The sequence below is a fragment of the Gorilla gorilla genome, chromosome 10 (assembly GCF_029281585.2).
Source record: "Gorilla gorilla gorilla isolate KB3781 chromosome 10, NHGRI_mGorGor1-v2.1_pri, whole genome shotgun sequence".
NCBI lineage: Eukaryota > Metazoa > Chordata > Mammalia > Primates > Hominidae > Gorilla > Gorilla gorilla.
In genome coordinates, this window is record NC_073234.2 from 35701822 (window position 1) to 36195943 (window position 494122).

Genomic DNA, 494122 nt, shown 5'->3' on the forward strand with positions numbered 1-494122 from the left:
ATAGGAAAACCATAGAAAAAATTTAAAACCTGAGTCGACTATTTCTGCTTTGACACCACCTTTATTATTTATATATCTCTTCCAAGAAGTGTGTCAACCCTCCACCTGCCTAGTTCTCATAGCTTGCATAGCTGCCATGCTAATGTGCTTGCATCTCTTTGGAAGGGCCATGTCCTTGCACACTTCCATGACTGTGCAATGCTTTCTTCCTGTCTAAAAATTTATTTCCCGAATTTATTCATTTGACTAACTGCTACCTATCCTGCAATCCAATACAGGATTGATTCCATATAAAAAGCTTTCCTGGCCCTTCTTCATTCCCAACTTATCTGGGTAGATATTTATGTGTTCTGATAGAATTCTAAACTTTTTTCTATCAGAGCATGTATCAACATTATATGTTTAATTTTTTATCTTGACCATTAGTCTGTGAATATCTTTAAGATAAAAGCATGTTTTCTTTGCCTTTGAACCTCTGGCATTTGGAGAAGGAAGGGAGGGAGGGAGGGAGAAAGGGAGGGAAGCAGAAAGAGTAGTAAGTCAATTAGACTTAAATTCTGTTTAAAATCTAGTTCTAGCTATACCTATGGGAGATTAGACTAAATTAATTAACCACTCTGAGTCTTGGTTTCCTCTTCTCAGAAGATAATAGCTGTTCTTCTTTTCTTATTTGTCATTATGAGGATTAAACAATATAATGAAGGTAAATCCACGTCAACAGTGAGGTTTCATAGAAATCTATTGACAACTCAGTGTGTTCCAGGCACTAAGCTCAGCATAGAGAATACAAAGAAGAATAAAATACATCCCTGCCATTGAGGAACTTTGATCTGTTGTGAATGTCAAGAAAACAGGGGAATGAATTGTTTTCTTCTGCTGAAAGGGGAGAGAAAGTCAAAGAGAGATACGGACAGTGGCATTTGAGCAGGGCCATGAAGACAAATGAAGCATTTGCTTGGTTTAAAATTGTGAAACAGTGAGATTAATACAAATTGAAGAAACAAAAAGTGCTATTGGAGTGCAGAGAGAGAATGGATTAATTTCATCCAGAGAAGTCAGATAAAGAAATCATCACAGAAGAAGTGACATTTAGGGTAGATCCAGGAGGACAGACAATGTCTTCTGTTCCTTCAAAACACCAGTGGATAGGAAATTTCTCAGACAATATGACTAGGCTAGTTTGGCTACAGCACATAGCGTAGTGTGAGGACAGCCTGCCAACTCCTCCAAGAGGGTTTTTCCAACACCTACCTGAAGATATGAAGTTGGGTCAAAAGCAGCAGAAGCCAAGAAAGCAATAAAGGATGACTGATTGACAGCTGGGAAAAAGTCACATAAAGACTGATGTCAGGAATGGCCAAAGCCAGAGGAACAACACAGTTGCCAAAACGAAATCTCAGAGCAAAGACCTGTAGCTAGAAACGGATAGTTACCATGGTGTCAGCGCAGGGGCAGGGCAAGTTTCCAAAGGCAAAAGTCCAATAGCCCAGCTGAGTTTGAAAGCTCTGGGTGAGTACCATCAAGGACATCATTTAAAGCAAGGGCTGATTAGGTAGAATAGAGAAGGTAGAAGAGTCAAGTTGTTGTGACAGTATGGAATCAGTTGGTGTCATCATTGCTAAAAGCCCAAATAAAATTTGGAGGGATAAAAACCTGTGATTTTAACTCTTGATATATGAAATTGCTCTCTATGGCTGGGCGCCGTGGCTCACGCCTGTAATCCCAGCACTTTGGGAAGCTGAGGCGGGCAGATCATGAGGTCAGGAGATCGAGACCATCCTGGCTAACGGTGAAACCCCGTCTCTACTAAAAAATACAAATAATTAGCTGGGCGTGGTGGCAGGCGCCTGTAGTCCCAGCTACTTGGGAGGCTGAGGCAGGAGGGAGGATGGCATGAACCCGGGAGGCAGAGCTTGCAGTGAGCTGAGATTGCACCACTGCACTCCGGCCTGGGCGACAAAGCGAGACTCCGTCTCAAAATTTAAAAAAAAAAAAAAAAAAAAAAAAAGAAATTGCTCTCTATTCTGGGGCAGAAACACTACCCACTCTACTCACCTACATTTTTGTGGCAGTTATGTGCAATTATGCTAGTGGCAAGTGCTAAAGCTAGCAAGATTAGAGAGGGTCTCATGGTGAAGGACATAGAATGCCAGAGCGAGAACTTTGTCCATCATTTGAAAGGTAAAGGGGAGCCATGGAAAGATTTTGGGTAGGGAGGCCACATGATTGAAGCTGGAACTTTAAGAAAATCAGCAGAAAATGTTACAGAATGTCTAGTGATGTTTTCAGTAAGTAGAATTTAAGTTATAAAAAGTTTAAATAGAGACTACTTCATATGTTCATTTATGAAGAATAAGTAACCAATGTGGCAAAGATTCATTTATTAAACCTCTATTATATGATTTGCAATAGGCTGGATGATACTGTGTGTATGAATTGCCTTTCAGCATCATTCTGCTCACCATCTTGTTCCAATATGTGTGTGAATAGTGAGTGAGTATCATCTGTCTGAAGAGGATTCAGAATTAGCACTTTTATAAGATTCCACAAGTGCCCTCTGAATGTAATGCAGCAGGTTCATAGGCAAACTGTGGTCATTTCTGCTGCTTGTAGCTGTTATGATGACAGAATCAGAAATAAGCCTGTTGGAAAATTTTTATACTTGGATATGCTAGTTTATGAATTCCCTTTAGGTGCCAGAGATGAATTATTATGGCACCCTTGATTATGTCCAGTTCCATTTCCAGAGAGGAGCTTCCTGGTCCATTATTATCTGGTGATCTTTTTTCCTTCCTTCTATATATGTCTGTATTTTTCTTGTTATCCTACTTGACCCCATCTGTGAAGTAAGCATTGGATATATGTCCTTTTGGGGCTAGAAGCAATCTCAGTTTACTTTCTGCTTGTAGAAAGATAATGGCCCAAGAAGCATTTTCTGTTCAAAAAATACCTTTTCTTAGCTCAGACCTGTAGTATCTACAGCTATAAGCTCTCCTAAAATGATGGTTTCTTATCTATTAAATTCCAATTAGTTCATGTACTCACAGCCACATTTTTTCCAGACATTCTCTCTCTCTCTCTCTCTCTCTCTCTATATATATATATATACACATATAGAAATATATACATAGAAATATATATTTCTAGATATACATATTCAATAAATATTTAAGTACATATGTAACAAATCTAAGAAGTATGTAGCTATATATGTTTTTATCTTGATGCTTCTTCATGCTTCTCTCTCTTGAGTGATTATGAGTACCATGGAAATCAGAATTTGGTGAGATTTTAGTCTCTGTTCACTGAGTCATTAAATCAAATTTAAGAATTTATTGCATGCCACCTTAATCTGTTCAGAGGTTTTAACAATGGGTGAATCAAGTATATCCTTGTTTCAATTATTACCACAAAGCCAAGTTTTTACCAGCTTTCAGCCTTATAGCATTTTAAAATTTTATGTTTTACTGTTTATACTTGAGAAAAGGTTCTCCTACATCTATATGAGACTCTAAAATTGTGTCCTATCTCTATTTCCTTTTACTCCTTTTTGCAGATCAAGCTGCTGTTTTCTAAGACCATGTCCTTCTTCTACCTCGCCATATAAAGACAAAAGCAATCAACAATGGCACTAATTTCTGTTCTCCAATTTTTACAGCTAAAAGTTTATTAGATACTTAGTCTACATTCTAGCTACTATATACTGAATGTTATTCATATATTGAAATCTAGTCCCAAATGTTATGGTATTTGGAGAATTCATATATTGAAATTCAGTCCCCAATGTTATGGTATTTGGAGACAGGGACTTTGGGAAGTAATTAGATTTGGATGAGGCTGTGAGAATGAAACCCTCATGGTGGGCTTAAGGCCCACCTTGAGGATGGGCCTTAAGGGGATGAAGAGCCTCTTTCTGGCATGTGACAATGCAGGGTAAAAATGGTCATCTGCAAACTGGGGAACAGGCCCTCAACAAGAACCCAACCATGCTCACACCACGATCTTGGACTTTCAGCCTCCAAAACTGTGAAAAATAAATATTTGTTATGTAAGCCACTTAGTCTGTGGTAGTTTATAATAGCAGCCTGAACAGGGTAAGACATATATATTTTAATTGTGCATAGCATAATTTCTATCCTTTCACCCTGAAATATCAATTTCCTCACTGTCATCATCAGACTAGCCCCCTAGTCTGCTGCCACATATTATAGGTTATTTGTTACTTATCATCTCACTTCTAGGTACCAATTCCTGTATTAGTTGGGATGAAATAGATTATGCTTTAGTATACTAATCTCTCAATCTTAATATCTATAAGAACAAATGATTGTTTCAAAAAAGGAGTCAGAGAACTTATAACTGCTGAGTACATAGTATGTTCTAGGTACACTCCCATAGTCTTTATATGTATTATCTCATTTTAATCTTCACAAGGTGTTTCTGTGAATGTCTCTATTTTCTGTATAAGGAAAATGAGGTTTAGAGGGATTAAGTCATTGTTCAAGAATACATAGATAGTGCACAGTGTTATCAAGATTCCAATCCAGGTTTGCCAGTATTGAAGTAGTCTGGTTACATGTTACTGGCCACAGCTACTACATTTCAGAGATCCTCTGCAAATCTAAGATATGTTGATTAAATTTCTGCCTTCCTTATTCTTTTGCCTTTTAGTAAGTAAGGGCATGACTGGACCTCCATTTCGGATATCTCAAATTGAATATTAAACTATTCTGTAACATTCTTCTTCTGAAAATTGAGAGATTTGTGAAAGCTACTGTTTATTTTTTCTTTTCTTTCTTCATCTTTTTTTGCCATGAAAGAGTGTGCTTATAAAATATAAGGAAAAGTATAGACTTGCTTTTAGCAACATGCAAAAAAAATCAATCTGAAAAGCAGTAGTGAAATAATAAAATAGCATTATTATTTGAGAAGGGATAACAATTGCACAGTAAAATTTGTTTACCAGAAAATAAAAACATGTAAGTGATAAATAAAAGTCTAAAGAGACTGCAACTGGATTGCACGGAGAAATGAAAAATGGAAAATCCCTTTTGTATCCGTCAGTCTAACCATTTCAGCTCTGATTTAGCATTTCAATCAAGGACTTAAAAAACAGAGAGGAACTTAAATAGAACTTTTTTTTTTTTTTTTTTTTTGTAAGGGAATTGAGCTGCCTGGATGTTACAGGAAACTAAATGACCCATTCAGATACAGTCCGTGTACTGAAGATTATGACTCAAAGTACTAATATCTGATGGTTCACTTGGGCTCATATCCAATTAGCTGTTGATCACATTCTATTCATCTCTCTATTGATCATGTGCTTGTACCACATTTCCTGCTGAAATTAGCCAAGATATTGCTAGAAAGGAAAATATATTTTAAATGATGCTGAATTTTGGACTATGTTTTCAGGTCTAGACGTGGTTTCAGTTAGTGCAAAAGTAGGAAAGAATAAAAAAAAGCTACACCATTAGCTTGGTGAGAAAGGGCCTTTGTTCATAAATATAAACAAAGCAGTGCTTTTCTATAATTTGCCTAATTTAATTTCAAGTTTAAATGAACCTTAAATATACTTCATTGAAAAAATATGGTGCCAGTACAAGCTGCTTGCCTTCTGAATGGTTGTATCATTTATTGTACAAACTGCGGTACTAACATATGTTATATTTAAGTAAAACTTAACACTTACGCAAATATTATAATTTTAAAAACACTTTCACATCCAAAAGCACATTTTTAAATCTAAAAAAGCCTTGTGAATAATCAATGTCCCCATTATACAGTCGCGAAATTAGAGATCGAGTAAGATTAAGCAATCTACCCAAGCTCTTGAAACTAGCAGACCTGGAACCCTTGTGATGCAAAGTCTGGTATTTTCACGAAAACTACTGTTGCACTTGAATTGTTGGTTAACTCTAACTTTAACCTCATGTATACTGACTGTCAACATGCTTGGAAGCTTCTTGAGCAAACTCACTCTTGTACAATTTTGTTTTAAATGAGCAATCCTTCACAGAATGTCCTGCGCCGGACATTCTGGTGGTCATCCAAAAAAATTCTCTTGTGGATAATTATAATGACTAACTACAAGAGTCTTGTTCCCAAAATAGGCTTACAAAATATTAGCCAACTTTGAAATGTATTGCAATTGTGTTTAAAAATATAGTGAGTGGAAGCTCCTATAGAATTTCTTGATACTAAGATTCTGAAATATTTACTTCTTAAAAAAAGTCAATCTTAAAACTTCCAACTGTATGTTAAAACAAGCCAAGAAAACACTTAGTTTCAAGTAAAATAAAAAGCTCGATTTTTTTTTAGCTATATCCCTTATTTTTGTAACTTTCTGAGAAAAGTAAATGGCTTACTGCATAGAAACAGAGAAGCTATTAAGGCACACACTTAAACATTCCACTGAAGAATTTAATATAAAAAATACTTTTTTGTGTCCTTAAACCACACAATTATGATGAGCTCAATAGTTAACATCTTTGACAATATACTTTTATCAGAGATATTATATTTACCGTATAAGAGGAAACATCTCTCCAATAAAAATATAATTTCAAATATTTTAGCATAATTTAAAAACTAATTTCTGTGCTCAGAAAGTCTCAAAACTCTTCAGCGCCTAAAAAAACTTCACGGCCTTTGTAAAAACAGGCAAAATGCATTTTCTCTAAGAGAGAATTTATGTTCAAAGAATTACCAGGGAATGGAACTTAAAGATTCAGACCCCATTGTTATCATTCACAAATCTAGTATTTCTAGAAATAAAATTCACCAAACGGCAATAATTCAACAATGTGCTTATAAGTTTTCTTTTGGGAACTCTCAAAGGCAAACACAAACTCTGTTGTGCTACAGATAATGTCATTTTAAAGGAATGTACTTATTTCCTTTTTCACACTTTATTTATACTGGAGATTCATGCAAGTGTTGCCATTATCATTGAAATGACTTTTGTTAAGAACCTCTGTGCCTGAAACAAATGTGTATCAGATGGGAGAAGAGCAGCTTCCCAGAGTGACTCCCATGATGGTGGTGGTGGTGGCGGCAACAGGAGTTGTAGACCTTTTGGCGAAATAGTTGAATATAATACATTAAATATATTTCTGCGTGGCATTATTTACTTAATCCTTACAAAAACCCTGAGAGGAAACTGATGGCTAGTATTAATCCCATTATTACTAATATGAGAAAACTAAGTCCCAGAGAAGTTAATTACTTTACCTAAGTAGGCAGCAGAGTCTAGGCTTGCCTTCTAATCCTGTAAGAATTCCACCGTATGAAATTATTTCTTATTCCAGGGTTAAGTTTGAGTAAATGGATTGATGAGAAATTTATGCTTATATGAACAGAAGAGGCCAGCAATAATGAATAATCCCTATTGCTGTTATTACACAGATCCCTTCTTTATTTATGCATTTAACACAGTTTTAATGAGAATCCACCATGCATGGGGCACTCTGCTTGGTACTAATAAATATATAATAATAAACATTTATTACTTATTTATTTGTTTATCATTGTAAATGTTCATGGAGCTTACAATGTAGTAGGAAAGCGAAATGGCAAAGAAACGCTGCCACAACTACTTAATTATCATTGTGTTATTTTTCTTGCTAATATGGAAGAAGAACATGCAAAATATTTTTGTCATAAAGTTACTTAGTCATTATGAAGCGCTAGCCACAAGCACAATATAACGGATTTAAATTCAAAATTAATTGTACTCATTTCGATGTGCCCATTTAGTCACTGAAAATTCTTTTTTTTTTTTTGAGACGGAGTCTTGCTCTGTCGCCCAGGCTGGAGTGCAGTGGCGCGATCTCGGCTCACTGCAAGCTCCACCTCCCGGGTTCACGCCATTCTCCTGCCTCCGCCTCCCGCGTAGCTGGAGTAGCTGGGACTACAGGCACCAACCCCCACGCCCGGCTAAGTTTTTTTGTATTTTTAGTAGAGACGGGGTTTCACCTTGTTAGCCAGGATGGTCTCGATCTCCTGACCTCGTGATCTGCCCGCCTCGGCCTCCCAAAGTGCTGGGATTACAGGCGTGAGCCACCGCGCCCGGCCTAGTCACTGAAAATTCTTTACTTAATATGTAATATTTCTGGCCTTTGTTAATTCTCTTCCTCTAAACCAGCACTACTGTGGGGTGTCTTTTCTTTCCAAGATTATTCTATCAGAAGTTTACGTGATATATACAGAGAGAGATGGATAGATAGATATGAATATATATGTATTGTTTTTTCAAATTTTCCATTCTGTTGGAAACAGTTTTCCTAGACAAATAACAATTGGGGGGCCCAAGCGAAGTCCACTGTTGTCCTCAATGCACGTGGTCATAGTCTTATCCTCTCATGTATTCAGCGTTCATGATGAAACCATGCCATGAGAAAGATTATTGAACTGGGAGGCTGTGAACCTGATGTAAAGTTCAAGCTTTTGTCACCTTACAAGCTACTGGATTAAGGGTAAACTATTGCCTTTCATTGGCTTGCTTTCCTCATGTGCAAAATGTTATCTTCAAATACTCTAATGTCAAAAAAAATAGAATGAATAAGCCCTACTATTTGAGAGCACAACAGTTTGATTATAGTCAATAATATCTTAATTGTACTTTTCAAAATAACTAAAAGGGTATAATTAGATTGTTTGTAATACAAATGATAAATGCTTGAGGGGATGGATACCCCATTCTCCATGATGTGATTATTACGCATTGCATGCCTGTAGCAAAACATCTCACATACGCCATAAATATATACACCTACTATGTACCCACAAAAATTAAAAATGAATAATGTCACTTGTACTCTAAGAAACAAACTTACTGTGCTAATGAACTTCAGAATTTGTGTAGATATAAGAATCTGGCCATGTATTTTATGGGCAGATTATGGATTTCAATTGTTATTTTAAATATGTTTTATGTAAATACTATTACCATTAGAGGGCAGAGATTTATTTTAAGTTCAAGTCACTCTGTATACAACAGAAAGCTAAGCATTTTTAGATTACTTAGATATTTCAGGGTCAAAACCACCTGATATCTTTTGCTGTAGTCAATCAGTCACTATAGTTTAGGCAGCAGTTGGATATTCAAAAGCCCATGATGAGAGTTTTTTGTACTGCCTGCTGTGGTCTGACTGTGTTCTCCAAAATTCATGTGTTGGGAACTTAATCCCCAATGCAACCGTGTTAGGAAGTAGATCCTTTTGAGAGACGATGTCATGAGGGTCTGCTCTCATGAATGGATTAATGGCCTTATAAAAGGGCTTGACAGAGAAAGTTTGTCTCGTCTTTGCCCTTTCATCTCTTCTACCATGTGAAGCCACGGCGTTCCTCCCATCCTAAAGACACAGCATCAAGGCACCATCTTGGAAGAAGAGAGCAGCCCATATCAGACAGCTGAATCTGTGGTGTCTTGATTGGACTTTCCAACCTACAGAACTGTAAGAAGTAAATTTCTGTTCTTTATAAATTATCCAGTCTCAGGTATTTTTGTTATAGCAGCATAAAACAGACTAAGACACAGCCAGAGTTCTGAAAGGAAGGTAGTGAGTGAGCCTGAGAGGGAGACTATTTGCTGGCTATGTTTCTGAAGCTTTTCATAGAAATCCATAAAAACTAGCTTGCACAGACATACTGTGACATTTCCGTGGAGAAATATGAGCAATTTGAGTGAAAGTCTGTGGGATAAGCTGGAGGAAGCATATTAGCATGCAATACTTATTGTGAGTTCTGCTTTCCCTTCGGTCACATAAATGAACAATTTGCAAGCAGATTATTACCTAGCCCAGTTAAGAATTTTCCATCCTTTTTAAAAAAAAAAACAAAACAAAAAACTCCTTTTAAAAATTGATGTCTAGCTGGGGACTTAAAAGAGATTAGCACATATGGCATAGTGACATAAGCAAGAAGTTTTAACATTGTTATTTAATTTAATAACCATATTTAATAACTTGTAGTTTTTGAAAGTTTATCCAGAGCTTAAATTTGGTCATATTTTATTTTTTCTTTTATATTTTCCTTTTTTCTTTCTTACTGTCTTTATGAGTGTGTGAGATAAAAAACAATAGGACATTTCCTTTATCTAAAACTTCATAGAAACTCTTGTAGAATTTGTCCTCACTAAAGACAACAAGTATGCCATCCTAAAACATAAATACCAGCAAGCAAATTCAATAAGATAGGAAATTAAGGCTGAGAAACAAAAACTCACTGGAACTCTTTAAGTCCTCTCTGATTTATCATCTTAGATAGTTGGTACAGCACTCTCAAAATTTCTGGATCAAATGAGAGTTGTTAGTGACTTCACAATGTAAAATCAACCCAAATTATGGAACAAACTTTTTATAATCAAATTATATTTTACTCCAGTCTTAAATCAATATAACACTTGCTTTCTAAATCAAGTTTTGTGTATTTGGGCTGTATTGGATTTTTATAAAACTTTACAGCAACTCATTAAGTAAGCTAAATAAATCAAGAAGTTTTGTATGTGTTATAATGTTAACTTTTTTGTGTTTTGATTAGAAAACTAGGCATGTTTCTTTAAGATGACTAAATTTTCTATTATTACGTAGATATATGCATATATTATATATGCATTATGTAGTTGCACTATTTGTAGGTCCAACAGGAATTTTTTTTCTCTGAATTTTTTTCCTCCTACACCCTGAACTCCTCCGGCATGTCTCCATTATATTTTCTTTGTGAATCACAGTACGATCTTGTTTAACTCTTAAGTGGACCCCTCGAGGAACTAGATCTCAGTCTGTCCAAACTGACATCTCTATCTTTCCCATCAAGTTGGCTTCAAGAGCTCTTATTTGCTCTCTTATTATCGTTATCGGTGTAAAACCATATCAGAAGCCTCCAATTATCCTTGATTACTCCCTACCCCTTAACCCCAGATTCAAACATCACTGAATCCTGTCAACTGAAACAGAGAAATGTCTTTGAAGTCTGAGCTGCTTGCTCTCAATTTCCACTGCCACGGCTTTAATCCAGGCAAATCAGATAGAGGCGGCTTTGAGGAGCAGTGCCACAGTTTATTATTATAGCTATGTGTGAAGCTGACCCCTCTAAGCTTTCGTTTCCTCAAATATCAAGTGGAGGGTGAATTTACCTCAGAGTGTTGCTGTGAGATTGAATGGGATAAGGCATATAGCACATTTAGCAGATTCCTGCCATGTAGCAAGTTGAAGGTGAAGGACGAAAAAGAAGGTAAAGTTGTATTCCGGATAGAGAGGATAAAGAGTAAAATGTCTCAGGAACTTGAAGCAGCATAGCCCATTCAGGGATAAGAAACACTTGTTAAATATTAATAATTCTTCATATTCATTGCTATTAGACCTGAGGACTGAGGACTTAATTATATAATGTTCGTGGCTAAATAAGATTTACTCGATTTTTTTTTTTCCTTTGAGATGGAGTTTCCCTCTTGTTGCCCAGGCTGGAGTGCAATGGCACGATCTTGGCTCACTGCAACCTCTGCCTCCCAGGTTGAAGCAATTCTCCTGCCTCAGCATCCCGAGTAGCTGGGATTACAGGCATGTGCCACCACACCCATCTAATTTTGTATTTTCAGTAGAGATGGGGTTTCTCCATGTTGGTCAGGCTGGTCTTGAACTCCCAACTTCAGGTGATCCGCCCGCTTCGGCCTCCCAAAGTGCTGGGATTACAGGCATGAGCCACTGCACCCGTCCTACTTGATTTTTTTAAATGTAAATTGAAGAGTCAATCCAGCAAAAGAACAACTAAATGCCACCATAGACACAGATACATACATACATTTGCACACCAATAGCATCCCAAGGGAAAATATCCTCAGTAAGCGGTCACCTGATCTGGCATTTTCAACTCTTAATAGAAAATTATGGGAAATGATTACCACAGCTACTTTGGCAACACTTTTAAGTTGTTTATTTACAATATTCAAAATTACAATTTTACAATATCCCTGTAACTCTCAACCTAAAATTGGAAATAATAATAAGCTTCAAACTGGGAATCTTTCTTGTTTTAGCCTTTCAACCACATTTCACTCATTGGCAGTGATTCTTTCTTCTGACCCATTTCAAAAGCTGACTCTTTTATCTTGAATTGATTCCAGGTAATTGTATCTGCATCTGACCCTAGGGAAGGAACAGTCGTTTGGAACCAGCGCTATAGGGCAATAATCAGGAGCTGTCTGAGACGGGCAGTGTCCAGTAGCTACCACATGACAAGAGATATCAGAATTAGAAAGGTCCCTCTGATATTCCTTGCTCTTGCTAAGAGAGACATCAGGTGTCAGTGATTCCATCTCCTCGTCAGGTCAGTTTTCCTGTGATCAAGAATAAGAAAGAAAGAAAAAAGACCTTTTATTCACTTGCTAACTGAAGCTGTATCTGTTTTTAACTAGCATTAAAATGTTCCATTCTTTGTCTAACTTACATGAATTACTCTTAGGCTTTCCTTTCACTCTTTTAAATAACAGTTTTTTTCTAGCCATAGTGGATATGCCTGTTTTCAAAATATAACTGCAAAGAGCTATTGCTGCTTCAATGATTGTGGATTACAAGCTATTTAGGTTGTCACAGCAAATCCATTAGGGTAGAAATCTATAAGGTCTATTAAATTTGTAAACCGTGTTTAATAGTCTTTCACTTTGGTAGATGTTTATTTATAGTTATTTAGTTATTATTTTCTAATTTTCCTTTTTATACCAGGGCCTTTTTGGTAGATGCTTATTTATAGTTATTTAGTTATTTATTATTTTCTAATTTCCCTTTTTATCCCAGGGCTTTTTTTTTATTTTTAAAGAGACAGATGTCTCGCTCTTTTGACCAGGCTGACCTCCAACTCCTAGCTCAAGTGATCGTCTGGCCTCAACCTCCCTAATATCTGGGACTAGAAATGCATACCACTTTGCTAGCTTACCCAGGACCTATTTGAAATTTATTTATAGTTATTTAGTTATTCATTTTCTAATTTCCCTTTTTATACCAGGGCCTTTTTTTTTTTTTTTTTTTTTTTTTTTTTTCAGAGACAGAGGTCTTGTTCTTTTGACCAGGCTGGTCTCCACCTCCTGGACTCAAGTGATCCTCTGGCCTCAGCCTCCCTAATATCTGGGACTATAAATGCACACCACTTGCCAGCTTACCAGGGCCTATTTGAAATTGATACCATTTGTAAAATTTCTTCTGGGTCTCTGAAATATAGTTTGTATAGCATCTTTTATAAATATGTAGTTATAATATTTTTGGATGGTATCTTGCTATGGTTAATAAACATCAGCATATTTTAGTAAAAAAAAAATCAGGTTAGTTAGAACCCTGAATGATGCAGAGGGTAATATTTAAGAGTAGGTTTCAAGTAATAAAACTTGAGGAAGTTCTATAGTTCTATTCAAGAGGCTGAGGTGGGAGGATTGCTTGAGTCCAAGAGCTATAGGCTTCAGTGAGCTATGATCATGCCTCTGCACTCCAGCTAGTCTCTTTCTGTTTTTTTTTTTTTTTTTTTTTTTTTTTTTTTGAGACGGAGTCTCGTTCTGTCGCCCAGGCTGGAGTGCAATGGCGCGATCTCGGCTCACTGCAAGCTCCGCCTCCCGGGTTCACACCATTCTCCTGCCTCAGCCTCCCAAGTAGCTGGGACTACAGGTGCCTGCCACCACCGGCTAATTTTTTGTATTTTTAGTAGAGACGGGGTTTCACTGTGTTAGCCAGGATGGTCTCGATCTCCTGACATTGTGATTCACCCGCCTCAGCCTCCCAAAGTGCTGGGATTACAGGCGTGAGCCACCGCATCTGGCCCCAGCTAGTCTCTCAAAAAAAAAAAAAAATAATAAAATAACTTAAGGAAATGTGAGGAATTTGGGTTTGTTAAGTCTAAGATGAGGTGACAGTGAGTGTTCCATAATGTTCTAGAACTTCAGTCTTTGACATGCAGTAGTGAAAAAATATAGTGGTATATAATAATACTATATTATTCTCAGGGATTATGTCAGATCAATTGCTAACAATGGGAAGACCAGAGATCACAGTGGGGCTACCACTCCGAGACACTGGTAAACACCAGGAATACAGGGAGGTTGACTACTTTTGACATCATATAGATAAAAACAAGCTCAAATTCTTTTTTCTTTACTCAAGAAAATTAAAATGACAACACTTAACCGTTTTATTATGAAATGTTTATAAGAGGAGACTTGGCATATATGTACAATTTAAGAAAGAACAATAAAACAAATTGGCATATGCTTTCTACCTGGCTTAAAAAGTAGAAAATGAGCTGCAACTTAAGTATACTACCATTCCTGTCTTCACTTTTTGGGAGTCAGTATTTTAAAACTTGTGTTCATCATTCCGTTAATTCTTTTTTGTGGTTTTATCACATATGTGCATCCTAAAAAATACACTATTTGGTTTTATCTCCTTTTTACTTTTATATGCTGATAATAAATTATACTTTTATGTATACTTCGGTGACATTTTCCTGAATATTATTTTTGAGTTTAATCCATGTTGATACTCCAGTTCATTCTCAAACCAATATTATGTACAACTATATGAATTTAAGATAATTTCTTTATCTAGTCTCCCATCTATGATTTCCAGTTTTTGTCTACTTCAAATCATGCCTCTACTGACATTTTTGTATGTGTCTCCAGATATGCATGTAGAGATCGTTCTCTGTGATATGTTCCTGGAAATAGAATTGGTGAGTTGTAGTGTACTCATAACCTTAACTTTATTGTAGCAGTGCCTAATTGTTTTCCAGACAAGTTGTAGCGATTTACATTCTCACAAGTACTCTATATGTTCTTGTTCTATTATATGCTTTCCAATATTTGTTATTAATCATCGAAACTTTTCTCCATATCATGGATATGAAATGAGAACTTTATTTTGTTTTTATCTGTATTTCTTAACTATTAATAATGTTAAGCATCTCTTCCTATGGATATTGCCTACTCCTATTTCTTCTTTTGTGAAATGCCTCTCATATTTTCCCTTTTTAATAATGAATTGTTTGCTCTTACATATTGCTTTATCGGAATTCTTTACATATTCTGGAGATAAGATTTTCTTAGCCATGTATTTTTAAAATATTGTTTCCTGAACTAATGTGCAGTTTATCTTTACTTTTTTATGTTGTCTTTCAATTGGAAGTTCTTCATTTTACTGTATTTGAATATATGAATCCTTTTCTTTACGGCTTGAGTTTTACATGCATTATTTAAGAAATTTTTCCCACTCTGTGTTCTCCTGTGCTGCCATTAAACTTTTTAAATATTTCACAAGTAAGTTTTAATGTATATAGAAATAATTTGTTTGTCTGTGTGTGTGTATGAGAGAGAGAGAAAGAAAGAGAGAGAAGCAAGGTTCAGCAAGGTTCAAGTTTTATTTATCTTTTATAGACAGAAAATTGCCCTAGACTATTTGTGAATAGTTTATTCTTTCCTAACTGACCAAGAATTCTATTTCTGTCATATATGTCAAATAGCCATACACACATACATCTGTTTCTGGGCCGGCCTTCTACTTGGTTCCACTGGTTTATTTTTATATACCAGTATTACATTTTCCTTATTAAATTTTTTTCATAATGAGAAAATAAAACACTTTCTTCTTCTTCCTCCTTCATCTTCTTCCTTATGAATATTTTAGCTATTCTACATTCTTTGTTCTTGTGCATATGTTTTGGAAATAGCTTGTCAAATTCCAAGAAAAACTCTTTTGGAAATTTGATCAGAATTCTATTGAATATACTAACCAATTTGGGGATAATGACATTTTTTTTTAGTCTTTCTATTCATAAACATGGTATATGTTTCAATTTATAAAGATCTTAATTTCTTGTTTTTTTAAATTTCTATTTCTATTTATTTCTGACTACCATGTATTTTTGGTTCCTATTGTAAAGAATATGCTTGTTTAAATTAAATTTTGTAATTATTATTTATGGATATACAGAAATTCAATTGGCTTTAGTATATTATCCTTAGATCTGGCAATCTTATTCTACTCTTAATTATTCTAATAATCTGTAGAAAATTGAGGTTGTTTATAGAGCTAATTATCTAATCTTCAAATAATAATAATTTTTTTCATTCCCAATTCTTAGGCTTTATTTTTGTTGTTTTGTTATATTAGATAAGGTCTCCCATATAATAAGGTAGAAATGATTATAGGGCACATTGATGACTTATTCCTGATTTTAAAGAGAAAGCTTAACAATTAGTAAAGTTGGTTTGCTATCTACTTAGGACTTTTGCATTTATGCTCAGGAGTGAAGGTGGTCTTTAATAGTCTATTATTCCTGACTTGATTTTCATGCCAACATTACACTACCCTCGTCAATTAACTTGGGGATGTCTCTTTTTCTCTTCTTCGTAAGGCATTGTTTCAAAATATATTATTTTTGAGTGTTTGATAGAACTCACCTGTAAAATAATCCGAGCCCATTATTTCATTTGTAGGAAGAATTTTTATTGTTATTTGTACATTAATGTTTTATTTTTCTTCTTCAATTAGTTATGGTAGGTCATATTTTTCTAAGGTTATTTCATCTTAATCAAGTTTTCAAATTTATTGGCATAAACTTGTCCATAATATTCTTTCTAATCCCTTTAATGTCTGGTTCATATGTAGTTAAATCTTCTTTTCATTACTAATATTATTGTACCTTATCTTGCCTTATCTTTTAAAAATTGATCAGTCTTTCTACACTTTGCCAATGCAATAATCTCTTCAAATAACTATTTTTTGGCTTTGTTGATTCCATGTATATATTTTTTTCAGTTTCTTTAACTCCAGCTCTTATCTTTAATGCTATACTTCTAAATTTTATGGAGGTGTGGTTCATTTTATAAACCTTTTTAGTTAGATAATTAATGAATTATCAGATTTATTCTCATCTAATATAAATGCTTAAGAATATCTTCTCATCTAATATAAATGCTGAAATAATAATACTATAATTCTCAGGCATAGTTAGGTTGTATTTTTATTATTCTTTGATACTTGATGTTTTCTACTTAATTTTTTTGACCTATGAATTATGAAGGAGAGTATTTTAAATTTTTCAACTCACTAACTTTCTAAAGCCATCTTTTCTGTTACTGAATTATGTGCATTTTTAAAAACAGTATGTTTTCTAACATATTGAATCTTTGAATTTTGTTTTGCTTACTTTATTATATAGCACTATGTCAGTTTTTGCAAATGTTCTGTGTATCCTTGGAAAAACATATTTTGCAGTTTCGAGGTTTGATTAATATACCACTCTATGTTTATACATAAATTTATAATTGTATTTTTTACATTATATCAATCCTTATTAATTTCCATTTTGACCTATCAAGTATTGAAGAAGATATATTAATTTTCTAATATTCTGGTAGATTTATCAATTTTTTTCTTCTGTTATATATTTTAACAATATGTCATGGAGTACATATGGATTTTGGATTATATCTTATTGAGACATTGAATGTTTTATCAGTAGGATATGATTTAAGGAAGACACTTGTAAGTCAAGAAAGCTGTTATATGTTGTTTCTTAGATACATGCAAAAATATTATATATCACACATCAATAAAAATAATTGAAGGTGGAAATAATCCCAAATCCCTCAGAATAAATGAAAAAAAAATTCCAAGCAGAGAGGCTGCTGTGCCTAATTAATGAGTCACAGGTAACTTTCATCACACAGGATTAATACTAAAGCATAGTTTCATAGTTTAATGGGCAGTGTTTTTCTTTTTTTAGCAGGCTGTGACATAATAGTAACTCTTATATTCAACAGCGTATTAGATTAGGTGACATAAAATAGCTGGGTATTTTATTCCATCCTGTCCATCTTTGCCTTTTTTTATTTTGGAAATTTTAGTCTATTTTTATTTGTTCAAAATAAGTTTATTTGTGGTTGTGATTTGGCCCATTTATGCCATAGTTTTACCCGTTAAGTATTTTAGTTCTATTCTATTTGCTTAACCCACAAATTAGGTATTATTAGATATTAGATGTTTGGTCAAGTTTTACTCACATTTCCCTTTTTTGTTCACCAGTCCTTAGATCTCATATCTTCCTTTATGAATGATTGTCAGTAGTTCAAATGTACATCCTCTAGAGGTTCCCTTAGCAATATACATTAGTATTAACATTCCATTTTTGTCTATATAAAATTGTCTTCATATCACTCTCAAACTTGGAAAAACATTTCACTGGGAATACAGTTCTGGAGTGATAATTACTTTCTCTCTCTTGGCATTTAAAGATATGATTCCTTTGTCTTTTAGCCTATTTGTTACTGTGTAGTCTTAATGGTTAGTTGTAATCCTTATTCTTTTTTATTTTCTTAGACGGAGTTTCACTCTTGTTGCCCAGGCTGGAGTGCAACGGCACAATCTCGGCTAACCGCAACCTCCGCCTCCCGGCTTCAAGCAATTCCCCTGCCTCAGCCTCCCAAGTAGCTGGGATTACAGGCATGCGCCACCACGCCCGGCTAATTTTGTAGTTTTAGTGGAGACGGGTTTTCACTATGTTGGCCAGGCTGGTCTCAAACTCCTGGCCTCAGGTGATCCATCTGCCTCAGCTTCCCAAAGTGCTGGGATTACAGGCGTGAGCCACCACGCCGGCCTCCTTATTCTCTTATAGATAATCTGTCATTTTTTCTGGATGCTTTTAAGATCTCTTTTTGTTATTTTGTTTTTTGTAAATTGCATTCTGCAATTTTATGTTACAACAAAAAATGTGTATATTCTCCTTGGGATTTACTGGGTTTCTTAAACCTGATTCTGTTATCTTTTAATATTGGATATTCTCAGCCATAGTGTTTTTGAATATTGCCTCTGTACCATTCTCTAATCTCTTATTCTGAAACTCCAATGAGATATGTACCAGAACAATTTACTATACCCCAATAAAAGCTGACATCTCTTTCATATTTTCCATCTCTTTGATTCTTTATAGTACATTCTGCATAATCTTCAGTTCTACCTTCCTGTTTACAAATTCCATTTTTACTTCTGTCTTATCTGCTATTTAACACATTCATTGAATTCTAAACAAATTCACTGAATTTAACACATTCTGAATGCCTAACATATGTTCCAAACTTTTTTGCTTTTCTATGTTACTTCAGGCAGCTAAATCACTATAGTGCTAGAAATGGAAGACAGATGTCTAGGAGAATTGCTACGATCTTATTGAAAAAGTTTCCTAACTCATAACTAAAGGACTAAAAAAGAGCTCAAAATAAGTCTGGGAGTTTACCTTGAGAGATTCCTTATGTAACAGGATCGATCTGGAACAAATGGAGCCCTGAGAATTGAAATGAAGATGTGTAAGAAAATCAGAAGACTAAATAGAGAACTCTGAAACTTTCCATCTTCTGAGCTTTCCCTACTTAAGGAAGTAGCTATTCCTCTACTCCTTCTGCTGCTGCCTCTCCTTTGCCTGACAAGCCGTTTCCTTTTCTTGCTTCAGCTATCTTTCCCTTACCTGAGATCATTACTTTCAAAAGGAAGCTGGTTTTCATTTTTTCAAAATTGATTACACTTATATTGCAATACGGCCTTGGGAGCCAAATTCAAATTATGCCCTGGAGGAGAATAGTCACAGTAAGTTTGTGTATAGATTTGTATATATTAAAACAAACCTGTTTTAATATATATTAGAAACTATCTCAGGAATATGTATAAAAATAAAATTTTAGGATACTCAACTAAGCAGGGAAGAACATTAGATCAATTTGAATTTGGCAATTTCAATTGGAATCTGGAAAACCCAGATTCCAATAGTATTTGGAGTGGACTAATACAGATTTCATTCAACACTGACCTACAAATAAAAATGAGATTTAAGAAAAGAATGGAAAATATAAAATAAGATGGTAAGAATAATATTCATATACATTTGCCTTTTAGAAGACAGTAATTATTAGAATGTATTTTAAAAGTTCCATTTATATTCTATTTATAAAAGACACAGCTAAAACACAAGGACACAGAAACGCTGGAAAGAGAACACTTTATCAGTGAGGCACTTTAGAATTGGAGGCAATTTTTACCACATTTGGTGTCCTGCTTTGACCTTTGTACCAGGTGGCCTAAAAAGCTGCCAGCTTTCAGTGGTGCCCAGAGCAAGAGAAGACTCAGCACTAATCAGCCTGTCGTACAGATAGGCTCCACAACCAGGTCTTTATGACCCAGCAGGTTCCATGATGTTGGAAATCTCTGACTAATCAGGATGTCACATAGACTGTAGCAAGCTCTATAGGGGAATCAATATACCTTGAAGTTTTGAAGCAAAGGCAATGTCTTTATGGCAAGTGATTGTACTTTTTTTTTTTTTTTTTTTCAGACGGAGTCTCGCTCTGTCGCCCAGGCTGGAGTGCAGTGGTGCGATCTCGGCTCACTGCAAGCTCCACCTTCCTGGTTCACGCCATTCTCCTGTCTCAGCCTCCCGAGTAGCTGGGACTACAGGCGCCCGCCACCACGCCCGGCTAATATTTTATATTTTTTTGAGAAACAGTTTCTGGCTTGCTACTGGGCTTGGGTGTTAATTGAATGCTTGAACACACTATATCAGGGAAGTGTATGACTCAAACTGACCATCGTCAATTATGTACTGCCAGATCTTGTATGTATTTATCATGAATTTAGACATGTTTAACATCATTTCATCATTAATAAGCGTTTTTCAAACTGTTTTTACTAAGATCCTCTGTAAGAAATATTATCCTCTTTACCATCCCCCCACATAAATATTCATATGCACACATGTATTTATTTATTTAATTTTTTGAGATGAACCCTTGCTCTGTCGCCCAGGCTGGAGTTCAATGGCACAATCTCGGCTCGTTGCAACTCCTCCTCCCGGGTTCAAGCAATTCTCCCACCTCAGCCCTCCAAGTTGTGGGATCACAGGTGCCCACCACCATGCTCGGCTATTTTTTTTTTTTTTTGTAGTTTTAGTGAAGATGGGGTTTCACCATATTGGCTAGGCTGGTCTTGAAATCCTGACCTCAAGTGATCCGCCTGCCTCAGCCTTCCAAAATGCTGGTATTACAGGTGGGAACCACTATGCCTGGCCACTTGCATACATTTAAAAAGATGTTTTGCAAAACAAAACATACTTTTACTGTTTGCCATGCAGTGTGAACATTTTTATTCTACTTTTATTCTATTAAACTTTCAAATTCTGGTTAAAACTTACTAAATTTATTTCAAAACCCACGAAAGGGTGACAGACAGTTAGAAGTGGCATCTCAAAGGCCTGGTCTTGATGTCAAGCAAATTGTTGAAACCTCAGTGGGTGTACTTGTGCCTCACTGCCAGAGTCTCATTCAGTCTGTGCCTATGACTCCAAGGGAGTTCCTTGTGACCAATTGATGATGAAGAAGAAATTGAGCTGGGAGCAATATTTCTGCATGCTCTGTCAAGAATCAGGCACGTTAATGAATTTCTAACATAGGTAAGAATTTTCTAGTTCTTTTTACCATACTATCAGCCCCATTCAGAAGGAGTTATACCTTGATGAATGCTGTCATCATTTGTTGTCATCTTAAAGTAACTCCACCTTGTTAGAACTACAAACAGGATAATTAACTTTTTCTAAGTAAATTATCTTGTTTTAGAGGTGTCAGTTTATGCTCTTTTACAATCAGCATTACATTTGTAATCCTTGATACCAAAACTTTTGTCAATGGAGGGGTCTTTAGAAATCACTTTTTAAAAATTCTCATTTTATCAATGAGAAAACTAAGGTTTTTGGAGAAAAACTTACTTACTAAGGTCAGATAGTATTGAGTAATAGAACCAAGTCTACAGTACAGGTCTTCTTATACCTTAACTAGTATTCTTATATGCTCTTTGTTTGTTTTAATATTTCAAATAAGGAAACTTCTTGTTTGCAATCTATGCTTAACAGTGGGTAAAATCAAGCAGTTAGTTTCATAAAAATTTCTCTAAAGGGTGAATAAATTTATCAGAAGCTGATTCTAATGAGCTTTATAGCCTGTTCAATTATTACTCATGTCTAGAAAAAGGAAAATATCCGTGGTATAGGTATGTTCTTCTATACAACCCAGATCATTTAATGACTAAAATACTAAGCACAAATAGTTTTCTGAACAGAACTTGAAATATACCTTTTCTAAGTACAGCAGCATGGGAAAATGCATAAAATAAGTTGACTTTTATTATTATTGCCTTTGTTTTGCAAAGTATTCTTTGGAAGCCAAGTGTAGCATCTCTACCCAAAGTATTTTATGCATAATAAGATTTAAAATACTTTAAAAGGAAGAGTTCTCTAATAATATCACTATTTAGCATAGTCCATCCATCTTATAAATTGCTAGTCTCAGTAAAATTAATAAGAAAGTAAAACTGAAAATTGTGCCCCCTTTGTCAGAGTGGAACTTATATGTATGCATTGTGGGGTCAGATACTCAGATACTTCTCCATCTTCCTGCGCATGGTCTTTGTCACCTATGAGGTTTACAGACAGGCTCGTTCTCTCAATCAGCTTTGGTCTGGGCTCCAAGTCTTGCTATTGTGAATAGTGCTGCAGTAAACATATGTGTACATGTGTCTTTATAGTAGAATGATTTATAATCCTTTGGGTATATACCCAGTAATGGGATTCCTGTCAAATGGTATTTCTGGTTCTAGATCCTTGAGGAATTGCCACACTGTCTTCCACAATGGTTGAACTAATTTACATTCCCACCAACAGTGTAAAAGCGTTCCTATATCTCCATTTCCTCCGCAGCGTCTGTGGTTTCCTGACATTTTAATGATCTCCATTCTAACTGGTGTAAGATGGTATCTCATTGTGGTTTTGATTTGCATTTCTCTAATGACCAGTGATGATGAGCTTTTTTTCATATGTTTGGCCACATAAATGTCTTCTTTTGAGAAATGTCTGTTCATATTCTTTGCCCACTTTTTGGTGGGTTTTTTTTTCTTGTAAATTTGTTGAAGTTCTTTGTAGATTCTGGGTAGTAGCCCTTTGTTCAGGTGGATAGATTGCAAAAATTTTCTCCCATTCTGTAGGTTGCCTGTTCACTCTGATGATAGTTTTTTGCTGTGCAGAAGCTCTTTAGTTTAGTTAGATCCTATTTGTCAATTTTGGCTTTTGTTGCCATTGCTTTTGGTGTGTTAGTCATGAAGTCTTTGCCCATGCCTATGTCCTAAATGGTATTGCCTAGGTTTTCTTCTAGGGTTTTCATGGTTTTAGATCTAATGTTTAAGTCTTTAATCCACCTTGAGTTAATTTTTGTATAAGGTGTAAGGAAGGGATCCAGTTTCAGTTTTCTGCGTATGGCCAGCCAGTTTTCCCAACACCATTTATTAAATAGGGAATCCTTTCCCCATTGCTTTTTTTGTCAGGTTTGTCAAAGATCAGATAGTTGCAGATGTGTGGCATTATTCCTGAGGCCTCTGTTCTGTTCCATTGGTCTATATCTCTGTTTTGGTACCAGTACGATGCTGTTTTGGTTACTGTAGCTTTGTAGTGTAGTTTGAAGTCAGGTAGCTTAATGCCTCCAGCTTTGTTCTTTTTGCTTAGAATTGTCTTGGCTATACAGGCTTATTTTTGGTTCCATATGAAATTTAAATTAGTTTTTTCTAATTCTCTGAAGAAAGTCAATGGTAGCTTGATGGGAATAGCATTGACTCTATAAATTACTTTGGGCAGTATGGCCATTTTCAGAATATTGGTTCTCCTATCCATAAGCATGGAATGTTTTTCCATTTGTTTGTGTCCCCTCATATTTCCTTGAGCAGTGGTTTGTAGTTCTCCTTGAAGAGGTTCTTCACATCCTTGTAAGTTGTATTCCTAGGTATTTTATTCTCTTTGTAGCAATTGTGAATGGGAGTTCACTCATGATTTGGCTCTCTGTTTGTCTATTATTGGTGTATAGGAATGCTTGTGATTTTTGCACATTGATTTTGTATCCTGAGACTTTGCTGAAGTTGCTTATCAGCTTAAGGAGTTTTGGGGGTTTTCTAAATATACAAACATGTTATCTGCAATCAGAGACAATTTGACTTCCTCTCTTCCTGTTTGAATACCCTTTATTTCTTCTCTTGCCTGATTGCCCTGACCAGAACTTCCAATACTATGTTGAATAGGAGAGGTGAGAGAGGGCATTCTTGTCTTGTGCCCGTTTTCAAAGGGAATGCTTCCAGTTTTTGCCCATTCAATATGATACTGGCTGTGGGTTTGTCATAAATAGCTCTTATTATTTTGAGATACATTCCATCAATACCCAGTTTATTGAGTGTTTTTAGCATAAAGTGGGGTTGAATTTTATCAAAGGCCTTTTCTGCATCTATTGAGATAATCATGTAGTTTTTGTCATTGGTCCTGTTTATGTGATGGATTATGTTTAGTGATTTACATATGTTGAACCAGCCTTGCATCCTAGGGATGATGCCGACTTGATTGTGGTGGATATATTTTTGGATGTGCTGCTGGATTCGATTTGCCAGTATTTTATTGAGGATTTTTGCATCGATGTTCATCAGGGATATTGACCTGAATTTATTTGTTGTTCTGTCTCTGTCAGGTTTTGGTATCAGGATGATGTTGGCCTCGTAAATCGTGTTAGGGAGGAGCTCCTCTTTTTGTATTGTTTGGAATAGTTTCAGAAGGAAGGGTACCAGCTCCTCTTTGTACCTCTCGTAGAATTCAGCTGTGAATCCATCTAGTCATGTGCTTTTTTTGCTTAATAGGCTATTAATTACTGCCTCAGTTTCAGAACTTGTTATTGGCCTATTCAGGGATTCAACTTCTTTCTGGTTTAGTATTGGGAGGGTGTGTGTGCCCAGTAATTTATCTATTTCTTCTAGATTTTCTAGTTTATTTGCATAGAGGTGTTTATAGTATTCTCTGATGGTAGTTTATATTTCTGTGGGATCAGTGGTTATATCCCCTTTATCATTTTTTATTATGTCTATTTGATTCTTCTCTCTTTTCTTCTTGATTAGTCTGGCTAGCAGTCTATCTATTTTGTTAATCTTTTCAAGAAACCAGCTCCTGGATACATTGATTTTTTTGAAAGTTTTTTGAGTTTCTATCTCCTTCACTTCTGCTCTGATCTTAGTTCTGCTCTGATCTTGCCTTCTGCTAGCTTTTGAATTTGTTTGCTTTTGCTTCTCTAGTTCTTTTAATTGTGATGTTAGGGTGTGGATTTTAGATCTTTCCCACTTTCTCCTGTGTGCATTTAGTGCTATAAATTTCCATCTAAACACTGCTTTAACTGTGTCCCAGAGATTCTGGTACGTTGAGTCTTTGGTCTCATTGGTTCCAAAGAACTTATTTATTTCTGCCTTAATTTCTTTACTTACCCAGTAGTCATTCAGGAGCGGGTCGTTCAGTTTCCATGTAGTTGTTCAGTTTTGAGTGAGTTTCTCAATCTTGAGTTCTAATTTGATTGTGCTGTGGTCTGAGAGACTGTTTGTTATTATTTCCATTCTTTTGCATTTGCTGAGGAGTGTTTTACTTCCAATTATGTGGCCAATTTTAGACTAGGTGCTATGTGGTGCTGAAAAGAATGTATACTCTGTTGATTGGGGGTGGAGAGTTCCATAGATGTCCATTAGATCCACTTGGTCCAGAGCTGAGTTCAAGTTCTGAATATCCTTGTTAATTTTCTGTCTTGTTGATCTAATATTGACAATGGGGTGTTAAAAACTCCCACTATTATTGTGTGGGAGTGTAAGTCTGTTTGTAAGTCTCTAAGAACTTGCTGTATGAATCTGGGTGCTCATGTGTTGGGTGCATGTATATTTAGGATAGTTAGCCCTTCTTGTTGCATCGATCCCTTTATCATTATGTAATGTCTTTCTTTGTCTTTTTTGATCTTTGTGGGTTTGAAGTCTGTTTTATCAGATACTGGGATTGCAACTCGTGCTTTTTTTTTGCTTTCCATTTCCTTGGTAAGTAGTCCTACATCCCTTTATTTTGAGCCTATGTGTGTTTTTGCAAGTGAGATGGGTCTCCTGAATATAGCTTGTGAATGGGTCTTGACTCTATGCAATTTGCCAGTCTGTGTTTTTTAAATGGGGCATTTAGCTCATTTACATTTAAGGTAATATTGTTATGTGTGAATTTGATCCTGTCACTATGATGCTAGTGGTGCAGTTTCTTCATCATGTCAATGGTCTTTACATTTTGGTATGTTTTTGCAGTGGCTGGTACAAGTTTTTCTCTTCCATATTTAGTGCTTCCTTCAGGAGCTCTTGTAAGGCAGGCCTGGTGGTGACAAAATCCTTCAGCCTTTGGTTGTCTGTAACGGATTTTATTTCTCCTTTGCTTATGAAGCTTAGTTTGGCTGGATATAAAATTCTGGGTTGAAAATTCTTTTCTTTAAGAATGTTGAATATTGGCCCCCACTCTCTTCTGGCTTGTAGGATTTCTGCTGAGAGATCTGCTGTTAGTCTGAATGGGCTTCCCTTTGTGGGTAACCCAACCTGTTACTCTGGCAGCCCTTAACATTTTTTTCCTTCATTTCAACCTTTGTGAATCTGACGATTATGCATCTTGGGGTTGCTGTTCTTGAGGAGTATCTTTGTGGTGTTCTCTGTATTTCCTGAATTTGAATTTTGGCCTATCTTGCTAGGTTGGGGAAGTTCTCCTGGATAATATCCTGAAGTGTGTTTTCCAACTTGGTTCCATTCTCCACAACACTTTCAGGTACACCAATCAAATGTAGGTTTGGTCTTTTCACACAGTCCCATATTTCTTGGAGGCTTTGTTTGTTCTTTTTCATTCTTTTTTCTCTAATCTTGTCTTCATGCTTTATTTCATTAAGTTGATCTTCAATCTCTGATATCCTTTGTAGCCTTTGATCGGTTCAGCTACTGATACTTGTGTATGCTTCACAAAGTTCTCGTGTTGTGTTTTTCAGCTCCATCAGGCCATTTATGTTCTTCTCTAAGCTGGTTATTCTAGTTAGCAGTTCCTGTAACCTTTTATCAATGTTCTTAGCTTCCTTGCATTGGGTTAGAACCTGCTTTTTTAGCTTGGAGGAGTTTGTTATTACCCACCTTCTGAAGCCTACTTCTTTCAATTTGTCAAACTCATTCTCCATTCACTTTTGTTCCCTTGCTGGCAAGGAGTTGTGATCCTTTGGAGGAGAAGAGGCATTCCGGTTTTTGGAATCTTCAGCCTTTTTGCACTGGTTTTTCTTCATCTTCATGGATTTATTTACCTTTGTTCGTTGATGTTGGTGACCTTCAGATGGGGTTTTTGTGTGGGTATACTTTTTGTTGATGTTGATGCTATTGCTTTCTGTTTGTTAGTTTTCCTTCTAATAGTCAGGCCCCTCTTCTGCAGGTCTGCTGGAGTTTGCTGGAAGTCTACTCCAGACCCTGTTTGCCTGGGTATCACCAGCAGAGGCTGCAGAATAGCAAAGACTGCTGCCTGCTTCTTCCTCTGGAAGCTTTGTCCCAGAGGGGCACCAGCCAGATGCCAGCTAGAGCTCTCCTGTATGAGGTGTCTGTAGACCCCTGCTGGGTGCTGTCTCCCAGTCAGCATACACAGGGGTCAAGGACCAACTTGAGGAGGCAGTCTGTCCTTTAGCAGAGCTTGAGCCCTGAACTGGGAGATCTGCTGCTGTCTTCAGAGCTGGCAGGCAGGAACATTTAAGCTTGCTGAAGCTGTGCCCACAGCAGCCCCTTCTCCCAGGTACTCTGTCCCAGGGAGATGGGAGTTTTATCTATAAGCCCCTGACTGGGGCTGCTGCCTTTATTTCAGAGATGCCCTGCCCAGAGAGGAGGAATCCAGAGAGGCAGTCTGGCTACAGTGGCTTTGCCATGCTGCAGTGAGTTCACCCAGTTTGAACTTCCTGGCGTCTTTGTTTACAATGTAGGGGGAAAACTGCCTACTCAAGCCTCAGTAATGGTGGATGCCCCTCCCGCCATCAACCTTGAGCATCCCAGGTGGATTTCAGACTGCTGTGCTGGCAGCAAGAATTTCAAGCCAGTGGATCTTAGCTTGTTGGGCTCCATGGGGGTGGGATCCACTGAGCAAGACCACTTGGCTCGCTGGCTTCAGCCCCCTTTCCAGGGGAGTGAACATTTCTGTCTTGCTGGCATTCCAGGTGCCACTGGAGTACAAAAAAAAAAAAAAAAAAAAAAATCCTGCAGCTAGCTCAGTGTCTGCCCTAACGGCCACCCAGTTTTGTGCTTGAAACCCATGACCCTGGTGGTGTAGGCACCTGAGGGAGTCTCCTAGTCTGTTGTGGGTTGTGAAGACCATGGGAAAATGTAATGTTTGGGGAGTGCACCATCCTTCATGGCACAGTCCTTCATGGTACAGTCCCTCCCGGCTTCCCTTGGCTAGAGGAGGGAGTTCCCCAACCTCTTGCACTTCCTGGTGAGGCAATGCCCCACCCTGCTTCAGCTCACCCTCCATGGGCTGCACCCACTGTCTAACCAGTCCCAATGAGATGAACCAGGTACCTCAGTTGGAAACGCAGAAATCACCCACCTTCTGCCTTGACCTTGCTGGGAGCTGCCGACTGGAGCTGTTCCTATTCGGCCATCATGCCAGCCCCCCCCCTCAAGTTTTTATTTTATAACTAGGTTCTTTGATTTATTTTCCTTTCCCCTTGCCTTGTGTCTCTTGAGGCAGCCTCTGAGGAACTTTGCCTTAATTTCCTTTTTTTAAGTTTAATTAAATTTAATTTTAAGTTACAGGATACCTGTGCAGGATGTGCAGGTTTGTTACATAGGTAATTGTATGGCATGGTGGTTTGCTGCACCTGTTAACCCATCACCTAGGTATGAAGCTCCACATGCAGTAGCTATTTCTTTGCATTTTTCTCAGATCCCAACTCTAGGAGTAGTAATATCACTTTATTTAGGGAGAAGTTCTTGAAATTTTAGCCTAATTTAAAAGCAATTAGTGGCAGCTATGCTGAATGCACAGGCAGTTGAAGAAGGTAAAGGACACACATCCCTAAAGTGATCTGCAAGCAGTTAAATTAATTTCCATGGTCTAATTCTCTTTGCATTTGTTGATCCTTAGATGGGCACTCCTTCAGGGCTCCCATGTGACTATTTGCGCTTCCTCCAAGTGTTTTAACTTTTTTTCTTTTCTAATTTATTTGTACAAAATATCTTATCTGCTTTAGCTTTTCAGGTTAATCAATCTACTGCCACTTGTTCTCTGCCTTTAGGAATTCTTCCTCATTTCTGGCTTGCTGATGGAATACTTTCTTATCCATTATTCTCAATTGCAAAATCTGGGGTCAGATATATTAGGGTTCTTCAGAACCTATAGAACCAATAGGATATATATATAGGTGTATGGAAAGAGGTTTATTATGAGAATTTGACTCATACAATTGTGGAGGCTGAGAAGTCCTACAATCTGCGATCTGCAAGCTGGAGGCCCAGGAAAGATGGTATAGTTCCAGTTCAAACCCAAGGGATGAGAACCAGGGAAACCAATGGTGTAAGACCCTGTTTGAGTTTGAAGGCCTGAGAACCACAGGGGTAGCTTAAGCAGAAAGCAAGTTCACCCCTCCTTTACCTCTTTGTTCTGTTCGGTCCCTCAATTAATTAGATGATGCCCTGCCACATTGGTGAGGCTGTTCTTTATTCAGCCTATCTATTCAAATGCCAGTCTCTCGCAGACACACCCACAAGTATGTTTTATCCCCTACGTGGGCATCCTTTAACCCAGTCAAGTCAACACATAAAATTAATCCTCTTGCCTGCTTTGGAATAAAATATATCACTTACTTTTATGGCACACCCTTATTCAAAATGGGTTCCCATTTTATAACAAAGTCTAAAGTTATTACAATAGCCTAGAAGTCTCTCTTCAGTCTCGCTTCTACCCACCCCAGTGCCTGCCTCCCTTCACTTTTCCACTCTCTCACTCCTTTCTGTCACATTGGCCCTCTTGCTGTTTCTCACATTTGACAAATATTTTCCCATCTCCTAGACCCTTGCAGTTACCCATCCCTCTGTTAGGAATACACCTTCCCCAGGCATTCTTACAGATTGGTCCCTTAATCCATCCAAGTCTCTGTTACAGGTTACCTCCTCAAAGGGGTCTGCTGAGACCACTCTATCAGAGGTAGATTCTATCTCCTCCATTCTGTTTTATCTTTCCTGATAGCTCTTACTTCCTGACAGTATGCTATATACTTATCTGCCTAACATGTTCACTCTACATCCAGCACATGGAATAGTACTTGGGTTTAGAAGGAAGGTGGTAAATACCTGTTGAGTTAACAAATAAAACAATAATGTCCATTACAAAATGTGAAAAATGAATTTCAAATATTTAAATTCAATTTTGTCATTTAAGACTAAACAACAGAAAAAGTCAACAATAAAATTATTACTGCAAGTATAGTTTATTTCTTTACTCAAATAATTAGTACAGCAGTAGCTAATATATTTAATAGTCTAAAAATCTGAAAATATATATGGCTAAATGATGGTTAAATAGATTATCATCATTTCTAAAAGCCTCTGTGAGGATGTACAGTTTAATCATTAAACACAAGGAGGTGAAAAGACCATTACGTTCCTCCCTTCTGTATAGTTTATTTTCTGTTCCATTTATTATTTATACAGGGTTTATCACCATAGCATCTATGCTTCATTAGCAAAAAGCAAGCAGAGAAGGCAGGAATTGAAAAATTATGCTGTCTGACCTACTCATCTGAAAGCATTCTACCCAAGAGAAAGAACTTCAAACTAGAATAGCTAACACTCTTGGTGACCACAGACGGTCACTGTACTTGTCTGGGCCTCATGTGTGAAATAACAAATTTTAAAATGGGTGACAATTAAGGTATTTAGCTCTAACCATCTGCAATTCAGTAGCTCTAAATATAACTAGTTTTAAACAGACTTCTGCACTTTATATATTAATTTTCCCTTATTGTAATTACTGATTTAAAAATACATTATAAAATAAATGATAAACATAAATACAGCATAAATATAAAACATATGTAAGGAAACAGTACAATTTCCATTAATGTTCTCAGCCACAGCTATCTAACATGTAAGATAAACATGTAGAAAGGCCTATAACGTAACAGTTAACGTCACGGAAACTAGAGCCACACTGGCTAGGTTAAAATCAAATTCAGCTATTCTCTAGATAAAAAAGTTTAGGCAAGTCATTTAACTTCTTTGTGCGTCCATTTTCTTAGCTGCATATGAGAATACTTTATGAGATTCCTATAAGAATTAATTTGAGTGAAGCCCTGAGAACATTGGCCGACAACACAAAAACACTATTTAAGTGCTTCTACTATTATTATCTAATTCAAAGGGTTAATATAATTAAATGAGGAAGCACATTTAATATAATACAATATCTAGCAGAAGAAATATATCAATTCAACAATACTTATTGGGGGCGTTCTTTGTGCCAGACAATGGGCTAGACATTAAGGATGCAAGAGTGAATTAAACAAAGTCCCTGCCTCCTAGTGCTTGCACTCTATTAGAGACAGAACGTGTACAAATAAACAATAGAAGATACTGTTTCAGGTGGTGAAAATTAAAAACAAAAATAACAAGTTTGGAAGAGAGAATGTCAGGTTTCCTATTTTGTTAATCAAGGAAGTCTTGTCTGGCAAGAAACATTTTTTTCCCCAAGTTACGTGATAAAGTAAACAGAACTTTACAAATGTAGAGTGTCAATGCTAGCATCAAAATTTTAAATTAAAATTTATTATGTTTTGAAGGAATACTAGCATTTGGCATATTATTATTATTATTCTGATAAAAATTAGAATGATGACAAATGCCTCCTTTTGAAATTCACTGATGCATTTGGAAAACATGCTGTCATTTTAGCCACTTCTATATTATTTTCAGTAAAAAACATTAATATAGTTTATCCCATGAAGAGCATTTTTAAACATTACCAATGTCATGTGAGTCTTCAGTGTTCATAATAATAATCATAACTTAAAAATGCATATTTTTAAAATTTATACAAATACATGAGTAGCTTTGGGCATTGATTAGGAAATTGAGCAATACAGAGATGTCCAAAATCATACCAGCACTTAAACCTAGGTCCTTGATACTAAATTCAGGATTCTTCTCACTACTCTCAACAGCTCAAATAATAACATTTAACTGGCTTGACTCTGCAGCTTTTTAATTCTTAAATACATATTACTAGCTCTTGTGCCATTTATTTGTATTCCTGATATCAGACTGCACAAGATAATTTCATTTGCAGCTTTAGTGGACTTTCATGGTCTTTGCCTTCACATGAGAAAAGTGTAGAATTCATTATTTTCATACTCAGCATCTCATTTATAATTCAACAGTTTTTTTTCTATTGTCAAGTTTCTCAATCCATGGTAAACGGTTTACTCAATATATCAGTTAAAGGAAGAGAAAATATTTTAAACTTTAATGAGTAGTTTGTCAGTGTAACATGAAACATAGTAGTTCTTGAACAATATGTTCTACTAAAGCATTGTAAGCTACTCATGCTATGGTACAGACTGTGAAGCATAAAGAATTGCAAATGTGAACAGGTAAAATGAATACCCACGCTACATGAATACACTGGTTTTTATAGTGGGCCAACAACTGGAGTAGCTAACGGTGATCAGGCTCCTCTTATGGGTTAGCTGTGTATCAGTGAAAAGAGATTCGTGCTTAGAAGAACTGAGCAAGAGTAATAAATAATTATTTGAAATTCTTATTCAAGTGTTTTGCCTGTTAAACCACTGAAACACTTTAAAATAACATTACATGTTTTCAATTGATGAGACTAACTGTATAGAAAGGCATTATTTTAGAAATATTTAAAAATACAGTCCAATTAAATCATTTTTCTTTAAAAAAGAGTAATACATGATAGTTTGTCAATTTATTATCTTTTTAAGTTTTTTGTAATGTGATTTTCTCAGTTAAAAAGAAAACCCTGATGCCTTACTCTTCGAAATATGATAAATATACAAATCCTAATACACACAACAATGTTGCACCTTATACTTGCCCCAAAAGTGCTTAAATGTTATCTCATTTGAGGTTCACAATTACATGTAAAACAGTGAGAAGAGTGCCTAGCACAAAGCTAGCAGTTAATCACGCTATTTGTTATTTTCCAGCAGCATGTCAAGCTCTATATATTGAACTATACTTCTTACCCACTCACCCAAATCTTCAGTCGCTTTCTGCCATTTTCTCACTTGACTGGGAATCACCTAGACACTCTACTCTGAAACCTGGGAGACATCAGTGACTCCACCTGCTCCGTCATCCTCTGCCTTACCTCTCTACTTAACCACTATCATCTCCTCTACATTCTCATCATGTATGCATTGGTACAGGTGTTCATAATTTTTTGCCAAAACTATTGCAATTACTTCTCTCTTAATGTAGAAGAGACCCCATCTCTGACCCCCGTATAATTCAATTGCTATGCAGCTGGGAGAAGAAATCCAGTCATGTTGGTTGCTTAATTGGCCTTAAAACTCCCCACTAATTTTGGGATAAGACCCAAACATTCTCAGCCTCAGCCTCATCTTTGATACTCTTGATCAACCCAATCACATCCTCCTACTGTTCGCTCCCTTTATAGCAAATTACATGTAATTCTCAGAATGCACTGTCATCTTAAGCCTTCCTGCCATTGCACAGCCACCTCATCTGGGAAGATCACTCCCCACTCTTTCTTTGCCTGGATAACTTCTGTTTATCTTTCAAATCTTGGGCTAGGCATCTATTCCTCTGTGATGATTACACTTGAGACCTCATCTGGGTAACTGCCCTTGAGGCAGTGAACATATTGCCCTGGGTTGTTTCCATCATGGCCTTTGTTCATTGGTATCATGATTCATTTATTAAATATCTGTTGAATGTTGAAGGAGAAAACTAAGCAGATAATAACTAAAAGTGTTACATCAAAAGTAGGCCTTTTTAATGCTGATTCAAAGACCTCTTGCCCTGCGCAACTTCCTCACAATGCTTTTTTTTACCCCCAAAAGGGCTCCATTTCAAAAGTTTACTTTTCTCTCTTCTTTCCAGACTAGCAAAATGTTTTACGAAGTCACCCCCTAACTCTGGGCAGGATAGGCCAAGCTCTATATACAAAGGGAGATAAATCAATGGGTTTTGGACTTCTCTACCTTGCATACTGTGTATCTGGCTTATGGCTCTAAACTTGTGAGGCTTCCTCGCTGCTTTGTCTCATTTATAGTGTCCATGTACACCTATGCATCATTATTTCTTATTCAGGCCCAAACTAGTGACTGGGGCTTCTTTTTTCCCTTGCTTCTTTCTTTACCGGTTCCTTCTTTTCTTATTTCCATCTTTCAACAGATATTAACAGAGTTTATTCTGTGTACCATAGAATCTATTAGTTGCTGTAGTAGCGTCGTGAACAAGACAGATATGGTTGTGATTTTAATAGAACTTTAAGAATTTGCCAAGGGATAACTATAAAATAAAAAATTACACCGTTAATTATTTAATTATAATATTGTTAAAAGGGAAAAAAGGAACAAGTAATTTTGTTAATAAGTTTCGCAGGAATTTAGAGCAATGGACAGTGCTTGGATAGGACGTGGCTTGAGGTCAATTCTCTAGGAGTGCTGCGCTCGTTGGGAGTGTCCTAGTTTAAAGAGAAATTTTCTAATCTGTGTTTCGCCAAACACACTTTACCTCAGTTTGAGTAGTGCTGGGAAGAAAGCAAATTGATAAAACTTATTGATATTCAGGTATGGAAGTCCTAACAACTTATCCCCAACACATATGCACATACACAGGAAGAAATGCAAAAGTGGCTTCAAAAATCTTCAGTTTTCATATATTCATGTTATTTTTTCTCTATTGAGGTATAACTGACAAATAATATTGTATATAGCCTTCCCTAGGAATACATGTGACCTCTAGAAGCAAGTAAATGAATTCTCCCCTAACAACTTGACTTTACCTAATGCAGACAATTTTGAACTTCTGACTTCCACAGCTGTACAATAATATATATGTGTTGCTTTATGCCACTAAGTTTCTGGTAATTTGTTAAAGTAATAGGAAACTAACATACACAGATTGACCTCAGTTGTTTTGTTCTATTTCAAGCTAAGCAAATTTCAAAAATTAAAAAGGAAAAATATAATTAAATATACAAACGTGTATTGCATTCACTTTTTTAAAAAATTGAATTAACTTTGGTCTTCATCATATGAGCTATTTAGAAATTTTTCTGCTTTAGCTTCCTGATTAGTCCTAGATGAACATATCATGCCTTCTTCCTTGACTGTCTTCCAACTCAGCATCATTACAACTGACAAGAACTGGGTATTCTTGCTAAGGATTCCAAATTTTAAATTAGGCATTCTGAAGTGGAAGGTTGGGACAGTGAAACAAAATATAAAATATAATAAAAATATATTATGTTATATATATATTATGTAATATATATCACTATATATTATACTATATATACTATGTGCAGTATATATGCTATATATACTACATATAACACATATACTATATGTTATATACATGTTATATAATATAGTATAATATATATTAAACTACATAATATATAATTATATATTATCTATATAATTATATATTATCTATATAATTATATATTATCTATATAATTATATATTATCTATATAATTATATATTATTATTTATATATTATATATTATATATATAAATTATAATATATAATTATATATAATATAATATATAATATAATTTATATATAATTATTATATATATAATTAAATATATATTATATATAAATTATATATAAAATATATATAAATAAATATATATCATATATTTTATATATTTATATATAATATATAATAATATATAATATTAATAATAATATATATTATATATATTTATATATTTATATATTATATATTATATATAATATAATATATATTTATATATTATATTATATATAATATATAATATATATAATATAATATATAAAAATAAATATATAAAAATAAATATATAAAATATATATACATTATATATAAATATATAAATAAATATAATATATAATTATTATGTATATAATTAAATATATATAATATAATATATAATAATATAATATACATGTTATATAAGTTATTATATAATATAGTATAATATATATTAAACTACATAATATATAATTATATACATTATATATAATATATATTATTATTATATTTATATATGTAAATATATATAAATATATATATAAATTATATATAATATAATTATATACTAATATACTTATATGTTTATATATAAGTAATATATTACACTATATAATTATATATTATACTATAATTATATATTATACTATAATTATATATTATATATTTATATAAATTTTATATATATGATATATATATGATTTATATATGATTCCCAATCAAGTGAGAAAATGGCAGAAAGTGACTGGAGATTTGGGTGAGGGGGTAAGAAGTATAGTTCAATATATAGAGCTTGACGTGCTGCTGGAAAATACCGAATAGCGTGATTAACTGCTAGCTTTGTGCTAGGCACTCTTCTCACTGTTTTACATAAATACATATATATAAATATTATATATTTATATATTGTATATTATATACTATAATATATATTATAGTATATACTATATAGTATATACTATATAATATAGTATATACTATAATATATAATTATATAGTATATACTATAAAGTATATACTATAATATATAATTATATATTATATATAATTATATAGTGTAATATATATTATACTATGATATATAGTATAATATATACAGTATTTCCACACATGATATAGTACATATATTATAATATATTCTACTATATTATATATTATATACAATAATATATAAAATTGTTTATCAATTTATATGTGCATATATTCACATGCTATATATAATTTATATATATAATGTATATCACCATATATAGTGATAACCTTGAATAATGAATAGAAATGATTCACCGTGCTAATATTATTGAGTATAATATTTTCTAAACACCAATTAGAGTACAAAACTAAAACATGTTTCTGCTTTCAAAGTCCTGTGTTTTAATTTTGCCTTTCTCTTTGATTTTGCCTCTCTCTACTAATTTAATGCTTATTATATGCTAGGCTCAACATGTTCGAAGGAGATAATATCTAGAAATGATTATTTGTGCTATAAAATGGATCAATACAGAGTTTCCTGAAACAGAAATATCCCCTAGTGGATTTTATTTATTTAGTTTTTTGAGACAGAATCTCGGTGCGGCATCCAGGCTGGAGTGCAATGGTGCAATCTTGGCTCACTGCAGCCTTCAGCTCACTGCAACCTCCACTTCCCGGGTTCAAGTGATTCTCCTGCCTCAGCCTCCTGAGTAACTGGGATTACAGGCATGCGTCATCATGCCCGGCTACTTTTTGTAGTTTCACCATGTTGGCCAGGCTGGTCTTGAACTCCTGACCTCAGGTGATCCACCCGCCTTGGTCTCCCAAAGTGCTGGGATTACAGGCGTGAGCCACCGTGCCCAGCCCCCCTAGTAGATTTCTAAACGTTTCAATTTTATAAATGTGTAAAATGATTTACATACATAGCTTCTCTTGAATACAGTTGCACAAAGTAAGAAGCACCGGTGTATATATAGTGTCTGTAATTGGGCATGGTTCCATGTATCAACTACAGTACAGTGTAGTAAAACATGCCGTTAAAAAGTAGGTTTATTGTGGATGGCTTAAACTGCTGTGTCGAGATACCAAATGCTTACTCGTATACCTTGTTTCATGCTGATGAAAGACATTAAAAGTGATGTTTCCAGAGATTAAAAAAAGAGTTGGTGATGGAGGAGGAGCGATAGAAAGAAGCTTTAATCAGTTAGTAAAATGTGTTTCCGTTTTATTTAATTCTGTCTAACTAAAAGAAAATTAGATAGGTAAACATCTTTAAAAGATGCCGCGTAAGTCCCCAACGTATTATAACAAAAATTTAAAGATGAGCATAAAATATCCACTTGATTAAAAAAAACGTAGTATACCATAGCTTCAGAAGACACATTGATGTTTAAGAAGGTGTAGATGTGTGTTTGTAAAATTTTAATCTTTTCTCTAGTTATTTAATATTCCCTATGCATACGGCACACTTCCTTGGCCTTTGGTAATACCCACAGACAAACAGCACAACTGCTGCAGGATGCCAACAGCAGGGACTTGTCAGTGCTGGATGAAGATTGCATGGCACATGCCAGCTCAAACGTGGACATTTCCTCTTTCTGTTTTCCTGTTTCCAAAGGCTAGCCAATCGGGAGTAAAAACTCTCAAACCTGGCACATTTGATTTAAAATCTCAATACAAATGATTATGCTTTCATTCCAATGCCTCTGCAGGTGACAGAAAGTAAGCTGCCTTCTCTCCAGGAGAGGACTGCAGTCAATATGTTCACAAGTGCTTTTCTTTTATAAAGAAAAGTATTTATCAATGTAGGGCACTGTTTAGAAAAACTGATAGTCAGCTATTCTTAAATCGGTGCTTATTAAGTTTCAAACCATGGTCAGGGAGTAAAGAGGTATGTGGACACTGCCTATGGCTCCTTTTGTGTGTTCCATATTGAGTAAATCTAATGAAATTGGAGATTTTTTCCACTTTCACCTTATCTCTCAAATATGACCTGTGTGTAAATCTTTACATTTTCTGATTTTAAAAAACTAAATGCCAATTTCAAGGGGATATTCTCTAAGTTATCAATGATTGTTTTCTGTGTATACATTTCATACTTATTAATATTTTGATAAGTATTTGTGAAATTGCAGAGAATTGATTGTGTATTAATTTTCTATTGCTGCATAACATAGTACCACAAACTTAGCAGCTTAAAACAATATTCTTATATTAGCTTATAGTTCTGTAAGTCTGGCATACAGCACAGTGGGACTGGACTTTCTGTTCAGGGTATCACAAGGCTATCATTATGTGTTAATTGGCCTGAATACTCATCTAAAAACTCTGGGAGAAAGTTCTCTTCCAAGTTTATTTGGGTTGTTGGTAGAATCCAATTCCTTGCAGTTGCATAAGTGAGGTCCTCATTTTTTTTTTTTTTTCTGGCTAGTGGCTGGAGATCATTTTTATCAACTAAAGGACATGCTCAGATCTTTTTCCCATGGCCTTGTCCATCTTCAGACCAGCAATGGCATGTCAAATCCTTTTTATATTTCAAATCTCTGACTTCCCTTTTGCTTCTGACTAGAGAAAAACCTCTGCTCTTAGAGGGCTCATGTGACTAAGCTAAATCCATCTGGATAATCTTCCTATGATAAGATTGACTGATGAGTGACCTTAATTACCTCTGCAAAATCCTGATTGCCATGTAACATAACAGAATCATGGGAATAACGCTGGGGTTGGAAATCATGACAGCCATCTTAGAATTCTGCCTGCGACACTGGGTACCACAACCTTCCTAGTTATTACCACCTGTTAATAGTTTCGAACTATTTTACAAGTCTATAAGCTCTGGAAAACTGATAATAATGCAGGTGATTCTTATCCATAGAAATGCAAGTGAAATATGTCTGGTAGAATGCAGTTTATTCTTACTCTCTGCATATACCATTTTTGCATTTATTTGTAAACTAATTTCAGCATTCTTTACCGGCTCTGTAAATATGGTTGTTTAATTCCTCCTTTGAATTAATTTTAACATCTTACTGTTTCCCGCACTAAATTATGAATTCAAATGATGTGTTTTCATTATATATTTGTATAAATTATGATTTTCTATTTTAAAAATATTGCCTTTTAACAATATTTATTATATGTTAATCACTCTAGTAGTTTATTAGCACACAAAGATACAACCTTAGATAAAGTCTTACGAAGGTTGTTCTTTTGAAAATTGAAAATTTCCTAGAAATAAAGGGTATAATTGAGCAGAAAAGATGTTACTGTTTCAACTGCTGAAAGAAATCATAGATTATACAAACAAATAGAATAACATTCCATGCTCATAGATTGCAAGGATCAATATTGTTAAAATGATCATATTGGTCAAAGCAATCTACAGATTCAGCACTATTCCTTTCAAACTACCAAGGTCATTTTTCACAGAATTAGAAAAAACTATTTTGAAATTCATATGGAACCAAAAAAAGATCCCAAATAGCCAAGCAATTCTAAGCCAAAAGAACAAAGCTGGAGACATCACAGTACATGACTTTAAACTGTAATATGAGGCTATAGTAATCAAAACATCATGGCACTGGTACAAAAACAGACACATAGTCTGATGGAACAGAATAGAGAACCCAGAAATAAAGCTGCACACCTACAACCATCTGATCTTCAACAAAATCAACGAAAATAAGCAATGGGGAAAGGACTCTCTGTTCAATAAATGGTGCTGGAATAACTGGCTAGCCATATGCAGAAGATTGAAACTGGACCCTACCTCTCACCATATACAAAAATTAACTGAAGATCGATTAAAAGTTTAAATGTAAAACCTCAAATGATAAGATTCATAGGAGAAAACCTAGGAAACACCATTCTGGGCATTGTCCTCAGGAAACAATTTATGAGTAAGTCCTCAAAAGCAGATGCAACAAAAACAAAAATTGACAAGTGCGACTTTTAATTAAACTAAAAAGCTTCCACACAGCAAAAGAAACTATCATCAGAGTGAACAGACAACTTACAGAATGGGAGGTAATTTTCATAAACTATGCATCTGACAAAAGTCTAATATTCAGAATCTATAAGAAGCTTAACCAATTCAACAGGTGAAAATCAAGTAATCCTATTAAAAAGTGGGCAAAAGACATGAACAGACACTTCTCAAAAGAAGACGTCCAACCATCCAACAAATATATGAAAAAAATGCTCAACATCACTGTCATCAAACAATGCATATCAAAACCACAATGAGATATCATGTCACACAAGTCAGAATGGTTATTATTAAAAAGTCAAAAAACAACAGATATTGGTGAGCCTTCAGAGAAAAGTGTGTAAGTGTATAACAGCTTGTACACTGTTAGTGGGAATGTAGATAAATTTAGTCCCTGTGGAAAGCAGTTTGGAGATTTATCAAAACACTTAAAATAGAACTACCATTCAACCTAACAATCTCATTACTGGGTATATATTCAAAAGAAAATAAATCACTCTACCAAAAAGATACGTGCACTTGTATGTTTATATCAGTGCTATTCACAATAGCAAAAACATGGCATCAATTTAGGTGTCCGTTAATGGCGGACTGGATGAAGTAAATGTTGTACATATACATCATGTAATACTATGCAGCCATACAAAAGAATGAAACTGTGTCCTTTGTGGCAACATGGATGCAGGTGGAGGCCATTATTCTAAGCAAATTAACACAGAAACAGGAAAACAAATATTGCACCTTCTCACTTATAAATGGGAGCTAAACATAGGTACTCTGGACATGAAGATGGGAACAATAGAGACTAGGGACTACTATGGGGGTGGGGAGATAGGGGACAATGGTTCAAAAACTAGTGGGTACTATACTCACCACCTGGGTAATAGGATTGATCATACCCCGCACCTCAGCATCATGTAATATACCCATATAACAAACCTACACATGGAACCCCGATTCTAAAATAAAAGTTGAAATTAAATATAACAAAAAAATAAAAATAATGAAAGAAGATGTTACTGTTTCGAGTGAAGTTTTATGCCAATAATGTATAGAAGCTATGGAAAAACAGGTCTCAATTTCAGCAGCTGATTGAGAATTTTATTTTTGTAAGGGAAGAATATTGAGTACATATATTTAATGATATTAACGTAAGAATGACCTTACACTTTTTCTAAATCAAGGAAAGCTGTGAATAGGTGGGCTTACTTACTGAGAATCCAGAAAGGTAGAGGCCTTGATCTTGATATGCTCATGTTGTTGAGCACATAAATGGGACCACTGATCAAACCGTCTTGTTGTTAGAACTCAGTCTAATACTGTATAGCTATATGGTTCAGTGGCCAATATTCAATCCTTATCACAAAATTTATAATTGCATTTCATTTGGTAATTATGACATAAACATTGCCATTTGCTCTCCACTCTATAATTAAGTAGTATCTTTAGAGTATCTTGGTAAAAATCATGTAATTCGTATGCATGGACTATAATATAAAGCGGATACAAGTACTCGTCTTAAATTTTTTTTTTAAAGAGTGGATCCATTAGTTAACTTACTTTATTTTAAAAAAAAGTTGTGACTATATATTTTTGTGTGTCTTTGAAAGATAGCCAGATGTATTAGGTAACTTATTATACTTGCCAGCTTTGGTCGTCTCAACATTGTGAACTCAAATTTTAGACCAATTATTTGGCTCAGTTCTTTTCAAGATATTACAGATTATGAGGATTTACAATTACAAAACATAGAAAACTTTTTGTGTTTGAGTGCTCATCATGTCCAAAGACAGTATTTCACTTTGCTAAAATTAAATCCAATTAGGTGAATGAGATCATTACAAATTCTCTTTATACATAAAATGTGTAACTGTGGAAGGAAGAAAAAGAAAAGATAGTTAAATTTGCTTTACCTTGTTTCTAACTTTATATTGTGTTATTAGATACAGGCAGCAATACAACGAACGTTTTCTGGAAAATACGTTTTAAAAAAACAAATGTCTTAAATTAGAGACAATGAAAAATAGCTTATTCACTAAGAGTATCTTAGTCAAAAGCTTTGTGAACTTCAGAAGGAAAGCGTAAGACTATACTTCCTTCATTCTTCCTGAGAAAAATAATTCTCATGGGAAGCGTCCTACTATGACTCATTTACAGTTTTGCATCTGTAAGAAAAATAGAAGAAGCTGACGCAGAAATCAGGATTTAATGAGTAAAATAAACTTATATTATGGGCTTGTGTGAGATTTCCTTCAGTATGATGAATAATTTGTCATTTCTAGATTCAGTGAGTAACAAGTTCACCCTTCACCCCTCTCACCAGGCTGTTTTGTTAAAGGCATCTGGCCAAATAAGATCAGGCTGCTGCTTCAAAATTATGAAGTACAAAGTATTTCTTTTAGACTTCACAAGTAGAACACTTCTATTTAAGTAAATTGTTTACCTTGTATTTGTTTGATATATATTACTATAACACAAACTCTTGAGATACTCTCACTTTTTAAAGTATAGTATAATGCATAATATATAAATTTGTGTATTTATAAATAAGTCCAAGTAACAAATGAAGCCAATGAACATATTCCAAAAAACCAATGGTCGCTGGCTGGAAATTTTTCTTTCTCAAATATGATCTAAAGCTGTGGTAAGATAGACTTCACATATAAATATTACACCTTTCCAGGATCATTTTCCAATGTCTTTGAACAGAGGAGCTCTCTCGCAGCCGCACTGAGCTGTACTTTGAATTTCTTGCTTTGATGCATTCCTGATTTTATTGCTGCTTAAAGGCAAAGTTTGGGTTTTATTTATTTTAAAAGCATTAGAGAAATATTTGCAGAATGACTGGATTTATAATAAAGGTTTCTAACAAACAGATCCGTTAATAAACCAAGAGAACAGCATGCTTATGGCTTCACTTAGAAAACTGATATAATGGCTTAATTGACGACTCTTAAGCATGAAGTAATTTTTGAAGCTTTTCAAAAACTTTAGTGGTTTTTCACACAAGGACAATCAGGTTTAAAATACAAGCCACTGTTCTGCTGGATTTCAACAAATGCAACATTAGAAACTTGTTTAAATATGCATTACCAAATGAAAGCCAAAAAGATATAGGCTGGGATATTATAGAGCCAAAATAAGCAATTAAAACGGGAAGAATTCGGTCTATACACATGTGGCCTACATTATGACAAGCAATTGTTGGACCAGGTTTTTTAACTAAATTGATATTGGGGCTCAGCTCACTTGGAGAAGCTTTCCTTTGGCCAGCCCAGACTTCACATTAACTTTTCAAGTCCTTCCTGGCCTCCGGAGCACCATTCAAGTTAGATTTTTATGAAGTCTTTCTTGACTAATTGAACTTACCTTGATTTCTTCTCATCAATAAACTACCAGTATCATGCATTTATTATTTCTCAGTACACTGTCGCATTAGTTTCAAGGTGTGTGCCTGTGTGTGTGCATGCACATGCGTGCGTGTTTCCGTGAACATACAAATCTTGTCTTCCATGCAAGAGTTTGCATTTCTCAATGCAGACAGTATGGCCCATGCCTTTGTATTTCCCATGGTGCCTTGTGTAGAACATGTTATTAAGCATGAAATGGTTCCACTGTAAAACTCCAGGCTGCTGAGGCCAAAGGGGGTGCACAGGAAGTATACTAGAGTCCATGTTTTTGCCTACTGGGGGATTCGTTTTCAACTTGGACCTAAGCTGGAATTTATTCTCCCAGCCAAAAAAACAGTAGAATATACACCGGCTCCTTGCAACGGCGACAGCTCTGGCAGAACACAGAAGCGGCAGACAAACAGCACTCAGAGAAGACAGAAAGTTGCCGGGCTGCTCAAATAGAGACAGAAGCCAGTCCCTGTATAATAAATACTAGCAGTAGCCATTTAGTCGACAGCAAGGAGTGAAACAGCCTTCATATTTAACTACATACAGTTTATGAAGACTCTATATTAAAATCTGAAAAGCAACTGTAGATATAAACTAAGATTTTTTCTACTATTAGTAACATGGAATTTGATATAAAGAAATAATTATCTTTCTTTTTTTCGAGATGGACTCTGGCTCAGTCACCCAGGGTGGAATGCAGTGGCGCGATCTCAGCTCACTGCAACCTCTACCTCCCAGGTTCAAGTGATTCTCCTGCCTCGGCCTCCCGAGTAGCTGGGATTACAGGCGGGCGCACCATGCCCGGCTAATTTTTGTATTTTTAGTAGAGATGTAATTATCCCAATATAGAAGAGCCAGGGGTATAAAGAAGAGGATGTGCATGTTAGATTGACAACAGATGAAGAAAATTAATCGTGCTGTACCTGAACAGAGACACTTCACTAGTCTCACTGAGTCAATATGCAGAATTAGAAAAGAATTCCAGACTCTACTCAGTGTCATTGCTAATATGTTATATATACTTATCCTTAAATGCAAGTAAATTGCAAGTCCATTCTTTTTTCTTTTCTTTTTTTTTTTTTTTGAGACGGAGTTTCGCTCTGTCCCCAGGCTGGAGTGCAGTGGCGCCATCTCGGCTCACTGCAAGCTCCGCCTCCCAGGTTCAAGCGATTCTCCTGCCTCAGCCTCCCGAGTAGCTGGGACTACAGGAACCGGCCACCTCGCCCGGCTATTTTTTTTTTTTTTTTTTGGATTTTTAGTAGAGACAGGGTTTCACCGTGTTAGTCAGGATGGTTTTGATCTCCTGACCTGGTAATCCGCCCGTCTCGGCCTCCCAAAGTGCTGGGATTACAGGCGTGAGCCACCGCGCCCGGCTGGCCATTCTTATTTAATACTTTTTCTTATAGAACCTTCAGTTAAAAAAAACTCTCTGGGTATCAATAATAATAAAAATCTGATTCTGGTAATTTGTCAGCATGATTCTCGCCTCTCTTTGGAAATTACCAGGCAGCATTCTTTATAGAAGATTGCTTCAAAAAAACTTATTCTTACATAATACAACACACTAACACTTGGCTGGCAAACATGATTGTTCAGTAAATACCTGTTGATTTGTTTAACAACTCCAAATATCATGAAGAGAAGAGTTTCTTCTTTTGAGCTCATCTCTAAAATAAAACAGGATAAGGCTACCCAATAATCTGTATATATTTAAAAGAAAAAGGCAGGATGACGTTGGAAGCTTGATAACCTTAGAATTCATAGCAAAACAGTTGGCTGTTAATAAGCCTTACAGGGTGACATTTACCTTGGTCAGTTTACCTAGGCTCAGAGTTTGACATCCCAGCCAAAATAATCTTGTCAGTCACCCAGAGTTTGTGAATGTCAGGGAGGCTAACCTGCATTTTCTAAATGCATAAGAGGCTGAAAAATGCCAACCTTGTTAATTTACTATGTTATAATTTAGGATTCTTAATCACGAGTGAGAAAAATCCCAATGTCAAGCTGGCTTAAACACAAAGGGAATTTATTGATTGAAATGACCAATAAACTTTGGAAGTTTGGCTGGCTTGATGTTGAGGCTCAAACAATTACCTGGTTCTTCATCTTGGGTTAATTTTCCCCCACATATTGAATTCATTTTCAGACATGATCTCTTTTCTTAATTAAAAACTGACCACTGCAGTTCTAGATTTCACATTTAGTGTGGAAGGAATAGCCTCTCTTTCCTAACTGTTTTGGATCTTGTTGTGATGGCCCCCACGGGGTCACATACCCATACATGAACCAATCACCAGGGCAGGGAGATGGGTTGTGGGTGAAACATAGCTAAGGCAAGTGTCAACATGGTAGATAATGGGCTAGTGTCGCTAAGAAGGGCAAGCAGATGCCAAAGGGCTGGAATATGTCATCCCCTCTCACACAGGGAAGGGTAAAAAGGACTTGGGGAAAACCATACAATCCACCATGCTACTCACTGTTCAAGTACATTAAAGAAATTATGTTGCCATATATTGTTTTATACTGCCTTATTTATGTGATTCACGTTAGCCAGTCCTGAAGCCGAAAGTGAGGTCAACCTACCTTGATAGTGTGGGCTGAGTGGAGAGATTAATTATCTAACAAAGGAAATGCCATGTGTAATTTGCAAGTAAGAAAGATACTGGGGGTTTTGGAGAGGGGTGAGGAGAAGAGCAGTTCTATTATGCAACGAGAACTACAACTGAATAAGCTATTCACTTTAGCCTGACCAGTGTATTTTTCCCCTAAGCAAGCTAGAAATGGAGAGATAAATTGACAGATTTTTTCTTTTTCTGGTAGACAATTAGGTTGAAGGAAATGTGCTGTAAGATTCAAATATTTTGTAGCAGCAACCTATTGTATTTTTCTTCACAATAATTATGCATCTGTTAAGTGATCTGGGCATTAGCTTGCTGGGGGCCTCATTGCAACCCTGTATGTGTCTTCCACAGCAGTAGTATGATGACAACGATAGCTGGGTTAAGCAAACTCGGTTTTAAATTTGAGACAGCCAGTTTCCAACACAGATTACTTTTAAAACTCCAATGTAGCACTTGCATGTTTGTATGTTAGACATCAGTGAACTGTATAGACTGGCACATTTTCTAACATGGCCCTTAATTACTTGTCTTTCTCTTCCATTTGCCTGAAAATGCTCATAGTTAAGCGTATGACTTTAGGAAAATCACTTAACCTTTCTGGATCTCAGATTTATCCAGTGCAAATGAAATAATGTAAATTTCAGGTATCCTTTTCATATTCTCCGTGACACTTTCTCAATAAAGGAGGTCATTTAAAGTGCCTCTCTTATTTTATGTATTCTATATATTCATATTGTACTTTTGCTGAGTTATGTGGTATCACATAAACCTCAAATCTCAGTGGCTTTGAAAACCAGGTTTATTTCTCATTCATGATGCATGTCAGCTGAGGCTCTGCTCCATATCATGTCCATTCAAGAACAAGGCCAGAGGAACAGTTTCTACCCGGGAAATGTCAGTTTGATGGCAGACAGAAGGATAATGATGACATGGGATAATTGACCAAAGCAAATCACATAGCCAAGGCAAGTGTCAACGTGGTAGGAAGTGAGCTAGTGTCACGGAGAAGGGCAAGCAGATGCCAAAGGGCTGGGGTATGTCATCCTCTCACAGGGAAGTATAGGGACGGCTTGGGGAAAACAATGCAATCTACCATGCTACTCACTGTCATAATTAAATTATTATGTTGCTATATATTATTTTATATTATCTTACTTATGTGAAATAATATGACATTTGAAAATACATCGTACCATTTTAGGGTGCTATATTTATAGTAGCCCCAGCGGGGTAGCTAAGAATATGAATCCACTTCGAGAAAAAACAATGTCAATGAGAACCAAATTTTTTCAATGCAAACTAATCATCGATTGTGGTTCTTTGCAATTCGGTAGATGTAGGGATGATAATGAAACCTACAGAGAGGGGAAAAAAATGGGAACCCTAGGTTTGGGACTTTCCCTTTACTTTGACTTCTGATTAGCTTTCCAAATTCTGAACTTGGGTGGCACAAATGATTAACCCTCAACAAACTGAGTATCAAATATTCACCAAGTAAATAACTTAGTGAATTTAGCACAAGTAAGTAATATATGAAAATGCAGTATGGATGGGGCGGGCCTTGAGATTCTCTTTCTTCTGAAGGGTTGCTGTGATGTCCAAGCCAGTCTAATGCAGTAGTTCTTGAAGTGTGATCCTGGAGCCAGCAGAATTAGCAGTTCCAGGGAATTTGTGAGAAATACAAATTTCCAGGCTTACCTTTGACCTAGCGAATCAGAAACTCTGGGGCTGAGCCTAGCCAACTCCTCCAGTGGATTCTGAAATGCATGATAGTTTGGAAACCACTGGCCTAAGGAGTGCTCTTAAGTTTCTGATACTTTAAGCCCCTCTGGGTGGGAGCTCTATTTCTAAGGGGCTAATGCCCATCAGCACCTTTTCCTTTCAACTAGCAGAATCCAGATTTGTTTATAATCTCCATCCAAAACAATGTATCTTACACAGCCCAGTGTTATAAAACCTCAGCTAGGTCGTTGACATGGATTAGTGTGAGAAATATTTCTATATCACCACATATTTGCTTTAAAAATATGTTTTAGCTAGTTGCCTCAGTATGCCACTTTGACCAATGTTATATGATCTTGAAATAAAAAACCTTGTCTTATTTTAGGGTTCTACTTTGCCAAAAATATTTATGGCTTTCCCAGCTTTGCCAGGATAGGAAAGCTGCAGGGGTTTGGTTTATAGCAAGCCGACTTGTGTAGGTCAAGAAGGCCTGTGGAAAAATCTGAACTGTGACTCTTTCCCAAACCAAATTCAGGCCATGGTCCAAGGAGAGAGAAATAAACACTCAGGTGAAGAATTGTTCATTTCTTCTACAATATTTTGACGATCTTTCCTGAGAAGGCTCAATTTGAGATCGGATAAATATGATTAAAAATAAAGTTTTAGTGAGAATTGGTGAGTTTACATTTTAGCTGGATAATAGTTTACTTCTAGTCAATCTGAAATATTCAAATCATTTTAGGGTAACACCTATGTAGGAATCTATAGTTTTTTATTTACTTTAGTACAGATATAAACTGAACCTACCAAGTCACCGTTGTTATTTAGATAAGTGTGTCTAAATATAATTTGGGCATTTTTGTACATTTATTAATAAAAATATCTTTTATCTATTTTTAGACCATGTTATTTTTACCATAAAAGGACGACTTCTACATCTGAACATTTTAAGCTGTGTTTTATTCTTCTTTGAGTGTTTACTATTGATGTAGTTAGATGTATGCCCAAAGTTTTTGCCTAGTTATTGTAATATTTTTCCAAATATCTTCCATCAGAAGAAGGTACTGACCCGGGGCAGGACGTAAAAATATGGTGACATATTAATAATTAACATGGAAGTGGAAAAAGGGACAAAGGATACCTTTTGAAGTTCGTATTCACAATCTGACTTTCCAAGGGCACTTTATTCAGGGCATAGATGGATATGGTGCTACAGTTACAGAATATGAGTCAAAATAGTGATAACTGTAAAGAACATATTTCCTAACAACTGCCATAGCTGCTGAAGTATCTTCTGGTATCTCTTTCTGTCTTCCTTAGTTACTGCTCATGCTTATCACATGACCCTGCTCACATCTCTGTGTGCTGACACCCCCTGCATTACAGGATAGCCTCATCTTCATTTCAGTTCAATGGTACTTATGGTGAGATAATAAGAAATGCATTCTCCATATTAGATTAAACTGTACAGACTTGTTCCTTCTTTTCCAGAGTGGCACTCTTTTCTTCCCATTTGACTTACTGGTTCAGACTCTTACAGCCTCCTTTTCCCCAAAAACTATGGTATTGATTTCCTGAGGGCTCTTTTAGATGACAACTTGTGTGACATATTTTGTTTCTTTCTTCACCTATTACTTCCAATGTGTCCAAGCCCAAATTCATAAAAAATCTTATCACGTAGGAACTCCTTTTCCAACTTACGTAATGCCTGAGAGGTAAAGATGTGACCCTTTTTGACAAAATGCTTTAAAACGTTAAGGACCAGTATATTCTGCTATTGCTATTCTCATGAAAATGATTAGGACTTTCAAAAATACAATCCTGGCCAACCTTCCTAAATGTAGCTAGAGATAACTACATTTGTACTATATTTAGGCCCTTCCCCTACTGTGACTTTGAGAACATATAAAAATAAAGATTTTGTTTAAAAAATAGCATTTCAAATGCTATTTTCAACAGTCATTATCTAAGTTGGCCTCTCTGGGGCTGAGAGAAAGTCAAGCCTAAGTTATCTCTGGAAAAGGAGGGGTCCCAGAGTTGTGCCATGAGAACCCCTTACTTAACAATTGGTATGCAAAATACCATGCCAGGGAGAAGCAAAGTGATTAAAGTGCAGAAGCCTAAATAATAAAATCAACACTTGAGACAGTAGATAAAACATTTTATTGAATGGAGCACTCCAGTGAGGAAGGAGCCAAAAACCACTGGTTGGAGACTGGGATATGCAGTGTTGTGTAGACTGATGGGTCACAGAGAGGTTCTGAAGCACACAGAGAGGTATACAAGTGTACAGTGTTCTTATGCACAAGACAAGGAGCACAGTTTTTAAAGTAAAAGCTGTTCCAGACTTACATAAGCACTATGTCACTTTACTTTGCATTACTGGGGTCTGGGAGCTTCCTTAGAGGCTCCCTGTAGACAAGGAGGCGCAAGTGTTTGCAGAAAGGGTTGTAGGCACTTATAGGGAAAGTGAGGGCTGATGATGGGAGCACTACCATCATCCGCTACAGTCCACCTGCTGGATCATCCAGATCCATTCACGCCCTGCTTTAAGTTAATCTGCTCTGTTACTCATTCTACAAAGGGATACCCAGTCCCCACCCACTTCACACACACACACACACACACACACACACAATTTCTAAGACAAATAGAAATATCGCCTATAGGTGATATTTCTCAGCTTCCTCTTCTGCCCCCACTCTAGAGTCTCTTCACCTTTACTCTCAGCCAGGACTTCTATTGGCCTAAGTCATTGGCCTAGTTGGGTAACACAGACCTAGATCCATGAAACCTCTGGATTCTAACTTGCCCTGTTCTTACCAGATTATTCCTTGGGATGGAAGCACCAAGGGGTATGTATTAGTCTGTCCTCACATTGCTTTAAAGAAATACTTGGGACTGGGACATTTATAAAGAAGAGAGGTTTAATTGGCTCATGGTTTTGCAGACTGTACAAGAAGCAGAGCAGCTTTTACTTCTGGGGAGGCCTCAGGAAGCTTCCAATCATGGAAGAAGGCACAGGGGGAGTGAGGCATCTCACATGGTGGAAGCAGGAGCAAGACAGAGTGAGGGGAGGTGCTACACACGTTTAAGTAACCAGATCTCATGAGAACTCTATCAGGAGAACAGATGGTGATAAACTATTTATGAAGGATCTGACCCCATGATCCATCACATCCCACCAGGCCCCATCTCCAACACTGATGATTACAGTTTGACATGAGATTTGGGTGGGGACATAGATCCAAACCACATTAGGGCACCGCCATGAATTCTCTGAGTTTCAGTCATATTTTCCCTATCTTGATTGTGCAGCAGTAACCCTATCTGGTCATGAAAATCAGTATAGTAACTCCTTTGCTTGCTAGTCTACTGGCACATGATGCCCAATATGTTTAGGCAACATCCAAAGTTTTGGGTATAGTGAAACGCTGTGCTTCTAGGTAAAAGATCTGCCCCAACCACCCTCTCCTCCCAATTGTCTGAAGCTGTATGAGGTCATTTTATATTCCATCAGGCTATCATCTTCTGGACTGCCACAATGTGTGTGAGCCAAGTACTCTCAGCAGCCAGAAGGCCCTGAGCAGAGACCAGAAATAGGATGTCACTGGTGTGTACGGCCTAGGGAATACGGGAAGGGAACCGACAGCATCTGCTACAGTGATATTATAAAATATTTGTTATAAAAGGAGGCATTCAATATGAGGCTGATAACCACCAATCTATACTATGAACTATACATTTATGTTATGTAATTTCATCTTGATAGCTGGACTCTTGATTTTATCACTCGAAGTAACCTCTTATATTATCATTTAAACACCAAAAGTTTTTACATAAGGAAGGACTGAGGACAGAGAAAAGGTATAAAACAAATGTAACCTTGTGTCCTCCCAATTTTCAGGACCTTTTAACGGAAGATAGAAAAAGACATTGTAAATGTGAGCAGGACTTGAAATACTCAGTTGCTGAGCACCACATATGAGTTTTCCACAATCAGGTGGTAACAGAGAGTAGTCTGTTCAGATCCCACTTAGTTCTACTGCTTGGGTGCAAAAGAGAACTGAATTTAGCCTAGCTGTCGGCCCAAATATATTGGTTAAATTATTGCCATTTTCATTTAGAGGCAGCTGAGAAAATATATGCCAATTACTCCCAGTGACCACTGGACTCAAGATGTCTTTTCATTCATTAATTATTAAGGATTGGACTTTTGTAAGAGTAGGTGACGGTGCGTGCTCTCTCTCTCTTTCTGTCATTTAACACCTCCTTCACAGGGGTGTTATGCGGATTTCTGCCTGTGTGGTAACGAGGTTCAGTAGCCTGCTTGGAATTTCCCAGTGGACAAGGTGTTATAAAATTTCAAAATAAAAAATATACGACTACTAATAAGGATGTTGATCTTGAAATGCAATATGAAAACCAGAGACTGGAAATTTAAAATTTGTAATGAAATGCTCTAAAGCTGTGATCTCTTCTGACCTTGGGAGTTCAGCAGGGGTGGGCCCAGGAAAGACTTGGATGGAGGATGCTGCAGGATGTGGTGGCGGTGATTCAGTAGGTGGCCCTCTTCCATCCCAAGGTGGTGCTGAGCCAACTTCAGCCTGGGTTATGGAGCACTGAGCTACAGGAGAACCATCTATTGGATGAGATGTATGACTGAGGTTCTGACCACTTCTGCTCATTAAAAATTCCAAGGCATTTTTATAAGGTTAAGGATGCACCCTTGTGTTCTACAATCTTGTTCCAATTGGGTAGGAATATTGGCTTTTTAGTAAGGTCTAGAAGAAAGAAGATGTATGGAAATTTTAGTAGAATGATGAACATTTCTATGGGAGAAAATTCAGACAGATTGGTTCAAAATTTTATCGTGAACTCTTATTTTATAGAGCAGCAAAACAAAACACCTGTTCAAGTGACTTTCCTGTTGGGGTATAAATGTATTTGTAGATGAGAAATCCCTTTTTCTCAAATAAACCTATATAAGTAAATTTAAGGGAACTCTCCAATATTAATATGCAGTAATGAAATGACTTGTACGGGTTTCTTCTGGGCTTTTCTTCAGTCCCTTGAATAACTGATATTTGAGGTATGAAATTAGATAAGATACATGGTGAGTGATAATAATTATTTTAATTTAGAATAATCTGAGAACTTTCTCTGGCCCTTTTTAACTATGTGTCACCCATAACTTCCAGAACTCTTAATTGTGTATTATCTATATCTTTTTATGTACTATATTAATCATAATAACAAAATCAGAACAATGCCAAATTAGCTCTCCATAGTAAATGGACTAAAATTTCTCATTGTTGGATCTTTAGAAAGCAAAAAACAAAGCAAACAAGAAATAAAATTTAAAAATCAATGTAAAGATTTGGTCAGGAAGCGGAGACATTATCGGAGAAAACTCACATTCTTACCTATATTTTGGAGGTCCTCCCTTTTCTGGAATGGGAGAACCACATTTATTTCTTCCATGCATCACTTACTGTTCTTACTGAGCTCAAAATGCCCTATTTCTAGATTTTGACTAAAGGAACTCATTGAGCCTAAGCTCTGTATGTAATTTGCCATTTCTGTGGAAAGTTACCATAGTTCTGTGGTTCCGGTAGAATGAAAAAAATGCCTTACAGTTTCAGGCAGAGAACAACTCAGATTAACTAGTATGAGCACTTCCTTCTTAGTCACTGAATACAAGATATTGATTATACTGACAATCTCAGATGATGCTTCTTTTCTGAACTTCGTATTAGTGGGAGAGATAATAAACATTAAGCATTTTGATTTTTGTATTTGAGTCTAAGTCTTTAAGTGTAAATAATAAGTATTTTTAGACACTGATTATTTCTTTTCTGCAGGTTCTACAGGTAATTATTTTTTAAATACTGTATTTTAACACTTTTTCTCTACTCTCACAACATAGTTGTTTTGTGAAAGCCAACCAGACATTTCATAGATATACCTAACGCTAGATGACGAGTTAGTGGGTGCAGCATACCAGCATGGCACATGTATACACATGTAACTAACCTGCACATTGTGCACATGTACCCTAAAACTTAAAGTATAATAATAAAAGAAAATGAAATTGCCCTTTTGAGGCTAAAGCTTTGGAGAAGGAAAGAATTTGAGAGATGATATAACAAATAGCCCTAGATTCTGTAAGATCCAACACAGCCACAAATAAAAAGAGAATTGTAAACATAAGTAAGATAAGATAACTAGTCAAGTGACAGTATTTTTAATTATATTTACATAAAGATGAGTGATTATTTAACTCATTTTAAAATTCCATTCTAATTTTAAATGTGCATTCTCCTTAGATAGTTATAAAGGAAAAGAGCAGTAGGTGATCAATTACTCAGGGTAGATTTTCAATTAGTAAATTATCTGTGTTCTTTGTTTCTATTTTCCCTTCTATTAACTGCCTAATTTTAGACATTTGGTTGCTTATTAGAATTTCCTCCAAAATGATAAGGTAGCTTAAAACACTCTATTAATATTTAGAAACCTTGGTAGATTTCATGCAAGAGAGCATCACATTTATAGATCAAGGAAGTTTCTATGCCGTATATAAATTTTGTCCTGGAATCCTTCTGTCACATATATAAAAAGTAGCAGTTTGGGTGCTATTATAACACTTACAGGTAAGTGAAACTAACTTTAAAATGTAGTGGTGTTGAAATATAACAAAGAAATAGGCTATACTTATATTTTCCTTTCTATCAACAACCTTCATAGTTTTTCTCAATAATACACTCTAGCTTAAAAATGCAAATCATCCTTAATTTCTAACATTTTAGACTGGCCTGTACATCAGTAGCTGCTGTAAACCTGAACTATTTGCTCATGAAGTCAATAAGAGCTCAGCCTTTGACTGTTTATCAACAATTTATTGGGCAGGCACTGCATTTTGAGTGGCAGCATTAAAAAAAAGAAGGCAGATGATGCATCAAAATGCAAGGTTTCTGCATTTTTTCCCTGACTATATGTGAAATAATAAGTATTAATAAGGTCCATGTTGGCAAAATGTTTACTTTTTTAAATCTTAAGTTAATCCCCTATTGTTGTTAATTGGCACAGTTGGAGACTATGTCATAAATCGTGATGTGAGCTATGACATCTTAGTCACTCATATTTAGGTATCTCCTAATTTCTCAGCTTACATATTACTGAAATGCAGCTTTACACTGCTTTATCCCTAAGCCTACCAGAAAACTGCTAAGGATTGTAGACATTTCATCAGGTAATCAATACAAAGTTTTCAAAACTTTGACAATTACCTATTTCTCTAATAGATGAGTAATTTAAGTATTGATATAGGCTCGCACTGCTAACAGTGTTTTGGTCAATGACAAACCACATATACCACAGTGGTCCCATATGATTATAATATGGTACTTTGTGCCCTTTCTATGTTTAGATACACAAAGATTTACCATTGTGTTACAGTTGCCTAGAGTATTTAATACAGTAACATGCTGTACACGTTTGTAGCCTAGGGGCAATAGGCTACACCATATAACCGAGGTGTGTAGTAGGTCACACATCTGGTTTGTGTCAGTATACTCTGTGATGTTCACATGATGAAATCACCTGATGACGCATTACCCAATCTCAGGTATTCTTTCATAGCAACAGTAAACAGACTAAGACAAGCTTCCACCATGTGCCAGGCACTATTCTGGTAATTGGAGATACACAGCAAACAAGACAGCTATTCAGAGTCCTTGTTCACATGGCACTAACACCCTAGTGAACAGAGATAAATGATAAGTGAGAAAACAAATAAATGAACAAGACCATTTTGTATAGTGATAAGTGCTATAAATACAATGAAACAGGGTAGTATGATAGTGAAAGAAAAAGTGTGTATGTGCACATGGGGTGTCCAAAAATTTTTGATAAGATTCTTGGAAAAAAAGCCTTTCTAAAATAAAGTAACATTTGAGGTTAGACTTGATGGAGCACAAGGGGCCAGCTATGTGAAAATCTCTGGATACCAAGGCCCTGAACAGGGTTTCCCATTTCACATGTATGAAGAACACAAAGGTGGCTTGAGGTATTCGAGATGCATTTTCCATTCCTTTAGACACTAGCCAAGTGAATGCATTAAAATTTAAATTAAAATAAAATACAAAAGTTCAGCTCCTCAGTGACACCAACCATGGTTCAAGTATTCAATGGCCACATGTGGTTAGTGGCAACCATGTTGGACAGCAGAGGGTCTATTTGTCACTGAAGAAAGTTCTAATAAATAATGCTTCACCAGTGAAGTAGGAGCATTGGAATAGGAGGAGAGGTCAGAGAGAATTACTTGGAAAGATCATGAAGGTCCTTGTAGGACTGTCATGAGGACTGTGATGAGGACTGCATTCTGCAAGTACGATGGGTAGCCTTTGGGTAGTTTTAAATAGGGGAGGGACATAATTCAATTTATATTTTTAAAGTATTACTCTGCTATATAGAAAATGAATTATAAGTAGGGCAAGATCAGTTAGTTACTGCACTTGTCCTGGCCAAGGAAGATGATGGGTCTTTGGCAGGTTATTATAAGAGGGACAGTGAAAAGTAAATGGATTTAGAACATATTTTAGAGACAGGATCAAGTGGATTTCCTAATCAACTAAAAGTAAAACAAGATAAACAAAGGAAAGAATCAAGACCCGTTCCCTCTTCTGGGGCCTGAGCAACTAGGTAGATGGTTATGTTCTTTACTGGGATGTAACAAGATTGAGAAAATATAGTTTGGGTGGGTAGGGGATAGGGAGGAAGGGAATCATAAGTTAAGAATTTTGTTTTGGATACCTTATGTTTTAGGTACCTATTAGATATAAATATATAATAATCAGATAGGTAGCAGAGAATGATTGAACCCATACTACGGAACGTAAACTTACTGAATTTTACAATAGAATCCCCTGACGCTTAACTATATTTAATAAAGCTCAAATGTGAAGGGTTAGATCCTTTTCCCAAAAAACTGTAAAAACATGTTTGCTAGATTTGACTAAGTGGAAGATTTATCAAGTAAAATTTAAATTTTTATTTCTGTTGTCCATGCTCTACTATTTTTCTGCACGTACAACATTTTCCTTATTCTTTGGTTGTGTTGTCACTTTCTTGAATTAGGACTCACCACTATCTGTAGAAAAGAGGCAGTGTTTATATGTGATTGCTCCCTATCCAGTTTATGTATTGCAGCTTATTTCATTTAATATACTCTGTTAAAGGTACATTATTAGTCGCTTCTTTCAGTTAGTATAGCCCTGCAGGTTTCTGCATCTCTCTAACATTAGCATTTTGTTGTCTTTGTTCACTTGCCTCTGGGTTCTGGATGGTATGGGGAGAAAAATCTACCTTCTTTCCTTTTGATGAGACAAATAACTTTTTGATTATGATTTGTTAAAGAAACTTGGATGCCAGGACATTGCCTCCTTATTTTATTGAAGAGTTCCAGGATGTTATTAACACATGGATTTAGAATATTCTTGTTTTGCTGCCATTAGCAAATGCCATTTTTTCCTGTTACAACTTTTAAAAAACGTCTGCTTCCCATACCTTAAGTGTTCAGTTTTTATGATAATATTATATTAAATTTTCTAAAGAACTGAGATAATTGTGGGAGTAGGAGACAGATAAAATTGAAATATTCTAAAATTTCCCTTACTATGCTTTTCTTTTTAACCTTGATATATGCCAGATTTTTAGTTTATTATTTTAATATGTTATTTTTGATGCCAACAGATATGAATGATTTTCCAATCAAGGTTTTTCACTCCGATGTGTCCCAGGTAGGATCTGGCATATGAATCATATGTCTAAAAAGGAAACTCATGAAAGTATGTGTGCATGCTAGGGGGCTCATTTGTCTTTGGCAAAGACATTGCTGCTCCTGTTTCCTTAATTATTAAACAGATGGTGCCCACTGCCATTGACTAGCTGCCCAACTCATACTCCTGTGTGGTAGCACAATTCTGGACATCTGACAGAGAGAAGCTATACCTTTATAGTTTCTCATATCTACTTATGTCATAATATTAATATCTGCCTTCTACTAGAACAGGCTGCTTCCCATGAAGCTGTTTAAAACATAAGCCATCTTCTCCCCCTGTCCCCATAAATTAATTTTATCTCAAGGATCTCCTTTTGGCTTTTTTTATTGCTTCATGTCTACATACAAAATACAGTGGCATATTGAATCAATTATCTAAATGCTCTAGGCTGTAAATACACTTTAACCTGGAATGTCAAGATAATTAAGACAAAATTGGATTATTAAGATTATTATTAGTGAGGGCAAATGACATCTAAGATAGCCATGTTAAAAGTGGAGTATCATATTAAAAAGACAACTACATCCCAAGGAACATCAATAGAGTTTAAGTCCATTGAACAGATACTGAATTCTTTTTCATAATCTGCCAAAAAAAGTTAGCTTGAAAATTTTCTTTTAGTTTCTCAAATATCACACTGCTGCAGTACATGAACCTTTACTCATTAATAACCAAGGTCCTGATTTTTTTCATATGCTTTGCTCGAAGATGTATTATTTTGCAGCCATAGACAGTCTTCTAAGATCTCTCCTAGTGTTAACCCACCTATCCTCACCTCTCCCTTGAGATTTTTCTTTATTTTTTGATGAACTATCTGGGCTTTTAAACTTTGTTAACCTTTTTTGAGGATACGGTCACTTAATCTCAATGTAATTTTACTTCCCACAGTCAAAAACTATTGTGTAATACTCATACACTGGATTTAAATGACTGCTGCCTCTCCTTCCTTTCTTTTTATACTATTGTGGTCTAGGTAAGGCTGATTCTTCCATCAGTTGAACCAACAGGCCAGGCTTGGGTTCTCATAAAACAGACCTTCCAGCAGGAGCGACCAAAGGATTACAGTGTCACCTGAAATTGGACTGCTGTTGTACCTGACTTGGGAACATCTTTGAATCAGACAGTAGAAGTGGCTGTCATTTTCAGGGACAGTAGAAAGTATGTTGGCTCTCATCTACCAAGTAGGCAAACACAATCTTTTTTTTTTTTTTCCCCTCCAACGTTCTACGGAGCTCAGCCTCAGGGCTAGCCGCAGCCCCCCACACCCCGGGGCTGCGGTGGGCTGAGCGGTGGATCAGCCTCAGCAGCCCCTGCTCCAGCCTGTAGGGTGAACCGGCCGCTTTCCCAGCAAAGGAGCAATCGAGCTGAGGGTAGCGCCTCCTCCGGAGGAGGGGGCGGGAGCTCGGCTGAGAAAGCTTTCCTAGGGAGTTGCCTTAAAGAAAGAAAGCGGAATTGTCGATCACTCCAGTTGCCAGTTTTATACAATTTTAAGCAGTCGTCTCCACTCGTTTCCCCTTTGCAAAACTGCAAATCACCACCAACCTTGCATCAAATAGAAGTGGGGAGGAAAAAAAAAAAGCAAATCTCCTTCTCCCTTCTCACCCTCCCTTTCTTCTCACCCTCCCTTCCTCTCTTGCTCGCTCCTTCTCCCTCCCTCCCTTCTGCGGCTGCCGCTAGTCTCTCGGTCTGGCTCTCTCTCCGACGGGACTTAGCAACTTCTTATTTCTCAGCCCCTTTTCCATTTTTTTTTTTTCCATCCTTTGCCATGAATTGGATTGACAGAGGCGGGGGAGGCTTTGCTTTCTGCCCCAGGGAATGGCGATTCGCGTCCTGGGGCCGTGCCGGGGAGAATCGGCCGAGGAGAAAGAAAGAGTGATAGAAAAAGAGCTGCAGGAAGGAAGAGAAGGGAGACCTCCATCTGCCGCGGGCCCGGCGCGCTGCAGCGCAGCGCCGAGCTGCGCCTCGGAATGGCCCGGAGCCCGCCTTGCGCCCCCGGCTCCTCCAGCGTCAGCGGCTCCTGCGCGCATGATGCATTGGGCAATTTTTGAAATCCTGAAGTAGGAAGAGACCCCGGAGGATATAAGTCGGGGGTGGGGGTGGAGCAGAGAATCTGTGAAAGATATTCAAAGAGAGAAAAGGGGAATCCTGATCGTTTCTGCCCGTGCTTGCTTTCAACTTGAGCGTGCTAGCTTTTAACTTGAAGAAGTCTCATTGGAGCATTTGGCATTCTCCAGGAGTTATTCGAAAGCTGAAACTTTCAGTGGATTGTGGGCCTGGGGAGAAGAAGGATTCCAAGGGTGGAATTGGGAAGAGCGTGCGTGCGTGTGTGTGTGTGTGTGCGCGCGCGCGCGTGTGGGTCGGGGCGGGGGCGTCGGGGGGCCACTGGGAATTCGGTGAAGAGGGCACCCTATACCATGGCAGTGCCCGGCGACGCTGCACGAGTCAGGGACAAGCCCGTCCACAGTGGGGTGAGTCAAGCCCCCACGGCGGGCCGGGACTGCCACCATCGTGCGGACCCCGCATCGCCGCGGGACTCGGGCTGCCGTGGCTGCTGGGGAGACCTGGTGCTGCAGCCGCTCCGGCGCTCTCGGAAACTTTCCTCCGCGCTGTGCGCGGGCTCCCTGTCCTTTCTGCTGGCGCTGCTGGTGAGGCTGGTCCGCGGGGAGGTCGGCTGTGACCTGGAGCAGTGTAAGGAGGCGGCGGCGGAGGAGGAGGAGGAAGCAGCCCCGGGAGCAGAAGGGGGCGTCTTCCCGGGGCCTCGGGGAGGTGCTCCCGGGGGCGGCGCGCGGCTCAGCCCCTGGCTGCAGCCCTCGGCGCTGCTCTTCAGTCTCCTGTGTGCCTTCTTCTGGATGGGCTTGTACCTCCTGCGCGCCGGGGTGCGCCTGCCTCTGGCTGTCGCGCTGCTGGCCGCCTGCTGCGGGGGGGAAGCGCTCGTCCAGATTGGGCTGGGCGTCGGGGAGGATCACTTACTCTCACTCCCCGCCGCGGGGGTGGTGCTCAGCTGCTTGGCCGCCGCGACATGGCTGGTGCTGAGGCTGAGGCTGGGCGTCCTCATGATCGCCTTGACTAGCGCGGTCAGGACCGTGTCCCTCATTTCCTTAGAGAGGTTCAAGGTCGCCTGGAGACCTTACCTGGCGTACTTGGCCGGCGTGCTGGGGATCCTCTTGGCCAGGTACGTGGAACAAATCTTGCCGCAGTCCGCGGAGGCGGCTCCAAGGGAGCATTTGGGGTCCCAGCTGATTGCTGGGACCAAGGAAGATATCCCGGTGTTTAAGAGGAGGAGGCGGTCCAGCTCCGTCGTGTCCGCCGAGATGTCCGGCTGCAGCAGCAAGTCCCATCGGAGGACCTCCCTGCCCTGTATACCGAGGGAACAGGTAAGCACTGGCAGCTCCTCTCTCGGCTCTTGGAAACTTGAAACACTTGGCAACCGGCGCAGAGTGGAGAGAATCCGAGCGCTGGGAACTAAAGGGAAGATAGCCTAGAAAAGTGGTCTAACTTCAGAATTAAGAAACTAGCAGGTTTTTTTTGTTTTTGCTTTTTTGGTTGTTTTTTTTTTTTTTTTTTTTTTTTTTTTTGCCCTCTCTTTCACACAGTAGTTTTATAACCTGAACGACTGAAACACAATTAACAAAACTAGATGGCATGTGTAGGGTCTTCCACACCTGGGCCAACTTTTTAGATCTGCTACACCTGGTGTATGGCTTGCCTACTCTTTTCAGTACTCTTCCTTAGCAGAAATTTTAGAATTAAGTTTAGATTTTAGCAATGAGTGATTTTTTTAACACATAGATTTTACTAGATTTCTACTTTTTAAAAAGTAAAATCTTTTTAATGAAATGATATTAAACATTTATGAAAACCAGTAAAAAGATTCTAGAGCAAAGCAAGCTGTGCTTGAAGGTGAGGAATTGATACACATTTTCTGGTTTTGCAGTAAGTTTTATTTGGAGAGACTGCAGCTGATGGTGCCCAATTTGTTTTTAAATATAATTTAGGGGCATACATTATTACATGCTAGTGTGTTTTGTATCACAAACTTCAACTTGGGGAATAATATGTCTGAACTTTGGAATTGTTCAAAATTGTCAACTGTGTTTTAGTGTCAGCTAAAAACAAAACAGTTCTCTTTAGTATGTGCATACTTAAGTGGATATTTATAAATTCAAATGGATTTATGCAGATTTTACAGGAAATACTAATTCGGGAGGCCATTTCTAAGATTGCTGGAGATGTATATCTTCCCACAACGTGGGAGGAGGAGGAACCTGGGATTATAAAGTTGTAAATAAAACTTTAGTCACTTTTGGGGATGAGTCTCCTTATTATCATTAAGTGATTTAAAACTATAGAACAGTTGCTATAAAGGGCATAAAAGAACAAATCCCTATTTTAAATGCATACTGTGTCTAAAAAAGCATACCGAAGTGTATGCCTCCCTAGTTGAAGCAGATTTGTTCACCTCTCTATTTGAAGTGGATTTGACACTTGATGGGGAGGAGGAGCTGGTTGGATACAGCAAGTGGAAATTTACATTTTTCCCTTTAAATTAATGCCTACCTGTGGTACTATTAGGACAACTTCAGGGAGCAAGGGAATATCCTAAGATAAAGTAAGCTTTTTCTTTTTAGGTTATTCTGTGGATAATCATTTGGGTATTTCTAAGAAATAGCAGTCACCATATGGTGTGGGTGGCCAGTTTGTTTCTGAAATGGAGTTGATTACACAGATCTATGGCTGTTTGACATTACTTAGCAGAGTAGATGACAGCATCATAGTCTGTTTATTTTAAAGCAAATGTAGTTATTTGCTTTTTGTTTCGATAAAACAAATGTTTCTTGTGTTTAAGCTTACTCTAAGAGTGGAGGGGAAAACAGGCCACTGACTGATAGTTTTGGTAAAAATTTGGAAATTGTTAAAATGGAGTAAGTTATCTATTTGAGGGTAAACTAACCATTTTAATTTCTTTTCACAGTTATGGGACAGAATGTCTTAAATGAAAACACGAAAGCTTTAAGTATGTTCAGAATACACTATTCATTAACTTATAGGGAAATATGATGCTACTATTGCAAAATTCACAACCATAATTTCTAAGGAAAATCTGGGATTTAATCACAACTTGATTCCAAATTGATATCACTTACCCTGTGGAATTATTTTTTAAAATTTTATATTAACATTTATAAGTTAAGAAATTAAGGGTGGATAGAAGATAAGAAGGTGGTTAGGTAAATTAACCGGCAGCATTCATTTAACCCACACATTTTTATTGGTTTTCTCTGGTTTAAACTGATAAATGGAGAATTTGAATTATCTATGAAGTTATCAAAATAAGCATTGCATATTTAATGTTTTGCTGATTAATGCTGTTGGAAAATGCATAATCGCAATCTATTTCTGTAATTTTCTTTGGTCACTATTTTTTTTAAAGACTGTGTTAATGAAGATTATTCTAAAGTGGGAAACTTTGTCTTATGCTTGATGGAAACACAAGAGTACATTTAGCAGAAATTGAGATACTTGAAGTTTTAATGAGGGCATGGGTGAGTGTGTGCGTGTCACTGAAGACTGGTTTTTATATATGACCCATTAAAAGTTGTTGCTGAGCGTAATTGTGGGGAGTGGGTGGAAACTAACACAGTGTACTATCTTATAAGATAGGACAGTATCTCACATACGTTAGCCTTACTGTGTGAAAAGTTCAGGAGCTACCCACAGTAAATGGCTTATCTGTTTTATCATAAGGAAACAAACTTCTGATTAAGGGTGCAAAGTGTACCACTGTCATTTGCATACTTTGTGAAGTCAAACATCAAAATAATTATAAAATAAGTATATAGCACTCCCCTGAATGTCATCTGCTTTTTTTCTGAAGGAATGTCTACTTTCAACTCAAGACAATACTCATAGGCAACAAGTGAATTTTAAATAGTCATTTAAGAACTTAAACGCACAGTCTGTCAGAGTCCTCTTGAGAATTTGTTTGCACTTTGCTCATTGTGAGGCTTACCAGTGAGAGAATTTCATCATTTTCTTCTCTGTATGAATGGCAGTGGCTGGTTACTTATGAACTATCCCTCTTCAGTGACCCTCAGTTCCAAAAGTGCAAAGAGAATATATGATAAAAATTCTCATAAGAGAAACCAATTGACAGATACATTTTTCTCTCTCCCTCCCTTTTTTCCTTTCAAGAACTGTAAGTCTGTAGCACTGGTGTCTGTGAATGCAAGCGGAAATATCTTTATTCTCAGGAAAAAAAAAAAGTTTATAGTTCTTTAAAGTTTAAAGAACTATAAAGTTTGTTTGGCTTTTAGTTTAGTCCTGACAACCCAGTGTCCGCAATACTGAGGCTGATTTTGTAGATGAGTGTGTCAAACTACTTTTTTGGCTGCCAGTGTTAAGAAGGCAAATGTCTGTTAAGGTGTGTATATCTTTTCTAAGTGGACTTTTGCATCCCAGAGCAGATATGTCTCTCTCAAAGTACCACTGTGCCCTCGGCCCGAAACATGGGAGTATACAGAGGTACCTAGACTTTCTTGGAGTATTAGATATTATGCATGATTAATATGTTATTTTTCAATGTAAAATTTTAATTTTGCAATTTTTTTTTTGTTATTGCAAATTGTATTTGAAGGGGTGTCTCTCCATTCTCTTTATAAATAAAGAACTATAATTGGCTGCTCATTCTTCTCTAATTACTGAGACCACCTTACACATTCACTTTTGAAAGATTTCAAACCAATGCAATTTTATTTCAGTTACCTGTTAAGGAAAATTTTATATTTTTACCTGTGGTTTCAGGTAAATACAAAGGCATATGACTGTCTCCATTAATGCATTTGTACCACTTAATGACAACATTTTTTGGGATGGATACAACATCATCCATTTTGATCTTAGTTGTTGAAAGAAGAGTCAAGTTTTTCACCACTGATGTGAGAAAGACACTTTTAGGAGAGAAAGCAAACAACAGCAAAGCAAAAATACGAGAAATGGGTATGGTGTTTGATGGTAGGCACTGGATGGGAGGCATTGTTATTCTTTGACAAAAAACTTGCTTATTTCTTCTCAAAATGTAGAATACATTGTTAAATTCCTAAATGCCTGTCAATGTAACATATCATTCAAATTGAGTAAGTTTCAGAAATAATCATGGGCTTTTAATTAAATTGTAGCTTCTACATTTCAGTCGTGTTACTCAGTTTATGGTGATTCAAAGAGCAATATTGATTACTTATGACTTGGTGACAGAATTAAAATTAATTAATGTCAATTTCTGAAAATACTGAAAAGGGAAAACAAGATTTCCTTATCCCTGGGGAAAGGTGAAGGAAAAGAATTTTTTGTGTGTCTGGGGGACAAAAATTGTCATTTTACTTTGTGAATACAGATATTTAAAGCCTACTGAAAAACTTTTTTAAGTGACATAAATAGTCAGTGAATCTATATAAATTTACAGAGGCTGGAAGGAGTGAAAACAGTAATTTTACTCTTTCTGTATTGAGTCGAAAGTGTAAAAAGTTAAAACTGTAGAACTGAAAGAAATGCTGTGTATGCTGGGCTGTCATGTTAATTAAATAAACAACCAGAACAGTGACTCTGTGTATGAAATACATTTTGAAAAGCCTTGGGGGAGGGGGTGCAGGCAGGCAAGGGTGAGTGACACTGGCATGAAAAAACATTCATTCTATCTGCAGTGACATTTGTGTGAATTTGTTGTAGTCTATTAGAGAATTCAGATCTGAGAAATAATCTCTTCAGAGCGCTAGTTGAATAAAGGCTTTACCAAATTGAATTTTACTTCTATTTTAAGCAAGTTCTCATTCTGTCAAGGTAGGATGTTTATAAACCTCAAAATTAGAAGTATGCCTATATATTTTAAGTTTTTTCCATTAATATGGTTTGTGTCAGTCAGCCCAGTAGAGTCAATGTTGACTTCATTGAAAACGTGTGTTATTTTATCTATCAAAAGAAAGAGTTTATTTTGGGATTAGGATAGGAGTTGTGTTTTTGAGAAAGAGTTATTGTTGTGAGTTATACTGTCCTGGATGTGTGAAGGTAATCAATGCAACTATTGTATCATGCCTTTGCATTGGGCGATGGGGAAATGTCTTATGCTCCCGAAAGTGATGCATAACCCTACAGGTTTATGGTGAATTGTTTACTTAGCTGCCATGTGTCTCCTCTTCAGTGGAGTCTTCCTGCTCCATTTCTGTGTGGTGTTTATATCTTCTAAAAAAAACCCTCAAATTGAGATTTAAAAATACTATGCTTATATTCTGCATTCATGTGTTTAATGAACCTCTGTGAAATAATTCTGAAGACCCTCAGAAAGTCCAGTCTCCTATTCTTCCACCTAAAGATGTGTTCCATTAATGTTCAAATGAAGATAATTCCTTTATATAGAAACTTGAATCCTTGTGGTAATTACCTATATATACTTTCATGATAGGTAGTATTTTTTATTAAAGGAGATTTTTTGTTGTTTGTTTTTTTAGTAAGGCTACTATGGAATTGTTTTAACTTTGAACTGAGAATGTATGTTTGTGCTGTTATTGATATAAAATATACAGATTTGATCACTGAGAAAAAAGTCTAACAGATGTGCCTGAGTTGTAGTTTAGAGGAAGATGTGTTGTATAACAATCGTAAAAAATATTAGTTGGCCATACCTGTTCATTGTGAATGTATACCACTGTTTTAAAAGAAGATGCTACCCGTAGCTAATGTTACCCATTATCCATAAAGGCCTTTGATCAATCAACCTACCAGGTCTCAAATCAACACATTTTATCTGTGCATTAGTCCTTCTGCTAAAAATCATACAAATAGTGTACAGATAGATGTGACACAGCATTTGTCTCTGCAAAGTTTAGAGCCTAGTGAGATTAATGAGAAGTGAACATAAGAAAAAGGGAAGTCACAGTGAAATATCTTAGATAATGGAGAAATGCGTATAATAACTTGGAGCAGGTTTTTAACCTGGCTCCAGGACTCATTCATCTCTTCTCTGAAATTGTATGCAGAACTTCATTGGTTCATTCTTAGGAGCAAAAAGTCTTAGTGTCATAGGTTTTCAGAAGGTCCTCAACACATAGATGGTTAAACGTAAATGGCTTAGATTTTAAGTAACTTTACATTTTGAAGACATGGAGAATGTATTTGAAAATGGAAATTACTTTGGTGTACCTTTACAGTCTGCTCTGAAACAAAGGTAAAATAATATTTCATTTAGGACATGTTACACTTCAAAATAGTACACTGATTGATTGTATTTATGTTGAGTTAGTTTATGACTGTAAATAGCTGGTTGCACTGATATTTTAAATGCTTAATTCTGAAAAGGCTGTAGTTAGTAGACTACAATTAGTCTGATTTTAGAGAGAAGGAAACTGAGAGTTAGCTATATGTGTGAAGATAGCCCAAGGCAAGATGGCTTTTGTCCATTTCCTCTTTGACTTGACTGTGCTACTGAGGAAACAGTAGGAAAGGAGTCAGGCTGCTAACTTTAAGCCTGGGTATCATTTGTAATTGTTCACATGGAGCCAACTCTAAATTCTCATTCAGCATTAGAAGACTGAGTAATCAGATTGAGTGTCAGATGTGTAAGTAACACAAAACTTGTTAATACCTGGTAGCCTCTGGAATGAATTATTCTTGACTTTGTCACGTAAATGAATATCAGTTGCACTGAAAAGTCTAACTTTGTGGAGTCTTATCAAACAAAAGTATTTAGCAGTGGCTTAAATATTGAATATTTTTATTTTAGATTTTCAATACGTTTATTTTTGTATGTTCAGGATTTCCAAATTCAAGGCAAAGCATAATCTGCAAATTGGTAAGGCATTTCTTCATTAGCAAAAACAGCTGGTAATTTTTTTCACCTGTTATTTTGCAGTGTTTCCTTAGAATTTCATTAAAATATAAGTAAATAGGGTGTAATATCAGAGGAGGTCATGAAGAACATTACCATTTTGAAGATGGAAAGCTATTTGAGAAAAGTCACAAACTAAGCAGTGTCTGTGTTTTTGATTTGATTAGAGCTGTCATTTGTTATTTAGGAATCTGTGAATGATTATTAAAGCTTTCAAGTATAGCCAGTCCTGCTAACATAATAATAACATTACATTAAGGGCACTCATGTTCTTTCCTCCTGAGAAGATGACTGGTTACAAGGGGCACATATTGTTTGCTGAAGTGTGTGTATGTGCATGTGCATGTGTGTACCTGTATGTGCGTTTATGATTTGTGTGTGTGCATGTGTGATTTTCCCCTGGCAGAAAATTGCTTTGGTTGTATCAATTTAGTGAAGAAACAGTGTCACCCAGTGGCTTTGATGAAAACAGTCCTATAAACATTATAGATAAGCACTGTCCAGTAGAAATACAACACAAGCCATACATTTGATTTTACGTTTTCTAGAGGCCATACACACCCAAGAAACAGATGAAATGAATTATAATAATATGCTTTATTTAACCCACCATAGCATGTCAACATGTAATCGGTGTAAAAAAAATGAAATATTTTGCATTCTGTTTTTTTGTGAGTCTAAATATCTTGTGTGTATTTTACACTTAAAGCACATTTCAGTTTGGCCTAGCCCCATTTCAAGTATTAAATAGACACAGGTGGCTAATGGCTACCATATTGGACAGTGCAGCTCTATATTTTTAAAGATTTGTAATATTTGAGATACTAATGTCACCTCTTCAGTTATAATGAAAAGTCTTTGTAGATTTAATAACAATATACAGTCTTTAAAATTATATGGGTAATCTTGATAGCTCATTTTTGTACCACTCTAATAGCTGCCAAGTCTATTTGCCCTTTTTTCTTCATTTCTCATTATTGCATTTATTTTAAAATATGATTATTTTCATCGGAGGGGGAGATTTAGCAGAGTTCCTTAATAAAAGACCTTTATATTAACCTGGTTTATAACAGTATCAATATTTCCAGTTAATTATGAATTTGCCTTTAGGAGTTTGGTATGTAACAGGGATTGCTTATGGATACACTGTAAACACAACACATGTTCATGATGATTAGTCTATAATTGGGTTATCTAATGTCTCTTTAGAAATGAAAGTGCTTATGTTTGTAGGTCATTATCTTTGTAATTTAGGAAACTAAAAGGCACAAGCCTGCTCCTAGCTTTAATGGATGAAAATTGTAACAGTGTCTGTAAAGGGCTAACTTTTCACTATTGTTTATATAAATACCACTTTCATGGAAACACAATGAAAATGGTTCATTTTGTGTATAGAGCGGATTGGAGATTTCGATAGTGTGGAATTTTTAAAGTAGGAATTTAGATTAGGTGAGTTTTGGAGCCATTTTCTGAGTTCACTGTGGTTTGCAATTTCAAACTGATTTCAGATGAAAAAGTCTGGAAATGTTTAATGTCATGTCCTCTCCATCACCTTTCCTTAGACTCTATGAATTCGGTAACAATAGCCATAATTCCAATGGTACATCAAGAAATAAAGAGAAAATTATATGTGGCATTTTACTTTATATATAGATATATAGATTAACTTTTAAAAATACATTTATTATGTGTATATCGTTTATATCTGTGTGTGATGCTTTTAGTGATTGGGACAAGGTATATTACTTATTTTTACACTGCAGATTAATATAGACAGATTTTATATCATAGATACATAGATTTTCACTTACTAGAAATTCTAAAAAGATCAAAAGGCAATAGAATCATGGTATACAAAGAAGCACATTTGGATAAAATGAAATAATGTGGATGCTGGCTCGCTTCTGGTAAAAGCTGACTTAATTTAGAGTTCTTGAAGAAGCTAGCTGAAGAATGAAATGTCATTGTAACACACGTCTGTTTCTTGAAAGAGTTTATACTTGAATGTAACTAGTCACTGTTAGCTCTGGCTAATTTTGAAGTTGATTTAAATTAATATAGAGGTTGTTCTGGTACTTTTTTTTTTTTTGGTCAGTCTTTTTCTGTTCTCCATCTCTATCTACATGCACATTTTCTTTCATTTCATTTTCTTTTTACCTAATAGAGTCTTCTCCCTCCGAATGTGTTTAAAATTTTAAGGAATGCCATTCTGTCTCTTCCAGTACCTTGTTAGAATATTGAAATAATTTTATGCAAGAATCTTGTGGTTTTGGTTTAATAGGATTTTAGTAAAAATTTTCCATCTTGTGAAGTAAGTTTAAATAACTGAATATTTATGCTATGTCTGTGGCAAGTGTTTCCTCCTCTCCAGGTATAAACCACTTAAAGAGACCTAATGGAAGTTTGAAGTCATAGAGATATTATTCAGTGGGGAATGTTTAATTCTGTGGCAACTGTTATACAGCTATGTGGAATCAGCATCCTTAGCCCATTTTTAAGCTAGCACGAACACAAATAAATGAAATAGTTTTTATTTTTATCGTATTTTAGAGATCCACTTCAGAAATGCTCTTTAGCGAGCAATGTTTGTCCTCGTGGTATGAAACATCCCCTTGTTTGGGAGTTATTATTTCAGGGTCCAGCCTCAGCAGCAGTCCCTCAGGAAGTTTGGAAGGGAGAGAGCCTGCTGAACTGCTTATGCTGTATTGAGAATTTGCTTTCTAGTCTCAGGAACTAAGGAAGTCAGATTCAGATTAAGACAATTTTTATTATAAAAGGAATCAAATTTTTGTAGCTTCCTTTTCTCAGCCATAAGCATTTCATTTAGAAAATTCTGGCCCAGTGTCTTGCTTATTGTAAGTGCTGGCTGGATGGTAGGAAAAATGGATGAAAAAGAAATAAAAGACTTTTAACCTGAAATATTTATCTCCCCATTCTCCTGAGGTTGAGGTAGTGACTAAGTTGATTTAAGGAAATTTCTATGGGAAGAAGAGAAGAAATAAGACTATCAACAAAGCTATACATTTTCAGTTTTAATATGATGTTTACATTTTTGTTACTTAAATATTTTCTTGCATATGTTACATAAGGGGTTGCATTTGCCTGTGCCCTTACTGGTAGGAAATCCCATGTTCAGCATGAGTCCTAGATAATTATTTTTAGCTCACTCTCAACTGAAAATAACCAAAGCTACCACCAAGATCATTGTAGTGTAAACCTTTGAAAAATTTCTGAAATTTGGGTTCATATTTTAGAAAAATAAAATGTCAAGTATTTTTCACATTCAACTAATAAATTGAGAGAGAACAAACTCTGACTTTATTTTCTTCCATTCCATCCCACAGGGCTCTGACAGGTGCTCTTCAGCTGTCACCTTTTTTATACTCTAGTAGTCTGCATTCTTGTTAGAGGTTCTTACTGAGTAGCTGTATTTTCTGAAAAGTCTAATGTAAAGCAAATGTTATCTCCTTAGCTTTTAATTGTGATCAATTACAAAACAAAGTTTGAGATGGTTGCTTCCAGAGATGACATTGTGAAATTGACTTTTTAAAAATGTCATCCAACTGCTGTCATCATGTGGAATGATCTAGAAATTTGGTAGCATAATTGCAGAATCAGGTTGAACTGAAAAATCAGAAGCTTATAGGGTTTTATTGCAGTAATAAATTTAGCTTTTCAGTCATTTTTCTTTGGTCCACCTAGTTTTTAATAGAACTTGACTTGTGAAAATCAAAAAATTTAAGTCAAATAAGAATGTTTTGTTGTTGCAGTTTTAATACTTAGAGAAGATACAGTATTGTCATATCCTCTCACTGAAATCAGAGACATATCTTTTGAGTATGTTAGGCAGATGATCATGACATTAGATGAACTAGGAATACAATATTTAGGAAAAAAGTGATTTCCAACCTTATGGTGTCAAGTTTCTTTTTATCTGTACATGTCAAGTGTTCTCACAGGCAGTCTTTTTAGAGAGGTTGCTATCACTGACAACTTCCAGAGTTTGAGAGTTTTTTGAATATACTACTTAAAAAAATCTCAATATGGTTTTTATTTGAAAAAATATATTACAAACTGAGACATTCATTATAAATTAAATTGAAATCATCAAAATATAATTAAGCTATTTGTGAGTTTACATTTTGTAAAACGTTTTAGAAGCAAAATCATTTAACTTTGTCTGCATTTTGAGACAAGGAGCTAACTGTGTGTATCATCTTGAGTAGTGTCTGTTTTTATTCCTAGGGATTGTTTTTCCTATCATTGGAGTTGTTTTTTGCTAGGTAAGTAGGATCCAAATAACAGCATAGTTATTAAGGCAGTAGCCTCGTTTTGTCCACTTCTCGTCATTCCTTTTTACTTAAATAACAGTTAGATTTGCTCATCTTAACCCCTTTACAGAGCTACAGCTAGAGCTTTTAAGTGTTTTTGGTGGAACTTCCTTAAGCAATTAACTAGTCCTAATAAAAAGTGTGAGAATTAGATTGGGAATGTTGGATACATATATAACTAAACACCGATTAAGTAAGTTATCTAAAAAATAAAGTGGCATTCAGATATGAAAACCACCATAAAAATGAGTGCCAAAAACTAATGGTAGTATTTTTGCTTGTGCACAAAGAAGACTAGATCAAAATCAAATGAATAATTCCTCAGTTTTCAAAAAATATTTTATGGTCTTTTGAGGGCATAATATTAGTGCATGTAAAAACTAGAACCCTTTATGATTTGAAAAGAGGAGAAGATGCTGAGAGAGACACTCTTGGAAGCTGGGCAGGAAATCCAGCCATGCATTGCCTCAAGGTCTGTCATTAGATCAAAAGCACTCAGGGGACGATGGTCTGTGTAAGAGGTCCTAATGCTATTCACGAACTCTCCTGACATTCATTAGTTTCCAAGACATTGATTCTTATTCTTTAACTTTGTAGCACATTTATCATTTTCACTTATACATGTATGCTAATAGCAATCTTATGTGAACTTTTACCTCTTATATGACCAGAATTGATTAACAATGTCGGCAAGTTTCTTATTTAATATCTCTGAACTTTCTCTATTTTACATTGAATATTTGCTACATTGTAAGCATTACAGTATGACTAGATTCTCCTTTTTTTCTAACTTCTCCCCGTTGATAATTATTATTATATAACTATAATGCCATGTTAATCAAACCATTGTTTATGAATTATAACAGTAAATGCCCCTGGTTAGTAGATTAATCAACCTGCCTTAGATGCTTTTGAAGTCTGTGAGGACATTGCTTAATTTCACCTACATATAATTACATATCATTTGACACTCTCTAAATCGAGCTGTTTATTGTAGTTCTCAAAATTTAGTGTGAATAAAAATTATTTGGGAAAACTATTAAAATGCAGACGTTTAAATACTAGATTATAGATCCTGTAACCTTCCAGATACTCTGAGTTAGTTAAGTGTAGAGTGGGATCCTGAAATCTGTGGTTTTAAGGAACAGCCCAGTTGCTTCTGTTGAGAATCACAGGACTATAAACTTGTGTCTACTGAAACTGTACAGGAAGTTCTGACTTTTGCAATCCAATTCAACAAACAGTTTAAAAGTGCTTGGCTCAGACAAGAAGGGTCAGTATCATGGGGAAAAACTATACACACACACTATAGTTTATGAACCTATGACATTCATAAATGTTGCACTTTGATTTCATTTCTTTGAAGTTCAAAAAAACTTCATTGATGATACCTCAAAGAAGTTTTCTTAACCACCCTGGATATCAATTTCCTCATCTGTAAAATAGGAATAGGAATATCAGCTTCACTACCTATCTCATATGGCTGTTTTAAAGGCTAAATCAAAATAAATTGCTATACAAATGTTAAATAGAAAGAATATATGCACTCTCTAGACTGTCACAGACCAAAGCTTGTAATATATACCAGTTTCTTAAACTTTCAAAACTTTAGTGACCCTGTCTATACCATAACAATAATATAACTGATTTCTTAAGGTCGCAAAGGTTAAATTAATGTAATAATGGACAGAGGTTCTTGTTAAACACTGTGCCCAGCTGAACATGAATAATACATATTCTTGCCCATTAGGGCCAGGTCATTGAAGGTTATAATCTAAATTTCAGAAAGCACTATGTAAAACAATGCAAACAAATTTGCATTTGATTACAAAAACTCACAAGTCTTACAAAATACGAAAATTTAATGGAAGTTAATTAAAACAGTATTAGGGAGTTAAATTGTAAGCAAAGCCACTGCCAAATGAGGCATCCTAGGAGCCAGATAAGGCAACAGTAGAAGGAGAGAGATCTGATAGGGACTTCAGATGCTTCGGGTGCTTCATTGAAAAAGGCTTAAGAGAGATATTTAAGAAAATTGGTGGAGTCCTTGAATGTCTTCGTAAAAATGATGCTTTTGAGGGTCGGTTGTGTAGTGTGTCCTATAACCCCACATACAGAAACTTGATTTGTGCTTTAAATTTGACTTGTACTCTAGCTGCCATTATAACCTATATTTTGTCTTGAAAAACAAAATTATTTTCAAAAATTTTAGTTTCATTTTTCATGGTAAAATATCAGTCATTCCCATCCCTTTTCTCATTATATACCAGTGGTGCCATTATTCTCAAATGACAGGGACTTTCTGCTTATTAACTGTATAATACAGCTAAGCCCTGGCTCAGCTGTGGCCCTCAGTGGAAGGTAGTGAGTGTTTATTTTATCACATAAAAATATTCCTCAGGATGCTCTCTCTTTTTACCAGCTTCCACAGGGCTTTACTCTAGGCCTTAACCCTCAGACCACTCTTCTTCCAGATTTTTCCACTTATTGAATGATCTTTCAGTCTAGTCTGAGGTAGTTATTTTGGTTTGGCCCTAGGAGCAGCAGGAGTTCTGTGGAGTCTCAGTCTACTCCTATTGGTTTCAGTTTATAAATTCTGCCTGGAGTGGTCATCTCTTTCCTAACTTGGTTACAGACAGTCCATGGATTTCCACTTTTGTGATAGAAGATGGAAAAAGGTGAGGAGGAGGGGACAGCAGATCACATAGGCCGTGAGGGGTCACTGCAAGACTCGTTCTGAGGCAGATGGGATACCATCAAAGGGTTTTGAGCAAAGAAAGGATGTTACCAGCCTTATGTTGAATAGGATGTCTCATATTCTGTGTTGAGTGAGAGTAGGTGTTACGATGTAAGAAGGAAACCAATTAAGATTGTTGCAATAATCCAGAGATGACTGGGAGTTGGACTAAAATGATAATGTCAGGGGCAGATTTTAAATATATATTGAAATCAGTATTGCCAAGTTGGGTATTGATGGGCTGATATTTCCTTTGAGGATAGACAGAGAGTTCCTTTAATGTTTTCTCTTATTTTAGAGACCAAATAATAAAGGAATATTTATCTTTATTTCTTGCTTTAAAAATATCTGATTGGGTTGACATTTTTTTTTTTTTTCTAATTTTATCTTCTGCCTACACCTTCCAGAAGATGTACAAACTGGAGACCTGACATTCGGGAAAGTCATGAAATCTGCTTACATGGAAATAAATTCTAATCAAGCATCTCAAACTCTTCAAAAGTTTTTTAGTTTGTTAGGATACTATAACGTTTTGTGTAATAAAAGTTGGTTTTGAAATTTTATTTTGATATAAATGTCTTTATATTTTAAAATCTGTTTTAACAAGATGAAATTTTAATAAATTTGTGTCATTCACATGCTCTTCCTTTTAAAGAGATGTATTTGCAGCTGATACTCTACATATCTTTTTAAAAAAATTTAATTTAATTTAATTTTAAAACTCCAGAATACATGTGCAGGATGTGCAGGTTTGCTGTGTAGGTAAACGTATACTATGGTGCTTTGCTGCATCTATCAACCTGTCACCTAAGTATTAAACCCAGCAAGCATTAACTATTTATCCTGCTTTTTTTCACCCTGTCGCCCCACCCGACAGACTCCAGCATGTTGTTCCCCTCCCCATGTCCATGTGTTATCATTGTTCAGCTCCCACTTATAAGTGAAAACATGTGGTGTTTGGTTTTCTGTTTCTGCATTAGTTTGCTAAGAATAATGGCTTCCAGCTCCATCCATGTCCCTGCAAAGGAGATGACCTCATTCCTCTTTATGGCTGCATAGTATTCCATGGTGTATATGTACCACATTTTCTTTATCTAGTCTATCTTTGATGGGCATTTGAGTTGATTCCATGTCTTTGCTATTGTGAATAGTACTGCTGTGAACATAAACAAGCATGTATTTTTATAATAGAATGACTCATATTCCTTTGGGTATATTCCCAGTAATGGGATTGCTGAGTAAAATGGTATTTCTGGTTCTAGGTCTTTGAGGAATCACCACACTGTCTTCCACAATGGTTGAGCTAATTTACATTCCCACCACCAGTGTAAACGCATTGTTATTTCTCCACAGCCTCACCAGCACCTGTTGTTTCTTGACTTTTTAGTAAATGCAAATCAAAACCACAATGAGATACCATCTCACACCAGTTAGAATGGCGATCATTAAAAAGTCAGGAAGCAACAGGTGCTGGAGAAGATGTGGAGAAATAGGAACACTTTTACACTGTTGGTGGGACTGTAAACTAGTTCAACCATTGTGGAAGACAGTGTGGTGATTCCTCAGGGATCTAGAACTAGAAATACCATTTGACCCAGCCATCCCATTACTGGGTATATACCCAAAGGATTATAAATCATGCTGCTACAAAGACACATGCACATGTATGTTTATTGCGGCACTATTCACAATAGCAAAGACTTGGAACCAAGCCAAATGTCCAACAATGATAGACTGGATTAAGAAAATGTGGCACATATACACCGTGGAATACTATGCAGCCATAAAAATGATGAGTTCATATCCTTTGTAGGGACATGGATGAAGCTGGAAACCATCATTCTCAGCAAACTATCGCAAGGACAAAAAACCAAACACTGCATGTTCTCACTCATAGGTGGGAATTGAACAATGAGAACACTTGGACACAGGAAGGGGAACATCACACATCGGGGCCTGTTGTGGGGTGGGGGGAGTGGGGAGGTATAGCATTAGGAGATATACCTAATGTAAATGATGAGTTAATGGGTGCAGCACACCAACATGGCACATGTATCCATATGTAACAAACCTGCACGTTGTGTACAAGTACCCTAGAACTTAAAGTATAATAAAAAAAAATACTAAAAAAAAAATTGCCATTCTGACTGGCATGTGATGGTATCTCACTGTGGTTTTGATTTGCATTTCTCTAATGATTGGTGATGTTGAGCTTTTTTTCATATGTTTGTTGGCCACATAAATGTCTTCTTTTGAGAAATGTCTGTTTATGGCCTTTGTCCACTTTTTAATGGGGTTGGGGTTGTTTGTTTTTTTCTTTCTTCTTCTTTCTTTTTTTCTGGTAGAGTTGGGGTTTCACCATGTTGGCCAGACTGGTCTCCGTCTCCTGACCTCAAGTGATCCACCTGCCTTGGCCTCCCAAAGTGTGGGATTATAAGTGAGAGCCACTGCGCCTGGCCTTTTTCTTGTAAATTTAAGTTCCTTGTAGATTCTGGATATTAGACCTTTGTCAGATGAATAGATTGCAAAAATTTTCTCCCATTCTATAGGTTGTTTGTTCACTCTGATGATAGTTTGTTTTGCTATGGAGAAGCTCTTTAATTAGATCCATTTCTTAATTTTTGCTTTTGTTGCAGTTGCTTTTGATGTTTTTGTCGTGAAATCTTTGCCCATGCCTATGTCCTGAATGATATTGTCCAGATTTTCTTCTAGGGTTTTTATAGTTTTTGGCTTTGCATTTAAGTCTTTAATCCATCTTGAGTTAATTTTTGTATAAGGTACAAGAAAGGGGTCAAGTTTGAATTTTCTGCGTATGGCTAGCCAGTTCTTCCAGGACCATGTGTTAAATAGGGAATCCTTTGCCCATTGCTTGTTTCTGTCAGGTTTGCTGAAGATCAGGTGGTTGTAGATGTGCAGTCATATTTCTGAGTTCTGTATTGCTTCCATTGGTCTATGTGTCTGTTTTTGTACCAGTACCATGCTGATTTGGTTACTGTGGCCTTGTAGTATAGTTTGAAGTCAGGTAGCACAATGCCTGCTGCTTTGTTCTTTTTGCTTAGGATTGTCTTGGCTGTGTGGGCTCTTTTTTTTGGTTTCATATGAATTTTAAAGTAGCTTTTTCTAATTTTGTGAAGAATGTCAATGGTAGTTTAATGGGAATAGTCTTTGAATAGTCTGACAAATCCCAATTCCATCAAAGACATATTGCCAGTACATCCCAGGTCTTTTTATAGAGGAAATACTTCTATTTTGTATCCATATTAACTCAGACTATCTGTTGACCTACAGAGCACTTCAGTGATAGGTGCTATATAAATATTTAAATTAGGATAGCTGATTGCTCTGTAAGTTAGGAGTTTGCTAATTCTACATTGTGGTTAATTTCTGATTATGAAACATTTTTACATATTGCTTGGGAACAACAAAAGATAAGATATTTTAAAATGTGTGAAATGAAGAGTTTTTAAATCACATGGGAAAATACTTTTGATGAGTGGAAAGTGAAATCATGAAACACAACTGAGGATAGGCCAAATTCACAGCAGAAAGGAAACTTGTCAAGATGTTCATTCTTGTTTATGTGGGAGAATAATGGGTTATTTTTATGTACTTTTATATCCTTTTTCTGTATTTTGTAAGTTTTCAACCCTCCACACATATTTTACAATCAGAAAAAAAACAAAGCTTTATAAAGAAATGTATTCCTTTGACATTGTTCCTTTGGGTATGTTCACAGAATATTTATTAGGGCCATTGCCTTAGTGGTCGTTTGGGTTGGAGACGTGGAAATTGCACCTCCAGATGCTTTTAGGAATGGTAATGTGTGATATTCAGTACTATATAAAACACGCTTGGAAGTAAAATCCTTTTGCATTCCTAATTTTTGACCCAGATGGCTGGACAGGCTTAAAATTTCTCATAAAATTGGAGATCCTAGTGGTACATGATCCTCCAAGGTAGATCCCTGAAATTTTAGATCGGCCTACAGACAACTTTTGTAACTTTACCTGAAGGTAGCGCTTTATGAAAATATATACATCCACGTGTATGCACATATATACCGAAACATGTTTCAGTTTTTACCAAGGCTTTTTGGTGTCTTTTTGTTTTAGAGGTGGCAACAAAACTCTACCACGTCAACTGATACATTGAGAAGAACATGAAAACAAATGTTGTTCTACTAAGGAGAGAAAATTCCTTGTAAAACATGTAGGAGGAGAGTATTGAGACTACCTCACTGATTACCAGGCTAATGAGGTTACAAATTAAGATCAGGTTCATAATGATTATTGTTTAAAGTAATGAGCATGTTTTCTAAAAATGAGTTATTTCTATGTTTTGTTGTTTTCGTGTATCTGAGTTACATACACTGTATATAATATTGATTAACTTCAGTTTCACTTCCCAGGATTTTGTTGAGTATTCTCTCCATTTCCTGCGTAAGACTAAGGAACTTTATACATTTCCATTTGTTGTTGCTTGTTTGAGTAAATGAATAGAGAAAGAAAACAATGTGTACATAATATTTTCTTAAATGATGCCAAATCTAGGATTATTAAAATGCTTTTTCATTTGAAGAGCTGTATAATTTTGCAGAAATAAATTTGAGAATATTAAAACAGTTTCTATAACTACTTAGAAAAATAGAGAGTTTGCTCTCACTTAACCAAGAAAAGAATCTTTCTAGAAGAAAATATGATAGAATCAGAGAATGTAAACAGAAAAATCACTTTTACTCAATCATTCCACCCAGTTTTTACTGTTCTGTCGAAGGAGAGTTGGCAGAATAGTACTAGCTGATTATGCTTGCGATGGTTAAGGTGACAGAGACTGGTAGCCATTTCCTTTCTCTCTCTCTCTTTCTGTGTGTGTGTGAGGAGGAAAGGGGGCAATCAGTACTGAGGTTAGCATTTGGGTAGAATCCAGATCTCAGCCTTGCAGGTCAGAGATGCAATTTTTCCATAAAACTAGAGGTTATCCACTGAGGAGGCACACTAATAATACAACTATATCTCATCAGTCAGAATGTCAGGTTATTAATGGACACAGGAATTTAACTGTAAGGAAGATCAGAGTGCCAGTACTTACTAGTCAGTGCTTCTTGTTTTTAGTGGGAAAGTCACCTTTAGCATGGTTGGCTCCTAGACTGTAGCTGGGGAGCTCTGGCTTGTGGGAATTCTCCTTGGAAAACTTACACTGTTTGAGTTTTTTATTCCAGAACGTTTGAAGAGTGCCCACAACATCCCAGAAGGTGTGGGGATTGCTGGGGGAAGATTCAGAAATGAACCATCCTTGCACCCTCCCTGAGTAAAGATACTACAGTAACAAATGATTATAGTGCCAAGGGATAAATACTTTGAAAAACAGAAAGTCATGAGAACTTTGCCCTCCAGAAAGGTCATAGCTAAATTTAATGCTCAAATACCGTCACCCTCTCAACATGGATTTCTGGTAAAGTTCTGTCTTCCTGTCTTTTCTGACTTTTCCTTTTGATTTATGTTTTACATTCTCACGTGTTTATGTTAGTAGTAAGCTGACTATAATCAATTTCAGTACAATATAAAGATTGTATCTAAAATAGAAAAAAAACCCAGTATATTTGTAAAGGAATATTTCTATATATTTCCCCTATGGGCATAAGGCCCAGAGGATATGAGGTAGGGAAGGATTAAGATGTGTTGTAGAGCTGGACACCAGGTGTGGAGTGCATACTGGGTTGTGGAAAAGACAGGTGGAAAAGACATGTGGAAAAAACACATAGCCCTGCTTTTGTGCTGAGGAGTAGAGGTGGGATGCTGGGAAATTTTAAGAGGTAAGATAAGGGGGATGTGGGGCCGATGTGGAGAGGGGGGCAGGATGAAGACTTGAGTGTTTTAAGATTAGGTTGAGGAATTTGATATTTTATGTGTACCAAACATTATATTTTTTAACCAAAGAGTGATGTGAACAGATTAAACATAATTATTCTAGCAGTGGATTAGGTGGGGACCCAAATGGACACAAGGAGGCGTTTAAGAGGGTATTGTGAAAGTCCTGGTTAGAGACATTGAAGATTTATTAAGATAGTAGTGGTGGGCAGGAAAGGTGATTTAAGAAAAAAAAAAAAAACTGCAGTTGGGAGGATTAGCCTGTGATTGATAGTGGAAGGTGTTAACAAAGGGCATGAACGCCACTTAAAACTGTGAACCTGAGAAACTAGAAAGATAGTGGCGCTGGTCACTGAGAAAAAAAGCATCAGATCAGTTTTTGTTTATTTTAGTTTCGGGGTGAAGGAGAGAAGATGATGTGTTTGGTTTGGACATATTCAGTGTATGTTACTTTTGCAACCTCATGTGACCTTGTCTGCTTGAAGCTACTCAATTTTCTTAGTTCACAAAAAATATTTTAATACCACAACCACGTTAGTTCACCATATTTTCCTGATTAGTATGTACATGCTTTTTAGAACTGGAGCTTCTTGTGCCCAGCCTATCACTACAAACACAGAAAGGTTGTAGGCTTTGGACATTTCAATTTGTGCAAAGACTATCACCCTATTTAAGATTACATGTTAAGCACAGTCCTAAATCTTACGGGGCAGATGACTTTTTACTCTTGGTGCTGAATCCTACCGATGAAAGATATTACTGAGTCAGTACAGACTTCAGCTTCTGTGTAACCCTCTAACGATCCCCAGGGCAATATACTGTTGTAACCTTTGATCACACTTAAAAAGTACGTGGGCAAAGTTCTTATCCTTGAGCAGATGAGTGCTTTTCATATGACTAGTTAAAAACTTACTTTATCAGTAGAGACAATCTAGGCTGTCGAGAGAGGTTAACCTTGTAAAATTATCACGTTGAGTTCCACTTTGATGTTTTTCTTGGGTTATTCTAGATGCTTACTATGGTTTGTCTTTTGTACAGTTAATATATGTGTGTATAAATTAGGCTATATTCAATGATGCTAGCTAGCATCATCGTGTGTGTGTATGTATACATATATATAACATATATATTCTCATATATATATATATATATATATACACACACACATACATGCATTATACATATATATATACACAATTCCGGACCGTTGACTCTGGATCAAGGGTCCGGAAGTGCAATCCACTGTTGATTCTTTGCTCACATAGTTAAGTTTCCCACATTGTACAATCTTCAATGCTTTCACTACTCTTCTAGACTTGTGTTTATATATCATAGTAAATTTTTGGAGGACTTTTTTTTTCCGTTTATGTATGTGGTTACTTTTCCTGAAAAACATCAGTGCTGTTGTATCACAGGATTGGAGGGAAATTAAAGGTAGAGCTCAATTTATGAAATGCCTAACAAGTGATCATTGTTAAGCTTTTGCCTAATCACTACGATAATAGGGAACTGAGTCCCCTTCCATGCCGTTTTGTTCTCCCCTTTTCCCCTCCTCTCTGTTTAGATATGGTCTTTTGAAATTGAGGAGTCCAGAATCTGGTACAACAGATATGGTGTGACTGGAACAAAGCAAAGTGTGGCTGTCACCTCTTTTGTAGAAAAATAATTTGTGAACCTTTTTTACAACATACGCTTGCCTAAGCATCAACCCTAAACCTACAGAGCATCAACGTGTGGGTGAGCAGGAAGGGGAACGTGTAATTTTGTCATATGCCTACTTACGAACCACTAGTCTAGTTAATGAGACCCTTAACACATACTAGGACTGCACTTGCTTTTTTTGTCAGCATAATAATCTATAGATGTATATTTTGTTTGTATCAGCTAAAGCTTTGAAGACCTTCACATGAGTTAATACTACACTCCATTCATCTGTCCTGTGCCTTTGATACTTTAGACCTTCTGTTTTTGTTTGGTCCCAATGCAAATAGGAAGATAACTAAGGTTTCTGCTTTGTTAAATAACTTCTGGTGATTTATGTATAGCTAGAACAGTGAAAATTGGGAGGCAAAAACACTACATAAATATTAAAACAATTTGACAAATTTATAACTATCACTGCAGGTCTAAAATGTACCTGAACTAGATGTGGTAACACATGCCTTTAGTCCAAGATACTGAAGTGGCTGGGGTGGGAGCATTGTTTGAGCCCAGTAGTTCAAGATCAGCCTGGGCAACATAGTGAGATCCTGTCTCATAAATAAATAAATAAATAAATAAATAAATAAATAAATAAATAAATAAATAAAATCTAGCTGGACATTATGGAAAACAGTATGGAAGTTCCTCAAAAAACTAAAAATAGAACTCCCATGTGATCCAGCAGTCCTACTGCTGAGTATGTACTCAAAGGAAATCAGTATGCGCCCATGTTTATTGTAGCACTGTTCACAATAGCTAAGATACAGAATTAACTTCAGTGTCTATCAACAGATGAATAGATGCAGAACATATGGTATATAAACACAATGGAATACTATTCAGCCTTAAAAAGAATGTAATACTGTCATTTGCAGCAACATGGCTAGAACTGGAGGTCATTATGTTAGGGAAAATAAACCAGGCACAGACAAGTACTGCAAGTTCTCACTTATATGTGGGAGCCTAAAAAGTGGATCTTGTGTAGGTAGAAAGTAGAATGGTGATTGCCAGAGGCTGGGGAGGGAAGAGGGGAGGAAGGAATGAAGACAGTTGGTTAATGGAAACAAACATACAATTATATAGAAGGAATACATTCTAGTATTTGATAGCACAGCAGAGAAATTATAGTTAACAGTAATTTATTTTATATTTCAAAATAGCTAGAGTGGAAGAATTGTAATGTTCCTTTATTAGTCTGTTTTCATGCTGCCTATAAAGACATACCTGAAACTGGGCAATTTACAAAAGAAAGAGGTTTAATTGGACTTACAGTTCCACATGGCTGGGGAAGCCTCACAATCATGGCAGAAGGCAAGGGGGACCAAGTCACATCTTACACAGATGGCAGCAAGCAAAGACAGAGAGCCACGAGAAAAAGTTTCTCCTTATAAAACCATCAGATCTCATGAGACTTATTCACTACCACAAGAACAGAATGGGGGAAACTGCTGCCATCATTCAGTTACCTCCCACCAGGTCCCTCCCACAACTGTGGGAATTATGGGAGGTACAATTCAAGATAAGATTTGGGTGGGGACACAGCCAAACTATATCAGTCTCCAACACAAAGAAAGTTAAATGTTTAAGGTGATGTATCATCCAGTTACCTGATTTGATTATTACACATTGTATACATATATCCAAACGTTACATATACCCCAAACTATGTACAACTCTGATGTATCAATTAAAAAGTAAAGAAAAACAAAACAGAAAAAAAGCTGGAAAAGGAAGGCTTGAGATTTGATGCACTAAATTATGTGTACTTCTGGAAATATTATTAACATAAGGTGGCACCGTTAATGGTGAAATGAACTTTTCATCCTAGGTGCACCCTTTGAGATGGCAGGAACAATGGCTCTTTGTCTTCTACAAGGGTGATTATCACATGGTAGGCTTTTTCAAACACTAACCTGCCTTCGATTCTGATATGTTCTCTCTAGGGCACCTCCCAACCTCCTGAATCAATGCTGTAGTGAGCCACAGTTACTGATGTGTGTGTCACATCCATCAGGTATGTTGACGTGAGAAAAAAAGTTTACAAATCGCAGCTCTATAAACTTGAACCTAGAAGGGCATGAACCTAATTTGTGGACCAAGCAAGCATTTACTTTCCTGTACAAAGTTCCTGTAAGGAGAGATTTAAATAAATATAGTGTAGAGGAAGGGCCTTTCCAGGAGTTTCTTCAACATCAGTGAAATATTCTTGCAAGAGGCAATATTTGACTCAGTATTTTCATTGGTCATTTAGATTTTACTTTTGACTTTAATTACTGGTATTCTAGCCTTCAATGGTAGACTGTTTCGTGTTTCTCCAGAAAGTTAGGTTTCATTTTTATTTTCTATAGTTTATGAGTCCATGCTTGTAACTTACAGGGAAATCATAAAAACAGAACAGAGTGTAGTTAGAACACTGAACTTCTAAAAGGATATCCCTGCCTTAGAGATGGTATATAATACTTTTTCATGAGTTGGGATAAATAAGAAACCTCTTTGTGGCACTTTGGGCAAGAAAAGAAGTTTTGCTGTAGTTAACATTGTGATGAAATGGACTATTAATCTGAAGAGTTGCACCTGGAATTTTTTATCTAATGTAGTTAACAATTAATTTGTATAATAAATAGCTATCAGAGAAGCATTATAATAATATCAGATACTACATATTCTTCTCAAGGTACTAAATTTTACAATTATAATCTCCACAGAAGAAAATACGATTTTAAACTGCAAATAAAACATGCAAGAACTTGAATCTTTTATTCTGCTTCTACTTGCTGTGACTTTTCACGTTTTTAAGTAGGGTATTGCATTGATTGTCAACTGGGCCAAATTTTGTCCCTGCCTGAAGATATTATTTAGTTTTTAGGACTTGAAGAGTGCTACTGGTTTGACATCTGCTAGGTAAAGTTCAGGAGTGTTGGTAAACATCCTACAGGTCAGAGGACAACTCCCTATAAGAAAGAATTATCTGACTCAAAATGTCAGTAATGCTAAGGTTGAGATATATCTTAGATCATTATGCATTTATTTTAATCCATACTCCATATGGAAAGAAAGATGGAATCAATAGAAATTGAATTTTTCCTAATTATGAACATAGTGATAGCAGGATCTGTTGATGGAGGGATTCAAATACAGCGCAGTGATTAAGATGCTGGATTTGTTATCAGGGTTGAGTTCTGGTTTCCACTGTAGCCACTTGTTAGCCATGTGGCCTTGGTAAAATGATTAGTCTCTCTGAGACAGAATGTCGTTTATAAAATGTGGATAATAAATTCTACCTTACAGGCTTGCTTGGATGAATAAAATTGCTTGCAGCCTGGAAAGTATTACATGTTCAATAAATTGTAGCTACTGTTCTGTTTAGAATATAAATTGATATTGGTAGCATAGTATTTATATGGTTATACAGAGAGTGAGATGGTAGAAATATTAACAGAAATGAATTTCTTGAATATAAATATTTATTTACAGTTTAATGAAGAGCTGTAGTATTTATACATAGTATTATATATGTATACTATGTATACACATAGTATATATACACATAGCATTATATGTATACTATGTATACACATAGCATTATATGTATACTATGTATACACATAGCATTATATGTATACTATGTATACACATAGCATTATATGTATACTATGTATACACATAGCATTATATGTATACTATGTATACACATAGCATTATATGTATACTATCTATACACATAGCATTATATGTATACTATGTATACACATAGCATTATATGTATACTATGTATACACATAGCATTATATGTATACTATGTATACACGTAATATTATATGTATACTATGTATACACGTAATATTATATGTATACTATGTATACACGTAGTATTATATGTATACTATGTATACACATAGCATATATACAGTATTATATGTATACTATGTATACACATAGCATATATACAGTATTATATGTATACTATGTGTATACACATAGCATATATACACATAGTATTATATGTATACTATGTATACACATAGTGTATATATAGTATTATATATGTATACTATATATACACATAGTATTATATATGTATACTACATATAACTAGAATAGAATCATTATATATATATATATCTAGCAAAGCACAGTAACATAGGTATATAACTAGAAAATAATATTTGACAATTTGGGGAGATCTATAGAGATGCAACCTTCAAGACAGTAAACTAACATTAAAAATGTCAAATTATTAACGGAGTTTATCAATGAGGTTCGTCAAAAAGAAAAAATATTTTCCCTTTTAAAATTTTTTATTCTCATTATTTTATTTTAGCGGCAGGATATTGCTGTGTCACTGTCACTCAGGCTGAAGTGCGGTGGCATGATCATAGCTCACTGTAACCTTGAACACTTAATGCTCAAGTGACCCTCTGGCCTTGGCATCCCAAAACACTGGGATTACAAACATGAACCACTGCATTTGGCCTATTCTTCCATATTGTCATATTGCTTAATTTTGTTTTCAAAAAACATACATTCCTTTTGTAATTTAGAAAACAAGTATTATAAATGAAAAAAACCCTCATAGCTCCCCAATATAAATGGTGAAAAATATAATCGTTAAAACATTCCTCTTCTAATTTATAAGGTTACCCCTTTTTGCTGGTTTATCTCTATTAGTTGGTTTTCCTCTTCAGTCACCTTTCTAAAAGTGGATAAGCTGTAGGACCCATTAACATTTTACTGGCATGATAAAGCTGGTCATGTTGATGCCTTTATCGCCTAAGCTGGCATGTAGTGCTATTGTGAAGCCAGTACTGTTTGGTCTGGGTGGTGAGTAGACGAAAAGTGCAGAAGAATTTAAAACTTGAATTTCTAAAGCCAGAACTCTATCCTTGACCAAGTCTTCCCTAATAATTTATTAAAAACTTCAATAGAAATATAGAAAGCATATTATTTAAACTTCCAGTTGACAAAAACTGGAAGACATACATACTAGCTTAGATGATTGAATATCAGTTTCAAAATATGCATACAGTTGAATAACGAGTAAACATTAAATTTTAAAAATATTTAATTTAAAAATAAAAGGAGAAAAGGTAAATTTCTTTAAATTTAGATTTAGGAATAATTTTATAATTTAATGATGAGGGAAGCTGGACCATTATCTAATGCCCATTACCTAAGGGTTAGATTGCCACAGTTCATTGAACTGTGTCTTAGACTAGATTTTGAAAGCAAACTTTTCAGAATCCTTTGCTATGTTTGTAGCATTGTGACCAGTTCTGCTTGCTGTATTTTAAGAGGAGTATTGATCACTATGAAGTGGTCAGAAAGCCTGGAATTAGTCAAATCCCTGCTCTGCCATGTATTAACTCTGTGGCTTTAGGTAAATTGTAATGCTTAATCTCTCAAAGCTTAGGTTTTCTTATATAGAAAATTTTTTTTAAGCTACCCCAGAAAAATGTTTTGGGGATTGACTGAGATTATAAAGATGCTAATAATAATAACTTAATAAACCTTGTGTGTTGCTTACTCTAAGCCAAGCTAAATTCTAAAAATTTATGTTTGTAAGTACATTTAATTCTCATTAGTACTCTGAGGTTGATACTGTTGTTCTCATTTTACAGCTGAAGACACAGGCACAGTAAGCCTGTCTCTATATATGTCTCTCTATATGTCTTTATATATGTCTCTATATATTCTAGTAAATCATAGTTAAAAATTTTTGTGCATATGAGTGCTAGACATGGTATCATGTGTTTATATACCTTTGTTAATTTTTGCCAGAAGAAGGAAGTTGGGCTTATCTCAATAAATGTTTTGAGCCCTTTTGGTACCTATAAAGATACATATAAAGAATTATACTTACGGTATATCTCAAAACTGAGTTTGTTTCCTGTAACCCATACTAAAAACAATTTATCAAGTTAATATAGTAATATATTGTGTAAGTATACATGATAATATAGTAAGATGTATATGATAATACATGTTCAAGTTAATATAGCATAATTAGCAAAATCATAATTGGGTTCAAATAATATTATTGACTGATACTTTAAAATATTTCCCAACTATTATGCTGTTCCATTTACTTTAAAAAAAATAGAGATATTCTTTTCAATTGAGAGTGTAAAATAATTGCCTCCTGGGTATATATTTTAAAGATGGCCTATAAACTAGATTCATTAATTCAAAATTACTGAAATAGGCAACTCAGTAACAAAGAGAATCAGCTCATTTTCTTAGATGCTAACAAAACTAATTAAACAAATTCTGACAAAGCGGACATTGCAAATGAATGAAAATAAAAGAATTGTTCACGATCTTATTGATTAAATAAGGAGAAGCTTTGACCGAGTAGATGGTTTATTGAATATTTAATTGAACATTAATTGATTATTTAAATCATTTTAAAGAATCACTAGTATTCATCCCTCCATGAGAATGACAGTTTTTTTTTTTTTTTTTTTCAGGAGTACTGGCAATCACTATCTGATTCAGTCTAATGTTTTTTGGCTGGGGCAGGAACTCTGAACTTTATTTCCAAATGAGTAATAATGATAAACAATCCTAGAGGAAAGTGGGAAAATGCCTGATGGCTTATTGGCGGGAAAAAGAAGGGCGTGTGAGAGGAGGAATTATTCAGTTATCACTGGTCTGGAGAAGAAAGAGCATGGCTTATTTGCAAAAATGACTCTTAGTTCACTTTTTTTTTTTTTTTTTGCCTTTAGTGATATTATGGGTAATAGTGATAAATTTTTATTTTCTCAGTTTATATATATCAGATTTCTCACTGTGTGTCATCAATTAATTCATTCAAATCCATTTCCAAAACTTTAATCTCGTTAACCTTGCCAATACTGTTTTGAAAATCTGTCTTGAGTCTCTGAGTTATAAACAGCCTCATATTTTCATAAATATGAAAGAAAGCCATCAAAAAAACTGCACTTATTTTTAGCCTTGGTTTCTCTGTATTCTGTAAAATGATATAGCCTAATAAGAGAGCTTTACTCTAGTGGCCTTCATTATAGCCCATGTGCAGGATGATTCTGAAATATATAAATTAAATGAATGGAAACAGACATGTCGACAAGTTTGTTTAGCACCAACGATTGGATATGCTATTCTTAAACCAAAACTTTTGTTTACTCATTCATTCCTAGAATTTCAGTATTTTAAGAAGTCTCAGTGCTACAGGATTTCCTGTATTTTTTTAAAATGTGGTAACATATACATAAAATTTACCATTTTAACCATTTTTAAATATACAGTTCAGTGACATTAAGTACATTTACATTGTTGGGCAACTGAAACCACAGCCCACTTCCGGAACTTTTTCATCTTCCCAAACTGATACTCTATGCACATTTAAACAACAACTTCCCATTCCCTCCTCCTCCCAGCCCCTGGTAACTACCATTCCTCTTTATGTCTCCATGAATTTAACTATTCTTGATATCTTATATGAGTGGATTCATGATGTGTGTCCTTTTATGACTGGCTTAGTTTACTTGGCATAATGTCTTCAGAGTTCATCCATGTTGTAGCACATGTCAGAATTTCCTTCCTTTTTAAGGCTGAATGATATTCCATTATCTACGTATGCCATATTTTGTTTATCCATTTATTATTGATGGTTACTTGGGTTGCTTTCACTTTTTGTTTATTGTACATATGTTGCTATGAATATGTGTGTACAAATAGGAAGATTTTTATATTGTTTAAAAGTGGCAATAATGTGAACTTTTTGTATAAAATCACCAAGTTGACAAGGGAGCCGCAGCAAATGTGGGTGATTTTACTGCATTTTAATAACTAGAACACCTTCTTAAACTGATCCTAATCAATCAGCTCCGCATGGAAAGATTAGAGCTTACAGGAAGAGAATGAAAGGCATGCATGAAACACATTTAGCACATTAAGACTGAAATTTTCGTTTAAAACTGAAATTTTATTGCTTGGCTGGTCTTTACATACAGGATTCAGACTATTAAAAAGCTGATAGAAAAAGCTTAAAATACTATTATTTTAGTAATCCTAGAGAAGCAAAGAAGCCTCTTAACAAATAACAAAAATGTGGGCATAAATAACACATTTATTTCAAGATAACTTAATGCTTTTTTATTAGGCTCTTTTTGGAACTAATGAAACTATTATCCAAGGAGGAGATAAATTAAATTTCCACCTACAAGATCAGTATAGCAATATTCTGAATTCAGAATTCTGTTGTTAAGGATGGTGTAACCATATATGACAAGCCTTTTACAAACTCCTTTTTGAATATTGCTTTAAGCAATCATTTGTGTATTCGTATTAATTTTCAATCTAATCATTCCAAATGAGGCAAAGTTTTGTGTACCAGTGATTGAATTAGAAGAAAGAACAAGTTATTTTGTATAGTCTAAAAGCTTTGTAAGAATCCTCTGCTTGCAGTGTTTGCACAGTTCTCCATTAGCCCTGTCGTGTTTTCTTCTTCTTTGAGACATCCATTAGTAGATATTTTAATACTAATCCGTTTTCTGTCCCAAGTACATAGGAGTCCAGGAGCCAGGGATGCAGGTGTCATTTTACCTTCTAGTAGTCTATTTTTGTGTTCTGGTGCATGTCCGACTGAACTCTATTTTTAAAAGTATGGAGCTGCTTGCTACCTGAAGCCAGAGAGATACTGAAGAATGAAAGACCTCGAGAGTCCTGCTGTCTAAAGGAGTAGCACAGCCAGACACTGATGAGGGTGGAGGTAGTAGCTGAGTCTTTTGTTATAAAAGCTCATGTTGACTCGTTAACATTGGTTTTTTTTTTTTTTTTGCTTTTTTTTGTTTCTTTTTTTTGTTTGTTTGTTTGTTTTTTGTTTTTTGTTTTGAGATGGAGTCTCGATCTGTCGCCCAGGCTGGAGTGCAGTGGCGCGATCACGGCTCACTGCAAGCTCCACCTCCCATGTTCACACCATTCTCCTGCCTCAGCCTCCCAGGTAGCTGGGACTACAGGCGCCTGCCACCGCGCCCGCGACCGCACCCTGCTAAGTTTTTGTATTTTTAGTGGAGACGAGGTTTCACTGTGTTAGCCAAGATGGTCTCGATCTCCTGACCTCGCGATCCGCCCACCTCGGCCTCCCAAATTGCTGGGATTATAGGCGTGAGCCACTGCGCCCAGTCAACACTGTTAATATTTTAATACACATTTTTGTTTATTTTGTTTGTTCTTTTCTCTATTGCTAAGTTTCGCCCAGTATGCTAAGCATTTTAGAGAGATCATGAATCCTCATTTTGTTTCCCTTTGTTTACTCTTTTCCCTTTTGCTAATTTTCTCCTAGTATGCTAAGCATTTTAGAGATATCACAGATTCTCTTAAGATTAGAGGTATGTATTATTATTTATTTTTAAGGCAAAAGGGATTAAGTAATTTACCCAAAGTCTCACTGTTTATCAGATGCAGAGCCTGGGTTTGGGTCCGGGTCTGTCTTGTGCTGATGGCTTCCTGTTTCTGTTACACTAGATGGCCAAAACATCACTGGAACTTACAGGATATAACTTTCTTCAAGGTGATAATCATTATACCCAGTCCTTCTTTCCGTTTTCTACTCTCACTGTCCTAGTTTATGGCCGTATCACTTCGTAGTTGGATGGGCTGTTGCAGTAACTTCTCAACTGGTCTCCCTACCCTCATGCCATCTGAATATTAATTTATTCATTGAACTACCACACTACATCTTCTTGATGTACAGCTCTAATCAGGCAGCAGTTTTGTTGAATGTTAATATTTAATCATGTAAATTATTTGGTAAAAAGTAGTTTGTAGTTGTTTTTTGCCTTTCAAATGAAATAAATACCTCCTTGTTTGGGATTCAGGACCCTCTCTAATCTACCCTTCTTAACATTCAATCATTTTAAACTGCTACTGCCTTCATCACATCAATTTTCTAGTGACTTTGAAGCGTGCCTTTTCTCTCTCAAGACAGAGATAGGTAGATCTCTTGAGGTCCTACTTCTGTCTACCACATTATTGTCCTCTGCCCGTAATTCTCATCTCTCTATCCTGATCTCCAACCAGCTTAGGTTGAAATTTTACCCATCTTCTACCTGCTTCACGATGTGTTTTCTGATCATCCCCGTTGGAAGCTCTTTCTCCTTCCGCTGAGTCTCCATAGCGCTCTATCTATTGCTGTCTTACGGCACTTACATTCTCCGTCTTGGATTGTGAATAGTTTTATAAGTGAGGGTGAGTTCCTTGAGGATGATCAATGTATAATCGAGCCCACCTCTCCTGCGCCCCACATTATTTATTGCAGTGTCATGTAGATGCTTAACAAATGTTTTTGAGGAAATGAGATATCATCATAATTTGAATGCAGGTAGTGCTTGGAAATTTAGATAATATCTTAAGTATATGTTATCTCATTAAATCTGATAACAATAGTGTGGAATTTGGTGATTATCCCCAGTTGATGAATGGTACTTAGGAATTCACAGACATAGGTTCAGTATGTATCTGTGGAGCTTTGTGGATAGTTGTGCTGCTGGGGAAGTTGTTAGGTGGAAGTCCAAGTTAAACAGCAGGGAGCTAACAAGACCTCCTGGGAAATTGGATCCTGGATTTCTTTTTTTTGAATTCTTTTTTTGAGAGAGAGTCTCACTCTGCTGTGCAGTGGCACGACCTTGGCTCACTGCAGCCTCCGCCTCCCGGGTCAAGCAATTCTCCTGGCTCAGCCTCCCAAGTAGGTGGGATTACAGGTGTGTGCCACCACGCCCTGCTAATTTTTGTATTTTCAGTACAGATGTGGTTTTGCTATGTTGGCCAGACTGGTCTCGAACTCCTGGCCTCCGGTGATCCACCTGCCTTGGCCTTCCAAAATGCTGGGATTATAGTTGTGAGCCACTACGCCTGGCCTGGATCCTGGATTTCTGAACCCAGGTTGTGATTTGGACTCACCCTCAGGAAATCAAATATAAAATCATTTACTAAGTCCCACACCATCAGTTTTTCATCTTATGGTGGGCCCTAGATGTTGTAATTTTTGTTTTTAAGTGTAACAACTTTGAAAAATATTATATTGAATGTATAGAAGACAATTATGAATATAAATTTATTGGTATTATAAACACTAAAAATTTTTGAGCAAATAATTTACAGACTTCTTTTTGTAAAATATAAATTCAATGTTTTCTTTATATCTGCAGTATTGTGAAAAATAAATTTTTTTCTGATGCTGGGCTGAAAAATAGGTCTGTATCCTAGTTGTACAAGAATAACCCTTCAGAGGCACAGGATTATGTTGATATAATCCTAAGTGAGCTGTAAGAGTTAAATGCATTATAATGGGTACTGTGGGTCAGCTCGTGTTTCTGGGAAATGCAAGCTTGGGTACCAGTAAAGATTATATTTAAAACTCAAAATAGGAAACAGAAAAGTCTTGTGTATGAATGAGAAACATTTGATGAAAGGAAGTTACATAAGAATAGAGAAATAATATATAACTCCTACTCATTATGTAATAATGTCTCATTTTTCTTTCTCCTTAAGGAATGCCATCACATGAATTTTTGTTGTTGCTGTTACATTGGTAACCAAATTTCATTTTCTTACTGTGTGGGTGATTTTAATTGAATTTTTTCTTGCTTGCTCAAGGTCTGTCTTTATCAACTTGAATTATTGCAAAATGCAACAGTTCTATAACATCTTCAGAGACAATTAAAATGTTTGGAGATATTTTCCTGATGCTGAATGGCTCAACTTTTCATGCTTTATACTAGTATGTGTGCCTCTTTAAATGTTAATTCTCTCCCTTACAGTTAGTTGTCCGGTGTGGTGTGGTTAGCAGGTATCTTTGTTTCTGTTTTGAAGAAGAATTGCGACTTTGCAGGGAGAGCACTTAACCATGCTTGTCAGGTTAATAGTCTTATTTATTCACAGTTGTAGTCAGTGGGCACTAGATGGAGGCCTGAGGGTGACAGTATATTTTTCCTGTGTAGGACAGCTCTTAGGATTTGTGAGCACCATTCCATTTACCATCTAGCAGCCTTTTCTCCATTACAATAAAATTTACAATTGTATTATGAATGAAGAGCTTGTTGGAATTGCTTCTTAAAGAAAATGAAGTCATTTAACATCAGAATGTGCAAAATGACAATTCTGTGATGAAGAAGGAGAATTTAGAAGTATGACAACCTACATTTTGTCTTTTTTATAAGGCCCCCCCAAAATTTTTATTTCAGGGCTATTTCAAATCTGAGCTTCAAATAAAAACAAACAAAATGTTAGGACTATCAATTATAATAAATTTTTATTTAGGTTTTTCTGGCACAATTAGAAATTTAGTTATATATAATACATATGTAGATACATATATATGTATGTATCTTGAGAGACGTTTGATTAGACATGGTAGGCACTCAATTTCTGAAAATTTTCAAACTCTATAATTTAGTTACTCTTTAGATTTCTACTTCAACTTCCTAATGAATTATTTTCTTTCAAAGGTTCTTCCTGGAATTTTTCTTTTTTTGGCAGGTATGTTTGCATATCTCAAGTGACACAACTTGGCCAGATTTCTGAAAAAGAATACTTTAAAAGAAAAATGTAGGTTCGCTCTTAAGTGTTTTAATGTTATTACTTTGAGATAAACTAAAATAGAGCATAATCATATGGTATATTAATAGGAATATGTGCCGATTTCTTAAGCCCCATTCAAATTTTACGATAGTTTTTTGTTTCTTTTAATAAATTTGCTTGGTTTATAACTTTATCTCAGGGGGGATATATTATTATTTTTTCCTCATTTTTTGAGTGAAATTTTAGCAAAAGTGACTTAATTATAATCTTGGAGATGCCTGTTGCTTACAACTAATTGGGTCCTGGACTTAATAAAATCACTTATGTAGAAAGCCATATACTGTAGGTTAAAAAAGAAAAGGGACAACTTTGGTAATTTTCAAGTTAAAAATAGAATATAAGTTTCATGAGGTCAGGAACCACATCTCTTAATTTTTTCTTTATTCTGAGTTCAACCTAATTATTATATGCATGACAGATACTCTTTAAACTTTTTTATTGATTTATTGGTTACAAAATAAATATATTGAATGGTACTGGCAATTCTAGCTTTGTTTCCCACAGATCTGGCTTTATCTAACAATATTTCTCTAATGGAAATAGCAGTTCCTAAAAGTTTAATTAAGTCTTTGACCTCAGACCACCTTATTTATATATGTCTAAATTATTTCCTTTCCAGGCATGATTCATATTGCTTGAGCTATTGGCCATGTGCGAGGGACCATTGCCATTCCACACATGTGTAGGTTACAGAGTTTGTTTTTTTTTTTGAGCAGGAACTAGCATGTAAATCCTTTCTTCAAAATATGTATTTATCTACTGGCTGATACCTGACAAAGGAGTGATAATGGTTCCCTACTGCTTGCTGACTCAAGGACAGAGTTTTCTGCTACCTTTATTTCTTCCCCCAACATTTATTTTGACAAACTGCTTTATTGAGAGAGAGAATGAATATAGGATCAGTGTTTCTGTACAGACATTTGAATTTGGTGTGAAGGAGGGATAAGCGTCAGAGAAAATGGAAAAGGGGAAATAGAAAAGAAGAAGTATGGTCCATGCTGCCCAAACCGCTGCTTCTTATTAATCCTTCTCTGTCCCCTCAGCAGTTTTTCTCTATCTTTGCTGTGTGAATTTTGTCCATTCTATTATGGGTGTCTACCTCCAGGGATAACCCAGGCCTCTTATGGTTTCTTTGTGCACACCCTCTCCTTACTCCAGTCGCTACCTCCTGTTTTCTTTGAGCCTGCCAGATTCCTTCCCACCTTCATCCTCTTCCAGTCCTTGGGATGAGCTAAATTCTCTTCTGTGCTTACTAGAATCCTGTTCATCTTTCATTCCCCATTTCCAGGCCCCTCTCTTTCACAAAGCTTTCTGAATCTATACAGCTTCATTCTCATTTACCTGAGCTGCTCACACATGGCACCTCACAGTTTAGCATTTCCTTACTCTGTTGTGTGGTCTTCATTTCCTGACTTCATCATAGACATCCCATTGTTTTCTTTTTTGTTCGGCTTTATTGAGATATAATTGAAAATAAAACCGTATATATTCACAGAATACAATGTGATGATTTGATATACATATACATTGTGAAATAATGACCACAATCAAACTAACACATCGATCACAGTTACCTGGGTGTGGTGGAGTTAGGGGGTGGTGGCGACCATACTTAAAGTCTGTTCTCTTAGCAAACTTTGAGTAAATGATACAGTATTTTTAACTATATTGTAGATTAGATCCCCAGAACATGTGAACTTATTCATCTTGTAACTGAAAGTTTCTAACTTTGGACCAACATCTCCCTATTCCCTCCACCTTCCAGCGCTTGACAATCACCGTTCTACCCTCTGTTTTTATGAGTTCAACTTTCTTAGATTCCACATATAAGTGAGATCATGTGGTATGGCTTATTTCACTTAGCATGATATCCTACAGGTTCACCCATGTTGTGCAAATGGTAGGATTTCTCCTTTTTATGGCTGAATAGTATTTCACTGTGTATGCATACACATACATATACACACATCACATGTTCTTTATCCATTTATATATTGTTGAACACTTAGGTTGTTTCAATGTCTTGGCTTTGTAAATAGTGCTGCAATAAACATGGGAGGGCAGATATCTCTGTGACATGCTGTTTTTATTTCCTTTGCATGTATACCCATAAATGAGATTGCTGGATCTTAGGGCAGTTCTGTTTTTAATTTTTTGAGGAATCTCAATGTTGTTTTTCGTAATCAGTTTACTAAATTACATTCCCACTAACAGCATGTAAGGGCTCCCGTTTTTCCACACCCTTGCCAACACTTGTTATCTTTTTGGTAGTATCCATCCCAATGGGTGTGAGGGAATATCTCATTATGATTTTTATTTGCATTCCCCCGATGATTACTGAAGTTGAGTACCTTTTCATGTACTTGTTGGCCATTTGTATGTCTTCTTTAGAAATAGTTCTTTGCCCATTAAATCAAGTTACTTATTTTTTGCTGTTGTATAAGTTCCCAATATATTTTGGATATTAATCTCTTATTGGGTGTATGATGTGCAGTTATTTTCGCCTATTCTGTAGGTTGCATTTTCATTTCATTGATCACTTCCTTTGTTGTGGAGAAGCCTTTTAGTTTGATGGAGTCCTACTGGTTTACTTTTGCTTTTGTTGCCTATGCTTTCGGTGTCATACCCATAAAATCATTGCCAATACCAGTGTCTTTTTCTGTGTTTTATTAGAGGAGTCTTATGGCTTCAGGTCTTACATTTAAGTCTTTAGTTCATTTTGAGCTAATTTTGTATATGGTTAAGATAACAGTCAATATTATTTTTGTGTGTATGGATATACAGTTTTCCAAGCACCATTTATTAAGGAGATATTCTTTCCCCATTGTTTATTCTGTGCCCTTGTTAAGGATTAGGTGACCGTATGTGCATAGGTTTATTTCTGGGCTCTCTGTTCTGTTCTGTTGGTCTATGTGATAGACATCCTGTCTTATGCTGCTTTTCTGCCTTATTGGAGGCAAAAGTCACTGGTATACTATACAGTTTGGGATCAGCATAGATGTTGATTACAGGCTCTGTGATCTAGAGAAAGTTACTTAGCATCTCTGTGCCTTTTCATTCTCTATTTAATGGGGACAATATTTCCTATCTCCAAATGTTATTACTTAATCTTGAGATAATTTGCTTACAGCATCTGTCAAAGTGCCAAACATATAGCAGGTACACAATATAATTTTGTTTTCCTCATAAATACATGGTTAGGTTCAGCATGGTTATTCATGAAAAACTTTTTTTAAAAAATTGAGCAACTGAATAAATTCTAATTGAATGGCTGAATTATTTGAAAGGCAAAAAAGGCAGGCAATAAAGTTAGTTTGAAGTATCTTCATGTAGGTATTCTTGGTGTAGAAGTGTAGTAACTCTAAATCTAGCAAAACAAGCTTTATTCCCATATACTGTAGCTGATTACCAAGTTCCCAGAGGGAGGTTGGTGGTGCTTTGGGGTCCAGTTTATTAGATTGGATTAGATGGGGTAGATGCAAGAAGGTATACCAGCATTCCCAGTTCCTTCCAATACAAAGATTTTGTGGCTTATTAAATTTTTAAGTGATTATGGAGTACTTAATTTTAGCTTTTTATAAACATAAATTTTTTAAAAAACTATTTCCAGTTGGCTTTCATATGTTTTCGTAGTATAGATATAGCATATTACATATCTATATTGACTACATGAAGAAAAGCAACTACTGTATAAAAATTAATTTTTTTGTTGTTGTTGAATGTCATTGTTTCAGACTTCTCTTGTACTGAAGTGTAGTAAAATGTATTTTCTATTTTTATTTATTTATTTACTTTGAGACTAAATGTTGCTCTGTCCCCCAGGCTGTAGTGCAGTGACTTGATCTTGGCTCACTGCAACCTCCGTCTGCCTCCTGGGTGGAAGCAATTCTGCCTCTGCATCCTAAGTAGCTGGGACTACAGGTGCATGCCACCACGCCCAGCTAATTTTTGTATTTTTAGTAGAGATGGGGTTTCACCATATTGGTCAGGCTGGTCTCGAACTCCTGACCTTGTGATCCACCCGCTTCAGCCTCCGAAAGTGTTGGGATTACAGGCGTGAGCCACCATGCCTGGCCAATGTGTTTTCTTTCAAAGAAAACTTTATTAGAAAAATCATGTATTATAACTAATATTTTAGAAATCTATAAGAGTATGGCTGAAGTTAAAAATTTAAACAAGTGTTATTAGTCTTCCTACATAAAATATTGGTATGGAATCTGCATACCTTAAATAAAAGCTTATAGTTACAAAAATTTATATTCTTAGTAATATTGTATACTCTAGTTTAATTTACATGGCTGTTTGGCTCTGTTAATGATAGAAAACCCTTCATTATTAAGGATAGCACTTCACAGAAAATTGACTGAAGCTAACTTTAACTTGCAGATGGCGTTCATTAAAGAGTTTCTTTTCATAAGGGTCATTTTTCATTTTTATTTCAAAGATTAAATGGATTTATACATAATTATTTCAACATGACATCTGTTCTCATTTTTTCCTTTCAGAGCTTTCTTCCCAAATATTCCATGTTTGTATTTTGTAAACCATACAAACAAGTTTTAAAGGAAAATATATAATCCTGAGTGATTATATAATTTATTGCCATTCTCTATCTTATGATTTTAATTCTATTTAATGCGTGTCTTAAGTTTTTCAACAGACTTTTCTAAATGCCATGATAATATTAAGCTCTATGACAACATTAATTATGTGTACATATATTATTTCTATTGCACAGTTTTTGAGTGCAATGATGGATCCATTGAGAATGAGGATTCTGGAAAGCTCTAAAAGAGTGGCTTGTGTATTTTTCCTTCTTCCTTTTTACCCCCTTTCCTCTCTCCCTCCCTTTCTTCTGGAAATGGGAATTTTTTAAATGAAATTTCATGCAAATTCAATGAATGAATGGTAAAACAAATCTGATCCAAACTATTGACAGAATTGGAGGCAGGCGCAGAACTCCAGCCTCTTCATCATCTCCTCATTTCCTCCTGAATTCCTTTTCATGTAGTTTCTTGGACAGATGCATCTGGAATCTGAAAGTAATATTTAATAGAGTATTCACATTCTTAATAGTTGTTATATTTGTAAGTCAGCGGCACAGGTTGAAGCCACAAGCAATATTTAATCTTGAATAGGTTTTACTTTTTAAAATTCTATTTGAGCTTTTTTTCTTTTTTATTAATTGTGGTCATTTCTACAACTCTTTCTAGAAAACTGTATTTCTCAGATTTGAATATATTTGTTATTATTAGCTCTCTTATTTAAAGATGAACTAAGTTTCTTAAGGACAAAAAGGAAAATAATTTTTACCTATAATTTGATACTATGTAGAGAGAACATTTTCTTTTAGAAATGATCAAAATTGTGAAATCTTTGATAGATGGAAGAAAGTAGTTGTCTTTGCTTGTAATGAATACTTTCAAAATAAAGTCGCTGAATAAAAATAGTGATCTTACAAAATATTATAGTTGGATATCATCAGAGAGGTGATATTATAAATCTTCTACCCCAAATAGTGATTTTTTTATAGTCTTTCTGTTACAAATGTTTAGTCACTATTGAAATACATTGTATGAAAGGAGCTCACCACAAATCAAACCAATACAAAGGAGTATTAACAAGGAAAAAGGCTTTGAATCCAAGTGCACATTGGAGCAAGCTGCGATTCTTTTACAGATTAGCTATTTGTTATTGGGCATTCAGCAAATTCCTTAGCTTTTGGTCTTCTGTCTACGAAAGGAAAATTTAAATTCCAGCTCTGCAAGTTTGTTGAGTAATAATATAAATGGATTATCTCATAGACAAATGTTTTAAAATAAAATATTGCTATAGGATACTTGCTATATTGAACCAAAAACTGCCTTGTAACTTTGACTCCTTTGTCCTAGTGTTTATTTTCTATCCTACATGTCTGTTAGGATTCCCAAATCTTGCTGTCCCCAGGCTAAAGCTATTCATTGAATTCAACTGTCCATTGTCTGACCTCATTTTCATATTCCTTAAACATTGCTCTTCCCTGGGATGCACTAGTTAAATCTTATTGTGGTATTGGGCTATCCTTTTTTGTAGCCATCCTCAGGGAAGCCACACTTGTTTGGCATGACCCTGTTGTCTTGGCTGTACTCAATTGTACGTCCCCAAGCTGAGCAGTGAGATTCTGATTCAGGCATTCAGTATTGGGACCAAGAGAGAGTTAAGTTAGTCTTTTCCAACATGCAAAAGCTGTAGGGCTTGAAGCAGAGAAAGTCAATTCACAGAAAAAATGAAACATAATTTCTGTTCTTTCTGCTAGTGTGGGGAGAGGAAAAGGGATCTCAGTTACTTCAGGACTTTCATGATTCTTGCTCTACTTCTTCCTGAAGCTACACCGTGATCCTGTCCTTTGTTCTAGAAATAACCACCTCCGTCAGCTACCTAGAGTTAGTTTCTGATACTGCAATTACTATTTTTCATCAAAAGATGATGTTTGTTTTGTTGTTGTTGTTGTTGTTGTTTTGGGTGAGAACCATTAAGATGTGTCCTGTGATATCATTTTTACTTGTCAATTATGTCTCCATAGAGTTATTTTTAAAAGACGCTGTTCATTATAAGACCTTCCCAATTCAGAGGTATCAAAATGTGAAAAAAATATTTTAATATAGCAATCTATTTTGAAAACATCTCTGTTAAAATCTAAGGCTCAGAATTGAACATGAAAACTGGCTCCCCTCTTCCCCTGAAATGGTGGCACTAAAATAAAAGCCAACATATTTCCTGTTCTGTCCACAGAGCCCTTATCTCTTGTCTCCAGAAACCTATGAAACATTTCCATTTAGATGTCCCCATCAGACGTGTTTCACAATTCATACTCTTCTGCCCTGTCAGGCTGGATCTCCTTACTTTGTTTTCATAGCAGCACCATTTACCCCATCTTCTAAACTAGTGATCAAAGAGAGTAATTTGGGATTTTTTTCTCCTTTCAAATTTTGGCATTTATTTTTAAATTAATATTTTAAATCATGGTATAATACACATAACAAAGTTTACCATCTTGGTCATTTTTAAGTGCACATTTTAATGGTATTAAGTTAATTCGCATTGTTGTGCAACCATCATCAATATCCATCTTCAGAACTCTTTCCATTTTACAAAACTGAAACACTGTACCCACTAAGAAATTACTCCCCATTTCTTCCTTTGCCAAGCCCCTGGTAGCCACCATTCCACTTTCTGTCCCTATGAATTTGACTACTTTAGGTACCTTTTAGAAGTGAAATAGGACAGTATGTATCTTTTTTTGTGACTAGCTTATTTTAGTTGGCATAATGTATTCAAGGTTTATGTGTATTGTAGCATGTGTCAGAGTTTTGACATTTCTTGTGTTGACATTATTCTGCTACTTACTCTTTTTTTTTTCCTATCTTTATGCTGTCGCTGACAACTAGAAGGCCTAAGGTTTTATTACTTTGCACCTGCGCTACTGAAATAATGTCCTAACAGGTCTCTGGAGATTCCCTCCCTGCTTACTGTCATAATCTGTAATGCATGAATAATCTTTATATACATGGCTTTCTTCCGGTTGTTGACAATAGGACTATCATGAATGGACCTCCATGGGTGGTTAGTGCAACGTAGAGGTCCGAGATAACCCCATTCTTGCTAAAAACATTACACATTTTCATCTAATGTCCCCGACGTAGTCTATCCCTTCAATGTAATTTCCGAGACCTTTACAATATAGGTAGACCCTTTAAAAAATTACTGTGTGCTTAAATTTATATTCCACCATTGTTATCCCAGGACCTTCATTTCAATTTTATAGTCATTTAATTTTCTCAGTGTTTATATCTGTGTCTTCTTCTTTTTGCCTTTAATTCCCCTCAGCCAAAAATTTCAGCATACTTATGATCTATCCAAATATGTGTTCTGTGTATAGCTTACCTTTTTCATTAAAACTTCACTATTGTTTCAGCCCTGTATAGTTCACTTAGTTACACTTGTAATTTTAAACACTGTTGTTGACTGTGTTGTACTGGTTAGAAGCCATATTAACTAGATTTCAGTTTCTTGAAAATTTATACATTAGCAAGCATAGTGTAAATATGTATTAAGTGGGCAATAAATATTTGTTGTGTTAGTGACATTTTAATAGTACATGATGGAATAAATTATAGATGTGTCGTAAAAGCTTTTATTGCATGATTGCCAGTTTCTACCTCATTGTTGTTTCTAAATCTCCCACTTTTAATTTACCTGAAAGTGCTTTAATGTGTGAAAATATTTAAGAAATCATTAGTGTTCCTTTTTTCCTCCTGAGAATCACACGGACAACTTTTTTTGATTTAATCTATATTTTGTCTAGCATTATCCCAACATTAGAAGTAGTTAATATATCCATAGGCAATTGTTAGATACATATCTAAGAAAGTGAAAAACCAACAGACAGACAAAACCCACCTGAGTCAATAATATTGGCAACAGGATTTAGAATGCTGTTATGGCACATGAGATGCTCCACGTCCTACCTACATGGAATATGGGGTATGTGTAAAGAATATTGTTTAGCCCTATTTTTTCGTTTGTTTCTTTTGAACTACTCCGTTTTCCTTAACTCTCCTTATCTTTTTCTGAATGACCTTAAACTCAAGGTAGTCGTTGAGTGGGAAGGATGATTTTTAGCCATCTTTTTCCTCCAACTCAGGTAGATAGGATTTACCAGCTGGGCCTTAATTTCCTCCTTTCTGTTAACATTGAAAACCATCATACTAACTGTAAAAATCAAATACTGTAATAAGAGTGAGGGAGTGCATGTTTTAAAGTCTGTAGCTATATTAGCTCATACCACATATGTGGCAAGAAGCAGATACTGTACAAATCAGTTCAATAATGAGGCATTGAAACACAAGTTACATACTGTGCTAGGAATAAAATGATAAACAGAGTAACACCATCCTGTCCTTTTGGATTTTTATAGTTTAGTAGGAATGTATTAAGTAATGACAAGTACATGAATATGATTAAAGGGATGTAAAATACTGAATAGCAAAGGGATTTTACTTTGTCTATGGGACCAGTGAAAACCTTTGAGAAAGTGTTCTTTAAACAAAGACTTGAAAGTTGAGCAGGAGGTAGCCAGGCATAAAGGAACCCAGAGAGTTTTCCAAGTGGAGTTTTCCAGAAAGCATGTGTGAAGACTTGCAAGCTTGTGCAACCCACCATTTTTTTTTTGTTGTTGTTGCTGTTCTGTTTTGTTTTGCTTTAGGATTTTAGCAGCCTGAAGCCATGGATCTTTGTTTCTGTCTCTAGTTTTAAGTGGAAAAGTGGGCTGAGGAAGGGGCTTCACTGGCCCAATGAGAAACAGAAACTTGGAACCCATGACTGTATTTCTCCTGTGGACACCCCTGCCTAGGACAAGAGAGAGCTGTGCTGTAGAATGCTGGGGAAATGGAAAGGCAGCATTGGTGGAACAGAGAGCATGGAGAAATCGTCAGTGCTGGGAAATTGTGGGAGCTGAGCAACAAGTGTGAGATGAGACAGGTGGGGGCCAAATGATGCAGGGCCTAGCTCTACTTGTCAAGGATTTTGAAATGAACCTTAAAGGAAGCTATTTAAAGGCTTAGTCAAGGGCCTGTTATGGTGCGATTTGTGTTTTAAAGTAGCCATTCACCTGCATTATGGAGAACGAAATGAAAGGAAGCCAGGAGTAAATGTGGGAAAACCAGCAGCCAGGACAGTGGAGGAGAGCATCTTTGACCAGTGTGATGGTACGGGAGAGTGAAAATAGATGGACTTTAGAGACGTTTAGTAATAGTTTTAAACTCATGTGCTGTAAATTCGATTTGATTTTAAGAGGTGACAGGAAGGCAGGAGGCAACAATAGCTTTCAGGTTTATACCTTGAGTAGTTCTGTGAAAGGTGATGATAGATAACAGAATGTGATTCCTGAGATGAGAAAAACTGGCCAAAGAACAGATTCTGGAGAGATGGCAAAGAGGAATTCTGTGATATTATACATTATTGTATATTAATATATAGTGTCATATTTATGTATACGTATATTTGATTATATGCCTATAGGATACAGATTTTGGAATCATCCCTCCACAAATGGCCAATAAGGCCACGGAATTAGACAAAATATATTGGGAGCTTGTAGAAAAAGAAGCACTCTTGAGAATACAAGTACTTAACAAGAGAGTAGAGGTGAATTTAGGGCAGACAACCATAGATTTCAAATCATATAGCAGGAAAAAGTCTTGTACATCATCCAATCTGATATAATCAAAATGAAGATGAATGAAATGAAATTCTGTCAGACTGTATAAATTTCTCTAAGTCATGCATAGAAAGTCTCCTAAGTCTACGTTTCTTGTGTAGGTTTTGAAAAGTACAATTCAGCTTCCTATTGATATTTTGTCTGAATTGAATTATATATTGCGAAGGTGTCAAAAATGTTTTCCTATGTTTATATTTAACACCCTTTGGTGGCAGCAAATTTTCACATCTCTCTTGAGTATTCAAATTTGTTAAAATATGAAACAGTGCTTGGCAAAAAACAGATAATATTTGCTGAATGAATCAAACGAGTTTCTGAGACGATCAGTTCTTTAAAGATAGAGACTCAGTTATTTGTCTTTTTCTTCTGAGCCAAGTACAAATACTTACATAACAATTATATTGAATTATTGTTATTTTTTTCTTGTAGCTATTTTTTCTCATGGTGTAAACTGAGGGCAATAATTGGCATTTTTCAGAGCAAAAGTTTGATGTTTAAAAATCTAATAAATATAAACAACTATTAGACCTAAAAGTATGTCAAACATAATACAACTCTGATTATAAAGTACTCATTACGTTTTTGATCATAAAGTTTAAACTTTACAGGATTGCTGATAAACTTAATAGCACATTTTTTTTTTGGCTTTCCAAAAAAGCTTTTATTTAAAGACTTTCTTTTTTAACCACAGAATGTCAAGATAGTTATGTTCTATTTATTGCTGATTTCTCCCTTTCTATTTTTTTCCTTTCTTTTTGTATCATGCCCATAGCAGCTGTTTCCCTAACCCTTACCCCAACCCACAGGCTTTCCCACGCTCCTTTTTTGGCTCTTATTTGGCATCGATCCTGAGTTTGACAGATAAAACATGTGTCTGAATTGTAGTTACAGCCAAGCTACAATCTATCAGCTTTTCCCTCAGGGTAATTATGCTTATTTTACCCCCAAACAAGGTAACTGTTTTGTGATAAAGTATTCAGTTCACTCGGAATAAGCCGTTGGCCTCCTTTTATCTGCTTATTTATTTATTTATATATATTTTTTATTTTTTTTGAGACGGAGTCTCACTCAGCTTCCCAGACCGGAGTGCAGTGGCATCGATTTCAGCTTACTGCAACCACCAGCTCACTGCAACCACCGTCTCCTGGGTTCAAGCGATTCTCCCATCTCAGCCTCCCAAGTAGCTGGGCTTATAGGCACCCGCCATCATGCCCAGCTAATTTTTGTATTTTAGTAGAGACGGGGTTTCACCATGTTGGCCAGGCTGGTCTTGAACTCCTGACCTCAGGTGATCTGCCCGCCTCGGCCTCCCAGAGTGCTAGGATTACAGGTGTGAGCCACCATGCCCGGCTGGCCTCCTTTTATTTAATTCCTCATCCAATGATAACATGCTGACAGATGACTCAGGTTCTTTGGAGTCAGTGTGAATGAAGCTCATGGGATATTAGAATTGGAGACAGAAACAGAGAGGCAGTACAGGCTTCAGTGTTAGACAGAAATGGGATTCAGTCCAAACATGGACACATACTAGGTTGTGACTCTGGATGTGATATTCAATTTCTATGTGTTTCCATTTCCTCATGTGTAAAATGAGATAACTACAAGCCTTTTGAAACTTTGATCCTGAAGATGTCATTTTGGTAGATCTAAAATGAATACATGGTGGATCCCATCACTGTGTTATTTAGAAATACAAAATCAAGGTTATTAATTCTAAGATATGCATCCATAGCTCTGCAGTATCCAAAGCACAGCATTAACTTTAGTTGCATGAAAATTTCCCAAGTTGGTATATGGATGTATATGAAATTGGAGTGGTCATGGAAAGCATATGTGACTTTAAAAAATGAAAATTCTCACTCGAGGTTATCAACACCCTTGGACTTAAAGATATGATTGTGAATTGTCTAAATTATGTGAAACAGACAAACTACCGTTAGGTTGTTTTCCTATGCAGAATATTTGACAACTAAACTTAAATTCACAAATTTAAGACATGAATGGATATAACCCACCTTTGTATGTGAATGCATGTGTGTGTATGTGTATGTGTCACTAAATGGTCACAATTTAAAACAAGACCAGAATTAAGCATTCAAAAAACATTTATTAAGCAGTCGCTATGTGCCAGGAATAGTAGAATAAATAAAATCTTCTAAAGTTTACAGTTACTTTAAAGTACTCCAAATTTAGGCATACTTCACACGTGCTATATAAAACATAAAACAACTTAATTCTTTATTAGTGTGTATTTCAGTTGCATCTTTAGGCTTTTTCTGAACGCCTTCATTACTTCTTAAAGCCCTCAAGAAATTATGAAAACTCAGAAGGCAACCTATCTGATTTCTTAAATTTAAATTTCCTGGTTAATTTATTTAGATTATTTGAAAATTCTTCTTTGCCCAGGTACCTCATACATACATGGACTATACTACTTGGTCACTTTTAATTTAGAAGGAACTTCCTTTAGGAACAGATATTTTGTATAGCTGTAAATTATTTAAATTCACGTGAAATCACTCTTTATATTCAAAGTACATAAGGTGAGATGTAGTTTTTTTTTTCTTATAAATTTATCCTATTAAGGGAATAAATTGGCTATTTTATTTAAAACAGAAATAGAAATTTTATGAATGATGGTTGGGAACTTTAACCAAAATGTACATAATGTGCATAAATGATGGGAAACTTTGTTTCTGCAACTAGAACTCATGCTATAATGTGGACATTGTTAGTCTATAAGTTAATACGTTTAATTTAACCTTATCCCTGTACTTGATAAATCATTAGTTAGCAGAGTTATTTATGTGACATTATGTGGCATGCCTTAATTTTTAGAACCAGTTTACTTTTTCAAAAAATAAATTGCAGTACACAAAAGTCCTGTAGAAAAAGGTCATTTGAAGTCTTATATTAGAATGATATAATTTCCTTTTTTGTTTTACTTTGAGTTTTAAAAATTGATTTATCTGGAAACAGATGAGCAAGTCCCCAATTATATCTTTAGATACTGGTATATTAAAGAATATTTTACAAAATTACAGTATCAACCATAGCCTCGAGAGGTAAAACTTATCCTATTTTTAATTTCCAGTGGTAGCACTTTATAAATAAAAATTATGGTGTATGTGCCAAAAGCCTGGACTTTTGTCTGGCAAAGGTTGTTTAAAACTTGAAGAGACATCAAGAAATATGTGAGTTCATCCACCCAGATCTAGCCAGAACTGCTTCTGAATGGTTCTGTGGCTCATTTAGGCAATTAAAGCCTTGTGATTGCCCTATTAAAAGTCTGAAAGTATGCATATAACCCACCAGTGTTTTACAGAGGAATAATAGGTAAGATTTATAGAACATCTGAAATGAAAAAAATGTAGGATAATAAAAGCAGGTATTTGTTGAGTACTTACTGAGTGTTCAAGGCAGCGTACTTACATAATCTCTGAGTTTTGTTATACATATTAAATGAGTTAATATAAAGCACGTATGTGCCTGGCACATAAATGTTATGTATTTACAGTAACAACAATAACAGTTGTCATTGATTTAATTATACATTATTATCCTAAAAATAACAGAAAATCAATAGATGGGAGAGCCGGGATTGGAATTCCAGGCTGTCTGTCTCTGAAGTCCATTCTCCATATCACTGAGCTATTCTAGTTTTCCTAGGTAGAGAATCTAGGATGGCCAAAAAATGTCCCCAGAGCCTCCCTGTAAGCTGTCCTCCACAACAGACTTCTGGAATAGAAAGAAGTTGGCTTATGACCTCTTGTCACTGCCTAGTCCTTGGGTGTGATAAAGTTATTTAAACTGTTTCAGCTCCTCCTTCTGTAAGCAGGGGATATCAGTAATATCAATCCTAAATGTGTCGGGAGGATTAAATGAGATAATGCATGCATATTGCTGCTGAACACAAAGTCTGTCACATAATAGGTACTCAATAAAGGAAGGCTGTCCTTGTTGCTTTGAGGAATGCAGATGACTGATTCCATTGGTTCTGAGTGCTCAGTTTGTGGCCTGACTGAATTATGTGCACCAAATTTGGTGGTAGGTTTTTGTGAATTGACCTCACCCCGGTTGCATCTTAGCTTTTCTCCACCTTTTAGGGGATATACTTTCCTCGGCCATTTCATTTAAATTGTATTTAATGTGGTTATATTTTTAAAAGATGGTTTTTAAAGGCTTTCTTTTTTAACCACAGAATGTCAAGATAGTTATGTTCTGTGTATTGCTGATTTCTCTCTTTCTGTTTTTTTCCTTTCTTTTTGTATCATGCCCGTGGCAACTGTTTCCCCAACCCTTGATTAGCTTACTTTCTGAAATAAGAGAGTAAAATAATAAAAATAATGGTTACTATATTGTGTTAATTTTCCCACAACACTTTTTTTTAATGCTTTTACATTTTACATAACTAGGATAGTATTATATATTGATTAGTGTTCCATATTTTTAAAGTAACAGTATGTTATAACCCATTTTATACATTAAAAGTCTGTAGAAATTACTTCTATGCTTCTTAATATTCCGTATATGACTGTGTCATATTTTATGTAAGTATTTCTCTCTTGTTAGGCTTGTTGATTATCTCCTGGTTTTGTCAGTATAAATAATACTGAAGTGCATATTTTAGTAAATTCTTGGTTGCACTTCTGATTACTGTTTTCAGATATACGTCTGTATGTGGGATTATAGATTAAAGAAACTAAGCCCTCTATGCTTTAAAATAATGGTTTTCAACCTCATAATTAAAATTGAATGAAATTTCTTTTAAAAATCTTAGAGCAGTGATTTTTAAAGTGCCCTGTGACATCTCCTTTGGGGTTGCTATTGAGAGGGGAGAGTTACACACTGAAGGTGGCTTTTCTTAAATGCCATTTCTTTTTTATTTTTTTGCTTATACCAGGTGAAACTTATTTTCTTCTGAGGCAAGATCTTGCTCTGTCATTGAGGGTGGAGTGCAGTGGTATGATCATAGCTCCCTGCAGGCATGAACTCCTAGGTTCAAGTGATTCTCCTGCCTTAGCCTCCCTAGTAGCTGGGACTACAGGTGTGCACCACCATGTCCCACTGTTTTTGTTTTTTGTTTTTTTCAATTTTCTTTTAGAGACAGGGTCTCTAAAAGACGCCGTGTTTTTTAGTTCCAAGGATGCTTTTCAGAATATCGAGTTTCACAAAAAATAAAGTCAAGATATGTTGCTTCATGTAGCTAATGTTTTTGTTCCATTTTATAATAAAATGTAAATATTAAATTCTCGTATAACTCATTAGGGAACCACAAATAAATACATTTACTTAATAAATAATTTATTTTAAATTATATGACAACCCTATGATTAAATTTAATATTGTATTTTTTTTTTTTTTTGAGACAAAGTCTCACTCTGTCACCCAGGCTGAAGTGCAGTGGCCGTGATCTCGGCTCACTGCAACATCTGCCTCCGAGGTTCAAGTGATTCTTCTGCCTCAGCCTCTTGAGTAGCTGGGATTACAGATGTGTGCCACCATGCCTGGCTAATTCTTTTATGTTTAGTGGATATGGGGTTTCACCATGTTGGCCAGGCTAGTCTCGAACTCCTGACCTCAAGTGATCCACCCACCTTGGTGAGGACACAGAGCCAAACCATATCAAATATCATTAAAAAGAAACTGTGGCATGGGATAGTTTAGGAATTTTTTAAAAATCAGGTGAAGAATATTTTGTTGACTTGTCATCATAATTTTTATTTACAAAGATATGGAAAAATATTTAGATATTGGTGCAAGTATAGAAAGAACACTATTCTACCTATTTCCAAAGGGCTTGGGTATCACATGGAGCCAGGGCTTCAGAGAAGAGAGAATGTCTGTATTAGAGAGAGACTATTTTGCAGTATTCTTGGCAACTTGACAGGGACTCGCAGAAAACTGCAGTGTGACTCTTACCTATAAATCCGATCCCCACGCTCTAAACTCAGTCAAGTCTCAAGTTCATGATTGCTTACCTCCGAGTTTTATGTTATTTTTAACACAAGAATGGTCTGAGTTCATGCAGAGGTTGACTGATGTAGGGTAGAGGCTACCCTGGAATAAGCCAGCATCCGAGAGCAATGAAACTCCATTGGTAATGACAAATAGCAGGACTCTTGGCCAAGAGTTAAGTTGGGTCAGGAACTTTGAACTGACTGCTGAATTGGGGGACATTCAGGGCAATTGTACATGTATTGCAAGGGACAGGGAGGCTCCAGGTGACAGCTTGGTTACATGATTTTTTTTCAAGAGCAATGTACAGGAAGCACAGGCCTTACTTTTTATTGTTGTATGGAGCAGAGTCCCAGAAGGACTGGCTATGGAGTGCTAAATAAAATCCCTGTGAATGCACACCGGGTTCTCTGAAAATACAAGCTTCTAGACATTTCTGGGTTAAGGTGTAGTCCATTTCGCTTTGCTATCAGATTACACATAGGTTATTGAGCAATAAAAGGAAGAATGTCTTGTTCTTTATTCATATGTTCTAAATCTGGTAGGCCATCGAACTGTACTTTAATAAGAATAGGGGAAGGACAGGTATACGAGTGTTGGACTTGTTCCGTATTGTCCCATTTGGTAGAACAGGACCAAAAACTAGTCTTTTTCTTTTTTTCTGATCATTAGAGGTATTTAAGAGCAGAAACAAAGTTTGGTGGGGATAAAATAGAGAACACTGAAATGGTAAAACCACAATAATATTGATAAATAGGATAGTTAGATTAGATAAATACATGTTCCTTGAGTCTGGAAATTGTTAGTGTCAAGTTACACTATGTATTAAGGCACCTTAACATATTGTGGCACTGACTTTTAGGCACATATATTTGTATATCTTTCTAATTTTTTTCAAAAGTGGATTTTTCTGCCATTTATATTTGCCATCGTATAAATAAAATTTTAATGTTTTGATGTTCAACAGCCATTTTATACTAATAGGAGCTCTAACTGTGACAATCAAATAAATTAATGTTTTTATACATGTCTTTATCGGACTTAAATCTGTGTTCACACCAGATAACAATTCAAGACTGTGACTGTGCTGTTGGCTATGAGGAGTGTTGCTTTAATTGCAGCGAAGTTAATCTGTAGAATTTAACAATTATGTTGCCATCTATCTTAAGGGTTTATAACTCTGGTATAGAATAAGCAAATAGCATAAAACACTTGTACCTGTGTGTACTCCTCAGAGTTTTATTGGTAATAAAAAAAAAAAAAAACACCCATGCTCACTTTTGTGCTTGGGAACAGAATCTGTTTCTAACCTTTGCTATTAACAGGAAGTGGGAGAGGTGAAATGAGCCCTGGTTTTGTGGCTGGGCCAGAGCACTCTGTGTTCCTGAGAGTGGTATTCAGGTTTCATGTCTGTCTAGCTTCTTGCTCCTTTGAATAGCTGGCCTTTGAAGTGCTAAAAACATAGATTGTTGGTAATGAGCAATGTAAAGTAAAGAGTGGGAAAATATTTGGAAAATTCAAGCTCTGAGAATAGCCTGTCTGGGATGATTTGGCTCAGGCTGTGTTGTAACTGTGTTTTTCTTTCCCAGGTAAATTGTGAAGTTTTATGAATATAATAGTATAAATTTCCTCTATAAGAATAATTGAAAAATCTCAACTTCACTTGCATTTTTGGTAGAACGATTGCTATATTTAGTTTAAAATTTTAGGGTGGCAGGCCGGGCGCAATGGCTCATGCCTGTAATCCCAGCACTTTGGGAGGCCAAGGTGGGCGGATCACTAGGTCAGGAGATCGAGACCATCCTGGCTAACATGGTGAAACTCCATCTCTACTAAAAATACAAAAAATTAGCCGGGCATGGTGGCGGGCATCTGTAGTCCCAGCTACTCGGGAGGCTGAGGGGAGAATGGCGTGAACCTGGGAAGTGGAGCTTGCAGTGAGGCAAGATCGCACCACTGCACTCCAGCCTGGGCAACAGAGTGAGACTCTGTGTCAAAAAAAAAAAAAAAATTTAGGGTGGCACCAACTGTCTAGTCTTTTAAAAAGATAATCTATGCCTTGAAGTGCCATTTTTATTTTTGTAATTACAAATGGGTATCAGAAGAATGGAATCTAATATGAAGTTGAGGTCATATATTAAATCTAACACCTTTGAATAAAAGTAGACCTTTTGTTCCATTGCATGTTATTATTGAGGGGCCCCCATTATAATACAACAGTGGCCTGTTTTAGAAAATATTCTCTATCAGAAAAACACCATAATTTAAAAAGACATATTTCCACCAAAGTCACATTCTAAAATATATACAGAAGGACATGGAATAACTGCATATAGACTTAGTGTATCATGTCCCCGTTCTTCCAAGAAAATAGGCAAATTTTGTTAAACAGCCCCAAAGGTAAATATGAATATTTTTATATTTTTAGAAAGGTTTGAATTTTAAAAGACAATCTTAGTTCTAGTATGTTTATCTCTTGCCTTGGAGGCAATTCTTAAAACTATAAAACTTGAGTTGTGACTGTCAGAATCCAACACTTATATGTTTATTTGGAGGACATAATTTTAAAATACTGACATCTTTATCTAATTTGTTATATTATGTTACAGTAATAGTTTAACATTGTAGTGCATGATATTAGACCTGAAATGCTAGAAATCACTGGAATGTATAGCCAATGAAGCCTGGGTTGATTTTTGATATTTTTGGATTATATAGTACCAAATTATAATCCCATATTCTATATTCAGATCTCTGAAAAAAGTGGCCTTTCATTGATCAAAATGTATTTATATAAAACATTTTAATGAAGAATACATATTTATAAAATATCCAGAGGAAATATATGCAGATGTAAAATTGAGCCCAATAAATCCTTGTGTTTTCATAGGTATGAAAGTTACAATAAATAATGGCAAGTAGATATTGTGTGTGTCAGAAAATCAATTTTTCTCCCAAATGAATCCCTCTCTTTCTTTCTGTTTCTGTATCTCTTTCATAGACATAATCCCACACCGTTCAAGTCAGTAATGAATTTATTTGAATCAAAAGTGGATACATTTAAGGAATTGTTTCTATACATCCAATTAGGTAATTCTGGTTGGCTAAATTGAGAGCTGGTCATAATCCCAAAAGACACAATTCTGAATGTCATAATTCTGAATGTTAAAATCCCAGAAGAGTAAAATCTCTATGCATATATGCTCATATCTGTTTTAGTTGACTTCTTTCTTGAGACTTTAAATCCTAAAATGTTTTACACTGCGTGTACAGCTAAGATTAAAGTCTTCTTTTTAACAGTACACTTTTTATAATGCCTTGAACTTGTTTCTCTGTGGCAGAGGAAAACAGCCTCATGCACCTGGACAAACAAAGGTGTTCCTTCAAAAACAGACTTTCAGAATCATTAATTCTGGTTTAGAAATAATTATGAAGGTTAAGTGGACTCTCATGCGTAAGATTTTAGAGCTGGTGAGTGGCTGATCTGTGCTTTACTTCCCCTTGTTTTCATCCTTCTTATACCACCGGTATTACTGTGCCGCCTCTTAACAGTTTTGTTCCCTCTGTAGCAAGTGAGCCAGAGACAGTGCTTCAGCTTCCTATAGCCTCCTGGTGGTATGCAGGGACAGCTGGCTGAGATCATATGCACTTCTACCCAAACATATCCCAAGGTAAGGCTACAGGTAGTAAAGGTGTGACCAGAAGGTAGATTAAAAAAAAAATTATTTAGGTACTGGAAATATAGAAAGAGCAGATAGTGCCTGTAGTAATAAGCAAGTGAGCAATAACTAGGGTGTGAGTGGAGTTATTGTATTTAGTCTAAGAATGAAGAAATAGCAGTGTTCAGTGAAGTGGAATTTGGTGAGACATATACAAACCAGAGGTAGAAAGTAGTGGATTTTTGCAGTTTCATGCATAACCGTAAGTGCAGTATTAAAAAAATACATATTGCGAAAGTAAAACTTTTAAAGGATACTTCTCAGCTTGAAATTCTTAATACATTGTAGTAATCATATTAGTTCTTGCTGTAAAATAAGGTGGCTATAAAATAAGTTAGTCAATTTTGAGTTGTGAGTTGAAAAGGAAAAAGTAGTGATTAATGGAGACATGAGCTAGAAAAAAGCATTTGGAGAGCGGATAATTTACATCAGTAGGCCTCTCAACTTTTCTTTACCTCCCCCCTGCCCTCTTTCAATTACTTCCCCTAGATCACAAGTTTCTATTTTAGTAGAAAAATTTTTCTATAGATACAAATAGATGTAAGGGAGCATAAATGAATTCCTGATTACTCTGTAAGCTAAGAATTTAAACATATGTTCAGGATTGTATTTTTATAAAAAATTTTATTGCAAATTTTTAATGTAGATTCACAGATGAATAAAAAATGATGTGGTCCTATTTATGTAAAGCAAAACAAATATTTGATAGGTGCTGTAAAATGATGTTTACACCTGCCTTATGGATGATTTATGTTGGAACTGCTAGGCATACGTGTCAGAATATCTACTTACCAGAAAATCATAGAAAAATATGCAAGTTTATATCACTCACACTGTGGGGAAAACCAGTCAGTAATAAACTGTTAAGTCTTAACAGTGATTATAATATTGAAAAGAACAATATCAACAGTAGAACAACCGTATCAAGACAGTGGATCATGAAGCAATAACTATAGGATTCCCTCCTAAATTTTGTTCATTGTAACACTCACATTGTGTTCTGTCTCTGTGCACAGCACAACAAACTCACTTCAAAGCCAAATGAGGACTTGGCATACTCAGGAAATTCTAGTAATGAGATGCTGTTAGTTTTACTGTTACAGTATGTAGCACTTCATCTTAGGCAAATATGACAGTCTGTGGAATCCTGTGTCATTCATTTGAAATAACTGACAAAAGAACATGTTTTTAGATAAACTTGCATTTGCAGGAACACACATGGGATGCCAAAAATATCCATTTAGAGTGTTTAAAAGAGGCACACGCCTGGATTGGCCTCGGTGACTAATAATGTCTGGTGGTAATGCGTGTTTTTTGGAGTAGTCTTTAATTACTAAACAAGGTGGTGACATACATAAAGCCAGTGGGTTTTCTTTTCCACCGGAAGATGGGTGCTAAAGAAACTGAGCGATTTTATTTTTTTCATCATATAATATTTCTGATGGTCTTGCCTCCTTCAAGTCTCAACATGTGTCTCTTTAAAGAGAATATTTCACCTTTCAAAATGAAGTCTCATAATGACTCACTTAAATGTTTATTGTTTTCTTGCCATTAGGAACTTTGTGACTTGTAAATATGAATTTATATATGCATTTTTGTATGAATAAATACATTTATAAAATTGATATTTAAAAAGAGCTAGCACTTAAGTTAGGCCAGACATTTTTCTAAGCACTTTACAGATGCTAATTTTCTAATCCTTTCAGCAGCCCTGAAAAGTGACTTTCATGTTTAGGATTGAATATAAAGTCATTCTAAGATTGTCTATAACCTATTTCTGTGTTGCTTAGCATAGTTCTATTTAAGAGAACTAAGACAAACATATAGAAATATGATGATGACAATGATGATATTATATTACTTTCCCAAGTGTCTGGCACTGTGCGTATTTCACCAAGCATTTGTAGAGAAGTGGCAGAATGTGATGATTACGAGCCTCAATTCTGGAACGAGACTAACCTGGTTTTAAATCCTGGCTGTGCTTCTTACAAGTTGTGTGATTTGTGGTAAGTTACTTAAATTGTCTGTGCTTCAGTTTCTTCATTTGTTAAATGTGTATGACACCTATTTCATAGAGTTGTTATACAGATTACGTTAATTACTAAAAAATTATTTCGAGCTCTTAGAATAGGGACTGGCACATATTCAATACAAAATAAGTAATAAAATACAGAAGTATGTATTTGAATATTCAAGACTTCTTGGAAGGAAAATACTTAATGCTGTTGAGGAGAATTTTAATCAATTAGAATGGCAACTAGAAGAGATTTTGTAACAAACTATAGTGGATTATCTCACATATTTATCCCTCATTCAGGCAACTAGACATCTGAGTTCTCTGCTTGTTACTAGAGCTCATGGTTGCTGGCTCCGAATGAGAACTGAATATGAAAATTTTCAGTTTGTGAAAAACATCTGGAGCTTTTAGTTGACTACAAGCTTAATATGGGCCAACTGTATGTTGCAACTGCTTAAAAGAGAAAAAAAGAATAAAAACCCTTAAGAATTCCTTAGGCATTATAAATAGAAATAAGAGTGTCCACATCATGGGAAGTAACATAGTTGACGTACTTCACACTGGCCGGATCACGGTTGGAATACCATGTTCCATCCAAGACACCATAATTTTAGGAAAGACTTGGACAAACTGGAGTGCCAGAAGTCTGGAAATATGAGAAATGGAGGAAGTGGGACTGTATAGTGTAGAGAAGACTAATAGGAACTAAAACACTTGTCTCCAACTATTTATAAGGTTGTCATTTAGAAAAATGGACACGCTTATATATTGCCCTAGAAAACAAAGAGTAGAATCAATATAATGAAAGTACCATGTATATTTTTACTCAGTATTAAGGGTGAAAACTAATGGGTACCAATGCTGAGTCTTGCAGCAATCATATAAGAATTCCTGTATATGGCCGAAGCTTACATTCAGTTACATTCACTAAAATAAGACTTTTGCATTCATATCCTCACTGGGCTTGGGCAGTAAAGGAATTAAATCCCCCAAAAGTTCATTAAAATTTTAGGGCTCTTGTATGATTGCATGGATGGTTAAAATTAGACCTGATGGCACTATTGGTTATTCTAAGAAAGGAGCTAAAAGTCTATATAATTGGTTTACTTTTTATTCAGTCTAGTTTTGAAATCTTAAGAATGGATCAAGGAACATTGGATGAAGAAGGGACACAGGGTAATGTTATTTTCCCAAATTTCAGAAATTCTTCTAATTTAGTTTCAGCAGGTAATTAAGAATGATTTCATGCATGTCAGCAAAAATAGTTTGATACAGGACTCATTGAATATTGTATTGTTTTGGGAACTGATCAGAGAAAACCATGGTGTTTGTCCGTGAACTCTCGTTGCTTTTTATCTAAGAGGGGTTGAAATGTTGTGTGCTTTTAAATTTTATCATGGACAATATTTGAGATTTGTACCAGTACACTAAGGGTTATTTTTAAGGATTGAGTAAAATGGAAGTGTATTAATGGGAAATAGAATAGAAGATAGCTATAGTATGACCTTGGAAACTGACTTTACGTTTTACAGGCATGTTTTTCTTTCCATATTTCATTCTTGTATCTTGAAATAAGCTGTACTTATGGTTAGGTATATGCTAGATCTTAGAATTCCTTTAAATTCATCTTGTCAAAATATCAGCCATTCTGTATGAATATTACCAAGTTTAAGACATTGGTTTATGTTCAATTTCAGCAGCTTGTATAACTGATTTGAAAAAGCAATAAATAGGCTTCATAATTTTATATTTTTTATAGGAAACAGGTAATTTAATACATTTAATACATTAATACATTTATAATGTATGTATTTTTTCATAAGGTAGACTATGTAAAAAGTAAAGAAGATGATCTAAATCCAGAATTAAAAGGCACAGTCACTTTTTTTTTCTTTTGCAGCATTGGATAGTATCAGTTTGTTATAATCTAGAATATATTATAGTAATCCCACACCGTTCAAGTCAGTAATGAATTTATTTGAATCAAAAGTGGATACATTTAAGGAATTGTTTCTATACATCCAATTAGGTAATTCTGGTTGGCTAAATTGAGAGCTGGTCATAATCCCAAAAGACACAATTCTGAATGTCATAATTCTGAATATTAAAATCCCAGAAGAGTAAAATCTCTAAAGTCTAAAATCCAGAAAATCACAATCCCCAAAACATCAAAATCCTGAAAATGTAATTCTGAAAAAAATTAAAATATTATTATTATTAGTAGTAGTATTTTTGAGACGGAGTCTCGCTCTGTCGCCCAGGCTGGAGTGCAGAGGTGCGATCTCCACTCACTGCAAGCTCCACCTCCCGGCTTCATGCTATCCTCCTGCCTCAGCCTCCCAAGCAGCTGCGACTACAGGCGCCCGCCGCCATGCCCGGCTAATTTTTTTGTATTTTTAGTAGAGACGGGGTTTCACCGTGTTTGCCAGGATGGTCTCAATCTCCTGACCTTGTGATCCGCCCGTCTCAGCCTCCCAAAGTGCTGGGATTACAGGAATGAGCCACCATGCCCGGCCTAAAATATTATTTTAAAGTAATTTATTTATATTTTAAAAAGAGGATTTAGTTAAGAAATGTAAAAACAGAATATAGGCCACTTTACACAACAAAATAGGCAATAACAACATACATGCTTTTGCACATATAAACACTCAAGTATGCTAATGACAGTCATACTGGTATAATAGTTATTACAAGATGAACTGTCCTTATAAAGAAGTAGGTCAAAAAAGGACAATGTATAAATGCGTACCACTATGATTGATAGTTGTGTGCAACAGCTTTCTAACTTTGGTCATCTGAAATAATATAATGAGCAACCTAAGTCTTTTGACAAGATCCATCAAAAACTGTGATAGGTTACCCACATATATGTAGTCCCCCAAAGAGCTGAGATCTCAAGAAATTTTATATTTCACAAATGCAAATGTACAAAAGAACATCTCTTCATTTATTGAGAAAATTTCAGTGTTTTTACATATGTACACAACGCTTAACACAAAGTAAACATAGTTCACTTTTGTGAAGTCGAATTTGCAAAAAATGCATAAAACAGAACTCTCAAAGTCTCTATACAGTTTATACCTCCAGTAATGGAAACAATGTGAAGATGAAATACATAACATAGTGAATTGCTTTACGGGGTTTCTAGGTATTCCTCAATCCTGTAAAGTTGACATCTACAATTAAGCCCATACATTCTATTGATAAATAGAGGTCAGAAAAATAGCATACATGGGTTTGGCTTCTGTTTTCCTTCTTTTTTTCTTCAGTTATTCTTTTGACTGTGTTTTCTTATTATTAACCCTTGCCTCAAATTGTTCCCTGGGAGACTGCTGCAGGCTACAGCCCTTTTTCAAATGGTGAAAAATTTGAGAGAATAGTGGTATGCAGAACATTTTGAATGCAAGGCTGTTTAGTTGTGAATATTGCATTGATCACATCTGTGTTTCTGAAGCTCTGTGACTTGCTCTCCTAAGCCTAGAGCAATCTTCACTGAACTAACTCTGTGGGGTAAAGAAATGGTTCTAAGTAATATTAATAGGCTCACTTTAACTTAGAAGGTAGATGTTGTTGAATGACTTTAGTTAGCCTCTGCTGCATTCAAAACATGCTGGGAGGTGAGGGATTATGAAAGAGAAAGTTGAAATACATAGATTTGGACAATAGAAAAAGTATGTTTAATTTTTTCTAGTTATTGTTGATGTTTTATTTTTTACCTTCATCATTTCAGTTTCTTATTTTGTTTCAGATACGGAAACATCAAATCCGTGTTCCATACGTCTTAGACACTGATTTTTTTTTTATGTCATTTTGACATCCCTCCAGCACCCAAATGCCAACATCTGCTACATTTTGCCACACGGTTGTAGGCTTGAACTCTGAAATGCCCCTAAATGTTTTTAAAATTTCTTTGTGTATGTTTTCAAAATAACCTTCCTTTGAGTTCTCAGTTTTATGTGAACTGTAGTTAAACTCTTTTTTTTCCATGACTTGTAGCATATGGTATTTAACTGTTTGCTAGTATCGCTTTCTGAAATGAACGTATTTGTACAAAGGCATTTTAAGAGAACAGTGCACTTAATCAGAGAAACTCCTTCAAGGTGACTCTACTGCTCAAACATGGTTTAAAAAGATTAAAATATTTATGGCTCAGCATTATTGTTTCATTGTCTATCAAAGTTAATCAAAATAACTGGCCTTTGAGAAAGAGTACACCTTTAAAATTTTTGAAGGCAAAATGATTTTTTTTTTGATTTTTCATCCAGAAGTATCTATCCCTAAAGGAAGAGAAACTTTCTTCAGAAAGTTATCTGTTTTAATCAAGGAAGTTTCTGCTGAGATTAATAACTTGATATCATCCCTTAGTTCTTGATAAACATCATACCTTAAATGAGTCTTCTGTTTTTTAACTAGTTTTTCTTTTGTCTAAAACAAAATTTCCTCTTTTGTTTTAGAGATGAATTACTCAATTTTTAATTGTTCTGTGGGCAGGGTGCATTATTTTCCTATTGAAGAGCAAAATGTAAAACACTGCCCTGAAAGGAATATTTGCAAAACCATGAAAGTGAGCAAAGTTGAGCTGGGCTACTCTATAGAAATTTTGCATTTTATTCTAAAATACTGTATTTTGCCATGATTTGTTCCCTGGTGTGTATAGAAGCATTGGCTGCAGCCTGAATTCCTGAGCCCTTCAGTTCTCCACTTTTAGTGTATATAAACACAATTTCACTGAGCTTGGAAGAATCATGTTGTAGTGTAGGTAATATTATTGGCCTCTTTCTTTTGTTGCTTTGCTGCTTTGTGGTGAGGGATAAGTTTATTGTAAAAGCTTCTTTAAATCCATGTTCTTATACAGGGCTACAGATATCTTACCCATCAGTTCCAGGCAAGTCACCCTTTCTGGGCTGCAGTTAGCCACAATAGTTAAATATTCTGGTTTGTTGGAAGATTTTTTAAAAATCTCTATTCTATCCACCTAGTTCTGAGAGAGTATTTCCCTCAGTTTGCCTCATTTGTGGGAAGAAATATTATCTGCCCATCTTTATTACTACCCCAATATCAAGTTTACATATTTATGTGTTTGCCATTCTATAATTACATCTGAAACAGGTTGATTATCTATTTTCAAAATAAAAGATACAGAATGAAATAAGGCTGTAGGGAGAATGAATGAACCAAAAAGAAAAAAGAGGTTTTGCATATTTTAATTTCTGAAAAGTTTCTCCAGTAGATTTATCAGATGATTTTTGTTGTTGTTCTTCACAGAAATGTTGTTCTGCCATGTATGTTCATGAGGGAAAAAAGTTCTCATCCTTTGAGAGTATGAGGATTGTATACACGATGTATATAATGTTGGAGAAAAAGGTTTTTATTAGTTTCATGACGTTAGTTTCCTTAGCTGCCTTTCTGAGAATGGTCCTTATGTTTAAGATGGGGGCATTTAAGTTATTGTCGGGATAAAATTCTATCGAAAGAATTAAGTGTTAGGAAACTGTGCCTTGCCTGTCAGATAGTGACTAGTCAGGAAAACACACACACGCACACACACATGCACGCACAAATGCATGCACACATTCCTCACTGCTATTTTGACATATATGTACCTATAGTATGTCTAAATTTTTCATGGTATTAGATTATACTTCAATTATTTGAAATTAATTTAAAGAACAGAAACTAAGAGAAATCATAGAATCAAAGATAACTATGCACCTTATCTCCTCAATTGTGTATAAACCTTTTGAAGAAAATATGTTCATTTAATAGTTTAATAACACATTTTGCGGTTGTTGTAAGGTTCGTAAGTTTTTGTTTGCTGAGTATTAAGGCAAAATTTTAAAACAAATGAAATTAAGTGGCCTGGTGACCTGGCTTCAAGTATTAATCTGTAAGCACTTTTAAAATGCATGCTTAGCAGCATGGTTTCTTTTTTTACAAATCGTTTGCAAAGAGCAGTGATAATGTGCCAATGATAATGAAATATTTGAACAAGAAAAGATGTTTTTATTTATGGAGAAACAAGTAAAGGCCCTAAGGTGGTTAAATGATTGCTTAAAGTCACACAGAAGTGGCATGGCTCTGATTTCCCAGTTTACCAGATACTTAGATACTCTTTTCAATGATAGAAAAGCTAATAATAAATAATTTACTTTCTAGATATTGTTGAATTCTTACTATGTTTCTGGGCTTCTATGAGATGCTGGAAAATTTCTTAAAAGTGAAGAGGGTGAAATGGGGAGGTGTTAGTCAGAGGGTATACAGTTTTGGTTATGCAAGATGAGTAAGTTCTAAAGATCTGTGTAGTATATTGCCTACAGTTAACAGTACATACTGTGTTGTAGACTTAAAAAGAAGGTAGATTTTATGTTGTGTTCTTATCACAAAAAAAGGTGGGAGGAAACTTCTGGAGGTGATGGATAGGTTTATGGCACAGATTGTGGTGATGGTTTCACAAGTATATGCTTATCTCCAAACTCATCAAGTTGTATATATTTAATATGTGTAGCTTTTTGTATGTCGATCATACCTTAATAAAGTAGGTCAAAAAAAGAGGAAGAGCTTCAATTATTTTTCTCTTCTTTCCTTTTTCCATACCTTCATAAAAATTCAGAGTGCAAATTTCTTAGTTTATTTCACCTACTTTCTGAGCAATATTTTTTAAAACCTGTGTTACATTTCAAAAGCAATATTCTATTTATTATGGCATTGACTAGAATAACTTGTTCTTGAAACTTAGGTAAATGGTTATTAAGTAATCAAAATGTATCTTTCAGTATGCTTTTTTTTTGTACTGGAGTAGAAAACCCAACTAAAAATGATATACATTTTAATAACCAAAGTATATTATCTCACAGATGGAAGTCTAGAAGGTCTTAAGGGTGACTCCATCAAGGAGTTCTGGCTCCATTTTCCCAGGAATTCTCTTGATTTTGCCCTCCTCTAAATGAAACAATGTAATTGAAGCACTTCTGAACCTCATATTCAACTATATCAATGAATAGATGAAGAGTGAGGAAGAATTTTCCCAGCAGCCTCCAAAAATCCTCCTTTTATTAACCTGACTAATCTTTTTTTGAACTATTCCCTTCAAAGGGCAGTGGGATCACTGTATAACCAAACTTTGGTGGGACACAGCAGACCTGTGACACTGGCTCACATGGGAGAGGAGTAAAACACCCCAGGAAGGGAGAAAGATTATGGACAGCTCACCCTGCCCCTTAGAAAAACTGGAGACTATGTGTTCCTGAAATGAAACAAGACAAGTGTTCATTGCACTCTGAGAATACATTATGATGTAGAAAAAAATTTGACATCTATAGGATATGAAAGTGGCACACAGGCTTGGAAATTACAGCAATTAGTGGTAATGTATTATCTTGGGTACTGCTTGGGGTGTCTATATGTAAGATGACTTTAAATATATGAAAATTTTGACAAACATTGATACTACTCTCTCAAGGAAGCTGTGTATTTCCCATTTATTTTGTCTGCAATTTGGTTTTTAATAAATTCAAGACAAGTTAACTTTTAATAAATACTGTACATATTTTACTATCAGAATTTTAAGAACAGCATATGTTTTTTAAAAAAATACACAAGATGTAATTTTAGTAAGGTTAGGAAGAGCATGTACTGCTGGAAGGATAGTTCTGTAACTACATAGACAAAATATATGTCTTCTCTGTCACAATTTTGCCTTCAGATTCATTGTTTGTAGAATGTTTCTTAAGGCTTCACAGATATTGTAATTTCTCATAGATGGATTGTGGAGAGAGATCATGTGTAGATAAAATTCCTACATGGTCCCAGTGTTTTAAGTATAGTAGTTTTCTGCCACTCTAATATTGAATAAGAAGTGCTAGTGGAAAAATTGGGTGATCAATTACTTATTTCCACTCTGAGATCAGGTCTCATTTACCTTGAATTTGATTTGTTCTTCCTCAGACTCAGTGTTTCTGATGCAGGTGGTGTTAGGCTCCCACATTGTTAAAATAATGTGCAACATTGGTATTCTTTTAAAATACCATTAACATGCTTTATCTTTGTTCATTTGTCAAATCAAGACTTTACTATTGAAGGTGACTTTTTTTTTTCCTGCGTTTCAGCTGAGTTTCTCTTACAATAGTCTTGACTGCTGCCTGTTTTTGCTCATGACTACTGATTGCCTGTACCCTAAATCCTCTCTGGACCAGGATGGGAACATACATTTGCAATGTTGGAAACTTGGAGTTCGTTTTCATTGAAATTCTATAGGGGCTTTGAATTTGTGTGGGGTGTTCTGTGTATACAAAGTATAGAAAAAACCTCTATTGCTATCTATCTTCATTTAAGGGGAGAGCCAGGGAGGCTGTTTAGAATTAAATGTTTTTAGAGAGTGTTTGCTAGCTTTTAGTAACTCCTAGACCTGGTAAGGATCAGGACCAGGCAGGTGTGAGGACTATACCTGTTAACAAAAGCAGCCCTGATCCCTGTGCTGAGAGGGAGTATAGTGTAGTGGCAGGGACGGGGAAAGCAGATACCTATAAAATCATATGACATGTAAGAAGGGGAAACTACATGGTGCTGAGAAGAAACTATATTTATTTCATGAAATGCTGACTGAGCTAAGATCTAGGGAGAAGTCAGAAATTAAACTCCCACAATATCATGAAGAATAGACTTGAAAACAATATGAGCCTTGGCTTTCCCTTATTTGAGTCAATATGCTGTTTGTATAGAGTGGGATTTATTCCATTGGGATCATATTTTTTCTGATACTAAAGAGTAACTTTTAGTTTGGGAAGAGCAAAATGTCTCCAATTATCCCAAGGATTAAAAACTTTAAAGCAACTTTTCATTCATATTAATGTGAAAAAGAATCCACTTAGAAAGAAATGAGGGTTCCACATTGAAAGACACTTTAGCATTTATTACATTGTGTATTGTTGAAGTAAGACTTCAGGTATTCATTTGATTTTAAAATATGTATGGAGCACCTACTACATAGTAAGCATTTTCTTGACTGCTGGAGCACAGCAGCAAATGAAGCAGAAATGTCCTGGGGGGCCTTGAGCTTGGAGGTACTTCCCATTTCTCACTCTGTCATAGGGAATCCCCACTGCATTCCTTGTTACTGTAGAGTCAACTGTGAGATTCTTGGTCGTGGAACATTTTCATTCCATTACTAACATCAGTTATCTCTGACTAGCATTTGTATTCAGGTCGATTAAAAATATCCCTCTGCTGTTGAATGAAATCTTAGAATCTTAATTCTTCTACGTCATTCAATAGAATTGAGGCTTGTCTTCCAGATTTAAAAAAAAATCATCTAAGGTGCAGTATGTACTGAAATAGTGAACCTGGAACAACCCCATATTCCATTGATATTCTTTTTTTTTCCTGGTTATACAACTGCTGGAACAATAGTGTAACAATGTCAAAGAAAATTTGTCTGGGAGGTAGGAAGATTGGTGATAGGAAAAGTACTATTATTATGGACAAGCTGTAGATTTGGGAGTCACAAGAGTTGAGTATGGTTCCTGGATCTAATTCCTGGTAGTAAGGAGGCCATGCGTAAGTTGCTTACCTTGACCAATCTATTTTCTACTTTTCTAAAATGGTAATTCTATTTGCTCTGCTTAACTCACGGCTCTTGTAAGGATCACATGAGAAATGCTCAGTTGTTTTTATACTGTCATACAGGCACAAAGCTAGGGGTGATTAAATTGTAGACCGCAAGTGTGGACTAACGGTTATTAGTACAATATAGTGTCAGAGCTGGGCAAACAATTTAAATAAGGGAAACTGGACTTTGTTCTCCCCATCCCACCCCTGCTTTTTTGTTTTGTTTTGTTGTTTGTGTTTCTTGTGTTGCATTACACGGGCAAGATTGAGATTTTTGGTGTGGGAGGGGTTTTTCTGGTGTCCCTCAAATTCAATTACATAGGTAAAGATGGAATTGATCCTTGTTACTCAAAGTAAGACTTGTCAACAAACTCAGCATTACCTGGGAGCTACTAGAAATGCAGGGTCTCATGTTCCACTCCAGATGACTGGATCAAAATCTGCATTTTAACAAAATCCCCATGTTTATTGTATGCAAATTTTCCTAAACAGAGAAGTTGACAGATTTCTAAAACTACCCTGATCATTCCAAAAGACTCTTTAGGAAGTTACAGCTTCAATGACAGGAGCTGCGAGATGTTTTAGCACCACCTGGGAGAATGGGGGATTGGGTGGGGGAGAGGGGCTATACTAAAAAAAAAAAAAAAGAAAAAAAAGCTATGCTGCTTTCTGTTCCCAAGGAACCATTTTAGGGGTGAACGGTTCATATTCCATTATCAGTCCCCTGAGCCCACCAGTGTTCAAAAATGTTTTTTTCCCAAGACTTTTATGGCACTTAAGTCAGACTGCTCATATTGGAATAACAGACCAAAAATGACTGACAGTTATAGTGTCTGGGATTAGGGAGAAAAATATTTAGTGAGAGGAACTGGGAGTTTATCAGGAGACATGAATGATTTCATCTCCAGGATTCTGGTTTTTAGTCACCTTTGCTCTCTGAGGGAAGTGAATAAGGGCTGCCTTACTCTGCCAGTTCCCAGTTCCAGGAAATGTGCATTCTCAAGAGATCAGGTGGTTTTATAAAATATAGTCTTTTTCTCTTGTAGAGGGGAATTGAGAGCAAGGGAGGCTTAAATCCTTAATAAAGATCATGTGCATATTTGAAAATTGGGCATAGTTCTTCAGACACCCAAACCTTTTACATGTAATTGCAAATTAGCCCTCATGGCAAGGTTTAGGATTAAATGATATTGAACTAGCTTTCCCCTTAGAACATTGCTTTTCTTTGCAGGATGATAAAGCTAATTTTTAATCATACCTCCTCTACAGTTTTAATAATTATGACTTTTCTTCTTTTTCCTCTTTTCTTTTTGCCTCCTGCCTGGAGTCCTGAGTAAAATTTAAGAGTGTGTGTGTGTGTGTGTGTGTGTGTGCACTTGATGCTATCTGATTCCTTTGAGTATTGACTACACATATGGACTGTGCTACTAAACAAAGTTGAGAGTGTTGGATGATGTGAAATAAATCAACTTTGAGACTAGAGATGAGTGGATGGCTCATGACAAAAATTTCAGGCTTTATTTTTCCAATTTTGCTATAAATTAGTTAAAAGTTTGTTATGGCCAGCATTTGGGAACCTGTGTTGCATCAGACTCAGCCTTCATTCAATTATTTAACATATATTGATCATATCCCTACTATGTGCTATTAGTATTATGGGTTAGGCCATTCTTGCATACCTAAGGTTGTGTAAATTATAAAGAAAAGAGGCATTTACCCATACCTGAGGCTGGGTAAATTATAAAGAAAAGAGGCTTAATTGGCTCACGGTTCTGCAGACTGTGCAAGCATGGTGCTGGCCTCTGCTCAGCTTCTGGGGAGGCCTCCAGGAGTTTTTACTCATGGCAGAAGGGAAGCAGGAGCAGGTGTGTCACATGGCGAGAAAGGGAGCAAAGTGAACACGGGGAGGGTGCCACACACTCGTAAACAACCAGATTTGGGGAGAACAAACTTACTAATATGAGAACAGCACCAAGCCATTCATGAGAAACCTGCCCCCATGATCTCATCACCTCTAATCAGGCCTACCTCCAACATTGGGGATGACAGTTCAACATGAGTTTTAGAGGGGTAAGATATCCAAACTTTATCAAGGACCGTAATGGAAATAGACTTGTACTCATACAGCTTACACTTTATCCTAGTAGACATGCCTTTGATTGCATAGCTTGAAAGGTTGAAATGAACTAAATTGAGGGTTGTTTATATTAAATAAAGCTATTTTCCCCCAATTTTAGCTAAACCTCTTTTTATGTAAAGAAAAAGGATTTTTTTTTCCAATAAGATTTACCAGTCAAAGCAGGAAATCATTTTGTTACAATTGTCTTATAAAGCAGCCCTGTGCAAGGCTGTTGCTAATGTTAAGATTTTTCTTGGGGGTCTCCGATAGCTGATTCTCTCTCGAGAAGTCTTCCTATTCTTGGATGTAGAGTGTTGCTAAAAAGAATTAGTTCCATTTTCTCCAGAGTGCTCTAAGTTATAGCTATTTATCTTTTAAGGAAGCTCGTAAGTATCCACAGGTGTTCAGCCCCCTAAAATTTCAATTTATCTGCAGCACAGCCAGCTTTTCAGTGTTTACTATAAGGCTTTAACCACATGGTAACTCCTCCCTTAAAGAAGTCTGCTGTATATAATGTTAAGGCACAGTTGTCAGGGCTGTTATGCTGTGTCCCAAGCCAAATACATTTCTCAGCATTCCAAGGTTATGTGAATACACAGAAATAATTATTTTCAGATGTTGACATTGCACTTAGTGATTTAGTAATATGAGAAAATATGGTTCAAAAGTTATTCATCTAAAAAGCAATGCAAAATATAGTAGAGACAAATATGGTATGCATTCAGGCACATACTGTAAAGTAGAAATGTTGGAGTGATTTAGCTTTCTGTCATAATATCTTTATCACACAGGATATGGACTTGCTATGATGTGAGTTAGCATGTTTCCTCTGACACAACTAAAGTCCAGAGATGTGCCTTGCTTCTAGTCCAATAATCACTTTCAATCACTGAGCCAGACCCATGATTCGTGGATTCTCTTGTCACTTAAGATGTGGTCTTTTTTTTTGAGATGGAGTCTTGCTTTCTCTCCCAGGCTGAAGTGCAGTGGCATGATACTGGCTCACTGCAACCTCCACTTCCCAGGTTTAAGCGATTCTCCTGCCTCCACCTCCCAGGTTAAAGCGATTCTTCTGTCTCAGCCTCCTGAGTAGCTGGGACTATAGGCACGTACCACCACGCCTGGCTAATTTTTTTGTATTTTTAGTGAAGACGGGGTTTCACCATGTTCGTCAGGCTGGTCTCAAACTCCTGATCTCAGGTGATCTGCCTGCCTCACCCTTTCAGAGTGCTGGGATTACAGGTGTGAGTCACTGTGCCTGACCAATATGTTCCATTCTTAAGTCAGTTTTGAATGTTAAAAAATGAAATCTTTACAGTTTCAAAATATAATTTTTCTGTAATGATCCAGAAAATAACAATAGGACTTTTAAAAAGGGCTTTTCTTAGCTTTGCAAGAAAAGAGATAAGAGCAGAAAGGTTCACTTTTTGAAGAGATCAAGACTCACTCTGTTGGAAGGTTACTCTAAATTTACTTTTTCCTAACATTGATTTATGACATTCAGTATGAATTTTGTCTGTTTATATCCACGTATCATGCAGTCAACATAGAAAAGGGAAAAACCTGAATGAAGTTTTATTATACCCATTGATTCTTTATATTCATGAAAGGGGAAATAATCATTATTTCTTAATAGTCTTTAAATTTCTACAGTAGCATTTGAGGAAAATGAAATAAACTCCGTTTGATATATGACCTATTGCACTTAAAAATATTCAGATCACTGGTTATTGCTGACTGCTTATAAGGCAAAATGTTTTGATTTTACTATATTGTTCATGCTGCGAGCAAAATGGGTGTCTGCTAAGTTTTTATTTTAACATGCATATTTCTGTCTTTACCTTGTAGCCTTGCAATGCGTAATTCAAAATGTTTGCAAAGTACAAGTTTATTATATTGTTTGTCTGCTTCTTATTATAACTTTACAAAGAAAATGGGACACCCGCCTCTCACCCCACCCTAGAGACAGATTTTCCATGACAGAATAGTTTTAAACATCAGGATATTGCATAAGTCAGTCTGGAAAAAATAGGAACAGACAGCTAGCACTATCTAGTAGAGCTTTGCTTTTGTACAACATTTTTTGATTAAATAACTCTACATAAATGATAATTTCCCTACATAGTTTGATATCAATATCTAAGTTGAGATCAACTTTCAAAATCCATAATTGTTTCTGTGTACATTCTTTCTGATTGTTTTTATTTGGGTACTGTATAAAAAATGATGAAAATTTAAAAGTCATTGTATGATATAAGATCCAAAGAAATCTAATTAAGCTCTGAGTCTAATGAGTGTGAGAGAAACCTGTTCAAGGGATGTTTCAAAGAGTTAACGTTGTGGTGGGGTATGAAAAAGTGATGGTGTGTAGGATATTGCCTTGCTCCAGGTTTTACAAGGAATAGTTAGGATTTAATTTTTGGCCCCCAAAAGACTTAAATTTTAACGTAATTATAAGGAAAAAGAAATTGGTGGCATGGCTCCGTGATCCTATGGGTTGCTTGGGACTGAGTATAGTGAAAAGTTTGTGAAGTAGACGTTAATATTCAAAGCCCATTTCAGAAAAGTTGAAATCAGAGCAGTAAGCAAAATTATTCTCCAAGTCCCTTTTAATTTTATTTGCTCACTTAAGCCAAAAGAACTGGGATAGGCTGTATCTTTTTCACGTTACAATGATCAAACTACAGGGGCCAAGTGCAACTCTATTCATATTTCTTTTCAAGGGCAAATCTATTTCTCAATAAGTCACATCACTTACATAACACTTCTTGAGTACTTGTTTACTACAGCCTGGACAAAGGGTATCAAGGAACAGTAGGTTTACTTGGTGGTGGAGTCTGAGGAAAAATAAAACTATTTGTTAACAGCCAGTTGTTTATAAGGATCCTTATCTAGTTTGTGAAATCTTTATGCCTGTGGGATGAAGAGTGTGATCTAACTCATTGTGGAAGCTTAGCTTTCTTCCCTTTCTGCTCCTGGAGCTAGAGGTTTTCCATCAGAGATGGATATATTCTTTTGGGATTCCTTATCAATATGCCATGCCATTTTAGAATGACTTCACCTATCTCACCTTTGATTATTTGTGAGTAAAAGGAGGGAGAAAACTACCCGTTTTGTGAAATTGTTTCTGACACATGAATAAAACATTATGTATCATACTAATAAATTATAATGAAATTGTATGCTAGGATTGGATCTAATTCCTTGAATTATTCAACAGTGAAGCTCAGTAAGTTCAAGGCACTACCACAAAGTACTGTTGGGAGTATAATGGATACATAAGAAGTAATACTGGTTAAAGGAAAATAGAACATAATTGAGAAAAATAAATTCTGCAAATATATAATTAAGTACCATGAAGCAATTAGAAACTGTGTTATAGTTCAGACTTGAAAGAGATTATTTCCTGAGGCAAAGGGAGCATTCATGGAGTAGAGTAGTCATTGAGTAGGATCCTTCATGGAGCAGATAGTCATTGAGTGGGTTCTGAAGGGTGAGTGCAGTTTGAACAGGGAGAGACCTGAGAAAGATGTAGTCGAAGGCAACATCATTAGTAGCAGAAGAGTGAAAAAAATATGGTATTGAAGAAGAAGAGTGCAATTATGTAATAGGTCATAAAATGCATTAGATTGACAAGTTAATTCTCACTAAGAGCCAGGTACTTTGCTAAAATAAGCATTTTACATAAATTATTTAACCCTCACAGTAAACCTAAGAAGTAGAAATGTATGGATAAAGAATTTAGGACATGATACAACTAATATGTGGCAGCAGATGAACTTGAAACCAGGGACTGGGGTCTTGACCACTAATCTCTGTTCCCTGATGTTGGTATTTGGTACTACAGGGAAGGATGGATATTTCATTCTGTAAGCTGTGGTCACTCACAGGATGTTTTTGAGCAGAGTGAGCAATGTGTTCCTCCCAATTACTCTGTCTCATCTCACCCATCCCTCTCTTCAACTCTGCCTTTAAACTACCGAGATAAACCATTTGGAATTACAGATCTGATCATATAGTGCCTGTGCTTATGATCCTCCGGGGCCCACAGCATGCATTTCTTGTTTCTTCCCATGGTGTACAAGGCCTTGCCAATCTCTATAGCTTCATTTGTAACTACTTTCCTTTCTCTGAAATCTCCTTGCTGTCTTCTTCTGCTTTTCCTTAGGTTAGTGCCTCCACCTGGATGACCCTTTTGCATTTCTGGATCCATCTATTCTGCTCTGCTTTTCTCATTTCTTGTGAAATATTGAACTGCTTATTAACCCTCTTCTTCATAAAAATTTGAAAATCTGTTTCCAGATTTGTAGTTCTACACCAAAATGGAATTCAGTCATTGACACTACCTATTCCATATTAAAATGGCTTTTAAAATTATGTAATGTATTTTTTTCCCCAAATTTCCAGTGTGCGACCCATATTCATGACCTGTTTTGTCTATTAGTTAGGATAGGCTAAGCTATCTTGCAGTAACAACAACCACAAATATTGTAGTGGCTTACAACAAAAAAGATTTCCCTCATGTTTGTGTAGATTGAAAGGAAGACTGCTTATCATAGTTACCTCTGAAGGAAGCTCCACTTGACATGTGCTTTCACAATCACATAGGAGAGGGAGAGCACATGGTAGTCACACGCTGGTTCTCAGCACTTCTGGCTGGTAGTGATGCATACCACTTGTTCATACATTTCACTGACCTCGCATGGCCTCACCAAATGTCAAGGAGACAGGGAAGCACCATCCTACCACGTGGCTGAAAGTGGGAGACGCACGGAAATACTTAGTTCACACCACTGCAATGGGTTAAAGATCTGAAATTGTAAGACAATTCTTTTGAAATTTATGTTCACTAGTAGTTTGTAATAGTGTCGAGTCAAATGTAGCAGTTTGGAAGTGAAAACTAAAACAATCCTAAAGATGTGAGATTGTATCTTTTAAAATCATTATCTCAGTTGAAAACTGAATATTGAAGCATATGCTTAAACTTAACACAATAAATGTAAGCATTTCATGGCCATGGCACAAAAATGGGTTAAAACTATATTGTTCATCCACTGACAGTGTTGAAGAACAAAGCAGTGTCACAGAAAATAGGTTGCATTATTCTTAGAAATATATCATGCTTTGAAGGATGCTTTTTTTTAAGGGAGGTCATGATCATCCTTCATAAATAATTTATCAGTTAATGGTAGTGAACAGAGTTTGAATGAGTCAAAATTCTACAATGAAATGCTCCTGTATAGGTGTAAGTATATAAATGTATATATAAATATACATATACAAATGTAAATATATGAATGTATATATTTAGTGTGTATTTGCCCCTAGTTTAATTTGTCAGCACTAACTGCTGGTTTTTATTTCTTTTTGCAAGAAATTATATAGAAATTGATTTGAGGGAGATTTAAAATAAATGTTTAGTGAGAGGAAATCTTACTCTGTCCTATCTATGGATATTGGTAAACTGTACCACTGTATTCCTAACTCCTAACTTGGATATAGGAGCTTGACTATCTGCATAGATATGTAAGGGGATATGGCTGACAGGAGGAATTACAAATGTACTTATTTAACAATTAATGCTGACATAAGCTATTTGGGTAATACCTCATTTTTTTTTAGAATGAATGATGACTGTCAGTGTGACTGAGGATACAGACATAAAATTAGGAAATCAAAAATAAATATCTGTTTCCTTCAAAAAATTTGACTAGTCATTTTTTTGACTAGCTTTTTTAAAATTGCATAAGACTAACTCTTTTCGTTTGCTGTGTGTACATTAAATATGTCTGTATAGGTCCCTTTGCTTTCTTTTGCCCCACAGTAATTATGTTGAAAATTATAAACAGAGGCATTAGCATAAATTAAGGATTAAATATGGAAATCATAAAAAACCCTAATTCCATGAAAATGAAATTTCTTTTTGAAAAGAGAAATAGGTATTATTCTACTTATTTTCGTTTAGCAAATTTTCTTATGGAACATCATTACTCTGCCTCTCAGAAAATTTGCCAAAGTGTTTAAAACTCCCTCTGAATGTTTGTACTTCAATAACCTATTGAAAGCACAACTGATTTTGTTTGTGCTAGGTTTATCTCCATTTAAAGGCAGACTCCTTCGGTGAGCTCCCCTGTGGCAATATGAGAGAAGGAAAAGAAGGAGGGAGGACCTTGCAGGACTGGTTTATATAGCAGGAAGTTAAGAGACAAGAGAGCTCTACAATTATTGAGCACAGGAAAATTGATTTCCTATTCATAGTAGTGTGGCACATGAAGAGGAGTCTTTAAAGATGATACAGCATGCCATTCCTTTCCCCTCCGTTGTGTAATCAACCAGCCAATATTTATCAAGTACCTGTTAGTTTCACTTACAGAGTACCTGTAGCTGAGTTTTCTTTTCTTTTCTGCTTTCTTTATCCCTGCTCTCTAGCTCCTGACCTGTCCATCATGAATATCAGTTTTCCGTGTGCATTAGACCTGTCTTCCATCTAATAAGACTTCACACTGCTCACTTTTCCTTTCTGACACTGAATACACATAAACAACAAAGAGCAATGCCTCTTAAACCCACAAACCCATTCAAAAACCAAAACCAAACCAAATAAAATGAATTGGTTGTATTAATTTGTATCATCCATTTACATTTTGAGAAGCATAGTCAATCACATAAACTTACTGTTTTAATTCTAAATTCACTGACTTTCTGTCAGTCTCTATGTTCCCTATATGTAGCAGCTGGGTTAAGAATATAATTGTCTTGACAACAAATTATTGACATTTACGAGCTCAAAAGTTACCTCGGAAGCTTTTGAAATTAAAGAAATAAAAGTGTTAATTCTCTCTGATCTGAACAAGCCAGGACTCAGTGTCAGCCCTTTATAGGTCAGGCTGTGGAAGGAATGCATAGGATGAAATACCAATGCATGCCTGGTGCACTAAAACTAAATGGGATTTCAGCAGATGAAGGGAAAGGGTGAGGAATCAAGCCTTAAATTGTCTGCCTCAGGCATGGTAAGAAGACTTGGACGGTAATAGAAACAGGAAGTGTTTGCTGTGAAGCTTGAGTGTATTCAAAGTAAATCAGTTTTGTGTTCCATTAAGGAATCCTGGCTCTAGGTTGGAGCCTACGTGGGATCAGTAAATTTTGCACTAGGAAATACCTAATGTCAAGCCTTAGAAAACACCTCATACTGTGGCCAGCTGTCATCAAATCCATCGCCACTGCTAGTAAAATAACTCCAAAGCAAGTGAAACTGGCAGTAATTGCACAAATAAACGGGTTGCAAAAGAGCAAAATGGGTACGTTTCAGAACATCATTTCTGTTAGGCTCCATGTTATACTGCTTACAGTAGAAACAAATGGAAGTCGAGAGGTGAAGCCTGGCATTAAGTTTTCTAGTGATCCAGGAATAACTGTTAGCAGCTGGGCCTGGGTGCTTTTTCCCTGCTTTGTCCTGGAAAGATTTCACATCTTAAGGGAAATGAACTACACACCTTGAGAAAATTCTTTTTTGTATCATATTGTATAAATCTGTGTAAATCTCATTTTCCCCCTTTTTGGAGTTAAGTAGCATAATTAACTGTAAGGCTTTTCCAAATACTTTCTTAACCCTGAAAAACTTTCCCTCGGGACTTACAGTATAGCCAAATGGCTATCAATTATAGCTAAATGTAAATACATATGCACATATGAGGTGAAGCTGTATTAAAATGTGGGTGGCAGTGTCTTTAACTCAGATTTGGGATGCTTTATACAGTCATGGGAAATATCAGGGGGTCAACTTGAAATTCTTTAAAAGTCAACAAAATTTTGGAACGATCAAGGAACATGGGAATATGGCCTCACCTTTTCTTTCTCACTGATGACATAAATGCCGCCCCCACTGTGTTGTTTATTGTTTCTTCCAGATAATCTTTGCATACTCAGTGCTTGGAATATAGAGCCATTGCCCTGTACTCATTTTTTCCTTCCTGGAGGTATAAATAGACTGATGACGCCCTATGCTCTCTGCAGTCCGTGCATCATTCATACCGTACATCTCCTTTCTAGGTCACAAAGCTTTTAAAAAAAATCAGCAGTGGTAGCAGTATGTGAGAAGATGAGCATATGACTGACTCCTTCCTTTCACCTCACAGCCGTGCCTTTGATAGCATCCAGACAGCAGTGCGTGGAAACATGACATTTGGGTGGTTCAAGAATATCAGAGGGAAAAATAGCCATTCTTACCAAATAACTTAAAAATAGCATAGTCTGAGCATTTTTCCCTTCGCCCTTTCTCCCCCAACGTGCCTGAAATGAAGCCCTTCCCATCCAAAGCAAAACTAGGAATTTGTGTTTTGTGAGAATTTGAAGAGCCTGCCTCTCTTACTACAACTGCTTTCTTCCTTCCAAATGTATAAGCTTAAGTCGTGAGAAAATGTCATCTTTCTCATTCTGCTTCCCTCTCTAGTAAAATAAAAATGGTCGTGCTTTCAGACGGTCATGTATTATTGAGTGCCTACTGAGTAAGGAACCATGTGTTGAGTGTTTTGAGATGGGGTGAGGGAAAACATTATTTTTCTGCTTTCCTCCAGCTTCATTATGTGTTATATTTCATGGTATCTAAGCCAACAGTTGGCAAGAAGGCTGATCCTTAGAGGTAATCTCACGTTCAAGGAAGGTCGGGAACAAGGTTGGTGAGTAGTGGGGACAGCGTTCTTGTTACCACTGGAGTTTGTGTCCTGGATGCCAGGTATACATCATCTTATTCTCTTCTTGATTTGTCAGTACTTTTTAGGGACCATTAGTTCTCTGCCTACTATGTGCCAGACTCTACCCTAAGCATTTAGAATTCCAGTTAACAAGAGGTAAATCTTCTATTCATTTAAAATTTCATTCTAACAGCTAGTAATGTATTTGGAGGAATAAATGCCGTGAAGAAAAGCAGACCGAGTGTTATCTATAGGTAGTTATGGGAGATGTATGTTATCTTATATTAGTTGATCAGGGAGACACAAACTGATAAAGGGGCAATTGCTTATTTCTCTGAAAGAAGCAAGGAAATGAGAACCAGCTGGATGGCTGAGGGAACTGCAGTCCAAGCAGAAAAAACAGCAAGCGTAAATCTCACAGGTGAGGGTGCATCAGTGGAGCAAGGGCAAGAGTGTTATGATAAGAGGTCCTGAAGGCAGCAGTGAGAAATGCCCTGGAAGCCTGTGCCAGACATATTGAGGAGTGTGGATTTTATTCTGATAAAGACATTGCAGAGGAGTGGCATCATTTCACATGCTCTTCAGAAGAGAAACTGGAACACAGATGGACAAAGGAGGCAGCATGAGACAAGCCTGTCTCTTGCAAGCCATCCGGATGAGAGATAACAGTGGCTTGGAGGTGACAGTGAAGGTGGTAGGAGGATATTCTTAAAGTAGAGCCAGTTGAATTTGCTAATTGTGATATTGTAAAATATGTATTTGGTCTTCATCCCTGTTTTCCGTCATACAGCTCCTAAAACCCTTGATAAGAATATCCTTCGTGTGCTAATAAGATGACTAGTGGCTGGAGGCCCCTTTGTAACTTCTGGATGGGGGCTGGTCACCAGAATGATCAGCGGATTGGGACTTTCAGCCCCATCTCTCAACCTCTGCAGGGCTGAAGGTTGTGTTGATTACTAATGGCTAGTGATACAGTCAGTCATACCTGTAGTATTGAAGCCTCTATGTAAAACCTAAAGGACAGGGTCCAGAGGACTTCTGGATAGCTGAACATGTGGAGGTTCCTAGAAGGTGGTACAACCACCCAGGGAGGACATGGGAGCTCCGCACCCCTTCTCCTATACTTTACCCTATGCAGCTCTCCAACTGGCTGTTCATTCATATGCTTTGTAATTTTTTTATAATAAATGGGTAAATAAATATGAAATGTTTCTCTGAATTCTGTGAGCTGCTCTAGAAAATTAATCAAACACAAAGAGGTGGGTTACAGGATCTCTGATTTATAACTGGTTGGTCGAAATACAGGTGACAACCTGGGATTTGGAATTGGCATCTGAAGAGGGGGGCAGTCTTGAGGGACTGAGGGGTGATGCTGTGTCCAGGTGGATAGTGTTAGGATTGAATTGAATTAGACGATGCTCAGCTGGTGTCTGTTGAAGAATCTGGTGTCAGAAGTGTTGAGTGATGTGTGAGAGTAGGAGAAACAATGGTTTTTCCTACATTCTCTTACACTAATGGATTTGTATTCGGAGAGATTGGAAAGATGGATCTGTCACTTACTGAGATGGGAAGTCACAGCGAGGAACCCATTAACCATATATTAAAACTCCATTAGTAATATTAAGACTGTCCAATCTAGAAGAGGTGGTGGCTCACGCCTGTAACCCTAGCTAGCACTTTCGGAGGCTGAGGCGGGTGGATCACCTGAGGTCAGGATTTCGAGACCAGCCTGCCCAACTTGGTGAAACCCCGTCTCTACTAAAAATACCAAAAATTAGCCGGGCGTAGTGGTGGGCATCTGTAATTCCAGCTACTCAGGAGGCTGAGACAGGAGAATCGCTTGAACCTGGGAGGCGGCGGTTGCTGTGAGCCGAGATCGCGTCAATGCACAACAGCCTGGGCAACAAGAGCGAAACTCTGTCTCCGGGGGGAAATATTAGTGAAGAGGAAAATATTGTAACCTACAAAAATTCTGTGGTAGGTATGTTACTTTTGTTAACAGAGTTTTCTGAATAAAGTACTCCAAAGTAACTTGGAGTTAAGACATTTTAATATTATGCCTTGGTTTTCAAAACATGAATGGTTTCCTTCTCTTTTCATGAATTTGGATATGAATGCAGGCACTTACCTACATAATTTCTAATATTGATGATACTGGTGTTTCTTAAATTCATTAAAAAATTTTATTTGTAAAGGGTAACCTGCGTTACATTATTTAAGGATTTTAAGTTTTGTTTTTTGTTTTTTGTTTTTTTTTGAGATGGAGTCTTGCTTTATTGCCCTGGCTGGTGTCAAACTTTTGGGTTCAAGCAGTCCCCATGCCCTAGCCCCCTGAGTAGTTGGGATTACCACATTACATTTTGAAAGAAGAGAGTTTACAAATGTCTGTTTCCATGCATTTTAAAAGAGGTCTTGTTACAAAAGATTCAGTTAATCTCTTTAAATGGAATTTATTTTGGTTTCCTACTTCCTCCATTAAAGTGCATTAATCCTTCTTAACATATGTGTTTATCACCTGCTGGATTGCTAAGTATGTAAAAGCTACTTTGTAAAAGCAATGCCGTAGCTAAAAAAATTTATTGCATAGCAGCCAATGTGATTTAGCCATTTCAACATTGTATTTTATTAACAGGACAGTCCAGACCTAAATGGTGAAAAGATTTCCCCCTCAAATTGTCCCCTAGCAAGAGAAGATTGGAATATAGAGGAATCTCCTTTTCTCCTCGTGATTCTGCCTTTTGATGAAGTAATAATCTGTGTTATTCCAGTTCTTTTAAATGTTAATTCATTTTAATAGTTGCTTAAGAAAATAAAATTTTGTGAGGCAAAATACAGCAAAATATTTCAACACCACATTTTTGTTTTTCCAACCAGAGTTTGTTTCATTTACAGACATTGTCATTTATTTTTTATTTGTATTCATTTTTTAGAACATCTTAAATTTTTAATCCTTTATTTACAGGTTGCCTAGACGACTTTTGATTAAGAAAACTGTAGAAAGTTGGTAACTGCCAAAGTGGTAGGCGGTGGCACGTGTCAGTTTCCACAGAGTCCTTCCATGTGGGGTATCTGAATGCACTGTACGGGGTCTCTGCTCACACTTACTGGAACCAGTTGTGGCAGATTTTAGTCCACCAGTCGCTTTTCCCCCTGTTTCTCTGTAAACTTCAGCATTCTTACAGAAATATTTACAGTCCTTAGAGTATTATTCAGCTAGGTCAGCCTGAAGTGGATGCTCAGGCTGGGGGTCATTCACCAGTGCTGTGAGGGACTGGATTACTTGGTCAGTTTTGGTTGCTGGCTTCCAGTTTTCAGCACTAATTTACTGGCAGACAGACCTGCCCCTTTTAGTGGACATTTGGGTGACAGATCTTTAAGTGTGATCTTTGGTGGTTTGAATGGGTACTCTGCTGGAAAGTTGATTTTGATTCTGAAGGCCCCCTTATATGGAGGGTTGTCAGGAACGATAAGCCCTTGCCAAGTCAATAAATTAGCTCCATCTACCTGGAAGTTACGGAAGTTTTTCATTCCACAATTGCATATTTCTTCAAGCTCCTTCATCAGCCTTCTGCTGGTGCCGTCTTAGATTTGGTGCTGCTCCTTTCCCAGAATGCATCGCAGCCCAACATTGCCATTTATTATGCTTTATTTTGTTGAGCTTGATGCTTTGCATTAGTTTGTTTACTTATTCAATAATTATATATTGAGTGCTTACTAGAGTTGTCTAGTTTCTCAGAATTGTGAGGTTTATGCTAAACACTGGGGACACAGCAGTGAATGAGACCTAGTCCCTGTCATCCAGGGGCCAATGGTCACAGATGTGAATTAGCCCTTCCCCTTGACTTTTGGGATTCCAATTTCAAAGAGGTTGTAAAAGAGACAGTGCCATATTCTTGAACCTTTTAGCCAACTAGGTAAAAATAAATTTTCACATATTTCTGTTGAGCCCACTGGACACCAATATACTTTAATAATTGTGTTTAAAATGGAAAACTCCTTCAGCTTGAAGCTGTCTTTTATTTGAGAAAAGTGAAAAAGAGATTCGTGGAATATTATAAAAGATGAAGAAGATGCCTAAAATGGACAATGCTCCTTTCCATGTTACTTTAACATTTGAGAGAATGCTATCAAAATGCAGAACTGGCTAAAAGTGTTAGAAGGAGTAGTTCAAGTTGTCTTCAACCAAGAGTCATCTAGAATTTGGCTGCACCCTGGTATATCAAATATGCTGTATGGGAATGTGCTTATATTTTGATGAGTAATGTGTTTTTATAACAAATGAAGATGCATGTCAGAATGTTGAGCTGGTCAGGTGTCACTAGGGATTTGAAGAATAGCATAACAGCAAGTGGGCACCAAAGAAAAATTGAGTTTACTTGGATACACGAGAACTCTGCCTTCTGACTTGTTCTGAGAACTTGTTCAAGGCAAGAAACAGTTTCTAACTTCAGCTGAATCACAGTGTGAAGGTGAACAAGTAAAAAAGCTCAGTTACCTGCAGAAAGTTGCTTGCAGTTTCAGTTTTACGAAGCTCACTGTTTAAATCTAGTAGTTACCTTTTAATCCCTTCAGATATGTCAGCAAAAATTCTAGTAGTTGGAAATATGCCTTGATCACTTGGAAAAGGCTGTGGAAGACAGAAGTCATAGTAAAGTGTCAGGTATTTAAGAATCTGGTTCAAACTTCCAAACAAAGAATGTTTCAGACCTCAGTGTATTAACAGTTTTCCTAACTATTCAGTTATTCAGTGGTCTTTTATTTTTTATTTTTATTTTTTTTGAGGTGGAGTCTTGCTCTGTCTACCAGGCTGGAGTGCAGTGCTGCCATCTCAGCTCACTGCAACCTCCGCCTCCCGGGTACAAGCAATTCTCCTGCCTCAGCCTCCCAAGTAGCTGGGATTATAGGTGTGTGCCACCACACCCAGCTAATGTTTGTATCTTTAGTAGAGACAGGGTTTTGCCATGTTGGCCAGGCTGGTCCCAAACTCCTGGCCTCAAGTGATCCGCCCACCTCGGCCTTCCAGGTCTCAAGTGATCTGCCCGCCTCAGCCTCCCAAACTGCTGGGATTACAGGCATAAGCAAGTACACCCAGCCTCATTCCCTTACAGTTTTTAATTTTTTTGTGGGAGAAAGGACCAGTGACCTTTTTGAATGTGAGAAGAATCCCAAAGCAAAAGGTGATTTATTTCCTTTCCTTTAATTCTGCCACAATACACGGCACCCCAGCATCTAGAAGAATCTTCTCATGTGTGAGATGAATGTGTTTGACTTCTTTTGGAAAGAGTCAGATTTTATATTCATTTAGAAATATCTGTGCCTATAACGTGGTTGCAGTTGTACATGGCACACAGTTGTTTATTTAACTGTGTTTCATCCTTTCATCTTGTGTGGGATGCTCACACTTAACCGCATTTCTCTTCGTTGCATGGTGTAGCCCTGACTCACTGGCTCTTCATCTGATCAGTCTGCCTTGCTTTTGTATCTGAACAGTATCTCTCATCACCTGACCAAAATGCTCTGCCCCGATAGGTCTCAGCTTAGATGTTACTTCTTGGAATGCTTCCCTGGACAATGCTTTCCATATTCACAAAGGGAGTACTTAATCCCAGTAAAATATCAGTGCTCCTGAATTGTGTCATGCCTCTGCATGCATCAGACTAGTTCTCATCGTGGTTCATATAGTCTAACGAGTGCAGATGCAAGATTAGTCTCTGTCTTGTTCATTGTTCTTCTTAGTGCCTGATTTAGCACATGAAATATAGCAATCATGCCTAATGAGTGTAAGTGAAACAAAATAATTTTTTAGAATTTGGAAGTCATTTGTCTTAATGTGTATTTTTCTCCCTTTTCTGGTCATCAGCATTAGAACTGAAGTCGTCTTCAATATCTCTCTCTCTCATCCATTCATTAAATCATTCACCAAGTTTTGACAGTTTTCCTTTGCAATGTGTCTCCAAATGGTCATCCTCTTCTCCTTTTTCAGATTAGGATTCTTGTTTTCTTTACTCATTGGTAAAACAAGTTTGGGAAATGCTAGTTACACAGTTAATGGTGTAGTTACCGCAGGACTTGAGAAAACCTCTAATGAAAGAATAAAACATTTGCTATATTTGTTTGATCAGAGAAGCTTTTTTCCATCTCAGGGAATCTTATGTGGTTAATGATCTGCAAAACCCACCTGGGGGAATGCTGGTAGAATTGTGCAACAGTCACCCTTTCATCATGGGCTGTGGATCATTTGACTTTAACTTAATGATAGACATCAGCTATAGACAGCAAACACATGGAAGGGAAGCATGCCAGCCCCCTGACACTGAATGGCTTCTGACCCTCGCACTCTTTTGGTGGCTCAGACCATGTTACCTTGATTAGGTGAAGGGGCCCCAAGTAGGGAATTATGCACCTTATTCACCTGCTAAAGACACTGCTATTCTTCTTGCAGTACTTCCTCAATGCTGTCTTGATAAGATTTAAAGAGTTTTTTAGCCTCTGCCTTTAGGCACCTTCAGAAAGAATGCCATGTACTCCTATTTAATTCCTGCCTGCACCACGGTTTTGAATCTGTAGGTGCAAGGGATTTAAAAGCCAACCACAATGAAGTTGAGTTTTTATTTCCCAGATTTGTGATTGACTGGTTTTGGATGACAAACTTGATAATGCTTTTTTTTTTTTTGAAACTGAGTCCCACTGTGTCGCCCAGGCTGGAGTGCAGTGGCAAGATCTCAGCTCACTGCAACCTCCAACTCCCAGGTTCAAGCAGTTCTCTTGCCTCAGCCTCCTGAGTAGCTGGGATTACAGGTGACCACCATCATGCCCGGCTAATTTTTTTGTGCGTTTTTAGTGGAGATGGGGTTTCACCATGTTGGCCAGGCTGGTCTCAAACTCCTGACCTCAGGTGATCTGCCCACCTTGGCTACCCAATACCTGGGATTACAGGCATTGAGCCACTGTGCCTGGCCCAAACTTGATAATGTAGAAGTCATTTGCTGAGGTACCAGTATACAGGTGGCAAAAACAATGGAAAGAGAGAACGATGATTTGTCAAGAATATCTAAGAACTAAGTAAAATAGAAAGTTCAATTTTCGCTTAAAGAAGCCAGAGAGGAAAAGCCTGTAAAATGTTAGATACTTTTTGTCATTGTTTTGAATATAAGTAGGGATCATGTTCGGGAAATCATGTTGTCGACGCATTGATAATCCCTTTAGATTTTTCCAGTTGCTCCGAGTCTTCCTTCCTAGCTCTGTTTCTCTTACATCTCAGATTCGATCTACCTGAAAATCTTATTCCACCTGACTTCAAAATAGCTAGAGTCTCACCATTTAACTATCTACACAGTTACCATCATCTGTTGCCGGAATTATCTGTTGCCTGCTTCCACTCTTGCCTCCTTACAGTTTACTCATCACGCAGTGGCAGAACTAATCCTTTGAAAGGTGAATCAGACCATGCCATTTCTCTGCAATCTTGCAATTGCCCCAACTCTCATTCAGAAGAAAATTTGACATTCTTCAGCCAGGCAATGAGCTCAGCCATCATCTGTCTCTCTGTGATATCTTTGACCTCATGTTGTAACACTTTCCCCATTTACTCACTCTAGTCACATCAGCTCCTGACTCTTGCTTGAACCCGTTAAGCATATCTTTACCTTGGATTTTTTGCGCTTACTGTTTCCTCTGCCTGGAATGTACTTTTTTCCAATGTACACATAGATTATTTTTTCACTTCCTTGCCTGTGCTCCAGTTTTCCTCATGAATACACTTACCCTCACCACTCTATTTTTAACTAACTGTATTTTTCTGCAGTTACCAGCTGACGTGTTATTGTTTGTATTACCAGCTGACATGTTATTGTCTTATTGGCTGCCTTCTTTAACTAGAATGTAAGCTCAATAAGACGAGGGCTTTGTTTGTTTGTTTATTTATTAACTTTTAAGTTCAGGGGTACATGTGCAGGTTTTTTATGTAAGTAAACTCAGGTCATGGAGGTGTGTTGTACAGATTATTTAGGCACTCAGGTATTGAGCCTGGTACCCATTATTTATTTTTCCCGATCCTCTCCTTCCTCCTACCTTCCAGCCTCCAGTAGACCCTAATGTGTGTCGTTCCCCTCTATGTGTCCATGTGTTCTCATCATTTAGTTCCCACTTATAAGTGAGAACATGTGGTATTTGATTTTATGTTCCTGTGTTAGTTTGCTAAGGATAATGGCCAGCTCCATCCATTTTCTTGCACAGGACATGATCTCATTTTTTTTATGACTGCATAGTATTCCATGGTGTACATGTACCTCATTTTCTTTATCCAGTCTACCACTGATAGGCATTTAGGTTGATTCCATGTCTTTGCTATTGTGAATAGTGCTGCAGTGACCATACATGTGCATTTGTCTTTATGACAGAACAATTTATGTTCCTTTGGGTATATACCCAGTAATGAGATTTCTGGGTTGAATGGTAGTTCTGCTTTTAGCTCTTTGTGGAATTCCCACACTGCTTTCTACAGTGGCTGAACTCCCACCAACGGTGTATAAGCGTTTCTTTTTCTCCACAGCCTCACCAGCATCTTTTACTTTTTGACTTTTTAATAATGGTCTTTCTGATTAGTGTGAGATGGTATCTCATTGTGGTTTTGATTTTCATTTCTCTAATGCTCAGTCATGTTGAGCTTTTTTTCATATGCTTGTGGCCAGGTGTACGTCTTCTTTTGAAAGTGTTTGTTCATGTTCTTTGCCCACTTTTTAATGGAGTTGTTTGTTCTTTTCTTGCGAATTTAGGTTCCTTACAGATGCTGGATATTAGACCTTTGTCAGATGCATAGTTTGCAAAAATGTTCTCCCATTCTGTAGATTGTCTGTTTATTCTGTTGATAATTTCTTTTGCTGTGCAGAGCTCTTTAGTTTAATTAGATTTCATTGGCTTTATCTCGCTCATTGCTAAAGAATAGTGCTTGTAGCAGGATTCTGGCATGTAGTAGGCAGGCACCAGATGCTTGCCAAATAAATTAAGATGAAAGAATGTGTGAGCAAGCCCTCTTGTTTGTTATGGAATTCAGTATTTACTAGGAAAGGGTAGGCTGCTTTTCAGTAGATCCGTCATGTCTCTATGTTTATTCTAAAATTGGTAAGCTTTCTAAACATAAACAAACAGATAAACATCATATTAATTGTTCCTCTCCTATTTCTCTCCTTTTCTTTTGTAGCATGATGTTTTTGAGTATTTAAAAACATTAAAAAGATTGGGAAAGGTCTAAGAGGTGGAGAGTAGAATAATCCACTCAGATAACTCCTCTTGGATCTACCTGAACAGATTTTAGGTACTGTTACTGTGTGATGGATCTAAAGCTTTCCTGCATTAAAGCGTTCATCCCTGGAACATTCCTATCAATGTAACATACTTAATGATAAATTGGCATTTGACCACAATAGATGGTATTTTTCCTTAATTAAAGAAATACATGAGAAAAAATATTAAATTTTATGAAATGACTAAAAATGAACTGTCCATTTTAATATTTATATCCAGGACATCGCGACAACCTGTAGGTTCCCTCATGAAGGGATCATCTCTTTAGCAGCACTCCTTTGATGAGCAGGAGAGTATATATTTTAGAACCTTTAGAGAGAATTGGAAGCATTTACTATGTTTTCCTTTAAATAAGTTTGCTGAGTGACAGGAATAAGTCAGATAGTTTAAGTTTGCTAAAATACATAAGCAGGTAGAATTTTAAAATGCTGAATTTTGTAATATGTTCCCTGGGGGTTAGTTTGCTTGTGTAATATATCATACCACCAAAGAGATACTATACAAACAAATTTGGGGAGAATTTAATAAAACAAGTATTAATGTTTCACATTCAAACCATAAAGTTGACTTCTTAGGAAATTATATGCCCCAAATATTGATGGAAACATGTATCTCTCTGTATTGCAGCATGAACCAAACCCTATGTAAACTAAATCAATAGCTCCAAAGCAAAACCAACTTATAATAACAGACTAGAGTTCCAGTAATTAAAAACATGACCTACTCTGTACAATACTCTAGCTATATTAATGCGGTAATAAAGAATTATTACCAAAAATTTGCTGGAAATACAATTATGTATATGTGTGTCCATGGGTAGAGTCGCCAAACATTGCATGGGGGTGCAACTAGTAATTTGGTTATTTCAGTTATTAGAAGTTTAATAATCCTTTATAGCTCCCTTTTATCTTTACAGAATAGCACTTAATGACTGGTAAAAAGAATTAAAGCTATGGGCTTGCACACAGGAATCAAGCAAAGGGCTTATGCTTTTGGATGAGTTTGCCAGCTGGGGACGGTACTGAGAATAACGGTTCTCTCTCGGACTAAGCATTGAGATGCTTTATCAAGTAGCCTTAGCTTTTGCTTTCTCTTCCCTTGGTTGAGTTATACCAAAGCCTCCTTCCAGGAAATCCCTTTAATCCTTTTTTATACAGTCAAATCAAACACTTCTTTATCAGAAATGCATCTATTTCCAACAAAAAACAAAAACCACATAAAACAAACAAAACCTGACAATTCACATAGCAAGAAAATTTCAAGCAAAATCTAAGCAAGGACAATGGCAAAGGAATTCCTTTCTAATATGAAATACACTACAGAAAAAGTATTCTATTTCCTAATTCTGAGCAGGGAAATTTTTCTATTTATTGTTATTATTATTATTCTATTATATATTATTCTATTCTAAATTTTCTATTTTTTCATTTAGTTTTGCTTTTAATATTAACATTGCTATACTGAGACCTTAAATTTATATGGGTAGCTTAGATTTTTCTAGGGCTCCCAACAGTATTATACTTGTAGTATTTCACTTATGGATGAAACAAGGCGTATATGAAATAAAATTTATGCATATACATGCATGTAACACATAAAAATATTTGCATATATGCACAACTTAATTCCTGTGTTTTATTTTTCGTTGTACAAAATATTTTAACTGTAATTCTATATACACACACATTATACATATAAATTATTATATAATGTTATCTTAGTGATTGACCCAGAATAGAATACAGATTTTCTTAAGTTTCAATGCAACTAGATAGAAAAGGATATAATGTCTGTATTCAAAGTAAGGGTTAATCTACTTTTGGTAGGTTAAAAGTAGAACATTTTCTTATCTGAGTTATTATATCTGTTAAAAAATAACTTGTAACATAATTAAATGTGTCATAGTTGGTTTATTGCAATGCTGTAAAAATTTTTTTAAAAAGAACTGAACTATGCCCTGATTAAATTAATTAACGTGTCACATAGATTGCCATTTAGAAAGGTTATTTCCCTAAAATTGCTGCATTTTGAGCCTATCTTCTCAGTAAGTTTTCACAATGTTATTTATACAGTTAGATATTATGATTACTTTTGTGATTCATTTAGATACTAACTTTACTAATTGACAGATATGATCATTTACCTTTTTTCTTCAAAAATATTTCTAGATTTTTTCTTCATTTCAGAAATTTGAATCATTTTATATACTAGTGAATTTTCATCATTTTGTATATGTTCATCTTCACACAGATGCATTTATTATTTATAAAGCAGTTAGGTGTCCTGCTTATTGCAAAAGTACAAAGAGCAGTGCTTGGTGCCTTTGTAGCTTTGCCTCAAGATTGTTAATATGTTTCCTGGAAGTCCTACTATTGATTGACTCATATATGCCTCTGCAGTTCCCATTTCTATCTGATGTAGTATTGAGTTTGTTGCCACTATTTCCTTGTTTTTTCAAGAATAGTCCTTTTACTTATCCTCAGTTTTATCGAGGTATATAAATATTAAGCTTTCCAAAAAAAAACAATTTTGGGATGATGTTAGACAAATCTTTTTGTATAGGTTTAAGAGTGTGCTGGGTTACATTTTAGAAATAGCATCTGAGCAGTAGTTCTCTCCCACCTTCTTACTAATGTGCCCTTAGAAACACAGGAAAAGATGTATACAGAAAACTGTGGTGACATTCAACCTACTGCCTGCCTGGGAGGAGTTTTCACTACTATAAGCAGATAAAACTGGCAAGAATGCCTTTCTTGTCTTTCTACCTACTGTCAGACAAGTAGAGCAAAAGAAAGCCCCCCAGAGAAAGCCCCTCAGTTTTGCTCTACTTGTCTGGTAGATAGGAAGACAAGCTGTCCTTCCTGAGAGTCAGAAACATAAGATTCAGAAACACAGAGCTATTCCAGTGAAAAGCAAAGACAGACATTAGGATACTGTCCATTTTTTGCATGGATACAGCCTTTGAGGCCATCGGACTGTCGTCTACACTACATTATATAGTCATTAACATGGTGTTTACTGTGGTTCACAGAATGATTGAAAAATGCTTATAGTTAAACCTTAAGAAGGCGCAAAATTTGAATTTATACAAAAAGAATATGTGAGGGTATAAAAATATGTAAATAAAAGTGCCTAGATGCAAGAGTGATGGAAGTAAGTCAAATGTTAGCAGTGCTTTCTTATCAGATGGAGAAATTATGGATGACTTTTCCTTCCCAGTTTAGTGTTTCTTTGTACTTCTGAAAATTTGTACAATGTACATCTGTTATTTAAATTTTGTACATTGAGTGTGTATCAAGTTACTGTTTAAACAAAAGGAAAGAATGGGTAGAAAATATAAGACATCTATATTTTTATAAATACTTTTTAATATCCATAATTTCATGTAAAATTTTCAACTATCCTGGAGGTAGACTTTTATTGATATTTTAGAGTTATGACTAGGATAGTTGTGAAATCTTTCCAACTCCAAACCCCATGGTCCTCCTACTATACCTTGTTACAAACAGAAAATCATCCTTATGGAAAGCCTTAAAGGCAGAAAATATATAAAATAAGTATAAGTATGTTATGTGTATAAAGTAAAAATTTTAAAGACATTTTTGAGGTTATTAGCATAATTTCTATCTTTTTAATTTACATATACCTTTTAATGTGTTTGTTACTAGTGATATATGAAGAAAAAATAATGTATAATTTCACCATCAAGAGATTGTTTTACATTGTAGAGCATGTTCTTCATATTTTAGTGTGTGTACATTCATACATATACATTCAAAGGTTTCATAGCATTAATCTGAAATATATACTTCAAAAATTTTCAATTTAGTACCATTAATGATGGGAAGATAATATACTTTTGAGTTATACTGGTTTTATTGTGTATCAGTAGGGCCCGCTCAGAAAATCAGAACCTACTCTAATATAAGCAGTAAGATATTGAATGAAAGGAATCAATTACAGTGATAACAGAAGGACTGGAGGTACAAAAGAGAGAAAGGGCTGTTATCCAAATATCAGAAGGCTATTACCACCCAAGGCTGGAGGCCATGAAATAGTGTTTGATACTGAGTTGCAGGAGAGGCTGGTGCTTCTGCTGCAATATTAAAACAGCATTGTGCCATTGTGGCATAGCAGTCTTCTAGGAGCCAATACTACTAATATCTGTGAAACTCTCAGGCTGGATACCATAGTCACCTACAGTGGCTGTCAGTAGCCCCCTGCTGCTGTTACCTCAGCAGAAAAAAATAACCTATACTTCTTCCACCTTCAAATCTCTAATCAATGCCTCCCACTGGCAGGACCTGACAAGAAGCCAGCTGGCTAAGGATAAAGAAAAATGTAGTTTAGAGTCTTCCTGCCTCCTGTGAATCAGAAAGATGGGGATGGAGTTGATGGCCAATAAAGAGTTTGCACACATTTGTTCATTAATCATTTTAGTAATTTTCTTCTTTCATACTGCTTGTTTTAATAACCTGCAAGTAAATAATCCACAATAATGTCAATTCATTGGCTGAAAGCGTACAATGTAATTTATTAAAGGCAAAATATTGTTAGGAAATGAATAATTGGAGAAATAGGATGGTATCAAGAAAGATATATGTGCTTTTCTGAAGCATCTCATACATAGTTTATAAGAAGAATGCAATATGAAAAATTAAAATCAGATAAATCTTTAAGCTTTTGGAATAATATGAAAGTTTTATATGGTTATGGCATGGTAGAATTCACATAACTGATTAGTTAGAACAAAGACAAGACTACTTTTCATTATGGAAAGTAAACATAGTAGTCTTCTCAAGATTATTAGCAAATTTTCCTTAAAATGCTTGCATCTGAAAAGATGGCTTCAGCCTGATTATTTTAAAGCCTGTGTGGTTCATCAGTTTAAGTAGGGAAGTGGGACTTGGCGATCTCAGAGGAGTTCTGTAGCCTCCATGCCCCTGCTCCCCCCTTTTCATGGCTCACTACTGCCATTCACATAAGCAAACACTAGCTTCCCTCAGTCATTCAGATCATGGATGAATGCCATTCTGTGTTAGCTTAACCACCATCATTCTTGATAAAATATAACTTTTTACTTGAGTAATGCATACCTAGTATAATAGGCTACAGTATTTCTTGAAATGTAGAGTCCGTATCAGTGGTGGTATAAAAGATTGTTTTACATGCAACGAGATATGCTGGTATATAATATTAAGTGTTTTGCTAAATTATTTGCTTTTCATTTCTACTCTCATGTTACTGATTAAGATAAGGGGAGCGGATCTCACCTTGGAGCTAGGATGCTTTCATGTCCCTCCAACCCTCACTGATTGTCTTTGTAACAGAGAGCAGGCCTCAGGCTAGGAGTGTTTGTCAGAAAAAAAAAAAAAAAAAAAAAAAAGAGGATCTTGTGAGAATTGAAAGAGATAGCATTGTCTTTCCTTGACTTTAGTTTTATGGCCACTTTGTACTTATATAAAGTATTACTGAGTTTCCATTTAAGTAGTGACATAAAGTTTTAAAAAATAAATCCAATTGGAAACAAAATTTTATTTATAGAAGACTAAGTGTACAATATTATGGGTGGCTGGTCCATAACATGGTAGAATCACCAAGGTAATTGCTACATGAATAATTGAAATTTTGGAAGCAGTAATATATATAGCACATTTGCTTCTATCTTTTTCTTCTTTAATTTTACATAAAGATATAAAACAGAACTATAGGCTTATCTAGAAAAATTAGATAAACGTAATCATTCATCTACTTCTTTCTCTAGGTAATGTATATTAAGCTTTGGGCCCAACCCAGTAACTAAAAGGGATGATGGTGATGACGATTATTATTGATTATTGTTTTCTTAAAAGCCTTGATTCCTATTAAAATACTCTTGTAGCAAATTGTAATGAATTTTTCCCAGTTGGTTTACCAAGTGCGTAAGAAACAGATATCAGTAAAAATGTCAAAGAATACGTTTATAATAGCCTGTCTTTTCCCCAGAATGGCTTATTATTATCTCTCTGCAATGTATCAGAATATAAATAGTATTAGAAGGTTTTAAAAATATCAATTAGAATGGGAATGAAAGGAATACTGAAGGAAGGAAAAGAGATGAAGTGACGAAGCACTTCTTTTGGCCACCTTCCTGCTGCATGTCTCACTTTGGGTGCTACTTAGATGTAGATAGAGTTGGCACCACCAAACAGGGTTATTACTAATCTTGGATCTCACATATAACTTTTAATTTTAGGTTGAAAATATGAGAAAAGTGTTCTTCTCATTGACAAGTAATTAGCCCCAGAATTTCCAAATCAATTTTGAATATCAGGAAGATTAAAAATTGAAGTACTAGAGGCCAGGCGCGGTGGCTTATGCCTGTAATCCCAGCACTTTGGGAGGCTAAGATGGGCAGATCACTTGAGGTCAGGAGTTCGAGACCAGCCTGGCCAACATGGCAAAACTGTGCCTCTACTAAAAATATGAAAATCAGCTGGGCCTGGTGGCTTGCACCTCTAGTCCCAGCTACTCAGAAGGCTGAGGCAGGAGAATCGGTTGAACCTGGGAGGCAGAGATTTCAGTGAGCTGAGATTGTGCCACTGAACTCCAGCCTGGTCAACGAGCAAGACTTCATCTAAAACAACAACAACAAAAATCGAATTTTTTTTTTGGTTGTTTGTGAAGATTAGGGTCAGTAATAGACCCCTTTTAATAATTGTATTTTTCTCCTCAGAGTGGCTGTATAGATAATTCTGATTTGTTTGCTCTATTTTAAATTTTAGTTTGATTTTTTGGATTTTAAAAAATGTTATTTTCAATGTCTAAAGTTTTCTTTTATTCTTCATTTACTCTAAACATTTACTTCAAGCTTTCATGCAATTTGGTATTCATTTGTTAAAAATGTCTTGTAAAATATCAACATACTTTAAGAAAGTAAAAGCTATACTTTTTTTTGGTTATGAGTCAGCATCTCACTCTGTCATCTAGGCTGGGGTGCAGTGCAGGATCATGGCTCACTGTAGCCTTGACCTTCCAGGCTCAAGGGATCCTCCTACTTCGGCCTCCTGAGTATACCACCATGCCAGGCTAATTTTTAATTTTTTTGTAGAGATAGGGTCTCCCTATGTTGCCTAGGCTGGTCTCAAACTCCTGGCCTCAAACAATCCTCTTGTCTTGGCCCCCGCAAAGTGCTGGGATTACAGGCATGAACCACTGCACCTGGCAAATCTATACTCTTGATTATGCCCATGATAAATTATCTCAGTTATAGTACATCATCTGTATCTATCTAAAGAGAGGAATAAGAAGAGTAGCTATTGCCGCCAATGAGACTTTTTGAGAATAAACATGAAAATAACTTACAGATATTTTTAAGTTCCAGGTATCAAAATTGTTATAGTATGAAAAGCAATAGACTAGTTTTCAGAAAACTTTCAACTCATCAGTGACAGAGCTGGAGATAAATATGTGCTGTCTGTACATCTCCACTTCTTTATAAAACGAAAATAATTATCTTTTCCTTTGCTACCTCACTGTGTTTTTTGCAATATTAAGTATATAGATAAGTAATTTGTATGTATTTTTAAAACTCAACATAATTATGTTATACTTGTTATTTGTTGCTCAAATCTTAATGCTATATACCTAATATCTAAGCATGTTGTGATTTATTCCTAGATGAAGAATCATCTAAGCCTATGGTAAATATATCAAAAGGTATTATTTTGCTTATATCATAGCAAACAATCTCTAGAGCTACAAGGATGTATAGTTGCAAATAGAAAATATATTTTCTGAAAGATTAGTGAATCTGCTCTTGTTGTTTTCATATTTCTTTCAGTACTCTCTCACTATATTTTTAAATATTACATTTTCTACTTACAAAAGTAGTATGTACCTGCTGAGGAAAATGCAGAAAAACATCAAGAAGGGGACAAAACATACTTAATCCCACTTCCCAGGCTGGGGAACTGTTTATATTTTGGCATAGTTCCTTTGTTTTGTGTCTGTGTGTTTGTGTGTATATGTATTGTATATGCGTGTGTAATTCTTGTTTTAGACTTTTTTATTTTACAAAACGAAGACCATATGGTATAAAGAATGTGCACACCCTTTATAGCTGGATTTTTCACTTAATTTATTTCTTCATCTGAAAAGCAGAACCATTAATATTTGTTACCACTTAGTTTAGGTTGTTAATGTTTACTAATGATACTGTTAGGCTCACAGTTCATTTATGTTGTAATCATTATTCTGCACTTGCCACTAGACGGCGCTGTTCTCAGAGTGACTATTTTTCCAAAAGAAAAAGTGCCCTGTATCATTGAAATGATGGGAAATTTTATTGCCCTTATTAACATTATATGGAATACACACAAATATAATTGCATAATAATTCAACAGAGTATGTCCGTGATAATTTAAATGGTATTTCAATAGATCCACAAATTTAATATATCCCCTTCAAAATGAGGGTTATATTTACTTAGAAAGCAATATATTCACTTAACAAGGTTCACTGCCACTTAGTAAATCAATATTGGAATTATTTTTTCAGCTCTTGCTTTTTATATCAATAACTTTGATATTGAGTACGTTATTTTTTCCCATTGCTTGGCTAATTTTTATCATAATTATCTTTTCTGTACTTCAGTATGATGACTGTCATTCTGTAGGCCCAAGAAATATACTCTATATAAGTAAGATTTTTTTCTGGATGGCTATTATGGTAAGATGTTTTACCATGAGCTGAATCATGATTACTCTCAAAGCCAATCTGGTTTCGGGTGGGTCCTAAGCCCATGCTAATTTCTATGGCCAGGATTGTACACTATGCAAATTTTCATTTTCCTTGAAGACTGAGTGCAGGACTGTAAATTGCTGATGTGGGATTGAATAAAATGAGACACATGGATACAGACATTAGTTTCTCATGTGCAAAGAAGTTGTGGTCTTTGTTTATACAAAGCTTTCTAGACATACCCAGCTATTTACCATCCAATCATATTTTATAGAGAGAAAAACAGATATTTTAGGATAAACATTCTCACCACATGATGAACTGATAAAATGTCACACTCTATTTATACTCCTAGCAAATCTCAGTATTATGAATTAAGAAGCAGTTACATATGAGAATATGAAATTCTAAAAATGAAATTAGAAGTTTAGCCGTTGTGCATAACTCCTGTGTTTTAAGGTTCATCATACCCCATTTTTATTTTCAATTTTTAAAAAATATTTAGTTACATATAGTTCATTAAATTCCAGGTCTAAGTTCATCAAATCTTCCTTTCTGAGGATAAAAGTCGATGAAGTTGGAGGTTGCTTAACAATTTCTTCTCTTTAATAGCATGTCATAGTTTTCATTTTTGCAGAATATGTATTCCAAGAACAGAGTAGCCCTTATATTGGGTCATATTACGTTGTTGGATTACACACGCTCACAGCTCTGATGGTAAAATTTTCTACCAACTCCCCAAGCTAAGTACTTACGTGTGTTAGAATGTTAATTCTCTAGGTAATTTTTAAAAATTTATTTATTTTATTTTATTTATTTGTTTATTTTTTTGAGACAGTCTCACTCTGTCACCCAGGCTGGAGTGCTGTGGCACGATCTTGGCTCACTGCAACCTTTGCCTGCCAGGTTCAAGCAATTCTCCTGCCTCAGCCTCCCGAGTAGCAGGACTACAGGTGCGCGCCACTGTGCCTGGCTAATTTCTTGTGTGTTTAGTAGAGATGGGGTTTCACCATGCTGGCCAGGCTGATCTGGAACTCCTGACCCCGTAATCTGCCCGCCTCAGCCTCCCAAAGTACTGGGATTACAGGCAGGAGCCACTGTGCCCAGCCAGTACTTTAATTTTAAAAATTTAAAATGGTAGCATGTCCTAAATAAAATAGGAAATATAAAAGTTGAAAGTCTTGGAGATGGATGAAATAGGGAAAGAAGATAGGACAAACAGTTCCTACTTCTTAGAACTTGAGAGACTATATCTAAAAGAATATTCCAGAACAGGGAAGTCTTATAAATAATACCAACTTGTGCCAAAAAATATTACTCATCTTAGATCTCCCTCTTGGGGATTTTGGATCAATAAGAAACCATGTTTCAATGGAAGTGGTGCAGAGCCCGTTGCCTAGTGTGAAGAGCCAATGAACTAAGTCAGCAGGTTAAAACCTGACCCCCTGGCCCATTTATTTTTCTCTCTTTGCACTCTTGAAAAGCATGTTCCCTAGAGATCTATCCAAATAGTCACTGGAGTCCTGAGGCCCCACCCTTTGTCCAGTACACTGAACTGTGTTATGCAACATGGAAATTGTTCCCATTCCAATTCCTGACAGCCAGACTCTTGGAAGACAAGCAAAGAAACAGGATGCTTCTACGGAGCACAAACACTTAGCACTGACAGCTACAATCTGTGAATGAAACTATTTTTTATATGAGCAGATAATTTTTTTAAAATCCAAATATTATGAAGCATATAAACAAAGGTTCTAGTAATTAAGAGTTCTTGCTGAATGCAAAGCAACAATTCTCCTGTGTTTCAAGGAGGAGAGGAAGAAGTGAATGAAATGCATAGATGCCATTCAGTAGACCATCTAACAGGGTGCGCTGAGTTGTATTTAAGTGATGATAACGTGATATAATGAACGGTCATGAGCAATACTTCGAATGTGAATGCTTTTTAAAATTTTCAGTGTACTTTTAAAGAAATTATTTAAAAGTTAAATTATGACTAGTGTATTTTTAAGTGTCTCATATAAAAGGCAATTTTGTCTCTGTGTGTTTCTGGCTCTGTTTTTCAGTAGTTGCTGTTCTAGAGAAATCTAATGTGAATATAAAAATCACTTAATCTGTTAATAAGTATGACTATATAATTGTGGCTTTGTGTGTGATAGACGAAGTTTGGATTTTAGGATAAGTGTTTTCTTTTCTTTCTTCTTAGCCATCACCGCCTGTCCCAGTTACTAAAGGTACCTCTCTTTTCCTCTCATCAATTTTTTGTTTGAAAGATAAATGAGATCTTCAGTGTGTGCTTAAGTCATTTTATAGTTATGAGTGCAAAAAATAAATTGCCATTTGAACTCCAGAGTTGAATTCAAAATTTTCAGAAATAAGCACATATTTTATTTGTTTTTTGAGACTTCTTTGTTTTTCTCATTGTTGAGTGGGTAGCCTTTTTTATATATGCCTTCCAAAGCTTTTTTCCTGATTGTTGAATTACTTATATGTTAGTTTAATAGGCACATTAATTTTTTCTATCTAATTGGGAGTGAAAGAAGACTGCTGTTAAACATGAGTTCTTAGTTATTGGTTGTTTTCATCTTTTAAAATTTTCTGATTTGAGGAGAGGCAGATAGACTTGGTTACAATGATGGATTATAAATATGTGAAATGTCTGAATGAGATCCTTTAACGAAGAAAATAAAAGGAATGATGATGCTTTTTTTTGTTTGTATATCTAGGAATCTTTATTTCTGAAATGATTTATATTAATAAAGATAGTGTAGGAAGTGTAGGAATGACTTTCTATATTCCTGCCTAGTATTCTTTCTGTTAATTTATACTCTAGATGTTTTCACAGGAAATGACTTATAAAAATGTATTTATTATGCTTACTTATATAAAGGAGGATTTTTAAAGTCTTTATTTTATTCTTGTATGTGATACGCTATTAAAAACATTGAAATATACATCTGCTGTTATCTTTTACTAGATTTTGAACTTCTTCCACATTTTAAAGATATCTACTTTATTCTGAATATTTGAGGTATTTAGACAGTAAAGAGTTGGTCAATGGGCCGGGCACGGTGGCTCCTGCCTGTAATCCCAGCACTTTGGGAGGCCAAGGTGGGTGATCACGAGGTCAAGAGATTGAGACCATCCTGGCCAACATGGTGAAACCCCATCTCTACTAAAAATACAAAAATTAGCTGGGCATGGTGGTACGCGCCTATAATCCCAGCTACTCAGGAGGCTGAGGCAGAAGAATCACTTGAACCCGGGAGGTGGAGGTTGCAGTGAGCTGAGATTGGGCCACTGCACTCCAGCCTGGCGACAGAGCGAGACTCCTTCTCAAAAAAAAAAAAAAAAAAAGTTGCTTAATGGATGAGAACGTTTCTTGAAACACTTATAAAATTAATAGCACATTTTCTTTTTGTAGCCAGCTTTGTGATTTTTGTCCCATATATTTAAACAAATTAAATAGCATTGTTTAGGTTTTAAAATAGCAACATTGTTCTATTAGGATTGATTTTGATACATAAATTCATTATGACATTTATTTTTCCATTTGCAATTGATTTCTGAGTCTTCCCTTTCATACCCTGAGCTGTCTCAGAATCATGCTTTCTTTTTAATAACATTTTGCATGTTATACATTTTACATTTGTATGTGTTGCTTCTTATCATTAGTCTTTTGTCTTAAAATTAGAATGGCCAATGATTATGGTCTGTACTTGCCTGTGATCTTGAGCAAGTTATTTAACCTCTCTGAATCTCATTCTGTAATCTGTGAAATTGGCCCAATAATGAGGGATCTATTATAAGACTGATTGTAAACATTAAATGAAATGATAAGGATACATGTCTGGCATGGCATTAGAAATGTAGTAAATTCTTGCTAATCATGGTTGTATAAAACATGCCAGAGATGATTCAAATTACACTGACAGCAAGGGCTGCCTGGTCTTTCAGGTTACACTGTGCTTCCCCTTCTCTACACAGCTTCCCTGTAGTTCCCCTCTATACACAGCTCCAAGCATGCCAGACCCAAGATAATTATTTCACTGTTGTTATTGTGACTTTTAACCTAACTTCTGTTGAGAGAAATTAAAAACAAGTCCTTAAGAATTGTTTGTTCACTGGATGTTAGTAGTGGATTGGCAAGCACTGTAATTGGGTTTTGTAGGACTTCTCTACACAAAGGGTGGAAGAGCCACTAAGCATCCTCTCGAAGTTTCAAATATATTTTCTGGCAGGAGTTATTTTGTTAAATAATTCTAGAGGAGAGTTTACTAAGTAGCTTATTTTGCAAACTGTGAGGCTGCCACTCAGTCACTAAGTGTATCATTAATGTGGTCTAATTATCTGAGTCCTCACAATTCCACACTGCACTGGAGGAGAAGTCCAAAGCCTTGAAGCTCACTGCCTCTTCTCTCATTTCAGAACCCAGTGATAGTATGCTTGAGAATTACTAAACATCAGGTATAAGGAGTCAGAGACGCTGAACAGAAATCACATGATTACCATTATTATTTTATATGATTTTTGCAGATTTTGAGACATATTTGTTCATATTTAACCCTTAAATACCTCTGAGCCATTCTTTAACACGGAATGACTGATATTTTTCAAATTTTCCTAGCCACCGTAATAATGAATACCCTTCTAGTTACTTGGGTGAAACATCCAAGATCCATTTTTGCCTGCCTTCTGAACTTCATTCCTTACTTTTATTATGTTGTAATATCCTGCCAGTTTCATGTCTGTCAACTCCTCCCTATGCTCGCAGTCGTAGTCCATCTAGTCATTCTCCACTCAGATGGTTGTCATGGTCCCAAAGGGTCTTCTCTTTCTAGCCTCCCGCTCTCTAATGAGTCTTTCAAATTGCCTTCACAGTTACTTTCCTAAAATACGCACATCTGCAGTGTACTTATTTGGCATAGAAACTGGCTACTTTGAATTTAATACCTTAACTCAAATCCTATGTTGTCGATATTAATTATTTAGGACCTGTTTCAGTTTAAAAACACCGGAATCTCCCTTCTAATAAACATGGGTGCCTTTATATGTTTTTAAAAGACATTGCATACTGTCTAGAGTAACATAATACATTTTTAGGTACAACATATATTTTTTATGACATTTGAAAGGAAATATTATGTTGGAGGAATAGGGAAATAGTAAGTTATCTAGGAAATGAAAACAGTAAATTATTTAACACAGCCTAACAGTGCTATAACTGTAAATAACACTTTAGTTCTGAAGTTAAAGGTCAGTGTTCAGAATGAAGGCAGACAAAATAGATATTCCCATGGCAGAACGGTTCTTTATGGACTTTCAGGAAACTCTAAATGACATTCTCTGCCAATAATGACTCTGGGAAATTGCATCTCCTTGTTTTCTGAATTTATTAATACTTCTATCTCCAAGTCTTCTTGGAAATCATATTTTAATCTTTTTTTTTCTGTTTTTTTTCCTATCCCTGCCGCATGTGTTAGCAAAACTCGGATTGTTTTCTCTTACATAACACTAATCATTCAGTATCCTCCATAATTTTAATTGTTAGGGTCATTTTTGTTTTTAGTATACCAGAACTTTGTCTTAAGAAAGAAATAATTGTGTTGATGGACTTGATGGCACAAAACAGGAGTTTTTTAAGTGGGAATGGAAAATAGTTTTTATTTTGAATGTTGTTCTGACTTGAGGTGGAATACTATATTAAGAGGGACTCTGAGGCTCTGAGTTCAGTGGGAAAGAGGGAAGTAAGAATTCGTGATGTCTGAGTGGGACATCTAGTTGTAAAGGGGGTTGTGTCCCAGGGTTTCAAGTATGAACACTGTAATGAGAGGTTTGAACCTAGAACCACCTGATTACAAAGCTTACATCCTTTAATAGCTAGTCTGGATTACCCCTCATAAAAATTTGCAAATGGTCAGGAAAGTGTGTTATAATTTACAACACTTTTCCACTTGAAGTATTTTAGACAGGACTAGGAAACAATGTAAGGATGTAAAAGTGGAGGTGGTAGAGATGGGGTTTATCTCTTTTCTTCTTAAATAATAATCTTGGAATTATGAATCTGTATGCACGAATCTTGAATAGGCATCAAAATCTTTCTAAAACTTTCACAGTGCAATGCTGTGGGTTGCATTGTGTCCTTTTCCCCCCAACCCGAATTGATATGTTGAAGTTCTAATCCCTTATGTGATGGTATTTGGTGAAGGGGCCTTTGGCAGGCAGTTAGGTTTAGATGAGGTGGAGAGAGTGGGCCCTCGTAATGGGATTAGTGTGTTTATAAGAAGAGACACCAGAGAGCTTGAACTCTCTTTCCATGTCCTCACATGTGAGGACACAGTGAGAAGGTGTCTGTCTGTAATCCAAGGAGCAAGCCGTCATCAGACACCATCCATGCTGCCACCTAGATCTTGGATTTCAGGTCTCCAGAACTGCGAAACAATAAATTTCTGTGTTTTAAGCCACCCAGTCTACAATATTTTGTTATTACAGCTTGAGCTGACATGCCCATTCCCAGGTTTTACCCTGGAGATTGATTCAGCAGTTCTGGAGACCAGCCTAGCATTTGAACTCTTCAAAATCTCCATACGATTTTGTGACGTACTCTTAGGGTAGAGCGCAACCGAATTTTTAATTTGTCTACAAGTGGTTTTCAGCCTTTTCTGCACATTAAAATCTTTGGAGCTTTTAACTATGATTGATTGAGAGGCCCCATCCGTGATCAATTAAATCCGGGGTAAGGTCAGGTACTGGTGTTTTTTAAAGAGCTCCCCAGGTGAGTCTAACATGTAGCCAAGCAAAAGGAAGAACCACTGGCCTGAATTTATCCTTTTTCCTCTGTTCTTCTGCTCCATAAATCCTAGTTTCTAGAAATATGGAGTCCAATCATACACTCTCTTCCCCTCTGGGTTCCCCTTACATCTCAGAGTGCCATTGCTATTATTTTCTGAACAGCAAATCCATAGTTTCAAAAACCATCTTTTTTCTGTTGCCTCAAGTTTTCCAGTACTTTAAATCTCAGAATGAGGACTGTAAAAGTAAGGAAGTAAATTGATTTTCTAGGATTTTTGGATTCTGGGCAAATTGGTGTTATTTGTTTAAAACTCCACATTTCAAAGATGTAATGGGTTTTAGATTTTATACCAAAACAATATTTGATATATGATGCCTTTCTAAAGGTTATCTTTCTGATTTTTTTCCCAAAATATATTTATTGAATACTTTTTTGTAATCCCTCCCAGCTACTGTGTTGGGACTCAGGATGTAAATGAAATGGTAACATTTAGAATATTTTTTAACCAGCGTGGCATTGATGCGATTGGTCAGAAAGAACATTGATTGTAAGCCACCCTATGGTCATCCTGGTGCATTTTGGCTCTGAATTTAATACCAAAAGAGGCAGCTACATCCCCACCCTCTTAAGGCTTATAGTTCCTTGTAAAGTCTTGTATTTGAATGTGTGTTGACATGACCTAGATCATTTTTGGATACTACCCTAGAGAATCTGATACAGTGGATCAGAGTTGGGGCTCAGTAATCTGCATTTTCAACATGTTTCCTAGGAGACCGGATAGGAAAAGACAACCAGGAAGGGATTACTCAGTTGTTCCATAAAGCAATTCCCATTGTCTTCAATAAACTCTAGCCAACTCCGTGCATATTCCTTTTATTTCTTTCAGGGTGTTTTCTGTGGAAAACCTCTACGGTCTGATAGTTGGCATCCTGGCAGTTAATTTTATGGAGAGTTAGCTTTTGTACATTCCTACAACATCAGCTCCTCCTTTCCCTCCCACTGCAAACCCCAGTCAGTAGGAAATTCTAGAAACTTGAAGAGAGATACCACTTTGTTTTTCTTCCTAAAGGTGCAACTATTTAGTTGGATGTAAAATCCTACACTCTTCAGTTGTTAAATCTGTCTCTGAATCTAGTCATCCCTCAGGGGTTTTATTAATCTAAATGACCACATTATCACAGCTGCAACTCATCTTAAGAACTATTTCTCAGAAAAAAACAGTAAGTAGCTAGTGACTGTGTACACAGAGAAAAAAATAAAGAACAGTTTAAATCTTATCAGGGTTTCTTCTGAAATTTTTTTCAGTGTTGGAATGTGTAACTTTTAATCTCATTTTGGGGAATTTTAAAATTTGGCTTGGATTAAAGAGCAAAATGTTGGAAAAGTAAACAGCTTATTATCTAAAGGCATTAAATATCCAAAGGCATTAAATGTCTAAAGATATTAAAGAATGCATACTTTCAGATTCACCTTTTTAAATACATTGAAATTTTTATTCACCAACATGGTAAATCTTTTAAATCTGTTTGAATTAACATATTGTAAATGATACTCAATATATACATATTGTATGTGATTTTATATGCAGTAAGTTATAAGACCCAGGGCTTTTTGAACAATTGATAATGAACATTTAAAATGGTAAGATAGATCTTAGAAATGGTATCTGATTTCCTCTTACTTCTAGTGAGTTGTGTCATTGAATGTTTTAGATAAAATCTTTGAATTATGAATATTATGCACATGAAAGAGTCTATATAATATTGGTACAGTTTAAAGAATAGCAAACATTGGTGCATATTAGCCTCAAATTTAACACTGAAAGAGACATGTATCTCCCTACCCTCTTAAAACTTACAGTCCCTTGTCGAGTCATATTTGAATGTATGTTGACAAGACCTACGTCATTCTTGAATACCAGCCCCAGAGAATCTAATTCAGTAGATTAGAGTTGGAGCTCAGGAATCTGTATTTTCAACATGTTTCCTGGTAGACTGGATTGGAAGAGACAACTAGGAAGGGATTACTCGGTTGTCCTATAAAGTAATTCAGTGTGTCTTCAACAAACACTAGCCAACTCGATGCATTTTCCTGTTACTGCTTTCAGAGTGTTCTACTATTCAGCTTAAGAAATAAAACATTATCAGTGACTACAGTTTCCTGAGTGCTCTACCCTGATCCCATACTTCTCTCTTCCTTATACAGTTAACCTGTAGCATGAGTTTTAAGAAAATCATTCCATAGCATGGATCTCTTAAAAATAGAATTATATATATATATGTTTATTTTGTCTATTTTTGAACGCATTAGAATCATACTGTGTTTCTTCTTTGACTCATTTTTTTCATTCAGGTTTGTTTTTGAGATTCAACCATGTTGATATGTATAATTATAGTTCATTCATTTTCCCACTATATATTAATGCATTATATGAAGGTCCTATAACATTGATCCATTCTAGTATTGATGGGTTTTTGGATTGTTTTCAATACTTTTTTGAATATTATCAACAATATGAATAAAATTATATGTGGCTTTTAGTGCACATGTACAAGTATTTCTCCAAGGCATATACCTGGGAGTTAAATTGTTAGGTTAAATATGGTATGTGCTTGTTCAGCTTTCCTAAATAGAATCAAAGTACACTCCAAAGTGATTGTAACAATATACACTCTCCCCGGCAGGGTGGGTGAATTCTAGTTGTCGTATATACCAACAAATATGATGGGTGTAAAATGAAATTTACTGTGGTTTTAATTTTTATGTCTATGATGAATAATGATGTTGAACCTCTTTTTATATATTTAGGAGTCATTCTTGAAATGCCTTTGTTTTTGTTCACTTTATTATTGTTGGTTTGTCTTTGTATTATTTCATAAGATTCCTTTACATATTTTCAATATGTGTCTTCTGTCATCTAGATATATTGTGAGTGTTTTCTCATAGGATTTTTTCTCAAATTTTCACTCTCTTTAAAGTGATTTTTAGGACAAAAATTATCTTTCAATTTTAATGTATGTGGATTAGTTTTCTCTGGCATCTATAACAAATTACCGCAAACTCAGTGGCTTAAAACAACACACATTTATTCTCTTTCAGTTCTGGAAGGTCGTAAGCATGAAGTCAGTTTCACTGGGCCAAGATCAAGGTTTCAGCAGAGGCTTGCTTTCTCAGGAGACTCCAGGGGAAAATTCTTTTCCTTTCCTTTTCCAGCTTCTAGAGCTTCATTCCTTGCATTCCTTGGCTCCTGGCCTCTTCTTCCATCTTCAAAGGCAGCAGTTTAGCATCTTGTTTCCATCTTCACATTGCCTCGACTGCTGCTGTCCTTAAAGTTTCCTCTGCTTCTTTCTTCTGTGGACACTGGGGATTACATTTAGGCTCCATTCAGATAATCGGGGGAATCTCCCTATCTCAAAATCCTTAATTTAGTCTCATCCGCAAATTCCCTTTTGCCCTATAAAATAACTTTGACAGGTTCAGGGATTAGGATGTGGCTATCTTTGGGGGCCATTATTCATCCTAACATAGAAGATAAATTTATCTTTTTTTTTATTTTGGTGGAGATGGTAGTGAGACAGTGCTGTGACTATTGAATCTTCAGAGGCCAGATTAGCCCAATTTTGTAAGTAGTCTCTTTAGGTCACTGTTGATCAAAAATGAGTGACCAAATACTTCTGCCACTTAAAGATGGGGGAATATTTCTTTTTCCTTAACATCTATCACTTATACCAAATGTAGGAGAGGAAAAAATATATGTGTGTGTGTGTGTGTGTGTGTGTGTGTGTGTGTGTGTGTGTGTGTGTGTGTATGTTCCTTCTTTTAAAATTCCTGAGCTCCTCTCTTTCCTCCCATGTTAAAATCGGTAGCATGTCCAAGCCTCTGGGCCTACTGCCTTCGGTTAGCTCACACTTGCTTTTTCATGTGAAGTTTGTTCTATGGCATAATCTTAGTAAAGCGTTTTAAAAACAAAAAGATACAGAGGCTTTTTGCAACCCCTTCACCTAATTAAATGATTCATTAAAAGAATCTTGGGGGTGGGCATGGTGGTGACTCATGCCTGTCATCCCAGCACTTTGGGAGGATGAGGCTAGCAGATCACTTGAGGTCAGGAGTTTGAGACCAGCCTGGCCAACGTGGTGAAACCCCATCTCTACCAAAAAATACAAAAATTAGCCAGACATGTTGGCACATGCCTGTGGTCCCAGCTACTCGAGAGGCTGAAGTAGGAGGATTGATTGAACCTTGGAGGCAGAGGTTGCAGTGAGCCGAGATGATGCCAGTGCACTTCAGCCTGGGTGACACACCACACACACACACACATACACAATTTTGGTATGTAATGAAGAGAGAAAATGCTTTCAGTTTTGTTTTGTGCATCTGGAAAGAAAATGGGATTCAAATGGGCTGAAGAAACAGGCCGTACCCCTAAGAAAGAAAGAAACTGAGAGGCAGACGTTCTTGGAACTTTTGGTGCAGAATGCCAGAAGCTAGATAAGCACCCAAGTAGAAACCGGAGGAAAGTGACTGGGGGCAAGAAGCCATAAGCACAAGAATTGTTTAAATGCTTCAGTTCGCATTTTAGTTCATGCTACAAGTTATGTAGTTCATGCTACAAGTTTATGCCTGGAGCTTAAAATCAGGCATTTTTCTCTATCTAAATTTCGTTGCTTTAATCATTGCATTTTAAATAATTTACTCTCCTTTCTTTGGAGATATAAAAGAAAGATTTTGTTCTTGCTTTTATTCTTATTTTGAGGATTGTGGCAATATGTAGAAAAACAGGAGTAGAGCATTGCTATTATTGACAAAATTCTAATGTTACGAAGTTATTGACCTATAATGTCCTTAGACTGGGAAAAATCAATGCCTTGGTAATATCTATGCCAAGTGGCAAAAAGGAGACATCAGATATTTATGTTGTTCTACATAATATTTGATTTTATGATATTTGAGTTTTGTGGGATATATTTGATGGATGTTATGATCTTAATAAGTAGAGATTGTCAACTCTTCTGTGAATGGCATATAAAAAATAATAAGAGAATGTCAACGGACATTTAAAGAAACCGAATAACTGAGTAAAATAAGTAATTCAATACTTCTGCCTTAAAGATGGGAACTTAAAATTTCATATGGTTAGTGTGTCTTGATTATTGCCTATTCCATCTTGTGGCCTCATACACCCTGTAAATCTACAGCAGGAGAATACAGTTGGCATTGGAGAGGAACTGGTTTCATATGATTATCTAAATTATCACAGAAGAATAGACTATGAATCCCTTGAACATATGCTTGAGTCCACAGGGATTCAAACCAACGCCTAGGGTTTAGATGGAAAGGCCTTGCCCAAAGAGGAAAAAGATATGACAACAAAATTATAACCCTTGGCAAATTCCATCAAATTGATTTGAATCCGTGGGCTGAAAATGTCAGTGCTTATTAAAGTATACGTTGAAAATTATTAAGAATATGATTGCTGAATGTCCTATATTCTTTTGTGTCATTAACAATAAAGTGGCAGTTGAGCATTTGTCTGGTCTAACAGGATTACTGTTGGTTATGAATTAAAAAACAGAACGTGGAGGAATTGCCTTGTTAACTACTAATACTATTTCGTGGTTTAGTATAGATGGGTTAATCCTCATTCTATCTACTTTTATATACTCACTGCTAAGCCATATTTTGAGGCTGTTTCTCTAACAGATGCACAGGGAGCACTTTCTTATTGCTAGAGTACAAAAAAGGAAAGACATGTTTGTGATGTTTTCAAGAACTTCAGTGTCCGTTGCATGTATAACCTTTTGAAACAAAGAAATCCTATGCATTTGACTAAGATTGCCTGTGAAATCTGGTGCTGCTAAAAGAAAAATATGAGATAATATTTTACCATAAATACTTCTTTTTCCTTTTAAAAAATATCACAGCAAAAACAAACACTATGTGCCAGCAAATTTATGCCCCTAATTATCCTGAGAATTATCATGCAGTTTGCAAGGAAGAAGGGACTCTAGCTTTCCAGTTGCTGATCAGCAGTAATGAACCCCTGCTCTACTGTTAAATACTTTTTTTTTTTTTTTGGTAGAGTCATAAAGAACAGCACTTCTAGCAAAGATGCAAAATGTTAAGGCCATAAGTCAAAGGGATAATTCGATATCTGGCTTGATAAATGGATTTTTAAAAATAACCTTGATTTCTGCTAAAATCTTTTCCCTTGAACATAAAAGGGAGTGAAGGATTTGTATATTTCAAGGTAATTAAAACATTACTGATTTAAAGGAATACCATCATGTATAAGCCGAAGAAAACTAGAAAGATTTCTTTTTCTCTGTCATCCAGTATGTTAGCCTTGAGAGTGAGACCCTTAAAGCAGCAACAGAGTGAGACTTTTTGAAAACACCATAGCCACCTGGCCTCGTAGCCCATGCCTTTCTTTAGAACAACAAAGAATGGTGCTTGAAAAGTCTTCTCATGATTCTTCTGCTTCAACAGCTTGCCTTTCTCCTTGTCACCAGAGTAAGCCATTCCGTCCAGATCGCATCTTCTGCCAGAAGCCACAAGTTTGGCTTCTTGAAATCTCAGAAGTACTCATTCCTCAAGTAATTAATTAAAACAAATAAATAAAATGTGTAAGGCTTTAAGCTTCTGCAGGAGGCTCATATTCTTCCAAAATAGTCTGTCAACAATTACAGTATTTATAATAATAATTGTGAGAGAAGGATAATTAGCTTTAGGAATTCTTCTTCATCTAGATTTTTATAAAGTGTTCTTAGGAATAGGGATGGTTTATTCCTATTGACAGCTTGTCCCATGTAGGGGAGTCATGTTTGAAGGCAACATACCAGATTGGAAGGAGCAATGATTCAAAACAGGATACTGAAGAAATAAACATACTGATATAGTATATAGTTGTAATAGCTGCAGTTGTAATCAGGCATACATAACCTAGGCAGCCATTTACATTTTATACACCCTCATTAGAGCGAGCTTCTGGAAACACATAGTCATATTATATAATTAATAAGTACTGGATCCAGAGCCAATAGGCTGAGCAATACACACCCGCCTTCAGTGAGCCCCTGATGACACTTATTCTTTTTGTTTTTCTTGTATTTTCAGTACCTACCTAGCACACTGCTTGACATTCAATAAAGACTCAATAAATATTGGATGTATTAAACAAGATTAAAAACTGCCTGTAAACGTAATGGTGTAAATGTTTACTGTAAATGTAAACTTTTCCAGGAAATAATGCTTTTTGTCCACCTGTTTTGAAATATAATTAAAATGACATTTTCCTTTTCATAATCAGGACAAGTGTTAATATTACAAAATCCTTATTAAGTCAGGACAATGTCAATATTTTATGGGCTGTATTTCAACATTATTAATTCTAATGTAAAATAGTCACTCTTTGACTATAAATCTCAAATCATTTCCAGGTCAAAATTTTGGCACATTTTTTGCCTAGATTTTTGGATAGTTGAAATGTCTACCAGCCTTCTGAATTTTCTCATGCATTTTTCTCACTGTCCTGATTAAAGAGCAGAAAATAATTACACTAATTTTAAAATATATACTTTGTGACATTTTTCAACATTTATTAAAACCTATGTTTTATTATGGCCAGGCTTCTTATCTCTACTCTTGCTTAGAAAAATGACAGTTAGTTTGGAATTCATTTTTGATTTTTCAGGTAGTGTTGCTGTATTTCTCAAGAATAATGGTTGAGTTATGGTATCTAATACTTCTAAATATTCATCCTTGTTGAAAAGGTTTTAGTCATTCCCTTAAAAGGTTAATAGACATTGAAAAACACTGAATAATTCATTTTTATGTACATAAGATGCATCAAATGTAGTGTAGTCTCCAAGGTATCATCAGAGCTAAAGTTTCATTCCAGTGGGGACTGATGGACTGCTCTCTTTTTGTGGGTAAAACGTGATTGTACTAGTAAGCCCAGGGGACTTTACACCACTCCTCCTTGATCAGTGCTGAAGTTCATGTATTACCTTTTTACCTAAATTTCTTTCAGTGTTTTCTTCTCTGCTATCCCTTGAGTATATCTCTTGAGCTTATCATGTGTCTTGGTTGTTGAGGGCCAGAACTGAAGAACTGTCCCTATCCCTTCTTGTGAGTTAAAAGAGAATTAAGGAAAAGGAATCTCACTGCAGAAGAATATTTTGGTTGTTCATCCTATATCTAAATCTTGCTCCTTTGAGTTTATGGTCAAACATGAGCACATTTATAAAATGCTTTCCTGGGGCAGCGTGGAAAAAACTGTGTTTGGAAAGTGATATTACACTGAGCACACTTGGACAAGAGGCTTCTGCAGCTTCAGTCGCCATTGCTTTGAAGATCATCACTCATGGCTCGAAATCTTTTATGAACTCCTGTAAGTTCAGATGTTAATAGCTGAACATTGTTCAACAAAGTCTTGAATTGATTTTAAATTGACTGGTATAGCAAAGCAATTGGAAGGTATACAAAAGAGCAAAATTGAGAAGCTGGATGATCTAAGCCTGAAGTCCTCAAATATTTAAAAGACTTAGTTTGTCAAGATTTAATCGTCTTTTTCTGAGTTATTTTCATCACTGTTGACAAAAGCAAGCACTGGAGAAAAATTTTTCTTTTGCCTATGGAGCCAGCAGTGAAGATGAGCTCATCTGTCCATCAAGCTCTTGCTGCTGCTACCTGGCCTCATTTAATAGCTGTGAGGCCAAATCCTTACTGTCTTTGAAGTCAGAACATGCAAAGTTTGAGTATTTGATGTATCTTTGAGATGTGTCAGTGGCCAACCAATGAGAGGGATTTGGAAGTTAGTGTCAGTGCTACAAAAGACAGTTAATTGTATGAAAACCACAGGATAAAACTCCAAGTCAAAACAATAGAACATCATCCAGGTTATATATTTTTTAGCTATGTAGCAGGGGCCCTCTGCATTCAGGGCTTTTAAACTTATTTCCATTAACATCTTTATCGTTTACATAGTAAAGCATTCAGAATATAAAAATTCTTCTGATTATGGACAAGCTACTGTGTGTCCAAAGCATTGTATAATTTAACATGATCAACTACTTTTTCTAAAAATGTTATTTCTCAAAGAAATAAAATATAGCATTTGCAAAACACACACACAGAGGATCTTATTATTGAAGAAATGCCTAGGTTATTTGCAAGTCTATTAGGAATAATTTTCCTTAACTTATTGACTGTTTTCATCTCATGGAAAGAAGTTTCCCTCCTGTCTTTGCTTTGGATTATGTAACTTTCATTTTTCTTAAAGTAATGATTTGCCTAGAAGCGAATTCATTCAGCTTAAAAACCATAGTAGGGCAGTGTGAAAGGAAAATTTGTGAATAACTTTTTCCACTATCTTTTCACAAAGATAAGTTCTAGTGGGAGAAGCTCTCAAAGTAACCAAACAAAACTAGCATTGACAGTGAAGGCAGAACGCCATTCAGGTTCTGAAATGAAACCATAGGAGAAATTGTCTTCATTGACTTGACCTTAACTAACTTGCTAGAGTTAACCAGTGCTCTGGAGTCTTTCTGTTAAAAATACCAACTGATGTCCATCAATCGTGGTGGTTACCTGGCCAGTTTATGCCACTTTTCCTTAGTGTTGTAATTGCATAATTTAATTAAAAATTATATAAACCACTGAAATATAAGCCAAAAATATTGTTGTTGTTTCTATGAAAACTTGATTGAATGTTTTCTTTGAAAGACTTGATGAAGGCAAAGTAGATATAGCGTATATGTTAACTGAGGTGTAGATGAAATAATTAGGGACTATGGGTAAAACTGTAATCAGATAACTGTGCAGCATTACAGATGTTTAAATTACCTTTCTTCTAAAGGTGACATGAAATAGAGAGTAGGAGACCTAAACCTTGCAGGATTTTAGCCCTTCATAGAAAGATTGGTGAATGAATGTCTGAATAATGAATGTTTCAAGTTGAAACTGAATATTTATTATATGCTCATTTAATTATTAAACATGATTATTTGCTTTATGTGGCTCTTTCAACTGTATTTACTGACGTTGTTGTTGTTGTTGTTGTTATTAACTAGTCCTAGTCATTTGGATAAGAAGACTCTCGCCCTATTAGATCAATCCCTAATCATAACTGGGGTACTATAGGACCTACTCTTTGGTAGCTACATATAGAGTAACACAATGAAACAGCCAGCAAAAATAAGTAAAGGAAGCATTTTAATATTTATATATTTTTAAGAACATTGAAGTGAATCCCATTTATTGCTTAGAGCATCTCTTCACAAATTCCCCAAACTCTACAGAGTTTTGGCTTCAACAATTTATTCAGATTCTCCGTGTAAGTGACTTGGGAAATAGATTTTTTTTTTTTTTTTTTTTTTTTTTTTTTTTTTTGAGCAGAGTCTCTTGTCACCCAGGCTGGAATGCAGGGGCGCCATCTCGGCTCACTGCAAGCTCCGCCTCCCGTGTTCACGCCACTTTCCTGCCTCAGCCTCCCGAGTAGCTGGGACTACAGGCGCCCGCCACCACGCCCGGCTAATTTTTTGTATTTTTTGTAGAGACGGGATTTCATCGTGTTAGCCAGGACGGTCTCGATCTCCTGACCTCGTGATCCACCCGCCTCGGCCTCCCAAAGTGCTAGGATTACAGGCGTGAGCCACCACGCTTAGCGAGAAATAGATATTTTTAACAAGGTCCCCATGTAATTTTCTCTAACAAGTACAGAAAGCACAAGATTATTTCTCCCTGTTGTTTTGACTCGTATGATTACATAATTGATCATTTAACTAAGAAATGAAAAGTATTTTAGTGACTAAAAGTATTCATTGCACACATGTATTTTTTTTTCTGTAAAAAAAAACCTGATGTAGAAGAATGTTTCTAAGCCATATAGGAACACAAATATTTTTGTTCCAGAATAACTTACCAGAAGGCCATGGCATAGAGAAATTCCCTTATTTCTATAAGTGTGCTTTTCTCTTGAATGAGCTTTACTTCAGTGTTTTATTTGGGCACGTGTAGGGAAAGAAAAAAATCATGTTCAAGTTGAGGAATAAGAAGAGTTTCAGATGAAGAGAAGCAGATTCTGGCACACAAAGTTGAACAGTGCAAAGCATTAAAGCCCAGCTATACATAATCAAGCTGGCCAAGCTATAATACACATTAAAATAAAAGTTTTTTTCTCAATGGACAAAATTGGAACTAAGTATGTCTGACTGTTTTAGAGATAAGCACTTCTCAACTTCTAACATAAAAAGAGAAGCTGGTGTTTATGTGAAAGAATCTATGTAAAAGCCATATGGAACTGTCTCTAATAAATATCCATTTAATCAAATGTCACTATGTTTTTGAATGTTTTGTAGTTTGATGCAGAGAATGTACTTTTATTTCTTCAGCAGCTGCTCTTTTTAAATGGATGCAGCTGTACTACAGATTTAATTTGCAACAATTGCTTAATTTTTAGTTGGTTGCTTCTAGTCTTTCAAAAGCAATGTTTCATGTTTCTGTGGAAAGATTTTTTTCCTAGAAAGTGCAAAGTACGATATGAAGTAGGAATTAGGCAAATAAAAGTTTCTGCTTGATTTTTTTAAAACATAAAAGTGGTATTTCCTCTCTTTATAGCACTGCTTTTCCTAGACATCCTTTCTTCAGACAACATTACTAAGGAGATTTGATGCCTACATATCAGTCTTCATCTCAAAACTTCTAAAAGAGGCCTTACGCGGTAGCTCACTCCTGTAATCCCAGCACTTTGGGAGGCCGAGGTGGGCGGATCACGAGGTCAGGATATCGGGACCATCCTAGCCAAAATGTTGAAACCCCATCTCTACTTAAAATACAAAAATTAGCTGGGCGTGGTGGTGGGCGCCTGTAGTTCCAGCTACCGGGGAGGCTGAGCCAGGAGAATTGTTTGAACCCCGGAGGCGGAGGTTGCAGTGAGCCGAGATCGCACCACTGCACTCCAGCCTGTTGACATAGTGACACTCCATCTCAACAAAAACAAAAAACAAACAAACTTCTAAAAGATTGTAAGCTGTAACAAATTCTGGCAAATGACTTGCAAATGAGAAGAAAAAAATCACGCTCATTCATTTAAAATAGTATCTGCTTTGAGAATAACCCAGTATCAAGTATGTTACTTGAATTAGAACTTTGACTTTTTAATATAGAGAGATACTTTTATCTTTGACGTATTTTATTAAAATGTAAAACACATGATGTTCCTTTCCTATTATATTACTCTGTTTTTACTGTAATGTTTAGAAATCTACTTTCTAGTTTAATTGCTATGGAGAAATCATCCTCCTGTATAGCTTAAAATTCAATCTTTTTTGAACTCAAAGAAAAATTTGGAGGGAAAGGTAAATATTAATGATGGATTATCTAATATTTGTTCCAATCTCAACATGTTTTACTTCTCATAGCCTTTTATCTTCCAGATAAAATTATGAGCGCAGATGTATAGACATTTAACATGTGATTTTAAAAATGTATAATGCTTTTAACTTTCCTCATGTAAGACTTGTCTATAGGGCTCTGGATGTGTGAGCAGGCTGCCTGGAACCTCCTAGCCTGCTGGTTCCTTTACTCCTCCCATATCCAACTGACTCATAGCTTAGTGAACAGTTTTTTGTTTTTGGTTTTTTCTTTAAATTATGCCTTCTTTCTGGAGTATTTTCAAAAATCTCCTTGTGTATATATTGGAATATTTTTAGCTGTTACCTAAGTACTTAATTTCTCTATATAGTAGGTCCTGCAGACAGAATTCTGCAATACATACAAATTTGTATCTCCCCTCCTCAAACTAGTCCCTCTGAATTAAACAAAGTAGTTACTATAATTTTCTTGGGATTTTTATCTCTTAAAAGTATGCTATGCTTAGTGGTATGTATATAATTCAGTAATAGTCTGTTTTAATTTTTATATGAGGTTTTTCTTTAATATTTTAACTGTTCCTTATTAAATAAAACCCATTTGTAATAAAAACAGAGTTAAGTATAATCAGTGTTCCCCTAAATCAGTGTGTCTCTCTTGTACAATTTCTCATCATATTGGGTAAGGGAAAATGTGATTTTTGGCTTATCTGTGATTTCTGAAGGAAAGGGGTTTCTCTGTAGAACACAATGTGCTTATTCTTTTTCACTTTAACACTGGTATCTATTAATGGCTAATGAGCTCCATTAGGTTTAATCAACATTTCAGCAATTTTTGACTTGAATTTTGTTTAAACTTTCTGCTTTGTCTTTTACCTTTTGTTCTTTATTACATTAGCTCATTTAATTTTTATACGTAGGATAAAACATACACTTTGAAATGGCCTCAAAATTTGAAAGTATGGCTGTAAAGGGTGAAATAACTGATGTTAAGGGAACATGACTAATAATGGTCATTGATGTACGGATGACTAGAAAGGCCAGTTGTAATTCATGTTTAAAAAATTACTATATCGTCTTCAAAGATTTATTTATTTATTTTTGTTCCTTTTCTTGGTGTGGTTTGTGTGTTGATGGGTGGTGAATTTGGAGGAAAGAAATGAGTCTTGAGAAAATATCTTGGTCATTCATTCTTAATATGTTTAGAGAATAGCAAACTTTCAGCATATTTTATTGAGATCAAAAGTAGCATGTGGAATTAGACAATGAAATGCCAATTTTTGTATTAGTTTCCTGGGGCTGTTGTCACAAAGTACCAAAAACTGTGCTGCTTAAACAGTAGGAATGCATTGTCCCACAGTTCTGGAGGCTGCAAGTTGAAGATCAAGGTGTCAGCGAGTTGGTTCTTTCTGAGGGCTGCAAGGGAAAAATCTGTTCTGTGCCTCTCTCCTAGCTTTTGGGGACTCAAGCATTCCTTGGCTTGTAATGGCATTCTTCCCATGCCTCTTTTTATATGTCTGTCTCTGAATCCAAATTTCTTTTTTATAAAGACACAGACATATTGGATTGGAACCTAGCCTAATGACTCCAACTTGATCATCAGCAATGACCCTATTTTCAAATAAGGTCATGTTTATTCGCACTGAGGATTAGAACTGCAAATATGTTTTTTTTGGGGGGGGACACAATTCAACCCATAAGAATTCTGAAACTTTGTTTTGTCGTTTTTTGATTAGTGTTAATACATTTTCAGAGTACTTTTTATTTATATTCTCAGGGCTTAGAATAAGACAAAATAAGATTATTCATTCGAGTATACTGGGTTATTTAGTAAGAAAATGGACTGAGATTTCATAATGAACTCTGTGCTGATATTGACATGAAAACTAGCACATGTTAAGGATTCACCTATCTACATTTACATGAAATCAACGTTCTTATAACCTTCTGACATTTACTTACCTTTTTGTATTTATTTATATACTTAATTTTGCTTTTAAGTATTATTACTATCTTTAATGCATTTGTGCTCTTTTCTAATATGGCAGGATATGGAGTACAAAGATTTGTGTTTTTCTGGATTAGCAAAAAATAAAACAAAACTGTAAATCCAATCATTTAGATGAGTTCTTTGGAACAACTGAGGAGTCTGTGGCCTGACCAACAAGACTAAGGACCTTACTTCACTACTGTTTGGATGCCACGGCTTGAAGTTTTGTTAATATTTTAGTGTTTCTCCTAATAAAATCCAAGGGATAGTTGTTCTTTTAGAGCACATTTATAAATTCTTATTTTAGCCTATTGCTGATAGACCTTTAAAAATATATTGCCTTGACATTTATATTGATAGAGCATATATTAGTCTGTTTTCACACTGCTATAAAGAACTGCCTGAGACTGGGTAATTTATAAAGGAAAGAGCTGTAATTGGCTCACAGTTCTGCATGGCTGGGGAGGCCTCGGGAAACTTAACAATCATGGTGGAAGGTGAAGGGGAAGTAACGCACCTTCTTCGCAAGGTGGCAGGAAGGAGAATGAACACAGGAGGAACTGCCTAACACTTTAAAACCATCAGATCTCTTGAGAACTCACTATCATGAGAAAAGCATGGGGAAGCCATCCCCATGATTCAATTACGTCCACTTGGTGTCTCCCTTGACACATCGGAATCATGGGGATTACAATTCAAGATGAGATTTTGAGTGGGGACACAGCCAAACCATATCAGAGGGATACATTCATTAAGATTAACAATTCTTACTTCCCAGTGTATATGTTCCTCATGTTTTTAAAAAGGAAAATATGATAGATGTGGTGATTTAGAAACTGGCTGCTTCTATGTGGTTCACCTAATCCAAGATTTTTGCTTATTTGTTTGTTTTTTTGAGACAGAGTCTTGCTCTGTCACCTGTGCTGGAGTGCAGTGGTGCAATCTCAATCCACTGCAACCCCCGCCTCCCAGGTTCAAGCAATTCTCATGCCTCAGCCTCCCAGGTAGCTGGGATTACGGGCATGTGCCACCACATCTGGCTAGTTTTTGTATTTTTAGTAGAGATGGGGTTTCACCCTGTTGGCCAGGCTCGTCTCCAGCTTCTGGCCTCAAGTGACCTGCCTGCCTTGGCCTCCCAAAGTGTTGGGATTACAGGCATGAGTCACCACGCTTGGCTTAATCACAGATATTAAAATCACATGTTTGTTTGAGAGCTAGAGATACGTGTAGAGACTTTCAAAGCATTACTTGAATTTTTTTCATAGTTTTTTAAAACTTTGTTTCTAATTATTGAAATAATCAATGCTTACTGAACACATTTTAAAAAATAAAGAGAAGTATGTGAAGAAAAGTACTTAAAATCCAAGCATAATATAATATTAAATTTGATTGGCATATGTGTCTGTCTGTGAGTGTGTGTTCACATGCCTATGTGTAGAACTAAAGAATAATTTAAACAAATTATGACTTATACAAATATGAATGAATGTATGCCCAAAATTCCATTTAACTGATTGATTAATGAGGGAACCAGTAAGATGTTACAACTGATTCAAATGAGAAGTTAAAGTATCACATACATTTAAAGTCAGAAAAGAAGTGCTAAATGAATTTACAAAAAGGTGCATAAGGCTGGACACGGTGGCTCATGCCTGTAATCCCAGCAATTTGGGAGGCTGAGATAGGCAGATCACTTGAGGTCAAGAGTTTGAAACCAGCCTGGTCAACATGGTGAAACCCTGTCTCTACTACAAAAAGAAAAAAAAAAAATTAATTCCAGCTACTTGGGAGGCTGAGGTGGGGGAATTGCTTGAACCCAGGAGGCAGAAGTTGTAGTGAGCCAAGATTGCACCACTGCACTCCAGCCTGGGCAACAGAGAGAGACTCAGGCTTAAGGAAAAAAAAAAAAAAAAAAAGTGGTCAGTTTCTACAAGGCAATATTCAATTGCATTCCAATGGATACAATATCCATTTCTATTTCTGTTATTTTTCTGTTAGTAAATGAGATTGCTGTCAGTTTCTATTATTTTCAGAGTTGTAAAATGGCTCAAAGACAATAAAAGCCAGAGAAATGCATGAGCTAGTCAGGGAATCTACTAATTTGTCATGTTTTTTCTTTTTGCCCATTTTGAAGTTTTTCACACAGTTTTTAATACAGCTCATATTGATATATATTCTCATCAGTTGGAATTATGTTTTTATGTTTCTTCACATAGAGCAAATATAATTAAAAATAAAAGCATAATGCATATTCCTTCCTATTGACATTGATACTATCCATAGCGTTACCCAGGAGCATTATGAAATGCACAACACTTAAAACCAAATAAAACAAAAATACCCTTTCCTTGAGCTCTTTACTTTTGGGGGGCAAGAGGGGCGCTATATTATCCTTTTTACCTTCTTCCTCCCAGTCAACCTCTCTCTTTTTCATGTACTCTACCAACATCCCCACCCAATCTCCCCTTATGCCTCCAAAATTAGTCCTATCCTGATTGTGGAGTTTGGGGTTTTCTTTGATTCAATGGATGATACCAGTCACACCATTTGAAAAAAGCATATGACAGTGTTGTTCAGTGTTGGTGAACAGGAATTCTTGATATTTATTTTTAAGGATTCGATTTAATTGCTAATTACAGATCTTTGTTAAATTAAGCTGACCTTCACTCACATTTAAAAAATTTAACTTTGTTTTGGTTTTCATGAGACAAATATCTCTCTTTAAGTGAACAAGCTTTTAAAAGAATTAGCTTCTTCAGTATGGAAAGCAAGATGCAATTTGCAGCTGGTGCAATGGCTTACACCAGTATGTAATCCCAGCACTATGGGAGGCCGAGGGGGAAGAATCCCTTGAACTCAGGAGTTCAAGCCCAGGCTGAGCGACACAGTGAGACATCTTTACAACAACAACAACAAAAACAAAATAACAATAACAAATAATTACCTCAGCCTCTCGAGTATACTGTAGGTACAAAGCCACCACGTGTACCTGTAGTCCCAGCTACTCGAGAGGCTGAATAGAGGGATTGCTTGAGCCTGGGAGGTTGAGGCTGCCGTGAGCTGTAATTGCACCACTATACTGCAGTCTGGGCAAGAGTGAGTCCCTGTCTCCAAAAAAAAAAAAAAAAAAAAAGAGAAAAAGAAGCAGTTCCCCTAATGATTCTGGATCATTATGCCAGAAGTATCCAGGTTCAAAGTGATATTTTATATTTTAGTAAGTATTTTTCACTAATAATTCTTCAGCAATCAACGAATAATTCTTCTGGAATAGATCAATTGTTTGAGAATCATAAAAGAGATTTCCAAATACCATACTCCAAAATCAGTAACACACTCTGAATCTGAAGAGGGCTATGTAAATGTCTTCAGTTTACAGTTAAGTATAGATTTTTACTTGCAGTTATTTTCTCTTAGTCATTTCTTTCCTTCATTAAGGACTTCGTATTTTATTTTCATTTGCGTGCATGGACAAGAGAATGGATGCATTCATTTTGTTGTTTCTAGAGATGAATACAGAAAATGCCTAGTGAAGACTGAGTCTGACTGTGATTTACAAAGTTGGAGCGTTATAGCCAGTAAGCCTGTCAGGCAGCCCCTGACAGCAGAAGCAAGCCTTGAGGTGGGCATGAGAAATGACAGCCTTCCTTATGCCAGAGTCTTATTACCATTTTGATTTAAAAAACATTGTTTTGGGTCTCAGTAAACTATTGTAGCCATGAAAATGGGATAAAATAACTATTTGGTTTGTCCTATGTATATTCTATATATGAAAGGAAGAAAAATCCGTACATGGCTATCAGTCTCTACAGAGGAAGGGAAATAATTTGTGCTTAGATATATTAATGCCTAACTGATGTTTTATATATGTGATCATAAGATATATCATTTACTTAAAATTTGTAGTTAATCCCCTTTTTTGCCTCACCTACAGACGAAATGGCTTTATTCCAGCAAAATTAAGTCAGAAAATAATGTTCACTGATTTAGATGTTGATGACAGATGGGTCTTAGGTCAGGATAACAGCTATGGCTGGGAGACATTGATTGTTAACATTTATGCTCCAATAATGAATGACCTGAATTTTTCCCACATGTTTGCTCAGGAAACACAGGGCTGTGGAGGTCTTGACGTCATAGAGGCAGAAGGATTTGGGGCCAGAGTATATTCACTGCTGGCAGTCATTCATTAGTAAATCCTTGGTAAGAGAGTTGGATTTGAGTGACATCTGGAGGATTTCTATACCTAGAGATGGGGGAATTCTGGGTTTGCATTTTTTTCTGGTAAGCCAGATTCATCTTTTAGGAAATACCACATATATAATTGATGGGTTTAACATTTCACATTGAGAGGAGGTGAAAGATTGAAAGAATTGAAGAAGAAAGATTGAGTTTGTATGATTCTTTCCCCTGAATGAATTTGGTTAATTTAGTGTTAGGTGCTAATATAAAACATTGCTTGAGCCATGTAGTGTCAGGAATACATATCTGTTATTAGTTCTTGGTTGCCATTTAAAAATGGAGATTGAAATTTCCTTTACCTAGCAGGAAAATTACAACAGTGATCCTTGAATATTTGGAAAGGACACATACATTCCAAAGTGTCTAGTGATGAGGCAAAATTGTTCATATTGAATTCCTTTTTCTTGCTCAAGGCCATTTCTGGAGGAAACTTGTAATATTGGAGAAGTTACACGAGCACGTTGTGTTTGCTGCATGGAAAGGAGAATATAAGGCTTCTCAGCACAGTGGCTAAGCAGAGCAAGAGTTGAGGTTAGGTTAGCAATCATGAGGCTGAGGTGCACTTAGACTCCAGTCCCCTATAAAATATACCTTATAGAGTTTAGAGATTTGATGAAATTCAAAGCAAATTTACTATATTGAACATCAGCAATGTCCCAAAGAAGACCATAAAATTCTGTGGTGGTTAAAATCTGTTGTTTAAACATTAAAAGTATAATATTAAACATTTCTTCCTGTTGGTTCTCGTCCCATTAGAAGAGCTAGATCCTAATAGCTCTTTGGTACCTTATCAAAACAGGAGAAACAATAACTTAATGATCCTTTAATCCAGGGGTGGTGGCTCATACCTGTGATTTCAGTTATTTGGGAGGCCTAGGATCACTTGAGGCCGGGGAGTTTGAGACCAGTCTGGGCAACATAGTGAGACCCCGTCTGTACCAAATAAAAATTAGCCAGATATGACGGTGTGTGCCTGTAGTCCTAGCTACTCAGGAGGCTGAGGCAGGAGGATTACTTGAGCCAGGAGTTTGAGGCCCACTGTAATCTAGCCTGGGAAACAGAGTGAGCCTGACTCAAAAAAATCCTTTAATACTTTTCTATTCAAGAATTTTTCTTTTCAGTCCGAGATCAATATGTTACCGACAAAGCAATTTCCCATCAAAATGGCATCTTTGCCGATTCAGTGCCACAAAACCAATACCAAAACCGAAAGTGAACATCTAGCATTGCAGGCTTTATTTGATGGCATGGGATTGAGAAGCTCAAGAGAGCTGGGAAGTCACAGAAACAGGCATCTCTAATGAAAGGGTCGGGCATTAAAAATAAGGGCAGGAACATTCGTGTTTTTTTTTGGGAACGGGCAGAGAACTCCTCAAAACCAGAGTGCTGCCTTCCCTCCCCCACCTTTTGTTTCGATGGGTTGTTGTCATGGTGATTGTAAACTGTCATGGAGCTGTGAGGTGTATCATTTAGCATGAAAATTAGATTATAATGAAGTTAAGAGTTTCTTCAGAGGTCAAGAAAGCTGCCATCTTGGATCCCACTAGTCTTGGCCAGTTTGGTCACTAGGGGGACTTTTGACCTCAGGTGTCCCATTTTTAAAGATAAACAGAGTTAAGGCAGGATAGAAATTCACCTATGTCATGTAGGCGTCATACTGGGTAACAAACCTGCAACACATTGTCTAGACCTCTGTGTTAGAGAATGATTATTCATACTTTATGGAAAGACCTTGTAGTTAAGATTGTCAAGTAATATTTAACTACAAAGTGGATTGTCTGCCTTAGCTAGGTTACTCTACTGGTATAATCAAATCTCTTTACAGTAGTAGTTAGTAGTAGTAAGTAGTGTCCAATGTTACTGTGTTTTTGTTTGAGAAATAATAAAATTCAAATATTGTAGAACTATAAAATATACAGATTTAAATTCCCTGTTGTAATCTTACTTCCCAGATAAAATTGCTGACGATAATTTAGTACAGTCTCTCTGTCTTTTTTTTTTGAGGCAGAGTCTCGCCGTGTTGCCCAGGCTGGAGTGTAGTGGTGCGATCTCAGCTCACTGCAACCTCCGTCTCCCACGTTGAAGCTATTCTTGTGCCTCAGCCTCCTGAGTAGCTGGGATTACACGTGTGCATCACCACGTCTAGTCAATTCTTGTGTTTTTAGTAGAGATGGGGTTTCACCACGTTGTCCAAGCTGGTCTCGAACTCCTTACCTCAAGTGATCCTCCTCCCACCTCGGCCTCACAAAGTGCTGGGATTACAAGTGTGAGCCACTGCAGCTGTCCTAGTAGTCTTTCAATACTAAAATGACACACAGACCAGCATAGTGGGGAGGCAGGAAGTATTGCAGGGTGAGTAGAAGCACAGCACAGCCTCTGGAGCCACAGTGTCTGGGTTCGAATCCTGTCTGCTATCGTATGAGTCACAGTCTGGGCAGGAAATAGATGACCCAGGGGTCATTGAAGACTTTGAGGAAGTACCTAGTTATAGAAGTATTAAGAAAAGCAACAAGGAATGATGAGGCAACCTGGGTGCCCAAAAAGTGAAAGTGGTTATCACTAGGACCAAAGGCACGAGGAGAGGGAGGTGTAACTGAGACCCAGTGAGAGCAGTACCTGTGGGAAAGGGGCTACTGAACAGGAGCTGTGGCTATGGGTAGAGAAATGCAGCCACTATTGGATTACCCTGTTGCACTGAGCAGGTGGGGGCAGGGCAGCGAGGGGTGATTATAAATACTCACCTCAACCTCCTTTCTTTTATTCCACACTCACTGATGGTTACTGTCATGGTCTGAATCCTAACAAGATCCATGGACTCCAGAATCCAGGTGTTGTAATTTGTAAAATCAGCCTCTTTAGGGCAGAGGAAAAGGCAGGAGATGAGTAAGGGTGGGGGGGTGGTGGCGGGAATAAAGACTTACAAGCAAAAAGCAAAAACACTTACTAGCTATGTTTGCTAGTAAGGCACTTTGTTTCCTAGTAACTCTGTGCTTTATTTTCCTTATTGATTTAAAGAGGAGAATAATAGAACCAATAATATAGGGTTATTATGAGAGTTAAATAAGTTAATATGTATGAAATGTGTAGGTGAGTACCACCTGTATAGAAATTAGTCAGCAAATATTGTTAATAGTATCATTAACACTTTATAGATTAATTCATTTATGAATTATGAATTATGAATTAATTTTACATGCACCTTTTAGCTGTTTCTGATTTTTACTTAGCAGTGTATCTTGATCACCTCCTTCTCTGTCTGTATATGTACATATACATATATGGACAGTCAGCCCTCTGTATCTGTGTGTTCTGCCTTTGTGGATTCAACCAATTGTGAATAGAAAATATTAGAAAAAATAACAGTACAACAATAAAATAATATAAATAAAAATAGAACTTACATAGCATTTATGTTATATTATGTATTTTAAGTAATCCGGAGATGATATAAAGTATATGAAAGGATGTGTATAGGTTATGTGCACATACTATGCTATTTATCTATGAGGGTCCTAGAGCAAATTCCCCTCAGATACCAAGGGATGACTATATGTACATATACAGACACACAAACACACACAGATGTGCCTCACTTCTCTCTCTCTCCACACATTCATACTCACACCCATTCACAAACTACTTTTCTTTTTCTTTTTTTTTTTTTTGAGGTGGAGTTTTGCTCTTGTTGCCTAGGCTGCAGTACAATGGTGCAATCAAGCTCACCGCAGCCTCCGACTCCCAGGTTCAAGCAATTCTCCTGCCTCAGCCTACCAAGTAGCTGGGACTACAGGCATGCGCCATCAAGCCCAGCTAATTTTGTATTTTTAGTAGAGACAGGGTTTCTCCATGTTGGTCAGGCTGGTCTCGAACTCCTGACCTCAGGTGATCTGCCTGCCTCGACCTCCCAAAGTGCTGGGATTACAGGCGTGAGCCAGCGCGCCTGGCCGCAAACTACCTTTCAATGGCTTCAGAGTATTCCAATGTATGGATATACCAGAATACATTTAAACCTTTCTGTTTACAAGGGGATTCAGACTATTTTCAGTATTTTACCATTATGCACAATGCTGTAGTAACATTTGAACTTCTAACCTCTAATTTTGGATTCAAGTGAAGCAAGTGAGTTTTGTGTATTTTGAGTCATCTAGATTAAGTTGTCTTCAGGCCGCTCTCTGATGAGAAGGAATGTAAATGAGTGACATTAGTACAAATATTCAAGTGGCTGAAGCCTTTTATTTTTCTTGGTCCTAACCCAATTCAATTTTATAGAGAAAAAGTTTATAGAGTTTTTACATGACCTTTAACTTTATTGAAGAACAGCTTTTAAAATATTTTCTTGATACCACCATATGCCCTGCACTTAGGTTTCATATTGTTTATGAAAATATTGATAACTGTGTAATCAAATTGAGGGCCAAATATTTTCAGTGTTTGATTTTATTGTAATGTGGTCAGAGAAACATAATTATAGGTGAGTGACTTGAAACTCATGCTGTGTGTAGGTACATTTCTTAACGGAATAATGTATCTCGTGAGTGTTATGTTATGTGTGTGTCTCTGTGTGTGTTTGTGTGTCTCTGTGTGTGTTTGTGTGTGTATATAGTTTTGTCCTCAAACTTATTTCTCCTTACATAATAAATTATGACTTCCCTTTCCTATGGGATAAATGTTACCAGTTCAAGTTGACCAAGTGTGAAAAAAAGTGACATTTATTTCCTGCTTTCCTACTTCTGGGCAGAATTGGAGTGGAAAGTAATACATGTCATTCTGCACTGAAATATGTAGGACTATTTTGCCCTGTAGTAGAGAATTTAGGCTTAATAAAAAGGTTTCCATCCAGTGTTTGCTAAAGGTAATTGAAGAGAATTGGAGAAAATAATATTTTAAACAATTCTGCAAAAAAAAAAAATACATAAATAGAAGCCCTATGTTTTGATGGCATTGATGGCAGTCTGTTCTAAATTCAGTACAACTGTGTTTCATCAGATAAGTTACTTAGCACAAATGTGATTCATGTAAAGAAACCGATTCTGAATCGTTATTTATTTATTTATTTAAACATAGTGTCTGTCTAAAATCAGTCAATTTGAGAATTCTTCCATACGGACAGTGGACAAGAGAATGTTCCATGAATTTTTATATACTCTCCTTTGCCCTAAGTCTGCCTGTTTGAAATGTGTTCAGTCAATGCCTGCTTGGAGTTCTGCTATCCTCTTCTTTCCTCTCCTGTTTTCTTGACCATTCTTCTTATGGTCACCAATACATGTTCTGTTCATCTAGTTGTCTGGGCTCTGGCTTGAACCTTTATTGCTGGCACTTAGCATAACAGCTAAATACTTAAAATGCTTTCATTATACCAGATTTTGGATTTCCTTAATTTGTGACTACAAGCTCAGTGTTTTGAAAGGTAGAATCGTACAAAGAAACAACTATAATCTAATTAACCTAAGATAAGTAGTTAATGTTTTATGTGTCTTCATCATTTTATATATTTTACATAGAACAATGTACTTAATTTTGACTATTCCTTTTAAACTTGTCTGTTTCACAGGCATTTTTTTCTGTATTAAGTTTTCAAAAACATTTTTAATGGTCATGTGCCAATTTTTTTCTATGGCTATTACATAACATTCTCTCTTGTTAGACATTTTTGTTGTTTTCGACTTTTCCCTACTAGAATTAATAATGACATGAAAAGTTTTGTATAAAACACTTCAAGTTGCAGAACATCTCTTTACAGAATATTCCTAGAAGTGGAATTATTAGGCCAAATGGTAGGAATACTTTTAAGCTTTCTGTATATGTTGCCAGATTGCTTTTTAAGAAGGTTGTACCAATTTACACTCCCACTAGCAATGTAGGAGAGTGCCTGGTAACTTTTTAATTGGATTTCTTTGATAAGAAACTAAATGGACAACATTTAACTGTTCATCGAAAAGAGAGAGGAGTTTGTTGAATTTCTGTTATTGCACTAAAGGAATTCTACATGTTAAAATAAATCATTTAATTTTTATTCTCATTGTCATCAGACTATAATAATACTGAATTTGATTCACATTTCCCCCTCTTTGGTACTCTTAATGTCAGTACAAATAAGCAAAGGTTACAGAATACTGTGAGAAATGGTGAGAAATGGGAACTGATTCTGTGCTACTTACTCAAGAAATCATGTGCTGTTCTGGGCACACTATCTGTCTAATCAGTAAAGAGGAAAGAGATAGATGAGTGCCTGATACCAATTAAGTATTCCATATGTTTGATGTGTGGATGCATAAATGAAGTGATGAAGTGATAAGCTCAAAAACCTGCTATTACTGAAAGGCCAGAGCCATCCTTTGCCATTGTGGTATAAGTGGACAAGCCCCCTTACACAGATGAAAACATGGTTGGCTAGTTACCATTATGCTCCTTAGAACTTGTTCAAGAGGACTTCAGGTCACTGTAATAGAACCACCTCCACAAACAAACCAACACAATTCTCAGAGATCTGACGTGACAGCTCTGATTCCTGATGTTCTCATGGACCTGGGTACTCCACATCCCACCCCCCACCGCCACCCCGCAACACCCCGAATTCTCTCTCTGCTACCTCATGGGCCAAATTCTTTTGGGATCCATACTAAGAATTTATTTTGGCTCTTATCAATGAGCTTTCCACGTTCCATTGTTGGAATTCATCCAAAATTAAGTGCCTGACTTCAGGGTTTAAGAAGTATACTTTTTTAGATTTTGCTTTGCTTTGCTATGTTGGATAGAAAAGGTATTGGTACTGAACTTTAGCTTCTGTCTTTCACGATTATGGGCTTTGTGCTCAAAGAGAAAAGTCTTCAACCATGGCTACAGGATTTTTTAAAATATAGGACAAATAAATATATAGTATATGAAAGTGACAGAGAAAGTTGAACAGATTCCAGAAGAGAGTAATTTATCTTACTAATGATGCTCTCAGCAGGGAGATGAACTCAGGAAACATAAGAGAAGTTCCATGAGGACGCCTTGTACTTGAATTCCACTTGCTGTAGTATCTCAAAGTTTCAGCGTTATCTTGGGTGTTTATGTTACGTGTTGAAGTGGGCGCTTATTCTATAATGGAAGCTATATTATTAGATCCTTCTTCTCAAAAAGCCAGTCAAATCGCTTTAATGAAAACTGTAAGTAGTTGTGCTCTAAAGAGGATGCAATTATTTAGGAAACATTCTCATAAGATTTAAACCAAAAGCAACTTAATGTGATTCTGATACAACTGATTAAGTACTTTATAGTTGTCAATCCCAGAAACATAACTTATCTCAATTGAAAAATGTATATAACAGATAGTAATTTTTATAATTTATTACAATTGTTATATGAAGTCATATTTAAATTATAATAAATTATATATAAACTGATTATTTGAAATGTAGTGAGTTCTTCATAATCTCTTAACTGAATGAAGGGCTATATTCTAAGAGTCTCCTCTATTTTAATGTTAACAAGATAAAGTCTTGGGCAGGTGTTTCTGCTATAACGTGATTTTAGAGTTTTTAAAAAACATAGGTTCTACAAATTGTGACCTAAAAAAAAAAACAGGATATGAGAAAACATAATAATTCTAACCAAAATAATAGTGGCATTAGAAAGATATGTTAGTACAAATAAATAAATAAATAACTGATATAGTCAATATAAACCTAATCATAGAAAAAGAAAAGATGAAGGTGGATTATTCAAAAGAGATGGAAAGAAGAGTTCAGAGGGGGGCAAATGCAAAATGCATCAAAATCAGGAAAACAAACATTGGGTATTTCCAATTAGAGACTCATTGATCAAATAGAACAAAGAAGAATACTGTGCAGGTAAGGTTTATGGATTACTCTATATATTACTCTTTGCCCTGTTCTGTTCAATTGTGTTAGTATACTTTATGTTCTGCTGCTGTGATGACTTTGTGATTAAACATTAACCAGCTCTCAGGGAGTGGGGAGGAAATCATGTAAGTCAATATATCTTTTGCTATCCCACTGTTTACCAATTGCGTATGAGCTAATTAACTATGCAGAAACGTGTTATAGCAGAAAAGATTTAGTAGTGTTATATGGTAGGCTACAAGGAGTACTGGTTAGAAAAATTATCAAACTATATCCTATCATTTTTCCATTTATCCATATCAAGCATTTTCCACTATAATCTCTGTTATGTAAACTGGTAACTATACCTATGTTGTTAAAGGAAAATTTACCCTAATGTTAAATAATATAAAATCCCAAGTCTCATAGATTGGCCAAGGCATTGTGGAGCTTGCAGATTAAAATATACCGCCCACCCCCCGCCAACTGAAGGAAATGTAGGAACTCTGTATAGTCAGCCTTCTGTATCCCTGGATTCTACATCCATGGATTCAACCAACCTCAGATGGAAAATATATTCAAGAAAAAAAGTGAGTGAGTGTGTCTGAACTGAACATGTGCAGACTTTAAATCATTATTCCCTAGACAGCAGACTATACCAACTATTTACATAGCATTTACATTGAATTAGGTATTATAAGTTATCTAGAGATGATTTAAAGTGAATGGGAGAATGTGCATAGGTTATATGCAAATACTATACCATTTTATATCAGGGACTTGAGCATACCTAGATTTTGGTGTCTACAGGGTCCTGGAACCAATCTGCCATGGATATCAAGAGATGACTGTATTCTGTAACTCTTTTCTGTATCTCAGATTATTTCAACATAAGTTTTTTTAAAAGGCGTTTACTTCTTCAAGCTTTGTCTTACAGGTAGAACCTATCTCTTACTGGTAGAACCTATAAAATTGAACATTTTTTCACAGATAAAGAGTATAATGATGGAAATGTTTCTTTTCCTGTTTTTCTTTTTCTCTTTCCTTGCTTTCTTTCCTTCCTTCTTCCTCTGCCCCTCTGCCTCAGTATGGATGCAAAAAGGAACAGCAGTAAAGGCAAGAATGTAAAGACATTGATGCCTCAAATTGTCATGAAAGAGAAGGACCAATGATCATCTGTATGTTATACTTTTTGGTAGAAAATTGGCATATGCATGTGTTTTTGCACTTTTGGGGCCATGGAAAGTAAGGATTAAAAAATTATATCCTGTGGAGTCTGAGATGGGTCCTGCTGTGTGCTCTGACATCAGCAACCCTGTGACCTTGGACAATTTACTTAGCCTAACGGTTCTACAGTTTCACATTTATATGGTAGATTGAAGACCATACTCCTGTAGAATTGTTGGGAAGATTATAAGAGGAAATACTTGTAAAACGCTTAACGTTTTGCCTAATGTGCAATAGTGTCTCATTGGCTACTGTGGACTTGTTTGAAATTATTAATCTTTAGTCATCTTTGTGTATCATTTCCATGGATGCTTACAAAATGGTTAGAGATATGCAGTGAATAGAGACTTTCATAAGGATGCCGATTACAATTTGACTGTGGATTGTGCCCGAGGTTGTTCCTTGTATCTGTTTTAGAATTTATAATAACAAAAATGAAATTAACAAATTGATTTTTATGATATAAAATATATTTAAGGGTCAACTGTTAGTATTCATATAATTAGACTAATGATGCAAAAACAAACATTTCAAACAAACCTTTCTTATTAACCTTGTTCAAGTTAATAAGATCCAGTAATGTGATCCAAGTAGTGTACATTTTTTCCTTCTCTCCACCCCCATTCTGCTACCTTTACATATATTCAATTTTCTTGTTATTTTATTGAAGTACAATTTGTATGCACTAATACACAAATCTTAAATGTACGGTTCAATCAGTTTGGCCAATGTATATAACCTGCATATATTTTCTCAGCGCATATTACTAGTTCCTTTATTATAATTAACAGCATGTAACACATTCTGAGTGGTAACGAAGGTCAAATATATGTGGGGCATTTTAGCTATACGCTTGTTAATCCTCACAACCCCACCTGTTTCCTACTATTATTCTAATTTTACTGATAAGAGCTGAGTTTAACAAGAATAAATGACTTGCTGAGGGCACCAGCAAAGCCTACCTTAAAACACAAGCTTGGGCCCTTAACCAGCATACTACACTGTATCTCCTTCACTGCTGAAGAAGCAAGAGTCTCTGCCTCCTGTCTAGGTTTCCAGAGTTTCTTTTCACTCTGATGAAATTCACAAAAATTCTCTTACTCAAACTTATTAGTTATTATGTATTATGAGAATATTTAAATCAAAATTGGATCCAAGTCAATGTATAGGGAGACATTTAAGAGTTTTCCTGTAAGTCAAGGGTGTTCTTGAAAAGAGAACTCAGATACCATATTAGATATGATAAAGTAGAATACATCAAGAGCAAAATATTCTAATTCGAATTTAGTGCATTTTATCTTACTTGGAATATTATTGTCTATTATTTTTAACTGATGGCAATATATTTTGATGTTCAAATAGCATTTTGTATACATTGTTAAAATGAAAAAGATGATTATCTTTATACTCTGAAGAGAATACTTACCTATATTACTGAAAAACAGTTCATAAATCTAAACTTAGTTCTCTAATCATTTTTTATTTAGACTTCAAATATTTTCTTCCATGTGATATCCTTTAAAATGTTTTCTTTTCTTTCTTCAGGATTTTTTTTCTATGTTTGTTATTTGGGTCATTCTTCAGCCAAGTTGCTAAGCAGAAATCTATAAAGTAGTAGTTTAATCAAATATGCTCCTCAAGTTGTTTTAAAGATATGTATATTTGTATCTTGCTGCAGGACTTCTCTAATTTTTAAAAAGATTGATTGATGTGTAAGAGGCTTTCATTCTTTCTTTCTTTTTTTTTTTTTTGAGACAAGGTCTTGCTCTGTTGCCCAGGCTGGAGTACAGTGGCGCCATCTCAGCTCACTGCAGCCTCGACCTCCTGGGTTCAAGCAATCCTCCTGACTCAGCCCCTGAAGTAGCTGGAACTACAAGTGTGCGCTACTATGCCCAGCTAATTTTTGTATTTTTAGTAGAGATGGGGTGTCATCATGTTGCCCAGGCTGGCCCTGAACTCCTGAGCTCAAGCAATCTGCCCACCTCGGTCTCCCAAAGTGCTAGAATTATAGGCATGAGCCCCGGCAGCTGGCCAAGGCTTTTATTCTTTCACTGTAGAGAATTTATAAGTATTACAGCTAAACAAGAAAGTAACGTACTAATGTGGATTCATGGTTCAAGCATACAAGTTTTTTCTCTTAATACTAGGTTCTCTCAATTCTGTGAACAAGGAGTTGTACTACTTTTCTCTTTGGGCTTATGAAACATCTAGAATAATTAAATCAGAAAAGGGAAAATATTTGTTAAGTCAAAGGAAGTATTTTCTTCATCTTTGTAAACATAAGTCTCTACAGCACCGTAATCCATATAACCTCAGCGTCAAGTCAGATTTTTTTTATTGCCTGAAAACTGCTAAGTGAACACATTATATGTAAAATTAAAATAGTGGAAGTATACATGATTGAGCATTTAAACTGGTTATATGCAATATTACTACTCTAAATAGAAATAAAATTATTCTGACAACCTTGTTTGTGCCAAGTTTTTGGTTATTTAAAAGGAGTAAAACTTTCTATTTACTTCAATAGACGTGATGTGAAATTATTCATAGAGTGAGGTAGTTAAATTTTGTTTGCTTGTTTGCCTACCAAATCATACCAAAAGAGTTACTTTTTGTTCATTTAATGAGTACTTATAAAAAATGAAGCTATTTTTTAGTGATTGTAAATATTTAAGTGATCATTCCAGACTATTTTGCAAAATTCAAGTTAGTTTGATGCTGTAGTAATAAAATCAACAAAGGATTCTAGATTTTGAGAACAACGATAATAGAAATGATTGCATTATGCTTTTGATGTATCAGTTTAGCACATTAAGCTGTCATTATTCCAGTCTTATGCTAAATAACACCCCACTTCATGCAGTGCATCCTGATATGATATTAAATATATATAGACTCATTCTGATTTTTATAAACTGTATTTGTTAAGCTTTCCAATTTGTATGAATGAACTTTGAAGCACTGGGGAATACGGATAATTGTTCACTAATTTACAAATGATACTTCACGGAGTAATATTAATCCAAAAGATAATAATCACATATATTTTGTGAGGCTATAGAGGAGGCTAATACCTTAGATGTATTTTGTATGAATTACTGTATCAGTTAGGTACTTCCTATTAAATCACGTGACTGACTCCATTCCCAGATGGTAGATTTTCAGTTTATAGATTAGCAGGTCTAGGAAAGAGTAAGGTTCAGCTGAATGCTACTGATCACTTCCAACTTCTTTTTATTATCTAAAATGTATCACTTAAGGTATGAGTCTCACAATCATACAGAAAAGTATATTTAGTCAAAAGGATGGTTAGACTTTAAAGGAACCATTGGAATGAATCCCCACTACCTAGAAAACTCTTCTACTAGGATATATGTCTATGACTTAATCTGTCATTTTGTTTGCTCATAATTCAAATGTTCCTTGCCAGAAATACCTTTCCTGAAGTAGTTCCCCCCAAAAATGTTTGTCTGTAGTCTGTCTTCCTTACTAGAGTGAGATCAGGTCAGGGACTTTCCCTACTTGGTTCACCTAGAGCAGGTCTAGCAAATAGAATGCATGTGTATTTGTCTATGGAATACATGACTGAAAAAGTGAATGACTATAGAGGTAAAAAGAACTTTTAACATCATCCAATCTAACCTTTCCTGTTTATATCAAGGAAACTAAGACTATGTATAAAGGAAACTAATGGTTAACTGAATTCCTCAATATTCTGTACCATGGATTGAGGAAATAAATACCAGAATCACAGTTCAGTGCTTAGGGACACTTCGGGACATTCACTCCTGCCAATAGAAGATGGTTAAGAAGTGGTGTTTGGGAGCTGGACAGACATAACTTTGGCCAGAGTTTGAATCCTAGCTGTACCACTTACTAGCTGTGTCCCTTTGTGAAAGATATTTAATCTTTCTAAGTCATTTTCTTCAACTATAAATGGAGATGATGCATATCTCATTGGATTATTGTGAAGCCTAAATGAGATCATGTATCACAGAGCCTGGCACAAGGAAAACTGTTATAGCTGTCATTGTCATTATCATCATGACCGTTTAGTCCTTATCATATAAATTATGTAGGCATTTAATCCATGATTTTCTATAGTACCACCGTAGTATTTTTTCCCAAACTTAATGTATTTAGAACTCTTAGTTCACCACAGATGATATATGAAGTTTATGAGGTTCATATGCTAGTTTAGAATACTAGATAATACAAATATGAAATTTGGTTTCTGTACTAGTTTATAATACCAGTTACTATTAAATACTCATCAATCTAGTGTTTCTGATGCCTGGACTTTAACAGGTATTCCACAGAAAGACTACACTTTTATCTGTAATAGATTTTCGATATAAGAAGGATGCAAATTCAGCTACAGAGGTTGAAACTCTGTGGAAAAAAATAATCCAAGATAAAATGCTTTTTTCTCCTCCTCATCGATTTTCTATCCACAATAGAAAAATTCCATCAGTCAGAAACCATTCAGGAGAAGATATGGGTAATGTCCTAGATATATAAATTATATAGATGCATATTGATCATTCCCTATTATATAGAATGATCTAATTTGAATTTCTATTTTTTGAGACTGGAGTCAGACGTAATAATATTATTTTAAAAAAGTTGTCCAGATGCATGTTATTATGTCATAACTACCTTATTTCAATACATTTCTGTGTTTGATAGTTTTGCTTATTTTAGGTTCTAATTTTAAAATATACATCATTTTTCATATTCTTTAGAATTTATAAACCACCCTAGAATTTATAAACCACCTTTAATGTGTCATCATTAAATTGTAGCTTTCAAATGTAATAGAATCTGTAATTTACTGTTACAATTAGAAGATATGAATCAATCCCTTAGCTTAAAATTTTTTGTTGAAAAGGAAAATACCATGACAACTGACTGTCTTCAGAATCATCTAGGGCTGATTGATTCATAATCTAAATTTAGGGATTGTTCATATCAGAATCTAAGAAGGACTTCACTTTGCATTCATTTTGTTAATTCAGCAAAAGTAGTACTAGTTAGATCTGGGAAAGTGGATGTTAAACTTTATGAATGCCAGACTGGATTATAGTTTCCTCATTTGTACAGTTAGCTTAATGATTTCTAAAACCTTTTTTCCTTTTTTTTCCTTTTCCTTCTCCTGTTACTCTGTTGGTATTCTGCATGCAGATAAACATGTGTATCTACATGTAACATGTACACACAAGCCAATTCATATATGTGAAAAAGCTATTCACTCCTGACCACAGAGAGCATGTCTTAGTTTTCTTTAATCCTGAATGCTGGAGTCTGATACATTTTAGACTTTCAGTGAATATTTCTTGAATAAATTTTAAAATATCTCTACATCTATTAAAGAGATTATATTCTTCGGAGATGACTGTATTAGTTATCTATTGCTGCTATTACAAATTACTGTAAACTTTAATGGCATTAAAAACCACAAATTTATTAATTTTATAGTTCTGTATAACTATACAGAACTGTAGGTCAGAAGTCTGACATGGACCATACGGAGCTAAAATCAAGGTGCTGGCAAGGTCTCATTCCTTTCTCAAGTATCTGAGAGGGATCTGTTTCCTTGCCTTTTCCAGCTTCTAGAGGCTGCCTAAGTTCCTTGGCTTGCGACCCTCTTTCTCCACTTTCAAAGCTGGCAAAGGTGAGTTGATTCCTTCTCACATCACATCACTATAATTTCTACCATCTTCACATCTCTCAGTATTAACTCTGGTCCTCCTGCCTCTTCTTATAAGTACCTTGTGATAACGTTGGGCCCACCCAGAAAATCAGGATCATCGCTCTAACTCAACGTCCTTAATCACATCTGCAAAGTCACTTTTGCCATGTACGATAACGTATTCACAAATTCTGGGGTTTAGAACATGGACATTTTTGGGGGCTGTTTTTCTGCCAGGCACTCTGAGTGTATGCCAGTAGCTGAAAGCACCAGAGGTCTTTTCCTTGTAATTATACAGGGAAGTTGCTTTTTTGCTTAGCAAATACAAGTGCTTAGGCCAAACCTGTCTGAGGTTTTAGCTCAAAGAGAAGTGCTCCATTCTTTTAAGTTTAGATTTCATTCCAAATGTGTAACCAGCAATTACTTTCTATAGTCCTATATTTATGGCCTATTACTTGAGATCCTGGTACAGTAAATTCATAATGCATTAGGTCATTAGACAATGACAGGGTTCTGTGTGGTACATGGCCAATTTTTTGGAACTTGACCTAGGAGTCTCCTTTTCTCCTACTGCTAACTTTGCAATCTCTTATGAGTCATTTTTTTGTCACTGTACCTCATTTGCTCATCTGTAGATTGCAAATGATCACTCAATCTAATTCAGCTGCTAGACTAATACGATCACAATGAAAAATGTTCCATAAAGTGTAGAGCTCTCTTTCTATATGTGGTACATTTTTAGGTCTTCTCAAGGGGGCTCTTTTGTACTGAAGTGTTTTATTTACTTTAATGTAAACATGTGCCATGGTGAATCTTTGCACATTACTGAAAAGAACTCAGTGTTTAATAAAATCATACCTAGCACTGCCTCAGATGTTAAGCTTTCCGGTAAATTAGACGAAGCAGATTTATCATGCCGTTTCTTTTTTGAATGGTAGTGTTAGTCCAAGTTCCTGTGATGGTCTCACTGTTCTTTCCATAGTTCTGTTACATAAATGTGAAACTTTAATACCTAAATAATTCTAAATGTATTTTTAATGAGGAAGGCTTCAGGACAGTGGTGTTCCAAGTTATTTTGTAACAGAAGGCTTTTTGCAAGTAAATATTTTTGTATATGGCAGCATGGAGCTGTCATATACAAAACAAATATATGTGGAGCTACTCTGGTTGTATAAGGTGATAAGGCGCCAAGTCCATTGGTTAGTGCCCCCAAAACACATATTCCAGTGTCTGCTAACTTCACTGGTTTCTAGGGACCATAGTGGGTTTCAGTGGATAGGGCTATTTATTTGGAAAATATTTAATAAGTATTGAAATATGCCAAATAATATATATTAGGGTCAAGGAGCTACGGGAACTCTAAAGGAAGGTGTGTGTGTGTGTGTGTGTGTGTGTGTGTGTGTATGTGTGTGTGTATAGCAGGTTAAACAAATGAGTTCTCCAAAAATTTATTTTGTAAATGTTAATGCTAAGTCAGTGTTTATTCTCTGAGGTAACCTCGCCTATAAAACTGTAACCCATGTGAAAATTAACACTTCAGATTGTTTCCTTGGAAGTTATACTATACATTTAAAAAACAGGTGTTTTATATGTCGTTTCTATAATAATATGCGCTATACACACAGTATTTCATTCCAGTATAACAGTCTGTATAATTTTGAAATTTTTTTCTGCATCTGTCCCCCACAAACAGAGAATAGAGGCTGTGGTGTTGGGCAGTATGAATGAGTACATGAAACATTTTTATTAATCATCTTATGAAAGGATTATTTTGCAAGAATTTTTTGTCGTAACGTAGATTAGTTTGTAATAAGAATCTTATAATTGTATTTTTCTCAAACTTGATATATTTTGTAGTCATTTATAATTTTATAGATGAATTTATAATTTGGCTCATACATATCTTCAGAAATGATATTTGATACGTTTACCTGGTTAATTGTCTAAGATGTGCATCTTGTGTAACTATGAATATGCATAAAATGGATAAGAGAAGTAACATGAAACTTCTAAGGAAAGTATTTGGTAAGAGAGAGAATTCTATTTGTTTTTGAAAAAAATGGCATCAAGTTAATTCATTATTTTTATGTAATGTTTTAGAGAAATTGATCACTTAATGTTTCATATATATACAAAATTTAGCTCACATTTGTCATCAAAATAAAGTATTTTGTGAGAAACAGGTCATTTTTCAAGAAGACTACTTATTTAGTAAATAAAACCATAAAATGTTTTAAAGATTTTGGTTGGGATTTTAGAAGACCGTGTATATTTTTATTCTTTATAAAAGGTTATTAAATTTAGTTTTAAACTTAATTCACATAAAGCGTATTTATTATGATATGGGGGGTAATTGTGCACAGTTCCGCATTCACTTTTTGGATTTATTTTTTTCCCCTCATCCCAGAAGCCAGAATGTAAGCTACATTTCTGTTTGTATTGGACCTTTGAGAGACTATGCTACATAGCTAATGGAAAAACCTTCATACGAGTCCAAGTTCTGCCTCTTCTAAAATTCATTACCATAAAGGAAGTTGGTTAGCCACAGGGACTTTCTTAGGCTTTCTCAGTTTGATTTATTAGTCCCTAGAAAGTTCAAGTCTGTAAAAACTAGAAGTTTTTGTAAGGAAGTTATGAGAAGTAAATGACAAGGTATTTGAAGGTGCATGACATTGTGTATGGCATATGTTAATTGACCAGTGAATGCTTTACATCCCTTGATCTCTTAACTAGAAATTAAGTGGCAGACTGATAACTCCTAAGTTCATATCGACAGCTTCCCCTCTTCTGAATTCCACACTCATATATCCAATTGCAATAATTGGCTTCTTCACTTAGATACCTAACAGACGTCTCATACTCCACATGTGCCAAATGGAACTTCCAATTATCGCCTCCAAATCTGCTCCATCCTTTCTAACAGCTGATGGCAACTCCAACCTTCCGCTTACTCTGTCAGAAATCCTGAAGGCATCTCTGACTCCCCTTTCTCTGTTACACCTCACATCCAATCTACCATTAGTTCAACTTGCTAAATAATCCAGAATCTGGTAACTTCTCACCATCTCTGCTGCTACAGCTCTAGCCAGGCTGGCATCTTGCCTAGCCCTGATTACTACAGAAACCTCGTAGCTGTTCTCTCGGCTTCCACCTCTCCTTCCTCACTGTGTATTCACAACATAAATTAGCCCGAGTGATCCTTTCAGAACCTGAGTCAGTTAATGTCACTCCTCTGCTCAAAACCCTCCAATGGCTCCCGTGTTAGACCTCACAGTTGCCTACATGGCCTGTGCAATTAGGCTCTTTGGTCTTTGTCATTACCTCATCTCTCATTACCTTTCTCCTCACTTACTCCAATGCAGCTATACTTATCCTTACCATTCTTTGTGTATGCCAGGCACATTCTCATTGCACTGGCTGTTTTCTTTGCCTGGACCACTTTCTCCCCAGTTATCCCCATAGCTCACTTCCTCTCTGCCTGTGTCTTCAAGTTTTTGATTAAATGCAACTTCTATGTACCTGATCCCTCCCGCAGGACTCCCATTTCAAATGGAAACCCCACCCCCCATAATACCAGCCCTCTTTATGATACTCTAAAGCACTCATCTTCTAACACATGCTAAAATTTACTCATATATAATTTTTTTCACTTGAATTGGAGCTCTACAATGTTAGCTGGGTTTTTTTTTGTTTTGTTTTGTTTTGGTTTTTTTGTTTTTTTTTTTTTAGTTTTCTCCCCTGATATTTCCCAATCATCTAGAACAGTGTCTGGTACATAATAGTTGCTCAATGAATATTTGTGGAATGATTTGGGTAAACAGCAATTTGATCAGAAAAAAATGCATTCTTAGAGTTCTTTCATTTCATGCAGTATTGCTTATTTAAAAGGAATCCATTTAGACGTCATACCCTTTAAAGTCGGCAGTTTGAAATTTGGCAAACAACTTGAAAGCAGCCTAGATGAAGCGGTTAGAATATGGTGGTAGCTTTGCAATTGTACTACCTGGGATCGATTCCTATTTCTGCCACATAAAAAGCTCATTGTGATGATCAATTTTCTGATTCTTTTTGTGAGCTCAAATACTTGAAATAATTAACCAAGTAGTTGATACCAAAAAAAAAAAAAATCTGGGTTTCTGGGTTTTTGATTTTTTTCTTAAGTCCTTTTTTTTTTAAGCATTAAAAATCCATACATATGATTATTAGTTTTATTCTTGGAGATGCCATTCTTACAGGTTAAGGAATTATATCTTTAAATGAGCAAAATTTCATTATAATTTGTTGATGCATGTATTTTTCGTATATAGCCAGCATTTTTCCCTCCCCAACATGTGTATTCTGTTACCATATCTCAAACTGCCCTTCTTATGCTGGATTTGTGACATTGTGCGTCATCAAGAGCTGTTCTCAGAAACGCAGATTCAATTACGTCTAACAAACAGGCCAAATATCTAATCTGCCACCATTAGAGCTATATTAATCTGCTTCTATCCAGTGGGGCCTTGGCTTGGATCACAGAAGGAAACAGCACATCTGTGCCCACAGCTGCTGCCTTTTAAGCAGGACCCATAGCATGATATTCTGGACAAGGGCCTTTTAAGGTGTCTAGGTTTAGATGTTGGGCAAAGCCTTTCCTTTAGTGTTCTGGGCTTCTAGAGCACCACCCGTTTTGCCCCTTACAGAATGTTCACTTTCTGCCTTCTGGGTACCCCTACATTAGTTTCTGTTGCCCTAATTAAGACCTCTTTTCCAGAAGCAATCTATTATTTTTGTCCGGTGAGATCTATTTACCCTAGAAGTGTTTGTTCTTATACCTTAATTTTTAAAGTTTTTTTCAGTAAAAAACAGATATGAATAAGTTGGTAGGAAAACTATTTTAAAAGGGTATTTTTGGCCCTATAAAAATCCCAGCAGGTATCTCTGCCTACTTTTTTGTTTTATAATGTCTAGCTCTGAAATTATTGTAGCCTCTGTTTTTTGTTTGTTACCAGATGATATTTTAATGTTTTCCTTCCGGATGTTAAATGTCTTTTCTTCTCTTTAGTGCCACTTAGAAAACTTGGAAATAAACAAAAAATGAAAATCATATATATTTTTACCACTATCTAGAAACCATTACTATAATACTGGTCTTAATTCATACTTACTAGAATTGGGAGATATATTTGACTTACTCATAAATTTGATAGGTGGAAAAAGTAGCTTATTTATTATGAAGCTGAAAATGTAATGTTTTTTAGCCATTTGTATTTTTTCTCATGAATTGCCTGCTCATTTACATTTTAAATATTAATGATATTTATATGATAAAATATTTCAAATGTGCTTGACATACATTAATGTAGTTTTCAAATGGAAATTTTTAATCATTTTATGGTAGACATTATTTCATTTAAAAAATTCTAAAATGGGCTTTATTTAGATAGCAACACATTTTATCAGTATTTTCTTCTAAATTTTTTTCGTTTAGCTGATTTTTAACATAGTTCTTTAATACTTTTGGAATTCAGTTATACAAATGGTAGTTGCATATAATAAGCAAATTGTGAGTTTTTTTCTAAATTGCTATACAAATTTGTCAGCCAGTTTAATTGAATAATGTATATTCTTTTCTGTTGGTGTGTAATATATTAGATCAACTAAAATAAAGAATCCACTAGAATTAGCAAACTAGGTAGAAATTGACTATATTTAATTAGAGCTAGAAGCCAGATAATACAGTAGAGAAATGGATGGCAGTTCAAAATTTTGGAATATGAAGAAAAATAGAAAAAGAGAGAAATAGCAGAAAGTAGTTTTAGAGATAAAAATCTATATTTGAAAAAAGAGAGGGACTTGAGTGTGTATGCTGTGGACAAATTGAGGGCTGAGATGGAGAAGTTGAAGACACAGGATGGATTAGGCAAAGGATTGATGAAACTATATATTGGAAAAGGCAAGAAAAGGGAGTGTAACTCCCAGATGGATCTGTCAACATGGGGTAGAGATGAATGCTGTTTCCATTGTAGAAATAGAAGATACAGAGAGTTATGGTGCAGGTAGATTTGTAGGAAGGAGGGCCTGAAGTTGAGGAGGATTCCATAATATGTCCTCTGTTTCTTCTGTAAATTAAGAAAGGAAGCATTCTCTGAGAGTGAAGAGGAAGGAAGGTCATACATGTTATTTATATGTCTTCTCCGTCATTCATTTGCTCAAAAAACACTTATTGAATGTTTTCATGTGCCATGTTCTGTGTTAAGACTAGAAGAAGCAACCAAAAATGGAGTGCACAGTGGAGTCTATCAAACCACTTCAGTCACGAGTCAGCCAGGCAGCCACATGATGAAAAGGACTCTGTCACTTCTCCACTGCAACAACTAAGTCACCACTGAGTCAAAAATAGGATCTGCTTGACTAGGTGTTGCCAGTTTGGGGAAAACATTTTCAGTTTGTTTGATGGCATCAAAATTTAAAAAAAGACTTCATGTTGATACAAGTGGGTAGATATGAAACCAGGTGTTAATATATACACATATATTTCCTTGCTCCGCATACTGGAGTGTTCATCGCTACACTCCAGCAGCAAGGATCATACCCAGCACTGAGATTGTGATTTCTAATACCTTTGCAAATTGAAGGAACCAGAGATCTGTGAAAAGGTGGCTTAATCTAGGGCTGGTTCAGGAATATACGAGAAAAGCTTGGAGTATCTTTTAGTGCCCATAAATTAGAAAGTGCTCAAATACACACACACACACACACACACACACACACACACACACACGATGATCTGTCAGTTGGACACAGGAGCCAACTGAAAGAGTTCCCAATGGCTAAACAACCTAAGAAACAAAATGAATAATGTATTAGATTATAACCCAAAGTATAAAATAAATATTCATGATCCTGTACTAATAGAAATGATTAAATAGATGGGCTAAATAGCTGTCTCTTATGTAATAAAATTCCAAATAGCTTATGTGGATATTGTGCTCCTTAAGGATGTATAGTGTAACTCGCCATTCCTTAAGTGTGGGCTACTCACAGTGGTTCCTTCCAAAGAGTACAGGAGAGAAATGGGCAAAGAGAAAGAGAGACTGCATTGGAGAAACCTTACAGACACTGCCTCAGCCAGATGATCAAGGTGACCATCACAATAAGTGGTGTTGATAGTATAGACCCATAATATGATGTAATTAGAATACCAGTTTGCCTATGTGGTTGTCTCCTCAAAAATCCATAACTCCATCTTATGAAAAAAGTTCAGACAAACCCATTTGAGGGATATTATAGAATATACATGACCAGCATTAAAAATGTAAAAGTCATCAAAAACAAAGTCAGAAAAAATTGTCAGTCAGAAGGAACCTGAGGAGACATAAAGACCAAATGTATTATAACATCCTAGATAGGACCCTGGAACAAATAAAAGACAATAGATAAAAACTATATCTGAGTAAAATATTGGTTGTGTGTAATAATACATCGCTATTGGTCCATTAGTTATAACAATTGTACTATACTAATATAAAATGTTAATAATGGAAAAGTGAAGGGGGCTAGTGGTGGGGGCACAGTATAAGAGACTATGCTATATTCAAAACTTTTCTGTAAAAAGCCATTCTAAAGTAGAAATTTTGTTTAAAAAACAAAAAATCCACTCTGCAAATTATACACTCTTTAATTATTTTGAAGCTGCTCTTATACCAAGAGATGAAGACAAATCCAATAAGTACTATTTTGATTTATCAAGTGCCCCTTTGTAGAGGCCACAGAAACTGATGGAGTAATATGTACTGTTGCTTTCATATCTTTCAGCAGAGGAATCAGGTAAAATAGTCAACATTTTACAATGTTATTGCTTGGGGTTTAGGAAATTTCATCTCCCAGAAAGGTTCTATGTGCTTATTTTTAATTACACAATGGAATATCTGGCAGAACATAAGACATTTTAAGCTATAAGTAGAATGATTTTCCAGGAATTTCTGAGCATCTTAGAGCCTACATTTACCATTATCAGAGGCACCTGAGTACTGCTTAGTAAATTGCAACTTCGTTACATTAGATAGTGTCCTATTTCCATGAGAGTGATGACAGATTCAGAAGTGCCAGGCTCCAAGGAAGTTGTTCACTGGGAGAAAAAGACTCAATGTAAAGCATATTATTTATTATTATTGTGGTAACACCTATCATTATATAAATATAACCATTCAATAATGCCATATTATTCATAATAGAAGTCACAAGATTCTTATCCATTCTTCGTACTCTGGGCTTCCTGTGAATAAATGTATTTTGTTCTTTTTGCAGAATTAAGTACACAGAATTATTTCTGCTTTGCCAAAGGGTGTTGTCAAAGGCCTGCTCCTCTTCTGCCTATATATTTTTCTTTTAACATAATATATGCCCTTGAGCAGTGATTCTGTCTTTCGTGTTTTACATTTTGTCACATGCTATACTGAAAAATTTGGGTCCCACTGTCATAGAATCAAACCATGTTTATAGTCATTCGATGCATATATGTTTTTATATTTCTAATATAAATTTATACGATTTTAGCAGTAAACTATGTTAATACAGTACATTAGAAATATTTGTGGGTGTTGAGTAAAACCAGAGAACATAGAGGATTTGGTAAAATATTGTCTATTTCATAATATCTACTGACTGACATTGCAACATCTCTAAAGAGAATTTGTTTTTGAAAGGCAGAAAATAAACTATTTCATGAGTAATAGCAGCTTAGCATTGTCTAACAGCTACAAAATCCATCAATGACATTTACTTTCTCTGGAGAAAGGTGTTAGCCCTTGGGATGGTTGTAAGACAGGTTTTGTCTCATTTTCCTTAATCTACAAACTGTTGGATGTAGTTTTCCCAGTTGTATTAATTTCTCATGGAATTTGTGGAAATATACACTAAAATTACTTTAGCATTTTCAAGATTTTCAGATTTTTTTACGACCTTTTCATCAGTGTCCTATGTTAGGAGATTGTGTTGATATGTTATATTAAACTGTAAGGACCACACAAGCAGTTTTGGCACATCTGATAGGGATTCCACTGAAGTTTTACTGAGATGATTGAAACAATTTAGACAGATTTCAGTCAATTTATCAGTCAGTAGGACTTTAAATGATGCCATTAAATGAGATTAAAATATTTCTGAATTTAATACTGCCAACTTAAAGTACTGTTACCTTTTTTTGGCTTGTTTCAATTGGAAGAAAAGAAGAGGTAGTGAATATAACACACATCTGGAACTAAGAAAACTAATTTGTAAGTCCCACCTCCTCCGCTAACCATCTGTAAGTCTGTTACACTTGCAGTGGCTTCCAACCTTGGCTGCACATTAAAATAACATGGGGATATGTAAAAATCCCAGTGCCCGGGTTTCACCCTAAAATAATTAAATCCACATCTCTGGGGTGAGACACAGGCATTTTATTTTTGTTTGAAATTTTCAAAGAAGATATCAAAATTTGCAAGGCATAATCAAATAAGGCAATAACATGCTTTAGCCTATACCTAATATTTTGCTTGTTTTTAGTTTCACATCATCCTAGGATATTATTGATTACTCAACTGATTGACATGGTTTGGGAAATAAGGTATTTTGAAAGGAATAGTCTTCTTTTTATAAACTGTACAGGAACCTTCTATTAAATTCTGTAAATGTCATTGATCTCAAATCCATGCATCGCATGTGTAAATTATATTCTTTTGTGTTTGAAGTAAAGCATGATTGATAACATTTGATGTGAAAATATATGCAATGGCAGTACGTTATCATTTCTAAAAGAACAGAACCCTTGAAGACAAAGGGTAGAAGTAATGTCAGTCCTGTTTCTACAACATTTGAGCTATGTGACCTTGAGAAAGTCATTTAAACTTTCTGATTCTTAATTCCCAGGTCTATAATTGTTATACTTTAGCTTTGCAGTTATAGATTTGTTTAGTGTTAACATCACTTGTATGAATTACAAACTTATTGTTAGTTAAACATGCTAGAAAAAGTTGAGAGACAGTGAAGCATAATAGAAAGCACATGGTTTTTGGAATTGAATTTGGCTTTCCACATTAGTTGTATCTTACTAGCTGTGTGACTTTGGCATGTGACTTAACCCAAGTTTATGTAAAATGGTTTCAATAACATGTTCCTGTATTAGCCCATTTTGTGCTGCTGTAACAGAATACCTGACACTGGGTAACTTATAAAAAACAGACATTTATTTCTAGAACAGTTCTAAAAGCTAGAAAGTTCAAGATTATGATATCAGTATCTGACAAGGACCTTCTTGCTGCATCATCACATGGCAGAAGGGCAAAGAAAGGGCAAGAGGGGGCCGAACTCATCCTTTCATAATGGTATCAATCCCAGCCATGAGGGTAGAGCCCTCAGGGCCCGTTCAACTCTTCAGATTACTACATCTTAATACTGTTACAATGGCATTTAAATTTCAACGTAAGTTTGAAGGGGACAGATACTCAAACCATAGCAATTTATTAGAAGTTGTTTTAAGAATTTAATGAGACAATGTATGTTAAGGGCCTACTGCCTGGCATATAGTAGATACTGAAGAAATGGTTGTTGATAGTGATGATAATGTAATATACCACTAACATGTTAAATGTGTTTCTGAATGCATGACCTCAGAATGTATGTCAAATATATACACTGGTTCCTTTTTACAAAAGCAAGTGTTGATGAATGAGTGTAAAACTCCTTAGCTTAAAAAGTCCACTTTACACATCTATAGGTAGTGATTTGAGAAGTTCCTAGAGGACAGTTGATATGTTGTATTAGATAACCACAGATTGGAAATGCTAGCCCTCTGGACACTCAAACTTTAACCCTGGAAACTGGGTTACACTGGAAAGAATCTACAATAAACTGACCTTCCACTGGACACGTGGAGTATTCTAACTAATGCAGAAATCCGAAGCAGACTAGAGTATCCCTGATCTCCTTAGTGGTGTAGAATCTCACACTGTATTTTTTTTTTTTTTTTTTTCAGAACATGTTGGCTTAGTATTCTCTGGGCAGGAGGCCATGCCAAGGAAAGTTTTTGACCTTTCAAAACCTCCCAAAGGTAATGGGAGAAGTGATAATTATTATGGAAATGTGAAGACAAGCATACTTTTTTTTCATAGATTCTTACTCAAACTCATTCAAAAAGGGATGGATTTTGGGTATTCATTTTGATGAAGTCTCTGACCTTATTAGATAGTGATACCTCCAGGTCTTGCTTTATGTGGGGTCAATTACTGAGCCGTTGATGAATTTCATTTATTTCTTGTTTAATAGAGTGACACTTAAAATAAGTGGACATGTAAAAGAAAACTATGATTTGCTTGATTTGTATCTTTCAAAATGTTAGTGAAACAATCCTGTAATTTACACGGCCAGTTCTACTTCACATATATTTTAAATGTACTATGATCAACATAGTCATTACCTGGCATGTAGAATACCTATACATTTACACATGTAAAAAATGAAGCCTCAATGTCTTTGGTTTGTGCTGGATCATTTCTTTCAGGGTATGGCATTCTCAAGTTATTTTCTAATGAGGTTTCTTTAAATTTTTCAAGTTGCTTTCACCGCGATTAATTTAATAGTGAATATGTTTATAAAAGCCTGATTCTAGAGACAGGCTCTGAACCATTATGCTATGGCCTCTTTGACTACAAAAATCAAACGTTTTTATTTTCTAATTTGTTAAGTTAAATATTTTTCTATGTAGTGAAGCTTAACTAATTAGAGAGACCAGCAGGAATTGTAATGTCACCAATGTAATTTACATTGAGATAAGTTTTATTCAAAAGAATGAGCTAAAATATTTTATTCTGTGAGGCTAAAAACTATAACTAGGATGAGGAACTCTTTTCTCCCAATACAAATTATAGAATTTCAAAGCAGGAAGAGCATCTTGTTTTACCCCTCTTTGTACAGATGGGAAAAAGAGCCCCAGGAGAGCACAAGATTTGCTCGTGTCTCACAGGCATTTACTGAATGGCAAAGTTGCCAGTAAAGCCCTGTAGTTTGACTCTGTCGACAGCAGAAATGTGTTCTTCTATTTCATACTTTCCAATGCAGTTCTAGAAAATGGTAAGTAATTTTGAAAGTTGGTTTATTTCTTTCAGAGTAGCTAGTGCCATTTGTTGTACTTGTTATCATTAGTGCCTACACCCATTGATTCAAAAAGGTTTGATTTAACAACTAAGTTGATCTAGGTACCAGGAATAAAACATGACTGAGGAAACAAGACATAGCCCTGGTTCTTGACCAGTTTATACTATGAAGAAGGGGTTGGACTATGGGGATTATGTGACACTTTGAACAACGGGGAGAAAAGAGGATACTTTCCCTCTGAGTATATTTGGATTTCTTGGTTATAAAAATGTTGTGTGATTATTGTAAACTCTTATTCAGAATGTTTTTTCTCCGTTGTATAATGGGCACCATGATGACATAAATAAGCTTCTTTATAAAATTTCTGCTGTGTTTCCTACAGCTCCCTCCTATGACAAACTGAGTATTTGTGATTTAATTCTACTGGATGATTTAATTCTACTGGATATCCTTAAGATTATATTTATTTACAAATAAGTAAAAATCACTGAAGTGGGATCCCTGGGTTTGTTGTTATAAAACTTATTAATTATCTTAAATATCAGGTTTTCGTCTCTTCAGGCTCAGTCAGTAGGTCAGGGAAATGTCATGTGGGGCCATTTTCTCTCATCCCTGCCACTTTGACAATGGTTGTCAAATTAGAATGTGCACACCAATCTCTCGCTAACTTGACAAATGCACATTCCTAGGTCCCAACCTTAGGATTATGACTTAATAAGCCTGGGATCCTGAATGTAGCCCACAGAAATCCACTTAGTAACACCCGTTTACAAAGAGACTCCTAATCTGCGTGGTCCAAGGCACATTTTGAGAAACACTGACTGTGCTATGTTCTTTTCTGGAGACAGACAGGGACTCATGTCTCCCTCCTTGGCGACAGCTATTCTTTCATGGGTAATTCCTATCTACTCTTTGAATATCAAAATATTTATATCTCCCTAAGAATGGGGAGACACAACATATTTGCCCCATAAGGGTAAATTGCAAACAAATTGCTCCAGTGCTTCAGAAAGGACTGGTTATTCATTCCTGGGACTGCTTTATAAAGAGAGATCTTCTCAATATTCAAATGTATTACAGGCATAGAAAATTTTTTGCATGAATATATAAAGACTAAGAATCAGTTCTGTTTTTTACAGCCTGAGAGGACATATTTTGAAAGCTTTATAGTCCTTGCTATGACAATGACTGAACTTTTAGAGGGCTCAGAGTTAGAGCGTCAAAGGTATTTAATACTGGAGAAAAAATAAGATTCATTTGGGAGAAGATCTCCAAGTATAACCAAATTTATCCCTTTACCTGTGGCTAATAAAATAACTGAATTCAAAAAGAAAGCAAAAGCAATATATATTTTGAATAGAAGACTGCTTTTTAAAATTATGTAAACTATTCTGTCATTAAAAAAAGACTTCCTAGTGTTGGATTGGAGTATTTCCATATTTGGAAACCAAGATTAATAGATGTTTCAGATCCGAAGTGTTTGTTCTTCCATCTTTTTTTTCCCTTTTGCATGTAAAAGAGAATGGTGACCAATTTTTTTGGTAAAAGAGTTAATAAATCACTTAATAATGGATTTAAATGAACAGAGGCATAATCAGATTTTTTTAAAAAAGACTTTTATTTAATTTTCTAGACGCAACACTTAGATAGAACTTTCTGTACTGATGGAATTTTTTACAGCTCTGTTGTTGAATCTGGTAGCCACAGTCACATGTGGTTATTACATCCATGAAGTGTAGCTAGTGTAACTGAGGAATTGAATTTTTTAAAATTTGATTTCATTTAATTTAATTGAAATTGCTACATGTGGCAGATAGTCATTGTATTGATCTGTGTTGCTAAAGAAGATTGTGTAAAATGGTTTTCATAACCTTAGGGGTAGCAATTGGCATTTTTATGAGACTAGGAAGTATATGATTATGTAGTGTTGTAGTTTATGTGACTAAATGTGGCTCCTTATGGAGTAGTTCTTTAACTTTGCCATACTTATAAAGATAGTTATTATTTATTCTCTCTACTTATATTTTGGAAGTCCCTCTCTTAAAGCAAGTAGATATCATGGAGTGAGTCTGGAAACTCCTGTTACACAACACCAGGAGTGGCCAAATTATGACTGGTGCCCCCTGGAGTTGTGCACACAGAGTCTGTGGCTACCCCTATAAGCTGAGTCACATCTCAAGGCAATGTCATATTCACTTTTATGTCTACAATGCTTGGTATGGAATTGATTACTGACAAATCTTTGTTAAGTAAGGAATATGTATCTCAATTTTGATATCTGCAATAATAAAGGATAGTGATTAAAAAAATATTTTACTATGTGCTCATAGAACACATTGTATGAATTTTCCCTTTGATCTCTATATTCATTAAGTTCTACATTTATGAAGTGTGCTTTGTGGAAAGTATTAATTTAAGTATTTAATACAAAGATAATTTAGACACAGTATGTCTACTGCTGATTAATGAAGAAGGGAATGTAAAAATATGTGCTGCATCATAAAGTAACTGCACTAATGAACATATGTGCAAGATGTAGTTCCGAATAGCAAAGGAAGAGAAAGGGATTTTTGTTTGGTTGATTGATTTTCTCAGTCCTGTGGCAGAACAAAAAAGGCACATCAGAGAAGGAAGGCTGCCATCAGGGAAATGACTTTTGAGGCAGGTTTTGGAAGATGAGCTGGAGCTGGCAGAGGGGTGGTGAGGAAAGTAAGGCCTGTGCTGCTCCAGGTACTTTGCTAAGGGACATCATCTCACATCAGTTTTCTCCATACTCCTCCAACGTAAATGTCCTTAATCCTCATTTCAATGATGATGCAGCTGATTCGGATTTAAAGAAGTTTGCCTAAGGTGACATCGCTGTTCAGTGAGGGTACTAAGCTTTGAACCTAGGTATGTTTAACACTAAAGCCTGTGAATTGCACCATAGTCATTGGTATCAGTAATGAAAAATCCAACGTGTTTGGTGAAATTCAAGTAGTGCAGTATCGCCAAGCACATGATACAAAGAGAAGCAACTGAAGTGCTGGAATGGAGGCATGTGATAATAAAAAACCATCTATGCCATGACAAATACACTGGACTTTTTTCTGTAAGTAATGTGGAGCCCTGGGTGGGTTAGTTTTAGGCTGGCAATGACATCATGATTCCTAAAGAAATTCAGGAGCTAAAATCAACAGCATATTTAGCTAATTATTTGACTTGAATTTCCATTCAAATTGGCTTTATTTTTTCCTGAATACGCAGTTGCTTAGAAGTGGTTGAGTTCCATCCTGGTGCGTGCTGGCTATCAACCAACATAGGAGTAAAAATTCACCATGAGTAGTCAGCCAAAAGACACATGCAGATGCTTAGGAAAATAAATTATAAATATTTCTTATGTCTGCCAGTAGAATGAGAAGATTTTGCTATATTGTGTTTTTTGATTGTTGGCTTGTTTTACTGTATGCTTATGAAAACATAAAGTAGCAGGACAACAGATCACATTGCCAAATAATTTCTAGGATTTGGCCCAAGGTTTGATGATCCCTCTGCCTCTTCTTGGCTTTGTATGCTCAGAAGCACCCACCATCAGCTGTCAGCCCTGTGGCAAAAGAAGGAATGGGGTCAGAGTCAGGCAAACAGAAGCCAGAGCCAAGTGTTGTTCTGAGAAATACTAGCATCTGTTTAGTGCAGTGAGTTCTCTGCTTTGTACTTGGCAACCCACTTGGGACTCATGCTGCAAAGGGGGCTGATGATTTAAAACTGAGGGAGGAGATCCAGAGGGGAGACCTTGGCTCATGAAACATCCTCTTCACCTCTGTGATGGGCCGTTCTTCATGTCCTACAGTTTGAACTAAAGAATGGCCTTGGCTTCTCCTGTGGATGTAAACGTATTTTGTTGCAAGTGCCATTCCTTTTATTTGTTGTATACCTTTTCCTTTTGCTTCAAATATATTCCTGGCTAAACTCCTGGCTGTCTCTCCTGGAGTGTGTGTTTTTTTTTTTTTTTGTTTGTTTGTTTTTTTGTATTCTTGGGGTTGTAAGAATCAGGTTCATGTGCAGGTGTCTAGAAACAGGCTGGCTGGACAGGAAGGAAATAGGTGGATATAGTTTTAAATTTATACACATCTTTTGGAGCCAGGAACTTCTACACAATCTAGTTTCTATGAGATAAAATTTGTGGTACGAAAGAGGAGTGGTAACATGAATAATAAGAGATTTTTTTTAAGTCTAGAAAACCTTAGATGTTGGGAGTGTAATCAAGCATTTTAGCCAGTCATTTTGAAAGGTGAGTTTAAATGAATTGAATACTCAGCTGTGAATTAGTGATACTGAACATGTACACTGTCTTATCAGTGTGTTTCATAGTGATTGGTAATGCCCAGATTTCCAATTTGATACACAGTCCATTTTAAAAAGATATATGTGTGTATTTATACTATGCTTTGTAGTTTTGAAGTTTTGAGATAAATTATTTAGAATCAAATGCTCATGGAAATGTCTGTAATATTAAAATAGGTTTATTTCAAGATTATTAATTCATTTGTTCAACGAATGTTATTGAGCGTCTGTTGTGCCGAACCCTCATTAACCTCAATAGGGAAGGTACTAGGTTCAAGAGGCTGAAGAAGAGACCCAGAGCCAAGAAAGGAGACATGGAGTTTCATTAGGAGCTTACATACAGTGGAGAGAGTCAGTGGCAGTGGGCTGGACAGGAGAACCAACTTACCTACAGAAATGATCCAGTGGTGGCAGGCTGGGCAGGAAAACCGCAACCACTTGCAAACAGCATGCAGTTTATGTAGCATTTTCACTTAACACTCTCTCCTTTATGACCTCCACCTGGCAACCCTCATTAACCCAAAACTCAGGGCCTCATTCCTCTATATGGCCCATGTTCCATGGGATGGGATGGGGTTTCAGATGTTCCTCACAGACAAAGAACAAATCTTCGGGTTGTCCACTAGATTCCCTAGCTTGGGACACATTTTCAGGTGTGTCTACTGTACAGGGTCATTCTAAGGGTTTGCTTTAGTTTAACCTACAGCATCATTCACGTCTGCTCTCTCATATGCTTGCGATACAGTGACCATCAACACAAGGGCCCTGGTCTCCAGGAACTTACACTCTGTAGAGCAGTGTTTTTCAAAGTGTGGTTCCCAGATCATTAGTATCAGTGTGCTGGGAATTGCTAGAAATGCAAATTCTCAAGGCCCCGGCCTAGACCTATTGAATCTGAAACTCTGAGAGTGGGGTTCAGCAATTTGTCTTTTAACAGGTGATTGTGAAAGTTTGAGAACTACTGCAAAAGACAGATAATTAACTGATGATTATTAAGCATGCCAGGAAAGGCTGAGTTTTATAAAGAAAATAAAACAGGGAAAGAAGATGGACAGTGTAAAAGTGTGTAGCTTTTGGGGTGTTGTCTTTGTCTTTGAGCACTTGACTGATGTGAGAATATCTGGGAGGAAAGCTTTGTGGTTATCTCGGTTAGAGGTTTTAGTGAGTTGAGGCACAGTTGGAATTGTGATGTCTTTAGAAGGGCCGAACCTCCAGAATTTGCTGTTGAATAAATTGGAAATGTGATGTGAGAGGGGAGAATGATCCTAAGGTTGTTGATGGTACCTACTGATCTCTGATGTTACCTCATAGTAAGATGGGAAAAAATGAAATGGGGTGGGGCAGGGAAAAGCAGACTTTGGGGGAAGAATAACACATTTTATTTTAGAAAAGTTGTTTCAAAAGCTCATTAGCCATGTGTGAAGCTGTATTTGTGAGCATGCCATTCATGGGGAAGGTTGGCACTGGGAATATTAACTGGGGAGTCATGGTCATATAAATGGTATTTTAAAAAACTAGTTAGCCTGAGATCACCAAGGGAATGAATGCACATGGAGGAGGTCTAAATACCAAGTCCTGGGGTATACCTGGGGGGTGGGGTGGGTGGCATTAGGCTAAAGATAGTGAAAATTCTAATGAATGATAAGTAATATTTTGCTATGTTGATCTTGAGATTGATATGTTGAAATGGCAGCATCCTAGCCCAATCCCAAGTTTAATGCCTTCCTTGAAGTTGCCATGTTTCTGTTTCGGAGTCCTTGGTGCCACAGGTCCCTCTTGACTTTCACAGGCCAGGGCTTCTTGCCATACAGGTAAGTGTTCTCCCTTCCCAGTTTATGGGATCCAGACTCGTCAGCTGCCCGCTGTAGGTTGTCCTTGAAACTTGGAGAATATGCAGAGAGCATACACAATTCTGCTTAGAGGAGGAGCGCTCTCCTTTTCCTCTTGCCTCAATTGTGATCTTGTCCTCTTTCTCTAATTTCCTTTTCCTCTATTGAACTTTCAACAGGCAAATTCTTTGGTCTGCAGAGCCAAAAGAATAATTGTCTTTCTTTTTAAGTTAATAGTACTTAGATCATTTTGACAGGTGTCTTATTTATTACCACTTATACAGAGGCATTTCTTAATGTTGAATTCAAATGTTGATTTTTAGTGTCCTAGACCTTGATATTTTCTGATTTGAATACCCCGGCCAAAGCAACAATGAAATTTATAATTTCTAACCGGGTGTGTGATTCTTGGGATTTCTTTCAGAAAACAATACTTCCCTGATGTAGGAATGTATCACTTAAAGTAAAAAATGTTTTTAAAATTTGAATTATAGAAGAGAATAATCAGTGGATGATTCACTTCGTAGAAAAGTTCTTTGCTTTAAAATGACTCATGAAGTGCTATTGGGAACATTTAAAATGTTATTTCAATTGCACATACTCTTTAGGAAGGTACAAGTTTATTACTTTACATGTGTGTATCACTGATAAAAGGTATTTTCATATATTTAACAAAAATTTAAAGGGAGGAATGGTGAAATGACTGTCTAAGGACTCATACCTCTTTAGTGGGCAACCAAGTCTTGAACCCTAGTTACCAGTTGTCATGTTTACTTGTAGAACTACCATCACGGCCCCAGGGGAACAGCTTAAGAAAGGGATAGGAGGAATAAAATGGAAGCACTCTATAGAATAAGTCTTCATCTGTACTCCTGATTTAACAAATTCTGGTATTACCCACTGTGTTTAGGTTTCAGTGACAAGTTTTCGTAGCAGTTGTGGCTGCATTTAGCTCTTCACATCCTTCCAATTCTAAAACTGCAAGGTATTGTAACGATAATCTGTCCCATTTCCTCGTTTTTGAATGAGAAAACCACAGCCTAGAGTAGCCATTACTTGCCAAAGCTTTTTTTCTTAGAAGAGAGGGGGGATCTTCGGTTATCTTCTAGAATGTGACAAAATTTTGCCAAGATCATGGTGCGTGCTCACTAAAAGATGATGAAGTTTATTGCCTAAATCTCAAATTCAGTCAAGATGCTACTTAGGCCAGCTTTTAAAATTTGTATAATAGCTAGTTTTTTATTTAAAATTTTAAATTGTGAAATAGATCACAAATTAAAGAGCACATATATATAGTATTACATATGCATATCATTTAAAAATATTTTATATATAGCTATATATCTTATGTATGTTATTTTTACTATAAGAATAATAATAAAATATAAAATGAACACACAGGCATCAACCATTGAGTCTAAGAAGTAACCATTCCACAATCTTGGAAAGCCCCTGTGGGTCCCTAATCTGTCTCACCCCATTCCTTGCCCTCAGAGGTAACCTCTGTGCACTACCCTCTTGTGGTTAGAAGATGGAGCTAGGCCGGGCTCGGTGGCTCACGCCTGTAATCCCAGCACTTTGGGAGACTGAGGTGGGCAGATCAGCTGAGGTTGGTAGTTCGAGACCAGCCTGACCAACATGGAGAAACCCCATCTCTGCTAAAAATACAGAAAGCCAGACATGGTGATGCATGCCTGTAATCTCAGCTACTCGGGAGGCTGAGGCAGGAGAATCGCTTGAACCCAGGAGGCAGAGGTTGTGGTGAGCCGAGATCCACCATTGCACTCCAGCCTGGGCAACAAGAGTGAAACTCTGTCTCCAACAAAAAAGAAGATGGAGCTACATTACTGCTCTGGAGCCTTGGGCAAGTTATTATTCTCCCTGTGCGTCAGTTTCCTCATCTGTATAAAAGGAATAGTAATATATGTGTTGTGAGGACTGAATGAGGTCACTCAGGAAGTGTGCTTACAAAAATATGTTGTGTAGTCATCATCGTTTACTATTCTTGTTACTATCATCATGTTCGGTTTTACGTTTGAAGGACTTGTAATGTTGCCAACAAGATGGAGTTTGAGGGACTAAAATTGATTTTAAGAATAATAATGTTATTGTTCCTTTTTCACATCTTTTAACATGGAAACATTCTGAGTTGGTGGGGGGTGGGGCTTTTGACATCATCTGTTTCACCTTATCACTGTGTACTTTCAAAATGTCTTCAAGATGCTTTCATTGAAGCAACAAGAAAATTGTTTTGAACAAAGACCCTTTAGTGTCAGTCACTATTTCAGAATATAACACCAGTCATTGTTTATATGATTTACTCTTAATAGGATTTTGATATTCTGCTGTGTAACATTGCTGCTGACTGAATGTCTTTGAAGACAGTAAAATTTGACCGACTACAAAATATTACTTCATCTTTGGGGGGTTTAGTCTGCTTGGTAAGGTTACTAAAGAGTACTTCTAAAAGTATGAGAGGATAAAGGATTGAGATATAAGAGAAAAGTTGACAAAATCAGAAAACTGTGCAATGAGGTAATGAGTAACCAAAACTTGCTATCTTATCAGTACTGAGAACTGCAGAAAAATTTCTTACTTGGAGATTTGTGCTTTTCTTTGAGTATTCATAAATAAGAGTGAAAAACAATAATCACTTTTCTCAGTAAAAGAAAACAACCTTATACTTGAGGACTTTTGTTTCAAAGTTGGTAAGGCTTTGGATACTAATATAAAATTCACCAGTAAGGTATTTTGAAACTCTTAATGCCACCTGTGCTTCTGAATTCATACGAAGATTATTGTTTGAGACCTCTGTGGTGACATGGACATCACATTTGAGGGGTGAGACATATCTTCACCTTCTTTACACACTGGCTCACCTTCTATTTAGTTGATACTATTGTTCCTCAATAAAATTATTTTTCTCTCTATTGATATTATTTTCAAGTTGACTTCTAGTCAGCAACTCTGTAAGTATCTTTTTATTGGCTTTTAGATTCTGTATTTTAAATGAGCCAGCAATATTTCAATTTCATTGAGATTGCATTATATCATTTTGAAAACTTATTTGCCTGTGATTAAATTTTTGAACAATGTCTGGGATCTAAAAACTCACTTGAAAATCATTTTTTAAATCAAATTTTTTTAAAAAAGTGTTACAATTATAGCAAGTCATCATGGAAAAATAAAGTAATATGGGTATGTATAATATGCCTTCTAAACCTCTAAGCATCTGGAAGCAGAGATCCATGTTCTGTGAATGACCTACAAATCTACTTAATGAGTTCATAGCAAGGCATGTGGTATTTGCGATAGGAAAGACTCAGTAAAAGCTGTCTTCCATTCAGTTTTTGAAAAGTGAATGGATGCCAGTTTATGTTATTTCCTATAGTGCCTATCTTAAACTGATTTTTTTTTTTTTACTTGCTGAATCTCATTTCATGTCAACATGAGTTTGTATTGGTAATATAGTGTTTGTAATTGATGATGTAGCCAACTCCTTTATTGAAGTAAACTATGAAGCTAATAAAACATCTTCATGTTTTAAGGCCATTAGGAGACATTTTTTTCTGTGTGTGTGTGTGTGTGTGTGTGTGTTTGAGACCAAGTCTCACTCTTGTCCCCCAGGCTGGAGTGCAATGGCGCGATCTCGGCTCACTGCAACCTCCGCCTCCCAGGTTCAAGCAATTCTCCGGCCTCAGCCTCCCGAGTAGCTAGGATTACAGGCGCCTGCCGCCATGCCCGGCTAATTTTTGTATTTTTAGTAAAGAGGGGGTTTCACCATGTTGGCCAGGCTGGTCTCCAACTCCTGAGCTCAGGTGGTCTGCCTGCCTCGGATTACAGGGGTGAGCCACTGTGCCCGGCCTTGTTTTTTTGTTTTGTTTTGTTTTGTTTTTGTTTGTTTGTTTTTTAACATAATGAATACTACAACAGAAACATAATTAAATAGCTTCTAAACATTTGAGAAGATGAATGGATCACTCGTTTCTAAATGGATAGCCAGGAGAGTTAGTTAAGTATTTCTGATCTTATAGTGAATGATAATGTTTGTACAACCTAATAGTTGCCCCTTTTCCTTTCTTTTTCTTCTCTAATAATAATAACAAAAACATTGTTTCTGGCATTCAGTGAGTGCCAGATAAATAGAAAGGCTATGAGCTTGATGCACAGTTTCTTTTCTTTTTCCTGGGTCCTCTCTCCTCCCAACCTACATTTCTTGGCATCTTTCCGCTGTCTGTTTGTTAGAGTTCTGACTCTGACGTAAAGGACTCACAGTGAGTGACCCCCGTGGCAAACCTGTAAAACATTATACAACATGAATAAGAACTTTCTTATTAGATCTGCAGCTGGCTGAGTACAGACATATGGCAGCAAGGATGTTTTGGAAGAAAGGCATTGCTTGACAAAGAACCCAGTCTCTTGAATAAAGGTTTATACTGGCACTCTTTGATGTTTATAATACCCGATGCCAGGGGCAAAACTTTTCTCCCCCCATTATATTGTTATTTTACTGTTTAAACCCCATCATTTTATATGTTGCGGTGGCTAAAATGTAGAAGCAGACATTTTATGTGTGTCTGTATAACTTTAAAAGGAAAAAAAAAAAAAAGCGAAACTCAAAAAACTTTCTCAGGCTCTGTCTACCCGGCTGTAAGTGTTCGATTTTCTGAGGCTGAGACTCAGATTGAAAGTGAGGGAGTTTGTAAGAGTGGGCCCAGTCCTTTTGAGCAGGTTTTAAAAGGATGATTAAAGGGTACATAGGCTTCGTAATGCCCTGACAACTTTAATTGTTTCTTTTGGTGGTTGTCCTTTTTATCGTGAGTAGTTGTTCTCAGTTGCTAAAAATTTAGGCTGGGAATAATTTCCAACCTAGGAGGTTGTCACACTGATTTGCATTTGGTTTGTTATTTCTTAGTCTTTTCAATGCAGCCCTGCTTTCATCTTACTCCCTTTCTCAAACCCCAGCTACTGACATTATGTACATGGTTGTGTTTTGTGATCTGTGCTAGCACACTGGTGTTGAATAATATATTGTGAAATATTCTGATGGTGGCAGTTCGGTAGTTGCCCCAGGAGGAATGATGACACTTTGAATCAGAGGCACAGGGACAGAGAAGTTCAACCTAGTGGAGAGCCAAGGTAAGTGAATGAAAGCTTCTCCCTCCACAAGGAATATCTAAGTCCTTTTAGCATGGTTCTTTGCAAGCTTGATTATGTTTATAATGTTCAAAATCTTTGATGAGGCCGTTGTCTTCCTAGTACTTACTGCATCTACAATAATTTAGTCATAAGATATTGATAAATAAGGTATGCCCATTGGACATGCCTGATGGGATTTTAATTAACATCTGCCTTTGACAACTGAAACAACTGAAGGGAGGGAGAGGTACATGACTTTTGCAGAGCACATATTATGACAGACGCTAGGGGTATAACATCTAGCAAATAGGTACTTGATGACATTTTTATGAATACTATGATTTATCAAAATAAGTATATCCTGAGAAGTATATATTTATAGATGAAACAGAGTATTTACAGAGAATAGACTCTAGTTTAGAGAAACTGAAGAGCATTGGTAAAAGTGTTAATAAGAATAATATTTTAAGTACTATGAGGGACTTTTTTCCTGGTTTTTAGGTTTTCATGTTAAAAATTCATGAGCAGGACAGATATGTTTGTCTTGTTGATTTTATCTCTATAACGGGAATTCAAATTTTAAATATGTTCTAGAATCATGAAAGTCATGGCTATAAAGGTCTTGGAGATTATCTAATTGAGGAGTCCCAAATCTCTAAATAAAATCTACCAGAAGAATCATAGGTCAATTACTACATGTATAATTGTTCCAAGTAGGTTTTTCCAGAAAGTACAGAAGGCAGCACAGTTCTCACTGAGTTCTTTCATTCAGCAAGTGCTATCAATACCACTTACCAAGCATACATTTTACTTGGAGAAAATGAAAATTGCTTCATCCATAATTGGTTGAGAGCCCCTTTAGGTATAATAATAATCTTCCCTACTATGTAGTTGAGAAAACTGAGACCCATATACTAAGAGTTGAATTGTGTTTTCCCCAAAAGATATGTTGATATCCTAACCCCTAACACCTCAGAATGTTACCTTATTTGGAAATAGGGTCTTTGCAGAGGTAACCAAGTTAAAATGAAGTCATTATGGTGGGTCCTAATTCAACATGACTGGTATCATTATAAAAAAGAGAAATTTAGACACAGACACCCCTTGAGGGCAGATGGCCATCTGAAGACAGAGAATTCTAATGATGCATCTACAAGCCAAGGAACCCCAAGAATTGCCAGCAAACCAACCAGAAGCCAGGGAGAGGCAAGGATTCTTCTCTTACAGATGTGAGAGAGCATAGCCCTATTGACATCTAGATTTCAGACTTCCAGCCTCTAGAACTGTGAGATAATAAATTACTGTTGTTCTAAACCACTGAATTTGTTTACCTAGTTATGACAGCTCTAGCAAACTAATACATCATAGATATTAGTAGTCATGGTCTCCTGGAGAAGTAATTAGCAAGGTAGTCAAGTCTGGAACCCAGTTTAATTCCCAGGTTCAGTGCTCAATGCCTGTCTCTAGAAATAAAACTTTTTAATTTCTTTTGCTGTAAAGATAAATGCACCGTAATTCACAAATTGTTATGAGGACTATTTTTCTGTTGTCCATTTTTTTGGTTATCTTTTTAATGACTTATTTCATTTATAATACAATCTTGAAGTCTGATAATTTCAGGTACAGACTTCATTTATTAATATAAAAACTCAAACTTGAGGAGACGAAAGTTGTTCGATCATTTCTTTCACTTCCCACAGTTGGTTAATGAAATCTGGAGAATAATATAATTGTTATATCTTTTTCTTTGCTTAGCGTAAACAAACTATAGGTTATAGTTGATAACACTCAGATTATAACTTATAAGCTGTACCATAATTCATAGTAGTCAATGAATTAGTCAGCTAAACTTGAACATATTACTACAACTTACAGGCATACCCAACTCCAGATAGTAGAAATAAGACTCAGAGTATACATTTCATGAGATGAATCTAATGTGAGTACCCAATAATAGATTCAAATATTTTTCAAGAATTGACTATGAGTCTGTGAATATATATTAATGACTATACAATACTTTTTTTTAAAAAAGATGGGGTCTCACTGTGTAATTCAGGCTGGACTCTAGCTCCTGAGCTCAAATGATTTTCCCACTCTTAGCTCAGCCACACTCTGCGTAGCTGGAACTATAGGTGTATGCCATCATGCCTAGCTTAAAATATATATTTTATTAAGAATTGGCGCTATGGAAAAGTATTGCTTAAACAATTTCCCCCTTTTCAAGCTAAAATTAATTAGGAATTTAAAAAGAGACATGTACATCAACAAATTAAACAATGGAACAAGGATCATTCAAGTCCTCCTATAGGCCTCTTGATCTGTACATTATTGGAATAATGGTCTGTTCTTTTTGTAGAAATTAATCATGTTCTTAAACACCTCCATGCAGTGTAAGTTCTGACTGTTTAATTAAAACTTTATAGTAAGCTCAAACTGGGATCCTGAAAATGAAAAGATATTTTTTGTTATCTGGTTCAGGTTTTTGTTAGGATAAGCACTCTCCCTTATGATAATCCAGAGGTCTGCTCCTTTGAAATGTCACCCCAAAGTAGGTTGCTTGAAGTTCCCAGAGGCTAAGAGGGTTCCCCCTATCAGGACATAGTTATGATACCTACACAGCTCCCCTCTTAGCTTCATCCCTCTTAGAAGAGTTTCTATTTATCTTCATATTCTGAGACGAAATTGTTCCATTTATTCTACTAACCTCAGCAAAAGCTGGTTATGTTAAAAACAAACAAACCAAAAAACCTAACTGCATCTAGGTAAACATTTTCCCATATTTGTTCTAGCAAGATGGCTGATAAGGCATTATAAGTGGTGATCCCTTTATTCCATCATTACAGGAAAAAATAATGTTTATTTGATGTGAAGGGGAAAAATTAAAATTAAAGATAATTCTGTACTTCGGATACTTGACCATATTAAATTTACAAAATGTGTAATTGAGTTTTAAAATCACAATATAAGTAGATTTCTTCTACTCACAATCATTATATTAGATAAGAAGGTACTCCTTTTGATCTCTCCTTTGCTCCATCATAAAATCCTTACTAGATGGGTAAGATGGTAGTTGTGATAAGACAGTAGTAGCCTATCCTGTCTTATACGTTTCTGTGAAGCCCAGAGAGGTGACATGAATTTCTGAAGGTTGCAGAACTGAGACTTAAAACTTAGTGTGAAATTTATTCTGTTGGAAAAAAAAATTGCACTGTAACTATTTCTTTGAACTTTGGGAAGTATATCCTTATTAGAGAATTACAGTGTCAAGACATTGGGCTATTATTAAACAAATGATACCACTATTTTGACAAGAGTGGTACTTCCCAAAATACCTAAGAAGTTAATTGAAGACTTGGAATTATCAGAGGATTTATTTTATATTGAAAATTCTGACTTATTTTTAAATTGTTTATTCCATCTCATAAACTTCTATTTGTTATTTAATTTTAGGAACTTTGAAATAAAAGGTTTTTTTAATATATCTTATGTCCTGTGTGCAAGTCTAATGGATAGATCTATACCTTGAAGTTCCAACTTCTGCCCTCAGAGATGAAAGTGACAAACAGCAAAATATGGAGCAGACACATTGAAAACTTTAAGAAACTTAATTTTTATTTAGTTTGTGCTTATTTACTAATATGTTCTCTGAATGCAAAGTAAGTATACATGTAGAGTCATCTTTATGAAAAGCTATATAAAGAGCTATAAATAAAAGGGATAGATACGGAAGACAAAAAAAGGCACACTGACAAAATCTGTGGTAAGAAATATGATTTAGATTCTAGGCATTTGTCTTATTTAACATGGAGTAATTTGTGGATATATATATACTGTGTGGGTATTTGAAATTTACGTAGTTATTTTAAATCATGTAATTTATTTATGTAATTATTTCATATTTATGTTAACTTATTTATGTAATGATTTTAAATTTATTAAGCTGACGATTATGGTATATGGAACTTAAAGGTATAAATCTATCCATTTACCAATCAGTCTGAGAGATTCTCTGGTTTCTTACAAATACAGATTGGCAACACCGATGTGGTTAAACATGACAGGCAAATAACTACCATTCAATGTGAATATTAGCAATACTGACAAGAGAAATAACATTTGGGTTGAATAGATACATTTATGTCAGGTTTTTGTGTATTAGTTTCTCTTTATTGAAAGTTTGTCAACACAGTCAACAAGAATATATTAAGTGTCCCATGCTACATTGAGATAACTTTCAAACATAATACAATTATGGTAGTAACAACAATTTGGAACTTCAACTATACTACTTGACATTTTAGCATTTATGTAATTAATTAGTTAACTAACTTGTAGGTGCCAGGCACAGCTAGTCTAAGGCCTAGCTAAGAGCTAGGCCTGCCATTAAGGAGTTTGCATTTTTTTCAAGATAGTTATTTATAGTACAGTATGAAAAGTACACAAATTGTGAGCAGTATTTTCCTTTTTTCATGGCTTCCCTTATTCAACTTCTTTAAGTAAATAAAATTCCACCTCAGAAATGGTTATCCATGTTCCCCATCTCCTCCATTCCTATTGTCTCTGCCTTGACTCAAGACCTCCTTATCTCTTGCCTGGATTATAGAACTGTGTCATAACAGGTCTTTCTGCTTGGAGTTACCCACCTTCACTTGACCACAATCTGTGATACCCAGTTTCTTTTTCTTTCTTTTTTTTTTTTTTTTTTTTTGAGACGTGGTCTCGCTCTGTCGCCCAGGCTAGAGTGCAGTGGTGCCATCTCGGCTCACTGCAAGCTCCGCCTCCCGGGTTCACGCCATTCTCCTGCCTCAGCCTCCCGAGTAGCTGGGACTACAGGCGCCACCACCACACCCGGCTAATTTTTGGTATTTTTTGTAGAGATGGGATTTCACGGTGTTAGCCAGGATGGTCTCGATCTCCTGACCTCGTGATCCGCCCCCCGCTTGGACTCCCAAAGTGCTGGGATTACAGGCGTGAGCCACCGCGCCCGGCCCCCACTTTCTTACACTGTATCTTTCTAAAGAATAAGTCTGAACAAAGTAGGGACTATTTTAAACCAATAGTATACATTTACTAAATTCTTAGCCTGCCTTTCAAAATTACATTCAGATTTTTCCACCATTTTTTTTTTTAGTGCATCTTAAGTACAGGTCATCTGTGCACCCGTCTTTTTTCTGAGCAAATCACCTGTGTACTTTCACATTCTTAGCATCTGCCAGGGGTGTTCCATATACCTGGCATGATCCTCCAGCCCCCACTACCCGACCTACTTTATTTCTTCCTGGTAAAACCCTTTTCAACCTTCAAGCCATACGTTATGCAGCCTTTCCTGGCACTGAGAAACAGATACTTTAAGGGTTATGATATTTATTATATTGTAATTATTTACATGTTTTGTTTCCCTCTAGAGAATGAGAGTTCCTCCAAGGTGGAGACTCATTCAGGTTTTCGTCTCTCTTACATAACCTGTGCCTGGCAGGTTGTAGGTACCCAGTGATTATTGAATTAGTTAATATACGCAATATGGATTTGCTTGTCAGAGCATGAGTATCCATGGCTTTCTGAAGGCCTTCAACCTTTGCTTGTGCTACTTCCTCTATTTTGGTCCTCTGCAATAGGCGAAGTGATTATGATCTACCTCTAATGGGTCACAATGACCCCAAAGGCAAAGCAATATATTGATCCCCCTTAAAAGGATGTATGCCACGAAATAAGTGTTTTTATCTTCTCATCCATATTCACATTTATACTTTAAGTGCAATGTCCTGAGTGAGACAAACCTTCACACTAATCTGTGTAATTAAAAATATTGAAATCTCATTGCTTGGCAACCACTCTAGACCTTTGGACACATTTTCTGGCGCTGTTAAGGGGGCTTAGGCTGCAATTGAGATGTAGATTACCTATTTAAAGGAATCATATTTTTCCCCTTTGAAATGTCTGTCCTTTATCTCCTTTTGATGGATTTTCTAATTTATTAGGCTTTGCTTTTTTGGGAAGTAAATTATACCTGTTGACACAGTTGCATCCTCATGCAAAAACAAAGATGATACCATGAATATTTTATGGCTTAATCATTAAATGTGAAAGGGTGAAATGCTTGTATTGCAATTGAAATATATCTTGAATTGACCAGGTCTTTCTCTGTGGGAATAAAAAGAGAATAGGTATGAACTTTAATAAAAAATGGTGTTTAACTCTACATTTAGCAGAGGTCTTCTAAGTAATTTTGCCATCAGTTTTCTTCCCACAAATTCTCCCATTACATAAATAATCTGCTATTATGTTGATAGACTCGTCTTTCTGAAATACAGACATGTTCATATAATTCATACTTTGAAGTGTCTGATGTCTCCTCTTGCCTTTAAAGAATACCCTGAACTCTTAAACTTCACGTATAAGGTTCCATCTGTCTTGACCCCAATCTACCTAGGATTTCTCCTCATCCCTGGTAATCTATACATACCTTAAAACCCAACTCAAGCATTACATGCTTTCTTTAGCTCAGTTTTCACTGATGCCCCAGCATTTTAGGGAAGAATTCATTGTTTCCGTATTTGTGAATTATAGCACCTACCCATTCATATGTGGAGGAATAAAATGTAGAGAGTAAGAGTTAGTGTTTCAAAGGCAGACCTTCTGGCTGTCTGCATTCTGTCTGTGGGACCTTCAGAGGATTCCACGGAGTAAAAGCTCTCTATGTGTCCCAGTTCTATCATTTATGAGAGAGGGGAAATAATACTGCTCCAGAAGGTTATTTTGAGGATTTTTAAAATAATGCATAAACAGTACTTAGTACATGCCTGGTACACAGTAAGGACTCAACCACTAATAAAAAAAAATGTTTTGTGTTCTTACATTTTGTTTTGATATGCTTACATATTTTTCTACCCTATTAAAATGAGATGGCCAGAATTCTGTCTTCGTTGTACAGGCAGCATCCAACAGCTCTCAGCATATAATATTGGATATGTGATTATTAATATATGTAAAGGGTAACATATTGGTCAAAACATTAATTATTTGGAGAATTATTTGATTAATAAAATATGTTTTATACATATTAATGCTGAAATCTCTGCTCAAGTGTTTTAAGAGGGGATTTACTCACAGAAAAAAAAGGAAAATGAAAGCTACTAGGTGAACTATAGTTTAAAATAACAAATCCAAAAATGTTAGATATTGCATCTCTTCAGTGGAGTATTATGCCTGGAGCCAATTTTGAAATAAAAACAGTGTAAGTACTTACAAAATCTCCATTTGGTTCAGACTCTGCAGGTGGAACTAATGTAAGTGGAAAGATTCCTAAATAATTCCAAAGTGACTACGAATAGGAATAGTGATCATCATACATATACTTATCACTTCTATTAGAAATAAGCCATGCTTATACATATTGTTTAATATAGCCAAAATATCTTACACATAAAGAAGTTAGTTATAATTCCCTACTCTATTCCTCAATATTTTCAACAGTGCTTCTCAAATTTAAATAGGGATGACAAGACTGATGTTTATCAGGTTTTCCTCAAGGAGATCCTTTACTGTGAGGTGTGTGTGTGTGTGTGCATAGAGGTATTATTGAAATATGATTCACATACCATGTGATTTATCCACTTAAAGTATGCAATTCATTGTTTTTTAGTATATTCACAAAGTTATGGAGCTATCGCCACTAATCCAGAACATTTTCATCATGTCCCCTAAACCACCTATGCCTGTTAACAGCCACTTCTCATTTCACCTACCTCTCTACTACTTCCAGGCTTAATCAATGACTAATCTATTTTTTATCTTTATAGATTTGCCTATTCCAGACTTTTCTTATAAAAGTAATCAAAATATTTGCAGTCTTTTGTAATTACCATCTTTCACTTAGCATAATGTTTTGAAGGTTTATCCATGGTGAAGCATGTATCAGTACTACTTCATTTCTTTTTGTTGCCAAATAATATTCCATTGTATGGATATACCATTTTTGTTTATCCATTGACTAGTTAGTAGACATTTTAGTTGTTTTTGCTTTTTGGCTATTATGAATAATGCTGCTATGAACATTCGTGTTCAAATTTTTGTGTGGATATTTGTTTTCATTTCTCTGGAATATACATCTAGAAGTGAAATTGCCGGATCATATGGTAAATCCTTGTTTATAAGTTTGAGAAACCGTCAAATGGTTTTCCAAAGTGAATGCATCACTTTGCATTTCCACTAGCAAATTATAAAGGTCCTCATTTCTCCACATCCTCCACAACACTTGTTATTTTCTATGTGTGTGTTTTAAAAATGGTTTTTATAGCCATACTAATGGGTATAAGATGGTATCTCACTGTGGTCTTGATTTGCATGTCCACAGTAGCTAATGTTGAGCATCTTCTCATGTACTTGATGGCCATTTGTATGTCTTCTTTGGACAAATGTGTATTTAATCCCATGCCCATTTTACAATTAGATTATTTTCTTTTCATTATTGAAGTTTAAGAGTTCTGTATTTTATATACAAGTTTTCTGGTATAAGTCTCATATCAGATTTATGATTTGAAAATATTTTCTCTCAGTCCCTGTATTGTCTTTTCACTTTCTTAATGCCATTGTTGTGTGTGCTTATTTGTAAAACAAAATCCGATGACAGATTATTCTAAAGGCTGGATTTTAAGGTTGATATTTATTTTCATGATGCATCTACTATTATTTATTTTTGTATTTTCTGAAATTATTAGTTTTTTAATTACAGCTATAACATTTTGAACAATAAAATTCTTAATTTTAGTGTTTTCCAAACCGTGCTCTGTGGTACACAAGATGCTCCATGACTAAGGTAGATTGAGAGATGTTGTTTGCTTTATTTCTTACTCTGAGCACACAATATTAAAGGCCATATGATATTCTGTTTTAAAAATAACATGTCTAGCCCAGCATTTCCAAAAGCCGTTTTAATCTTTTTCCCTGAAACAGCTATTAAACCCAAGTTCTGTAATATATACTTCAGAAATATTGTTTTAATCTATTCTCTGAACTAGTTTTACCTGGCTTGTAGGACTATCTGCATTTGTTCTTAAAAAAAAAATACTTGTGAGAGTCTTTTAAAAATTCTATAGTCAGATCTATGGCAACAAAAGAGACTGAGACATCCACAAGTTATTTCTACCATGTTTGTTTAACTCAGGAGATTGAATTTGATGTGTTATATACATGGTACGAACCAAACACATAATAGAAATTGGGACTTCTCTACCAATCAGATAGTTAGAAAGATATGCTTTTACTTGAGAGAAAATTCAAAGTCAGCTAAAGTGTGTAGGTCTGTTTCTTTTCAATCTCCAGGGCCTTTTCCATTATGTATTTGCTGCCTACCATTATCGCTACTATTCCATAAAAAATCGCACTCTGTGTGTGTGTGTTTAGATTTGTATATGTCTGCTCAAATAGAGCTTAATGGTGACATTTTTATGGCTTCAGGATGTTGGGGTGGAGGGAATTATCTTCCCCTCATGGTCGCTTTGTGTCAGATGATCATTGCTTCATCTCTAGAATCCTATATTGCCTCTGGACAGGGAAAATAGGAAGGCAGAAAGGCAAGAGAGACAAGCTAGCCGAGTTTTTCCCTTTTTAAAGACTTTCCTTAGAAGCTTTACACAGTGACTTCTGCCCGTATCTCATTAACCAGGACTGTGTTCCATGATCTCCTGATCTGTAAGGGAGTTAAGGTTGGGGGAAATAGTTTCCTAGCTGGACCCCTTGCCATCTCTATGAGAACCAGGGTTCTGTGAATAAGGAAGAAGAATACGACGTATTATAGGATGGACAACTAGCATTTTTGTCACACAAGGCATGGGATGACAGAAAATTCTGAGTTAGAGTGAAGAGCTAAAAATCCTTTACTACTTGTGTATTCAACAGTAGAATTTTAAAAATCAACTCCTTATTGTAGCCTAAACCACCTGGGTTCAAGCAATCCTCCTGCCTCAGCCTCCCAAATAGCTGGGACTGTAGGTGTGTGTCACCATGCCCGGCTAATTTCTAAAATTTTTTGTAGACGTGAGATCCCACTACATTGTCCGGGCTGGTCTTGAACTCCTGGACTCAAGCGATCCTCTGGCTTTGGCTTCCCAAAATGTTGAGATTACAAGTGTGAACCACCACACCTAGCCTTATTTTTTTTTTCCTGGACAAAACCAATCAGTTATTCTTTTTAAAAAGCATGTATTGAATCCCTTAACATGTGCCAATTATATTCCACATAGCAAATAAGATCCATAAGGTTTCTGCTATCCTGAAACTTACTTTCTAAAATGGAAGATAGACAAAAGCAAGTACCGGTTGAGAATCCCTTATCTAAAAGAGACCAAAAGTGTTTGGAGTTTGGAATTTTTCAGATGTTCAAATATTTGCATATACATGATGAAATATCTTGGGGATGGGACCCACGTCTAAAACACAAAATTTATTTATGTTTTATGTGTCTACCTTATACACATAGCCTAAAGGTAATTTTATACATTTTTAAAATTTTCTTTATAAAACAAAGTTTGTGTACATTGAACCATCAGAAAGCCAAGATGCCACTATCTTAGCCACCCATATGGGCATCCTGTGGCAAAAAAAGTTTCAGATTTTGGAGCATTTTGGATTTTTGGACTAAGGATGCTCGAATTGTAATGAAATAATTACACAAGGTTATTTCAGATTGCAGTAAATGCAGGAAACACACTTGGTCATATGCTGAAGAGTGACAAGAGAAAATGAGGGTAAGACTGGCCACTTTTGTTCACTTAATAAAACCCAGCACCTAATACCATGCCTGGTGCAGGATAGGTGCTCAGTAAACGTTTGTGTTGGATGAATGGATAGATGGATGGATGGATGATCAGTCACAGAAAGTGTCCTTGAGGAAGTGTTATTTGAAGTGACACCCGAAGAATGAAAATGAGCTGACAATGCTAAGAAAATGGGAAAATGTATTCTAGGCAAGATGAACAGCATCCAAACCTTTAGGTTATATCAGTGAAATCAAATTTAATTCTAAAACAAATGAGAAGCCATTGAAAGGTGTTACATTGATTATCTCATCTGGGCTTCACAAAAATTACGTGAAGTAGGTAGTCTTATTATTTCCATTTTGCAAATGAGGAAACTTAACCTAGAAATTATAAAATAATTTATCCAGATTCACAGAGCTGGTAAGAATGAAATTGGGATTTGATTATAAGAAATTCAGCTCGAGTCCACCCTTAACCACTGTGCAATGTTGTAAACTATAAAAGTAAACTGTAACAGGACTAGATTGTCTAAACAGCAAGTAAAAGCCTGAAAAGAAGATATCTGCCAATTTAATGGATTCAATTTTTAACCACATTGTCTATTAGTGACTCTTATGAATTGAATACATAGCACAGTTTCTCAGAGCCTCCACTGACCATCTTTCTCTTTCAAAGTAAAAATTGTCTTTGTATATTACATTATGGACTGGATTATTATAAAAGATCTCGTTTCTGGTTCTAATGAACGCTGAAATATGGAATTGCTAAAAAGTAAATTTAGTTAGAATAACAATAGCTTGATAGAGGAAAATCATTACAAACTCAAGCTGAGAATTCCAGTTTAGCTATGCTCTTGGAGTTGTTATTATACTTTGCATAATTTATTGATTCGGAAAAGTTGGATTTGCCATCTTCTGCGAATATTATCTTGGGCATATGGGGCACACCCTGCAACCAGAAACAGCACAGGAATAGTCATTCCTTCATGACAACTTCTACGAAAGTGTAAATTGAGGCTAGCAGGAAAATCACCCTATTACTCCTGTAAAGTGACGATAGCTTTCAGTTTTCAAATGCGACTTTCTGATCATGTTTGAATGTGTTTCTGTTCATGTTTGTGGAGAAATTTAAGAATTAGAATTGTGATTCTTAATTCTAATTCTTAAATTTCTCCACAAGTAATAGGAAACTAAAGAATTTTTCTGTGGTAATTTCATTAGGAAAACTTTGGCTAGGACATGGTGATAATGTGCAGATATTTTGTTTGCCATGTCGCATTCTTCCCCTTCTTTTCTGGAATGCAATCAATGGTGAAACATGTTTTATGGTAAAACATTTAATACTCCAAATTATGAATAAAGCAAAGAGAATGTGTTTAATATATTTTTTAAATCATATACTTTCTTTAAGACCCTCTCACTTCTAACATAAGCTAGAGTTTTCCATTTCAATATATAATCAAAAAACCAAGTATCCTATTAACTGTATATTATTGATTCAAATTGAAAAGGACGTTGGTAACTTTCTTTTTTTCTTTCTTTTTTTTTTTTTTTTTTTTGAGACAGGGTCTCCCTCTGTTGTCCAGGCTGGAGTGCAGTAGCGCAATCGTAGCTCACTATAGCCTCGAACTCCTGGGCTCAAGCAATCCTCTTGCCTCAGCATCTAGAATAGCTAGGACTACCAGGTGCACAACACCACACCTGGCTAATTTTTAAAATATTTTTTGTAGAGACTGAGGTCTCACTATGTTGCCCAGGCTTGTCTCAAACTGCTGGCCTCCTCAACTGATCCTCTCACCTCAGTCTCTCAAAGTGCTGAGATTACAGGCACAAGCCACCATACCTACCCCTCTATTTATTTAGTTTTTGCCTTCAATCAAGGATACAGTACATTGCATTTGCTTGAAATAGAAAAAAAGAATGATCAAGTCTCTCAGTTCTTATACTTGTGGTAGGAATAGAGACAGAGAAGTACCTGGTTAATTATTTCTGCACCTGCAATTCTAACTACCTCAGTTAACTACAGTTTTAGGTCATACTTTACTCTTCTTTTTTTCTATTTCTTCCTTTTTCCTTGCCACATCATCTATTCCACTTTATTTTCTTTTATTCCTAAATAGAGGTCTGCATAATATATCACTAAGAGGAATACATTTGCAATAAAACTTTTTTCTACAAAAAAAAAGCATTGGTTTTATTGTAAACAAACCTCTGAAATTACTTTCAACATATCAAATGGGTCATGGACCCGTGAAGAATTGAGGGGGAAGGTCAAATTTAGGGGCAGAGATGTACTGTAAACTTAGTCAAAAGAATATCTTCAAGTCTTATAATAAATTACTTTCTTCAGCATTTAAGAACTTGAACACAAAATGCACATGTCTTGTTAAAATCTAATTGAAAGTGGAACTAAAGTAATTTTTGGCACAAATCGGCTTTAGAGGACAAATAAGAAAGCCAAGGGTCGTGTAATGGGGCTAGTATATATTGTAGTCCGTCTATGCTTTTCTCAACAACCTCCCAAAGTCTAGCTGATTGGGGAGTTAAGAAGTAAGTAGCAGGGAAAATGTTTGGAATTTTGTCTTTTTGCTGAAGGTTTTTTGGCACTTATGAAAAATTCATTGAATGAAATAAGACTTTAAAAATTTTGTAAAAGACTTTTTGGAAAAAGGTAACTTTCACATTAAAATTATATAAAAACCAATTCAGTATTTTTCTCATTTATAAGACTTAAAATGAATTCAGTGTTTTAAGTCACACCAATTACTGAGATATATTTTTTAAAATTACCTATTTATCAATTTTAAAGACCATTTCTAAAAAAGGAGTTTAAGTAGAGAATATTCCTTTGAGTTAGATAGTTTTTGGTATACGTAACAGCATACAGACACACACACACACACACACATACACTTTTAATTTTCTTGGACTTATATATTTTAGGCCCATAAATGTAAACCATTTGGATATCAAAGCAATGTTTATGTTTTTCAGCACGTAATTTTAATGCTACAGTCTAAGAAATTGTGTGTTGTTTAAATGCAATACATCACAATGTTTGATAAATAAAAATAAAAACCGTTAAACCTATCCAAATGCAAGAACTCATAAATATTGTTGAGTTAAAGCTTTTGATGCAGCAGAGGCTATGTCTGGATTTTATTATTTTCCTTAGGATTTCCAATTTTTTCTAAGAAAGGAGATCAATTTTATAGATTAGTCTCCTGAAGTTGTGCCAGTGGGTTCGTCTGAGTTTTAATAATTTTCTGTAGAAAATAGCCTTGAATGTATCTTTTCATGGGGCATGGTATAAATGAAACCTAAATATATAGGGAAACAGAGATATTAGCATGATCCAGTCATAAAACAACAGGTGAAGAGCTAGAAATAATAAATGAGGCCTTTATTTTATTTTTTATTTCCTACTCATTTACTCAAATTGACATAAATAATGCAAGAGGTAGTTTGACAAACTGTACAATACAGATTTATAGTCACATTCATTGGTGCTTAGGGTTTTGGGTTTCACCTGAAGTTAAGTTCATATAGTTAATAAAGTCATAATGCCTTGTTTAAATATTTCATGAGAAAATTGCATTTTGTTTTGTCTACTCAGAACCTAAAATCTGTTTTATTGTGGTTATTTTAGAAATATTTGCATGGAATTCTTGGAGTAAGTTTATTTGGTTTGTTTGTTGTTTTTTTTTTTAAACAGGCCTAACTATCAGTTGCATTGGAAATTTGATTGTGTTTCCAACTAACAAATAATAATACACCTGGAAGTGCAAGTCCTTTCCATATTGAACAGATTCTCTCTAGCTTTTCCTTAGCTGATCTTTTCAAACGTTTGCTATTTGGGCCTCTCTGGCCCCAAAGAGTAGCCTTTTGCTACTCTTTACGCTTAAGGAAGATTAAGCTATCCCAGGCCTCTCATAGCCAAGGGGATCCATTAATATTAAAATTTAGATTTTTCCACTGTTAATGCAGAAAACCATTGATTCAGTAGACTTCATGGTCATGCACATGCGTTACATGTTACTCTGAGTAATGCTGCATGAAGTTTTAATTACAGATTGATCATATTCTATAAATTGTGTTTTGGTGTGGCCAAGGAATGGGTTTTTCCTATTCTAGTTTAATAGAAAGTCATAATATATATCATGTGAATTTTACTTTTCTCAATGAATTAGATTGCAACAATGCCTAAGTTTGATTATATAATTATTAATAGTGATAACAATTATAGCTCACATTTAGTAAGTCCTTACTATGTACCAGGTACATAAGGCTTTTTAAATCTAATGATTCATTTAATGCTTACAAAACCATACAAATTGGATGCTATTATTAGCTAAGTCATGGAGACATGAAACTGAGGCACAAAGACATTAAATAACTTGTCAAGATCAAGTGTCTGGTAAGACTGAATATCAAGTCAGAATTGGGATTTGAACCAGTCTGGACTCTAGAGCTAAAATGCATAACATATAGCCTACACTTTTTAATTATTCAGAAGGTACTTCAAGACTCCTGTGGTGCCTTTGGGTTGGCAGTTCCAGTATTTTTTATGCTTACATAGAGCATAAGATATGTAAATATAAAACATTATATATAATATATATTTAAATATATATTTTATATGTGTATATATATTTCCCTAATAAATATTGAAAGAATGCACACATGAATGAGTGGATGGGTGAATACAGAAATGAAAAATTTGTATTGAGATGTGCTAGTAGAGAATTTGGTATAACTAAACATCTGACATATAATTTATATTTTGAGGTAACTCTTTAGCCAACATTTTAAAATATGATTAATTTATAGTACTTATGAAGGATTTTCAGAGACATTACATTTTTCTGTTATTTCACTATTTTAAACAAGAAGGAGATTAGAGGGTGGAAAATGGATTCTGGAGAAATAAACCCATCATATTAACTATAACCATGAGTTCCTTGAAAACAAATCAAATCTGATGTCTTTTTCTTTTTCCTTACGAGTATACTTCAGTACGAAGGACCTGATACTTAGTTTGGACCCAGTAATTCTTTATTGTTGTAAGTAGCACAGTAAGAATAAAAACGTTTATGATTTGCAGCCAGCCAACCTATATTTTAATCCATATTTAACCACTGGCTGGGTTATGTTACATTTCTCCTCTCTTAACTCATTTCCATATCCATAAAATATGGAGCATATCCCTCTGTGGTTTCTTGGTGATGAAATTATGTATTAAAAATTATAAAACTGTAAAAAATATATCTCAAAATGTGTTTGTGTTCCATGGAAAACTGTAAATCTCTCTTGAAACAAAAAAGTTTCTATAATCACATACTTCTAGAAATATTTCATCTGAGTTCCTTTAAAACTTCCTCAAGCTTTAACATGCTAACAGGTACTGGGACTATCCAAGGAGGGATGATATTTTGCAGAATTTCACAAGCTTATTTTACTTTATTACCATTTTTCTAAAATACCTCACAGGAAAACTTAAGCATGAGACTGATGTGATTACATTATTATTAATAGTCTCCAAAATTCCAATTAGCAATAGAAGTTGTAAAAATTTCAAGTAATCAGGATAAACCAGATGTATTAAATGAAAATAATGGAAGCTTTGTAAGATTAGTGGCAGCATATAGGTTTAGAGGAATTATTATCATTGTGATAACAGGGACAGATACAGAATTATGGAAACATTCTAAAGCAGTATATAGGAACATCATTATCAGAAATAGATACAGAAATTGTAGTAGAGAGGCTAGAATTTCAAACTCCAGAATATCTGAATTTGTCTCTATCTGAAGCCTTCTCATTCCCAGTGCTTATGAAATTTACACTGGCTGCTATATTGAAATGCTAAGAATCAGAATCAGGGATTTCATATCAATCAAGTGGATGGAATTTAGCTAGTTATCACCAACTGTGAAAGGAAAAATATGCGTTAAATTCAGTCACAATGCTATATATCAGGCTCTCAGTGATTTTTTAAAAGAGGGTCAATTTTAAGAATTCTAAGGAATCTCTTTGTTCCTGCTAATTTGTCTGAAGGTTTACGAGGAATACAGGAGAAAGCTAAATTGTTTGGGGAACAGTAAGAGATTTAGATTCTGAGAAAGATCCTGGAGGAAAAGCTGGGGCCAGTATGCTGGAAAAGACACAGTCCTCTTGCCCTACCCCAAGAGTAAAGGGCAAGAGGTAGTGGCTGCCAAAAAAAAAAAAACTGAAAAAAAAAGACAAAAAAGTTTTGTGGAAAGATATCGAATGGATATTTATATGGCTTTTTGCTGTATTTTGTATAATGTAATGATGTCCTCTTGTCTCCCCATGAAATCGTCAATGAAATCAACATCACTTGCTAATACATTGTAGAGTGGGATTGATTTGAGGAGCGGGGAGATGTGATGAAGTAGCTGCAATAGAGGTTTTCTGTTTATGAGACTGTGGCTGCTAGTCACATCTGTTTTACCCACACGAGGCTGATGTGGTCTTCTAGTTTGTAAATTAAGTTATGCAGGCGGTTCCTGCCAGCAGAGATTTAAAAAAAATTATGCAGGCGGGTAAGTCTTTTTCAGCACCACCTGTGTTAGGTCTTTCTAGTTCCCAAATCCCAGTATTGACGCCTGGAGGGCTGAGAAACAGTATATGGCAACCCCAGGAATTCTGTTAGCTTCTTTGGCCTAAGCCCCAGACCAAATGCAGACTTCCACTCTTACTTTTCTGAAGAGTGCAAGGTAATTTTGACATTCTTACTCCGTTGATAAGAAGAGACCCAGGAAAGGACCACCAAAAAAAATAAGAACAATTTCCCAAAATGACTAGACAGGTGCTGAGACTGGCCTAAACTATCAGAGATCTTCCCAATCCAGAGCACTGACCTCTGCTATAGCCTGCAGTCAGGGGAAACATACAGTTCAGGCTCATCTTCTCACATGGAATGCTGCAGAGAGCAAATACAGGTAGCATAGAAATTAAGGAAAAAGAGTATGCCAAGGAAAGAATCCAATCAAACATGCCCAGGTTAAAGAAGTGCTTTTAGTTTCTTATCAAATCAAAAACTCTGTGCTCATCAGAGTAAATGTGGTTCTAAAAGGCAACCCCTGCTCTCATGCATTTTGTGACTCTTGAAAAACAAAACCCATATGTAAAGGGACAATAAAATTGTATTATTTAGTATGACTAATATAAGGGTGTCTTTGTGGCATGTGGTGCATGTTCTATAAATTCTTGTTGTATTGAATGGAATTAAGTAAGAGTTTGGGGACAGAAGAATCCCTGGTGTATTAGTATTTCCCTAGAGAATTTTTTCTTGTAATTTTGAATTAATGAGGCTAATAATTAACTTGTAGACCAATTTTATACTAAAGGAAAATAGTAAATACCAAATATATAGCTATGATCACAAAGATCCAATCCCTTTTTAAATTTAACATAGAGATGCTTTGCTGCTCCTAACGTACCATTCCTGCTCCCGTCTCAGAGCCTTTACATCTTCTGTTTCCTCTGTCTGGCATGCGTTTCCCCCAGGTTTGTGTGTCTGGCTCTTTATACAATTATCTGATAAAATGTCACTTTTTTCAGAAAGGACTTTTTCAATCTACTGTACTTATATAAACTTACCTCTGCTTCCAGCCCCTACCATCCATTACCCCCACTCGTTCTCCCTTCGTTTATTCTATTCTAAGCTTCTTTATAGCTTTATCATCACCTGGTATACTATGTTTCTGTGTTTATCTTCTTCCTTCACTAAAATATAATAGCCAGGAGGCAGAGATACATCTTGTTTTGTTCAATGACATACAGTTTGTGCCTAGAACAGTGCTTTGCACATAATAGGCATACAATACATATTTACTTAATGAGTACATGATGAAATAGAAAGTGGACTGTGTGGTAACCTTTACATCCTTATATGTATATTAGTTTTATATGTCTTCAGAAATATGTTTTAGCCATCTTCAGCTGCTGTAAAAGAATAGTTTTCTTCTTGAGAGTAGTGCAAAGATAACTGTGGTGACTATTACTTTCCATCGTTATCCTCTTTTTTTCATATCTAAAACTTCTCACCTCTTTAAGGTACACACAAATAATAATTTTTTACTTCCCATCTAGTTACAGTCCTCCTTCAGCTTTCATCCCTTTAGTAATAGTTGTGGTGAATTTTTTCTCCCGAGAAGCCCCTAAAAAGGCGTTAATTTTTACGTAAACAAACAACAGGAGAAAAACATATAAACATGAAAGCAAAATATTTTACCTACAGAAATATATTTTCAGCAATCTATTTCTCATGCTATTGTTAAAAATATCTCTGCTTGGATAGAACCTTTTTGTTTCCATGCTGACTTCTTCTTTGCTTCTCCTGTGAACTTTTTAAATTCTGTGTTTGGCAGCAGTTTTGTTTTCCTTGGAGCTAAGTACTGTGTAACATACTGTTAGCTGAAGGCTGTGATGTAGAAATTTATTATTAAAAATAAAAGACAGAGAGAAGAATTTATTCCATAAGGATCAAAATGACTTAGTGTCAAAGCAGTTAGGATTTTCAAAATGCTTTCTATAACAGATTGTGTTTCTTTTCAAGGAAGTTTACTTTGTTTGCCAGGAATAAATTTAAGGGTCTTCATTGTGCCTATCTTGGTTAATGAGAACTGAGAAGAGAAGAAACATTCTCTTTTTAAAAAAATTTTTTTTAGAGAATTTCTTCATCAGACGGAAAGATTTTATTTGCCATTTGCAGGCATAACCTTGGTGACCTATATATCCCCAGACCTTCTAGTAAGATGCTTATTAAAATGTCATTACCCAGAGGAGTAATCATAAAATAGCCAGAGGGTATTTTTTATAGATGGTGAGAGACAAACATTTTTTTCTCCCTGAATTAAGTAGTTATGTACTCTTATCAACTAGAATATATTTAAACTTACTTTTATTTATTTTTCCAGTCTCAATCTCTCCCTCTCTGTTTTATGTTTCTAGCAACTTTATGTAACTAATCTTAAAATCATAAGCATTCCTTCTCCAAAAAGAGTATCATATCATCTTAATAAAGTTTCTCTTTTCCCAGAATTGCTTAAGTAGCATGCTGCTATTCATTTCTCTTGAAAGTTTAGTCAAAATGAATTATTTTGCAAAAAGGAAAATTCCACAGTTTCTATTTCTTTTCCTCATTGTCTGTGGCCCATTAACGTCTTTTATCTGCTACTATGATAATGTCAAATGATTACTTTGGTCATCTGCAACTTAACACTAATCTTATCTGTTTAATTGAAAGGATGTTTTGACTTTCTCTTTGAAATAATATCAACATCATTTTGCACTTAATTCTGAAATTCATTGACCTCAGTGTGCAAGCTGTCTTCTTTACTATTTATTGTGAATAACCGTTTTTTTTTATTTGTTGTAATCACACATCAAGAAAGGGCTAGGGAGATGTCTTTGTGAAACATTTATCCCTATGGTTCTGTTTAATAAGAATACTTACCAGTAGCTAAATGCCTCATTTTATTTTAAATAATCTGTAATATTAAGTCAGTTTATCACACTATGAGTAGTTTTTTTTAATGGATTCTGACAATATGCTGCTTATTGTAGTCTTTCATCCTTTATCTGAGAACTATGTTTTTATGACAGGAAAATATTTTTTATACAAATAGGATAAAAATTCATATGCTGTCATGCACTAATATGAAGTTTATCCTTACATCTCCCACTCTCCACCCCACGCCCCATCTAGTGGCCAGAATGCTGTAATCGTGGGAAGGAATAAAGCTCTGACACTATGCAGTCCCTACCCCCATCATTGCCTCTTTCTTTGCATTAAAAAAAAAGAAGAAGAAAATACACTGAAATAATAAATGCTAAATTTTGGCTCAGATTATTTTAATTAGAAATGGAAGTTTAATGATAAACTCTTTGTATTCTTCAAATCCAAAAGGAAAAATATCCTGTTTATTTCCTTTGGTGCTCTTATTGACTGTAGAACATTACAGTATCTCATTTGTCATATGCAGAGTTCATTCTTTTTGAATATATTTCACATAGGATGTAGATTTCTGTAACTTTTTTTATTACTTTGAAAAAAGTAGCCATAGTGTACATTTTAAAATACTACCACATTCTTGGTTAGCTCATACCTTTCAAATATAATATAAAGATGATATAATATATAAATAAGAATGGAAAAGAATTTCTTTGCCCTGCATATTTCTCAGTTTGTTATATAATGCTAGGAAATAACTCTCTGATGCATAACACACTTGGCAAATTTTACTGTTTTATGCTTTAAAAGAAAAAGTCAAATTTAGATAGTGAATTTTTTGAAATGCATCTTACAAGCTCTGATTTGCAAATTACCAAATTGATCTTATCTTCTGGAGTAAATGATGACCCAAATAAGTCTACATTTTGAGTGTTTTTGTTCTTTGACTAAAATCGTCATCGTTAAGATAATTAATGGCAGAAGGCAGTGAATTACGTGCTTTCCTCGTTTTAATTCTGGTCCTACAAAAATGTTTCCTTTTTGACTTACTGTCATCATGAAATATTCTCTCTTAAATCAATATATTGTGGATTACAACTTGTGTTTGTAAGATTTATTTACCTCTTTTAGTTGTGATAGGAGAATTTACCACCTTATTTTGATCCTGTTAGTTTAAATTCATTAGCAAGGAGGATAACAGTTTTAATAGTCAGCATTTTGTAAATCTTCCAGAAGATTTTGATAAATCATTTCACTAGAAGCCTATTGCTCAATTTATTGCCACGTTAAAGTTGCCAAAAATAATGATCTCATCTTCCTATTTTAATGTAAGGTATTGTCAATGTTTGAAATGTGTCAAGAATTGTTTTTGATAGTTCTAGTGAACAACTAATTAACTGATTTTAATTTATGTTTCTAAATCATACTACTTATTTCATTAGTTAATTATTGCTTGTGAACCATATTATAATCATCTTTAGTATCAATAAATATTTTTGAGATGATATAATGCCAGTAAAGCCATAAATTAAAAAATTAAAGCATTAAAGAAATATCTACTATGTAAGCATTCAATTTTATATAATGATTATCTGGGTCAGTGTACCCAAAATTGTGTGCTAGCCAAACTACAATTAAATCATCATGATAATTCCAAGGCTTAAAACAATTGACTATGTCTGTTAAAAATGAGTAGCTTAAAATTCATTAAATTACTTTGTTATGTTTTTTTACCTATTATACCGTGAACATTTCCCATGTTCTTTTTTATAAAGGCCTTGGAAGCCAAATTTTAATTGCTCTATGGTATCATTTTGTATACCATAATCTATTGAGTAATTTCCCTTTTGTTGGATAAACAATTAGTAGCACATTATAGTTACTGGATTTTTAGATCTTAGTTTACTGGTTCAAAGGGTATGAATTTTTAATAATATATGTATTATATATATTTTATATGTGTGTAAATATATATATACAATGTGTATAAATATATATTTGTTATATAGTAGCAATATATATGCTTAGTTTACTCCTTGTTTTCCAAATATTCAACATTATTAATTTGCAAATATAATAGGCAATAGTAGTATCTTGTCATAGTTTATATTGAATTTCTTTTACTTCCAATAAAGTTAAATGTCTTTCCATAGATCTATTTATTTTGTAAGTTGTTCTCACTCTTCCCTCAGTTTTTTACTAGGGTTGGGATTCTTTCAAATTTGTAAGAACCCTTGGTATCTTGACGATATTATTCTTTACCTAAGTTTACTACAGATATTTTACCAATGTGACATTTGTGCAAATACTCTAAAGTTTTATATAGCCAGATCAATTTGTCCTCTTTTGTAATAAAAAAAGTCTTTAAAAAAAGATTTAGATTTATTTAATTTTTTTTTATTTCCCAAGATAGGTTGAGTATTTACCTGGATTTTATTCTATTTTATATTTACAGTTTTGTCTTTTTAAAAATTTGTCTTTTAAATCTATAATTAATATTACCATTTATTATAAGGTTAGGCTTTAATTATTTTTTACCCTCAAAAGTCTATTTTTCTTTTTCTTTCTTTTTTTTTTCTTTTTTTGTGAGACAGGGTGTCACTCTGTCATTCAGGCTGGAGTGCAGCAGCGCGATCTCAGCTCACTGCAATCTTGGCCTTTCAGGTTCAAGCGATTCTCCTGCCTTAACCTCCCAAGTAGCTGGGATTATAGGCGTGCCCCACCACGCCCACCTAATTTTTGTATTTTTAGTAGAGAAGGGGTTTCACCATGTTGGCCAGGCTGGTCATGAACTCCTTTTTTTCATTAGTTGAATAATTCATCAAATACAAAATATTTTTGATGTTTTCTTGCTTATATTTTGTTAGCACACATACGTATATTTATTCCAAATTATTTCATTCATTTGCATTTTTAATGCTAAACCATTATCCCCAAATTTGGTTAAGTTTTATAATATATCTTAATAACCAGAAAGGTATTTTCATCACTTGTAACATTTTCTAATGGATTCTTTTCTTTTGAGACGGAGTCTCACTTTGTCTCCCAGGCTGGAGTGCAGTGGCGTGCGATCTTGGGTCACTGCAACCTCTGCCTCCCAGGTTCAAGCAATTCCCCCGCTTCAACCTCCCAAGTAGCTGGGGCTACAGGTGCACACTACCACGCCTGGCTAATTTTTGTACTGTTAGTAGAGACAGGGTTGACCCGTCTGGTCTCGAACTCCTCACCACAGGAAATCCGCCCGCCTTGGCTTCCCGAAATACTAGGATTACAGGCATAAGCCACCGCGCCCCGGCCTCTAATAGATTCTTTTTTATTGTATATACTTGAGGTGTACAACATAATATTTTGATGTATATTTACAATGTAAAGTAATTACTAAGGTCAAGTAAATTAACATCCGTCGTCTCTCATAGTTTTAACTTTGTGTTTGGTGAAATCACCTAAAATCTACCCTCTTAGCAAACTTCAGCACACTGTATAACATCATGAGGTATAGTTCTCATGTTCTCCATTGTATCGCTACACTTATTCATCTGACGTAACTGATTATATATGTTTATACTCTCCAATGAAATTTATGTTCTTTAAAAATTAAAAATACTGTTAGCTTTTGATTGAAATCTAGTTAAACCTGAAATCTAGTTAAATTTGTTTGAGTAGAATTGAGCACTCAATAGTTTATAGAATTAAGTCTTCTTTACCAGTAGCACTGTATGTCCATCAGTAAATTTTTACCATTTTCTGTATATGGTTATCAAACATTTCTTGATAATATTCAAAGGCATATTATTTTTGTTGCTATTGTGAACAGTTGTTTGTTGTTAAGTCTACTTAGGAGTCATTGCTGCTATACAGAAAAGCTAATAACGTACATAAATTCATTTATAGTCCATCTTATTGGTGTGCTAGCTTATTAGTTGTAAATACTTCTTCAGCTGGTACTGATGACTAATGAGATTACTGACAGATGAATGGAGTTTCATTTCTCTGAGTCAATATCTTTTATTTCCTTAATATTCTTAATGTTAAATGTTATTTTCAATAAGTAAATATTCTTCTTTGTAAGCAAGGTAGCTCAGGGCTATTACCACCATAGGAATAACGTGATAATATTTTATAGGTTATTATTAAAAATCTACGTTTTGTGACTATGTGGGCATATTTCATATTAAATATTTAATAATTTTACTCTTTAGAACTCTCAAGATTTTTATAGTTTTGAAGGAGGATTAAAAATTATTGAACTGATTTGGCCTTCTGGTTCTTATCATTTGCGGCAGTAGATTTAACTGCAGTAGTCATATACCCAGAATATTTTCTTAAGAAGCTAAAGGCTTAATAATATGCAAATAAAGCTTTACATGGTTTAACATCTATCTAGGATGTTCCTGACAGAGCTATACAGTAGCTTCTTTTATCACACAGTGATATTAAAATACTCTCAAAATGATTAGAAGTTGAAATATTAGCTATCAAACCAGGAGTTTGCTACTAATTTAGGTATGCTAATTTATTCATGATAGCTATTTAATATATTACTAATAAAGATTGGAACAACCTGATTATTCTTTAAAATAAAGAAGAAAAATGTTTGTCAGGTAAAATAATCATTTAACTTATTATAATTTTCATCTTTCCAGCTCATGGGGCATTCAGAATGGGACCACAAACGAGGGCCAAGAGGATCACAGGTAAGTTTCTTTTCCTTTTCTTTTTCACGTTTCGTTTCTTAACACTTTCAGCCACGGGTTTTCTAAAACTCAAGAGATAATAAAAAGTAGAGCGAGGAAGAGGCAAAATAACCATGCCATTTGTTTTTATTTAAGTTAACTATAATTAAAGTCTGGATTTCAAATCCCAAAGGCAGATGCCAGGATATTCCTCCTAAGAGCTTTCTGGTATCCCAGATTGGTTGTGTTTATATGAATATAGATTTTATATTCATCTTGTCTCGGCAGAATACATTTTGATCAGCAACCCACTTTCTTTATTCATTTCCTTTGACAATTTTTCCGTGTATTTTCTTTTTTCTTCAGCTTCCTGTTTTTGGTTAAATATTTTGAAATATAATCAGACTAAACTCTGAACTAATTACAAGATTTTGTCTCTAAATTAACTCTCTTCATCTGAGGGAAACAGAAAGATGAAAGGACCTATTATTTTTGAAAAGAAACAAATTCTAAATCTTTCTATATTACCAGAATGTTTTCATTGTCTTGCTTTATGTCTTAGGCAAAGAGAAAAGCTTCCATGACGCATTTATGCTTTTTAATGACCTAATTAGACAATGTGGATTTGTTTTGCTTTCATAATTACTTTCCCTGATGGAATAAAGGCTGAGCTTTACACTGAGAAAATTATTTCTCCTCCTAGAGCACTTTGTGAAGAAATATAAAAATAATTTCTCTCATGGCAGCCTATGGTTACCTGACTGTAAACATGCAAAATAAAAATTAAGTGGGTGGAAATTTTTGCTTCTATTGCACACATTTTGTATTTGCTACTAAAAATATATATAAATTACAAAGGGCAGTTGAATGTGCAATACTGTAAATGAAAGTTCATTGGAAAGTGGGGGCTTCTCCCAAGTGTTTACAAAGCTGATTGGTTCTTGTGTTGTCATTAAACTTGTGTGAATAACTCTATTTAATTCAGGTCACCAGGAGAACAAAACCAAGTCAATCAATTGTTTTAGTTCACATTTTAATGACTGATTTTATTTCTGTCCAGTATCAATTTGATTAGTAAATAATGTAAACCAATTAAATTAGGATCATCTAAAAGAATTTATGCCTTACTTTATTTCCCTCACTCTCACCTCCCCTTCATTTTCTCTGAAAACTCTTCCTCTGTACACATCTATAAAATTTTAAATCAAAATTTGCTGCAAGGTCAGTAATGAAGGGATTAAATTAACATAGAGTAAATTCTTCATGATTCTAAACCAGTAAAAATGTAAAGATAAGTGCAAGTAAGAAGGTCCATGGTTTCTGATGATTGCCACCAAAACATTTTGATATTCAAAACATGCCAAGCAAGTTGTTGAGGACATGTCTCTTCAAAGCAAGGTAGTGTTATATATAGAAAATTTTTGTTTAATATATACATCATTTACTCTCTATTTTGCTTACTTTGGTATAATTTATCTTCAGGTTTAGATTGGTCACTATGTCAATATAAATTGACAAAAAAAAACTTTACAATTGTACAGTATGGTTTTTGTTAACTTTCAGTATAAAAAGAACAAAATTTTTAAAATTCCAAATATTGCATATAGCTAGAAAATGTGAGAATTCCACATATAAACAAAAGCTATTTTCATAAATAAAATTTGATTATATTTGAAAGCCTGAGGTGGTTCTAAAAAGCAAAAGCATTAAAATCGGCTTGCATGAATTACCATTATCAACATCAAGTCTTTTTTGGATCTCTTAACCAGCAAAATAGCTATTCTAAATATAGTATACCTTTGTCCCATTTTGATTCCTCAACTCAGATGAAAACTGTCAAAGTAAAAAACAAACACAACACACCAAAAGATAAGAACAATAAGAACCATAGCAAAAAAGTTAAAAAGAAAGAGAATTTCCAAAGAATTTGGAAATTTCAGGTAGATAAATTAAGCCTTAAGTAATAACCTCTTATCTGATTTCAATTCCCTGCTGATGAAATAATAATAATAATAATAATAACAACAACAATAATGTTTTCATGTTTTGGATAATTGATCCCTTCTTTTATTGCTATTATCTCCTTGGTCAATATGTCTAAAGCCTTCCAGCTTTTCAAGGGGAACTTCAGACAAGTTGCACTTGAACACAGACCTCTTAATAGTTTACTCCAAAGCGTTGCTCAAGTTCCATCTTAGTTAATTTAGAACTGGTTTCTAAGCACTTGCTATGTTTACAGCACTGTGGTGGGTCTAACTGAAGAAAACTGAAAAGACAAGTATACTGCTTTCCAAGAGCTCACAAATTATTGTTGGAAATACAGCAATATTTGTATATATAATTCACATATAAGGCAATCTGGTAGATGCAACATTACATACAGTATGCGGTGCATGATGACATATCTGTGAATGACAGTATATATGATGGTGGTCACATAAAATTATAATACCATGTTTTCAGTATGCCTTTTCTATGTTTAGATACACAAATACCATTTGTTACAATTGCCTACATTTTTCAGTACAGTAACATGCTGCACAGATTTGTAGCCTAGGAACAATAGGCTATAGCATATAGCCTAGGTGTATAATAGGCTATACCATCTGGTTTGTGTAAGTATGCTCTATGATGTTCCCACAACAAAATCCCCATCATTAAGTGACATATATACAAAGTATAATAAGACTATATATATACATTGCGAGGCCGAGGCAGGCAGATCACCAGAGGTCAGGAGTTTGAGACCAGCCTGTCCAACATGGGAAACCCCGTCTCCACTAAAAATACAAATAATAATAATAATAATAATAATAATTAGCCAGGCATGATGGTGGGTGTCTGTAATCCCAGATACTCGGGAGGTTGAGACAGGAGAATCTCTTGAACCCTGGAGTGGAGGTTGCCGTGAGCCAAGATCATGCCACTGCACTCCAGCCTGGGCAACAGAATGAGACTCCATATCAAAAAAAAAGACTGCATATATACAAAGTGAGATAGGATTTAGGTGGAAGAGTATTTCTTACTCCCTAGTAGACTAGGAAATACCTCTGAGAAGTGATGATATCTGAGGTGTGGCTTTAAGGATGGGTAAGCTTTCGAAAGTACAGAGGAAAAGGTGGATGAAAAAGCTTTGGTAAAAGTCTGAACTGAGAAGAGTGTGGGACACATTTGAATATATGTGAATTTTTTTATAACTTCTGTATAAATACTTTTGGATGGCAACTCTTACAGCAATTACTGTGAAGGGATAATCTGGAGAATGCTATACTTTATTGACTAGATAGGCAGAGGAAGTTAAGAGGGTCAAGAGTTTGAAACTGAGTACTATAAGAATTAGGACCATTAACACAGAACAGTTTAGATGAAAGATGATGAGTTCAGGGTTGGCAATATTAGGTGACAAGTGAAGGTGACAATTCCAAAACAAAGTTTCAGGCACATACTCGAGGCCTGATTAGAACAAAGGGTGTCAGTTTGGGAATGCTAATCATACAGGAGATCATTGAGCTCCTCCAGTAGATGGGCTCCCAGAAATATATTAAAAGAAAAAACAGAATAAAAGTCTGATTTTTGGAAAATATGCTATAAAGACTAGAAACAAGCTGAGGAGGGAGTTAATATGAGTGTGCATGATCTTACTAGAGACCAGGTGGAGGAGAAATGATTCAGAACCAAAAGTAGTTACACCAAGGAGAGGAATGAAATCACAGACCAAGGTTCAAGAAAATTAAAAATGTAGCAGATGTCTTTGGGTTTAGTGATTAGGAGGACATTAGTGAACTTTCAAAGAACAGTTTTGAGAAAGAAGTGGTGGAAAGAAGAATATAGAAGAGAATAGTGTAAGATACCAGAAGAGTCTCTTGGAAGAGCTTTGTTTTAAAAGAAAGTTGGGATTGCAGAAAGAGGTGGCAGCAAGAGTGATTTATTTATTTACTTACTTATTTGTTTATTTTTAATGCTAAGGTGAGATGTGTGTCTTAATTACTGGCAGATGAAAAGAATTAGTGTGGAAAAGAAAACACTGAAAATTCTCAATAGTGAGCTGATTCAGGACTGAGGAAATGGTGCGGTTCAGGGAAGGGAATGTGCTTTCTTCCAGAGTGGTCCTTTTGGCACTTCTTCATGTGTTTTCCTCACCGGAAACCCACCCCCACCCCTACCCCATACCAGCCATTTACACTATATCAGAGAAACTGGCCCTGTTTGCAAATGAAATACTGGATAAATCCACCAAAAAGTACAGATGGGTAAGCTTTGAAAAGAAAGTAGAGGCCAGGGGCAGTGGCTCACGCTTGCAATCCCGGCACTTTGGGAGGCCGAGGCAGGTGGCACCTGAGGTCAGGAGTTTGAGACCAGCCTGACCAAGATGGTGAAACCCCACTTCTACTAAAGATACAAAAATTAGCCAGGAGTGATGGCATGTGACTGTAGTCTCAGCTACTCGCAAGACTGAGACAGAATAGCTTGAGCCCCGGAGGCAGAGGCTGCAGTGAGCCAAGATTGCGCCGCTGCACTCCAGCCTGGGAGAAAGAGCGAGACTCTGCTAAAAAAAAAGATATTTCTAATAGAAAGAGAGAAAAGAAAAAATAAGAACAGATATTATAACATTAAAAGGTATTATGAACCGATTGACTTCAGTTTTCTTGGTAGGGTTAAGGATATAATAGTGAAAAATCTTGAATGCTAGAAAACATATGGAATAAATATTGTTTTAGATATCTAAAAAAGGGATCTTGCTTGATTCCTGCCCAGTACAAAGCAGAGAGCTGTGTCAGATGTGAGTGTGCTAGCCTGCAGGATGAATTTTAACATATTTTACTTTGATTCACAAAACATAGATATATGTCAGGTACTTTTTTTTAGCCTTTGAGGAATCAGAAATAGACAAAACGTTGGCATCTAGCAGCATCTAATTTTTTTTTTTAAAGTCAACCTTAATTATTGCTAGGATAGAGTTAAGCTTCCCCTGGCTTTTCCCGGGATACTTAATAAATAAGGGATTTTCTCAAATTTCCCTTTGTATTTCAAAATTGTTTCATATATGCATTATCACAGAATTTAAGATGCACCATTCATATCAAATACTTGTCCTGTAGAAAAATACCTATCTCTCTTCTAGCAAATTCCAACCCTTAATTGCATCTGACTTTTCAGACGCAGCAAGAATGTCATTCAAGCTGACTTATATTACTTTATTCTCAGTAATTCTCTTTCATAATTTGTCAGCTCACTCATAGCTTTCTGGCTGATTTTTCTTCTTTCTTTTTTTAAAAGTATATAACTCTCAAATAGTAGATCACCCAAATGTAGGAAAGATGCTAAATGATAAACAAACTTCCAGCAGCATGCAGAACTCCTTTGTCTGGCAGTGTTCCCAGTAATACCAAATGAAGTCAGGGGATGAAATTCTCAGAAGGCAATTACTTGTTGTTTTTTCTTCATTTTTATTTTTTATTCTTGAAGGAAAAGTTTTCCAGTGGGAAGTAAAGAGAGGCAACAGAAAATATGCTTTTTTTTTTTTTGAGATGGAGTCCAGCTCCGTGCCCAGGCTGGAGTGCAGTGGTGCGATCTCAGCTCACCGCAACCTCTGCCTCCCTGGTTCAGCAATTCTCCTGCCTCAGCCTCCCAAGGAGCTGGGACCACAGGTGTGTACCACCACGCCCAGCTAATTTTTGTGTTTTTAATAGAGACAGGGTTTCACCATTTTGGCCAGCATGGTTTCAATCTCTTGACCTCGTGATCTGCCTGCCTCGGCCTCCCAAAGTACTGGGATTACAGGCGTGAGCCACCGCGCCCAGCTGCTTTTTTTTTTTTTTTTTTTTAATGCTTAAAAACAGTAGGAGGACATTCCAAGGGGCCAATAATTTACTTATCACTTAGTGGAGGCTACTTGTGGAAAAGATTAGTTCAATTTGTGAATTTGTAAATATCCTAACATTTTAATATTCTTGGAACCCTCAGGCCTTTATTTACCAATAGTGAAAAACTAGCACGTTTTTAGTTATTTAGTATATTATTAGTATTTGACTACCAGCCAGACTGTATTAGCTGGACTTAAAAGTACTTACAAGAAACAAATTTTTGTGTTGTCCATCTGGTTTTCAAATGATTGAAGTCTTTCTTTAGATAATAAAATTCTGGTTTGTATGACTCTAAATAATTCAAGTATTATGTGTAAAATACTGGAAGATAGCTGAGTATTCCGATGGAAAAAAAGTGATTAAATGCACTAGACTATCAGTATGCTTACAAATGACCCATGGCCTATTTTGGAGCATGTCTTTAGTGGTTTAACAAGTCCTGGAGGCAACAAATTGTAAAAATTCTAGACTAAAAGCAACTACCTAGATCAGTGAGCCTTTATAGCATAATGTTAAGTCTCAAGGATGAATTTTGATGAGGAGTCATTGTGCTTTACTTTTTTGTCTGTAATTTCAAGGGAATGGATCTGATTGTGATACCTACTGAAGTTGATTAACCTAATCATTTGCCTACTAATGGCCTGATTCAGTGACAGGTCACTTCTTTTCTAGGTTAAATCATTTGTTTTTGATAAGAGAATGTGGAGAGAAATTTAAATGCCTTTTCATATTTATCTGGAGTAATGCCATATATATTTATTGAAGTTAATTCCTTTTAATGCATTTTAGAAAGATGACCAGCCATATTTCCCAGGAATTTGTTCCAAGGGATTAATGTGAGCAGATTGGGAGCTCATTATTACGTCTCTCAAATGTCCGACATGTTACCAGGGAATAATTTATGCCCTAGAGCTAGCTGCCAGTGCCACTTTTTCTACAAACATAGTGTCTTTCACTTGCATTTCTTCCTCCTTTTTCATTTTTCCATATATCAACCTAACAACTATTAATATTCGTTCAGAAATTTTTCCAATAATTGTTTAACTTTTGGCAACTCTCCAAAGACAGTTTGGTTTTGGGGTTTCTCGTTTGCTTGTTGTTTTGAGAAATTTGTTTAAATTTTGCTTATACTAACGGGGACCACACAAAATATATTTGCCTAGGGCCTCACTTATTGTAGGGATGGCTTTGTCATTGCATGTAATAGTGACAGGAAGGGACCTAAATATCATATCTATCTTCTCCATTAGGTCTTCCTCTAGATATTTAAAATTTTATCCTTTAGTCAGTTCTGCACTATTGGACAATTATTTTTTACTCTTCCCCCACTCTTTGAAATTGCTTTTATTTAGTTACTGTTTAGTATTATGTCTTTAATTTGCATTGACAAACTGCAAGACACAGTTCTTAGCAAATCTATCATAGTAGGGATATTGCTGACAATGTCCACAGCACACACAGTGTCAAGAGGATGGGGAGACATTTCTCTCTGTCCTCAGAGAAGGGAAAACAGTGTTTCTCTTTAACGACTGAACCCACTAGTATGTTAGTTCTCTAGCATCCCTGGTCTCTACCTAGTAGAGGCCAGAAACAACACCCCCAGTCCCCAAGCTGTGATAAGAAAAATGTCTCTAGACATTGTCAAATGTTCCCTGGGAATCAAATTTGCTTCTAGATGAAAACCACTGAAATTACAGCATAATCTCATTGATAGGTGTATGGAAGATAGTAAATAAATATTTAGTGATTAATCTTGACACTTTATGTAGGAAAATGAGAACATGTTTCTTCAAGCATTTATGCTTTCAGGTTTTCAGGTTTCATCTTTAAGTCTATCGAATAGAAATTTTAAAGAACATACTCATTTCATTGTGAAGTAGTTTTCTCAGAGTGGAATTATGTCCAAGAAATCTAATGGCTAGGTTGGGGGGGAATGTACTCTTCCCACACTTACACATTTAAGTGATTCGCAGGAGGAAAGAGAGTTTGGCTCTGTCCTCACAGTAGTTTCATGGAACTTGTGTTTCAGGGAAACTAATGGATGACCTTCAGTAAGTGACTCTTTATTACAGGCCCTGGTCTCTTAAAAGAACATTGATGAACAGGAATCAAATCCACAGAAATAAAAGGGAAAATTGCCACTGGCATTTATGCTTTTATTGTTTTCCCCATGTTTATAGATTAGTAGACATGTTGTTTAATACTTATTGAATGACCCTCTTATGTTGGGGCCTGTGGACATCATTTCCATGACATGGGCACTACCTTGTGTTTGTTCAGCCAAATCACAACCTGTGGTACTTTATTTGAAACGAAACAAAGCAATCAAATAAACAACCACTGATAATAGATGTTTCTCTGCAGGGACTGCAGATAGTTTAAGCAATAGTCAATTTTACTAAGTGTACAAAAGCATATTTTGAGAGAGAAATAAAAACAAAAATAATACTTATCACTTTAAGCCACAGTTTCTGACCACTGTTGCAGTTGTGACTTTTCTGATATTCTTTCCCCCAGATAGTTTATTGTAAACATTAAGAAAATTAATGCAAGTATTTTGCATGTACGTTCTTGTAAAGTAAATATACACATTCTGAAAAATTTCCAGCTCTCAAGTTTTGCCTTCCACTTGAGAGAATAACAGAAGAAAAATATGCTAACTTGATAACAGTTAATTTTATCTTTGAATTGCAATATCTGACAAAGGGAAATAATTTTTATCTCACGCTGGGTGATTTTATACCATCGGCAGCATTGAGTAAGATCTTGTTTTATATTAATCCTGACAACATACCCTAAAAGGGAAGTTCTGTGGGTGGATTTTTGATTTTTACTCCACTTATAGGTAAAACTGATAAAAAAAGATTGTGCCAAAAAAAATCAGCTTCTCATAGAAGATTAAAATCTAAGACTAGGATGTATTAACTAGAACAAATAATCAGATATAGAGGTAGGTAAAGGTGATATAGGGTGGAGGAGGTTATATGGAGTAGTAAGGACAGTTAACAGGAGAGGGTGAATTGAGGCAAAGAAAATGGGAAATGTTGATCTTTTAAGATGAATATTAACATCCATTTTCGTATACTAACAAAAAAACACAGGAAACGGGCTTTTAGTACATTCTTGGTACAATTTTTTTTTTATTTGGAGAAATTGAATGTTTTAATTTCTTATTAACACATATCCAGGCTATATGTATAAGTATGTATTTCTAATAGCATTAACATCTTATTTATGGTACAGGAATTTTTCTTTACAGCCATTCTAGGGAACAAACTAAAATATTGTTTAATAGCATTCCTCACAAGATTTTATATTCTCATCAAAGGTACTGATTTTCTTAAAACGTTTTACCTCGGGAGAACAAAGGTGGTTTAGCAGTTATGCTGTCAACATTAAGTGATTGTCCCATGTTATGTAAAATTCAGCCATCGTGTAAACATCAGTAAACCCAAAGTTACCAGGGCTGACAACTACAAAGAAAAAGCCTGGAATAATATTAGCGATATTAACTAAAATTATCTTAAAAGTCACAAAAATGAAACTTCTTGTCAGATTTGATTTTCTAGATCACAGAACTTTGTTTTTGCTTTTTGGCGGAGTTTTTTTTTCCCCTTTTTTGGTGGTGATGCTTGTGTAATAAGCAATTCTTGGAAAACTCTTAAGTGTTACAAGTTAAAGCTTATTCTTATTGGAAATCTGCAGGTTATCAAACTTGCATCAAAATAGTTTGCTCGCTGAGTTCTGTGGTGTTGTGTTTAAATACTTCTGGGTGACAGTTTCCACTTGGATCTCTACAAGTATTTCCATTTTAGAATTTTGTAATCATATTCTTTGTTTTCAAATCATTTTAACCCTGAATTTAGAGAAAGTTGTTTACATAGTATCACACAGCGATACACACTTAAAAGGGTATTTTTTTTTAAGTTTAGGAGGAAAAACCTCTCAGAAAATTGTGCGTGAGACAAACGGAGTAGAAATCGCAAAAATAAACTACATCATGATCAGTCAGGAAGATGTAGTGCAAACAGATATAAAAGCTCTAGTTCTCAAAGGACTGGGAGCAGAGGAGTGGAAAGAAGTTGTCTATCAAAGATGATGACTGGAAAATATAGAAAAGACCATCTCATGAAGCAAAAAGAACATGGCCATTGAAGCCATGTTGAAGTTAGAAACATGCAGTGAATTTTTTTTTTTTTTTTTTGTTACTGGGAATGAATGATGATTTGGGGGACCGACAGGTCTTAACTCCACTTTTACCACTCATTGTCCCTATTCAGGTGTACGGTGACTTAGTGCCATAACTTTGGTGACATTTCTCTTCTGGTGCCTCAAAAATATGGTAGTATATGCACAATTATTGCATTTTCAGGCCTTTGCATGAGTTTTTAAAGAGTATTCCAATTAACTATAAGTTTAGGAAATGTAATCCTAGGACAATTTAGTTTTCTTTTTTCATGGAGAAATACAGCATGACTTCAAACAAGTTTTGCTAAATAGTAAATTTGCAGCAGCCAGTTTTGTTTTATACTGATTATGGCAACCTTGTGTATAGTGAATTTGTAATTAATACTTCTAAAATAAATGAAAACATTATAATTTATGAACTTAAGAGTTTCATTTATTCAAGTAAGCTTTGCTGAACCAGTGTGTCTTGAGGAAATCTGTTAATCCATAATAAAATATAGCAGCCCTTGAGGAATTAGTTAAATTATATCTAAAGCATGAATAATAAAGCCAAGAAGCCTTTTGTTTTATTTATGCTATTCCCCTGCTTTCAGGCTTTTCTGTTTCGAAAGCATACAGCTAAGTTGAGATTCCCAACTTTTAATGTCCATGATACCTTATTGTAGGACAGCATATTATTACTTTGACTGTAAACTGAAATTACTGGATGAGGAATAATTTGTCATGTTGTCATTACTTAAGGAGAAGATAGTATTTAAATATTGACTTTTTCATACAGGAACATGTGTTCTCATTCTCTAGGCATGTGACTACTCCCCCCCACTTCCTCCCTTTTTTCTTTTCTTTTTTTCTCTTATCACATGGAACTTTTGGGCTCAGGAGTGATTCTGTCTCATGCAGCTTAGGGATCTGAAATTTACAGAAGGACTTTAATAGAAGCTTATGACACATGATATGACCAGGCTTTTCACTATTTTTTGCCATTTATTTGGCTTAAAATCAATGGAACAAACTGAACTTGGCATTACTATTTCTGTTCAAAAAGAAGAAAAATATATAATTTTACTGTTTTTTATGTTTTGGTCTTGGCACTGTGGCTTTTGTTTATGGAAAAAGACAAGAGAGGAAAAAAGCATTATTTTAACTTCACATGATAAATAATCATACCAAACTGATATTTCCTTAAAAAGTATTTGTTTGTTTTTCTTATTACAATGAGTATTGCTAGTAATTCAGTGCAAGTTTGAAATTATATACTGGTAATATCTTCTTTAAATAGCATTATAGGTTTAAGTACATCACCAACATCATAACTTTATAGAGATATTGCATTAGAATTCATCTAGTTTCTGTACTTATTCATGAATAAGAGATGCTTATGTAGATGTTATTTCTTCTTGACAAATTCTATTAGCATAAAATAAAAGCATTAATATTTACTTTTAATAAAAGTCATAACATTTAGCGTTAAGTTCCTTTATAAGTGCTTTGTGGACATTATTAACTAATTTAAAACATCAACTATTTTTATCTGGAGTGAATTTCTGCCAATATTAATTAGGAAAAATAGGGATATAAATAACGTCTATGGCTTCTAAATGTTTAAAAGACATTCTATGTTCGTCATTTTATGCACTGGTGGTTGTGGAAATTTTAATCAGTGGATACAGCATTGGAAGTAACATTTTTGGGAATGAACAGTGTTATACATATTATATGCATAGCTAGAAGCATAGGAGAGGCTGTCATTTGTTATACTAGATATCAAATTGTTGAACCCGTCTCTCTTTTCATGTGACACAACATTTCAAACATACAGCACAGTATAGTGAATAATATACAAAAGCTAGGTAGATTTAATGAATATTAAAATTTTCTGTATTTGATGCAGTATTTTTGTTGATAGCTATACGACTGCTTAGAAATAATCTCATTAAACTTTTTCATAATGTATACATTATTCCCATTAATAGATATATACTTCATTAAATTTATTTTACTATGTTTGACCTTTTGGGAATTTAGAGAATATGGATAAAGAAGTAGTTTAGAGAGCATGGAAAAGAATTAGAGGAAATGGAAAGGATTAATTTTCAAAGAGACAAGCAAAATTGGTTGATTTTAATTTTTAAAGGCTGAGTACATTGATAAATGTGGATACAAGTAATATCTATTTTAATACCACCTGGAAAAAGCTGGCATATAGCCACCACATTAATAAATATGTGTGTATAAATGGGTTATTCTAAATGAATGAGTGTTGTCATAAGCATGCCTTATATTAAAAATAAAATCATTATCTTTATGGAGATATAAAAAAGTAAGATATTTTATTAACATTATTCTTTTCCAAATATGCTAACTTTGGTAACCACATTTAAAGTCTTTTTGAAATCATGTTTTAAAAAATCATCCCTATGATGGTCACCAGATTAACTTATTAATATCAGCTTCATTTAGAGAAACTATGAAATTGGAAAACTGATATTATGTATTGCTTCACTGTCTTCTACAAATACTTTCTGTACATTGTATATAAATAATGTCTTTAAGAGCTTAAAAGATAAAGATGTTCTATATATTTTTATTTTAAAAGTTTATTTATTTATGAGGGAATTAGGGTTACAATAGTATGTCTCTCTCTTCTTTCATAACCTTGTAAGGAGTGTCCTGTTCGCAGCAGAATAGTTTTTGCAGAACAAAATCACAGGATAAGAGAAGAATTGTAAAACCCATTAAGGCATTACCCTATTTAATATTTTTATCATTAATTAATATGCCCCTCATAATGCACATTTACATTTTGACATCAAAAAGAAGAATATGTAGCTAATGTATGAATGATAGAATACAGATTTAGAAAGCTTTCTCATTAACCTTCAGTTAAAATACTAAACTAAGAAGATTCAAGAGGAGAAAATAAAATTTTGCACTTAAGTTTTTAATAAAACTTCAGTGTGGAAAGTACCTGCATATTTGTTCATAAGCAAATGAAGAAAGAAAAAGTAAGATTTAAGAATTTGGATTGACGTCAAGCCCAATATCATATGGCTTTTCTAACAGCAAGTGCCACTTTGGGCTTCACTAACGTATTTATGGCATACAGAACAGATTAATTAATTCAATAAATTCTGCGCTGGCCAGATGACCTCTGCAGTGTTGAATTCAGTTCTGAGTACATAATTTCAAGAAGGATATTGAAAAGCTGATGCACTCACATAAACAATCAATATGTCTAGAAACAGTGTCCCAGATGAGGTGGAAGTTTAGCTTGTGAAAGAGAACTTATGATGAAAAACAAGAGAGGGAGAAAAACTGTGCTCTCTTAAGTTATCAATGCGGTGGCTCACGCCTATAATCCCAGTGCTTTGGGAGGCCAGGTGGGTAGATCACTTGAGGCCAGTGATTTGAGACCAGCTTGGCCAATATGGTGAAATGCCATCTCTACTAAAAATACAAAAAATTAACTGAATGTGATGGTGCATACCTGTAATCCCAGCTACTTGGAAGGCTGAGGCAGGAGAATCTCTTGAACCCAGGAGGTGGAGGTTGCAAGGAACCAAGATCATGCCACTGCACTCCAGCCTGGGCAACAGAATGCGACGCTGTCTCAAAAAAAAAAAAAAAAAAAAAAAAAAGGTGTAAAGGGAGTGAAATTTTTCTCTTTGTCATTCTGTAAGGTGATATTTGGACAAGTGAATAGAACATAGAGCAGTCAGATTTTGCTTAAATATAAGGAATACATTTCTAGCCATTCAAATTGATTTAAAAATAAAATAAGGCAGTGGTTTTCCTAAATATGAAATAGGTTAAATGATTGTGCATAGAGAAGTGTCTGTTAGAGTAGATGAGCCAACTTCGTAAGCATTCATTTTTTTGTTTCTGAACAGTCATGAACAGACCAAGATATGAAAATCTTAATCTCCTAAATTATTGTGTGTCTCAGTGTACCTCAGAGAAGAGTCCTGTAACTATGCTCTTCATTTAATGGAAATTTCCAAATCTAGGCAAACCATGAGTCTTAAGCTCAGATCTAGGCTGACTTCTGTACAGGCTAGAATTGTCAGCTCCCCTTGAGGAGCTGTTTTTAAAGCAGTCATTCCTATGGACTAGCAGTATCCATTCAGTATCAGCTAGTGAGCTTATTAGACGTTCTGATGGACAGTGTTTTAGATGAAACTAGAAAAGTCTTCCTTTTAAGAAGTTTCCCAGGTGATGTGACAAGTGTTCATGTTATGATAGCATCAACTTAAATGTGTCAGTATGGATGATGATTGGATTTCGGTACTTAAAGTAATCTTTGTATTGCTTCTGCCTAAAATTCTAGAGTTAGAGCTAAATTTCTTTACTACTTGATGTTTGTTCATCCATGAATTGTGGGAGCTTATATTGTAGACTGATCTCAGTCATATATTCATTAGTATGGATGAAAGATAATGAGAATAATGTTTGATGAGGAAATGAGGGAAAATAAATGTGGGTACTGAGTACTGTGTTGAAAGACAGGGAAACAGCATTGAGGATTGATACAGGTCTCTCTTCTCACAGCCTCTGGCACCACAGCAATAATACTGTAAACTCTAAGGAGAGCCATTCACATTATAGTGTACATGAATGATGACCCCCCTGGAGTTGTGCAGTGCACAACACTCACAACTGCATACATGATCCTTTTAAGCCCTTTACATCTAATTCTGTACTTAGAATTACTTCCAAAGCCTAAACTTGAATCCTACTTCTGATTAACTCTCAGGAAAACAAAACAAGGCCTGTTATTTCCTGACTCCTAGCTTTTCTACCAATATCTTACCTCTCTATCTAAAGTAGATCAAATATCCTGTACTCTGGGTGGCATCATGTTATTTCACTCCTCTGGGCCTTTACAAGTACATTGTTTCAACTTTTAATAAATCTTAAATCCCTCTTAAATACAACTGAAACATTATTTGAGTCCCAACTCTAAGCACTGTTTTCGTAACACATTTTACATCCATAATGCATTTATCATAGAACTTAGAACACTATGCAAAATTTCCCACTAGACTAAAGCTTCTAGTATCCAAGTAGTACTTCATTTGACTCTCCAATAGTGATTGCCACCCATAAGTTGTTCAGGAAATGTTGAATCAATGAATGAGAGTGGGGCATAAAATGGGAAATTTGAGCACACACAACTTTCATTTAACCTACTTCACTATTTGACTATGGTGTGGCCTTGCTTTTAATTGGAGGATAGCTGGAGTTGCAATCAGTATTCATGAAAGCATGTTTTTAAAAGAATGAGAATCAGTCTAACAGAATCTGAACTTTAAAAAACATCTCATTACTGATTATACATGGTGACGATATTTTCCAAATCGTGGAGCTTCTACTGGGAAAAGGTATGAATAACCTTTTTGTTCTATAATGATTTTCAACAGAAATTATATTAGAGAAGGACAGTTGAAAGCCTTTTAAAAATAAATTCAGAAAGTAATCCAAATCAAGTTTATGATAAACTGGCTCAGAGTATTTATTAAATGTATTTTTAGTTAATTTTTAATGAGGTATAAAAATATGACCTGGGACCAAAAAACTTCCCAGTAAAAGTTCTAGAATGATTTTTTAAGATGTTACAAAACTATCTTAGAATGTTAAACAGAATATTTTATTAACTTAGAACTCTTCACTAAACTCCCAAATGAAAACCAGATCTTTCCATCTCAGTAAAATACTAAAGTGTCATGAAACTTTATAATCCTTATCTAGCACCAAATCTACATTTATCTAAAGATTGACAATGTCCATCCTTCTGCATTTTTTCCTATTTTCCTCGTGGATTAGTAGCATATTTAGAATTTTTGAGGTTTCATGCTAAAATTTATGAAGGAAAATAAAATATATAATACCCCGTCACAGTAGAAGGGAATACTAAACATCTGTTCAAAGAATAACTCATTGAGCAGACAAGTCATTTAAATATAAAATATGCAAATTATACAAGTGATTTTAGTGCTTTGGACAAGATTATTCACTGCCACGGTCCCTCCAATTCTGAAGTTCGTGCATGTATTTTATGTTTTACTTAGAATGAGTTATTTTTGTAAATGTATGAAATACCAAATCAGAAATGCCAATATATAATATCTTCCCCCCATACTGTACTGATTGTTATTCATCAGTAACTACCAGTCAAATGACTAGTCTACATTTCTAAACACACTGAAATTTCCAAACTTGGGAGTTGGTTCATTTGAGAGTGAAGTGCTTAACTGGTGATACTTGTGTCTTTTTAAAAACTGACTTTGATGGTAAGTTTTTCGTATTTTATAAGGAATTTTTCATTGCTTCCTGTAACAAAACATAAAAGATTTAAAATAAAATACTTAAAATATACCTTGAATTAATTAAAGGAAAAAGAAAGCAACGTTAATTGAATATGTATTTTTGCCATATATTGTGCTAAGTACTTTTTTCACAGAATTTATTTTAGTCTACAAAATAATTTCTGAGAATAGATAATTTATTTATTCAGTTAAGGTTTTGGGGCATCTCCTGTGTGTAGGCACAGTGCTGGTGGTGAAGCAGTTCCATGGGAAACAGGACAGATGAACTTTTGGTTCTCATGAAGCTCGTATTCTAGAATTCTAGATTTTATTATTATACCTTTACCTGTGAAGAGACAGACTTGAATAGTTGTTATGACTTGCCGAAGTCACTGAGCTAGAAAGAGGTAAGACTGTGTTCAAATGCAAGACTAAGATGCAAGACTGTTTTCAAATGCAGGACAAAGGCAAGAGGTAAGACTGTTCTAATTTGAAAAAGCCACTTTCTTCTCTTCTGTGCTATATTCCCTTCCCCAAGATATATTTAAGATGTGATTTATCATGAAGATATCCAAACACTTTACCATATAAGGTCAAAATTCAGTTTTTTTATACTGATGCTAATTATGATCATTTAAATTCATTTTTATTTAATTATTTGCTAAACCTGAATTTTAATTAGAAACATAATCCCCATATTGTGATAGAGATTATAAATTGAGTCTCAGAAATTTAAATAACTACAAGGTCAATCTTCGAGTAGTGGGTTTTCCAAACAGTCTTGTAAATGTGCAGGAAAACAAAAACATTTCAGAATTGCTTTTCTGACAAAAAGAAAAAATGGAGATTTCAGCCCACAGAAATATAGCCCTGCATTTTCTGCTTCTAAGCCTGCCTTATGTAAATTAGATTTATTATGTCCAGTACATGAAGAAATTCCATGCCAAACCTATATAGCTCTTTAAGCTTTCTACTTCACCACATTTGCAGCGGGACTGTTAAGTAAGTTAGTTTATTTGGAGTAGAAATTACCTCTGAATATGAACTTTGGAAGACTTCTAAAAGTGATATAACCTCTCATTTAACCAGCACGAGGTCCATGGGGGTAAAATTTACTATACCTGGTCTTCTTAAAGCTGCACATCTGTGAAAGCAAAAGGTTATAATAAAGGTTTTCTGGAATTTCATGAAATTACACATTTTAAAGTATAGTCCTGCAGGATTTCACATTAACTGAAATCAAAGACAGCCTGGTATAGTGGTGAAGAGAATGATCTTTGAAATAATAAAAATTCCAAGTCCACCACTGAATGTATACGTGACCTTAATTAGATATTTAACCTTTGGAAGTAATGCTTTTTCATCTAGAAAGTGAGTCAGTATCTACTTTGAAAGTTTGTTCTGTGGATACAATACGTTGGAAGACATTAAATTAAAAAGTATGTGGAATAAACACTCTTATTTAGATGATAGCTTTCATCGTTATCATTATCATCACCATCACCATCAACATCATCATCTTGCTCCCACCACCACCAGCTCCACCTGTATATCATGCTATACAAGTATGCTCAGCATGATGAGCCCAGGCCGCCTTTTCTCTGATCCTTCAGAAAATGACTTACATGATGCCCTTGGACCATAGAGGATCAACTTACAAGGTCACATTTGTCTCACTGTCCCTAATATAGCAATATGTAGCATCTTCTAATCTTTTTCTCCCACAAACAGCAAGATATCTCAATATCATCCTACAGTAAAGGGAGATTATACTGCCTCATAATCTATTCTACCAAAATGATTGTTAGCAGGATCCCACCATTACACAGATTTTTCGTTCATACTTTAGAGATGGCATCGAAGCCAAGCCCCCAAATGGAAATATCTTCCTTCCAAGTTTCTATAAATGCCATTGGACATACTATTTATTGAGTTAACTTTGACTACATGAGTAAGACAAATTATTTGTCTAAGTTGGAATGCCTGTTTTTCAAGTAATTTATGAGGAGGAATATAATATTATCCACAAAGTATTCCTTAGGAATTTTCAGTGGGAATAGTAATTTTGATGTCCTATATCTTATATTTTATGAAAGAAATTAAGACAAAGTTGTTCTTGCTAAAATTGGATTTACTTTTTAATCGACATTCTTATTAGTTAGCATCAAACAAAATGTTACTTAAGTAAATTTCAGCTTACCTAATTTATCTTATTTAACTCTTTCATTATGGCTAATATAGTATTTGAAATTAAGCTATAAAATTAATTAAGATTAAGCTGTAAGAAAAAGTTCTGACTAAAATTAGGAGGGAAAAATAAAGCTCTGATTAAATAAACAGTTACAGAAAAATAAATTTTAACTCTAAGATAAATTTGCCTTGCAACTTGGTTTTGATGTACAATTTGTGTATTAGCTGATTAGGTAACTTCAAAAGTCATCAGCTGTCTACTGGTTACAATACAGGGAACATTTGGGAATCTAACCTATTAACACATAATTTAATAGGTAACACATATTACTCTCTAAGATTGTTTGGGATCATCTACAGACTTTCATCCAAGTGAAAAAGAGTTCTACTTCATTCTGAGTTAGGTCACAAGGTCCTGTTAATTTTAGCTGTTTATAAATTTTCACTGAGAGGCTGTTCTTTCATCCTCCTATTTTTTTTAAGCTCAAAGTTCTTGATTTAATCTGATAAATGAGCTCAAGTTACAAATTCTAATCTGACAATTTTTAGTTTCTTATACACCTGATTGAAATAAGGGTCTTTTTTAAAAAAATGTAGCACAAAACCCAATGCAAAACAACTAAGAAATTTGGTCAATATTTGTATATGTACACAAAGAACTTACACCTAAAACCTATTGCTATATCTTAATTTGAACTTTTTAAAAAATTGATTAATTTTTGTGGGCGCATAGTAAATGTATATATTTATAGGGTACATGAAATATTTTGATATAGGTATGCAATTCGTAACAGGCACATTATGGAAAATGAGGTATCCATCCCCTCAAGCATTTATCCTTTGTGTTAAAAATAATCCAATTATACTCTTTTAGTTATTTTTAAGTGTAGAATTATTAATTTGCATTTTTATTATACTAATCTATAAAATGAATATTATTGAGAGAATTGCTTAAATTTTAGCATTACCAGTCTTTAAGTTTTCTAAATATGGTTTTGGAGTAAAATATTATCTTACCTTTCCAAAGCAAGGAATTGGGAAACAAGATTAGTCTCAAGTATTAATTGAAGTATGAGTACTATTTCATATGTTACAATTTTTGTATTATCTATTGAATGTTAGATTGGCAGGAAATAGCAAAATTGACTAAAATAGAGATGTGAACATCCTGAAATAAAGACAGTACTATATACAACTAATTAAAAACAGAGGGATGAGTAGTTTGGCAGAAGAATTAAGATATCTGGAAAATGAAATAAGAATTGCCTTGGTCTTACATGATGTGAAAGGACTATATCCACTACTAGCAATAAACAGAAAAGAGAAACTGACTTTCAGCATTAAGCATTCACTGGTGGAAATGAAGTTAGACAGTTTTCATTTTAAGTGTGCTCAATTTATGGATATTCACGGAAATATAATTTGTCAAGTAGAACAATCTTCTTGTCAGTTACAGAAAAGATATTGATAATGAGAATGTTATTTATCTTCCCTTAGCCATGTGCCATTATGGGCTCAGATTGGCTTCTCGTTTTTTAAATGGAATGTGTCCAGTTGACAGAATACAAGATTCAGCAACCTAGAGAGTAACATGGAATTATACAAAGAAATAAAAGGATAAGTTGGAAACATGAAGTTTTTTTTTTTAAATAAACCAGGTGAGGTCCCCCAAATACAATGAAGAGATTGAGGAGTTAGCACCCTCCAATACATCACAGGTGCAGCAAATGCAATACCACTGTATTAGAAGTACTTTAGAGGGGGAAAACGTTAAATCTTCCCATGGTAACAAGTAGAAACTGGAATAAAGACTACTCAGATTATACATGAACCACCCCCACCCCCGAACAAGGAATTACAGAAGAGTTTTCTAATTTTAAAGAGCTGGCTAGAGCCAAGTTACAGGAGTAGGTGTGAAACAGTGGTGCTTTGGGCGCCCAGTGACTAGGTGAGCACGGCCAAGAACAGCATTCTAGAGCACGCAGTCCATGTGGGTCAAGAGTGTTGAAATATGATGAAATGGTGGGTTAGGTAGGAATCACTGATACATACCTAGTTTGCCCTGCTAAGGACCTGGGAATTCACCCGGTAGATAATAAAGAACAATCAAAGGATTTTAAGTAAAGAAGGTTTGCTACATTTAATGCCCCTCTCCTCACAGTGTTATTGAACTGTCAATAATATCAACACACATTAAACGGAACCGCATATTCAGTTTAATGTGTGTTTTTGTATAATTTGAACAAGACTGGAAACCAGGGGACCTGAACTCAGATTCCAGCTGGCTTAGCCCAAACGAGCTGGGTAATCTTGGACCAGTCAAATAATCTCTTTATGTTCATTATGTTGAACTAGTCAAATAACATCTTTATGTTCCAGTTTTGTTAATTTTGAAAAAGAATGAATCTAGCTTGGATTACCTCTACTATCTCTTCTTCTTTTATTTTGTGGTTGTGTTCTGTGGCACAGAAATGGAATTTAACACATACAGGAAATGTGCAGTCATTTTATTTACCAAACACGGGATGGGCCGGGGGAGAAGCATTTGTTTTCTTGTATAATTAAGAGAAAGCTGTTGAAAATATAAAGACAATTGAAGTAGTAGTTTTCAAAAGATGGGAAGGAAGTAGAGGTGTGAATTCGGAAACAAGCTAGTAACAAACGTAGGTTTGAAAAATTTACCAGAGTGGGAGAGGGGCAGTCCTGTGACTGCCCACTCATTTGGTTACGTGTTCCAGGGAGAAACTGGATAGGTTAGGGTCAATGAAGTCGGAAGAAATTCTTAAAGATTACTTATGCATTAGGTTTCACTTTGTCTCTAGGAGTTTCACACTATTCCAAGAGAGTACAAGGCAGGAGTTAGTCTAATATGCTCCCCAGAGAAGGCTTCATAAATAAGCTATATTCTTTATGATCTTTATTTTCAACTCAAGGACCATGTCAGGATAGACAAGGTGGTACTGCAGTATTAAACAGACCCCGGTTCTCAAAACAGTGAGGTTGATTTGTTGCTCCATACTTTGGCTAGGGCTCTGTTCTGTATCGTCCTCACTCTGAGACAGAGATGGTGGGGCAGCCACCGCCTAAGACATTATTAATCACCGTGGCAGAAGGAAGGAGAATTCTATTGGGTATGGCTTTGGCAGTTAAGTGTCACGTTCTGGAGTAATACAACTGATACATACACACATACACACACACACACACACACACACACACACACACACACGTAGTACTCACTAATGCGCAGGTGGAAAATAGGATCATCACAATAAGCACTATCATTTGAAAGAGAAGAAAAGAACTCACACACCATCACTAACCTGAAACAATTCCAAAATCTTACTGGGAGGCTATTTGAAAGTCCCTTATCCTAGGGCTAGATACATTTTTAAATTATTATTATTAGATCTGGTTCTGCTTCCTGGGAGAAAGCCTCTGTCTATCGTTCTCTGATCCCCTGGTCCCACTCTCCCTGGTCTCCCTGATCTGATTATCTTCTGTGATCACCTATAAAGTGAGCATTGGAAAGGATGCCGTCCTGGGGGCTTTGCAGTTTCATTTGATCACTTCCTATATGTAAGTCTTTAGGAGTTTAAGAGTTGTGTTAGGTACTGAATAGTGTTCTTTTCATAGTATAATACTCTCAAAACCATAGCTCCTTTTAAAATTAATTCAGTACAGTTTTGCATGCTAATAACTGCACCATCAGTTTTATTTTTTTTCTCGGATGTACTTTTAAGATTTGCTGTATTTCTGTGTCCTTTAGGTGTTGTGCTTCTCACTCCCAATTTAGGTGATGATAATTTCAGACTGTCAGGCTTTGTTGGGAAACCCTAGAAGATTTTCCGTGAGAAAAGAATTTTTAGTCTCTTTTCCTTGAGTTATTCTATCCAACTGAAAAGATATATTGAGTACTATAACCTTAATTTGATTTTGCTGTTAAACACTTTAATCCATTCAGAGGATTTATAACGGGTGTGGTGACCACATCGACCACATCTTGATTAACCCTTACTGAGGCTGAGTTGAAATATGCATTTTTAGCTCAGTGCCCTTCCCAGTTCTTCTGCTATTTAAGAAGGGAAAGCAGTTGCCTTTTCTGTGTTCTTGGACCTTTCTATTCCCTTTTTTTTAATCCTTGCAAACAAATCTAGTCTTTTCTGAGCTCACTTGTCTCTTATACCTTGTCAAATACAGATCACAGTAACCAGTAAATTATACTTACATCCTGTTGTCCATTCTCTCTGGTAGAGCTACAAGTCCATTAGGTCCTTCATCTACCTTCGAAATATTGCAGACAGCAGTGTTACCATATGCTCCTTCTCTGTGTCACATAGACCACCTCTTTCCAGCCACTAATGCCAGGTTCCTCAGCACCAGCTCTCAGGCCCTTCCCCTATTGCCTCATGTAGTTGGGATACTTTACAGCAACAGCCCACTCTGGGTACCAGTTCTGAATAACTTTCTACTCTGCAATCAGCAGTATGTACAATGATTCAGAGTTGCACATTAGGTAATTCTTTGGTAAAAATCAAAGGTTCTTAGGCTCAATCAAAGGGATTGAGAAAAATTTAAGAGACTGCAGAGAAAACAATTGAAGAGCCATGTATTATAGAAATTGGAGTGGGAATGAACTCTCACAGAAAGAAAAGTACCAACTGAAAGGCTGGTCAAGATTTGATTAATTCACGAAGAAAATTACAAAAACTTTAGGAAAAAAACCTAGTATTTGGGATGTACAAATGAGACCATGCACGTTAGATCAAAATTTGGTAAATATAAAAACAAACATAAACATAAACTATAATCAATTAAAATTGTATAGTTAGCATCAGAGAAGTATTTCTTTAATTAAATTAAATCCACCTTGCCCATGATAGATTAATCATGTAACAAGCCACCTCTTAGGAGATTCTGTGCCAGTTTAAATAATCTCATGACTTGGGGGTAGAGAATTGTGAGGAGGGAAGAAAGATTTGCTGGGTAATTCCTGCAGAGTTCAAAAGACATGGCTCCTTACCTCAAAACTTACAACTTGGATTAAAAAATAATAAGGCACACAAAAGTTAGGAAGACATTTTAATGGTCTGCTGTTGACTACAGTAGATGGAAGTTGAAGAGCAGAAAAATCTGTATAGACTGAAGCCTTCAGGGATAATCTCATATAAACTGGTGGCTTTAAAGGATAAATAAAAGTTGTTTGGGGTGGAAGAGAAGAAAAGGCTATTTCAAAATTCAAGTCATAACCACACTGGTAATATTAAAAATATTCTCAGGTCCAAAAGCATTTAGTCAAATTAGGACTGTGATCATAGCAATCAACGAACTAGTGTGCATTTTGACAAGCAAAGGCTTTCTGATTCTTTTCTGTTTCTCTTTCTATTGATCATGGGGCTAGGAAAATTGCTACAAATTATATTTTGCTATTTATTTTTTGTGACATCAAGAGCAATAATGTGTGCTAAGTCAGAGGAATAAATGTACAGCCTAGTATTAAAGTAATGCTCCTTTACCCCCTCTGCACACTCGCATGTTGCTTTCCTAACAAACACGCAAATATGCAAGCGTTTCCTAAAAGTGACAGCTAATGGTATAAATTAACCTCTTGAATCTGGCATTTTCAAAACTACTGTAGCACATAAAAGATAGTGGTGAAATATGAATAGTAAATGGAAGAATGACATGTCCTCCGCCTGCTTTCAGAAGCAAATAGAGGGTTTCACTATCAAGAAAATTATAGGCTCTAGGTTTGTTTAATTACTGAGATTTTCAAACAACCTTTCTTACAATGAACTAATTTGGGGTTGAGGAAAAAAATAGCAGAAGACAGTTCTTTCTAAATTTTCTTTTAAAATTATGAAAAGCACTCAGAACATTGGACTTAATCATTAACAGAATAAAGGCAAACCAGAAATGGTTTATATAGTTTAATATGACGAATGTATTAAATTTAACTAGAATAGCGGGTAAAAACTTAATGCCAAACAGAATGCTTATTGCCCCAAATTCTCAGACTTTCATGACTTTGTGGTAAAATAATAGATTTTGGTTTTGGTTTTGTTTTGTTTTGCTAAAGGGTCATCAAGCAGCACATGACTAAGTAATACTGATACAGGTAGTGGTATGAGAAAGTTGTAACGAACTAAGACAGAGAACATGCTTCACAGCTTAGAACCAAATGTCTACTACCACCTCACCATTTACTTTTTTTCTCATGTTAGAATTTGTTGTAAACCAGTTGAATACATCCATAGATGTATTTTCAACATTATAGACTTTGCGACTTTTTCTTTGTTTGAAATTGAGCATGTAGTATGTACATGTACATAGATTTCTAAATGTAAAATCTATAGAGAAACTGTGGAACACCAGAATTATAAAATTGGGCATAGTTTCATTGACTACCAGTATAATGAAAAGAAGCTCCTTTCAAAGATTTAACTCTACGTTCTAAAATATGTATTGTGTTATTTAGGTTGGAATTTTTTTTTAATTTTCCAAACTCTTAGCAAGTTTTCGTTTTCTGATTCAGATTCCTCTAAAAAGAACTTTTAATAAAAAGACATTTGTCTCCAAATTAAGAACTAAGGAAATATCCTTTTGTGGTTAATCACTTTAAAAATGAATATGAAATTATTATTATCATTGTTATTATTGAGACTGGGTCTCACTCTGTCACCCTGGCTGGAGTGCAGTGGCATGATCTTGGCTCACTGCAACCTCTGCCTCCAGGGTTCAAGTATTCTCCCACCTCAGCCCCAAGTAGCTGGGAATACAGGCATGCACCACCATGCCTGACTATGTTTTTTGTATTTTTTTGTAGAGATGGAGTTTCACCATCTTGGTCAGGCTGGCCTCGAACTCCTGACCTCAAGTGGTCTGCCCGCCTCAGCCTTCCAAGATGCTGGGAGGATACAAAATTATTTTGATGGAAATAACACATGCTGCATTATTAATAATTATATTTTAAAATATTACAGAATATTGTAATAAAATTATAGTGATAAATATATATACGCTTATATAGTAGATAATTAAACTTAGAATGGTTTGTCGTCATTGATCCATGTTGCAAGCTAGACTCTGAAACCATATTTATTGCAACTACAGATATTGATAGTTATAGGAATATGTTTTGAGACCATAGACTTTTTTCATTTTTGTGTTTGGTTTTGTCTATTTGTAAATGGAAACATTTATTTTTAATGTGATTCTTGATTGCACTCAAAAACAAGTGCACTGGTGGAGTCAATTTATGATGGAGTATAGAGGTGAAAGAATAAAGGGAAATACATATAGAAATAGCGTTCTCCCACAATCTTAATATGCAGAGGGAAAAATAGTTAATTTTAGAAATCACTGAAACTTAACTGTTCTTGAAAAACTACCCCTCAAACGAACTCTTGAATTCCAAGGAACAATTTAAAAATTACAGACTGATTTCCGTTATCCTTCACTTTTTCCCTTCCCCCAGTTGTCTGATGTCTGGCTTTCTACTCAAATTCTACTCAGTTCAGTCAAGCCCCTGCCCAGAAACCTGGTTAGCTGGTTTGTTTTCCCTCAGAACTCAGGTTCTGAAATACTCCCCTCTACTTTGCCTCATTCATAGAGTAAGTTTTTGAATATAAATAAAAAACTACACATTGGGTACAGTATACACTGCTCTGGTGATGGGTGCACCAAAATCTAATAAAAATTCAATTTTATTTTAAAAACTTTATTTTTTAAATCATTTTAAATCTCTCACAATTTCTGTAGTTTCAGTGAATAAAGAGTTTGGAATTAGGAGGTCATGAAGTTTAACTATATAATCTTCCCAGTGATTTCTATACTGACCTCGAGGAGTTGTTTCATTTGCCCTGTCTTAATTCCTACTGGTGATTTCATTAGGAATAAGAGGGTTTTGATAAGAATAGCTTTAAACTGGATTTCAGTAATGAGATGGTACTTTGTAGAAGCTAATGGTTAAGAGCACAACAGGCTGTAGAGTTGCAGACTGCCTGGGATCACATCCAGGCCCCATCACTTACTAGATGGGAGACCTTGGGCAACTTACTTAAACTCTATGAGCTAATCTGTAAAATACACATAATGTTAGTAGCTACTTTTCTGGATCATAAGAGGACTAATGAAATAATCTATATAAAGTGCATAGACTGGTCCCTGGTATAAGATAAACCCTCAACAAATATTCATTTTTATTTAATTTACTGTTACTAATTGGCTTTTTTTCATTGATCAATGAAAATTATTTTAAGTAACTAATGTACCTACTTTCATTTTTATAGCCTAGAAATAGTAGGAAAAAAATCACAAGTGATGTGAAATATGTGTTAATTCTATTATAGAACAGAAAAGCTGTTCCATTTCTATGAAAACTGGGAAGTACAAAGAGTTTGACTGATGAGGGCAGAACTAATGCTGATTGGTGAAGGTAGGTCTTGGCTCAGGTTCAGAGAGAGCCATCTAATGACCACAACCTTCAAGTTCTAGACGCACCTACTGTGTGAAAGGTGAATTCCTTTTTGCTTTCAATAAAGGAGAGTCCAGAGAAAGACTGGTTGTGCTCTTGAGCAGGGTGGGACACCTAGGAAGTGTCTCTTGTCAAAGACATAATCCTTGATTTTGCAGGTCCAGAAATTCATTCTGTGAGGTAACCTAGAAAATTAAAGTCTGAAATATTAGTTCGTCAGAAAGTTACAAATGAGTGAGATGAAACTTTGTCAACTCAAAAATACATGATAGGTTTGTCAGAAAATTACAGATTGTGATCAATAGCCCAGGGCATTCCAACAAGCAGTACATGACACCTCTCAGAATCTCAAACTGTGGTTCAGAGATGTAGAACATTAAATGGATGTTAGGCTGTATAAGTCTCATATCTGCAGAATGTTTCTATTTATAAAGTTTAGTAGCATTTTCCCCAAATATCAGAACCTCCTTTTTACCAGGACAGGATTTATACGCATTGATTTTTCCTTGGGGGTTGGCAACCTGTACTTTTAATTTAATGCAGAATGCCAGATTATTGATTAAAATATTTTATTTTAAAAAATTGACTATAAGACTGCTGAATAACTTCTATTGTCCCTTTATTACATTACAATCCTTAGGAATAACTCAGAAGAATATGGCTATGAATTTGAGATGTTTTATTTTGACCCAAGCTCAGACTCGTTCTTAGGCAAGATAAGGCCTGTTCTGTAAAAAGTATCCATCTCAAGTGTGCCGTTAATATTCTGAATGTCTTCCTTTTCTGGCAATTTTCTTTTTTTTTATGTCCTTGCTTTCCTTCCCCTTAAAGCAAGCTACCTGTTTTCCGGGCAGTTTTACTCTCTGTTCTCTTGATTCCTCTGTTATTAAAAGAAAAATAAGTTTCACTTAAAGGTAGTTATGATTAGGCAAGGCACTCAGAACATTTTTCACTTCGTTTCACTATAGAAAATACGTTAGACCTTTTTTGCTCATTAATAAAAGCTTAAAAGTACAAATCTACTAATAGTACCTCAATCTTTTTCTTTCTCTAGTTGCTAATTTGACATTTTCCTCTGCCTGATTATGTCGGAGGATTTCTCATTTTCTATCCCTAAGCCGTGCACAGCTCATAAAAAACAGTAGTTGCCAAGTGACAGGTGTTTTTGGAAAACTTGCTTAGTTTATACGTTCAGAGAAGACATTGCCTCTAAATCAGCAGCTACTAATGACCTTTTGTTCCAGGGAGTTGTTAGAGATCCAGATGAAGTCGTGTAATTGAAGCATAGTTTAGGCTTAGCCCAGAGTTGGTATTTTCCAAACGTACTTTGTTGAGTTTTTGTCTCTGCCCTAAGCATTTAGTCTTGGAGTTTTCAAGATTCACTCAGTTTCAACAATAGGTTATTCATTTTCTTGCCTTCTCTTCCCATTCTCATGTTCTGCTTTAACCAAAACAACGTAAGTTATTGAATATCATGTAATGCTAGAGTGTCAACAGACCTGTGTTTCATTCTGTCCTCACCATTTGCCAACTGAGAGACCTTTAGTAAGTAACAAAACCTCTGTGAGTCTGAATCTCCAAATGTAAATGGTAATAACGATCTCACTTATCAAGCTTTTGTTCATTATTAAATGAGATAATTTGTGAAAATGTCTAGCATGCTACTAGACAAATAGTATATGTTCAATAAATTCTCATTGTTCTCCTTCAGCCTTAAGTTATCTTTTGAGTGCTTTATTTTTTAGTTTTTATTTTTCACTCTTTTGCTTTCTTTAGTAATGATATTTCAGTTTTGACTTTGGTTCATACCTTTTCCTTTCTGTGTCTTCACTGTGCTTGCCTTGCCTTTTCTTCTTTCCTTTCTTGCACAGACATATACTGAACACTCAATACTATGCTAGACACTGCGGATACAAAGGTGAATGATACTGTTTGATGGAGTTCACGGTTTTATGGGAGCATGGATATGCACAATCAAATGTAGAATTTAAAATGAGGACAAGTGTACTGGGCATTTGCAAAGCAAAACAGGTTAGCAAAGGCCTCCTGGAGGAGGGTAATAGCTGGAGTAAACCTTTAAGGGTGGGGCTAAACCAGTGCACAAGGGGGTGTGTCTTGTGTGTAAAGGGAACATGTTCCAAAAGCAAAAAGGCAAGAAACAATCTGTTAAGAAGAAACCACAAAGATTTCCTAAGAAGAGAGAATGGCACGAGTTGAGATGGAAGTGATCGGGAAAGGAGAGTTAAGTCATAGAGGGTCTGGGTTTAGATATGACACCCTCCCCTTTAAAGTTAGTCTGAGCAAATTATACAGCACTCTTATTATTTCTTATTATTATTATTATTTCTTATTATTTCTTCTGACCTCCGCCAAACCTCTCACGTGCCCTTTACTACCTTAGCTATTTCTCCTAGTGGGACTGTGTCATATTCCTCATGTAAGTAGGAGTAGGATTAACAGTTTATTAGATAAAAGGGAGCTCTTAAAAAAGATTTAGTCTTAAAGTGACATAGTCATATATGTACTTTAAAATCACTTCTCTAACTTATAGGATGAATGAATTTTCACGAAAAACTTAGATTCTGTATGAAGATGGCTCCGATCTACTAAAACTTTGTTTAACTCGAGTAACTCAGAGCTATGTGAAATTTGTGAGGAATTATAATTGGAAAATAATGGTTTTAAAGGTTATTGTTAATATTAGAATGTTTAACTTTTTTTAAACAAAAAGTGAAAAAGCAAAACTTAGGAAAGACGAAGGCTTAGGTCTACAGCAATGTAACTAAGCAATTCCAAGATTGCTTAGTACTTACTACTTAGCCTAATCTTTAATTTGATACATAATATTGCTTCTCAAAAATCTTTTGCACTGATAGTGGACTAAGTAGCAAGGATCAGTAATATATAGAATCTCATTCAGATATGTATTTTTTTACCTTCAGGAGTAGTCCATTTGGTTGGCTTTTAAGGAGGCCATTTTACTCTTTGCTGTTAATGGTATTTGCTCATTTGCAGGAACAGGCTAGGTATTGTATTTATCTTTTCCTTTATAAAGAAAAAAGTGACAGTAGGCAATAAATAACTTAAAATTAGTAGGCTCTGCTGGGCGCAGTGGCTCACACCTGTAATCCCAACACTTTAGGAGGTCGAGGTGGGTGGATCATGAGGTCAGGAGTTCGAGACCAGCCTGACCAACATAGTGAAACCCCGTCTTTACTAAAAATACAAAAATTAGCCAGGCGAGGTGGTTGCGTGCCTGTAATCCCAGCTACTCAGGAGGCTGAGGCAGAAGAATCGCTTGAACGCGGGAGGCAGAGGTTGCAGTGAGCTGACATCACACCACTGCACTCCAGCCTGGGCGACAGAGCAAGACTCCACCTCAAAAATTAAATAATAAATAAATAAATAAAATTACTAGGCTCTTCTATACCATGTACAAATATTGGGATGAATTTTGTTTTTAATTAGGACTTCTGGAAAAGATTTGTGTTTCATAGAGTTTCTTCTAGAATTTTACTGTTTCTTTGACAGAGAGTACAAACATTCAGTTGACCTGTTTGTCTTTTGTTCAGTAATTCAGAAAAATATATTTTTTATGGAACATATCTAAAGCAAAATAGCTTAATAGGTATATCATCTGATTTCAACTTCGGAAAATATATAAATGTACATCTAAGCTTCTAGTGAATGGTTGAAAGAAGTACGTATGGTGTGTAAGTTCTTAAGCCAATGGATTCAGCCTAGAGCAGCAGACCTGTTCCCAGCATTTTAACACTAGGTGTTTATTTACAGTGATCAAAGTGAGAATGTATTACATCAGAAGTTAGATTAATAGTTTTCTTTAACACCTCTACTTTCACAATAAATGTGCTTCAAGTCCTGAGATACAGATAGAAAAAGGCTTTAAAGTTGCTTTTTAATGTGATGATCTATACAACCTCTAACTGGAATTTGAAAGCTGGGGCCAAATACCACTGCAGCTCAGAGGCTAAAGCTGTTTCTTAAAATGAAGCAGATAAAAAATAGAGAAAATCTTTTTTAAAGGCTACTTTGCTCCTTTCCTTCTCCATAACTAAATGTTGGAGCTTTCTGCTGGGGAGGGGAGAGCAAAATTGGAGGTGGAAGAGAACCATGAAGAAGGCGGTAGGGGCAGTTGTTTTTCTGTGCCTGCTGACGTCAACGAAATTGCCAGATGGCATTTGAATGCTTTGCAAAAAGACAGGAGCCTTTTATTACAGCTGTCACATGGGGTTTCATTCATTTGCATTCCCAGAAGTGGTCTAAAGCTTTCCCTAATGTAGGAGTAATGAGGGCTCTGTACCTTCAGAGACCCAGAGGGCCTTTTGTAGGATGTTGTTACTTTAAGTGGCTCTGATAAGGGACACAGGCTCAGAGAATGCCATGTTTCACTGTCAGCTTCAGAGGACCATAAACTACTCAGCTTCAATTAGGACTATAATGTGATCATTCAAGAAATATTCTCTCCAGAAGGACTTTCATGGATCGTGACAGCTGCGGAAACACACTCAGGGGGACCTGAAGGGTCTAGCATGGCAGTGGTGGGCTACAGAACAAAAATGCAGATTCCATGAATTGACCCCAAGACTGAAAAATAACCAGTGCACAACAGACCTGAGCATACTACAAACAGCTTTGCTCTCACCATTTTGCCCCATGCCGCCTTGTCAGCCCCTCCTCAATATGGGGGAAAAGTGGACCTTTCCGATAATCTGGGGCCCTATATGTAGGAGAAAAAGAAGTTGAAGTGCCAGGAGCTGCTCTCAGAAGCTGACCCCCGGGGCCACATTCTCGGGCCAGGCTGACCTGTCCTGTCTATACCTCAACCCTTCCCACTGCCAGAAGTTTTCATGTTTTACTTATTTTTTGCCTGGAATTTGTCAAGCTTTTAATTCATGGGGTTATCCTTTTTGTTTGTTTGTTTGTTTTTGAGCTCTGTCGCCCAGGCTGGAGTGTAGTGGCGCCATCTGGGCTCCCTGCAAGCTCCGCCTCCTGAGTTCACGCCATTCTTCTGCCTCAGCCTCCCGAGTAGCTGGGAGTACAGGCGCCTGCCACCACGCCCGGCTAATTTTTAAATATTTTTTAGTAGAGATGGGGTTTCACCATGTTAGCCAGGATGGTCTTGATCTCCTGACGTCTTGATCCACCTGCCTCGGCCTCCCAAAGTGCTGGGATTACAGGCATGAGCCACCGTGCCCGGCCTCAAGTATGTTCTTTTTATAATGTACTTATTTCTGGGACAGTTAATTGAATAAATTGACTTTCAGAGCAAATTGGAAATTGAAAAAAAAGTGGAAAGTATTTATACCAGAAACAATATTTTGCCATGGTTGCTGTAAATTATATTGTTCATGGTAAGTAAATTGACATATTAAGCGTGACCTAAGCTATGTTACCCAGCTTGTTTTCTTCCTAACCTTCATCTGAAATCAATGACGTGATAACTAACAGAAGTAGAAGGTTCGCTGGCAATAGGTCTGTGCATTATGCTGAGATAAGAAGCAGCAAGTATACCAAGAGCTTTGGAGTCTGGAGACCAGGGAGACTTAAAACTTAGTTCACATGGCCGGGCGCTGTGGCTCACACCTGTAATCCCAGCGTTCTGGGAGGCTGAGGCGGGCGGATCACGAGGTCAGGAGATTGAGACCATCCTGGCTAACACGGTGAAACCCCATCTCCACTAAAAACACAAAAAAATTAGCCAGGCATGCTGGCAGGCACCTGTGGCCCCAGCTACTCGGGAGGCTGAGGCAGGAGAACGGCGTGAACCCAGGAGGTGGAGCTTGCAGTAAGCTGAGATCATGCCACTGCACTCCAGCCTGGGCGACAGAGCAAGACTGCATCTAAAAAAAAAAAAAAAAAAAAAAAAAAATTAGTTCACGTTAGTTCACATGAAACATTACCTAGTTTCAATCTTATGCCTACACTCACCGTCATAATAGGTTACCTACAGTGCAACAGATCTAGTGAAAAATCTTATGCCACCTTGTGAGTTGGCAACATATTACATGGATGTGAAGGCCACTGGCTTGAGTGATGGACAAACCTAGAATAGTTTTCCAAGTGCTCTATTACGCAGCGTATAAAACAAAGGTACTCTTACTATCCCGTGCTCCAAATGCATAATGCATAAGCTCAGCCATGGAATATTTTCCAAATGTAAATAGTGGAACTGCTGCTGAGTGTATTCATTTCATTCTGATTTCTCTTTCTGATTCGGCTTCAGGGTTTGGGGAGATTTAGGAGATGGTGGTGAAGATTATAAAATTTCAAGAAGCACCTTCCAACTTCCTCTGACCCCTTTTCTTCTCTCAACTGCAGGGGAAAGGGGCACAATCAGTATCTCGTATGTATGAGCAAGTTCCAGACCTGAGTGAGAGGTGGCATGTGGTCAGTTTCAAGGAACGAGAGACCAACATCCAAGAATAGTCTGGAGGAGAAAGGACATATCGAGAAACACAATTCAAGCTGGGTGTGGTGGCTCACGCTTCTAATCGCAGCACTTTGAGAGGCTAAGTTGGGAGGATCACTTGAGCCCAGGAGTTTGAGACCAGCCTAGGCAATATAAAGAGCCCCCATCTTAACCAGAAGAAAGGAAAGAGGAAAGGAAAGGAGAGGAAAAGGAAAAGGAAAGAAAGAAAACAATCTAAATGGTCAGAGTGATGGGAATTTTAAAAGGCAGCAGGCACACATTTAAATTATACACTCCCACCCCAGACAGTACAAAGATACGCAGATAGAATGGAAATTAGAAATGAATTCATGAATAAATGTTTCACCTCGGGTATACTTGGGCCTAAATCCCAAGAGCATGTAGGTTATGCTGGGTCTGTCATGTGTGTTTCATGTTTCTCCAAGAATAAACCTTAGGAAAGCTGTAATGATAATAGCATTGTCCCACTTTGCATGTCCTAGCTCCCTGTCCACTTCGAAAGTGCAGAGCACTTGTACCAGGCATAAGTATTGCCATTGTTGATAGTATAATGGTTGTTATCATCACTACTCTGATATGTTAAGGTTTGCCTGAACATGAATTAAAACAATGTGTTTCTGAATGTAACTACAGGTGATAGTCCTTTCTGGCATATTATGCCTTTCCCCCTAAAGTCCTAAAACAGTAAACCTAGGTCTCTTTTGTGTCTCAGCTACAGAAAAATAATGTTTTGTTAATTCATCTCCTTTAGCCACAAAATAAGTTTTTGATTGTACCGTAATATACTATATTTCATATGTTGGGCAGTGCTACAGTTCAAGGACAGTATATAGCCAATGTACATACTTAACTGTTTTGAATGACATGAAATGACAAAGAAGTGAATAATCAATTGTCAGGCTACCTTAGGGTCAAACTATCATCCGATCTGACTTTAATAATACTATTTTTCAATTAGAAGAAATTAGCATAAAATATTTTAGGACCTAGCGTCTCAATGCTCATGGCTTGTTCCAGAATACAATTACATTTTACAAGAAAGTAGCCGCAGGAGTGGCTTCATGATAACACACAGATACGACCTTCTAATGCCAAAGGCAAATTGCCAAAATATGTGCATTGTCAGGGATCAGAGGAAGAAAGAATGATACACTGTTCTGTTCTCTCATGCTGAGCCCCGTAAGTCCAGTCTAGGGGCTGGTAGAGAGGTGTTATTCTTTTTTCTCAGACTCAAAAACTGTAAGCTTACCCAGAGAATTCAGGTTTCACAGAACTTATGCATTTTAACTTATCTCATGAGAGGCTGATTAATAAACCAGAATGTCAGTGTACTCATTTTTCTTGAGAACTGTCATAGCCAAACAGATTGTAATAATCGTGGTGGCTGTCCAGTATTTTGTTTTCAAAGTAAGAAAGTCTACCTGGGCAAACACATCAGTGAATAAGTAAATGTATTTATAATTTGGCAAACATTTTTATGCACTTCATTATGATAAGCACTGGTGATATAATAAAGGGTTAAGTAAAATACATGGTCTAACTTTAAAGAAAGATATGCAAACAAATAATTCAAGGGCAACGATTAACATATAATTTTCAATATGGCACAGATAGCAGTATGTCTTCCAAGCAGAAAGACAATAATTCATAGTCTTAGGTAGGTTACATTACTGAAAGCTGATAAATTGCATCTGTTTAAAGATGTTAGTTTGGATTTAAGGGGAATTTTTTTTAACCCTTCAAATTAAGGAAGAAACAATATTGTGTCTTAAAAGCATATGGAATGCCAGTGTACTAATTACAGTGGAAAGGTCAAAAGGTTGTATTTGTTTTGAGGGAACAGAGAGATTGACTCTAGATTTTCAGAATTACCTTTCTTTAAAGGTATAAATTGTCATCCTGCAGTAAATAAAAGGAATTCGAACACCATATCCAATCATTATGTTTTTAAAAACTATAATATCAAACGACTATGCTAGCAATAAGTCAAAATTTGTTCACTCTGTTTTTTTCCTTCAGTGTTCTAGTGTTTTCCAATGATGTATGTGTGCTGTTATTACAAAGAAAGCCACTTTCTGTGAAGTGTCCACCTATGCTTGAGTACTAATCATAGAAAGGAGCTCTGAAAATAAGCAGTGGGCCTGTAGTCAGGGACTGCTGAAAATGAGGGAGAGCATCAGGGAAATTAGTGCACTGTGCCTCTTCTTTCTTCAATACTCCTTTATGTTCGTTGCTCATGGGGATCTGTGTTTGCCTGTCAATTGAGTGTGTTTATTGCAGGCAGTTGCCTTAAGTGACAGGATACTCAGTAGGAGGTTGTGAGGACTAGAAGGAGGTCTTGTTTGAATACAAGGGGTGGGGGAGTCACACTTTTCAGACCGATTAGAATAATGAGATTCTCTAAACATTTGAGAACCATTTGTAAGAATAGCACATTGTGTTAGAAGGCAATTGGAGCTCATTCTTTTAATAATTAGGTTTTTTGAGTTCTTACAGTATGCTGAGTACTAAGATTATAAAAATGAACAAAAATTGTTCTCAAATGCATAATCTGGCAAGGAATTTAGTCATAATTAGCAATACAACAATATCATAATAGACGTTGAACAAAGTACTATGGAGACTTCGAGGCTGAAGCGATTAATTTGGTGTCAGTTTGAGAATGAAGCTAGAATGTTTTTATGTATTAAAGTTGAATCTTGATAATCAATACTAAATAAAAGAAATGAAGTGGTAGGCAGAAGTAACACCATCAACCAAAGCATAGGGTTGTGGCATCATATCTGTAAAGAGAATCCAGGTTAGCTGGAGGGATGAGGCATTAGTAGAGCACGTGGAGATGTAACTGGAAAAGGGGGGCGGGTTAAAGGTTAAATGTTAACACACTTAAAGACAACCAAGAAGTTGAATGTTGTTCTCTAACTTTGCGGAGCCCTGAAATGGCAGAGCAGCATAATAATATCTCTGCATTGGGAAAAGCCAAGTTTGTGGCAGGAAGAAACTAGAAGAAAAAAATATTGTAGCCATCCTCGTGTGATATAATGAGAGATGGATTAAAGCAGGGATGAGAGGCTTTTTAAGGAAAAAAAAAGTCAGTCTTGCATGTAAATTTCCAGATCCACTGACCAATTTGATGTTGAAGGTAAGAAAGCAAAGAATAAATACAAATAAAACCCAAGAGTCAACGTGTCCAGTTTTGGTTAGTGATTTTGGTTTTAGCCAAGTAGGAAATACATGAGGAAAAGATTTCCAGAGATAAAATATTTTCTTTTGGAAAGTTGAGTGTGAAATTGCTTTGGAATATCTGAGTGGAGCTGTCCAGAAGCTCGAAGGAGTGGTCAGTGTTGGAACAACAGATTAGTGGGTACTGTATTCATTATAACATACGGTGAGGGCTGGGAGGGAAGGGCACGGATTAATGTGGATAAAAATAATAAAAAGGAAAGCAGACAGTGAGTTTGTTCTCAGGCTGGAAAAAAGCTAGGCCAGAAGAAGAGGAGATAGCTGTGCCTGAGGTGCTAGGCTTCAGTAATGTCTGGTGGTGAAGCAAGAAAAAGCCAGGAATGTTGTCATTAGATATTTTGATTAAGATATTTATTAATATTGATAGAGAATTAGTGAAAGCAGAACTCTAAGGGCTTTCAAAATGTTAATAGATTATAATTTTTAAAAAAATGGTTAGCTCCTTAGAGATGGGGTCAAAGACCCTAATTTTGTTAGTAGAGGAAATGCTAATGTTTTTAAGTTGCGAGGAAAAAGCAGGGAGGAAAAAGAGAATGAATAAGAAATGCACTAATTAAAACAAATATGCTGTCTATTAGAAGGATGAAATTAAAAGTACAGTGGTAGGAGACTGGTATTAACCAAAAGAAAAAATATTATTTGCTCATTGAAACAATAGGGAGGAAGTCAAGAATTAGGAAGTCCTTTCTATATTTAGAAATTCATATGAAGCCAAATTAAAGTCCTCAATAAAGATTGGATAGCTTATTTTTGTATATTTTCTGCCAAGAAGAACTGGAGAAAAGAGAATTCATTTAAACTAATTAGGGGCTTTTTTTTTTTTTTTTTTTTTGGCTGAGCCTGGTACCTGAGCAAAATGCTGTGGGGTTAGAAAATGAATATGAAATGACACTCATCTTTAAGAAGCTTACAGAATCCAAACATGTCTAAAGTGCCTTTCTATAAGAATATTAAATGAGTAGCATTTTGATTATTAATTTGCATCTAGAATTCAGATATGCATAGTAAGTTGGGGGCTCGCTTGTAGAAATGAGTCACTTGGCTAAGAGAACTAGCTGGTGCTCATCACTCAGCCCTCAGTAGGTTACCATGTTCGGCTGACCCTAAGGTAATCATATTTTTTTATTGCCTTATAGCATTCTGAATATAATAAGATTATAACTAAAACTGTTCTCCTAAACTGAAGTTATTAACCCAGACTTGTAGATCGATACATTATAAAATTTTATTATTACCACCTATTTATCTACTCATTATATATACAGTTGGTAAAAAAAAATTATGCTGTATTAGAATATTTTCAACTGTAAATAAAAGAAAACTTTACTTCAACTAGTTGTAGCAATAAAGAGATGTTATTATTTCTCATGAATAGAAGGCCAAAGGAGGGAAGCCTTCAGGATTAGTGCATTTAGTGAATTCAGCAATGTTATAACGCACCTAGGTTTTTTATTCTCTCTACTCTGCTACTGTCTGTAATATTGGTGTCATCCTAATGCTGATTCTACTTGTGATCCAAAAATGGCTGCTGGCAGCAACAAACTTTCTTCTGAAGAAAAAGGATTTCCTTTTCTAGAAGCATGAAGCTAAGTTCCCCTCATATCTCATTGACTCACATTGACTTGGCCTACCCATTCTTGATCAAATCCCTGGCTTTGGAGTTGAAATTATCATGTTTGGCACAGAGAGTCAATCATGATAGCCACTGCATATGCTTTGAAGACAGTTTAGAATTAGACATTTCCAAATGTCTTTGGACCTATTTGTCTTAATATCAGAATGTTATCATAGTCCATAGGAAATTTAATGAGGCTGTCAATTGGTCCAGCAGCCACAAGACAGGCTTGATGGATATTCAAGAAGCTCTTATAATCTTTTGAGCCAGAGTAGAATGTAGCTGATGATAGAGATAATACAGCAAGTTTAAAGTATTTGTTTGAAGTATTGAAACTAGTAGGGAGACATTTTGAAGCTCTTTTTAGTTAGACCTTATTCTGTCTTAATTTTATATTCTTCAGTTTGCCATCAGGGCCAGCACTTGAAAGGGGCCATTGCATCTGCTCTGTGTCCATTTTTAAAATAAAGCTTTGCTTATTTGTTTTTATGGCATATTTCAATTAAAGCATTGGCACCCTACTTCAGTCCTTATCTCCCTATTTTAAGATGAAATGAAATTAAAATTGACTGAAGTGATGGTTAAAGACAAATTTAATATCAATGTTTTTCCTACACCCTCCTCCTTATTTTCAGAAAAAAACATATTTTTAATCAGTGATTGTATTAATCTTATGATTATAATTTTAAAAGATTATTTTTGAATTTATTTTGTCCTTTTTTGCATAGATCTTTGTCTTAAAGAACATGTGCTGAATTTCTGTAGAAATTGACTCTTCATATTCCATAAATCTGTTGGTATTACCATACAAACACTGTGTGGAAGCATTGACTGAACTAGCAATTGTGTCTACAAGAAGAAAACAAATCTATGACAGAAATCCTGAGTGACTCACTATTATGACCAAATGACTTATTTACTTACTTAATTTCCTCCTTTATTCAGCAACACATTGTTGCTAAATGTGGAGTAAGGTATCATTTTGAAATACTTCCCATATAAAACCTTGATGATCCTGCCTGACATCTGCCTGCTAAATGTCTTGGTGAGCCACCATGTCTGCTAATCCTAGGATAATCATATTTTTTAATTGTCTCATAACATTCTGAATATAATAAGATTACAACTGAAACCAGTTTCTTAAACTGAAGTGATTAACCCAGACTTGTAGACAGATACATCATACAATTTTATATTCATTACCACCTAAGAGGAAAATGAAGACAGATGCCTTCCTATTAGCAATAGAAGTCTCCACAAGAGTCCACAAGTTTTTCCTTCCGGGGCAAACCATATGAACGATCTGGCTTAAGTATCAGAACTAGAGAGAATAAGTGGCATTTTTCTTGATGGAAAAATATTAATAGTGGGACCTTTCCTAATACTTAGTTCTGGGAAGAGTCTAATTTGACATTTTCAAAGAAGATGTGAAAGAAGGGAGTCAACCATGAAATCTTGGAGTTTACTGATGATGTTAACAAGTTCCCCTTAATAATCTTTATCTACTTAGGCTCTCATTAATTGGAGGAAGTGTTTATTTAAAAAAAATACCGTATAGCAAATTGGCAAGGATATTTTCATATCATTGAAGGTAAATGACCGTACATAGGAACAGTACCCAGTATTTAGCATTGTGAATAGCGTAGGGCTTCAGATCCAGACTACCTGGGTTGGAATGTCATCTCTGCAGCTTAAGATCTTTGTAACTTTGGGCAAATTACATAACCTTTTGTGTGCACTGCTTTCAAATGTTGAAAGTCACTCCCTTTACAATGTCATTGTTTAGATCTCTTGAGTTGCATCTTAGAAAATCAAGAAATTATATTACAAACTGTAGTGTATTACACCTACCTGCCCTATATGTAAAATGACTTACAGATAAGCTTACTCCATTCTCAAAAACCAGTAAGCAAGAAGGAACCCTCAGGTATTCTGAGAGGGAAGGGAATTTCAAGTTCCCAACTCATTGCTGGGTGGATCAGAAGCTAGAAAGCCTTGAAGTCCATGTTTCAAAGATAAGACTTAGGTGTTTGATCTATGAGACTTATAGGGGCTCAAGATTTTGAGGGAAATGCTATATTATAGTGATAAGTATGTTTGCTATCTGTGTTTCACCCTTCTCACAATTCTCTTTTCTGGATAATAGGCTTTTTTGTTGGTTTTGTTCTTTTTTTGATCCTACTTTGAAGAGAGGTATGAATGATAATGGTGACTCTGTTCAGAGTGACCATTTTCAAAGTTTGGAAAAGAACCACATGGACAGATTCGGGTGTTTTAGGATCTGCACTTTGAGAAACAACTGTTTTCACTTTCAACCAACTTCTTTCACTCTTCTTATAACCAGGGGTACTGGATACACCCACAGGGTTTTCTCCTTTATCCTCTAACCCCTTTCAGTTCCCTGAATGCCTTCCACTAGACTGCAAGCTACTTAAAGGTAGCAGCCCTGATTCATTCATCTCTGTAGCCCTAAGGTGTAGATAGGACCAGGTACCCAATAGATTTCAGTTAATATTTGTCAAATGAATGAAGAAAAAATGGATATTTTTTCAGTACCTCTGTATTCCCTTTATGACATTATTGAAATAGGGTAAATTTGCAGTGGAAAACAAACAAACAAAATTCTATCATACTTATGTGTTTTTTGTGCTCATAAGCTTCAGAATCACTTCTAACAGTGTTTCTTTAGAGAAAACACACTCTGTTTTCCAAAAATATTTTCTTTACAAGTGTTTTGAAGTTTGATCTATTTTTAAGTTTGAAAACTTTATTATTCAATTGATGGAATCCTTGATTAGTTGTAGCAAATGAAATTTACTGACTTTTATTTCTTTTATTATTAATATTATTATTATTATTATTATTATTTTGAGATGGAGTCTTGCTCTGTCTCCCAGGCTGGAGTGCAATGGCACGATCTCAGCTCACTGCAACCTCCACCTCCTTGGTTCAAGCAATTCTCCTGCCTCAGCCTCCTGATTAGCTGGGATTACAGGCTCCCACCACCACGCCCGGCTAATTTTTTGTATTTTTAGTAGAGATGGGGTTTCACCATGTTTGCCAGGCTAGTTTTGAACACCTGACCTCAAGTAATCTGCCTGGTCTCCCAAAGTACTGGGATTACAGGCGTGAGCTACCACACCAGGCCCTACTGACTTTTAAAATACATTTATGAGGTGTTTAATGTTGTGTTAAAAAATTGGGGGCTATTGAAATCACCCACCCCCTCAAATGTTTACACTGTGGAAGGCAATAGAGATTATCAAAGGGGAACATTTTCTTAGTTGGTCAGACACAATATAGATTTTATTAACTCACAAGTGAATTATTCACAAATTATTTTGTGAAGCCTGGGGTACTTAGAGATTTCTGAAAGAAGAAATTGAAAGAATATTGTAGACAGAGTAAAGAAGACTATTATAGGAATAAATCTATTTCATTTCTTATGTCGCCATATCTCACCTATTTCCAAGTGCAAATGATTGTCCTTAATGTAACTTTCACTCTTTTCTTCCTGGGACATTCATGCTGTGAATGGCCTTGTTTCCCATGTTTATTGTTGTGGCAGCCTTGGTCAGATCAGCCTTCTTCTATGCCACACCTTAATCTTCCTCAAGCGCTGCATACTGTTTGATTATATCATTTTCCTTGTCAGCCATCTTTCGTCATTCAGTTACCAACTGATAGAATTAGAACTCTTTGTCTTTCATTATTGGGCATCTGAAATCTAGCCTCATACTTCCCTTTCAACCTTCATTTCTGCTAATAAAAAGCAGTAACTTCCCCTGCCTGAGAGTCTAGTCTGCTAATGGACTTCTTTACCCATTCATCCTTCTTATGCAGTCCCCACGTGCTGCCTTCATGCTTCTTCCAGCTTTTCTGCTCTGCCCCCCACTTACTCTCTCTAGACCTGTTCTTTCACCTCACCAGGATCTCCAGTCCAGTTGGCCAGTCTTTCTTTCCTGTCTGTCATACTTCTGTTTTCTCTTTTGCCTTTTCAAGTCAAATTTTATGCTGAGTAACACTGGGAAGTACTCAACCGGGCCTTTGTATTGCTTGAGAATCTAGCCAGCTCTTTTTTATCCCTCTTTCAAAACTTTTCATTCTTGTTTGTACTTCTAACCTCAACATTGCCCACATCACGTTTTCAGCAAGGGACTCAGTGCCCAATTCACGGTGTAATTCACAGTGTAAATAAAAGTCAACGTATAAAAATTTGTTTAACTTCTCACCTATAAATCTGTATTCTTCTTTCTTACTGTTATCATGGAAAAGGTATCTCCCATTGTGAAAGGTTACTCCTGTACCCCTTACTTCCTTCTCTTGGATTTTTATCTATTTATCATTCCATTGTGTTTACCCTTCAGCATTTATGCTGTTCACATGCTCAGTAACTCTTTAGACCCTGTTTTCCCTCTGGATACTGACATATATCTATCTTCCATTTTACAGCCAGTTTTCATGAGACTTGTCTCTATGATCTTCATTTTTCTATCTTCCTTTCATTGCTCAATTTATTGCAATGTGGCTTGCTACCTCAGTGTTTCACTGAAACTGTAGTCTGTAGAGTTGCCAGTGATCTTCCAAATACTAAACTCATAAACATTTTTCAAGATTTACTAATCTCTCAAACACTGATCCACTGCTGACCACTCCTTGCTTCTTAACATTTCCTTGGTGCCATGGACACTATGCTCTCAGTTCTTACTTGTCCCTTCTTATTTCCTTTTGTGGATTTCACTTCTGCCTGGCTTTTAAAAGTTGATATTGATTATGGCTCTAGCCTCTGTATACTCCTTTCTCTTCACACACTTTCATGGCAACATGCTGTTGAAATGACCATATATATGTCTTCAATGCCCAAATGTATATTTCCAGTTCAGAAGTCTCTCCTAATATGCCACTGGAATCGTCCAATACCTCAGTACCCTCGTCCAAACTGATTCCTTCTCTTTTGATTCCTCATTCTATGAAAGACTCTTAGCTACGTATCTTCCCAAACCTTCATCCTGAAAGCTAGCCTGACTCCTCTCTCCACACATACTGATGATGCCAGTATTCTACAGGACTTTCTTATTGCCCTTACTAGTTAATCAAAGCTCTTGAATATGGCTCATATTCCTGCCATGATCTGTTTCCTCAGACCTCTCCAGTGTCATCCTTTCAAACTGAAGCACTGTGTACTTCACCTGAACTTTGTCTTCAAAAGGCCATTCTTTACCTCCAGGCCTGTTAAGATCATTTCCTTTTCCAGAAAACACACCCTAATCCTTTGCTTACTCTTTTCATGTATGTACCCAATTGTGGAAAAATTTGTAGGATTGCTTTTTGTGTCAGTACTATTACTTCTCCTTGGCAGTTTCACTGTTTTTTGGACAGTGCTTATTCCAGAATCAGGTTGTTAAATAATAGTTTTTAATCATGACTCCAGTATTTCAGTGTAACAATTCTCAGTATGCTTTAAGTGTGAGATTAGAACATGCAATTGTGCTAGGAGGTTGAATGTTTTAAGATGGCTTCCAGAAAAGCAGTGATTTGTTTCAAAGAACTGTCTCAAACACTTTAATTTACTTGTCTTTTAAGGTACAGAATTGGAGAGAGGGCATTTACTTATCTTTGAAGGTTTGGAGTATGTTACTTATGCAGTCATCATTTCTCATATTATTGAGTGCCCACAAAGTACCAGATACCACACTGGGGGAATGAAACCTAGCATTGCCCTTGTCCTTGCACAACTTTGAGCCTGAAGGAGGAAGACAGACCATCACATATAGATGTACCAAAAGCTGAATCGAGAATTGTGGCAGGTGCTATTGCAACGAGGATCTATGTATATATGTAAGATCTGGTCAGAGATGCAAGGTTTCTCAAAAGGTATAGCTCCAAGGCTTTTTGTTTGTTTGTTTGTTTGTTTTTTGGCTTGCTTTTGTTTCTGCTGTTTCCAGAGTATGAATGGAATATCCCAATAGGCATTAACGTGGAAATGTTTGTATGGTCCTGAAGCAGTCAGGGAAGATGTCCTGGATTAAGTGTCGAAGAGGCAAGTCAGTAGCCTAGATAAGCACCCATTGCATATGGGGCGGGAAAAAGTCTAGTGTTGATATGGATAAAACAAATGGCAGTAAAGTTTCACAAAACTGTGTTCAAATGCATTTGATGTTTTGTGTTAATATTTTAATCACAGTAGAAAATTACATGTGGGAAAATGTTAATCAAATTGTGCATGGGAAGAAGTCACGTTTCTAATATGTCTTATAAAAATTGAGAAACGTAACAACTAAAATGTTTGCAACTTAGACAAATCATTAATTATGTAATTGTAATTTCACTTTAACAATGATCCTGAGGGATAAGACACATTTTAAATTTTTTATTTCTACCAGAGTAGACTTATGTAAGTTATTCTTTTTTAGCTTTTTTTTTGTTTTCTGTGGAAAAAAAAAAACTAAATTCTGCCTGTTAATGAGGCAGTAGCACTTGTTTTAAAAGAGATGGTCAGATAATTCTTTTAAAAGGCAGAATACTGCCATCTGTTGTTCACTGAAGTTTTTAGCCTAAGCAAACAGAAGCCTCAAGTTCAAATTTAATAGCAATTCCTGATATTTAACAGACAAAGACCAGCCCACATTTATCAGCTTTCTGAGTTCGTACTTATTTCAGAGATTCTTAGTTATTCCTATCATTTTTTAAAACTCTTTCTCATATCAGAGAAGTGCTCACATCCAGTTAAGTTCTCTTTGCTTCCTGTTTCTTCCAACAACAGAAATAATAATGTTTTTTATTTACAAAGTAATTTGTACTTAACCAAGCCTTCCCACATTTGTGTGAGCAGTCACATGAGTAGCTCATTGCCTGAATTTATTATATCTTTGCCAGCTACATCATCTTTTCTAATTAAGAGAAAGAGAGAAAACCAGCGTGCAACTTAAAGACAGCTAAGGTTATCTTCTGAAAGATGTGGGTTCTTACTAGAGTAAGTGATCAATAAGTATGTTCCATTTCCTAAATAATAAAACACTATTGTAAAATTGTTAACTTTGAGTTGTTACGTGAGTTCGCTAGTGTCTGGAAAGTAGTTAAAAAATATAAACAAGACAGAATTTTTCACCAATTTTTGACTTGTTTGCTGATAGCTTGCAGGGACTTTTGTATAAGGACAGAGGCCATGTATTCCATCTCATTTGGTGACTTGCAGTGCTCTTTGAACATCAAAAGAGAAACTAATGAAGTTTGTTATGTTTCACATCTCACATGGAACCTGCCCACAGACATGTTGGGAACTAGTTTGATGAAGGGCCCTATAGGTTTTCCTCCTACTGTACATATATATTATCTTAAGGAAAAAATCCAAATGTAAATTCGTATTCCCTGCCAGAAAATTAAAATACGCAAACATCTGCTTCCTTAGGATGGCCTTTAGCCAAGGTTCAGCCTACAATGAGTTACTGCAAAATTTTCACATGATTTCATTTTTTAAAAATTTCCCAACCAACTTCAAGTCTAAAATTATAAATGGGTCCTATGAAAGTATAAACACATATGCAATTTTGCTGTCTCTGAGGTCAGAACCAGTAATGCACCAAAGATCATTGTATCAAATCCAGCTCATCTTCTAAATTAATGTAGTACATTAAAGACCAAGATACCATTTCCTAGTATCACAGACAGCCTCCCAGAGAAAGAGTTGGAGGGATGGAGTGGCACGTAGTGCTACAGAGATGTAGGAGGAGACAGCTTCCAAAAACTCATCACACATCTTTTCCCAGCATTGAGGACCAAAGTTGGATGAGAAAAGCCCCAGTGACTATTTCCTTTTTATGTGTCATCTCTTACACTGTTTATTCGTCTCTTATCCCAACTCCCTTTCCACCCTGAGAATATTCCTCCCATGCTGTGTTTGCCTCCCAGGGTGCCTCCCAGGATGACTAAATAGAAAGAAAAAAATACTTCCAACAATGGAGCTATGATGCCTGCTTTTAGAATTCTTTTCACATCCTGTGTTATAAATCATTCCAATGCAATCAACCGTATTAACTGAAACCAGGACTTTTGTACAATCACTTTTTAAGAACTTAAAATTAAAATCAGGACTATTATGAGTATTTTGCAGTAGGGAGTACAATATATCTGACTGCATTTACCTAGAATAAGAAGTGGAAATAGGTTTTTGTTTTTATTGTTTTATTTATTTATTTATTTATTTTGGTAGAGAAATCATATCTCTGTGCTATCTTCATCTATAAAGGAACTACTGGCCCAGTTCATGTAGGGGACAAACACCCACGTGTACAACATACATTCCTTTGCACACACAATCTTTCTCAACAACAATGTTTCACCAACAATAATGATAATGTTGGTGATGTATAATACTTATCAAACATATATTTTGGACCAAGCATTCTAACAAGTCTTTATGTTTATGATCTCATTTAATCATCAATTACACTATACAGTCGATATTACTATTAATCCCTTTTTAGAGATGAGACAAGAGCTAAAGAAATAAAATGAGCCAGGCATGGTGGCTCACGCCTGTAATCCCAGCACTTTGGGAGGCCGAGGCAGGCAGATCACAAAGTCAGGAGTTCAAGACCAGCCTGGCCATCATGGGGAAACCCTGTCTCTACCAAAAATACAAAAATTAGCTGGGCATGGTGGCGCATGCCTGGGGTCCTAGCTATTCGGGAGGCTGAGGCAGGAGAATTGCTTGAAACCAGGAGGCGGAGGTGGCAGTGAGCTGAGATCGCGCCACTGCGCTCCAGCCTGGGCCATAGAGCGAGACTCCATCTCAAGAAAGAAGAAAATAAAAAAGGAGAGGAGAGAAGAGGGGAGGGGAGGAGAGGGGAGGGGAGGGGAGAGAAATAAAATGAATTTACTTTTTAAATAAAAATCTTAGCATATCTGAAATTTGAACAGAAGCAGTCTAACTTCGGTTCTTGCCTCCTTAAAGACCCCATGTATTACCTCATATAACAAATATTTGATACTGATGAGAGCGAGACTCCATCTCAAGAAAGAAGAAAATAAAAAAGGAGAGGAGAGAAGAGGGGAGGGGAGGAGAGGGGAGGGGAGGGAAATAAGATGAATTTACTTTTTAAATAAAAATCTTAGCAGATCTGAAATTTGAACAGAAGCAGTCTAACTTCGGTTCTTGCCTCCTTAAAGACCCCATGTATTACCTCATATAACAAATATTTGATATTGATGAATGAAAAAAACTTTCTCTTATATCCCAACGTTTTAAAACTTTGCTTTCCAACTTCCCACATACACAACCTTACAAATTATATATATGACAAAAATATGTTTTTCTACCTTTTTGCTTCCCAAATGCTAATTCATAAACCAGGCTTAGCTTTCTATCTCTTGTTCCAGGAATGTTAATGAATAGCTTTAACATCACAATTACATTATGTCTCATTTTAAGGGAAAGAAAATATTGAGTTTAAAATACTATGGAGCTCTCTTAACAGACATAATTAGGACAAGTAGCTGGTCTGGGAATTTTAAAAAGTTTTAAAAGTAGAGCATCATAAAAATATGATATAAATTTTCTATAATTCTAGTAATATATTTTAACTTAATACATAGAGTATGCAGGTTTTTGCACATCTTTGATAAGAGCCAAGAATGTTTCTCTCAAGTATGTGTCCACTGAAGTGACTGGAGTTTCAGGTTGCCGTTCTTACTTACACCACACCCATATTTCATATTTCATTGTACATGCTTGCCAGTTTCCGTTTCTTTATAGTGGAAACAACTTAGGAACTTGGAAGCATTCTGAGTTGAAAAGCCTTTAGGTGTGTCGTGATTTTCTTTTTGAATCTTTATAGTTGTATCTCCCCTACCTAAATCAAGGGAAATACATTCTTAGGCTCTCACCCTTATAAAATCTATTTATGAACTCTGTGTAAAGCTACCTAACTTCATTTTCAAGGAAACAATTCCATTTTTATGCAGGTGTCATTTCTTTGTAGATATTTTGTTAGCCTATGTAATTCACAGCGACAAATATAACAGGCCTAAAGAGGTTTGGGAGGAAAGGAAACTGACACTAGGCAAATGCGTAACTTACCTATTGGGAGAAGTATGTGGAAATTCCACCAAATAGCCTATTCCTTGTGAGCTACTCAGTATACACTAGGCAATTTACCATAAGAAGGAAACAGCATCAGTGACTCAATAACAATTTATAAGGTAGAGCTTGTGAAAGATTAGCAATTAATACAAGAAGGACTTTTCTAAGTCTATATAATAATTTTAATATCTTTTTTTAAATGTAAAATGCTTAAAGATGCCAAGATGTAATTTTAAAATCTTTTTCTTTTTTCTTATTTGATGGGGGTGTGTATGTGTGTGTGTGTAAATGTAGAGAAATGAATTACTTGCCCAATTGGAAGGGACCTTCAAAAGATCCCTCCCAGTTCTCTGATTTCAGAGGAAAAGAGCCTGATTGCTCTACTGGATACAGTATTGCCTATAGGAAACCTATAGGTTTGGTTTTGGAAATCATCATAAAACTTAAGATATTTTTAAGTGGCCTAATTTGAAGTATATAGCATTTCTACTAGGTTATCTAGATAATTTCTCAATTCTAATGTTTCAGCATCTGTAACCTATCTATCTTCAAGTTTCATGTAGACTTACGAAGAGAGGCTTTTGGTGCTGCTTCTAATTGTTTTCCTCCAGTTAGAATAAATTAATTTCCAAAGCAAGTGACACGCCAAATTGTTCACTGAGTCAGAAGACTGGAGAATTATTACATTTTCTGCCTGTGGGCAGGGACATATTCAGCCTATTTAATTAAGTTATCAATTTAATCTGTGATTTAAAATATGTAGGAAGCAGAGTCATAACTTGACTATACTGGTGCTACATCAAAGCAAATTTATCAAGAATTGGATGCATTATCTTCATCTATACCCCAGGTGCTAGATAATCTCCTTAATCATTTTAAAGAATAAATTTATGTTGACCCTACCATTTCTCCAGTCTTTTTCTGATTTTTCCTTTGGGCACCTTTACTTTCTTTAAAAAAAAATGATGTGTATCTGCTTTTTTTTGTTTGTTTTCATTTACTCTTTTCACATAATTATTTCCTAAGCATTCTTAGATTTTATCTTTTAGAAATTCTCCAGTTCTCAATATTTTGACATAAACTCAAACATAGCACCACAGCAAATAATCTGATATGTTACTTAATGATATATGATTTTATTTTACATTCTGTTAGTAACTTGGTTACATAGACTTGTTAGAATTTTTCATAGTTTGCAACTTAGAAAATTTTAGAAACTTACATGCCTTTTACAGCACGCAAATACCTTTTGACCTCCGCACATATTCGAAGATTTCCCTTTTATCATATCAGTACTGCAATGTCAAAGTTTTTGCCCACTAGTAATAAAAATTAAAACAAATTGGCCGGGCGCAGTGGCTCATGCCTATAATCCCAGGACTTTGGGAGGCCCAGGTGGGCGGGTCACCTGAGGTTGGGAGTTTGAGACCAGCCTAACCAACATGGAGAAACCCTATCTCTACTAAAAATACAAAATTAGTTGGGCATGGTAGCATATGCCTGTAATCCCAGCTACTTGGGAGGCTGAGACAGGAGAATCACTTGAACCTGGGAGGCGGAGGTTGCAGTGAGCTGAGATCACGCCATTGCACTCCAGCCTGGGAGACGAGCTCCATCTCAAAAAAAAAAAAAAATTAAAACAAATTTTCTGTAATTGATAGGCACACGTCTAAAAGTATGTATAATATTGATTATACTTGTTGTATTTTAAACTTCTTATCTGTAGCATCAGACTTTCCGGGCCTTTGGTTTATGATGAGTAAAATAACTTAGAACCACTCAAGATTGTAATATACCAAGGCCGTTAACAATCATGGTAGTCTAAAGCCAGGATTAGGTAGGACATCCTGGAAATGGGAAAGTAGACTGGATGAAGATAAAAGAGGAAAAGGAAGTTGTTTAAAAACTGAGTACTCAGTCGGGCGCGGTGGCTAACACCTTTAATTTCAACGCTTTGGGAGGCCAAGGTGGGAGGATTGCTTGAACCCAGGAGTTCAAGACCAGCCTGGGCAAAATAGCAAAACCCCATCTGTACCAAAAATACAAAAAATTAGGCATGGTGGTGTGAGCCTCTAGTATCAGCTGCTAGGGAGGCTGAGGTTGGAGGATTACTTGAGCCCAGGAGGCTGAGGTTGCAGTGAGCCGAGATCGTGCCAGTGCACTTCAGCCTGGGTGACAGAGTGAGAATCTGTCTCAAAAAGAAAAAAAAGGAAAAAAGAAAAAAAAACACATTGGAAAATGGTGAATTTACCAAAAGTATCAGTTATTTTTGGCTTGATATATAAAACCGCACTTTCCTCCACTGTTTATCGTACTGAAATGCCACATTTTCTATTTAAAGGTGGCAATCCAAATTTGGTTGCCATTTAAATAGTGTCTAGGGAAATACACTTGCATTTTCTTAAATGTTAAATATAAATATTTCTATTATAAGGAGAGTCTGTGAAGTAGAATGTTTTATATTGCTTGGTAACTTTTTTTTTTTAAAGGAAAAGATTTGTTTGATCATCTGCACCATAGGAAGACTCAACTGTGATTTTGTGCTTAGTGTGGCCCGTACTGCACTGAAAGATGGTTTCAGATTGTTAGTTTTAAGACTTTTCTTTAAACTGGCTTTTATATAAACTTAACATTTAGTATTTATTATCACTATCTAAGATTTCACCAGTTAAATAAAACATTTCTGAGTACCATTGGTATACCTCAATATTTAATTATATTTTTTTTCAAAGTTTATAGGCATGGAAAAAACTTCTGTGTGAATCACACAATTTTTTCTCACTTTGTACATGATTTAAAAAACACTACCAAAAACCAAAACCCCTCTCCCTTAAAATTCCTTAATAGGGACATCCTAGACATACCCATCCTTTGTAGCTTACCTGCTATTTATTGAAACAGCAGCCAGTCCATCTTTCTGTTTTTCACCATTTCATGTGTGGTTAGCCTTGGCAGGTTTGCTGCAAACAAATCTGATTGTTGGTTTTAAATTGCATGCCTCATTGAAGCCTTTAGTTATTTGAGCAAAAAAGTGGTAATAACTTCTTATGTGTGATGTATCTGTTGACTGTAACATAATTTTATTCTAGAATCGTGAAAACAATAAAGTGAGGACCTGACTTAATGATACTAAGGATATTTTTTTTTTCCAATAGTAGAAGTGTTCACTTCAGTTTCTTAGCTAATTTCAATAAGGATAATTTGTCTCTTGGCTTGAATGTTGCTTTTGTTTTCACTTAAAGACCTTTGCTTTTGCAAAAGCTACAGCATAATACTAGCATCAAAATACATAATGTGCTTATTTTTTGAATTCTTATGTAACTGTGACATTGACTTATAAAGATGAGTTTTCAGTTTCTATTTTAAAGTACTTTTTAAATGTTTACTATTTTTTCTATATATACAAGAAATACATCTATTTAAAGAAAAAATAAACTGTATTATAAAAAGACACACAATGTGATAATTATAAAAAAACTTGTAATTCTCATGAACATGTTCTACTTTTTCTTCAGATTTGTAGATTTTGTATACTGAGAACATTTTAAGAGAACTTTTTAGTTATTACTAGAGAATAAACTTAATTTCATTGTCAAAAACATTTAAAATTTTGTCTTGAAAACAAAGTTTGACTTAAAATTTCAAATTTGTATGGAAACAGTCCAGTTAATTGTTAGTTTATTAGAACAACATGGCTAAAAATAAACATTACTATTTCAGAGGATCACACTGGATGAGATTTTCAGAAGCATAATGATTAGAGATGCACTTTAAAATACTTATTTCTAAAAGGGAATGTTAGCTAAGTGGCATTTTTACAAACATTAAAAAAATTGAATAATGATATTATCTGTATTTGCAGATGACCTGATCTTTATATGTAGAAAACCACAACAATTCCACATGCACAAAAATTGTTACAGCTAACAAATGAATTCAGTAAAGTTACAGGATTGAAAATCAACAGACAAAAATCAATAACTTTTTTATATACAAATAAGTACCTAGCTGAAAAAGAATAAAAAAAACTCCCATTTACAATGGCATAAAAAATACTTAGGGATAAATTTAACCAAGGAGGTAAAAGATTTGTACATCAAAAATTATAAAACACTGATGAAAAGAACTGAACACACAAATATATAGAAAAATATTCCATTACTCGATCAGAAGTATTGTTAAAATATTTATACTACCCAAAGAAATATAGAAATTTAATGCAATAACTATCAACGTCGCAATGGTGTCTTCACAGAAATAGAAAAATGCAATCCTAAAATTTGTATGAAACCACAAAAAACCCCAAATAGCCAAAGCAGTACTGAGGGGAAAATGGTTGAAGGCATTACACTTTCTGATTTACAACTATATTACAAATCTATAGTAATCAAAATAGCATGCTATTGGCATAACAACAGAAACCTACACCAATAGAACAGGATAGAGAGCCCAGAAGTAAATTCAAGCATACATGTTCAAATAATTTTACACAAAGGTGCTAGGAGGACACAGGTGGAAAGGGGAGTCTCTTTGATAAAAGGTACAGAGAAAGCTGGATTTCTACATGCAAAAGAATGAAATCTTATGTTTATCTTATACCACACACAAAAATCAACTCAAAATAAGTAAAGACTGAAATGTAACACCTGAAACCATGAAACTTATAGAAGAGAACACAGGGGGAAAGCTCTCGGACATTGACCTTGGCAATGAATTTTTGGATAACACACCAAAATCTCAGGCCAAAAGAGAAAAAATAAGTAAATGGGGCCACATCAAACTAAATAGCTTCTGCACAGGAAGGGAAACAATCAACAAAATGAAAAGGCAACAGACAGACTGGGAAAAAAATATTTGCAAAGCATGTATCTGATAAGGAATTAATATCCAAACTTTATAAATAACTCTTAGAATAGGGGAAAAATAACCTGATTAAAAAGTGGGCAAAGGACATGAACAGACATTTCTCCAAAGAAGACATGAAAGTGGCCAACATATATGTATGGAAAAGTGTTTAACATCACTAAGCATCAGGAAATGGAAATTAAAACCACTATAAGATATCACTTCACTCCTGTTAGGATGGCTATTGTTAAAAAGACAAGATATAACAAATGTTGGCAAGGGTGTAGAGAAAAGGGAACCCTAGAACACTGCTGTTAGAAATGTAGATTGGTACAGCCATTATAGAAAATAGTATAACGGTGCTTAAGAAAATTGAAAATAGAACTATATGATCCAAATAAGATAAAATCACCACCTCATAAAGATATCTGCACTCTCATGTTCATTGCATTATTCACAATAGCCAAGATATGGAAATACCATAAGCATCTGTCCATGAATGAATGGATGAAGAAAACATGGTATGTATATATGCACACACGTATATACATACAATGAAATAGCATTCACCCTTGAAAAAGGAAGGAGATCCTGTCATTTGCCATAACATAGATGGACCTGAAGAACATTATGCTAAGTAAAATAAGCCAGACACAGAAAAATATTGCATTATCTCACTCACGTGTAGAATCTTAATTTTTAAAAAAGGTCAAATATTCAGAGATAGAGAATAAAACAGTGGTTACCCTGGGCAGAGTCAGGGGAAGGGTCAGGAAATGGGGAGATGTAGGACAAAAGATACAAAGTAGCAGATATATAGGATGTATAAGTCTAGGGTATCTAATGTACATGAGGATTACAGTCAACAAAATTGTATTGTGTTACAGATTTTTGTTAAATAAGGAGATTTCAGCTGCTCTTGTCACAAAAATACTATGCAAGACGCTAGATAATGTTAATCTGTCTCACTATAGTAACCATTTGACTATCTGTACATATACACATAACATGTTGTAAGCCTCAAGTATACACAATACAAATTATTTTTAAAATAAAATTCTACTTTTAGCTCAGAAAAATAAAATTAACCCTATAGATACAAATATGACATCTGCATGAGTATATATCCTAAAATTATTAATATTACACTTAAATTTTCATATTGGTTCATAAGAGATATTTATGCCTGTGATCAGAGAACATGGGTACTATTATTAAATTATGCATTAAGTAATTACAGATATATTTAAGCACATAAAATTTTTGTTTTTTTGTTTTTGTGTTTGTTTTTGTTTTTTTGTTTTTCACCGTACTGGTTCAACACTTGAGCTATGGACTGAAGCTATTTTTGTTTGCAGCCTGATATTTCCACTTTTCACCTGTCTGATTTTGGCAAGTTATTTGTGTCTAATGAAAGTGAAAGTAATAATAGTACTTACTAATACTTTGTAGACTTGTGGTTAATAAATATCAACTTTACCATTATTATTATAGTTATTGTAATTCTAGCAGTAAAAGACATAACTTTTCTGTATGATAATTTTACAGAGTAATTTATTCATTACTTATAGGTATTGCAGGACTAGATATCTTTATGGATGTTAGGTGTTATGATATTTTTCTAATTACGAGAATAATATATATTCACTTTTTCTGTAACATACTTTTCCAACCCACTGAACAATATTTTCTAGACAATAATTTATGAATCTACCCACATCTGTTAAACAAGGATAGACAACTTTATAATACAGAAATAATGAAATTAAAAAAAAAATTATCTACTTATATGTATCTCGGTTGTCGTTGCCAGAACACTGCTATACCCCTTGTGTTATTGTTTTTATATGTTTAGATATTTGTAGAAGTATTTCTTTCGACCAGATATGTATGTTGTTTTGCTGGATCATAGAATATATACATTTAAGCTACTAATTGATAGGCTTAGCAAAGTTTCCTGCCAAACATTTTGGATTGTTTTTCCTCACTACTCATTTACCCAAACCATTACTAATGCTTGCTGTTATAAATCTTTTACTGTTTTGCCAATTTTGTAAGTGAAAGTTGTTTTTATTATGTTGATTTGCAATTTAATTATAGTGGACATAAGTGGCTTTTTATATATATATTGGTTATTTACATTTTGTTTGAATTGTCTGTTCACTTCCTTTTTCAATTGTGTCCTTTAGTGATTTTTTAGAAGCTCTCTGTTTGGATATGTTTTATCTTCTCTGTGTGGCAAACATTTTCTCACAGACCATTTCCTCCTTTGCTTATGGTATATTTTCTTATGTAGAAGTTTTTATCTTCATTTCATCAGATACATTAGGAATATCCTTGGCAGTTTATGAATTCATATTATTTTTAAAGGTTATAATTTCAAGATTATAAAATAGTCCCTCATATTTTCTTTTAATCGTACAACTTTATACTTCTGTTTTTTCTCTCTTTGGAGTTTATTTACTTATATGTATTTTCCTGGCCTCTGTGTTTTGTGCTCTTCGTTTCTGCTGTGAGGACAGAGTAATGACTCTGCTCTGATAGGCAGTTTGGCAGAATATGACAGATGTGCCACAGAATCCCAGAACTGAAATTTCTATTCTAACCAACAACAGCAAGAGAGACAGATTGTGAACTAGCACACAAATGGAGCTTTCTTTGTGTCTATCTCGAATAACATTCATTGAATAACTACCATTAGCAAAAATATTCGTTGAATAAACACCAGGTTCAAGTGTCACATTAAAATATTACTAAAAATAACATTTTATGGTATATTAATGTTACTTTTGGAGTGAAATTCCTAAAGAACATAGATGTAAAATGTTGAGCTCTTCATAAGGAGTGATACGAAGATTTTCCTCCCCAGATCTCTGAAACTTTTTGCCTTTTAAAAACTAGTGTTCATCTTTATAATTTCTTCAAATATGCTTGACCCTCCCCAAGTTCTAGCATTAAAAATTGGGCCACAAATGCAAAAAAGGGTGGCAGCTAGGGCACATCTTAGCAGAATTTGAAATAGGTGGTGTGAATTTTACTGTACTGAAATCCTAAAGAATCAGCCCAATTCATTTCTTAGTGAAAAAGTCCAAATTAATGCTTTGTGCCTTCAGATTCAGGCCTTTTCTTGCCTGATCTTGTCTTGGTTTGTGTCTCAGTCTTCAGGAACCAGTATTACTGTGGACATCGCCGTCATGGGCGAGGCCCACGGCCTCATTACCGACCTCCTGGCAGACCCTTCTCTTCCACCAAACGTGTGCACATCCTTGAGAGCCGTGAGCAACTTGCTCAGCACACAGCTCACCTTCCAGGCCATTCACAAGCCCAGAGTGAATCCCGTCACTTCGCTCAGTGAAAACTATACCTGTTCTGACTCTGAAGAGAGCTCTGAAAAAGACAAGCTTGCTATTCCAAAGGTAGGTAGTAATGACATACTCCTTAAAGGGTTAAACTATTTTTTTTAATTGTCTTCTAGGCCTCCTTCCTGTCACCTCAACTCCATCTGCAGATTCATGTCAGTGACTCAGGCAAAATGTGTTGATCATGGTGACAGAAGTAATAAATATCTAAACATAAAGACTTCTGTCCTTATACTTGATAGTTTTCTATACATAGAAAATTTATCTTTTTATGTTACCTCTTTTATTTAATCTTTCATGTTACTTGCAAAACGTTTTCTCTTCTATATGCCAGGCACTTTTCTAAGGTGATAAGGATATTGCAACAACAACAATAAAACAAAGAAGGCAGAAATCCTTGCTCCTTTCTAGTGCAGATTCTGTTTAAAATTCATTGACTCCTAAAGCTAAAGATTCTTTACTCTTTGATTCTCTTGAATGATATACTTCAAAATACCCTCCTGACTTTCCAATACACAATCAGTTTTGAACCCAGAACAGTTTTAGTCAATTATAGATTATTTAAAGTAAAATATATCCTTAGTGATTTCTATAAACATATATTTTATATGCAAAAGGAAGAAATTACACAAACTTATTCTTTTTACATATATGGCATGAGTTTTATGAAAGTAAATTGTAAGAGGATCCTCCCCCAGTTTAGATCTCAATATTGATTAAAAATAAGTAAGTCATATTAAAGACAAATCAGTGTCAGTGGTCTCTGGTATATTCAGCACAGTTATTTATTTAGTAAACAATCAGCTATCCCTTTGAGCTGGTGGTCAGTCAGTAACATCTATGCTTCTGCTGTTGTGAGTCTCTTCTCTCAGGAATGTGATCTTCATAACTTTGTCAATAACATATTTACATAGTTTCCTTCCAATATGCAATTCCCTGATAAAGATATACCTAAGTATAATATGACAGTAAGGAAAAGGAGAGAGAGATTAACTGGTTCCTTCAGGTCTCAAATTAGACCTGAGGTCAGTGACAGATTTAAGGCAAGAAACCTGGTATTTAAGAGTGTTTGAGTTTTCTCTTCCAACTGAATTACCTTCTAAGATGCACATTCAGATGTTTAAGAGACACTGGAAACTATTTAATATCATCAGAGCTATTCTTAAATCCCAAGGTGACATAGAATTCACTTCTCAAAATTTTTTACCTTCTTTGGAAGAGCAGAATGTCTTTGTGAACTATGCCTATGTGGTTGGTTTATTAGGAGTGATTAGCCACAGATAAAAGTGGGTTGTGGTTCTGTGTCTTATGACTGTTGCTGAAGTTGTAGGAAAAAGACCTTCGGTTTAACTTTTTCTTTTCTTTTTTTCTTTTTTTTTTTTTTTGAGACAGAGTCTTACTCTGTTGCTCAGGCTGGAGTGCAGTGGCGTGATTTTCGCTCACTGCATGTTGGCCAGGCTGGTCTCAAACTCGTGACCTCAAGTGATCCACCCGCCTTGGCCTCCCAAAGTGTTGGAATTACAGGCGTGAGCCACTGCGCCTGGCCCAGTTTAACTTTTAAGGTCAAGACCCACGTTAGAGTGTTGGTGCTCATCCTAGTGATCCCAGACTCTTGTCTCAGTGCAGATGATGCTACATGTCCTGTTTAGGATATGGTGGGAGAAGAAATAAGAAGGGGAACAGCAGGTTGGCCAGCAGTGTCTCCTATTAAGAGTAGTTGACACTGATGACATTACCCATATCTCTGTTGTCTAAGTTACATTAATCATAAGAGAAGTGGTGCATTTTATGAAAGACTTACATTCTTTTTACACGGAGCTCCTTTCATTTGTGAAGGAAGATAATAAAGTCAATAATACTTGGGGGTATGACTGTGGTGCAAGGTGATATAAATTAATTCATGCCCCCAAACAAGTGACTTTTGAGGAAAAACTTCTCATAATAACTAATATGTGTGTATAGGTGTGTAAATCCTGTTGAATAAATATAACTATAAAATTATCCCAGAGGCAATTGACTCTCACTCCTATAATCACATATTTGTATAAGCATTGAAATAAAGACTCTAAAAGGTTGGTTATTTATTTATTTATTAGACAGACTTCTGCTCTTGTCACCCAGGCTGCAGTGCAGTGTTGTGATCTCAGCTCACTGCAACCTCCGCCTCCCAGGCTCAAGTGATTCTCCTGCCTCAGCCTCCCGAGCAACTGAGATTGCAGGCACCCGCCACCACGCCCAGCTAATTTTTGTATTTTTGGTAGATGGGGTTTCACCATGTTGGCCAGGCTGGTCTCAAACTCCTGACCTCAGATGATCCACCCGCCTTGGCCTCCCAAAGTGCTGGAATTACAGGCGTGAGCCACTACGCCTGACTGCTTATTTTTATAATATGCATTCATTTTGGCCAGAGAGTCTTTTATTAAATTTCTGAGCACTCAAATTTTAGATAGGTGATATTAAACCAATGTAATTTAGTCAATTCACTTCTAATTAAAAGCTCGTTTCCTTCTATTATATTACATAAAATTTAAGAGATATAAAATATTCTGGGTAATGAAGTCAAGTCTCTTTCCTAGCGCCTGAGAAGGAGTTTGCCTCCTGGCTTGTTGAGACGAGTTTCTTCCACTTGGACCACCACCACCTCGGCCACAGGTCTACCCACCTTGGAGCCTGCACCAGTACGGAGAGACCGCAGCACCAGCATCAAACTGCAGGAAGCACCTTCCTCCAGGTGGCATACGGCTCCTGCTGGTTTAATGTCTCTTAGAGAAGTTACTTGCCAAAAATGAGTTGTAAATTACAGGAGAAGGAAGGCTAACCAATTACATTTGGTTGGAGGTCAGCTTTGAAGATGGAAAGGGTACATGGTTCAAATGCAGAGCAGTATAGGGGTTAACATCAGATAATTAGGCTTAACATCTGTTGTGTGGCCTTATATATAAGTGGAAAGAATGACTTGATGTGATCTCTGCCATTGTGACCTTAGATGGGAAGGGTTAAGCCCAGGATAAAGGTAGGTAATTTTATCTACATTGAGATTCATACTGAGACCCTTAAATCAAAAGCATACAACTTGACATTTGCAATTGATATGAGATTCCCCCTAGCCCAGTCATTAGCCTCCCACAAGACCAGCTGTCTTAGCGTTGTACAAAAGACAAGAGCAAATCAAAAGTAGATCATCCTAAGAACACCTAGATATGTTCAAACATTTGGTAATTTAAACTTTTCTGAGGATATTAATTCCAATTTTTGAAAGCAACTTAAAAGCCAGAATTATCAAAACTAAAGAAAAGGTTATATTAACATCTAAAAAGAATCTTGAAGAAAATAGCTAAGGAAAGTGCATTTAGAGGGAGATACTGTGTCCTTTTCTATTTAGAATAAAAATATTATACTTATCCTACTTTATTCAAATTCATTAATTGTGAGAACATTTACCATGATTTCAGGTTTTTGAAACACATGTATCAGTTTTATCAATGACCTAATGAATGAAAAATATCCACATCTATGTCATATTATATGATTGATAGCAATATCAGAAGTAATTTTCTCCTGATCCTTAGCCTGGGATATAAATAAACCAAATAAACCACCATACTGAGACTAACAGAAATATTTCAGATGATAAGAATTTAATGACTGCTGACCTTTCTTTTTTGATTAAAAATTTTTAATTGGTTTCTTCCATATTATTTGTATTCTAAGAAATCTATACAATTGGAAACAAACTCAAATGTCATTATATATTTTATATGTCAGTATAATCCCACTCCATCCTATTACCTGGACTTTTGTAAAACTTGTAAATGAGACAAGAAGAGATTATGTCGTGTTTCATGAAAATTTCCTGACGGTTGAAATTAATTAGAAGTCAATGATAATATTTTTCTCTAAAAATACTGATCATTGACAATTGCTACAGCAGCAAATACTGATAAATGCTAATAGTATTATAGTTAACTATTATGCTAATAGTATTATAGTTAACTATTGCTTAATAAAATGAATTACGTTTTCAGTGTGTATCATTAGAGTCTGCCTATTTTGCCAGTGCAACTTGCTAAGTAAGTTTCCTGTCATAGTATAGGTAATGCTTCGTGATTTCCTTCCCATAGAATGACTCTATCAAAAATCCACTCATGCCTTCTCAAATGCCTTTTTTCTGTTATTCTTTGTTACTTCTAGTCAAATCCTATTTCCCCTGCTTTTCTCTTCTCTTAGTCAATTAAATGAACTTGAGGGTTTAAATTGAAATGATGACAAGGAAGGAAGTTCCAAGAACTTTTAAGAACTTAACGCCCGAGGATCTTGTCATTCTTCTTTGTAAAATGGATCATCCAAATATTTACAATAGAAATAAGGAATAGCATACAATTCCATTCATTCTCATTCTCTCATTCCTAAAAATACTCGTAGATGTCTTGTCTGGACATACATTTTCCTCACTGCCTAATATACTATCTATCTCATAATCTCACTGTCCTATGAAAAGTACTGATGTAAAATCTGAAAGCAATATAATTCCTTCATCACTGTGAAGAAAGGAAATTAATTCTGAATAGAATTTGATCCCTTTAAGGGAAAACTATTTATAAGTAAGTGGCAGTAGTACCACCACTAAATACAACTAGTTTTGGCTTGATTATAAATCACAGTCAAAACCTTCTTTTGAGTTTTAACCCTGAAATTTCTTCCCTTTTAGCCCTTTTATTTATTCCTTTCCATATCTTTTCATTTATTGGGTCTCTTTGAGGAAGGACTACATTGATCAAAAGAAGAATAAGAATGAGAAATAATAAAAATTAGAAACACAACTTATATTCCTTTATATATCCAGCTGGATAATTTACCCCTGGGTAATTTTAAATACAGTCTGGTAGAAAGCACACTGGACTGAGAATCTGAAGGGTCTTGGCCCTACCACTCAGAAATGTACTATGTTCTTAGAGGCAAGTCATCAGCCTGCCAGAATCTCTGTACCCAATTACAGGGAGTCATTAGGAAAAAGGGGAACTATGACATAATTGGAGGGGTAAATTAGATGGAAGAATACACGTAGGTGCTTAAAAAATAATAGGCTTTAGAGAAATAGGAAAAGCTGAAATAAATCAGACCCTAAATCATCCCAAGTTGACCTTGGAATTGACCCCTGCCTGTGTATTCAGGCAAAAAGAAGGCAGTAAACTTGGCAAAAGAGACTGTTACCTGATCAGACTTTAAGGACTTAGAATGGAGTCATTACGGGGATAATAAGAGCATAAGACCGCCTTTGGGAAGAAGATTGAGATCTTCCATCACAGGCACATAGATAATTTTCCTCTGCTGTGCCAGCATGAGAAAACCGTGTAAAGCCTTTCTTAAGCTGTTCTCCTTTACAGAATCCAAATTATTTCATATTCATGAAATTTAAACAGGAATCAGGAAATAAAGGACAGCGATGAAAAGCTGAAAACTGTGACGGTCGCACAAAGCAATATATGAAAGCACCTGTGAACTATAATGCATTTATATATAATATAATACATTGATTTATTGTATTAATAGTAAAATACAATTATTTATTGTATTAAGAATGTGATATGACTAGGATGTTATTTATCTTGAGTTCATTAAATCTGCATTTATTAAAGATACTCTAATGTATTTTGCAAAATTGAAAATGAACACATTTTAAATGTTTTTATTTGAAAAAAACAGTAAATTGTTGAGATAGCCTTCATAATATATCTTTCTGATATATTAAAACATTCAGTTACTGTAAGGCATTGTCTTTAAAAAGTCGACTTAGAAAAGTAAAAGTAATAACCTATTCACTGTATTATGTAATGAGAACTGCAAACATTTAGGCCACATATACATTACATAATATTTCTTCACAGTCATCAGTTAGTCAATCCAGCAAAATGAATTAAAAGGGACCAGCATCACGAGAAAATAGTCAGTGTCGTTATCTGTTTCAGATTCAAAGTTTCTTTCAGCTCATTATTTCCTAAATGCCAAGAACTTGTGAAATACCTAGGATGTGCTTTCTGAGGAAGATGTCAAACAAATATTTTTATGCCTTACTTAATTGCATTATATAATTGCTGAAGGTCATACCACATTTCAAGTGTCCTCATATAGAAAACTGCTATTAGAAGTAAGGAGAAAAGATGAAGTTTTAAAATACCTGGGTCAGTAGTTGAAGAAAAATCTCTCTGAAATGGAAAAAAAAAATTGAGATAACAAGTGTCAGACTGTCAAATTGACCTCAACACAAATTACACATCTTACCCATTGCCGAATTTACTAGTAATTAATGGATACAGACAATAGTAAGACCCATGCTTAGCATTCTTTCCTTTGAGAGGTCTATTAGTACAATTTTCTGAAAGTCCCTTTATTCCATATTAGCACATGTTCTGGTTTGGATTTAGCATGCAGGGTTCTAAGCAATGCATGCATAATATTACTTGCACAGAGGGAACCATTTTAGCTCTGGAACCTCTCCAAATTATATCGTATTAATTATAAGCTTATATGGCAATCTCCATGCATCCATGAGCCCATAATTCTATCAATTTTAGGTTTATTTACAATAAGCTACCCAGACAGACCAGGCACATCCTGCTTACATTGCCAATCTAAGATTGGCAAAAGTTCAAATTGTCAAATCGTATTTACGTAAATTATAGATTGTACCCAGTACCAAATTTACTAGTGCTTGAAAGGACACAGGTGTTAGCAAAACACAGACCAAGCACTTTTCCCTTGGAGCAGTCCAAGATTGTCAACACAACTTTCGAAATTCCCTTCTCTCCCACATTAGGATGGAGTCTATTTCAGATTCAACATGTATAAGTTTTAAGCAACACATACAGAGAAATTTTGTCTTGGAATACCTCCAAAATTTAAATCACAATCATTGCATGACTTACATAACATTCTCTAGCTCAGTCTTCCATGAATCTATTAATTCCACATTTATTTACAATAAGCAACCTAGGCAGACCAAGTACATCTTGGTAAAAGCATTTGCTAGATGAAGATTCTCTATTGCCTTTCTCCTAGTTCCTATCATCAGTGTGTTTAGCATCAACTCCCTTGTTGGCATGTCCCTTTTTACAAATTCCCTTGTAAAAAGGGAATTTGACTAGATCATTTCCATCACAAGGAAATAATGCAGAAAAAAACATTATTTATGAATGATTTCATGGTCATTCAATTTTTGAATACAGATCCACCAAAAATAATAGAGTACTGAAGTAAACATTATGACACTTACAGCTTATGTAAATTCACCCGCATCTTAGCCAGTTAATCTGTAAGCCTCTTTTAGAAAATCTGTGAGGAACGTAATTTTAGAGTACAGTGAGAAGGTGTTTAATTTTTATTAATTGGATAATAAGAAAGTTATCTTTCCTCTTTGTTAACCCAGTATGCTTGATGAGTAACTGCTATATCCCTGCAACAGAGATTGTTTTTACATAATCTGTTTCATCATTTGGAAGTACAGTGGTTCTGTCACTGAACCTGAACCAATACTCAGATTGGCAAATCTATTAGAGAAATGATGGTTGGGTTCTGGCAAGACTGGCCCAATAACTGATGAATACTTTCTTTAATTTTCTTTTAATTCTGTCTTTCTGGTGCTTTTAGTCCTGATTCTTGGAATAATCCAGTGATGATGACCCTCACCAAAAGCAGATCCTTTACTTCATCCTATGCTATTTCTGCAGCTAACCATGTAAAGGCTAAAAAGCAAAGTCGACCAGGTAAGTAACTTAACTGGAGAAGGGTTCATACTGTGAGTGTGGAGTCCTAGAGTAAACCAGACCTTAAGCGTTGAAATATTCTGAGGGTGCCCTATATTCAGATATGTTTGGTTTGTCTGTTCTAATAACCAATTAGTTATTTTTTAGAAGTCTCAATAACCAATTAGTTATTTAAATTTCCACCTTATGTGATGATACAGATTCCTTCAAAGTTGTTGTATCAGATTTCCTATCTTGAACTAACTGGATGCATAGGAAATCACTTTTACCATCAAGGATCATCTGTGGTAGCATCATCTCATAATAGAAATTCCAATTTTTTAGTGTCTGTTAAAATTATTTTTCAGGAGTATGATATATATGAATTCAAGAAAGTGTTTTATTTACTACACATGAGCTATGATAAGGAATTTAGATATCAAAATTAAGAATAATAAAGCTTTAGATGGGAACATGAAATGATATTGGGGAAGACTACCTCATTTGTTCAGGGTCCTTGCTCACCCAAAACTGTAATAGGAGTTTTTGTCAGATTCCGTCTCTGAATTGCCTTTCCCCTAGAAGCCCAATTAAGAACCTGGGAGATTTCCTCTGACCTTTCCTTTTTGGAATCTAACTTCACGGTTTCACTTCTCAGTATTACAGAAAATATCAATGAGATTTTCAGTAACTTCCTCCTTAGTTTCTTAATCTTCTGCCTTTAGCAGTTTAAGAGTTCATCAAATGGTTAAAAGGAAAACTGCCCACTTCCCACTGAGATATGAAACATTCAAGTTCTGGCTTCCATGGCAACCCCAAACTCCAATTTTTATGTCACCAGCCTCATGACATTGCTAAAAGCTCTGCTGGCTTGTCTCCCAAATAGCTGCACCCCTCTGTCTGGATCCTTCACTTCTTACTCCATGCCAATAGTCAGTAAATCATGCTATGAAGGGAAGAACAATTTGCAGGGTTTTGGCTCACCTTTCTGAGGTTCTCTTCTTTATGGGAACTTAGTCCCTCAGAATTGTGTGCTTTGCCTCGATAGCTTTTTTGTACCATTTTATTGGAATTACATCAGTAAAATAGACCAATAAGGTAATCTACTTTTCCAACAACTAATCTGGTCCTCTCTGCTCTTTAGAAATGTTCATTAAATTTTGTCACTTAGAAGTCATTATTGACCTGCTAATAAAATTGAGCTTTCATCAGGGCCAGGCAATGTAGGCTAATGTAGGCAAATACTTAAATTGAGATATTCCTGAAGGCAAATACGGATTTGCTCAGTAATAAGGAGAATCATCTGGGACTCCAGCAAGGTGGAGAAACTGCATTTGAGAATTCCACATTAAACCCAAGACACTTAAAGGGGTGCTAAAGTGGTTTTAGGTATGTAGGACCCCTTGGCTCCCTACAAAAATATATATAGATACTTTTGGAAGGGAAGCATCACCAGTTAAGGGCCATGAGATTTTATCAGATCAGATTCAAACATGGAGCTTACAACCAGGATCACTAATTGCACAAAGAAACACCATGAGTTTGAGTTAACAGAAACAAAAATACAACTTTCTAGATCTGTAAAAGGGTTAAAATATTTAAATTAAAATTTAATTTAAAAATTTACATATTTAAGGAAAAATAATAGAAATGAGAAAAGACATAACTGCAGAGCAGCTAAATGTAACTTTTGGAAATGTAGTCAAGGAAATATTAAACAGCATAGTAGACTACTGAAGAAAGAATTAGTAAACTGGGTAGAGAAAGATCGGAAGAAATTACCCAGAAAGCAGCACAGATGAAGAATTGGAAAGTATAATAGATTTTAGGAGATATAGAAAAATGAGTCTAATGTACATGATATATGTAATCATAGTTTTAGTAGCAGATAGAAGACAAAAAACACTTAGGAGAAGCCTAGTAAATGGAAAGAAACTCACACGTAGATACAAAATAGTGAAAGTACACAACACCAAAGATATACACAAACAAAAATCCTAAAGTCTACCAGAGAAAAGACAAATTTCCTTTTCAGAAAAGGCAGTCAGGCTGAGAGCAGAGTTGTCACAAATACTGGCAGTCAGAACACAGTAGAATATTTTCTTCACATTTCTGAAACAATATGGTAACCTAAAATTTTGTGCCTGGCAGATGCATCTTACAAGAATAGGAGTGAACTAAAGACAATTTGAAAGAAGTCAAAACTTTACCACCTGCCAAATCTTTACTAAAGGAATTTATGATGAATATATTCTGGAAAGAATATATGATGGATATATTCTAGAAAGAATATATGATGGATATATTCTAGAAAGAATATATGATGGATATATTCTAGAAAGAATATATGATGGATGTATTCTAAAAAGAAGAAGAAGAGAAAGGTTGAGATCTAATGAAAATGTTAAACAAATCTGAAAACCATGGGTCAATCCAAACAAACATTAAATTCATAAATAATAGTATTTCCAGATTTGTGAATAGTTTTTATAAGATTTTTTAAGGACAGAACTAAAATTTCAGACAGTAATAATACGTAATTCAAGAGATGAAATATAAATTTAAGTGTTCTAAATCCATGTGTAGCTCAAAAAGGGGGTTCGGATGAGGAAACTGAGGGAAAAGAAGGTTAAGTAATTTGCTTTCTCTGGGTCATGCAATTAATCCTGAATACTTTCTTTTGTCCTAATGACTTCATACTAGAAAAAAATGACGATGACAAATTGTCATAATTTAAAACTAGGATATTTTGGGTTCTGTCCTTGGGTGGGTACAAGATAATGCAAGGGTTTGGTTTTCTCTCCCTGTTTCTTCGGTTAAGTAATAACAAAAAAAATATTGAATAACCAACATGATAAGATCAAGAAGCTGAAAATTATGGTTAGGGCAGACCCTGGAAATATCAGATCAAGTGTTGCAACAGCCTCATATTCCTGTGTCCTGATCCCCAGTTTGTATGACTGCACTCTAGAAGAAAGAGCAAAGGAGCAAAGTGTAAAAGGGAAGGAATGTCCACATAAGATACCACATGGGCAGGTGGTAGGAATGAGAGCCACAGGCATAGCAAGAGCCCCCTTCCATTCTTGCCATCAAGTGCATAAGGCATTTCTATCATGATCATTTTGGAGCGGATTTTGCATTGTGGCATCTTTAGACAGCTGTCACAGCACAGCTAAAACTTTATAAAATAACCTATATCCCAGGCATGCTGAATCCAACTAATTAAATTCCTAAAGTTCAGCCAAAAGAGACAAACACATCTATCAAGAATCAGAGAGCCGAAAAGAGATTACAACCCTCCCTAATCAGATGGGCCCTTCTGCTTTAAAATCCTTGCTTCCCCGTTTGGGTTGATGGAGCTAAGTGGTTGTGACATGTTTGATGCAATTGACTGTGATGCATCCTGGTTTTCCATAAACTCCATGGAAAGAAGCTGGGAAGAGCCCCCTCGTGGCAAAGAGTGTAAGCAAATGGAATCAAATGAAATGTGAAGAGAGTCTGAGGAAACATGTAACAGCAATAGGCAGTGAGGCGGAGGGAAAGCGAGTATGAAGTAAGAAGAGGCATACAGAAAACTAAATACCCTGTTTCTAGAGAGGGCTAATGAAATCTGTTCTTTGCGCAAATCAAGTAAACAGCGTGTCCTCTAGTTCAGTCAATCAATGTTAATTTTAAATAGCTGAAACAGAAATTATTATGCAGTTACTAATATAAAATAAATGAATGAAATCACATAGGACTCCTTTAATTAGAGCTTAAAAGCAGGAGATTCAAATATAATTTGTATTTTCAATTTTGCTCTTCTAGTATGAGTCACTGACATTGTGGAGCTACCATGATATTATTCTGCTTTAAAAATTCCTTGAATTTATCGTTACTGTATTTGCAGTAGTCCTTTCCCGGATTCATGTAAGTTTGGCTGCCGATTGCAGTGATAAGAGATATCTCTACACCTATAATCTAGACTCTGTTTTTCCTATACAAAATTTGAAAATATAGAGAACTTTAATTATGGTATTGTGATTCTTTTTCTTTGGCATTCTCTTTAGATGCAATTTCTGCTTTGGAAAAAATATTCAGGCTATCCATTTTCATCTGGGCATGGAAAAAAGAGATGTCTTTATCAGACAAGCTGGTTCCTTTTTTGTTCCATTAAAATTAAACTGAGAGAGTTTTATAGCACAAAACAGATGGATTCACTTAAATAATTCCCCTGCAGTATTGTTTATTTTCTCTCTTTGATTGCCCAAAGTTCCTTGTGTCTTGACACACATTTTCTCATGCTCTCAGGAACAAGGAATTAAAGGCCGAATTACTCAAAGGAGTTGGCATTTTAGACTTTATTTTTAAAATTATATGTTTAATTTTTTGTGTTTAAATGTTTTGATTTTAAGTATTTCACATTAGGACAGTTTGAATCATTCAAAAATTTATATTTCATGAGCTATGTCTTCTTCCTGGAATCTGCTAAAATTACTCAAATATAAAGTGAAGATAAACATTAATATATTTGAGAGAATGCATGTTTATCAGAATCTCTTCACTCATGGGTGAGTGTGTAAATGTGTGAGTGTGCGATGTAAAATTAGATGAGATTTTCAAAGGTTTTAACGGTCATCCCTCTAACTTTAGACATGATTACATTGAAAGCACTTTAGAAAATTTTAAAGACTTCCAAAGGTTATTCCTCCCTATTTCTTAGACTGTCCTCTTTCTGTATCTGAAATAATTTATTTATAGTTTATCCTTTCTATAAAGAAAATTTGGTTATTATCTCCATTTATCTCCCTATCTTTTTGAAGACCGATACAGTCTTCAAAATATGCATGCACATCCTAATTCTTTCTGTTTTTAAACTTTAAGTAAACTAAGATAATGCACACTAGGAAAAATAGTAGTTTGGCTTTGGAAAAAAAAAAGAGAACTTATACTTTTATAACTTTAGCTTCTCACCTGCAGAATAGAAACATCCCTGCTTCTCATGATTGTTGCCAAGAGTTACACTTTTTTTATATTTATTTATTTATGTCTTTTTTGCGAGATGGATTCTTGCTCTGTCACCCAGGCTGGGGTGCAGCAGTGGTGGGATCTCAGTTCACTGCAACCTCTGCCTCCTGGGTTCAAGCCATTCTCCAGCCTCAGCCTCCTGAGTAGTGGGATTACAGGCATGCACCACCACATCAGGCTAATTTTTGTATTTTTAGTAGAGATGGGGTTTCACCATCTTGGCCAGGCTGGTCTCGAACTCCTGACCTCAGGTGATCCGCCCTCTTCAGCCTCCCAAAGTGCTAGGATTACAGGCATGAGCCACCGCACCTAGCCGAGTTATGCTTTTAAAAGTGTTCAAAATATGTAGACTAACACTGTAGAAGCAGAGCTTCTCTCTTACAGGTTTATTTTAAATTTCATCCCAGGCAGTAAATTTGATGTCTTAAAATCTGCTTGTTTGTTTAAATTTAGTTAATCTGTGAGTTCCAAGAACTCTAATGGTTGTGTGAATTTTAAAATGTGTGTTTGAGAGTGAATTGCATGTATCTGAAGCAATCAGCTGGCAGCTACTAAAACTTAGCAATGAAAAAATCACTCTTCTCATAAATTGCCTTCAGAAAAAACAGGGTGTCAAGACAGAAATGGACAATGTTCTCATGGGCTTTGAACTATTGTTCTGTTAAAAAAAAAAAAAAAAACTGTGTAGAAAACTGTCCCAAAACTGACAGTTTACTATGAGAACAACTAAGGAATTGCCTAACACAGTGTCTATCAGGAATCTCTTTTTCTTATGACACAGCAATTACTTTTAATTGCTGTTTTTGCAATTACTTTTCATTGCAAAAACCACAATTACTTTTGCACCAACCTAATAAAACTTTGCCCTGGCCCTACCCAACCCTATCCAGACTTGCCCAGCAACCTCTCTGACCACGTTCCCTGCCCCTCTTTTTCCTTTTTGCTAAGCTGCCAGCCACTGACCTCCTGACTGCTCCTCTGACATCCCCCAGGTATGTCCCTCTTTCCTGAACATGCTTTCCCCAGCTACTTCTCTAAATGTCTTCTATATTTCATGAGGCCTCTATTCAAATTTTACCCACCCCTACCTCTTCCCAGCCAGAGAGGCCTTCTCAGTCCATCTTATCTAAAGAGCATTTCTGTTCTTCCCTGCCTTCTACTCTGTGCATTGTTTTGTTCCTATTACTTGAATTTAAGTTAATTTTCTTTTTTATTGACTTTAGTTTTTAGTTTCTGTCTCCCCTAAAAGTGTGGGAGCTCCATTAGAGCAGGGATTTTATTTTATAACCTACTCCATCCGTGGAGCAAGACTCACAATAACTACTTGTTGGATGAATAAATCATTGAGATACTCAGGACAGATACCTTGGTAAACTTTCTACCACATCATACTAGGATTCAGCTCCTTAACGGCTACAGTGCCTTTCTAAGATTATCTGGAGTCCCTGTCTAAATCCAAAAAGTGGTCAAAATTAGACGAACCCTTTTTAACCTTTACATCAGAGCACCCATATATGTGTAATAGTATTTGTGAATATCGTAGCATTAGAGAAATGGGAAGGGATTTCAAGTTTGAAAACTAGATTTCCTTTATTTTATAAAATTATAATGAGAAAAACTAATTATGAGCTATTAGAGATAATATTAAAAATTGAGTTTTTCTAGGGTTTCCAAATAAAATATTTCCTTTTTTAAAAATATTTTCAACCATTAAATAATTCACAGCAAACTTATAGCCCACTTGCTGTGCAGGATCATACATTGACTGGGAAATTCTGAGTTAAAACCTTTGTGAACTTAATTTTTTGTTTTGTTTTTGGCTCAGGATACTATGTAATGTGAAGGTTTGTCGTTATCTTTGGAAAAATAAATGAGTCTTTTTAATAGACGTAGAAACCGAAATAAAAACCATCAGGCATGACGTAAGGAGCAATGCAAACGCTGCCTAATACGCCATGGGTTTTACTTCCCCTTTGGATAGTCTCTGATAGAGGTACTGGTTTATAAGCTGCATTTTACTAAGAGTAGCTGGGTTTACTCTATATTCTCCCATGTACTAGTACTGTGACCTTGGGAGGGTTTTTTAACCTCTCTGGGTCTAAGTGGTTTCATTTGCTTAGTATAAAGGCTGGGAGGGGGTTGAGCTGCTGATTAGGAACTAACAATAGATATGTTGAGAAAGAACTAGAAGGGGTTGCTGCTCTTCACACTGAAGCAAGGGGAGAGTGAGATTTCTCATCTTTAACAACAACAACGACGAAAAGAAATAACAGTGCCAGCAAGAAATTAAAAAGAAAATTACACACGAACACACAAAATCGTTCAACAAACTTAATATTCTTTTCAGTGGACCAGAAAACCTTTGGTATGACAACTCAAACTTTTGAGGAGGCTGGACCCTGGAAGCAAACTTTGCTGTAAGCCAGCTGCCAGCTAACCACACACATAATTTGATGATGTGAAGGTGGATGGCTGTAAATGTTCCTAAGTGGTGAGAAATAGACAACGACTTTTAATAATTTCATTTCATTTGCCCTACAGTACATTGTTCAGCCATAAAATCATGAAAACCAGTAAGCAGGTTGTTAGGCAGAAGTTATTTCTCTCCTTTTTTCCATTTTAAGTGCAGGCTGCCTTCTCTGTGTTTGGGAGAGAGTAACTTCAAAAGACATCGTCCTGGTCTTCCAACAGCCACGCTTTGAAATCTAAGCCAGTGTCCTGTAAAATTCTTACAATCTAGAGTAAATACAGACAGTTTGGCCCAAATACCCATACTTGAAATGGAAACTTTAGGTCTATTGTTTGCTCAGAAATGGATTATATTACATTTTAAAATGTTTTCTTCAAAAATTATTTTGATCAAAACACTCTTTCACACCGAAAGGTCTTATTTCACTGAAACTGCGAATGGTTAAGAAGGTTAATTTCCTCTCAGTAATGCATCTTCTGTATTTACATATTTTAAGCATCTGATGCCTGCTGAACTCTGCCCCCAGATACTGGTTAATGTTTAGAACAATAGCAGATCCTGTTCCTGCTAAAACCTTCACAACCTAAGAGAAAGTAAACACATGAGAAAATTTTAACTATTATTTCCATGTCAGAATGACAAGAAGAAACAAAAATGGAAGGAGAAAATAATATCCTTCTGTCCTGAAGTTACTCCACGACACCAGGGCTTTGGCTGTATGTGCCAACATTGCCACTATTTTTTTTATGATGATTCATTCCTCCCATTTAATGCTGTGGAGACACCCCAACCACACTGGCTTCAGATGTTGGTATGTGGAGGAGGCCAGCCCGGTGACCTGAGCAGGCACGTGGTTGTTACTGAGTTTGTAAGAGTCCAGGTGAAGTTCAACAGTTGCAATTTTGCATTTTAAAGACATTTGTTTAGTTACTTAACTCTCATTCTTTCTCAGGTGCCCTCGCTAAAATTTCACCTCTTTCATCGCCCTGCTCCTCACCTCTCCAAGGGACTCCTGCCAGCAGCCTGGTCAGCAAAATTTCTGCAGTGCAGTTTCCAGAATCTGCTGACACAACTGCCAAACAAAGCCTAGGTTCTCACAGGGCCTTAACTTACACTCAGAGTGCCCCAGACCTATCCCCTCAAATCCTGACTCCACCTGTTATATGTAGCAGGTAAGGATTTTTTATGAACTGAAGTTTAATAATAAAACCGATGATAGTTTTCCCCTAGAAATACCTACCACCAGCCCACGCAGCTTGGGGTAGGTTTGCCAAAGTATTAGACAACCAAGTATAGGATAATGTGATTTGTGTTGAATAGGCTACAATAAAAACTTATGTTTTAGTAGTTTTCTATTAACGAAGTTTAGAATCTATGCAGTTCATACAGCCAATCTCTAGAGAGGATACAAAACTGTTAGCTGTATATGTTGCCTGTTTGCTGATGGGGAATATAGAAAGTATATAACTAAAAAATGATATCAAGTATTCTGTTGTAATTCTTCATTTTGTTGGAATGTTTGTACTTGTTCTCCAGGGAACGGGTTACATTGATATTAGGCATATTTAATCGTCAGTTTGCATTTCCCATTTTTGCAATTTTAAAATGTGTGAATAATACATTGCACAGGATGGCTGGACTCAAATAGTTCTCTGAATGCAATTTAAGCAATGGTATGTGCTATTCTATCATGTTGAAACAAAATTACAAAGTGTTATCTATCACAGAGGTTAAGAAAAAAATGGCCTAGCATGGCTGGAGTAATTATTTTGCCAATGTTGTCACGAAGAAATAATTATCTCTTCTTACTGGTTAATGTATTTTTATTGTTCTTCAGTAACAGCTTGAATAATTTATCTTAAAGCATTATGGTATTTTTTAAGTAGAAAAACAGTTGAGTGTTTTTAACTATGAGAGTACCTTGAATAAAACCGTATTTCATTTCTGAGGTTGATGAGGATAACTATTTGAATAAATGAGTAACTTGTTGGTTTTCTAGTATCAAATATTACTTCATAGACTCAGATTTTTTCAGTGTATTCAGCTTTAAGAAATAGCAACTTATATTAAGCCTAATTTTCATTTTCATATTTTTTACTCATAAGTTCTGTAAATTAAATGAATGTTATTTATAATTTTTATTTTTACCTCCTTTCTCTTTACCGGCATTTTTACATGAGAAATTATTTTCATTCTTTTGCTCAGAGCCAAAGTTATTCTACTATGCAAAAGTTATTCTGCTGCCCTCTATGAGTTTTTTAATAAAATAATTTCTGCAGGATATTAATCTCATCTCTTTTCCACAAAAGAGCAAGTTCTATAGTAAAATATTCAGAAGATATATCATACGTCCCTGTTAGAAATTCACAACACATATGGCTTTATTAAAAGCTCTGAGAAGCTCTGTTAAAAGAATCCCTCTTTATTTATTTTTGTTGTTTCATTTAGTGTTTTCTGAATTTATTCGACCACAGAACCAATTTCTTTGGGTTAACACCCAAGAATTGCCCATGGATCTAATGTTTGGCAGAACACAATTAAGAAGCATTGTTTTATTGTATGCACCCTGAGCCAAGATGAAGCCCAGTGGAGTAATCTTCATCAAGGACATCTGGGTTCAGCATTTTTAGGGAGAGTCTCCCACTGTGGGTTCCGGACTTTTGGGAAATAAGTCCCCTAAAGAAAGGAGAGAGATGTTCAGAAAAGCTATACCACTCACGCAGCATTTTTTCATCATAGTGTATTTTTTTTTTTTTTTGTATTCTTAGCAGGAAGAATGTAATGGGATTTATATAAAAGGTTTCAGAGAAAAACAAGAGGATTTCACTGTCTACTTGTTCAGTAATGTTTATAAATCCAGTAGTGTGTGTTTTATTTGTTTGGGCTTTATAAATCTGTAATTCAAACCAGGTTTTATTATTGCCTTAAAGGCAGCCACCCATGTAGGCACAGAGAGCTCCAGAAACACACAACTAATTGTTGTGGTTTCCCCTGCTGAACTTGAAGAGTTTGGCGTTGAATCCCAGTCTCTTGGCTGCTGTAATGTCTATGCAACAAGCTATTTTTCTGGCATGAGAGCTGGCATATTTGAAGTACTAATTTAAATGGTCCTTTTAGGTATTATTTTGCAATGAAAAAGTTTAAGGCTAATAAACTCGACTTCTCCTGAGCTTCGTCTGAGAATGTAAGCCTACCAATTGCATCTCCTTTCTTTTCCCTTTTTGTCCTATCATTTTCTTTTTATTCTCTAACCCAAACTGACAGATTTAATAATTAGAAATATTTTACAGGTAACGTTTTTCTATTTACACTCAAGGGTTGAAAAGTAAAGTTACTTAGTATGCAGATACGGTCTACCTACCTCTTCTCTTAGTGCACACACGAGCACAATTCAGGAAAAAAAATGACGAGTTATTTAAGATATTAATCAATGAGCTATCACTACTTTTTTCATTTTAGAGTGGGTAGTCTGTGGTTAAATAACAAACAAAAAAATCCTCTGAGACCCTTTGTAATATTAGTCAGAAGGAAAGAACCCAGCAGCAAATGCAGAATCAAAATCTAATCATGAAGTTTCTAAACAAGACAGAAGAGGGAAGAGCCAGTTTATGGCCTGTGCCAGGCCATTTGTGGGGTTACTGTTTAATATTTAAAACAGTCAAACTTCATTCCTCCAACACCCTCTGTTAGAGGGCATTGCTCACCTCTCTTACCTTTGTTTTTCTTGGTGGTTTACGGTACTTCTAGGGCCTGTTTCTCTCAACCAGCATCCTATGTAGTCAGTCATCAAAATGCACCCCTCTTTTGTTCATTTCCTTAGGGCCTTAACAAGTAACTGATCGATCTGAAAAAAAGAAGTCAATTTTTATTTTTTAGCAAAACATAAAATTCATATACTATCTATTTCAACCTATGCTGTCTTAAAGTTCTGTTTAGACATAAAAATATCATAACCCAATTAAATAAAATAAATCTGATAATGAGGCTTTTTTTTTTTTTTTTTGAGATGGAGTCTCGCTCTGTTACCCAGGCTGGAGTGCAGTGGTGCAATCTCCACTCACTGCAGCCTCCATCTCCCAGGTTCAAGCGATTCTCCTGCCTCAGCCTCCCCAAGTAGCTGGGATTACAGGCATCCACCACCCTGCCTGGCAATTTTTGTATTTTTAGTAGAGATGGGATTTCACCATGTTGGCCAGGCTGGTCTTGAACTCCTGACCTCAGGTGGTCCGCCTGCCTTGGCCTCGCAAAGTGCTGGGATTACAGGCGTGAGCCCATAATGAGCTTTTAAGCAGCCTGGCCCATAATGAGGCTTTTAAGCAAGCACAAAGGTATTTACTGGGGAAGATAACTTTTGTCCAAATATAGGTCAACACCTGCAAAATGGCTACTATAAGTAGGTAGCAGCCTATACCAGTATTCTCTAACTAATCTAACAAAATTTTACCATCACTTTCACCTCAAATATGATCTAGATAAAGGAGGAGGAGAATGAGAGTCAAATGAACTTTCTAAAATCAATACAAACCTTTGTATTGATTACTCTCTCACAAAAAAGAAAGTAGTACACACTGCATATCAGCATTTATGTATCAAACAAAATGCATATTTTCACAAAACAAATAAGCAGAAGGTAGAAATATTTGACTATTGTTGTTTATCTTAATGTATACATAGATGGTATGTGCCTATGACTTTTTGAAAAGAGGAGGATATACCTATAGCTCTTCCAATATTTTTTAGCTGTGGCAGACCATATTCCCAAGGGAATCCTGCTGATGAGCCCCTGGAGAGAAGTGGGGTAGCCACTCGGACACCAAGTAGAACAGGTAATTCATTGTTTTGGATTCTGTTGCCCAGAATGGAAATTGCCTTATTTTTGTTTTCCTGATCAAAACAGTGACCTACATTTCTGATATTTTGGGGGGCGCTGGGAGACAGGGTCTCATGATGTTGGCCAGGTCGGTCTCAAACTCCTGGCCTCAAGTGATCCTCCCGCCTCAGCCTCTTCAAGTACTAGGATTACAGGCATGAGCCACTGTGCCCAGCCTGATTTTTTAAATTATAGATTTAAAAGGACAAGGGAGAAAATTAAAATCATCTGTACTCCTACTCTCTAGAGTTAATCATTGGTAAAGTTTGGGTGCAAAGCTTTCCAAAATTTTTTTATGCATTTATAGATGTGTATATTTTTAAAACACAAGAGGCCATTTTATATAATATATAGAACTATATAGAAATATTATTTTATCTTGCTACTTCTGACATTGGAAGTACTTTAAGTGGTTCCCAAAACATAGCAAATACTCAATAAACTTCCTTCAGGCACCTTAGTCAGCTATGAGAAATGTCATAGTTGCTCAGAGAGCATAGACTTCAGACTCTGGGTGTTTACTGATTGGTCTTTTAGTTAGCACAGTTTACTGCTGACTGAAATGGCGACAGTGAAGAAGGACAGATAAGGAAGGAAGCCACAGGATTCCAAGAAATAGGACTGGATACATAGGATTGCCCATGCTCCCAAGCATATGCCATCACTCTGCGCTACACAGAGAACTTTATTCCTGGGTGTGTCAACTTAGTTTCTCCCACCTCACGTGCCCGTTCTAGAGTGTTTTAGTCACTCAGTGGTTTAATGTATAGGGAGAGAAATAGAGAAAAAAGAAACATAAAGCTGTAGGATTTGTTAAAGGTGTGAACTGTTGATCTAAAAAATATTATTGAGGGGTTATTGAATGTCATGCGGATTACAGATTATAATTTCCATCTGTTTTACTTTGTTAAGAGATGTGTGATGTTCTCCACCCTATGATCCTATGTTCTTGGAGTGCTCAGGAAAGCAGTATTTCCCTAAACACTATATTTACCATATGCATCTTAGCAAAATTTGCTTAAATGAGCTCCCTTTCCCCATTGTAAATCTTGTAATAAGTTGTTCTCTTTTAATTGTAGATGACACTGCTCAAGTTACCTCTGATTATGAAACCAATAACAACAGTGACAGCAGTGACATTGTACAGAATGAAGATGAAACAGAGTGCCTGAGAGAGCCTCTGAGGAAAGCATCGGCTTGCAGCACCTATGCTCCTGAGACCATGATGTTTCTGGTAGTCCCATATCACTTAACTCACTCATTTACTTGAGAGATCAGCTTCTGTTACAGATATTGGCTTGGAAATGAATCTTTGAGGCCAGGCAAGGTGGCTCACACCTGTAATCCCAACATTTTGGGAGGACGAGGCGGGCAGATCACGAGGTCGGGAGTTCGAGACCAGCCTGACCAATGTGGTGAAACCCCTATCTGTAATAAAAATACAAAAAAATTACCCAGGCATAGCCGGGCGCAGTGGCTCACGCCTGTAATCCCAGCACTTTGGGAGGCCAAGGCGGGAGTATCACGAGGTCAGCGATGAGTTCAAGACCAGCCTGACCAACATGGTGAAACCCCGTCTCTACTAAAAATACCAAAATTAGCCGGGTGTGGTGGCACGTGCCTGTAATCCCAGCTACGCAGGAGGCTGAGGCAGTAGAATCGCTTGAACCCAGGAGGCGGAGTTTGCAGTGAGCCAAGATCGTGCCATTGCACTCCAGCCTGCGCAATAGAGGGAGACTCTGTCTCAAAAAAAAAAAAAAAAGAAAGAAATTACCCAGGCATGGTGGCAGGTGCCTGTAATCCCAGCTACCTGAGAGGCTGAGGGAAGAGAATCACTTGAACCCAGGAGGCGGAGGTTGCAGTGAGCTGAGATCATGCCACTGCACACCAGCCTGGGCAACAGAGTGCCACTCTATCTCAAAAAAAAAAAAAAAAAGAAATTAATCTCTGAAACGTGAGATTTACAGATGTATTTCATCCGGATTAAACATGTATTACAGCCCTTCCCATACATATCAATATATTTTTTCTCTTTCCAAGCATTATTGGTCTCTTAATGGTTCTATTATCTGGTGATTAGAAGCATAAGTATTTATAGTTACACAATAATTGCAGATATTTATTAACCCAATCAAAAAGTAAATATAGGAAAATGTATTATTTCATTCCTTAAAACAATATTTTATAAAGAAAGAAAAGAAAGATGAAGGAAGAGAGGGAAGAAGATATTCATTGTCTTAGGGCATCTGCTGGTTTTCTCTAGTACCTCCTTGACTTAGAACATGAACCAATATTTGTTTTTCTTGTCATACTGTCAGGCGTATATTGGCACTAGCCACCTATTAAAATATCCTTTAATGATTACTTACTTTGTGTATTTAAAAAGATCCATGTAAGGAGGATGGAAGCATATATTTGAGTCAGCTTCATTTTGGGGAGGTGGCAAGTGATAGAAAACTGTTCACTCTCAAATGATCATCAATGGCTGCTATTATCATTTTTCTTTTACTGTATTTACTGTTTGTATTTCTAAGTCAGAGAGATCGTCAGGTAAAATAATGTATATGTTTCCCTATCCTCATTCTCTTTCTTCTTTTTTTTTTTTTTTTGGCAAATGTACTCTTAAGAACATCCTCGTTTGGGACCAATTATAAAAAACCTTTACTTTTACATAGTACATGTTTCTCAAGAAACAGTAGGTCACATGAAATAAATTAAAATCCCTAAAAAATATGGGAGTTGTTATTCTATAGGATTAATGTCCATTTTAAAGCATTAATATAAACTTAATTAATAATAGGAATGATCAGGTCCTCCTACTCATGGATTTCTTTTGAGAGCTTAATTTAAGGAGGGAACCCTCATCTCAGAAAAATTTACATGACTACGTAGAGATATAAATTTACATGTAATTTCAGAATATTCTGAAGTCTTTAAAACTTTATTTAAGAACCTTGCAGTAGTCCCAAAGTAGTTATACTAACTTATAGAAGAAACATCCGTGTTTTTGCTGGAGTGTATATGGACCAGTGATAGGCAAGCACCTAATAGTGAAAAATTTATATCTGAAATGGCATTTGTTCCTTTCCTTCTTACTTTGGGGTCAATGTCTCGTTCATCTTGACTTTTTTAAGCAAAGATCACTTATTCACCTTGGAGTTTTAAGTCATTTATTTCCGATAGCCACAGTTGTTATTGAATTTAGCAAAGCACAAATTGCCCTGTAGAAAAACTGCATGCTGTTTAAGTACTTTAATGTTAAACATTACAGGACAAACCAATTCTTGCTCCCGAACCTCTTGTCATGGATAACCTGGACTCAATTATGGAGCAGCTAAATACTTGGAATTTTCCAATTTTTGATTTAGTGGAAAATATAGGAAGAAAATGTGGCCGTATTCTTAGTCAGGTAAGAAATGCATTCATTCACACTAATTTAAATATAGGGAAAACAGTTCCTTTGTTGCTTAAAGCTCTGTAAATTCTTGACACTTGTGGATAGGTGTTATGTGGAGAAAGGAAGTTTTAGAACACAACATTCTGTAGATTCCTTGCTGTGTGTTAACAAAAGAAACTGGAACTTCAAGTGAGTCGAATGTCATATTCTACAATTAAAATATGATATATTTTTAAAGACAAAGTAGGTGGGGATAGAGATATATAGACAAGGGACAAACGAGCTAGAATTCATAGAATTAAGCAAAAGAAAATCTGACACAAGCCTCTAAAAGAAGAAAACTGCCTATTTAGAGATACTAATTTATTGTCTGTAATTATTTTTGATGACTTTTTAAAAACTTTTGAATATTACAGAGCTTAGGCCTTATCAAAGATAATACATTGTGCCAAAATGTGTTTCCTCCTAGTGTTATGAAAAACACATCACATAGAGTTACAGAATAATACTGTTGCTGCATAACCAGCCTTTGAGTATTGTTTTCTTTAGGCTAGACTACTCTCAAGGCTTTTCACATAAATAATTACTTGTTTTGCTGAAGAAGAAAGAAAACATGTAGAAATTAAGAATTTGAAAATGTTTGTTTTAAACCACAAAACAGAATGATGGACTTGCTGTACTATGGAATAGCTATCGAAATACACACCCTTAATTAAATAAAGAGGATGGTGCAATAATATGTATCAGCTTATCTTCACATGTTTTAGGTATATTCTTATAAATTTGAGTAAGTATCACAGCAGAGATAGTAAGGACCATCAAACTTGTGAGTATAAGACTTAGGTAAGAATTCAAGACCCAACCCAGATCTACTGGGGCCACTAACACTTCTCTGCAAAAAAATAGAAGAGAAATCACTGAAATGCTGATTTCTATGCAGTGCATCAGAGATGAGCTTTCTTTGGACCACTCAACACATGTCTCAATGTGGAACTTCGTTTGGGGTGAGAAACCTAATCTGTGAAGATTGAAGGGAAAAGATAGCAGGCCTTTCTTCTAGTGTTTGATTCTACAAGCACATATGGCTGTCTAGTCTAGGGGTACACTAACATTATTGATGGAATATGAGACACAGAATTCTTACAAAGTCTGTAAAATATTCAATTATTGCCTCTGCTAGACTCTATTCTGTCCATCACCATGTTGAGGAATATAATGGCAGCCCTTGCACTTTGCTAGGAGTTGAGAGTCCTGTTCCTCTTCCCTTCCTTTCTTCTTGGTGCTAAGCAATGTCTCTTACACTAGCTGATCTTCAGGACAGATTTAAGGGTAGCTGTTCAGTCCAATTCACCTTAGCCTCATACTTTAGGGATCACCCTGGGAGATTGTGTATTTTCTTTCTGAAACCCATGGCAAACTGCAACTTTGAGGGAGTGATCTTTCCTGCAAATAAGCCTGTAACGGTGCCACAGGATGTGGCAATGAGTCAGGAAGCATTTTCTCTCTTGATTTTATTTTTTTACTAGGGAGAGTGTTCCCTGGTATAGAGAAACACATCTCATCTCATTTTATATTTGATGTATATCTCACAGACTCTCGAAAACTTAATCTTCATAGTAACTTTAGTGCAGGTTTTTTTTTAAATATGTATTTTATAGAAGAAGAAACTAAGGCTTAAAAGAGGCTATGCTACTCTTCTAAAGTCATATAGTAAATATTCAACCCAGGATTCCAAAGCGGATTTATCCATATCAGAAGCCCAGGGCTTTTACATTCATTCAATTGCTTCTCATATCTTCATAAAACACCTTGACTTATTATATCTTCAAGTTCTCCAAATGAGGATTCAGACCTAGTAGAAAAGTGGTTATGATAGCAGTCAGTTTTACAGCACAAATGACAGCATACAGAATTTCATTACAGGTACCAACCACTCCCTTGAAGTTCTGTGAGCTGGGAATGGGAGAAAACAATTTGACCAAAATTGCTACAAAATATTTTCTAAGAGTCATGGATACCAGTAGACAATAAAAAGATTAAGGGTAATTAACAATTAGATCCATGCAAAATTCAATAATGTATCTTTTGTTCCAATCATGTTCCAAAAACAGAGTAATATATTGATATATGATCCTTATTAGTCACTGTTTACTTTCCCAATTTCCCAGACATTAAAATTTGAACAAATGCAGTTTCATATGACTTGCTAAGTAGAACTTTTTGGGATTTTTCCTTTTATTTGAGTTTATAAGAACAAAAATCATGAAATTTTTGTTATGGAAAATATGTATATATTTTTGCCATAGTAAGACTTTAAGACAGCTGAAATGAATTAATGTGAACATTCCAATAAATCACCTTTTGGCTGAGACTAAATGGAAAAAGTCTCATTTCAAAAGATTTTTAAGGAGACATGTGCAATGGAAATAAGTTCTCAGTTTCAATATACAGCCTGCCTTTTGATGACTATCATTTTAACCAACTTAAAAGGACACCCTTCAGATTTTGAAAAGGCATTTAATGTTTTCCGTTACCGATATTTACCTAGTTTCACCACTGTTCTCTTTATGTCTGACATACACATAGGGATGTTTCATAAGGCTTTGTCTTTTCTTTTACAGGTATCTTACAGACTTTTTGAAGACATGGGCCTCTTTGAAGCTTTTAAAATTCCAATTAGGGAATTTATGAATTATTTTCATGCTTTGGAGATTGGATATAGGGATATTCCTTGTAAGTATATGTGATTTGTGAAATAATACTTTTAAAATATGTCGAATTTGCTGTGGGTAAATGGGATAGTGAATCATTAGCAGGTAGCACGGAATTACACATGGTAGACGCTCTATATGGAGACATCATATGGTGATTAGGAAATATCGCCTGTGTGTTAGAATCCTGGCCCCTTTACTTTTCAGCTGTGTGAGACCCTAGGGTTTACTTAAGCTCTACATGCCTCATTTCTTAGTCCATAAAATGAGGATTATAATACCTGCTTCGTATGATTGTTAGGATCAAATAAGATTATAATTTTAAAGAGGTTATTTTAGTGCCTAGCACACAGTAAGTCTGACATAAGTCCACTTTAATATGGCTATTTTTTGGAAATAAATAAATACTAAATTTATTGCCCATTTAATAACCCATCCCTTTTATTGGGTGAATTCAACTTTTGTTGTGGCATCTGAAGAGTTAAGTCACTATATATGTTTTCTCCACGTAAGATAAAGTTGGCTGGCATTTAGAGGGACAGGAGGATGATGGTCTGATGAATAAAATAGAAAAGACATCTGGAAGTGGTTATGGAAAAATGATAAGAAACACTTTAAAAATCAGATAAATGGAAAGACCCAAGGAAAACACACAATCAAGTATTCAAGCTTTGAGTCTTGTGGGAATAAGTTTCCCATTTATAATAACAAGAAATCGGAACACAGAGGAGATGTTAAATTTTCACTATGTAGTATTTCAGGAATCATCGATTATAACACATAAGTAAAATGGTCCTATATTGCTACGAAATATATGGTTTGGGAGACAGTGTCTATAGGTCGAAACAGGGAAATTGTGGAGATGTTCAAAAATCATGTAACACATGAAGGAAATAAATATATAGAAAGAAAAATAATCAAACATAATATATTGATCGGAACATGTCTTGGAAATATGTTATTTAAATCATATTTTAGCTTTTAAGCTTTTAAAAGTTTTAAAAGCTTGTATATTTGCTTTTATGCACCTCAGACTTCAGAGTCCCATAACTTTTTCGTAATTGTAAAGAGCTGAAATTACACTAAAAAATAATTAATACTAATAAAGCACAAGTATTTCCAGGAAGGGGTATCACATCAACTTAGGGATTTATTATGAGCATATTTATTGTTTTCAAAATCCCATCCACCTGCTACATTGGAATGAATATGCACAGCTGTTAGTGTATCATAGAAAAAGAGAATGAAAAACTGAATCTACAAATGAGATTTTCTGAAGAATATGGGACCAAAATACAGACAGAGTAAGGCAGTTGGAGTAGGGGAAAGAGGAGCTCAACAGTACCAGGGCCCCTGGGAACATCTGGCTGACAAATCCATGGAAGTTGGAAGAGAAACATGAAAGAAGGGGTAGTTGGAAAGGATCTCAAGATAAGCCTTGCTTTCTTAATACCGTTTTCCCAGGGCCCACCCTGGTTGGATGCCAGTGATTGACCTAAGTGTTCACGATTTCTCGAAGGTCAAGGAGTTATATAAATAAACTTTTATAGAAAGGAAGCCACTAAAAACACTAAGGAACAGCTAATCACTAGACCGAATTTCCAAATTCATGTTATATTTTCAAATGTATTTTAATGATGTAATTAGCCATAGCAAAGTTCCACTGAGTTCAAATTGATACTAAACTCCATAGACATAACTACCAACTTTTTCACAGGTGGTATATCATTAAATCATAGTTGAAAGATGGCAAATGTTTAAGTACAAAAATAAGTTTTCAGATTCTAAGATTTATTATTCACTTTTATGTTTTCTTATTACATTTTTATATGTTACAAGTAATCGATTTTTTTTACCCCTGAAATAGTGGGTTCTTTATTCCAGGTGAGAAGAACTTGTTGTAATAAACATGCTTGTTCTATTAGAAGTCCCAGATACTCTCCATAAAGGGAATTTATTTACATCTTCTCATAGGAAAGCTCTAGCTCCATTTGTGATCACTTTTATCTAATAATATTTCATATGTGCTGAGATTGTAAATTAATATGAATATTTATTAAAAGCTTCACTTATCATTAGTTATAATCAGCACATACAAAAATTTGCTGTATACCTACTTATTTTAATATTTATTTTGGACTATATTTCTAATGGTCCTATCTAAATAAATCCTTAGTTGAAAAGAAGCATAAGAGGAACCAAAGTTAAAATGGGGTTGGATTAACTTTAATATGATAATGTGTGCAAATATTAGAAACTAAATTTCTTATTATAGTTCTAAATGTACCTTTAACGGTTTTCAAGAAAAGAGGGTAAGTAGGAAAGCTTTTAAATTTGTAATAAGAATCCTTACAAAAATTGAAGAATCTAGATTTAAACAGAGAATTAAAGTAATTTCATGGTAGTAGCAATAGAAAGACAAGAAATATGGTCAACTCAATAATATAAATGTGATAAAAATGTATTTGTTCAATCAAACTTAGGATAACTTAATGTATGGTGAATACCCAATTGCATAAGGAGATAAATAATGTTTGGTGTCATTCATAGTCCCTTTCAGTTGGGCATTTTACTTAATAAAAAATCCATTCATATTCATTCATCGATCCAGTTATTTTTGAAGGTAGTTTTTATTTTCAAAGAGTTTCCTCTCTAAAGCATATTCTCCCTAACACCTCTCATTCTGATTTAAGTTTGAGAAATGGGGAGAATGCCTCAGAAGTACCTGTGATCATGTAGCTATTTCATGGCAGCAATGAGAATAGTCCTGCTCAACCTATATTTAGTTCAGTTCAATTCAGCTGTACATGATGTGCCCACTGATTTTAAAGCTAGATATTGAAGTGACATGGTACATGCTAGAGGGGCAGAACTACCAGAGTATTAACTATATTCCAAAAGAAAAAAATATTTAAAGTGTTACCTCTATTCTTTATTACTTCCGCTTACCCTATGGTGCATAGGCGCATAGACAAAATTTTAAATACAAAATATATAAATTTGGATCTTAAAATCTGTGAATTTACATACAACTCCAACCCTCCATACCAGCTCACTTCAACTCTGTGCTTGAGGGAAAAGGAGAAAGTTGAGAAAACAAGTGTATCAAGACGGAAGAGGGAGATGGGCAGACTCTGGGAAAGAGGTAGGGTGTACCATGTGCTAGCGTATGCATGTGCGTCTATATGTTATTAAAGAGGGCGATGGGGTTGCCACATGAGTGAAGGCGTCATCGAGAAGGCTAGGGGTTTGTCCAAAATGCAGAGATGAAGGAAGAGGTATGATGAGAATAAGGATAAAATAAGGATAGCTCTGATAGCATTTCTTATCCTTCTCAGTTGCCTACCCTGGCCAGAAGAAGAGGAGTCTTTGAGCATTTGTCTGTATTACATAGAAACCTGTCAGTAACTTACATTGACCTTGCTAGCTTCTTTCCCGGGTGTCTTTGCTCCTGGGTTGGGTTACCAGAGAATTAATGACAAGAACAATGGAGATGCCAGGACTTGGCATAATACTGAGTACATGCTAAGTGAATATTTGATTAATAAACATGTCACTGACTGCTAACAGGAAAGATGGTTTTCTATTCTTCAATCTAAGTGATTGATGACAGTGTTATTCTCCTACACATACACACATATAACTAGATGTATATGTTTAAATAAGCAGCTGGATTTGGTTAGCGATTTTTTTTTATTTAGTACTTTTAAACCTGTACTCGAAAGCAAAAGGAACACTTTTAAATATACATACTGTCTTTACCTAGTTTTTAAATCAAGATTGTACCAGCCTCATAAAATGAGTTTGGCAGCTTTTCTTCTTATATTTTCAGCACTAGATTATTTACTTAGGATTAATTGCTTGTTGAAAGTTTGTTTTTTTGTTTGTTTGTTTGTTTTTTAAATAAAACATTACCTATAAAGTTTTCTGGGCCTGGGCCTTGGGGTGGGGGACAGGATGAATTAGAGCTCAAAAGGATTAGAGCTCAAAAGCTGCAAGTTCACCTGGAATAGATGTTATCAATTCCTTACCCCAAACAGGCTCTGCCAACACTGTGATACTGCCCCCCATCCACCTCTGTACTGCTATGCTCATGCACAGGTTTCTCTGACTTGCAACAATAGTAGTAACTACTGGCATATAGTAATCTTCCCAGCTTGCAACAGGAGAAGATAATTTAAGAAGCTGGCTTCCAACATATCTCCCAAAAGTGGAACCCTACTCCCAGACTGCCATTTTCCTACCATAACAGGTCATTACTATCTTCCACCGATGGAGGCAGAAGATATTTTATTTTATTCTTACAAATCCAGCATTGATTCTGGGAGAAAGCTGGTGATCTATACTAGTTCTATCTTGTTCTACAGCAGCAATTTATTTTGCATGAATAATGTTTACACAAATTACAAATTCACCGTGTATCTGGCCCTTTAAAATATATTTCCTAATGTAATTGTCACAATTGTACTATGAATTTGGCAATATTATTCCCGTATTTTTAAGATAAAGAAATGAGACTTTTTTCTCTGTCTTATTTTTAAGATAAGGAAATGGATTTTAAGTAACTCACCCAAGTTAGCATGGATAATATTATAGCAGAGGTAAAAGCACACCTGTCCCAAATCCAGAAAATTCTAGTATGATCAATTTCATAAATAGCCCAAGTACAGACATAAAATATGATTGTAATTCTCTTGCCTGTGAATTATTTGTAAATGTAATGGGCTCATATCACTGGAGATGGGCTATACTCAGGGATATAGATGCCAATCTTAATAAAATTGCTCTTTCAAGTACCGTATAATATTATTATTCATATTTACGATTGACACAGGTATACAAGTTTTGCTATTTTCTCCTCAGGAGGCTAGGATTTGAGCCTCCTCCTCCTCCTCCTTCCCCCCTCCTCTCCCTCCTCCCCCCCTCCTCCTCCCCCTCCTTCCCCCTTCCTCTTCTTCCTTTTTTTTTTTTTTTGGAGACAGTTTTACTCTTTCACCCAGGCTGGAGTGGTGCAGTGGCGCAGTCTCAGCTCACTGCAGCCTCCACCTCCCGGGTTCAAGCGATTCTCCTGCCTCAGCCTCCCGAGTAGCTGGGATTACAGGTGCCCACCACCACGCTCGGCTAATTTTTGTATTTTTAGTATAGATGGGATTTCACCATGTTGGCCAGGCTGAACTTGAGCTCCCGACTTCAAATGATCCACTCACCTCAGCCTCCCAAAATGCTGGAATTACAGGCATGAGCCACTGCACCTGGCCAGAGTTGAGTTTCTTTAAGCTCTTCTGATGAGATCTTTTCAAACCCACATCCAGGCCTCTCTACTGAATTTCTAGGGTGTTTAGCTAAGATTTAGCTGCATATTGTCACTTAAAGACTGATTCCTAATGGCTGCCAGAAATTTAACACCTACTCAGGTGCTACAATTGCCACATTGACCATAGGTTTCCTCTTTCTTCTCTGACTAGGGAATAGGTGTTTCTCTCATATTCTCATTGTCATTCTTGTTCTCTCCTGTTTCTCTCTTCTCCTTATTTTAAGTATTATGAAGAAATGTAATCTCTTATACTAGAGAAGGAAACAGTATCATGGTTGGTTAGCAGAAATACAATATATAAAGTATAGGTATTTACAATATGTAAATACAATAGAATAAAGCATACCAATCAGTGAAGTATTATGAGGGGTCTGGTAAACAAAAAACTTGGAAGAATTGCACAGAAAAGGAAGGTGAGCCAAGAGCACACTGGGCACGTGGTTATGGTTTGAAAGAAGTTGAACTGCGCATGTGGAGTATGACCCCCTTCCCTTGATGATGGCATTATGACTAGTGAATCTGGTTTTCCTGTAGGTTTTAACTCTTCTAAATGGCTTAGCTTCCTACATTATTATACAAGAGGCTTTTCTTTTTCTTTTTAAGTATTTCTTAGAACTATATTCTGAAATTAGAATTTCTAGATCAGAGAATATAATTGATTGTGGCTTTGAATTTTGCTTGTGGATGAAATCTACATATAAAAGATATGTTATTGCAGTGCTTTAAGATTGATACAGAAAAATGGTATTATGTTCTATTCCCAGATTATTTTTGAGTACCATCTATCAGAGATGAAATATTATGTCTCATCTAGTTGAAGTATGTCATAGCTATTACATTTATTCTCCTTCTCTGCATAGTTTTATGCAGGAGCATGAAAATAAGTACCAGAGTAAACATTACACTTTTTTCACACAGTATGTTTCCTATATACATAGTTTGTAGTCGACTATTGACACAGATTTTTCCACTTCAGATACCTGCATGCATAATAAATGTTACAAGTAAGGTTTTTTTTCTTGTTACGATGGATGTTATGGAGTTATGGAAGAGTAATCAAATAATATTTGTCCTAGAAAGTTTGGCCAACTTTCATGGAAATAGTAAAATGTTAGGACTAAACTGTTTGTCCAGTAGATGGCACTCTTAGTTCTTGGACCCCAAAGTTCATAAACTGATGACTGTTCCTGTTCACTGGTTACAGATCATAACAGAATCCATGCCACTGATGTTTTACATGCTGTTTGGTATCTTACTACACAGCCTATTCCAGGCCTCTCAACTGTGATTAATGATCATGGTTCAACCAGTGATTCAGGTACGTACGAAGTGAATCTGCACTGCCTTATGAAAGATGGGAACAAGGGTGTTTTTGTTTTTGTTTTTTTTTTTCAAAAAGAAGTCAAGACAAATAATGTCAGTACTTTTTTAAAAACTTCTTTGACTCTCATTTTCTCTTCTCAGATTCTGACAGTGGATTTACACATGGACATATGGGATATGTATTCTCAAAAACGTATAATGTGACAGATGATAAATACGGATGTCTGTCTGGGAATATCCCTGCCTTGGAGTTGATGGCGCTGTATGTGGCTGCAGCCATGCACGATTATGATCATCCAGGAAGGACTAATGCTTTCCTGGTTGCAACTAGTGCTCCTCAGGTAAATCTTTAGATTTTGGTTAGGAGAACTAATTTAAAGATTTCTCAAGAAAGTGAAGTTAAGTGTGATTTATAATAGGCACCAAGTTAATATAAGCCAAACTATACATAGTCTTACGTTAAAATTCTCAGAGACCATGCTAATTCTGAAAAGAAGCCATGGATTCTTCCAAGATTCTAATAGCAGGTATACAACTTTATTATCCATGGGAATCATTTCTCAGTTTTCTTCTTAGGAAGAAAACCTACTTGAATTCATGTTAATGGACCTCTTTAACAAACAAAAGGCAACCTATACAAAAGCCCCTTTCTGAAAAGATTAGAGAACCAAGCATTTCTTGGACTTTTAAGAATGTAAGGTTTCTTTGTATATAAATACCATTCCTTTGAAATATATTCAATATAACAATTATGATTCTTATGACATTATCTATAGTTTGGTAGGATTTTAATATCAATTTATTTCATTGGAGGATTTTTTTTTTTTTGCCTAAACATAGATTCCAAAAAACAGTGAATAAATTTAAAGTTCATCTTGGTGTATAATTCTAAGTAAAAAATTCATCACTAAGTATCTAGACATACCCATTTATACAATCAAATTTAGCCCCTCATTTATTTAATTAGCTGAACCCAAGTTGCTAAACATTCTGAGATCCTCTGTTCTTCTACAAGATCTAGAGGCCAATTTCATTCAGTATTGACTTTTCTGTTTTCTTCTTTGCCTCTTCTATCCCACTGCTGTTCATTTCCACAGCTCATCTTATAGGCTATTCTGTAGTTTTTCTTGAATCTATATACAATAAAAATTATCTGATAATTTTTTCTTGACTATCTACCTTCTTTCCACTTGTCTTTCATACACCAGAATTATTTTTTCTAAATATAGGGAAAAATCCACTGGCCAGGATAATTTACCATTCAGATTATTTTACACGTCTACATTTTTATATACCTCTATGTTTAAATATTCTGTGCTTAGTGTTTTCTTTTTGTCCTATGTCTTTTTATTTCTCCATAGGCTATCTTGCACACTAGTGTTCAGGCATTTTGTAGGCAGCTTCCGTTTTTAAAAAAAATTCTCTAATAAAACTTCTCTCTGCATTATTAGAGAATTTCAAACAAGTAAATGTCATTTTATGTCTCCAAATACTAGATAAAAGGTGATATTTCCTGTGGAGTGGAGTGAGAATGTTTTAAGTCATGGACATTTTGGGTATTCCATTCATCTTTAATAGCTGTATATGTTTAAGACGAGGTAATGCTTATGCCAGATAGAGAAAGTAACCTAGTTACCTCTTGAGGTATTGTGGCATTGGTATAATTATATATTATATTTATATTTACATATATATGTAAATATAATTTTTTTCTTTTTTCTTTCTCCCTCCTCTTTTCTATTTGTATATAATTTTTATGTTTAAATTCCTGTACCCTACAAAGAAATCTAAAGAAAAAATCTTTTAAAAAATATCTATTAAGATAGGCAAGTGCCCCCTCAAAAGAGTTTGGACTAAGTTTTCAAGGAAAGGAATTTATCTTACAAAAAGGGGAAATTTAACCAAGAAAAATAATAGAGTCATTGTACAGTAATAAGTGATTCTTAATAAGCAGGAGTCACGTGATTACATTTCTTTGTTGTATGAATAAAAAGCAATTTCAAAAGCATTGCATATTCTCATGATTTTTGTGATTATTTTCTTAAAAAGTTGAACTCTTAACTGTCTTATTTGCCTAGGCGGTGCTATATAACGATCGTTCGGTTTTGGAGAATCATCACGCAGCTGCTGCATGGAATCTTTTCATGTCCCGGCCAGAGTATAACTTCTTAGTTAACCTTGACCATGTGGAATTTAAGCATTTCCGTTTCCTTGTCATTGAAGCAATTTTGGCCACTGACCTGAAGAAACACTTTGACTTCGTAGCCAAATTTAATGGCAAGGTAAATAGAGCTGTACCCAGTTTTCATTTTTTTTTTTTTTTTTCCAGACAGAGTCTTGCTCTGTCGCCCAGACTGGAGTGCAGTGGCACGATCTTGGCTCACTGCAGCCTCCGCCTCCTGGGTTCAAGTGATTCTCCTGCCTCAACCTCCCGAGTAGCTGGGATTACAGGCTCATGCCACCACGCCTGGCTAATTTTTGTATTTTTTTTTTTAGTAGAGATGGGGTTTCACCATGTTGGCCAGGCTGCTCTCAAACTCCTGACCTCATGATCCACCCGCCTCAGCCTCCCAAAGTGCTGGGATTACAGGTGTGAGGCACCGTGTCTGGCTGCATCAGTCTTCATTTTATAGACACATTGAAAGATATCATGGAAGCAAACTGTTGAACAAAACATGTTACTATGAACTCCCATATTTCAAATGTGAAAATGGAATACAATAAAATGTTTAACCAGAAGCAGACATATAGGTATTGATCTGAATCTAGATGCCCAAGAAGCTGAGATGCTGTCTCTATAGATTCTACTTTGTGCTACAGAGGAATAACACGTTCTGTCATTGTGGTTTTTGTTTGATTTAATTTGTTTTCATCTCTATGGTATATTTGTATAAATTATCTGGCAGCAGTACTGATCAAAAACTTGAAGCAGAATTTTATACCTCAAAAGTAAATGCCCAAATATTAAGTTATGACAATTTTTTATGAACTGTAACTATATTATTTTAATAGTAATTGATAATAAGTCCAAGCACAATGGCTCACGCCTGTAATCTCAACACTTTGGGAGGCCGAGGTGGGTGGATCACTTGAGGCCAGGAGTTCGAGACCAGTCTGGCTAATATGGCGAAACACCATCCCTACTAAAAATACAAAACTTGGCCAGGTGTGGTGGCGCACCCCTGTAGTCCTACCTACTTGGGGGGGCTGAGGCAGGAAGATTGCTTGAACCCGGGAGGTGGAGGTTGCACTGAGCCAAGACTGGACCATGACACTCCAGCCTGAGAGAGAGAGCAAGACTCTGTCTCAAAAAAAGAAAAGAGAAGTAATTGATCATATATGCCAATTTAAAAAAGCATTTGTTGCTAATTCAATAATTAATGATTTTTAAAATTTTCATTTTTGTAGGTACATGGTAGGTATATACATTTATGGGTTACACTAATAAATTCATATAATGTGTAATAATCACAACAGAGTAAATGGGGTATCTGTCACCTCAAAGATTTATCCATCGTGTTACAAACAGTCCAGTTATACTCTTTTATTTTAAAATGTATAATTAAATTATTTTTGACTACACTCACCCTGTCACCCATTATTATAATTTTATCCATAATTCGTTATTTTACTTTTTTCGTGAACTATTTTTACCATTAATTTACACAGCCAATAACATTTTTAAGTAGCTAGAGGTTCCCAATTATTTGGTATTATGATCCCTATATAATATGAAGACAATAAATGTTCTGTTGTTTTTCTCTTCTCTCCAACTTTTGTTTTTATCAAAGCAAAACATATTTTAACTTTATCTCTCAAATAGGTAAATGATGATGTTGGAATAGATTGGACCAATGAAAATGATCGTCTACTGGTTTGTCAAATGTGTATAAAGTTGGCTGATATCAATGGTCCAGCTAAATGTAAAGAACTCCATCTTCAGTGGACAGATGGTATTGTCAATGAATTTTATGAACAGGTAACTGACAACTGTTTAATACAGCTTAATATGTACTTACAGGTTGCTCGTGAATTGCTCAGGTTCTAACAGCTATGAAAGTATGATCACTCTATTTTATATTCATACTTCTGTCAGAAAATGCACTGGTCAATTTTGATCAGGAGACAAAAAGTGATGTGTAAAAACGGGACTAAAATATAATCATAGAACTCTATGATAAAAGTTATTTGCAAGCATTTGGGGGGAAGAAGATATTGAGATAGTGGAAGTCAGACTTTAGGAAGATCCTTGAAATACTGTTTTTTTATAGATTTATTTATTATCATAGAAGGTAGTTTAAATGTATATGGAGTAGCGTGTATGTATATGGTAGTTTAAATGTATATGCATATCACATTAATTTCACTTACTTTCCTAAAAAATTTATTCATTATCATAGAAGGTAGTTTAAATGTACATGGAATAGTTTATATGTATATGTATATGGTAGTTCGAATGTATCTGTATATTAGATTAACTTCACTTTTGTAAAAAAATTAATAAGAGCATTATGTGAAAAAGCTAAAAAGAAATAGACATTTCATTTGATATGATAACTAAGAGTTAACAGACTACTCAGAAAGCTACCACAATTACATAAGCCGGGGGTGATCCTCCTGACATTACCCTACACCCATCAGAATGCACTTGAACCTTCCTGTTTGGCACTGTGAACCACTCTTAAAAAGAATATGGAGGTGAAGGAGCATGCGTAAAGGACAGGAATAAGTGACAGAAAAGCATGTGGAAAAAAATGAAGATATTTACTCTTGGGGAAATATAACTGTCTTCAGATATTTAAAGGAGTGACATACTAATTTAGAAATCGGTTAATCAACATTGCTGTGGAGATTAAAGAAGATAAATTATATAACATACTTAGCACAGGATCTGATTCATTAAAAAAGTTAGATCCCTCTCTACTGCCCTAAAAAAGGTATGAATATACCAGTCTATAGAAGTTATTGGGAGGTAGAGTTCAGGTCAATGTCAGAAAGAAATTTATATTGCTAAAGGTATCCAAAAAATAGGCTGAGACACCTTATTAATGGTAATAAATTGACTGTCATTGGACATGTTTAAACAGAGATTAGAATGAAATTTTATGGTTACTATAGGTAGGATTCATATATAGAATGAAAGGTTTGTGTTTTTTTATTTTATTTTATTATACTTTAAGTTTTAGGGTACATGTGCACAACGTGCAGGTTTGTTACATATGTATACATGTGCCCTGTTGGTGTGCTGTGCCCATTAACTCATCATTTAGCATTAGATATATCTCCTAATGCTATCCCTCCCTCCTCCCCCCACCCCACAACAGTCCCCAGTGTGTGATGTTCCCCTTCCTGTGTCCGTGTGTTCTCATTGTTCAGTTCCCACCTATGAGTGAGAACATGCGGTGTTTGGTTTTTTGTCCTTGTGATAGTTTGCTGAGAATGATGGTTTCCAGTTTCATCCATGTCCCTACAAAGGACATGAACTCATCCTTCTTTATGGCTGCATAGTATTCCATGGTGTATATGTGCCACATTTTCTTAATCCAGTCTATCATTCTTGGACATTTGGGTTGGTTCCAAGTCTTTGCTATTGTGAATAGTGCCTCAATAAACATACATGTGCATGTGTCTTTATAGCAGCATGATTTATAGTCCTTTGGGTATATACCCAGTAATGGGATGGCTCGGTCAAATGGTATTTCTAGTTCTAGATCCCTGAGGAATCGCCACACTGACTTCCACAATTGTTGAACTAGTTTACAGTCCCACCAACAGTGTAAAAGTGTTCCTGTTTCTCCACATCCTCTCCAGTACCTGTTGTTTCCTGACTTTTTAATGATCGCCATTCTAACTGGTGTGAGATGGTATCTCGTTGTGGTTTTGATTTGCATTTCTCTGATGGCCAGTGATGATGAGCATTTTTTCATGTGTTTTTTGGCTGCATAAATGTCTTCTTTTGAGAAGTGTCTGTTCATATCCTTTGCCCACTTTTTGATGGGGTTGTTTTTTTCTTGTAAATTTGTTTGAGTTCATTGTAGATTCTGGATATTAGCCCTTTGTCAGATGAGTATGTTGCAAAAATTTTCTCCTAAAACCATAAAAACCCTAGAAGAAAACCTAGGCAATACCATTCAGGACATAGGCATGGGCAAGGACTTCATGTCTAAAACACCAAAAGCAATGGCAACAAAAGCCAAAATTGACAAATGGGATCTAATCAAACTAAAGAGCTTCTGCACAGCAAAAGAAACTACCATCAGAGTGAACAGGCAACCTACAGAATGGGAGAAAGTTCTGTGTTTTTAAAAAAATCATGAAATCATGTATTGCCTTTCCTAAGAATGGGATTAATTCATAATTCTCGAAATATGGAAATGCAGAAAAATGTAAATTAAAGGGAAAATTCATGTATAATAATACCACTTCTTAGGCATAATTGTTGCTGATATTTTGGGATATTTCCTTTATTAATTTTGCTAGATAACTGCTGGTTAAAAATCCCCCTTTTTTCCTCAGAAACATTTGAAGCACTTCAAAATAAAACATTTGTACAGTAATATTATTAAACATATAGATAAGTAAGAATATCAGAAACCACACAATCACAGGAGATATATTAAAATTCAAACAAAATCTGGGATAAGGTAACCCCTTGAATTGAGCAATAAATTCTTTAAAGCTTTCTGGAAGCCAAAGCAAAAAAAGGAAAATAGGCTACATTTATATATTTTTTAAAAAATTGTTCTCACTATTGCATTTTTTTTTTTTTGAGATGGAGTCTCACTCTGTCACCCTGGAGTGCAGTGGCACGATCTCAGCTCACTGCAACCTCCGCCTCCTGGGTTCAAGTGATTCTCCTGCCTCAGCCTCCCAAGTAGCTGGGATTACAGGTACCTGCCACTACACCCAGCTAATTTTTTGTATTTTTAATAGAGACAGAGTTTCACCATGTTGGCCAGGCTGGTCTCGATTTGCCCACTTTGGCCTCCCAAAGTGCTGGGATTACAGGCGTGAGCCACCACGCCCAGCCTCACCATTGCATTTTCATGCATTTATATTCTCATATAAAAGACACTGACTTGTGTGATTAAAATATCATCTACTTATACATTAGAATTTAGACTTTCTGTATTTCTCCTTGATAAAAAGCAAAAACCTCAGGTTCACAAAAGTACTAATTAGCAACAGTGTTTCTATAGGAACCTTAGCACTTGAGGTAGGATCCTTTAGCTGTCAAGTAAAGAAGTTTGTGCATTAATGCCTGGGGTTTTACATATTTACAAATTTCAGATGCCAGGTGAATGTTGACTTCACTTGTATTTTATTTCTAGGGTGATGAAGAGGCCAGCCTTGGATTACCCATAAGCCCCTTCATGGATCGTTCTGCTCCTCAGCTGGCCAACCTTCAGGAATCCTTCATCTCTCACATTGTGGGGCCTCTGTGCAACTCCTATGATTCAGCAGGACTAATGCCAGGAAAATGGGTGGAAGACAGCGATGAGTCAGGAGATACTGATGACCCAGAAGAAGAGGAGGAAGAAGCAGCAGCACCAAATGAAGAGGAAACCTGTGAAAATAATGAATCTCCAAGTAAGTTCTAAAACCTAGTTCTAATGTGTTTTCCCTGGGATTGCTTTCTTACTTTAGATGAATTTTATGCTTCTCATGAAATACACAATACTTCAAGTCTAAACATCATTTGCAGAGTTTGACTACGGATAGCTCCCTTCCCCAATATCATGATAATAGAAATTCCAGACTATGGAATCTATAATAATAACACATATGATACAAAGATATCTTCTCCGTCATGAAGTCATGAAGTTAGAAAAAAATAATAATGAGTTGAAGCCTATTCTTCAGGGTATCTGGTTTTTTGTTTGTTTGTTTTTTGTTTTTTGAGGCGGAGTCTTGCTCTGTCACCCAGGCTGGAGTGCAGTGGCACGATCTCGGCTCACTGCAAGCTCCGCCTCCCAGGTTCATGCCATTCTCCTGCCTCAGCCTCCTGAGTAGCTGGGACTACAGGTGCCCAACACTACACCCGGCTTTTTTTTTTTTTTTTTTGTATTTTGAGTAGAGACGGGGTTTCACCATGTTAGCCAGGATGGTCTCGATCTCCTGACCTTGTGATCTGCCTGCCTCGACCTCCCAAAGTGCTGGGATTACAGGCGTGATCCACCGCGCCCAGCTGCTTCAGGTTATGTTAGCGATTTAAAAGTGAAAGAATTTCAGTTACCATAAAGACCAATCATAGGTTTTTATTGGCTTGGTTAGGGGAACTCCATGTGAATAGATAGGAGGTAGTATTCATTTGTTCATTCAACAGACATTTATTGAGCATCTGCTCTGTGCCAGGCATCCTTCCAGGTACTAGAGATAGAGTTGTGGGGGAAAAAAAGACAAAAAGTAAAATAAAATCCTTGCCCTTATAGAAGTACATTCTAGCGGGATCAGTAGCCAATAAGCAAAACAAGTGAGTATATCTATAGTATGTTAGATACAGTATTATTTACTGTAGTGAGAAATATGAGAGTAAAAATAAAAGGAGGGAGATATGAAATATTATAGAGATAGGTTACAATTTTAGGTAAGATATCCAGGGATAGGAAAGATGTAAAGCAGGGAAAGATTTGTAAAAAGAAAAAGAAAAGACCTGCAAGAAGCAAGGGAGTGCTCCCTGGGGCTGTATGTGGAAAGAGGATTCCAAAGAGAGGAGAAAGCAACCTGTGCAAAGGTCCGGGGATGTACATTGGGTGGGGTGTTCAGGGAGCAGCAGGAGAACTGGGATAGCTGGAGCAGCAAGACAGAGGCAGCCGGGAACGAACTGTCCAAGGGAGAAAAATACAGTCATGGGTTCTTAGTTTCTGTTTCTGGTTGGGCCAGTAAAGCCCCTTCCTCATCCCACTGTTCTGCTTATCACTAGAGACAGAAACTAAAACCCATGGTTTCAGGTGCTAAAAGCCTAAAACAAAACAAAACAGAAGAACAGCAACAACAAATAAGTCAGCCTGGAAAAGCTTGGAAGGTGGGACTCTATAGGTCACGGTAAGGGTTGTGGCTTTTACTCTGAGTAAGATGGGAAATCGTCAGTGGTTTTGAACGGAAGAGTTAGTAGACTCAACTTACATTTTAACTGGACTGCTTCAGCTGCTCTATTGAGAATATGCTTGGGGTTGAGAAGGGAGCAAGGATAGACATAGGGCGATCAGTTAGGAGACCACTGAAATTATCCAAGTGAGAGATGACTGTGACTTTGAACCAGGGCAGTAGCAACATTGACAACCTATCACATGTGGTAATTGGCTGGAGTGCGTCATGTGGCCAATCTAACCTATTTAGCTTAATTGACTATAAAATCATTTTTATTTATGTTTCTAAAGCTACTCTCTTGTTTATCCTGTCATGAAACAGATAGTGACTAATAGCATAATTAGTAAAAATCCATGACCCTTGCAATGACATTGCACAAATACTGCTCCTAAGAACATAGTATGTGATTTCTGTCTACCTTTACAGATAAAGTACAATCTTAATATTCTCAAGGTTCTTACCAAAAATACAACCAGTGAAAGACATTCTGATCGTTTCGTGCCTATTTTTATCACAGTCAGGATAATGCACAACTTGTTTCATTCCAACCATCTTGTAAGGAGATTAACCTTCTACTGATCCATTTTGCTCTCATATAAGCACCTTGTTGTAGACACACATAAGCAAACATAAAGAAGTCCTTATCAATTATGAACTTATGAAGTAAAATTTTGCAAATTGAGTTTTAGATCAGATCTGGCCTGTTAATTACTTTTTGTAGAATGGGGGAAAATTAAAGTTGTTTTTCTTCAATATGCTACTGTCAAAGTAATTATATTTCATTTATCTGATGCAAATAAAAAGACTTCCATTAGAAAATTTGTACTAATCTTGAGATTCAGAGCTAGAAGCCAAGACTTGGAATTCATGGGTTATTCATTCATTTTTTCACTTAATAAACATGTATTAGTTTTCTCTTTTTGTTTGTTTTCATTTCAAAGAGCCAGGTAGTTTGCTGTCTTACTAAGAATAAGACAGTTTCCACTGAATGAAGGTATTGTCGGCTTAGTCTCTGGAAAAGCTTTGTTCCCAGGGGCCCTGACTTAGGCTCTTTGAACTCAAACACATGGAAAATACAGACGCACAGATCTAGGCATTGGGAATTGAAGGACCCAGGCCAGGAGATTTAACAGGCTCAACCTAGCCTTTAGCAGCAAATGCTACAACCACATATTCCATTTCTTTCTGTTCTGTAGGGTTGGGTTGTCATACCTTCCCATTTTTATCAAGTTCACTAAAGCAGGAATGAGAGACTTTTTGGGTTCTGTTTGCTCATGCCTTCCAAAAGTTAACTGACCACATTATATTACAATTTAAAAATATCCCATCCACAATGATTTGATACTGTAGCTTTGGAAATATTATCTTTAAAGTATTTCTTTACAACCAAGAAAATGATAAATATGGAGCAACATTAGTATTTACCAAATATTGGCCACATAGAGTAACGGAATTTTAGAAATGAAGGGGGAATCAATGCTTATCAGTTTAGCTGCCTCACTTTACAAATATTAAACTAGGGCTCAGAAATTTAAACGACATTGCAAGGTTGTAGAACCAGAAAGGGAACCTAGGTCTCTTAGTTTTTAACTTCAATGCTTTTGGCTCTTAGTAATGTTAATATCAGAATTCATATTGGCTAAAATGGTTACCTTGACTTTGCCTAATACTTAGGTTTCAGAAAAAAATAAATATGCACAGATAACTTCTGTAGTTTGTAAAACTTGGAGATGTCCCAGGAAACAGAATAAAATATTTCAATATGGTATCCTAGGAAAAGAAGGTTTTTATCCCACCTTATAATTAAATCTGAAAGATTCCTACAGCGAACTAAGAGGTTTCTAATGAAGTACTAAGCTGCATTTAGAATTGGAGCAATGAAAGGCTCTTTGTTCTCCTTTCAAAAGGTTCCAGTACAGAACAATTTGGCTCCCAATACAGGCATGTTTTAGACCACCTGCAGGCTCTAATCTACGCAAATTTATTTGGTACAAACTTTCTTCTACGTCACCTTCTTATTCAGTGTAATTCCAGAGAGGTTTATTGCTAACATTTAACAGTATTAATAAGAGAACAGTCGCTCTCATGGGGACTGCCCTGGAAGGAAAAAAGAGGAAAATTGAACTTTTGTTAGCTTCTTCCCTATGAATGCACTGCCATCAATGTGTATAACTTTAAGATGAAATAATCACCTTAAACTGAAGAGTGTTTGCTACAACTCTGATTCAAACCTGTCCTTCAGACAGGTGTCCTCTGTAACTCTCTTGATTCAAAGGATTAGCTTAAAAAGTATATTAACATTTAAACATTTCTCAACAGAATTTGATTTATAACAAAAACAAAGTAGAAATAGACAAGTAGAGATAGAAGAGTAATTTTTAATTTGCTTTAAAAAATCTGATGTATTAATGTATTTTATTGACTTTCATAGAAAGAATTCAAATTTATTTAAATTTCAATTATATCTACTGCCCTTGTTAGGAGGCTTTCAAATGGAAGAATTGATATAAGGGGTCTTGGCCTGTGCCCCATACACTTTTGCCTATGTCCCAGTTCTTCAGACTTTGCTTGGAATACTGCTAGCTCCTTTTCACCCAGTGTTATTTAATTCTCATTACTTACATCCAGCCCAGGTACCAGGTCCTTAAAAAAAAATTCTACCTAATTTTCCACAGTTTGCGTCATTTGTGTTGCCATGGTTTGATGTATCAAAGAGAAATTGCACCAGACATTTGTTAAAAATGGCAACGAAGGCGTTATTCAAGACTATTGTAATAGGGGAGACAGACTGAACTCTGTTGAAGCAAAAGGTGGGAGAATTGTTCAATGCTGCTGTGAGCTAGTGAAAAAGTGCTGGAGGATGTTATGGGAGGATTGGCTAGTATGATTAAGCCACCAGTTAATTGGTACTTACTAAAGTTAGGCTCCTACCTCCCAACAGAGACTAGGAGATAGGCCTGCCTGCTGGCCTACCTTTCTTCTTTCCTTCCATCCTTCCTTCCTTCATTTAAATCTTTTTTAAATTTTAAAATTTAAATTTTATTTTGTAAGACTGTAAAGCTAATTAGAGGCTGGGAGAAGATTTATCTATATTCCAGAGGGGCAGAGAAAGAATTTGCTATTACAGGTTTTCTAAAGTAAATGTTCTAACAAGAGGGAGGTCAGGGGCCTATAGTCTAGAAGTCTAAAATAGAGTCAAACTGAGAGAAATGGCAAGCCCATCTTGGTCACAAGAATATGTCTGTCATAAAACATAGCACATGTATTTCAGTTTTTGTCTTCTTGGCACTCTCTCTTACAGAGAGACTGTAAACTCCTTTAAGGCAAGCTCTGAGCTTAATTGATCTTTGTTTCCAAAGTATCCTGGAAAGTATTTGCCAGTTAGTTTGAGTCCATCTCATGAAGAAATTATGAATATCATAAATTTTTTTTCCTTTTGACTCTGCCTGTGTTCATTTCCCTCAGCACTCATTCAATTTAATAATTGTCATTCTGTGTCTGTATGGTTCAAAATTAATTCAAGATAATTTAATGTCCTTTTTCTTCACTATGTTTTAAAAATTAATTTTATTCTGTAAAGTACAAGAAATTTCTGCAGTATATCAAAATAAAACTGTTAAAAGAATGACTAGCCCTTCCACAAAGATGTTGGCAGATGACCTCCAAGTTTCTTTGTCACCCCCATAGAAATTGGCTTTGTTTTTTTCTTTCATTATTGTGCTATTATTAAGACTTTTCTTTTTTTTCTTGCTCCCAGAGTAAGTCATATCTACTTCATTAAACAGACCCAAATATCCCTTTTGATCTTCCTGCTAACTTGTACTGCTTTTTTTCATTGTTTATTTACTTTTGTAGAGACAGCAGTCTCACTTTATTTATTTCTGTAGAAACAGGGCCTCACTATGTTTCGCAGGCTGGTTTTGAACCCCTGACCTCAAGTGATCCTCCTGCTTCAGCCTCCCAAGTAGCTAAGATTACAGGCAGCATGAGCCACCACAGCCAGCATGAACTATTAACTCTTTAATGCAGTCTCAATTAGATCAGCATCTCCTGTAGACCACTTTTTCGTATTAGTTTTATTTTTACCACTTATCAGTACTTCATCATTTACCTGGAAATGTGGAACAAAAACTAGAGAGAAAATTATTCATTTAGTAAACTTTTACTGAATGCTTTACTAAAGTCTAGGTCTTCACAGATATTACATATACACAAAAGAAAAGAGAAAAGTCTATATACCAAGTGATATGGTTTGGCTGTGTTCCCACTCAACCCTCATCTTGAATTGTAGTTCCCATAATCCCCATGTGTCGTGGGAGGGACCCGGTGGGAGGTAATCAAATCATAGGGGGAGTTACCCCCATGCTACTGTTCTCATGACAGTGAGTGACTTGTCACAAGATCTGCTGGTTTTATAAGAGGCTTTTCCCCCTTTCCTTGGCACTTCTCTCTTTGTGTGACCATGTGAAGAAGGATGTTTGCTTCCCCTTCCACCATGATTATAATTTCCTGAGGCCTCCATAGCCCTGTGAGTCAACTAAATCTCTTTTCTTTGTCAATTACTCAGTCTTGGGAGTTCTTTATAGCAGTGTGAAAATGGACTAATACAGTAAGTTGGTACCAGAAGTGGGGTGCTGATATAAAGATACCCAAAAATGTGGAAGCAACTTTGGAACAGAGTAAAAGGCAGAGGTTGGAACAGTTTGGAGGGCTCAGAAGAAGACAGGAAAATGACAAAGTTTGGAACTTCCTGGAGATTGGAGGGTGATATGGTTTGGCTGTGTCTCCACCCAAATCTAATCTTGAATTCCCATGTGTTGTGGAGGGACCCGGTGGGAGATAATTGTATCATGGTGGCAAGTCTTTTCTATGCTGTTCTCGTGATAGTGAATAAATCTCACAAGATCTAATGGTTTTAAAAAGAGGAGTTCCCTTGCACAAGTTCTCTTTTTGGCTGCTGCCATCCATGTAAGATGTGAGTTGCTTCTCCTTGCCTTCCTGTATGATTGCGAGGCTTCCTGAGCAACATGGAACTGTGAGTGCTCCATTAAACCTCTTTCCTTTGTAAATTACCCAGTCTCAGGTATGTCTTTGTCAGCTGCATGGAAATGGACGAATACAGTAAATTGGTACTGGTAGAGTTGGGTGCTGCTGAAAAGACAACCAAGAATGTGGAAGCGACTTTGGAACTGGGTAACAGGAAGAGGTTGGAACAGTTTGGAGGGCTCAGAAGAAAAAAGAAAATGTGAGAAAGTTTGGAATTTTCTAGAGACTTGTTGAATGGCTTTGACAAAAAATGCTGATAGTGATATGAACAATGAAGTCCAGGCTGAGGTGGTCTCAGATGGAGAAGAGGAACTTGTCGAGAACTGGAGCAAATGTGACTCTTGTTCTATTTTAGCAAAGAGACTGGCAGCATTACCCCCCTGCCCTAGAGATTTATGGAACTTTGAACTTCAGAGAGATGATTTACGGTATCTGGTGGGAGAAATTTCTAAGCAGCAAAGCATTCAAAGGCAACTTGGGTGCTCTTAAAGGCATTCCATTTTATAACGGAAGCAGAACATAAAAATTCAGAAAATTTGCAGTCTGGCAATGCAATAGAAAAGAAAATCCCATTTTGTGAGGATAAATCCAAGCAAGCTGCAGAAATTTGCGTAAGTAATGAGGAGCCAACTGTTAATCCCCAAGACAATGGGGAAAATGTCTCCAGTGTATGTCAGAGGTCTTCATGGCAGCCCCTCCCATCACAGGCCTAGGGGCCTAGGAGGAAAAAGTGGTTTAATGGGCTGGGTTCAGGGTCCCTGAGCAGTGTGCAGCCTAGGGACTTGGTTCCCTGCATCCCAACCACTCCAGTTGTCACTGAAAGAGGCCAAGGTACAGCTTGCGCTGTTGCTTGAGAGGGTGGACGCCTCAACACGTGGTGTTGAGCCTGTGAGTAAACAGAAGTAAAGAACTGAGGTTTGGGAACCTCTGCCTATATTTCAGAGGGTGTATGGAAATGCTTGGATGATCAGGCAGAAGTTTGCTGCAGGGGTGGGGCAGTCATGCAGAACCTCTGCTAGGGCAGTGTGGAAGGGAAATGTAGGGTCAGAGCTACCACACAGAGTTACTACTGGGGCAGTGCCTAGTGGAACTGTGAGAAGAGAGCCACTGTCCTCCAGACCCCAGAATGGTAGATCCACCAACAGCTGGCACCGTGTGCCTGGAAAAGCCACAGACACTCAATGCCAGCCCATGAAAGCATCCATGAGGGAGGCTGTACCCTGTAAAGCCACAGGGGCAGAGCTGCACAACACTATAGGATGCCCCTCTTTGCCTTCCACCATGCTTGTCAGGTCTCTCCAGCCATGTGAAACTGTAAGTCCAATAAACTTCTTTCTTTTGTAAATTGCTCAGTCTTGGGTATGTCTTTATCAGTAGCATGAAAACGGACTAATATGGAGGACTCAGAAGACAGGAAAATGTAGGAAAGTTTGGAACTTCTAGAGACTTGTTGAATGGCACTGACCAAAATGCTGATAGTGATATGGACAATAAACTCCAGGCTGAGGTGGTCTCAGATAAAGATGAGGAACTTGTTGAGAACTGGAGTAAAAGTCACTCTTGTTTTGCTTACCCTGCAGAGCCACAGGGGCAAAGCTGCCCAAGAACACCTCCTGCATCATTTTGACCTGGATGTGAGACATGGAGTCAAAGGAGATCAGTTTTGAACTTTAAGGTTTAATGACTGCCCTATTGAATTTTAGACTTGCATGGGGCCTGTAGCGCCTTTGTTTCAGCAAGGAGACTGGTGGCATTTTGCCCTAGCCCTAGAGATCTGTGAAACTTTGAACTTGAGGGAGACGATTTAGGGTATCTGGCCGAAGAAATCTCTAAGCAGCAAAGCACTCAAGAGGTGACTTTGGTGCTATTAAAATCTCTCAGTTTTATGTATTCAGAAAGACATGGTTTGGAATTGGAACTTATCTTTAAGAGGGAAGCTGAGCATAAAAATTCAGAAAATTTGCAACCTGAGGATGTGATAGAAAAGAAAAACCCATTTTTTGAGGAGAAACTCAAGTGGGCTGCAGAAAATTTGCATAAGTAACAAGGAGCCAAATGTTAATCACCAAGACAATGGAGAAAATGTCTCCAGGGCATGTCAGAGACCTTAGTGGCAGTCCCTCCTATCATAGACCCAGAGGCCTAGGAGGAAAAAAATGATTTCACAGGCCAGGCCCCAGACCCTCTGCTGTGTGCAGCCTAGGGACTTGGTGCCGTGAGTCCCAGCTGTTTCAGCCATGGCAGAAAGGGGCCAATGTACAGCTCAGGTTGTGGCTTCAGAGTGTGCAAGCCCAAAGCCTTGGCAACTTCCATATCATGTTAGGTCTGTGGTGTGCAGAAGACAGGAATTGAGGTCTGGGAACCTCCACCTAGATTAAAGAGGATGTATGGCAATGCCTGGATGTCCTGGAAGAAGTTTGCTACAGGGGTGGAGCCCTCATGGAGAACCTCTGCTAGGGCAGTATGGAAGGGAAATGTGGGGTTGGCGCCACCACACGGAGTTCCTACTGGTGCACTGCCCAGTGGAGCTGTAAGAAGAGGGCCATTGTCCTCCAGACCCCGGAATGGTAGATCCACCAACAGCTTGCACTGTGCACCTGGAAAAGCCACAGGCAGTCAATGCCAGCCTGTGAAAGCAGCTGGAGGGGAGGTGCTGTACCCTGCAAAGCCACAGGGGCAAAGCTGCCCAAGGCTGTGGGAGCACACCTCTTGCATCATTTTGACCTGGATGTGAGACATGGATTCAAAGGAGATCATTTTTTAACTTTAAGGTATAACAACTGCCCTTTTGAATTTTAGACTTGCATGGGACGTGTAGCCCCTTTGTTTTGGCAGAGTTCTCCCATTTGGAATGACTGTATTTACCCAGTGCCTGTACCATCATTGTATCTGGGAAGTAACTAACTTGCTTTTGATTTTGCAGGTTTGTAGGCAGAAAGGACTTGCCTTGTCTCAGATGAGACCTTGGACTTGGACTTTTGGGTTAATGCTGGAATGAGTTAAGACATTGGGGGACTTTTGGAAAGGCAAGATTGTGTTTTGAAATGTGAGGATATTAGTTTTGGGAGAGGTGAGGGGCAGAATAATATGATTTGGCTATGTCACCACCCAAATCTCATCTTGAATTGTAGTTTACATAATCTCCATGTGTTGCAGGAGGGACCCAGTGGGAGGTAATTGAATCATGGGGGTGGTTATTGTCATGCTGCTGTTCTTGTTATAATGAGTTCTTATGAGATCTAATGGTTTTGTAAGGGACTTTTCCCCCTTTGCTTGGCACTTCTCTCTTCCTGCCACCATGTGAATTAAGGACATGTTTGCTTCCCCTTCCACCATGATTATGTTTCCTGAGGCCTCCCCAACCCTGTGGAACTGTGAGTCAATTAAACCTCTTTCCTTTATAAATTACCCAGTCTTGAGCAGTTTTTTATAGCAGCATGAGAATGGACTAATACACCAGGGAAATTCACAGTCTAATGGGAGGATCTTAGCTGAAATTCTGAACTCTTGGCTCAAGTCTAAAATCGTCACTTAGATGAGGGTACTGAGAGTTAAATGATATTCTGGTTGCTTGGAAAAGAACAGACCTCTCTTCTAAGCTGTCTACCAGCTGCCTACTTTACCTCTCTACTCAGAGGTCTTCCAGACACTTCATGTTCAGAATACCTCTATTCATTTTCTGCTGATATGGTTTTGCTGTGTCCCCACCCAAATCTCATTTTGAATTGTAGCTCCAATAATTCTCATGTGTTGTGGAAAGGACCCAATGGGAGACACTTGAATCATGAGGGCAATTTCCCCCATATTGTTCTCCTGGTACTGAATAAGTCATGGATCTGATGATTTTATAAGGGGTTTCCTCTTTTGCTTGACTCTCTCATTCTCTTTTTGCCTGACACCATGTAAGACATGCCTTTTGCCTTCTGCCATGTTTGTGAGACCTCCCCAGCCATGTGGAACTCTTGAGTCCATTAAACCTCTTTTTTCTTTGTAAATTATCCAGTCTCAGGTATGTCTTTATCAGCAGTGTGAAATTGACTAACACACCCTCAAATATACTCCTCATCCAACCTTCCCTTTCTCAGTACATCTTACCAACATACTCAACTGCTCAGGCCAGAAAACAGGGTTGTCTCTGATTCCTCCGTCTTAATTCCCTACCTCTAATCAGTTGCCAAGTCCTGTTGATTCTCCCATACAAATATATCTCATATTTATTGACTTTTCTTCATTTTCATTACCCCTGTCCTAATCCAGTCACCACCTCCATACAATATTGTACCAACTGGGCCATCTCCCTCCCTTTCTGCTGACTTTCAAAGAAAGACTCCATAAGACTCAGTATAAATGTACCTGCTTGTTCACTATTTTCCTACTAGAGTAAAAGCCTGCTGCTGGCAAGCATCATATTTATCTTGTCTGTCAGAGGGTCACTAGAACTGAGGACAACATTTTGGTACATATCAGGTGATTCATAAATAGATAAGGAATTAGAAACCTCAATAGTGAATGCTGACATTAAATAGTCTTCTTTAAAATATATTTTTTTCTGTTTAAATTGGGTTTATTATTTTTCCTCAATTTAAGGATGTAATTCTGTGAAAATTTTTCTTAATATTTGCATGTTGAAAACTTTGAATCATTTGGTCAAAGAAAATGTAATGTATTTGTTTTTTAAATGCATACGTGCTGATGTATAAGATCTGTACAGGTTTGTCCAAGGCTCCCTCAAAGACCCTATAGTCTAGAAGAGAAACTATTTGGAATATATGAAAATAAGATTTGAGTTTATTTTTTTTAAGTAGGGTACTCATTTATTCAGATTAATAGACAGAAGCAAATAATTTTCCAAAGTAGATGTAAAAAACGTACATTCCTATAAGCAATATATTAGTTCTAATTGTTAAATTCTTCGTCTACACTTGATTTTTTATACTCATTTTCATTTTAGCTATTCCAAGTAGGCATAGAGTGCTCTTATGTTATAGTTTTCATTTGCATTTCCCTGTCTTATGTAATATGCAACTTTTTGTATTTTTAATCAATATATATTTGTACATATTTATGTGGGGCACGTGATATTTTGCTACATTCATCAAATGTGTAATGATTAAATCAGGATATTTAGAGTATCTGTCACCTCGAGTATTTGTCTTTTCTTTTTTTTTTTTTTTTTTTTTGAGACCGAGTCTCAGTCTGTCACCCAGTCTGGAGGGCAGTGGCACATTCTCAGCTCACTGCAAGCTCCGTCTCCAGGGTTGAAGTGATTCTCCTGCCTCAGCCCCCCAAGTAGCTAGGACAGGCATATGCCACCATGCCCAGCTAATTTTTGTATTTTTAGTAGAGATGGGGTTTCACCATGTTGGCAAGGCTGGTCTTAAACTCCTGACCTCAAGTGGTCCATCCGCCTTGGCCTCCCAAAGTGCTGGGATTACAGGCATGAGCCACTGCACCCGGCCATATTTATCATTTCTATGTGTTGGGAAGTCCCCTCTTCCCACTATTTTAAAGTATGCAATACATTATTGTTAACAGTAATCACCTTACTCTGCTATCGAAGAACTTATTTATTCTAACTAGTATGTCTGTGCTCATTAATCAATATCTCTTCATTTCTCCTAACCCCCAACCATACACCCTTCTCAGCTTCTGATGTCTGTCATTCTACCCTCACTTCCATGAGATGAACTTTTCTAGCTCCCACATAAGAGTAAGAGCATGAGATATTTGTCTTTATTTGCTAGACTTATTTCATTTAACATAATGATCTCCAGTTCCATTAATGATGCTGCAAATGGCATAATTTTATTCTTTTTATGTCTGAATATTATTCCATTGTGTATGTATACCACATTTTCTTTATCCATTCATCAGTTGATGGACACTTAGGTTGATTCCATATGTTTGCTATTGTGAAGACTGCTGCAATAAATATGGGGGTGCAATTATCTTTTTAATATACTAATTTCTTTTCCTTTGATAAATACCCAGTAGTAGGATTGCTAGATCATATGGTAGTTCTCTTTCGAGATTTTGAGAAATCTGCATACTGTTTTCCACAGTGGCTATACCAACTTATATTCCTACAAACAGTGCTATGAGTTCCCTTTTCTCCACATCCTTGCCAGCATCTGTTGTTTTTCTGTTTTTAGTAATAGCCATTCTAACTGGGATAAGATGATATCTCATTGTGGTTTTGATTTGCATATTCCTGGTGATTAGTGATATTGAGCATTTTTTCATATACCTGTTGGCCATTTGTATGTTTTCTTTTGAGAAATGTCTATTCATGTCCTTGCCCACTTTTTAATAGAATTTTTTGTTTTTGTTTTTTAACTGTTGATTGATTTTCTTGTATATTCTGGATATTAGTCCCTTGTTGTATGAACAATTTGCATATATTTTCTTCCATTCTATAGATTTTCTCTTCACTATGTTGATTCATTTGCTATACAGAAGGTTTTCGTTTTTAGTTTAGTCCCATTTGTCTGTATTTGTTTTTGTTGCCTGGGTTTTTGAGGTCTTAATCATAATAATCTTTGCTTAGGTCAATGTCCTATAGAACTTCCCTTATGTTGTCATCTAACAGTTTTATTGTTTTTGGTCTTACTTAAGTCTTTAATCAATCTTGAGTTGATTTTTGTATATAGTGAGAAATGGAGTCTAGTTTCATTCTTCTGCATGTGAATATCCAATTTTCCCAGCACCACTTATTAAAAAAGATGTCCTTTCTTCAATATATGTTCTTGGCACCTTTGTCACAAATCAGTTGGCTATAAATACATGCATTTATTTCTGGAGTCTCTGTTTTATTGGTCTATGTGTCCATTTTTATACTAACACCATGCTGTTTTGTTTACTATACCCTTGAAGCATATTTTGAAGTCAGGTAGTGTGGTGCCTCCATCTTTGTTCTTTTCGTTCAGGATTGCTTTGGCTATTCAAGCTCTTTTTTGGTTCCATAGAGATTTTGGAATTGTTTTTCCTGTTTTTCTGAATAATGTATTGGTATTTTAAAAATAAAGATTGTGGGGGAGGAGCCAAGATGGCCGAATAGGAACAGCTCCGGTCTACAGCTCCCAGCGTGATGGATGCAGAAGATGGTGATTTCTGCATTTCCGTCTGAGGTACCGGGTTCATCTCTCTAGGGAGTGCCAGACAGTGGGCGCAGGTCAGTGGATGCACGCACCATGCGCGAGCCAAAGCAGGGCGAGGCATTGCCTCACTTGGGAAGCGCAAGGGGTCAGGGAGTTCCCTTTCCGAGTCAAAGAAAGGGGTGACAGACGGCACCTGGAAAATCGGGTCACTCCCACCTGAATACTGCGCTTTTCCAATGGGCTTAAAAAACGGTGCACCACGAGATTATATCCCGCACCTGGCTTGGAGGGTCCTACGCCCACAGAGTCTCGCTGATTGCTAGCACAGCAGTCTGAGATCAAACTGCAAGGTGGCAGTGAGGCTGGGGGAGGGGCGCCCACCATTGCCCAGGCTTGATTAGGTAAACAGAGCAGCCAGGAAGCTCGAACTGGGTGGAGCCCACCACAGCTCAAGGAGGCCTGCCTGCCTCTGTAGGCTCCACCTCTGGGGGCAGGGCACAGACAAACAAAAAGACAGCAGTAACTTCTGCAGACTTAAATGTCCCTGTCTGACAGCTTTGAAGAGAGCAGTGGTTCTCCCAGCACGCAGCTGGAGATCTGAGAACAGGCAGACTGCCTCCTCAAGTGGGTCCCTGACCCCTGACCTCTGAGCAGCCTAACTGGGAGGCACCCCCCAGCAGGGGAACACTGACACCTCACACGGCAGGGTACTCCAACAGACCTGCAGCTGAGGGTCCTGTCTGTTAGAAGGAAAACTAACAAACAGAAAGGACATCCACACCAAAAACCCATCTGTACGTCACCATCATCAAAGACCAAAAGTAGATAAAACCACAAAGATGGGGAAAAAACAGAACAGAAAAACTGGAAACTCTAGAAAGCAGAGAGCCTCTCCTCCTCCAAAGGAACGCAGTTCCTCACCAGCAACGGAACAAAGCTGGATGGAGAATGACTTTGACGAGCTGAGAGAAGAAGGCTTCAGACGATCAAATTACTCTGAGCTACGGGAGGACATTCAAACCAAAGGCAAAGAAGTTGGAAACTTTGAAAAAAATTTAGAAGAATGTATAACTAGAATAACCAATACAGAGAAGTGCTTAAAGGAGCTGATGGAGCTGAAAACCAAGGCTCGAGAACTACTTGGAGAATGCAGAAGCCTCAGGAGCCAATGCGATCAACTGGAAGAAAGGGTATCAGCGATGGAAGATGAAATGAATGAAATGAAGCAAGAAGGGAAGTGTAGAGAAAAAAGAGTAAAAAGAAACGAGCAAAGCCTCCAAGAAATATGGGACTATGTGAAAAGACCAAATCTATGTCTGATTGGTGTACCTGAAAGTGATGGGGAGAATGGAACCAAGTTGGAAAACATTCTGCAGGATATTATCCAGGAGAACTTCCCCAATCTAGCAAGGCAGGCCAACATTCAGATTCAGGAAATACAGAGAATGCCACAAAGATACTCCTCGAGAAGAGCAACTCCAAGACACATAATTGTCAGATTCACCAAAGTTGAAATGAAGGAAAAAATGTTAAGGGCAGCCAGAGAGAAAGGTCGGGTTACCCTCAAAGGGAAGCCCATCAGACTAACAGCAGATCTCTCAGCAGAAACCCTACAAGCCAGAAGAGAGTGGGGGCCAATATTCAACATTCTTAAAGAAAAGAATTTCCAACCCAGAATTTCATATCCAGCCAAACTAAGCTTCATAAGCGAAGGAGAAATAAAATACTTTACAGACAAGCAAATGCTGAGAGATTTTGTCACCACCAGGCCTGCCCTAAAAGAGCTCCTGAAGGAAGTGCTAAACATGGAAAGGAACAACCAGTACCAGCCACTGCAAAATCATGCCAAAACGTAAAGACCATCAAGACTAGGAAGAAACTACATCAACTAATGAGCAAAATAACCAGCTAACATCATAATGACAGGATCAAATTCACACATAACAATATTAACTTTAAATGTAAATGGACTAAATTCTCCAATTAAAAGACACAGACTGGCAAATTGGATAAAGAGTCAAGACCAATCAGCGTGCTGTATTCAGGAAACCCGTCTCATGTGCAGAGATACACACAGGCTCAAAATAAAAGGATGGAGGAAGATCTACCAAGCAAATGGAAAACAAAAAAAGGCAGGGATTGCAATCCTAGTCTCTGATAAAACACACTTTAAACCAACAAAGATCAAAAGAGACAAAGAAGGCCATTACATAATGGTAAAGGGATCAATTCAACAAGAAGAGCTAACTATCCTAAATATATATGCACCCAATACAGGAGCACCAAGATTCATAAAGCAAGTCCTGAGTGACCTACAAAGAGACTTAGACTCCCACACATTAATAATGGGAGACTTTAACACCCCACTGTCAACATTAGACAGATCAACGAGACAGAAAGTCAACAAGGATACCCAGGAATTGAACTCAGCTCTGCACCAAGCGAACCTAATAGACATCTACAGAACTCTCCACCCCAAATCAACAGAATATACATTTTTTTCAGCACCACACCACACCTATTCCAAAATTGACCACATAGTTGGAAGTAAAGCTCTCCTCAGCAAATGGAAAAGAAGAGAAATTATAACAAACTATCTCTCAGACCACAGTGCAATCAAAATAGAACTCAGGATTAAGAATCTCACTCAAAACCGCTCAACTGCATGGAAACTGAACAACCTACTCCTGAATGACTACTGGGTACATAACGAAATGAAGGCAGAAATAAAGATGTTCTTTGAAACCAATGAGAACAAAGACACAACATACCAGAATCTCTGGGACACATTCAAAGCAGTGTGTAGAGGGAAATTTATAGCACTAAATGCCCACAAGAGAAAGCAGGAAAGATCCAAAATTGACACCCTAATATCACAATTAAAAGAACTAGAAAAGCAAGAGCAAACACATTCAAAAGCTAGCAGAAGGCAAGAAATAACTAAGATCAGAGCAGAACTGGAGGAAATAGAGACACAAAAAAACCTTCAAAAAATTAATGAATCCAGGAGCTGGTTTTTTGAAAGAATCAACAAAATTGATAGACCGCTAGCAAGACTAATAAAGAAAAAAAGAGAGAAGAATCTAATAGACGCAATAAAAAATGATAAAGGGGATATCACCACCGATCCCACAGAAATACAAACTACCATCAGAGAATACTACAAACACCTCTACGCAAATAAACTAGAAAATCTAGAAGAAATGGATAAATTCCTCGACACATACACTCTCCCAAGACTAAACCAGGAAGAAGTTGAATCTCTGAATAGACCAATAACAGGATCTGAAATTGTGGCAATAATCAATAGCTTACCAACGAAAAAGAGTCCAGGACCAGATGGATTCACAGCCGAATTCTACCAGAGGTACAAGGAGGAACTGGTACCATTCCTGCTGAAACTATTCCAACCAATAGAAAAAGAGGGAATCCTCCCTAACTCATTTTATGAGGCTAGCATCATCCTGATACCAAAGCCAGGCAGAGACACAACCAAAAAAGATAATTTTAGACCAATATCCTTGATGAACATTGATGCAAAAATCCTCAATAAAATACTGGCAAACCGAATCCAGCAGCACATCCAAAAGCTTATCCACCATGATCAAGTGGGCTTTATCCCTGGGATGCAAGGCTGGTTCAATATACACAAATCAATAAATGTAATCCAGCATATAAACAAAGCCAAAGACAAAAACCACATGATTATCTCAATAGATGCAGAAAAAGCCTTTGACAAAATTCAACAACCCTTCATGCTAAAAACTCTCAATAAATTAGGTATTGATGGGACGTATTTCAAAATAATAAGAGCTATCTATGACAAACCCACAGCCAATATCATACTGAATGGGCAAAAACTGGAAGCATTCCCTTTGAAAACTGGCACAAGACAGGGATGCCCTCTCTCACCACTCCTATTCAACATAGTGTTGGAAGTTCTGGCCAGGGCAATTAGGCAGGAGAAGGAAATAAAGGGTATTCAATTAGGAAAAGAGGAAGTCAAATTGTCCCTGTTTGCAGACGACATGATTGTATATCTAGAAAACCCCATTGTCTCAGCCCAAAATCTCCTTAAGCTGATAAGCAACTTCAGCAAAGTCTCAGGATACAAAATCAATGTACAAAAATCACAAGCATTCTTATACACCAACAACAGACAAACAGAGAGCCAAATCATGAGTGAACTCCCATTCACAATTGCTTCAAAGAGAATAAAATACCTAGGAATCCAGCTTACAAGGGATGTGAAGGACCTCTTCAAGGAGAACTACAAACCACTGCTCAATGAAATAAAAGAGGATACAAACAAATGGAAGAACATTCCATGCTCATGGGTAGGAAGAATCAATATCGTCAAAATGGCCATAATGCCCAAGGTAATTTACAGATTCAGTGCCATCCCCATCAAGCTACCAATGCCTTTCTTCACAGAATTGGAAAAAACTACTTTAAAGTTCATATGGAACCAAAAAAGAGCCCGCATCGCCAAGTCAATCCTAAGCCAAAAGAACAAAGCTGGAGGCATCACACTACCTGACTTCAAACTATACTACAAGGCTACAGTAACCAAAACAGCATGGTACTGGTACCAAAACAGAGATGTAGATCAATGGAACAGAACAGAGCCCTCAGAAATAATGCCGCATATCTACAACTATCTGATCTTTGACAAACCTGAGAAAAACAAGCAATGGGGAAAGGATTCCCTATTTAATAAATGGTGCTGGGAAAACTGGCTAGCCATATGTAGAAAGCTGAAACTGGATCCCTTCCTTACACCTTATACAAAAATCAATTCAAGATGGATTAAAGACTTAAATGTTAGACCTAAAACCATAAAAACCCTAGAAGAAAACCTAGGCATTACCATTCAGGACGTAGGAATGGGCAAGGACTTCACATCTAAAACACCAAAAGCAATGGCAACAAAAGCCAAAATTGACAAATGGGATCTAATTAAACTAAAGAGCTTCTGCACAGCAAAAGAAACTACCATCAGAGTGAACAGGCAACCTACAGAATGGGAGAAAATTTTTGCAACCTACTCATCTGACAAAGGGCTAATATCCAGAATCTACAATGAACTCAAACAAATTTACAAGAAAAAAACAAACAACCCCATCAAAAAGAGGGTGAAGGACATGAACAGACACTTCTCAAAAGAAGACATTTATGCAGCCAAAAAACACATGAAAAAATGCTCACCATCACTGGCCATCAGAGAAATGCAAATCAAAACCACAATGAGATACCATCTCACACCAGTTAGAATGGCGATCATTAAAAAGTCAGGAAACGACAGGTGCTGGAGAGGATGTGGAGAAATAGGAACACTTTTACACTGTTGTTGGGACTGTAAACTAGTTCAACCATTGTAGAAGTCAGTGTGGCGATTCCTCAGGGATCTAGAACTGGAAATACCATTTGACCCAGCCATCCCATTACTGGGTATATACCCAAAGGACTATAAATCACGCTGCTATAAAGACACATGCACATGTATGTTTATTGCGGCATTATTCGCAATAGCAAAGACTTGGAACCAACCCAAATGTCCAACAATGATAGACTGGATTAAGAAAATGTGGCACATATACACCATGGAATACTATGCAGCCATAAAAAAGGATGAGTTCATGTCCTTTGTAGGGACATGGATGAAATTGGAAAACATCATTCTCAGTAAACTATCGCAAGAACAAAAAACCAAACACCACATATTCTCACTCATAGGTGGGAATTGAACAATGAGAACACATGGACACAGGAAGGGGAATATCACACTGGGGACTGTTGTCGGGTGGGGGGAGGGGGGAGGGATAGCATTGGGAGATATACCTAATGCTAGATGACGAGTTAGTGGGTGCAGTGCACCAGCATGGCACATGTATACATACGTAACTAACCTGCACAATGTGCACATGTACCCTAAAACTTAAAGTATAATAAAAAAAATAAATAAAAATAAAAATAAAGATTGCACTGAATCCATACATTGCTTGGGTAGAATGGTCATTTTAACAATATTAATACTTCAGATCCATGATCATGGGATGTCTTTGCATTCGTGTGTGTTGTCTTCAACGTGTTTCATCAGATTTTTGTAGTTTTCCATGTAGAGGTCTTTATCCATCTTGGTTAAATTTATTTCTAGTTTTTTATAGCTATTGTAAAAGGGATTGCCTTCTTAATTTCTTTGTCAGCTAGTTCATCATTGGTATATAGAAATACTACTGATTTTTTTGTATATTGATTTTTGTATCCTGCAACTTTACTCAATTTATTTATCAGATCTAAGAGTTTTTTGATGGAGTCTATGTTTTTCTAGATATAGGATTATGTCATCTACAAAGAGGGACAATTTGACTTCCTCTTTTCCAGTTTGGATGCCTGATTGTTCTGAGTAGGACTTCTAGTACAATTTTGAATAGCAGCAGTGATAGTGAGCACCTTGTCCTTTTCCAGTTCTTAGAGGAAAGGCTTTCAACTTTCCACATTCAATATGATATTAGCTGTGGTTTTATTATGTGTGGTGTTTATTATGTTGAGGCATGTTCCTTCCTAGTATTTTTAGTTTTTATCATGAAGTGATGTTGAATTTTATCAAATGCTTTTTCTGCATATATTGAGAGGATAGATGCAAAAAAGCATTTTTATGCGAAGTCACCCAGTACTGAACTTTTTATTGTTGGGAGTCTTTATTGCTGATTTAATCTGATTACTTATTATTGGTCTGTTTAGGTTTTCTATTTCTTCCTGATTCAATCTTGGTATATGTGTCCAGGAATTTATCCATTTCATCTAGGTTTTCTAGTTTGCTAATACGTACTTGTTCAAAATATTCTCTGATACTTTTGTATTTCTGTGGTATCAGTTATAATGTCTCCTTTTTCATTTCTGATTTTATTTTTGGAGGTCTTCTCGTTTTTCTTGGTTAGTCTAGCTAGTGGCTTATTCATTTTGTTTATCTTTTCAAAAAACCAACTTTTGTTTCCTTGACACATTGTACTTTTTAAATTTTTATTTTATTTAGTTCTCTTATCTTTATTATTTCTTTTATTCTACTACTTTGTGGCCTAGTTAGTTATTGCTTCTCAAGTTCCTTGAGGTGCATTATTAGGTTGCTTATTTGAAACATTTTTAGTTTTTTGTTGTTGATATTTATTGTGTTAAACTTCCTTTTGACTACTACTTTGTGTTGTTTCCATTTTCATTTGTTTCAAGAAATTTATTGATTTATTCCTTAATTATCTCTTTGACCCAAAGGTCATTCAGAAACTTTTTTTTTAATTTTCATGTATTTATACAGTTTCCAGAGTTTCTCTTGTTATTGATTTCTAGTTTTATTCATTGTGGTCTGAGAAGAAACTTGATATAATTTAGATTTTTAAAAAATGTTTTGAGACTTATTTTGTATCCTAGCATCTGGTCTATCCTGGAGAATAGTTCCATGTGCTGACAATGAGTACTCTGTAGCTGTTCAACAAAATGTTCTGTAAATATCTGTGAAGTCCATTGGCCTAAAATGCAGTTTAAATCCAACGTTTATTTATTAATTTTCTGTCTAGATAAGCTGTCTGGTTCTGAGAGTGGGATGTTGAATTCCTCAACTATTTTTGTGTTGTAGTGTCTCTCTCCCTTTAGATCTATTAATATTTGCTTTGCATATATCTGGGTGTGATACTGCTTCTCAGCCTTTTGGCTAAGATCAGGTTTAGTATCTGGTTGCTCTGGTATTGGTGCATATATGTTTAGAACTATTCTATCCTCTTACTGAATTGATCTCTTTGTCATTATATAATGACTGTGTCTTCTTTTTACTGTTTTAACTTAATTTCTGTTTCATCTAACATAAGTATAGCTACTCTTGCTTTTTTGCTTTTGTTTGCATGAAGTATATTTTTCTGTCTTTTACTTCTAGTCTATATCTGTCTTTTCTTTTACTTCTAGTCTGTATCTGTGTACAGGTGAGATGAGCTTCTTAGCACATAATTAAGTCATGTTCTTTAATCAATTCACCCATATTATGTCTTGTGAATGGAAATCTTCACCTTGATAAAAACTCAAGGTGTTTATCGATATCTGAGTCTTCATTCCTGTCATTTTGTTAATTGATTTATAATTGTTATGTATATCTTTTGTTCCTTTCTCTCTCTCTCTCTCTCTGTCTTATTGTTTATCATTGCAGTTGGGTGGTTTTCTGTAGTGCTAACATTTGATTCCTTTCATTTCCTTATTTGTGTTTGCTCTACCAGTGGCTTTTATACTTTCAAGTGTTTTCATAATGATAGATATCATCCTTTTGCTTTCATATGTCAGCCTCCTTGAGGTATTTCTTGTAGTGCTGGTCTAGTGGTGATGAATTCTCTGAGCTTTGCTTCTGTGAGAAAAGACTTTATTTTTCCTTCATTTATTAAGGACAGCTTGGCTGGGTATATGGTTTTTTCTTTCAGTGACTTGAATATATTATCCCATTATCTCCTGGACTGAATGATTTCTGCAGAGAAATTGTTAGTCTGATTGGAGTTTTCTTATAAGTTACTAGATACTTTTCTTTTGCTGTTTTTAGAACTCTCTATGTCTTTGACTTTTTTTTTTTTTTTTTTTTTGAGATGGAGTCTCGCTCTGTCCCCCATGCTGGAGTGCAGTGGCGTGATCTCAGCTCACTGCAAGCTCCGCCTCCTGGGTTCACACCATTCTCCTGCCTCAGCCTCCCGAGTAGCTGGGACTACAGGCGAGCGCCACCATGCCTGGCTAATTTTTTGTATTTTTAGTAGAGATGGAGTTTCACCATGTTAGGCAGGATTGTCTCGATCTCCTGACCTCGTGATCCGCCTGTCTTGGCCTCCGAAAGTGCTGGGATTACAGGCGTGAGCCACCGCACCCAGCCATCTTTGACTTTTGAAAGTTTGGCTACAATGCACCACAGGGAAGACCTTGAATTTTATTTGTGTGAGTTTCTCTGAGCTTCCTGCATCTGGATGTCTAAATCTCTTTTTGTTAGACTTGGGAAGTTTTCACCTATAATTTTGTTAAACAGGTTTTCTGTCCCTTTTATTTTCTTTTCACCTTCTGGGGCACTGAAAATTCAAATATGTCATGCAAGCTTTGTTCATTATTATTATTTTTTATGTTTTTAGTGTTCATCTGACTGGGTTATGTCAAAAGACCTGTCTTCAAATTCTGATTCTTTCTTCAACTTGATATAGTCTATTGTTAAAACTTTTGAATGTATTTTGTATTTCTTTCAATGAATTCTTCATTCCAGAGTTTCTCTTTGGTTCTTTTTTTTTTTATACCTGTCTCTTTAGTACATTTCTCATTCATATTATGAATTGTTTTTCTGAGTTGTAGTCTATCTCACTGAGATAGGCTTTAGTATTGTTATTTTGAATTATCTGGGATTTCAAAAAATTCTTATTCATTGGAATCTGTTGCTGGAGGATTATTTTGTTCATTTGGAGGTGTCATATTTTCTTGCTTTTTCACATCTCTTGTGTCTTTGCAGTGGTATCTGTGTATCTGGTGTAGCAGTTGCTTGTTCTAATTTTTTTTTTCTTTTCTTTTTATTTGAGACAGAGTCTCGCTCTGTCACCCAGGCTGGAGTGCAGTGGCGCCATCTTGGCTTACTGCAACCTCCGCCTCCCGGGTTCAAGCAATTCTCCTGCCTCAGCCTCCCAAGTAGCTGGGATTACAGGTGCCCGCCACCATGCCTGGCTAATTTTTTGTATTTTTAGTAGAGACGGGGTTTTACCATGTTAGCCAGGATGGTCTCAATCTCAAGACCTCGTGATCTGCCTGTCTCAGCCTCCCAAAGTGCTGAGATTACAGCCGATATATTAAATTATCTTTTGTCAGGGAAACTTTTTCTTGAAGGTGTATCTATGCTGCCAGTTGGGTAAAGTTCCTTGGCTTTGATTTTGGGTACAGGCAGTAGCGTAGTCTCTATGATTTATTTGACTGTAAACAGTAGCAGTAGTATCTATGATTCCTTCAGTGGCTTAGAGTGCTGGGGACAGGGATGTGATGTGAATCAGTCTTTAGACCCCAGTGGTGGCAGCAGTGGGCCACATGTGCCTCTCCTAAGCTGCTCAGGACTTGGTGGATGTGTGGGTCCTGGTGTGAGCTCCCTCTCTGAAGCAATGCCATCACATGATTTCCAGGCAGCTCTCTGTATCAGTTTCAGAGACCACATGGGTTGACAGACTCCCCCAAGGCTAGGACTGCGGGAGTACATGGTGGGAATGTGGATGGCTGGATTCATTCACTTAATCTTTCCTCTTATTTTAGGGAGCCTCTCCAGGCTCATAGATGATGCTAGCTGAGCAGGCTGCCTTACTTCTCTCTTCTTCCTTACCTTAGGCATTTCCTGTAATTTCTCTGTTGAATTCAAAATTATATTTTAGATGATAAGTCTGATTACCTACTCACTCCATTGGTTCTTCTCTGTGGAGCAGGCAAGTACCAGATGCCTCTAGCCTACCGTCTTGAAGACACCCTCCAAGACAAGTTTCTTAAAGGAGGTATGCTAAGGTAGAACTTTTTTTTGTTAGAAGTTATAAAATTCCAATGGAATGAGTATATACAAAAAGAGAACATTATTGGTTCATGTAAACATGATGTTGGCTATTATCAGTGCTTACTTGTTCCTGCGTTTGTCTCTGCCTCACCTGCCTAACAGCTTGTTCTTTCAGCCTTGCTTTCTTCATGAAGCTGGAACTATAGCCAGCTCTAAGCTCACTTCATGCCAGATGCATAAGCAAAGGAGAAAGGATCTCCAATTACACCTCACAAACCGACATGCATTCTGTGCAAATGAGAAATATCTCAGGGGAGGACTCAGGCCTGACTTGGGCCACACACACACCCATTGGCCAGTCACTGTGAAACAATTTTGTAGACCGGTTGTGAGGGCGGAAGTAGAATTTAACAACCTTTTCTGGAACCACATAATTGAAGGAAGGGGGAAAAGTTCCCCCTAAATGATTTTGGACGCACAGTTACCAGAAGAAGAGATAAAGATAAAGAGAAGAAAAAGGAAAAAATAAAAACAGAAACAGTATATACTCTAGGAGGTACATATGGAGTATCGTGGCAATTTAGAAGAAAGAGATTATTTCTTAGAAGAATTCAGTGAAATCTGATGGAGTCTTTAAAAAATGAAGGAATATATACTCTCGAGTGGTTGCAAAGAACATTTCAGCATAGACAATACCAGCTTGAAAATATGAGTTCAGTGTAGATGTTTTAAAAATAAGAAAAGCAGAGTAGTTAAGTGTAGTTAACTACACTTTGAAATTAATTTTTATTTTATTTTTATTTTTTTGAGATGGAGTCTTGCTCTGTTGCCCAGGCTGGAGTGCAGTGGCTCTATCTCAGCTCACTGCAAGCTCCGCCTCCTGGGTTCACGCCATTCTCCTGCCTCAACCTCCTGAGTAGCTGGAACTACTGGTGCCTGCCACCACGCCCGGTTAATTTTTTGTATTTTTAGTAGAGACAGGGTTTAACCGTGTTAGCCAGGATGGTCTCAATCTCCTGAGCTCGTGATCCGCCCGCCTCAGCCTCCCAAAGTGCTGGGATTACAGACGTGAGTCACCGCACCCAGCCTGAAATTAATTTTTTAGTCCACATGAAGCAGATGAGGAACATCAAAACCATCTTTAAATATATCAGTCTTGTAGATGTTTGTGAATTAAATTGATTGACAGAGACAGACTAACAAGAAGTTATTTCAGTGATCTATGTGGAAAGTCTTGAGAGCCTGAATGTAATGAGAATAATACCAAGATATAAGCAGAATCTTGCACTGAACATTGCCAAATATTAAATAGTGTCCCTAGTTATTTGTCAGTGATATTTTAATGATTATTGCCATCTTCCTCTTTTTTCCCCATTCTCCAAAACTGCATTATTATAATATACAAACCAAGGTTATGGATTAACTCCTCTTAATTATCTGAAAAGAGATAACGTTCATGTGCTCAGCACACAACTAAGTAGTCTGATTTGGTGTTTTTTATTTTATTTATTTTAGAAAAGAAGACTTTCAAAAGGAGAAAAATCTACTGCCAAATAACTCAGCACCTCTTACAGAACCACAAGATGTGGAAGAAAGTCATTGAAGAGGAGCAACGGTTGGCAGGCATAGAAAATCAATCCCTGGACCAGACCCCTCAGTCGCACTCTTCAGAACAGATCCAGGCTATCAAGGAAGAAGAAGAAGAGAAAGGAAAACCAAGAGGCGAGGAGATACCAACCCAAAAGCCAGACCAGTGACAATGGATAGAATGGGCTGTGTTTCCAAACAGATTGATTTGTCAAAGACTCTCTTCAAGCCAGCACAACATTTAGACACAACACTGTAGAAATTTGAGATGGGCAAATGGCTATTGCATTTTGGGATTCTTCGCATTTTGTGTGTATATTTTTACAGTGAGGTACATTGTTAAAAACTTTTTGCTCAAAGAAGCTTTCACATTGCAACACCAGCTTCTAAGGATTTTTTAAGGAGGGAATATATATGTGTGTGTGTATATAAGCTCCCACATAGATACATGTAAAACATATTCACACCCATGCACGCACACACATACACACTGAAGGCCAGGATTGCTGGCTCCACAATTTAGTAACATTTATATTAAGATATATATATAGTGGTCACTGTGATATAATAAATCATAAAGGAAACCAAATCACAAAGGAGATGGTGTGGCTTAGTAAGGAAACAGTGCAGGAAATGTAGGTTACCAACTAAGCAGCTTTTGCTCTTAGTACTGAGGGATGAAAGTTCCAGAGCATTATTTGAATTCTGATACATCCTGCCAACACTGTGTGTGTGTGTGTGTGTGTGTGTGTGTGTGTGTGTGTGTGTGTGTGTGTAAGAAAGAGAGACAAGGGAATGGTTTGAAAGGGTGCTTGTGTGCATGTGTGTGCATATGTAAAGAGATTTTTGTGGTTTCAGTAACTCAGAATAGCTGTAGCAAATGACTGAGTACATGTGAACAAACAGAAGGAAGTTCACTCTGGAGTGTCTTTGGGAGGCAGCCATTCCAAATGCCCTCCTCCATTTAGCTTCAATAAAGGGCCTTTTGCTGATGGAGGGCACTCAAGGGCTGGGTGAGAGGGGCACGTGTTTGGTATTACATTACTGCTATGCACCACTTGAAGGAGCTCTATCACCAGCCTCAAACCCGGAAGACTAAGGCATTTTCCAGTCTACTTGCCTAATGAATGTATAGGAACTGTCTATGAGTATGGATGTCACTCAACTAAGATCAAATCACCATTTCAGGGGATGGCATTCTTTATACCTAAACACCTAAGAGCTGAAGTCAGGTCTTTTAATCAGGTTAGAATTCTAAATGATGCCAGAGAAGGCTTGGGAAATTGTACTTCAATGTGATCGTCTGTGTCTTCTTAATTTGCTGCAAAATATGTGGTAGAGAAAGAAAAGGAAACAGAAAAATCACTCTAGGTTATATAGCAAGAGATGAAGGAGAATATTTCAACACAGGGTTTTTGTGTTGACATAGGAAAAGCCTGATTCTTGGCAACTGTTGTAGTTTGTCTTTCAGGGGTGAAGGTCCCACTGACAACCCCTGTTGTGGCGTTCCACACGCTGTTTGTTGGGGTAGCTTCCATCGGCAATCTGGCCCATTGTCAGTCATGCTTCTTCTGGCCGGGAGATTATAGAGATTGTTTGAAGATCGGGTTATTATTGAAAGTCTTTTTTTTTGTTTGTTTTGTTTTGGTTTGTTTGTTTATCTACACTTGTTTATGCTGTGAGCCAAACCTCTATTTAAAAAGTTGATACTCACTTTCAATATTTTATTTCATATTATTATATATGTCATGATAGTTATCTTGATGTAAATATGAAGATTTTTTTGTTTCTGTAGATAGTAAACTCTTTTTTTAAAAAAGGAAAAGGGAAACATTTTTATAAAGTTATATTTTAATCACCATTTTTATACATTGTAGTTCTCTCCAAGCCCAGTAAGAGAATGATGATTCATTTGCATGGAGGTCGATGGACAGCCAATCATCTACCTTTTCTAATTTAAATGATAATCTGATATTGTTTTATTGCCAGTTAAATGAGGATGCTGCAAAGCATGTTTTTTCACTAGTAACTTTTGCTAACTGAATGAATTCTGGATCCATATCTCCCAGATGAAAAACTGTTAACCAATACCATATTTTATGGTTGGTGTCCATTTCTTTCCAACACTGTTTGTTATGATTCTTCCTTCAGTACTTATATACAGACCTGCTCATTATCTAAACAATCTTACCTTCTAAGTAAACCTTGATTGTGATTTCCAGTTTTTATTTTCTCTGATGTAGTAGAAAGGAATGTTTACATTAAAAATACTTTTGTTTCTCATAAATGGATATTGTACTCCCCCCTTTCAAAGCATTATTTTACAATAATTCATGGCATTTTAAAAAATAAGGCAAAGATAATACGACAAAAAATATACATGGTTTCAAGGCAAATTCTCCAATAAGTTGGAAAATGTAAAAAGGATCAAGTGGATGCAGCCTCTACCTAAATAATTAAAATATATTTCAGTATATTTCTGAATTAACACCAGGTCTTCATTATTTAGAACTTACTAAATTGTTTTCATTTTCTTAGTTTTACCTGTGTATCTCCATGTTTGCAAAAATTACTATAAGTCAAATTTTGCCAGTGAATTTAACTATTTTTCTTTCCTTGCAATTAAGGGGAAAAAAGCATTTATCTTATCTTCTCATACCCCTTGCATCTAAGTACTTAGCAAAGTCAATATTTTCCCATTTTCCAAATGCTGTCCATCTCTAACATAAATATTAATTGAACATAGAGCTATGTTTGGAGTGAGTGGACTGGCAGGACAGTTGGAAGTCCATCACAGTCTATTGACAGTTTCATCAAAGCTGTATAGTCCAACTAGTGGGGCAGCTTGGCTACTATGGTGGAAGTCTTAGCAAACTGCCTGGTTTTGTTTGTTTGTTTTGTTTTAAGGTACAGGAAATAAGAGGAATAATAGTGGCCAAAGGAATTAGAACATCTTCATTCCAGAACTGTGTTCAGCAATCCAGGCAGATTGATACATTTTTCTTTAAAAATAAATTGCTATTACAGCTAGACGTCAATTGGGATAAATAAAGGGATGAAGATCCACTAAGTTTGTGACTTTCATACACACCCAGTACATCTCAAAGGATGCTAAGGGACATTTTCTGCCAGTAGAGTTCTCCCCCTTTTTGGTGACAGCAATATTATTATGTTCACATCCAACTCCAGAGCTTACTTCCTGTGGTGCCAATGTATTTGTTGCAATTTACTACACTTTTATATGAGCCTATTTATAGGTGCCATTAGATAAACTCAGGTCTTTCAAATGAAAGAGTTTCTAGCCCACTTAGGGAAAAAGATAATTGTTTAGAAAACCATAAAATCAATGGTAGGAAAAGTTGGAACTGGTTACCTGGATGCCATGGTTCTCTGTTAAATAAAGTAAGAGACCAGGTGTATTCTGAGTGTCATCAGTGTTATTTTCAGCATGCTAATAAATGTCTTTCCGGTTATATATCTATCTAAATTAACCTTTAAAATATTGGTTTCCTTGATAAAAGCACCACTTTTGCTTTTGTTAGCTGTAATATTTTTTGTCATTTAGATAAGACCTGGTTTGGCTCTCAATAAAAGATGAAGACAGTAGCTCTGTACAGGGATATATCTATATTAGTCTTCATCTGATGAATGAAGAAATTTTCTCATATTATGTTCAAGAAAGTATTTCCTTCCTAAAAATAGAATTCCTGATTCTGTCTATTTTGGTTGAATACCAGAACAAATCTTACCGTTGCAATCCCAGTAAAACGAAAGAAAAGGAATATCTTACAGACTGTTCATATTAGATGTATGTAGACTGTTAATTTGCAGTTTCCCCATATTTCCTGCCTATCTTACCCAGAGAACTTTCTTTGAAAGTAAAAGCTGTGCAAAAGGCATGAGACTCAGGCCTACTCTTTGTTTAAATGATGGAAAAATATAAATTATTTTCTAAGTAATAAAAGTATAAAAATTATCATTATAAATAAAGTCTAAAGTTTGAAATTATTAATTTATAAAAGTGAACTAATTGTGTGATTATCAAATCCTGATTAATGAGAAGTGAATAATCTAAAAATCATTTATATTCTACTGTGGGAGGTATTCTTGGTGCTTCCATGTCAGTATCGGGCTCTCCATTGTCCTCATCATTTATAGTACTTCTAAAATAATAATGGAAACCTCAGTAAGGGTCTTGTCCTCTTCTGTCATCCTAACCCTGATTCTAGTTTAATGCCTCTCCTGACTTATATGCCATTTGCAAATAAACTTCCTTTCAAACTGTTAGAACACTCCAATAAAACAAAGTTCTATGAACTTTCATAGTCTAGAAAAACCAACAAGATCCCCCTTATTTAGCGATTATTAGCTAATGTGTGAAAGAAATATCAATAAAAGTTCAAATGCTAATAGCTCAATTCCAGATAATTGAAAGCTAAAATATCTATGTACTTTGAAGCCAAACTGAGTTTATTTCATTGATCGAACAAGCAGCAACACATTTTATGACCATTGCCCTAGGTCGTTTGTGTCTTTATGAATTTGCTGATATTGTCAGTCCATTTTTTAAATCTTCAACAAAATTCAATTTTAAGATTAAGAAATCAGCAATTTTAGGTAAAGAATATTCCAAAATTAAATTGTTCTTTTTAAGAAATATATCAGTTTTAGGTCCTATGTTCACACATCAATTTGTTCATCTGGAAGATATTCAAATTCTTATTGGGAATGAATTACACTACAAAAAATGAGTTGAGCTAAAAACTATACATAACTTAAATTGAGATTTGCATACGTATTTGTGTGTTTCACACCAAAGACCCATGCTCAGAGAATGGTAACATATTTTCCAGTCTATGTTATGCACCATGGATGTTAGGCAATGTGTGCTATTGCCAACACATGGTATTTGTTGAAATACATGTTGCTTTGACCTTACCTAATGGTGCTTTTACCTAACTTGAATTGCTTTTTGTGTTCCCACCAGCAAATCATTCTAACAGCAGGCTAACAATGGTGAAGTAAAATGAACATTTTTGGGCCGGGCGCGGTGGCTCACGCCTGTAATCCCAGCACTTTGGGAGGCCAAGGCTGGTGGATCACCTGAGGTCGGGAGTTCGACACCAGCCTGACCAACACGGAGAAACCCCGTCTTTACTAAAAATACAAAATGATCCAGGTGTGGTGGCGCATGTCTGTAATCCCAGCTACCCAGGAGGCAGAGGCAGGAGAATCGCTTGAACCTGGGAGGCAGAGGTTATGGTGAGCTGAGATTGCACCATTGCACTCCAGCCTGGGCAACAGGAGTTAAATTTTGCCTCAAAAAAAAAAAAAAAAAAAAAAAAAGAACATTTTTTGGCAAAATATGAAGACATGAAACTGAAGATAAAGGCTTCATTTCCATAGTGGAAATCAGTGTTTACCTGCTGATTCAAAAATACTGACCTAGTATCAGTGTAGGTAAGACCATAAAATACAGTGTATAGAATTATATATAAATGGAAAACAATATTAGCTTTTGACATATGTTTAAGTCTCTAAAAGGAATCCACATTTTCTTTCCAGATACAGCTAGTTTTTCTCCACATGTTTTTAAGGTTGATTTCCTTGACACACATTGGTATCCTTGGGTTTCTGCTTCCTTGAAAAGTTGTGGAGCACAGAAGAAAAGCCTTCTCTTTACAGATAAAAAATGTTGAACATGTTCATGTTCTGACAATGAAGCAATGATTTCCTCATTGCTTTGCATTAAGAAGTGGTTCTTTAGTTATGTAAATAATTCAATAACCAAAAATGCTTCAAAGAGTAATAATAAATCACCATAGGTAAGTATTCTCAAGAATGTTTAAATTTGGTTTATTTTCTTGAAGCAAAGTTATTTAATTTTTTAATTTTTAACTTAAAATGAAACCCACAAAATGACATTCCGTGGTACTGAGTATTTTCATATAATCAGAACTGTAAACTACTGATTATTTTCATATACTCAGAGGCTGAATATTTTGATATAATAAGAACTAGTATCATATAACAGAAAACTAGAAAGAAGGTTTAATTCTTTTTCTAATATTCTACAAGCCTCATGGGGAAAATGTTTTATGAAGGATTCAAATATATTAGATAAAAATTAGTGTCAGTAATTTAACTTTGTACAAATTATAGTCTGAGATCTCCTGAGTTTTCCTAAGACAAAGGAGTGTATCATCCAGCAATTTATTGTTTTGTGTTGTTATAAAATAAATGTTCTATTAATGTATATTTTATTTTACTAAGTTCTAACACAAAAGGCCAAATACTTATCTTTCCTACTAAGAAAAATTAAACTTTATTAATCTTGACTTTCACAGATGAAACACTGACCAGTCAATAAACAACAGCCACTGCATTAATCTGCCCAGCATGATCAGATAGTAGGTTAGAATTTGAAATCATTAATAAAAAATTAATAACAAAACTTTGTAAGCCTTAATGGTTTAATATTTCAGTGTCATTCAAAGTTCCTATTTCAAATTAAACAAACTACAGCAGGATATTTTTCCTTTCCTGTTTCAAAACAAAAACCAGATGAAGAAAAAACAAAGACAAACTCATAGGAGGAAAGCATGACTTCTCTTCAATTATACTTCTCTTACTCAATATTAGTAACCAAAAAATAAGCAGAAATTCTCCTCTGCCATAATTAAAAGAAAGAATGGCCTTCGACTTAAGTTCTAGTTCCTCAAGCCTGCTTTCCTTGTAAAGTCCATGGTACTAAGAAGCAAAAAGTGCAGAGCTGTGGATTGGGAGTGAACACTACATAAAATTTGCAGGGTATCCCAGGACACCCCTCCGTCTTTAATACAAACCAATTTAGTTACTCTGGAGTGAAATGACTTGTGGATACACTGTTCAACCATGACTTCCTTTATGACAAGGAGCACTTATACATGTTTCCAAATGTGAATTAGCCCTTGAATTAGTTTGAAAACTGCTACTTGAATAACTTTTGAAGAGAAAGATTTTCTTTCCGGTAATTTTACTCCCTAAAAAAGGCAAAATACTCAGATGTTCAATGTGAAATTACAAATAGTTGTTTGAAGTATATATACTTCAATAAATAGTTCTTTGTGTATATAAAGTGTTGGTTCATAGCAGTTTCCTTGTCCCTTTTCTTTTTAAAATTCCCAACTGATTATGGGTCAAAAACTCCATCTTATATCAGTGATGATTTCATTTTAACTATTTATAAGGATAATTTAGTATTATAGTATTGCTAACTTTAATAATTCTAACATATCTATATATTACCTGTTAGTGAGGTTTTAATGGCTTTACTTAATACATATTTGTTCATCAGCTTAAAAAATCACTAAATTTTTTATACTCTGTAAAATATTTGCATGGGAATTTTAGCATATTATGTTTGCTTAACTGGTGTTTTTTTCACTTATGACTGTCAGTTTATGTCTTAATGTATTCTCACAGAAGAATGCATACCATTTTTGTTCCAACAAGAACAATCTGTTAGTTGATAAACACTGGTAATAAATATCACTGAACCCACCCACCCCCTGATAGTTCTTCCTCAAGTTTTCTATCATGCAAATCACAAAATGAAAATTGGTGCTTTTACAAATATTTGAAAGCTCTCAATGCAAAATAATAAAAATGAGATTCTCCCTGGCTTTCTATAATATATTAGGATATGTGACTGAAGGAACTTTAATCTGAATTTAGAGTGTTTTAGGTTTTGGTTGGTTTGAATAATTTGATTTGCATTTTGGTATTAAAATGTGCTCTGATTTCTGCGGGCATTTGTTCTGACCAGTCATTACCTCTTCCCAACAGAAAAAAAAAAACAAAAAAACTGGCATTGGCAAGTTTTAATTAATATGGCCCAAAAATTTGACCTTGAAGGATATTTGTAAACCAGAGAGTATTTAATTAACTAAATTTACTGTTTCTGAAAAGCAATATTTTCAAATAACTGCCAACCAAAGTGACACTATAGGGATGTCATTTGTACATGACAATTTTTAACAATGTAATTCTTACCACTCTCGACAGACCTGAATATGTTTACTAATAACTTTGCCAAATTTTTCAACTTCTAGAAAAACAAGAGTGAGTCTTTTGAACTTAATCATTTTGCAATTGAAATAAATCTTGTCCTTTCACCTATATCTTCCATTTAATATATGTAGCAATACTTAGTATCATCCCATCACAAGTATTGTTAGGCGACTTAGTGGCGGAGAAATGTTTGTAAAAAGTAGAATCTGTACAGAAAAAAAACTAGATCAATTGTATTTATTTTTATTATTTTTTAGCTTAGATACTATGTTGATGCTCCCTTTTTGCCAGAATTACTGGAAGTGCCTCTTGGTTTTATATATATAATATATAAATATTACAGTAAATATATACTCAAAATTATTAACATTATGTCCTAGATTATCTATGTCGATGTTGTGAGTGAAGATAATGTATAATATAAAAATAATTCTGCAGTATTATGATTTATGTAGTATTTGTACAATCCACTTCCTCCAGTCCTCTGAAGGCATCCTTTCCTCTTATATGCAAATACCATGGTGTGGTACCTAACTTACTCTGTCGTGAGACGACATCTATTGGCCTTCCTACAATATCCAAAGAACCTTGTGGGGCTTATATTCTCGCGGTCACATCTTTCTCACTATCACTAATGAATTCATAGCCACATTTAGTCATCATCTAACTTTCTGCAACTAAGTTGTGTCCTTTCTTTAATCAAATAGCACCAAAGCCAAAATACCCACATTTCTGGCATTCAGCTTTAGACTCCTATAAAATAGACAGTTGTATTTCTACCTAGGTTTCCTAAGAAATTGATTCTTCAATCTACACCTATTATTTCCCCATTACCTATGATATCAAATCCCAACTCCTAAGCCTGATGTTTTCAAATCCCTTTGCTCTGGCCTGAAACTACCCTCTCCAGCTTCCTGCTCCAAAAGGAACCTTCCACTTATCATTTATATTTCTTTATCTCGGGCAAATACATCAGTTGAGTTAGTGCACTTTCTATAAACATACACTTTCTCTCTCTCTCTCTCTCTCACACACACACACACTTCCAACTATACACAGCACAAGAAGACGAGATTGACTATCTCTTCTTCAGGTGTGAATTTTACTCCTCTCTCAGGGTTTTCCTCTTACAATCATGTCATGGCTCTGAGTGGAAGGGAGATGATTGCTTGGCAGTCTAGTCTGAACCTTTAACGCCATCCTTCAATTAAGTGTTCTTAAAACAAGTCTTAAGGAAGGAAAATTTAAATTACATGGTGTGAGGGATAATAATGGGTAAGTTCTAATGGAGACTAACATCCAGGCCAGAGAAGAAGGATTATTCTGATCATTACCTAAAATAGGAAGCCTGAGACATCAGATTAGTGTGTCCTTGTTCACACCAATTCACACGTAGTCCAGCTTTACAGGTCACCCCCAAGCCTGTAAATTCTACCCCATGTGGTTCAGCAGGCTTGGGGGTGCTATCTCTAAAATTTTTGGTTCGACTTGTTCAGATGAAATAATTTCCAGTAAGGGATACTTTCACCAGAATACACAATGGTTCCATTACCCTGGAGCCAAGGCTACTATTTGGATTTTTTTTTATACTTTAAGTTTTAGGGTACATGTGCACAACGTGCAGGTTTGTTACATATGTATACATGTGCCATTTTGGTTTGCTGCACCCGTTAACTCGTCATTTAACATTAGGTATATTTTGTTGTCTCATGTTACTGAACCATCAGGGTAGAAAGTGATTGATCCCAGTTTACTAGGCTGAAGTATCGTTTCTGATATCAAAACAGTGGCAAGAAAGATTGTGTTTGGAATGCAAAGAATTCTCCATGGAGCCCTTAATGCTTCCATGTTACATAGTGAGTGTGGTGGGACACTGGAGTCACCCAATAAAAACAGAACCACTAAGAAAATTGACCTTGCAAGAATTAACTTGCAGGTCATCCTATCAGTAAAAATGTTCCACCATGAGAAGTCCTAACAGAGGGCAATGAAAACGTGGAATGGATAGTGGAAAACAAAAGTTTTATGTCAACATTGGCTTTGTAGTCAAATATAGAAATAAATTTGGAATTTATCCACTAACACTTTTTAATCTATTTACATATGTGTATATCTGTCTCTGTATCATTTATTTAAAACTCAATATGAAAATTTTCAAATGTATTCAAACAAGAGAGAATAGTAGAGTGAACACCAGGTGCCTATTACCTAGCTCAAACAATTAATATACTGCCAATCTGTTCCATACATACCTCCCAATATTTAGTACATCTCCTCTATATGAAAATATATGAAATTCTATATGAATATATGAATTTCTATATGAAAATATAGAAATATAAAGTATAATAAAAAATAATAAAATAAAATAAAATAAAAAAAGAAATATATGAATTTCTATATGAAAATATAAATATAACATATCCTTCTATTAGTAAATGATTTGTAAAAAAAAAAAAAGAAGTGCTATATTTACCTCTAAAACAATTATACCACCATTATCATCCCTAAAAAAAACTAACACAAATTACTCAATACAACAAATATCCACAGTGTTCTCATTTCTGAGGTTATAAAACTTCTAAGAAGATTACAAAGAAGTCTTCTTGTTATAGTTTGTTTCTTTTTGAATAGGTGTACGAAGTCTGTACATTGTAATTGGTCAGTTCATTTCTTAAGTTAAAATATACAATTTCTCCCTCATCTCCTTTTTTCCTTGTGGTTTTTGGTTGGAAAAAATATTGAGTTATTTGTCCTAAATAGATTCTTTACTTTCAATTTTGCTGATTGTATCTTTTATGGTGTCATTTAACTTGCTCTTCTCTTCATTTCTTATGGACTGGTATTTAAATCTAATCTGAGATTTGATAAGATTAGTTTTCTTTGGAAGTAAAAAGGTGGACTATTTCAAAGTGGTGTTTCAAGCTTTTAACTTCCATCAGGATGTTCAAAATGGCTTGAGATTTTTGGTGATATTATTGGTCATTGATTAGCTTTCGCTAAATTCATTAATTCATTAGAGGTTTGAAAATTATAATACTCTCACTTATAAGTGAGGCTAAACATTAGGTACACATGGACATAAAAATGGGAACAATAGACATGGCACATTACTTGAGGGGGAGATGGAGGAGAAAGGCAAGGGCTGAAAAACTACCTATTGGGTACCATGCTCACTATCTAGTTGATGGAATCATTTTACCCCAAAACTCAGTGTCTCACAATATACCCATGTAAAAAATCTGCACATATACTCTCTGAATCTAAAATTAAAATTATAATTATAAAATTAAATATCTAATAGCTTAATTCTACTAGAAATTAATCTACTTATGTATAATATAGAATTATAAAAACTTTATAGAGAGGGTCTGAACTGATCATATTAACAGAAATTTTTCAAAATGGTTAGGAATCATCCTTATACAGTAACTACTTTCTCAATTTCTCTACTGTGCCACAAAAACCAAGCTATGCAAATAAAACCCATTAGAGCTCTACCAATCTAAAAGCAATTGAAAATTAGTATATTTTCTACATTTTTTTCTTTAACCTTTGCATTTGACTCAAATGAGTTTAAGGATTTTGTATTTTTAATCTTGTTTTTATTAAATCTGTTCTAGAAATAAATTTGTCATCTCTGGAGAATAGTCTCTATTTTCAGACTATTTGTTGGACTAAACCAAGGTTGCACTGGTATTATTTCAGTAAAACTTCAAAACCTTACCAAAATCCTTTCAGGATACTTTAAGATTGAATTACATTTCAATAAATATTAATTACCCTAAGAAAGAAAAGAAAATTATAATATTCTTATTCTCTCATCCTTTTTTGTTTATTAGTTGGAATTCTACGAAGAGAAATTTGTCTTTACTCTGTAATAACTCTAAGGAAAGAATGGAATAGAAAAGCTAGGATAAACACACAATTTCTCCCTAAATACCACTAGTTTTAAATCTATTAATATTTAAGTTGTGTTTAGAATTACTCCAAAGTGACCATGTGATGTTTTAATAGTGTTTTTAACTCATAAATTTTGTGATTTTATATGTTTCAACCATTACTATTTTATATGTTTCAACCATTACAATTATTCTTACCGATGCTCAAACTTTCCTATATTTGATTAGCAGAAACCTGTTCAGGCTGTCTTCTGAATCCTATTGGCACAATGTAGTCTTCAAGGCATCCCAGCTCTTTTTTATGACAAGATATTCCAGGCCTATCTTATATCTTTACACCTGGTATTAGTCACATATCAAGGATCCATGGTGCTTTTATTTATGGTGCTAGTTGCACTTATTACTACTTAGTTGATCATTGTTTCTAGACCTTTTCAGTGGAGAGAGCTAATACACACACACGTAGATATCTATATCTATCTATATCTATATCTGTATCTACATATCTCCTGTATATATGTATACATTTTTCCAGACTGAAAAACTCAACTCAAATTTGGGTATACAAAATATTCCCTAACCTCATTGGATCTTATATTATAGATTATATTTAAAGCCATGACACCAGATAAGGTCATTAAGGAAGTAAACATAGACAGCAAAGAAGATATTCCACAGACTGAATTTTGGAATATTCTAGCAATGAAGACTAAGAGCAAATGACCACTGAAGTAGGAGGAAAACCAGAGGTGTGTGGTGAAACCAAGTGAATAAAATGTATCAAAGAGAAGGGCACATTAATGACATACAATTCTGCTAATACATCAATTAAAATGAGGTCTGGATATTGATCACTGGATTTATTACTGTGAATGCCTTTAATGTTATTGATGAAAATATTTGCATTGGAGTGGTAAAGGCAAAACCTGATTAGAGTTGGTGAAAAATGAACTGGAGGAGAGGAAATATATACAAGGAATGTGACTAAAGTTTGGGCTTAGAAACATGGACTGTAGGAGCAAGAAGGAAGACAGCTAATAGCAATGTACATTTGGGTAGAGAGTAGATATCATGAGGACAGAGTTTAATATTTCTCCTGATATTTCTGTTTTGTTAGTGAATTTCCTAGACAAGATCATCAGCTAATAATCAGGGTGCAGCCAGAAATGAAGATTTGAGAGAGGTAAAGTGATTGGGTCATTAAAAAGTATTACGTCTAGCAATGCCTCTATGACTCAGTGAGTTTAGTGGTTATAAATATAAAATAAGCCCTAAGGGCGTGTTACTGAGTTGTTCTTCAATCACTTGAAACAGTGCGGATGCAAATACTAAGAAGAAAGAAAGTGGATTTAACTGAGGTGAGGTTTGCCTGGGAAGATCAATAAATTGAAAGAGAAACAGGAGAATTGAGGGTATACAGAAGGAAGTGATTAAAATAATTGCATGAAAAAATTCAAGTAAGGAGGAAAATGCAAATATGAGTGTCCTGGCTTGAATTGTGTCTCCCAAAAAGATATGAGGAAGTCCTAACCGCCTGTACCTGTGAATGTCACCTTTCCTGAAAAGAGAGTCTTAGCAGACCTTATCAAGTTAAGATGAGGTCATGAGGGTGGTCCCCAGTCAAAGATGACTAGCATTTTTTTAAGTACAGAGGACAGAGACATAAAGGGAGAAGATGGCCATGTGGTAACAGAAGCAGCTGTTGGAGTGATACACCTATACACCAAGGAGTTCAGGCTGTCAGCAAACACCAGGAGGTGGAAGAGGTAAGGAGGATTCTTCCCTACAGGTCTCAGAGGGAGCATGGCTCTGCTGACACCTTGATTTTTGATTTCTGGCCTCCAAAAGTGTGAGACAATAAAGTTCTGTTTTAGGTCACTCAGCTTGTAGTACTTTGTTAGAGCAGTCTTAGGAAATGCATTCATTTATATGTTGTCTGTGGTTAATTTAACACCAGAATGGCAGAGGTGAGTGGTTGTGATAGAGATTGCATGGTCCTACAAAACCTAAAATATTTCTTATTTGTCCCTTTATAGAAGTTTGTTAACTCCCTCATCTAGAGTTTGGAAATGGGAATGAAAGGCTGAAGTAGGCTACAATCCAATGCAAGGTTGCACATAAGAAGCTCTGAATAAGTGTAAAAATTATGTGCATTCAAAACAGTAACATTAACTGTGGACTCTGGAAATAAGAAAAGGAATCGTGTTGGAGAGTGAGACTGAGCCAGTTGGGAATAGACAAAATTACATTCTCAGGGGAGAATTTCATTTCTTGGTGAGGAAAATTATGCCCTTTGGGCTGGTAAATACTGTCTCCTCTTGAATAAAACAGTGGTCTGGCCACCTGTTAGACACTGAGAAGTCTAGACTAACGCTCAATGTATTCGGATGTTTGCTCACTATTTCCGACGGAAAAGTCTGGTTTGATTGTTAAAGTAAAATATTTGGCCTTTCAGAGTGTGAAAACACCATTGCTTCATTGCAAGGTTTAATATAAACCGATTTTTCTTGCATTTTCTTTTCTTTCTTTTGTAGTAAAATGTGCTTGAATAATATTAACTATTCTGACCATTATATGAACTAAATATATATATATATAAAATGATAACTTCCGCTCATTTATTTGCAACGTGCTTTTGAATACATTATATAATTTAATCCTTAAAACAGCCCTATAAATCTGTTTTTTTTAAACAAAAAAATTCTGCTTTACAAAGGAAGAAGTTGAGATTCAGTAAAATTAAGTGACCATCCCAGAGTCTCAGCCACTTAAGAGCAGGGTGAATCCTGGATAATTCTGGTAGCAAATTTATTTATTGGTAGAAAATAAACGCAAACTACTACTGCTTAAGATCCTCTAAAGTTTTTCTCTTGGAAAAAGAATTTATTAGAATTGTGGACTTTCTCAGTGCAAGGATTTATTTATCCTTGGAATTAGGCAGAATAAACAATTGAATGCCAAAAATTCAACGTGTTTCTTTTCTGTTTTCAAAACTCATAGAAATTGTAAATATGAGCAACTGATCATGTCTCTGAGAATTAACTCTTTTTGTACAGAGCGCTGCAGAGCTTTGATTGTGACCTGATACTTGGTCCTTAAAGATTCTAGAACACCAATGGAAAAGAAAACCATGTAGCAAATTAGCCCAAGAACCGTTAAAGACAAAACAAAACAAAACAAAACCAAAACACACAAATAAAGAAAACACAAGGATCCCAGTGATGTCCCTAAGGAATAGTTGGCTTAAAAACTTTCTGGAAGGAGGAGGGGTCTCTGTTATAAACTTCCGCCTTCCTCTGGCTTCTGTTCCCTTACCCTCTGCCCCCTGCGGAGTTGTGTTTTCTGGGAATCAGCAAGTAAGATCACAAGTGGTCTTTTCTTTTATTCACTCTCTCCCATAAAGAAAGCTTTATCACGTGTGGCCTTAAACTTGCAGCAAATTGCAAAGAAATGGCTCAAAAGCTTCAGCTCTTTCTGTGCCCTGGGAGCTGAGATGCACGTCAGTGGCCTTGCCAGCGTGGCCAATTCTCTGCTGACTGCCAGAAAAAAGAGGCCAGGAAGAAAGAGGAAAGAGAAGAGATCGCTCAGGGGTGAGACCATGCCCTTCATCTTTTCTTTTCCCTAATCTGCTCTGCTTGTGTCCACCCACACTCTCCCCACCTGGCAAAATTGTTCAAAATTGCTGTGGAGTTTACCTCAGTTTCCTCTTTCAGTCTGTGGTGTGTGGTCCATCCTCTTGCTGAGCACATTGAAAGGAACTGGCTATCTTTGATCTCTTCCTCCAGGTAAGACTTGGTTCTCTCATTTTATATTTTGTGACTAATACATCAGATTCTTATGGGAGATTAACCCTTAATTTCTGTGCGATTTATGTTTTATCCATAAAAATATCAATGAAAGGTGATGATCCCCTCATTAGTTTGATGGAAATAAGAGAGGAGATTGGTTAAAGAAATCAGATAAACTCAAATTTGAGTTCAAATTTTGAGTCTCATGCTTATAAATTGTTTAGCTTTTGACAAGTCACTTAATTGCTTTGGGCCATCTAATTTAAAAAATGGAATTCTAATACTACATTTGTTGGGTTGTTCTAAGGATTAGAAAAAGTACGTACATCACTTAACACAAAAATAGTACTTATTAAATCTGAATCTGACACAGATAATTTGTATTGGGTGAGAAATTAGTTTCTAAACAACACACAGTCCTCTGCAGCAAGTGCCGTGAGGCTATTTTTTAGTTTGTCTGAAGGGAGGCATCCTGGTGTCCAGAAGTCAAGCCAGGACAGAGGTTTTCCTCACAGGAGATGGCCAAGAGAAGAGAGGGAGGAGCGTGCTTGCCTTAAGGACTTTCTCTGTGGCAGTCCTTGGGGACTGATTGCTGGACAGAGTCCGAGTCAGTTGCAGAGCAGAGGGGTTGAGTACATCTGCGGGATCTAACTACAACCTTCCTAAGCCACTTGCTCTCTACATTTAAAATCTGGAGGGCTGATTTTGAAACTAATGAGGACTGATTATTCAATGTTTTTGAACCAAAGGAAGAGAAACTGCTTGGCTTGTTTTTCTTTGGCCTCCAGAATAAGTTATGCTCCAAACCCAGGGTATTGGATGAAAACTGTCGTATGTCTTTTCCTGGAAGAATCTATTCAAGTGGCCAGAGATCAATTAAGGATTTGCCAAATGCAAATAATTCTGAATAACTGTGTACTCTTGCTCTACTTCTGCAGTTGCAAATGAAGAGAGAGAGCCTGCAGGCCCCAAGGATCTTTCTGTTCATGTCATTGAGCTTCCTTCCCTCTCTTTTTACAGGGGATGAACTGTAGCCTCCTTGGAACATACTACACTTGCAATAATTTGCGCATTAACCATCAAGACACTTCAGTAAAGCTATGCAGTGCCAATAGTTTAAGCTGGATCCTATTTTGCCCTAACACAAAGTGAACTGAGATGACTATATTTATATTTCATTATACTTTTGAATTTTAGTTACAGTGATTTTTGTGTCAACACCTCCATATATTAGATAACTTAAAATGTGCTATAGTATCTCAAGTTTTTCAGTAGTGTTTTTAACATAATTATTTTTTCTCTTTGACATTAGCATTCTAGATGTAACACTTTGGATCTTTTAAAGATAAATTTAGGATAAATGATAGCAAATTTTATTATTAAACAATTTATTTGTATTTTCTGGTCACTGGCTTTAATATTATGGCTGATGAGAAATAATATGATATCTGAATCCCCAAAAACAGAAGGCCAATTTGAATTATATAATTTAATCCTTTGAAGAATATTGCAATTTAAGCCATAAATTTAATAATTATCCATTTCTTATTTTAAAACCTTTCTTGTTTGTGTATCTCTTGCTTGGCAATATTTTTACTCATAGTTTTGTAGTAAAGATACCTATTTAACATTGTATAACTCTGCGTTTCCCAAACCCTGTTTTCCTTGTCCTGGCAAAATACTGTTCTAGAAAAGTGGTCCTAGTGACTCAGTAGATATAGGAAGTTGGCTGTTGGTATCAGATACTGTTAAGGAAGAATCTCTATATTCTTCATTTCTTAAACTTTGTTTTTTTAAATCAGTAATAGATGTCAAATTTTATCAACTGATGTTTTTCATGTAATGAAATTCTATTTTTTATTTTGAATTATTCATGTGGTAATTTAGGTGAATAAATTTCCTGTAATTAACCAATTGTTGCATCTTTTAGAATAATTCTAATCATAGAGCAAGAGTTAATTTGGATTTGCTAGCATTTACTTAGAATTTTTATAATCTATGGGCTTGATCTGAAGTTTTCCTTTCTGTGCTATCTTTGTGCTGTTTTGTTACCAAGATAATTTTATTTTTGTCAAAGTAATGGAGACAATGATTATCTGTTTCCATTATCGGCTATCTTTCCTCAAAGAATATCCCTTGATAAAGCACTTCTGGTGCATCATCTATCCTTAGTATCTTTGTTTAGGGAATAGTTTCAGAGTATTTTTGATAATGTCTTTCTTGGCTATTTTCTCTTCTGGTTTTTATCAATATAGGTAATGAATATTTGCTAGAAACTTATCCATTAAGTCAAGATATTAAACTTACTTCAACATCCGATGCATGTTTTTATGTTTTATACTCCTAAATATCTGTGTTTTATCTCATTAATATTATGTATTTATATCTTTGTTTTTTGTCTTGATTACCATTAGCTCTTTGTTTTGCTTATTTTTTGTTTTTAAATTTTTCTCTTTCACTCACTCTTTTTTAATTAAAAAATTAAAGTTATGAATGCTTATAAAATGAATCCAAAAGCCTAATAATAATTTTTTTGAAACCAGACCCTTGTCTCATCCTTTCCTTTACTCAATTCCCACTCCCTAGAGGAATCTACTTAATTTTTAAATTGTTGAAGTCCTCTGATGTTTTAACTTCATATTATTAATACAAAGCAAATCGTTTATACTATTACTTGATTTTTCAGTTTGAGAAAGTATGAATTGAAATGATGAGGGATGAGGTTTAGTGAACACAAAACAAGCATTGCATAAAGTCAAGGTGATATACTCAGTCAGAATAGATTTCTGCCACAATACATGAAATTTGACTCCTAACATTATTCCTTTAGGAATAACATTATTCCACTCCTATTATGTGGATATAGAAGTTCTCTATTAATATACAATTGGGTCATCTGATAATATTAGGGAGATTGAGAAATACTTTGTTTGTTGAATTCCTTGATTTAGGTTAGATTATCAGGCAGGCACTGAACCATGTGGAATCCTAAAGAAGCAGGGGCACAGGATATGTAAATATTGATGTGAACAGGGAGAAAATAGGTTCAGTGTGTAATCCTGTCCTGTGAGGGGCGGTGGGAAATTGAGCATGGGAAGCAAGGCTGTCTTTTTTACGTTAAGGCTGATCAAAGACTGTTCTTTCACCTGAATTAAATCTAAGGCACAAATCATGTTGCTCCCTTATTTATCAAACGAAAACAACACACAAATTGGACCTCTTCTTTTTTGTCATATTTTAAGTCTCACATTGGGTGCTACAGGAATCATAAGGTGGTCCAGGGACCTATAATGAATGTAAAACTTCTATTTGTTTTGCTAAGAAGATAGATTTAAAGGCTTTAAAGACTTTATTCTAATGAATCAATATTCAAATAGTTGAATTCCTCTTCTTCCTTTCCTGCTTGCTCCTAGTTTAAACTGGCAAGACCACAAAGTTAGCAAAATTCTGCCTCATTATTTATTCCAAAGGCAACACTTAAATTTATTCTTTGCCATAATGAGGCTTAAACTGGACGGATTGAGAAAGAATGCTGGCTACAGAGTTCCAATAGCAGGATTAGTTAATCAGATATCCTGGTTGATTTTAATTGAAAACATTTGCCAACTTACTGTGACAACAAAAGGTAGATTCACTTTAAATTGCATCTATAGAATTGTGGTATACTGTTGAATAAAAAAATTTAATAAATGGTGTAGTATTTGTTTATTTATTTTTACTTTAAAAACTAACTTTGACAGATCAGAGTCAAGGAATGTGTTTATAATGGACACTTCATCCAAAGAAAATATCCAGTTGTTCTGCAAAACTTCAGTGCAACCTGTTGGAAGGCCTTCTTTTAAAACAGAATATCCCTCCTCAGAAGAAAAGCAACCATGCTGTGGTGAACTAAAGGTAGAGCAACCAAGAAGTAAATAGTGTTGATGCTCTTAGTTTTCTGTCCAGATATCGTCTATATAATGAAGTTAGAATGAGAATTGTTTTCTCCTTTAAAAAAAAAAAAAGATCTTAGATGCAATTTACTAAAACCACACCTTGCCAGGCGGTGCAAGCAATCTCTACCTGACCATGTGGGTTAAATTACTTTCCTGGGCTCATTTAAATGCCCCCCCACCAGACAGAAAAGAGAGAAATAGTAGAAACTAGTATTTATTGAACTTCTGCCATGTGCCAGATATTAAGCCAAGCACAGATATAACATTTAATTTGTGAAACATCACATTACTCCCATTTTGCAAATAAAAATGGGAATAATGTTACAGAGTAGGGAGAAGAGTTGCTTTTTTTTTTTTTAGGATTGTTGTATCAAACAATAGTTTTTAGTTTTTTGAGGAACCTCCATACTATTATATTTTCCAAAGAGACTACATCAACTTATGTAACCACTAACCATGTACAAAGATTCCCTTTTCTTTACATTCTAACCAGTTTTTATTTTTTGTTATAGCCAACAGATGTGAAGTGATATGTCATAAAGATTTTTATTTGCATCTCCATAATGACTAGTGATGTTGAGCACCTTTTTCATATACCTGTTGGCCATGCCTTCTTTTAAGTAATGTCTATTTAGATTATTTGCCCATTGTTAAAATCATGCTATTTTTCTTTGCTATTTAGTGATAGAAGTTTCTTTTTTTAATTATTTTTTAATTATTATACTTTAAGTTCTAGGGTACATGTGCACACGTGCAGGTTTGTTACATATGTATACATGTGCCATGTTGGTGTGCTGCACCCGTTAACTCGTTATTTACATTAGGTATATCTCCTAATGCTGTCCCTCCCCGCTCCCCCAACCCCCCGAGAATAGTTGTTTCTTAAGGGATGCTTTGTGTGCTCCTATTCTTTCTTTATACAAATATTCACTCAACAAATCTCTGCTTTTTTCATATAAATGCTAACCTTCCCTGTGAATGTTCTATCACAGACCCATGTCTATCAAAATATATAAGCTAGATATCAAAGACATGTTTTCCATTGAGAAAAATATTTGACTATGAATTTAATAAGTATAAACATAAACACAAGGAATAATAGTTGCCCTTTTTCAGTCTGTACATTATGTTCCCGGCTGGTGCATGCACCACCCTGTGAAATACATAATCCCAAGTGCTGGACTTGTTATAGGATGTCAAGTGTTTGGCTTATGGTTTCATTTACTTTCTTACCAATGAATGTCTCACCATACACTGACTCTTCAATGTAAGACTCCTTTGAGTGCCCCTCTGGAGCAGAGTGGAAGAAGACAAAAGATAATTCAATACACATTTCGCATAAAAACCAAATATATATTTTAAATTCCAAGAGAATTTGAACTGTTGAAAACTTACAGTGCTTAAGGCTGATGGAAACCTCGAACAGTGTTTGAATTAAAGTTTCAGTGATAATAAAGTTGATATTATACATTGTTCTTTGTTGTTTGTTTTGTATTTGTTTGTCTATTTACTTAGTTTCCAATTGTATATCAAGCTGGAGTCAGACTAAGTGTGACCTGTCATATTTTCCAGGTGTTCTTGTGTGCCTTGTCTTTTGTTTACTTTGCCAAAGCATTGGCAGAAGGTTATCTGAAGAGCACCATCACTCAGATAGAGAGAAGGTTTGATATCCCTTCTTCACTGGTGGGAGTTATTGATGGTAGTTTTGAAATTGGTAGGTATTACAGATGCCTGACTTTAATTTTAAGCTCAAGATCTTCTAGGTGTGGCTAAAGAACACCTTCTGCATTCTATTGTCTGCTGGGATCAGACTCTATTCATAAAATCTTTTTTTTTTTTTTTTTGGACAGAATTTACCATGATCTTATTCTACAGGAGAGGCAATTTTCTCAGAGCAATCAACAGTAAATTTTTCTCCCCAGGTGTTTGGTATTGTATGGTTCACACAATTCAGAGTTCTACATCAGAGTAAGTGACTTTCTTGGAGGAAAGGGTGAGATGCTAATTGGTATTTTGAGTTATAAATATGTAGAAGTGTCTTTACAGAAGAACAATACACCCTGGGAGCCCTATGATTCAATTTTAGAAGTGTGGAATAATCCAAATGCGCTCTACAAGAATTTACTGCAATGATGAATAGAAGTTACATCATAAAAGGGATTTTTCCACCCAGTGGTCTAGAAAGAATAATAAAGGGATTCTATTACCAAGAACACAAGATCAGAGCAGGCAATAAAAATTCAAATCTCAGGTGCCTTTGGTTAGCAATTGACTATAGACTCCTTAGAAATTAAAAAGATCGAGTAATTTGAGTCACTGTTTTAGAAGTAATTTAAAGAGGATAATCCTAGTTAGTCTGCTTCCTGAATTGATAAACTAAAAGGCTTTAATTTTTTGCTGAAGTAAACAAAATAGTACCCTCTCTGGTCCTTAAGGCTTGTTTCGATTCAGATATACGCTATAGTAAAACCTCTAACTGCTCCAATTTTAGCTTTACCTGGTGAACTTTCAGAAAAGTGAATAAATATTTTTCAACTCTTTAACAATTTGTTTCTTTTCATACATACTATGTGTTTTGGTTCTTACTCTGAATATCACAGAAAAAATAAAATGAATAAGTCACCTTTTGCCTTCAGGCATTTGCTTCCCAAATTCATCTTTTGTCATCCTTCCAGAATGACATTTCTTAGTGCCAAATTTTAATGTCCACACAAATAACTGGGCAATCTTTTAAAAATCTTTTTTTAAAACCTGAATTGGTAGGGACAGGATAAAATTCTGCATTTCTAATAAGCTCCTAAATGATACTGATGCTTCTAGTCAGTAGATCACATTTTGTGTAGCAGGTTTCCAAAACATCTGATCACATCAATCTTTTATGTAATTTGCTTAGATTGGCCCGGATGGTTGATTTATTCCTTGAGCCCTGTTCTACTGATGGCCCTGCACTGAGTGAAGGGCCAAAGAGAATCAAGGTAAAGGGTGACACATTATATCATGAGAGAAAACAAGGAGAAAGAGGTAACTGGTGCAGATAAAAGAATAGAGCAGATATGAGCAGGCAAAACATTATATATCATGATGTTTTGATGTTTTTCTCACTCTAGATTATTATATAAAAATATTTTAGAGCTGAAGAGGCATAGAAATGATTTGGTCCAAAGTTTTGTTTGGGCTCCCAGGTCCTGATGCAACTTGAGAGACAAAGTTTATATTTGATAGAGTATACTAAGTTTTCACAGGAAGTAGCAGAAAACCATGACTCCAAATTCACATTAATTCTTCCAGACCATTCTAGGTATATAAATTATTTATTGGATTGGTTGCCTTAAAATGGCTTAAAAGTTCTCTTACTTCCATTGAAAAGCTTTATGCCAAACATCACAGGTTTGCCCTAATTATTTGAGTTACATAAATTTCCAGACAAATGACTTTGCTGAACATAATCTTAATTTACTTTTTTTGCCTCTTTTTGCATTCCTTCCTTTCAAGATTCCAGAACAAATATCATCCTCCATCTTTATGTTATTTGTATGTGGCAACTTTGTTGAAATTCTATTAGTTTTAATTGATTTTCCATGGAAACTGTAGAGTTTTGTGGACAAATTGTCTAAAACAAAATATAATTTCGTATCTTTCTTTGCAACTCTTAGATTTTTGTTGTTGTTGTTATTATTACCTTATTACATTAGCCTCAGAACTGTGTTGAAGAGAAGCATTTACAATGGACATCTTTCTCTTGTGTTTGACCTTGATGCAAATACTTTTAAAATTTTAGTATTAAGCAATATGCTTGCTTTGTGGTTTTGGTAGATACACTTTAAAAGCTGGTTTGCTCAGATTTGTTTTTTCCTAACATAAATGAATGGTTAATTGTATTTAGTACTTTTACGGTGTCTATTAAGTTAACCATGCAATTATTCCCCTTCCATTTGTTATATAGTGATTTAATTAATAATTTATTGTTACTTGGTGGTACTCTTGTACTACTATAATGAACTGCGCTTGGTTGGGATATTTTTATTTGTATATACTATTCCGTTTGCTAATAATTTGTTTAGGATTTTTACATCTATCTTCATAATCAAGTTTGGGCTCTAATTGTCTTTTCTTATATTGTCCTTGTCCAGTTTTGGTTTTAAGAAAATAGTAGTCTTACAAGATGAATTGAGTAGCTTTCTTTTTTTTCTGTTATCTCGAGTGTGTCTGTGTGTGTGTGTGTGTGTGTGTGTGTGTGCATAGAGAGACAGAAAAAGAGAGCAAGAATATGTTACTTTAAAGTTTGGTAAGACATATTTCTAAAACTTTCTGTACCTGTTTTTTTTGTGAGAGGCTAATGATGGTAGATATGGAATAATTTTTATATCCAATTTCATTTTTTAAAGATTTCGTATCATCATTTATATTTCAAGTGTATCTCCTGACAACTCAGAAAGGATACTAAGGAAGCAAAAACTTTGATAGATACAGTATATATATGGTATATAGATATATATATATCTGTATTACAGGTACTGAACTCATATTGTCTTGTATATGACATGCCCATTAACGTAACACAGAAATAGCTTGTAAACAGAAGTCCTTTATTGTGTGGTATTGGTGGAGTGTAGGCGAGAATAGGAGAGAATTACCGATAAAGTGAATGTCAACTTTCATTTTATGTTGGTTTGTTTATTGTGGTACATTAACAAACATATAGATAGAATTATCAAAATAATATGATATACAATGTCTTCTACTAAATACTTAAATTTCAAATGAGAAATCTTGTGCTCAATTATTCATTTTTTAATATGAACATTAAGAAGAGCTTAATTCTTCTTGGAGCCATAAAGACTAGGACCACTGTGCAAGTCATGTTTCTCACTATCATTCCTATTATCCTCAAGCCCACAAAAATTACTGCTTTATTTCCAGTTTACTAAAGCTGGCAATGTACGTGAACAGTAGTAAATTAGATGATTGCTTACAGATGTAGAGAAACATGCTTTGCTCAAAAATTGGAAATGAGGAGAACTTCAAAGCAAGGCCACCCATTAGCCATCACAATCAATTGCTGGGAAATTGTTAAGATCTTACTGTATTTAGCACGGTACATCTTAAAAACTAAATATCTCAAATAAATATAGCTAAAGCTTTAAAGCCCCTTGAAGTCTAAAACCCTAAACAATGTTTATCAAAGCATGTTCTAGGAATCATCTCCATCAACACACTTGAGTTAGTATTACAAATGCAGATTTCTTGGCCTGACCTCAGATCCATGGAATCAGAAACGTTTGGTACTTGCCAAGAATCGCATTTTTAACAAGTTTCCATTTCCTTAACCGTTTCCCGTCAGTATTTTTATGCACAGCAAAGCATGAGAAATATTACTTGAAACATGTTTAATCACTTAGCACCATCATCAACTAAATGTGTCACATGCTTCATTAGAGACATTTTAGAAAACCATAATTTCTACTTTCAAAAAAACCCAATATTTTTAAACCATTTTTCACAAAAGAGATAAATGGGCACATTTTATAGAGATTTTGTATTTCATAAAATTTGCTTTATAGGCATATGTTGAGGTTATATAATTGATGTATACCTGAAGTCGCCTATGTGGAATAATTTTTATTTCTATTTTGAGTCTTAATCTTTTTGTGCAAAGTTTATTAACAAATCATAAAGTATCATTTGGGTAAATGTGTTTCATCATTTTATTTCATTTAAAGTGAAGTACAGTTGTCTTTAATTTTTCTATAAAAGATATCAGCTAAATAATTTGTAATGCGTAGTCCACGAGCAATTAGAACACTAATAGAAGTTTTCACAGAAATTTTAATGAATAAAGAAAAAATAAGAAGTTTACTTCAAATTTACTAAAAAATATTTAAGAGAGAAGCTAAAGGGAGCCTTCTAGAATTTGACTTACTGATAAAATATTTTACAAGGACAAATAATTAGGTTGGGTGAAGTGAGGTAGAAGGATTGAATTAAAATATTTTGATAAAGGGATGAGGTGATTGAAGTAATGAACATGAGAATTTCAAGGGTCATCTCAGATTAAAGGAAAAAAGTTAAATGATGCAGAGATGGCTTAGTTAAAAGAAAACATTGCTTGGTCTGCTGTATACATTCATTCAGTTATGCTGTTGACTTCTTTCTAAGTTCTCTAATTTATGATGTTTTATTCTTTTCCTCAAAGGGAATCTCTTAGTTATAACATTTGTTAGCTACTTTGGAGCCAAACTTCACAGGCCAAAAATAATTGGAGCAGGGTGTGTAATCATGGGAGTTGGCACATTGCTCATTGCAATGCCTCAGTTCTTCATGGAGCAGTAAGTCTAAAGCAATCATCTTTTCCTTGCCTTTCCAAACAACTGCATTTCTCCCTTTTATGATGATTATTAATTATGCAAATTTAAGCTTAACCCATGATAACTTTGTCTTACTTTTATTACATTCTCTTTGGATAAAATTTCAGAACAATTTTATAATTTTTCTTCTGACAATAAACTGTAAAAAATTGATAGATTACTGTATATTGATATCAACAAGATTAAAGAAAGATTTTACCTACATGTTTTGAGTTAAATGCTTTAATTTAGCTGTAGAGGCAAAATACATAATTGAAAATCAATTAATGTGGTAAATGTCAAATAGGTAATTAATAAACACTGCAGACAATAAATTCTGGATTATGGAACACTGGCTGCTAGACAATTAACTCAGGGATATATTATCAACTTAAACAAGTATTCAGTGTCCATACAGTATCTCTTAGACCTTTATCAATGGAAGCAGGGTGTCTGTATCCTCTAACCCTAAAGTCTACTTTTGGTACTTTTGTTAATACATGCACATGACTTTAGTTCCAAAGATTTTTACCTATGTGATTTTTACCCTTATAGCAACCTGTGGGGTAGAAGAACATAGTTTATCTTTTTTACTTTAGAGCTAAGGACCAGACCCCATGACTTGAAAAGTTTGATGACTTTTGTAAATTTAGGTGTCTTGTAATTATGGAATCAGAACCCTAAAACAGGTCAGCTGACTTCTCAGGCAGCAGTTTTCATACATATCCATGTCACTGCCCTTCTCTGTGTTTATCTATTGCTGATAAAAGAAATGACTACCAAAAGGTTTCGGAGTAAGAGAATATTTTAGAAAATTATATTTCAAGTGATACTTTATTGTCCACTCTAGATCATTGTATCAGGACAGTTTAGAGCTGGAGAGACTTAGAAATGATCTAGTCTGAACTTTTTCTTGAATTTCTAGACCACTTATGTAAGTACAGTCAGATTTTGACCTCCCTGGCCAATCTATCAAGGTAGGACTCAGAATTCTCTGAGTGGGAGCTTTTCTACCCATTTGGATGAATTCCCGGGACCCTAAATTTTTACTTGGAGGGAGTTCTGTGGCTTGGGCACTTCTGCCTGCTCTTTGGACTACGTCCTTCCATAGGTCAGAAGTTTCCTTGATCATTGAGATTCTACAAAAATATTATATATGTTCAGCCTGTAGAAAGAATGGGAAGGAGAAGAATGAGAAAATGGGTCTCCAACCTGCCTACTTCCTGCTTGATCTGTAGTTGTGTTGCTGTTATCTGTTGATTCATTGAGCTTCCATGTGACAGTTTGCTCAGGGGGAAAAGCAGTTCCACTACTGAAAAAATTAAAAATGTGGAAGTAGTCACATAGGATAGATAAATCCATTACACCAGACTTAAATCACTCTGCAGTGGATCAGTAGCTCTTCTATGTGGCAATGGCTACACTACTTAATTTTTCTAGGTCTCGGTTTCTGCATCTTAAAACAGGTATTAAAAATAATTCCTAGCTGATAATGCCATTGCAAATATTAAGTGAGATAACACAGGTAAAATGCTTATCAAGGTTACCAACCTAACTAGTAGCTATGTCATCATTGTTGTGTGTTATCAATCCTTTTAGCTAATTAAGCCACCTGGTTTTAACCAGCAATGGTTTTGTCTTAAAGCTGCTGTATACAGATGAATAATTTTATTACTTTAAGTTAGTGACAAATATCGAATACCCGTATAAGAAAATCAGAGAAAAAAATGTATTAAAAAGAAGGTCGGACAACCAGACAGGCTAGTGTTGACAAAGGATATCAAAGGGACAGAGACAGATTCTTATCCAACATTTTTGACATGGTAGAGGATATATTTGTTTATTTATTATTTAATATATTTGCAGGTACAATGCCAGGTAAAGGAGCTATTTCTGTGAGAAAACAAAATAGAACAAAAACACACACAATTCTTCCTTCGTGAAGCTTGCTCTCTACTGAGGATTATCACTCTAGTTTCTTTCCACCTTTACACAACATTAGTAACTAATTGGGTACTTATCCAAAATATGATTTTCGTTCTCTAAGAGATAACTATGCTCTGTCTCCTTTGCAGAAATATCCTTAATGTCTGACAAAAGCTATTAATCATGGATAGCAACTATTGAGGGCCTATTCCTAATAGGCTGTTTAGTTTTATGTATTAGCTCATTTAACTCATTAATTTAGCAAGTGTATATATATTTGTGACATATGTATATATATATAATTTTTCTAGGCAGTAAAGAAAGAGTAGTGACAAAATAATTGGCCCTCACAGATCTTCTGAGGAGGAGACAGAAAATAAACAGATAAATACAGTATGTCAGAGAATGGTAAGAACTATAGAGAAAAATAACCCAGTAAAGACAAATAAGGAGTGTGTGTGGTGGGTTGGGGGTGGTTGCAGTATCAGGTAGGGTAGTCAACGTATGGCTCACATAGTTGGTGACATTTGAAGAAGACCTGATAATAGTAAAGAGGACAGTCATGTGGATATCTGGGAAAGAAGACTTCTAGCCTAAGTGAACAGTGAAGGCAAAGTTTCTTCAGCAGGAGGAAGTCTGGTGCATGGATGACCTGCAAGGAGGCCTGTGTGGCTAAAATGCAATGACCACGGGGAAAGCACAGAAGATGAATGCTGAGAAGTAAAAGGGAATGAGAGAATATGTCAACGTTGTTTCTCACTTTGATGGGCATTTGAATCACCCGAGGCTCTTGGTAAACTGCAGATTGTGATTCAGTGGCCCTGGGGTTGGTGCTGAGATTCAGCTGATGTTGCTGGTCTGCAGACCATCCTTTGAGTCATAAAGTTAGGACAATTACAAGAATTTAGTTTGTCCTCTGAATGAGATGCGAAGTTTTTAGAAAGCTTTAAGCAGAGTGACATGATCTTACTTATATTTTTAAAGGATTACACTGACTGCTGCTTGGAGAATTGATTCTGGTGGGAAAGCTTGGAAGCAGGGAGACTATTTAGGAGGCTACTGCAAAATTTCATACATCAAAGTCATGAGTGCATCAGTCAGGATTTGAATGCGGGTCAGAATTAAAGCCCCTAATATAAAAGCATTTATAATATTAGTCCCAGATTTAAATAATTACACTTTTGTCTCTTCTCCAACAGAGTCTTAATAGGTACAGACCACATCCATAGCTCTCATTTTACAACTCAGTTAATTAAAACCTAAACGTTAATTTTTTTAGAGTATCACAGATAGCAATTAGTAACAAAAGTGGCACTTAGATAAGCTGCCAGTTATTTGAAATCAAAATAATTATGATGCTTGCAACAGTAACCTGTTGACAGAAGGAACTGAGGTAAAATAATGAAAAATTTTCAAAATACTCCATGATCACCATCCATACTTACTTCAATAGTCTTGAAGCATCATAACAGTCAATGGTTTCTCTGTAATTATTAACAATAAAATTATATTTACCATGATTTCAATGCTAAATGTTCTCATGTGTAGTTAAGAATTGAAAACAGTTAACCTCATTAAGTGATTCTTAACCTACTATGGTCAGGGAACCCTTTGATAAAATTATAAAACCTGTAACCCTCTTCTCTTAAGCATTCACATAAAAACATACATACAAAAATGTTCTTACTTTTTCAGTGGGGTTCATGAACCCATTGAGGTGCAGATAGCACAAAACAGATTTAAGGTAACCTATTTATCAACTTGAATATTTCAGTAATGCAATACATCTTTTCCTTACCATGCTGAATAAACAGTTCTCTACTTTTATTTATTTATTTTTTTTTTTGAGATGGAGTCTCACTCTGTCGCCCAGGCTGGAGTGCAATGGTGCGATCTTGGCTCACTGCAATCTCCGCCTCCCGGGTTCACGCCATTCTCCTGCCTCAGCCTCCCAAGTAGATGGGAGTTCTTTACTATTAATATGCCAATGCATATTCCTGTGATTACTAGCCTTTGGCCAAATAGTGCCTGAATAAAATGAGAATGAAGATGATACTGAGATGTTTTCTTACCAGATACCTCTTCCCCAAGGGGTACAAAGAGTGTGGAGAACGTGGCATATGAAGGATAATTTGAGTGCAAGAGTAGAGCTGGGAGATTGTAGATTAGCATTATCACAGGCTGCCCACTAAGCAATGGCTCTTTATCCCAGCTGCTATCATAACCTTATAAACAGGGGAAAGGGTGGAATTAGAAGTAACTTGGTGCTATGCTAGTAAGCAGTACAGAAAAAGCAGAATATTATCAGGATAAATGGTACAAAATCCATATGTCATTTTCCATTCTCCAGAATCAGCCTTGTAATTCTACTAAATTTACAACTCTAAATAAAGTATGCTGATGGCAATACATTGTTCAATTATGGCTCTTTCTCTGACTCAGAAAAAAATCATGATTTTATCAAGTTGAATACTTTTTCACCTGGGGGGAGGTGATTTATAGTCACTAGTTTGCTTTAAGATGAGCCTCTATGAGTACTTTTTACTTTTATTTTCTGTCATTAATTGACTGGCGCAGGTATGGTGTAAAGCATGGTGTCCAAATTTTGGGTTCCCTGGGCCACATTGGAAGAAGAAGAATTGTCTTGGGCCACACATAAAATACACTAACAACAGTTGATAAGCTAAAAAAAATTGCAAAAAAAGATTCATTATGTTTTTAGAAAGTTTATGAATTTGTGTTGGGCTGCATTCAAGGCCATCTTGGGCCACATGCAACCCACAGACCGCGGGTAGGACAAGCTTGGTGTAGTCTATGAGCCAGATCTTCTGGCTACCTCTTCAGCAAAATCTGCCGTTAAACACTGGCTTGATTTGGTGAATTAGGTTCAGAGACAGCTGCAAGCTCAACCTGGTACCCTAACGATTTGAGTAGCATACACATAATATTCTTAGTATGATGTTAATGAGTCTATCATGAAGAAAACATTCTTCTTATGCAGGTACAAATATGAGAGATATTCTCCTTCCTCCAATTCTACTCTCAGCATCTCTCCGTGTCTCCTAGAGTCAAGCAGTCAATTACCAGTTTCAGTTATGGAAAAATCAAAATCCAAAATAAGTAACGGTAAGATCATTTTTTTGACTTGACTAAACAAGCTTTTAAAAAAAAGACTTTATATGTGCTTTAGGATGGACAAAAGTGTCTATGATTTTTGCTCCCAAAAGCTTTACTACTTAAATTGAGATATCACAGTACCATAAAAATTCCTAGAATATAAAGCAGTATATGATTAGATCCTAAGAAAATATACCAGATGATCAAATCTTATGGAAAAAAGCATTAATTGATAGTTCCTGGGAAAATCTTTCAAAGCTTCTGAATAAGTGGGTTTTGAAAGCAGGGTGAAACTAGTTTAGCACATACAACTCTCAATCCATTGCTCAGATATGAAAGAAGTATAATTTTTCCCATAAGTCAACTTAATTTCTGTGTTCAGCTACTTTTTGTCAGAATGGCAAAAATGTAATCTCAATTTGTCCGCAACCTCCCTTTTTGTCCCCAGGGCTTGTTTACATTCTAGGGAGCTTACATAAGAGCAAAATGGGCAGCTATGGTGGGAGCTCTTGGTGTTATCAGTTCCCTGTCAGCTTACATATCTGAAACCCCTGTGGTCACACTGTTTGGTCATACTTGTCAGCATGGGGCTATCTTATGTCCATGTTCATACTTTTTTTCTCACAGCAGCTCTCTCCAGTACAGAAGTGGCCATCTTAGATACGTGGAAATAATTCTATTTTTCACCTGAGCAAGGATGCAGGAATTTTATCAAAGTGTCTAGTGTTCTAGATGGCTGATGCATATGACACAGCAATGCTTTGTCTGAGACACCCTTGGCAATATGGGAATACTCTCTTCTATATCACTGTAGACACTGGAAGTCCTATGAGTCAAAGGCAGGAATGCTGAGCTAGACTGAAATAGAGTCTTGCCTTCTGCCTGGGCTTCACTTGGCCGAGGTAACACAGATTTTCCTTACTCAGAGTAGCCATAAATTTATCCATAGGTGTTTACTGTGTCTCTAGGACACAGTACAGGCAGGGAGAGCAAATCCCCTCTTCTCCCTTCAGCTTCCCTTCAGCATCAATATGCTCCACACTCCTTCCCTGCCACCTACCAATTTCACCCCCTACTCCTAACCGGAGGAACCACATTGTATACAGGCAGAATGGAAGCCTTTCTAAAATTAATATATACCTGCCGTCCATCCAAATCTCTTATCTATTCCACGAGACCTTTTCACTCCCCTAATATTCTCATTAGTACATTCTGTTGAGATGTCTTTTTTTCCAGGCAATGAACCCTGGCTGTTTGAATGAAGGGAGGGGCCAAAGGACTAAAAACATATGGAAATGTGGAAGAGGAAGGACGGGGAGAGCACAGAAATGTAAAAAGTTTACCCTCTCCTGCTGTAGCAAAAGAAGGAACTCATTCTAGACAAAGAGGAGAATATGAAAGGGGGTAATAGATATGTTCAGGAGGATGCATTCAAATCAATGGACAAGAACAGCAGCCTTGTTTATGTAAAAATATAACAGATAATAAATATGATTTAGGTTCAAATAAGGAGGCAGGGAACTGACTGAATGGCTTGTAATTTCATCTGTATACAATGTACAGTCAGGGAAGATGTTTTGTTTTGACAGCACAACTAGTTAGGAAATATTTAAACCTGTAATGTAAAAAGGTGAAAGGTGAAACATAGGGCTTAGACTCAGTAATTAAAATGTGTTTAATAAAGGGAGAAGTTAGCAGACAGATACAGAGAATGACTCATAACTCAATTATTTCCCTTCCTTCAGGTGAGCTCCCGTTCCCTTAAAGTCTGTTTCGTTAGACATAGTGGACACAAGACTCACCCTAAAGCTGATGATAAGGATCTTCTCAAAACCGCTCCACATACAATCCTCATCTCCCCTGCAGCAATCTACAGCAGAGCTGTCCGCAGAACTATCTGTGATGATCGGAATGTCTTATATCTTTGCTGTCCAATACAGTAGCCCCTAGCTGCATGCGACTATTGGGTATTTGAAATATAGTTAGTGTGACAGAGAAAGTGAATTTTAATTTTATTTAATTTCAATTTTAATAGTCACATGTGGCTTATGGTTATTGAATTAAAAAGCACAGACCTAAGGTGCCTACACTTCTGTACAAGAAGACTCGCCTACCAACAAGCTTCTTACAATTATACAATTGCTAGGGCTAGAATGTACACTAGAGTTAATTTTTAGAAAAGGAATTCATATCATATTTTTGGAAGCAGAATAGAAATCCAGAGAAGACAAGTGAAAATTCCATGGTCATTTACACTTTTCTAGAAGAGGCAGAGTCAGATAGAATCCACGTGAGTGCAAAGGAGTCTTTTCTGTTAGTTATGCAGTCTGATTCACTTGCCCAAAGGTGTTCACCTTAGTTCTTCACATAATCTATTCTTCACAATCAAAAAATTAGTTTAAGAGTTATTAACAGGTAAAGATAACTCCTACCTCATAGGATTGTTAGGAAGATTCAATTTAAAAATGCCTGCAAAGCACTTAGTTCAGCACGTAGCAGAGAAAGAACATTCAGCAGTGATGATTGTTGGAGGTTGTTAACATTATCAATTTTATTAAAGCACCTAAACCTTCAAAGCTATGTTTCATTTATGATATGGGGGTAATTATCCTAGTGCACATGATCATATTAAGACATGAATTTTATGAAAGCATTTAAAAATGGTTAGCCTTGAATTTTACTCTAAAAATGCTGTCAAATGATTTCTTTTGTTGGAATAACTATACTGCTAAAGTATAGGGATGTATAATTTTTATGTAAATTTGTTTCCAGAGTCCTAAAAATGGTTATTCACTAACAAATATAAATGTAGGCAATACTGCCCAAATGTTGGAATATCAACCATATAAAAATTTGAATTTCAGATAAAACTGGGTCAACAATAAGATTACTTGTGATTTCTGCTGAAAAGTAGAACTAAAAATTAAGGTGAGAAAGACTTTGTTCAAAAGAACTAAAAATTAAGGTGAGAAAGACTTTGTTCAAAATTTTCTGTTTTGCCCCAGATAGATACTGAATGTCATTGTAGTGTGGGAACTCAAATAGCTCAAGGTAGGAATGAAATGAGAAGGAGAGAGAGATAAAAAAGTAAAGGGATCAGGAACAAGAAGCAATAAAGTTCCTTGGTGAAGTCTCTCGGGCATTTACTCTGCCTAAAAGGTTGAAGGTATAAAACATTTTTAGAACTTGACCAAACTCCCATCAAATTAAGACTATTGCACAAAAACTCCTGCGTTGTAGTTCAGTTTAATATATACGGTAGAAATGCAGAATAAATATTTAATTTTTAAAGTGACCTATTTTCAATCCTCTGGTTTGCCTTTCTTTCAAGAGTGTGAAGTGGACACTAGCTCTTCCATGTGGATTTATGTTTTCCTGGGCAATCTTCTTCGTGGAATAGGAGAAACTCCCATTCAGCCTTTGGGTATTGCCTACCTGGATGATTTTGCCAGTGAAGACAATGCAGCTTTCTATATTGGTAATATTGGCATATTGCTTCACTTATCTTCTTGGGAAGCAGGGTGTCTAGTTTTCTGAATTCCCCTCTATGCTAAATTAAGTGGGGAAGCTTTTTATACTTCATATCCAACTCCTTTATTTAGCTCACACATTTCTGAAGTGCACAGTTCAGATTTGGATGATGAAGACACCATAGTTAGAGGGATCTATTGCATTAGAAAAGGAACATCAGATTAAAAGAAAATAACTGCGAGCTTAGCTGCAATGACGTATGACCTTGTGAAAGTATCTTCATGGGCTTCAGGTTTCATAGGTTCTTTTTAGTGGGTTAACTGTACAGCTAAAGCATTTAGGCATTTTAGTTTATTTAAAAGTTTGTTCCTTGAGCCCTAGCTTTCCATTTGATAAGCCCTTGATAAGCGCTTTCCATTTGATAAGCCCTGATTATTTAAAGCTATGAGGGATAGGCAACAAGAAATCTTGAGATCTCAAAAGCAGGTAGAAATGGATAAAGAAAAGTATATAAAAAATAGAAGCAAGGCCTGAGGCTACCTCATCTCTGGAACACATCCCAGTAAATAGACCAGCAGCTAAAAATCTGAAAAACCAAAATAATATAGCAGAGGCAAAGTCCTAAGGTAAGACACATCTAAACAGCATTTATTGGTTTCCTCTGATGTCTTAATATTAAGCTAGAAATACATGTCAGTCTCTCCTTTTTTAACTGTTATTTTACCCTTTCCTACGGTGTTGACATACATCAGTCTCGATTTCTTGAAATTCTGATCTTTTAAAGGCCTCACGTTCAGGGACAGAAAGGCAAGATTTAAATTCATTGAGGGGCGCTACAGCTAGGTCCACTGTATAATCTTGCCTTGGCTATGCTCTGCAGGACTCCAGGGGGTGCTGGTTACACCTAAATAGGCTATAGTTAAGATCACAGCTCTTACTCTAACAGAAAACTTCAGTAAAATCAGGAACTGGAACTGCAACAAACACTTCATCACCTGCACTAGGCAATTACTCTAGAGACTGGACGAAAGGTCACAGCCAGGAGAAGCATACAGGTGCGTAGGTGTCCCCTTCTTCTCTAGGAGCTCAGGGCTTGTTCTCTTTTCCTCTGTTCCAAAAAGTATCTGGTAACTGCCGTTTACTCTTCCAGTTAACTTAATCTCCCATGAATATGTGTGTTTTAAGCTTTGTGGTGAAATGAAAAACAGATTGGAGATATTTGGAAGGGAAGAACTACCTTTCTGGTTATTAGAAATGGTGTCCTTTAGGCCATCTGTTCCACCTGGCTATGAAGGTTGGCCTGAATGGTCAAGAGGGTTCCAGAGATAACTTTTCCTGCTCCAAATCCTAGCACCTTTGCTAGCTGCATCTGGGGATCTTTACAGGTCCTGCTCTCACTAATGATACCACAGAACCTCGAAATGAATGGACGCACTTTTTTACTAAGGTGGAAGAAATCCATTTGAATGTTGAAACAAGTCTTATGCTTAACTGAACGTAAAATGTTTTTGACAAACTATCAAAATTAATACAATTCTAATTTTTATCAATGAGGAATCTAATCCTAGGAAATAAAAGTTTTTTCCATTTTGGAAAATTAATTTCCTCAGAGTATTAATGTTATTTTCTTACTAAGACATATTTAATGCCTTAAAATTGTTCATTCTTCTCCCAAAGCAGTGAAGGACTTATGTCCTGATTTGATGTGGTTTTAAAGTTAACTAAACACATGCAAATGAGTTAAAACATTTTGAGCTACTGACTGGATCACACATTTCTTGTTTAAAATTGTATTAATTTATCAAAGTAAAGAAATAACAGCTTTTTCTTTTTCCTTTTCTTTTCTTGGTGCAGGGTGTGTGCAGACGGTTGCAATTATAGGACCAATCTTTGGTTTCCTGTTAGGCTCATTATGTGCCAAACTATATGTTGACATTGGCTTTGTAAACCTAGGTAAGGGAGTTTATTTTTTATTTATTCATATATTTTAGTTACTGTAACATTTTTAATGGGAACAGTGTGGAAATTATCAAATTGCCTTTCTATAAAATGACAGAGTTGTAATCTTTCATAAACTAAAAATTTTATTATTAATATAGTTATACAGATTAATAAATGGAATATGAAAAACAGGTGATAATTAGAACTGGATGACCAATGGTTTGTTATTAAGATCTATCCTTTTTCACTTCTGATTTGTCAGTTTAAATGCATTCCAGCGTAGTTAAGACTGAAAACTGTAGCTACTTGTTGGCTTTTATTGGCTTCAGGTGTATCAACATTTTTTACAGTTACATCAATTGATAATGTATTTGGGGACTTGACAGAAAGACCAAGGATTTAAAGTCTACTGGCGACCAAACAGCCCTTCTTTTTTTTTTTTTTTTTTTTTTTTTTTTACTCTGCAAGTCATTTTTAGGTGGAAGCATGTTACAGCACATTATCGAGCAAGACTGGCTTTTCTTCTGGGATATTGCTTGTGTAGGAAATAAATGGCAAAGGGGACACTGATTTTTCCGTAGCTAATAACTTGTTTCTATCTCTGGGAGATGCACCCTTTGGAAATAGATGGCATTTGTCAGTATTTTTTTAAAGAATTCCAAGAGATCCATTATAAACTAAACAAGCGTCACTTAAAAAACAAACATGGAATTGCATTTTGAAGCCTTCATGTTAAAACAGAAAGCAAAATTCTTGCATCTAAATCAAATAAACTACAAGTCAAGCTTCAAAAATGTTATTTATTAATTCATTAGTTCCCATCCAATTATTTTGCATTTACTTTATGCCAGGTGCTATTCTACAGTTCTGAACAAATCAGTTGAGTTCCTTGACTTCACAAAGTTTAAAATCCACTGATGGATTTTAGAGACAAGAAAGTATAGATGCGATGAGCAGTACAGAGGAAAATTGTTAAGGGGAAGCAATTAACATGCAGCAATAACCTAGTATGAGCATTTTACCCAGTATAATGCAGTGGCAGTTGAGCCTACTTGTCAAGGGCCATGTGTTTATTTCATTCTCACAGAGTGTCATGGTAGAATATAATGAAATGTTTTCTAGGTTCTTGCCTAGGAAGAAAACAACACCCACTTGGTTTGATTCAAAAACCTGTCAATACTTTTTAGTCAAATGAGAAATGATTTCAAAAACAAACTTTTTATGACGAATAAGATAACTAAAGTTTTGCTTACACATACAAATCTTGCTTCATATCTAGAATAGCTCTGAAGTATTGTTAACCATCATTTAATAAAAAATATTCTGCTAATTTGAATGAGTCTTGAATTTAGTATAATGAGAGGTTTCCAACGGGTTTGGACTGGAGGGTGCAGAGCATAACTCTTCAAGTAAAATCTCACACAGACATTCAATATGTAAATCAAACAAAAGTGGTGCTGATATAGAGGAGTCGCCACATGAGGTTTTGAGCCTTCAAAGTTCTCCCCATGGGTTGCCTTCCTCTTACCAGGGGTCTCTTGCAGAATCCGAGAGCACAGTTTGAAAATCATGAAGCCTCTTCCAGAATTTAGACTATATTTTTAATCTAATGAACAAAAGAAAGTATCTTGCTCCAAAATTCACTCTCTTTCCTTCAATAACAGAGAAAATACAGACATAGCTTGTTTTATTGTGCTTTTTACTTCATTGCATTTTGCAGATATTATATATTTTTTAAATTTAAGGTCTGTGGCAACTCTGTGTTGAGCAAGTCTATAGGCACTATTTTTCTGATAGCATGTGTTCACTTTGGGTCTCCGTGTCACATTTTGGTAATTCTCCTAATATCACAAGCTTTTACTATTATTATTATTATTATTATTATTATTATTATTATTATTAGCATACCCATTATGGAGATCTGTGATGTGTGATATTTGATGTTAGTATTGTAATTGTTTTGGGGCACCACAATTGTGCCCATATAAGACAGCAAACTTAATTGATAAATGTTGCATGTGTTCTGACTGCTCCACTGACTGGCCATTCCCCTGTCTCTCTTTTTGGACTTCCCGATTCCCTGAGACACAATAATATTGAAATTAGGCCAATTAGTAACCCTACAATGACCTCTAGGTGTTCAAGTGAAAGGAAGAGTTGCACGTCTCTCACTTTAAAAGGAAAGCTAGAAAAGATTAGGCTTAATGAGGAAGGCATGTTGAATGCCAAGACAGGCGAAAATCTAGGCCTCTTGCACCAAACAGTTACCCAAGTTGTGAATGTAAATTCTGGCAGGAATTTATAAAAGTGATACTCCAGTAAACACATGAAAGATAAGAAAGTGAAATAACCTTATTGAGATAAAGTTTTAGTAGTCTGGAGAGAAGATTAAATCAGCCACAACATTTCCTTAAGCCAAAACCTAATTCAGAACATGGCCTAACCCTCATTAATTCTATGAAGGCTGAAAGAGATGAGGAAGCTGCAGAAGAAAAGTTTGAAGCTGGCGCAAACAGGTTCATGAGGTTTTAGGAAAGAAGCTGTCTCCATAACACAAAAGTACAAGGTGAAGCAGCCAGTGCTGGTGGAGAAGCTGCAGAAAGTTATCCAGAATATTTAACTAGGATTATTGATGAAAGTGGCTATGCTAAACAACAGATTTTCATCGTAGATGAAATAGTCTTCTATTGGAAGAAGATGCCATCTAGGACCTTCACAGCCATAAAGGAGAAGTCAATCCTGACTTTAAAGCTTCAAAGGACAGGGTGACTCTCTTGTTAGGGGCTAAGGCCACTGGTGACTTTAAGTTGAAGCCAATGCTCATTTAACATTCTGAAATTCCTACACATAGACTCTTCCTGTGCTCTCTAACTAGAACAATAGAGATGTGCTGAATGACAGCACATCTTTTTGCAGCATGGTTTACTAACTATTCGAAGCCCACTGTTAGGATCTGCTGCTCAGGAAAAAAAAAAAAAGATTCCTTTCAAAATACTACTGCTCATTGGCAATGCACCTAGTCACCCAAGAACTCCGATAGAGATGTACAAAGAGATAAATGTTTTCATGCCTGCTAACATACCGTCCATTTTATACCCCATGGATCAAGGAGTAATTTTGACTTTCAAGTCTTATTATTTAAGAAACGTATTTCACAAAGCTATAGCTATGATCAATAGTGATTTCTAATGATTTCTAGTGATTTCTAATCTAGACAAAGTAAATTTAAAACCTTCTGGAAAGGATTCCCCATTTTAGATGCCATTAAGAGCATTTGCAATTCATAGGAGGAGGTCAAAATATCCACATTAGCAAGAGTGTGAAAGAAATTGATTTCAGCCCTCCTGGATGACTTTGAGGTTTTGAACACTTTAGTGGAGAAAGTAAGTGCATATGCGGTAGAAACAGCAAGACAACTATAATTAGAAATGAAGCTTGAAGATGCGACTGAATTGCTGCAATCTGATGATAAAGCTTGAACAGGCTGGGCGCGGTGGCTCATGCCTGTAATCCCAGCACTTTGGGAGGCCAAGGCGGGCAGATCACCTGAGGTCAGGAGTTCGAGACCGGCCTGACCAGCATGGAGAAACCCTGTCTCTACTAAAAATACAAAATTAGCTGGGCGTGGTGGCACATGCCTGTAATCCCAGCTACTAGGGAGGCTAAGGCAGGAGAATCGCTTGAACCCAGGAGGCGGAGGTTGCAGTGAGCCGAGATCGCGCCATTGCACTCCAGCCTGGGCAACAAGAGTGAAACTCCATCTCAAAAAAAAAAAAAAAAAAAAAAAGCTTGAACAGATGAAGGGTTGCTTCTTGTGGATGAACAAAGTGAATGGCTTCTTGAGATGGAATCTACTCCTGATGAAGATGCTGTGAACATTACTGAAATGACAACAAAAGATTTAGTAAATTACATAAACTTAGTTGATAAAGCAGTGTCAGGGCTTGAGATTGGCTCCAATTTTGAAAGAAGTTTTACTGTGGGTAAAAATTCTGTCAAATAGCATTGCACACTACAGAGAAAACTTTCATGAAGGAAAGAGTTGATCTATGTGGCAAGCTTCATCATTTTCTTATGTTCATACATTGCCACAGTCATTTCAACCTCCAACAACCACTGCCCTGATCAGTCAGCAGCCATCAACATTGAGATGGGATCCTGTACCAGCAAAAAGATCACTATTCACTGAAGGCTCAGATGATTATTAGCATTTTTTAAGCAATAACTTTTTTTAAATGAAGGTATGTACATTTTCAGACATAATGCTGTTGCATACTTAATAGACTACAGTATAGTTAAACATAACTTTTGTATGCCCTGGGCAACAAAAAAATTGATGTGATTCTGTATTGTGAAATTCACTTCATTGTGGTGGTCTGGAGCTGAACCTGCAAAATCTCCAAGGTATGCCTGTGATAAGATCCAGATCAAAAAAAATAGCATAGATGAATTATTAGGTATTTTATGATGTTATAGAGTTTTGCAAGAATTTATTTTTAAGTATATTATTTTAACATATTAGCTTTGCTGTTTGTATTACTTAGCCATCCCCTCTGTCTTTCAGATCACATAACCATTACCCCAAAAGATCCCCAGTGGGTAGGAGCCTGGTGGCTTGGCTATCTAATAGCAGGAATCATAAGTCTTCTTGCAGCTGTGCCTTTCTGGTATTTACCAAAGAGTTTACCAAGATCCCAAAGTAGAGAGGATTCTAATTCTTCCTCTGAGAAATCCAAGTTTATTATAGATGATCACACAGACTACCAAACACCCCAGGGAGAAAATGCAAAAATAATGGAAATGGCAAGAGGTAAGTCAAATTCTTGATTTTGAAGTATTTTCATTTTTCTGTTGGGGCTTAAGGAGATTTATAAATTATATCCCTCTCTTCACTTCGTGTATTAAAAAGTTGAGAAACCATATCAGAAGCAAAAATGGAAATTGATGTCAGCTTTATTACTGAACAACTGATTGCAGTACACGACCAAAGAGCAAAGGCTTGACAGCCTTTCCTGCTGATGTCTCCACCCTCACACCTCCTCAGTTTAGATCCTACAATTGTCTCTACCCAGGATTGCTGCTTCCTGTAATTCGGTGTATACAGGAAATAAAAGGCTTAATCTTCAAGGTTGGCAGCCTTTCAACAGATAAGATCTATTCATTTGAGAGATGTGTATCAATGCATGTCTCTCACCAATGATCAAAGGGGTAAGTGTTCTGTAGGCAAAAACCCAGTATTCTAATGAACCCCCTTCATGGAAATGAGCAGCCTCTCATGATATTGGTCCCCCTCTTCTTGTCCCTTCAAGCAATATTTACATTTATAGAAATTCTTCACATGTCTAATTGGTAGGCTACATAATAGGAAAAAGGGAGAACACCAATGCTCATTTCTAACACTAAAATTCATATATTAAATGGAGATAACTCTCATATTTCTTTCTCTTTGACCACAAGCTAAGTTTGAGGAATAGAGACAAGAAAAGTGAAGGTCTTTATGTCCTGCCTGTGGCTCCCAGCTAGATGATGAGGGAGTATTCTCATCCTTTTCGTCTTTTGCCCACATCAGTTAGAGGAATCTGTTCTTGTCTGACTCCTACCCTTAATATAATCTATACTGCATGTCTGTAGAAATGAGTGCCTATGTCTGGATTCGAACCTGGCCAGATCGCAGGCTTGACGCATGCCAGTGGCTTACTATATACATAGTGTATGTGTGCGCCACACTGTGACTACTCCCAAACTCTGTGACAATGGGCCCCAGCCCTGTAAGTCCTGCCAGCACGGCTACTTCTTCTTCTATGCGTGACACCAACTTTAATTAGTCTATGTTATTTTTGTTTTATAGATTTTCTTCCATCACTGAAGAATCTTTTTGGAAACCCAGTATACTTCCTATATTTATGTACAAGCACTGTTCAGTTCAATTCTCTGTTTGGCATGGTGACGTACAAACCAAAGTACATTGAGCAGCAGTATGGACAGTCATCCTCCAGGGCCAACTTTGTGATCGGTATGCTCATCTGCCTTTCATGCTTTCTCAGAGGGACTCTCTTAGATGTACCTGATTAACTCGGGAATCTCAGAGAAGATTCTTCCAAGATTTAGGTAATTTATGACATTTTAGATGAGCTCAAAAAGTAGCAAGAATGTTGTAGCAAGAATTATTCACATCTGTGGGTAAGTAACCCAGAGAGCAAGCAGTTCTTGAAGTGATATCAGAGACGAAACATGCATTTTATGAGGAGTTTGTTAATAATACTGGATATTTGTCTTTTAAGTGCAGCCGAAACCTCAAAACAGTGGCCATTTTACATGAACAGTTTCTAGGATTATATAAAATGCACAATGAGATAGGTTAAAAGACGTTCATTCCAAAACAAAACTTGTATTTTCGCGGTCAAAAAACTTTTCTGACTCCTGGCAACTGAGTTAGTTCAAAGGGTTGTGTTTCTAGCAACACAGTCAATAATAAGATAGAAAAGTATGAAGAAATGAAAGAAGAGAAACCAGAACCTACAAATACATGACCACCACTGTGGAAGCAACTAGATATTTAAAAAATCTACATTCGTTTCTTTAATCCATGAACATGTCATTTAATGTTACTGTTTCAAGGCATAACATATTTGTTTCTTGGGACATATTCCTTTATGATAGGAGACTCCAGTGGTATAAAATAATTTTCTCTAGTATTGTAAAAATCACTCTATATTTCTACCTCTGAAAGAGACCTGGAAGGAGAAAAAAACAGCCAAATGTATTTTAGGAGATATAATTTTTCTATGATAATCTTGGGTAATGGGCATATAGCACATGCTAATATAATTGACTGTTAGTTTTAAAAGATTTTTCTCCAAAATTCTTGATGTTAAGGTTACATCACTGAACATTTTTACTTTTAACATCAATTGGTTTAAATTAATTTTATTACTTATTGGCTGACCTAAAGAAATATTTTGTGGCTTTTTTCTCCAACACCCCATGCATGCTAATCAATGCTTTATATTGATTTTAACATGAATAGATGAGGATTTAAAGTTTAAGAGAGACTTTATTTCATTTTTATGTCTACATTGAGATATAACTTATCAACAGTTAAGTCTACAGACCTTAAACAGTTCAGATGGATACATTTTGATATATATAATATGTGTGTGTGTATATATATATATATATATATATGTGTGTGTGTGTGTGTGTGTGTGTGTGTCACATCCAGCATCCAGAACATACAGAATATTTTAGTTCCCCAGAAAGCTTAAATCTCCTATCAGTCGATACTTTTCCCCAAAGCTAATAACTATACTAAACTATATTATCATAGAAGAGCCTTGCCTGTTTTTGAACTTCATATAAATTAAATAGTATATTATATACTCTTTTGTGTCTAGCTTTTTTCAACTGAAGTGAAATCTATGAGATTATTTTATATTGTGCATAGCAGTGGTACATTCTTTTTCATGCTATGTCATATCTTATTACATAAATAAACCACAGTTTATTCATTTTATAGTTCATGGACATTTGTGTTGTTTTCTGCTTTCAACTAATAGTTATTTATAATACTATAATAGATAATATAATAATATATATTATAAATAATATATTTCATATACTATGAAAATAATTATACATACAATTATTTATAATAGCATTATAAATCATTATGTATTTATATGTATATTTATAGGTAATATTATAAATTTATGATCGTATTATAAATAATTACATTATAAAATATATATTTAAAATATCTAACATATATTAATATGTATATATGTATTAATTATATATTATATATTATAATTATATAAAATAATAATATATACAACATGATATATAACTATTGTATATAATATATAAAATACTTTTTATATTAATAATTTTTATAATTATTATTTATAATATTATAAATCATATAATTATAATTATTTATAATAGTATTTTAAATAATTATAGTTAAAGAAAGAAAAAATACAAATAAAAATATTATGTATTTTAATATGTATTAATATAATATATATTATATTATTTATAATATATTATAGCATATTACACTATAAGATAGTATTATATGCTATATTAAAATTTATAGTATATTACATATAGTACAGATAATATAGTATAATATATGATATATAGTAATACTATAATAATATAGTAACATCTGGTATTATATATAGTATATTATGTATACTATAATATATAATAATAATGCTATTATAAAATTATTTATAATAGTTAAAAGCAGAAAACAACATTCCACATGTACATTGGTGGGCCACTATGCTCATTTTTCATGGTTATACCCTGGAGTGCAATGGACATTTGTGTTGTTTTCTGCTTTTAACTAATAGTTATTTATAATACTATAATAGATAATATAATATGATATATATTATACTGCTAAGTGCAGTTGCTAAGTCAGAGGGAGAATATGTGTTTAAATAGAGTAGATATTGCCAAAACACAAGGAAGTTGTGCAAATTTATACTCCTATTAGAAACATAAGAACATTCCAGTTGCCCCACATGCTTATCAACACTTGGAATTGTCAATTCTTTTCACTGTAACCATTCTTATGGGGTATGGTTGTGGTAGTTCATGGTGGTTTAATCTGCATTTACCTAAAACTCTATTCTTCAAAGTTTCTGACATGTCATGTCTACAGATAATTCAAATACTTTTGTGAGAGATAAGTAATAGTATCTAACAATTTCATATCGTTATAGCTAAGATTGTTCCTGAGATCATATTGGTTTCACATTAGTAAGTATGGGGTGCAGCCGACTAAGCGTAAGTGGGCCAATTATTCAATATCCTCTCACCCTTACTTTGATTATTTGTACAATGGTGAAAATAAATATATCACTAGGTTGAAATAAAGATGAAAGTATACAGATAAAATGCATAGTAAATGTGTATATCTGTCATTCAATAAATATTATTTCTCTCTTTCTTTTCTTCTTCTATTCAACCTCTCTCTTTTTTTATTTTTTTTTTAACTTGGGCTATGGGATAATGATCTTCCTGCAATAAAATATGAGATAGATACAAAGAAGCACATTTCCTTTACTTCTTTGAGAGAAGGCATTTGACATACCATAGAGGGGTAAATAAACAGAAATTTCCCGACATGTTCAAGGGCCAACTGTTACAACGACAACTTAGTCTTGCTGTACATGTTTTTAAATGTTAGCCACATTCTTTCTAAAGTTTAGATATAGCATTTTTTCTCAAGTTAATTACTTTAACTTTGTGGAAAAATATTAAAGGAAAATAAATGACAATAAAATTTAAATTCAAGAGCTAGGAAGCATATTGTGAAATGATTTTGCTTTTTAAAGTTTGTGGAATTTTAAAAAGATTTTTAATGAAAGAAATTTGGATAGGCAGCTAGATTTTCATTTTTTCTTTTGTCTTTTATTTATTTATATTTTTCAATTTTTATTTTGGAATAGGGAGTATGTGTACAGTGCAGGTTTGTTACAAAGGTATATTGCATAATGCCGAGGTTTAGGGTATGACTGAACCTGTCACCCAGGTAGTGAGCATAGTACCCAATGGGTAATTTTTCAATCTTTCTCTTCTCCTTCCTTTCCCTCTCCAGTAGTTCCCATTGTCTGTTGTTCCCAACTTTATGTCCATGTGTATCCAATATTTAGCTCCCACTGATATGTGAGAACATGTAGTATTTGGTTTTCTGTTTCTGAGTTAGTTCACTTAGGATAATGGCCTCTAGCTCCATCTGTGTTGCTGCAAAGGGCATGATTTCATTCTTTCTATGACTGCATAGTGTTCTGTGGTGTATACGTACCACTTCTTTATTCAATCCACTGTTGATGGGTGACTGATTCCACGTTTTTGCTATTGTGAATAGAGCTGTGATGAACATATGGGTGCATGTGTCCGTTTGATAGAATACTTTATTTTCTTTTGGGTTTATACCTACTGATGGGATTGCTAGGTCAAATGGTAGTTCAACTCTTAGTTCTTTCAGAAATATCCAAACTGTTCTCCAAAATAGCTGGACTGATTTACATTCCCACCAACAACCTACAAGCATCCCCTTTTCTCCGCAGCCTCACCAACATCTGTTATTTTTTGACTTTTTAACAAAAGCCATTTTGACTGGTGTGAGATGGTTTCTTATTGTGGTTTTTATTTGCATTTCTGTGATGATTACTTATGAAGAGCATTTCTTCATATCTTTGTTGGCTGCTTACACGTTTTTTGCTTTGTTTTGTTTTGCTTTGTTTCTGAGCCAGAGTCTCGCTCTGTCACCCAGGCTGGAGTGCAGCGGCGCCATCTCGGCTCACTGCAAGCTCCGCCTCGCGGGTTCACGCCATTCTCCTGCTTCAGCTTCCCGAGTAGCTGGGACTACAGGGGCCCACCACCACGCCTGGCTAATTTTTTTGTATTTTTAGTAGAGACAGGGTTTCACTGTGTTAGCCAGGATGGTCTCAATCTCCTGACCTTGTGATCCGCCCGCCTCGGCCTCCCAAAGTGCTGGGATTACAGGCGTGAGCCACTGCACCCTGCCACGTGTTTTCTTTTGTGAAGTGTCTGTACATGTCCGTTGTCTACTTTTTAATGGGGTTATATGTTATTTTCTTGTTGTTTCGTTTAAGTTCCTTATAGTGTCTGGATATTAGATCTTCATCAAATGCATAGTTCATGAATGTTTTCTCCCATTCTGTAGAATTTCTGTTTACTTCCTTGATGGTGTCTCTTGCTGTGCAGAAGCTCTTTAGTTTAATTAATTTATCAATTTTTGGCTTTGTTGCAGTTGCTTTTGAGGACAAAGACATAAATTCTTTGCCGAGTGTGATACTGAGAAGGGTTTTTACTAGGCTTTCTTCAGGATTTTTATAGTTTAAATTCTTACCCATAAGTCTTTAATCCATGTTGAGTTAATTTTTGTATATGATGATAAGAAGGGGTCCAGTTTCATTCTTTTGCATATGACTAGCCAGTTATCACAGTACCATTTATTGAATAGGGAGTCCTTTTTCCATTTCTTGTTTTTGTCAGCTTTGTTGAAGACGAGATGGTTGTAGGTGTGTGGCTTTATTTCAATTTAAGCTTCTCCTATAAATATTAAGTTACATACAAATGATCTTATCTTTTCCTTCTCAATACAGAGACTGTAATAATTTAGTCATTTTTGCATAATTTCTCAGAATGCTTTTTGTAGACAAGATCTCTAGTAGACAAGATATATCAACTATCATTTATGACAATGATTATCATTCTCAATTTTTGGAGGTGTTACACAGACAAGTAGGAAAAAATTAAGAGAATAATTTGAAGGAAAATTGCTTATAAAAAACATTATTATTTTTTTGTGTGAAGGTCCAGGATATAACATGAACTTTACTAGGAGACAAGTTCTAAAACATCTCCAAGTACAATTATTATTATTATAACTCATAACTATTTGAACCCAAGGCATCGGTTTGGAAATCAAAGTTTCTAGCTTGCAGTCTATTGTAATTGTGCTGACCATCTCAAATATTTTACACATCCTTCATAACTCCTTTTTACATCAGTATCAAGGAATAAGATCTTTAACCTGATGAGTGTGCTAAAACAATAATTATATAATAAAATATAAGAACAATATAATAATAAATTAGCTCTTAAATGTATCTAAGGTTTTCTGATAGCTGGGTAAATATGCATGTTGAATTCAAAAGAAAACACAGAAAATAAATTGAAACAAATTTTAGACGCTAGTGTAAATTAATATTTCCATTTGGAATACTTCCTTGATGGTAGATGGTAAAAATTTTTAGATCAACACATTTTATGATGTGGGTGGAGAATAAATCAAAGTTTAATTTCTATCTCACTAAATGATTTAAAAATACCTAAAATGAAAGAGAAGCCTGGGGAGGGAAGAAACACATCTTATATGATGTGAAGGAAATTTTTTATCAGCTTGATCCACTATGGACAACTTAATACACCCTGTGAAATTTGAAAGGGAGAATCAAGCCAACATTATATTTGAAATGTACTAATCTTTTTTGGAGTTGTGTTATAATTTAGTTATCTTGAAATAGGAGAGTAAGATACGCAGGAGAAGTGCTATACATACACTAAGGTTTATTCAATTAGCACATTTTATTGGAAACCATTGAAAGAACATGGGATTCAATTCAATTCACCATTCTTCCTTTGAGGGTTTGGTTGGAGGGTGCGATACATAAACTGAAAAAGCTAGCAGGTAACTGTTAAAGCATCAAGTCTGCTGCCTATGGGCCGCTGCACAGGGAACTCCTGATGAGCGAGAAAATGGGGTTCTGATGACCAAGTTTTGAGCCCTGGTGCCAAATATGTCCCCTGGAAGCCCCATATGGCTGGTGGAACCTGTGAGAAGGAACTCTACTTAGGGGAAGCTCAGAGTACTCTGGGAGAACAAACCTAATCTTGGAACCAGGAAGAATTCTCAAGCAGAAGATGATGATACCTAAATCAAGAGAAAAGGATAAGAAAGTATTAAAAGATGAAAGTGTGAGAAAGAGGGTAGAGGTTTTTATCAGTCAAAGCAAATATCTTGTGCGGAAGGATCTGGAGTCAAGATAATACATGAAATGTTCTGGAAGTTTCAAGAAAACACTAGCCACCAAAAAGAGGTAAATCAGGAAAGGATATTCCTGATTTTTAACAATTTACGCTGAGGGTGCAGATGTCGCTAGGATTATCCCATTTCAGTTCTCAGGCTATTCTAGGCTGCTGGGGGTCTGGGAGGTCAATGGAATCCAACACGGCACATAGCTACAGACAAGGCTACACCTTGTGTAGCCTTACATCCAGGTTCAATTGGTACTTTACAAAATAAAATAAAATGCTAGAAACATGCTCTGAAGGTTTCAGTTCGGAGTTTGGTTTTGAGAAGATACTTTATTCATAAACCAATTTTGGGGATGGAATTGAGAGAGAAAACGTAGGACCCTGCTGTATGTGTCAGCTTTGGCTTTGTGGAAGGCATTCATAGTCAGGTACTATGTTTTATATATTCAGTGCATGTATGTGCGTGTGTAAAAGTAGGCACTTCAAGGATATATATCAAATTCATAGCAGCACTTACTTCAGGAGAAAGAAGATGAAACCTGAAACAAAGGGAGAACTAATTTTATCTACTTCCACATTTTAAAAAATCAGAAAACTTAGGAGAAAATATTAACATTAATTAACTTGGGTCCTAAATAACTGGGTTTGTTGATATATTTTCTATAATCTATTCCTTGTTTTTGAAATAGTAATCAGGTGCCTCTAAGTTGACTTTCGGCTGTTCAAGGTTCCAGATTTTCATCTCTGCTGCTTGCCATACCCAGCAACCTCAGTTCAGCTGGAAAAGCAAAAGTTGGCATTTCTTCTCTTTTCCATTTCACTGACTTCATGATCATGCCCCCTTTAAGGTGGGCTGATTTCTAATATGATAATTTTAATGTTAACGTATACAACCTATGGTCAAATAAAAACAGATGAAACAAAATGTCCCTTTGTTATCATCTGTACATGTTAGAAATATTTTGCGGGGGTCTGTCCTGCAGTCCCCAGCTGCACAACGGCTGAGACACATACTCAGACACCGATAATCAGTGAAACAGCGGGCCAGGGGGCTGCCGGCACTAGGGGCCCAAGAGAGTTTGCTGCCCCTCCAGACTGGCAACGCTTGCATTTGTTTAGTACAGATTTAATTGACAAAGGCTTTGAGTCAACACACCTGTGGGTAATTAACCTGGTTGCCCCCACCCCGGAGATGGCCATCCTGCCTGTGAATGATCAAAGGTTGATTTTAGGACCACATGAATAAATAAGCTATTTAGATAAACTCCCCTATATTCCTTTGTATCTGTGCCTGAAGTTCTCTGGCTCCTGAAAAGAGAATCTGGCTGCCTTCAGCCAAACTATCTGAAGTTATGCAAACCACCCACAGCCTTCCAAGAGGGTCTGCTTCTTTCTATTCCTATAATTTATTCTGCCACTCTGACTGATCTCCCACAATATATATTTTTTAAATAATGTAATAGCAAGCCAAAGACCATTGTATGTTGATATTTGGGGTTCTGTGATGCTTTGTTAAGAAACTAAATATATAAACTTAAAAAGAACAAAAAAAAGGGAAAGAAAGAAGAAAATTTGCACGTCATTATCACTAGATGTCAGTGTTTTCATTTTTATTTTACAATTTCACATTGGGTTGTAAGTCAGACATGGCTACTTGAGATTATTTTTTACTACAGCAAATGCTGATTTTGTCTTTGAACCTTATCTGTTGACTAGAGTACATGTAAACTTTAGCCCTTTTATTATTTGAAAGAGATGTATTATCTCAAAACCTCAAGACAACATGGACATCAATGATTGATAGGTAGACAATATGAGAAGTAAATTCTAATTAGCAGAGAATTTATTTATTGTTGAGTGCCAGATTGTTCTTCTTTAGAGTTACAATTTACAATCCAACAAATGGCACCAAAGTGCCTCTTTTCCCAAGTCTTTTGCAATACAAGGGTTCCATTCCCCACCCCACCTCCAATATTTTCATCTCTGTAAATCGAATGGATAGAAATTAATTGCATGATATTTTTGTGCTAAACATTGTGCTGATAACTCTTCACAAATAATGGAATTTAGTTACCTGAACATTGCTATTATTAGCTCCGTATTATAGATGAGGAGACAGGTTTAGAGACATTCAGAGAATTACCCACAGTTGCACAGCTACTCAGTGGTGGAACTGAGATCTAAACCCAGGCAGCTGGGTCTCCAGAGTCTAAGCTCTTAACTACTAAATTGAACCTCTTCCTAGTGTTGTTTACAGCTCACAGTTATTAGATTACTAGTGAGGTTGCACATCTATCCAAAAAGATAATGTACATCTATTTATCAAGGATACTATTTCCCAAACCCCTGAAGGAGAGGCAACATAGCAGTGATTGAAAGCACAGGACTTGACATCAGTCTCTTTGCATTCAAATCTGGTTTGCCCACTTACTAACTGTGGCTATGAACAAATAGCTCTCTGAAGTGAGGCTAATAATATGCCTACTCTTAAGGTTGTGGTGAAAATTCAATGTGATAATATTAACATATCAAATGCTTAGCTCAGTGGCTGGTACATTATAGGCAAGTAAATATAGGTGGTGATTTTTGTTATTAGGAAGGATACCACACTCAAAGCTAGCAAGCTGGATCAACAAAAACAAATTTTGCCAGGGCGGGAGGCAGAAAATAGAAACCAAGACTAAAAAATAAGTTTTCTATATTCTATGTGCCTATTATTTTTTATACACAACATTAAAGAACATTAATGGGCACCTAATTGCTACCTAATTGTACTTGTTAATGCTGGAATTGGACCAGAAAGACCAGAAACATTTATTGATTCATTTGGTATTTATTAATTTAATACTCTATGCTAGACAGAACCTGAGACTGTGCAGTTGTACCACCATTAATCTATAACCTAGATACTCATCATACACTCTTTGTATATGTCAGTAGATGATAGTGACTATTTCTGTAATTTAAAGTGACAAAATAGTCTTTAGAAAGTTTGTGTTAGTACACTCAAATCTTTTTTAGAGATTCACAAAATGATATATTTTTCTTGTTTCTCAGGGCTCATCAACATTCCAGCAGTGGCCCTTGGAATATTCTCTGGGGGGATAGTTATGAAAAAATTCAGAATCAGTGTGTGTGGAGCTGCAAAACTCTACTTGGGATCATCTGTCTTTGGTTACCTCCTATTTCTTTCCCTGTTTGCACTGGGCTGTGAAAATTCTGATGTGGCAGGACTAACTGTCTCCTACCAAGGGTATGTTCCCTCATTAAATAGTTTGAGGATATTGGTTTGTTTAATTAAATCAATTATTAGTGGAGTTGCAAAAAAGGAATTTGATTTTTAAACATCATAACTATGGTAAGCGACTTAGTATTTTATTGTGGAATAACTGACAATACTTAGAATCTGTTATTGTCACCAAAATTTGTCATCTCCTTTGATTGTAGAGAAATATAAAAATTGCTAAACCCATATTTTACACTAGAGAACCAACCTGATTAATTTAGAAAAACAACATGATAGCAGAAATACAAACCTTGAATAATGCCTCTGTCTATTCTTAATGAAATGATGTACATGTGGTTTAAACTAATCCAACTTCAATTTTCCCATCTTAAAAACAGAAGTAATAACTACCTTTTAAACTTTTGTAAGGTTTAAGCAAGCTAACATACATGAAAGTGAATGCTACTTGCCTGACACAAGCTAAATGTGCCATTCATGGAAACAATTGTTTTTTTCCTCCTTTGAACATCTGAGGAACTGGAGTTACCTCTTTGCAATCCTCCATAGTTGCTGTTGTGCTTGAATCATGTTAAGTTTCAGGAAACAACGCCTGTCCTTCAACCCAGTGTTCCCCATAAAAGTTCTCTTTAGCTGAGTGTCTTGCAATTGGTCTGGAGAATATTTAGTGATGCCTTCAGGTCTGTCATCTTGTATGGGGTGGGTGATTACATTGCTTGGTTTCCAGTCTCTCTCAGTACAAGGTTGGATCTTGTAGGAACTATATTGCCCTTGCCCATTGAGAGTCTTTCCCATCACTCTACCACTTCACATGAGTTTCCAGAGGTAACCTTCTTCATCATTTCACCTATATATGCATTATTTGTTTTCTAAAAAAATTATCAAGCCTCCATCATGTGCCAGGAAGGCCTTCCCAACTGTATCTGCCTGGCCACCTGAAACTCTGCCTGTGGCTCAAAGGCAAACACTCCTGACACTATATTCTGTTTCCTGCCTATTCTGTGGCTTCTTGCTTACAGCCTGCTGTCCATCTCTCTTCCTACTCTTGCTTCCCTGCTTATCTGTCTTGTCTCTGTGTTCCAACTTCCATCACCTTTATTAACCTGGTTTCATCTGCTGCTAAATGAGCGCCTGTTATAGTTTTGGCCATCTACAATGTTCAGGAAGATTGGTGAATGCAAAGTTCATAAATTACGGCTTCTGGGAGTTATCACAGCCACACTGTTAGACTCAGCTAGTGTAGTGCTGCCTTAGTGAAAGTCAGTGATATGGATTAAGAATGTTAGTTGTAACAATGAAATGGAAGAAGATTCTGGAGAGAGCAGAAGCCCAGTGCCATCTTTAACTGTCCCAGAAATCCTCACGGTAGAGGGACACTTGTAGAGGACTTTATAGTTTGTGATTTCCAAAACACCTTAACTTTCATGATCTCATTATATCCTCAAAACTCCCTTACGAGTTTAGTTTTGTTATCCTTGTTTAAAGGCAACTGCATGGATCTGGGGTTTGAACACAGGCATGACTCAAAGTAGAACATTCTTTCTACATCATAATTTCTAAGCCAAAAGTAAACACAAAGCAGACAACAAAAGCAAACTTTGAGATTCCCATTAAAAGTATTCCTACATAATCAAAGATTAAATATTTTAAACAAATAAAAGGTAACATTTTCATTGAATGAGTACTAGCCTCTTTCAAAGGAATCACCTTGAAAGACTATAATTGTATTGCAGTAATGCTACTGTTGTTTAAAATATTCTAAGACTCTTCTTTTGAATTTCTTTGTATATTTTTGAGAATATTCTTAACAAGGGCAAAGATTTAACCTTTAAGGAAAAGCTCTCATCTTTCAGCATAATTATTTTGAAAGGAAATCTCATTTGGGCATAAACATTCTGGCATATTTGTTAAAACTCTTCTTATAATTAAAATTCTAAATTACAAATCTACTGTCAGCACATCCTTCAGAAAAGATGTATCCCATTGATTCCTGCCCCTGATGATAAATTAAACTTTCAATACTATAAAGTTTTTTCTTTATAAAATATAAAATGTTTCCCATGGGTTTTTCCATGTCGCTTTATTCCAAACTCTGTCTTGACCTGAATATTCAATAGGAAAACTGAAGAGAAGTCTTACATATGATAATGGAAGAAATCTCTCTTCTGCAATAACAAGGACAACTCTGACGTGGACATAAGAATTTACAATCAAGAGACCTGGCAGGGTTCAGTTTCCAGGTTTGTCACTAGCAAGCAGTGTGAATTTGAGCATGTTACCCACCCACTTAGGGGCTGACTTCCTTGATTTGCCAAATAAGAGGTTGGCATAGATTACTCCAATGTTCCCTCCAGCTCCAACCTTCTGTAATCTCAGCCCTACAGTTTCCAGAGTTAAATGATTCTAGACTTTAAAAGGCAGTTTTATACTTTCAGATAATACAAACAGTCTCAGTTAACAATTAAAATTTTATGGAAGAGAATAGGATTAAACATTCCTATAGCACATCTCAGAAGGCCTAGTTCAGTACCCTTTCACACTATTTGGAGACATCTCAGAGGTCTTTGGTTTGTACTTTTGAGGTGACAAAATTCATCATACCAGTTCTACTAGATGAAGTATTACATTGATTAAGAAATTATAGTTGCCATCATTAATGACAATACTTCTCAGAGGCAGAGGCTCAAGTGATTAATTTATTTCTCCAAAATAAAGTACCATTTTTTAATTGACTAACACTGGAAATTTTGTTTCTTAGCTTGCTGTGTGACAGGAATTATTCCTGGTTCTGGACATATTTTGTATTTTGTATACAAAAATAGTTCCTGCCTCTCTTGATTGTACAGTTCAGTGTATTTTTTGTTTGTTTAAGCTCCTCAGCTATCTTTATAAAAAATGGGAGGAAAGATATGAGGAATAAGCAAATAAATAAATAAATTTGAAAATAAGGAGCAGAAAAAAATGAAGTATGGAGGGCCAATGAATGGCACATATGGTGCAGATAGAAATGACATACCATTGCAAAAGTTCCTTTTGAGAAGAGTAGAGGAATATGAATAGTAAAAAAAAAAAAAGGATAAAAGCAGAAGGATTAGGCCATTCAGGTGACAGGAAAAAAAAGTGAGGGAGAGAGAATACTGGGAGAGATGAAGGGTAAATATAAAAGCGAATGGCAGAGAACAAAAAAAAAATGGAGAAAAGAATGCAATCACAATTTTGTGAAATAACTCAAAAAAGCCAATTTTGGGGGGGGGGGCAAATTTTGTCTCATTAATGTTTGTAACTATCTCCTGTTCTCCCAGAGCTAGCACTTAGTAGGCTTCCAGTAAAATTTTATGAACAAATAAATGGGTAAGTCATTGAACTTACTTGTGAATTTGAGTAAGAAAGGATGCTGTAAGATATGAAAGAGCACTAGACACTGGGAAGATACACAGGAGAAAGGTTGAATGAACTGGGAATGCACTTGTTGGTTACACACATGCAAGAGAACATGTAACTCCTGCAAACACTGAAAGAGAATTAACTGATAACTGATTGGCTATTTTTCCTTTTACTGGACCATTAGTAACATCCATTCCACTCATACTTAGACAACAATTCTGAATGAAATTTGCAAACACACACACACACACACACACCCCACCTGTGATGCATTGAAGTGGTGTCATAAATTGCTCTAAAAGTTTACTTTTCTACCTTGTTAGCTATTTTTATACACCTTTGCACAGAAGTATATTAGAAGATCCTAGAGGCTGTAGACTGAAAGCTATAAGCTAAGAACTGGACATCATGTGAATTTGTAAACCTCTAAAGATAACTTTCAAGAGAAAGCTGTTTATTAGTAAACTCACATTTCGTGACCAGAAGCTGCCATTTCTGATGACAACTGTGTTTCTAAAAGGCAAATTTTGTTGGTAGCATCATTTATATCACTCAAGAACATTGATTTTTTGAAAATATTTGGGTGCTACCTGCTAAGAGGTAATGTTTTATATTGTTATATTTCTTTTCAGAACCAAACCTGTCTCTTATCATGAACGAGCTCTCTTTTCAGATTGCAACTCAAGATGCAAATGTTCAGAGACAAAATGGGAACCCATGTGCGGTGAAAATGGAATCACATATGTATCAGCTTGTCTTGCTGGTTGTCAAACCTCCAACAGGAGTGGAAAAAATATTGTAAGAAATCACCTCTCAAGTATATGGCAATGGTCCTGTTACAATATAAACAACAAAACTCTATGGGGGCTCACAGCAGACCACCACTAGTAGGAGGCTTGCCTCTTACCTCTGCCTGGTCCTTTTTTGTAGAAAAAGAAAATGTTATAACCATTCCTAGTGGTACTGGAGTTGCTGAAAAAATTAGGGTGAGAATTAGAGTCATGAAGTAGGGTGGAAGAGCTTTTGTAATTATGTAGTCTATTTCTCTCATTTTGCTTATAAGAAGTGTTAGCCCTGAATTAGAATGTCTGTCATATGCTCATCATAATAAGATATGCTTTCAGATCCATGTCCCCTGACCCTAAGATCCGTGGTCCTTGGAGGTTTTAGGGAATGAACAAATAGAGGCCAGTATTAGGAGGCTTAGCTCCAGAGATTCCAGACCTTGGGATCAGGGATCTGATAATGAGGAGGTTGATAGTTCCAGGACAACTTTGGGAAATCAAGCCAATTTGTATAATAATGAAAGGGCAGGTGGGCTGGAATGGAGGGTTTCCATAGGGCAGAAGAGGGAGATGAGGTAGGAAATATAGGTAGGAATCTATTTTAGTCAGTCCAGGCTGCTATAACAAATATACCATAGAATGGGTGGCTTAAACAACAAACATTTATTTCTCATAGTTCTGGATGATGGGAAGTCCAAGATCAAGGTGCCAGCAGAACTGGTTCCTAGTGAGGACCCACTTTGTGGTTTGCAGATGACCATCTTCACCTTTTATCCTCACATGGCAGAGAGCAGACAGGGAGAGACAGGTCTCCTGTCTCTTCTTATAAGGGCACTAAAATCACATTCATGAGGACTACACCCTCATGAACTAATTACCTCCTAAATGCTTTACTCCAAATACCATCACATTGAATTTTGGGCAAATATTCAATCCTTAACAGAAAGCAATTGTGAAGGATATAAAGTACTTCAATCATTAACAGATTCACCCTTCTCAGCACACCTTTCCATTCCTGTCCCAAACAGACTGTTCCTTATCCTTGCTCTCTGAGACTGCTTTCTATTTGTGACTGATTAAATTTGCCTTTATTTGACAATCCTAGAGGGCAAAAAATTAGACCACACATGTATCTCATTTATTTATGTATCCTTATCAACTGGATATGAATACTTAGGCTGTATATCCACAGATATACAGTTAAGTTTGTTAATTTACTCTGTTCATTGTATTATTATTTTGACTTATTTACAGCAGAAAGGATTGGTTTCTAGCAACAATGAATAAGACTACCTACTCATCTGAAACATGCTTTCATGCTTCTCTTTTCTTCTTTTCTTTTTTGCTTTCTTCCTTTGTTATTTTTCTTTCAGCTACTGTTATTTTTGCTCACAGCTGCATGAAGGTTTTTTGTAATGAGAACTACCATTTATAAAAGACATTACAAGGAAAGGCTAAAGATTGGTGTTAAAAGAACAAAATTACATTTAAATCTCATGGTCCTGAAATAATTTGCATTATTTTCAGTATTTTCTTCATGTGAGAACTGAGGCACTGAGACACAAAGGACTTGCTTAACTCATTTATCTAGTGAGCGACCAGAATTAAGATTCAAAGGTTTCAACTTGACATTACAAAAAATCTATATTACCACTCTTTCTAGAAAAGTAAATGCCAGCTTTATTTATGGTCTAAAAACTCACAAACTCTTTTGTGATTAAAAATGATAACATTATATATATGCATTCATAAATAAAATTTACAGAAATAAACTATTGAGGGGTTATACAAATTGTCTCTCTTCAGTCGAAATTTAGTTGAGTTTTATGCACCAGAATTATTTTTTTCTCATAGCGACTGTAAATTATGTCATATCCTCAAATTGTTCCCATTTACTTAACTAAGTTTTATCAAATGTCTAAAATGAGAGTCTATTCCATTCCCCAGTTGCATAATAACAAAGCAGCAGTTTCTGCTTTCATGGAGGTTACATTCTGTTGGGAAAGTATGTTTTAAAAATAAGTAAATACAGGATATCCTGATAGGTAGTAAGAAGCACTGTAAAAAAAGACATACATTAGAATAAGAAGATGGACAGATGGGAGTTTTTTTTTTTTTTTTAAATGGATAGTCATAGAAGGTCTCTATTAAAACCTCTAAACGGAGAACTAAAGTATGGACGCCAGCTGTGTAATCACCGAAGAGAAGAGCTGCCCGGGCAGAGAAAATAGCAGGGCCGTGAGGCATGGATGAACTTGCCAGGTTCGAGGGGATGTTTGGAAAGGGCAAAATGGGGCCTTTGCAAGGGTCATGTGTGTGGCTTACACAGAAGAAGAGAGGGAAGATCACTGAATGGTGAGATTAGAGTGGCATCCAGGTGCTACATGACGGAGAAAGTGTAAACTGTTATAAGGATGTGGGGTTTCATGCAAGTATGATGAGAAACCACTGGCAGGTTGAGGGTAGTGATGCAGTCTGACTGCCATGTTTAAAGGTTCACTTTACTTACTGGGTGGAAAACAGATACTAGCTAGATAAGATTGGAAACAAGTTGCGCATAAAGGGAGCATTGTAACAATCTAGGCAAGAAATCATGGTTACTTAGCACTGGAAGTGGTAGCGAAGGAGGTAAGGTATGGTTAGATTAGGAAGGATTTGCTGGGAGATTGTTGTATAGGATTAGTAGTTTGTAGATCGACCACCTGCTCTTTAGATAATGAAATGTTGTATCTATATAGATTTTGCTTTGCTCAATATACTGTAATACAAAAAAAAAAAGAATATTTCCTCATTGTTTACATAATGCATGGCTACGGTACTGTAAACATTTTTAAAATAACTGTCTTTAACTTTATTTAAATGTTACTGAAATAATTGGACTTTCCCCTATTGTGTTACAGATATTTTACAACTGCACTTGTGTGGGAATTGCAGCTTCTAAATCTGGAAATTCCTCAGGCATAGTGGGAAGATGTCAGAAAGACAATGGATGTCCCCAAATGTTTCTGTATTTCCTTGTAATTTCAGTCATCACATCCTATACTTTATCCCTAGGTGGCATACCTGGATACATATTACTTCTGAGGTGAGTACTGATTCTCCCTATTCTAATTTTGACACAAGACACAATCATCTCGAGCAATGATTTAAATTTTTTCTGTGGGATCTACGATTCCTCTTAGTTTTTTCAAGGAACTTGTCCCACATCCTTGTTTCACTTTTATATATATCGCACTTTGGGTATTTATACAAAAATGTGGCTGAATAGAAGTTTTCTTAGTTAAAAATGTTTGCAAAGTATTGGTCTACGAAGCAATGTTACTGCCTACAACACTAGAGTTGCTTAATAAATATAGTATCCTACTTCTAACGCTGGTGATAATAATAATTAGCATAGGTAACATGCATTTTAGATTAAATATAGTTTCGCCAAATCATGGGAAATACAATTTATAAAATATTCAAGGCTCATCTAATACAACAATGTTAGAATTTATTTTATATTATATATATATATATATATATATATATATTGCTTTATCTATATTTTTGCCATGACTGGAATTATCTGCGGAGGATTTCATGGCTTTGGGTAAATTGAGGCTCCTAATCTATGATGTTAATGACTGTATTATTCCGTTTTCACACTGATATAAAGAAATACCCGAGATGGGGTAATTTATAAAGGAAAGAGGTTTAATTGACTCACAGTTCCACATGGCTGGAGAGGCTTCAGGAAACTTAAAATAGTCGGGGAAGGGGAAACAAACAAGTCCTTCCTCACAAGGCACAGGAGAGAGAAGTACAGAGGAAAGAGGGAAGAGCCTCTTATAAAATCATCAGATCTTGTGGGAACACACTATCACAACAACAGCATGGGGGAGCCACACCCATGAGCCAATCACCTCCTAAGAGGTCCCTCTCCCAACATGTGGGGATTACAATTTGGATTACAATTCAAGATGAGATTTGGGAACACAGAGCCAGACCATATCAAGGACTTCAAACATTTTTGCTTATAAAACCCTAAACAAATTTGTAAAAGTATGTAGCTTCTTGCATATTTATAAATTGACACATAAAAATTTTTTATCATAAGTTTAAATAGTAACTAAATATTGATTTCTGGTATATTATAAATATTTTTATTTTAAAAATAACAGTTTTAAATGTAAGTCACTTTCTAATGTAATTAATGGGACCTAAAAAATAGTGATTTGATAACCAACATCACCTGGGTCAGAATTGTATAACAACTACTTTAACAGTGACAAGCATTACATATTTCCTTCTTCCTGTATTTATATCTTCATTCAACTTCCCTACAGGTTTTTCTCCTATTAAAACACAATTTGTGCTCGAATTCTTTTACTGATTTTCCTATCATACATCTGTAACAATTACATGAACCCAAATTGTAAAATAGTTTTGAAAATAGAAGTCTCAGTCATAATATTTTCATTCTAATTGAGTTAGCTTTAGCTTTGCAAATATTTCTATTGTACAACTGATAAAAATCACTTAAAATAATAAAAATTTTGATAAAATTATTAAACATGAAAAATCAACATTTACTAGAAATCAGTATTTATGAGATGGACTGGGTGATTTTCAAATTAATTCTTATATTCAAGGATAAATACTAATTTTTTTATAAAGTAAGACTAACCAAAGTATTGTACACATTTTTAATTTCCCACAATTTTTATCATAGAAATTGTTTAGGAATGACAAACAGAAAATAGAACTTACTATCCACAAACCTGTTATTCTCAAAACAGCTTTCACCAAATATGGGAAATACAACATGGAGAATATGAGATAGTTACATTTACAAATGGCAGCCTGAGTTTGACAAAATGGCAAAACATTGACCTAGACTTTCCAGAACATTGTGGCTATTTCTTCAATATCTTATATTGTGCCAAGTGTAGAATCAGGTTGCTTACCACAGAAAGCATCTTTCTAACCACTAGTCCTTCATATTAACTATTGTGAATTTTGATGTCAGAAGGACTCCCTTGGGTTGAAGAAAGGTCATGGTTTTTTTTTTGCCTCTTTTAAAGCAGAGACTAAATGATATAATATGTAAGAAGTACTTAATAGTGTGGTTAACACTCAGTAGTTATATATATCATCATGATTACTATTAAATTTCATAGGCCAATCAGTTTAAGCTTTACAGTCATATTAATGACACTCTTATTATTTAGGTGTTTTTGCACTCTTCTGATTTATTTATTTATTTATTTATTTACTTTTTAGATGGAGTCTCGCTCTGTCACCCAGGCTGGAGTGCAGTGGCGCAATCTCGGCCCCCTGCAAGCTCCGCCTCTCGGGTTCACGCCATTCCCCTGCCTCAGCCTCCTGAGTAGCTGGGACTACAGGCACCCGCCACCATGCCCAGCTAATTTTTTTTTATTTTTAGTAGAGACGGGGTTTCACCGTGTTAGCCAGGATGGCCTTGATCTCCTGACCTTGTGATCTGCCCGCCTCGGCCTCCCAAGGTGCTGGGATTACAGGCGTGAGCCACCGCGCCTGGCCTCTGATTTTTTTAAATTCCTTTAGCAACAACTTTTATCATGCCACAGTGATTATATCTACTCTGATCACTTTGGCCCTGTGCTTTTAGACAAAAAGCCATAAAAATTTTTGGTTATTAATTCTTTATTGTTGCTTAAAAATTCTAACAATTTCTTACGAATTTGAGTTTTATTCTGAATCTTTGCTATTTTGGTAATTAAATTTGACTTTACTAGCACCATTTGAATATGGCATGTATGGGTGATGTAGTTTCTAGAAATATTAATTATAAACTTCTTGTAGCATTGCATGAAATGGAATGTGGCTTTTACGTATTTTGCCCTCCCTATGTTAGCACACCAATGGGTTCAACATAAATGGCACTTGAATTCTAACATGATTTCATGTATGTTAGGCAGATTATCCTTCAAATTTCTATTTGCTTTAATGGATTATATATTTCTTGTAATGGTGCTTTTGTTGATTTTAGGTGCATTAAGCCACAGCTTAAGTCTTTTGCCTTGGGTATCTACACATTAGCAATAAGAGTTCTTGGTAAGTTTAACCTATGCTTTAATTTATGGTAGACACCGTAAGTGTATTTTGAAGACTTTTCTAAATATTTTTACAGAATTGCCATGCATAAATATATGTTGTAGGTGGCAAAGTTCGTAGTCTTTTTTATTCCTTTCTTCATTTCTTTGTTCCCTTCCTCCTTTTCTTGACTCCTTTCTTCTGTTACAGAAATATATTGCCTATTTTGTGTTCCAGATACAACAGAGATTTTGTGAAATTAACCATAATTTTTGTTTAACAATCTTACCTTTTCTAGTACTTGTGTGTTCTTACAAAATCCATGGCTTTAACAAGAGATCTCTCAGAAATTAATAAGAAAGGCTGAAGCCTAAATATCATTTTTTTCAGTTATTAAAATGGAAAGAATTCCTTTGAGTTACTCTCAATGCTTATCCCTTATGTCATTAGGTAGAAAAATAAGGTATTATTTAAACCAAGCAAATAAATTTGAGTAGGTCATACTTTAAATTATAATTGAAATGTTTTTTCTGACTACCAAATTTTTAAATATATATTGATTAAAACCTATAGAAAACAGTGAATGAGACAAATAAAGTTTTTATCCTTAAAGAGTTTATATATTAAAAAATAAAATAATTTTGAATATTTCACTGCCATTTGTCAGAAAGGAACAACCCAGAAAGAAAAACAAACTCAAAGCTTAAAAAATTTGAAATTAAATTTGGTTTACATAGATCTTGATATAAAATGGTTGCACAGCAAGACAATAGAATCCTGATAACATTGAAAAAGAAACAAAAATAGGGTTATATGGCATCATGACTGGCTCTAATTCTATAATGAAAATATGTATTAGCTAGAAAAGTGTCATATATTGAGCCTGTAGTATATGCCTGGCAAGAATTGGCCCCCATATCTACCTGTGTTTGGGAATATAGATGGAGCCTACAGAGCAAAAATTGTTCCAACATAAACAAATGATTTACAAAATTGATTTGACAAAAATAATATTTGAAATTGGCGAAAGTATCATAAGCAAAGTCAAATGGCACATGACTAACTTGCAATTTATGTAACAGACAATTGGCTAATATTCCTATTATAAAGAAAACTCCTAAGTTTTGAGAAGAAAAAACAAGCAACAAAGTAGAAAAATGAGCAAAAGATGTGAATTTTTTATGGAAAAATAAATGTAATTGCCTTTTAATATATAGAAAGATGTTCAAATTAGCTCATAAATAGAGCCAAGTTAGAACTACCTTTCTTATCAGGTTGACAAATTACCAAATTTTGTTTGCAATGTATGGAAAAATAGATTATGTTTATACATTGCTGTTGGGAAAATGATGTTCTTTATTGGGCAATAACTGGTAAAATTATATATAGATTTACCTTTTAACCTAATATCTTTACTTCTAAGAATTATACCAAAAATTTGCTAGCAAAAATTATAAAATTTAATCATTATGAATAGGTGCAATAATTGTGACTTTTTATAATAGCAAAAAACTGGAAGTGATCTAAATGCCCATCGGTAGGAGACTGGTTGAATAAACTGTACTACACACACGTAACAGAGCTATAAGGATGAATGGGGAAAATCTATCTAATGTTACCGAGTGATCTCCAGTAAGTAAAAAGAAGCAAAATGGAGAACAATTTTTATTGTATGATGTTTTTGGTGTTACATGTGGAAAGGTGGAAATATGATATGCATGTGCTAAGGCATTTTGCTCTTTTTTAAAAAAGAAACAATGGAAGCATCAACTAAAAACTAATTTTAAAAAATGGTTACCCGTAGAAGAAAGGGAAGAGGGATAAAGTTCAGGATGGAAGTAAGACTTTGTAAATGTAGCTTTTTATATGATTGTTTAATCAAAATTATATAAGGTTTGATATAACTGAAAATAAAATTTAAAATAACCAAATCTTAAACTCAAACTGTTTAACATAAGCATACATTGGTTAAATAAGCATACATGAAAAACTTTAAATGCCTTAAAAAATAAAATTTTTTGCCAAATCTTCATAGATTAACTGGATTTATAGTCATTATTAGTACTAATATCAATATTTTTATGTTGAAACTATTATATATTTAAGACAAAGCAATTGAAATGTTAATATTACTTGGAATTAATATTTTTAGTAAAATAGAAAAGTGATACAAGTATAAAATAAAAAAATTCAAAGGCCAGGTGCGGTGGCTCATGCCTGTAATCCCAGCACTTTGAGAGGCCGAGGCAGGTGGATCAACTGAGGTCAGGAGTTCGAGACCAGCCTGCCCAACATGGTGAAACCCCATCTCTACTAAAAACACAAAAATTAGCCGGGTGTGGTGGCGTGTGCCTGTAATCCCAGCTACTCAGGAGGCTGAGGCAGGAGAATCGCTTGAACCTGGGAGGCAGAGGTTGCAGTGAGCTGAGATCGCACCACTGCACTCCAGCCTGGGTGACAGAGCGAGTCTCCATCTAATAAAAAAAAAAAAAAAGAAAGAAAAAGAAATAAAGCTCATTCTTAAATTTGAACTTAAAACATCAATATGAACTCACATATTTTAATTTTAAAATAATGTGTATTTTATAGTTCCATCTCCTGAAAACTCTAGAAACTTTGAAACCCAGAAGAAATGAACACCACAACACTTAATCTGTGATATCTAAATATAACCTCTCAGTAAAAGCATATGGCACCTTGGAGAAATGACTGATTCAAGGCCTAGGGTAGAAAATGCATGAGATGATTATGGGACTTTTTTTATACTAGAAAATGAATAAGCTATCAAAGCCTAAGAAGGCTATATCACAAGGGAACAGAACCAATTTGAGGAGACTGGCCTCAAGGTGAGATAAATTGAAACTCAAAATAGTAGTAGCAGTAGTAACAATAATGGCTGCAGTTTATTGAAATACACAGAATATATTAAAACACATGAGTTTATAATGATACTTTAAAAATTTGGAGAATATCAGGACATCAAGTCATTATTCTGAAAATTGAGAAATAAAGGAGAAAAAAATCATTTATCCTGCCTTTCTTCTATTAACTGTATGTCAAAGTAACCAAATTAGTCAATTAAGGAAAATTCCTTCTTCGAGAAAAACCCAAATACTTTCTATGAGAAGCATAGATTAAAAAAAAAAATCCTGCCTTGTAACCTTAAAAATAGCTAAAAGCTTTAGATGAAAGTTGGTGAGCAACTTCATAATGGAGGGATCAGACTGACATAGCCTGAACTTCACACGCATCTTAGCATTACTAAGAGTGGCAACTAGGTAGCATGTGCCTTCTAACTGGGACAGAATAAAAAAATACACAGTACATTTGCCTGAAGTAAACTGAACCTGAATCTAACAAGATCTAACTACCAGATTCTAGGAAAAATGGATGACAGGGGAATCAATTAAATAATGTTATAAAGAAGCAATTAAATCCAGACTGTGGCATATCCTATGGGACTTGGTATTGTCTTTTTTTTTCAAAAACCATTAGTAAGAAAAAAAGTGAAGATTGGATATTGCTCTAAAGAGTCATCAACTAAATACAATGTGTTTATTTGGTTTGGATCCTTATAAAAACAAACGAACTAAAAAAATCCTTGGAGACAATCCAAAAACTTGAATATGTACTACATTTTAGATAAAATTAAGAAATTATTATAAAATGTGTTAGGAGTAAGAATGACATAGCGGTCATGTTTTTTAACAATGTCATCAGGTAGAGATGCATGCTGAAATATACATAATTGAAATGACATGATGTCTGAGATTGCCTTTAAAATATTAAAATAAGAGTTCAGGCTGGGCACATTTGCTCATGCCTATAATCCCAGCACCTTGGGAGGCTGAGGCGGGTGGATCTCTTGAGGCCAGGAGTTCGAGACCAGCCTGGCTACAACATAGCTAAACCCCAATCTCTACTAAAAATACAAAAATTAGCCTGGCATGGTGGTGCACGCTTGTGGTCCCAGATACTCGGGGAGTCTGAGTCACAAGGATTGCTTGAACCCAGGAGGCAGAGGTTGCAGTGAGCCAAGATTGTGCCACTGCACTCCAGCTTGGGTGACAGAGGGAGACTCTGTCTCAAAACAAAAAAGAGTTCAGAGTGGAGAGAGAGATGAAACAGCAGTGGCAAAACATTAATAATTGTCAAAGCTATGATGGTACATGAGGGTTAATTATATCATTCTCTCTGCTTTTGTGAATTTTTGAAAATGTTCTATTATAATAATCTTAAACCACGTACAGAAAATTGCAAACATTTGAATTTTTTGGCTTCTCTTCACATCATTAAAGGTAATGTAAAATTGGTTATCACCTGGATTTTTTAAGTGGTAAATCATCTATTTGGTTGGTTTTTGAGGCACCAAATAATCCAAATTTAATGCAAAATTTTCTGCTCTTCTTGTTCTTGGGGTTTCATGCAAAATAGAGGGGATCATTTGTTATTTAAAAATGTAAACATATACAAAGATAGCAAGAACTGTCTTTGTATACAGCAAAGATAGCAATGAACTCCCATTTATCAATTACCCAATTTCAACAATTATCAATACACAGCTCATCTTAGGACATCTGTGTCCCTAACTACTTACCCAACTAGCTTATTTCGAAAAGACTACTGTATTTCTTCTGTAACATGTTTGGTGTGCTCTTCTAATCAAAACCATAATGACTTGTTTTAATCTGGTGATTCTTGCATCTTAAAAAATAACTTCTTAATATTAGCAAATACCCAATTACTGCTTAAATTCTTTAAATTATCTGATGTTTCCTTACACATGTATGTTTGAATTAAGAACCAAACAAGGTCCACAATTGCATTAGGTGATATATCTCTAAAATCTTTTTTAATCCATAAGTTTTACTTCCCTCTTTCTTTCTCTCCCATTTGTTGCAAAAATTTCAAATCTACAAAAAAATTTAAATTACAATGAATAACTGTATAACTTTTACTGGGATTTATCAACTGTGTCCAAAAACCGGAAATCTCTCTCCTCTGTTTCTCTGAGCATACAAATATTTTGCTGAATCATCTGAAAATAAGTAGTGAGCATGCTGACACCTCACTCCCAAAGCCCTCAACTTGTGTTCTTCTACTAGAGCAAGTGTATATATAGACTTGTCCTATATAACCACAATACCATTCTCACACTTCAGAAATTCAACATTGATATGCTACTCTATCTAATATAATCCCTCATTCAAATTTCTTTCATTATAACAATAGTGTCTTCTATAGTGTTTTATTTTTTTCTTTTGATCCAAGGTCAAAGACCACATATTGCGTTTAGTTACCTTTTTCAATCTCCAAAAATTCCTCATTCTTATTTTTTTGTTTGTGACATTTATATTTTTTTCAAGAGGCAAAGCCAGTTGTTTTGTAAAATATCCCAACTATTGGATGTGTTTGTTTGCTTTTGAGTATGTCCAGGTAAAATATTGTTGGTGGCAATACTACACAGGTGATTTGCATGATGCTTAGTAAATCATATCAGGAAAAACATCATTTCAGTTTATACCATCATTGGAATTTTAATTTTGGTCCCTTGGTGAAGGTGGTGTCCACCAGTTTTCTCCATTGTAAAAATCCTTCTGCAGTTAATAAGTCACCTATAATTTGACACTTCGAGATTATGTCACCATTCTGTTTCCCAAAAATCTTTCACCCAAAATTTTAGCAGCCATCTATGAGTCTGGATTGAATCAATTATTTACATGAGTATTTGCAAAGTTTAGGTAAACCTTTACATAGAAAATATTTTTAAATATTTTCATTTGTTTTCAAAGAACAAATGGATAATCTCTGAAATTTAGAAGTGTCATAAATATTCTTAGATGACTTTAAAAATTTAGTGAGATTATTTTGTTCAATATAAACATATAAAGCAATTTTATAACAGAAGAAAACATATATAAAAAAGGTTAAAACTCAAATGCCGGAAACAACCAGACAGTTGATGGAAATGAGTGATGTAGGCAGAGAGAAAGCTGTATGGACTCGCGGTGGACTCCAAGTGTAGGCAGCGGCTGGGGGAGTGAGGCAGCTGCTGCTTAACTCCAGCCAACTATGACCATGGACTGCCAGACAACATAGTTCTTAAGAGAACTCAGAAGTGTGCAAGTTTATATGAAATCTCCTAGCTTTCAACTATTGGCTACTAACTAAAAAACAAAATCCCAAAGTCTACACAGACTAAATAACGAATGTTAATGAACCACCAATTTAGAACATATAAAATATACACTGAGCTATGAACAACTGCTTAAGATACTTTCGTTAATATCTGCACATGAGAGACACCTTTTCTCCCTAAGGAGGGATTAAATTCCTAACATTTTCTGAGAACCTACTAGGGTTTCTAGCATGAATAAGGAGGACATGTTTCCTACCGTGGTGAGCTTACAGTCTAGCAGAGAAGGCAATTCAACAAGCTATTACAGGAGTATTTAAAGTTTTATGAGACGTAAAACAACGAGAATTAATGCAGTTTAGTTTATCAAAATGAACTGAAGGAAAACGTTCAAACTTGGATTTTAAAAGTGAGGGTGTATTAAGAATGTGAATAAGAGAAAATCATTGCTTGGGATAAAGGAAACTACACAAGGCATTCAGACAAGAGGAGAGAACATTTTAGTCACTGAAAGAAATCCAAGAAAATTTGAGTCTGAAATGTAAGACAACAATCTTGCCCAAAGTGAGGCCACAGAAGTAGAAAGACCCAATGTTCAGTTAACTACTCTTCTTTTGGAACAGATGTCTTGGGAAGTCACCTACTTAATTCAGTGATGCAACCTCTGTATGATGTATAGATTTGAGAAGGTTAATGAATGAAGCCAAGGAATCATGAATTGGCTGTTGCTTTAAGTTAGGGTAGAAGGAGTGGCAGTGGGAATGGAAAGAAGAGAAAGTATTTAAGATATACCTAATAGATAGACTCAGTATGATTCAGGGACAGATTAAATATAGTGATAGCCAGAGAGAGGAGAAAGAAGGATCAATGATAACTCACAAGTCTGCTTTAATGACTGGGCTTCCACTGATAAAGGGACAGGTCTATAGGGGAAGAAGTTGAGCTCATGTTGAGTTTGAAGTGCCTGAGTGACATGCTTCTGGAGATAAATAAATGGCAGTTACTGCATGATTCTGGAGCTTATGAGAAAAGACTGGATTAGAGAGATAGGTTTGGGAGATTTCAGCATGTAATTGATGGCCTTTCATCTCCAAAACAGTAATTAGATTAAAGTAAGTGGTTTCAGATAATCGTTCATAGACAAAAAGATGTACATATGTTTTTAACAGCAATTATTTGTTTTTCTCACAGCAGGAATCCCAGCTCCAGTGTATTTTGGAGTTTTGATTGATACTTCATGCCTCAAATGGGGATTTAAAAGATGTGGAAGTAGAGGATCATGCAGATTATATGATTCAAATGTCTTCAGGTACCAAATCAAAAGCATTCCCGCATCTCACTGCTACAGCATCCCAGATTTACACAATGCCACTGACACTAACAAGTTTTCATGTCATTTCACTGCTTGTAAGGTAAAGAATAGTCTAATCAAAAAGTGTGATCTGTAATCATAGAATAATTATATTATTTGATTAGATCTTTGATTTTGTCCCTATTCATTACCTTGACCCCCATTTTAAATGAGTAATCATTTTTAAAATATGACAAGTGTCCAGAATACAGTAGAATTTTGAAAGTTTATGCACACAAATGGGCAAGTATTTCCCTGAAATTCAGAGGCATTTAAATTTAGGTCACATTTTGGGTTTGATTTTTATTCTTTTTCAAACTGAGCCAAACTGTACCACTTACGTCAGATATAATCCCCCTGGGCAAGAGTTGGATTTGGCTCTGAATCTGTCCGGCTTTTATTGCCAAACTAATGTTCAATTATTCTCGTACTTGAAATGCATAAAAGTAAAAGGTTTTCTCTGTGTGGGTGAGTGTATATGGGGGTTGGGTGGCGTGGCTTTTTCACTATGGTATCATTCAGTTCAGCTCATTAAACATTTAGTCCCTTACTGCTTAAAGCAATGCTTCAATGGCTTAAAAGCAAGAAGGATTGTTTAAAAGACTTACAAACTGAGCATTTTCTGGAGAAATAAACTTGGTACTGAACCATCTAAGTTGGATGTGAATTGGGCACACCATTTCGAATAAATTTGTTTGAGTTAATAGGTTTTGATGCTATGCGTGAAATTTATTTTGGTCTTTGAAAGGGACCCAATCTGTGAGTATAATTTAGGATTTCCTCACATTTTTGCTAAGGCTGTATTAACTGTAATGTAGAGACAATGCAACTCAATCAGAGATTGAGAGTATGTTTTCAGGGTAACCAGAATGAGACATTCAACCTGTCCTTCCATACCTTAGCATCTTCTGACAAAGCATAGAACTATAGGCTTCTCATGAAATAAACTGATTTAAATCTCTGGTTTATTCTGAAATCATTCTGCTTTACTCAGAGCTCCAATTCCCGTTAGCATTTCTTTATGCAAGTTTTCCAAAGAAATAAAGTTGGGAAAGGTCTGAGGATAGGGTAGCCACATAATTTATCATTCAAAACTGGGTACTTTTGAGTGTGAAAAGGAGCACTATTAAAATTATACTGGGCCAACACTAGCACAAACTGGGGCTGTTCTAGGCAAACAGGGATATGGTTACCTGGTCTAAGGAAATAATTTACAGACAGGATGAAACTGATTATGTAATTAGTAGTAACTAAAAATGATGGTGCTACTAAGTAAGACATTGCTTTGTTTTATAAACTGCCTTCAACGGTCTGTCAGTATTCATAAAACAGTCTTTTATATAAGCCACCAAATCTACATTCTTAGAGAAAACCATCAGTATGATATTATTACCTTTTAAATTTTCTTTCAAGTTGGTTGTTGCATTAATTATAACAGAGATTCTCTCTTCTTCTAGACATATATATCTGGGACTAACTGTGATACTGGGCACAGTGTCAATTCTCCTAAGCATTGCAGTACTTTTCATTTTAAAGAAAAATTATGTTTCAAAACACAGAAGTTTTATAACCAAGAGAGAAAGAACAATGGTGTCTACAAGATTCCAAAAGGAAAATTACACTACAAGTGATCATCTGCTACAACCCAACTACTGGCCAGGCAAGGAAACTCAACTTTAGAAACATGATGACTGGAAGTCATGTCTTCTAATTGGTGGACATTTTGCAAACAAATAAATTGTAATCAAAAGAGCTCTAAATTTGTAATTTCTTTCTCCTCTCAAAAAATGTCGACTTTGTTTTGGTCCTAGGCATTAGGTAATATAACTGATAACAAATATACTGAAACATATAATGGAAGATGCAGATGATAAAACTAATTTTGAACTTTTTAATTTATATAAATTATTTTATATCATTTACTTATTTCACTTTATTTTGCTTTGTGCTCATTGATATATATTAGCTGTACTCCTAGAAGAACAATTGTCTCTATTGTCACACATGGTTATATTTAAAGTAATTTCTGAACTGTGTAATGTGTCTAGAGTAAGCAAATACTGCTAACAATTAACTCATACCTTGGGTTCCTTCAAGTATTACTCCTATAGTATTTTCTCCCATAGCTGTCTTCATCTGTGTATTTTAATAATGATCTTAGGATGGAGCAGAACATGGAGAGGAAGATTTCATTTTAAGCTCCTCCTTTTCTTTGAAATACAATAATTTATATAGAAATGTGGAGCAGCAAATTATATTGGGGATTAGAATTTTGAATTAATAGCTCTCCTACTATTAATTTACATGTGCTTTTTGTGTGGCGCTGTAAGTGACTATGGTTGTAAAGTAATAAAATTGATGTTAACATGCCCAATTATTGTTCTTTTATGAATTCAATGAATTTAAAACTATTGTTAAATATAATACTGCCCCACTTTAATATATGTAAGCAAGTTTCTACTTATATACATGACGTGTTCCTAAAACATGTTTGAAAGGTGAATTTCTGAAAGTCTACAATAAATGTAGGTGTTACAACAGGAATGGAGAGTGATGGATGAATTGATGGGAAGTCTGAGTGTGGTACCTTTTGGTGCTCCACCGGCCCACATCACAGGGCCTAGGGACTCCTGCGCAGGGAGATCCCCCTGGGACAGCCTGCCAGATAGCTCTGTTTCTCTGCAACTGAAAAAGTCAAGCCAAGAGTTTCTTTTCTTTTTTTTTTTTTTTAAGACGTAGTCTCACTCTGTTGCCCAGGCTGGAGTGCAATGGCGCGATCTCGGCTCACTGCAAGCTCTGCTTCCCGGGTTCACCCCATTCTCCTGACTCAGCTTACCAAGTAGCTGGGACTATCAGCGCCCGCCACCATGCCCGGCTAATTTTTTGTATTTTTAGTAGAAACGGGGTTTCACCGTGTTAGCCAGGATGATCTTGATCTCCTGACCTCGTGATCCACCCGCCTCGGCCTCCCAAAGTGCTGAGATTACAGGTGTGAGCCACCACGCCTGGCCAAGAGTTTCTTCTTTCCTGACTTCCTGGTGCTCTTCTGACGGGGGTTGGTAGGTTCAGCAGTCAAAAATCTTTAATCTTATCTCTATTATGTACAATATGTTTCTTCCTCCACCATAGCTGTAAAGAAAGGCTTAATCCTTCCAAGAAAAGCAGACTTAAGACAGAGACCACCCTAGTGAGGTATACTGTTTCTACTGCTGGCTCACCATCCAATTCTGTCTGCATTCTGTTAGTCCGGTACAATCCAGAGAAGACTAGATGAAAGGCAAAGCTGGGTTAGAAAAGATAACCTGAAGGACATTGCAGTCTAAGTGGGACCACAGAGTCCTTCAAATGCACAGGAGGACCCCTACTTACTCACGAGATTTTCAAGTTTACAATGGGCCCCCATAATTCTACTATGTACCAGCCACACCAAAAATCGTATTACTTAATCTGTGTAGCACTCTTAGTATCTGAATCCCCATTTTACAAATGAAACAGGCTAAGAGAGGTTAGATACATTGCTTAACATTGGAGGGGCACAGACAGGATTAAAACCAGGTTAAATCTAAAGTTATCTTTCCACCATACCAACCTGACCCTATAATGTTACACTAAACTGCTACTATTATTTGTAATGTCTCTGCATTACTTTATTTCACTGGATCAGTTTGCGCCTATAGTTGCTGTCATCTGTGTATTTCAGTACCATACAGGTCATCAACAACTACTATAAACCACACAAATAATTTATTTAGCATATTGTTTTCTCCAAATGTTGTTGATTTATATTTTGGAATACTGTAGTGCTAAGCCCAAAACATTTAAGTCGGATGATCAAGGATAATCCTTTAGAATTATGGAAACTTGGAATTGCAACACAGTTTTAGTAGCCTTTAGAACAATCAGCACACGTCAACAGGACACTCCCACCAGAGCAGTCTGTTTGAGGCATTTCTTGAAGCCTAAATCCAACAAGAAGGCCCAGCTCAAATATATGGCAGCCTCACTCACGTTTCCCCATTATGTTGCCTTCGAATTCCTGAACTCAAGCGATGTGCCTGCTTCAGCCTCCCCAGTAGCTAGGGTTAGGACTACAGGTGCAAACCACTGCTCCTTCAGGTGAAGTGATCATACAGTAAAACCAAAATCATTTGCATTCCTCTAATTTTCCCTTTATATATCAATCTTGCAAATATGAATGGGAAAAAAGGAGATAGAAAATTTGGAGTTGGAGAAAGAAGGAAATGTTCTCTAAATGTATATTAACTTTGTCAATTTATTTGAATTGGTGATGCTTGTTTTATATTTTGCTATTTTCGAAAATAAAGACTTTTTATTTCCAGTTTTGCTTCCAGCAGGCCTACTTCAGACCTGCTGCTCCCCTGCTAGCTTGTGAGCAAGAATCCTTTTTGTCATCCCTGTATGAACCTTACCCATAATAAATATTTACCGATTGGGGTGAGGAGTACACTTGTCAAGAGATTTCTTTGTAGAGATATAATTTAACTTCAAATTCTTCATCCTGCCTCCTACATGCTCTTTATTTCTCAAGGCTTTTTATCACAATATTTTGAAAAATAACTTCTTTACAAGTAAATTTCCAAACAGAAGAGTTTCCAATTTATTCTTGAATAACTTGAAAAATAAAAAACACAAAGGATGAATAAATGATGATCTTCTTATGAAAGAACTGAAGGTCAATTTAAAGGAAGCATATTTTTATGCACAACCGTTAATTTTACAGTGGAATTACATACATTAAACTCAGCTGTATAACAAATGAGGGTATCATTTAGTGGGAAATTGAATTTACTAAGAGGAACCCTCATATTTTAGATAAGTAAACTCATTTGACAGAGGTAAGCAGAATTTTTATGCCTCAGAAAGCACAATTAGTTTTTTATTTTTTAATTTTTTCAACAAACCAAACTCCTTTTCAGAAGTCAAGGAAATTCCCTCAGTTCCAAGACCAAACTTTTGAGGTAGAGCTGTGATTGATGTGTAGGATCCCACAATTGCTCCAAGTTCAATGGCAACATTATTCTCTTATTTTGCAGCCATGGACCCTAAAGGTGACCAGCATCCCCACTGAACATCTGATTCACTATAACCTTCAGACAGGTAAAGCTACAGCAATGTCATTTTATAGGTGGAGTGCCTTAAATTGGATTAAATGACTTACCCAATGTGGGTGTGTGCAAGCCAATGCTGGGTTCTTTCATTACCTCATGATTTCTATTAAAAACTAAAAACAATCTGAAGCCTCTAAAAACTGCTGGAAGAAATGTTGTGACCATCAGCATTTATGGAATTTACACTTAAATATTACATACCTATACTTGTACATAAAGAGAGATTCAAGAGATAAATTGACATATACTTGAGACTTGACATATACTTAATAATATAATCACTATTATATTAAATGAAACAATTTATATTAAGTACCCTCTGTATGTGTGCTAAATGCCTTAGACATTCTCAATTTTAAAGATTAAAATAGCTTTATGTGTAAGGTATTATTACTGACATTTTCAGATAGACAAACTGAGGCTTAAATAGTTAGTGATTTCTCCAAAGCCAATGAGTTTTAGCAGTTGGTGGAGCAAAGACTTAAACTGGAGTTTATCAGCTTCAAAAAGCCATGTTGTGCCTGCATTAATCTATATCCCAAATCACTGGCTTTCACTAACTCTGCTAAGAATCAAAATTTGGACATCGCAATTAGAAAAGTTTTAACACACTAAAACATATACATCGTTTAAAAAATGAAAAAAAAAATTGAAATGAGAAGTCATAGTCCTCTAGCCCACCTTGACTTCTATTCCTCAAAGGCAACAACTGACTACTCACTAGTTTAGTTTGTTGGCTTTTCTTTTCCTGTTTCTTTTTTAAAATGTTTATTTTTAGAAACAAGGGTCTCACTATGTTGCCTTTGAACTCCTGGGCTGAAGCCATGCTCCTGCCTCAGCCCCCCAAATAGTTAGGACTACAGGTGTGAGCCACTGTGCCTGGCTTGTTTGTTGGTTTTTTCGATGGTCACTTTCATATCTTTAAATGTACACTCATATGACTACTCTTGATTTACCAACTTTAGGCAATGTCTGTTGACTGTCTACTCTGATAGATTGGTACTAATGTCACTCACAAATCCTCCATTGTTCTTCTGTTACCTGTACATAGTAAGGTCACTAAGTACAGAGGTCACTATGTGCATTTTGCAAAATGAAAAACTTAGAACTTCCTAACTTCTCTCCAGGTCTTCAAACTCTCTTCCATCTCCCTCTTTATGCTAACTGTACCTTTACTTTTACATTGTTGAGAACAACATTTTTAGTCAGCTCTGTAGTCATACTAATCTAGGAAAGGCCTGAATAATCACCATGAAGATCAACGCCATCCACTCTCCATGGTATGAAAGCTCAGCACTTGAAAACAGAATGAGAGAGGGTAAAAAAAAAAAAAAAAAATTGAGGACCTACTACGTATCAGGCATTAGAGTCATATAACATTTAAATATTAATGTGTAATATTAAAATGTGTTTTCTGTCCAAATAATTTTGGAATATGTTGAGTTAATGATAACACTTATAACTGCAGAATCATAGATTCTTTATTATGATGGTGTACATTGTTGAACTTCTGCAGGGGATGATTATCTCACACTTCTTTGGCATTGAATTCATTTTTCTATAACAAGTCTTGAACATAATTTTCAATACAATATATTTAAAAAATACAATTTCATCCTTTTTTGTATTTTGCCGTCTTTGTCAAATTCTGGTATCAGAATTATGCAACTTTATAAAATTAACTAGAAAACTACTTAATTATTAATGTTTTGGAACAGTTTTTATAGCATAAGAATAATCTGTTCCTTTTACATTGGAAAGAATGTCTTAGCCTTTTTGAAAAATAATACTTTGAAAAGCTTTTGATTGGACATGGTAGCTTTTAAAAAGTATATGCTTGTTAATTCAACTTTGAAAATTTGTACTTTTTCTAGAAAAATTTAGATTTTTTTGTTTGAGACGGAGTCTCGCTCTGTCGCCCAGGCTGGAGGGTAGTGGCGCTATCTCAGCTCACTGCAAGCTCCACCTCCCAGGTTCACGCCATTCTCCTGCCTCAGCCTCCCAAGTAGCTGGGACTACAGGCGCCTGCCACCACGCCCAGCTAATGTTTTATATTTTTAGTAGAGATGGGGTTTCACCGTGTTAGCCAGGATAGTCTTAATCTCCTGACCTCGTGATCTGCCCGCCTTGGGCTCCCAAAGTGCTGGGTTTACGAGTGTGAGCCACTGCGCCTGGCCAAAAATTTAGATTTTTTAAAAGATAATTTCAGCTTTATAAACTTGGAGCACCCAAACTTAGTATTTCTTATTATGTTTCTTCTTTATTCCTAATTTGGAGTATTGAGTTTGTCTTTTTTTGTGCATTATGCTTGTCAGTTACTTATTCATTGAATTTTTCAAAGAAATGGCTTTTAAATTGTTTGCTATCTAATTGATTAATTTTTTGTTTAATTTTGTTACTTTCTTCCTTCTATTTTCTTTAGACATACTTTTGAAAATATTTTCCTAAATGATTGATTTGTAGGCTTGTAACTGTATTCTCTGGTTTAGTAATTCAAACATTAATTTGCTGCAATGTACAGCTTTATGATTCAAAAGGTTGAACATGCTGTAGCATCAGTGATGTTTCTCAAATTGTTTACAAATGCATTCTTGATTTTCTATTTGACTCAAAATTTCTATTTACTCTAGAAGGAGACTATTTAAAAATTTTCTTGTGTTTGGATATTTTAATTTAAACTTGTCTTTTAAAATCATCAATTTGTAAAAATGTTTTGGATTTTGAAGAAAAAGTATATTCTCTTATCATAGAGGAAAATAATGGAAATATATTTATCAAATCTAATTATGCTATTTGCATATTTGGTACTTATTCTGTTTTCTCTCTCAAGGCTTGAGAGTAGTAATATGCTAAAATTTTCCAATATAATCAAGTTTTTGTGAATTGTTTCCATTAAAAAGTTATTTTTATTTGTAGAATTTAATGTTATGTCTTATAACTATCATATTATTATGTATAGATTTGATTTTAAAAACTGCTATTCTTAATTTTTTTAAATTCTATTTTAATATTAATATTGCCATTTCTGCTATTTTATTGATTGATGTATCTTTGGTCCTCCCTTTACTTTTTAAATGTTTCTGTGTTTTGTTTATGGTTAGTTATTTTTTAACAGCAAGAAATTGGATTTTATTTTTACTTTATCTAAAATTTTGTCTATTATTAAAGAAGTTTAATTGTCATACCAGATGTTTGCCTTTACTTCTGTTTCATGGTTTATTACTTTTTTTAATGTTTCCTTATGGTTTTTCTTTTATTCTTTCATATGCTAAATGTATCATATTTTTACTTTCTGTATTTTTGCTAGAAATATGGAAGTATTTTAGCAAACTGAAAATTATTTTGTAATTAATGACCTGCAAATTATAAAAATCTATCATAACAATAACCATCTCTACTTAGAAATACCAAGAATTGAATAATAAATACTGTTTATTGATTCCCTTTGTATAAAAGTCTTAAATATTTTTACTTCCTGTCTCCTTTTTTACCCACGATGCCAAGATTTTTTGCTAATATAATCAAGAATTTAAGAACTAAATTATTAATAAATTAATTCTACTTTATGTTTTCTATTGGCTATATAAACAAATCTACAAAGAATATTTTATGCATTTACCTTTTTTTCCTCTCTTCATTTATTTCTTTAAAATGGATTCCTGGAGACAGTGTTTCAAACATATTAACCAATAGCATTCAAGAAAGGAAAGGTAACAGAGTATAACACAAACAGCGTTTAAAATATTAGCTTCTCCTAAACTTTCACCAAGTTATTGATTTATAAGTTAAAAATGGCATTTCAATGTTTTACTTTTAATGTATTTGCATAAAAATACATGAAATTGTGTATTTTCACAAATACACGATTTGTGAATAGTGAGTTTGAACTTTTATTAGTGCACTGGTCATATCTACTTTTTTAATAAATAAGTTCACAGTCTCTTAAAATATTTTTATCTGGGTATTTATCTTATCAATGATATTAGCCTTTGACAGGTCCCATGTTTTCTAATTATGTTTTTTAATTTGAAGTCTTAATTTAAAATTTTATTTTATGTAATTTTGACTCACAGTTTTTAAAAATGTTTATATAATTTTATATCTCCTTTCTCAACAGATTTTATACTTGCATGTGTGCTTAAAATTGTTTTCTTACCTTAAGATGGATAATTACCTACATTTATCTACACTTTATGATATAATTTCTAAAATTAAGATGTTTAATACACATGGATTTATTTCGACGTTCTATTTTGAAGTAAGGAAACATTATTTGGATGATGGTTGGCCACTTGTTCCAGTTCTGATTATTGAAAAATCCCTGTTTTATATGTTTAAGAACTACTATATTATGAGTGTTTGGAGACTTACGAATCTCATTAATATGCCTATTTCTGACCATGATTATACCATGTAAGAATTACATATGTATATTATAAAAATACATTTTAATTGCTGGCAGCGCATATCCTCCTTTGAATGATTCAAAGTTTCTTAAATATGTTCATTCATATTTATTTCTTCTGGATACATTCAAGATTTTTTTTCAGGTTCTAATAGTACCAAGGTTGGGCATGGTTGCTCATGTCTGTAATTCTAACATTTCACGAGGCTGAGGTGGGAGGATCAATCACTTAAGGCCAGAAGTTCGAGGTTACAGTGAGCTATAATCATGCCACTGCACTCTAGACTGGGCCTTAGAGCAGGACACTGTCTCTTTTTTAAAAAGTTTCTGGCCTGGCGCGGTGGCTGACGCCTGTAATCCCAGCACTTTGGGAGACCGAGGAGGGCAGATCACGAGGTCAAGAGATTGAGACCATCCTGGCCAACATGGTGAAACCCCGTCTCTACTAAAGATACAAAAATTAGCTGGGCGTGGTGCCTGTAGTCCCAGCTGGTTGGGTGGCTGAGGCAGGAGAATCACTTCAACCGGGAGGCGGAGGCTGCAGTGAGCCGAGATTGTGCCACTGCACTCCAGCCTGGTGACAGAGCAAGACTCCATCTCAAAAAAGAAAAGAAAAAAAAAAGGCAGAAAAAATATTCCAGGGAAGCAGAAACCAAAGACATGCAGTAGTAGCTATATTTATATAAGACAAAAAGACTTTAAGCAAAAAGAAATTAAAATAAAAATATAAAAAGAAACAAAAATGGTCATTATTTTAGATAAAGGGCTCAATTCAGCAAGAGAATATACCAGTCATAAATATATATGCCCCCAACACTAGAACACCCAGATATATAAATATTATTACAGCTAAAAAGAGAGACAGACCTCAATGCAGTAATAGTTGGACACTTCAATAATCCACTTTAAGCGATTAGATAGCTCAGCTAGACAGAAATTTGACTAGGAAACATCAGGCTTGATCTGCACTACCGACCAAATGAACCTAACAGACATTTAAAGAACATTATTTCCAACAGCTGCTGAATACACATTATTCTCATTAGCATATGAAACATTCTCCAGGATAGACTATATGTTAGGCCATCAAACAAGTTTCAACACACTTTTAAAAAACAAAATCTCATCAAGTACGTTCTCAGGACATAATGAACTAAAAGTGTAAATTAATAACAAGAGGAAGTTTAGAAACGGTACAAACACACGTAAATTAAGAAACATGCTCCTGACAGATCATTAGGTCGGTGAAGAAACTAAGAAGAAAATGTACAAAAAATTGAAAGAAAAATGAAAACACAACATACAAAAATCTATGAGATATAGCAAAAGCAGTGCAAAGAGAGGTCAACTTATAGCAATTAATAAATAACAAACAAATTTTTTCACACTGTTATAAAGAAATAAAAGGAATTCTCACAGTATTTCAAAAAACATTGATGAGGGAATTCCTACTAAGTCATTCTATAAGGCTTGCATTACTCACATTCGAAAACCACACAGGAGCACAAAAAACAACAAAAACAAACTACACGAAAACTATCCCTGATGAACATAGACAAGTCTTTAACAAAATATTTGTACACTGAATTCAAAAACCCATCAAAAAGGTAACACACCATAATCATGTGGGATTTGTCCCAGAGATGCAAGGATGATTCAACATATGCAAATCAATGATTGTGATACATCACATCAACACAATAAAAAATGAAAACTATGTGATCATCTCAATAGATGCAGAAAAGTACTTAATAATATTAAACATCCCTCTCATGATAAAACCACAACAAATTAGGAACTGAAGGAACACATTTCAGCATAATAAAAGCCATATATGACATCTCCAGAGCTAACATCATACAGAATGGAGAGAAGCAGAAAGCTTTTCCTCTAAGGACTGGAAGATTAGAATGTCTAATTTCGTCACTCTCATTCAATATAGTAATGACTGGAAGTCCTAGCCAGAGCAGTTAGGAAATAAAATAAAAGACACGAGAGTATGTGTTTCAACACAGAGCTCAGCCGGCTACCTCTCCCAGCTGCTAGAAAACACTTTGTGGAAACACATATTTGGTGAAAAATCACATTTCACTAAAGACAGTTCGAATTCTGAAGACAATTTTCTTTGCTATGGCTGAAAACCACACTTTCCCAAACCAAATTACAGTGAAGAACACAGCATAGGCACAGAAGAAAATGTGTAAGAACCTGGAGTCCAGAGGAACCAAGATGGCCGAATAGGAACAGCTCCGGTCTACAGCTCCCAGCGTGAGCAACGCAGAAGATGGGTGATTTCTGCATTTCCATCTGAGGTACCAGGTTCATCTCACTGTCAGGCCTCTGAGCCCAAGCCAAGCCATCGCGTCCCCTGTGACTTGCATGTATACGCCCAGATGGCCTGAAGTAACTGTAGAATCACAAAAGAAGTGAATATGCCCTGCCCCACCTTAACTGATGACATTCCACCACAAGAGAAGTGTAAATGGCTGGTCCTTGCCTTAAGTGATGACATTACCTTGTGAAAGTCCTTTTCCTGGCTCATCCTGGCTCAAAAACACCCCCACTGAGCACCTTGCGACCCCCACTCCTGCCCGCTAGAGAACAAACCCCCTTTGACTGTAACTTTCCTTTACCTACCCAAATCCTATAAAATGGCCCCACCCTTATCTCCCTTCACTGACTTTTCGGACTCAGCCCACCTGCACCCAGGTGAAATAAACAGCTTTATTGCTCACACAAAGCCTGTTTGGTGTTCTCTTCACACAGACGCGAGTGAAATTTGGTACCGTGACTCGGATCGGGGGACCTCCCTTGGGAGATCAATCCCCCGTCCTCCTGCTCTTTGCTCCATGAGAAAGATCCACCTACGACCTCAGGTCCTTAGACCGACCAGCCCAAAAAACATCTCACCAATTTCAAATCCGGTAAGCGGCCTCTTTTGACTCTCTTCTCCAACCTCCCACACTATCCCTCAGCCTCTTTCTCCTTTCAATCTTGGTGCCACACTTCAATCTCTCCCTTCTCTTAATTTCAATTCCTTTCATTTTCTGGTAGAGACAAAGGAGACACGTTTTATCCGTGGACCCAAAACTCTGGCACTGGTCATGGACTGGGAAGGCAGCCTTCCCTTGGTGTTTAATCATTGCAGGGGCACCTGATTATTCACCCACGTTTCAAAGGTGTCAGACCACACAGGGATGCCTGCCTTGGTCCTTCACCCTTAGTGGCAAGTCCCGCTTTTCTGGGGAAGGGGCAAGTACCCCAACCCCTTCTCTCCTTGTCTCTACCCCTTCTCTGTTTTTCTGGGAGAGGGGCAAGTACCCCTCAACCCGTTCTCCTTCACTCTTAGCGGCAAGTCCCGCTTTTCTGGGAGAGGGGCAAGTACCCCTCAACCCGTTCTCCTTCACTCTTAGCGGCAAGTCCCGCTTTTCTGGGAGAGGAGCAAGTACCCCTCAACCCCTTCTCCTTCACCCTTAGTGGCAAGTCCCACTTTTCTAGAGGGCAAGAACCCCCAATCCCTTATTTTCATGCCCCAACCTCTTATCTCTGTACCCTAATCCCTTATTTCCATGCCCCAACCTCTTATCTCTGTGCTCCAATCCCTTATTTCCGTGCCCCAACCTCTTATCTCTGCACCCCAATCCCTTATTTCCACACCCCAACCTCTTATCTCTGTGCCCCAATCCCTTATTTCCGTGCCCCAACCCTTTCTCTGCTTTTCTGGAGGGCAAGAACCCCCCACCCCTTCTCCATGTCTCTACTCTTTTCTCTGGGCTTGCCTCCTTCACTATGGGCAAGCTTCCACCTTCCATTCCTCCTTCTTCTCCCTTAGCCTGTATTCTTAAGAACTTAAAACCTCTTCAACTCTCACCTGACCTAAAATCTAAGCATCTTTTTTTCTTCTGCAATGCCGCTTGACCCCAATACAAACTCGACGGTAGTTCCAAATAGCCAGAAAAATGGCAGTTTCAATTTTTCCATCCTACAAGACCTAAATAATTCTTGTCGTAAAATGGGCAAATGGTCTGAGGTGCCTGATGTCCAGGCATTCTTTTACACATCAGTCCCTTCCTAGTCTCTGCCCAATGCAATTCATCCCAAATCTTCCTTCTTTCCCTCCCGCCTGTCCCCTCAGTCCCAACCCCAAGCGTTGCTAAGTCTTTCTAATCTTCCTTTTCTACAGACCCATCTGACCTCTCCCCTCCTTGCCAGGCTGAGCTAAGTCCCAATTCTTCCTCAGCCTCTGCTCCTCCACCCTATAATCCTTTTATCACCTCCCCTCCTCACACCTGGTCTGGCTTACAGCTTTGTTCCCTGACTAGCCCTCCCCCACCTGCCCAGCAATTTACTCTTAAAAAGGTGGCTACAGATAAAGGCATAGTCAAGGTTAATGTTCCTTTTTCTTTATCCCAAATCAGAAGTGTTTAGGCTCTTTTTCATCAAATATAAAAACCCAGCCCAGTTCATGGCTCATTCAACAGCAACCCTGAGACGCTTTACAGCCCTAGACCCTAAAATGTTAAAAGGCCATCTTATTCTCAATATACATTTTATTACCCAATCTGCTCCCAACATTAAATAAAACTCCAAAAATTGGAATCTTGCCCTCAAACCCCACAACAGGACTTAATTAACCTCACTTTCAAGGTGCACAATAATAAAACAAAGTTGCAATTCCTTGCCTCCACTGTGAAACAAACCCCAGCCACATCTCCAGCACACAAGAACTTCCAAACACCTGAACCGCAGCGGCCAGGCATTCCTCCAGAACCTCCTCCCCCAGGAGCTTGCTACAAGTGCCAAAAATCTGGCCACCGAGCCAAGTAATGCCCGCAGCCCGGGATTCCTCCTAAGCCATGTCCCATCTGTGCGGGACCCCACTAGAAATTGGACTGTTCAACTCACCTGGCAGCCACTCCCAGAGCCCCTGGAACTCTGGCCCAAGGCTGTCTGACTGACTCCTTCTTGGCTTAGCGGCTAAAGACTGACACTGCCCGATCACCTGGGAAGCTCCTAAACCATCACGAAAGCTGAGCTTCGGGTAACTCTCACAGTGGAAAGTAAGCCCGTCCCCTTCTTAATCAATACGGAAGCTACTCACTCCCCATTACCTTCTTTTCAAGGGCCTGTTTCCCTTGCCTCCATAACTGTTGTAGGTATTGATGGCCAGGCTGCTAAACCCCTGAAAACTCCCCAACTCTGGTGCCAACTTGGAAAACACTCTTTTATGCACTCTTTTTTAGTTATCCACACCTGCCCAGTTCCCTTATTAGGCCGAGATATTTTAACCAAATTATCTGCTTCCCTGACTATTCCTGGACTACAGCTGCATCTCATTGCTGCCCTTCTCCCCAACCCAAAGCCTCCTGCGCATCTTCCTCTCCTATTCCCCCACCTTAACCCACAAGTATGGGACATCTCCACTCCTTCCCTGGCAACTGATCACATGCCTGTTACCATCCCATTAAAACCTAATCACCCTCACCCCACTCAACGCCAATATCCCATCCCACAGCACGCTTTAAAAGGATTAAAGCCTATTATCACTCGCCTGCTACAGCATGGGCTTCTAAAACCTATAACTCTCCTTACAATTCCCCCATTTTTCCTGTCCAAAAACCGGACAAGTCTTACAGATTAGTTCAGGATCTGCGCCTTATCAACCAAATTGTTTTGGCTATGCACCCCATGGTGCCAAATCCAAATACCCTCCTATCCTCAATACCTGCCTCTACAACCCATTATTCTGTTCTAGATCTCAAACATGCTTTCTTTACTATTCCTTTGCACCCTTAATCCCAGCCTCTCTTCGCTTTCACTTGGACTGACCCTGACACCCATCAAGCTCAGCAAATTACCTAGGCTGTACAGCCGCAAAGCTTCACAGACAGCCCCCATTACTTCAATCAAGCCCAAATTTCTTCCTCATCTGTTACCTATCTCGGCATAATTCTCATAAAAACACATGTGCTCTCCCTGCCAATCGTGTCCGACTGATCTCTCAAATCCCAGCACCTTCTACAAAACAACTCCTTTCCTTCCTAGGCATGGTTAGCATGGTCAGAATTCTTACACAAGAGCCAGGACCACACCCTGTAGCCTTTCTGTCCAAACAACTTGACCTTACTGTTTTAGCCTAGCCCTCATGTCTGCGTGCAGCGGCTGCCGCTGCTTTAATACTTCTAGAGGCCCTCAAAATCACAAACTATGCTCAACTCACTCTCTACAGTTCTCATAACTTCCAAAATCTATTTTCTTCCTCATACATGATGCATGTACTTTCTGCTCCCCGGCTCCTTCAGCTGTACTCACTCTTTCTTAAGTCTCCACAATTACCATTGTTCTTGCCCCGGACTTCAATCCGGCCTCCACATTATTCCAGATACCACACCTGTCCCCCATGACTGCACCTCTCTGATCCACCTGACATTCACCCCATTTCCCCACATTTCCTTCTTCCCTGTTCCTCACCCTCATCACACTTAGTTTATTGATGGCAGTTCCACCAGGCCTAATCACCACACACCAGCAAAGGCAGGCTATGCTATAGTACAAGCCACTAGCCCACCTCTTAGAACCTCTCATTTCCTTTCCAGCATGGAAATCTATCCTCAAAGAAATAATTTCTCAGTGTTCCATCTGCTATTCTACTACTACTCATGGATTATTCAGGCCCCCTCCCTTCCCTACACATCAAGCTCAAGGATTTTCCCCAACCCAGGACTGGCAAATTAGCTTTACTCAACATGCCCCAAGTAAGATAACTAAAATACCTCTTAGTCTAGGTAGATACTTTCACTGGATAAGTAGAGTCCTTTCCTATAGGGTCTGAGAAGGCCACTGCAGTCATTTCTTCCCTTCTGTCAGACATAATTCCTCAGTTTAGCCTTCCCACCTCTATACAGTCTGATAACGGACCAACCGTTATTAGTCAAATCAGCCAAGCATTTTTTCAGGCTCTTAGTATTCAGTGACAGACTAATGGTCTATTAAAAACACACCTCACCCAGCTCAGCCACCAACTTAAGAAGGACTGGACAATACTTTTACCACTTTTGCTTCTCAGAATTCAGGCCAGTCCTCGGAATGCAACAAGATAACAGCCCATATAAGCTCCTGTATAGACGCTCCTTTTTATTAGGCCCCAGTCTCATTACAGACACCAGACCAACTTAGACTGTGCCCCCAAAAAACTTGTCATCCCTACTATCTTCTGTCTAGTCATACTCCTATTCACCGTTCTCAACTACTCATACATGCCCTGCTCGTGTTTACTCTGTTTCTCCAAGCCATCACAGCTGATATCTCCTGGTACTGTCCCCAAACCGCCACTCTTAACACTTAAAGTAAATAAATAATCTTTGCTGGCAAAGCTATGCTGAACCTCCTTAGGCACTCTGTAAATAGATGTCCTAGGTCCTCCCAATTCTTAGTCCTTTAATACCTGTTTTTCTCCTTCTCTTATTCCATTTAGTTTTTCAATTAATACAAAACTGTATCCAGGCCACCACCAATAATTCTACATGACAAATGTTTCTTCTAACAACCCCACAATATCACCCCTTACCACAAAATCTTCCTTCAGCTTAATCGCTCCCACTTTAGGTTCCCACGCCACCCCTAATCCTGCTGGAAGCAGCCCTGAGAAACATCACCCATTATCTCTCCACACCATCCCCCAAAAATTTTCGCCACCCCAACACTTCAACACTATTTTGTTTTATTTTTCTTATGAATATAAGAAGGCAGGAATGTCAGGCCTCTCAGCACAAGCCAAGCCATCACATCCCCTGTGACTTGCATGTATATGCCCAGATGGCCTGAAGTAACTGAAGAATCACAAAAGAAGTGAATATGCCCTGCCCCACCTTAACTGATGACATTCCACCACAAAAGAAGTATAAATGGCCAGTCCTTGCCTTAAGTGATGTCATTACCTTGTGAAAGTCCTTTTCGTGGCTCATCCTGGCTCAAAAACACCCCCACTGAGCACCTTGCGACCCCCACTCCTGCCCGCCAGAGAACAAACCCCCTCTGACTGTAATTTTCCTTTACCTACCCAAATCCTATAAAATGGCCCCACCCTTATCTCCCTTCACTGACTCTTTTTTCGGACTCAGCCCACCTGCACCCAGGTGAAATAAACAGCTTTATTGCTCACACAAAGCCTGTTTGGTGGTCTCTTCACACGGACGTGAGTGAAACTCACTAGGAAGTGCCAGACAGTGGGCGCAGGTCAGTGGGTGCAGCATACTGTGCACCAGCCAAAGCAGGGCGAGGCATTGCCTCACTCGGGAAGCACAAGGGGTCAGGGAGTTCCCTTTCCTAGTGAAAGAAAGGGGTGACAGATGGCACCTGGAAAATCGGGTAACTCCCACCCGAATACTGTGCTTTTCCGACCGGCTTAAAAAACGGCACACCAGGAGATTATATCCGGCACCTGGCTCGGAGGGTCCTACAGCCACAGAGTCTCGCTGATTGCTAGCACAGCAGTCTGAGATCAAACTGCAATGCAGCAGCGAGGCTGGGGGAGGGGCGCCCACCATTGCCCAGGCTTGCTTAGGTAAGCAAAGCAGCCGGGAAGCTCCAACTGGGTGGAGCCCACCACAGCTCAAGGAGGCCTGCTTGCCTCTGTAGGCTCCACCTCTGGGGGCAGGGCACAGACAAACAAAAAGACAGCAGTAACCTCTGCAGACTCAAATGTCCCTGTCTGACAGCTTTGAAGAGAGCAGTGGTTCTCCCAGCACGCAGCTGGAGATCTGAGAAAGGGCGGACTGCCTCCTCAAGAGGGTCCCTGACCCCTGACCCCCGAGCAGCCTAACTGGGAGGCACCCCCCAGTAGGGGCAGACTGACACCTCACACGGCCGGGTACTCCTCTGAGACAAAACTTCCAGAGGAAAGATCAGACAGCAGCATTCACGGTTCATGAAAAACCCCTGTTCTGCAGACACCGCTGCTGATAACCAGGCAAACAGGGTCCAGAGTGGACCTCTAGCAAACTCCAACAGACCTGCAGCTGAGGGTCCTGTCTGTTAGAAGGAAAACAAACAAACAGAAAGGACATCCACACCAAAAACCCATCTGTACATCACCATCATCAAAGACCAAAAGTAGATAAAACCACAAAGATGGGGAAAAAACAGAACATAAAAACTGGAAACTCTAAAAAGCAGAGCGCCAATCCTCCTCCAAAGGAATGCAGTTCCTCACCAGCAATGGAACAAAGCTGGATGGAGAATGACTTTGATGAGTTGAGAGAAGAAGGCTTCAGATGATCAAACTACACTGAGCTACAGGAGGAAATTCAAACCAAAGGCAGAGAAGTTGAAAACTTTGAAAAAAATTTAGATGAATGTATAACTGGAATAACCAATACAGAGAAGTGCTTAAAGGAGCTGATGGAGCTGAAAGCCAAGGCTCTAGAACTACCTGAAGAATGCAGAAGCCCCAGGAGGCGATGCAATCAACTGGAAGAAAGGGTTATCGCTGATGGAAGATGAAACAAATGAAATGAAGCGAGAAGGGAGGTTTAGAGAAAAAAGAATAAAAAGAAATGAACAAGGCCCCCAAGAAATATGGGACTATGTGAAAAGACCAAATCTATGTCTGATTGGTGTACCTGAAAGTGACGGGGAGAAGGGAACCAAGTTGGAAAACACTCTGCAGGATATTATCCAGGAGAACTTCCCCAACCTAGCAAGGCAGGCCAACATTCAGATTCAGGAAATACAGAGAACTCCACAAAGGTACTCCTCGAGAAGAGCAACTCCAAGACACATAATTGTCAGATTCACCAAAGTTGAAATGAAGGAAAAAATGTTAAGGACAGCCAGAGAGAAAGGCTGGGTTACCCTCAAAGGGAAGCCCATCAGACTAACAGCAGATCTCTCAGCAGAAACTCTATAAGCCAGAAGAGAGTGGGGGCCAATATTCAACATTCTTAAAGAAAAGAATTTTCAACCCAGAATTTCATATCCAGCCAAACTAAGCTTCATAAGTGAAGGAGAAATAAAATACTTTACAGACAAGCAAATGCTGAGAGATTTTGTCACCACCAGGCCTGCCCTAAAAGAGCTCCTGAAGGAAGCACAAAACATGGAAAGGAACAACCAGTACCGGCCACTGCAAAATCATGCCAAAATGTAAAGACCATTGAGAGTAGGAAGAAACTGAATCAACTAATGAGCAAAATAACCAGCTAACATCATAATGACAGGATCAAATTCACACATAACAATATTAACTTTAAATGTAAATGGACTAAATGCTCCAATTAAAGACACAGACTGGCAAATTGGATAAAGAGTCAAGACCAATCAGTGTGCTGTATTCAGGAAACCCATCTCATGTGCAGAGACACACATAGGCTCAAAATAAAGGGATAGAGGAAGATCTACCAAGCAAATGGAAAACAAAAAAAGGCAGGGGTTGCAATCCTAGTCTCTGATAAAACAGACTTTAAACCAACAAAGATCAAAAGAGACAAAGAAGGCCATCACATAATGGTAAAGGGATCAATTCAACAAGAACAGCTAACTATCCTAAATATATATGCACCCAATATAGGAGCACCCAGATTCATAAAGCAAGTCCTGAGTGACCTACAAAGAGACTTAGACTCCCACACATTAATAATGGGAGACTTTAACACCCCACTGTCAACATTAGACAGATCAACGAGACAGAAAGTTAACAAGGATATCCAGGAATTGAACTCAGCTCTGCACCAAGTGAACCTAATAGACATCTACAGGACTCTCCACCCCAAATCAACAGAATATACATTTTTTTCAGCACTACACCACACCTATTCCAAAATTGACCACATACTTGGAAGTAAAGCTCTCCTCAGCAAATGTAAAAGATCAGAAATTATAACAAACTGTCTCTCAGACCACAGTGCAATCAAAATAGAACTCAGGATTAAGAAACACACTCAAAACCACTCAACTACATAGACACTGAACAACCTACTCCTGAATGACTACTGGGTACATAACGAAATGAAGGCAAAAATAAAGATGTTCTTTGAAACCAAGGAGAACAAAGACACAACATATCAGAATCTCTGGGACACATTCAAAGCAGTGTGTAGAGGGAAATTTATAGCACTAAATGCCCACAGGAGAAAGCAGGAAAGATCCAAAATTGACACCCTAACATCACAATTAAAAGAACTAGAAAAGCAAGAGGAAACACATTCAAAAGCTGGCAGAAGGCAAGAAATAACTAAAATCAGAGCAGAACTGAAGGAAATAGAGACACAAAAAACCCTTCAAAAATTAATGAATCCAGGAACTGGTTTTTTGAAAGCATCAACAAAATTGATAGACTGCTAGCAAGATTAATAAAGAAGAAAAGAGAGAAGAATCAAATAGACACAATAAAAAATGATAAAGGGGATATCACCACTGATCCCACAGAAATACAAACTACCATCAGAGAATGCTACAAACACCTCTATGCGAATAAACTAGAAAATCTAGAAGAAATGGATAAATTTCTCAACACATACACTCTCCCAAGACTAAACCAGGAAGAAGTTGAATCTCTGAATAGACCAATAACAGGATCTGAAATTGAGGCAATAATCAATAGCTTAGCAACCAAAAAGAGTCCAGGACCAGATGGATTCACAGCCGAATTCTACCAGAGGTACAAGGAGGAACTGGGACCATTCCTTCTGAAACTATTCCAATCAATAGAAAAAGAGGGAATCCTCCCTAACTCATTTTATGAGGCCAGCATCATCCTGATACCAAAGCCGGGCAGAGACACAACCAAAAAAGAGAATTTTAGACCAATATCCTTGATGAATATTGATGCAAAAATCCTCAATAAAATACTGGCAAAGTGAATCCAGCAGCACATCAAAACGCTCATCCACCATGATCAAGTGGGCTTCATCCCTGGGATGCAAGGCTGGTTCAATATATGCAAATCAATAAATGTAATCCAGCATATAAACAGAACCAAAGACAAAAACCACACGATTATCTCAATAGATGCAGAAAAGGCCTTTGACAAAATTCAACAACCTTCATGCTAAAAACTCTCAATAAATTAGGTATTGATGGGACGTATCTCAAAATAATAAGAGCTATCTATGACAAACCCACAGCCAATATTATACTGAATGGGCAAAAACTGGAAGCACTCCCTTTGAAAACGGGCACAAGACAGGGATGCCCTCTCTCACCACTCCTATTCAACATAGTGTTGGAAGTTCTGGCCAGGGCAATTAGGCAGGATTAGGAAATAAAGGGTATTCAATTAGGAAAAGAGGAAGTCAAATTGTCCCTGTTTGCAGATGACATGATTGTATATCTAGAAAACCCCATTGTCTCAGCCCAAAATCTCCTTAAGCTGATAAGCAACTTCAGCAAAGTCTCAGGATACAAAATCAATGTACAAAAATCACAAGCATTCTTATACACCAATAACAGACAAACAGAGAGCCAAATCATGAGTGAACTCCCATTCACAATTGCTTCAAAGAGAATAAAATACCTAGGAATCCAACTTACAAGGAATGTGAAGGACCTCTTCAAGGAAAACTACAAACCACTGCTCAATGAAATAAAAGAGGATACAAACAAATGGAAGAACATTCCATGCTCATGGGTAGGAAGAATCAATATCGTCAAAATGGCCATACTGCCCAAGGTAATTCATAGATTCAATGCCATCCCCGTCAAGCTACCAATGACTTTCTTCACAGAATTGGAAAAAACTACTTTAAAGTTCATATGGAACCAAAAAAGAGCCCACATCACCAAGTCAATCCTAAGCCAAAAGAACAAAGCTGGAGGCATCACACTACCTGACTTCAAACTATACTACAAGGCTACAGTAACCAAAACAGCATGGTACTGGTACCAAAACAGAGATATACAAGAATGGAACAGAACAGAGCCCTCAGAAATAACGCTGCATATCTACAACTATCTGATCTTTGACAAATCTGAGAAAAACAAGCAATGGGAAAAGGATTCCCTATTTAATAAATGGTGCTGGGAAAACTGGCTAGCCATATGTAGAAAGCTGAAACTGGATCCCTTCCTTACACCTTATACAAAAATCAATTCAAGATGGATTAAAGACTTAAACGTTAAACCTAAAGCCATAAAAACCCTAGAAGAAAACCTAGGCATTACCATTCAGGACGTAGGAATGGGCAAGGACTTCATGTCTAAAACACCAAAAGCAATGGCAACGAAAGCCAAAATTGACAAATGGGATCTAATTAAACTAAAGAGCTTCTGCACAGCAAAAGAAACTACCATCAGAGTGAACAGGCAACCTACAACATGGGAGAAAATTTTTGCAACCTACTCATCTGACAAAGGGCTAATACCAAGAATCTACAATAAACTCAAACAAATTTACAAGAAAAAAACAACCCCATCAAAAAGTGGGCGAAGGACATGAACAGACACTTCTCAAAAGAAGACATTTATGCAGCCAAAAAACACATGAAAAAATGCTCACTATCACTGACCATCAGAGAAATGCAAATCAAAACCACAATGAGATACCATGTCACACCAGTTAGAATGGCAATCATTATAAAGTCAGGAAACGATAGGTGCTGGAGAGGATGTGGAAAAATAGGAACACTTTTACACTGTTGTTGGGACTGTAAACTAGTTCAACCATTGTGGAAGTCAGTGTGGTGATTCCTCAGGGATCTAGAACTAGAAATACCATTTGAGCCAGCCATCCCATTACTGGGTACATACCCAAAGGACTATAAATCATGCTGCTATAAAGACACATGCAGATGTATGTTTATTGTGGCACTATTCACAATAGCAAAGAATTGGAACCAACCCAAATGTCCAACAATGATAGACTGGATTAAGAAAATGTGGCACATATAAACCATGGAATACTATGCAGCCACAAAAAATGATGAGTTCATGTCCTTTGTAGGGACATGGATGAAATTGGAAATTATCATTCTCAGCAAACTATCGCAAGAACAAAAAACCAAACACCACATATTCTCACTCATAGGTGGGAATTGAACAATGAGAACACATGGACCCAGGAAGGGGAACATCACACTCTGGGGACTGTTGTGGGGTGGGGGCAGGGGGGAGGGATAGCACTGGGAGATATACCTAATGCTAGATGACGAGTTAGTGGATGCAGCGCACCAGCATGTCACATGTATACATTTGTAACTAACCTGCACATTGTGCACATGTACCCTAAAACTTAAAGTATAATAATAATAAAAAAAAAAAAAGAAGACATGAAAATTTAAAAAAAGGAAGTCAAATGATCACTCTTTGCAGATGGCACAATTTTATATATAGAAAACCTTAAAGACTCCTCAAAAAACTCTTATAACTGATAAAACAAATTTACTAAAGTTCCTAGGTATAAAATCGACATGCAAAAGTCAGTAGGATTTGCATATGCCAGCAATAAACTAGCTGGAAAATAAATTAAGACAACAACTACATTTACAATTGCTAACACAACAAGAAAAAAAGATAACTACCCTAGAAATAAATGTAACCATGGAGGTAAAGACCTCTTCAAAGAAAACCACAAAAGAAATGAAGAGGACACAAATGGAAATACATCCCAAGGCTTAATATTGTTACTATGACATTACTATCCAATTCAATCTACAGATCCAATGTAATCCCTAAATAACATTCTTCAGAGAGATAGATAGAGAAAAAATTCTAAAATTCCTGTGGCACTGCTAAAGGCACCACAAAACCAAAGCAGTCTTGAGCGAAAAGAACAGAGCTGAGGCACCACACTACTTGACTTCAAATTATAATACAAAGCTATAGTAGTCAAAACAGGATGGTATTATTATAAAAAACAGACACATAGGCCAATGGAACAGAATAGAGTATCTAGAAATAAACCCACATAGTTACAGCCAACTGATTTTTGACAAAGGTGCCAAGAACATACACTGTGGAAAGGGCACCCTTCAATAAATGGTAGTGGTGAAATAATGGTGAAACTGGATGTCCCATACACAGAAGAATAAAACTAGACCCAATTTTCTTACCATATACAAAAATCAACACAAAATATATTAAAGAGTTAAATATAAGACCCAAAGCTATAAAACGTCTTCAAGGAAATGTAGAGGAAATGCTTCAGGATATTGCTCTAGGCAAGGATTTTATTGCTAAAACTTCAAAAACACAAAACAACAAAAGGAAAGACAGACAAGTGGCACAAACTAGACTATATTAAACGAAAAATATTCTCTACAGCAAAAGAAACAATCAACAGAGTGAAGAAAAAAATCTTTAGAATGGAAAAAATATTTGCAAACAAGGGACTAATATCCAGAATATAGAAGAAATTCAAACAACTCAACAGTTAAAAAAAACAACAAAAAACAACCATCTACCTTCTCTACCTCCATGAGATCAACTTTTCTAGCTCCCATATGAGAGAAAACATGCAATCTTTGTCTTTCTGGCCTGGCTTATCTCACTGACCATAAAGACCTTTAATTCCATTCATGTCGCTGCAAATGGAAGATTTTTATTCTTTTTATGACTGAATGATACTCTATTGTGTACATACACATTTTCTTTACCCACTCATTTGTTAAGGGACACTTAGGTTGATTCCATATCTTTGTTATCGTCAATTTAGTGCTGCAATAAAAATGGGGTACAGGTATACTTTCGATATAATTACTCCTTAAAGTTGTGTATAGATGTCACAAAATAGAAGGTAAAAACTTAAAAAAAAAATACTGTGTCTGGAATTGGTGTGTTCTTGGTCTCACTGACTTCAAGAATGAAGCCGCAGACCTTCGCAGTGAGTCTTACAGTTCTTAAAGGTGGTATGTCTGGAGTTTGTTCTTTCTGATGTTCAGATGTGTTCAGAGTTTCTTCTTTCTGGTGGGTTCATGGTCTTGCTGGCTCAGGAGTGAAGCTACAGGCCTTTGTGGTGAGTGTTACATCTTGCTGGCTTCAGGAGTAAAGCTGCAGACTTTCACGGTGAGTGTTACAGCTCATAAAGGCAGTGTGGACCTAAAGAGTGAGCTGTAGCAAGATTTATTGCAAAGAGCAAAAGAACAAAGCTTCCACAGTGTGGAAGGGGACCTGAGTGGGTTGCCACTGCTGGCTCGGGCAGCCTGCTTTCATTCTCTTATCTGGTCCCACCTACATCCTGCTGATTGGTAGAGCCGAGTGGTCTGTTTTGACAGGGCGCTGATTGGTGCGTTTACAATCCCTGAGCTAGACACAAAGGTTCTCCATGTCCTTACTAGATTAGCTAGATACAGAGTGTCGACACAAAGGTTCTCTAAGGCCTTACTAGAATAGCTAGATACAGAGTGTCGCTCGGTGCATTCACAAACTTTGAGCTAGACACAGGGTGCTGATTGGTGTATTTACAAACTTTGAGCTAGATACAGAGTGCTGATTGGTGTATTTACAATCTTTGGGCTAGACATAAAAGTTCTCTACGTCCTCATCAGACTCAGGAGCCTAGCTGGCTTCACCCAGTGGATCTTGCACCGGGGCTACAGGTGGAGCTGCCTGCCAGTCCTGTGCCATGCGCCTGCACTCTTCAGCCTTTGGGTGGTCGATGGGACTGGGCGCCATGGAGCAGGGGGCGGCGCTTATCAGGGAGGCTCTGGCCGCACAGGAGCCTATGGAGTGGGTGGGAGGCTCAGGCATGGTGGGCTGCAGGTCCCAAGACCTGCCTTGCGGGAAGGCAGCTAAGGCCTGGTGAGAAATCGAGCACAGCGCCGGTGGGCTGGCACTGCTGGGGGACCTAGTACACTTTCTGCAGCCGCTGGCCTGGGTGCTAAGCCTCTCATTGCCCAGGGCTGGCAGGGCGGGCCTGCTGCTCTGAGTGCAGGGCCCGCCAAGCTCATGCCTAACTGGAACTCCAGATGGCCCGCAAGCGCCACGTGCAGCCCCGGTTCCTGCTCGCGCCTCTCCTTCCACACCTCCTTGCAAGCTGAGGGAGCCGGCTCCGGCCTTGGCCACCCCAGAAAGGGGCTCCCACAGTGCAGCGGTGGGCTGAAGGGCTCCTCAAGTGCTGCCAAAGTAGGAGCCCACACAGAGGAGGCGCTGAGAGTGAGCGAGGGCTGTGAGGACTGCCAGCATGCTGTCACCTCTCAATCTTCTTTCTAAACAGGACACTTTAACTGCTGTTGGGAATTTGGCTGATGACTGCTTTAGCTACTTCTTGCTGTATAGGGGTGAAGAAGGGGCCCTGCAGTTGTAGTGTCTTTCAGAGGGGAACTTTCTAGGCCAAGGGAAGTGCTAGCGGGTGGGTCCAGGGGTCCTCCGTAGAAGTTGTTGGTTGAACTTATTTGGGGTTCTACTTGTAAGACTATCTGTAGCTTGATGGCCTTGATTCTACAGGAAACAAATTTGACAAGAAGGTTAAAAATACAGGGCCTAAAGGCGAGTAATAGCAATATGGCTGCTACGGGACTTAGAAAGGGGAGAAGCTATGTTGCCCAACTCCAGAGGTTGGTCTAAGAATATGAAAGGCGTTGTCTGATTTCAGAAGTCTTTTCCTGTAAACACTGGGCAGCATCTTGTACTATCTTCTACTGGTTAGTGTAAAAACAACACTCTTCCTTTAAGAAGGTGCAGAGTCCTCCTTTCTCAGCAGTGAGGAGATCTAGGCCTCGGCAGTTTTGGAGAGTCACTGCTGCCAAAGAGTCTATTTGGGATTGTAAAGTAAGAATAGATTTCGTTATTTCTTGCAAACTGTCTGAGAGGCAGATATGGGTTGAAGATCTACGTAAGTATAATATGCCTTGGCTGGGTAGATAGAAATTTACTTTGGCTTTTAAAGGAATAGGGTACTCTGTTTTTTCTTTACTAATTCTATCTTTATTTTTCTTTCTTTGACTTCTTCTTTATCTTTTCCTCTTTTTTTAACTCTCTTTGACTTTCTGTGTCTGTCTTTCCTTCTTTTTGACTTCTTTGTCTCTGTTTTTGACTCCTTCTTTGACTTTCTGTTTGTCTTTTCTTCTTTCTGTCTTTTTCTTTGACTTCTTGTCTTTTTCTTTCTTTTTTGCTGCCTCTGCCAGCCGCTTATGCTGCTGTTCTCCTCTCTTATTCCTATTTTGATGGCATTGGCAGTGTAAGATTTTTACCTCTTTGTGTTTTTGCATTGCGTGCAATAACTTTATAATTTCTTTGTGGTATTTAATGGGGGTTTCTTCAGAGGTTAGGAACTCCCTCTCTTTCCATATTGCAGCATGGGGATGTAGGATTAGATAAGCATACTTGCTATCTGTGTACATATTTATTTTTTTTCCTTTTGTTAGTTCTAGGCCTTGGGTAAGTGCCACTAGTTCTGCTAACTGGGCACTGGTCCCTTGGGGAAGAGGCTTGCTTTCAAGTATGGTTACATCACTAACTGTGGCGTAACTTGCCTTTCATATCTTATTCGCCACAAATGAACTTCTATCATCATATAGGTTAAGGTCAGGATTAGTTAAGGGGACTTCTAAGAGATCATCTTGGGCAGCATAAGTCTGGACTATAATTTGTTGGCAGTCATGCTCGATTGGTTCCTCATCCTCTGGGAGAAAAGTGGCAGGGTTGAGGGCCACACATGTGCGTATTTGAAGCACTGGTCTTTTAAGGAGGAGCGCCTGGAATTACTGCCTCATTGATGAGTCTAAGATCTTGCACTAGTCTCTACTGACCACTCAGTTTTTGTACTCCCAGAATTGGGTTGTTGCAGGGACTGCTGCATTTCTTTACTAAGCCTTGAGCTTTCAAATGTTTACCAATATTCTGTAATCTTTTATGAGCTTCAGGCTTTAAGGGATATTGCCTTTGATAAGGAAAGGTGGTGGGATCTTTTGATTTGGACTGTGCAGGCATTTTTTGCCCTTCCAAATTGTCCTTCTAATGCCCAGACTTCAGGGTTGATTCCCTCCTCAAGTAGGGGACAACAAATGGGTAACTGGTTCTTCATATTCATGTAGATAATAACTCTAGCCTTGGCTAATATATCCTTCCTCAATAAGGGTGTGGGACTTTCAGGCATAACAAGAAAGGCAAGTGAAAAGAGCAAAGTCTCCTAATTACAACTGAGAAGGTGGGAGAAATACCTGGTTACAGGCTGTCCTAGGATTCTTTGGATGGTAACGGACCTTGAGGACAGTCATCCAGGACAGGAGATTAACACTGAGAAGGCTGTGCCAGTGTCCAGGAGGAAGTCAATTTCCTGGCCTTCAATAGTTGAACATACCTGGGGATCAGTGAGGGTGATGACATGAGCTGGCACTTTCCCCAGGCACCCTCAGTCCTGTTGTTGGATCATCTGGTTGGGGGCTTCTGACCTAGGGAACCTTTGTCCTCTGGGGCAGTGCACCTTCTAGTGATTGCCTCAGCATAGTGGACACGGACGAGGGGGCAGCTTGTTTCTCATTGGACAATCTTTTTTAAAGTGTCCTAGTAAACTACACTGATAACAAGCCTTACTAGGTGATTGGCCTGCTTTATTTTCTGTCCTCTCTGAACCACTAAGGTTTGTTTGTCTGAGGGCCATGACTAAGGCTTCGGCCTTTCTCTGATCTCACTTTTCTTTTTGGGCCTGTTCCTCTTGGTCCTTATTATACAATACTGAGGTTGTCAGGTTTAATAATGTCTCTAGATTTTGTTCAGGGCCTAGGGCTTGCTTTTGGAGCTTTCTCCTGATATCTGCGGCTGATTGGGTAATAAACTTATCTTTTAGAATCAATTGACCCTCGAGTGATTCAGGTGACAGGGGAGTATATTTCCTTAAGGCCTCTCACAGCTGCTTAAGGAAGGCAGAAGGATTTTCTTCCTTTCCTATGGTGGACATCATTGTATAATTCATGGGCTTTTTTCTAATTCTCCTTAGTCCTTCTAGAACACAGGTCAACAGATGTTTATGACTCTAGTCCTTATGATCTGAGTCAAGGTCCTAGTGGGGATCCATACTGGGGATGGCTTGCTGACCAGTAGGGAATTTGTCCTTTTCTTCAGCTGTCATTCTATCATTTACTTGACTAAGATACTAGGTATCTCCAAACTCTCAGGCTGCAGCTAAAGCTGCATTCTTTTCATTAAAGGCCAGGGTTTGATCTAACAGTGGCATGACATCTCTCTAAGCGAGGTCAAAGGTTTGCCTTAGACCTTGTAGGACAGCTATGTACTTATCAGGATCATCTGAAAACTTCCTTAGGTCTGCCTTGATCTGCTTTAAATCAGAGAGGGAGAAGGGGACATGTACCTGGGTTGGGCTAAATTCCTCTCCCCCTACAGCTTGAAGGGGACATAACCGATAGCCTGGGGTTTTTTTTGGTCCTTTGGAGATTTCTTTGCTTACTTCTTTTTGGGCAGGGGAGATTAGAGGAGGATTATCATTAATAGGAAGGGGAGCTATAGGGAGGCTAGGATATGGGGGTAAGCTGAAAGGTCCTCCTATGGGATGTAAATTGCGAGCTTTGCATAGTTGTGTATTCTCCTTCAATGAAAAGAAAGCTTGAACATAAGGTATTTCACTCCATTTGCCTTCCCTCTTACAGAAAAGGTCAAGCTGCAGGATAGTATTGTAATTTGTACTTCTTTCAAGTGGCCATTTTTTCCTATCAGAGAGAGAATATTGGGGCCAAGCCATAGTGCAGAAAAAAATGAGCCACCTCTTTTTCAGGGTTCGTGGGTTAAATTGGTCTTAATGGCTTAGCATGCATTTCAAGGTTGAGCCTGTTGATGCCTGAGTGTTTCTTATATGAAAGACAAAACCGTCCATGGTTTTGGTTTATTTTGTTTCTCCTCCTGCCTAAGAACTTGCAACAGTCCTTGGACCTTGCTGATCAGAATAGTTGCACTCACCAATGCAGCAGCAGAAACAACCCCTGCCTAAGAACCTGCAACGGTCCCTGGACCTTGCTGATCGGAATAGTTGCGCTCACCAATGCAGCAGCAGAAACACTAGTTTTCCTCCCAGACCACATGGAGGACTGACGAAGGTTGGATTTAGTGGTCCTTACTGATGCATTCTTGAAAGCCTGCACCTCTGCCTGTCCTCCTAGACCACAAGGAGGACTGACTGAGAAAAAATCGGATTTAGTGGTCCTTACTGATGCATTCTCGAAAACCTGTTAGAGTCCTAAGCATTCTCCTGTTAGTATTGGGACTTTACTCTTTTCCTATAAAGATGTTATGCCCCAAAAATGAAGTGGAGGGCCATACCCTGAGGGAGGGAAGGGATCTTCAGGGTTGGAATAGTGACACCTTTTGTCCTCACTTATATGAATAGGAAGGATACAATTTCTGAGGCTCCCCATATCCTAGCTTCAGGAATAGCTTTTGTTAGGCCTATTAGTCTGAGAAGGGATCCTAAAATTCCAGGTAGTCCCCACTATGATGGGGCTTTGGGCAAAAATTATGTCTTTCTGATTGGTGAGCCCGGGTGCCTAAAGAAGGTAACAGAGTCTTGGAGTTTATACTAGGAATCATTCTTATAGGAGAAACTAGAAAAGCACCAGAGACAGGTAGCAATTTTTAGAAGCAGGTCTAACCTCAGAGAAGAGAGGTGCGTGGAAGTTTGTCTGGCAGGCATTAGGACCCAGGGGGCAAAGGTCAGGATAGATAGGATAGATGGGAGAGTCTCACTTGGGCGACATGCCTTTGAGAGTTCCACTCATGGCCACAGGGTCAACCAACATGTTGTTGGGACCATGGAGCTGCATGGCTTTCCTCTCTGTCGACCCTCGGCTCAGCCCAGTAGTACAGGAAAAGTGGAAGCTGGTTCTAGGCAAACCAACGGTCCCAACTCTGAAGAGTCGGGGGTTGTTAGAGAGCCCTTTCCCAGAAAGCCTGACACACGTGTCTTTAGTCCGGCAGCCGCACTAGTCACTTTTAACTGGCCGACAGGTGCCCGGTATTAAGCCCCTGAATTCTAAGGAAAAATAGGACAGAATAGCAAGCAAAAGGGGTCCGATGGTACTCACTGCTTGGTGATAGGCGATTGTCTCACTGCTCGGCAATAGGTGATGGTCTCACTGCTCGGCGATTGTCTCACCGCGTGGCAATAGGTGAAAGTCCCTTCGTGGTCACCAAAATGTGTCCAGAATTGGTGGGTTCTTGGTCTCACTGACCTCAAGAATGAAGCCGCGGACCTTCGCAGTGAGTGTTACAGTTCTTAAAGGTGGTGTGTCCGGAGTTTGTTCTTTCTGATGTTCAGATGTGTTTGGAGTTTCTTCCCTCTGATGGGTTCGTGGTCTCGCTGGCTTAGGAGTGAAGCTGCAGGCCTTTGCGGTGAGTGTTACAGCTCTTAAGGTGGTGCATCTGGAGTTGTTCATTCTTCCTGGTGGGCTTGTGGTCTCACTGGCTTCAGGAGTGAAGCTGCAGACTTTCACGGTGAGTGTTACAGCTCATAAAGGCAGTGTGGACCCAAAGAGTGAGCAGTAGCAAGATTTATTGAAAAGAGCAAAAGAACAAAGCTTCCACAGTGTGGAAGGGGACCTGAGCAGGTTGCCACTGCTGGCTCGGGCACCCTACTTTCATTCTCTTATCTGGCCCCACCTACATCCTGCTGATTGGTAGAGCCGAGTGGTCTGTTTTGACAGGGTGCTGATTGGTGCGTTTACAATCCCTGAGCTAGACACAAAGGTTCTCCATGTCCTTACTAGATTAGCTAGATACAGAGTGTCGACATAAAGGTTCTCCAAGGCCCCACCAGAATAGCCAGATACAGAGTGTCGATTGGTGCATTCACAAACCCTGAGCTAGACACAGGGTACTGATTGGTGTATTTACAAACCTTGAGCTAGATACAGAGTGCTGATTGGTGTATTTACAATCCCTGGGCTAGACATAAAGGTTCTCCATGTCCCCACCAGACTCAGGAGCCTAGCGGGCTTCACCCAGTGGATCTTGCACTGGGGTTGCAGGTGGAGCTGCCTGCCAGTCCTGCGCTGTGCGCCTGCACTCCTCAACTCTTGGGTGGTCGATGGGACTGGGCGCCATGGAGCAGGGGGCGGCGCTCATCAGGGAGGCTCTGGCCAAACAGGAGCCCATGGAGGGGGTGCGAGGCTCAGGCATGGCAGGCTGCAGGTCCTGAGCCCTGCCCTGCGGGAAGGCAGCTAAGGCCTGGTGAGAAATTGAGCACAGCGCCAGTGGGCTGGCACTGCTGAGGGACCTAGTACACCCTCTGCAGCTGTTGGCCTGGGTGCTAAGCCTCTCATTGCCCAGGGCCAGCAGGGCTGGCTGACTGCTCTGAGTGCAGGGCCCACTAAGCCCATGCCTACCTGGAACTCCAGCTGGCCCGCAAGCACCGTGTGCAGCCCCGGTTCCCGCTCGCGCCTCTCCCTCCACACCTCCCTGCAAGCTGAGGGATCCAGCTCCAGCCTTGGCCAGCCCAGAACAGGGCTCCCACAGTGCAGCGGTGGGCTGAAGCGCTCCTCAAGTGCTGCCAAAGTGGGATCCCAGGCAGGGGAGGCGCCGAGAGTGAGCGAGGGCTGTGAGGACTGCCAGCACGCTGTCACTTCTCAATAGTTTTTTTAAAAAAAGTATTTTTAATTTTTTGGGTACCTAGCAGGTAGATAAATTTATAGGGTACATGAGATATTTTGGTACAGGCATACAATGCATGATAATCACATCATGGAAAATGGAATATCTATCCTCTCAAACATGTATCATGTGTGTTAACAAACAATCCATTAGTTATTTAAAAATGTACAATCAAATTATTATTGACTATAGTCACCTACTGTGCTATCAAACACTAGGTCATCTTGATTCTTTTATTTTTTTTCTACCCATTAAACATTGCCACCTCACTCATTCCTTCCCCCTTCCCCACCAACTTCTGGTAACCATCCTTCCATTCTCCATCTCTGTCAGTTCAAATGGTTTTGATTTTTTAGGTCCTACAGATAAGTGAGAACACGTGATATTTGACATTCTGTGCCTGGCTTATTTCACATAACATAATGACTTTTAGTTTCATCCATGTTATTGCAAATGATAGGATCTCATTCTTTTTGTATGGCTGAGTAGCACTCTATTGTGTATAAGTACCACATTCGTTTAATCCATTTGTTGGCTGATGGACCCTTGGGTTGATTCTAAATCTTGGCTATTGTTAACAGTGCTACAACAAACGTGGGAATACAGGTATCTCTTCTATCAACTGATTTCCTTTCTTTGGGGTATAACAGGCCAAACAGTGGGATTGTTGGGTCATATGTTAGCTCTATTTTTAGTGTTCCAAGGAACTGCCAAACTGTTCTCCTTAGAGGTTATACTAATTTACACTTTCACCAATAGTGTATGAGGGTTCCCTTTTCTCCACATCCTCACTAGCATTTATTATTGCCTGACTTTTCAATAAAAGCCATTTTAACTGGGGTGTGGTGATATATCATTGTAGTTTTGATCTGCATTTCTCTGATGATCAGTGATGTTGAGCACATTTTCATATACCTGTGTGCTATTTGTATGTCTTCTTTTGAGAAATGTCTACTCAAATCTGCTTATTTGTAAAACAAATTATTAGATTTTTTCCTATAGAGTTATTTGAGCTCCTTACATATTCTATTAATAAGGGATTAATAGACAAGGGTCAGATGAGTATCTTGCAAATACTTCTCTCATTCTGTGGGCTGTCTGTTCACGTTGTTGGTTGTTTCCTTTGATGTGCAGATAGTTTTTAACTTGATGTGTTCACATTTGTCCATTTTTGCTTTTGTTGTCTGTGCTTGAGGGGTATTACTCAAGAAATTTTTGCCCAGACTAATGTCCCAGAGAGTTTCCCACTGTTTTCTTTTTTTAGTTTTATAGTATAAGGTCTTAGATTTAAATCTTTAATCCATTTTGATTTTATATTTATATAAGGAGGGAGATGGAGATCCAGTTTCATTCTTTTGCATATGGATAGCCAGGTTTCCCAGCACAGTTTATTGGAAAGACTGTCTTTTCCTCATTGTATTTCCATGGCATCTGATGTGTTTTGGCTCTGTGTCTCCACCCATATCTCATCTTGTAGCTCCCATAATTCCTACGTGCTGTGGAAGAAACCCAGTAGGAAATGATTGAATCATGGGGATGGGTCTGTGCCCTGCTGTTCTTGTGATGGTGAATAAGTTTCATGAGATCTGATGGTTTTAAAAACAGAGTTTCCCTAAATAAGCTCTCTCTTTTTGTCTGCCACCATCCATCTAAGATGTGACTTGCTTTTCCTTGCCTTCCAATATGATTATGAAACCTCCCCAGCTATGTGGAACTGTAAGTCCATTAAACCCTTTTTCCTATATGAATTTCCCAGTCTCAGGTATGTTTCCATCAGCAGTATGAAATGGACTAATACAGTAAGTTGGTACCAGTAGAGTGGAGCGCTGCTGAAAAGATACCTGAATTTGTGGAAGTGACATTGTAACTGTATAAAAGGCAGAGGGTGGAACAGTTTGGAGGGCTCAGAAGACAGGAAAAGGTGGGAAAGTTTGGAACACTCTAGACACTTCTTGGATGGCTGATAAATGAAATGGACAATGACATTCAGGCTGAGGTGGTCTCAGATGGAGATGAGGAACTTGTTGGGAACTGGAGCAAAGATGACTCTTGTTATGTTTTAGTAAAGAGACTGGTGGCATTTTGCTCCTGCCCTAGAGATTTGTACAACTTTGAACTTGAGAGAGATGATTTAGGGTATCTGCCAGAAGACCTTTCTAAGCAACAAAGCATTCAAGAGGTGACTTGGGTGCTGTTAAAGGCATTCAGTTTTAGCAAAACAGTGCATAAAAGTTCAGAAAATGTGCAGCCTGACAATGCAGTAGAAAAGAAAATTCCATTTTCTGAGAAGAAATTCAAGCCAGCTGCAGAAATTTGCATAACTAATGAGGAGCCAAATGTTAATCTCCAAAAAAAATGGGGAAAATGTCTCAAGGGCATATCAGAGACCTTTGAGGTAGCTCCTCCCATCACAGGCCCAGAGGCCTAGGAGGAAAAAATTGTTTCATGGGCTGGGCCCAGGGCCTCCCTACTCTGTGCACTCTAGGGACTTCATACCCTGTACTCCAGATGCTCCAGCCATGACTAAAGGGGCCAAGGCATAGCTCAGGTCATAGCTTCAGAGGGTGCAAGTGTGATCCCCAAGCCTTGGCAGCTTTCACATGGTATTGAGCCTGCAGGTGCACAGAAGTCAAGAATTGGGGTTTGGGAACCTCTGCCTAGATTTCAGAAGATGTATGGAAACACCTGGATGTCCAGGTAGAAGTTTGCTGCAGGGGTAGGACCCTCATGGAGAACCTCTGCTAGGGCAGTGCGAAAGGGAAATGTGGGGTTGGAGCCCTCACACAGAGTCCCTACTGGGACACCAACTACTAGAGCTGTGAGAAGAGGGCTACCATCCTCCAGGCCCCATAATGATAGATCTACCAACAGCTGCACTGTACACCTGGTAAAGCTGCAGACACTCAATGCCAGCCCATGAAAACCCTGCAAAATTATACGGTTGGGGCTTCCCAAGACCATAGGAACCAACCTCTTGCATCAGCATGACGTGGATGTGAGACAGAGTGTCAAAGGAGATCATTTTGGAGCTTTAATATTTGACTGCCCCACTGGATTTTGGATTTGCATGAGGCCTGTAGCCCCTTGGTTTTGGTCAATCTCTCCCATTTCAGACATCTGTACTTACCCAATGCCTCTACCCCCATTGTATCTAGGAAGTAAATAACTTGCTTTGGATTTTACTGGCTCATAGGTGGAAGGAACTTGCCTAGTCTCAGATAACACTTTGGATTGAATCATGGGGGTGGGTCTGGCCCATGCTTTTCTTGTGATGGTGAATGAATGTCACGAGATCTGATGGTTTTAAAAATGGGAGTTTCCCTGCACAAGCTCTCTCTTTTTGCTGGCCACCACCCATGTAAGATGTGACTTGCTTCTCCTTGCCTTCTGCCATGATTATGAGGCCTCCCCAGCCACGTGGAACTGTAAGTCCATTAAACCCTTTTTCCTGTATAAATTACCCAGTCTCTGGTATGTTTTTATCAGCAGTGTGAAAATGAACTAATAGAGCATCTTTGTCAAAAATAGGTTAACTGTAGCTGTGTGGATTTTTTTCTGAGGCCTCTATTCTTTTCCATTGATCTCTATGTCTGTTTTTATGCCAGTACCATGGTGTTTAGCTTCTTATATCTCTGTAGTATAGTTTTAAGTCAGTAATGTGATTCCTCTGGTTTTGTTCTTTTTGCTCAGGATACTTTGGCTATTCTACGTCTTTTGTGACACCAAATATATTTTAGGATTGTTTTTTCTATTTCTGTGAAGAATGTCATTGGTATTTTGATAGAGATTGCACTGAATCTGTAAATTGCTTTGGATAGTAGGAACATTTTAATAATATTGATTCTTTTAATCCATGGACATGGAATATCTTTCCATTTTTTAATATCCTTTTCAATTTCTTTCATCAATGTTTTACAGTTTTCATTGGAGAGATCTTTCACTTTGTCAATTCCTAAGTATTTAATTTTATTTGTGCCTATTCTTAAATGTAATTTTTTAAAATTTCTTTTTCAGACTGCTCATTGTTTGCATATAGAAATGGTACTGATTTATGTATGGTAATTTTGTATTCTGCAATTTTACTGAATTTGTTTATTAGTTCTAATAGTTGTTTTTTGGTGGAGTCTTTACGATTTTCCAAATATAAGATCACTATCATCTGCAAACAAAGAAAGTTTGACTTCTTCTTTACCAATTTGGATGCCTTCTATTTATTTCTCTTTTCTGATTTTTCTAGCTACGACTTTCTGTACTGTGTTGAGTAACAGTGGTGAATGTTGGCATCCTTGTCATGCTCCAGATCTAAGAGAAAAAGCCTTAGTTGTTCCCCATATAGTGTAATACTAGCTGTAGGTCTATCATATATGACTTTTATTGTGTTGAAGTATATTCCTTCTATACCCTATTTTTTGAAGTTTTTTTTTTATCATGAAGTGATGTTGAACTTTACATTTGTAAAGGATGTTTTTTCAGCATCATTTAAAATATGTTTCTGTGCTTCCTTCTGTTGATATACTATATCGATTGATTTGAATAAGTTGAACCATCCTTGCGTTCAAGGAATAAACCCCACTTGGTCATGATGAATGATCTTTCTGATGTATTGTTGAATTTGTTTTGTTAGTATTTAGTTGATGACACTTGTGTCAATATTCATCAGAGATATTGGCCTGTAGTTTCCTCTTTCTTCTTTCTTTCTCTTTCTTCTTTTTCTTTCATGTGTGTTTGTCTGGTTTTGGTATCAGGGTAATATCAACCTCAAAGAATGAATTTGAAAGTATTCCCTTGTCTGCTATTTTTTATAGCAGTTTAAGTAGGATTCATATTTAAATGTTTGGTAGAATTTAGCAGGGAAGCCATTGGATCCTGGACTTTCTTTAATGAAGACCTTTTTTAAAGCCATCAATTTTGCTGTTATTGGTCTGTTCAGATTTTAGATTTCTTCATGGTTCAATCTTGGTAGTTTGTATGTGTCTAGAAATTTATCCATTTCTTCTAGGTTTTCCAATTCATTGGCATATAGTTGCTCATAATATCCTCTAATGATCCTTTAAATTGGCATATCAGCCATAACATCTCTTTTTTCATCTCTGATTTTATTTATTTGAATTTGAATCTTCTGTCTTATTATTTAGTCTGGCTGAAGGTTTGTTTATTTTGTTTATCTTTTCAAAATACCGTATCTTTGTTTTTTTGATTTTTTTGTATTGTTTTCTGCATCTTAAATGCATTTATTTCTGCTTTGGTCTTTATTATTTCTTTTCTTCCATTAATTTTGGGTTCAGTTTGATATACTTTTCTAGTTCTTTAAGATGTATAATTATTTATTTGATGTTTTTCTTCTTTTTTATGTAGGTACTTACAGCTATACATTTCCCTCCTAGAACTACTTTTGCTATATCCCATACATTTTGGTATATTGTTTTTCCATTATCATGTTTGAAGATATTTTTCAATTTCCTTCTTAATATCTTCATTGACCCATGGTCATTCAGAAGCATTTACAAAAAATTTCGATATGTTTATATTATATCCACAATTCCTCTTGTTACTGATTTCTACTTTTACTCCATTGTGGACAGAGAAGATGCTTGATATTATTTTAATTTTAGAATGTTTTGAGACTTGTTTTGTGACCTGCCATCTAATCTATCCTTGAGAATGAACCATGTTTTGAAGAAAATAATGTGTATTCTGCAGCCCTTTGATAAAATGTTCTGTAAATATCTGCTAGGTCCATTTATTCTATAGTGCAGATTAAGTCCAATATTTCTTTGTTGATTTTCTTTCTGGGAGATCTGCTCAATGCTGAAAGTGAGGCATTGAAGTCTCCAGCTGTTACTGTATTGGTGTCTAACTCTCTCTTTAGCTCTAATAATATTTTCCTTATAGATTTGGATGCTTCAGTGTTTGGTGCATATATATTTATAATCATTATATCCTCTTAAATAACTGACCCCCTTATTATTACATAATTACCTTCTTTGTCTCTTCTTACAGTTCTTGTCTTGAAATCTATTTTGTCTGATACAAGTATAGATAATCCTGCTCTTTTTTTGGATTCCATTGACATGTAATATCTTTTTCTACCCTTTTATTTTCAATCTATGTGTATCTTCATAGGTGAAGTGTATTTCCTGTAGGACACAGGTCATTAGGTATTGTTCTTTCATCCATTCAGCCACTTTATGTGTTTTGATTGGAGAGTTTAGTTCATTTACATTCGATGCTATTATTGATGAGTAAGGACTTACTCCTATCATTTTATTATTTATTTTCTGATTGCTATGTGGTCTTCCCTTCTTTTCTTCCTTCCTGTCTTCCTTTTAGTAAAGGTAATTTTCATTGGTGGTACACACTAATTTCTTGCTTTTTATTTTTTGTGTATCTGTTGTATGTTTTTTCGTTTGAGTTTAACATGAAGCTTACAGATCCTATCTTATAACCCATTATTTAAACTGATGAAAACATAACACTGATTAGATAAACAAACAAACATGTAGAGAGGAAACTAATAAAAATTCTACACTTTAACTTTGTCTTCCCAATTTTTAACTTTTTGTTGTTTCTCTTTATGTCTTATGTTACTATGTGTTGAAATGTTGTAGTTATTATTTTTTATTCATTCATCATTTAGTCTATTTAAGTCGAGAAAGTTACATATCACAATTACAGTGTTATACTAATCTATGCTTTTCTGTCTGTTTACTAGTACCAGTGAGTTTTTACCTTCTGATGATATCTTCTTGCTCATTGACACATTTTTCTTTTAGCATGAATAACTCCTATTAGCATTTCTTGTAGGACAGGTCTGGTGTTGATGAAATCCCTCAGCTTTCATTTCTTTGGGAAGGTCTTTGGGTTTTTTCATACTTATAGTATATTTTCACTGGACATACTATTCTAAGGTAAAAGTTTTTTTCTTTCAGCACTTTAAATATGTCATGCCATTCTCTCCTGACCTGTAAAGTTTCCACTGAAAAGTCTGCTGAAAGAAATATTGGAACTCCATTGTATGTTATTTGTTTCATTTCTCTTGATGCTTTTAGGATCCTTTCTTTTTCCTTGACCTTTGACAGTTTGCTTATTAAATGCCTTGAGCTAATCTTCTTTGGGTTGAATCTGCTTGGTGTTCTATAACCTTCTTGTATTTGTATGTTGATCACAATGTTTGGAAAGTTCTATGATTTTTTCCCTTTGAATAAACTTTCTACTTCTATTTCTTTCTCCACCTCCTCTTTCAGGACAATAACTCTTAGATTTATCCTTTTGGGGCTATTTTCTAGATCTTGTAGGCTTGCTTCATTGTTTCTCATTATTTTTTGTCTCCTCTGATTATGTATTTTCAAGTAGCCTATTTTCTAGCTCATGAATTCTTTCTTCAGTTTGATCAATTCTGTTGTTAAGAGACTGGTACATTCTTCATATCAGCTGCATTTTTTCACATCTATAATTTCTACTTAATTCTTCTTAATTATTTCAATCTCTGTTAAATGTATCTGATAAAATTCTGAATTCATTCTCTGTGTTATCTTGAATTCCTTTTAGTTTCCTCTAAACAGCTATTTTGAATTATCTGCCTGAAAGGTCATATATCTATGTTTCTTCAAGATTGGTCCTTAGTGCCTTATCTAGTTGATTTGGTGAGTTTATGTTTTTCTAGATGGTGTTGATGCTTGTAGATGTTCTTTGGTGTCTGGACATTGAAGAATTAGGTATTTATTGTAATCTTCACAGTCTGGGCTTGTTTGTGCCTGTCCTTGGGAAAGCTTTCTAGGTGTTTGAACGGACTTGTGCCCCAGCCCAATGACACTGTGGTGTTTGCAGACTCATAGACATACCACCTTGGTAGCCTTGGATAAGATCTGGAAGAATTCTCTGGATTACCAGGCAGAGACTCTTGTTCTTTTCCCTAACTTTCCCCCAAACATATGAGTCTCTCTTTCTGTGCTGAGTCACCTGGAACTGAAGCTATGGTGATTCAAGCATGCTGTTGCCACAACTGGGACTGTGCCTATTCAGACCCAAAGACAGCACAGCAGTGGGCTTTGTGCAAGGTCCTTTTCTTTATGGTGGTGAGTTCCCCCAAGCTGTGGGCGTGTCTAGCGATGCTGTTTGGGAGCCAGGAATTGGGGTGAAAAAAATCTTAGTAATTTACCTGATGTTCTATTCTTCTGCAGCAAAATTGGCACTCAAACCACAATACAAAGCCTTTTCCACTCTTTTCTCTCCTTTCCACAGGCAGAGGTGCCTCTTCCTGTGGCCACCATCACCGCTAGTCTACAGGGATTTCTCCTAGGCCACCTCCCATGTTTGCTTAAAGCCCAAGAGTTCTTCCATCAGCTTGTGGTGAATACCGCCAAGCCCTAGGTCTCATTCTTCAAGGCAATGGGCTCCCCTCTGGCCCAGACAGGTCCAGAAATGCTGTCCAAGAGCCAGGCCTGGACTTGGGGACCCCAAGACCCTGCTTGTTTGTCTATCCCTCTATGGCTGAGCTGGTGCTAGAATGCAAGATGGCCTATTTACTTTTCCCCCTGCTTTCCTCAAAAGAAGGAGTCCTTCATCTTTGTCACCACAGCTGGGAATATGCTGGGTCTCCCCTGAAGCCAGCACATCTCAGAGCCCAAGGCCCATGGTGTACTTCCTGAGCATCGCTTCTGGTTATTCAGGGCCCAAGGGCATTTTAGTCAGCAGGTGATTTTTCCTGATAGGACTGGGTCTTTCCCTTCGAGGTTATCTGGTTACCTTTTATCCCAGGGTGTCTCTAGAAATGTCAGGGCATGGAATGGGGGCCTCATGACTCTGCCTCGTGACTTATCCTACTTTGGTTGAGCTGGTGTGCAAAATGCAAGACCAAGTCCTCTTTACTTTTCACTCGCTTCTCCTTAAGAAGGAAGGAATCACTTTTATTGTTACGAGCTGCACTGCCTGCAGTTGGGGAAGTGATGGAGCAAGCCCTTCTTTAGCCATATCAGCTAGTGTCTACCTAGGTCATGTGACACCCTACTTCACTGGCTCTAAGCACAGCCTAACCCCAGGAATTGCCTAGGAATTGCAGTCTTTGTACCTTACACTGCCTTTCAAGTTTACTTAGGATCTCAGAACACTTCACCCTGTGGTGGCATGGCTTGCTGAGTAACTCAATTTCCAATGGCTGGGATGAGTGAATCCCCTTTGGCTAGGACTGGTCTGAATTTTCCCTCTGTGCTTTGGTGCAGGATGATTTCAGCATGATTTTATTCTCCACTGTGACAGAGCAGCACTGAGTTGAATGTAAAATCCCCCAGTTGCTGTTCTTTCCCTCCCCACAGTGCACAGATTCTCTCTGCTTCCCTCAGGCTGCTGCCAGAAATGTGGGAGGGGTAGCATTGGCAATTTGAAACTGTTGCTCCTGCCCTCTTCAATGCCTCTTTCCATGATACAAAGTTAAAACCAGATACTGTGATTGCTCACCTGAATTTTGGTTCTTGTGATGGTGCTTTTGTGTGTGCAGATAGCTTTTAAAATATAGTGCTCCAGCAAGGGGGATGAACTGTGTAGGCTTCTATTCCACCACCTTGCTCCATTTCAGTAACAACCTTTTAACTCATAAGTTTTACATGATGGACTCTTACAAAAAGGGCTTATTAAGGTATTATTTACAATTAATTTGAATTTACTGCTGAGGTTACTCAAGTGGATCTACACATAAGATCCTTTAATAGATTGTGTTTTCTAACATTCAGCCTCCAACATAAATTCAACTCAATCTTAGGTTATACAGTGCTTTAGGCCAGGTTTGGTTTGGATTAAATCCATATTTTAAAAATTCAAGCATTTATTTATTTCACGCCTAAGGCCAATGTGATTAAAACACAATGTACCTCAAAAGCAAAATCCAAAGCACTGAAAGATTCTAATTCAAAAACAGAAATGTATTCAGGAGACTAACAAGTACATCTGTTTTTCTTATTTAGAAAGAGATACCCCCCCCCCACACACACACACACACACATGAATCCTTCCAGAATCCTAGCCATTTTGAAAGTATAGAGTTTACTGCAATTCTGTGTGTGGTGAGTGTTTATTATTGTGCATTTTTAAATGTGTGTGTTTTCAAATGGATTTGTTGGCATTCTAAATCTGGGCCAGGATTGCCTGAGAGGTAGCAAAGTGCAGTATCTATAATTGGATGCCACTGACCCTCCTGCCCATTTCCCTTGTACTCAAGGAATCCAGTTGCTGTCGTATCAAGGGCTTCTTGATTCTTTGACTTCATCAAAACATTTTAAATTCCTTTGGAAATTCTCGGATACCCAGGAGTATCAAGAGCTGCTAATGTACAAAAAGAGTGTGCAGCACTCTAGTATGCCATATTCTGAGATAGCCAAGACATACTGTCTGCCTGAGCTCAACACACATTAATTGTACAAAACACTGTAATCTGATTTCCAGATAATGAAATTTCCTATTCAATAAATAAATTTTATCCCTCACTTTTTCTATCTTTCTTCAGAACTATCTTACTTTTTTTTTTTTTTTTTGTGATGGAGTCTCACTCTGTTGCCCAGGCTGGAGTGCAGTGGCGTGATCTCGGCTCGCTGCAAGCTCCACCTCCCGGGTTCACACCATTCTCTTGCCTCAGCCTCCCGAGTAGCTGGGACTACAGGTGCCCGCCACCATGCCCAGCTAATTTTTGTATTTTTAGTGGAGACGGGGTTTCACCGTGTTAGCCAGGATGGTCTAAATCTCCTGACCTTGTGATCCGCCTGCCTCAGCCTCCCAAAGTGCTGGGATTACAGGCGTGAGCTACTGCGCCCAGCCCTTTCATTCTTTCTTTAACTTGATGTTACCTGCTCTCTTGGCTTCTGTGACTGTATTCTCTCTTGGATATCCTTCTACATCTCGGACTGTTTTTTCTCTGTCTTTTTTCATTATCACATCTGCTGAATTTTCATGTGTTTACATACATACGTATACCCTCACCTGGGAGACTTACTTTATCTTCAGAGATTTCTTTTACTATTTATATGTTGATGACTGCTAAAAGTGACACCTCTAACCCAGAACTTTCTTATAACCCAAAAGTAAAACTCTAACCCACCTATCCCCTCCATTAACCATATAAGCGGACCCCTCCTCTCAGCCAAGGGCAACCCAAAGTTAACCTGAAAAACTCAGGCCATGATGGGAAGTGGGGATCAGACATGTCTCATTATACTCTCCTCTCTTTTGGAATTCAAGCACAGCTGGCCAGCATTAACATCAATACAGAAACCTTGAGACTGACAGAAGAAACTCTCTTTCAGTCTATTCTCTCTGAAGCCTGCTACAGCTTCATCTGCATGATAAATCCTTGGTCTCCACAACCCCTTATCTTAACCCAGACATTGTTTTCTACTGATTCCAGGTTTTTTAAGTAATAACTTTTTCAAACAATTGCCAATCAGAAAATCTTTGAATCTCCTATGACCTGGAAGCTCCAACTTCCAGTTGTCCCATTTTTCTGGACCAAACCAATGCAAATCTTACTTTTTTTATTTTTATTTTTTGAGACAGAGTCTCACTCTGTTGCCCAGGCTGGAGTGCAGTGGCGCAATCTCAGCTCACTGCAAGCTCCACCTCCCTGGTTCACACCATTCTCCTGCCTCAGCCTCCTGAGTAGCTGGAACTACAGGCGCCTGTCACTATGGCTGGCTAATTGTTTGTATTTTTAGTAGAGACAATGTTTCACTGTGTTAGCCAGGATGGTCTTGATCTCCCGACCTTGTGATCTGCCTCCTCGGACTCCCAAAGTGCTGGGATTACAGGCATGAGCCATCATGCCTGGCCAATCTTACATGTTATAGTTGATGTCTTATGTCTCCCTAAAATGTGTAAAACCAAGCTGTAACCCAACCACTTTGGTTGCACGTTCTCAGGATCTCCTAGGATTGTGTCACGGGCCATTGAACACTCATATTTGGCTCAGAATGAATCTCTTCAAATATTTTACTGAGCTCAACTCTTTTCATTGACATTCTCCTGGGCTGAGATCCTGAGCTGCCGATAGAACACGTCTTCTGAATTACAGATATCTCAAATTCCCAACCAGCTTTGAACCTGTAATGTCAGACAAATTGTGTACTTCCAAAATACAATGGTGGAATGGGCATAGGATAGACATTCCCATTCCAAATGCAAGAAATTGGAAGAAAGGATGACAAGTCCTAAACAAGCCCAAAAACTAGCAAGGCAAATTTCTTTTGATCTGTAGCCTTAAAAATAATATTCTCTGGTTCAGTGTTCTGCCCTCCAGGCCCACTTGAACAACAGCATTACCCGCCTTCCTAGGGCTCTCTGGAAGGACATCTCCACCCTGAGGCACTGGATGGGGGCATTTTGACCCTCTAAAAACTGAAGAGATTTGAAAACCCCACTCTTTGAAACTAAGGAGGAACTAGCCCTGCCAGCTTTGGGAGTGGTATCCTTGATGATCTCTGAATTGCCTTTAGGGTCACTCTTGCCTTTTTTGAAGGATAAATCATGCTCATAGCCAAATAACTCTATAATCTTACCTTGTAGAATCTAAGAAGTTCAATATATTTCTTTCATTCTGTTCAATTTTTTTCTCCTTTGCCACAGTTGGCAGTGTTTCTGACACTTTAGAGTAAGAACCTTTTGGCCGGGCATGGTGGCTCACTCTTGTAATCCCAGAATTTTGGGAGGCTGAGGCAGGTGGATCACGAGATCAGGAGATTGAGACCATCCTGGCCAACATGGTGAAACACCGTCTCTACTAAAAATACAAAAAAAATTAGCCAGGCCTGATGGCGGGCACCTATAGTCCCAGCTACTCGGGAGGCTGAGGCAGGAGAATGGCTTGAACCTGGGAGGCGGAGGTTGCAGTGAGCCGAGATCACACCACTGAACTCCAGCCTGGGCGACTGAGTGAGACAACGTAAAAAAAAAAAAAAAAAAAGAACCTTTTCTCCATTTTCCAGTCACATGATCTGATCTTCATTACTGTATGAGACCTTACTAGAATGGCATTTCATGTTCATACTTCTATCAAAATTTTGTTTATGATTATATGTAGGCTTTCTCTTCAGCTCTCCTCTTTTTTGAGCCCTCACCATAATTGCTGTTACTGTCCAAATTACTACCAACAGTCACTTCATGGTAATCTCCGCTTTTTCTAGTGCCACTTCAAAATTTTCTAGGCTCTACTCATCACCCAATTCCAAAGCCACTTCCAAATTTTTAGGTATTTGTCGCAGCATCACGCCACTCTATGGCAACAAACTATGTACTAAAGTATTCAGGCTGCTATTACAAAATACTGAATACTGAATGGCTTAAACAACAGAAATTTATTTCTCATATTCTGCAGGCTAAGAAGTCTAAGGTGAAGGTGCCAGCTGATTCAATTCCTGGTAAGTGCCCTCTTCTTAGCTTGGAGACAGCTACCTTCTCCCTGAGTTGTTACATGGCCTTTTTGTTGTGATCACGTGGAGAGAGAGAGAGAGAAGAAGAGAGAGAGAGCACTTCCTTTCTCTACTTATAAGGCCACCACTTCTTTCAGGTAAGGGCACACTCTTATGAGCTCATTTAATCTTAATTATTTTCTAAAGACCCTGTCTCAAATTACAGTCACTTTAGGATGAGGGCTTCAACATATGAATTTGGAGAAATGCAATTCAGTACATAGCACCTCCTTCTGAAGAAGGCCCTGAAGAGGATGACCAGAAACATTGGTCTCAATAATAATTTAAAATAATCACAATACAAGGGGCCAGCATTATTTTTTGGTTGATATATACTTTATGATAAAATTTACCTTTTAAAGGTATACAATTCAGTGGTGTTTTTAATGTATTCACAGAATTGTATACCCATCACCACTACCTCATTTTAGAATATTTTCATCACTCCTAAAACAAACTCAGCGCCTATTAACAGCCATTTCTTTCTTTCCTTCTCTCAGCCCATGGCAACCACAAATCTACTTTTCATCTCTATAAATTTGAGTATTCTGGATTTTCATACAAAAGCTATTATCAAGTATGTGATCTTTTGTGACCAGCATTGTTTTAAATGCTTTAAATAGTTCACTTAATCTTCACAATAATCATATATATATATATAAATATATATATATATATATATATTTTTTTGGAGACAGAGTCTTGCTCTGTCACCCAGGCTGGAGTGCAGCGGCATGATCTCGGCTCACTGCAACCTCCACCTCCCGGATTTAAGCAATTCTCCTCCCTCAGCCTCCCGAGTAGCTGGGACTACAGGCGCATGCCACCACACCCGGCTACTTTTTTGTGTTTTTAGTAGAGATGGGGTTTCACCGTGTTAGCCAGGATGGTCTCGATCTCCTGACCTCATGATCTGCCCATCTTGGCCTCCCAAAGTGTTGGGATTACAGGTGTGAGCCACTGCACCCAGCCTCTTATTTCATATTTTATTATTACTATTAAACAGATAGAAAAACTGAGACATGGTTTAGTGAGTTGACCAACTCACACAGTTTGTAAGTGAAAAACCTGGGATGTAAGCCCAGACCATCTGTATTCAGAGTCTGTGATCTGAACCACAACACAATTTCTTCCTCATCTAAGGAGATTCATCAAACTTTGTCTCCAGGGTGACCAAGAATGGGCAGAAAAGCAACCAGAGTCTCCGGGAAAATAGAATATCTATGGTTGAGTGAACAATATTATTATAATACCCTAGTGTAGAGAAGAATCTCAATCTGAAGTGACAGTGAACAAAACATATTCAATTTCTTGGAAGAAAATGGGCCAAACAGAACTATGGTCAATGGTCTAGATGACTAGGAAAAGTTCCAGAATAAAGCGCTATTAAAAATAACACTGGATTTTGTTTAAGATAGCAAATATATTAGGTCTCTAAGAAGGAAATAACATAATGGGATTAAATGTGCATGAGACCATTGGTCAATTATGCTCATGTAGTTAGAGTTGTGTGAGGTACATTCTCAAGGACACCAAGACCAAAAGAAAGCATGGTAACTTTGAATAATAATAATCATAACAAAAGGAAAGAGTTTAGAATACTTTTTAATGGTGGAAATACCAGCTCTTGGTTGTGTAGGTCCCTGGAGCCCACCTTATTGACTTGAATCCTGTACTATAACAACAGTAATCACACACTCTAATCTCATAAGAGTGTGTATAAAATATTCAGGGGGTCTTGATTCAATCTTTCACTATTGACAGTCTCTGAAAGAGACAGGAGTGTGGCAGCTAGTGGAGGAAGAGAGATGATTAGGGACAAAGAAGGCAGTTACCATCTGTATTATTTTCCTATTGCTGCTGCTGTAGGAGTATCACAAACTTTGTGGCTTAAAATAACACAAATGTATTGTCTTACCCTTATGGAGGCTATAAGTCTGAAATCCTTTGTACTGAGCTAAAGTCAAGGTTTTAGCAGGGTTGGTTCCTTCTGGATGATCTGGGAGGAGAATCTGTCTCCTGGTTTTTTTCCAGCTTCTAGTGGCTTCCTGTATTCCTTGACGTGTTCCCTTTCTCCATTTTCAAAGTGCATTGCACAGATTGGAGCTATAACCTGTGGATGTTAAAAAAATATTGAATCATAAAATAGAAGTCTGTGTCGCCTCTGTATAGCACAGATTGGAGCTATAACCTATGGATGTTAACAAAATGTTGAATGATAAAATAGAAGTCTGCCCAACCAGATAATCCAGGATAATCTCCCCATGTTAAGATTCTTAGCTTAATCACATCTGCAAAGTTCCTTTTGCCATGTAAATTAATATCCACAGGTTCCAGGGATTGGAACATGGGTATTTTTAAGGGTCATTATTCAGCCTACCATACCACCAATCTTCACTGCTCTTCACCTTTCTTTTATATGTTGCCTAATTTCTATTTTTCTTTTTTTAGACAGAGTCTCGCTCTGTCACCCAGGCTGGAGCGCATTGGCACATCTCGGCTCACTGAAACCTCTGCCTTCTGAGTTCAAGAGATTATCCTGCCTCAGCCTCCCTTTCTAGTAGCTGGGACTACAGCCATGCACCACCACACCTGGCTAATTTTTGTATTTTCATTAGAGACGGGTTTTCACCATATTGGCCAGGCTGGTCTCAAACTCCTGACCTCAAGTGATCTGCCAGCCCCAGCCTCCTAAAGTGCTGTGATTATAAATGTGAGCCACCACACACAGCATAATTTTTAAGGGAATATTCTGATATATCAAATCCTGGGAACAGAGGCCATGCATACTTCTAGTTTGTCATTCAACATTTTATTCACCAAATATTTAAAAGGTATCCCCCAGGTATCCATAATTTTGTTAGCCTTTGAAGCAAACCTCACAGATATATTCTTACCCTCATGGAGCTCACAGGTTATGTCATCCTTTTTACTCAATTAAGTATGTCATCCTGCTCACTACCTTTTCTGCTAGTATGAATTTATCCTTCCTATTCCAGTCTTCTCTTCCTAACTCTAAGACAAATAGGACCAATATTTGGGGAGCATGAGACAATAACAGCATTCATTTTAACAAGGAACCTTTGTAACACAATTTGTTAGCATTAAACACCTACTAAGATGATGATTTAAAGTTTATTTATTAGGCTTATGTCCCCTAACCTGAGTTGCCTGGGAAAATATTGCAATAGCCCAGGCATGAGTTAAATTTGTTTAGGCAACTAATCTCCTTTGAGTAGGGATCAGTGGTTGTATAAATATTTCCCCAAGAAACAGCTGATTCCTGATTGCTGAAAAGTGAAAGTTTTATTTGCTGCAAGTGCTAAATGACTTAGCATACTCAGATGTGCGAACTGCTTAGACTATCCATCTCTATAGATAGGAGTCTGCTTCCACCTACTGGCTGGAGAATCTCACAATTATCAATACTATACAGGTAATTATGTGAATCTTCATATTTGTTTCTGATTTGTAGGCATAATGTCAACTCTTTTCCATGTAAGCCTTCTCCTTTACTCCAAAACCTACCACATCTCTGTACGTCTAGCCTCTGGGATCAGTGATAAAACTAGCCAGAATGTTGTGTTATAAAAAATATTAAGAAGCTACAGATATCCAAGGTATCCGAGAGGACATCAGAAGGCTTAACAAAGTTCATAGCACACAGAATACATGGATAGAGGCCCGAGGAAAATGAGCAGGGTGATCCAAGAAAGTATGGTCACAACTGGAATTTCACAAGACACTTGATTATCAGGAGTTGAGGACAGGAGTATGCTGTTGTCCAAAGAAAACCTGGGTAATAGTGCCTGGTCTTGGTTATTTCATGTGGAAGCAAATGCTTTCCTAATTCTCTAGGAAAGTTGAAATTTCCAGAAAAGAACTATTTTTTGCTGCATATTGAGCAAATATCTTAAAACTGAGCATTAATTTGGATTTCTATTAGAGAAAACCGTCATGCTGGTGCTATTCAAGGGAGACACATGTTCTTGCCATTTGAGTATAACAAAAAGTATTCTGAGTTTGTGCCCTAGAGAAGTAGTAAGAGATGAGTGATGAAAACTCTGTATCATATGAAATATATTAGAGAACTCTATCACTGATTCTAGCATGAATGTGGTCTATAATCAAATAAATGCAAAACAAAACAATAGTAGATTCCATTTTGCAACTAATTTTTCAAGTGCCCTAGAGAAGTAGAAAGAGATGAGTGATGAAAACTCTGTGTCATATGAAATATACTAGAGAACTCTATCACTGGTTCTAGCATGAATGTGGTCTATAATCAAATAAATGCAAAATAAAACAATAGTAGATTCCATTTTGCAACTAATTTTTCAAGATATAAAAATATATGACTAGTAGATATGAATTAAGAGGTGCCATTTGTATAAAAAACTATTATTGATAAAATCTTTCTGGAAAGCAATTTGAAAAGCAAATTTTTAAAAATTGTATACTCTTTGAATCAGTAATTTTGGTTTTAAGATAGTTTACTATAGAAGTAATCCCAGATGTATTGAAATAATTGCATAAAAGATACTCATGATGGTATTGTATATAATTTGAAAAAGACTGTTATAACAGCTACACTGTATTGAATGATCATAATGTTTTTGACATTGTGCTTGGTGACTGACCCTGAAAGGAGGACATGAAGGAGAGAGAAAACAAAAGACAGGAAAGAAATAATATGAGAGAAAGAAATAATAGAGCATTGCCTAGTCCCTCTATTTCCTAACAGCATAGTGACTTGGTATTTCAGAACTTGGAAAAAATGTAGGTGAAAGGTGAAAGACTTAGAAATGGTTTAAGTGAAATTTTGTGGGATCCTCAGGGAAGAAAACGCTCTACCACCTCAGCCATGGTGAAATTGATAGCCAGAAGTTATGCTGTGCTACATGGTAGTCACTAGCTACAAGTGGCTATTTAAATCTAAACTAAATAAAAAATGAAACTAAAAATTGAATTTCTTGGTCACACTAGACATATTTGAAGTGCTTAATAGCTACATGAAACTAGTTGCTACTGCATTTAAGAATACACTGATATTACATTTTCATCGTCTCTGAAAGTGCTATGCCCAGCACTGCTCTAAAGACTCAATAGAGACAGCCTTGAGTAGAATTACTATGCCTTGTTGCTCAATGGAAAAATTTTACTCCCCTATTTTACTTCAATCAACCTATCCTGTAGACACTTTTTGGTATTTCATCACTCGAAACTACTCCAAAATACTACATTTAGATTTTTACTTTCCTTCATCTTATTTTCAGTTAATCTTAGTATGTTCTTCCTTCTAATTCATGGGACCTCCAGTCTATTGAGCCCTTCATTCTCTTTCTATTCATTAAGATATTCATATTCAATAAACATATAATGAAGTATGATGATTCTGTAGTAGTTTTTGGTAGATACCCTTTATCACATTAAGAAAGTTTTTTTTTTTAATTTGGGGTACATGTAATAATTTAGTATATTCATTTGATTTGTACAGGTAAAATCAGTATAATTAGAATATGCATCACCTTAAATACTTGTCTTTTCTTTATGCTAGAAACATTTGAATTAGTCTCTTCTATTTTGAAATATAAAACAGATTATTGTAAATTATAGTCATTCTACAGATCTATCAAACACAAGGCCTTATTTCTTCTATCAAACTATACATTTCTACCCATTAACCAACCTCTCTTTATCTCCTACTTCCCCATACACTTCCTAGAAGTTCTTTTCTATTTATAGTTTGCAATTGTTTTCATCATGAGTAGTTAAATTTTATCAAATATTCTTTGTATAACTTTTGAGATAATGTAAGTATAAGGTTTTCCCATTATTCTGCTGATACAGTGAATTGTATTGATTTTTAAATGTTAATTCTTTCATTCACCATTTTAAAAAGCAAGTGAACAAAAACTTAACCATAAAACTGAAAGAAAGAGGACTTTCTTAACCTGAATGTACAAAACCCTATAGCTAGCATCATACTTCATTATGGAAGACTGAAAACTTTTTCCCTTAAGTTTGGGAACAAGGCAAGGAAGTCTGCTCTCATCACTTCTATTTTGAGATATGGTAGTCTGGAGATGGCACTGGTGGTTCTGGACAGTACAGCAAGTCAAGGAGTAAAACATATCCAAATTACAAAGAAAGAAGGGCAACTCTTTTTATACAACGTGATAATCTACCTTAAAAGTAGATTAAAAGTAGAAATACTTACAGGATCTGATTCCAAGACTTATTATCAAGCCACAGTAATGAAAATAGAATAATATTGACATAAAATTGAACATAGTAGTAAATGGAACAGAATAGAGAGTCTGGGACAAGATCAAAACATTTATGTTTAATGGATATTTTACAAAAATACCAAGTCAAGTTTAACAAATGATGCTGAAAAAATTGGATGGCAATAGACAAAATAAAAAACCTTGGCCCTTGCCTTATGTCTTCTACCAAAATTAACTCAAAATGGAGCATAAATGTAATAAGTAAAATATAAAACCTCTAGAACAACATGAGAAAATCATATTCACTTTCATTTTGGCAGTGCAAACCCTATCTGAAAACCCTCTTACATAGAATACAAAAGGGAAACTGTAAAGATAAAATTTATAAGTTGGACTTACTCAAAATTTTAAACATTTGCTTTTGAAAATATTTGCAAACATATATTCAACAAACATCTTGTTTGAAGACATATAAAAAACACAGCTCAATGATAAGACAAACATACCAATTAAAACTGGGCAAAACTGGCCAGGTGTGGTGGCTCTCGCCGGTAATCCCAGCACTTTGGGAGGCCAAGGCGGGCGGATCACGAGGTCTGGAGATCAAGCCCATCCTGGCTAACACGGTGAAACCCTCTCTCTACTAAAAATACAAAAAATTAGCCGGGCGTGGTAGCGGGCACCTGTAGTCTCAGCTACTCGGGAGGCTGAGGTAGGAGAACGGTGTGAACCCGGGAGGTGGAGCTTGCAGTGAGCGGAGATCATGCCACTTCACTCCAGCCTGGGTGACAGAGCGAGACTCCATCTCAAAAACAAACTAAAAAAAGAAAATACTAATCAGCATTGAAGGGAATAAGTATTATATCTACGACAATATGGTTGAACCTGAAAGTAACTGAGTCAAGTAGAAAGGAGTACCTACTGTTTGACGTATCTTAATATAAAATTCTTTAAAATGTAAATTAATCTATAGCGACAAAAGCAGTTCAGTGATCGGGTCTGAGGTGGGCAGTGGTAGGAAGGGACAGAAGAAAACTTCTGGGATGACCATTATCTTCAGTATCTTTGTTTCATGGCTGAATGCATATGTCGAAATTCATTTAATGATATACATTATGTATGTGCATTTTACTACATATAAACTGTTCTTCCATGAAATTGTTAATTTTTTTCTAAAACTTTATCTGTACTTGCATATCCTTGGAAAGCCTTCTCATTTCTCTGAGAGAATGCATGTCTCACATTGAAGACCACATGGCTAAAGTATTAAAGTATAAGAAGCAAGGAGAGATGCTAATCTTTCCGTGTGTCAGACATGTTCAGGATCCATACAGCTGGCATAATTGACTCATTGATTCAAAATGTCTATTGTTTCAATAATATAACAAGCACTATACCAGAAAATGATGGAACAAAAAAGATGAAGTTCCTGCCATTTTGTGTCTTATATTTACTGGGGAAAAGATAATATACAAACATATTTTATAAAATCATGTAACTTTAAGAGATATGGAGTGGGCAATAGGGCAAGACATTAAAGAATTACAAGTGTTACATTTTTATATAGGTCAGGGAAAGCATCTGCAAGGCAGCAATGGTTAAGCAGAAAAATAATTGAAATGAAAAATGGACATCTGGAGGCAAAATCGTCCTTGTAGAAGGAAGAAGAAGTGACAAGGACTTGAGGCAGGTATATAAATGAAATGTTTATGGAATATCAAGGAAGTCTGTTGCTGTATAGTAATGGCTGAGTAGGAAATATTTGTAGAAAATATTGTCAGAGGGATAACCAGGGAAAAGATTCTGTAGATTCTTGTGGGATGTAGAAAGGACTTGGGTATTTATTGTAAGTGAGCTAGGAAGCCATTGGAAGATTTTGAATAGGATTTTCTTGGAGAATTTCTTAACGTGGTATGCATCAGTGTTATGTCCGACTCTCTAGGCAAAATGAATTGACTGTTTTCAACTTTTTAATATCATGACCATTGATGACTGGGTAACTGTGTCATTATACAATTACAGCCAACTTCCTTACCATTTTAAATACTATTCCAGATTAAATCTTGGTTTCAACATCACTTAGTTGCTATACGTTGTTTAAAATGGAAATTTCATTTATACATTCCTTTTAAAATATTTATTGTGTATCTGCTAGGGAATAGATATTATTCTAGACACAGAGGATACAGCAATGAACAAAAAAGAGAAAAACGCATCCTTGCACTTCTAGAGCTTACTCAGTAGTTTAAATTTATAGCTGCTGAGGCAAATGAAGGGTGACAAACAAAATATGTGAGCGAAAATCATAGTCTGATGAATAATGAGAAAATGTAAGTAGCAAAAAAGGTATATTGAGTGTCAGAGGGAGTAATAAAAAAAATGGTCACAGAAGTCCTCACTGAGAAAGTGTCATTTTTTGTGGGTACTAGAACATGGTGAGGGAGTATGCAGTTATTGGGAAAGTACATTTCAGACAGAAAGAACAACAGGATCAAAGATGCTCAGTATTGGAGGTATACTTTATAGGGCCTTCCGGTTGTTCTTTGGATTTTATGCTGGGCGATGTGGGTAGCCACTGGTGGGGAGGGGGTGGGCATCTGAGCAAAGCAGTGACATCATATGACTTGTTTTGACATGATGACCCTGACTGCTGTTTTCAGATTTACACAGGGGAATGAGGTTGGGGAAGCGGGGCTGTGAGTGGTCAGGAAACAAGCTGAGGTACAAGTTTGAGCGTATTGCAATAATTCAGACCAGGGTAAAACTTGTGGAGGTGTTGAAAAGTAGTCAGATTCTGGGTATGATTTGAAATTCGAGCCTGATATGAGCATGACCAACAGAGGAATAGGAATTATTTCAATATTTTGCATGTGTATGTACAACTGGAAGGATAGAATTGCCTTTACTAAAGTAGGGATACTCCAGGAGAGGTCTGAGAAAGGGAGATGAGGATACCTGTTCAGAAAATGTTAAGTATGAGATACCTATTACAGATATACAGTGAACTGGTGAGGTGACGAGATAAATCTAAAGTTCAGGAGTAAGACTTTGGCCACAGATACAAATTTTGAAATTATCAATATAGAGATCATATTTTAAGACATGAGACTAGATGAGGTCATACACATACACGTAAAAGTTGAATACTGAAATGCTTCAATTAAGAAGCCTAAGAAATGTAAAAAAAAATAAATAAATTAGTAAATGACATGTAAACAGAGAGGTCAGTGAAAGTTACAAGACAAACCACAAAGAATAGTGTCCTGGAAAGTATTGCCAGCTGAGGGAATCCTCAGCTCTGAAAAATGCTGTGAATAGTTCAAGTCAGATGAGGATCATTACATGTCACATTCAGGTAATTTTTGACTTAGGAGGAGTAATACTATTAGGAAATTGGGGGCAAAATCCTGATAGGTGTGTGCTCAAGAGAGAATGCAAGGAGAGAGACTGAAAACAAGAATTATAAATCAGCCTTTTTTTTCTGTAAAAATGGCACAAATTGGGCAATATCAATATAAAAAGTGGAACCCAAAGAGAGATCTTGAAAGATGGGAAAATGAAAGCAAGCTAACCTCCTGCTGGGGATATTTCTTTAGAAAGGGGAAAGTGATATCCTTGCCAGCACAAGGAAAGAAGGCAATCTGATACAGAAGTGTAGGTTGGCCTTAGCTTACACATGGACAGTTCTGGTACTAGTGCTTTTCCTGTACAGACGGGGTCCAGGAAGCTTTTGGAAAGTTTCTTCTTCATTTTTTTTGCCAGTGAAATAGGTCATCAGCTGAAGGTGGAGAGAGGAAACTACATGTTAGAATTTTGAGGAGAGAGATGAAGGTACAAAACAGTTACTCAGAAAACGAATGACATGGATTAGAAAAAAACTGTGACCTCTAAGCAAAATAAAAGGTCCATTTTGGCTTTATGATAATAAATTTAAAGTCAGCATGGCTGCTGAATTTTCTTCAGCTCCATCAGCTCCATGGGTGGACAGGCAGAAACAAATAAACAGTGAAATCTGTGGCAAAGTTAACCTATGGATCATAGATACTAGTCAGTGAAAGCTTTGTTGTATCCAGGGTACTACTGAGGGTGAGCTAGAAAAATAGGCAGTGGTGCTCCATTCCTTGAAACTGATATTAAGGAGGGCTTGCTGTTATTGATGTGGTGATGTCTATGATATGTCCATAGGAGTGAGGAGAATGCAAGATCATTGGAGAAAAGAGGGTTAAAAGAAAACCAAGAAGCTAGAGAATTAAAACAATTATTTTCATGATCATTGAAATCACCAATAATTAAAACAGAAGTAGTATTTTGACAGATTTCCTTTGACCCAAGCACTAAAATTGTTGTGAAGTGTGTGGGAGTGACTGAGGGTTTGTGCATGATCTCAAGAAT

At 36.2% G+C, this 494122-nt stretch overlaps 2 protein-coding genes and 1 pseudogene across 4 annotated transcripts; 2 read left to right on the forward strand and 1 right to left on the reverse strand.

The window, feature by feature from the left end:
- Positions 1-60024: 60024 nt before the first annotated feature.
- PDE3A (phosphodiesterase 3A) lies at positions 60025-374526 on the forward strand. The gene is made up of 16 exons (XM_019039397.4): positions 60025-61606; positions 244161-244211; positions 300607-300864; positions 303384-303538; positions 308452-308567; positions 316976-317195; positions 320764-320849; positions 321973-322127; positions 324165-324302; positions 326912-327023; positions 333520-333633; positions 333780-333979; positions 335717-335920; positions 337462-337617; positions 340970-341228; positions 366909-374526. Exons 1-16 carry the CDS (start codon positions 60647-60649, stop codon positions 367148-367150), a joined length of 3426 nt encoding a protein of 1141 aa, XP_018894942.2. The 5' UTR covers positions 60025-60646; the 3' UTR covers positions 367151-374526.
- On the reverse strand, positions 140836-199332 carry LOC101125272 (ubiquitin-conjugating enzyme E2 L3-like; annotated as a pseudogene).
- A 7429-nt stretch (positions 374527-381955) lies between the features above and the next one.
- Positions 381956-439369, forward strand: SLCO1C1 (solute carrier organic anion transporter family member 1C1). Of its 3 annotated transcripts, none has more exons than XM_004052843.4 (16): positions 381956-382524; positions 382648-382719; positions 386463-386616; positions 388230-388371; positions 392851-392983; positions 397929-398053; positions 401376-401522; positions 403370-403468; positions 408021-408266; positions 409305-409469; positions 419096-419291; positions 423299-423464; positions 426352-426536; positions 429465-429529; positions 436836-437056; positions 438453-439369. In XM_004052843.4, the coding sequence occupies exons 3-16, from the start codon at positions 386488-386490 to the stop codon at positions 438624-438626; spliced, it is 2193 nt and encodes a 730-aa protein (XP_004052891.2). In that variant the 5' UTR covers positions 381956-382524; positions 382648-382719; positions 386463-386487; the 3' UTR covers positions 438627-439369. The 3 variants fall into 3 exon arrangements, with proteins under 3 accessions (XP_004052891.2, XP_055214051.1, XP_055214050.1); XM_055358076.2 differs by having other exon boundaries at positions 381957-382524; positions 436836-436953; XM_055358075.2 differs by lacking the exon at positions 381956-382524 and having other exon boundaries at positions 382531-382719.
- The last annotated feature ends 54753 nt before the right edge of the window (positions 439370-494122 follow it).

Coding starts and splice junctions, on each gene's coding strand:
- PDE3A (XM_019039397.4), top strand. CDS start 60,647: ATGGCAGTGCCCGGCGACGCTGCACGAGTCAGGGACAAGCCCGTCCAC. Junction 244,212..300,606: donor GAGGGCCAAGAGGATCACAG/GTAAGTTTCTTT, acceptor TTTGTGTCTCAG/TCTTCAGGAACCAGTATTAC. Junction 300,865..303,383: donor ACAAGCTTGCTATTCCAAAG/GTAGGTAGTAAT, acceptor TCTCTTTCCTAG/CGCCTGAGAAGGAGTTTGCC.
- SLCO1C1 (XM_004052843.4), top strand. CDS start 386,488: ATGGACACTTCATCCAAAGAAAATATCCAGTTGTTCTGCAAAACTTCA. Junction 386,617..388,229: donor CATGCTGTGGTGAACTAAAG/GTAGAGCAACCA, acceptor CATATTTTCCAG/GTGTTCTTGTGTGCCTTGTC. Junction 419,292..423,298: donor CTAACTGTCTCCTACCAAGG/GTATGTTCCCTC, acceptor ATTTCTTTTCAG/AACCAAACCTGTCTCTTATC.